Source organism: Eleutherodactylus coqui, chromosome 1 (assembly GCF_035609145.1).
Source record: "Eleutherodactylus coqui strain aEleCoq1 chromosome 1, aEleCoq1.hap1, whole genome shotgun sequence".
Lineage (NCBI taxonomy): Eukaryota > Metazoa > Chordata > Amphibia > Anura > Eleutherodactylidae > Eleutherodactylus > Eleutherodactylus coqui.
The window spans coordinates 265,697,828-266,274,543 of record NC_089837.1 but is presented as its reverse complement, the minus strand read 5'-3'; the positions used below and the strand labels follow the sequence as shown (position 1 = coordinate 266,274,543).

Genomic DNA, 576,716 nt, shown 5'->3' with positions numbered 1-576,716 from the left:
ATAGGTATGTGAATATAACAAATGTCATGGCCTATGAGGCTGAGCCTCATAGACCACCACAGCCGGCAGACCTGGAGGCTATATTCAAGCTTCCGGGTGCAATAGAAACTCATCGGTTCTTCACAATCACATTGCGGGTGTCCAATAGCTGACAGAGGGAGTGCCACTCCCTCTGCCAGCCTTTTACATGCCCTGGTCACACTGACTGTGGCGTGTAAAGGGTTAAACATCGGTGATCTGAGGTTTCTTCGGTCCCTGATGTTAGAGGATAGCTGAGCACCTGGTCCCCTTGGTACGGGAGACCCGTGCCAGGCTTCTAGTGTAGCATTGTCAAAAGACGGCGCTGCAGAATAAAGCCCCTTGACAGCCACCGTCAAAAGACATATGGGCGGTCATGAATGGGTTAAATATAGTTATGATTGTATTGTTTGGGTGGGGTAATTATATGTTCTATGTATATTATGCTTATGCATGTATTAATGTTTTGAAATTAAAGAGTAATTCTATTTAAAAATATAACTTCCATAAAAATGTTCTGCTTGAAAGAATTCCATTTTATTTGTGTATATTAAATGTGTGAAAACTGACCAGAAACCCAATGTCAGAGAAGGAGTTAATAGATATTCACAATATAGATCTATTTGTACAACTATGCAATTTTAGCTGTATGTTGGGTAAAGATCTGAAAATGAAATATCAAACATGGGTTGTGAATTTTCAGTGCTGTCAAATTCTTTCCAAAACCCTTTTTATGTACTGCGAGGCTCAGATGACTGGTAATATGTTTGCATCAACAGCAAAAGTTTCTTACTTCAAAGAAACAAATTATTCAGTGTCTGCAACTGGCAACAAGCCCACTGCACGTTAGATGAAGACATGAACTTTAAACACTTGCTTTCACAATCGCTAGAAATACAAGTATTCTAGCCATCAATACACTGAGATGCTTACAAGGAAACTTTAACCAGCAGTCACACTAAAGCATGCAATAAGCAACATTGGGGGACTGAGAATAGCAGCTGTTCTTGACAGCTTCACGCCCAGCACCATTCTATGGGACATGTGCAGTTAAAGTGACCCAGCTGAGGCAGAATTGCCAGCACTGGAAGGCACTGCCTCCTACATAAGTCAAGTAAGGTTTTTAATCACTCAATTCAAATATTAAGCAATGATAAAAAATGTCCTACATTGAAATTGAATGTGGTACAGAGATGTCTCAGCAATGTAATATATTGCCAAACAAGTCCACGATGTATGTCGCTTCTTTTGACTCTACATATTATGTCTATATGCTTTTGCACATTCCCAACACCATTTACATAAGGAGTAGAGAACAACATCAATACAACTATCACTTGTTAGTAATTATTTCTATGAATTTTACATTACCATTTTTATTGTTCATGCACATAACAAGTATATTCATCCTGCATGTGTCATACTCTTTATAAAGCCAATAACTATGAACTATTCATACCCCCTTCTTCTTCGCTGCTAAAGTCTCCCTCCATGAAAGGATCTCCATCCTCATAATCTGATACTCCTGCTATACCATCCTCTTCATCATCCTTCTCTTGATCTTGTTGCTGTTGGCTTTTCATATGTAGACCCTGGCTCATTCTCTCAGGCCTCCCTGGCTTCCTTCCGTCCTATGAAAAGTTGTCCCAGCAGAACTGTTTCTTGTTGGTATCACAGTGCAGCTCAGCTGCTCTTCCCCCTACACAGTCCTCTGAATGCAGAGACTGCGTGACCCAGTCACCTGACACCCAGCACTGAGATACAGTGCACTTCATTGCAGCACTTCACACAGGGCACGCTTAGCACAGCAGCAAAGCAGCACTACCCTTCTAATACACTCACAACTTGGACAAAAAACTTTGCAATCATGTCATTATGTATTCCTTTCTTATTAATGATGCTTGACAGAATGGTTTGCAGTAATGAATTCTGATTTTAAAGTAATCTGCACATAATCTAATAATGTTCTTAAATGAGTTTTAGCATTAAGACATTCCATGTCCATATTCCCTTCCAACGCCTTTGATTATTGGGTAGCGTAATTACAGGTTGCATTATCCCTGACATTATAACGGGTGCAGAATATAACGTTGCTTTACATCAGTTCAGTTGAACAAACAATGCTTTACTGAATGTACAATAAAGTATAGTATGGCAATAACATAACAGTATTATCTGGATAAAGTGCAAACATTTTACTAATGTTCGATTCACACTTTAACTTGATCCATACGCTACGAATAGGATGTCCTTAATACCTTCATATTGTGCATACAATGTAGAGTTATCACAGTTAATAAAGGGTTTACCCTGGCCTGAAGTAAATATCTCCACAGATGTTGGCCGAAAATAGCAGTATCCTCAGAAGTAAGTTAGTCTTGCAGGAACTTCAGGTAAACAATGAATAAATTTGCCAACTGAAATATGCAGTCACTGTCCTCTGAACAAATTGTTACAACATTACTTTTGGGGATGCTTTGTAGTGATGAAGTGAAAATAATCCATTTTACTGGCCATATGCCGCGGTGATGTTACATTTACACACCACTAAAATGTGAATATCCGCATACTTGCTGTCAGTCTATCTACCTTTGCTTGTGGTCTCCCTCCTGCTGATGGCTTTTCGCTTACAGATGGTAATTGCATTTGATGTTTCCTTGGACAATTGGCAGACCTCCCTCTGGCACTTACGTTGCAACAGCTGGGTACAGAAAAAAACCTCTCCATTAGCACTGAGACAGCTCACTCCTCAAAAGGCTCTCTGCTCTTTGCAAAAACTGCAGCTACCTACTCCGAAAGTTCTTAAAGCAACATATAGTCCAGCAAAAACACGTCGATATGGGTATTTAACCCCTTACAACACTATGCATGTTTTTTTCTATAAAGAATGATTGAAGAACTTTGGAGACAGTGGGACAAACAGGGCCAATTACTCCTATTGTGAAATGGACACTTCTTTTTACAAGCTTCCTGAGTGTTTCTGTTATACTTTGAGTACAGAATAGCATAGTCAACTAAAATTGCATGTTGTTTCAATAGGAGAATTTTAAAATTGCATCTCGCTCACATGAAACTCGCATGTACATGCAAGTGAGATGCAATTTTTGTTTATCTTGCTGACAGGAAATAATAGGTGAGTTTTCTGCAGAATTACAGAAAAATAGGACATGTTGCAGTTTGCAATGCACAAAACTTGTACGAGCAAATCCACGGTGTAAAGACAGCCTTCGGTCATATTTACATGGCTAATAGCAAGTTGTGCCCAAGATTTTCTGACATAGCTCACAGCACACGGAAGCCTATCATATTCTCATATGTGAATAGCATTAAAAAGGACCTGCTTTAATTTTTCTGTCTTGCGCACAGAACTTGCACGATTTACTAGACCGTGTTAATATGGCTAGAGGCCCCCTATACACGGGCGGAAATTCCGCGGTGGGATTTCCCGCAGAATTTCCGCCTGTGGACGCTGCCATAGGATTGCGTTAGAAAACGCAATCCTATGCAAACGACCGCGATTTGTCCGCGCGAGATCTTGCGCGGAAAACAAATCATAGCATGCTCTATTTCTGTGCGGGGCTCGCACATCACAGAGCCGGAGCAGGGGAGTGCCACGCTGGTCCCTGCAGGGGCTCGGGTCGGGTCCCACTGCGAACATTCTCGCCGCGGGATCCGATCCGACCGTCTGCAGGCAGCCTTAGGTGAAGAAATCACCTTCCATTATTTGTTTATAATTATGCTGCTGCCCTTTATTTGTCTTTGTTGGTAATTATAGTTAGATTAATGCTTTTCTTCTATAGCTTCCATTTTTCTCCAGGCTTCCCATCCTTTCTTGCCAGGTTTTGTTCTGTTTATGAATGGATCATGTCAAGCACCTGTATCATCCGACTCTTTGTTGTGCACATAATTAGAATAGTTCAATGAAAACAATCCAGGAAACAGAACATGTTCAACCATAATTCAGCTTGCAACATTAAAAGTAGTTATATATTTGGACTTTGACTGGAATTGTCTAGTTTTTACGCACAACTACAATAGTTAATTAATATCAAGCATCCTGTGAAGCAATTTTTAAAATGTCTTGGAAACTAAAATATGCTGTTAAATGCCACTGAAACTATTATATTGTAATATAATATTTGCGATCTTTAATATGAAAGCTCCCTATAGAGAGCACAACAATCACTTTTTATTCTGTGTGAGAGTTACTTTATATCCTTGTTTCCCAGAGAACATTGATGTACAGACTGTCTACTAGCTGGAACTCCACAAGCAGAATCAGTACCTTCTAAGAGCCGGTAGAGATGGCATCTTACAAAGATGATCAGAATCCTTCTTGGTTACTTGCAAGGAGAAATATGAAGGGACTGTGTGTAGGAAATTAATGGGATGGTCTGGCAAAGAGTACTGGAAGGGCACTATTTATGGTTGCACTTTTCCCTCTAACTAACACTGTGTGTGAGGATACTTCCTGGTTCGCAATACATATGGGATGTAGCAGTGTAGCTACTGAAGTGCCCACTAGGGGGCCTAAATCCAGACATATCATGTAATGTGCAATGTGTAAAAAGCATTTCTTCTTGCCTAAAGTGCCTAATGAGGTTTTAATTAGGAGCCAGGCAGGGAAACTCAATAAAAATGCACCGTGTTTTTCAAATAATGCTCCAAGTCTGGTGAAAAACAGGCAATGCAAATGTCCTGTAGGAGCCATATTGCAAGACAAGACAGAGTATGGGATGCACCCTTGGCTGGTTTATGGCATATGAAGCTTCGGGCACTAAGCCCATTAGAGAAAGATATTGTTAATATTTAGGAAGAAGCCATCAGATGAGTTTTGTGCACTGTGACTGTGAAATCTTTGCTGTGAAGAAGCAATAAGGGTGCCCTCACACATCATAATAATTGTGCAAAATTCTGCAGCTGATTTTTCTGCAGAAATTCCACAACATTTACAATACATGTCATGTGGACTAACTTTCAAAAGTCTCCATATGCAGTGGAAAATTTCTTCACAGAATTTCCAACGTATTAGAAATACGCAGCAGATTTTAAATCCGCAGCATGCCTATTTATGCTGCAGATTTCAATTCTTGAAATACAAAGGTCAAAACCCATGGCAAATTTTCAACAAAATGTGTCGCAAAATCTGCACCAGAGTCATGAAATCATAAAATTGTAGAGTTGTAAGGCACCTCCAGGATCATGTGGTCCAACCACAGCTCAATGCAGGATTCATTAATACTCCCAGATAAATGTTTGTCGAGCCTCTGTTTGAAGACTTCCGTTGAAGGAGAACTCACCACCTCCCGTGATAACCTGTTCCACTCATTGATCACCCTCGTCGTCAAAAAGTTTTTTCTAATATCTAATCTGTGTCTCCTCCCATTGTTTCTAGTCTTTCCTTGTGCAAATGAGAATAGGGCTGATCCCTCTGCACTGTGACAGCCCTTCAGATATTTGTACAAAATAGTATATGTTGTGACAGCATAAATGGTGCAGATGGCTTCAGTAAAAAAGAGCATTTATTGTTCCTTTGATAGACATACAGACAACGTTTCGACCAACATTGGTCTTTATCAAGCCACTATCACTTGAAACCGAGCAGTAGCTCCATGCTCTGGCTTCAGAGATTTGTAGACAGCTATTAAGTCTCCTCTCTGCCTTCTTTTTTGCAATTTAAACATTCCCAGATCCTTTAAGCGTTCCTCATAGGACATGATTCACAGACCGATCACCATCTTGGTAATTCTTCTCTGAACTTGCTACAGTTTGTCTATGTCTTTTTTAAAGTGGGATGCCCAGAACTGGACACAGTATTCCAGAGGAGGCCTGACTAAGGAAGAGTAGAGAAGGATAATTAACTCACGTGATCTATACTCTATGCTTCTCTTAACGCATCCCAGAATTGTGTTTGCCTTTTTGGCTGCTGTATCACATTGTTGACTCATGTTCAGTCTATGATTTATTAGTATACTCAAGTCTTTTTCACATGTGCTGGTGCTTAGCCCAATTCCTCCCATTCTGTATGTGCGTTTTTCATTTTTCTTGCCCAGATGTAGATCTTTGCATTTCTTTTTGTCAGTTGACGCCCACTGTTCAAGTTTTTCTAGATCTTTTTGAATACTTTCTCTCTCTCCCTAGTGTTTGCTATTCATACTAGCTTTGTGTCGTCTGCAAATTTGATCAGTTTCCCCTCAATTCCCTCCTCCAGATAATTTATAAAACTGTTGAGCAACACTGGGCCTAGGACAGAGCCTTGTGGTACGCCACTTTATATACATTCTTCCATTTGGATGTGCAGCCATCGACGACCACTCTTTAAGTACGATCACTCAGCCAGTTGTGAATGCACCCAACAGTTGCCTTGTCAATCTCATATTTGGTCATTTTTTAAATAAATATGGTATGAGATACCTTGTCAAATGCTTTACTAAAGTCAAGATATGCTATATCCAGCGCATTTCCTTAATCAACCCAGTCAGTGATGCGTCATAGAAGGAATCACTCGTTTATTACAAACCATGCTGGCTCTGGTTAATTACTCCATTTTTATCCAAGTATTTGCATACATGCTGTTTAATAATTTGTTCAAAAATCTTTCCCGGTATAGAAGTCAGGCTCACAGGCCCCGTAGTTTCCTGGATCCACCTTCTTCCCTTTTTTGAAGATAGGGACAACATTTACCCTTTTCCAGTTTTCTGGGACTTCTGCTTTTAAGGAATTTTCAAAGATTATGGTGAGTGGTTCAGCAATTACCTCCGCTGCTTCCTTTAGTATCCTAGGATGTATTTCAAATGGACCTTGAGAATTGAATTTATTTAAGTTACCTATGTGTTCTCTCTAAATCTCTCTGCTTATGGATAGCCTGCATTCTTTTAATCTCCCAATAGCACAGGGAAGATCAGTTGATGTTACATCTACTTTCTGAGAGAAAGCAGATACAAAATAGGAATTTAAAAGTCTGGCATTCTCAACAGCATTCTTAACCAATTCACCATTTTTATCTTCTAAGCATCCAATAGCATCTTTGACTTTTTTTTTTGCTTTTGACATACTCCCCAAATCCTTTTTTATTGCTTTTGGCCTCTGTTACAAGCCTCAATTCATTATTAGCTTGTCTGAGACTTGCCCTACAGTTTCTGCAGACTGCATTATATTCTTCTTTAGCTATTCCCCCCTCTTTTAATTTGATAAACTTTTTTTTTCTTCCTTTTTAACATTTGTGCAAGTTCTGTGTTCATCCATCCTGGTCTCTTTAAATGCTTCCCATTCTTTCTTCTTTTAGGGATTGTTAACGATTGTGCGAATCTCATTTCACAATTTTTCCCGACTTTCTTGGACATTTCTGTCCTTAAGAATATTCAGCCATTGGATTCTTCCTACCTTCTTTCTGAGTTCATTAAAATCTGTCTTTCTGAAATTCAACCTTGAGGTATGAGCTTTCTCAGGTCTTCCTCCCCTTTTTATCCAAAATTCAAGGATAACATGATCACTGCCTCCTAAGGTCCCAGCCTCCCTTACTTCCTCAACCATTCCCTCCCTGTTGGTAAGAATTAGGTCCAAGATAGCAGATCCATTTGTTTTCTCTTCTACCTTTGGGAAAGATAAAGTTGTCAGCAAGAGCAGATAATAATTTGTTGGATCCATTGCTTTTACCTGATAGAGCTTTCCAACAAATGTCTGGATAGGTAAAATCTCTGATGATCACTATGTCATGCTTTTTTGAGAGCTTGGCCATCGGATGAAGAAAGAGTTCATCAATATCTTCTGCCTATAGTAAATGCCTACAATAGTGTCCTTTCTGTTGTTCTCTCCTTGTATTCTTACCCAGTTTCTACAGAACTACCATGCTCAGACATTTGAATCTCTGTGGCTATGAATGTTTTCCTGACATATAATGTAATACCCCCTCCCTTTTTTTTAGGTTTGTTTCTTAAAGGGGTTGTCTCGAGGAAGCAGTGAATTTTTTTTTGCCCAGTCCCCCTAATTAAGCATACATTACTAAGCCCCCCTGTAAATGACTTTTCTAGCTGGTTTGTACTTACAGTTCCAGCGTTTCAGCAACTTATAAAAATTTTCCCAAGATGGCCGCCGGCTTTTTTCCTGTCGCTTGCTGTAGCCCGACGTGCGCCCTCCCGAGACGCTACCAGCTGTGTCTCCCTGACAACCAGACGCCTCGCAGCCGCCGACCGGACCCACCGCAGCCGCCGACCACGGCACACAGTCACCCACCGCCAGGCAGCAGGTAACCGGCGCTAGACCCCTGACAACAGACGAAGGCCCCCCCGGCCCAGCGGCAGACCCCCCGGCAGAGCGGCAGACCCCCCGGCAGAGCGGCAGCCCCCCCGGCACAGCGGCAGCCCCCCCCCCGGCAGAGCAGCAGACCCCCCAGCAGAGCGGCAGACCCCCGGCAGAGCGGCAGCCCCCCCCCCCAGCACAGTGGCAGAGCCCCCGGCAGAGCGGCAGACCCCCCGGCAGAGTGGCAGCCCCCCCCCCCCGGCACAGCGGCAGCCCCCCCCCCCGGCCCAGCCCCCCCCCCCCCGGCCCATCACTTACCTGGGCGGCAGGACAGCTGGGCGGCTTCTCGGAACAGCTGGGCGGCTCAAGTTTCTGCACCTTCCTCTAAGAGAGGATGGTACAGAATGGCCGCTCTAGCGCGCTCCCGAGAAGTGACAGCTCGTCTGCGCATGCGCAGAAGAGCTGTAGCGGCTAGCAGGCTGAAGCAGCCCGTGCTGAGAGCAGAAGACCTGACTGCGCAAGCGTGTCTAAAAAAGCAAGCCGCCAGCGAATTTAGACGGAACCATGGAGACGAGGACGCTAGCAACGGAGCAGGTAAGTGAATAACTTCTGTATGGCTCATATTTAATGCACGATGTATATTACAAAGTGCATTAATATGGCCATACAGAAGTGTATAACCCCACTTGATTTCGCGAGACAACCCCTTTAAGTTGTATCCTTCAAGACTTGCATTCCAATCGTGTGTATCATTACACCAAGTTTCCGTGATGCTTATGACATCATATTTCTCTTCCTGTGTTAAGAACTCCAATTCCCCTTGTTTGTGTCCCATACTCTGTGCATTTGTGTAAAAACATTTTAGTTTGTGATTGGTGTCTCTTGCTCCTTTACATTCCTTCTAAGTTTTTTGTCTTTGTTCTTTCTTTCCACTTCTAATACCAAGGTTCTCAAATGTATTAATTAGCTGTATATTTTTACCTGGCCTTTCACTTCTGAAGAGAAGCAAAGCCTGTCTCTTTCTGTCTGCTCCATTTCCTTGCCGCAGATTGCTGCTACAGCTAACTACCACAGTTGGTTACCTTGTACTGTTCCCTTTTGTAATCAGGGCACCCTGGTAGGGATTTATTAGTGGCCAAGGTACGCGTGTGGGTCCCCAATTAAGAGAGTGGTCGGCCTGCTGAATAGGCAGGGGTCCTTCTGAGGTAGAGGTTTAAAGGCAAAGAATTTTTTCCTTAGTTTTATTTTGTGTATATGTTGCACGGTTGTGCTTTTGGATGTTTTATGCAAGGTTGTGCTTATTCTTACATTTGTGTACGTCGCACGTCCAGTCAGGACGCAACAGTTATATTATCTCTTCTAAGTTGTGTTTGAAGCAATGAGGTTCTCTATGAATTTGTAGGCAGATTTGTTTTGGTTTACCTGAACGATATTTAGATTTTTTTTTTCACCCTAATTTTGATTCTCACCTTTCTCATGTTCGCCAAGTTCTCCATGTTTTGCTCGTGAATTGTTCATTTGCCAAAAGAGAAAAATGTGTGTTTGCTGTGCAAGAAGTCACATTTCTGGGGCACATTATTACCCAAGAAGGTTTCAAGATGGACTCTGAAAAGGTTCAAGAGGTTCAGGACTCGGTCCTACCAGAGAATGTGAAAGCCCTACAAAGGTTCTTAGGGTTCGACAACTATTACCATAGATTCATTTGAGATTTTTCAGTGATAGTTAAACCTCTAACGGATATGAAAAAGAAGGGTTGCCTGTGGAAGCACTGCAGTCGTTTCAGAAACTGAAGAAGTGTTTTACTACGGCTCCAGTTCTGGTGCAGCCAGATTCTACTAGGCCTTTTGTTGTTGAGGTCGATGCTTCGGAGGTGGAGGTTGGAGTGGTTCTGTTTCAGGGAACGGTGACATTGCAACATCTTCACCCATGTGTCTTCTTTTCTTGTAATTTTCTTCTTCGGAACAAAATTATAAAATCGGGACAGAGAACTGTTGGCGATTAAATGGGCGTTTGAGGAGTGGCATCATCTTCTGGAAGGGGCGCGACATAAGGTGACGGTTTTCACGGATTAGAAAAACCTTATTTATCTGGAATCAGCTAAGAGACCCAATCCCAGACAGGCACGGTGGTCACTTTTTTTCCCGTTTGAACTTTTTAGTTACTTATTGTCCAGGTTGGAAGAATATGAAGGGTGATGCTCTTTCGAGAAGTTTTCTACCAGTAGTTTCTGATGAACCTCCTGTCCCCATCCTGTTTGAAGGGGTGGTGGTATCGGTACTATCATTGGATTTAGAGGGGCAACTTCATAGAGTACAGGATTTAGTCCCGTCAAAGCGTCCTGCTGGAAAGCTTTTCGTTCCAGTTCATCTAAGGTTACAGGTGCTGTCCGAGGTTCATAGTTCCGTATTGGCAGGTCACGCAGGAATTAATAATACCTGTAAGCTACTCTCAAGAACGTTTGGGTGGCCATCATTACAATGGCATGTGTTCAGTTTTGTTTCGTCTTGTGAGGAGTGTGCCACAACTAAGTCACGTTGTAATCTGCCGGCCGGCAAGTTATTACCTTTGCCAATCCCTATAAAACCTTAGACTCATTTGTGCATGGACTTCATTATGGACTTGCCACCTTCCGAAGGTAACATGGTCGTCTAGGTGATAGTGGATCATTTTAGCAAAATGTGCCATTTTGTCGCACTTTCTGGTTTGCCGAACGCTAAAACGTTGGCCAGTTTGTTCATTTCTGACATCGTTAGACTACATGGATTATGAGAGAATATTGACTCTGATTGTAGGGTACAATTCGTTTCCATCTTTTGGCGAATAATCTGCTTTTGTTTGGGTGTTCAGCTCTCGTTTTCCTTGACATACCATCCAGAGACCAATGGGCAGACTGAGAGATGTAGCAAGAACCTGGAACAATATTTATGCTCCTACGTCTCGAAAAACAAGGAAGACTGGTTGAGGTTCTTACCACCAGCTGAATTTGCTTTAAACAATAGATAATTGGAGGCTACAAGGACATCGACGTTCTTTTGTAATTATGGATCCCACCCATGTTTTGGCCCCTTTTCCAAGCGGGGTTCGGAGGTACCAGGAGCTAATGAGTTCTGTTCTGATATCAAGGCAGTGTGGGCAGAGGTTCAGAGAAATCTACAGCAATCAGTTTGGCGGGGCAAGCGGGTAGAACATAGTCATCGTTCTGAGGGGGCGGTATTCTGTGTTGGAGACTTTGTTTGGTTGTCTACCATAAATATAAATATAGAACTCAGGCAATATTTTCCAGAAATCTCTGCTTAAAAGATTCATCAATTCTGGGAATGGTTCACCACACCCAGATCCTATTTTAGTGGATGGGGAGGTACAGTTTGTGATAAGTCACATAATGGACTCTTGTCGAGTCTGGAATTCATTGCACTACCATGTGCATTGGCGTGGTTATGGTTCAGAAGAAAGATGGGTTCTGGCCGTCGATGTGCATGTGGATTATCTGGTAAAAAAATTTCATGGATGAAAGCCGAGTCGTCCTGGTCCTAAGGGTCCTGGGGCACCTTCTAGAGGGGGAAGTATTGTTGCAGCTGTTCTGAGATCTTCGCCTTGCTTTTAGGCTTGACCAGGTTTTAGCAGTATCTCTGCCTTTCCTGGGGCTGAGAGGCATGGTGTTGGGTGAGTGATGTCAGTTCTCACCTGTCTTTAGTTGCCCTGCCCTATATAGCCTTACTTAGATCTGACTTTAGTGCTGGTTATTTCAGATTCCTCCTGGGATTGCTGATGAGGAGTACAGCCTGTCTCTGGAGCTCCAATTCCTTGCTGCAGACTGCTGCTACAGCTCAGTACCACAGTTGGTTACCTTGTACTGTTCCTTTTTGCATTCAGTTCTGCCTGGTAGGGATATATTAGTGGTCAAGGTACGGGTGTTGATCTGCAAGCCGATTAGGCAGGTGTCCCTCCTGGGGTTTGCAGAGAAAAAAATTCCCTCAGTTTCATTTCGTGTTTACGTTGCACGGTTGTGCTTTTGATTGTGTTACGCATAGTTGTGCTTATTCTTATATTTGTATATGCGACACATCCGGTCAGGACGCAACCGTTATATTATCTCTTCTAAATTGTAGTTGGTGCAAGTGATAGGTAACTGTGCCCACAGTTGAAATATTGGACTGGATCAGCTGATTGCTTTGTTCAGACCACCTCACCAAGGAGGAGTTTCTAATTACTGGCCTTCCTTTAACCCCTTAGTGATGGAGCTTTTCTGCTTTTTTCCATTTTCGGTCCCCCCCCCTTAAAAAATCGTAACTCCTTTATTTATCTGTTGACGTCGCTGTATGAGGGCTTGTTTTTCGCGGGACGAGTTGTATTTTTGAATGGCAATATTTAATGTACTGAAAAACGTTTAAAAAATTCTAAGTGGAGAGAAATTTTTTAAAAATGACATTCTTCCATCTTTCAGTGCGTCCTGTTTCTACAGCGCACAAACTGCAACAAAAGTTACACGATAGCTTTATTCTATGGGTCAATATGATTACTAAGATACAAAATTTGATTTTTTTTTTTGTACTAACTGTTTTTTTTTAATTATTATTTTGTCTGTATTTTCTGCGCACAATAACTTTTAAATTTTTTTGGCGACATAGATGTGTGAGGGCTCATTTAGTGCGGTATGTCCTGACATTTTCGTTGGTACCATTTTTGTATACAAACGACTTTTTGATCAATTTTTTTTTTTTTATTACATTTTTTCTTTTTTCAGATTACGTTCACCGTGTGCAATAAGTAATGTATTATTTTGCTAGATCGGACTTTTACGGATGCAGCAATACCAAATACATATTTTTGCTTCATTTAGTTTCTTTTATTGCAAATATGGCAAACGTTTTTTTGTTTTTTTTAACTTTTATTACTTTTTTTTAAAATAATTTGTAAACTTTTTTTTTTTTTACACTTTCTTTCAGTCCCCAGGGGGGACCACAACCAGCGTATGACATAATGCTATAGCATTACGTCATACTGCTTTTTGATTATTGGGTAGCGTAATTACAGGTTGCATTATCCCTGACATTATCCCTGACAACGGATGCAGAATATGATGTTGCTTTACTTCAGTTCAGTTGAACAAACAATGCTTTACTGAATGTACAATAAAGTATAGTATGGCAATAACATAACAGTATTATCTGGATAAAGTGCAAACATTTTACTAACGTTCGATTCACGCTTTAACTTGATCCATACGCTACGAATAGGATGTCCTTAAAGGGGTTGTCCCGCGAAAGCAAGTGGGGTTCAGCACTTCTGTATGGCCATATTAATGCACTTTGTAATGTACATCGTGCATTATTATGAGCCATACAAAAGTTATTCACTTACCTGCTCCATTGCTAGCGTCCCCGTCGCCATGGTGCCGACTAATTTCAGCGTCTAATTGCCCGATTAGACGCGCTTGCGCAGACCGGTCTTCTCCCTGGTGAATGGGGCCGCTCGTGGCGGAGAGCTGGTCCTCGTAGCTCTGCCCCGTCACGTGTGCCGATTCCAGGCAATCAGGAGGCTGGAATCGGCAATGGACCGCACAGAGCCCACGGTGCACCATGGGAGAAGAGCCGCGGTGCATCGTGGGTGAAGATCCCGGCGGCCATCTTGGTAAGGTAAGTAAGAAGTCGCCGCAGCGCGGGGATTCGGGTAAGTACTAAACATTTTTTTTTTTAACCCATCCCTTGGGTTTGTCTCGCGCCGAACGGGGGGCCTATTGAATAAAAAAAAAACCCGCTTCAGCGCGGGACAACCCCTTTAATACCTTCATATTGTGCATACAATGTAGAGTTATCACAGTTAATAAAGGGTTTACCCTGGCCTGAGGTAAATATCTCCACAGATGTTGGCCGAAAATAGCAGTATCCTCAGAAGTAAGTTAGTCTTGCAGGAACTTCAGGTAAGGAATGAATAAATTTGCCAACTGAAATATGCAGTCACTGTCCTCTGAACAAATTGTTACAACATTACTTTTGGGGATGCTTTGTAGTGATGAAGTGAAAATAATCCATTTTACTGGTCATATGCCGCGGTGATGTTACATTTACACACCACTAAAATGTGAATATCCGCATACTTGCTGTCAGTCTATCTACCTTTGCTTGTGGTCTCCCTCCTGCTGATGGCTGTTCGCTTACAGATGGTAATTGCATTTGATGTTTCCTTGGACAATTGGCAGACCTCCCTCTGGCACTTACGTTCCAACAGCTGGGTACAGAAAAAAACATCTCTCCATTAGTACTGAGACAGCTCACTCCTCAAAAGGCTCTCTGCTCTTTGCAAAAACTGCAGCTGCCTACCCCGAAAGTTCTTAAAGCAACATATAGTCCAGCAAAAACACGTCAATATGGGTATTTAACCCCTTACAACACTATGCATGTTTTTTTTCTATAAAGAATGATTGAAGAACTTTGGAGACAGTGGGACAACTTGCTTAATAAGGTTTAATGATGAACACAAACACACTAGGAAGAATCTTAGGTCTGTTTCAGCCCTATTAAAGACATTCTTTAGGCCTCAAGGTTATAGTTAGTGCAAACAAAGTTCAGTTCAATACAATGATGTTCATATCTGGAGAGGCACACTTAGGGTGCATTTACATAGGGCTACTGTATATGCATGCGCAGACCGGAGCCGGCGGCCGGGTGAGTGCGTGCCCCGCACAAAAATAGGACATGCCGCGGTTTGTTTGCCGCGCGACATTTCGCGGGGCCAAACCGCCGCCGTCTGCATAGGAGTGCGTATTGTAATGCACTCCTATGCAAACTTTCAGTGGCGGAAATCGCGCCGCGGGATTTCTGCCCGTGTGCAGGCGGCCGGACCCGACCTGGGAGCCTGCAGGGACGAGCGCGTACTCACCCGCGCCTGGCGGCCCCGGCTCTTTCATGTGCCGGCTGCCGCGCAGACCGGAGCAGGCGGCCGGGTGAGTGCGAGCCCCACACAAAAATAGGACATGCCGCGGTTTGTTTGCCGCGCGACATTTCGCGCGGCCAAACCGCGGCCGTCTGCATAGGAGTGCGTATTGTAATGCACTCCTATGGAAGCTTTCAGTGGTGGAAATCCCGCGGGAAATACCGCCGCGGGATTTCCGCCCGTGTGCAGGCGGCCTAAGGTAAAGAAATCACCTTCCATTATTTGTTTATAATTATGCTGCTGCCCTTTATTTGTCTTTGTTGGTAATTATAGTTAAATTAATGCTTTTCTTCTATAGCTTCCATTTTTCTCCAGGCTTCCCATCCTTTCTTGCCAGGTTTTGTTCTGTTTATGAATGGATCATGTCAAGCACCTGTATCATCCGACTCTTTGTTGTGCACATAATTAGAATAGCTTAATAAAAACAATCCAGGAAACAGAACATGTTCAACCATAATTCAGCTTGCAACATTAAAAGTAGTTATATATTTGGACTTTGACTGGAATTGTCTAGTTTTTACGCACAACTACAATAGCTAATTAATATCAAGCATCCTGTGAAGCAATTTTTAAAATGTCTTGGAAACTAAAATATGCTGTTAAATGCCACTGAAACTATTATATTGTAATATAATATTTGCGATCTTTAATATGAAAGCTCCCTATAGAGAGCACAACAATCACTTTTTATTCTGTGTGAGAGTTACTTTATATCCTTGTTTCCCAGAGAACATTGATGTACAGACTGTCTACTAGCTGGAACTCCACAAGCAGAATCAGTACCTTCTGAGAGCCGGTAGAGATGGCATCTTACAAAGATGATCAGAATCCTTCTTGGTTACTTGCAAGGAGAAATATGAAGGGACTGTGTGTAGGAAATTAATGGGGTGGTCTGGCAAAGAGTACAGGAAAGAGCACTATTTATGGTTGCACTTTTCCCTCTAACTAACACTGTGTGTGAGGATACTTCCTGGTTCGCAATACATATGGGATGTAGCAGTGTAGCTACTGAATTGCCCACTAGGGGGCCTAAATCCAGACATATCATGTAATGTGTAATGTGTATAAAGCATTTCTTCTTGCCTAAAGTGCCTAATGAGGTTAATTAGGAGCCAGGCAGGGAAACTCAATAAAAATGCACCGTGTTTTTCAAATAATGCTCCAAGTCTGGTGAAAAACAGGCAATGCAAATGTCCTGTAGGAGCCATATTGCAAGACAAGACAGCGTATGGGATGCACCCTTGGCTGGTTTATGGCATATGAAGCTTCAGGCACTGAGCCCATTAGAGAAAGATATTGTTAATATTTAGGAAGAAGCCATCAGATGAGTTTTGTGCACAGTGACTGTGAAATCTTTGCTGTGAAGAAGCAATAAGGGTGCCCTCACACATCATAATAATTGTGCAGAATTCTGCAGCTGATTTTTCTGCAGAAATTCCACAACATTTACAATACATGTCATGTGGACTAACTTTCAAAAGTCTCCATATGCAGTGAAAAATTTATTCGCAGAATTTCCAACGTATTAGAAATACGCAGCAGATTTTAAATCTGCAGCATGCCTATTTATGCTGCAGATTTCAATTCTTGAAATACAAAGGTCAAAACCCATGGCAAATTTTCAACAAAATGTGTCGCAAAATCTGCACCAGAGTCATGAAATCATAAAATTGTAGAGTTGTAAGGCACCTCCAGGATCATGTGGTCCAACCACAGCTCAATGCAGGATTCATTAATACTCCCAGATAAATGTTTGTCGAGCCTCTGTTTGAAGACTTCCGTTGAAGGCGAACTCACCACCTCCCGTGATAACCTGTTCCACTCATTGATCACCCTCGTCGTCAAAAAGTTTTTTCTAATATCTAATCTGTGTCTCCTCCCATTGTTTCTAGTCTTTCCTTGTGCAAATGAGAATAGGGCTGATCCCTCTGCACTGTGACAGCCCTTCAGATATTTGTACAAAATAGTATATGTTGTGGCAGCATAAATGGTGCAGATGGCTTCAGTAAAAAAGAGCATTTATTGTTCCTTTGATAGACCTACAGGCAACGTTTCGACCAACATTGGTCTTTATCAAGCCACTATCACTTGAAACCGAGCAGTAGCTCCATGCTCTGGCTTCAGATATTTGTAGACAGCTATTAAAGGGGTTGTCCCGCGCCGAAACGGGTTTGTTTTTTTTTTCAATAGCCCCCCCGTTCGGCACGAGACAAACCCGATGCAGGGGTTAAAAAAAAAAAACGGATAGTGCTTACCTGAATCCCCGCGCTCCGGTGACTTCTTACTTACCTGGTGAAGATGGCCGCCGGGATCTTCACCCTCGGTGGACCGCAGGTCTTCTGTGCGGTCCATTGCCGATTCCAGCCTCCTGATTGGCTGGAATCGGCACGTGACGGGGCGGAGCTACGAGGAGCCGCTGTCCGGCACGAGCGGCCCCATTCAGAAAAGAAGTAGACTGGACGGCGCAAGCGCGTCTAATCCGGCGATTAGACGCTGAAAATTAGACGGCACCATGGAAACGAGGACGCTAGCAATGGAACAGGTAAGTGAATAACTTCTGTATGGCTCATAATTAATGCACAATGTACATTACAAAGTGCATTAATATGGCCATACAGAAGTGTATACCCCCACTTTGTTTCGCGGGACAACCCCTTTAAGTCTCCTCTCTGCCTTCTTTTCTGCAACTTAAACATTCCCAGATCCTTTAAGCGTTCCTCATAGGACATGATTCACAGACCGATCACCATCTTGGTAATTCTTCTCTGAACTTGCTACAGTTTGTCTATGTCTTTTTTAAAGTGGGATGCCCAGAACTGGACACAGTATTCCAGAGGAGGTCTGACTAAGGAAGAGTAGAGAAGGATAATTAACTCACGTGATCTATATACTCTATGCTTCTCTTAATGCATCCCAGAATTGTGTTTGCCTTTTTGGCTGCTGTATCACATTGTTGACTCATGTTCAGTCTATGATTTATTAGTATACCCAAGTCCTTTTCACATGTGCTGGTGCTTAGCCCAATTCCTCCCATTCTGTGTGTGCGTTTTTCATTTTTCTTGCCCAGATGTAGATCTTTACATTTCTCCTTGTCAGTTGACGCCCACTGTTCAAGTTTTTGTAGATCTTTTTGAATACTTTCTCTCTCTCCCTAGTGTTTGCTATTCATACTAGCTTTGTGTCGTCTGCAAATTTGATCAGTTTCCCCTCAATTCCCTCCTCCAGATAATTTATAAAACTGTTGAGCATCACTGGGCCTAGGACAGAGCCTTGTGGTACGCCACTTAATATACATTCTTCCATTTGGATGTGCAGCCATCGACGACCACGCTTTGAGTACAATCACTCAGCCAGTTGTGAATGCACCCAACAGTTGCCTTGTCAATCTCATATTTGCTCATTTTTTTCAATAAATATGGTATGAGATACTTTGTCAAATGCTTTGCTAAAGTCAAGATATGCTATATCCAGCGCATTTCCTTGATCAACCCAGTCAGTGATGTGTCAGAAGAAATCACTCGTTTATTACAAACCATGCTGGCTCTGGTTAATTACTCCATTTTTATCCAAGCATTTGCATACATGCTGTTTAATAATTTGTTCAAAAATCTTTCCCGGTATAGAAGTCAGGCTCACAGGTCTGTAGTTTCCTGGATCCACCTTCTTCCCTTTTTTGAAGATAGGGACAACATTTGCCCTTTTCCAGTTTTCTGGGACTTCTTCTGCGTTCAAGGAATTTTCAAAGATTATGGCGAGTGGTTCAGCAATTACCTCCGCTGCTTCCTTTAGTATCCTAGGATGTATTTCAAATGGACCTTGAGAATTGAACTCATTTAAGTTACCCATGTGTTCTCTCTAAATCTCTCTGTTTATGGATAGCCTGCATTCTTTTAATCTCCCAATAGCACAGGGAAGATCAGTTGATGTTACATCTACTTTCTGAGAGAAAGCAGATACAAAATAGGAATTTAAAAGTCTGGCATTCTCAACAGCATTCTTAACCAATTCACCATTTTTATCTTGTAAGCATCCAATAGCATCTTTGACTTTTTTTTTGCTTTTGACATACTCCCAAAATCCTTTTTTATTGCTTTTGGCCTCTGTTGCAAGCCTCAATTCATTATTAGCTTGTCTGAGACTTGCCCTACAGTTTCTGCAGATTGCATTATATTCTTCTTTAGCTATTCCCCCCTCTTTTAATTTGATAAACTTTTTTTTCATCCTTTTTAACATGTGTGCGCGTTCTGTGTTCATCCATCCTGGTCTCTTTAAATGCTTCCCATTCTTTCTTCTTTTAGGGATTGTTAACGATTGTGCGAATCTCATTTCACAATTTTTCCCGACCTCCTTGGACATTTCTGTCCTTAAGAATATTCAGCCATTGGATTCTTCCTACCTTCTTTCTGAGTTCATTAAAATCTGCCTTTCTAAAATTCAACCTTGAGGTATGAGCTTTCTCAGGTCTTCCTCCCCTTTTTATCCAAAATTCAAGGATAACATGATCACTGCCTCCTAAGGGCCCAGCCTCCCTTACTTCCTCAACCATTCCCTCCCTGTTGGTAAGAATTAGGTCCAAGATAGCAGATCCATTTGTTTTCTCTTCTACCTTTGGGAAGATAAAGTTGTCAGCAAGAGCAGATAATAATTTGTTGGATCCATTGCTTTTACCTGATAGAGCTTTCCAACAAATGTCTGGATAGGTAAAATCTCCGATGATCACTATGTCATGCTTTTTTGAGAGCTTGGCCATCGGATGAAGAAAGAGTTCATCAATATCTTCTGCCTATAGTAAATGCCTACAATAGTGTCCTTTCTGTTGTTCTCTCCTTGTATTCTTACCCAGATTCTACAGAACTACCATGCTCAGACATTTGAATCTCTGTGGTTATGAATGTTTTCCTGACATATAATGTAATACCCCCTCCCTTTTTTTTAGGTTTGTTTCTTGCATTCCAATCGTGTGTATCATTACACCAAGTTTCCGTGATGCTTATGACATCATATTTCTCTTCTTTTGTTAAGAGCTCCTTCTAAGTTTTTTGTCTTTGTTCTTTCTTTCCACTTCTAATAACAAGGTTCTCAAATGTATTAATTAGCTGTATATTTTTACCTGGCCTTTCACTTCTGAAGCGAAGCAAAGCCTGTCTCTTCCTGTCTGCTCCATTTCCTTGCCGCAGATTGCTACTACAGCTAAATACCACAGTTGGTTACCTTGTACTGTTCCCTTTTGTAATCAGGGCACCCTGGTAGGGATTTATTAGTGGCCAAGGTACGCGTGTGGTCGACCTGCTGAATAGGCAGGGGTCCTTTCTGAGGTAGAGGTTTAAAGGCAAAGAATTTTTTCCTTAGTTTTATTTTGTGTTTACGTTGTGTGGTCGTGCTTTTGGATGTGTTATGCAAGGTTGTGCTTATTCTTACGTTTGTGTACGTCGCATGTCCAGTCAGGACGCGACAGTTATATTATCTCTTCTAAGTTGTGTTTGAAGCAATGAGGTTCTCTATTAATTTGTAGGCAGATTTGTTTTGGTTTACCTGAACGATATTTAGATTTTTTTTCACCCTAATTTTGAATTTCTCATGTTCGCCAAGTTCTCCATGTTTTGCTCGTGAATTGTTCATTTGCCAAAAGAGAAAAATGTGTGTTTGCTGTGCAAGAGGTCACATTTCTGGGGCACATTATTACCCAAGAAGGTTTCAAGATGGACTCTGAAAAGGTTCAAGAGGTTCAGGACTCGGTCCTACCAGAGAATGTGAAAGCCCTACAAAGGTTTTTAGGGTTCGACAACTATTACCATAGATTCAGTAGAGATTTTTTAGTGATAGTTAAACCTCTAACAGATATGAAAAAGAAGGGTTGCCTGCGGAAGCACTGCAGTCGTTTCAGAAACTGAAGAAGTGTTTTGCTACGGCTCCAGTTCTGGTGCAGCCAGATTCTACTAGGCCTTTTGTTGTTGAGGTCGATGCCTCGGAGGTGGAGGTTGGAGTGGTTCTGTCTCAGGGAACGGTGACATTGCAAGATCTTCACCCATGTGTGTTCTTGTCTTGTAATTTTCTTCTTCGGAACAAAATTATAAAATCGGGACAGAGAACTATTGGCGATTAAATGGGCGTTTGAGGAGTGGCATCATCTTCTGGAAGGGGCGCGACACAAGGTGACGGTTTTTACAGATTACAAAAATCTTATTTATCTGGAATCAGCTAAGAGACCCAATCCCAGACAGGCACGGTGGTCACTTTTTTTTCCCGTTTGAACTTTTTAGTTACTTATTGTCCAAGTTGGAAGAATATGAAGGCTGATGCTCTTTCGAGAAGTTTTCTACCAGTAGTTTCTGATGAACCTCCTGTCCCCATCCTGTTTGAAGGGGTGGTGGTATCGGTACTATCATTGGATTTAGAGGGGCAACTTCGTAGAGTACAGGATTTAGTCCCGTCAAAGCGTCCTGCTGGAAAGCTTTTCGTTCCAGTTCATCTAAGGTTACAGGTGATGTCCGAGGTTCATAGTTCCGTATTGGCAGGTCATGCAGGAATTAATAATACCTGTAAGCTACTCTCAAGAACGTTTGGGTGGCCATCATTACGACGGCATGTGTTCAGTTTTGTTTCGTCTTGTGGGGTGTGTGCCACAACTAAGTCACGTTGTAATCTGCCGGCCGGCAAGTTATTACCTTTGCCAATCCCTATAAAACCTTAGACTCATTTGTGCATGGACTTCATTATGGACTTGCCACCTTCCGAAGGTAACATGGTCATCTAGGTGATAGTGGATCGTTTTAGCAAAATGTGCCATTTTGTCGCACTTTCTGGTTTGCCGAACGCTAAAACGCTGGCCAGTTTGTTCATTTCTGACATCGTTAGACTACATGGATTATGAGAGAATATTGACTCTGATTGTAGGGTACAATTCGTTTCCATCTTAGCTGAATTTGCTTTAAACAATAGATAATTGGAGGCTACAAGGACATAGACGTTCTTTTGTAATCATGGATCCCACCCATGTTTTGGCCCCTTTTCCAAGCGGGGTTCGGAGGTACCAGGAGCTAATGAGTTCTGTTCTGATATCAAGGCAGTGTGGGCAGAGGTTCAGAGAAATCTACAGCAATCAGTTTGGCGGGGCAAGCGGGTAGAAGATAGTCATCGTTCTGAGGGGGCGGTATTCTGTGTTGGAGACTTTGTTTGGTTGTCTACCATAAATATAAATATAGAACTCAGGCAATATTTTCCAGAAATCTCTGCTTAAAAGATTCATCAATTCTGACTTTAGTGCTGGTTATTTTTTTAGATTCCTCCTGGGATTGCTGATGAGGAGTACAGCCTGTCTCTGGACCTCCAATTCCTTGCTGCAGACTGCTGCTACAGCTCAGTACCACAGTTGGTTACCTTGTACTGTTCCTTTTTGCATTCAGTTCTGCCTGGTAGGGATATATTAGTGGCCAAGGTACGGGTGTGGATCTGCAAGCCGATTAGGCAGGGGTCCCTCCTGGGGTTTGCAGAGAAAAAAATTCCCTCAGTTTCATTTCGTGTTTACGTTGCACGGTTGTGCTTTTGATTCTGTTACGCATAGTTGTGCTTATTCTTACATTTGTATATGCGGCACATCCGGTCAGGACGCAACTGTTATATTATCTCTTCTAAATTGTAGCTGGTGCAAGTGACAGGTAACTGTGCCCACAGCTGAAATATTGGACTGGATCAGCTGATTGCTTTGTTCCGACCACCTCACCAAGGAGGAGTTTCTAATTACTGGCCTTCCTTTAACCCCTTACTGATGGAGCTTTTCTGCTTTTTTCCATTTTCGGTCCCCCCCCCCCCTTAAAAAATCGTAACTCCTTTATTTATCTGTTGACGTCGCTGTATGAGGGCTTGTTTTTCGCGGGACGAGTTGTATTTTTGAATGGCACTACTTAAAGGGGTTGTCCCGCGAAACAAAGTGGGGGTATACACTTCTGTATGGCCATATTAATGCACTTTGTAATGTACATTGTGCATTAATTATGAGCCATACAGAAGTTATTCCCTTACCTGTTCCGTTGCTAGCGTCCCCGTCTCCATGGTGCCGTCTAATCTTCAGCGTCTAATCGCCCGATTAGACGCGCTTGCGCAGTCCGGTCTTCTCCCTTCTGAATGGGGCCGCTCGTGCCGGAGAGCGGCTCCTCGTAGCTCCGCCCCGTCACGTGTGCCGATTCCAGCTAATCAGGAGGCTGGAATCGGCAATGGACCGCACAGAAGACCTGCGGTCCACCGAGGGTGAAGATCCCGGCGGCCATCTTCACAAGGTAAGTCAGAAGTCGTCGGAGCGCGGGGATTCGGGTAAGTACTGGACGGTTTGTTTTTTTTATGCCTGCATCGGGTTTGTCTCGCGCCGAACGGGGGGGCTATTGAAAAAAAAAAAACCCGTTTCGGCGCGGAACAACCCCTTTAATGTACTGAAAAACTTTTAAAAAATTGTAAGTGGAGAGAAATTTTTTAAAAATGACATTCTGCCATCTTTCGGTGCGTCCTGTTTCTACAGTGCACAAACTGCAACAAAAGTTACATGATAGCTCTATTCTATGGGTCAATATGATTACTATGATACCAAAGTTGTTTGGTTTTTTTTTTGTACTACGTGTTTTTTTTCTAAAGATATTTAATTTTTTAAAATTGTTATGTCTCTATTTTCTGCGCACAATAACTTTTAATTTTTCTGGCGACATAGTTGTGTGAGGGCTCATTTAGTGCGGTATGTCCTGACATTTCTGTTGGTACCATTTTTGTATACAAACGACTTTTTGATCCCTTTTTCTTTTTTAATTACATTTTTTCTTGGAGACAGGGTGACTCATTTCTCGCGGCATTTTTTTCGGATTACGTTCACCATATGCAATAAGTAATGTATTACTTTGCTAGATCGGACTTTTACGGATGCAGCGATACAAAACATATTTTTGTTGATTTAGATTCTTTTATTGCAAATATGGCAAAAGTAAATTTTTTTTTTTTTACACTTTCTTTCAGTCCCCAGGGGGGACCACAACCAGCGATGCTTTGATCGCTCCTGCAGTATGACGTAATGCTATAGCATTACGTCATACTGCTTTTTGACAAGCAGTCTACCAAGCCACCCCACGGGAATGGCTTGATAGGCAGTCTACTAAGGCAGCCCTGGGGCCTTTCAGAAGGCCCCTGGCTGCCATGACACCTGCACGGCTTTCTTGATCTCACTGTGGGGGGGCCGTACGGGACCCCCGAAAATTGCTTGGGGGATTTAAATCTTGCTGTCAGAATTGACAGCAGCATTTAAAGGGTTAATAGCTGCAATCGGCCGCACGGCCATTGCCTGCGGGTGTCAGCTGTAATAAACAGCTGATGCCCACGCTGTATAGAGGGAGATAACAGTGCTATCTCCCTCCATACACGTCCTGCAATGGCAGGACTTAAAAACACTATTGGGCCGTCACTAAGGGGTTAAATATAGTTTGGCTGTAGTTGTCTGTGCAGCTGATAGCTGACTATGGTGTTCATTTTACATTTCTAACATCTAGTTCTGAGTCTAGTGTTATCTGCCTATCTTGTCAGTGTCATACACCTCTTGGTGTTCAGGTCTAGCCTAGTTGGTGTTCCAAGTTTGTATCATCTGAGTTAACTTCGAGTGCTTGTTTGGTTGGTTTCTGTCTGGGCTTTGTGCCATTGAGTGTTAGTAACAGAATAGCAGTTAGGGTCATCTCTGGAGGGCTAGATAAGGGCTATATAGGGACCGTGCTATTGATAATGAGGGGGAGATGAGTTACTGAAATTATGGAGTGATGGCATAGAGACAGACTTTGGTTTGTTTTTTTTCTTTTGGTTCTATCGTTTGCTCGAATCTTCACTGTGAGGGTCATATAGTTGTCCTCATTATCCTCACCTGGTACCTTTTGTCCTCTACATTTGTTGTCTAATGAGTCCCCATATCTTTTCTATGTTACAGTATTAATACATGTTTCATATATTTTCTTATGACGTTCAGCTGTACGTTATTTGGCTCCTTTGCAGTCCTAAGATATGAGCCATGTTTTGCCATGTAGCATACATTCGGCATCATTACACTATGAGCACTTCGCTAACCTTAGCCGCATTAATCTCAAGATTCTTGTAAACTTCCATCCAAATGTTCTAAAAATTACGGCAGACATCCTGAACAATTGGTTCCTGAGTGTGTCAAAATTGTAACAGGAACATTCAGATTTTGACTGTAGACTATCATAAATACTGTGTTACTTGAGACATGGTTATTATGAACAAACTCCACCTATGGTTGCTACAGCTCCGAACAGTTAGCCTGAAGGTAGACCAAACAGTGGTATGAAGTGTGCTATTTTAGAACAGTCAATCCACAATTACCAAAATGCTAGTAAAACCAGATCAGTAATGAAATCCATAGAGATGTCTGTCCATGGCTCAGTCAGAACAAGCGAAGGCTAGAGAGGAACATAAAGTGCTTGTCTGGATGTTTTAGCACCTTCTCAACATCTATATGTTGTTATATTGAGGAGAATATACCTCACATATATGCTTAGGAGAATATACCGCAGCTCTCTAGGATCTACTGTTCGACATATTCAAGGAAATTGGAATACAAAAGAAGACCTTAACTAAAACCTCTTTCAGATGCTACTAACAAGACCTCAAATTTTTGCCCATAACATTCCTGCCATTTTCTTTAATCTCTGTGAACAAACTGTACTTTATTATGTTGGCTTCATATAAGTAGCAAACAAAGTTTTTAACCACACACCATTCCATTGCACCCTACTTAATGTTTTTCGGTACATTAAATGGGGTCATTAAAAAATACACCTTCGCCCGTACAAAAAAAAACTAAAAAGCCCATATAGTCGACAGAAAAATAAAAGTTATAGCTCTCGGAAGGCAGCTATCACTGCCAAAAGATACCCCTTTAAAACTATAAACCCTTATTCAAGGATACTTTAAAACCATTATTAACCCCAATATTCACACATAAAAAGAGAATAAACAAAAAAAATTGTGCTGTCTTAGGCCCGATGCCCACGGATGAATTGTCGCTGCAGAATTCGCAGACGCCCGCAGCAATTTCCGCAGCAATATCCGTCCATATCATGCCATGTTAAATAATTCTTTCCTGTCCACAAGCAGAAATCAACTACGATTTTCCGCTCGCGGGGAAGAATCGCAGCATGCTCTATTTTGTGCGGGAAATCGCACGGATGGCTTCCATTGCAGTCAATGGAAGAAGTCCAATCCGCAGCGAATTCGAATATGTCAGTTTTGAAATCGCAGCAAGTTTGCGTCCTCACCGACACGACAGCAGCATCATATCCTGAACTGCGCATGCGTTCTGGCCGAGTCACTCGTCACGGATCTGGACAGGTGAGTATAGGGTCTTTGGCCAGCCCCAGGTCTGATTCTGCTGTGAGATTCCGTAGTTGGAATCCGACCCGGACGTGGGCATGAAGCCTTAGAGTAAAGGGTCATACAGCAGGTATTGCTGCAGCACTCAGTTTGTTGGCTAAATACCTTAGTGCTGATTTAGGAAATTACTTTATTCTAGAATGAAATATAATTCTATATACAATTGTTAGCGCGAATTAATGCTATAGGTATATCCTTGCTTTCCGAATTTAAAAAGGATTGAGTTATGAGTTGCTCAGTAAATTGAATGCCACACAGAACTTGTGTAATCAAGACAATTTCTCCTTTATTTTGGGAAGTAGTGGTAATATTTATAGGTATTAAACAAAGATGTTGCTAGGAAACACCTTGCTTAGGAATACGCATAACTTATTACAATGCATTTGTTATCATTGGTCCCTAAGCCTCAGAATGTGAAGTGACAGTTGTTTTGAAGGCAGAACTTTCCTGTGGGTCATTGTTTCGTTGGTCTATAAGCTCTCCAGAGTTCACTGTTCTCTGGCCAGATCTGTATGTTACCTATTTCTAGGATCATTGATTAGTTACATTTCTAAGCCTATATACTGGCAGTATTTGTTAATTATTAATCAGTTAAGCCTACATAAAAGATATAAACTTCATGCATATAAAGTACATTCATTTTGAGGATTTACATGGTTAAATTCATATGTGTATAAAGCATTATATGGAGAGCTATATATAGACATGGAGGAAATCTACTCTAAAATCGGAAAATCTTATGAAGTCGTGGTTACTTTAGAGATACCGAGGAAAATAATATGTTCACCATTTTGCATGGTTCTTTGCGTTACCCAGGAAACACCACGTGGAGGCAACCATGCAACGTTTCCTTTATATAAAATGACATCGGGAAGTGAGAAAATTAGATTACATACGTAAAATTTGGACACTAGTTCTTTTGCGCTAGAAAAAGATAATCGAATAATCGAGTTGGGACCCATTAAATTTCCCTATTTATGACATAAACAATGCTCGAACCAAATTTCAAATATCTGACATCTGGAAGTGAGAGAATTAGATTTCGTATGTAAAATTTGGACGCTAGTTCTTTTGCGCTAGAATTGAATAATCGACTTGGGACTCATTAGCTTTTCCTATTTTGGACATAATCTATGCTTGCGCCAAATTTCATGTTTCTACGACATCAAGTTGGAGAATTAGTGGCGCATCAGTCAGTGAGGGGTTTCATCTTTATATATATATATATATGTGTGTGTATATAATAGATATATATACACTTACACACAGGGAGAGCTTTTACATAGAAAACGCATAAGCATCTGTTTTGCAGTAAAAGCCAATTATGCACACGTATCTTTTTCTCTATTTATTTGCTGACTCCCCCCTGCCTCCTGTCCTTTGGGGCTGCGAATAGTTTGATCTAGTTTGGAGAAACAAATTGGATTCTAAGTAAACCCTTTTTCCAGTAACCTTGCATCCCACCTCTGACTGTCTTTGGTGCGCAAGCATCTGGATACGGGCTAAAGGACATTCAGCAGTAACTGAGAAGCATAGAATAGGATACAAGATGGAGACCAGAAGACAGTTTGACTTCTCTCACAATTCCCCTTTTTGTGGCTACTTCATGACTATTTGTGTAGAAGCACGGGCCTTGTTCCTACATCGCAGTGGGATTGGAAGCTACCTAGCCCTCTACCATGGAGTTACCCTCCGCAAGGGGGGAGATCCATGTCTCGATTACCTTTCCCTACCTGTCACCTAGGTGTTATAACAAATGGTTATAAGTCAGACACAGCAGCTTAATTATAACGGGTATCCTGTTCTGAGCAAGTCCATGCGACTTGCAGTCACTTCTTTAATAGGATTGCAGGACCTATATGTGAGGCAACAGTATAAACATGGGTTGCATTAACCAATTTAAAGTGTGTGCAGCCGTGGGCGACCAACCGGTGAATATGTCATACCAATAGTGACCTGTATCCGCTTGTATCTTGGTGGCTATTTTTAATAAGCCATTTTATGTTGTTATGGTTTGTTTTTCCACGTCAATCAAAGAACGGTTTGTGATTTCCAGATGCTTCTTCGTATGCTCAGTGTCTTTTATTAAATGGACAATACGTGTAAGAGACTATAATACGTGCTCCCCAGCGGCTCTCAGGCTGGTGACCACCCATACTAACCTCTCCCCTGGTGAGCGTTCGGGAGGGCCACCATCACTCACAGGGGGAGCGCCTGGAAGCGTCTACATTTTAGGGCCTCTTCAGTGTGATTTTGCAGCTTTTTGTGCCTGCAAAAAGTGCCGAGTCAAAACCATCTATTTAAACAGTTTTGTTTTAACTAGCAGGATTCTTGCGTTATATTACTATGGCCGAGAAAAGGCTTGCCCTATCTTCTTGTGTGAGATATGAAATGGCAGGATCTTAGAGCGGATACGGCAGGATCTTAGAGCGGATACGGCAGGATCTTAGAGCGGATACGGCAGGATCTTAGAGCGGATACGGCAGGATCTTAGAGCGGATACGGCAGGATCTTAGAGATGGTTTTGCAGGATCTTAGAGCGGATACGGCAGGATCTTAGAGCGGATACGGCAGGATCTTAGAGCGGATACGGCAGGATCTTAGAGCGGATACGGCAGGATCTTAGAGATGGTTTTGCAGAATTTTTGAGAGGATACGGCAGGATCTTAGAGAGGATATTGCAGGATCTATCCTGTGTTTTGTTTTGTTTTTTTAACTTGTGCCTAGTAGCCTGACGTTTGACTGGTCAAAAAAACAACCACTGGTCCATGCGGGTGCGGCCATGTGTTCAGGCCGCATACAGTTGTGGACTTGTTGCGCTGATTCCCCACCCGACGAGGCATGAAGCTGGCCTAACGCACAGATCTAAGCACCGCTCTGCTGCCACCCGTCATTCACTGAGCGTCCAGCGGGTGTCTCTGTACTCCCGGCAGCATATTTGGTATTTCAGCCGCAGTTCAGTAGAGGTGAGCAATTCCAGCGACCTGATTGGTTGTTGGGGACACCCCCCCCCCCCCCCTTGTGCACGAGTGCTACTTCACGAGACCAGCGGGGATTTAGCGTTAGGTTTAGGGTTTGGGTTTAGAGTTATCCTGGGTTCCCACAGGGTGGATTTGCCGTGGTTTTGCCGCGCGGAATTTCGCCGTGGCAAATCCGCCCGCGGGCGCTAATCTCGGGATTAGCCAGCCATGTGGACGAGATTTCTCAGAAATCTCGTCCACATGGGACGGCCAATCCGCTGCGGTAAGTCCGGCTGAAACAGCGGCCGCAAAGTTAAAGTGAGCGGCCGGGCCGCTTCAAAGCCGCCGTGGCTTTTTCCGCTGCGCTTCTCCCGGCGGAAATCTCACGGTTTTTGCTGCGGCCAAACCGCGGGATTTCCGGCGGGAATACACCCCGTGTGAACCCAGCCTTAGGCTGGATTCACACAGGGCGGATTTGCCGCGGTTTTTCCACAGCAGATTCGCCCGCGGCAAAATCGCCCGCGCCTGCTAATCTCGGGATTAGCCAGCCATGTGGATGAGATTTCTCAGAAATCTCGTCCACACGGGACGGCAAATCCGCTGCGGTAAATTCGGTTGAAACCGCGGCTGCGGACGCGGTTTCAAAAGATGCAGCATGTCTATTTACTTTTTTTTTTGTTTATTTATATCGCGGCCACGCTCTTCTCTATGGGAGCGCCGGCCGCAACGGAAAAGCATGCGGCCGAGCCGCTTCAAAGCCGCCGCCGCGGTTCGCGGTTCTCCCGGCGGAAGCCTTCTGGTTTTTGCTGCGGCCAAACCGCGAGATTTCCGACGGAAATCCGCCCTGTGTGAACCCACCCTTAGGGTTTAGGCTTGGGCTTAGTTGCCGACCCTCCTACGGCCCTGCTGCTGCTTATTTAACGGGCCGGCCACTCGTGCACATCTCCAAATTGGTGTGTGTCCCTAACAACCAATCAGGTCGCTGGAATCGCTCACCGCTACTGAACTGCGGCTGAAATCCCAAATATGCCTCCCGGCAGATAGCAGCGCTGTGTGAGCAGAGCCTCCGACTACTGTGCCTGCTAACAAGCTGCTCGTGCAGCGGGGTCCTCACAGGGAAGAGGCCGCGGACCGCTCTGACGACACACTGAGGAGGACCTTCAGAGCTGCTTGCCACAACACGGCGCGGGTCTCACTGAGGATCGACGGAAGTCGGCGGCATGCAACAGGTAGGTGCCGAGCGTCTTATGCCCTATTGTGAGGGAGCCGCGGTGTAGAGGGGCTGTACCCGCACTCCAGCCTGGCACTGAGTCATGTCGTCTTGTTATTTCCCAGCTGGCGTGGCTGCACGGGGCGTCAACAGGTGGTCGGCGCACCTCACTGCGTGGGGATACTGCAACATGTAGCCGGCAGCCAGTGATGGCCCGAAGTACTGTCACCTACTGTAGTGGACTGTGGAGCCTGATAGAAACACAACTCAGAGCAGCCTGCTGCATACTCGCTGCTGATCGCAGCCCTGGGGCGTGAGCTCTGCTGCATCACTACAGTATATACAGATGGAGGTGTGCGCATACTCCAAACTAAAGGTGGCCACAGACCCGCCGGTCATCTGCCATCTCTGTGCCCAGGCTCATTGCAGGGCTTGATGGTAACCTGGCCTATTCTGTTGGGTAGTCTCAGGATCAGTGGGGAACTGAGCAGTGACACCCCACACCGATCACCTAGTTGTCTTGTGGATAGGGGTGACTTGTAATTCTGGTACCCCCCTTTATTAATTTTACATTGCAAGCTGATTACTTTTATGTTCTATTGATTTCTAATAAATGGGTGGTCCGAGTTAGATTTTTTTTTTTTTTTTTTTTAGTAAAGTTTTTGGCTCAATATTTTCTGCATAAATGCACGATAAAGGTGTTTTTCGAGCAAGACTATGCTAAGGATAAGTCATCACTAGTTATTGCTGGAGACCTGCCACCTGATCACCCAGCCCACTGTTTCTGCAGCAGGGCCAAAGGTTGGCATAGGGGACCCGAGCTGGCTGCACTCTCATTGAAATCAATGGTTGCTGAAGCCGATATTAGTTCTGAGTCAACCATGAAAGTCTAAGGCTGGGTTCACACAGGGCGGATTCCCGTCGGAAATCTCGCGGTTTGGCCGCAGCTAAAACCACGAGATTTCCGCCGGGAGAACCGCGGCGGCTTTGAAGCGGCTCGGCCGCATGCTTTTCCGTTGCGGACGGCGCTCCCATAGAGGAGAGTGCGGCCGCGACGTAAATAAAAAAAAAAAAAGTAAACAGACATGCTGCATCTTTTGAAGCCGCAGCCGCGGTTTCAGCCAGATTTACCGCAGCGGATTAGCCGTCCCGTGTGGACAAGGTTTCTGAGAAATCTCGTCCACATGGCTGGCTAATCCCGAGATTAGCGGCTGCGGGCGGTTTTGCCACGGGCGGATCTGCTGCGGCAAAACTGCGGCAAATCCGCACTGTGTGAACCCAGCCTAATAGTCTGCTTCAGCCCCCATTGATTTCAATGAGAGTGCAGCCAGCTTGGGCACTTCTGCTCCGGTCCCTATGACGACGTCTGTATTCCGTACATAAAACGGAGGCAAAATACGGCAGTGTGGTTATGCCCTGACAGAAATAGCAGCGTAAGAGTACTGGGCTACCTCCGGCGTTGGATATGAGTGCAGCCGCCACTCCATTCAATCTCCACATGACTGGGAGTGGGTCACATTATTGGGATCGGTGGGGGTCCCTGAGACCACTCAGATCTTTATTACCTGTTCCGTGGATAGATGATAAAAGTCAATTTCATAACCCCTTTAAGTGCTCACTTCATCTGACAGCTATCATGGTGGACTTCAAGGAACAAGTATGAAGTGGCACATTCTGAATCTTCTGCCATGGGTGCCAAGGGTGCTTGTGCCACTAGTGCATGCGTTATAGCAGTGTGTCAATAAAGGATACATACAAGTTCGGCTGTAAACAGAACACCCATCATTTGCCTCTTGTGCCTCTTTTGTTGGGTGTCAGTTAATATTCAGTACGGTGACCTTTGCTCTTTTGTTAGAGCTGCCCACAATTTCTTCTTCCCTTTGGGGGTCTCCTGACGGGACCGCTGTCCCAGTTCATGCTTGGAATGTCTGGTCTGTTATACGTGGTTTACACCTCATAACCATAGATCACGGACGTCCGCAGACCCTGTAAACACATCTGGTGTAGTATCGGTGATGTATACTCAGATGCTGCAGTCCTGCTCTGGTTCTAATTCTAAATATTAGCTTTACCACTAAATTCAGTATGGGGGGCACTATTGGGGCTTGTTCACACTGCATATTTGAACAACCAAAAATCGAGGTTTTTTTGGACACTCTGGCGCGTTTTCATGTGCGCAAATACACTGTGTACGCAAAAATGGATGCAGACAGGCTCCTTAACCCCTTAAGGACCAGGCTGTTTTGTATCTTAAGGACCAGACACTTTTTAGGGATTTTACCCATGTGGCGGTTTTACTACCCTATTTTTTTTTTCCTTTAGCTATCAAAATTATTTTTGCTGCGTTTTTTTCCCTCTGACACATAGGGCTTTTTTTAAAATATCTTTTTCACTGCCTTTTTTCCCTACTTTTTAGTTTTATTGGGGCTAAAAGCTAAAAAAAATTAGTATATTTACACTAAAATAAAGTACGGGAACGGGTTCCTCATTTTGTTTCGGACGTTTTGATATATAATATGTATGGTTTGGATTACAGGGCGCTTATAGCGACGGTTTTGCTTGGCATTGGTTGTGGGTTATTTTCTTTCTTATGTATATATCGTTCTGTAATTTTGTTTTACTTGTGTATGTAATTATGTTTTTTTACTATCTATGTCCCCCATGATGTCATACAAGACCTCCTGGGGGACATTCACAGGGTAAAACAACTCCTATAGTGACATTAGTCACTGACAGAGTTGGTCAGGGTCTAGTATGAACCCCGACGGTCACATACCCCCTCCCCCCGGCTCCCGTAGTGGAAGTTACACTTACGCTTTCACTTTCTAGTACACAGTGCTCATTGAGCGCTGTGTACTCGGGGAAGCAGAAGGCAGAAAGGATTAAAAACCCCTCCTGCCTTCTCCTTAGGGTTATCAGCTGTCACTAACAGCTGATAACCCGTCCTTGCTCTGATTGATTGCAGAGGCCTAAAGCGCAGCCGTAATTTTACATACGGCTAAGCTTTAAGCCCAGGACTAGGCGTTGTAAATTTACAGTGCCTGTTCCTAAACGGGTTAAAATGGTGCGCAAATCCGCAGTGAATACAGAGGTTTCCTGCATATATTCCTCTGCCCAATCACTTCATTGGCCTATTGCAGCGCATAACACACACCAAATTGATCTTGCTACGTATTATGTGCACTATTTGAATATGCTGTGTAAATCCACTTGTGTGAACGATAACGCTGATGCGGCCCATGTAGAAAATGGACTAGATCTTCTGAGATGTTGGAAATTGATTATTTATAAAAGTGAACACAAGTGACTTTTACTAAATAAGTGACGCTGCAGCTCTAGTACTCTGCAATCTGGCCTCTTACATGGGCCTAATAAGCTGCGCGCCAACAATCCCCCTACGCTATCTTGATGTGTATGCATGCTATAATTTTTTGTGTGCGTATATCTAGTGCTGCATGTGAGAGGTAGAGTTGAAGTCTGTGGAAGACTGCTACTGCGTGTTACGAATTCAAAAACTGCGCACATAATGCGTACTCCGCATACGTCTGATGAGTGTAAATGCACGAGGACGTTTGAAGACAATAGTATTGTTAACAGCATTGAAGGGTTCTGCAGCTGCCAGGGAAAGTACATGTACCTGGAACTCATCCACACTTGGAAACAGTGTAAGGCCTCCCTCACACAGGCGGGTTTTTTTCAGCGTCTAGCGCTGTGATAAACGCTGTACAGCACCCCCATTGATTTCAGTGGGGCTCCTCACACAAGCGTTAAAATGCAGCATTTTTAACGCTGCAATTTTCATGCATTGCCTGTTCTATTTTTTGGTGTTTCAGAGTTTTTAAATGTTGTGCATGGCCCATTGAAATGAATAGGCAGCATTTTTAGCATAGCTGAAAACGCGACACACAACTTGGTACCGTGTTTTTGACAGCGTTAAACAAAGGCTGTCTCTCTTGCCTTGCAGAACCCGTAGCGGGCGTCTGCCTCCGGATTCTGCAGCAAATACAGGCCATAGCATGCTATGGCAAATTGTCATGTTCTGCTCACGGAGAAAAAAAATCGCAGCATGCTGCTGCGGTTCTGTGTGGATTCTGCACGGACTGCTTCCAATGGAAGTCAATGGAAGCTCTCCAATCTGCGGCCCTACACAGATTTCACGTCATTGCTAGGCGATGACGTGGGAAAAGCAGTGATTTGAAATAAAAATTTGTACTGCGCATGTCAGATGGCTCGCCAGGCGGACCACCTGCAGTACAGCAAAAAGACTTGCATATGGATGCCAGCTGGGCAGTGGGTCGGATTCCGCATGCGGAATCCATCCCGCCAGTGTGGCAGGCGGTCTCTCTCTCTCTCCTGCATTTTAAGCTATTCTGAAACTGCAGCTGAAGATGCAGCTAAAACGCTGTTGCAAATGCTGCTGAAACCGCTGTAAGTGCAGCTTTAAAAAACGCATTTTTTTAAACGCCTATGTGAGGGAGGCCTAAAGCATATGTGGCTGTATATATTCCTAATAATGAATAATGGCTATTAAAAGGTTTACTACAATTATGATGGCATCACTTTTTTGGAATGTAAAATATTTCACAGCTTGGGCGCTTCTTGTATTATAAGAAGTCATTACCAAGGAAACTGCGCCGTATATGACTCAGACTAATGGGAAGCGGTCCTTCTGGTTCTGCTCTGAACAGCATGTGATACAGCAAAACACATTATTAAGCAGCATTTCTACAACACTCCTCTGCCATACATGACAGCTGAAAAACAGATCCCAGAGGAAACTCTGCTGACACTTACCTGACTTAAAGGGGTTGTCCCGCGAAAGCAAGTGGGTCTATACACTTCTGTATGGCCATATTAATGCACTTTGTAATGTACATCGTGCATTAATTATGAGCCATACAGAAGTTATTCACTTACCTGTTCCGTTGCTAGCGTCCTCGTCTCCATGGTGCCGTCTAATTTTCAGTGTCTAATCGCCTGATTAGACGCGCTTGCGCAGTCCGGTCTTCTCTGTGTTGAATGGGGCGCTCGTGCTGGAGAGCTGCTCCTCGTAGCTCCGCCCCGTCACGTGTGCCGATTCCAGCCAATCAGGAGGCTGGAATCGGCAATGGAGTGCACAGAAGACCTGCGGTCCACCGAGGGTGAAGATCCCGGCGGCCATCTTCACAAGGTAAGTAAGAAGTCACCGGAGCGCGGGGATTCGGGTAAGTACTACCCGTTTTTTTTTTTTTTTTTTTTTATGCCTGCATCGGGTTTGTCTCGCGCCGAACGGGGGGGCTATTGAAAAAAAAGAAAAACCCGTTTCGGCGCGGGACAACCCCTTTAAAGCAGTAATGTTACCCAGGACCTACAACAATCCTGGCAAGTGACTGAGGGGATTCCCAAAGAATAAATAGGTATTCGTGTATCTTGACGCCACCAGGCAGAACTGGTGGACTCAAGATTGACGGGGGGACCCCCTGTACGTTATTGGCTGCAGAGCTCGATGGGCTGCAGGTCCTGGCAGTCCATTAAAGTCGTGCAGCAGCTGCAGTGATTTCTGAGAGAGATGGAGGGTTAGGATGAGGGCAAAGTGTAACAGTTAGTCTTACAGATCTATATATATAAAGACGAAAGCCTGCACTGACTGACTCGCCAAAAGTTCTCCAACTTCCCGATGTCATAGAAACATGAATTTTGGCAAAAGCATAGATTATCTCCAAGATAGGAAAAGTAATTGGGTCCCAACTCGATTATTCAATTTTAGCGCAAAAGAATTAACGCCGAAATTTAACGTACATAATCTAAATCTCTCACTTCCCAATGTCATAGAAACTTAAAATTTGGCACGGCCATTGAATGTCATAAATAGGAGAAGCTAATGGGTCCCAACTCGATTATTCAATTCTATGCGCAAAAGAATTAGCGTCCAAATTTTACGTACGGAATCTAACTATCTCACTTCCCGGTGTCATAGAAACTCAATTTTCCAGGAGCATTGATTATGTCATAAATAGGAGAAGCTAATGGGTCCCAACTCGATTATTCAATTCTATGCGCAAAAGAATTAGCGTCCAAATTTTACGTACGGAATGTATTTTTCTCACTTTCCAGTGTCATAGAAACGTGAAATTTGGCACAAGCTTTGATTGTCATAAATAGGAAAGCTAATGGGTCCCAACTCCATTATTCAATTCTATGCGCAAAAGAATTAGCGTCCAAATTTTACGTATGGAATGTAATTTTCTCACATAGAAACTTAAAATTTGGCACGAGCATTGATTATGTCATAAATAGGAAAAGCTAATGGGTCCCAACTCGATTATTCAATTCTATGCGCAAAAGAATTAGCGTCCAAATTTTATGTATGGAATGTAATTTTCTCACTTTCCGGTGTTATAGAAACGTGAAATTTGGCACGAGCCTTGATTGTCATAAATAGGAAAAGCTAATGGGTCCCACCTCAATTGTTCATTTCTAAGCGCAAAAGAATTAGCGTCCACATTTTACGTATGGAATCTAATTCTCTCACTTGCTGATGTCATTTTATATAAAGGAAACGTTGCATGGTTACCTCCCGTGGTGTTTCCTGGGTAACGCAGAGAACTATGCAAAATGGTGAACATATGTTTTTCCGGTATCTCTAAAGTAACCACGACTTCATAAGATTTCCGTGTGACCACCAGATAAACACCAGTACCAAATTAACTCGGGCGAAGCCAGGTATATCAGCTAGTATAATATAAGGCTAACTGTTACACTTACCCCTCACCCTAACCCTCCCTCCCTGGCACAAATTGTCGGACGGTGCTTTGCCTATGCATCACAGGGTATTAGTGTTTCTTGACGCCACCAGGAAGAACTGGTGGAGTCAAGATTGACAGGGGCGTAACGCCCCATGTACCTGATTGGTTTCAGAGCTGGATGGGCTGCAGGTCCTGGCAGCCCACTAAGCTCATGCTGCAGCTGAAATGCAGGGAGCCGTGCACCTGTATTCCCTGCTGTACCCCGTTGGAGGACCGCATTTGCCCTGCAGAAACACCCTCCCCGACGGCCAGCCAGAAGAAGGCACCCCTTTGCAATGCACGGAGCCTTGCATTTGCGTTCCTTAGCCGCCCATGCTGCAACTGTGCATTTGCTCAGGTCAAAGTTGCTCTCCACCGCCAGGACAGAAGAAGGCACCCCACTCTGTGTTGCATCGCAGACCTGGGTCCCCATGAGGTAGGCCACAGGAGCGTGAAGCGTCTATGCCAGCAGCCCACTGAGGGCTCATCCCTCCCCTTCCACCTTCCTTCCCTCTGGTCGGCATGTAACAGAACACAGCGGCGGCCCTCCAGCAGCATTGGACGCAATAAACCAGCAGCGGATGCAATACTTCCTGACATGTGCCGCACACGGCCAGCCACTTCGGCGAGGGAGTGAGCGTTAGAGACACGGTGCCGCAGACAGCAGAACAAGGAGGAGAGCTGGGGGGCCGGGGGGACAGCCACTTAGATGCTGCAGGCGAGCGGCGCCTAACACATAAAGGCCTCCACTGTCACTTACCACGGCAATTCTCCATGCACTTTAGCTCCTTCCAGGACTATAGGTTCTTGAACCAATCGGTAGCTAGGGGGCGTGAGAAGGGCATTCCTCCTGTCAAACCCCTAGCTTCCGGTGGCATCAAGAAATACTATTACCGCCTCAAAGCTGACAGCCCCCCTCCCCGGCACAGTATAGTCCCGCTTCCCCTGCGACCAATGCAGCCGGGAGCGCTGTGATTGGTGTCCCCGCTGCTGTGCCCTGCTCCCGCTCACGCAGCAAGGCCACAGTAGCCTTCAGCTGCCGCTCTCCCTGGTAGCTACTTTGAGGTGGCCGTGGAACACGCTGTGCCGCCGGCACTTCCTCCGTGTCACTCGGCAGTGCAGAGTGCAGGGAGGGCGGTGGGGAAGGCGCTCTGCCGCCGCCACTCCCACAATGTCCCCCACCACGTCCCCCACCACAGCCCAGTACAGGCGGGTAAAGGTGTGTGCTGCCACCGCTTTGTCACTGTCCCGCACTGCTCACAGTGCACAGCCACAGACCAGTATAGGCAGGACGCCGATGAAAACTATCTTGCACCACCGCTCCGTTACTGTCCACCATCGCTGCCGAGTGCAGGCAACCTGGCGGGGAATGCGCTGTGCCGCTGATGTTCCCTCGCCTGGTAAGCAAACTTTAGGCCTCATGTCCACGGGGAAAATCAGATCCGCTGCGGATTTGGGCTGCGGATGCAGTGCGGATGAGCTTAAAATTGTATTTTATTGCATGCGGGTGACATGCAGATGCGGTTTTTAATTTTTTTTTCACGCGTGTATGTACGCGGATGCAATTTTTACACTGGAGGTGTTTTGCCCCACCTCCTAGTACTTTCTCAACCTTCCAGCCTTGAAATCCGCAGCGGATCTCCCGCACCCATTTAATTCACTTTTAATATCTGCAGTGGATCTCCCGCACCCATAGAGATCAATGGGGGCCATCCGGAGCGTGATCCGCACTTAAATGGAGCATGGCGCGGTTTTTTTTATGCACCGGAAATTTTTAAATCACTTTTAAATACCATCTGCGGGTATTTATCTACCCGCGGGTGTTCAATGCATCCCTATGGGGCGCGGAAAAAAGTTGCATATTTTAAATAACATTATCCCGTGGACATGAGTGAGGCCTTAGGCCTCGTGTCCACAGGCAAAAATAGGATTTAAAATCCGCAGCGGATCACCCGCATGCGGATCTGCATCCCATTGGGATGCATTGACCACCCGCGGGTAGATAAATACCCGCGGATGGTCAATAAAAGGGAATTTAAAAAAAAATGGAGCATGAAAAAAAGTGACATGCTCCATTTTCGTGCGGGTCTCCCGCGGGGACGGCTCCCGCAGGCTTCTATGAAGCCTTCCGGATCCGCGGGAGACCTAAAATAAGAATAACTTACCTGCAGTGGACCGGGCAGTTCTTCTCTTCTTCACGGGCGGATCTTCTTTCTTCGGCCAGGCGCGTGCCGAGCACATCCGCCGGCCGCAGAAAGAAGATCCGGCCGTGAAGAAGAGAAGATCTGCCTGGTCCGCTGCGGGTAAGTTAATTCTTATTTTAAGCGCTCATGTCTGCGGGGCAGGAGGGACCCGCTACGCTGTCTCTCTCTGAAGGGGGAGGAGGCGGGCCGGGCCTAAGCAGTGCACCGAGCTCCCGCCCCCACTCCACCCTCTTTCTGCCCCTCACCACTATTTTCAATGGGAGGGGACGGGGTAGAACTTAGCTCTGCCCCCGTCCCACCCCTCCCATTGCAAACAGTGGCGAGGGACGGAGAGGGGGCGAGAGCTCAGTGCACTGCTCCCGGCCGGCCTGCCTCCTCACCCTGCAGTGAGGGACAGCGTATATCGGCCGGGCGTGAAAACCTGGCCGATATACGCACTTTGGAATAAGCCCTAAAAGTGATTTTTTTTTAATTTATTTTTTTTTAAAAAAGCCGTATGTACCTCAAAATGGTAACAATAAAAACTAAAGTTTATCCAACAAAAAAACAAACTGTCATAGAACTCCGACCATGGAAAAATAAAAACGTTATGGGACTTTGCATGCAACGATGTAAAAAACTAATTTCTTTCAAAAAACGGCTTTTTATTGTGCAAAAGTGGAAAAACCTAAAAAAAAAATAATTTATAATACTAGCCTGCAGAAAAAATGTATCATGTAATTTATTTTTTGTTTCAAAGGTTTTTACTAGTATTAAACAAGATCTATTACTGCAATAATGAAAAAAAAATGCAAGCAAATTATAAGGCTGGGTGCACACGGCCGTGACGGGCTCCGCCGCGGAATATTCCGCGACGAAGCCAGTCACGGCGCCCCCCAGAGACCTCATACTTACCAGTGGATCCGGCGTTCTCGCTCCCGCATGACGCTTCCCCGCCCACCGCCGCCGCGTTACATGACACGCCCACCGTGTCATGTGACGCAGTGGCGGTAGGCGGGGAAGCGTTTTCACGCCATCTTACGCTGTGCTACAAAAATTCATGAATTGAATGGGTGAGTGAGAGCTGCCTCTGATTGGTGAGGCTGTGACCAATCAGAGGCAGCTCATTCAGCAGGCGGGGATTTTAAATCCTCGGCTGCTGAATACTACTCACAGCAGTTCAGGAGAACTGCCGGCCGCCCGCGGCTGAACTCCGTCTGCCGGGACAAGGTGAGTATATATTATTTTTATTTATTTTTTTTATAAACTTTTATTTTTATTAGCATTTTCAATGGATACATACATGGCAGATGTTTTAAGAAAATCTATACAGAGTTTCGCATGATATACATTTCTTTTACAGTGATATTACATTGTTTAGGTACTGTCATATGCGTATTTCTCTCTGTAATCTTTTTTTTATTTTTTTTAAATTTTTTTAATTTTTACACAGTTTTGGATGATTTTCAGGGAAGGGCTTATATTTTTAAGCCCTTCCCGAAAATTCATCCCGCGCTCGCCGTCAGCCCATTGCTTTTAATGGAGTCGGCTGTATTGCCGACTCCATTGAATTGAATGGTCAGTGCTCGTTTAATCGAGACTAGTACCGCGTGGTGCTCGTCTCGAGTAACGAGCATCTCGAGCACCCTAATACTCGGACGAGTATGCTCGCTCATCTCTAATCAATAAGTATGAGATATTGGTTCATATTTTGGCCAAAATAAATAAGGTCACAAGCCCATGTCAAGGGTCCTTGTTATCTTGTGAGTCCCTAATCTAACAAGATAACTAAACCCAGAAAAGAGAACCCTGCCTACAAATGTGGCAATCGTCCTAATAAGGACGGCCCTACACAGCAACCTAGAAACACCTGTCTAGCCCTTGATAGGAATAGGCAGGAACACCAGACAAGGACATAACACACAACAGGCATCTGCACAACTATAGATGCAGGACGATTCAAACATACAACATAATACATACCAGGTGTCTGCAAACCTACAGGCAGAAACTGAATAAGGCATTGTTCACACCCGGTGTCTGCAAATAACTTATTTCCACCAATGTGATCCCATGCCAGGCAGCACTGCCACTTCAGTTCTGAACACTGGTCTTGTTTACTTTCATTACAGCTATGATAGTCTGTATATCCCCTTAGTGACCAAGCCTGTTTGCACCTTAATGACCAGGCAAAATTTTGGAAATCTGACATGTTACTTTAACATAGAATAACTCCAAAAAAGGTTTTGCAGATCCAAGTGATTCTTGTTCAATAATTTTTTATTGACAGTATTAATAAAAATCAAACAATAACATACATATCACATATTACCCATTGTAGAACACTTGTAATTCCCAATAGCAAGATTGTTCAAGCCTCCTTGGCTGACTATGCCGTTTTATAGTTATATCATACTTCAAGATTTGAACCCAAAGTAGTAACTGTGAAACAAGGTTATATTAGAAAAACTTGGTTTGAAATTTAGTTAGGGAGGGGGAATGGTGAGATCCAACCCTTCGTATTGTCCATATTATCCTTTTGTTCTCAACTGGTAAGAGCTGACAAGCTTACATTTCTGTTTGAATGTGATTTAACCATGGCTGCCATGTGTCTAGGAAAACCTTTACTGTATCAGTCCTAGAAGCATAGATTTTTTTTTCAAATGAACAATGGTCTGATATCATATGTTGTAACTCAGACTCATTTTGTACTTCATTTAGATGGTAAAAATAGACCGATAGAGTGTGCATATTTATTTAAAACGCCAAAATTGGTAAAAAAAATAAATTTAAATTGTTTTTCATATTTTCAATTACAATATGTCAAATATGTGCAATCCTACTGTACAACTTTTTGATGAGAGATATTTCAATCTGTTAACTTTATTCTGGAAGCACGTTGAAAAAACTTTAACTTTAAAGTTAAACTGAAACTTGAACTTAACTGAAACTTTAACTTTATTTAATTTTCTTTTAACTTTTATGGATCGCTCTTATGCATTGTGTGACCATGTCATATACCGCGGCCCCTCATGACAGCTCCAATCATTGAATGGCTGTGATCGGTTAACCCAGCACCGGCTTTCATCGGCTGACGCGGCGCTGAGTTAACCAATCAGAGCATTAGCTTGATGAAGGCGGGGCATTCAAGGCTCGCATCCAAAAAACAATGCTCTGTCGGCGTGAAGGAGGGAGCGATAGCCTGCAGCAGCGCCACAGATGATCGTGGAATGCCGGCGGTAGGTGCGTATTGTTTTTTTTTTAACTTTTAGTTAGTTTCCCCATTGAAATGCATTATTAATGGCGTTTCAATGCATTTCAATGGGGAAAAGTGCTTTGACATACGAGTTTTTTGGCTTAAGAGTTCCATCTCGGAACTGATTAAACTTGTATGTCAAGGCACCACTGTTTTTCGTTGTTTAGTTTATGCATGCATAAAACTTAATGAATGATTGACCCATAAAAACAAGCAATTGTTCATTTATGATCGACTGCCCATTTACTGTGAATGGAGGTGGGTGGGCCAGAGCGATCCCTGGCCTGCTTTGCCTCCATTTACTCAGTGATGCTCGTTCCTGTTATAAAGCACAAGAAGGATCTTCACCATTCATGCCCCTGTATTAGATTGGCTGTCCCGTGTAATAGGTCCCTTAGGCCTCATGTCCAGGGCTAATCTGTTTCCTATTCCATGCAGGATCCACACTGAAATGGAGCATGCTGTGATTTATTTATTTATTTTTCCCCCAGACGGGTGCTGTATTTAATTTGCGGACACCCATGAATCCCTATGGGTGGCTTGATTTGTGGATTCCGCAAATTGGATCCACCTGTGGACATTGGGCCTTAGTCTTAGAAAACCCCTTTAATGAAATGGACATTGAACTTTTTATGCTCTGTGTACACTATACACCATGTGGAAAAGCATAGTGTACAATGCAGCAGTATACATAAAACCTTATACCATTCTATAATCGAATCCACTTGATATGTACCTCCAAACATATGCTCTTAATGTGATGTGAACAATGCCTAAAGGCCCATTTACATGCAACGATTATTGCTCACAATTCGTTCAAATAAATTTGTGTGATAATCATTATGTGTAAATGCGAAGTCATTGTACATTATTCGTTCATTTGGCACTTATTGCTGAGTTTTAGCCTGCATAAAAATGGTCATTAGGTTGTTTGCTTTTTGCTTCATTTGAATGGCACTTGTTCAGTCTTGAAGGATTGAACAACTTAAGGGGAGGGGTGATTGTTTGGCTTGTATAAACACAATGAGTACTTGTTTACTCATGCCCATGAAAGACAAGGGGTTTTCTTTAGACTAATTAAAAAAACTGCCAGCAGGAAATTGCTCGCATAAACACATGCTCACCTGAGCAAACAATATATACAGAGTTTACTTTAGCTATTGATGGAAATTGAGAGGATTTCAGATAATTATCTACACATTTAAATGCTATGCATTACTATGCAAAAAAGCCAATTATTCGTTTAGTCGTTCCTTCGTTCAATCAATAATCGTGTGTAAATGGGGTTTAAGATATATTAAAAATTTTGGCTAAGATTAGTGGAGCGCATGGGTGACAGATTAGACCTGGTAGAGAACATGTGTGTTTAAAGACGTTTTTAAAGACCTTTTTCCCCAGTCGTCTCCACGACAGCACCAATTGAGATTGCCTCCTCCTGATAGGACAGGAACACACCGAGAGGTTAAAAGCTCCCCCCCCCTTCCCCACTTTCCTCAGTGTCTTCCTGTCCTGCCAGGAGGCAGGATCTCTGAGAGGGGCTGGTGGAGAAGCCAGCCAAAGCATACTCACGGGCGGATCGGAGGACAGTGGGTCAGCCTGTCCTCCCTTCCCAGCCAGACGACTCCCGGGACGCCACATGGGGTGGTAGCCCCCGGGCCAGGTTCCTCCCGCGGCGGCCCATGGGGGGTACAAAGCGGGAGCCTCAGCCCTCCCTCCTCCTCCTCGTATAGTCACAGCGCGGCGCTCCAGGAAGCCCTTTGACGGCGGGGGGCGGGACGTCGCGTCACGTGTCCAGCGTGGGGACGTCATCACGCTCGCATCAGGAGACGCACGGAGGGGGCGGGGCTTAGCGCAGGAGCGCAAAAAATTCAAAATAAGGAACCTGAGAGAAGCCAGAAGGTGGACCAGCACTACAGGTCGCAGGGTGTCTGCAGCATCGGTATAGTAATGAGTGCTCCAGCCCCAGAGACAGCTGAAACCTCAGCCTCAGCGGCCGTAAGTAGCCAGTGTGGCAAAAAATACAAATGCAAAAATCCAGTGTATTGTGTATCAAAAATTGCATATTTACCAGCAAAAATGCTCTTTTGTCAGGGGGATAAAAAAGATGCCCCCCCCCCCCTCCCCCCAAGAACAAAACTCAAAAAAATGCGTGGAGTGCGGGACAAGACTGCCAGCTACGTACCAGAGGCCTCTATGCAAGGCGTGCGTAGCTAGGCTAGTCAAAGAGGAATCGGGAGGACGTTAGGAAGCTGGTGAAAGAAGAGGTTCAATCAGCCCTAACGTCACAGATAGCGTCGCCAGCTAAGCGCCAGAAAAAGGCGTACGTTCCCGACGAGCCTTCCGACTCCGGGAGTTCAATCGGGTCGGAGCAAGAGGAACCGCCGGCCGAGGAGTCCTCAGATGAGGAGGACTACAAAAAGTACCTACTTCATCAGGACGACTTAACAGAACTGATTAAAGTCGGTCAGGGCTACCCTAAAAATGGAAGAGCCCAGGGAACCACGCACCCTGCAGGATGAGATATTCGGGGGACTAGGGGAGAGGTGTAAGCATACCTTCCCTGTCCACAAAAACATCACTAGAATTATTCAAAAAAATCGTGGGAGGCAGCGGCAAACATACTCAGGCCAGGTAACGCAGCCACTTGCGTGGCGCGGACTCTGGGAGTATGGCTAGAACAGCTGGAGCTACATTTTACTAATAAAACGCCAAGGGAGGAAGGGGCGTGGCTTGCGGATGGCCGAGCAGGACGCATGAAAGGAGCGCTCCCGGTCTAACCTCTCCTAAAAGCAATTTACCACCTCCAAATAGCGGCGAAAACATCACCCATGAGCCAGACAAGGAAGCGGGCGACAGCAGAGGCCAAAATCCCGGCGGACAACAAGGGGAAAAGCGGAATGGAACGGTACCTTGGGATGCCGGGTCCACATGTGAGAAAGTGCAAGATGGCGCCGGAGAGCACCGGGACTCCCCGCCCGCAGACAACCGGCGCGAAACAGCAGCGCTCACCTGCACATCCTCCACAGGCAGAAGCGGTGAGCGGAGAAACAGCAGCGGACCACAGCGCCGATACCCCACAGAAGGGGGCACAGAAAATAAAGATGGTGCCGGAGAATACCGGGACTTCCCGCCCGCAGACAGCCGGCACGAAGCAGCAGCGCTCACCTGCACACCCTCCACAGGCAGAAGCGGTGAGCGGAGAAACAGCAGCGGACCACAGCGCTGATACCCCACAGAAGGGGGCACAGAAAATAAAGATGGTGCCGGAGAATACCGGGACTTCCCGCCCGCAGACAGCCGGCGCGAAACAGCAGCGCTCACCTGCACACCCTCCACAGGCAGAAGTGATGAACGGAGCAGCAGCAGCAGACCACAGCGCCGATACCCCACAGAGGGGAGCACAGAAAGCAAAGACAGCGCCGACCCCAGAGAACACACGTGGAGCTGAGCTCCCCGCGGAGCACCAACACCAGCAGCACTCACCCCGGCAGCGCTCACCAGCCAACAACTCTTCAGAAGAAGATGAACCGAGAGGAGCACGAAATGCAAGCAATGAGCAGCAGGAGATCTCCCAAACTGCCACAAGGAACAGCAAAACAGTGAGTAAAGGGCATGATAGCCCATCTACACACATGCTGCACAAATTACCCTACAGGGAGCCACAAATAACCACAAATGCAAACAAGAGGGCAGACAACACGGGGTGGTCAATATCACCAGACCCAAGTCCCACAAGCAGCCCAGAACGTACCATAAACATAAAAAACACGGGCATGGAGGATAGAGACGCATGGAAAACGCGCATTATGTCTATACCCACCAAAGACGAACTGCATGCCCTGTTCACCAGGCTTGAGACATCGAACAAACAAGCATTTGAGCGGATTCACACAGACATACAGCAAATGGGCCATAGACTCATAGAGGTAGAGGAAACCCAGGAAGAAACAACAGCGATACTCGAATCACACAAACAAGCCATTCAGTATCAGGCAGATCAAATCCATAATCTTACAATGCACCTCGATGACCTCGAGAACAGAAACCGAAGAAATAATTTACGCATACGAGGGGTAACAGAGGAAATCGAGGGCCACCAATTAGAAGACTGGGCACAAACACTCTTCTTACAGCTCCTGGGTCGCACACCAGACAACCCTGTTATGATGGACAGAATCCACAGAGCATTGGGGCCAAAAGCTACAGATCCCAAACGACCCAGAGATATAATTTGTAGAATTCACTTTTATAAGGATAAAGATGCTATACTGCGCGCCGCTAGGGAGAAAGGAGACCTCCTACACAAAGACAGACCGATTATAATATTGCAAGATCTAGCGCGCCACACACTCCGGCTCAGAGGAGCCCTGAAACCGCTCTTAACAGCACTTAAAGATAATAATATTTCATATCGCTGGGGGTTCCCGTTTTCTCTGACGGCCACAAAGGAGGGCAAAACATCAACACTACGTTCACTGGGAGATTTGCCCAAGTTCCTAGGAACATTCCAGCTCCCGCAGATCAATCTCCCAGACTGGCCCACAATGCCGAACCTACTTACACAGAAGACCAAAGAGCAGTGGCAAACGGCCCAACCCAAGCGCCGACGAGAACGACGCAGAGGACCCGTGGCAGACACCTGAAACCGTGCCCTGGCACTTCATAAGACCTACATAGTCTCGGGACTTCATTTCAGGGCCCTCGCCCCATTAATGAAAAATCCAGTACCACCGTCGACACAATCCGCCTGTTGATTGTACTAACATAGCTCGTTTAAAGTTTATAGAGTTCATGTTTAGATTGTATTGCAGTTTAAATTCGCCAAAATTTGGAGGCATTATGTATGAATAGGACCCCTTACGGGTACCTCAGCCTACCCATATTCACTCTGGAGAGGGAGACGACCGGGGTCTGACCTCATTCTTGCAGGCCTCCCGCCGCTTCCCACCCAGGGTGAACCGTCGCATAACACAGCGACTACTAGCATTGTGCTAACACCTCACCACGAAACCACCTGCAGCTGTCTGTGGCTGCACAAGGTTTGGTAAACAAAACCTTACCCTTACCTCTCCCCCCTCTTACACCTTCTCTCCCAGTCTCTTTCTTCTCCCACTCTCTCACCCCCTCAAAATCTACCCTCCCCCAGCCCCACTCAACCGAGGCCATAAATGGACGACATCACATTTGGCACATACAATGTAAGAGGGGTGAACGAACCCGCCAAGAGGGGACAGATTTTGGATCACCTGCATAGAAACAAAATCATGGTAGCCCTTTTGCAGGAGACACATTTCCAGGCCCACAAAATCCCCAAAATCAAAAACCGCAATTACACCACCTGGCACCATAGCCCACACCCCACCAAAAAAGCAGGAGGCACATCAATTGCAATCCATAGACAGTTCCCCCACAAATTTATCTCCTCATCAGTAGATCCAGAGGGACGATATCTCTTTCTAAAAATCCAAACTGGAAGTGAAATTCTGACTTTCGCTAACGTATATTTCCCGAATCAAGCACAGGTATGCTTTGGAATCCGGATACTGGGGGCGCTGAAGGCCTTTGCGGACGGCTCCAACATTATCCTCGGAGGCAACCTCAACCTTAGCCTGGATCCGGCGCTCGATTCCTCTGGGGGTAAGTCCAAAACCGCACACACAGCACTACGCAGACTCCGCAAGGAGCTACACAGTCTTAGACTGGTTGACATGTGGAGGACATTACACCCAAAGACAAAAGACTATAGTTTTTACTCGCCCTCCCACAACTGCTATCAGCGCTTAGACTATTTATTTGTCTCACACAAACTCCTTGACCGAAACCCCCTCAGCTCGATAGGGTCCCTCATATGGTCTGACCACGCTCCGGTATGGGGATCACTGAGAGGGAAACATGGAGAGAAGAAGGAATTTAACTGGCGCCTAAATGATAATCTGCTGAATGATGCAATTTGCGTGCAGGAGATTCAGCAGACTATCGAAAATTTTACGAACAATCACACCGCCGACCCCACGCCTGCGCCGATAAAGTGGGAAGCACTTAAGTGCGTGATCCGTGGAGTCCTTATCTCACACGGGGCACGGTTAAAAAGAGAAAGGGCGAATACCTTAAAAGGCCTTCTTGACCATCTAAGTCATCTAGAGAACCTAAACAAAAAAGCAACACAGGAAATCAGATCAGCAGAAATATCCGCAACCCGAAATAAAATACTCCTCCTCATGGACCAGACCTCATTGTGCCAAAGGGATAGAGCCCGAGGAAAATTTTATGAATACGGCAATAAATGTAGTAGAGGATTAGCTAGGGCCCTGAATCCCCGTGCACCTCAATCATACGTCTTCGCAACTCAAACCCCAGGAGGCGGACTGGTCCATACCAACACCGAAATAATTGACAATTTCTATAACTATTATCACAACCTATACAACCTAACGGACAGATATAGGGAACAAAACATAGAACTAATCCAGGATAGAGACGAGTATTTAGCCAACTACGCCCAAAAAAAGATAACAGAGACAATACAGAAGACCCTAGAAGAGGACATCTCCCCCCAGGAAATAAGAGGCAATCCAATCCCTCAAAAATGGCAAAAGCCCGGGGCCTGATGGCTACACCCCACGCTTCTTCAAACTCTTAGGAGAAAAATTAACCCCACTGATGCTTAACGCATTCAATTCCATATCGGGGTCTTGCCCCTTCCCTGCCCAGGCACTACAGGCAGTAATAACTGTGATACCTAAACCAGGTAAAGACCCAGCAGCCTGCGGCAGCTACAGGCCGATATCCCTTCTAAATATAGACACAAAAATATTTGCAAAAATCCTGGCAGCACGTCTACAGACATGTATCCCAACACTGGTACATAGAGACCAGGTGGGCTTTGTCGCGGGGAGGGAGGCGGGGGACAGCACAATAAGAACACTGGCCTTGATGTCTAGGGCCCGTAAGCTCGGGGAGCCCCTATGCCTACTCTCGGTGGACGCCGAGAAGGCGTTTGATAGGGTGAGCTGGGGATTCATGGAGGCGATACTACAACGCATTGGCCTCGGACCCAGGTTCATCTACTGGGTGATGGCACTATACAGGGACCCCTCAGCCCGCGTAAGGGTCAACGGCCTGATGTCATGCCCGGTCCACATCCACAACGGCACCCGACAAGGCTGTCCCCTGTCCCCCTCCCTATATATCCTAGTCATGGAGACCCTGGCGAGTGCTCTTAGGACGAATCCCAACCTGCAAGGCATTAAAACAGGAGAAAATGAACATAAAGTAGCGTTATACGCAGATGATTTGTTGATCTATATCAGAAATCCTAGAATAGCACTCCCTAACATATTAGAAGAGTTTAAAAGATTTGGTAGACTATCCAATTTTAAAGTCAATCTAAGCAAATCATTGATCCTAAATGTAACCCTGTCAAATACAGAAGTCGAAGCCTTAAAACCAACTCTTCCATTCCAATGGAAAACAGAAGAAATAACGTACTTGGGAACGGTGCTCACTACAGATCCAGAAAAACTCTTTACAAAAAATTATGTGCCTCTCCTAACCAAATTAGAGTCAGACTTTAATAGATGGAAGGAAATCTCTTTGTCATGGTTTGGGAGGATCAGCACAGTAAAAATGAATGCCCTTCCGAGGTTTCTTTACATCCTCCAGACAATCCCTGTCGCCTTACCGGGCTATTTTCTGGCAAGGGTTAGGAAAGCAATCATGGGCTTCATATGGGGAGGCACCAAACCCAGGCGCAAGTGGAAAGCCCTAACCAGCTTAAGAGAATCAGGCGGCATGGGAGTCCCGAATATAACCCTATACTACAGAGCGACGCTGTCCAAACGAATCCTTGACCTCCTTCACGGCAGATCACAGAAACTGTGGGTCGAAGCGGAGCAGGACATGACACATTTCCAGGGCAAGGGGATTATATGGCTGCCAGGCAGGGGGAAACACAGAGGGATGGGACTATCCCCATTTATAGAAGACATGGTGACGGCCTGGGTAGGTCCTGCGACTAAGACAGGCCTGATCCGCAGACCGGGCCCACTCACACCCCTGGTGGGCAATCCTGATGCCCCCTCTTTCCTGCGGGGATCCGCATTGACTAATATGATAACAAACACGATCCCAAGAGTACGGGACGTAATCTCGGACACCGGTATTAAACCACTGCACGAGATCATAGAGGAACAGCGGCCCCATCCCGGAGCGTGGTTTCAGTACCTACAATTAGGCCATTATGTGGGCTCATTGGGGGACATACATCAGCTGAGGCGCCCTATCACTCCCTTCGAAAACCTGTGCATCACGACCCCCAAGGACCACCACAAAATATCAAACCTATATCGGATGCTCTTGGTTGAAGACACACAACACTGTAACAAGGCGCTGGAGCGGGAGTGGGGGAGAGAGCTGAACACTACACCCTCAGAGGAATCATGGGCAAAGGCCTATATTTTGACTCACAAAATAAATACATCCAGTAAACTACAGGAACTAAATTATAAAATCTTAACCAGATGGTATCGGACACCAGCAAGATTGGCGAGATTGCTCCCCCAGTATCCGGATAGCTGCTGGAGATGCATAACGGGAACTGGAACATTTATACATATCTGGTGGGATTGTCCGCTGATCTGCCCCCTCTGGCGGGAGATCAACTCCCTCTACATCGCAGTTAGTAGAAACCAAATACAACTAACTCCCGAGATAGCATTATTGTCAATGTTCCCAGGCACGCTGGCACAATCAAAAAGCTCCCTGTTAAGATTCTTCGTCCTGGCAATGCGCCAGATAATTCCTAAGAAATGGAAATCACCAACCCCCCCCTCCAGACTAATGTGGCTAGAGGAGCTGGACCGCATAAAATATATGGAGGAACTATGTGCCAGGGACGCGATGAGATTTGATAAGTACCAAGCCACTTGGATGTCGTGGAATCAGTTCCGCTTCTCCCGCGACCTTGACCTCTGGCTAGAAAGGGGGTTACCCCCCAACACGAACATAGTCAGCAACCCCTCTGACGCCGTCAGACCTTGAAACTGTAACAGCCATCTTGTGGCGTGCGATGTCGCCCCCCCCCCCCCCCCCCCCGATCCTTTCCTCCAACTCCCCCCCCCCCCCCCTTTTTTTTTTTTTCTCTAAATACTTCTATTCTCTTAACTCCTTTCTCTATCTCTATAGTTCTTTTCATAGGAAGTTACAACATTATAACTGTTCAGCTTTTTTTTTTTTTTTTTTGTTTTGTTGACTGTATTAACCAATCAGTAACTGAATTCAGAGATTTAAGACACCTACATGAGAGTTACAAACTACTGTTGTTAGCATCATGGTTAATGTTACAGTTAAGATAGTCTGTTTCAGTAGAAAAAGTTTATTTGATGAAAATGACACTACAATTTTGTAATCTTCGCATTTATATAACAGACAAAATAAATAAAAAACTTTTGAACCATAAAACGCCAAGGGAACAGATCCTAAACTTGCTCCCTATCCTACGGATGGCAACACATTTCCTAGCAGATGCAGCAGCCGAAACAGTCAAGCTCTCGGCGAAAGCTACAGCCCGGTGTAACTCAGCCAGACGGGTGTTATGGCTGAAGTCGTGGTCAGGGGACCTAGCCTCTTAAAAATAAGCTATGCGCCCTCCCGTTCTACGGCCAGTTTCTGTTCGGACCGGACTTAGACAAGATCCTGGAGAAGGCGGCCGACAGAAAGAGGGGGTTCCCGGAAGAAAAGCCACAGAGAGGGAAGACCTTCTTCCGTGCCCCAGTGCAACAGCCCGAGACCTACCGAGGCAAGGGCAAGACAGGACGTTGGAGTTACCCTAAGGGGGGCAGAGGAAGGAATATCTTCTTTAACCCCCACCAGGGGGAGCCAAAAAGCAGAGACCCTGACGCCATCCCCGTAGGGGCAAGGCTGGGGAGCTTTGCGGATCAATGGGCCGCGATTTGCGAAGGCACATGGATCCCAAAGATCTTACAGCAGGGATACCAGATAGAACTGGTGTCCCTCCTCAGAAGGAAATTCGTTACCACAGGAGGTTCAGGGCAACAGTTACACCTACTAAGGCAAAGCGTTCGGGAGCTACCACAACTAAACGCAATATCCCCCGTACCTCGAAACGAGGAAACCCAGTACCATTATTCCAGGCTCTTCCTAGTAAGAATACCCAGCGGGAAACAGCGGATGATGGTGAATCTGAAGCCTCTGAATGCCTGCGTCAGATACAGGAAATTCAAAATGGAGTCCATCTCTTCAGCAATAAAGTTGATTCCCAGAGGAGCCTACATGGCATCCATCCGTCTAAAAGACGCTTATTTCCACGTGCCGCTCCACAAGGGGTCTCAGAAATACCTAAGGTTCGCAGTTGGTATGGGCAAAGGAATAGAGCACAATCAATTCAGATGCCTGCCTTTCGGGATTTCCTCAGCACCCAGGATTTTCACCAAAATTATGGCAGAGGTAGCCGCCTACCTGAGGAAGAAGTCGATCCTAATAATACCCTACCTGGACGATATTTTGATAATAGCAGAGTCCAGGGAGCTCCTAACAAAATACCTGGAGATAGTGCTAGAACTTCTCCAGTCCCTAGGATGGGTCATAAACGGGGAAAAATCCAGCTTAAACCCCGGCAAGGAAAAGACGTTTCTGGGCATAGCGCTCAACTCAGAATCTCAATGCTCCTGCCTGCCCGAGGAAAAAATACAAAAAATCCGACGGCTGGTCAAAATCTTCCTACGGAGACAATCCTACACAATTCGGGAAGCCATGTCTCTCCTGACGTCATGCATTCCAGGAGTAGCATGGACCCAGGCTCACACCAGAGCTCTGCAAGCCTCAGTCCTATCCACGTGGGACAAAAAACAGTCCTCTCTAGGGGCAAGAATGTACATCCCAAACACAGTAAAAACATCCCTGCGTTGGTGGACATCCCCAGCGAACCTGCGGAGAGGGGTCCACTGGATACAGAACCTGACCACGCACATCACAACGGACGCAAGCGCATGTGGAGGACCAGTTCCTTCAGGGCCTATGGCCACAGAGGATAGGAGACCAATCCTCAAATTACAGGGAACTACAGGCCGTATGGCAGGTCCTACAGCAGTTAGGAAACTCGCTACAGAACCAGCACATAAAGATATTGTCGGACAATACCACCGCGGTCACCCATATTTGGCACCAGGAGGGCACAAGGTCTCCTGCCCTGCAAAACATTGCGCAAAAAATTTTCAGCTGGGCAGAGGGCCGGATCCTTTCGATAACGGCAACACAGTTGAAGGGAACACTAAATCAAAAAGCTGATTTTCTCAGCAGGAGGCAGTTAGACCCAGGAGAGTGGTCTCTCCCAGGAAGCATTCAGAATCCTGACCAACCGGTGGGGGACCCCACAATTAGACCTATTCGCAACCAGGGAGAACGGCAAAGTAAGCAACTTCTTCTCCCTCCGGCCAGGAGATCGTCCTACAGCAATAGATGCCCTAGGCCAGGACTGGGGAGAGGGGCTGGCGTAAGCCTTTCCTCCGATATAGCTGATCCTCAGGGTCTTACAACATTTCAGAATCCAGGTATGCACACTAATCCTGGTGACCCCCCCCCCCCTTCTGGCCGAAGAGAAGTTGGTTCGGTCTCCTGACAACACTGAGCATCCAGGTCCCAGTCACCTTTCCTACCTGGACAGACCTGCTATCACAGGGGCCACTGAACCACCCGGGCATAGACAGGCTCCATTTAACAGCATGGCTCTTGAGGAATCCTCACTAAGAGGGAAGGGGTTCTCCGAGAGAGTGGTCGAAACACTAATGTCCAGCAGGAAAAAGACGATCCACCTTATCTACCAGAAGGTTTGGAGAAGGTTTTTCTCATGGAGACAGGGAAGGGATTCCCGGGATTTCATCCCGGATATCCCTCTGATGTTAGAGTTCTTGCAGGAGGGTCTAGAAATGGGCCTCTCTCCAAGTACCCTGAGAGTCCAGATCGCAGCCCTTAGCGCTATATGCGACACAAAGTTCGCAGAAAACAGATGGGTCAGCAGGTTCCTGACAGCAGCAGCTAGACTGCGACCCAGGCCCATAAATGTTTGCCCAGACTGGAACCTTAATTGGGCCCTAAAAGCCATGACAACGGAACCATTCGAGCCGATCGAAGCATTAACAATAAAAATGCTTACGATCAAGACCGTTTTCCTAGTAGCCATCACCTCCGCAAGGCGAGTTAGCGCGTTGCAGGCTCTGTCCATTCGCCACCCGTTCCTGAAAATCTCGGACTCCAAATTAGTATTTAAAATGGACCCTGCCTTCATGCCAAAAGTAGTATCACATTTTCATAGGTCACAAGACATAATAATTCCCTCCTTCTTCAGTAAGCCTAAAAACGAAGAAGAAAAAACCCTAAACTGCCTGGACGTTAGGAGAGCAGTCCTAGGCTACATAGACACGACAAGCCACTGGAGACGGGACGACAACCTGTTGGTCCAGTTCAGTGGCCCAAACAAAGGGAGCAAAGCAGCAAAAAGCTCCATAGCCAGGTGGATCTGCCTGGCCATCATAGAGTCCTATAAGGCCCTCGGGAAGGAAATCACCTTAGCTCTTAAAGCCCATTCTACAAGGGCAGTAGCATCCTCATGGGCCGAACATAGCTCAGCTTCGGTCGAGCAGATATGCAAAGCCACAGTCTGGAAGAAACCCCACACGTTCGTTAAACACTATAGGGTAAAAGTGCAGCAGGACGAGGACATGGCCTTTGGCCGCAAAGTCCTCTCGGCAGCAATCCCACCCTAGGGAAACTTTAGTTGGTACGTCTCAATTAGTGCTGTCGTGGAGACGACTGGGGAAAAAATAGATTATACCTACCCGATAATCGGGTTTCCAGGAGTGTCCACGGCAGCACCCGTACCTTCCCCCCCTAAATTGATAGAAAAGAAATTATAGAATATAATTTTCCCCCAAAAAAACCCCCAGTTGGGGGGAAAAAATTTAATTTAAGCTCCTACGCCGGCAATTTGTTAGAATCCACTGAGGGAAGGGGGGGAGCTTTTAACCTCTCGGTGTGTTCCTGTCCTATCAGGAGGAGGCAATCTCAATTGGTGCTGTCGTGGAGACTCCTGGAAACCCGATTATCGGGTAGGTATAATCTATTTTTTATCATGAGCTGTAAGAGATTGTTACACATCCAAATTAATTAAGAAATATTGTGCCTAATCTGTCTTAGAAACATTATTGATAAATAATAAAAAGAATATGGCCGCCTGCAGACTGCCGGGTCGGATCCGGCAGCGAGAATTCTCATCGTGGGACCCGATCCAAGCGCCTGGAGAGAGCAGCGCGTACTCACCCGCGCCCCGCAGCTCCAGATCTTTCATGTGCGCTGCCGGGCAACCGGCGCTGGCGGCGGGTGAGTGACGTGTCTGTGCGGGGCTCTGCGAGCCCCGCACAGAAATAGAACATGTCGCGGTTTGTTTGCCGCACGAGATTTTGCGCGGCCAAACCGCAGCCGTCTGCATAGGATTGCGTTTGTTAACGCAGTCCTATGGCAGCTTCCAGCGGCGGAAATCCTGCCGCAGAATTTCCGCCCGTCTGCAGGCGGCCTATCTGTTGTTTAGATGTCCACTTGTCTTTTTCATTAGGATCCACAAGCATTTTACCACAGACAAGAATTTTACATACATTTAAAATACATGTACATCTTTGTGAGAATACGGTTAATCAAAGAGTGGCATGGCTGCTTTTAGCTTTTTTCCCCAGAGACACAAAGGTTAAAACTAAGGTATTTCTTAAGAGCAAATCCAGATTTGCTTTCTGAAAACTAATCCTCCCTTACTTCACAAAAACATAATGTTATTAAGCAATTTTCTTTTTTTTTTTCTAATTGAGAACTTGAAATCTGAGCCTAACTGCCTACGGGTACATGTGCTGTTAGAACAAAGACCCTACAGTATTAAAGTATGGACAGATGACAGCAGAGGACATGGCGCTGGACCTGGGAAATGCCACTCAGCGCAGCAGGGAGAGTTGCTTTGGTGCCTAGGAAGCTATTTCTCTAATTGAATTATTTTACCGGATGGGATCAAGTCCAAGTTACATACTGTTCTACATCCACCTTCTGATGCAAGGGAGCTAGACATTCACATGTTCTTATCACTTCTTTAGATTCTTGTACAAACGTACATGAGAGAGGGGAGTGGGTTGGTGCTATAGAACTAAGTGGGAAATTGTTTGGTCTCGCATTTGGGCATAGAGGAAGACCTAAAATGGGTTTATTGCAGTGTTGCAATTGACACTTTTTGTTTCTGGAGATAAAGAATCTGGTGTCACTTTACAAGGATGTTAAGCCCTCTCCTGTTGTAATTGCAAAAACTGATGTTTCCCATTAGTGTCCCTAAAAAAAGTATAAAGGAGGGGGTTGATGACATTACACCTATATTCTGAGACTGCTCATCTGGATGATTTAGTGAGTATTAAGGTAACAGTGGAGGCAGGGAGAGCAGGAAATAAAAGAAGGGGAAAGACTAGGACAAGACAAGAAGGCCAAACAAGAAAAAAATCCTGAAAACACAGCTTAACCCTTGTGTGCTATCATGGGGTCTGTTTGACCCCAGCCATGTTTATTTCTGTCTTGCAGTTTGAAACTGGTACCACACAAGGGTTAAAGGGGTTTACTGGTTACTGGACAACATCCCTTTATTAGGTATGTCTGCAGTAAAATAATAAACTGAGCAGTACTTACCTGTCCAGCGCTTCAGTCCATGTGTTTGTTGTGACAGCTGATGTCACAGGTAGTCAGGTGACTTCTGCAGCCAATTGGAGGCTGCAATATCATGTTCCCGAACTCCTTGCATCATGGAGCTAAGGTTGTGAACGCCGATGCCAGGATGCCAGAAAAATGAGTGGTGATGCTGTGGGCTCTGATTGGCTGCAGCGGTCACCTGACTTGCTGTAATTGCACATTTTCTGCTGAGTGCTGAGACCACACATGAGTCAGTCACTGACCGGAAGGGACGTCAGGCAGGAACCAGGGGAGCAGGCATGAAGGACGCATCGGAGCTGCCAGGTGAGCTGGCTTCTGTGGCTGCAGAGCAGCCACTCGAGGGATCCCATCCAGTGTGGAGAGGAGGAGAGAGACCTGAAGCCAGAAGTGCCGACGGCAGAGAGTGGACCCTAGTGAGTGATAGGAGTCCCGACGCTGAACCTTCGCCTAGTGGTTGATGTCATCGTCAGGCCGACCAGGGAGTAGAGGAGCTGTGACGGTTGCTGCTGAGCTGGCTCAGATATTCTGTGAGAGGCGCATGAGAGGGAGCAAATGGGCAGAGGTGTGTGAGGAATGTGATCTAGTTCTTTTTCGTCTCTTTTTAAGTTAAACAGTAGATCCCCACTAGAATGTCCTCCACGCTTGGCCGGAGGACAGTGCTGTCTGGTGTGCATCTTGTGCAATATATACAGTCCTTGAACAGCCGGTTGAGGGTGCATGCTGTTGTATGAGATGCGAGTACGTTGCGCATTTGGAAGCCCAGATCCTGGATCTTAATGAGCAACTTGCAACACTGAGATACATTGACAATATGGAAATGAGTTTGCTGCTCGTTGGTGGAGATGTGGGGGTGGATGGTAGTTTGGGGGAGCAGGCAGCTAGCTGAATGACAGAAGGGGTAGAGGAAAGAGAACCAGGCAGGCTAGTTCTGAACTGGCACACCCCAACAAGTTTGCAAAGTTGGCAAATGAGGGGGGATGCCATTACAGGGTTAGCAATTCTGCAGCACGACATGCCCTCTAACCGCCAGGGGGATGACTGCTCCAGTAAGAAATGGAAGGGGAGCGCAGGGTAGCTAGACAAGTCCTGGTGGTGGGAGACTCCATTATTAGGGGGACAGACAGGGCAATCTGCCACAAAGATTACATTATTGAAAAAACTGATTGCATCTCATATTCTTGTCCTTATCGTGGACAACAATCAGGACGTGCTAATGCATGTCAATGTGCTGCCAGTCCATAAATCGGACAGCACATGGACGAGTGTCCGTGTGCTGTCTAATGTGAGTTGTGCCTGAGCCACTTGGGTGCAAATCAAATACACAGACAGTGTGGATTTAAAAATTAATAGTAATTTTCATGGAACCACCCCTTTTACCCTTTCCAATCCAGTCGGACCTTGGCTGACGCTGAGATTTTCCTGCATGGCTCCCATGTTGGGCGAGGTCCAAAGCATGTTTCTAACACTGAGAGGTCCGTCATCTGAGTTCTCTTCTACATATGTATATTACAGTATGCAGGAGAGAGATCCGACACTGGACCTGTCTTTTGAATATGAATATTACACTCTCTCCTGCATACTGTAATATACATATATAATATTATGTATGTAATATACGTATTAACTCACATTTAATTTTCAAAAAATTGCTCAGAAAATTATGATTGATTTTTATGTGTTTGATTATTTCCAAGGAATCCACAACCTACTTTCCCACCCGAAATAAATAAGAGATGCGGAGTGTGCAGATGGCAGGTAAATTGGATCGGAAAGGGTTAAACTCTAAGTGCGAATTAAGTCTTTTGTTGAGTACATATACCAGATATATTAATTACCATTGAGTGAGCACAGTCGTTATACTCCTCTTTACATGCTTCGTTTACTATATTTTCAATATTTAGATGGCCATAGAATTCCTCATGTTCGCCAATCATACTATGATTGATTAAATGCATATTAGTAAACAGTTACTGCATTTATCACATATTTGCCTGCATATGCTTGACTAAAATGAAATTACCGGTTGTCCTGGAATTAAAGCAATTCTGCCTAGACCAGGCTGCTACTTAGGAAACCATCCTTGCACACAATAGGCCTTTAGGAAAGCTTTTCTTTGACATGTAAATGTGGAGGGTCCTTTTTGGCAGGCTGTATAGGATTAGTGCAGAGGGTGTCGCAGATGTCCTTTATTTGTCCCACTCATATTGGACTTCCTTTAGGAGAGGATATACAGCATCAACAGATCAACAGAAACCTGTATGTAGGTACAGTAACAATTTGCTTCTTCAGTCCCCTTCTTCCTAACGGTTTATAAACTTGGCCTAGTTGTCAATAAGTGGAAATGACTTTCATATTTTATCTGCATTGACCAGGGAAGCCTTTTTTCATAGGATGACATTGTGCCACATAACACTGAAACAGGAACAATCCGTAAAAGTAGGAATTTGTAAAGAACAAGTTTATTATCTATTAATTTGGATTGCATTTCATTGAATTACGGCTGTAATTTGATGGTGGATTATCCATTGGAGGTAGCTTCGGGTATTTGGCAGAATTAATAATGGTTGTGTAGTGATCAGATTTCAAGCCATGGGACTACTAAGCCTAGCACATCACACGTGCCGTAAATATTTGCAATAAGTGTTTGAAGTTCACATTCCAGAATGAACATGCTAAAAAATTGCTTTCTTTTCTGAGAATACTGGCAGTTAATGGTGCATAGTCTAAAGCCCCATTTACATGTCAATATGATCGCTCAAAATTCTTCAAAAGATAGTTTGACAGTTTGCGCGATCATTTTGCATAAGCTACTAATAGGCACCAATGTCCATTAGCAGCTTATTACCTTCATTTGCATGTAAATCAGTCTCCCTTCGCTGTATGCAGATAACAGCGGATGGTCTGTTATCTGCATACAGCCCATTTGTTCTGCCATGGAACTGCAGCTTAAAACAATGTTATCAGCGCTCCCGTGGAGAACTCAAACAATGGGTGCATTTACACTGCACGATTATGGCTCAAAAGCCATCGTTTGAACGAATTTTGAGCCATAATTGTTGTGTGTAAATCAGCCTTAAATTTGTCATACATGTATATGCAGAATGTGTGTGTGTGTTTCTTCTGTGAATCAGCTATTGTATGAGAAGATGCGTTTGTAGCAAATCACATAAGCAATTTGAAAGCGTGAGAATGGTTTTCTTCTTTTATTCCCAGCCTGGAAACATTTTGTACTGTATTCCCACTTAGCTGCGTACATATGCTTGTGTGAAGGCAGCCTATTTACCCACGTAAATACACCAGGCCAGCTGAATGAATGCATTGAATCCAATGCATTCTTTCTGATGGCCGGCGTATTTATGTGGGTAATTAGCTGTGTATATACGACTGCGTGAAGGCAGCCTCAGGCTTTATTCAAATGAGCGTTTTATCATGGCAATTTTGGATTCTAATGCATCATTTCAGATGGGTGATTTTTCCAGTGCATAAAAACGGCCTGTCAGAAAAGATAGCACATGTGGTGCGCATTCCGGCCGGCCATTTTTACGCCTGTTCAGATGGTACGGTCCTGGCACAGATACGCCGAGGCCGCAATGCTGTTGGGCGGGAGAGACAGCTGTCTCTCCCTTCCCTCGCCGACTAACCTCCTCTCGCCTCCTTTCCAGCTGTTTGCAGTGGGAGGGATGGGGTGGAGCTAAGCTTCTGCTCCCTCCCCACCCCTTGTCCGCAGCCAGTAACGGGGGGGGGGGGGCAGAGCAGGGCGGAGCTTAGCTGCACCATCATTCCGCCCCCTCCAATTGCAAATAGCCAGAGGGAAGGAGAGAGAATAGGGAAGGAGTTTAGCAGTCACGCTACTGTCATTGGCTCCCATAAGAGTCTATGCAGCAGCCGACGTATTCTGGCCAGAAAGATAGTTCCAGGACTATCTTTGCTTCCCAGCGCTGTATTGGCTGGACGGTGCTTTTACACCGCGGGAATACGTCTCTGTGATCTAATGATTTGGAATGCAATGCATCCGATGGTAGTGTATATCAGGCGACCGTGAAAAGGGCGGCCAATATACGCTTGTGTGAATAAGCCCTTAGGCCTCATGTCCACGGGGAAAATCAGATCCGCTGCAGATTCTCCATGTAGAATCTGCAGCGGGTCCCTCCTGCCCCGCGGACATGAGCGCTGAAAATAATAATAAATAAGAATAAACTCACCTCCCATCCGCTCCGTTTCTTCTCTTCGCTGCGGCGTCATCTTCTCTCGTCGCGGCCGGATCTTCTTTCTTCGGCTCGGCGGATGTGCATGATGACGTCGGTGACGTGCCGAGCGCATCCGCCATGCAGAAGAGAGAAGACCCGCCCGGCAGCCGTACAGGTGAGTAAATGTCTTTTTCTGCCTCATGGCTGCGGGCACAGGTGGAATCAGCTGTGGGATTCCACACTTGGAAACCGTGCGTGCCAGTGGACATGAGGCCTTAGGGTGACTACCCACTAGCGTTTGCGAATTTGCTGTGTTTTTTTCCCCCAGGAGTCTATGGGGCTTTTTAATAACGCATTGCGGCAAAATTTCTGAATAGACCCCTGGAGGAAAAAAATGCTGCTAAATGAGTGAAAAAGCAGTGAAAAAGAACTGTACTGGGTAGTCACCCTTAGGCTGCTTTCTCACAGGGCGGAATCACTGCAAGCATTCCACAGCGGAATATCCGTAGCAATTCTGCCGTAGCTAAATTTGCATCTAAATGGTGCGGATTTGGCTGTATTTTCACTTGTGGAGTAGCTGCGGAATTCAACCCTTGTATTTCAAACATTGAATTCCACAATGTGATTCCTCAGCATGTGAAGATTTGTAAAATCTCTCCCACATGTCTTGTATTGTAAACTCTAGTGGAAATTCCACAGCATTTCCGCCACGTGAGAAGGTGACCTTAACCCTTTAACCACTTAATAGTACAGGAGGTAAGCTGTTAACAATTCTGACAGCATTCAAATCTCCCGGCCAATGTTCTGGGGTTCCGTGCAACCTACCCCAACTATGAGATCTCAGGGTGCCGTGCAGGTGTCATGGCAGCCGGGGCATGGTTTGATAGAATGCCTGTTTTATCGTAGTATTATGTAAGGCTATAGGATTACATTATACTGCAGGAGTGATCAAAGCATTGCATGTTCATGTCCCCTCTGGCAAATAAAAAATAAGTTTTTAAGAACGTTTAACTAATTATTAAAAAAATAAAAGGTAATAAAAGTTTTTAAAAATAGCTCTTTTGCCATTTTTATAATAAAATAATCGAAACAAAAATACATATTTGGTATCGCTGCGTCCATAAAAGTCTGATCTATCAAAGTAACACATTATTTACCCTGCGTTGAGAGCGTGGTCCAAAAAATAAATAAATAACACCAGAATTCTCCTTTTTTTGGTCACCTCATCTCCAAGAAAAAACTTAATAAAAAGCGATCAAGAAGCTGTATGTACTCCAGACCGCCGAGTGCCCCATGTCATAATAGAGATGAAGGGTCCTAGCAGACCCAAATCAGCTTTGCCAATGACTACTATCACTATGGGGTGATATTTTCCCCTGCAGCTGGAGCTCCTATGGATGGATCCTTTTTAGTCAAACACGTGAGTTATTTGTTATTTATTTTTTTACCCTCCCAACAATGCTGTGAGGTAAAAAAAAATTGCTGCATGTTCTATTTTTTTTCGCATCCCTCGGAACACATCACCCACTATTTTCAATGGAACAGCCAAACACATTACATGCCATGCGATGTGCACGCGAGTGCGATGTGAAGTCTCTCATTGAAATCAATGGGAGACACTTACTGATCCTCCGACGTGTGTGAAACGTGACAAGGGATCAGAATTTCACAGAAGTGATGCAAGGTGTTTTTGCCTGAAAAATGCCTCACATCCACAGTTAAATAGCACGTAGAAGAAACATGTCTTATTCGCTTTAGAGTCACATTTTCAAAATTATATACCAATACCCAAAAGCTAATGTTATAATTAACGGCATTCCATCGAGTAGTTTTTCCCTCTCATGCGGCACTCGTTAGGGTTGCCCTTTATCTCCTGCCCTATATGCCATAGCCATAGAAGCTCTCGCAATTCAACTACGCTGCACTCTTGCTATTATGGGCATTCACTGGGAGGATGAGAAAGCATAGTGGGGCTTTATGCTGATGTGATCTTTTACCTTCAAAACCCTGAGCAGTCATTTCCCCTATCTATAAAACACAAACTCCGACCAATTCTCTAGGTTATATATCAATTGGCAAAAATCTGCTATTATGTACACAGCCGCCAAGCCGATTATTTATCCTTTTATCTCCAGTAAACCTGTTGGTAGTCTCTAAATGTAAATATCTCAAAGTAACTATAGTGTCAACTATTTACAGTACTCATTAAAACCAAATTCAAGTTAGGAGCTAAAGCCCCATTTACACGCAAAGATGATCGCTCAAAATTTGTTCAAAGGATGGCTTGAATGACAGTTTGAGCGATCATTTTGCATTGCCCATTAGTAGCTTATTAGCTTAATTTGCATGTAAATGAGCCTCCCTATGATGTATGCAGATAACAGCTGGCGGTCTGTTATCTGCATACAGCTCTATTGTTGTCCTTCGTGACAGCAGCTGAAAACAATGTTATCAGCGCTCTCATGGAGAATCACAGCGTGTGATCCCTGCTATCAGGTGGCCGGCCAAACAATGGTTTTTATGCTGAACTAAAAATCATTGTTCGGCCGAAAAGCTAACGATTTACATGCAATGATTATTGCTCAAAAGACATCATATGAACGCATTTTAAATCAGTATTTCTGAACTCCAGTCCTCAGGACCCACCCCCAACAGGTCATGTTTTCAGGATTTCCTCAGCATTGCACAGGTGATGTAATTATTGTCGGTGCCTCATACATTCCCACAGGTGTTCTTACTATAGAATATCCAGAAAATATGACTTGTTGGGGGTACCTGAGGACTGCAGTTGAGAAACACTGGTCTAAATTACCTCTTTCAGGGGCAGGACCTAGTTAAGATACGGTGGTAATACAACTAAATGTTTATACACTTTCCAACATATACCAGTAAAAGTCCCAGCATACTTCCTCCACTTCTTAAATTCCATTCTTACTACGTTTATCTGGAGCCCATCTCTCTCTAAATTGAAACTTTCCACTTTACAAAGACTCAGAAATCAAGTTCAGGAACTTATGACCGTGGGTCCTACGGGAGGAATTGCCTATTACAGATTATAATTTAATTTGTGTCAGCTCTCGTCCGACATCGGAGCTATGCGGGAATGACACTGGAATGGAAAGGGTTAAATGATATCTGTGAGAATAACATGCTTCTCTGATTTACCCATATGCGTGATGACTTACAAGCACCTAACCTTCAACTGTTTTAATATTTCCAATAAAGACTAGTAATTAATTATTAGGACATTATAGTACCAGTGTTTTTGGTAGCGCAATGCACTATACAGCTGTGCTACATTGTACACCCATTATGATCCCTACACATTACACACGCAGCACATTACACGCACAGCTCTACTACATCCATCCTGACCCCACACATTACACACACAGCTGTACTACATCCATCCTGACCCCACACATGACACACACAGCTTTGCTACATCCTGATTCACACACACAGCTGGTACATGGTACATTTATTATGATCCCTATACATTACACACACAGCACAGCTTTACTACATCCATCCTGACCCTACACATCACACTACACACACAGCTTTGCTACATCCTGATTCTCACACACACAGCTCCACTACATCCATCTCGAACCCACCTAATACACACACCGCTCTACTACATCCATCGTGATTCACACGTATGGCGCACACACACAGCTCTGCTACATGCTGATTCACACACATGACACACACACACACACAGCTCTGCTACATCAACATTCATCCTGATTTCCTCACATCACCAGACTCCTGGGTACAGTGATGAGCCTTTGGTCATGTGATCTCTGACTCCACCCACACAGGTGATCACCTGACGGTGATGTTATTACAGGTCCCGGTGGCTGCTGTCAGCTTATCCAGTATACAGTATTTTTTACCAAATTGCAGAATGGATCCTCCCACAGCAGGGATGTCACTATAGGTCCTTCAGCCCACCAAATCTCTGTGGTGGCAGTAGGTCAGTGTCTCCCGTCAGGACCGCTGAGTTGCGACTGGGATAATAACGGCTTTTGCAGTCTGTTCAGAAGGGATCATAATTAAAGCATACACTACTGGAAGATATATGGGAAATAAACGTGGTGTCTCTATGGATAACAATACATGGAGGCAAAAAACAATAAAATCCTCAACGGGGTTCTCTATTAGATTACCAAATATAGCAAAGTTACTGAAAATCTATTACTGAAGCAAATAGATGAAAATGCAAATCCCAACAAGGTAATTATTATGGAGAACGATCCAGATATAAAGTGGGAAGCTGAAATCTGATCTCATGAAGATAATAAGTTTCTATCAATAACTAAAGATAATTACCTTTCCGAACTAGTACAGGACCCGACTGGGAAATAGTGACCATAATATAATAGATTTCAACTTGTCTTTCAAGACAGAGTTTTATAGGGGTACTACAAAAATACTAAACTTGAGAACGGCAGAGTTTGACCAGCTCAGATTCCCTTAACCCTTTCCAATCTAATTTGTATCCTGGTTTTCCTAGGGGGGCTTACTCTTTTTCTGCCGTTATACAACGGCGCTATATGCTGGCTAAAGCCAGTACTGCATGGGGTGACACGTTGGATAGGCTCCGACAGCAGAGAGGCTGGAAATATACAGTAAGAGAACCCCGACAGACATCCTCCCACATCAGAGATGTACAATCTTAAATCATAATGTCTTCAGAGGTCAGACAGTGGATTGGAAAGGGTTAACACCTTAAGCCTAATGTCCACGGGGAAAATCAGGCCCGCTACGGATTCTCCAGGGAGAATCCGTAGAGGGTCCCTCCTGCCCTGCGGACATGAGGCATTAAATCAGAATAAACTCACCTGCTGCGGGCCGTGCGTGTCTTCCTTCTTTCGCGGCCGGATCTTCTTTCTTCGGCCCGGCAGATGTGCACATCCGCCGGGCCGAAGAAAAAAGATCCTGCCGCGAAGGAAGGAAGATCTGCATCGCCCGGAGTAGGTGAGTTTAATTCAGGCGCGGGTCTCCTGCGGATCCGGATGGCTTCCATAGGCTTCAATAGAAGCCTGCGGGAGCCATCCCCGCGGGAGACCCGCACCTAAATGGAGAATATCCATTTTTTTCCATGCTCCAGTTTTTTTTTAAATTCACTTTTATTGACCATCCGCGGGTATTTATCTACCCGCGGGTGGTCAGTGCATTCCAATGGGGCGCGGATCCAAAATTTTCTTTTCCCCGTGGACATGAGGCCTTAGTGACCAAGCCTGTTTGCGCCTTAATGACCAGGCCAAATTTTGGAAATTTGACGTGTCACTTTAACATAGAATAACTTCGTGAAGGTTTTACATATCCAAGAGATTCTGAAATTGTTTTTTCACCATATATTGTACCTTATTTAGGTGGTAAAAATAGACCGATAGAATTTGTGTATATTTATTGAAAGCGGCAACATTTAAAAGATTTTGAAATAAACTGTCTTTTTTTTCACATTTTCCATTGCGATATCTCAAATATGTGCAAACATACTGTACAAATTTTTGATAATATAGAAATTTCTACGTGAAAACTGCATCAAGTTCTGCACCACTTTGCCACAGATCCGCAGCAGATTTTCCCCTTTCAAGTGAAGGTGTGCAGCCTGCTACTGATCCATGGCAAATTCCATGAGAAATTCAGCACCAGTGTGGATTTTGGTGCGGAATTTAAGCACCATTTCCACAAGGCCATGTTCACACAAGGCAGATTTGTCTTGTATTCTCTGTGTGTACCCTCTACACAGAAAGTTCACGGCATTTATAGTAGCATCAAAGTGTAGATATTAAAAATCTCATCTACCCGCTGCAGAAAAAATCTGTGTGAAAATTGACATGCAATACGGATTCACATTCAGCAGCATGTCAGTTATAGCACCGGAGTTTTTATGTAGATTCTACCTCTTCTAATGAAAGGGTTGAATTTTTCACCAAAATCTACATTAAAAGGCTATTTGGTGTGGATTTCAACACAGAATTTGCGATGCAGATCTGCTGCGGACAGTCTGCTTTGTGTAACCATAGGCTACAAACATCAGGTGACCATTCACATTAAGGGGATTCTGCCATCCGGTTCATGCTGCCTGAACTATGGGCAACATGAACCTGGGACAGGGATGCCTGTTGCCCCCGTGGGTGCATGAATGGCTATATGGATTAATCATCCACCATTTGTATACATATTGCTGTCTTATTTTAGACTGTTTAGTGCTGTGATTAGTCTTACATTATTGTGGTGAATCTTGCTATGTGTTCTGATTTTTAAATGGTATTAGATAATTTTGTTTGCTTTAGTGGGGTGCCCGAATTCACGATGCAGACATCCCACATTCCTGTTCAGCCATACCCAGCTGTACTGATGAAGCGGTCTTGTACCTGAAAATGAGTTTATTTGCTGTTTTTATAATAATTGAGAAGTTGGTCAGAATTTCTTAGTTTTGCAGTTCCTAATTTGTATTTTGAAGGCTGCACCATTCCACCCGTTGTTTTTGGTTATCACACCTGCCTGCAGCAAAGAAGCACCTTGTTCACCTCTTAGTCCTAAGTATTATTACATAAGCATTTAATTACTACTGTGGGTAGTGCCTTCACCACTCTTCCTATCCTCACTTCTACATGCTTTGCACAGGGGCCGTCAGACTCTGTGTCCATCCCAATCTAGGGGTGTAACAATGCCTGATGCTTTAATTAGGCAGAGCAGAAATATTGCTGGTAGGACCCAATTTGTAAAGTTGCAGTGCGACAGTGAATGTAAAATTAGACGTTTCATTACTTAATGTTATTTTGAAAGCTAGGCTGCCTTAGCAGTGAACTTGCTTTTTGCTGTCATGGTTACTGGAAGAAGAGAGAAATGGCTGACGGTGTGGCCTGCCTCCAGGGTTTCTTAGTCATAGCATATGGCCATCAAGAGCACAATGAAAGCTGTATGTGGGAGATGTGTTAAGGACGACAAAAACTTTCTAACAGAAGTACTGATATATATATATATGAAAAGAACATAGCACGTGCTGCACCTGACACCATTATCATAGCAAAGCCAATGCATCATATCTGCACTGACAAGAAAAAGCAGTCACAGTAAGGGCTGGTGCTTTAGCAATGGACAGAATTCATTCAATGCATTAACGCATTGTTTCCAAGGGTTTAACTCGTGCAGGTAATTTTTCCCTCTCGCAGCGATGCTTAGAGACAGCAAAATTGCAGCATGTCTTATTTTTCTGCAATATTGCTGAAGATTTGTTCATGCAATCTTATTCATATTAATATCTTAACATATACTGGGAATGAAAACCACAGACGCCAGCATGGAATTGAAAGGCCGCGGCATTTATTTTAAACAGGGTTACCTTATAAATATTAACTCAAAAACCCAACATGTATAACACGTAGACTGAGTCCTGCATGCTCAAGTCTACACCAATAACCAATCTTTAATAAATCTTTATACCTACCCGCACATGCCGCGACAGGTTGGAAGCTAAACAAGAGGGATAGTCTTGTGCTGCTGTAGAATAAACTGAAGCCGCCGCCCTGCCAGCACCTCCTTATACCAGCTCATGCTTTCTCTCACCAATCACTCCCACCAATCAGCTCTTGTTGTTAGGGCCTGAGCTTCACAGAAGAATCCTTAAGGCTTCTTCCCGCCATTTTCTTCAGACTAATCACCATCTATCCTAGGGCTCCAACGTTTCCCCGGCAACCTCCAGAACCTTCCATCCCGCTGACCCTGTAGTGAACTCAAAGAACATCTATTAAATACCTACCTAATAAGCCAATACTCTAATTAATGCGCAAAAGACATTTAAAAAACCATTTCTGCTCAGATTCCATGAGGCCTCAGTGCCTAATTGGCCTTTGACTGTACATTATTTGCTATTAGCAAGTTACTAATTGCATTGCACTCGCATTAAACTCACATGTACATCAGTGTTGTGATTTTTAATTTTTGTCTATTCAAACAACGTGCGAGTTTCACACTCAGCACATGTCCTAAAACATATGGGGAATTCTAGAGCCACCAAATCTAAGACTTCTACACTATGCATGGCCTTCTTTGCCAAGTATGTGACGCCGTGCACTAGATAGTTTTTAATAGGCTTCAAAGCTTTTGGCACACAGTTTTCTACCAATTTTTCAGATGCCATCTTCACCCTTAACTGCCTTCTCCTCTTTCCATTGGTCTTCTCTTACTTACACAGGCAAGACCGGGAGGAGTGGAAAAGCCACTTCTGTGGCAGTCTCGCCCACAAGTCTATTGTGTCTGGCTTCCAGGGTTATTTCCTGTATACACATTAACAGTGCTACTTTCAGCTATGAGAAACTTTGTACTTGGTAAGCCTAAGGCCGAATGTCCACGGGCAAAATTAAATTGTGGAATCCATGCAGATAATGTGGAGTTCAATATGCCCATAGACATTCCTTGGGCATCTGGACGCTATTAAATACCTGCGGATGTAATGTTATCCTGGCGTGCGGATTGCATGCACATGATAAATATCGCGGCAAGCTCCATTTTCTGCGGTTTCCCGCACGGATGACACTCTAGCTCTGCCGCGGATCCGTGAGAAAGAAGATTTTAAAAAAAGCGCGGCATATGCGTGCGGACGCATCCGCGGTGCAGGAAAAAGATCGGGCCACGATGGAGGAGACCCGCGCCACTTCTGGACAGGTGAGAAAATGTCTTTTTTGGCCTCATGGCTGTGGGCACGGCTGCAAACCGCTGCAGGATTCTGCACTGGGAATCCCTGCGTGCCCGTGGACATGAAGCCTTAGGCCTCTCACACACAAGTGCCGTTTACTGCTAATCCCATGCTGTTTTGAATGCCACAGTAATTGAGGTATAACACTCCCATTGAGTTCAATGGGGCCAAACACGCATGCGCTCGAAAAGCAAGCGCTGTCTGCTCTATTTTCCGCTTTTAGCACATCTAGTCACCCATCACAACGATGAAGTGTGCTAAAACACGCTGCAGCCAGAAACGAAAGGAAAATCGCGACGAAATACCGCGATCGAGGTCACAGCGTTTTGCCGACGGTATGTGTGAGACTGGCCTTACAGCACAAAAATGTCCAGTTGTGTCTATTTAAGAATTACCTGAATTCTATTTGTGACCAGTGGCGTTAAATCAAGGCCAAACCCGCAGCTTTGTACAACAGCAGCTTATAACACTAGTACAACACAAATGTGTTAAGCAATAAGCCACAGGTCTATGTGTTGAGCCATGATGCTAAGAATACCTTCAACATAATACTTTACTTCGGCAATTGAATGCATGTCTTATACATTAAAAGTAAACCTATGGTTCATCATTTGTTGTCAGACATGCAATACAATCAAATATTGTTACTTGTACCTTTTTTGATATACAATATACAGATCTTCATAACCTTAGGCTGGGGTCACACGAGTCGTATTCTCACCGGAAATCTTGCGGTTTTGCCACAGCAAAAAAACCATGAGATTTCTGCCAGGAAAGCGCAGCTTCTAAACCCACAGCACTCAGCCAAGGCGTTTTGATGCGGCTTGCTCTCCCATGGAGGAGAGCGCAGCTGCAGAAAAAAAAAAAGAATGAAAATTCTGCGTTCCCAGGAATGCGCGCCGCAGAGCTGGATTTTGCTGGCTTTGCTGCGACGGATTTGCCGCCCCGTGTGGATGAGATTTTTGACAAATCTTATCCACATGGCTGGCTAATACCGAGATTAGCGACCGCAGGCGGATTTGCCGCAGCGAATTTCCATACGGAAATTGCACGGCAAATCTGCCCCGTGTGAACCCCGCCTTATGGTTTATTGCCATATGTTCAACCTAAACCATACAGCCAAGTTTGTTTCATCATACACCTTCATTTCTTACTCTGAATGAAAATATGACCCGCTTTAAATAAATCCTAACTGATTGTGTACCATCTGATAATGCTATTTGCAATGTACAAAATTGTCGTATTTCTCTTTTAAAATCCACGTTCAATGACGTTATTCAAAATAAGCGAAACCCTTGTGGAACATACCAGTGTACTGTGTATGGACGCATCAGGACTATGTAAATGCATGTACACATAATTATAACTCAAAAAGAACTTTTCCATTTGATGGGAATGCGGTGTTTTGCTGTAAGGAAGATCAGACTGTCACATCAGAGAACCCACTTATGTCTCCTACCTCCCCTCTAGTGCCACCCCTATGGGTGTGGTGCACTGTAATGATGGTTCTCTTAGGCCTCGCTCACACAGGCATTTTTTTATCGCGATGAACGCAGCATTTTGAACGCCACGTTAAACTCGGTATAATGCTTTCCTTTGAATCAATGGGGCCACTGGGCGGCAATTTCCAGCACCACAATTTTTGAGTGGTTTGTTCTATATTTGTGTGTTTAGTGCACTCAATCACCCATCACAATGATGGGGTGCGTTAAAGGAGCAGCGGCCAAAAGCGAACGTTAAATCGCCGCGTTCATGTGTGAGCGTTCCCTTGCAGTTCTCATTTTACCCCCTAAGGGTTCACACACAAATCAAATGCACCAGCAGCACATTTATACATTTTTCACGCGCATGCTTTTTCATAAAAAACTTTTTTTAAAAAGCATCATAATCAAAATACATTAAAAAATGCACATTATTTATGATCAAAACACATTCAGTGAAAAAGATTGTCAGCACTGACAAAAAACACACTTTGTCCTTTTCACTTATCTTATAGAAAGCAAAATCTTAGTTTTTTCTACAAATATGTACAAAGGTAGTAGTTATCAATTACAGTAAGCATTTCTTGATGTTCACAGACACAGTTGAGTGAAAGAATTGTCCTGTATGGGAAGGAACCGGTTTAATTAGCTTCTCTAACACACATTTATGGCTGATACTTCAAGTTTCAAATTAGTACTGTAGAATGTCTAGCATGCAGGGACTACAAAAGCCATGCTAACCTGCAATTTTTGTCTTTTGTCAGTTTTATGACTGGTTCAAATGCTCCTACTGTACTGCTGCTTTCTGTCTATTTTTTTTCCTCCTATTTTATGTTTTTTCCTCCTCCATTTCCCAATGCACACTCTGTTATGCTCCTTCTAAGCTGCCTTCCTGACAGCTATTCATTTCTCATTTACTCATAAATATCAATTTATCCCAACTTGATATCCTTAAGAGTCCTTCTATCCTGTCATGGCATTTCCTTTAGTTCAGGAATGTCCATTTTTAAAGCTTTTTGGGCTTTTTGCGCCCAAGTGCAATATCTCATACCTTAGGCTGCCTGTCCACGGGCGTTGTGGTATCCTGCCGCGGGATACCGCCGCCCGGGAGCAGGGGCCGGCAGACGGATCTCCGCTGTCAGCCTATCTGACAGATAGACTGACTACGGAGAATCGCGGCAAATCGCAGCATGCTGTGATTTGCCAGCCGCGAGCGGAGAATCGCGATGATTCTCCGCTCGTGGACAGTAGGGAAGCGCTCTCCATAGCAACACTATGGAGAGCTTCCACTGTGTTCCCCGCGGCCGGCAGGCAGCCTAAGGCCTCATGTCCACGGGGAAAATCAGGCCCGCTACGGATTCTCCATGGAGAATCTGCAGCGGATCCCTCCTGCCCCGCGGACATGAGCGCTGAAAATAGGAATTTAAAAGAATTTACCCATCCGTAGCGGGCGGGGAAAGTCTTCTCTTCCTCACGGCCGGATCTTCTTTTTCGGCCGGCGGATGAACTCGTCACGGCTGCGGCACGTCGCCGCCGTGCCGCGCGCATGCGCCGGGCACATCCGCCGAGCCGAAGCAAGAAAGATGCGGCCGTGAGGAAGAGAAGACCTTCCCGGTCCGCTCCGGATGGGTAAATTCTTTTAAATTCCTATTTTAGGTCTCCCGCGGATCCGGACGGCTTCCATAGGCTTCAATAGAAGCCCGCGGGAGCCGTCCCCGCGGGAGACCCGCATGAAAATGGAGCATGGTCCAGATTTTTTTCATGCTCCATTTTTTTTTTAAAATCCCTTTTATTGACCATCCGCGGGTATTTATCTACCCGGCGGGTGGTCAATGCATCCCTATGGGGTGCGGATCCGCGGGCAGGAGAAGAGTTAAAATCTGCTGCGGATTTTAATTCTTATTTTGCCCGTGGACATGAGCCCTTAGGGTGACTACCCACTAGAGTTTTTTTTTTCTGCTGCGAATTTGCTGCTATTTTTTCTTACAATTGTCAATGGGACTTCCTAATGTTAAAACCGCAACGCGATGCAACTTTGTGTTTTTAACATTGGAAAGTCCCATTGACAATTGGAAGTGGGTAGTCACCCTTAGGCTGTGCTGTGACTCTGCCTATGAATAAAGTCTTCTTAGCTTTATCCATGCCCTCCTGCATCGGACATTCATTCAAAATCCTTCATCCTCTGATTAATACCCCCACTGCATTGATCAGTTCTGACACCGTCTTTTATGTAAGGGCTTCTACCCACTAGCGGTTTGTTTTTTTTACGCTGCGATATCGCTGCGTTTTTTTCAATGGGACTTCCTAATGTTAAAATCGCATTGCACAAAAATCACAAAAGCACAAACAGCGATATTGCAGCGTTAAAAAAAACGCTAGTGGGTAGAAGCCCTTAGGAGGGAAACTGAGAGCAGCGTAAAACCAAATTCCTCAACACACAACCGTAAGCTCTGTCTTCTGAATCTATCTCGCGTGTTATTTATAGAGACTGACGGCAGACTGACTCAAGGCAGCACCACAATCAATAGCCATGAACAGAACCATTGATCCTCTATTAGCATTTTCCCTGTTCACATCCACTGCAACATACAAACATTCACTATCCATCAGCTGTAATTAGTATGCACACATATACAATCATGCTGTTATTTTTTCCTTGGAACATCCCAAGTTCAGTTTTTAGCTGCTCCAGTGTCCAATAGACAATTGCAAGTCTATGGTCATCATCTTTGGTTTCTGGGACTTCTCTCCTATGTCATTCTATAGCTTCTGGTTGTATGTTACACAATTTTTCCTCTAGATCTAGTACATCCTTGACTATTGCCATTAGTTCTGCTTTACGACATGTTTTATACTGGATAATCTCATCAAGCTCATCTGCCCCACCTGTCTGTATCTTATGCTGCGTTTAGACTGAACGATTATCCCATTAGTAGATGTATGGATAGCAGCACAACCAATATTTCAAAGTGAGAACAAGAAAAATAAAAACAGACAGGTGCACGGTTCTGAGTGGGTTCGGACTTAGAGACCCTCTTAACGAGGCTTCAGGGATAGACCAGCACTCAGAGGATTCTTAAAAAATAAATCTTTATTCTTCATCAAAATGTACGTTGCGAGTGCTGGTCTATTCGTTGGATTTACCTGAACTATTATCATTCAGAAAATCGTTCAAACGGGCAGAGCGCTAATTGTTCAGTATGACTGAAGCCTATGACTGAACGATGAACGAGAATCATGCGCTTCTCAATCGTCCAGTTTCAGCCAGCATAAAAATCGTGCACTCGTCGGGCAGTTTAATCACTCATCGAGCAGGAATGTGAAACACTGAACGATTAGTGCGTGAGAACTGCACAATTCTCATCGAGATACATGCAGTCTAAACGGACTGCCCAAGTGCGGATGAGCTGGTGATGACGTCACCAGTTCATTCACTCGGGAAACGAGAGTCCTGAGATCCTCAGGCCGTGTAAAAGGAGCATTAGTCTGACTTAAAACTTAGAATTGTCCAAATCTGAGTAAGTTTGGGCTGGAGCCAAAGTCTCTGCTGCCCTTACTTGCATAGACTGTTGGGGTAATACGTTGTAGTATATGTCACTAAGATATAACTATCTGAAATGAATAATTAGAGGTTATGACCTTTTAGTCACTATTATAATATGGACCCAAGTTATGTTACAGCAGTTGCAACTGCAAAGTTATTAATGTAGTACAGCTCTAATTCCCTAGTCCTAAGGCCTCCTGCACATGGGCGAGATGGACCCTGTATGCGGGATTCCCACAGCGGAGTTCGTTTCGATGCCCGACTGGTACCCCTGCGTACTTGTCCGGCAGCTCTGCACAGCGCTGCGGATGTGCCCACCAGCACTCTGTCACTCTGTCGTGACCGGTGCTCTGGAGTGATGCAGATTCCACAATACTTCCACAGTGCTCACTGCAGAAGTATCGTGGGACGGACGACTTCTATTGACTTTAATGGAATCCAGCCGTGCATATCCCGCACAAAATTGCAGCGTGCTGCGATTTACTCTTCGCGAGCAGGACATTGCAATCGATTTTTGACCATGGAGATAAAATGGCATTTTGCCATTGAATACTATGGGTTGTATTTGCTGCAGAGACCGGAGGCGAATGCCCGCCGTGGACTCCGCAATGCAAATACGTCCGTGTGCAGGAGGCCTGACGCGTGGAGGGCGCGTCACGTGACGCAGCGGCGGTGGGCGGGGAAGCGTCTTGCGGGAGTGAGGACGCCGGATCCGCTGGTAAGTATGGGGTCTCTGGGGGGGGGGGGGGCGCCGTGACGGGCTTCGCCGCTGAATATTCCGCGGCGGAGCCCGTCACGGCCGTGTGCAGCCGGCCTTAGGGTCACCTGAAAAAGGTTCCTGCTGGTTACAGTCTATATTCCTTTCACAACTGAATATGATTCATTTACTTTTACAGCAAAACCCAACCCAAAACAATGTGAGATATACTTTAACAACAGGGTATTAGTCACTCACACAGTAGCATACAAACAACATGTAACAACCCCTTGACCATTGAAATCTACTACAGAACTGCAGAGGACTCTGACTAGACACAAGGGGCGCTATTCATCACATCTCTTTCTCCTGGGGTGAGATTACACACAATTCCCTCAGACCTCATTGGGTCAAGACAGTTTTTTTTTTTTCCTAGAGTGCATATGAAAATGAGAATTTACACCCCAAAATGGTTCTCCCTGTTTGTCTTGTGTTCAGAAACATACCCATTGTGGCCCTAATCTTATGTCTGTATGCACAACGGGGCCCAAACCGAAAGGAGCAGCCGGTGGCTTTCAGAACAGAGATTTTGCTTGAAGGGGATTTAGGTCCCATTGCCCACTTGTAGAGCCCTTGAGCAGCCAGAATTATATATGACCGCATTGTTAAAACTAGACCCCTTAATGAATTCATTTTTATAGTTTTTGAATGAATCTGAGCAAAGCAGAAGGAAAAAAATTACGATTTTGGCAATTGTCATTTTAAAAAACTTTTTTTTTTTGTACAGCGCACATATGAATGAAGACTTGCATCCTAAATTGGATACCCCTGTTTGTCCCGTATTCAGAAAAATACCCTTTGTAGCTCTAAATTGATGTATGTATGCACAGTGGGCCCAAAATGAAAGCAGCTGTCGGTGGCTTTCAGAACAGACATTTTGCTTGAAGGTTTTTCAGGCCCCATTGCCCACTTGTAGAGCCATTGAGCGGCCAAAACGATGGAGATTTCCCCCCCACAACTGACCCCATTTTGAAAACTGGACCCCTTAACGTATTCATCCAGGGGTGTACTGAGTATTTTGAATCTACAGTTTTTGAATGAATCTAAGCACACATGTACAACACATATAAATGAAGACTTGCACAACAAAATGGATACCCCTGTTTGTCCTGTGTTCAGAAACATACCCATTGTGGCCCCAATCTACTTACAGGGAACTTGTAGAGCTATTGAGTGGCCAAAATGATGGTGAACCCCTGCAAATGACCCCATTTTGAAAACTAGACCCCTTAACGAATTGATCTAGGTTTTTTTTTTCTGTATTTTGACCCCACAGTTTTTGAATGAATCTAAGCAAAGCAGAAGGAAATAATTATGGTTTTCATTTTTTCGGACATTTGTGCCATTTTAAAAACAGGTTTTTTTTGTACAGCACACATATAAATGAAGACTTTCACCCCAAAATGGGAACCCCTGTTTGTCCCGTGTTTAGGAACATATGCATTGTGGCCCTTAACTACTTATAGGACATGTGGCTAGGCCTGTAATGGAAGGACACCTGTTGGATTTCACGGCACAACTGAATAAATTCCTGGCCCCATTGCACAATTGCGCAAAAAACAAAATTGACTCCCTAAAAATAATCCCCACTCCCTTTTTGGCATTCCCTTAATATTAGATAAAAGTAGTAATGTAAACTGTGTTGTGTGTCCGAAGTCAGGTCTAATTACGGAGGCTGCTTGGGAGGGGACATGGGGCAGTAAAACCGGGTATCCCTCGTCCTCCCATGCTTTTTTGGGGGGTATTTCTTGATTTCAGCAAAAGGGATGAGGTGTAAAAAGTTTCGCTATGTGAGGCTTCGTAAGCTTGCGGAGGTGCGGCGGTCTCACACAGAAGGCTCTCAACAAGCTGCTCCTGGAACTGCAGGAAGGCAAGCGTTCCCGGGGCTTCTTGTAAATTATGGATTACAGGTAGCGATCTGAATAACGCTGGGCTCACATGGCCGTATGTGGAATCCGCTTGCGGAGGCCCGCAGCGGATCCCGGCTGTGACCCTGTGTACGGCCACATAATGTACTGTGCGTAACTGCGTACTAACACAGGTGGTCATGCGCAGTACACCTTTTCTTGTTTATATTTCCCCCGCCGTTGATCAGCGATGACGTGGGTAGCCGCAGCCCGTATACAATGTAGTTGCGTATGGGCTGCGGGTATATTTGTGACAATGAAGCACAATGGGCTCTATGTCATGGATATGCGCGGTAAAATAGAGCATGCTGTGTTCTGTTTTCTGTGAGTGGATTATGTAATTCCAATCCGCTAATGTGATTTGCGTATTACCGCGGATCAAACGCATGTGGAATACGTAATTCCTATCCGGTCATCTGAGACTGACCTAATGGTAGATCACTGCCTTTTTATCAAGTGACCGGGGACAGCTCAACGTTGCCACCAGTCACTGTTCCAGGCTCTCGGTGACCGCATCGGTGAAGGTAGATGAAAGTTCCACTTTTTCCGCGGGGTCAGGTCCGCGGATCAAGTTCCCGTCGGGGGACAAATCCAAGGACCTTAGTTATGTAGTTTCATCTCCCCTCATGAATACGATCCGTGATCGGAGATGAAATTTAAATGTTTAAACTTTAGTTTTTTTTGTTTGCATCTTGTAAATTTCCGTGATCACCGTTATCCAATGGATAACGGTGATCATGTGACCGAGAACCGCATATAGCGGTTCCCGGTTACATCTCCCTGCACTCGGCTATCTGGGTGCTGGGGAATTTAAAATTTCTCGGGCTCACTGGCCTGGTGCTGGGGAATCTTAAATTTCTGGGGCTCACTGGCCTTCTGCGCACGCGCCCCACATTGGTGTATGTGTAGAAGCCCACGGCAGCTGCACATTGCCCCCGGAGATCATGGAGGACAGGGGTGAGTATTTTCACCTGCCCTCATGGATCGAATCCATGAGGGGAGGTGAAACTTTACCTTTTTTTCACTTTTAAAATTTTTTTTCCATGATCGCTGTTATCCATTAAATAATGGCGATCTCAGACTGGTCACCGCGGTCCCCGGTGACATCTCCTGGCTCCCGGCTCCTGAAGGTAGCCGGGATTTTAAACTTGCCACGGCTCCGGGCCTTCTGCGCATATGCGTGGCGTAATGCTGCCGGGAGTGCATGCGCGAAAGGCCGACGTCTGGTCCCAGAGGACCAGATCACCGTGGGACAGCGCAGAGGACCAGGGTGAGTAATCTCAGCTACCCCCATAGATCCGATCCATGAGGGCAGCTGAATCTCTAACTTTTTAAAAACTTTTTTTTTACTTTAATGCGATCGCATTGCCGGGGGTGGGGGGGAGATGACAACTCTATGTTGTCGGCTACCTTCGGGCACAGAAGGCATGGAGCTGTCATGCCCAAAGGGCTTTTATCCCTGCAGGAACGTAAATGTTTTTACGTCCTCCGGGATTAAAACCCACTTGGGCAGGACGTACAAAGACTATGGGCTGGTCAATAAGGGGTTAAAGTAAATGTGTTCCATTGAGCACTGATGTGTCGGTCATTTGTCAGATCCATCACGCTGCTATTTTCAAGGTACTGAAACATTAAATGGATATCTGAACAGAGTCCAGGCTATTATATAGGTAACATCTATAAGGCTGGGTTCACACTGGGCAGAATTGCCACATAATTTACATGCGAACTTTCTGCACGGAAATTCCGCAGACATTTTTCAACCTGAGGCTAATCAGCAAAGTGGACAAGCTGAGCCGAAACTGACATGCGACGTGGAATTCAAATCTGTGACATGTCAATTGTATCACCGTTTCCAGTGTGGGCTCTCTTCTCTCTATGGGTAGAGATTTCCAGAGTGGAATACAGAAAGAAAAGCCACTTCAACTTCCCCCCCCAAATGGCGCGGGTTTTAAAGCAGCCTTTCTACTGCAAAAATCTCTCAAAATTTCCATGCGGTCCCGCTGTGGACATTCCACGAGATTTCCGTCCTGTGGGAACCCAGCCTAAGTTTCCAAGTTTATGTAGGGTTACTCCCACCAATATTCTCCTTGTTTAAATACCACATTACCACTCCAATGAAGATAAATATGCATAAATGAGGTAGAACATTTTTTGGGAACATGGGAGCCTCTTTCCACTTCTGCAGTATATATTCAAAAGATGCTTTTAGATCTTCTGTCTCTCTTTGTACTCGGAATATAAAACAAACCTTGTACAACCACACAGTGTGAAGGTTTTTAAAATTGCTGCAATGAACTATAAAATACTCTTATGCTGGGCTCACACAAGCGGGTTGGATTCTGCTTGTGGAGGCCCACAGTGGATTCCAGCTGTGAGCCTGGCCGGTGACCCTGAGTATGGCCGCGTAATGTACCTCGTATGACCGCGTACTCATGCAGGCGGTCATGTGCAGTACAGCTTTTTTATTTTGTTTACTTGTATTTCCCATGCTGTTGCTTAGTGATGACGCAGATACCCATGGCCAATATGCAATGTAATTGCGCATTGTCTGTGGGCATATCTGCTACTATAGAGCCCAATCGACTCTGTCGCGGATATCTGCGGTAAAACTAAACATGCTGCGATCTATTATCCATGAGTGGATTACGCAATTCTGACCCGCTAATGTGAGCAGAATTGTGTAATACCATGCATTTGATTAAACAGCGTATTACCGCCGATCATACCATCATGGAATCTGCAATTGAAATTCAGCCATGTGAAACTGGCCGTAGTGAAATTTCTTTTCTGCACAAGTGTAAATTAGTAGAACAGAAATTATTAGCATTCTGTTCTACTCATTTCAATCTTGTTTGTTTGGCATTGAGCATTCTAACGTGAAATAAATGGGAATGGTAATAAAATCAATGGGGCTTAAAATGCAAAATAGAAATCAAAAATGGCGTTATGAACAAGCCCTCACTGCCATGCAGAAAATAGTATGGATTAAATAAAACTATAAACATGCTGGCCTCTATTAACGCTAAGCTGTTGCCTGCTCACTTAATAGACTGTGTAAAATGATTAGTTTATTTGTACTAATAATATTTTTACAATGTTATTCTATAAAATGTCAGCCTTCGGGCTCATTCCCAAAGAGTGAGGTCATGCAGCATTTTACCAGCCTGGCAGCTGGCGGTGACCTGTCTATCACTGCCTATGGCAGCAGTAGTGCACTGCGCATGATAGTGTATCTCACGCACAATGTCATGCGGTGTGACATTATTATTTTTTAATCCCCCGCTCTGTCTTATAGTGGCGTTGTGTTTGCAAGGTCACCCATACACAATGTATTGTGTATGGACAGCATTGTATACACTACCCATAGAGAATAATAGGGCTGCTGGTGCGTGATCTTTTTCATACGTGTATCTAAGCACAATATGTATGCACACTAATGTGAATGGATTAATGAAAATCAACATACTTTCACTGACTCAATTCCCCCGTGCACTACACGGGTGTGCATTGCATGTGTAATGCAACGGTGAAATCAAAGCTGCGTGACAGAGTCGTTAGAAAATTAAAGCTTTTAAATGAGTTTTCTAGCATTTTACTTTTATTAGCACTGTTAGGCTGGGTTCACACAGGGCGGATTCGCCGCGGCCTTGCCACGCGGCAAATCCGCCCGCGGCCGCTAATCTCGGGATTAGCCAGCCATGTGGACGAGATTTCTCAGAAACCTCGTCCACACGGGACGGCCAATCCGCTGCGGTAAATCCGGCTGAAGTTGCGGCCGCCGCAGCCGCGGTTTCAGAAGATGCAGCATGTCTATTTACCTTTCCTTTTTTGTTTATTTTCGTCGCGGCCGCGCTCTCCTCTATGGGAGCGCCGGACGCAATGGAAAAGCAAGCGGCCATGCCGCTTCAAAGCCGCCGCGGCTTAAATCGCGGCGGTTCACCCGGCGGAAATCTCGCGGTTTTTGCTGCAGCCAAACCGCGAGATTTCCGACGGGAATCCGCCGTGTGTGAACCCAGCCTTATATGAAAAGTTGTTTTTTTTTTTTCTGGGCAACATTTTTGTGTTTCTTACAGATTTGAGTGCCATTTCCAAATCTGCGGTCAGGTTTTGAATGTTAGGAATCACAGTCCGATATTACGCTCGCCAACATGCGATTTCTCCATGGATATGAGGCGTTTTTTTAAATCTCAAAACCGCCTTGCAGCACTTTGGGGAAGTAGCGATCCTCCCCTGCGTCTGACAGCAAGTTGTCAATGGGGAAACCTTGCATTGCTTGCACCTAGCACGTAGTGCGATACTACCGCCAGCCCCGAGAGCACTCTCGAAGATAGGATGTGTCGCGATTTGTTTCCTGCATTGCATCACAGTGTGATGCAATGCGGGGAAAAAAATCACTCGTGTATGACATTCAAATGAATGGGGTCTATATTTATGCGAGATTTGTGTCTCGCAACTCACAAATCTTGCACGATTTTTTTCACCTGTGTGAAGCCGGCGTTACAGTAGAATAAAGAAGTTTAGATATAATTGCAATTAAAATATGCAAGTTAATCATGAATGAGGTAACAAACAGTTATACACATGACATAAAGATCACCAGGTGGCAGATATAGAATAACAAAGAACTTCCATAAGTGGCGTGAAAATATAGGAAGTTAGATGCAATGTTTGCGTAAGTCACTTATTTCTTATGTACACCTGTTTTCTCCCTTGGAATATTCTAGCAGTAATCAGCCGGCATTGCAGGCATCAACCTTCCTTCATACCAATTTTCAGTTGCACTAATAGTATGTAATAGACCTCTTTTTCGGCTTGTGTAGAGCTTGTTGACCACTGAACGCCTCTATGACACAATCAAAGAGATTTTGCCCAGTTAATACAGTTTGAGAGGGGGCGCGTTCTTGGAATGCGATTAGCTGCATGGTTGTATTGATGGATTACCCACCACTTGGGCCATTCTGACCAGACTGTTAGGAGATGTTGGGACCAGTGGGTGCACAAGCAGCTCCAACTGTATTGATGTCTGCCATCTAGAGACAGGTGGCACCATCATTACAGGGCCCTTTGTCTGCCGGAACCACTTCCAGGGTCTTGGCTGAAGGACATTTGTTCTCACGGCACCCATTACGTGTACTGTCTTAGACTCCTACCCACTGTTGCCTGCGTTACAGTGCTATAACGAATGACGAAACTAGACTGCTACAAAGTAGAACTGGGTTGTCTTCAGCGACGAATGATGGATGCGTTTGTGCCTAGAGACCTAGGGGTGAGCACCTTAAACCTGCCTTTGCTGTGGGGCGGCACACTGCCCAAACTGCTGGGGGGCCATCACATATGAGTCGGTCACCCCTAGTAGTGGTACGAGAGACAATGACAGCTCAGCGATATTTTCAGGACATCCTGCAGTCACATGTGTTCCTCTCATGGCGGCTTCTAAGAGGCAATTACCAGCAGAATAATGATTGGCCTCACACAGCCAGGACATCACAGGAATGCCTTCGCAACATTGCCAAACTTCCCTGGGCTGCCCAGTTACCACATTTATAGCCAATAGTACATGTATGGGACTATCTGGGATGCCAACTTTAACAGCCTATGAGTTTGCACAATCTAGAGGCTCAGTTACAGCAAATGTGGATTGATATACCGCAGGACAAAATAAAGAACCTGTATGCCTCCATGACCACCTGTATCACATCTTGTATCCAAGATAGAGGCGGTACCTCAGGGTACTAGGGCCTCCATGCCCGCCTGTATCACATCTTGTATCCAAGCTAGAGGTGGTACAACAGGGTACTAGAGCCTCCATGCCCGCCTGTATCACATCTTGTATCCAAGCTAGAGGCGGTACAATAGGGTACTAGAGGCTCCCTACAAGTGTTCAGTTTTCTGCAATATATTATCCTTTTGGTATTGTAATCACTTATTTATATCAACGTTACAATCACACATAGAAAGTTTCATTAGATTGCGACCAACTACTTGTGTGCGCGTGATTTTTTTTTTTGACAATGAGTGTAATTTATACCCTAAATATTTTTATTCAGACCCATTTTAAAAGTAGGTTTGATAAAATATTTTGAGACCCCATTACCTTAATGACCCTGGATTCAGATTTTCATTAATATTTGTTATAATAAGCTCTAAGGGTGGCTTCACACGAGCGCGTTTTTGTGCGTGCATACGCGCGCAAAAAAACACGGGTCTATTACAAGCAATGCATTCCCTATGGTGTGTTCACATGCCCGTGCTTTACAGGTGTGCGCCTGCAAAGATAGGACATGCGTACACAATAAGGAATGCATTGTCTTCAGTAGAGCCGCGGGGATCTAGAATTCCTTTGCCACATCTGTGTCAGGTGCAGCAGGGAATTATTTTTCCCCGCGGGGATGAAGAAAACACCTGCTGCATGCGGTAGATGTGTTCTTCATCCCCGTGAGGGACATGGCAGCGGCGGACAGGTAAGTATATTTTTACTCTTTTTTTTTTTGCCTAAAATGTTTGTTTTTCAGGGAAAAGCTTATATTTAAAGCTTTCCCCTGTAAAATAGTTATGGGGTGTCGGCAGACCATTGTCTTGAATGGAGCCGCTGGCAGCAGCCGCGGCTCCATTGCAGACAATGCGCGGACCTGCATACACGAGTGTTTTTGCGCGTACAGGGGTGCGTACCTATGTACGCACAGGCTCCTGTGAAGCCACCCTAAGCTAGCAATTATCTCATTACCTCAATTATATAGACACAAAGTAGATGATACCTTTCATATAGACATACAAAATGCTTGGTCACTGTTGAAATAGCTTGTCAATTGAATAATTAACCCACGGATTATTAAGCTCTCAGTGTAGGCTGTGTCCTTCCTGTTTAGCATTGAGATTCTGAACAGCTTCCAGAATAGAAGAAATGCTGAGCTTTGGCGAGATACTGTTACATCTGCTGTAGCTTCTCATTAGCTTTAGAGATAAATAATCAGAACACGTTTGCTTCTAGCATTAGATAAACTGCCTCATTATTAACATTGATTAAAAGACTGGACTTGTAAAATTTGCTTTATTTTACACCCAGAATCCCCTTCCTAGAAGTTTTTCTGTACAGTCACCTGCCACAGTTTGACTTTGGTCTAACTGATAAGGCAGCACCTGGGAAACTGGTCTTTTCTGTGGGGTTCCCAAGCCGTTACTTGCATAGTCCCAGTTGTGGGACTGCTGATGCTGCACTGGGCCAAGGCACAGTGGCATACTTGCAGTATAGGAGACCATGGTTGAAGGACCAGCGAGGGGCGGGGCTGGCTCCACTGAAGCTGGGAATTGGGTCGGGTTAGGAGGTTTGGGGGCGGGTTTTTCTATGATGCGATCGGTGGGCGGAGCTTTGGGCGGTGTTTGGATGAGGTAATCGTTTGGACAGGAACCTACGTCCCATAGTGACAGAAAAATGTGTGCAGAAGCGAAAATGAATGTATTTGAAATGAATAGGGGTTGTAAGGATGAGTTATCAGCTATTGAATACTTGCGCAGCCACAAGATTCTACACAAGAAGGTAGAATGTATTCCTTGTCAACGGGAATATTCACAAATAGAAGATTCTAGTAAACTTAGTGGTTATGTGTGGGGATGTCCCGGCTGCAGAAGCAAGCAGTCCGCTTTGAAAGATAGTTTGATTGAAGGAGCCAAAATTGCGCCCGCCAGATTCATATATTTAGTGTTCTATTGGGCAACTGAAACGCCTCAGCAAACAACAATGCAGCATTTGGATAGCTCATCGCGTTTATTTCAAACACACATGTATTTTGCCTTCGCTGCACACAGCACAGCTTCAGCTCATTCATCTTGCTGGTTTCCGCCCCACCAATCACGTCATACAAAATCCCCACCCCCAAAGCTCCTAACACAACCCAATTCCCAGCTTCACTAGAGCCACCCCCCCGGGCCTTCAACCAGGGTCCCCTTTACTGCAAGTATTCCGGCACAGTACCTGATGAGGGTAAACAGGTGTTTATCTAGTAAAGTAATAAAGTTGAGGGCGCTGGCAGAGAAGTAATAACAAATAGGGAAAAATGTTCAAAAAAATTGAGTTTTTTTATTTCCTTTGTTTTTTATATATGGGGATATGAACCATAACTGTTATGATGGCTATGATAATGCATTGCAGGACCTTTTGTACTGTAATGCCTTATTGCTTACAATGGGGATCATAGGCAATGGCAAGCTGGGACACCAGTATCTGGCATCCTCGTACCATCGTAGAGGGCTGATGACGTCACATAGGGAGCACGCTCCCTCTTTGAACCCTTTTCATGCCACAATCTACATAGGTTGCGGCATGTAGAGGGTTGACAGCGGGGATCTCTGTTATCTGTCTCCGTTGTTGAAGCAGGAGGCAGGCTATCAGTCACAGCTGACTCCCGCTGCGGGATAGTGCAGGCTCAGTTTTTGATCCCGAACCATCCACAGGAAGGAAGTTTGTCCTGTTGCGGTAAGTACCCTGCAGCCAAGATGTAAACTTACGTCTTGTAGAGTTATGGGGTTTTTTCTTTTTTTTTCCGGCGCCACAAACTGAACAAAGAAACTGAAATGAACACCTGTGTGAACGACCCCCAAGTCTGGCAGTGTGTGACTAAGCTTCATCAAAAAGATTTTTTAAGTAAGTTTGTATATACATGGATAAATGGTCAGAGTACAAACAAAATAACAATAGCACATGACAATATGCGGTCTCCCGTACATCAGACAGTAAGTACATGGGCAGAATGTCCGTATGCTGTTCGATTCGACTTGGGCACAACCTTTTAATGCCCGTGTGCATGTACACAAAGTCTCCTTAGCTATATTAAATGAGAGAACCATATTTTTCTCTTGAAGGAGGGTTAAGGTTACTGTATTTTTTCCTGTCTTAGTCGTCTTCAATCCTTTGAGAATCTTTGGGTCACTGTAAATGTAGTCCAGTTTGAGAAAGAATAACTACCACAGCCCTGACTCCAGGTGGAATGAACAGACTACCAGAGCTGTGCAAATCATCCTAATAGCAATATTCTGATTCGAAGGTGAATCCACCATTTTCTTTGATTGCCAAAGATATATGCTGATGAAATCTGCTACCATAAAAGAGTACTGAAATTGGGGCTTGCATAGTCAAGAGGCTCTTTATGGCTTGATGTGTAAGGTAATTCATTGAGAGAAGCTATGGGACTTTATGGAAGCTGCCTGTAGACTACTCGCTTTCATAATATTTCATTAGCAAATTTCTTCGCAGGAGACTGCAATTTTTTTGTGTTACAAAAGCCTGGAGCTTATTTTTAAAGAAAGGTCTTCATCTGTGTCTGTTTTTGAGGAGGTACAGATCACTTTTATGATAGGTCATTTAGCTTAGGAATGAAAGTTTCCTTGCCGGTTGACCGAGGTTCCTCTGCACACAGACGATCTGAGACACCACACTTTAATGAAGTATGTTTATAACCCCAGGTAAGGTCTACTTGACTTTAAAATGTGTGCAACATCTTATTTAAATGTTACTGAAGGACCTAAGGGAGCTAACTAGCTGTATCTATCCTATGTCTGTGGGTAGCTTTCATATAGAGTGTTGAGTTGAACAGGTTATCCTGAGCACTTTTAACCCCTTGAGTGGCGGGTTTCTTCCCACCCTGTCAGACCCACCAGGGCAGGTTTTTTAAATGGGCCAATCATTTAATTTCAACTAATTTTGCAGTCGCATTCCAAGAGCCATAACTTTTTCATTTTTCCATTGACACAGCTATATGAAGGCTTGTTTTTTACAGGACAAGTTGTACTTTTTTGATAGCATCATTTTTGGCTATATATAATGTCTTGCATAACTTTTGTAAAAAAAATTGGAGGGAGATTGGGGGGAAAAAAAGAAATGTTGCCATTTGTTTTTTCGATTTCATTTTTATGGCGTTCAGTGTGCAGAATAAATAATGGGATCACATTTTATATGTGAGTCAACACGATTCCGTCGATACCAAGTTTATACAATTTTTTTATGTTTTGCTATTTTTGTACATTTAAAACATTTTTTTTCTTAAAGGTTTCCTTTTGTGTCGCCACATTCCAAGAGCCGTATTCATTTTTTTTTCCATTGCCAGAGCCCTTGAAGGCCTTGTTTTTTGCAGGATGAACTCTAGTCTTCATTTATCTAATTTCTAGGAACATGTAAAATTTTGATTGCTTTTTATTCCATTTTTTCTAGTGGCAAGATTAACAAAATCTGTAATTCTGGCTTTTTTTTAATTTTTATTTTTCACTACATTCTCTGAGCAGTATAAATCATATATTTAAGTAATTCTACAGGCCAGTACGATTATGCCAATACCAAATTGTAATAGTTTTTTTTCTTTTTCACAACTTTTTCACACTTTAAAAAAAAAAAAAAGTAATAAAAGTTTAAATTACCCTCCTTTTGCCATATCTATAATAAAAAAATCTAAATCATAAAAGAAAAATGCATATTTGGTATCACCGCGTCCGTAAATGTCCGATCTATCAAAGTAGTGCATTATGTACCTCACACTGTGAACGTAGTCCAAAAAAAAGAACGCTCAACCTGTCTCACAGAAGAAATGCAATAAAAAGCGATCAAAAAGTCGTATGTATTCCAAATTAGCACTAACGTAAACTACAGTACATCTCGCAAAAAATTATCTCTTGCTCAAGTACGTCGACTGAAAAGCTAAGTTATTGCGTGCAGAACATGCAGAAGAAAATAATTTTTAAAAATTAAATGTCTTTGAAAAAAATACAAGTAGGACAGCAAAAAAAAAACTATACAAGTTTGGTATCGTAGTAATCGTATTGACCCATAGAATAAAGTTATCATGTCCTTTTTGTTGCAGTCTATGCGCCATAGAAACAAAACGCACTAAAGATGGCGAAATGCCCTCATGCAGCGACGTCGATGGATAAATAAAGGAGTTATGATTTTTTAAGTGGAGGGAAAAAAAAAAGAAATGGGGGGGGAAAAAGAAAAAGGGGCTGTGTCATTAAGGGGTTAAATAATGTACTAACTTCCCTCTCTGGGTCCTTATGACGCAGGGAGACCACATGTGTAATATTGTTTTTAATTTTTTACAAAGTAAAGGGAGACAAGTGTTTTTTGTTTTATATTTTATTTTACAATTTTTTTAACTTTTTTTTTTTCAAACTTTTTTTTTTGGCCCTTTAGGGGACTTCCACAGAGACCCATCAAGACCCCCTGATCATATTCCGGGGGTCCGATGGTGACAGCCCTTTACATGCTGCAGTCACATATACTGCAGCATTTAAAGGGTTAACAGCAGGGATCGGAGGTTTTTCTCTGATCTCTGCTGTAAGAGCTGGTGCCTGCCTGTCCTCTGACAGCCAAGCACCAGCTCTCCCTGCCACAGAGACCATTGGCTTGCTTCTGACAAGCCGATGGTCTCTATGGCAACCTGTAAGCAAACCAGTGCAGGAGTTTGAATTCAGAAGTGGGAGATCGCCGGCAGATCGGCAATATCTTCCTGCTTCTGTTTTTCAAAGTCCTGCATTGGTTCTCTGTGGGACTGTGCAGGACTGCCACAGCTTGCGGCATTGTGCTCTGCACCTCCCATAATGATACATAGCCCGGAAATCTTCCAGGCTATATCACTATAGGCATGGGAATTCGTCACGGAAAATTTCCGGGCGTGCCACTCAAGGGGTTAATTGTGGCAGTTTTTTTAGCCAAAGCCAAGAATGGATCCAGTAGGAAGAAGTTTCTTTTTTATATTTTTTCCGGGCGTGCCACTCAAGGGGTTAAATCAAATACTTCAAAAATTTCTAAAAGTATTTGTAATGTTTAATTTTAGACTATACAAACTATACGACCGGGTCGGATTCCGCATGTGGGATCCCACAGCGGATTCCAACCTGGTGCCCGGCCTGTGACCCCTGCATACCTGTCCGGATGGTTTTCAGTCTGTGCTGCAGATGTGCTGGCCAGCGCACATGCACAGTGCAGATGTGACTGCGCCGTCGCTAGATGATGACGCGGATTCCGTGGTCTTTCCGCAATGATGATTGCGAAAGGGCTGCAGAACGGACGGCTTCCATTGACTTCAATAGAAGCCGTCTGCACGGAATCCGGTTCAAAATAGAGCATGCTGCGATTTTCGGCCTACGAATGCGGCTGTGTACATTGGGCCTAAGGCCCAGATTTCGCATGCGGGAGGCCCGCAGCAGATTTTGTCTGTGAACCTGGCTGGCGACCCTGCGTACCTGGTGTTTCTGTATCGCTTAAGGCTGCGGCGGCTTGCTATTGGTCATGCACAGTAAAGTTTTGTTGTTTTTTTTTTTTTTTAAATGTGTGCATTTCCATTGCTTAGTGATGATGCAGGTGCATACGCAATGTCATGTATGGGCTGCGGATTGGACTGCCTCCATTGACTTCAGTGGAGGCTGTTTGCGCGGAATCCGCAACAAAATAGCGCATGGTGCGATTTTATTTATTTTTTTTCCTCCCTTGCAGAATACGCAACTCGTATGCGTGAGTGTGTGCGAAAAACCAAATTCACATGCTTTTTAATACCCGCGTTTTGCTGTGGATCCTCAGCATAGACGCTGATCATAGATTCAGCAATTGGAATCCACGCATGTGAGCCCAGCCTAAGAGTTACTATTTAAAGCTTAATGTGTAAATGTGATACCTTTTAATGGCTAACAAAAAGACATGATGTTATAGCAAGCTTTTGAACCCACCTATACCAGGACAGGATAAGATACTTAATTAGTTCACTGATAAGAATTAGAAAGTTTTATGGTCTCTAAATTGGTGTTGGGAAGTCACCAGGCCTGTAGACTTCTCATGTTCTTCAGCTGAGAAAAAGAGGTAAAATAGAACACGCCACGATTTTGTTCTCGCGGAGTAAATCCGTGGCAGAATCCCGCATGTGAGGACTGTGCCATTAGGTTCAATAGAACCTAATAGCTGTTTTATTCTGCTGCGAATTTACGCTGCGGGGAACACAGCATAAATCCGGCCATGGGAATTAGCCCTTAAGTGTCTCAAAGATGGTTATACACTTTGTACTCTCAAATTCTTCATTTTTTTTTTATATAGTTCACTCAGTGGCTTCTTTCTCCTTGCATGTTCCTAGGAATTTGCTGTGCAGTACATAGAAATTTAAAGGGTCAGCACTAGACATGAGCGAGCACGAGTAGTAGTCTTATCGAGTAACTGTTTACTTGCCCGAGCAGCAGGGAGGAAGTGGGGGGAGAATGAGAGAGAGAGATCTCTCTCTCCCCCCCCTGCTGCCCCCAGGTCCCCCTCCTGCAGGCATGCTGCTCGGGCGAGTAAACAGCAGCAGCCGTGGCCCCATTGAAAGCAATGCTGCATGGACCTACATTCACGTGTGTTTGTGCACGTACGTGGATGTTCGTGCCTAATAGTTGATCGGCTGAAGTTTGCCTCTCAGGACCTCGACTGATCGGATGCCTGTTGTCAGCGCTGCAATTGGACGTGCGTATTCCCGCGGCAAATACTGCATGTCGCTTTTTTTTTTTACGCTGCGTAATTCCATTGAGAACCTAATAGAATCTAATAGTTGCGGCAGCAATACGGTCGTAGGCATCAGCCCTTAAGCAATGAAAACCCAGAATCTAATATTTTTTTTCTAAGATGGCTTTGCAATATTTCACATTTAAATTGTACCAGTTTGCCACATGATTGACATTATGTGCACTTGCATATTTCATGTATTTTTTCCCCTGTCTTGTAGGCGCTGCGGAATATGTTGGTGCTCTATAAATAAAGATTATTATTATTCATGTCATATGTCATACTTTATTAGCACATTTATTATAGGCACAAAGATGTCACATAAAATCGTGTTAACCATTTGTAGTTAGCTGTGTAAAAACCAGACTTAAAAAAAAATTCCTTGTTACATTTACAATTGGAATAATACAATGTTCTTTATATCTTGGTTTGATTTTCTTTTTGTTTTTGACACAACATGCATCCAAAAAGATTTCTTCTTTTGGAGAAATATAACTTCACTATGGGGAACATGTTTTCATTACAGGGCGCAGAAACACAGTCTGCACACATCATTTGAATTTTCTTTTGTTAGATGAGCTTTGTATTTGGCTTACTTCCCATGGATTCCTAGAATTCTGCCATCAATTGTGACCAGTAAATGCTAACCTTTCGACCTCAATTCATTCATTATTCCAAAAATGGCGACCTGGGAGGTTAACAGATGGCCAGCACAGTGGATAATTTAAGAACTTGGATCAATTGAAAATACACACTGGTTTTTTACATGTGCTTTTTTTATGGCAATTTAAATCTTAAAGGGCCACTCAGGTAATTTTTTTTTTAAATCATTCATTATGTATCATACCCAACCCCCACCCAGTATATATAAGCCAGCTAGTGTTACTTTAGTTTTGTTTTTTTATTTTCTGAAACTCCCAGCCTCTTTTTCCTCCCTGTGGAGGAATAGGTGAATATTTTTATTTTTTTTTGACAAAACATCAGGTGTGTCAGAAACTGCATCATTTGGTGTGGATTTTGTGCAGCGGATTTGCTGTGGACATTGCTCAATGAATTCTGCCTTGTGTGAACCTAGCCTTAACGTGTTTATAGATCTCACAGACATGCTTGTAAAATCGGACTTAGGCCGCCTGCACACGGGCGGAAATCCCACCGCGGGATTTCCGCCACTGAAAGCCTGCATAGGAGTGCATTACAATACGCACTCCTATGCAGACGGCCGCCGTTTGGCCGCGCGAAATGTTGCGCGGCAAACAAACCGCGGCATGTCCTATTTCTGTGCGGGGCTCGCAGAGCCTCGCACAGAAACGTCACTCACACAGCCGCGGGCTCCAGTCTGCGCCTGCGCCTGCTGCCCGGCAGCCGGCACATGAAAGGGACGGGGCCGCCGGGCGCGGGTGAGTACGCGCTCCTCCCTGCAGGCGCTCGGGTCGGGTCCCACGACGAGAATTCTCGCCGCCGGATCCGACCCGCCCGTCTGCAGGCGGCCTTATTGAAGAGATTGGCTTTTCAGTTCTGTGTCTGGAGCTGTCTAAAACCCCTCATGTACTTTCTCTTTATTTTACTAAAGATTAATGATAAATGACACATTTTCTACCGCTCAATAAAAAAAAAACCATAAGGGCTTTTACCCACTAGCGTTTATCACTGCAATATTGCTGCATTTTTAAAAAATTGAACACTAATGTTAACCCTTTCCAATCCACTGTCTGACCTCTGAAGACATTATGATTTAAGGCTGTACAGCTCTGATGTTGGAAGACGTCTGTCAGGGTTCTCTTACTGTATATTACCAACCTCTCTGCTGTTGGAGCCTATGCAACATGTCCCCTAATGCAGTACTGACTTTAGCCAGCAGATAGCACGGTTGTATAACTGCAGAAAAAGAGTAAGCCCCCTAGGAAAACCAGGATACAAATTGAATTGGAAAGGGTTAAAAATCGCAAGTTTCCTTTTGCGATTTTTGTGTGATGTGATTTTAACATTAGAGAGTCCCATTGAAAAAAACGCAGCGATATCGCAGCGTTAAAAAAAAAAACAACAAACAAAAAAAAAAAAAAAAATCACACCACTAGTGGGTGAAAGCCCTAAGTGTGCCTTCTTACATTCTTACATGGCAGAATTGCTGCACAATAGAATACCCACAGCAATTCTGCAAGACTTTCGAGGTGGCTAAATTAGGCCAAGTTTTCACTTAACTGCAGAATTCAACCCCTATTATCTCAAAGATTGAATTTTGCAGTGCGATTCTTCTGCGGATTCAGAATCCACAGCGTTTTACAAAAATGCTGCACATTCTTCTTGAAAAATATCCGCACCCTGTAAGGAGCCTTTTTTTTTTTTTTTTTTTTTAAACCTCCTCTACATGATTGGTATGGTAAACACAGCAGAATTTCTGCAGCGATTCCAAAAACAGTAATTTCACAGCAAATCCTGCATGTGTGAAGACAGTGATTTTCTATTTTTTTTTTGTCTTTCTAAGGAAATAATAATTTGTCACTGTGGTTTTTATGCGTAAACACTGCATCAATTTTGGCTACACATCAATGCTCAAATATGAAATGCACTACAGCCATTGTATTTTGGATGGGAGGGTTTTGCTTAGTGTCACAGCAGGCTGTCAGTTTGGCTTTTTTCCTGGCGTTTTTGCATCAATTTGACTGTAAGGCTGCCTGCAGACGGCCGTGTCAGATCCGGCAGCGAGAATTCTCGCCGCGGGACCTGACCCGAGCGCCTGCAGAGAGCAGCGCGTACTCACCCGCGCCCCGCAGCTCCAGATGTTTCATGTGTCGGCTGCTGGGCAGCCGGCGCATGCGGGGACCGGAGCTGGCGGCGGGTGAGTGACATGTCGCGGCTTGTTTGCCGCAGAAAAATGGCAAATAAAGTTTATGTGGATAAATGTAAGGTTATACACCTGGGCAAGAGAAACAGATGTCACCAATATACACTAAATGGGGTACAGCTAGGGAAAAGTGAGATGGAAAAAGACCTGGGGGTACTAGTGGATTGTAGATTAAACTGGAGTAACCAATGCCAGTCAGCTGCTGCAAAAGCTAATAAAGTCTTGGAGTGCATTAAAATAGGTATAGGGGTGAGGGCCAAGAACATTATTCTACCACTATATAAGGCACTTGTCAGGCCTCACATGGAATACTGTGTACAGTTCTGGACACCGGTGCTCAGGAAAGATGTTACAGTGCTTGAGGGGGTTCAAAGAAGGGCAACTAAACTAATACATGGAATGAGAGGCTATCCAAATTGGGATTATTTACGCTAGAAAAAAAGACTGCTAAGGGGTGATCAAATAACTATGTATAAATACATGAGGGGACAATACAAGGATCTCTCCCATGATCTGTTTATACCCAGAACTGGGATGGTAACGAGAGGGCATCTGCTACGTCTAGAGGAAAGCAGGTTTCATCGCCAACACAGCAAAGGGTTCTTTACTGTAAGAGCAGTGAGACTGTGGAACTCTCTGCCTGAGGATGTGGTAATGGCAAAATCCATAGAGGAGTTTAAAAGGGAACTTGATGTCTTTCTAGAGCGGAAAGATATTACAGGATATAAATCTTGGGTCAGTTGTTAATCCGGGTACAATGGGTATGTTTCTGAACACAGGACAAATGAGGGTATCCATTTTGCAGTGTAAGTCTTCATTCATATGTGTGCTATACAAAAAAAAAAACAACTTTTTAAAATGACACAATTGCAAAAAAATAAAAAAATCGTATTTTTTTTCTTCTACTCTATTTACATTCATTTAAAAACAGTGGGGACAAAATACGCAGCGCAACCCTCGATTAATTTCATTAAGTGGTCTAGTTTTCAAAATGGGGTCGTTTGTGGGGGTTTCTCTGTCGTTTTGGCAGCTTAAAGGCTCTACAAGTGGGCAATGGGGCCTGAAACAACTTCAAGCTAAATTTCTGTTCTGTAATCCACCGGCTGCTCCTTTTGGTTTGGGCCCAAGATATAAGTTTGGGGCCACAATGGGTATGATTCTAAAACAGGGGGATCCATCTTGGGGTGCAAATCCTCATTTTCATGTGTACTATAGAAAAAAAACAAACACCTTTCTTTAAAATTACATATGTGCAAAACTCCTGGAAAAAAAGTGTGGGGTCAAAAATACTCATGACACCCGTCAGTGAATACATTGAGTATTTTTTTTTTTTTAAATGTGGTCATTTGTGGGTGTATCTATCATTCTGACACCTATGAGCCTTTGTAATCTTGGCTTGGTGTAGGAAAACAAAATGATCCTCAAAAAAAATTATAATTAATGTTAAATTTGTACCTCTCCCAAATGGTTAAAAAAACTTTTAAAAGTTTTTCAAATGTGCTTCTAGCGTAAAGTAAACAGGTGGAAATATGTATATCATCCAAAATTTGTACAGTAAGTTTGCACTAATTTGACGTTGCAGTTGAAAATGTGAAATAAAAAAAACATTCAAAATTATTCAAATTTTAGCGCTTTTAATAAATATACACAAATCCTATTGGTCTATTTTTACAACCTAAATGAAGTACAACATGTGGCGAAAAAACAATGTCAGAATCACTTGGATATGCAAAATCTTTATGGAGTTATTCTATGTTAAAATGACATGTCAGATTTCCAAAATTTGGCCTGGTCATTAAGGCGCAAACAGGCTTGGTCACTATGGGGTTAACTTAACTGCCAATCACTGATAAAACTGTTATCTCTATATGCAAACATATACAAGGAAGACTATCTATTAAGACTGCCTACTGGACCCCAGAATGAGCAGAGAGATTCTTCACAGAAATGTTTATCAGTCTGTTGAGCTCCTTCGGCTCTAACATGTTGCCTGCGGAATGGACTGCATTTTCATTGGTGACAGGTACCCTTTAAGGTATTGATTGGTGCCCCTAAGCAATACAAACTCTGCGAAAACAACTTGCAATTGGAAGTAGTTTATTAGGAAGCCCTAATTTTAATATAATGAGCGTAATTCTGCAGAGTTTTTCTTTCCCAGTGCTGGAATATAAAAGATGACATTTATTAATGTCAATATATTAAGACTCTACGTGTGCTGACAGAGCCACATTTCACTGTTGGGGTTGAAACTTGTATCTTCAGGGGCCAACAGTCTTGTCAGGCAGAAACAGTGATTAATTGCCTGTAATTTCTATATGCTTAGCCTCTGGGGTATCTGTATATACATTAAAACGTTCTCATTTAGCATTGATTTTAGCATTTGTAGTATCATACTTCATAATATTACAGATTAAAGCAATAGTATTCAACATTTTACAACACCAAATCTTGCACTATAGGTCACCTGCAGACAGCTCGGTCGGATCCCCAGCTGTCTGCAGGTGGCCAATAGTGCAATTCTCACAGTGGGATGCGAACCCGTGCCCCTGCAGAGACCTGCGGCTCACCCGCTCCTGGCGTCTCCTCGCTGCCCTGTGTGCCGGCTGCCGGCCAGCCGGCCCATGCGCAGAGAGGAGCCGGCCCATCACCACTGACATTTCTGTGTAGGCCTCTGCGAGACCTGCACAGAAATAGAAGATGCCGTAATTTGTTTTCTGCGTGTGTTTTCACACGGACAAATCATGGCCGTCTGCCTAGGATTGCGTTAGCTAATGCAATCCTATGGCAGCAGGCATGGGCGGAAATTCTGCAGGAAATCCCACTGCGGAGTTTCTGCCTGTGTGCAGGGGGGCCATAATTAAGGAAACCTGTTACCTACCCACAACACCATAAGCTAAGCTATGGTGCTGTTGGGGGATATGACAGGGAGTCAAGTGAGGTATTTTTTTTATACTCACCTGCTCTCTGGACCCTGTGGTATCCCCCTCTGAAGTCCTGGCTTCTGTACCATACACATGTGCTCTCCTAGAAGTCTTTTGGAGAGTGCATGCACGGGACTCTGAAAAGAGCCAGACTTTGTGCGCCACTGGGACTTCAGAGGGGGACACTGCAGGATCCAGGGAGCAGGGGAGTATAAAAAATACCTTTCTCAACTCCCTGTCACATTCCCTAACAGCACTATAAATTAGTTTATAGTTCTATGGGGACGTGACAAGTTCTCTTTAAGATCTAATTATGAGATTAGCACAAATAGATTTTTTTTTTTATAGCATAGCACCTAACTTTTTGATATCAGAAGAACTGGAGGGACAATCACAAGGTACTTTGATGCTGCCCTAAAAGTGCCAGTTACACATACCCAATTGCATTATTAGATTCAGCTGCCAACCTTCCCTCTCATACAGTAAGAGCTGATTTACACACAACGATTATTGCTTGAAATTTGTCCAAACAGCGGCTTTTGAGCAATAGCAGTTGCGTGCAAGTATGTGCCCATCGTGCACTTACCCTGCACTCTTCGTCTATCGTTGACTTCAGGTCAGCATGAAAATTCTGTGTGAGAATCATTGCGATTCTCCGCTTGCGGCTGGCAAATCGCAGCATGCTGCGATTTGCCGCGATTCTCCGTGGTCAGTCTATCTGTCCTGCTGACAGCGGAGATCCGTCTGCCGGCTCCTGCTCGCGGGCGGCGGCTCCCGCGGCGGAGATTTGCCCCAGGATACCGCAACGCCCGTGGACAGGCAGCCTAAGTCAAACTTCTCTTTTCCGCCTCCAAGACTTCTCCAGAGTAGCACCAGTCCTCTGGAATGCGCTACCCAAAACTATCCTTGCAATCCCCGACACGCAAAACTTCAGGTTTGCTCTAAAAACACACATCTTCAGGGAGGCATACCGTATCCCCTAAACCAAACCCCTCTTTACTCCACCTGATAACATGCTCCCTTGTCCTACTGACTAATTCCTGCTAGCCGCAATCAACTGCTCCTGCAGTCATACTGATTCAGCCATCACACAGCTTAGGTCTGACCATTGTCTCTGAGTCTAGCATCCCGCACTCTCCACCTCGCCGTACCGTGCACATCTCCAGCTTCTTTACCTTTTGTATCACCCCGTTATTTGTAGTCTGTAAGCTCGTTGAAGGAGGACCCTCACCCCTATTGTTTATATCAATCAATTACTGCATGTAACAGTGGTTTTTGTATCTTTGTATCTGTTCTCCCCTGTTTTGTAAGCGCTGTGGAATATGTTGGCGCTATATAAATAAAGATTGTTTTTGGGTTTGTTTTTTTTAAACATGGGAGCCTATAGGTGCCTGTGACAGCCCCAGTATTCCCATATGCAGTAAAAGTCACCACCCCTATACAATGATAGATGCAGCCCCTATATGTTTGTAGCCACCCCCAATATGTGGCATGAGTGTCAGCTGGACCTTGTTGCTCCATCGTTCTCTGTAAAAAAAAAAAAAAAAAAAAAAAAACATGTACTTAGACTTTTACTACCATCCTTCTGATGATACTTATCGTTTTACCAAACTTGATGCTAAAAGCACTGACGTAACTATAGGGGATGCAGGGGATGCGGTTGCACCTGGGCCCAGGAGCCTTGGCGGGGCCATAAGGCCTCTCCTCTCCATGTAGGAAGCCCAGTACTATGAATAAAGCATTATAGTTGGGGGCCCTGTTACAGGTTTTGCATTGGGGCCCAGGACCTTCAAGTTACGCCTCTGGCTAAAAGTACGTGGAATATTTGGTGCCCGATTAAAGGAGTTGTCCAAGTTGTAGGTTTTTACTAAAAAGCCTTTGCTTTACAATAAAATATCTCCCATAGGCCGGCTTCACACGAGCGTGACGGGCTCCGCCGCGGAATATTCCGCAGTGAAGCCCGTCACGGCGCCCCCTAGAGACCCCATACTTACCAGCGGAAGATAGCGTGAAGACGCTTCCCCGCCCACCGCCGTAGCGTCATGTGACACGCCCACCGCGTCACGTGACGCGCCGGCCGCGTCATATGACGCGGCAGCGGTAGGCGGGAAAGCGTTTTCACGCTATCTTCCGCTGTGTTTCAGCGGGAGATGGCGTGAACAGACGGCTTCCATTGACTGCAATGGAAGCCGTCAGCGCGTACACCCGCGGCAAATAGAGCATGCCGCGGGTGAGGACGGGAGATTTCACGGTGCGAAATTCTGCGGTGGAATTCCGCATCGTGAGCATTGTGCTATTAGGTTCAATAGAACTTAATAGCAGGGGGCAATGCAGCGGATTTTTGCCGCAAATTTACGCGGCGTAAATCTGTTCGTGGGAAGGAGGCCATATAGGGCTCATTTACATGGGCGTGATTTCACCATGTATTACCCAAGACCTTATGAGACCTTTGTAGTAGTAAGGTAGTTACATTGCAAGATCGATAACATAAGATGCAACTAATCTTGTCCTACCTCCTAATTTATACAACAGGCTAGTGATGGGCATTCTGGCTCTTTTTGGTGAGCCAGATCGTTTAGATCAGGCCACCAAAAAGAGAAGGCTCTTTCAGTTCATCATTTAATACTATAGGCTACTCTGCCCCCCCCCCCCCTCCTAGTCTCTGCACTCTAATTTGGCTCTATAGACTCCATAAAGATAAGACCCCAAAACAGTGGACAGGCAGCACTTCCTCTCCCCTTTCTCACTTGTGGTGAAAGGGGAGGGGCTGTCCTCTCCTCTCTTCAGAGTCCCAGTAGAGCGCAAAGACAAAAGGAGTGCAAAATAGCCGGAGCGACCCCCATATGGTTAGATTAAAAACTCCCCCCTCACAGACCTTTACATGTTTTATCCAATACAAACCTTTGAGTGGGAAGAAGGGGGGGGGGGGGGGGGGGTTCCACTTGTTATGGGCTGTGTGAACCTGTGTTTTATACATTTCTTCAGTATAGTATCCAACAGTTAATCTCATTTGTTTATAGTTCCGAGATTATTTGCTGATTATTTTTATTACTATGTGAAGGATGGCTCTATATATATATTTTGTGAGGTGGTGAAGTGGCCATTGCTCCTCTCTGGCTAAGGTGATGGCAACACTCTTGTCATCAATAGTGGATTCGTATTTATGCGTTTACTGTATTGTCTCTATTATTATTGTATTTTCAGTGCTATAGCTCACAGTCATGGCATTTAAGGGATATTCCCATCTGAGATTATCGGATATGCCATTTAAGTCTAATACATATGAATGCCATCTATAGGACCCACACGTATCTCTAGTTCTGCCTTAATCCGTGGCCAGCGGTAGTCAGGATTTACGGAAAATGTTGTAGACTGTGCTACACGGTTTCTGTAATGCCCATAGAAGTCATTGGCTATTAGACAACAGGAATACTGCATAGCTTGCTGTGCTACGCCAACTCAGGGGCTGCAGAAACTGCATAGCTCGCTGTGCTACACTGTTTCCTTTATCCAGTTTCTCTGTTTTTGAGTAATGGAAACAGCATAGCACAGTCCACTTGATTGTTTGTGCAAGCCCTGAGCACCCCTGTGCACTACATTTAGCCGTGCCATGGACCGCGGGGAACCAAAACTTGAGAAACATACATATTCCACTTCTGGGACCTGAATTTCATGGCATTTCCTGTGTATATGCCACTAAAACCTCAGATGGGAATACCTCTTTAAACCAGATCTATAACTTACAATATGCAGTCCTAGTTAAAGAGGTATTCAGTGGAGACCAGCCGCTTAGATCACCTAATTCCTGGGGTGGCTATCGCTGTGGTCAGCACAGGAAGCAGAAATGCTGACCATAGTGCCCCATTGAGTTCAACGAGAGCTGTGCCTGCAGTACCAACAGTACCTTGCTATGGCCAGTGCTTTTTACGTCTTGTGCTGATCACAGTGACAGCAGCCCTGGAATCAGCTGATTGGCATGAATAGAAGAAATATAAAAGTTCTGAATACCCCTTTTAAGGTGACTATGTTACAGAATGACAGATCCTCAATAGCTAGAAAAATACCAGGAAAAAAAAAGGACTTGTCAAGGTAGCATTATACTATTTTATATATTGAATTTGCAGTGATTTAGCATTTTTTTGACTGGTTTACTGAAATATATATGTTTTTCTTTTTAGATTTACTGCATTCCAAGCGGAAGTATGTGATTCAATAGGCGTCCCTAGTGTCAAGTATGTAGTACTGGTACTGCTGTTAATAGATACTCAGTTATTGAGCACGTCTGTTTCCTACGCCTGTCCTGAGGACTTCCCTGTACTAATTCATGAGCCAGCAGGATGCGGTCGCTGCGCTATCGGAACGCCTCCTTGTAGCTGCATACAAAGGCCAAGTGGATAATGTTGTGCAGCTTATCAACAAGGGTGCCAAGGTAGCAGTTACCAAGGTAACTAGAAAATCACTTATATTCTATGGTTAGCAAACTGCACTTAGCTCATTGTGTAAAAGTAAACATATCTTAACATAGGTGAATTCACGGAAATCTGTGCATTAGGGCTTATTTACATGAAGGGATTTGTGCTATTACATGTGTAAAATGTGCATGCGCAATATGCAATGAATAGAACCTATTTCAATGGGCTCATTCAAATGTGTATTTTGCGCAAAAAAATACGCAGCATGTTCTATTTTCATGCGTATTGCGCACAAAAATAGTACATATTAAAGTAAGTAAATTTAATTACCCGTGGAAATTAATGGGTGCATGCTTGTGAGATTTTCTGCAGATACAAATACGCAGGGCATGCGCACGCAAGAAATGCAGTAAAATACACACACAAAACATGCGCACAAAAACGCTACGCCCAACGCGCAAATGCATGTGTACAGACACTTACACCCCTGTGTAGCTAGATTAGGCCTGCTAGGTTTCCTTTTTGTTATTGTGTGATCTGTATGTTTTACTGATTAAAACCACACTGTGAAAAAACATTTTCTAATCTGTTATTTAGTTTCTGATAGCATGCCTCGTAATGCTATACAGAAAATTGTACATTTTTTTAAATTCTATCTCTGCTGAGCTGCTGCTCTGTTAACAATAGTTCTTAGATTTACCTTACGGCAGTCCTATGCTCATACGAAACAACTGTGGCAATGTCTGTGTGGGGTGGGGGCAGCGACAACACAGCGGCACCCTCAGTCCATGTAAAAGTCTGAATGACTTTATTTTTCTTGGATATTAAGAGATAACAGAAAACCCAGTGAAAAGCAATCGTCCGCTGGCAGCACATACAGTTTGTGCAATCAACAAAACAAACACTTGCCTATCAAGGCGTTAACTAAACAGCAGTACTCTCACTTACTACCGCACTAACATGCAGTAATGGTCAGCAAACAGCAGCAGTCAGGTAGATGTGCTCACTCCAGGCTCTGACCCCGACTGCCTGAACTTGCAACCTTTCATGTTTCAGTGATTACCTCAGTGGGTCCAGCTGAGCTCACAGGGATCCAGAAGGAAGAGCAGTACTGGAGTTTTATCTCACCCAGGCTAAGAATTTGGGTGAAATGTACACGCCCTCCCTTTTTCTTGCACATGTCTACATATATCCCCCTCCCTGTAACCACCATGCAGTGCACCCTAGATAGCGCAGATAGCGTTTGTGTGCCCATTCCGATAGCACAGGCCCACACAAATATGCCAAGGCCGCAATGCTGTTGGGCAGGGGGAGACAGTTTAGCTCTGTTAAGCTGTTTTCCCCTTCCCTCCCCCTTGCTGACTCTCTGCAAGGTGAGAAGACGGAACGTGGTGGGAGCTAGTGTGCTAAGCTCCCGCCCCCTCCCATTGCTGGCTGCAACAAGGGGCGGAGCTTAGCTCAGCCCTTGTTCTATCCCCTTCCCATTGCAGAAATCCGGAGCAGGGAAGGTCATGCTGCTAAACTCCCTCCCGCCTCTCTTCTCCGGCAGCTGTCATAGGCTGCCATAGGAGTATATGCAGCCTCCTCCAGCGTAAAAGCGCCCGGCCGAAATGCCCTATCTTGGCCGGTCGGGCACTTTTACACCGCGGAAATAAGACCATGTGCACTGATACATCGTATACCAATGCATCAGAGGGGCAGCGTATATCGGCCGGGCGTGAAAACCTGACGGATATGCGCCCATGTGAATCCAGCCTTACAAAGTTAAAAAAAAAATTGCTTGTAAAAAAAACTTTAAATTCATGTCTTTTTACAAGCTTTAAATTTCCACAGCTATCTAAATGAGTGGGTTATCCTTATATCACTTATAAAAACTTCTGGATGGCGATTGAATTTGCATTATACTCTTAACTTTGGTACAGAAATTTTGATGAGCGACTGCATTCAGCTTTAGAAAGAGTGATAACGAAGCACAATTGAATCCCCTTAATGTAAACTGTGATTGCTAAATGTTCATACTTTTGATCTCTATTCAGCTGAGCACTCATTGTTAGCCTGCGGGTTGTTTTATCATAATCAAAGAATTTGTAGAATATGCAGAGTGAGCAAAACTTTTTCTCTCTTCCTGTATTTTTAATATCAATCACAGAAAATGACCGTTACTTACGGAGTGAGGAGTGCATATAGATGCATTCTCCTCTCACCATGCAGGTAGCTGACTACCAAATGGAGGAGCGAATAACACCTGTGCAGGATACCGATAAAACAACCACTCACACTGCCTCTTGATGATGAGGGGGGTGGATGCTTGGTGTATACTCCCAGACATAGTGGATACAGGGTGCCAGACCATTCTGATATATGTAGTTCACCATGCAGATCAGCAACCTATTAATGACGCCATGATAATTCGGCAGGTTGCCCTGTATTTCAAACAGTGAACCACATTGGTACTGCCACCCTGGGCTCCCCCTGGAGTCTTAAAGCCACACTGCAAATTATCATGGCGTCATTAATAGGTTGCTGGTCTGCATAGTGAACCACATATATCAGAATGGTCTGGCACCTTGTACCAATGTGGTTCACTGTTTGAAATGCAGGGCAACCCGCCGAATTATCATGGCATCATTAATAGGTTGCTGGTCTGCATGGTGAACCACATATATCAGAATGGTCTGGCACCCTGTATCCACTATGTCTGGGAGTATACACCAAGCATCCACCCCCCTCATCATCAAGAGGCAGTGTGAGTGGTTGTCTCATCGGTGTCCCCACAGGTGTTATTGGCTCCTCCATTTGGTAGTCAGCTACCTGCATGGTGAGAGGAGGATGCATCTATATGCACTCCTCACCCAGTAAGTAACGGCCATTTTCTGTGATTGTTTTTAATTTTTTGTTTTCCCTTCTGTGACGCATGTATTTTTAATATATATTATTTCTACTCCTTTATACTATATCTTTGATTACCAGTTTGTTTATAGTTAAGAGGTGCATGATAAAAGCTTATTACAGGTCATCCCAGCAATAATGGTTCCTGTGCTTTTACACGGGAACAATTTTGGTAGTGAGTGAAGGCGGAGTAGGCTGGGAATCATTCTGGCCTTCCCGCCTGTATTAAGGCCCATTTTACACCAGCCAGTGATTGCTAAAAAAATCGCTAATCTGGGATCGTTTTAGCAATAATTAGTGCGTGCCCATCGAATGCTTTTTGGGCACTGCTAGCTGATCGTTAAATTCAAGCTAACCTGAAAATCGTTGTTCACTCTTGTCAGAAGTTCTCCACGGGGAGTGCTGATAGCATTGTTTTCCCATGGAGAACAAAGGATCGGAGTGCAGATAATAGTCCTTGGGCTATTAACTGCATTCAGTGAAGGCTTCATTTGCACGCCTAATTGGTACTTAAGTAGCTGAGTAGCTACTTAATGCTTTATGCAAAGTGATCGCTCAAAGCTGTCACTCAAACTGTCGTTTGAGCGATCTTTGAGCGATCATCTGCTGGTGTAAATGGGACCTTAGCTTGAGCCAAGTAATCATTCAGTTTCTGCATGCAGAAACTGAACGACAATCGAGAAGTGAATGACTACTTTATATTTTTGGCTACCAAAATGACTATTGCACTTGTTTAGAAAATTAGTTCTATACCTTTTTTCATTTCAAAAGGATTGTTAGTTATTTTAAATTAAATTACATATGCCTTTTATGCTGGTGATTTCCCTTACAGGAGGTATAACAGAATATAGTCATGGCATATCCAATCATATAACAATAACGGTTATATAAGCCATCGACCCTTATCTACTGATGATATAAAAAGACGCACAAATCAGTATGGAAATGGGTGATAGTGGTTGGTATCTAAATTGGCTGGAGGTCCCCTCCTCCAGTTTCCCTCCTATCAAGCTATCCTCTTTCGAATTCTATGTCGCCATAAGCCGCGGGAGTCCTGGCAAGTCGAGATATCTGGACTATGGAGACCAGGTTCTGAGAAACCTTTCCATAGTATCGTTCCTCATTGCTGAAAGCTTTTCATACAGCATTATCTTAGAGATCCTGGCAATGACTGGTTTAATAAGTAGGGAAACTGACAATTATTGTGAGGCCAATTATATTCTGTCTGCCATGCAGATATACTGGGACAATTTATGTTGCTGGTTATTATATCCTATAGGTTTGTCAGCAAACAGGCATGCCATAGGAGATAGGGGAAACATTTTGCCCTGGTTACGATCCCCAGAAGGGCTGTGCTGTAAAGCATGTCTACCATATATGTAACGTTGTTCCTAAGGTGTTGTATCTTCCTAAAGCAATCAGGGGATGTATTTGGGTGGAACTTGTGAGTTCTAGCCGAGTATAGATAGGCTCTGTGTAAAATTTTGAATGAAGGTTCTGCCATGGTGACTTGATGATTGCCCTGCGATATGAAGTTGCATTGCTCCATAGAAAGTGGCCTACTGAAATCCTTCTCCCATCCCAACATAGATGGCAATTTGACACCATCTGGGGGCTGATTCATTATGGAATATAGAAGGGAAATTGTGCCTGGGAGTAATGTGTTCCATTGACATCTTCTCTTTAAATGCTGAGGGGTTGCATCTGGTCCGAGTAGTAGGTATTAGGGTACATATGAAGCAGTAAATTTGGTTTAGTTCCAACCATAAGTGATGGGTACGGACAGGTTTTCTTTGAGTTGTTGTGGTGAGGGGAGTCTATTCTGTCTTAGAAAGTGATGTGGTGGAGAAATATGGCTTATTCTCTTATACAAGTATCCCCCTGGTAAGCTTGGTGGGAAGGCTGAGTTGAGGATAATGGGCAATAGGGGAGGCAAATTTGATATTTCCTCCAAATTAGAAACAAGTGATATCTTAGGAGAGATAGTTGTTGAAAATTTGCTGTATTAACGTTTTTGTCCCAAAAAATGGCATTACGGGAATTTGGTTTTACAAGATGGCTTCTATCTCAACCCATACTGGTGCTCCGGCTCCCGCAAAAATGTGTGGAAGTTGAGATAATTGGGCAGCTATATAGTATTTCAGTAGATTGGAGATTGACAGACTGCCTACCCTTCTGTGGTAGTACATTATTTTCTGCTTTATTCTAGGTCTTTTGTTTTTCCATATGAATCCGAAAATAGTCTGCTGAAGATTTTGCATATTAGATATGGGGACATTAATGGGTAGGCATCTGAACAAATATAGTATTTTTGGTAGTAAAGTCATCATAACCAAATTAATCTGTCCAATCGATAAGTTAAATTGTTCCTACTTTTTCATATCAAACTTGAGGGTGGTGATTAATGGAGGATAATTCCATTTATATAGCGATCCCACGTTGGGGGTGATTTTGATCCCTAAATGCATTACCTCATAAATGGGAAATGTCACTGGCTTATGCTTTTTTTTTCCTTTACTTCTGATAGCTCGGGCTTTTCAGAAAATCATGGACAACGGAATAAAGATCATATTTATCACTCCACAGTGGCACAGAAGGCCGTGGTATCCTCTGATTCTGAGTACAGCAGTTCAGGCCTCGATTCCTCTACCATGCAGAGAGGATCTGCTCATGCAGGACCCAGTAAACTGCCCCAATGTTCACCAGTTACAACTGATGGCATGGCTACTGAGGGGCAGAGATTAAGAAACCAGGGGTTATCAGGGGCAGTTGTGGATACTCTTATGGCTAGTAGGAAAAAGGTGACATCTAGAATTCATGCCACAGTGCGTAAAACTTTTATTTTAAATATATTAAATATAGATTTTGAGAATCGCAATTATAACGAAATACTAGAGCTCCTACAAAAGGGACTAGGAAAAGAACTCAGTCCTAGAACCCTGAGGGCTCAGTCACACGGGCCATGTGACTTGAGCCCTGAGAGTACAAGTGGCAGCACTTAGTATATTTTTTTTTTTTTTTTTTTTTTTTTTTGAAACTTGTTTTTATTGAATCAGGGCAAACTTTAACATTTCAGATGCATTTGCTGTTTTGACTTCACAAATAAAAATGTCATCCTAATTCACTTTTACATAACATTTTTATATAACTGGGAGAGTTGGGGAGGGGTATGAGGGGTCAGGGAGTCGAAACGTAAGGAAGGGAGGGAAGGACACTCACAAAAACAAAACAAAAAACAAAAAACAAAAAAAAAACAAAAAAAAAAAAAAAAAAAAGAGGGGGGGGGGGGGAGAGGAGGGAGGGGGTCGGTCCGGCAAGAAGGGACGGAGGGGGGGGGGAGGGGAGAGAACTTTTGCATTAAACCAAACTTTTGACCCAATTGGTATTTATACACTTAGTCTTTTGGACTTCGTGCTGGAGATCTTCGAAAGGTATGGAGACCCCGCGCGGCCACGGCACGACCAGTGATTCACCCTATATTGGTGTGTCCCCCACTGCCGCCTGCCCCTGGAACCAATAGGTGTGGTGAAAGCAATTTTTTAGTTTTTCTTTTACTCTCTGTGGCATCAATTGGATGAAACTTCCCCATGTTTCGAAGAAAGTTTGTACCATTTTCTCCTTAAATAATGAAGTTTCCGCCCAGTCCATTTGAAATAAGAATGCGAGTTTTTCCAGGAACAGTCTGAATGGGGGGCCTGTTGGTTGCACCCAGGTCTGCAGGATGGCTTTTAGGCCTGCTGCTGCTATAAAATGTAGTAACTTTCTTACTCCCCTTGCACAATGATATGTCTTGGGGTCTAGATATCCAAATATTGCCCACGCTGGTTCTTGTGGGCAGAAGTTTGTCAGGTGTGTTGTAGTGTATTCGCGTATTCGGGACCAGAAGTTTTTTATCAGTGGGCATGTCCACAAGCTGTGATATAGATTAGTGTTTGGTTCCTGGCATTTGAAACAGTTTGGGGTGTCGTAGATTCCCATGTAAAATCCCTTAATTGGGGTGAGGTATGATCTATGGACTATCTGTAGTCTCATCTCCAGAAACCTAGCTGATGGCAGGTATTTGTGGGCTGATACTAAGGATTCCTTAATTAATGTAGGTGTGAGGTCTGGGTTGTCCAGAGACCATTTCCCAACCCCTGGATCAATGTCCTCTTCTTCCCTCATGTTCCTTATTGCTCTGTATATTTTCGATATCATTCCCCGTGCTCCCGTTTTCTTGGAGATCCAAGTGTCTCCTGCCTGTGTCCAGTCGTGTTCCTGGAACTGCGGTGTAAGGCCTGTGATATAGTGTCTGACCTGTAGGTATGAGAACAGTGGAATAGGGATTTCGGGGTATTTTTGTTTTGTTTCTGCATGAGTTAGGATTCTTTTTTCCTTTTTGTGCAGTAATTTATCTATTGAGTCCAACCCGTGCGCCTTCCATTCGAAAAAGATGTTGTGGGGTTTTCCGTCCTGAAAATTGGGGTTGTTTATGAATGACAGGTGTGGGGATATGTGTGGTGACGTTTGACTGTCTCTACGTAGTTTGTTCCATGCTTTCCATGCCGCTAGTATCAGGGGGTTATGTTTGATTTGTTTTGGCAATTCTGAGTATGGTTGGTGGAGTACATTTTGTAGTTGTATTGGCTTGGCCATTATTTGTTCTAGTGGCGTGTTTGTAAAGTGCGACTTGGAATAAATCCAGTCATGGATAAATCTCGCTTGTGCTGCTAGATTATAATCCCTTATATTTGGTAGGTTGGTGCCGCCATTGTCCTTGTGTTTGTGTAGGGTTTTAAGGGCAATGCGTGGTCTTCCCCCTCCCCAAATGAATTTTCTATATAGATAGTTGATCTTCTTTATGTCTTTCAATTTTAGAAATATGGGGAGTGAGTGCAGGATGTATAGTAATCGTGGGAATTCTACCATTTTTAAGAGGTTGATTCTCCCCAGAAAGGAGACCGTAAAGTTCTTCCATACATTTAGGGTCGTTTCTAGTTTTTTGACGTATGGTTCAATATTTGTGTGGTAGAGTGCAGAAGGGTTTTTTGTGAGTTGAATCCCCAAATATTGTATGGAATGTTTTTCCCATTTGAATGGGTGTTGGTTTGCCCATATGGGTTTCGCTGGTCCTCTAAGTAGTAGTGCTTCTGTTTTGTCCAGGTTCAGGGTGTAACCTGAGAGTTTGCCTATTCTTTCTATTTCCCGTAATAGGGGTGATAGTGTTTCCCTAGGGTTGTTGACTATGAGTAAGAGGTCGTCAGCAAATGCTTCTACCTTTATCCTCGTTTCTCCGTAGCACGCCCCTGTAAAGAGCGTGGTGTGTGTTAGGAATCTGAGTAGCGGGTCAATTGATATGTTGAACAGTAATGGTGAAAGGGGGCAACCCTGTCGAGCTCCTCTAAAAAGGTCGATGTGGGGGGTATTATGGCCATTGACTGTGAGGATTGTGGTGGCGTTTGTTTGTGTTGTGTTGATATAGTTTGCAAAGGTCTGTCCAAACCCTCTTTTTTTCAGCAGTACGTTTAGGAATGGCCAGGCCATTTTGTCAAAAGCTTTCTCAGCGTCTAGGCTGAGGAGCATTGTTATGGGGTTTTCGGGGTTTTGTGCTGCCACAGTTGCCGCTATGGCGGCCCTGATGTTTTTTAGGGCACTACGTCCTTGCGTGAAGCCTTTTTGCGATGTATCTAGTATGGACGGTAGGATGGTTTGAAGTCTGTCTGCTAGTATTTTGGATAAGAATTTATAGTCGCAGTTTAGTAGTGCGATCGGTCTGTATGATCGCGGGTCAGTCGGGTCTTTATTTTGTTTGGGGAGTAGAATTGTTCTGGAAGTGCCAAAGTCCTCTGTTTGGGTATCTTCCATGTATATTGCATTATATAGTTGGGTCAGCACTGGTACTATGTCTGTTGTTAGTATTTTGTAATATTCTGTTGTGAGACCATCCGGTCCCGGCGTCTTTCCCCCTGCTGCCGCTGCGATTACGTCCCGAACCTCCTCCTCTCGTATATCTGCATTCAGTACTGTTTTTTGTTCCTCTGTGAGTCTCGGCAAGCTCATAGTTTCTAAAAAATTGTGGATGTCCTGTATGTTTGCTGGTTCTGCCCGGTATAGGTTTTCAAAATATTCGTAAAGTGTTTGGGTTATCTCTTCCTGTTTTGTCATCAGGGTATTATCGTTGGTGCCCCTTAGGGTTAATATTGGTTTATGTGGCTGTCTTTGTTTGGTTAGGTTTGCTAACAGTCGCCCCGTCTTGTTGCCCCACCTATAAAATTTATTTTTTGTTAGTTGTGTTTGCCAATGTGCATGTGTGTGTACGAATTCATTTAGCAGGTGTTTTGCTGTGAGGAATATTTGATATGAGTTATCATCTTGAGCGTCTATGTGTTCTTTTTGTGTTGTCAAGAGAGAACTGTGTAAGGCCTCGAATTCTGTTTGGAATTTTTTCCTTTTGTGGGATACGTAGCTTATGATGTGACCTCTCATCACTGCCTTCGAGGCCTGCCAGAAGAGTGCTATGTTGTCTATGTGTTCGCTGTTGTCGTCTGCGTAGTTATTCCAGTGTAGTTTTATGTATTCTCTAAACTCTTCCGATTCCCGTAGGTAGGAGGGGAAACGCCACAGCCGTGACAGCCTCCGAGAGGGGACCAGTTGTAGTGTTGTTGCGATCGGTGCGTGATCGCTTAGAGATATCGGATGAATTATAGATTGCCAGTGGCAATCGAATATTTTGTTCGATATTAGAAAAAAGTCTATCCGAGAAAACGAGTGATGGGCGTTGGAGCAGCACGTATATTCTCTGCTGGTTGGGTTTGAAAGTCGCCACGGGTCGCACACGTGAAGTTGGTCTATTAGTGTGATTAGCGCTTGTGTGGTTGGGGTTGGTTGGGTGGAAGGTCCTGTTCTGTCTAGTGAGTCGTCTTGTATGCCATTAAAGTCTCCCCCCAGGATTATGTGGTCGTTTAGGTAAGGTTGTAGCTGTTCAGTTAATGTTGCATAGAATTTTGGTTGGTCTGTGTTGGGGGCGTATATGTTCACCAGGCAATATGTTTGTGAGTCTATGCTGACCCTCAGCACCAGGAATCTCCCTTGTGGATCTGCTATGGTTTGTATCATCGTGTGTGGTATGTTTTTCCTTATCAGGATGGCTACTCCTCGTGATGCTGATGTATGTGAGGCTGTGTAGCATGTTTCTATCCACGGTGCTCTCAGCTCGCCCTTTCCCTCTTTTTTCCAATGTGTTTCCTGCAGGAATACAATGTCTGGTTTGTGTCTCTTCAAGTGTGTTAGTACTTTTTTTCGCTTAATAGGTGTGTTAAGACCATCTACATTCCAAGATAGAATTTGTAGTGATTTGGGTGTGTGGTAATCTGTATTCTCTACGTCTATAGGCATGTTAATGTATGTGTTTTGGTCATATTTACCGTTGTGAGTGCCTTTCTGTCGTCGCATCCCCCGGTCCCAGCGAGCCGTGGGTGCAACTGAATAGTGGTCGTGCCGTGTCGGCGGGGCCCTTCGATCTCCCTGTTGGGTTCTCTCCTAGAATTCAAATGGGTCATAGTGAAAAACATAGAAAAACTTATATAAACATAAAACATGTATGCAATCTTTTCTTTTGCATTAGTGCTGCCACATCCGCATTATTTGGATCAGGGTCGTGTTGGGGGATCAGGGACCCAGTTCCCTTTTTCTTTCTGTCTCATCCTCTTCCGTCTTCTTCTTCCAGTTGTAGGTGTCTCCTTGCGTCTTCCGGATTGTTAAATATCAAAGTTCTATTGCCTTCTTGAACCCGAAGTTTTGCGGGATACAGCAGTTGGAAACGTGTGTTTTGTTCGTGTAGGGCTTGACAAATTGGAGTGAATAATTTGCGTTTTTGAGAGACTGCAGCTGAGAAGTCCTGAAATATGAGGATTTTCACTCCTTGAATTATCAGTTCTTTTCGTCGTCTGTAGGCCTGTAAAACCTCCTCTTTCGTTGCCCAGTGCATGTATTTGGCTATCACTGGTCGTGGTCGGGTTCGGTTGTTGCGTCCGTCTCCTGGTGGGCCGATTCTGTGGGCCCTTTCAATTATTAAGGGGTCATTTGGCATGTTGAGTTGAAGGGCTTGTGGTAGGTCAGTGGTTAGGTATGTCGAGAGTTGGGCGTTGGTTACCGATTCCGGGATTCCCACAAAACGTAGATTATTGCGTCGATGTCTGTTCTCTAGGTCGTCTATTTTTTCCCGGAGTGCTTCGGTTTCTAATCGGCTTCTTTGTAATGAGGCTTCTAAGGTGGCTATGGATTGGTCTGTGTTTTGGGACTTTGCTTCCAGCTCTGTCAGCCTTTGGGTGTTGTCTGTAATTTGCGATAGAGCTGAATTTATAGATTTGTGCAATGTCTCTAATCTGTTGTCAAATAATGGTAGTAATATTTTTGAGACCTCTTGCGCCACCATTGTGGCCTGTGTCATTTCTGCACTGTTATCCATCGGTGATGTGGCGGTTTGTGGAGGCGGAGTTTCAGGGTTTTGGTCCGATGTTGTTGTGGCTCGGGGTGAGGCGTTTCTTGGGGAGGGTATGGGTTGTTGAGTGTTCTTGCTCTCTTTTTCTTTTGTACTTTTGGTCGGTCTGTTTTTCTGCTTTCCCCCTGAGTTTGTTTTGTCTATATCTATCTGGCGTGTTGCTCGCGTTGAAGTATTTGAACTACGTTCGTTTAGATATTTGTCCATATTTCAGTTTTCGGTTCTGGTGGGTATGCAGATTTAGTGTACGGAGAGCTGCTTTTTCCCTGTATCCAAGTTCGTTATTGTTTTGTTGCTGGTTTTTTCGGTGCGGATGCGGCTTCTCGTTTAGTTATTATTCTTGCATTTTTGTTTGAGTGGTTCTATTGGGTTTTTCTGGTGGATTTTGTTCTTGTTAAGTTCCCTTCTGTCTCCTTTCTCGCCTCCACTCTATTCTGCAGGGTTGGGGGGTCTCTGTTTTGCTGCTGTCCTTCTCCTCCTGTTCGTTTTCTTCCCCTTTTCCACCTCCCCCCCCTCTTGGGGTGTTCCCCTTTTCTTTAGGCGCGTTACCCTTCTGTGTTCTTCCTTTCTTTTTCTCCCCCTCCTCTCAGGCCTTGTTTATGCCCTTGCTGTGTTGTTGGGGCACTGCCCCGGGCCACGGTCTGGTGGGGTTTGTCTACAGTTCGTATGGGGGCTTATGTGTGGTATGACTTTTGTTTTCCCCTTGTTGTTTTCCCTGTGGCCGGTTTCTAGGGTGATGTGTGGGTGGGGGTTATCCAGTCTTCTGTGGGGGGGTTCTGTGTCCTTCCCCTTACTCACCGGGCCGCTGGTATCTCCCCCGAGGCCCCGCGCCTCAGCCCCTGTGTCTCGTCGGGTCACGACCTGCCGGCAGCCCCCCCTCGGTCGGGGCCGGTGATTCGAGTGCCGCCGGGCCGCGGCGCGCCTCAGTCAGGGAGGCCGGTCTCGTAATCGCCGCTCCCGCGGCCACCGTAGTGGGCGGGGTTTGTCGCTGACGTCACTGCCAGAAATTTAGGCCGCGGCTTCTGGTTCTGCTAGGCCGCGGCGCTCCGGTCGCTCCGCGGGTGGCGGTCGTGCCCCGGAGGGGATCTCCGGGTCGTCCGGATACCCTGGGGAGGTTACCTCTCTCGCGCCGCTCCGTGTGCCGGCTATCGCGGCCGGGTGGCTGGATCGCGGCTCACGCCGCCGCTCTGCCTCCGCCTCTCCGCCTTCTCCCCGTGTGCCGATGTCTCTCAGCGGGACCTCCGGGCTCCCCCTAGGGCTCCACGGGGGCCCTCTCCGATCAGGGGACCTCGCGGCCTTCGCGACCGGAAGTCCGGGCCCCGGTCTCAGATGTCTCCCAGGCCGCGGCACCCCGGGGGATCCTCGGCGCGTCTCCTGTCGCGGTCAGCAATCCGGTGAGTCCCTCCGCTGGTTGGTTGTGTTTCGGTGTGCCCCGGGCCCCGTGTCCTCTCTCTCCTCCCGCCCGTGTCCCGATTTGGGGGCTCCGCGTGTCGCGTTGCGGGGTCTCCCGGGGGCTTCCCGGGTGTCTTTGGGGTGTGGGGGACTTCTGCCTCGCAAGCCGAGGAGATGTTCGTCCCCGGCAGCTGCTTTTGTAGGGCACCAGAGGGTCCCGGTGGCTCTGGGAGGCTGTGTTCGCAGGAGCTCTGTAGAACACGTCCTGCTCCCTCTGTGTCTTGGGCGGAAGTCTAGTATATTTTTTAACACCCGCCTTGTAAAATATAAGTGGGTTAAAAGGTTTTTAAAAGGGTCTGAAAGGGAAAAAAAACTTTTATCAGGAAAATAGTCCCTCCTTGGGACCTAAATACAGTCCTAGATAGTATTAGTTATTTCTTTAATGGTTTCTAAAGGGGTTTTACAAACAGATAGGACAGGCTTCCTAGTGGCAATAACCACTGCTGGAAGGATGGGGAAACAAAAAAGCCTTATGTAAAAAAAACTTTTACATAAGGTGAGTATGTATATATGTGTATATATATATATATATATATATATATATATATATATATATATATATATATATATATAATATATATTATTTTATTTTATTTATTTTTTTACACATTTTTGGATGAATTGCAGGGAAGGGCTTATATATTTAACCCCTTCCCGACAATTCATCCCGCGCTCGCCGGCAGGCCATTGCTTTCAATGGAGCCGGCTGTATTGCTGGCTCCATTGAATTCAATGGGCTAACATCGTTCTGCCGGGACAAGGTGAGTATATTTTTTAAAAATTTTTACACATTTCTGGATGAATTGCAGGGAAGGGCTTATATATTTAAGCCCTTCCCGACAATTCATCCCGCGATCGCCGGCAGCCCATTGCTTTCAATGGAGCCAGCTGTATTGCCGGCTCCATTATATTCAATGGGCTAACATCGTTCTTCTCTGCCACAGCTGTTACAGCTGTGGCAGAGGAGAACGATCTTTATGCTGACAGTGGGGGGGGGGGGTCTCACTCTTGCCACTATTGTGGCTTAATAGTCAGACCTGGGAACTTGAGATGCAGCCCAACATGTAGCCCCTCGCCTGCCCTATCTGTTTCTGTGTCGTTCCCATCACTTTCTTGAATTTCCCAGGTTTTCACAAATGAAAACCTTAGCGAGCATCGGCGATATACAAAAATGCTCGAGTCGCCCATTGACTTCAATGGGGTTCGTTACTCGAAACGAACTCTCGAGCATCACTGAAAGTTCGACTCGAGTAACGAGCACCCGAGCATTTTAGTGCTCGCTCATCTCTAATGTAGATCTTTCCATGAACTAGAATATTGTTAGCTTTATTATTTTGATATATCACTAGAACAGTTTGTAAAGTTCCTTTTGCACCTAACGATAACATAACGATTCTTGTTCGCCCGAGCAAACAAGCTAATTGTTAAGTGTTTCATATTCCTATGTGAAACACTGAACAATCAGCGTATGAATGCAATGATGAAGCCAACAATTTTTATGTTGGCTAAAACTGAACGAGAAGCGCACAATTCTCATTCGTCATGCAGTTGTTGGCTCGCATCAAAACGGAACGCTTATAGTTCACTTTCATTCGTTTGAACAATTTTTGGAACAATAATCTTTCCTTCTAAACGCACCTCTAGCTGAGTCTGTCGAATAATAAATGCCCTCTTACTGAGAAACCTGTCTGAGCACATATCTAGATGATAAACTGCTCATAGCTTTGAGATATTTCACAGCCTACCTCTCTGTTGCCTAGAAACAATATGAACCTAATTGTCATTGCGTTACCTGAAACCTTGGCCTGGATCCTTTCCAGGAAATACACCTTGCTGTGGTTATGTCAATTATTTGACACTCAGTAAAAGGTCATGTTTAGATCAGTGATTGTAATCTGTAACCAAAAAAATGCTATGTGCATTTGTTAGAAAGTAATTGACAAGCATATTTCCTGCAGAGGAATTATGTTCTGAGATTTATTTTTTGCATTGCTTTTAAAGTATCCATTTAAAATAAAGAAAAACAACGTCCTACATTAGAAATCTCATATTTTAATTTAAAGATGACATATCACTAGCATCATGTGACATGCTGCATCCCTGGAACATACTGGTATGCCTGTGCGTTTTTCTGTGTATATGTTCTTGGTTGCAATTGCTTACATGCCGATCACCCTAACTACAAACTATCCCTGACTCTAAGGGCTCATGTCCACGGGCAAAATGTGATTTAAAATCCGCAGCGGATCTCCCGCGCGCGGATCCGCACCCCATAGGGATGCATTGACCACCCGCGGGTAGATAAATACCCGCGGATCGTCAATAAAAGGCATTTTAAAAAAAATGGAGCATGAAAAAATCTGGACCATGCTCCATTTTCATGCGGGTCTCCCGCGGGGACGGCTCCCGCGGGCTTCTATTGAAGCCTATGGAAGCCGTCCGGATCCGCGGGAGACCTAAAATAGGAATTAAAAGCATTTACTCACCCGCAGCGGGCCGCGAAGCTCTGCTCTTCCTCACGGCCGCATCTCCCTTGCTTCGGCTCGGCGGATGTGCCCGGCGCATGCGCGCGGCACGTCGACGACGTGCCGGCGACGTGCCGCCGGCGTCAGGAATTCATCCGCCGGCCGAAAATGAAGATCCGGCCGTGAGGAACAGCTGACCTTCGCCGCCCGCTACGGATAGGTAAATGCTTTTAAATTTCTATTTTCAGCGCTCATGTCCGCGGGGCAGGAGGGACCCGCTGCAGATTCTCCATGTAGAATCTGCAGCGGATCTGATTTTCCCCGTGGACATGAGGCCTAAGGCCTCATTCGCTGGCTCCTCCAGTGTGATTTCCATTGTTTGGCTTCTTCCTCAGAACAAATCCATGAAAATACCAGAACTGTCGAATACAAACCGAGCAGGATGGTCCTTATTGACTATAATAGGATCTGGCTTTAAACATACCAGACACGCTAGCTATTTTGTCTGAAATTTCGTGCTGGATGTGCGCCAGAGGCTCCAAATGGAGCCTCCGACAGAGAGGGGAATGGGGCATAAACACATAATCAGAACATATAACATAAGACTTCTTACTGCCTAACTTTGTCTATATTGGGTCAGAGTATCTTAGACATATATTAGGTCTGATATACTATATCACTCCAAGCATTTGGGGCATACCAGTCTTCCAAACTTTTATCCATTAAGGACCTAGCACCTTAAACATATGGCACTTGGTCTTGGGCTTTAATCCCGGCAAATAGTGAAAATACAGCACAGGATTAAGGCCTCATGTCCACTAGAAAAATACAATCCGCGCAGAATCTGCTGCGGATTTTCGCAGCAGATTCCGCTTGGATTTGCTTTAACCCCTTCCCGCTCCAGGACGTACCGGTACGTCCTGGGAGCCTGGCACTTCCCGCAACAGGACGTACCGGTACGTCCTGGGGATAGCGCGGGATCACATATGATCCCGCGATATCCCGCAGCGGGAGCCGGCTGTCAGTCACAGCCGGCGTCCCGCTGCAACAGAGATGCCCCCCCCCCCCCCGCTGTTAACCCCTTCCCTGCCGCGATCTAAGTAGATCGCGGCAGGGAAAGAGTTCACAGAGGGATCGCGCTCCCTCTGTGTCTCCGGCCGGCTATCGCGATGTCATCGCGAGAGCCCGGCCTGTCACCATGGCAACAGGACACTGGCGTCCTGTATTGCCTGTGCCTATAATCGCTGTACAAGCGATAAGGCATGGCAGAGCACTAGCTCTGCCATGCCTTATGACAGCGATCATAGGCATAGTGCTGCAAGTCCCTCAGAGGGACTCGAATAGTGTAAAAAAAAAAAGAAAAGAAAAACGTAAAAAAAAAAAAGAAAAATGTAAAAAAAAATATTAAAAAACCCCTTTTTTATGCTTTTTCTAATATTAGCATAAAAAAGGGAGAAAAAATGAAAACCCCACATATTGGGTATTGACGCGTCCGTAAAGACGTGTACAAAAAGTTGAACACGCTTTTTATTTTGTACGACAAAAAGCGTAAAAAAAACGCATTTTTTGCCTCACAAAAAATGCAATAAAAGTGATCACAAAAGCCGTACATTCCACAAAATAGTACCAATAAAAACTACAGCTCATTTCACAAAAAATAAGCCCTTAAAGAGCTCCGTACATGGAAAAATAAAAAAGTTACAGGACTTTGAATGCAGCTATAGAGAAAAAAAAAAGATTTAAAAAAAAAGGGGGGTTTTATTGCAAAAAAGTGTAAAAACCTAAAAAAAATATAACAATTTTGGTATCGTTGTTACCGTACTGACCCGCAGAAAAACTTTAGTGTGTCATTTATGCTGCATGAATAACGCTGTAAAAAAAAGAAAAAGAAATCTATGCCAGAATTGATGCGTTTTCTCTCCGTTATCATAAAAAAAATTAAACAATTTTACGATATTGTCTATGTACCCAAAAGTGGCACCGATAAAAACTACAGATCGCCACGCAAAAAACAAGCCCTTATATGGCCACGTCCACGGAAAAATAAAGTTATGGCTTTTGAAAAATGGAGATGGAAAAATACCAAAAAATCGCTTGGTCCTCAACGCCAAAATAGGCCGTGTCATTAAGGGGTTAAATGTTTTTTTTCATGCGGATATCTGAACCCATTGCTAGGAATGTGGCCGATCCGCGCACAATCCGCGGTAAAATGGAGCATGCCGCGTTTTTCTTCCGCGCGTGAAAAACGCAAATCAATTAAAATGCCATCCGCGGGTGCAAAATTCAATTTCATTGACCGCGAATGGCCAGTGATTCCCTGTGGGCAAAATTGAATGCGGATTCCGCAATTCTATTTTGCTAGTGGACATAAGGCCTAAGGCTCCGTATTCTTGTATCTTGTCACCACAATGCTGCTGGCTGGAGATTACCTAAGGTGAAGAGAACGCCCAGAGCTTCTTATTGGCAGCCACATACACACCCTCACTGCTGTACCCAGAGCTCTGTGCTAGGTGCTGATTGGTTGCTTTTATACACACCTACAGCCACCTTCAGGGAGCTGCAGAGAGCAGCAGTTCGGTGGAGATGTGGAAAGGCTTCACAGAGGGAGGGAGATCCCTCTGTGTTGCTGGGTTGCCATGGCAACATGATGCCAGATACAGTTGTCCTACTCTGCCATCGACTAAATCAACAATGTACAAAAAAAAGAAAATTTAAAGAAAAAAAACCTTTTGCGCATCCTTCCCCTATTTTCATGAAGCACATTAAACATTTCAGCTAAACCCCACATATGTGATATCGCTACTGGTCCGATTTTGGGCTGGATTTCTGCAGAGGTTTCCGCGGTGGCATGATGCTGCCGCGGATTTATGGTGCAGGAAAAAAATCATGGCGTGCTGTATTTTTAAAGCGTTTTTCTGCTGCGTGTGTCTCCATTAATATAGTATTAAAGGAGACCTCCAGGACACCGCTGAACCAAAGCGTGTTTTTCCACAATCCCCAGTAGGGATTTTTTGGTTCTCTCTGCAGGATACCCGCGGCTTTAAACCGCGGGCATATCCCGCTTCGTCCGTGGGCAGGAACCCTTAGCTAAGTCCCACACGGTGCCCCACAAGACCCCACACTCACCTCTCCGGATCGCATGACACGCCGGGGGTGGGCGATGAGGCGGCCAGCTGTGAGGGGTGACGCGTAATCATGCGAAACTTCTGGAAGTATCGCGTGACAAATGGCTTCCATTGATTGCAATGGAAGCCGGGCACACGTTTTTCCACAGTACTTCCGCTGTACTCACAGCGGAAGTATCGCGTAATAGACGGCTTTAACTGACTACAATGGAAGCCGGCCGCGCTCTTTCCGTGGCAATTAGGACATGCCTCTTTCTCGCTGCGTGAACATTGAGCTTTTAGGATGGATGCCCACGGCTGGAGTGGGATTATGCCGCAGTATTACGCCGCAATCACTGCGTTATTCCGCGGTCACCGGGAGGTCTCCATTAGTACTGTAATAATGGAGACCTCACGCCATGGAATAACGCAGTAGAATAGAACATGCCACGATTTCTTTCCCATGGTGTAAACCCGCGGCAGAATCACGCTTGTGGGCACTGAGCTATTAGGTTCAATAGAACCTAAGAGCAGCGTTTTTCCGCTGCGGATTTACGTGGCATAAACCACGGCAGAAATCCGTCCATAGGCATTAGTCCTTTGGTTTAATAGAATCTAATAGCAACCAATCACAGCACAGCTTTCATGTTACCTCAGCAGTATAAGAAATAACACCCAATCGCAGCGCAGCTTTCATGTTACCTCAGTAGTATAAGAAATAACAACCAATCACAGCGCAACTTTCATGTGACCTGAGCAGTATAAGAAATAGCAAAAAATCACAGCGCAGCTTTCATGTTGCCTCAGCGGTATAAGAAAGAGCAACCAATCACAGCACAGCTTTTATGTTCCCTCAGCAGTATAATGCATAACAACCAATCACAGCGCAGCTTTCATGCTACCTCAGCAGTTTAGAAAGTAACAGCGAATCACATCGCAGCTTTCATGTTAACTTGGCAGTATAAGAAATATCAACCAATCAAAGCACAGCTTTCATGTCACCTCATTAGTATAAGAAGTAGCAACCAATCACAGCGCAGCTTTCATGTTACCTCAGCAGTATAAAAAAATAGCAACCAATCACAGCTCAGCTTTCATTATACCTCAGCCATATAAGAAATAACAACCAACCACAGCGCTGCTTTTATGTTCCCTCAGCGGTATAAGAAATAGCAACCAATCACAGCGCAGCTTTCATGTTACCTCAGCAGTATAAGGAATAGCAACCAATCACAGCGAAGCTTTCATGTTACCTCAGCACTATAGGAAATGGCAATGAATCACAGCACAGGTTTCAGCATACCTCAGCGGTATAAGAAATAGCAACCAATCACAGCGCAGCTTTCATGTTACCTCAGCAGTATAAGGAATAGCAACCAATCATAGCGCAGCTTTCATGTTACCTCAGCAGTATAAGAAATAGCAACCAATCACAGCGCAGCTTTCATGTGACCTCAGTAGTATAAGAAATAGCAACCAATCACAGCGCAGCTTTCATGTGACCTGAGCAGTATAAAAAATAGCAACCAATCACAGCGCAGCTTTCATGTTACCTCAGCAGTATAAGAAATAGCAAAAAAACATGGCGCAGCTTTCATGTTACCTCAGCAGTATAAGAAAGAGCAACCAATCACAGCTTTTATGTTCCCTCAGCAGTATAATACATAACCAATCACAGCACAGCTTTCATGCTACCTCAGCCATATAAGAAATTACAACCAATCACAGCGCAGCTTTCATGTTACCTCAGCAGTATAAGGAATAGCAACCGCAATTGTTTTGTGAAATGTTCAGCAGATGCATCATTTTGTAGTTGAACACGCAACCCGTTGTTCGTCTGTTTCTGAAGCTCGTAATGCCTTTTTCTTTCGTGCTTGAGATGGAAATCAAACGATCTACGTCTGGGGGTCATAACTGTCAACGATGCTCGCACGCGCGCCACCTATCATAGGATAGATGTACTATGCCAGTAATCTTCCCAGGAGTGTACTCAGCAACTTCCCAAAGGTTCATGGCGATCGGATGAATGGTGTAGTAATGCATCACAGACAGACAGACAGACATTCGTTTTTATATATATATAGATATATAGATAGATAGATAGATAGATTACCTATAATGGAACAAACCCAAACCAAAGAAGGCTCCTAGTCTCGGAGCCCCAAAACACCAGGAGAAAAAGAAAGAAGGGAAAAACAAGACCAAAAAAAGGAGACAAAAGGCGGCAAATAAATATTGAATATCGTGAGGAGCCGGCCATGAAAGGTGCCCTGAAGGATCAGAAACCGACCCCCAGAATCAATACGGATTTGTCGGAATATAAATTGGGCTGACTTAGCCACCAGGACACTGACTCCTCTGGCATAGTTGGAATAAATAGCGTGATACCCAGAGCCTATATTGGCCCTCTAAAGAGCTAGTATCTTTGAACCCTACAAATGCATCTCCTGGAATAGTATGATGTGGGGAGAATGAACCTTTAGAAAGTTGAAAGCCAAGGCTCTGTTAAATTTGGAATTCAAGCCCCTAACATTCCAGGAGATCAACTTGAGATGCATACTAGCCATTGCTATAGAATTGGGCATTGTTTTCACAGAACACCCGCATAACACCGAAAGAAGAGTCACGCCAAAAAAAAGTGCAATAGAGCAGAATAATAATCTTAGATGTATGAACCATAACAAAAAACCCTTTCCACCCTACCCATCCTCCGAAACTTAGGACCGGTTTGGATCCCATAATACGCAACTTTGGGAATGGCGTTAAGCCTACCCTAGAAAACCAACAGAGAAACTTCAGACAGAGAGAGCAAATCTAGTCATATGGTCCCCCTGCGAAAGAGTATGAGGCACAATCTTGTAGGTGTGGGCTCTATCACCACAGCTCGCATATACCCAGCTATTGGCTGCGAGGAGGGGTCCACCAGGGAAGGGCCACGGAGAGTAATAACACCAAATCGCCGGGAAAATCAGAGGAGAGGAATAGCCTAATTGACACCAACCCACATCAAATACTAAGAACGGTTGTATCATAAGTGGCTGGCCCAAGAGCCTAAGGGGGTGGATAGGGGGGAGGAAGTGAGAAAGGGTGGGAAGCGATAAGGAAGGGGGGGGGGGGGGGGGAAGCCTCCTTCAGTAGTTGCCATACAGAAGAAATAGTGGGCCAGCCACGGCAACAATTTCGTAGTGTCTCACAAACAGGATTCAATTTCGCTCGAGACAATTTAGGACCTCTCCTGGACTCTTGAAGAAATGGGAACGATTATCCTTGATTACTTTCAGCCAAGATGGGTACAACATGGCGTAGACAAGCTGTTTAGCGTGCAGAGCTTTCTTTGGCGCCTCTGTTGCACCTCCAAGGAAAAGTCTGGGAAGATACGGACTGTTTGCCCTCCGACCTGCAGCAGATCTTTCATGCGATTAGGCACCAAGACTTTGTCCCTGTCCCTGTAATTGAATAATTTAGCTATGAAGGTACGTGGGGGTCCTCCAGGCGGCGGGGCTTTAGATGGAATCCAGTGGGCTCTTTCCACACAAAACAGAGGCAAAAGGGAGTCTGGGCCGTATGCCTTCTTGAGCGATTTCAAGAAATCACAGGGGTTTTTGCCCTTTGCTCCCTCCGGCAGTCCCACGAATTTGAGATTACACCGACGCAGCCGGTTCTCCATGTCGTCAATTGTTTTTGTGCTGCACTGCAAAGCTGGTGCTAAGGGTCTGCAGCTGGTCCGAGAGCTGTGTAGTGGTGTCCTCCAGGTTAGAGACTCGGTCATGTGTTACCGCAGCGTTTGAACATCTGCTCTCAGCAGATTAAAGTCTGATTGCAGAGTATCGCTTTTCTCTGTGAGGGCAGAGCGGGACTCCGTGATTGCTTTCAACACATCAGCAATGGTTGGGCAGGATATAGGAGGTGAAACTGGTTTGGCCCCTCCAGGGGATGTGCCTTGTGGGCTGCAGGGCTTGTTAGATCGGGAGTCCGCTGAGCCGCTGGGTCGGGCATACTTTTGCAGCCTGTTGGCTACTTTATTTTGTTTAATCGGAGCCATCTCACCTCTCCACCGCTCAGGCGCGTTTTTTTGGTTTTTTTTAACCAGCTAGGGATGATTTTCATGGAAGGGCTTATATTTCAAGCCCTTCCCCGAAAATCATGCTGCAGGGGTTGCCACAAAAGCACTGCTTTCAATGGGGCCGGCAGCAGCGTCGACCCCATTCAAAGCAATGGGATAGCATCCTGGACTTCTGCCACAGCTTTCATAGCTGTGGCAGAGGATTCCTTCATCCCCGCGGGGATAAAGGAAACTCCTGCTACAGCTGTCACAGCTATGGCAGAAGTCCGTGATATACTCAATGTTTTCAATGGGGCTGCTGCCGCTGGCCCCATTGAAAACACTGGCGATAATGCAGCTTTTTTTGTGAGTATGTGGTGGGAGAGTGAAAGAGGTGAGTGTTTTTTTTTGTTTTTTTTTTTAGCCTCTCCCCCCACTTAGTAACTGCATTTTCAGGGGGAACCCGGCAGTAAATATGCCCTTAAGTAGATTGGTGGGGGTCTGCCACTTCTCTCTGTGAACCAGCTGTTTGAAGAGGCTGTGGCTCATACCATTTACATCACAATTCATATTGTAGCTCATGTGCACATAGGCCATGTGATAAATGAATGTGACATTAGTAGCCACTTCAAACAGCTGATTGGTGGGAGTCCTGAGTTGCAGAACCTCACCAAGTTCATATTGATGACCTTCACTATGGATAGGTAATCAATATTTTCGTTCTGGATAATTCCTTTAAGGAATTTATAAGAGAACCTGTGTTATAACCATAAAAGCACGCAGATTTAACCTCTTAGTGACCAAGCTTTTTTGTTTTTCCATTTTTGTTTTTTTCTCCCCCTTTTAAAAAATTGTAACTGCTTTATTTATCCATCGACATCGCTGTTTGAGGACCTGTTTTTTGCGGGATGAGTTGTATTTTTCAATGGTACTATTTAATGCTCCATATAGTGTCCTAGAAAACTTTTTAAAAATTGTAAGTGGCAAAAAATGGAAAGAAAAAAAAAATTATTCTGCCATCTTTCGGTGCATTTTGTTTCTACGGCGCACTAATTGCAACAAAAAACATATGACAATGTTTTTTTCTATGGGTCAGTATGATTACTACAATACTAAATTTATAAATTTTTTTTTTTTTTTTTTTTTTGCTGTACTACTTTTTTTTCCCTCAAAAATATAGATTTTTTTTTTTTTTTAATTTTCTGCCGCCATCTTCTGAGCGCAATACCTTTTATTTTTCCATCGACTTTCTTGCGTGATGTCCCGTAGTTTGCGTTGGTACCATTTTGGAATATATACAACTTTTCAATTGTTTTTTATTGCATTTTTTCTTGAAGACCGTGTGACCAAAAAAGTCAATTTCTGGTTTTCTTTATTTTTTTTTTTCAGATGACATTCACTGTGCGGTGTAAATAATATGTTACTTTCATAGATCAGACTTTTACGGATGCGGCGGTTTATTATTTAGATTATTTTATTATAAATATGGCTAAAGGGTTTTCTTTTATTACTTTTATTACTTTTTAAAAAAAAAATAATTAGTAAAACTTGATTGATCTTATTCTTACATTTTTTTCTCTTTTCGTCCCCACAGAGGACCACAACTTGCGATACTTTGATTGCTCTTGCAGTATGATGTAATGCCACAGCATTACATCATACTGTGATCGGGCAGGCAGCCTATCAAGCAACTCCACGGGTATGGCTTGAAAGGCATTCTGCCATGCCACCCGCATGGCTCCCTGAGCAGTATGAGACCCCCGAACATCGAAGATTTAAATGCTGCGGGTGTCAGCTGTAATAAACAGCCAATGCCTGTGATGTATGGAGGGAGATAGTCGTGCAATCTCCCTCCATACAGGTCCTGCAACGGCAGGACATAGAATCACTATAGGGCGGTCACTAAGGGGCTAATAGGCTGCAGAACGTAAATATAATAAGATTGCCACCATTGGAACAAAACCTTTTATACTGGTCAAAATGGAAACTTTTGATCCTTATGACGATTTTTTTTTCTGCTTAAGGCCGCCTGCACACGGGCGGAAATTCCGCGGCGCGATTTCCCACGGCATTTCCGCCCCTGGAAGCTGACATAGGATTGCGTTAACAAACACAATCCTAGGCAGACGGCCGTGCGAAATCTCGCACGGCAAACGAGCCCGCACAGAAACGCCACTTACCTGCCGCCGACCCCGCTGTGCGCATGCGCCGGCAGCCGGCACATGAAAGAGCCGGGGCCGCGGGAACAGGTGAGTGACACACTGCTCTCTGCAGACGCTCGTGTCGGGTCCCACTGCGAGAATTCTCGCAGCCGGATCCGACCCGGCCGTCTGCAGGCGGCCTAAAACCCTTAATGTTCTCGCACTTTACAATGAAATCATGGAAATTGTCCAATAAGTGTATAACCATTTTAACTGGGGATGAAACCTTTTTTCCTTCTAGGCAGTCTTCTCACATTCAGTTGTATATATTTGTTTTCTTTCTGCAGCATGGGCGCACTCCACTACATCTTGCAGCCAATAAAGGACATCTTAATGTGGTACAGATCCTTCTACAAGCTGGGTGTGACTTGAATGTTCAGGATGATGTAAGTAAAATATATATATACACGTATATCTATAGCAGTGTTTCCCAAATTTCAGTCCTCATGGCCCCATAACAGGTCACGGTTTGAAGATATCCTATAGAGAGAATACTTGTGACAATGTCTGAGGCACTAACAATATATATCCTATGCAATGCTATGCAAATCCTGAAAACCTGACCTGTTAGGGGGATTGTGAGGACTGCAGTTTGGGAAATGCTGATCTATATTAATGTTACAGTAAGTTTAAGCTTGTAAAATGTAAAGCTTGTTTTACTGGTAGCTTTCATACTTCTGAGATAATTATCCGACTATACTTCTTAAGACTAACTTCACACAGGCTCGCGCGATATGGGGCCATGAATCCAGCCTCCGTATCGCGCCTGCCATCCATGTTAATTCCCCGAGGCAGCGAGGCGTTTGGCGTTGTGAGAGCATGCACAAGATAGGACATCGCTGATGTGTATGACCGCATTCAAAAGAATGAGGTTTATATTTGTGCGTCTCGCAATGCACAAATCTCGCGTGATTTTGAGGCTCGTCTGAAGGCAGCCTAAAGGAGTGGCCTGGTTGAGAAGACAACCCCTTTTTATAATCTGTCCTCTGTTTGAACATGTTGAGGCAATAAAGGAAGATCAAAAATGTATGCTGAGTTCCTTCAAGATAATTCCCAGTTATTGTTACAAGGTTTGTATTAAAAGCCTAACTTTGGTTTGAAGGAATGCTGCCTTCCAATAGGTGGCACTGTGGAGGATTTATATTCCATCTTCCTTATTAAGAAGTGATGTAACAGTACATCACCAGCAATAGAAATGAAAAGTCACGTGACACTCATAAAACTCGCATGTATGTACGAATGCAATGTGTTCGTTTTGTTTCCTCAGACATTGGAAACAATGGGTGAGATTTCTACGGACTTGCAGAAAGTAGAACATGCTGCAATCCTCATATCTAGTAATAGAAAAATCACAAGTCAATAGACCACATTGTTTTTAATGGGTCTATATCATTGCAAGTTTTATGCATCCCGCAATGCACAAAATTAACGTTGTAGCACACCGAAGGATGTAGCTAAAGGCTCAAGGTGCAAAATTACAGCTCAGCCCCCCCCCCCCATGTGTACCCTTACCCATACCTAAACCATGCTGCACAGCTGCAAATGAATTTTGCATACATAATCTAGCCCCTTGGCATAAGCTTTCCAAACATGACTCGTTTCCTGAATATTTGTTTGTAGCTCCTTAAGCGGTGTTTCTGGTTTTTGTTTAACCCCTTAACAACCAGCCCATAGTGTTTTTACGTCCTCCCGAAGTGGGCTTCATTCTCTGAGGACGTAAAAACATGTGTCCTGCAGAGAAAAAAGCCCCTCGGGCTCTGGACGTGACAGCTCCATGCTGTCGGTGTCCGCAGGTAGCTGACAGCATGGAGCTGTCATCCCGGGCTGTACGGACCCCCCGCCCCCCTCCCGGCATTGCGATCGGCGCAATCCAATGGATAGCGCCGATCGCAAAAAAGTAAATAAAAGTTGAAAAAAAGTTACATATTCAGCTGCCCTGATGGATCAGATCCATCGGGGCAGCTGAAATTACTCACCGAGGTCTGCCGCACGGCTCCCCGCTCTCCTGATGCTCCGGTCCCGTAGCCGTCCTTCTGCGCATGCACGCCAGGCTGCATTACGTCAGCCGCATGCGCAGAAGGCCCGGCGGCGCGGGAAATTTAAAATCTCCTGGCTCCTGTAGGTAGGCGGGAGGCAGGAGATGTCAGCGGGGACCGCGATCACCGTTATACAATGGATAACGGCGATCGCGGAAAAGTAAAAAAAAAGAAAAGCTTCACCTCCCCTCATGGATCCGATCCATGAGGGAAGGTGAAAATACTCACCCCGCTTACTCCATGTCCTCCGGCCGGTCTCCGGACCCTCTGCTGGCTTCTGCGATGTGCAGATGTGGCGCGCATGCGCAGAAGGCCGGCGAGCCCGGCTAGTTCAAAATCTCCCTGCACCCGGCTGTCACAGTTAGCCGAGTGCAGGGAGATATGACTGGGGACCGCTGTATGTGGTTTCCAGTCATATGATCACCGTTATCCATCGGATAACGGTGATCATATAAAGTTAAAAAGTAAAAAAAAAAAAAAAAAGTTAAAAGTTTAAAATGTTAAAGTTTCATCTCCCCTTACGGATCATATCCGTAAGGGGGGATGAAATTACGTACCCAAGGTCCCCGGATTTGTTCCCTGATGGGATGTTCATCCGCGGACCTTACCCCAGCTTCTCCGCATGCGCCCGTCAGCATGATGGCGGACGCATGCGCAAAAGTGAAATATTGCCCAAGAAATTTAAAATCTCCCTGCTCCTGGCTACCAAAGGTAGCCAAAAGCCTGGGGATGTCACGGGGAGCCGCGGTATGCGGTTACTGGTCACGTGATCGCCGTTATCCAATGCATAATGGCGATCACGTAAAAGTTCTTTAAAAAGTGGAAGTTCCATCTCCCCTCACCGATGCGATCGGTGAGAGGAGATGAAACATCTTCTTGGAGGCTTCCGCATTTGAATCCAGATGCGATTATCCTCCATGGACCCTTCCGGCTGCTGCGCATGCGCCCACCGGCAAAATGCCGGACACATTCACAGGAGCCGGGGAGCCCAGGAAATTTTAAATCTCCTTGCTCTCCTTGCTGAGTGCTTGGAGCAGTGACCGGTGGCCTCGTTGAGCGGTCCCCGCTTACGTGATAAAGTAGCGATCTAACATTAGGCCGGTCACGCATGACCGGAGAGGAATTACGGGTTCTGCATGCGCTTGATCAGCGGTAATCCGCGGATCAATCGCATGCATTGGATTACACAATTCCCCCCAATTAGTGGGTCGGAATTACGTAATCCACTCGCAGAAACAGAACACGGCATGCTATATTTTACCGCGGATATCCGCGACCTAGAGCCCATTGTGCTCTATGACCGCGGATATACCCGCAGCCCATATGCAAACACATTGTGCACGGACTGCGGGTACCCGGGTCATCTCTAAGCGACGGCGTGGGAAATATAAACAAAAAACGGTGTACTGCGCATGACCGCCTGTGTGAGTAGGCAGTTATGCGCAGTACATTACGCGGGCGTACACAGGGTCACAGCCGGGCTCACAGATAGGATCCGCTGCGGGCCTCCACAAGCGGATTCCACCTACGGCCGTGTGAGCCCGGCGTTATTCAGACCGCTACCTGTAATCCGTAATTTACAAGAAGCCCCTGGAACGCTCGCCTTCATGCAGTTTCAGGAGCAGCTTGTTGAGCGCCTTCTGTGTGAGACCGCTGCACTGCAGCAAGATTACAAAGCCTCACAGAGCGCCACTTTTTACACCCCATACCTGCCGCTGAGGTTACGAAATACCCCCCAAAAAGCATGAGAGGAGGGTTTTCTTGCCCCATGTGCCCAACCCAACCAGCCTCCGTAATTACCCCTGTCTTCGGACATAAAACGCAGTTTATATTATTACCTTTATCTAATATTTAGGGAATGCCAAAAAATGGGGATGGCGGGGGGGTGGGGGTGGGGGGATTATTTTTAGGAAGTCAATTTTTTTTCCGTATAAGTGGGCAATGGGGCCTGGAATTTATTCAGTTCTGCCCTGAAATCCAGCGGGCATTCCCTCCATTATGGGCCTAGCCATGTGTCCTGTAAGTAGATTAGGGCCACAATGGATATGTTTCTGAACACGGGACAAACAGGGGTATCCATTTTGGGGTGAACGTCTTCATTCCTATGTACACTGGACAAAAAAAACAGTTTTTAAATTGACAAAATTGCCAAAAAATGAAAATCGTAATTTTTTCCTTTTGCTTTGCTTAGATTCATTCAAATACTGTGGGGTCAAAATACGCAGTACACCCCTAGATGAATTTGTTAAGGGGTCTAGTTCTCAAAATGGGGTCATTTGTGGGGGTTCTCTATCGTTTTGGCCGCTCAATGGCTCTACAAGTGGGCAATGGGGCCTGGAATTTATTCCGTTGTACCCTGAAATCCAACGGGTGCTCCTTCCATTATAGGCCTAGCCATGTGTCCTGTAAGTAGATTAGGGCCACAATGGGTATGTTTCTGAACACGGGACAAACGGGGGTATCCATTTTGGGGTGAACGTCTTCATTCCTATGTACACTGGACAAAAAAAACAGTTTTTAAATTGACACAATTGCCAAAAAAATGAAAATCATTTTTTCCTTCTGTTTGGCTTAGATTCATTTAAAAACTGTGAAGTCAAAAAAGTAATCGTACCCCTAGATAAATTTGTTAAGGGGTCTACTTTTCAAAAGGGGGTCACTTGTGGGGGTTCTCCATTGTTTTGGTCACTCAATGGCTCTACAAGTGGGCAATGGGGGCTAAATCTCCTTCAAGCAAAATTTCTGTTCCCAAAGCCACCGGTTGCTCCTTTCATTTTGGGCCCCATTGTGCATACAGACATACGATTAGGGCCACAATGGGTATGTTTCTGAGCACAGGACAAACCGGGGTATCCATTTTGGGGTGCAAGTCTTCATTCATATATGTGCTGTACAAAAAAAACTGCTTTTAAAATGACAGAATTACCAAAAAAATGAAAATCGTAATTTTTTTTCTTTCGACTTGGCTTAGATTCATTTAAAAACTGTAAAGTCAAAAAAGTCATCGTACCCCTAGATAAATTCGTTAAGGGGTCTACTTTTCAAAATGGGGTCACTTGTGGGGGTTCTCCATCGTTTTGGTCACTCAATGGCTCTACAAGTGGGCAATGGGGGCTAAATCTCCTTCAAGCAAAATTTCTGTTCCCAAAGCCACCGGTTGCTCCTTTCATTTTGGGCCCCATTGTGCATACAGACATACGATTAGGGCCACAATGGGTATGTTTCTGAGCACAGGACAAACCGGGGTATCCATTTTGGGGTGAACGTCTTCATTCATATATGTGCTGTACAAAAAAAACTGCTTTTAAAATGACAGAATTACCAAAAAAATGAAAATCGTAATTTTTTTCTTTCGACTTGGCTTAGATTCATTTAAAAACTGTAAAGTCAAAAAAGTCATCGTACCCCTACATAAATTCGTTAAGGGGTCTACTTTTCAAAATGGGGTCACTTGTGGGCGTTCTCCATCGTTTTGGTCACTCAATGGCTCTACAAGTGGGCAATAGGGCCTAAATCTCCTTCAAGCAAAATTTCTGTTCCGAAAGCCACCGGTTGCTCCTTTCATTTTGGGCCCCATTGTGCATACAGACGTAATACTAGGGCCACAATGGGTATGTTTCTGAGCACGGGACAAACAGGCTTATCCATTCTGGGGTGCAAATCCTCATTTTCATGTGTACTATAGAAAAAATTCCTGTCTTTAAAATGACATATTTGCAAAAATATTTTAGTTTTTCTCTTCTAAATTGCATTGACTCCTAAAAAAAAACTGTGGGGTTAAAATACTCATGACACCCCTCAGTGAATACGTTAAGGGGTGTAGTTTTTAAAATGGGGTCATTTGAGGGGGTATCTATCATTTTGACTCCTATGAGCCTTTCCAATCTTGGCTTGGTGTAGGAAAACAAAGTGTTCCTCAAAATGCTGAAAAGTAATGTTAAATTTGTACGTCTCCTAAATGGTTAAAAAAAACGAAAGTTTTTCCAATGTGCACCCAAAATAAGGTAAATGGATGGAAATATATATCTTAGCAAAAATGTCTATATTATGTTTGCACATATTTGAGATATTGCAGTTGGAAATTTGAAAAAATTACGATTTTTTTTCAACATTTTCCCAATTTTGGCGCTTTTAATAAATAAACACAAATTCTATCGGTCTTTTTTTCCACCTAAATGAAGTACAACATGTGGCGAAAAAAACATGTCAGAATCGCTTGGATATGCAAAACCTTTCTGGTGTTTTTCCATGCTAAATTGGCACGTGCCAGATTTGCAAAATTTGGCCTGGTCATTAAGGCGCAAACAGGCTTGGTCACTAAGGGGTTAACTTTTGAACCACAATTAAAATTACATTGTAAATCTGGCATGTGTCACTTTAACATAGAATAGCTCTGCAAAGGTTTTGCATATCCAAGTGATTCTGACATTGTTTTTTTGGCCACATATTTTACTTCATTTAAGTGGTAAAAATAGACCGATAGAATTTGTGCGTATTTATTAAAAGTGCCAAAATTGGGAACATTTTGTAAACAATTACATTTTTTCACATTTTCAATTGCAATATGTCAAATATGTGCAAACATACTGTGCACATTTTTTAACATCTATATTTCCTTCTGTTTACTTTTATTCTGGAATCACATTGGAAAACCTTTTTTTCCCAACCATTTAGAAGATGTACAAATTTAATATTAATTATAAACATTTTGAGGGACGCTTTATTTTCCTACACCAAGCCAAGATTACAAAGGCTCATAGGTGTCAGAATGATAGATACTCCAACAAATGACCCCATTTTAAAAACAACACCCCTTTGTGTATTCACTGAGGGGGGTCAGGAGTATTTTGACCAATCAGTTTCTTTTCAGGAGTTAATGCAATTTAGAGGAGAAAAAAAAGAAAAAGAAAATGTCATATTTTTGCAAATATGTAATTTTAAAAATAGGTTTCTTTTCCATACTGCACATGAAAATGAGAATTTGCACCCGAAAATTGATACCCTTGTTTGTCCCGTGTTCAGAATCATACCTGTTGTGGCCCTAATGTTATATCTGTATGCACAACGGGGCCCAAACCGAAAAGAACAGCCGGTGGCTTTCAGAACACAGATTTTGCTTGAAGGGGATTTAGGCCCCATAGCACACTTGTAGAGCCCTTGAGTGGCCAAAACGACGGAGAACCCCCACAAATGACCCAATTTTTAAAACTAGACCCCTTAACGCATTCATCTAGGGGTGTACTGCGCATTTTGACCCCACAGTTTTTGCCATTTTTAAAACAGTTCTTTTTTTTGTACAGCACACATATGAATGAAAACTTGCAGCTCAGAATGGATACCCGTTTGTCCTGTATTCAGAAACATTGTAGCCCCAATCTACTTACAGGACACATGGTTAGGCCTATAATGGAGGGAACGCCCTTTGGATTTCAGGGCACAACTGAATAAATTCCAGTACCTATTGCTCACTTGTGCAGAAAAAAAATGACTCCCTAAAAATAATCCCTCCCTTCCCGAGGGGTAATTACGGAGGCCTGGTTGGGATGGGCACACGGGGCAATGAAACCAGGTATCTCTCCTCCTTTGCTTTCTCCAAACCTGACACTTCTATGGGGTGTATTTCTTGACCTCAGCGTCAGGAAGGGGGTGTAAAAAGTGGCACTCTGTGAGGCTTCTTGTAAATGACGTAGTGATACAGGTAGTGATCTGAATAATGCCGGGCTCACACAGCCGTATGTGGAATCTGCTTACGGAGGCCGTGGCCCTGCATGCGGACGTGTAATATACTGTGCATAACTGCATACTCACACAGGCCAATATACCTTTTTTTGGTTAGATTTCCCATGCCATCGCTTCTTTGCGTTGTTTTCTGCGAGTGGATTACGTAATTCTAAACCGCTAATGTGAGCAGAATTCTGTAATCCAATGTATTTGATTAATCCGCGGATCAAACGCATGCAGATTCCGCAATTTCTGTCGCGTGAGACTGACATAAGGTAGATCGCTACCTTTTTATCACATGATCGGGAACCGATTAACGATGCCTCGGGTTACTGCTCCAGGCACACTGTTAACTTTTGGTAGCCGGGAGCAAGGAGATTTTAAATTTCCTGGACCCTCCCCGGCTTTTGCACATGTGTTTGGAGGACGATCGCGTCAGGGTTGAAATGTGGAGGCCTCCGGTAAGACGTTTCATCTGCCCTCATTGATCGCATCAGTGAGGGAAGATTAAACTTCAACTTTTTAAAAAACTTTTACATGATTGCTAATATCCATTGGATAACGGTGATCGCTTGACCGGGTACTGCTCAACTCAACCCTCGGTCACTGCTCCATGCTTTTGGCTGCCTTTGGTAGCCAGGAGCAAGGAAATTTTAAATTTTCTGGGCCCTCCACAGCTTATGCGCTTGCCCCCGCCATTTTGGTGATGGGCGCATGCGCCGAAGCTGGGGAAGGGTCTGTGGGTAAAGATCCTATTGTCTGAGGCCTTAGGTTAGTAATTTCACCTCCCCTCACAGATCTGATCTGGAGCAATAACTTTAGCTAACCTTCAATATATATATATATATATATATATATATATATATATATATATATATATATATATATATATATATATATATATATATATAACCCTTCCTTTTATATATTTCATCTCTTAATACCATCCATCATTTCATAGCCTTCGTCCTGTAGTCTTCTTTCACGAACCATTAATTGAACTTAGGACAGACACACCACACACCAAGAGGAGGGGTCCAAACAACACGCGCAATGCCACCTGAAACATGTACGTGCGGTTAATTCCTGCCAACTGACACATGTATACTGTTAAGTGGGAAACAGGAACAAGAACAAACATCTGCTTATCTTTGTACATGTGTATTCCGTAACGTCAAACTAGGACATTAACACACTGAGGAGTCTTACCGGCACGTGAACTGTGAACCGGACTCAAAACACACAGACATAAGCATGACGCTATTCACACGTACGAACAGGCGAAACCAGATCGAACAGCAGAACTGCAAAATGGATTTCAAACTCGCAGACAGACACAAACCAACGGCTGATAAACGCTCAAAACACGCACCAAGCATATCTGCATATATAAACTGATGGAATAGATACAATACGAGTTGTCTCGCGGTTCCCTACACTAACAGACGACTAACCCCAGGAAACCTGCCTGCAATGCGGGATGATTGTCCCAATAGGGATGACCGCGTGCTGGAACCTAGGGACATACCTTGTTCTCGATGGTAAAGGACCCACAGAAAGACACAGTTCACACTACACGTACCGAAAGCTGCACAGACACGCAGGAGCATGGTACTGCCCACACTGAACATCCTGAGCAAACACAGAAAAGGCCAGCAGCCTCTAGCAGAGAAGCTGATCTATATGAGCAGCAGACCTTGGTGATTGATTGGCTGGCTTGAGCAATCCACACCCAGCCAGCTCAAGCAACACGACCTGTGAAGCTATGCTGTTGAAACCCCATGTAGTACAACAGATCCCAGCAGAAACCCTAACAATCCACAACCACTGCTGTGAAAAATCCAGTTCTGTAGGTCGTACTCCCCAGGCCGTATATTCTGAACTATTCTTTCAGCCTCCTGGTCAAATGACCAGCACTTTCACAACACTGTGTCCTGCAGTGAATGGGTCAGCTTTATGCCAAGTGTCTTAATGAAAAAATTTTCTTCTCATAGCAACGAATCCTAGTGTCGCTTTGATTTTATATTCTGCTTCTCAGAATAGAAGTTGCTCCGTAATTGGCTGTTATGAGCGATAGAGACACTTGTTTTTTATGACAGTTGACATAAAATGGCAATATGTTCTATTTTAGTGCACATTCCGAACAGACTGCTTCCGTTAAAGGTGATAACAGGTTCCCTTTAATGTACTTTGTGCTATCCTGACTGAGGGCAGCGCAAAGTAGTATAGACATGCTGATTTCAGTGTTCTGTCACTTATAGCAGGGGTCCCCAATCACCGGTCCGCGGCACCGCCGGGAACTTTTCTTCTAAACACAAGGCCTGCGGGCCGAATCCGGCCCGCTGCCTCGTGTTATGTGGACCGCGGCGTGCCGATGCCGCTCACCACTGAAGCGATTACCAGCGGGGGCGCCGCAGCTCCCCGCTGGCAATCGCGCTGATCCCGGCGCACACTGACGTCAGTGTGCAGCCAGGATCCTCCTCCCCGAGTCCCCTGCTCATTAGTTCTGCAGGAGAGGACTCGGGGAGGAAGCGTGTCGGGCTGCACACTGACGTCAGGGCAAGCAGAGAGAGAGCGACGCTGACAGCAGGGAGGAGGTAAGTATATGGGTTGGGGGGGTGCTTATTACTAGGGGGGGGCTGTTTATTTTAGGGGGGGCTGCGTATTACTAGGTGGGGCTGCTTATTACTGGGGGCGGGCTGCTTGTTACTGGGGGGGGCTGCTTATTACTGGGAGCGGACTGCTTATTACTGGGGGGGAGCTGCCTGTTACCGGGGGGGAGCTGCCTATTACTGTGGGGCGGGCAGCCTATTACTGGGGGGGAAGGGCAGCCTATTACTGGAGGGGGGGGAGCTGCCTATTACTGGGGGTGGGGGCTACTTACATGCTGCCCTATGTTTGTGCTGGGGGGGGAAATAAATCATATGCTGTCCTATGTGCTGGAGGGGGAGATAAATTATATGCTGCCCTATGTGTGTGCTGGGAAGGGGGGGGAGATAAATTATATGCTGCCCTATGTGTGTGCTGGGAAGGGGGGGGAGATAAATTATATGCTGCCCTATGTGTGTGCTGGGAAGGGGGGGGGGAGATAAATTATATGCTGCCCTATGTGTGTGCTGGGAAGGGGGGGGGGAGATAAATTATATGCTGCCCTTTGTGTGTGTTGGGAAGGGGGGGAGATAAATTATATGCTGCCCTATGTGTGTGTGCTGAGGGGGGGGGGAGATAAATCATATGCTGCCCTATGTGTGTGCTGGGGGGGGGGGGGAGGAGATAAATCATATGCTGTCCTATGTGTGTGCTGGGGGGGAGATAAATTATATGCTGCCCTATGTGTGTGCTGGGGGGGGAGATAAATTATATGCTGCCCTATGTGTGTGCTGGGGGGGGAGGAGATAAATTATATGCTGCCCTATGTGTGTGCTGGGGGGGGGGGGAGGAGATAAATCATATGCTGTCCTATGTATGTGCTGGGGGGGGGAGATAAATCATATGCTGTCCTATGTGTGTGCTTGGGGGGGGAGATAAATTATATGCTGCCCTATGTGTGTGCTGGGGGGGGGAGATAAATTATATGCTGCCCTATGTGTGTGTGCTGAGGGAGGGGGGGGGGGAGATAAATTATATGCTGCCCTATGTGTGTGCTGGGGGGGGAGGAGATAAATCATATGCTGTCCTATGTGTGTGCTGGGGGGGAGATAAATCATATGCTGTCCTATGTGTGTGCTGGGGGGGGGGAAGATAAATTATATGCTGCCCTATGTGTGTGCTGGGGGGGGGGGAAGATAAATTATATGCTGCCCTATGTGTGTGCTGGGGGGGGGGACATAAATTATATGCTGCCCTATGTGTGTGCTGGGAAGGGGGGGGAAATAAATTATATGCTGCCTATGTGTGTGCTGGGAAGGGGGGAGATACATTATATGCTGCCCTATGTGTGTGCTGGGAAGGGGGGGGGAGATAAATTATATGCTGTCCTATGTGTGTGTGCTGAGGGGGGGGAAGATAAATTATATGCTGCCCTATGTGTGTGCTGGGGGGGGGGAGGAGATAAATCATATGCTGTCCTATGTGTGTGCTGGGGGGGGGAGATAAATTATATGCTGCCCTATGTGTGTGTGCTGAGGGGGGGGGGGGAGATAAATTATATGCTGCCCTATGTGTGTGCTGGGAAGGGGGGGGGAGATAAATTATATGCTGCCCTATGTGTGTGCTGGGAAGGGGGGGGAGATAAATTATATGCTGCCCTATGTGTGTGCTGGGGGGGAGGAGATAAATCATATGCTGTCCTATGTGTGTGCTGGGGGGGGAGATAAATTATATGCTGTCCTATGTGTGTGTGCTGGGGGGGGGAGGAGATAAATTATATGCTGTCCTATGTGTGTGTGCTGGGGGGGGGAGGAGATAAATCATATGCTGTCCTATGTGTGTGCTGGGGGGGGGAGGAGATAAATCATATGCTGTCCTATGTGTGTGCTGGGGGGGGAAGATAAATTATATGCTGCCCTATGTGTGTGCTGGGGGGGGGGGAGATAAATTATATGCTGCCCTATGTGTGTGCTGGGAAGGGGGGGGAGATAAATTATATGCTGCCCTATGTGTGTGCTGGGGGGAGGAGATAAATCATATGCTGTCCTATGTGTGTGCTGGGGGGGGGGAGATAAATTATATGCTGTCCTATGTGTGTGTGCTGGGGGGGGGAGGAGATAAATCATATGCTGTCCTATGTGTGTGCTGGGGGGGAGATAAATCATATGCTGTCCTATGTGTGTGCTGGGGGGGGGAAGATAAATTATATGCTGCCCTATGTGTGTGCTGGGGGGGGGGGAGATAAATTATATGCTGCCCTATGTGTGTGCTGGGGGGGGTAGATAAATTATATGCTGCCCTATGTGTGTGCTGGGAAGGGGGGAAATAAATTATATGCTGCCTATGTGTGTGCTGGGAAGGGGGAGATACATTATATGCTGCCCTATGTGTGTGCTGGGAAGGGGGGGGGAGATAAATTATATGCTGTCCTATGTGTGTGTGCTGAGGGGGGGGGGAGATAAATTATATGCTGCCCTATGTGCGTGCTGGGGGGGGGAGGAGATAAATCATATGCTGTCCTATGTGTGTGCTGGGGGGGGGGAGATAAATTATATGCTGCCCTATGTGTGTGTGCTGAGGGGGGGGGGGGAGATAAATTATATGCTGCCCTATGTGTGTGCTGGGAAGGGGGGGGGAGATAAATTATATGATGCCCTATGTGTGTGCTGGGAGGGGGGGGGGAGATAAATTATATGCTGCCCTATGTGTGTGCTGGGGGGGAGGAGATAAATCATATGCTGTCCTATGTGTGTGCTGGGGGGGGGGAGATAAATTATATGCTGTCCTATGTGTGTGTGCTGAGGGGGGGGGAGATAAATTATATGCTGCCCTATGTGTGTGCTGGGGGGGGAGGAGATAAATCATTTGCTGTCCTATGTGTGTGCTGGGGGGGAAGATAAATTATATGCTGCCCTATGTGTGTGCTGGGGGGGGAGATAAATTATATGCTGCCCTATGTGTGTGCTGGGAAGGGGGGGGGGATAAATTATATGCTGCCCTATGTGTGTGCTGGGAAGGGGGGGGGGATAAATTATATGCTGCCCTATGTGTGTGCTGGGAAGGGGGGGGATAAATTATATGCTGCCCTATGTGTGTGCTGGGAAGGGGGGGAGATAAATTATATGCTGCCCTATGTGTATGCTGGGAAGGGGGGGAGATAAATTATATGCTGCCCTATGTGTATGCTGGGAAGGGGGGGAGATAAATTATATGCTGCCCTATGTGTGTGCTGGGAAGGGGGGAGATAAATTATATGCTGCCCTATGTGTGTGCTGGGGGGGGAAGATAAATTATATGCTGCCCTATGTGTGTGCTGGGGGGGGGGGAGATAAATTATATGCTGCCCTATGTGTGTGCTGGGAAGGGGGGGGAGATAAATTATATGCTGCCCTATGTGTGTGCTGGGGGGAGGAGATAAATCATATGCTGTCCTATGTGTGTGCTGGGGGGGGGGAGATAAATTATATGCTGTCCTATGTGTGTGTGCTGGGGGGGGGAGGAGATAAATCATATGCTGTCCTATGTGTGTGCTGGGGGGGAGATAAATCATATGCTGTCCTATGTGTGTGCTGGGGGGGGGAAGATAAATTATATGCTGCCCTATGTGTGTGCTGGGGGGGGGGGAGATAAATTATATGCTGCCCTATGTGTGTGCTGGGGGGGGTAGATAAATTATATGCTGCCCTATGTGTGTGCTGGGAAGGGGGGAAATAAATTATATGCTGCCTATGTGTGTGCTGGGAAGGGGGAGATACATTATATGCTGCCCTATGTGTGTGCTGGGAAGGGGGGGGGAGATAAATTATATGCTGTCCTATGTGTGTGTGCTGAGGGGGGGGGGAGATAAATTATATGCTGCCCTATGTGCGTGCTGGGGGGGGGAGGAGATAAATCATATGCTGTCCTATGTGTGTGCTGGGGGGGGGGAGATAAATTATATGCTGCCCTATGTGTGTGTGCTGAGGGGGGGGGGGGAGATAAATTATATGCTGCCCTATGTGTGTGCTGGGAAGGGGGGGGGAGATAAATTATATGATGCCCTATGTGTGTGCTGGGAGGGGGGGGGGAGATAAATTATATGCTGCCCTATGTGTGTGCTGGGGGGGAGGAGATAAATCATATGCTGTCCTATGTGTGTGCTGGGGGGGGGGAGATAAATTATATGCTGTCCTATGTGTGTGTGCTGAGGGGGGGGGAGATAAATTATATGCTGCCCTATGTGTGTGCTGGGGGGGGAGGAGATAAATCATTTGCTGTCCTATGTGTGTGCTGGGGGGGAAGATAAATTATATGCTGCCCTATGTGTGTGCTGGGGGGGGAGATAAATTATATGCTGCCCTATGTGTGTGCTGGGAAGGGGGGGGGGATAAATTATATGCTGCCCTATGTGTGTGCTGGGAAGGGGGGGGGGATAAATTATATGCTGCCCTATGTGTGTGCTGGGAAGGGGGGGGATAAATTATATGCTGCCCTATGTGTGTGCTGGGAAGGGGGGGAGATAAATTATATGCTGCCCTATGTGTATGCTGGGAAGGGGGGGAGATAAATTATATGCTGCCCTATGTGTATGCTGGGAAGGGGGGGAGATAAATTATATGCTGCCCTATGTGTGTGCTGGGAAGGGGGGAGATAAATTATATGCTGCCCTATGTGTGTGCTGGGAAGGGGGGGAGATAAATTATATGCTGCCCTATGTGTGTGCTGGGAAGGGGGGGAGATAAATTATATGCTGCCCTATGTGTGTGCTGGGAAGGGGGGGAGATAAATTATATGCTGCCCTATGTGTGTGCTGGGAAGGGGGGGAGATAAATTATATGCTGCCCTATGTGTGTGCTGGGAAGGGGGGGAGATAAATTATATGCTGCCCTATGTGTGTGCTGGGGGTGGGGGGAGATAAATTATATGCTGCCCTGTGTGTGTGCTGGGGGGGGGGATAAATTATATGCTGCCCTATGTGTGTGCTGGGGGGGGGAGATAAATTATATGCTGCCCTATGTGTGTGCTGGGGGGGAGATAAATTATATGCTGCCCCATGTGTGTGCTGGGGGGAGAGATAAATTATATGCTGCCCTATGTGTGTGCTGGGGGGGGAGGAGATAAATCATTTGCTGTCCTATGTGTGTGCTGGGGGGGAAGATAAATTATATGCTGCCCTATGTGTGTGCTGGGGGGGGAGATAAATTATATGCTGCCCTATGTGTGTGCTGGGAAGGGGGGGGGATAAATTATATGCTGCCCTATGTGTGTGCTGGGAAGGGGGGGGGGGATAAATTATATGCTGCCCTATGTGTGTGCTGGGAAGGGGGGGGATAAATTATATGCTGCCCTATGTGTGTGCTGGGAAGGGGGGGAGATAAATTATATGCTGCCCTATGTGTATGCTGGGAAGGGGGGGAGATAAATTATATGCTGCCCTATGTGTATGCTGGGAAGGGGGGGAGATAAATTATATGCTGCCCTATGTGTGTGCTGGGAAGGGGGGGAGATAAATTATATGCTGCCCTATGTGTGTGCTGGGAAGGGGGGGAGATAAATTATATGCTGCCCTATGTGTGTGCTGGGAAGGGGGGGAGATAAATTATATGCTGCCCTATGTGTGTGCTGGGAAGGGGGGGAGATAAATTATATGCTGCCCTATGTGTGTGCTGGGAAGGGGGGGAGATAAATTATATGCTGCCCTATGTGTGTGCTGGGAAGGGGGGGAGATAAATTATATGCTGCCCTATGTGTGTGCTGGGGGTGGGGGGAGATAAATTATATGCTGCCCTGTGTGTGTGCTGGGGGGGGGGATAAATTATATGCTGCCCTATGTGTGTGCTGGGGGGGGGAGATAAATTATATGCTGCCCTATGTGTGTGCTGGGGGGGAGATAAATTATATGCTGCCCCATGTGTGTGCTGGGGGGAGAGATAAATTATATGCTGCCCTATATGTGTGCTGGGGGGGGGGGAGATAAATCATATGCTGCCCTATGTGTGTGCTGGGAAGGGGGGGGAGATAAATTATATGCTGCCCTATGTGTGTGCTGGGGGGGGGGGGGGAGATAAATTATATGCTGCCCTATGTGTGTGCTGAGAAGGGGGGGAGATGAATTATATGCTGCCCTATGTGTGTGCTGGGGGTGGGGGGAGATAAATTATATGCTGCCCTATGTGTGTGCTGGGGGGGGGGAGATAAATTATATGCTGCCCTATGTGTGTGCTGGGGGGGGAGATAAATTATATGCTGCCCTATATGTGTGCTGGGGGGGGGGCAGATAAATTATATGCTGCCCTATGTGTGTGCTGGGAAGGGGGGGGGGGAGATAAATTATATGCTGCCCTATGTGTGTGCTGGGAAGGGGGGGGAGATAAATTATATGCTGCCCTATGTGTGTGCTGGGAAGGGGGGGGGAGATAAATTATATGCTGCCCTATGTGTGTGCTGGGAAGGGGGGGGGGAGATAAATTATATGCTGCCCTATGTGTGTGCTGGGGGGGGGAAGATAAATTATATGCTGCCCTATGTGTGTGCTGGGGGGGGGGAGATAAATTATATGCTGCAATATGTGTGTGCTGGGGGGGGGGGGGGGATAAATTATATGCTGCCCTATGTGTGTGCTGGGAAGGGGGGGAGATAAATTATATGCTGCTCTATGTGTGTGCTGGTCGGGGAATAGATTATATACTGCCCTGTGTGTGCCGCCAGGTGGGGGGGAGGGGAATATATATTACTGCCCTATGTGTGTACTGCCAGGACATTCTAAGTGTCATAATTAAATAAGTATGCACTAAACTCCAACTCCCTTCATAACCCCGCCCCATATAAGCAATGCCCCGCCCATGTCCCACCCAACCCTGCCGGGCCTTGTAAAAATGGTCTTGCTTGAAGCCGGTCCCTGGTGCCAAAAAGGTTGGGGACCACTGACTTATAGGGTAATGTGCAGTGACTTTTAAAAATGTACAACTTCTTTCTGTATATTTCTGCAGCTCCCAGCAACAGATAAGTCCAGTTTATTCATGAGACACTAATAGCCCCCAATCCACCCTAATGGACAGTCTTATTTATTACAGGGCATACTGAGAAAACTGCCAATCAAGATGGATGGGTGGGCCAACTCGGTCCTCATGAATAAACTGGACTTATCTCTTGTGAGCTGCAGAAACATACAGAAACCAGCTGAAATCAGCATGTCTGTCACTATTTTATGTTGCCCACAGTGAGGACAGCATAAATACATGACCGGTTTTCTTTTAAAGTTTGCTACATTTCTACTTGGAATCAGGAATTATTTTTTTCCCCCTAAATTGATAAACATTGTCTTCAGGAGGTTTTTGCTCTGTATGTTCTTTGAAGGCCATTTATAAACATATAAAAAGAACAGGACCCAATACTGACCCTGCTGTACCTCGCTGGTAATTGTGACCCAATTTGATTATATTCTGTTAATAACCACTGCTTTCTATCCTTGAGGTAGTTATTAATTCAATTACACACATTGTCCCTCAGTCCCAGCATTCTCATTTTATGTAGCAACATTTTTGTTTGCCTTCTTGAAATCTACCGTGTTTTCTCGAAAATAAGACCCTTTCTTATATTAATTTTTGCCCCAAAGGAGGCACAGCATCTTATTTTCGGGGAATATCTTATACTTACCTAGTAAGCGCCGTTTGGGTCCCTTCCACTGGTCTCTGCAGTTCCAGCAGGCTTCCTTGTAGTTCTCAGCCACCAACAGCAGATTGTTTCCTGGTAACGGGGTTTGTATACCCGGCTTCCAGAAAACAATGGCTCTGGTTGCCTGAGCAGCAGCGCTCGAGAACCAATCACAGGCATCCAGTTGGTTCATCGAGCGCTGTCAAATGAGAATGTTGGGACTGGCGCCTACTAGGTGATGTATTGCTTTTTTTTTATGTAGTGTAACGCTTCCACCCCCCTGAAAATCTGGGTAGGGCCTTTTTTAGGAGTAGGTCTTATTTCAGGGAAACACGGTAGATACATAACACTTACAGCTTTACCAAAGCCCAGATTAAAACTTGCCTCTTTTGGCCGGGCTCATACAACCGTACACAGAAACGCTGCGTGAGCCACACAGTGTCTTACCTATCATTACAAATGGCAACTATGTTATACTGTGCATGATAGCATATCATAGCAGTCTTCCTGTTTTCTCTTTTGTTTAAATTTCCCGCTATCACTTTACAATGGCACATATAAACACCATTCATATGCAATATAATTGCATTTATGAACAATGGGCTCTCTCACATATAATAAGTGGCAAAAATAGAACATGCTGCATTCTTTTTCACGTGCGTATGACACATAATGAATATTTACAAATGTGAATAGATCAATGAAAATCAATGTACTTCTTTTCATTCACCGCGTATTATGCTCGTGTGAGTTCGGCCTTATAGAAGCTGATCAAATTAGTATGACATGATCATTCCATCTTAAACCCTTGCTGTTGTTGCATTTCTAACATTTTATTTTTATGAAGTCATTCCAAAATTGTGTCACTCAGATAACGGTCAAATGTTTTATGTACAATATACGTTGCAATCTAACAGGTTCTAAGTCCATAGCCCATTGCTCAATTGGATGCTCCTTAAGCATCTACCCCAATTACAGTGGATACACTTCAATAAAAATAGTAGGGGCAAGTAGGAACAGAACTAATAAAAACCCAGAAATGGAGTTACTGTAAACTCAAGCCAAATAGATGGGATTCCACCTGAACTGCTGAATTGTGCAATTGAGACGATAAGCACTGCTTTACATCAACTATTAAGTGCTGTGTTTATTTTGCTTTGTCCCTTATCAGTTTGGCCGAGTAAGGTTACTTATGTCCCAGGAACGAGTGCAGGCCAGCATCTATCGACGTGATCAGTCTGCCGTTTCAGGCAGGGCCCTCTCCCTCATTCGTTACGTATTTAGGGAAAGGCTTTCCATTTATTATTTGTTGGGTTTTTTTGACCGCTGTAGTGTAAGCAATTATTGTGCATGTCTGCAGGTGTTTATCCAGCACGTCCTTTGCAGACGTAACAGCCTTTAGAAGTAATGGCAGGAACAAACAATATTCTTTTCTAATTGCAATTACTACTCTTAAGTACTCAAAAAAAGAAAAATGTCTTTGGTTGTGGAACCAAGTAATAAGCAATACTCAGAGTAACTGTCTGTTCAGCACTAGAGCGCCGGTCGCTGCCGCTCTGAACCCATAAGACGACGGCTGTAGTCACATGCCATTGGTTGTGCACATGAAACTCGGCCAATCACAGGCCTGCTATGAAGGCATGCGACTGCTGAAGCCTGTGATTGGCTATGTGTCCCTGGCACAACGAACGGCACGTGGCCCCAGCCAGATTGGCTAAAGTGGGAAATTATCAAATAAAAAAAATAAATAGAATGTGAATGACCCCCAGAGGTCATAGGGGTTATAGATATTTTATGAACTATTCCTTTTTACGAAGTTAAAGAAAAATTATACATATATATATATACCCACCGCTGATGCCAACTACAACCATTGCCATATGCTTCCTGTAATTCAAAACTATACAAATTATATATCAAAATGTCCGAAACAAAATGAGGAAGCCATTCCTATATATATATATATATATATATATATATATATATATATATATATATATATATATATATATATATATATATATGAATGATATGGCAGTAAATCCACCACATGGGTAAAATACCTAAAAAGTGTGTGGTCCTTAAGGTACAAAACAGCCTAAATGGTGCAGTTTCTGATCAGGCATCCCTACGGTGGATTTTCAGCGGATGAAGCACACAGAAATTCAGTTGAAAATCCGTCCCGTGTGAACCTTGTAGTGAGCTGGTCTTAGAAGTTGATGTTTCAGGACGTTGGAACTTTTATTATATTATGAACAGTCAAATTAATTGAAACATTATGTTACAATTGCATTATAATGTTTTGGGTGCTCCTGCCCTGGCTGACTCTCACTACACAGGCAAACAGGATCTAATTATTAACCCTTTTGGGACCCACCCAAAAGGCTGAACTGATGAAGGGGTTATTTCTGAAACGTGTTTTTATAAGATGATCACGCACTTTATTAAATAAAAGAAACAGTTTTCCACACCTCTAGTCACTTCCTACATGCTTTAACCTGGAGTGTTGCGCCTTCTCCACTGCCATTTTTTTTAGCCCTATTCTCTTACTCTGTCACGCCCACCCAGGTGGTGCGTCATCTGGTCAGGCAGCACCTCCACCATTGAAGTTACCACTTCACTCTCTTCACCACATATGTAGTATCATTGTTTACAACAAACACAACTTAACGGGTTTTGCTCCACCCCTCTTTTTCCTCCTCGTCCACATCGGAAGTGTTCAGCACACAGATGGGAGGGCGCTTCCAGATATCCTACTACAATAGTGCTGGCAACCTCGGCGATGAGGTCCCTGGAAAAACTCAGGACTAACACTCAGGACTAAGATTCGATTTTACCAGACTTGCGTAATGCCAATATTATTGTGCGACTCAGAGACCTGGACTTTGCTGTTGCAAACCACTGAGCGTCTGGAGTCCTTTCACATGCAATGCCAACGCCTGATTCTCTGCGTCCGTTGGTTCAACTTTATCACAAATAGCGAGATACAGGCTGGCACGGGGCTTGAGTCAATCACAGAAACAATAACAAGGAGACGACTCACGCTTTTTGGTCATGTTGCACGCTTGTCAGAAGCTGTCCTGGCCCACGGTGCTCTAACCGCAGCAATTGCTAGGAAAATCGAGAAATGACCCTCTGCTGGATGACGGAGGCCTCCTGGTCATTCACGGCGCTCGTGGGTGCAACAGATAGGCAATGGTACCTCCTCCGACATCTGCACTGAATGGAACAATCTTCTCGGTCGTGGTCATTCTAGATCGGCGCTACGGACCATCAATGTCCAAGCGTGATAACTAACTAACAAGCCAAGTACAGTTGGACCATGTTAACACACACTATGTTTAGAGCTGAAATTTCTTATATTTCTAGAGGTCTGTAAATTTCAATCATATGCTGCAGAATCTACTAAATATAATAATATATATATATATATATATATATATATATATATATATATATATATATATATAAAATATGGAATGAATTTCTGATGCAGAAAATCCAAATCTGCTACGCGTAAGCAGAACTTTGAAGAGGACCTGCCACGGCTGACTGCTTGGCTTTGCAAGGCAATACATTAGTCCTGCAGAAATATGAGAAGACCATAGGGGTATCAATTCACATTAATCCAAAGTTCTATAGAGCTTACAAGGATAATTTTACTGAACATGTATATTAACTATGGAGTTGTACTGTAGTCAATTAATTATTGGATTTTCGTTGGTTCATTTTATTTTAATTTTTATTTTATATGATTTTTTTCTATTTATGTTGTAGAGCCAGCAGACAGCCTTACACAGAGCAGCTGTTGTGGGACACAGTGACATTCTTGCAGTATTGATACAAGACGGCTGTGCCTTGGACAGACAGGATAAGGTATTACCAGAAAAGTAAACATTACTGTAATAAAATGCATTTTGGCTTGCTATCATATAAGGATATTTTAAATAGTAGTTCTCAAGTGTTTAAAGCAAAGTACCTCCTAGTGACAAGAAGTTCCAAGGAAGCGATCAGCCATACGTTTTAGCAAAATAAGGTAATGCTTACACAGCCATGCAATCTTATGATTACTCAGATAATAAACTGTAGTATTTCTGATCTGCAGTGTATTATCGCTTTGTCATTACAAGCCATGGTAGAACAGAGGCCACTGTCAGGCTTCCAGTTGGCAGTGGGTGGTAATGTCAAATTTTGCGCTAACTGGCAGCACTGTCACTTTTATGCAGGCTTTGTCATAAGGGCACTGAGTAGGACTGACAAGCACGTGTGTATTTGCCCCTTCACGATCCCTGTAACAAAATTCATATATTTTTTTTTGCATTTCTGTGACATTTTCCATGTTCTCATTGGAGATTGTAGATATGCCTAGAGCAATATACAGTGAAACGTCTTCCAAAGGCCGATTTAAACACAACGATTATCGCTCAAAATTTGCTCAAATAGTGCCACTGACAGTTTTCAGCGCGATGCCTGCTGAAAGCGCCAAGAACAAAGCAGCTGTTTGCAGCTGCATTGTTTTTGGAGCTATCGCTGCGATATCCTGATCTGCCTGCATTAACGTTTAAGTAGCTAATTAGCTACTTAGAGTTATGTAAAGATGATCGCTCAAAATTGCCACTCAAACGGTCGTTTGAGTGAATTTTGAGTGATCATCGTTCCGTGTAAATGGGCCTTAAAGGCCACCTTATCCAGACCAGATTTCCTATAGTAGATTTTTGTTGTATGCATACTGTCCATCTTTTTTGAGAACCTCACCTCTGAAGACCATTTTTCAGTACAGCTTTAGATGGTCTTCTCAAATATATTTCACTTTATTTTTCATTACCTCTTGTAATGCTGAAACATATTTTGTCTGTTTCTTGGCATAGGCAAAGCTGCAGGAGGGCTAAAGACCAATATTGTGATTCTTAGCTTTCTAGATTATTGAACATGAAAGCTAAGATCTCATGGTGAGAGCAGGGAAGAACAAGCCTAATTTAATATTAAGATGCCGTACATTAATACTGGTGTATGTAAACATGGCTCAGTTTAACAAAATGCTTATAATTTATAACATACATGTAACTGTTTTGCTGCTATGTCTTCCACAGGATGGTAACACTGCCGTACATGAAGCAGCTTGGCATGGATTCAGTCAATCCGTCAAGCTGCTTGTTAAAGCTGGAGCTAATGTTCTTGCCAAAAACAAGGTGAGAATGGGGTTAAACAGTAGACCATTTTTAACTAGATCACTTACTGTTGTGTGTAGTGTCTCTTCTCCATAGCCTTTACCTTAGGGCATTTCAGTGGTATTTCATGGATTAAAATGGCACATCATGTGTTTACTGTGATCCATCTTTCTGGCAATACTTTTGATATTTAATGTGCTGATACTGTTGGTGTGCATCAGATTGATGTAATCTTATTAGTTTCATCCATATTCCAACCTTAAAGGGGTTGTCTCACGGCAGCAAGTGGGGTTATACACTTCTGTATGGCCATATTAATGCACTTTGTAATGTACATTGTGCATTAAATATGAGCCATACAGAAGTTATTCACTTACCTGCTCCGTTGCTGGCGTCCCCGTCGCCATGGATCCGGCTAATTCTGATGTCTTCTTGCTTTTTTAGACGCGCTTGCACTGTGCGGTATTCTCCCCTTCTGCTCTGTCCAGGCACGAGCGGCGTTCTGGCTCCGCCCCCTTCTACGCGTCATCGCGTAGCTCCGCCCCGTCACGTGTGCCGATTCCAGACAATCAGGAGGCTGGAATCGGCAATGGAAGGCACAGAACCCATGGTGCACCATGGGAGAAGACCCGTGGTGCACCATGGGAGAAAACCGCAGTGCATCCCTGGGAAAGGACCGGCGGCCATCTTGGGAGAAGATTTTTTAAAGTCCTTATTTCGTCGGATCGGTAAGTAGCAAGCGGCTTAAAAACCGCTTTACTTTGCTATTTTATGCCAGGGGGGTGACAGGGGGAATGGGGAAATGTTAAATTTTGAGGTTTGCCGCGAAACAACCCCTTTAACTTTTTTAAAAGGTTACTGGTTAAGACAACTCTCTTAAATGCCCTTTGGGGTTTGACTAAGAGCTAGATCATCCTCTGGTGGGAACCAAAGATCTTATAGAAAACAACCATATTTGGGGATGATTCTGGAGCCTATCATATAATACTAGGGTGTATTACTTAAGAGTGGAAAGAAAGAGTTGGGACCTCTTATGTAAAACCTATAACATGCATATGTACGTAGCAGAACTTACAATGGAAAATATAAGCAAGCATGTATTTTATTTTGTTTATTTACTTGTTCTCTCCACAACACAAGGCAGGTAACACACCTCTTCATCTGGCCTGCCAGAATGGTCATTCCCAGAGCTGTCGCTTCTTACTGCTTGCAGGATCCCGCGCTGACTTAAAAAACCATGTAAGTTGGTAGGGGATAAAAAAAAAAATTATGTGTGTGTCTTCATAGTAAACATATCCATCTATCTACCTATCTACCTGTTCTGTCTTTCTATCTCTCTATCTTTCCCAAGGAGATTGGTACAGATAGCGAAAAGTATGAGCTCAGCTTAGACAGAGTGTATCTGCTTTCTATTCTAATTCTGTATGGTAATGAGAACTGCATATTTGGAAGGCACCTCTCCTAAACAAGTTGTGATTTGCAGACAGGAGACACCTGTTTACATGTTGCAGCACGTTACAATCACCTGTCAGTCATCAGGATACTACTCAGCGCATTCTGTTCTGTCAACGAGAAGAACCAGGTTAGTACATCTTACTCTACCAATCAAATCAAATTGTAGCTTCACCAAGCTTGTTATTGAATTATCAGTTAACTGTTACACAGAAATACACCAACCAGCAGTGAGTAACAGGTGTTTTTTTTTTTTTTGTTTTCATTTTTATTAATGTTCTGTCTTCACTAAAAAGTATCTTTAACAATGCATGTTTGGCACGGTTTCCTTTTTGATTTTCAGATTTGAGGCTTATTCTTGTAATATGAGAATAGTTTATTGTTAATTTATTTAGTTTCATTTGTGACCTGTGCAGGCAGGTGATACCCCGCTCCACGTTGCTGCTGCCCTCAATCATCGGAAGGTTATTAAAGTGCTCCTAGAGGCGGGAGCTGATGCCTCCCTTCTTAATAATGTAAGCATGTCTCACTACTATCACACAAATTACAGTACATATGATAGTTTATGATAAATGTGGTTATGTGTATTATCGTATAACCATAGGTAAATTATTATATAGACAATCAAAGCTACATGTTAAGTCATTAATGTTTATAGTTGCCAAGTGCTGAAGATAGAATTTGAGTTTTCATTCCTGTATTTTACTGGTATGATTTTGTATAAGCTCACTGGGTAGCTGGCAGGAAAAATAGATATTGAAAATCCTTAGGCGCGTGGAGCTACCGCGAGCAACTCTGACTTTCCCCCATTATCTAGATCAAACAAACACTAACTCAAGCTCTCAACCCAATAGTGAAGGAACTTTTTAGACATTAAAATGGAAGTTAACTAAATGGGACATAGAGTGGAAGCACTGTAAGTAAACCAGGCTTCACTACTTCATCGTAACAAACTAATGGCACAACAAATCTCTACTCAGCTTGATTCCATAAATACAGCAATATCTCTGACTGAGCACCAAAAAAATACAAGCTGCTGTAAGAAAGTTAGACTTAAAGGCTTACCAGAATCTGTGCGACACGAAGCTCTAACTACTGCTGCTTTGCAAATATTCTCAAGTCTACTCGGAGAGGAAAGCGCTTCCAAAATTACAATTAAATGCATCCACCATTCATTAAGACCTTTCGCAAGAAGGGAAAGTCACCACGAGATGCAAGCTGTGGTCTACTCAGCTATTAGGACACTGCTGATATCTTAACCCCTTAGTGACCGCCGATATACCTTTTGATGGCCTGTATTTAAATCCCCCGAACGGATGTTCGGGGGTCCTGTATGGCATGATGAACGTTGTCAGAAAAAAAAATAAAGAATGCCAGAAAATCGCTTTTTTGGTCACCCTGTCTGCAAGAAAAAAATACCAAAAAATTGTATGTGTTCTAAAATGGTACCAATGCAAACTACAGGACATCCAGTAAAAAATGAGTCTTCACACAACTATGTCGCCGACTCTTGGGGCACAGGATAATTGTACACCGACACTTGAGAGACAGGATAATGACACACTGACACTTGCGAGGATAGGATAATGGCACGCAGCGACACTTGGGGCACAGGACAGTGGCACGCCGACACTTGGGGACAAGAAAATGGCACACTGACACTTGGGGTACATCAGAATGACACACTGACAAATGGGGGACGGCATAATGGCACGTAGAGACTTGGCCTCTGGATGGTGAACTAATCTAGATGAATAGTGTGTATATATTTGAATGTGTACATATATAAAATATATAAAATGTTTTGCAATGTTAATTGACATATCATTTCCATATATTCTTTTCAGGCAGGCCAGATTGCTCTGGAAACTGCACGTCACCACAATAACTCAGATGTGGCTCTTCTTCTCACTAAAGCCCCACAGGTACAGAATTAACATATATCAGAGGGGAAAAATTCACAGTGATATTCCACAGCATACCCGTTTTTCTGTTTTGGAGAATTTTCTCATATGTTCAGTTGTAATTTGCTGCGGATTTCAGATGCAGAATGCACACTTCAAATTCTTTGCAAATCCACCACATCTCAAATTTCCTTTACCAGAGTAGCAAGAAGTAGCGGCAGATGGATGGAAATTTAACCAGACTACACAGGGCTTGTTTGTAGTCTTACTATGGAGATACAAGTCTTCATATCAGCTATAGACATAAAACACAGAATTCTAATTAAGATTATTGTTGCTTTATTTTTTGTTTTAGATGCATTGGAACATGTTCTTTTAATGCGAGTTAGCAAAATTTGAAACATGACAAAAATAATGTTGGCATTTTCATACAGAAGCAATACAAATGGCATATTTACCTGCCATAGGTTTTACGATTTAGCCGTGGCAGAAGTTTGAGGAAGAAGAGAGAGAAACTAAAGGAGGAAAGGCGGGCTCAGTCCGTTCCAAGAGAAGATATTGCAGACAGTAAGGTATGTATTTCCTGTAATATTTTTGACACTTTAATGCAGGAGTGTCTACCTGTGGGCCACAGGCCACATGCATTCCAAAATGGCTAGGAATGTGGCCCAACACAAAATAATAAACTTACTTAACTCCTTAGTGACCAGTCCTGTTTGCATCTTAATGACCAGGCCAAATTTTGGAAATCTGACATGCGTCTTTTTCGCATAGAATATCTCTGTAAAGGCTTTGCATATCCAAATGATTCTGACATTCTTTTTCTGCCACATATTGTACTTCATTTAGGTGATAAAAATAGACCAATAGAATTTCCATATATTTATTAAAAGTGCCAACATTGGGAACATTTTGAAAAAAAAATGTTATTTTTTCACATTTTCAACTGTAATATCTCAAATATGTGCAAACCTATTGTACAAATTTTTGATAAGATATATATTTCCATTTGTTTAAAGTTTTTTCAATGTGCACAGAGAATAAAGTAGTGTTTTTTTTACCGTTTTAGGATTCGTACAAATTTAACATTACTTATCAACATTTTGAGGAATACTTTGTTTTTCTAAACCAAGCCAAGATTGCAAAGGCTCATAGGTGTCAGAATGATTGATACTCCCACAAATGAACCTATTTTAAAAACTACACCCCTTAATATATTTACTGAGGGGTGTCAGGAGTATTTTTAGCCTACTGTTTTTTTAGGAGTTAATGCAATATAGAGGAGGAAAAATAAAATTTCATATTTTTGCAAAAATGTCATTTTAAAGACATTTTTTTTTCTATAGTGCACATGAAAATGAGGATTCACACCCAAAATGGATACCCCTGTTTGTTCTGTGTTCAGAAACATACCCATTGTGGTCTTAATATTATGTTTGTATGCACAACGGGACCCAAAATGAAAGGAGCAGCAGGTGGCTTTCAGAATAGACATTTTTCTTGAAGGTGATTTAGCTCCCATTGCACACTTGTAGAGCCCTTGAGCAGCCAAAACGATGGAGAACCCCCCACAAATAACCCCATTTTGAAAACTAGACCCCTTAATGAATTTATCTAGGGGTGTACTGCATATTTTGACCCAAAGTTTTTGAATGAATCTAAGCAAAGCAGAAGGAAAATATTACGATTTTCATTTTTTTGGCAATAGTGCTGTGTTAAAAACAGTTTTTTTTTTGTACACCACATATGAATGAAGACTTGCGCCTCAAAATGGATCCCCCTGTTTGTCCTGTGTTCAGAAACATACCCATTGTGGCCCTAATTTTATATCTACGTGGCCCAAGCCGAAAGGAGCAACCGGTGGCTTTCAAAACAGACATTTTGCTTGAAGGTGTTTTAGGCCCCAGTGCACACTTGTAGAGCCCTTGAGCTTCCAAAATGATAGAGAGAACCTCCACAAATGACCCCATTTTCAAAACTAGACCCCTTAATGAATTCCTCTAGGGGTGTACTGAGTATTTTGACCCCATTGTTTTTTTCCAGGAATTAATGCACTTTAGGGGAGAAAAAATAAAGTTACATATTTTTCCAAATATGTCTTTTAAGGGCAGTTTTTTTTCCTATAGTGTGCATGAAAATGAGGATTTGCACCCCATAATGGATACACCTGTTTCTTCCGCGTGCAGAAACATACCCATTGTGGCCCCAATCTGCTTACTGGACACATGGCTATGCCTGTAATGGAGGGAACACTCATTTGATTTTAGGGCACAACTGAAAATATTCCAGGCCCAATTGCTCACTTGTGCAGAAAAAAATTTACTCCCTAAAAATAATCCCACTCCCACTCCCTTTTTGGCATTCCCTAAATTTTAGATAAAAGTAATAATGTAAACTGTGTGGTGTGTCTAAAAACTGGTAAATACGGAGGCCTGGTTGGGATGGGCACATAGAGTAATAAAACTGTATTCTTACTCCTCCTCCCATGTTTGTCTGCAAACCTAACACTTTTTTGGGGGTATTTCTTGATCTCGGTGGCAGGGATGGGGTACAAAAAGTGGCACTATGTGAGGCTTCGTAAGCTTGCTGAGGTGCAGCGGTCTCGCACAGAAGGCATTCAACAAGCTGCTCCTGGAACTGCAGAAAAGCGAGCGTTCCCGGGGCTTCTTGTAAATTACATATTACAGGTAGCGGTCTGAATAACACCGGGCTCACATGACCATATGTAGAATCCACTTGCGGAGGCCCGCAGCGGATGACAGCTGTTAACTTGGCCGTGGGTCTGCGTGGGTCCCCGTAGCCTGTACACAATGTAGTTGCGTATGGGCTGCAGGTATATCTGTGACCATAGAGCACAATGGGCTCTATGTTGCAGATATCCATGGTAAAATAGAAAATGGCTGCTTTCTGTTTTCTGTGAGCGGATTACATAATTCCAACCCGCTAATGTGAGTTAAATTGTGTAATCAAATGCATTTGATTATTACCACGGCTCAAACACATGTGTAATCCACAATTCCTTTCCAGTCGTGTGAGACTGGCCTAAGGTAGATCACTACCTTTTTATCACGTGACCAGGACCACTCAACGAGTCCACTGGTCACTGCTCCAGGCTCTCTGCTACCTTTAGTAGCGAGGAGCAAGGAGATTTTAAATTTCTCGGGCCCTCCCTTGCTCCTGCGCATGTGTCCGTCATTTTGCCGGTGGGCGAATATGCGGAAGCCGGGGAAGATCCATGGAGGAGGAATGCGTCTAGTTCAAATGCGGAGGCCTCCAGTAAAAAGTTTCATCTCCTCTCACTTATCGCATCATTGAGGGGAGATTAAATTTAAACTTTTTTTTTACTTTTATGTAATCGCCATTATCCATTAAAAGTATGGGTTTCTGTTGGACCAGTAACGTAGGTTTTGTTTGTTCGCCTCCCTGTTCACATACAAGTTTGCTTCATCCCTGAACAGTACTGTCCCTGTGAAATGTGAGTCCTGTTGCAATGGTTGTTACACCCATTCTACAAATTCAAAGGGGTGATTGGGATCAGTCCTCATTGGCAACTGGATTTTATACGGGTGCAATTTGTGTGTAGCTAGTATTCTCCCAATGGTGGTTCGACTCACCCCGCTTTCTGATAGACGTCAGGTGCTACTGAGCTCTTGCAGAAGGACCCAAGGATGCCTATTGTTATTGCTTCATCTGTGTCAGTTCTATACCTTTAGATAGTTCTGTACTTACCCCTATAAATGTCAATGTCATAATAATATCCTGCCTGTCTAGAGCTATTAGTGTGAGAAAAAAATGAGATATTTGGCAGGATTGTTTAATGTTATATTATTAAATTAGGAGTTCGTTTCTACTATAGGAGGAAATGTGATCATATTGAGTTTGTCATCTCATGAAATTCTAATAAATGAATCAACCTTTGGATATCATAACATGAAAAATACACATTTTATAGCATATTGTGTTCTTAATGTCATAATTGTCCTTTCAGGCCAGTATATCAGCAGCTGATGACACCCACAGCAGTGAACAAGCTGTGATCAAACAAGGAGATGGCAAAGATGAACAACGAGATGCTGCTGCAGGGAACAAACAAATGAAAGGAAAAAGACCAAAAGCTAAAGAAAAGGTAGCAGACTCTTTCGTCACTGAATTCCAGCATCAGTAGCTTGTTTTATAATTACAACATACTGAGTATTATGTACAATGCATTTGGAAAGTCTTCAAATCTTTTCACTTTCTTACATTTTGTTATGGTCTTGTGCAAATTAAAAAATATATATATCAGGTTTTCTCATCCGTATGGAGGGACACAGCTTTGACCATAGGAAAAGTTACTGCCACTAGGAGGTGGACACTAAGTAGAAAAAGTGTTAGCTCCTCCCACTAGCTATAGTTCTCCTGCAGCCACCAAGCTAATCAGTTTTTAGCTTAGTGCCCAATAGGATGCTGACATCTTTGCTTGCTGGTCTTTAACCCCTTCCCGCTGCAGGGCGTAAGTTTACGTCCTGGCAGCAGGGTACTTCCCGCAACAGGGCGTAAACTTACGTCCTGGGGATAGCGCGGGATCACATATGATCCCGCGCTATCCCGCAGCGGGAGCCGGCTGTCAGTCACAGCCGGCGTCCCGCTGCAACAGCGGAGGGGGGGGCATCGGAGATGCCCCCCCCCGCTGTTAACCCCCTCCCTGCCGCGATCCAAGTAGATCGCGGCAGGGAAAGGGTTCACAGAGGGAGTGGACTCCCTCTGTGTCTCCGGCTGGCTCTCGCGATCACATCGCGAGAGCCCGGCCTGTCACCATGGTAACAGGACACCAGACACTGGCGTCCTGTATTGCCAATGCCTGAGATCACTGTATAAGCGATAAGGCATGGCAGAGCAGTAGCTCTGCCATGCCTTATCACAGCGATCATCAGGGCAGTGGTTAAAGTCCCCCAGGGGGACACAAATGTTGTAAAAAAAAACAAAGATTAAAACAATGAATTAAATAAAAATGTAAAAAAAGAGTAAAAAAAAAATTTTTTATGCTTTTTCTCAGATTATCATAAAAAAAGGTAAAAAAAACCCAAAACCCTACATATTTGGTATCGTCGCGTCCGTAACGACGCGTACAATAAGTTGCACATGCTTTTGACTGTGCACGGAAAAAAACGCAAAAAAAACGCTAAAAAACTGAGGCAAAATGCTAATTTTTTGCATTTTGCCTCACCAAAAACGCAATAAAAGTGATCAAAAAAGCCGTATGTACTCCAAAATGGTACCAGTAAAAACAACTACAGCTCGTCTCGCAAAAAATAAGCCCTCACAGAGCTCCGTACATCAAAAAATAAAAAAGTTACAGGACTTTGAATGCAGCGATTTAGAAAAGAAAAGATTTCAAAAAAAAAGGGGGTTTTATTGCAGAAAAGTGGGAAAACCTAAAAAAAATGTAAGAATTTTGGTATCGTTGTAACCGTACCGGTCCGCAGAAAAAATGGAATGTCCCATTTATGCTGCATGATTAACGCTGTAAAAAAATAAATAAATCTATGGCAGAATTCATGCGTTTTCTCTCCCTGCTATCATAAAAAAAAAACAAAAAAAACTTTTACAATATAGTCAAATGTACCCAAAAGTGGCACCGCTAAAAACTACAGTTCGCCACGCAAAAAACAAGCCCTCATACGGCCGCGTCGACTGAAAAATAAAAAAGTTATGACTTTTGATAAACGGAGAAGAAAATCCGCCATAAATTGTTGCGTCCTTAAGCCCAAAATAGGCCGTGTCATGAAGGGGTTAAGTACCGTTGGATTCAGACAATACAGGGAGGCAGGACTCTCCCTGTTACCCCACCAAGTAGGGTGAACAGAACGAAGATAACCGTCCTGTTGTCTGCCTCGACTTTAGAAGAAAAGGAGGCATGTTCAAGGATTAACTTGAATGTGGTCTGCCAGCCATAGTGTTCCCCTCTTGCTCCCTTCCTCGTTAAAGGCCGGTGACCACTGGGGAAACACTGCTGGATCTGTGGAGTACACTGCTTGTAGATGCCAAGGTATGTCAAGAGGAATGAGTATTTGCGACATCCTACGTTTTAGAAGACCTGTATCTCCCTCCCCTGACCCACTATCTGTAACCCCTTCGCCCTCTTAGACAGCTGTGGGAGGACCGGGTAGTGGGGGAGGGATGAGAGGTCCCTGCTGCAGACAGTATGTCCTTACCTCTCCCATGGCCTGGAGACACCTGGAGTCTAGTTTTCAATCTTGGTCCCTGTCCCTTTACTTCCTACTCCACTTCCTGTGCACTTCTGCTCCTTCAGCCCTCAGCATTTAGCGATCAGCAGACTGATTTAGGTACCACACTGGATGAGACAGCCTGGATCTGTTTAAGCCTTCAGTTGTTTCTATTGCTCCACAGAACAGCTCTGTTTTTGGGTAAGCATTGCCTGGCAGACAACTCCCTTGCTTGCTACCCCTTCTGCGGTACCATAACTGTCCCTCGTATCTGTTAGTGCCATTTCCGACATCAAAGCAGAGGACTCCAGACAGGGATCAGCGAGACCCACATACTATACTCTCGTTGTAAAACAAATGTTGCATGCAGTCAGTTACAGACATTTTGCTTTAACTCTATTCTGTCGCAATAGGCTGCCATAGATCCTACTACTGGCACCCCTCTCATTCAGTCCTCTCAGATTGCTGAGCCGGAATTGGTATGCTGTTTGGTACGGTTTCTGATCTGACTAAAGCAATTTTCGAGAGGTTAGATCATGTGTCTATTCCACCAGGTCATAGTAACATAGTATGTTAGGCTGAATAAAGACAATGTCCATCTAGTTCAGCCTGTTTCAACCCCCTAGTTTATCCAGAGGAAAGCAAAAGCCAATTAGTTCATTCGGGGGAAAAATTCCTTCCAGACTTCATAATGGCAATCAGAATAATCCCTTGATCAACCTTTGATAGTTCCTACCTAAATGTAAGACCCGGGACAACAACCCCGCTGGTCACCTAATGTCTATATCCTGTAATATCAGAGTACTCTAGAAAGACATCTAGTCTCCTCTTAAACTCCTCAATGGATTTTGCCATCACCACATCCTCGGGCAGAGAGTTCCACAGTCTCACTGCTCTTACAGTAAAGAACCCTCTTCTGTGTTGGTAATGAAAACTGCTTTCTTCTAGACGTAGCGGATGCCCTCTTGTTACCGTCGCAGTCCTGGGTGTAAACAGATCATGGGAGAGATCCTTGTATTGTCCCCTCATGTATTTGTACATAGTTATTTGATTGCCCCTTAGCCATCTTTTTTCCAGGGTGAATAATCCTAATTTTGATAGCCTGTCTGGGTATTCGTCCCCTCATGCCATTTATTAATTTAGTTGCCCTTCTTTGAACCCCTTAAACCACTGCAACATCTTTCCTGAGCATCGGTGTCCAAAACTGTCCACAGTATTCCATGTGGGGCCTGACAAATGCCTTATATGGTGGAAGAATAATGTTCTCGTCCTTCGCCCCTATGCCTCTTTTAATGCACCCCAAGATTGTATTAGCTTTTGCAGCAGCTGACTGACATTGGTTGCTCCAGTTAAATCTGCAATCCACTAGTACCCCCAGGTCTTTTTCCATATCACTTTTCCCCAGCTGTATCCCATGTAGTGTATGTTCGTGACATCCGTTTCTCTTGCCCATATACATAACCTTACATTTAGCAACATTGAACTTCATTTGCCATTTTTCTGCCCAAACCCCTGGCTTATCTAGGTCCCTTTGTAGCCGTACACTGTCCTGCGTTGTATTATTTTGCATAATTTTGTATCATCTGCAAATATTGATATTTTACTGTGTAGTCCCTCTATCAGGTCATTGATAAATATATTGAACAGACTGGGGCCTAGCACTGAGCCCTGTGGCACCCCACTAGCAATGGTGGCCCAATCAGAATACGAACCATTCACTACCACCCTCTGCTTTCTATTTCTTGAGACAGTTCTTTACCCAGATACACACGTTTTCACCCAGTCCGAGCTGTCTCATTTTATATATATGCCTATTATGCGGCACGGTGTCAAATGCTTTAGAGAAGTCCATATATACGAGATCAATAAACTCTCCGAAGTCCAGCCTAGAGCTTATTTCATCGTAGAAGCTGATCAGATTGGTCTGACATGATCGACCCCTCATGAACCCATGCTAATAAGGGGTTATACTGTTGTTGTTCTTGAGGTATTCTAGGATGGCGTCTCTCAGAAACCGCTTGAGTATTTTTCCAGTTATTGAACTGAGACTTACCGGCCTGTAGTTACCAGGCTCTCTTTTGGACCCCTTTTTGTATATTGGAACCACATTGGCAATGGTACAACTCCGGTCTTGATAGTGTTCATAAATATAAGAAATAGTGGTCTAGCTATCACATCACTTAGTTCCCTTAGAACCCTTGGGTGTGTTCCATCTGGGCCCGGCGATTTATCGATTTTGATCCTCTTTAACCGTCTCTGTACTTCCTTCTATGTTAGGTATGCAATATTTAGCAGAGCCCTATCACAGAGGGGACTTAGAGTAAAATAATAAACTTTATTGAATAATTTATTTAAAAGAATTTCACACTAGGGCACAACAAATAACACAAATAGCGTGTGTCGCAAAACAGATGAGCGCACATCCGATTATTTTAGGACAAACATTAGTCGGTCATCTATAGATCCTGACCCCACCGCTTAGAGATGTGCGTCAGGTGATCACTGTATTGGAAAGTTGTCACGTGATTGAATTAGTTGGGGATCTCAGGATTATACCTTTTGTACCTATCCTTCCGGTACCGGTCTCAGAAGGAAAGAATAACGTGTTGAGTATGAGGATCCCTTCAGGGGGCAAAAATTGCCTATCTACCTGAAATCACTTAAATTGTATTATCTCGGTGGGTCTTGTATGATGCGTGATGAGCTGTAACTGAACACTGTGGTCTTAACGCTCTAATTCCTCATGATGTAGGATTACGAGCTGTCTCACATTTTCTGGCACAGAGAGGTTTGCATTATCAGCCACATAACGAATTCACGTTACAACTTTTGTGCTTTATTTTGTCACACAACTATTTCCTCTTCAACAGGAAATTTTTCCACCAGCTCAGGGGCACCGCGATGGGGACGTCATGCGCCCCCACCTACGCAAATTTGCTCCTGGGCTGGTGGGAAGAGAAATGCGTGTTTCCTATTGAAAATTCGGTCTGGTCAAAATACGCCTTGACCTGGATCCGTTATATCGATGACATCTTGATCCTTTGGACGGGTACGAAACACCAATTCGAAGAATTTGTAACATGGCTGAATAATAATGATTTAAATTTGCGCTTCACTGCAGCAATTGACAAATCCACTATGACCTTTCTGGATATAAGTATTGAGATTCAACCAGATGGGAGACTCCCCACAAACCTGTACCGGAAACAAACAGCCACGAACAGTTTGCTATCCTGTGATAGTTACCACCCACTTCCCTTGAGACAGGGCATCCCAAAGGGGCAATTTTTAAGAATTAGACGAAACTGTTCAGAAGAAAGCTACTTCGATACTGAATGTCGCAAGTTAAAAGAGAGATTTAAACAACGAAATTATCCAATCCAAGTCTTAGACATGGCGGAACAACATGCACGTACTTGCGATAGAAACAACCTATTGATCCCTAAACAACGGGTTAATACAACAGAGATGCGAATCGTGGGCACCTTTGATACAGGGCAAAAAGAAATCCTCGAGATACTAAGATCTTATCGGGATATTCTTCAAAATGATGAAGACATTAAATCATACATCCCGGCCTACCCGAAGGTCACTTACCGACGAGGGCGAAATATTAGAGATCACCTTGTCAAAAGCCACCTGAGACCCACAAGAGTACAAAACGATTGGCTCTCCCGATCCATACCTGTGGGAACTTTTGCATGCTCCAATTGTATGGCATGCAGATACATAAAAAAGGGTAGCTCCTCTGAATCTACTGTAACGGGAAAAAAATACGAAATACGTGATTTCATTAATTGTTTATCCATGAATGTGGTTTATCTCATTACGTGCAGCTGCGGTAAGCAGTACATAGGAAAAACCCGACAACAATTGCGAAGCAGAATTCTCGGTCACATTGGGAACATCGGGAGAAAGGAGGTGACCTCGGTAGCAACGCACGTATGGGACCAACACGGCGAAGACGCAGATTGTCTGAAATTCCAAGGGGTGGAAATAATCAAATCAGATGGCAGAAGAGGGGATGTGGACAACCTGCTCCTCCAGAAGGAAGCTGGTTGGATATTTCGATGCGAGACCACCCAACCAACGGGCCTCAATGAATTATTATCTTTCAACTGTTTCCTCTGATAAATATGAAAGTTTTTTTATACAAAATTAAGACACAGTTTTTGCCTTAGGCTAGGGCTCAACGCTAACCTTTAACTTTTGAGTTTGACCTATGGCCACGAAGTGTAACGATAAATCAAGCACCTTCGATCACACGTGATGATCTACGAACATATTAGCACTGCTATCTGCAATTTGCACAGTAATATTGCTTACTCACCTGATTTATCATACAGACATCTCTGTGATATACAACTCATGGCTGCCGATTACAGTGCGAAATCGGGTATTTTGGATCACGCGTGAAGATCCAGAAACACATCAGCACTGCTAAATGATGATAAATACAGTGACCTCATCTACTTACTTGATTTATCATATCGACATCTTTCGTTACATATAAGATGTGCCATATAATTTGAATTAATTGCTACTTTTGAGAATCTATTACAACTGTAGCTTACAATGATGATAACTACGTTTCCCATTAGCAACTTTATTGTAAGCGTGCAAGATCAATATTAATAATACCTCCGGACTCTCCTAATCTAAAATATTGCGATCGAAAGTGAGCCCTCTTTAATCCAGCCCTTCTTCAACATAAGTGTTTTAGAGAGGCGGGCTGCAAATAGCAGACGCCGCCCTCTCTCTACACTACTGGCATCAGTGCATGATTACATCATGAAGACCGTCATGACGCCGACATTCGGCCCCTGGTGTGTTCCATGGGGCGCGACGTACGTACGTCATGACACATGGCCGTCAGATCCCACTATGACGCGACGAGCCAGGCTCCACCTCATCTACCTGGATTCGCCGGCATGTCTCGCGTCACGATGACGCGCCGCACTCCACCCCACTCCGCCCCCTAATATCGGCCCACCGACAGTGCTTATACTCCACCCCCTTGTGATGTCGCGGGCCTGTACGCATAATCGCAAACCGGCCGCGACAATCAGAGGAGGCACACCATGTCTACGAAACCAGAACTACGTTTGAGGACCACCCAATCTGATAAGCGAGTGGATAAAGGGTACTCTTGCTGCACATGGCCCAGCTATTGACGGGCGTGTCGGTACTATGATTGGCGAGTTAAATCTCACCAACCCCTTTAGGGGAGGCGGCTATATAAGTAGGTCAGTTCCGGATGGGCTCTCATTCCCTAGCCTACCATCTGGGCTACAGACCATTTTTATTTATTTATCTACTTATTGCTTTAACCATCTAGCATCCAACGGGGAACCTCTGGGTATACTTTATGGGCCAAGCTGAGACTGGGCACTTTCTGAGACATTAAATTGAGTCCCCTGCAATACAGGCAGGCGACCCACAGGAGGATTGGCTCCTTTCTTGTCTAAAATCTTTTCAGTTTGGCTCTCTCTGATCTGGGCACCACCGTTACAGATCTTAGTGAACTGTCAAAACGAAAAATCAGCTCAGTACTGGCTAGGCTCTCTCTGATCTAGCTATCACCTAGACAGATCTGAGAGGGCTGAGAAACTGGAAAATTAGTTCAGGATCTACCTAGCTCTCCAGGTCTGGTTACCACACAAAAAGACCTGTGAGAACAGAAGAACTATAACATCAGTTTAGTACCCGTGTATGTTTCTGGATCTTTGACTAACCTATGTCTCTGGTTCCCTGTAATTGGAAGCATAGTCTATCCCCTCTTTAGGACATACACTATCTTGGCATACAACCGATTAAACTTCATCTACGCATATTCCTAAAAAAATCAACTGTACTGAAATACTCCTGAGGATCCACTCAATGCAGTGGTGAAACGCGTCGAGTTTGAGTTTAGAACTACTGACAGTGCAGTAACAAGCACTATAACACTAATCAGCTGTTGAGCTCAGTACTATTGACGGTGTACCAACAAGTACTATAGACTAATCAGCAGTTCATTAGCTGATAGTGATATAACTATATCAACATAGATCCACTGGTCGGAGTAAGGAAATACTGCAAAATTGCAGATCAAGTCCTCTCCTGAAAAAAATACTTAAGCGGATCTATTTGAAGGAGTACATCCATCTAAGAGTTACCACATAAAGTATCTTGTGTTCTTGTAACTGAACACTGTGGTCTTAACGCTCTATCACGCATCATACAAGACCCACCGAGATGATCCAATTTTAGTGATTTCAGGTAGATAGGCAATTTTCGCCCCCTGAAGGGATCCTCATACTCAACACATTATTTTTTCCTTCTGAGACCGGTACCGGAAGGATAGGTACAAAAGGTATAATCCTGAGATCCCCAACTAATTCAATCACGTGACACCTTTCCAATACAGTGATCACCTGATGCACATCTCTAAGCGGTGGGGTCGGGATCTATACATGACCCACTAATGTTTGTCCTACAATAATCGGATGTGCCGCTCATCTGTTTTGCGACACGCTATTTGTGTTATTTGTTGTGCCCTAGTGTGAAATTCTTTTAAATAAATTATTCAATAAAGTTTATTATTTTACTCTAAGTCCCCTCTGTGATAGGGCTCTAATATTTTTCTGAGACTTCTTGGCTGCCCCCTCTGTGTGAATATTTAGTATTTAGCAGAGGGTTCGTTTTATTCCCCTGCATCTCGTGTGACATTTCCTTTTTGTTTGTGAATACATTAGAAAAGAAACTATTTAATAGATTTGGCTTCCCCCCATCGTCTTCTATGATTTCTCCTGCATGATTTGTTAAATGGCTAGTGCTTAGCGATGAGCGAACGTACTCGTCCGAGCTTGATACTCGTTCGAGATGCTCGTTACTAGAGGCGAGCACCACGCGATGTTCGAGTTACTTTCACTTTCATCTCTGAGACGTTAGCGCGCTTTTCTGGCCAATAGAAAGACAGGGAAGGCATTACAACTTCCCCCTGCGACGTTCAAGCCCTATACCACCCCCCTGCAGTGAGTGGCTGGCGAGATCAGGTGTCACCCGAGTATATAAATCGGCCCCTCCCGCGGCTCGCCACAGATGCATTCTGACAGAGATCAGGGAAAGTGCTGCTGGTGCCGGAGCTGCTATAGGTAGAGCGTTAGGAGTGATTTTAGGCTTCAAGAACCGCAATGGTCCTTCTTAGGGCCACATCTGACCGTGTGCAGTACTGTTGAGGCTGCTTTTAGCAGTGTTGCACAATTTTTTTTTCTTGTATATCGGGCGTGCAGAGCATTGCGTCCACAGTCTGCAGTCATTGTACAGAGTATAGGGCCAGTACTGGTGAGGCAGGGAAAGAGATATTCAGGCTATATAGGCAGTGGGCTTTTTCCAAAAAATTGGGGAAAAATACTATATTTGGGCTGCCTGTGACCGTCTTCAGTTTACTGCGTGTCTGCTGGGGGTAGTAGTCCTAATTAATACGCAGCTAAGCGTTACAGCAGGCTTGCGCAAAATTGTTTCCTGGATCTGCTGTCTTTTACATCAGCGCCGTCATCCCACCAGAGGGAAACAGTATACATAATATTATACGCTGCCTACAGTATCTGTCTGCTGTATCAGCTCAGCATTAAAAAAAAAAATAGAAGCAAAATACTTAAGGCCTACTACTGGCCTTTGGCCACTTGACTGCTTCTGCGCTGTAATTCCACTAGCTCAGTCATACGCACCTACGTCTCACTACAGGCGTGCGCAAAATTGTTTCCTGGCTCTGCTGTGCGTTCCGTAAGGGAAGTCAGCCTCCAACCACAGGCCAATAAGCGGCACATTTAATTACAGCGTTCTGTTTCTGCACTACTGGTAATACAGCATGCTGAGGGGTAGGGGTAGGCCTAGAGGACGTGGACGCGGAGGCCCAAGTCAGGGTGTGGGCACAGGCCGAGCTCCTGATCCAGGTGTATCGCAGCCGACTGCTGCGGGATTAGGAGAGAGGCACGTTTTTGGCGTCCCCACATTCATCTCACAATTAATGGGTCCACGCGGTAGACCTTTATTAGAAAATGAGCAGTGTGAGCAGGTCCTGTCGTGGATGGCAGAAAGTGCATCCAGCAATCTATCGACCACCCAGAATTCTGCGCCGTCCACTGCTGCAACTCTGAATCCTCTGGCTGTTGCTCCTCCTTCCTCCCAGCCTCCTCACTCCATTACAATGACACATTCTGAGGAGCAGGCAGACTCCCAGGAACTGTTCCCGGGCCCCTGCCCAGAATGGCCAGCAATGGTTCCTCTCCCACCGGAGGAGTTTGTCGTGACCGATGCCCAACCTTTGGAAAGTTCCCGGGGTCCGGGGGAGGAGGCTGGGGACTTCCGGCAACTGTCTCAAGAGCTTTCAGTGGGTAAGGAGGACGATGACGATGAGACACAGTTGTCTATCACTCAGGTAGTAGTAATTGGAGTAAGTCCGAGGGAGGAGCGCACAGAGGATTCAGAGGAAGAGCAGCAGGACGATGAGGTGACGGACCCCACCTGCTTTGCTACGCCTACTGAGGACAGGTCTTCAGAGGGGAAGGCAAGTGCAGCAGCAGGGCAGGTTGGAAGAGGCAGTGCGGTGGCCAGGGGTAGAGGCAGGGCCAGACCGAATAATCCACCAATTGTTTCCCAAAGCGCCCCCTCGCGCCATGCCACCCTGCAGAGGCCGAGGTGCTCAAAGGTCTGGCAGTTTTTCACTGAGAGTGCAGACGACCGACGAACAATGGTGTGCAACCTTTGTCGCGCCAAGATCAGCCGGGGAGCCACCACCACCAGCCTCACCACCACCAGCATGCGCAGACATATGATGGCCAAGCACCCCACAAGGTGGGACGAAGGCCGTTCACCGCCTCCGGTTTGCACCGCTGCCTCTCCCACTGTGCCCCAATCTGCCACTGAGATCCAACCCCCCTCTCAGGACACAGGCACTACCGTCTCCTGGCCTGCACCCACACCCTCACCTCCGCTGTCCTCGGCCCCATCCACCAATGTCTCTCAGCGCACCGTACAGCCGTCGCTAGCGCAAGTGTTGGAGCGCAAGAGCAAGTACACCGCCACGCACCCGCACGCTCAAGCGTTAAACGTGCACATAGCCAAATTTATCAGCCTGGAGATGCTGCCGTATAGGGTTGTGGAAACGGAGGCTTTCAAAGGTATGATGACGGCCGCGGCCCCGAGCTACTCAGTTCCCAGTCGCCACTACTTTTCCCGATGTGCCGTCCCAGCCCTGCACGACCACGTCTCCCGCAACATTGTACGCGCCCTCACCAACGCGGTTACTGGCAAGGTCCACTTAACAACGGACACGTGGACAAGCACAGGCGGACAGGGCCACTATATCTCCCTGACGGCACATTGGGTGAATTTAGTGGAGGCTGGGACAGAGTCAGAGCCTGGGACCGCTCACGTCCTACCCACCCCCAGAATTGCGGGCCCCAGCTCGGTGGTGGTATCTGCGGCGGTGTATGCTTCCTCCATTAAACCACCCTCCTCCTCCTCCTCCTACGCAACCTATGTCTCGCAATCAAGATGTGTCAGCAGCAGCAGCACGTCGCCAGCAGTCGGTGTCGCGCGGCGTGGCAGCACAGCGGTGGGCAAGCGTCAGCAGGCCGTGCTGAAACTACTCAGCTTAGGAGATAAGAGGCACACGGCCCACGAACTGCTGCAGGGTCTGACAGAGCAGACCGACCGCTGGCTTGCGCCGCTGAGCCTCCAACCGGGCATGGTCGTGTGTGACAACGGCCGTAACCTGGTGGCGGCTCTGCAGCTCGGCAGCCTCACGCACGTGCCATGCCTGGCCCACGTCTTTAATTTGGTGGTTCAGTGCTTTCTGAAAAGCTACCCACGCTTGTCAGACCTGCTCGGAAAGGTGCGCCGGCTTTGCGCACATTTCCGCAAGTCCCACACGGACGCTGTCACCCTGCAACATCGGTTTCATCTGCCAGTGCACCGACTGCTGTGCGACGTGCCCACACGGTGGAACTCTACGCTCCACATGTTGGCCAGGCTCTATGAGCAGCGTAGAGCTATAGTGGAATACCAACTCCAACATGGGCGGCGCAGTGGGAGTCAGCCTCCTCAATTCTTTACAGAAGAGTGGGCCTGGTTGGCAGACATCTGCCAGGTCCTTGGAAACTTTGAGGAGTCTACCCAGATGGTGAGCAGCGATGCTGCAATCATTAGCGTCGCCATTCCTCTGCTATGCCTCTTGAGAAGTTCCCTGCAAAGCATAAAGGCAGACGCTTTGCGCTCGGAAACAGAGGCGGGGGAAGACAGTATGTCGCTGGATAGTCAGAGCACCCTCCTGTCTATATCTCAGCGCGTTGAGGAGGAGGAGCATGAGGAGGATGAGGAGGAGGGGGAAGAGACAGCTTGGCCCACTGCTGAGGGTACCCATGCTGCTTGCCTGTCATCCTTTCAGTGTGTATGGCCTGAGGAGGAGGAGGAGGATCCTGAAAGTGATCTTCCTAGTGAGGACAGCCATGTGTTGCGTGCAGATACCCTGGCACACATGGCTGACTTCATGTTAGGATGCCTTTCTCGTGACTCGCGTTACACGCATTCTGGCCACTACGGATTACTGGGTGTACACACTGCTCGACCCACTGTATAAGGAGAACCTTTCCACTCTCGTACCCGAAGAGGAAAGGGATTTGAGAGTGATGCTATACCACAGGACCCTGGCGGACAAGCTGATGGTAAAATTCCCATCCGACAGCGCTAGTGGCTGAAGGCGCAGTTCCGAGGGCCAGGTAGCAGGGGAGGCGCAGAGATCAGGCAGCATGTACAGCACAGGCAGGGGGACACTCTCTAAGGCCTTTGACAGCTTTCTGGCTCCCCAGCAAGATTGTGTCACCACTCCCCAGTCAAGGCTGAGTCGGCGGGAGCACTGTAAAAGGATGGTGAGGGACTACGTAGCCGATCACACGATCGTCCTCCGTGACGCCTCTGCCCCCTACAACTACTGGGTGTCGAAGCTGGACACGTGGCCTGAACTAGCGCTGTATGCCCTGGAGGTGCTTGCTTGTCCTGCGGCTAGCGTCTTGTCAGAGAGGGTGTTTAGTGCGGCTGGGGGAATCATCACAGATAAGCGTACCCGCCTGTCAACCGACAGTGCCGACAGGCTTACACTCATCAAGATGAACAAAGCCTGGATTTCCCCAGACTTCTCTTCTCCACCAGCGGACAGCAGCGGTACCTAAACAATACGTAGGCTGCACCCGCGGATGGAAGCATTGTTCTCTATCACCATCAAAAACGTGGACCTTTTAGCTTCATCAATCTGTGTATAATAATCATCCTCCTCCTCCTGCTTCTCCTCCTGAAACCTGTCGTAATCACGCCGAACGGGCAATTTTTCTTAGGCCCACAAGGCTCAGTCATATAATTTTTGTAAACAATTTTTATACGTTTCAATGCTCATTAAAGCGTTGAAACTTGCACCTGAACCAATTTTTATTTTAACTGGGCTGCCTCCAGGCCTAGTTACAAATTAAGCCACATTAACCAAAGCGATTAATGGGTTTCACCTGCCCTCTTGGTTGGGCATGGGCAATTTTTCTGAGGTACATTAGTACTGTTGGTACACCAATTTTTTGGGGCCCTCGCCTACAGTGTAATCCAATTAATTTTTTGCCCACCTGCATTAAAGCTGACGTTACATCAGCTGTGCTGGGCACTGCAATGGGATATATTTATGTACCGCCGGTGGCTTCCTGGCACCCACCCATGCTGTCGGTCCACACTGAGTTGTAACTGCATGTGTCCACTTCTAAAGAACCCCAGTCTGACTGGGGCATGCAGTGTGGGCCGAAGCCCACCTGCATTAAACATGACATTACCTCAGCTGTGATGGGCAATGCAATGGGATATATTTATGTACCGCCGGTGGCTTCCTGGCACCCACCCATGCTGTCGGTCCACAGGGACTTCACAATAGGGAGTTGTACCTGCATGTGTCTATGAATTAAAAACCCCGGTCAGGTTGGGGCATGCAGTGTGGGCCGAAGCCCACCTGGATTTAATCTGACGTTAGCTCTGCTGTCCAGGGCACTGCAATGGGATACATTTATGTACAGCCAGTGGGTTCCAGGGAGCCACCCATGCTGTGGGTGCACACGGAATTCCCATTGCGGAGTTGTACCTGCCTGTGACTATTTATAAAAAACCGCGGTCTGACTGGGGCATGCAGACACCTTGGCAGAATGAATAGTGTGTGGCACATAGGTTCCCCATTGCTATGCCCACGTGTGCAGCTCCTGATGGCGGTGGCACAGGATTATATTTCTCATTGCTTCTGTACAGCATTGTGGGCTATCGCCCCGCCCCTTTTAAAGAGGGTCGCTGCCTAGCCATGCCAACCCTCTGCAGTGTGTGCCTGCGGTTCCTCCTCATGGCAGACGCACTTATAAATAGACATGAGGGTGGTGTGGCTATGAGGCCAGCGTGTTGCATGAGTGCAGCTGAAGGCTGCGCAGGGACACTTTGGTGTGCGCTGTGGACACTGCGGCGTGCGGGGGGGGGAGGGGGGGGGGGTTGGGCAGCATGTAACCCAGGAGAAGTGGCAGCGGAGTGTCATGCAGGCAGTAATTGTGCTTTGTTGGAGGTAGTGTGGTGCTTAGCTAAGGTATGCATTGCTAATGAGGGCTTTTCAGAAGTAAAAGTTGTTGGAAGGGGGGGGGGGCTACTCTTGCCGCTATTGTGGCTTAATAGTGGGACCTGGGGACTTGAGATGCAGCCCAACATGTAGCCCCTCGCCTGCCCTATCCGTTGCTGTGTTGTTCCCATCACTTTCTTGAATTGCCCAGATTTTCACAAATGGAAACCTTAGCGAGCATCGGCGATATACAAAAATGCTCGGGTCGCCCATTGACTTCAATGGGGTTCGTTACTCGAAACGAACCCTCGAGCATCGCGAAAATTTCGTCCTGAGTAACGAGCACCCGAGCATTTTGGTGCTCGCTCATCTCTACTAGTGCTCTCAGTGCAAATCCTTTTGCTGTTTATATAATTATATAATAGTTTAGGGTTATTTTTGCTCTCTTTGTCTATCAGTCTTTCTGCCTCATCCTTAGTAATTTTGATTTTTTTCTTTACATATTTTGTTTATTTCCTTGTATGATTTCAACGCTTCTTTGCTGCCTTCTTGTTTTAGTAGTTTAAACGCTTTCTTGTTTTCCATTTATTGCCCCCATTACAGTCTTGTTGAGCCACATTGGTTTCTTTCTTCTTGTGGTTCTTTTTTTAAAAAGGGTATGAACTGCTCACATGAGGTAATTCGGATGTTTTTAAACTTTTCCTATTTGTTGTCTGTACTGATATTTTTGAGGATGTTGTTCCAATTAATGTTACCGATAGTAGTTCTGAGCTGATCAAATTTTTCTTTACTAAAGTTTAGTTTTTTTGTCACTCCCTGATAAGGTTTCTTACTAAATTTCAGCTGGAAATTAATTATATTGTGGTCACTTTTTCCCAAGTGACCCTCAACCTGCACCCCCATTATTCGGTCTGGTTTGTTAGTTAATGGAAGTCCAGAGTGTTCCTCTTTAATTGCTCTCAAGAACTTATCGCCCTTGTGAGATTATCAGGTTTTGTTTTCCCATATTATATTTAGATCAAGTCCCCCATAATAATTACTTCGTTGCGGTTTGACACCTCTTCTATTTGCCTTAATAATAAGATTTCAGTTTCTTCTGTTGCTTTTGGTGACCTATAGGAAACCCCTATCAGTATTTTATTTTTTTTCTCCCTGTATTTCTACCCACAGAGATTCCACATGTTCATCTCCTGGCACTATATCCTATATTCCCCTGTTCCCCACGGTCTCTTCTGAAGAGATTGTAACCCTCTAAATTCACCACCCAATCACACTTATCATTAAGCCATGTTTCCGTTATTCCAACTATTTCGTAATTTTCGTCAGTCATTTTCGTTTCAAGCTCGCCCACTTTGCCGATCAGACTTCTTGCATTCGTTGCCATACAATTTATACGGTTGTTTTTGTTCTTTAAATTTAAATGGTACTATTGTCTGTTCTGTCAGTTCTAAGTGTACTAACGCTACCCCCTGCTCGACCCCTATTCCCATTACTTGGCCCCAGGTCGCTATCTACACTGTCTACCCCCCTGCTTCTCTTTTTGCCCTTCCCCACCCCCTCAGTCCCCAGTTTAAACACCTCCAGCATTCTAACCATCTTCTTCCCCAGCACAGCTGCACCCTCCCCATTAAGATGCAGCCCCTCCCTATGGTAGAGCCTGTAGCTGACAGCAAAGTCAGCCTTGTACACCAGGAACCCGAACCCTTCTTCTTACACCAACTCTGGATCCACTTGTTTACCTCTCTAAGATCCTGCTGCCTTAGTAGTGTGTTTTTGGTGCAGATAGTATTTCCAAGAAAACTACCCTGGAGGTCCTCGCCCTAAGCTTGGATCTTAGGTCCCTTAAATCATTTGTGAGGGCCCTCCATTGACCTCTAATTTGTTCATTGGTGCCGATGTGCACCATGACTGCTGGATTCTCACCAGCCCCTCCCAGTTATCTGCCATTCTGATCCGCGATGTGTCGAACTCGAGCGCCAGGAAGACAACACACCATTCGACGATCCCGGTCTTTATGGCAGCTTGCTCTATCTGTCCCTCTTATAATTGAGTCCCCCACCACTAGGACCTGTCTAGTCTGCCCTGCGCTCCCCGTCCCCATCTCACTGGAGCAGTTATCCCCCTGGCGTTCAGAGGGCATGTCGTGCTGCAGCAGTGCTGGCTTTATAATGGCATCCTCCTCATCTGCCAAATTTGCAAACTTGGGCTGTGCCAGTTCAGGACTAGCCTCCCTGGTTCTCTTCCCTCTACCCCTCCTTCTATCTGTCACGACGCTAGCTCCCTGCTCCCTCTGCTCTTACATACTACCGTCCGCCTCCGCCTCTACCCCAGCGAGTGCCTGCTCAGTGAGCAGCAAACTCTTTTCCATGATGCCAATGGATCTCAGTTTTGCCAGTTGCTCATTTAGAACCAGGTCAGAACGTATTTGACGGAGACATCTCCATTTTGCAGGACTACTGATCACAAAGGAGGTTTAGACCTCCTCATTTGAGGCAATCACCTGGGTCTCCCACATCGTCTTCCCATTCACCGCCGCCCGCAGCATGCTTGGAAGTTTATTCCAGACACCGTATTCACTCAGAAGTTAAGCTGTCTGATTCTGATGTGTTCGAGAAACAGGCTTCCACTATGGTAGATAGCCTAATAGTTACTGTAACGGATACCCTGCAGCTATCAGATTAGACACCTACAACTTCTGTGGCAATGTTTTTCTTCAGACACCCAAGGCACTCTCAGAAAAGCTTTCTTCCTCATGAGGACTTTGACGATATGTTAACCATAGAATGGAATATTCCTGACAAGCGCTTCATTACGCCTAAGCGCTAAGACCTTCTGTATCCCTTACCAGAGGAACTAGTGAAGAAACGGTCGCTTCACCTGTAGTGGACCTACCAGTGTCCTGCTTGGCAAAACATACCACCCTGCCTATAGCAGACGTTTCATCATTTCAAGTTGTGCGTTACAGAAAGATTGATTTCCTAGACAAAACCTCCTTTGAGGCAGTGGGTTCGGCTCTCAAGACAGTTTTTGCCTCTACTTAATTTTTTTTTTTTTTCTGCTCAAAAAATCCAAGGTCTTCAAGGGCAAGAGCCTTAGTTCAGGTGGTACAAAATCTTTTTGCACAAGGCGTCATAATTTCCAGTTCACCCCTTCTCAACACTTCACAGATTTCTATTCTAACCTATTTATGGTACTCAAGAAGGATGGGTCTGTCAGACCCATCCAAGACTTGAAGAATTTGAATTGGTACATTAAGGTCTGACATTTCCGCATGGAGTCACGGTCATTTCATCCTTGGAATCGGAGGAGTTTTCTGGCATCCATTGACATGAAGGATGTCAACCTTCATATTCTCATCTATCAAGTGCACCAGCGATTTATCCAGTTCACCGTGCATTATCAATTCACGTTGCTTCCATTCAGTTGGCCACTTTCCCTCTTCCCGAGTATTTGCAAAGATTCTGGCATCAGTGATGGCTGTCTTGCATGCCAAAGGGATAGTAGCCATCCCCTACCTCCATGACATTCTGATAAAGACCCTGTCTGAGTAGGCAGCCTGGAAAGTCTACACATTACCCTGGACAGACATTCTGTCCAGATTTAAATGATTTATCTCCCTTCTAAGTCCTCCCTCTCACATTTAGATTTTCTGGGCTTTTCCTTCCATACTGCTCGGGCCCGGGTGCTGAGGCCATCAGAGAAGCTGCTTTGACTCAGAAGCAGGTATGCTCCCTACAAACACAAAATCTTGTCTACTCGCCACGGTGTGATTGTGCTGGGACTAATCGAGGCGGTTATTTTCAGTCAGTCTCATGCTTGAGAGAATGCTCCACAGATCAGTGAGCTCCTTGAATTGGAAGGTCAAAGTACACCAGCAAACGCAGTGTTCATTTCGTTGGTGGCTGGAGTCCCCACAGATCCAGCTAGGGTCATCCTTTCTGACCCTGCAATGGCAGGTACTCACCATGGATGCCAGACTCTTTGGTGGAGGAGGCACGCTGCGAAATCTCACAGTGCAGGGTACTTGGACCGAACAGGAATCCGTTCTGCCAATAAATGGGTTGCAACTTGGGTTCATTCTCCAGTCGGTTCCTCATTTTGCACTTCAGCTGATGGGTCGCCCAGTTTGAATCAAAACCGACAATGCGACAGTTATCACTTACATAGACCACCAAGGTGGAACCCACAGCAGGGTCATGGTGCAAGCGATAAAAATCTTAACCTGGTCCGAGGTCCAGTTGCTAGTACTCTTGGCAGTGCACATACCAGTAGTAGACAACTGGTTGGACGACCTCTTCAGCAAAGAGACAGTCGACCCAGGAGAATGGGAGCTACAACCCGATGTATTTTGGACAGTGTTTCAAAGGTGGGGCCATCGGCACATCGACATGATGACATCCAGGATCAATCAAAAGCTACTAATTTTTGTCCCTCAGGACCCTCAAGCTCGGGGAATTGATGTACTCATAATTCCGTGCACTGGTTTTTGGTTCCTGTACATCTTTTCCCCCTTCACTAATTCCACGTCTTTTCAAGAAGGTCTCCCAGTAGTTCTCATAGCCCCAGATTGGCCCCACCGAGCATAGAACATGGATCCCGTTGACCTGCTAGTCAACTCCCTGTTGCGACTCCCTCTTTGAAAAGATCTTCTACAAGGACCCCTCATCGACCAGGATTCCTTTTATGGTATTGTAGTTGAAGCAGCGGTCTTGAGAGCCCACAGCTATGAGGAGCTGGTCATTCAAACCATGTTGAAGGCTAGGAAATCATCTTCCTTGCGGGTTTGTCATTGCATTTGGAAGAACTTTTTTCTTTGGTGCGAATAATTTTCACCGTATGTGTTAAACTGGATCTAATGTGAATCTTGCGGACCTTGAACAGTCCCTTTCAGATGCTCTGATTTCCTATTCGTAACCTTGCATGGCCTTATGGTTGCCATGCTCATCATTTCTTGCTGGATACAATCAATAGTGGTAGAGGCCTATTGGGCCAAGGGCAGGGAGCTTTTATTCTGCGTTATGGCGCATTCCACTAGGGGTTTCATGGGCAAATCATAACGGGGCTTCAGCTATGCACATCTTTTCAAAGTTCTACCAGGTGCATACATTTGCATCTACAGACGCCTCCCTCATGCAGAGAGTTTTACAGAAGGCTATAGGCTGTCTGCATGCATCGTGATATATCTTTCCACTGCCAAGGACTGCTTTTGAATGCTCCACAGTCAAAGCTGTCTCCCCTCAACCCTCCCAATGATACGGATGTGAAATCTCTCTCATCTTGTTCATTGGGGGGGGGGGGGGCAGCACCCACCAATTTGGTTATTTAGTAATAATAATACATTTATTCCTCCTGTTTTGAGTGTTTGCTTTGTTGTTGCACATGGTGCTACTCTGACTTACAGTTTTTTTCATGTAATCATATTAACTTTGTGTGCAATAGGAGTAGTCAAGTAGGTTATTCGAAGAAAAACAAACTGATTAGCTTGATGCCTGCATGGGGAATATAGCTAGTGAAAAGTGCTAACTCTTTTTCTGCCCACATCGTAGTGGCAGTAGCTATACCAATGATCAAATCTGTGTTCCCCAATGAATAAGGTAAGAAAGAGATTTTACAGTGAGTACAAAACTGTTTCCCCCTATCATTCTGCAAGCAATACTCCATAATGACAAAGTGAAAACAGAATGAAAATGAAAAACAAACATTTTGAATTGAACGTTTTCACACCGTGTATTTAGTTGAAGCAGCTTTTACAGCCTTCAGTGTTCTGGAGTATGATCACACAAGGTTTGCACACCAAGATTTGGGGATTTTCTGCCATTCTTCTCTGCAGATCCTCCTAAGCTCTGTCAGATTGGATGAAGACCATCTGTGGACAGCCGTTTTCAGATCTCCTTAGAGATGTTCATATAGGTTCATGTCAGAGTTCTGGCTGGGCGACTCAAGGGAATTCACAGAGTAGTAACTAAGCTAGTAAGAATATTTCTGAACTTTGGTCAGAGTTGATGGAAAGCTGAATGGAGCTGTCTCCCGGCCCCAACTGCTGAACAACACCCCCACAGCATGATGCTGCCACCACCATGCTTCACAGTAGGGATAGTATTGGGCAGGTGACGAGCTGTTCCTGGTTTCCTTCAGATATAGCACTTAGAATTGTGGGCAGAAATTTCAATCTTGGTTTCATCAGACCAGAGAATCTTGTTTTTCACTGTCTGAGAGTCCTTTAGGTGCTTTTTGGAAAACTGCAGGTGGGCTTTCATGTCTTTTGCTAAGGAGGGGCCTCTGTCTGGTCACTCTGCTATAAAGCCTATATTGGTGGAGCTGCAGTGATGGTTGACCTTCTGGAAGTTTCTAGCAACTGCACACAGGATCTTTTGGAGCTCAGCCAGAGTGACCATTGGGTTTTTGGTCACTTCTCTTACCAAGGAGCATCTCCCCCAATTACTTACATTGGTTTGCCAGTTCTAGAAAGAGTCCTGGTAATCCCAAACATTTTCAATTGTAAGAGTTATGGAGGCCATTGTATTCTTGGGAACTTTCAGTTCAGCCAAAAAAAAAATGTGTAGCCTTCTCCAGATCTGTGACTCCACACAATCCTGTCTCTGAGCTCTACAGGCAGTTTTCCTCCTCATGGCTTGGTTTTGGCTCTGATATGCATTGTGAGCTGTGAGAACTTATATAGACGGGGGGGTGTCTTTTTAAAATTATGTCCAATTAGCTGGATTTTCCACAGATGATCAAGAGAAATGGGAGGCCCCCAGGGGTAAATGTCAAGTGTCACACCAAAGGGTCTGAATACGTATTTCAATGTGATATGTGAGTTTTTAATTTAAAAAATTACAAAGGTTTCTAACATTCTGTTTTCACTTTGTCATTACAGGGTATTGAGTGCAGAATGATGGGGGAAAACATGACATTTTTTAAAATTGCACAAGGCCACAACATAACAAAATGTAAAAAAGTGAAAGATTCTGAAGACTTTCCAAATGCAGTGTATACCCTATTTTGTTTTTCCAATAAATCGTTGTGTTCTGTTATGTATTGGTAAAAGCCATTATCTAATGTAAACTGCATGTCCAAGGAGTAACAAATAGGCTTGAATAGGACTGAACCGCATTACAAGACACAAACCATTTTGACAGTAGATGTACATTAGAGGATTGCTGAGTATGCAAACAAAATGTCTCTACGCATCTCCCTTTTTACTTGTAGGGGAGATATTGCTATGACTAAAGGCCCATTTATACCAGCCGATGATCGCTAATCGGCGATCGTTTTAGCGATAATCTGTGTGTGTAAATGTGCGCCCATCGTCTGCTTTTCGGGCACTGCTGGCTGATCGTTAAATTCAGTCCAACATAAAAATCGTCTATCAGTAGTTCTCCCGGGAAGGGGGGGGGGGGGAGTGCTGATAGCATTGTTTCCCCATGGAGAACAAAGGATCTGAGTGCAGATAATAGCCTCTGGCTATTAGTTGTGTTCAGTGAAGGCTTCATTTGCATACCTAATTGGTATTTAAGTAGCTGAGTAGCTACTTAAAATACCAATTAATTTTTATGCAAAATGATCGCTCAAAGCTGTCACTCAAACCGTAGTTTGAGCGATCTTTGAGCGTTCATCGGCTCGTATAAACCAGCCTTAAAACAAGGAGGCTGCGTTCCTAGATCAGTGTTAGTCCACTCACTCTTTGCAGCTATAAATCCCCTGCAGATAGGACAACAAAAACTGTAGAGCTGACCTGTGCATGATGTCTGCCATTATCTGATGATGAGACCTTCTGTTTTGAACTTTCAGAATTATGGATTTTTTTTTTTGTAACAATAACAAAGTTCTATCTCTTAGATGAAACATAATGTATACAATACTTAATATATTCTCAGATTTCAGCTCTATCAGACCCATCATCACCTGCAGATCAACAGCCCTTTCCCGGTGGCCACCAAACTGGCCATAGCCAAAGGAGAAAGAGCAAACATAGAGTGCCCTCACCACCATTCCCTCCTCATGAGGCCAGGGCTTATCAGCTTTACACTTTATACAGGGGGAAAGATGGCAAGGTTATGCAGGTAATGTGTTAGTGTCCTGTGTGTAGCAAATGGAAAGTAATTGAAAGCAATTATACTATTCTTTATTAGCATTGCTGAAAATGTGCACTATATTTTATTAAACGAAAAATGTACAGGTGCATGAAAAGGTAAGTGAACCCTTTTTAAATTACCTAGATTTCTGTGTTGATTACTAATAACAATATTAATCAGACCACATTTTATCTAAATCCCAATTTATACATATATCAGTTTAGTTTGATAGCAGAACACAAAAACAGTTGTACCATTTGTGTCTTTTATTTGATTGTTCTCAGCAAGAGAAACCAAGTAATCTTGTAGATACGATAACTTTTAATGGCTAACAAAAATACATGACCTAATAGCGAGCTTTTGAACCTACTCGGGGTTCTTCCTCAGGCATAATGAAATAGATCCAAAGAGGCATGCATATAGATACACACATACATATGATTAGGCACAGACATGGTGCGATTAATTTGCACTTAAAAAAATACCAGGGCAGGATGAGTAGAGTAATAAATAAATACTTAAATAGTCCACTGATAAAGGTGTGAAAGTTTTAAGGTCTCTGAATTAGTGTTAGAGGGTCACTAGGCCAGTATGTTATCTCTGCTATAGATTTCTCATACTTCCCAGTCACGCATAAATCCTCTTGAAGAATTTAGGCCTCTGTTGAAAGTGTCAAAAGCTGTTGCAAATTTGTACCAAATTCTTCTATGGTTTTCTGATTTGAAATTGCCTTCTAATATGGTGACTTTTATGTGTTCTATGTTGTGTCCATGACTAGAAAAATGCTTGGCCACAAGTTTTTCAGTCTTTCTTTCTTTAATTGTGTGGCGGTGAGACCTCATTCTCACTTTGTTTTTGTCCTGTTTCTCCAACATAAAGCCCCCAACAGAACATTTACTGCAGCAGATGAGGTACACAACATCAGACGTGGAACATGTGAATGTCCCAGGGATCTTGTAAACCTGTTGTGTGTTGGGGATTTGTATCCTGTCTGTGGTCAGTACATGTGAGCAGATCTTGCAGCTCCATACATTGCAGGGATAAGTTCTTTTTTGTGTGTCAGAGGGAAAAGCACTCCTGATTGATTATAAGGTTCCTTAAATTTGGAGGTTGCTTGTAACACAGAAGGAGAGGGTTCGGAAATATGTTTTTCAGATTGTCAACCTTGTGCAGGGTATAGTGGAGTTTCTTTGCGGTTATCCTTAGTACTTCTAGCTGCGGATTGTAGGTCATTACTAGAGGTACACGTTTGTTTCATTCCTTTTCTGTGTATTGGAGTAGTTGATTTCTGGCTTTAACATCATGTATTTTTGTTAGCCATTAAAAAGTATCATATCTACAACATTACTTGTTCTCTTCCTGAGAACAATCACATGAAGAAAAAAAAGAACACTCTACATCAAAACCTGTGTAGGAAGCATTATGGTTTGGAGTTGCGAAAAGCCTTGTGATCATTAAGGGGAAAAAATGAATTCTAAGGTATACCAAAACTTTTTTCAGAGAACCTAAAGGCAGCAATACATGACCTCAAGCTGCGTGATTCAACAAGACCATGACCAAAACTACACAAGTTAATCAAATAAAGAATGGTTGCAAAAGAAGATGATTTGTATTATTAGAATAACCAAGTCAAAGTCCTGACCCTAAATAGGTTATCCACTTTCTCCTGTTTTTTTTTTTGTTTGTTCTTCATGTAGTATAGCTGGTGCGTTTAGCGCTGAAACGCCCAAAAATAGAACATGCACCACTTGAAAGTCACGTCTGTCTGCGCCTGTGTTAGCGGTCCCATTGAAAGCAATGGGAGCATTGTACCACGATTAGCGCAGTGCTGAAAGCACCACACTTATCGCGGTAAAAAACGCCTGTGTGAGGGGGGGCATGTTTCCATAAGGCTGTTCTTGAGACGTGGTGCCTCTCATTAATGTCTCGCGTTGCAGCTTGGTACGGCCTGGCCAGGAGGTAACCTCGCAGAGTGCTCACCATTAGTAAGGTAGTTGCTCATCCAAAGTTCCTTCTGCTTGGTGATCAGTGGGCTGCCTGGTGGGTGCAGCGCTGCATGCTGTGCATTGATCGGAACAGCTCTGGAGCCCTGTTGATCTGCTGACCTTGGGCCTGCGGTACTTGTAGGAGGCTCTCTCTGGTGCGACGCGCTCTGCCGTGGCTTGGCTTGACTCTCCTCTTTCTTCTGTTATTATGAGCACACGTCAGGAATTCGTCTGCTTTGGAAAAACTACGGAAATTTGCCCGCATGGTTTCCCCTGATCCTACGCCACACTTGACACAAGCCACAAAAAATAAAGAGTACAATACAGAGTCAGATCAAAATTCTAGACTCGGGTCTCAATCTCGGCCATGCGTTCCCTCAACGTTTGAACACCCGCCTTCAGCAAACCAAAGTCCGACTGTAGGGCAACAATTTTCTCTGTGAGGGCAAAGCGTGACTCCGTGATTGCTTTAAAAACTTCGGCAATGGTTGGGTCCGATACAGGAGGTGAAATTGGTGCAATCCGCTCAGAGGGTGTACCTTGTGGGCTGCAGGGTTCATTAGATGGGGGATCCATTGAGGTGCTGGGCTGGGCAAACCGTTGCAGCTTGTTGACTAGTTTAGCTCGTTAGTGGGAGCCATCTAACCGGAAGGGTACTGTAAGAGTTATCCACAGGCTTGAACTTATAAAGTATCACAGGGAAAATTCACAGGTAGTTTAATAGTTAATGCTTAATTGCTGAGGCACAATCATAATGTAGTAATGCCAGTAAACCGACACCACATCACCACCAGATGTCAGCACAGGACAGGCCAAGAGTCAATTGATAGGTGCAGGGATGCTAATCCATAGAAAAGTTTTTTATTCCTCCATCACATATAGAAATGGCGACGTTTCAGCCATATTGGCCTTTCTCCAGCTTGAGAAAGGCCAATATGGCCGAAACATCGCCATTTCTGTATGTGATGGAGGAATAAAACTTTTGTATGGATTAGCACCCATGCATGCTGCCGAAGTTTTCTTTTGCAACGGATACTTTTCAGGAGTAGGATTCGGTCTCCTGAACACTTTGGCTGTTGCATCTGTTTGCCCGACCCGGATTGGGGTTTACATTGGTGCTGCAGTGTTTGCAGGTTGTAAAATAGGAGAGCTGCAAGTGTGGATGAAACTGTGTTTTTCTCTCTCTCCGGTCCTCTGGGGTGGTGGGTGGGGGAGAGGGAAACGAGCAGCTTCACCCTTCTACACTGGGGTGTATTACACATGCAGGGGCACTCTGTCACACTGTGTTTCTGTTCTTTCCTCACTTCTTTCCCTTCACCAGTATTTACTTCCCCCCTCCTCTCTCCCTCTGTGTCTCCCTTCTCTCACCTGCAATCCTTCACAGCTGTGGAGGCACAGCAAGAAGATTGTTCTTTCAAGTCACCCTGTTTCAAGTTGGCGGCCACCCGCCGGGAGGAAGGGGGCTTCAGAGCGTCCCGGGAACTGGAGCGATATCAAACCCCAGGCACCTAGGTAGCACCGGCCCTGCTGTACAGGAGGGCTAAGGCGGCTGAGGCAGCAGAGGCACGCGGCCGGGGTCCATCCATAAAATCGCCAGAGCTGTCACCAGCGAAAAAACAATGTCAGAATTACTTGGATATGCAAAACCTTTACTACAGTTGTTCCATGTTAAAGTAACACATGTCAGATTCCCAAAATTTGGCCTGGTCATTAAGGTGCAAACAGGCTTGGTCACTAAGGGGTTAAGATTTATATTAGCGGTTGTCTTAAGGCCCATTAACACGTAACGATTATCGCTCAAAATTTGTTCAAACGATCAAAAATGAGTCATAATCGTTACATGTAAGCACAGGCATCGAGCAGTTTACTTTTGAACGATGATTTTAAGGTGAATTTAAAATCCATTGTTCAGCTAATTAGAGATAAAGAATCTCTCAAAAGACCACATGCTGTTATCTCCACGGGAGTTGGCAGATAACATTGTAATCTGCCAGCAGCTGTGAAAAGCACAATGCAGCTGTGTGCACAGTTAGGCATGTGATTAATCACAGGCTGGGCTTTGGAAAGAGCATTTGTAGGCCCTTTTACATGCAAATGAAGATGATAGAGTTAATGACCTTTATGCAAATAGATCACAAAATCTTTCAGTAGTTTGAAAGATTATCTTTGCGTGTAAATGGGCCTTTAGATCTACTGTATCCTTCATACTGTATGCTGTATAACTGAAAAGCTATGCATTTCTCATATCACTGATACTAATAAAACAAATTGGCTGGGACTTTCCTGCTTCTATAAACATCAGCTGCATGTTAAAACTTGAATACTTTTGAAATGGGCAAACAATCCAGCCACCTACTAGTTAACTTAAAGGGGTTGTCCCGCGCCGAAACGGGTTTTTTTTTTTCCAACCAACCCCCCCCCCCCCCCCCCCCCTCCCGTTCGGCGCGAGACAACCCCGATGCAGGGACCTAAAGAAAGCTTACCGGAGCGCTTACCTTAATCCCCGCGCTCCGGTGACTTCTATACTTACCGGTGAAGATGGCCGCCGGGATCCTCTTCCTCCGTGGACCGCAGCTCTTCTGTGCGGTCCATTGCCGATTCCAGCCTCCTGATTGGCTGGAATCGGCACGTGACGGGGCGGAGCTACACGGAGCCCCATAGAGAACAGGAGAAGACCTGGACTGCGCAAGCGCGGCTAATTTGGCCATCGGAGGGCGAAAATTAGTCGGCTCCATGGGAACGAGGACGCTAGCAACGGAGCAGGTAAGTATAAAACTTTTTATAACTTCTGTATGGCTCATAATTAATGCACAATGTACATTACAAAGTGCATTATTATGGCCATACAGAAGTGTATAGACCCACTTGCTGCCGCGGGACAACCCCTTTAATTAAACAAAATAATCAATCTAATGGCCCTTTTGAACCTCCCGACAGTCGTTTAAACTACTGCACGAGCCCTAACGCCACCGGTGTACTGGTGTCATATGTCGACACTGGAAGCTCGGGGTTGACCAGGCAGGGCTGGAGGTAACGCCCCTAGCTGCTGATTTTGCTCCTGGTCTCTGCTGTGTCCCATCCCGTCCCCCCTGTTACTTGTGACAGATGACAGGCTCCTGCTTTGTGCGGCTGTTGTGCCATCTTCAACCCCGAACACTCAGCTCCTGCATGCCGCTCTCTCCGGCCGACAATGTGCACAGACTGCGCTCCATTCCTCCTGGCCGGCCAGTTACTTGCCGGCTGACAATCTGCTGCTGTTTTGTGTGGCTGTCCCTTCTTGAGCCCCGGCCCCTCCAGATGGTAGCCGCCCTGCCTTCCCCCTTCGGGGGGAGAGACAGCAGGGTCGGGAGCGGACATAGGAGGCAGCTGGCAGCAAGGGGAGGAAAGTGACAGCGGGGTCGGTACAGCGGGGTGCCAGGAGGTGAGGTGGGAGCCCGGCGGCGGGGAAAGTGACAGTTGGGGCACACAGATGTGTGAGCTGTCCACGGGGAGAACTGGTACACGTATCTCTGAGCTGTGTGAGGGCATCAGCCAATCTGCAGCTGTGGGAGTGACCTGCCCATCCCCTGTAACTCAGCCCGGCCAATCCATGTCTACACCCATACTTCCGGTGGAGACATATTACACCAGTAAGGTCAGCAGCGCTCATGCAGAGCGCTTAGACTGCAAGATTTATCACTGTATTGCTGGATTTTCGCTGGCTTCTCACTCAAAACTCAACGAATAGGGAGCAATTCTTTCAAATTTACACTGAACGATTATCACTCAAATTCGTTTGTTTGAATCTTTTTGTTTGTTTTTTTTGAGCGATACTCGTTATGTGTAAATGTGCCAGTACTCTGTCCTTAAAACAAGTTTCCTGTGGTCAATTGACAAATCGATATCAGATATATCCGCTTATTTAGAAGCCCCTCCGTTTCAATCCTCTCTACTGAACAAATAGTCTTTCTAGATGCCCCTCTAAGGTCGGTCTCACACAATCCGGTTTGAATTGTGGAAGCCGTGATCATCACCTGTACAGACGTTTGAATGTATGCAGAATGCCACAGACCAATAGAACATTCACATGTCCACTCGCATGAGTCGACAGTGATTGGGATTTCCGCTCACGGATCAAAAAAAATTGCAGCATGTCCGATTTTAGTGTGGAGTCCACACGGATGGCTTCCATTGAAGTCAACGGAATCCGTCTGACCCATGGCCCATCCGCAATTGACATTGCGGATAGGTCATGGGTACCCACGTCATCGCCTAGCGACGGCGTGGGAAAAACAAGAGTTTTGAAAACATAAAAAGACTGTGCATGTCTGACTGCAGGACGTCGCGTCCATCTGCAGTACAGAAGAAATTGCATCTAAGTGTACCTGTCTCCTTTCAAACTATGGTCATGGCCGAATTAGGCTGTGGGCTCCCGCATGCAGAATCCGACCCGTCCGTGTAAGACTGGCCTTAGTCTAGGAAAGATCTAACAGGCCATTACAGATATGGCATTAAACAAATCCCCTGGACGTGATGGCCTTTCTATAGAGGTGTACCAGAGATACTTAGAGCAACTCTCCCCAATTTTGCAAGGTACACTGTAACAGACTCATTTAGAAGATTCCCTCCCATCCTCTTTCTATGATCCTACCATCATAGTCTTATTAAAACCTGGTAAAGAATTTACAGAATGTGACTCATATCATCCAATATCACTATTTAATGTGAATTACAAGATCCTAACAAAAGTATTAGCTGCTAAACTGAATCAAGCTAATCTTTGTGTTATCCACACTAATCAAACAGGCTTTATGCCTGCTAAACCCACTACTGCTATAAAATATTCACAAAGTTCAAACAACCATTCAACTTGGCAGATCACATAATATGCCTTGGGCTATGGCATCATTGGATTGGACTCGCTAGAATGGAATTTCTTAGAAGTTTGCTCACAACATTCTGGGTTTGACGCCCAATTTTTTTAATGGATTAAAATCATTTATGAATACCCAATGGCTAATGTCAAAGGAAAATTAACCCTTACCAATCCATTGACTGATGTCTAAAGACATTCTGATTGAAGGCTGTACAGCTCCGATGTCAGAAGACGTCCAGCAGGGTATTCTTATTGTATATTACTAACCGCTCTGTTGTTGGGGGCCTCTCCAGTTTGTCCTATAGCACAGTACTGGCTCTAGCCAGCAGATGGCGCCATTGTATAATGGCAGAAAGAGAAAGCCCCCTAGGAAAACCCTGAATCCAAAATTGGATTGCAAAGGATTAATTGATGGAAGACCATTTACTATCATGTGCAACGCAACAGGGTTGCCCTTTTATTCTCTTCTCTATTTTCCACAGATGTAGAAACTCTGGCTATTCGGCTGTGTTGCACCCTTATTGTCACAGGTATCTGCTGGGAGGGACGAAGGAGCATGATGCGTCTATACACTGATGATATGATTCTCTTTCTTCAAGCCCCAGAAAGAACATTTCCCAAAGCTATAAAATTAGTAAATTCTTTTCCTCAATTCTCTGGGTTATATGTCAATTTGCAAAAAAAATTATTGACCTTTTTGTCTCCAGATGGGGCTTGTTGATGGTCTGTAAATTTAAATACCTTGGAATAAATATGGAACATGACCATGAAAATGTAATGGCTGAGACCATCTCTGCAAGAATGAATCAAAATTAAATTTAAATTATGGTCTAAATGACCTCTCTCAGTAGTGGGCTGCGTAATTTTGATTAAAATGATAATACAACCTAAATGTTTTTATATACTTTACAACATATGCCAGTAAAAGCTCCTTGCAATCTTTAAATTCCCTCATCACCACATTTTATTTGGGGCTCATCCTTCTGTAAATTGAATCTACAAAGACCTAAGGATCAGGCTGGGATGGCTCTCTCGGACTTCCAGCTTTATTATTTGGAAGGTCTACTGTGTAGTATACAACTTTGGTTTCTATGTGAGAAACTACCTAATAAAGATCAATATTTGGTATACTACCAAAGCTATTGAGCATTTTACAGACATGATATCAGACCTCCCCTTGTGGAACAACCCTACCCTACCCTCCTTATAATTCATGCAGGGCTATAGTTACTGGATTGCGCTTGAAATAAAGGCCCATTTAGATAGGACAAATGTCAGGCAAACTATGTCCGACATTCGTCTCCGTACATACTCGCTTTGGTGCTGCTGTTTATAAACGATGGACGATGAGCTGAACGATGATCGTTCAGTGTAAATAGGTAGCAAGTTCAATACTGAACGGCCGCTGTGTTAAGTCAATGGAGAGGGGCAGGGGAGCGCGAGGAGAGAAATCTTCTGCAGCCTCCGAGCCAGCGATACTAGTGTATGCGGGGACGAGTGTCAGGCATCGTTTGCCCATCTAAATGGGCCTTAACTACATTAGAGAACATTTAGAAAGATAATATACTTATACCTATGTCTTTTTTACAGAGCTACATGAAAACTTGCAGGTACCTCAACTCCAACTATATAGGTACTTTCAACTACACCATGCCTTATTTCCCCGTTTCATCTAAAATTTCTAAATATCCCACAATAGGTATATTAAAATCTCAAGGATCAGTACTATATACAAACCTAATATCAGCCAAAGTTAGCCGTAACCCGCTATCTATATATAATAGATTGACATCTCATATTCCCATGTTGTCATCAGAAGATTAGCTAGATATAATGGATTCACACTTGACTGTATCCCCAGCTATTACAGTAAGTTAATACAGCTATATATCGCACATAAATTATTTTACTTGTGTCAGACTACATAAAAGGGGCAAAATCCCTACATCGGCCTGCAATAGATGTCACCAGCTCAACGCTGGCTTCTGGCACCTGATAAGGGAATGTCATTATATTGTGGACTTCTGTTATGATGTTTTTACCTTTTTGTCCCCACTCTACCTCTTAATCTAGATCCCAAAATTACGATATTTGGCTTATTAGATGAAGAATTGTGGCCACATTACACACAAATATTACTTAAAGAAGCTCTGTTTCTGGCTCGAAAGGCAATCACTATGAGATGGATGGCTGTGCAGTCGCCTTCCGTTTCAAACTGGATATGATTAATGTAATAATTAAAAAAAAAAAATAATATACCAACATAGGGATTGTCCTGCTAAATGTTAAACAAATATGGGATCCCTGGCTTAATTCACATTCCACACTACAAATTGACTTTTTCCTTCTCACCCCCTTCCCTTTTTACCTCTTCTGTTTTTTCTTTCACCCTATTCTCTTTTCCATTTCTCTCCCCTTTCCCCTTCCATGCAATTTTATTTCTCTATAAATGTAGGGAAGCCCAACATGATTGTTTACTTGTTTATTGTAATTTGCTTAATATTATCTCTTTATGATAATTTGTTATATGCAAAAACAAACAAAATACTGTACAATTACTTTTTCAAATATATCGTCACATGACTGACATCCGTTACTCTGGACAGAGCAGTCTATGAACTATACCATTCTACTTTGCAAATAAGGACCACTGCACTGGTATAACTAGGGTAAACGATCACAGTGTTAAATACATGTATATTAGAAAATGGTATGATTTCCTATTCTAGAACTAAACCAATAAAACGGTAGAAAGTGGACGACCGCTTCAACCCTAACAAGATGATGGATTCCAAAACATATAGCACAAAGTTATTTTCATCTGGTTAGTAGGTAATATTTACCCCGATTTGGTTTGAAGGTCTTGTTGGAGGATAAAGCAGTCAAAACTACAGCGGAGCACAGACTGATAATTCCTATTAGAAAATATCAAACTGTGAAGCAATTGTTTTTCACTTACCGTGTTTCCCAGAAAATAAGGCACCCCTGAAAGTAAGACACATTAAGAAATTTGCAGAAGTCGCAAATAATAAGGCACACCCCGATAGTAAGGCATACTAAAGTGTGCAGGCAAGTCGAGAGGCCTGTCCCCTGCTGCCATCCCCGTTGTCTCCTACCTCCAGATGTATAGGTAGATCTGCAGACAGTGTGCTGTTATCCTGTCCCTGCTGTGCTGTACGAGTGTGTTGTTGTGAGCTCCCCTTGCTGGCTGGAAAAGTCCATACTGTACGTTCTGTTCCTGCTGTACATGTCTGCTGTGATGAGCTCCCCCTGGTGGCCGGAAGCTGCAATACCATCCCTGCTTACACGTGGTACAGGAACTTCTGTCTGCAGACAGGTACGTTACTTTACAGCCCTTATTTTTTTTATGGCTCTGTGTGTGAGTCAGGCAACCTGTGTGTGATTCTTAAGGCTGGGTTCTCACAGAGCGTATTTTCAGCGGAAATCTCGCGGTTTGGCCACAGCAATTAACAGCGAGATTTCCGCCGGGAAAGCGCTGCTTCAAAACCCACGGCACTCAGCCGCTTGTTTTGAAGTGACCTGGCTGCACGCTTTTCCGTTTCTGTGGCCGGTGAATCTGCACCACAACACCGGCTTCTCCCAGCTTTGCCGTGACAGATTTGCTGTCCCATGTGGACGAGATTTCTGAGAAATTTCGTCCACAAAGCTGGCCAATTGAGGGATTAGCGGCCACAGACGGATTTGCCGCGGCGAAATAAGACACCCCCTGAAAATAAGACGTAGCGCATATTTGGGAGCAAAAATTAATATGACGCGTCTTATTTTCAGGGAAACGGGGTATGTACTCACCCTAAAACAGGACAACATTTTAAAACAAATATTAGAAACGGGCATACAATGTGTACCAAAAAGAAGTAGAAACTTAGCAAACAAGTTGTCTCCAAGTCATTTCACATCAGTTAATAATTTTTGGAGCTGGTTATCCCAGGTGTTTTGTTGTTTGTTTTTTTTACATGTGATAGCGCTAGATATGGAACTTGTAGATGCGGGATTAAAACTAAAAGTTTTGAAAGTGGCGATGGAAAATCTGAGTTTATTAAAAACTTCATCAATTGTGCAAAATTTGTTGTAAATAACATGCTTACTAATTGTAATAAAATCTATACAGGCTGCACTATTCGCAAGCTAAAAACACGTATAATGGAACATATTAATGACATGGAGAAAAAGAACAAAAATGTTTCAGTAGTTGCAAAATCTGTTTTGGTACAGCATGCAGGCTCTTTGGAGTCATTCAGATTCTTCGGTATTGGAGAAAATTTGTCCTCAGCAGAGAGGCATTTTGAATATTGAAGTTGGAAACTCGTTTACCAGTGGGTTAAATTTCAAAAATTATTTGCTGTATATTTATTAAAGGGGTTGTCTCGCGAAAGCAAGTGGGGTTATACACTTCTGTATGGCCATATTAATGCACTTTGTAATGTACATCGTGCATTAAATATGAGCCATACAGAAGTTATTCACTTACCTGCTCCGTTGCTAGCGTCCCCGTCGCCATGGATCCGTCTAAATTTGCTGGCTTCTTGCTTTTTTAGACGCGCTTGCGCTGTGCGGTCTTCTGCCTGGTGAATGGGGCCGCTTGTGCCGGAGAGCTGGTCACCGCGTCGTCATCGTAGCTCCGCCTCCGTCACGTGGTGCCGATCAGCCAATGAGGTGGCTGTATCGGCAGTGGAACGCGGAAGACAGAAGAAGAAACTCCATGGTGCACCATGGGAAGACCTGCGGTGCACCGTGGGAGAAGACCAGCGGCGCCATCTTTAAAAGAAGAAAAGAAGAAGCTGCAGAATGCTGATGCAGGTAAGTGCAATGTGCTTGTTTAAAACTAACACATGCTTTCTTTTTCACATGGCATAATGCAGGGGTCCATTTAAAAAAAACAAAAAAAACGCTTTCGCCGCGAGACAACCCCTTTAAAGGAGAAGGAGAAGGAAGGAGGAAGAGAAGGAGAAGGAAGGAGAAGGAAGAGGAGAGAAAAGAGAAAGAATTTTTTTTATATATATATATATTTATTTATTTTCCTCTCTTTTGTTTCAAGCCGGTTTGTGGAAATGTGCACATATGATTTTAAATGCGTAATGATTGGTCCGTAATTGTTTTTAAGGGAAAGGATCATGTCAGTCTGCTAGCTGTGATCAAGAAAGTTGTTGCTTCCGAAACGTGTCTGTGCGTAGACCTGGTATCACACGGTACCCATCATGTAAAATTTTATGAATTTTTTGTAATTAAAGAAGAATAAAAGGTGTTTTTAAGGAGACAGCTTTTCTTCTTTTGTTGTTGCTATTAAGATGATAGCATGACATGAAGAGGACTGAGTACACAAGGCATTCCAAAAATATTGATGACCTGAAACACATTTGCAGGGATGGTCCAAAACTTCTCAATATTGTGCAATCTTATTTGCAGTTACAGGTTTTTAAATTTAGGGATTCACTTCCTTTTTCTGCCTGTAGTGTTCATGTTTACTTTATGTGCTAAATAAAAGACATGAACAATTTGACTGCTTGCATGTTATTAGCTTGGTTAGATTGTGTTTGTCTATAATCGTGAGTTAGATAACAATTAGGCAATATTAGTAATTACCGGTAATGCTGAAATTCTGGTAATTCATAGGGTTTCAATTACTTTTTCTTTTAACTTTATTCCTTTGAGTTAATATACAAACTTTTTAATTTCCAAAAAAAACCTGATTAAATCCATGGTCAATTTATCTCTAGGCTCCTATAAACGGATGTCGCTGTGAGCCACTCCTAAATAAGCTTGAAAATCAGTTAGAGGCCACTAAAGAAGAAATAAAGGCAGAGATTGTGACTGTGCAAGATCAGATGAATGCAAAACTTGGACAGATGGACAGGAAAACCCAGCACCAGGTGTGCTTAATCATTTCTCTGTGTAGAAAGCTAAATCCTGTATTAACCTGTCCTTACATTCTTGGTTACTGAACTTTTTGCAGTTGCGGGTCCTGGACAAGCTAATGATGGAGCGGATGTCGGCAGAGAGAGCAGAATGTGTTTGTCGACTTCAGCAGCATACTGATGTGCAGAAGGAAGCTGAAAAACGTCAGGTGCACACATATATTATACTGTATATATTGGCTAGATCGCAGAAAAGCAGGATCAAACACTCATTCAGCCAACAGCTATATTATATTTCCTGACTTGCCCATACACATGCATGCTTGGCTGAGTGGTCCTGTGTTCTTAATGGGAAGAGCGGAATAAACCAATGCTAGACATTTCTAGCAGTGCCTTATCTCCCTTGAGAACAAAGAATCAGGCATGTTGAAATCTAAGATGCCTGTTTTTTCTTTATCTTGACATCTGACGTTGAGGAAAGTTGGCACATCCTCCCACATTAAGAAAAAAACCTATTTCAATGAGACAGAAACTAATAATGTGCTATGATACATTGCAGTGATGCCATATTCCTTATGTCTACCCAATATTGTGGATAATATAAGCACAATTGTGCAAGGCCAGATGTATTTAGCCATGGGGCCCAACATTCTTCATACTTTATAGTACCCCTCTTCTGGTGAACAAATATTTCTAATTTTATAAGAGTATTTACACTTTCTATAAATTCTGCCACAGAAGGAAGATTAGTATTCCTCTAGTGAGAAGCAAATAGTTTGAAAGGTTGATGCAAAAGCCTAACTAGTGTGATTTTCGGTGTCTTCGATACCACTCTTTCAGATATGTATTCCAATATGCAAGTAATGGGGTTCTGAGCCAGTCATGTATTAGAAATCTTATAAGGCCAAGGACTTGTATCCGGTACTGGTGAAGCCAGGGGCAGTTCCACATGATGCGAAATAAACCTGCTTTTGACACTTTACACCACTTGTCCGAGAACACTGTGTCTATAAGATCTACTCTATACAGTAACAAGGGAGTTCTCTAAACCCGTGGAATAAATATAGACAGTCTTAGTGCCTTGCTCATCGATAGGACTGGTACACTTTCACAATATCATTCCATAGTCCGTCTTCTAGCGGTCCAAGGTTCTCTTCCCATTTAGATTTTACAACTTGAGGTGTCTTTTTAAGGAAATTCTTCAACAGACAGTAATAATGGAAAGATATAATCCCTTTCGTATCTCTTTTCCTAACTAGAGTTTAGAAACGAAATTGGATTAGAAATCACTAGGCCACTATCCTCCTTAGGCCTCTGCATTGTACTTAAAGGGGTTGTCCCGCGAAAGCAAGTGGGGTTCAGCACTTCTGTATGGTCATATTAATGCACTTTGTAATATACATCGTGCATTAATTATGAGCCATACAGAAGTTATTCACTTACCTGTTCCGTTGCTAGCGTCCTCGTCTCCATGGAGCCGTCTAATTTCAGCGTCTAATCGCCCGATTAGACGTGCTTGCTCAGTCCGGTCTTCTCCCTTCTGAATGGGGCCGCTCGTGCCGGAGAGCTGCTCCTTGTAGCTTCGCCCCGTCACGTGTGCCGATTCCAGCCAATCAGGAGGCTGGAATCGGCAATGGAACGCACAGAACCCACGGTGCACCATGGGAGAAGACCTGCGGTGCACCGTGGGGGAAGATCCCAGCGGCCATCTTCGCAAGGTAAGTAAGAAGTCACCGGAGCGCGGGGATTCGGGTAAGTACTATCCTTTTTTTTTTTTTTTTAAACCGCTGCATCGGGTTTGTCTCGCGCCGAACGGGGGGGCTATTGAAAAAAAACAAACCCTGTTTTGGCGCGGGACAACCCCTTTAAGTTTATCAGTGGAACTCTTTTTCCCTATAAGATTCCTAAATATGCCATTCTCTTTATGAAAAAACATTTTGAGAAACCATATTGAAGCATATATGGGAGAAATTAGAGACCTTGCAATGCAATTATAATTTTTTGCTATTTCTATCTCCACGCATATTCCATGACACCTGGTTTTGCTGAAATCAATGAGTAATGAATCAATGTTTAATTTAAAGCTGTCACAAACATCAGGAGATATTACTATGCACAAATAAAGGATATCACTGTCTTCAGACGGAGGATAGTAACCCAGTCACCAAAGTTCTTATTTAGAAGCATTATGACAGACTTATTGCAATTCATGGTTAGTCCTAAAAAATTGTCAAAATTAACTGACATAATGGCAGTAACCGCCAAAGATCCAGCATTGTCAGGAGACACCTGTGTATTAATATATAGCCACCGGATGTTAACAGGGTTGTATTGTTTCAAATTAAAAATGTTTACTGACTGGGCAAGGATTAAAATAAAATAAAAAATAAAGCATACCCACTTCTCTCTGTGCACTGCTGAACTTGCTCCTCTGCCCCGGTTAACCACTGCAGTCTCAGTGAGCGCTGATGCCAGGAGTACAGAAGGTGACACTGGCCTCTTATTGACTGCAACGGTCACCTGGCTTCTGGCGATGCAGGACTGGGACGGGGCAGCGGAGTCAACTGAATGTCATTTATTTTTATATGTTGACCTTTGCCCAGCCAATAAAAATTTTTAATTTGAAACCACACAACCCCTTTAACTGAAGTTGATTTGTTCAGCATGAAGCTGGACTGAGCCAGAAATATAACACTGGTGACAATTCTAGAGGGCCTATTAGCCAAAAATTTTCCCAAGAATTTGACAAGAACCAAAATAGCCAATAGTTGTGCCAAGTTTTCCTCTATCCACAGGATAGGGTATAACTTTATGATCAGTTGGGGCCAGACCGCTGGGATCCCCACCGATCCAGAAAAAATATAAAATATCCCTGCATGGATGGAGCAACGGTCGTGCATGTGCATCTCCACTCTATTCATTTCAATGCGAGTAATGGAAATTGCAGAATGCAAGAACATGGCAATCTTCAGCGCTCCCATTAAAATGAAGGGAGCTGTGAGACCCCTGTTCTGGTGATCGCTGGAGGTCCCAGCGGTCAGATCCCCACCACTCATAAAGTTCTTCGCATCCTGTGGATACAAAATAGCTATTCATCTTGGTGTAATCCCTTTTAATTCTAAGGTTTTTTTTTTACTAGAAAAGTGATGCTGTGATGCAAAACCACCACATAAATATAGTTTGATGTGATCTTATAATATCGTTATTAGAAAATGTGTGCCATGGTACATATGTAAAAAACGTTTAAGGCTGTGTTCACATTGGTTGAAAATGCTGTGGAAAATCTGCAGCATTTACAGTGGAAGCACTGTGGAATATATTTTAAGAAATCCTACCCACAAACTGCAGAGAAAATTCACAGTGTAAAATTAACCTGTGCTGTGGATTTAAAATTGGCAGCATGTGAATTTATGCTGCAGATTTTCATTGCGTCTTATATTCTTTTAAATGAAGGGGTGAAATCTGTGGCGAATCAGCACCAAAATCCAGACCATTTGATGTGGATTTGGTGCTGTGTATTCACAGCAAATTTTCTGTTCATGAAAATTTGAAGCTAATCTGCAACATGTGAATGTTCCCCAAATGTAATTTTGTAATGCAGCAGTTTCCAATGTTGCAGTTGATGGGGAAAAGCATGGCAAATCTCCAATTGGTATGCAGGAAAGACGGACCATCTATCCACTCAAAACCAAGTAGATCGCCATTAAGCCTTCAGAAGAAGGTGGTGCTATAGTCCTCATGAATACATCAGACTACATGAAAGAAGCAGAAAGAGAGCCAACAGACACCAGATACTACACCAAACTGGATCAAGACCAGACTTAAACATATGTGAGGGGATTGAAAAGGGTCATCAGACGTCTATCTGTGGATTCCACAAAACTTTTGGACTTGATACCAGAGAACCTCAGGATTGAAAATTTCTACATGCTTTCCAAACTACACAGAGCTAGCTATCCAGGGAGGCCAATTGTCTCAGGTTTGGGAACACTCACTGATAGAATCTCAGGATGGGTAGATGGTGTCCTCAAGCCACTGGTGAGAAATACAACCAGCTACTTGCAGGATACCATTGACCTACTAGACAGACTGTCAACCGTTGGTCCTCTCCACAATTGCGCCATCCTGGCCACCATGTGGAATCCTTATATTTCAACATCCCACATGAAGATGGACCGACCGCCTGTCGGGTACACCTTGAGGCCAATGGGGTTGCCTCTGAATCAGTGTTAAAACTCACGAGATTCATCCTCATACAAAACTTGTTTCTCATTTGGTAAAGAAATATACATGCAACTCAATGGAACCACCTTGGGCAGTAAAATGGCACCATAATATGCCAACCGTGCGCATGTAACAGAGCTCTGTTACATGCACACGTCACATACACAGAGCTGTTACATGCGCGCCTCACACTCACACACAGTCTCACACCCAGCCACCTGTGCTATATACATTCTTCATCCCATACAACATGGATCACAATAGGCAAAGTAGAGTCCTGCACACTGATCACCCCAGATCATGTGACCGCGGACTCCTCCTCACAGGTGACTGATCACTTGATGGTATATGAAGGTGACGTCATCACAGGCCCTGTAAGCACATGGCTGCTGGTTACTTTTAGAAATTTAAATGGCAGGTGCAGATGTGGTAACATAAAAAAATCAAACAGTGCTTACCTATCCTCAGCCCAGCACTGCAGCCAGTGGTTCTCCTGGTGTCTGTTGAGAGTGGAGGTCAGATGACTGCTGCCTGCCATTCGGAGGCCGCAGAGTCACCACCCATTCTCTTGGCATCAGCACCCATGTCCTGGGTGCCTTGATGCCGGAAGTTCTAAATGAAGATGCTGTGGCCTCTGATTAGCAGACAGTGGTCATCGGACCTCCATTGTCAATAGACACTGGGAGAACTGCGCGGCTGCAGTGCTGTGGCTTAGAATAGGTAAGCTTAATTTTTTTTTTTTAATTTTACCTTATCTGCACCTGCCACTTAAATCCCAAAAAGTAACTGGGCAACTCCTTTGTTTTTCTTCCTGGTTTATAAATAAAATATTTATTGGAATACACTTTGTTGTAGGTCACTTTTTTTTTTCTTTTTGCAATATACTACTTGTCCTTTGGACAAGGATGTACCGGTAGTAGCACATTTATAGTTTCTAATTTAGGTATATTAAGTGTCTGCCTAGTTCTGTTTCTTACTGATAAATACGGTGCAGTTTAAGACTGTCTAGTCTACGTTTGCAAGATCTCACTATTACACAGTATTAATAAATCTGCCCAACTTGGTGTGAATACCTCATATCACTGGTGTAACTTTAGGAGATGCAGGGGATGCGGTTGTACCCAGGACCCTTAGGGGGTCCATAAGGCCCATCTTCTCCATTATAGTAAGCCTAGTAATATGCATAAAGCATTATAGTTGGGGACCCTGTTATAGATTTTGCATTGGGGCCCAGGAGCTTCAAGTTACGCCTCTGCCTCATATAGAATTTGCATAGGTTTCATTTATACATAATTGCAGAACTAAACCATCTCTCTCTTTTTCAGGTATCTGTTGTGAATGAACTAAAAACTTGGTGTTTATTAAAAATCCAAAACCTTGAGCTGAAACTTTCTGGAGATTCCAAGCCATCCAAGACAAAACCATCCCCTTCAAAATGCGAGTTGACAGATCATCCCATTTCAGAGAGTCCAAATAGCAGCAAGAAATGCAACAGTGCAGACACATCTGTTCTTCCACAGTCTGGCATCCAGCAGTCATATGCCACCACTCAGAGCAGTTTGTCTGATGAGCCTGCCAGAGAGCAGTCACTTCCCTCGGATGAAAACAGCACAAGGCACCAGATTGCTTCTCCTTCAGAATTCACGGTGTGTGCATGTAAGTCAGTCAGAACATTAATTTGATGATGCAAGCAATAAAAAAGGGCATCGGACTCATTATCTATAGTACTAAAACAGAAAAGTGCTTAGGAAACATCAGTGGAGTGATAAATTAAAAGTAGACAAAAACCACAAAAGCATACTGTATTATTATAACTCTAGTTCCATGGTGGCAAACGGCGGTTGGCACAATAGCCACAAACTATCACTCTCTAGTGGTAGACATGAAGTGTCCAGCACTGTATTAGGCCGCCTGCACATGGGCACACACAGATTCTGCCCGGGGAATCCCGCACAAAATCCGCCCGTGTCCTCTCCTGGCAAGCCTGCGTACCTTTCTTCTGCAATTCGCAGGACATATTTCCCCGCACCGTCGCCAGGTGATGATGCAGATCCCACGGCTTTTCCGCAATGATGATTGTGGAAGGGCCACAGATGACGGCTTACATTGACTTCAGTGGAAGCCGTGCTCATGGAAACCGCTTTGAACTAGATCATGCAGAGATTTTTCATCCGCGAGCAGAAACACCGCACCTGGTTTCCGCTCGTGTGCATGAAAAATCACTTTTCTATTGTATGCTATGGCCAGACATTGCTGCGAAATCCGAGGGCAGACGCTCGCCGCGGATTCTGCAGCAAAAATCCGCCCAAATGCATGAGCCCTTAATTGCATTATTCCAACAGTCCTTATTAAGAGGTAAAACATAGCTGTGCATTTCTGTCTCCTAACAACTAGTCATTTCTATTCCTGGCTGGATCTGCTTGCAAGTATTTTTCCTCGGTATATAAGTTACATGTACTTTTGTTTGACTAGAATGACATGGTTAGCACTGTACACCAAAATTGATGGAGACAGCCCTCACACATTGTGTAAAGTGTGAATAATAATGGTGTAAAGGAGAGGAGGTGGTGAGGGTCCAGTACAAAGAATAGTCCAATGAGGTTTTCTACAGGTGCTTCCCTTTTTGGCGGAAAAAAAGGGTTATGTGCATAGAGCTAAAGGTGCTGCAAATACAGTGACCATGCAACCCATTGAGGTTGGCCAGTGATACAATGTGTGGGTCGGGGAAAAACACTGATGTGTTGGCACGAACCTTTAGACACGTATGCACTTGTTTGTACTTTATTTGATTAAAAAAACTGCAAATAAAGAGTTACTCCTTTAAAAAAACAAAACAAGTGCATAAGTATCTAAAAGGTCAGGCCAACCGATGTCGTTTTTCCTCGACCCACACACATTGTGTAAGGTGTAGGTGCTGCAGCTGTCTTCTGCGATGTCTGACTGTACCCCAAGCAGTACTCCAATACTCAGATTATGTGCCATTTAAGCTCTCACAAGTTTGATGATTTGCATGTATCTGCCCATCATCTTAACCCCTAAGGGACGAGCCTTTTTTTTTTTTTTGCCTTGAGGACCAAGCAATTTTAATTGTTGCATTGCAAGAGCCATAACTCATTGATATCAGGGCTTGAGTTTTTTTTTGTTTTCTTAAATGGCATCACTCTAGGATACATATAATGTGTTGTATAACTTTTTTTTAAATAAATTTTTTTTGGGTGGATATGGAAAAACACCCCAGAAATCCCGCCATTGTTTTGGGGTTTTGTTTTCACAGCGTCCACCGTTCAGTAATAACATAATTTTCTTATCTGGATAAGCAAAAAGTTTATATAGATTTTTCTTACTACTTTTGCACAATAAAAAACACGTTTTTAAAGAACAATTAAATCCGTCTCTCCACATTTCAAGACCCATAACATTTTTATTTTTCCAACAGCGGAAGTCTTTTTGTAGTTTTTTTTGTAGAAAGAGTTGCCGTTTGTATTGGTACTATTTAGAGGTACATATGACTCTTGGATTGCTTTTTGTGCAAGTTTTTTTTGTGCTTTTTGAGGCAAACAAGAGAAAAATTGGAATCCTAGTATTGCTTTTTAAAATATTTACGGTATTCACCTTGCACGATAAATAAAATAGAATATTTACACTGTTTGGGGTGTTATAAGCACTGTAATTGTGTTGCTTTTTTAAGCATTTTTGGGGTATTTTAATATATTTAAGATTGGTTTTGTGGGATAAATGTTTTTATTTTTTTCAACTTCATTTAAAAAAATTATATTTTTTAGTCCCTGAAGAAGGCTTTAAGGTGTGATTGCTAGATCACTTGGATAGTACACTGCATTACTTACATAGTGCATTCTACTAAGCCTATGATAGCAGCCTATTAAGTCTGCCAGAAGTGGTGTTTGATAGGCTGAGTAACGTGGCAGTCATGGAGGCCTTTGTCAAGCCACCAGCTGTCATAGAAACCCATTGGTACTTTGCAATTACATTGCGGGGTGCTTATGGGTGACAGAAAGAGCCTTCTCCCTGTCATCTGCTTAGATGCTGTAGTTGTTATTGATTGTGAAATGTAAAACTGCCAGGATCTGAAATTTCTTTGCTCCAGTTAGAGCAGGATGCTAGCTAGCAGTAGTCAAGCCACCGCACGGCTTTAAAAAGTTGTATATGCAGATTTAAAGCCCATTATGGAGGCCACTAAAAAAAAAAAAGCATATTAGCCATCATTAAAAGAATGCTTTCTTATTTGTTATGTGAAGTAATGCCATACACATACCTTATATATCTTTCCTTTTATCCAATCACATCTCATTTTACTGATTATGAATAGGATTTTTCTTATTTTAAAATGTTATTTTAACATTTTATTTACCTTTAGTTCCTATTTTAACGATAGATCAGAATAAACCTTGAAGGAAGGAAGAGAGGGAAATACTGTAAGTATCTCCATGTTTTCTTTAGTAGTTGTAAGTTACTTAATTTAGAATAGTGCAGAAGAGAAAACCCCAAATTTCAAATTAGAACCTTCCCAGTTATACTGGTAGAAAGTCCAGCAAGAGAAATAATGCTGCTGACAAGATGTAAGTACAAAGACGGATGCCAAGTGTATTATCTAGTAAATGTATTACATTTTTTCCAGTTCAGCATGATTTATTAAAAAAATGTATTTCTTCTTAATAGCCATAGAGCAGCCGCCTATACCTGTTGTAAGACCTAAAGAAAAAACAAGTTGTGCTTCTTCCTTCAAGTATCAGCCAGGCCAGTACACCTCCAGCCTTCCAAACCCTAAAATGAGACACGCTAAAATCCATCCAACCACCAAGGACCTAACAGATGCCAAGAAAGCGGACAAACAGGTTGTAAACCAAATAGACAGAGGGACACAGACAAGAAAATGTGCAAAAACTGCTCAGTTTAGACACAGAGCACCGATGCCTGGACATCAAAATCAAGGTTGCAGTACAACTTCCGAGCAGACTGGTCCACATATTAGAGATGCATCTCAAGCACTGGAAATCACTCAATACTTCTTTGAGGCTGTATCTACTCAGATGGAGAGATGGTATGAGAGAAAGATAGAGGAAGCCAAGTCCCAAGCAAACCAAAGGGCAGATGAAGATAAAATAGCCTTACAACAACATATAAGGAGTTTAGAAGAAGAACTTATGAAATTACGGACTAAATTGCAGAAGCAAAGCTAGCAATGCAGCATGTGTGCAAAGGACCATCACCAAAATCAGTGTTTTATGGAAATATTCCAAGCCCTTTTGCATGCTCTTACATAACCATCAATGGGAAAGTCCATTTCCACATTACAGACAAAAAAGACACAGCATGCAGCAATATTGAATGTTTAGTTATGACTTGCATGGCCTAAGCAACCATCTACTACATATTCTCACATCTGTCAATAGGCCCTGTAACATCCAGTAGAGCAGAAATGTGCCATGGGGTCACAGCTAACTCTGATGTGCATTTTATGTGTTAACGTAGTAAACAAGTGCATGTACCAGGCTGTAGTTACCATCCACCATTCCATCTTATTCTGACAAAAGTGTATGATGTGACACGTGTGCTTTGCACTTGATTACGGAGCCAAAATTGCGATTGCATTAGAAATAGTGTTACAGTCGCAGGTTGTTTTCTCCATAAGTAGAGTAAATTGCATTGCAACCATAATTTTCACAGAACTCGTGCAGCTTGTCACCTCACCATAAGGGCGCCCACCCACTGGCGATTTTTTTTCCCTGCGAAATTCGCAGCATTTTTTTCTCTGCAGGGGTCTATGGGACTTGTAATGTTAAAATCGCGATCGCGCAAAAACGCGATTTCGCGGTAAATTGCGATTTTGCGCGATCGCGATTTTAACATTACAAGTCCCATAGACCCCTGCAGAGAAAAAAATGCTGCGAATTTCGCAGGGAAAAAAATCGCCAGTGGGTGGGCGCCCTAAGGCTGTTTCCACACGGCCGAGAAAATCTTGCATGGATTTGAACTACAGTCTTTTGAATAAGGTCATATACATGAGCGAAAGAATCGCGGCATGTCGTATCTTTGGTCATTTGCTCGGAACGCATCACCCATTGTTTTCAATGGGCGCGGCAAAGCATTGCATGGCGGGCGAGGTGTATGTGAGGTTTACCATTGAAAACAGTGGTAAACACTCAGCAATCTTCCACTGCGGCTTTTAGAGTGAAGTGACGCAAGTCGGGTTTAACACCCCCCCCCCCCCCCGCCCCCGCATTTGTGGGCATATTGCATGTTGGCGAACACTACATCAGGCCGTGAAACCAATATTAGTACCTGGAATGCATCATATAGCATAATAGATTCTTTGTAGGAGCTGCTTCTATCTATAGTGATTAGAAGGCTCCATCAGACATGTTGTCCTGCAAAGCACCCGTGTAACATCAGCATTAGGAACTGCGGCAAATTACATTTCTGGAGTACACTGGATAACTTATTATTAGCATGAATTTTCTTACTCAACTGAATAGTAAAGTCAATATAACACCAAAATGAAAGTAATTTTGCCTGCAATTTATTGCTAAAAGCTAGCAGCTTCCCCTGGCCACTATTTCTGGTACGTCGTTAGATTAGCATTTTGAAAAAGTTACTGTACACTCCTGCAACATTACAGAGGCCTAAAAAAAAAAAAGCTCAGGATAAGTGGTTGACATACACACATACACCCTATGTCAATAAAGCCTTAGTATTATTGCTCCATGTGATTGTTGTATATTTAGCACCAAAAACTGGAAAGAGGAGGTTCCCTTATGTCCTAACCAGCAGCACAATATTGAGGGGTAGTTCTGCTCCTGTGTACTAGTATAGCAGGTGGAATATTGAATGAATTAAATATTAACTAGAGCCTCCTCTCTCTTTGTTTTTTTTTCCTGCCATGTGTGGACTCAGACAGTTCCTTTGATTTGCTTGTTCAGAGGCGATAGCTATCGATTTTGAGTTCCGCGGGACAGTATTGCCCTCGCTGTAGATTTATTTTTTGCTAACTTCCCAATACTGTGCTGCTGGTTAGAACATAATGGAAGCATAGACTTGTTACACTATTTCTTAGGGAAATAAACACAGATCCTGCTTACCCATGATGGGATCATTTTGTCTTTTTGACACTAAATTGAGTCATATAGTGCTGTATATTGGGTGTGTGAAAGAAGGCTTGAAAGATTTCCTACTTCTGACTAGAATTTCTCATTTCTACATAGAAACAGTGTATTGCAAATGTCATATTGTGCACCTATACTTACTCCGTGAGTGTTTCCAAACCCTACCTGCTTACACTTAAACATTTATACCTTTTTTTTTTGGCATCTACACTTGAGTCAATATACTGGTGTGAATGAGACCTATTTTTTGGGGTTCAGAATCCACAGACTTTTTTTCCCCAGTAAACAGATGGAATTTGCAAATGCGAATGAGGTCTTACAGTAACAAAAATTCAAGCAACAGTCAGGGTGCCTTTACACTGGTGAGAAAATCATGCGTTGCGAGACGCACAAATATGACACACATTCTTTTAAATGGGTTCATTCACATTAGCAATGTTTTCCTGCGATGCTATGCAGAAAACAAATGTCAGCATGTTCTATCTTTCTACAACATATTGAAAGCGATGGGAGAACTCTGCGATCCTCTGCTGCGATTGTGACAGCCGTGGCAGGGATTCCTTTCAGCCCCACAGTGATGCGAGGCTGTTTTCACATGAAAATACCTCACATCCACGGGGCTTTCACATGGTGGCAAGTGCAATATCGGGCCCGAATCACGTGATATCGCCCTCGCCTGTGTGAAGGTGCCCTGAGTTGTTAGGCCTCCCTCACACAGGGCATTTGCAAAACACTGCCTTTTCAGCTGTGTTTTCAGCCCAGCTGAAGAGCCTGCCCATTCATTTCAATGGGAGACTCAGCTAAAAACGCCCAAGAATAGAACATGCAGCACCTTCAAAATGCAGCGTTTTTCAAAGCAGCGTTTTCAGCCTTGAGTGAGCAGCCCCATTGAAATGAATGGGAGCCTTGTACAGCGTTTAGCACAGAGCTGAAAACGCTGCTGAGAGAAGCCTTAGTGTTCAGGGGAAGTTCTCAACCAGAAGATACAGTCTGGGTCTTTACTTGCAGATTGAGCAATCCTGCTATGACGGGTTTTTTTCTTCTTAATATTCAAGCTCTTGGAAGTGTATTTTCAAATTTGAAATTGCCATTTCATTATTTTTACCTGTTCATTAAGTTGTTAAATGTAGACTTGTACACAGATACCACAAAACGTATGCCACAAAAATATCCCAAAAAACGAAAACCTTGACCACAGTCAGCAGCATTTATTGAAAGAATTCAAGATCTTCATATTTTTGAATTTTTCTTTTTTTTCATAGTTGCATTTCTAGGATTTCTCTAGATGGAAAAGTGTTTTTTTTTTTAACATTTGTGTTTGCTAGACCTGGTAAGTGTTCAAAACAATTTTAGTGAATTTATTTAAGGATGAAAATACCCAAAGAACCCATTGTTCTTTGTTGAAAGGGGTGAAATCTGTACTGAAAATCACAGCTCGGGTCAATTTTCACATGGAAATATTCCACATGTGGGAGGAGATTTGTTATTCTCACTCATTTTGCTGCAGATATTGTATGCATAGAGCTGCACCTTTTCAGTACATGTGGAGGTACCTTAACAAGCCTCATTGAAAGAACTCAAAGATGACATTTAACTTGAGTAATAAGAAATGTGACAATATATGTGGTTGTTATCAATAAAGACTTAAATACTTTGTTACATTTTGATGGTAAATTGTATCTAATGAAACAAGTACTGTATTAAGTTTTAGTGATTTGGAAAAGGTTCTTGGTTAGAAATATATGCAGAGGGGTGAAATGTGAAAGGCCAAGCTTTGATTTCGCCTCAGAATGTTTTTTAGAAACTCTCTAAAATTTGCTGTGATTGGTGCATAGAGCGCTGGCTCTGGAGCCCAGTGGCTCAGCCAAATCAGAGCAATCTCTTGCGGGAGGTGGGATTTTCAAACCCAGTTACCAGCAAGAGATGTACTGTTGGTGCTAACAACTGCACAGAAGCCGTCAGGAACACCACAAAAGCAGCAGGAGAGACCTGGACAGCACCAGCTAGGTGAGTATAAGACACCCCCCCCCCCCCAAAAAAAAAACCTGTGCCTCTTTTGGGGCAAAAATTAATATTCAATAGGGTCTTATTTATGGGGAAACACTATTAAATATACAGTGTAAAGTCTAACAAGATACACACAAGGATGAAAAGCTAAACATAGTGTTACTTACACATACCAGTGTTAAGAGTGGCTCACATTCTGCAGTTGGGATTCACCCCAACATCAAAAAGTCCCATCTATACATGTAATGGTTTAAAGTGCAGTTTATTGTGGTCACATTTCCTAGGTCCCATGTCTGCAGCAGGGGCATGAGCTTTTATACATTAGTGTAATGGCGCTACATTTAGCGGTATAGATAGGAATTACATATCAGGGATTCTTTTAATAGTTAGCTGTTTTGATATAGGAGGCCAAATCCAACCTCTCTTCTCATTGCATAGTGAGGACATATTTTGAATAGAGTGGTGGTTGAGTATTATACCTGCTGCTACTTTCAAAACCTATTAGGCTGATGGAAATAGACAAGAATTTTACTGGGCTGTCCAAAACATTGAATGGAGCAGCAACACGCATACTTAATGGCTACTGCATTCAAATTATCATTGCAGTCCTGCCGTGAGTAATGGGGGAAGGGTGGGCCCGTAGTGGAAGCCACCACCAATCGGCTATTAATCATCCATCCCGTAGATAGATTTTCAAAGTTCATGGTTGTGAATCTGAGGAGGTTTCATACCAAGGTTATTTGAGGCAAAGCCAGAAGTAAAATTCAACAGATATGGGAAATAAAGAAAGGACTTCTTCCTGTCGTATCCACTCCTGGTTTTAGCTCAAAACTGTGAAAACTACTACGATAAACAATCTACAATGCAGTGGTAAGATTATTTTGCATCATTTGTCAGCTGAAAGTAGAAATGGGTCCAAAATATGGAAGAAGTGCACATCCTTCCATTATGACATCTTTCCCTTTGTTCCAGTCCTAGTTTTGCCAAAAATACTAATGCTAAATATTGACCAGAATATCTCCATGTAAAAGAGCCCTTGGGCTATGTCCACAGGAACTAGGAGTGAATTTTGCAGCAATATTTGCAAGTGATCTGAAACAAAATCCATATGTATTCAATTTGTCACACAATTCTGGGGTAAAAATCCACAGGAAATAATTAATATGCTGCGCCTTCAAAATCCACATCACATATCAATTGTCCTTTTTTCCCCCTGCACCATGTGGATAGGATTTGTTCAAATTTTTTACACATGGCCTATGCTGTAAAAATTGTAGATCTCCCTCGGTTTGTGGGATGTCTGTACACACTCATAGGCTGGGTTCCTACGGGCCGGAAATCTCTCAGAATGTCTGCAGCGGGGCCATACGGTAAATCCGCGAGCTTTCCGCAGCAGAAGGGCTGCTTCAATACCCACGCCATTTGGCACGGTTTTGAAGTGGCTTTCAGCCTGTAATCCACCGTGGAAAGCTCTCCCAATAGAGAAGAGAGCCCGCAGCGGAAACTGCGCCAAAATTCACATGTTGCGGATTTAAATTCTGTGCCACATGCCAGTTTCCGTGTGGCTTGTAAGCAGCATGTAAACGAGATTTTACAAATCTCGTCCACTTTGCTGCTTATCCTCAGGTTGCATCCGGAATTCCCGTGCGGAAAGTGTACATGAAAAGTCCGTGGCAATTGCACCCCGTGTGAATGCAGCCATAGGGTGTTTTAGAGTGTTCTTTTGTAAGTTTTAGTTGTTTTTTTTGTTTACTACTTTGCAAAAAAAAACAAAACTCTAGCCAGATATTGGCTAGGTGGCAATCTATGATTATGAAATGCACTAGAGTGTTTTTTGTTTTTTTTCATTTTGTGACGTGTTACCCCACTTTGGGTATGGTGTTTTTTGCTTTTTTTTAAGGATCATTATGGTTTCACCAACAACTCCACCCCAAGTACCAGATCCCCCATGTATGTTTTTTTTTTTTTTCAAAGGCAGATTCCCATAGACTTTTCTATATGAAAACACACGCACGCACGCACGCACGCACGCGCGCGCACACATGTAAAATCAACACATGGCTGTTTAAAGGGAAAAAAACACTGTTGAAATTCATAGTAATTAAATAACTAGCTGCACTAAATGCCCAATAAAAAAAAATAAAAACAGTTTGTGAAGGACGTTTGAGGCAGACAAATGCACCAAGAAAGAAATTCAATTAAACAGTGCCCACAGGTCCTTCCCAACCTTTAATTTGTCAGGTGTACTGTATTCATATGTCACTGTACTATATACATATTATTAAATGTTTCATTGTATAAGATGCACACCAAGTTTACACAGCAGAAAATAGACCAACAAGGAAGTTTTACTCTGTATAGAATATTTTTTTTCCTAAGGCAGTAGAGGGTTTACGGTCACTAACCTTGGTGTTCTAGCAGGGGTGTTTGGGAAAACAAAGTGGTCCTATGTTGTACATGGGCCCAAACCAGCAACAAATGGCCCAAATACAAGTAGGTTGGGGTCAGCAAATCGCCTGCTACAGCCCTAAAGCTGGTAGAAGCCTAGGTGGCATGCATAGCTTGCCAAAGCAAATTTCCTATGAAGCACAGAACATGTTGGTACTAAAGGTGTACATTAAGGTGCCAACCATTTCTAACCCTTAAGCCTCCATGATGTAAATGATAATCGACTGGCTTGTCTTCAGCTTTTATGATCGTTAGTAATTCATGTCATGGATCGTGCATGACCCCTGTATTTATTGACAGCTGTGCTCTGGCTGTAATGGCAAGGATCAGAAAGACTTGGATCCATCACTTAGCTTCCTAAGGCCTCATGTCCACTAGCTAAATGGAATTGTGGATTCCGCAGCGGATTTTGCCCATAGGGAATCATTGGCCATCCGCGGTCCATTAAATTGATTTTTGCACCCGTGGATGGCATTTTAAAAGAATTGCGTTTTTCACACACGGGGGGAAAACCGTGGCATGCTCCATTCTGCCGTGGATCGCCAACATTGCTATCACATTGATAGCAATGTGTACGGATATCTGCATGCAAAAAAAATACCATTTAAAGCAAATCCGCCGCGGAAATCTGCGGCAGATTCTGCGCGGATTGTATTTTTCAAGTGGACATAAGGCCTAAATGTCACAGTCAATAGCAACAATTGTATCAGATTAGACAGCAGGAGGGGGCTCTCCTCTGTTCTTACCGGGCACCCAGAAGTGAAATTGTGGGATGCTGATGGATAATAATGGCAGCCAGAGAGCTAAGAAAGGGCCCTACTCTTATGTCTATAAGAGCTCATTCACACGGGCAGGATAACTTGCAGTGTTGTATGCATCACAGCCCTTTTGCTCTGTTGGCAGAGACCGCATACAGGCTGCGATCGGCACTGCGCATGCCTGGGAATATAACGTCATGGACATGCACAGTGCGAATTTTTTTTTTTTTCTCTCTCCAAATTACCGACTCTATTCAGAGTGGGGATGCGTATCGAAGTGCTGCCCCTTCGCAGGGACAGCATTTCATACGTAGCCCTTTCAAGTGCTGCATTTGATACGCAAAGAAATAGAGCATGCTGCGATTTATTTCTTGTGCACATCCATACGCAGTGCCCACATGCCAGTGTGAATGGAAGAGTGAAAGCCCATAAACTTTTATTGCCTCCATTCTCCGCGTGTTATGAGTGTGTAATACGCAGTGACAGTATGCATGTGTGAATGAGCCCTTAGGCTGAACCTTCAACACTTTCTAATAGATTGCTTTGCAGTTTTATACACACATGGAATAATTCTTTGCCATACTGAGTATACCAAAGATCAAACTGTGACGTTCCTAGTGGGTGTAAATAAATAATGGAATAAATGTTAATGCAGTTTATTAAAAGCTGTGGGTTTTTTATTTTTGAAAAGTGAAGAAAAATAAATCCTACATGGGATCACTGTACTAATCATGACCTGTATAATTGCCTCTGTACTGTCACTAAACAAAACCCAACATAACAAGAGCAACATTATCACATATTACAACCACATAGTGACTAATACCAGCATACTGTTACTGAATAAAGACCACTACAAAGATCAACATTACCAACAATACTAAATGCTAAGTAATGACCACATAATACCAAAGTATTGCTGGGAAAAACAAAACACTATACGAAGACCAATATTACCCCTCCCCCCCCTTCCCAGTACAGTAACCATATAGCAGTGTATGCTAGATCTACAGAGATGCTCTGCAGACGGTATACATGATTGCAATACTGTTATATCCCTTGTGATGATTTTTCTGGTGACAACTTGCCTTTGCAGATTTGATGCGTACATTTTTGACTCCTCACTTTTCCATAGATCTAGCTTTGTTTTCAAACTTCTATATAATCCTCCATCCATGGTAGTAGTAATGTTACCCAAGATAACTCACACAGTAATGGAATCCCTCTTTTTGTGCTCCCTGTAGGCCCCACATAGTAAGTGCCACTTTTCGTGTCCCACACAGTGAAAGTGCCTTTACACAATAATGCCCCCCTTATGGCCTCACTTGGAAACAATGCCCTAGATAGGCCCCCCACTCAGTAGTCATGCTTCATATTAGGCTCACACTCCGTAATAATCCCCCGGACAGGTCCTCATTCAGTTTTAATGCTCCTTGTAGTCCCCCACTCTGTAATAATGCCCCTCACAGGCCCCAGCCCCTCCATTTAGTAGCGGTGCCCATTATACCCTAAAAAAAAAACAACTCAAGCAACTAGGAGTTGTGATTTTAATGTTGCTCTAAGTAAATGATTACACTATTGCATCAAAAGGATAATTTATTGCAGAAAACTGACCCCTTGAAGGGAGGCTCTAGTACCCTGTTGTACCACCTCTAGCTTGGATGCAAGATGCGATATGGAGGCTCTAGTACCCTGTTGTACCGCCTCTAGCTTGGATGCAAGATGTGATACAGGTGGGCATGGATGCATACAGGTTCCATATGGTATCCTGCAGCATATCTGTCCACATTTGCTGTAACTGAGCCCCTAAATCGTGTGAATGTGTAGGCAGTCGAAGTTGGCATCCCAGATGGTTCCATACATGTTCTAATGGCAATATAACATGGTGCTTTTGTTTTTTACAATGTGTATATAGTAAAAAAAATAATAAGTTTATACTCCCCTGCGTTGCTCCTCCTACTCCCAGCCTTTGCAGTCTACGCCCAAACAGCTTGCCCTATAACCTCTGGGTAGAGCAGATCATGCATGTCATATGATCACTCTACTTGTAACTCAGCAGTGCATCCAATCACCTGCTCACTTAGCCAGTGATTAGAGTCAGTGGACATATGAACTGGTGTTGAGATGTCATTGTTCTGCACCCAGAAGTGAAAGTAGTGGGAACTTGGTGCTGGTGGAAAGGGAACAGGGGAAGGCGAGTATATATTTTTATGTTCATGCTGCAGGCTGAGCTGGTTTTTGAAAAAATAGATGTCCCGGATAACCCGTCAGCTTCTGTTAAACCTAATGGGTTGTCATTTTCTTACCATTTAAACAATGGTGCACATACAGTAGATCCCTTATTGCATTACAAACACAGCAATCCAGCACACATTATGCACATGGACGACTCTGCTACAAAAACACTATACAGCACAGACTAAATACACAGCATTGCTGCACACATCTTACACATTGTTTATTAAAAGGAAATCTCACCATCTCTTCACAGCCCTCACACTGAGAGCACCATGAGGTAGTGGCAGGCATGCTGATTACAGTGATAAGTCTGCTGTGTGTATATGTGCAGTAGTTTGGGAGAAACTTCCATTTTATTAGTAGCAGCCAGCCAGGGAGAACTAGTCCTCAATATTCATGAGCTGCAGCTTGCCTCACCCACCCTGCTCTGCTGATTGACAGCTCTCTCTCTTTCTCTATGTTAAGTAATATGCAGACAGCTGTCAATCAGTGACTGGAAGACAGGACTAGTTTGCAGCTCAAGAATACGCATGTGCTGTTACTGATGAAATGGAAGTTTTTCCTAAACTGCTGCACAGATACATACAGCAGACTTATCATTAATCAGCTGGCCTGCCCATGCCTTATGCCTCTGCCAGAGAGGGCTATAAAAAGATAGTAACAGATTCTCTTTAACGGGCATTCATTTACAAGTGCAGATTTAAAAAAAAAAAAAAATTAATTTAAACTCTTTTCTCATTAAGATTATCATTGGTCTGTCGAGTAAGTCTAAAAATGCCTGGGTATGGTTTGCCAATGACTGAACAATTGCCTTTTACATGCAACGACTAGCATATGGTCAACAATGATTTTTATGCCTGCATAAAATGAATGACAAACGGTAAGCGGATTATCATTTAGCATTCAATCGCTGGCCATGTTTACATGATAATTGTTCATTTTCACACATTTTCGGCTCCTGGCACTGTTAATGTATCAAGTGGAAAATGCCCACAATCCCAATTAAGTGAGCAGCTGCAAAGCTCTTAACCAGCCCTGTTGACATGACAGTTCCTCTTTAAATATTTTGTTCCATAGTCTATGGAGGAACACAACCCACACAAAAAGCCATATTTGGTCTTGAGTCATCTGTAAAGTTGGTCATATATGAAATTGTTAATACTCCGAATAATGTTATGATAATTCTTACATCTACAGTACTAAAAACTAAATTACTCCATCGGTCCAAATACCTATTGCTCATGCTTCAAAATTTTTCTAGGACATTAGTAATAATTACTGCATTTAGTTTACCAATATTTCTGAAGAATCCACGTGGGAATACAAAATCAAAAGATTTTCCACTGCAGGAAAAAAAAAAAGGACCTGAGTGCTTCTGGAATTGGACCACATCTTTGGCCAGCTTAGAATGTATATTTTAACAGTGGGCTGTTCCATAAAGCAGAATCATACAGTTACAAATGATCTTTATTAGGCTGCATAGCTATGGGGGTAGCAAAAAAATAAAAATAAAAAGTCAGACGTGTTTGACAGACAAATAAGTTGTATGTCCTAACAATATAGTACAAAATGTGCAGGCTTCACAGTATAATGTTGTGATTTACAATACAGAGTATGGAAAACAAGTTAGACCACAACAAGAGTAGAAATGTTTGGATTTTAGGATTAAATGGTTTTTAAGGGAACTTTGGTTTATTACAAAAATAAAACCTTGGATTTTTGCATTCATTTTACTTGAAAAAAAAAAATACAAACGTCCTACATTTCTACATAGTATACCTTACAATCTTACTCTCCATGTGTCCATCTACTGTGTACCGCTAGTGTGCTTGGTTTTATGATAAATTTGTCATGTTACGCACAAGATGGCCATCAGATGACATCAAATATTTGAAGGTATGCCATTTTCTACTTGGGAGATACATTGCATAGCTTCCTGCATCATTGAAATGACTTGACCTGAGCTGCAGGACATGCTGTTCAATGCCACTGTGCACAGTTCCAAGACTCTTCCGTAATCTCTCCATTCTGCTGCAGTGAGTGCAGGCTGTTGTGCAAGTATCCAGACATGGTCTACACAAGTTCTGAAATAGTTACCAGCTCAAACCACTGTCTGAGGGCATCACTCAGGGTTTCTGGAAGAGTGTTCACATCTCGAAGGATGATGTAGAAAGGAAAGGGAAACTGTTCCATGTAAGATATCATTTTTGGCATCTCTTTGGGGTCTGTAAAAATTGGCACTTTAATATCCAAGATAGAATCCTAAAAACAATATGGAGCGTGTTAATAGCTACAATTAAAATGAGAAAATAAATGGAGGCAGCAGTCCTATGGTCAAGTGAAGTGAAGAATTTATTCACCCGTGATCACAGAAGCAACGTTTCAGCTCTTCCACTACATTTATGTATGCAGCAAAGCTGAACTAAAGGAAATTTCATGAGGTGTTAAAGTGAATTAGCAGTTTTACAATATTAAAAGGGTATTCCCATCTCAGCCTATTATGAGAATACCTCTCTCTATGCTACAGCCAGTAGAACATACAGAAACAGCATAGCTCAGCTCCCATGGTAGGCATTGAAACTCTGGTTTACAATCTATTCTATACATATTAAATAATCTGTTCATATGCTGCAACTTATCCATTCAAAATAATCAAACACAGACCTCAATTAATATGAAGAGAGTTATAAAGTAATAAAATACAAGTCATACTAAAGCTTTCCCATAAAATATATCACAATCTCCTCAGGTGCTCCTGCTCTGTAACATGATGCCTTCAGTTTGAACAGCAAGTTCAAGCTGACAACCTTCCTTTAAGTTACCTTACAATAAAGGAAACGCTTATTTGTAAAGATTTGTTCCAGTCCATTAACCCCTTGAGTGGCGGGTTTCCTACCACCCTGTCGTGCCCACCAGGGCAGGTTTTTTAAAATGGTCTAATCATTGAATTTCAACTAATTTTGCAGTTGCGTCTCAAGAGCCATAACTTTTTCATTTTTCCATTGACATGGCCATGTGAGGGCTTGTTTTTTACAGGACAAGTTGTGATTTTTTTTAAACAGGGGGGAGGAAAAAAAAAATGGGGAAAAAAGAAAAAAAGGGGCCATGTTATTAAGGGGTTAAATAATGTATTAACTTCCTTCTCTGGGTCATCACGACGCATGGATACCACATGTGTGAGTGTATTTTTGATTTTTTACAAAGTAAAGGGAGACAACTGTTTTCATAATTTTTTTCCTTTTTTTTAAATTTTTTTTTGTCCCTTTAGGGGACTTTCACAGGGACCCATCAGGACCCCCTGATCACATTCCGGGGGTCCGATGGTGACAGCCCTTTACATGCTGCAGTGACAGCCCTTTACATGTGGCAGTCACATAGACTGCCGCATGTAAAGGGTTAACACAGCAGAGATCGGAGGTTTTCTCTGATCTCTGCTGTAAGAGCAGGTACCTAGCTGTCCTCTGACAGCCAAGCACTAGCTCTCCCTGCCACAGAGACCATCGGCTTGCTTCTGACAAACCGATGGTCTCTATGGCAACCTGTAAACAAAGCAGGAGATTGCCGGCATATCGGTAATATCTTCTGCTGGTTTTTCAAAGCCCTTGCTTTGTTGTCTGTGGGACTGTGCAGGCAGAGCACAATGCTACAGCTTGTGGCATTGTGCTCTGCAGCTCCCATAGTGAAACACAGCCAAGAAATCTTCCGGGCTATGTCGCTATGAGCAGTGGAGCTCGTCCCGGAAAATTACCGGGTGTGCCACTCAAGGGGTTAAAGGGGTTTTGTCATTACAAGCAAAAAATCAACAGCTAGGCATGAGTTAAAATAAAAAGACATTCACCTGTCTTCAGCTCCCCAGGGTACCGCTAAGCAGATACCACTCCCGGCAGTCAGAGGCCATAGCATCACCTTCTGAACTCTTGTCTGAACTCCTGGTATCAGTGTTCACATCCTGGGCACCATGATGCCATGAGTTCAGGACGATGACTCTGCAGTCTCTGGTTGGCCGCTGCGGTCACCTAACTGCTACTGGCCATCTGTGCCAGAAGATGCGTAAGCGTGCGATGCTCAGTTGTGCCCCGGAAGGCCAGAGACAGTAGAGTATATATATTTTTTTATTTTAACTCAAGCCCAGCCATTAAAAATCTTTTACTCAGAATGACACAAAAAAAAACTGTCATGACAAGTTTTTCAGTACATTATGTAGTACCGTTGAAAAAGACAACTCGTCCTGCAAAAATAAGCCCTCAGACAGCTATGATGATGGATAAATAAAAGAGTTAAGTTCTTTTTAAAAAGGTGATGCAAAAAAGAAAAATGGACAAAAAAAAAAGGGGCAGCATCCTTAAGGAGTTAAAGAGGTTGCGCAAGATGCTACCCCCCTTCATACACCCTATTAGGCCAGATGATAGTCATAGAGTGGAGCCCCTGCATGGGGATCCCTCCCCACTCCCATAGGTCTCTCTCAAAAACAGCAGCTCCCATCTTGGTACACCTTCTTCTGTATTTCACAATACTACATTGCCACTGCAGGTAAAATGTCATGCTGGTCCAGGTCTCCTTTGCTGTGTTTCACTCTTATTGCTGTGGTCAATGCCAGCTTTTAGCACTCTTCATTGATGAGGAGCGCTAACCGCCCAAAATTAGAACAGACTCTGCTTGAAAATTGTGGCACTAGCCTGCGCTTCGATTAAGCAGCTGTATGTGAGGCTCCATGAAAAACAATGGGAGCCTCTAACAGCATCTAAATGCTAAAAAACAAACCATCTGTGTGAGAGAGGCCTAACAGTCTTCTTTTTTCAGTGCCTATTTCTATGTTGAGCGACTGTACATCTTATTAGCCTAGTAAATATGGAAATACTGTCAGTAAAAGGTCATATTTACCTTGGAAGTAGGGTTGTCCAAAATAATGAAAATAATAAATATGTTAGCGTTGCGGGCTGCCTTTACTGCTCTTGTGACACGGTCCTTTCCCTCTACAAATAATCCTCTTCCATCAGAGACTATTAAAAGTAGTTGGGCAATTTCTGAAAGAAAATATAAATTATCTAAAGTAACATTCTTACCGGATTTTCTGGTTTTATTATTTTTATACTACAGACAATGAGGGGAAAAAAATAAAAAAAACTTATACTAACCAGCCCCATTCTGTTTGCTGGCTCTGGTTACAAGCTACAGTCGGTCTGTAAATGGACCACCACATAACAAACCACAGGCATCAGCAGGGCACTGCAATCAGCTGTGTGTCACATTCCGTATACAGACTGAATGTAGCTTGTAAACTGCCAGCATAGAGCATAGGTCTCCAGGTGTTTTAAAAAAATTATATATCAGAAAAACCATTTAATATAGATCTTAAAACATGCTGGAGTTTGATAAGAATATAGCAAACGCTAAAAACTATACCAATTATAGACCAGTGTAGTTTATAGTGGTATTTTATTAAAATTACTTGCACAATCCTATACTATCTTCCCATTTCTCCTGTTTGCAGTGAGTTGGGCTTGTGACTGCTTTAAGGACCATGTAGCTTTTACCATTGAAGGCTATGGTGTATTCATTAAGCAAAGTTTGAGCCTATGCATTGTGTACAAAGGAGCCATGTAGCAATACTGTAAGGTAATTGTCATGCAAGAAGACAGTAGTATGCTAACAAAAATCATATTATATTTCTATACACCTGGTTTAAAGGGATCTGTCACCATCTTCATGCTGCCCGAACCATGGGAAGTCTATACCCAGGACAGGTATGCACTATGACCCCATGTACAGTAAGTGTTATTCCACACATTTTAAAGTTTGCTGGCCTCTCCCTGCCCACAACTTGTAAGTGACTGCTCTCTCCTCATACACAAGCACAAAGAGAAGAGGTCAGTCTACATGATGTGCCCCACCTCTTTGAATCGAGGGTTTCAATCTGAGTAAAACTTTAAAATGTGTTGTTCCAGGTTCAGGCAGTATGGACCTGGTGTCAAGTAACCCCTCCCCTTCCTTTTTTTAAATTACATTCCATCTTTTTTGTGGGTCTTTTAGATTGAAAGGGATTTTATTAAGAACACAGTGAGAATACACACAACAGGTTTCAGTTCTCATTCAGTGCCTTTAAGTTATAACAGGCCAGCTTATGTCATAAGGGGCGGAAATCCCGCAGAATGTCCGCAGCGGGACCCCATGGAAATTCTGCAAGATTTCTGCAGCTGAAGTCCCGAGACATTTGGCATGGGTTTTGAAAGCGGCTTATTCTGCCGCGGCCATCTCTCCTCGTAGATAGAAGAGAGCCTGCAGCGGAAACGATGATACAATTGACATGCCGCGGCTTTGAATTCCGTGCGGCATTTCAGTTTCAGCGTGGCTTGGTCGCAGTGTGTGGACGAGATTTTTGCAAATCTTGTCCACTTTGCTGCTTAGTCTCAGGCTTAAAATTGCATGTGGATTTTCCACATGGAAAGTCCACTCGGAAATTCCGCAGCAATTTCGCCCTGTGTGAACCCAGCCTAAGGTAACAAACTGAGTATATATTTTTTTTAAGTTTACAACAAAACCCCAAAAACCTCTACAGAAGACTGGCACAAGATAGGTGCATATATTAAGAGATAAGTAAAGCATTTAGACAGATTGCCCAGGCAAAGGTTTTTCAACTCATCATAAGAAAGATTACAGGGGTATGACAAATCATGTTTGACATGTTTGTTTTAACCCTTACATACTATGTGTCAATTAATACATAGAAATTAATCTTCAGACATCTTTGCTCACCTGGGGCTCTGCTTTGAGGCATTTGTTGTGCTGCAGCAAACATGGGAACACAAGATTCTAAAAACTGTACAGGAAAAAAAAAATCATTATACTTTGGAACAAAAAACATGATCATGGAGGAGGGTAGGCATATGCCCTGGTTACCTGGGCCAGCAGGGTTTTCTTCTGCTGAAACTTGCATTGACTGAGTATTCTGGATCCAGACTGCTCACTAAATTGTTCATGGAAGGGATGTAAGAGCTTGACGTTTTCTCCAAAACTAAGGTGGAAACAGATAATGTGAGCCTATAGATAATTAGTAGATGTAACTATGTAGCAGGCAGAGGGGTAATTCACAGTGACCCATAGAAAAGGATAGCAAACAGCAGAATCTTCAGGATGGATAGTAGTGTTGTACTTCTGATCATCTTCATAAGTTGCAATGTAGTGGAGTTAGACAACAAAATCAGCACTATGCTTTTCAAAGTGTAAGCATGGGATTTCAAAATTTATTAGTAATCACAGCAGAAACCACAAAGTGTCCATCAATATAATCACTGTGCCACCTTTCTACACAGGGGTAGTAGTATTCCTGCTAACATCCTATTTCCACATAATACGTAATCAACAATATGCCTTGAAGATTTAGCAAACATTTCTTACCTGTACACAGCAATCTGTCCAACTTCCAGGAGTGTCAGTGCATTTCCTATCACTGCCAGGGACTCGTAGGCAAGCTGGAAAAAAAATGCAACTTTATCTTACCGATTAACATACCATATTTTTAGATATTAAATATGCAGGCTAGAAATTGAAACCTGTTTAGAATGGTTGTCAACCATACTGGAGGAATCATCTATAGCTAAACAGATCTGGTATTCCCGTTTGCTGGGCTTAGTTCTGCGCAGCCAGATTTTGTCTTTTCTGAACTGACTGGCTATGTATGGAATCACTTTTCGCATATTTAGTCTTTTTCCAGTTCTGTAATCCCCTCTGCAATAATAAAAGAAAAATGAGATTAAAGAAATAGTTTGCAATGTATACCACTACATTTTCTGAAGGTTATTCTGTTCAGATGAATTCCTTTAATACATTAGTTCTCTGTGATGTACATGTATGGTGTGGGTTGGTAGTGTAGAAGTGGAGCCTGCTACATACCCAGTAGGTGCCGACTCTTTGAAAAAGCCGAGAAAAAAAAAAACACAAATAGCTGTGATTGGAGCAAACCTCAATTGCGACCATTTGACAGATTACATGCACTGTCAATCCCACCTTCCAACTCACCACTGGTCCTCCCAAAATGCAATTGAGGAGGGCCCATGTTTGCCATGGTAGCCCTGGGCTAACTTTATTAAGCCCTGCCTTTTCTTAGTTTTAATAGGTGAACATTGAAAATACAATACAGTGCAATACTGAAAGATATTGTAGAAGCAATCAAATGATTGCAAGTTAGTCAGAGACTAAAAAAGTTAAATAAAGTCATAATTCTTAAATAGAGATGAGCGAACGTGTCCGTAACGGACACATCCGCACCCGGACACCGGCTTTAGCGAACACTGGAGTGTTCGCGCGTAAGTGTCCGGGTGCCGCCGGGGGGCGGGGAGATGCGCGGCGGCGCGGGCGGCAGTAGCGGGGAACGGGGGGGAGCCCTCTCTCTCTCCCTCTCCCCCCCGCTCCCCGCCGCACCCCCCCGCGCTGCCACGGCGGCCCCCGAACTTTTTCGCCCGAACACCGAGGTGTTCGCAAAGTTCGGTGTTCGGGCGAAAAAGGGGCGGGGCCGAACGTGTTCGCTCATCTCTATTCTTAAATTAAAAAAACAAAAAAACAACTAAAGTTAAAACTAAATCATAAAAACCCTCTCCCATTTTTCACACAGAATAAACTAGAGAATAACAAAGAGAGACATATAATTGTTATAGGCCCCCTGCACACAGGCAGAAATTCTGCGGCAGGATTGCTCGCAGAATTTCCACCCCTGGACGCCTGCATAGGATTGCATTGCAAAACACAATCCTATGCAGATGGCCGGGGTTTGTCTGCGTGAAAATACACGCGGAAAACAAATCGCAGCATGTTCTATTTCTGTGTGGGTCTCGCAGCGGCCCGCACAGAAATGTCTTTCCCAGCGCCGCACTGGTCCCTGCAGGGGCTCAGTTCCCGCTACGAGAATTCTTGCAGCACAATCCGACCCCGGCCGTCTGCAGGTGGCCATAGCCACATCTGAAAAAGCCTGAACTAAGTATTTTATTATTTATTCCACATGGTGAATGATAGCCAGATGGGACAGGGCTGATGGACCCTTGTTCTGGTGATAGGTGTGGGTCTCAGAGGTGGGACTGCACCTATCAGACATTTATGGCATGTACTGTGGATATGCCAGAAATATATGGAATGAAAATCCCCCTTTAAACAGGTATCCTGATTGAGATTTCTATAATAGCTTGAAGTGTTTTCAGTTCATACTGATTCAAGTTAAACGGAAGCATGTAAAGTAGAGTGGCTTAAGTTAATAGCATTGGCCTACAGTTACGATGACAAGGCAACATGATCCTAAATTGAAATACATAATATAGCACTAAACTTACTTGAGCTTTGCAGCTTTTGTAGCCTCTAGTATAAGCCTTAGCTGTTCACATAACTGCTGAGACAGGGAAGCAGTGAGGAGGAGGTAATTCTGCCACATTTCAGCTGCTGACTTCTCCTAAAAGAATAAAATGACAAATGATAAGTACTATTTCATACCATTAAAATGACACCTGTGCTGAGATCTTCCAACTTAGAATAATGTTTATACTTTTCAATTTAAGGTTCAGCAGTACAGACATCAGGCACTTTAGAAAGCACAAAATAAACCCCAGCCTGTCTGTCTCTAACTTAAACGGTCCTCAATACTGACTGGTATTCTCTCTCAGCCTAACTGCATAAACAAAACAAGTTCAGTTATGAGTTCCGTACTCCTACAGAGTTTTTCCAACAGGTTAGAAGCTCCCAAAGCTTTGACCATATATCTCCATGGTAGAGTGAGGAACTGCACACCTTGCCTTTTAACATCAAAGCACTGGAGCTTCTAAAATAATCTAGCAAGTAAGCCTGCTCCTTCACAGAAAGACAGAACTCTGGGAGAAATATACCTCCCATCCACTACGACTCCTGTCACACTTAGCCTGAGCACTTACCATTCTACAGCTAAAATGGAGTACACTCTGGGGCAAATCCCAATAGAAGTTGACAAAGACGGCTTTTCGGTTAAATAAAGGTTAAGATAGTAACAGTGTGTAAAGCTGAAAAAAGACTTATGTACATCTAGTGCAGCCTATTACCCCCAATATTTATTCAGAGAAAGACAAAAAAAAAAACACAACATGAGGTAGAAGCAGACTTTCCTCATTTAGGGGGAAAAAAATCCTTCCCGACTGCAATCTGGCAATCGTAATAATAAAATCCCTGGATCAAAAACCCTTCTGAAGTAATCAGGGACTATAACATGTAATATTACTACAGTCAAGAAAGACGTCCAGGCCACTCAAACTCTTATCAAGTTCACCATCACCAAATCCTCAGTCAGATAGTTCTATAGTCTCACTGCTCTTACAGTAAAGAACCCCTTCTATGTCGGTGTAGAAACCTTCTTTCCTCTAGACGAAGATGATGCCCCCTTGTTACAGTCACAGTCCTGGGTATAAACAGATCATGGGAGAGATCTCTGTATTATCTCCCGATACACATAGTTATCAGGCTGTCCCCCATAGCTGTATTTTTTCTTAACTAAATAACTCCAATTTTGACAATATCTCACTGTAAGGACTAAAAAAGTTTTTTTTAAATTTAACTTTTATTGATTAAAATTAAAAATGGCGTGTCCACGTAGAAAATACCTTTGTGATACCTAGGTCACACACTAGAAATAAGACAATATTTAAGAAGTGACCTATATAAATCCCTGCATAGATAATGTATTGCAGGATCTAGAATATGTGTCTCTATTGTCACTTCAATCACAAATATCACTACACCTATCCTAACCCCAATTATACTACTGGGGTAAATATATAATTTAGTGCTGATCAAATAATGATCACACCATGCTTCCTTAGGTAATAATTATGTGGAAGACCCTTGGGCAATACTAGTTCATACATCCCATATGATAGTTAGTGGGATACGGCGACAAGCATGCGTGAACAATACTCTCAGAGTCAACGTAGTGGACTCAGCCCTTAAAACCAAGGATTGACACTAATTTCAATTGTTGAGTCCCCTCCGGTTTAACACATAAGATCAAATATCCAAAGCGGGTCTATGGTGCGTGAGGTTTTAAGTAAGATGATATCTGCCTCATTAATGACCAAAATCTTGTTTCAACCCGCTTCATAAATTTATTTCATCTATTTATATTTTCTCATAGCCCAGGGTCCAGAGATTGATCCACAACAATGCTCTCACTGTTATGCAATCATGTCCATTTATTTATAAGAGCAATTACATGACCGTGTACCATATATTGCTTATACATGTCTAGATTCACATACACATTGTAAATGAATCAGAGATAATAAATATACCATTGGATGGGTAGGGAGTGAATAATACTGATAACATTTCAGGTATGGTAGCCCTGTATTAGCTGATATTTATAAACTCTATCTCTCAATGGCGTAGGCTTTAATTGATAGTTTTTCCTAATTGCCAAACATCTTAGAGGGGTCAGACAGCTTGGGTTCTAACATCCCTCATTGCCCATCAACGCGTTTCCACAACTCTCAAATAGTGGAGTTGTTTCATCAGGATGGATTGTCAGAGGTAAGTATCGACCAGCCGTTACGGCTGCCAAAGATAGAATGGACAGAGATGGTAAGTCCGGCGCTTACATGGGTTTAAATATCCGTTTTCCCGCCTCCCTTTGCTGGGGGCTCGTTCTGCTTGCTCCAATGGGCATACAGTTGCTGTCCTTCCATCAGCGCCGTAGTATCGCGATGACTGGCGATCACACGCAGGAGCACTGGGAGTCAGGGGCCGAGGAACTCCCGGGACACCGAGTCATGTGACTCGGATGATGTAGGAGCACAACGCGTCCATGGCAACCAGCAGCCGCGTGATCGTGTAACACAGATGTCATGGCTAAACGGACGCTGTATAGAGGGACTCCGGCTTCAGAACTGATATTTCCCCAGAGGGTGATATTACACAAAGCAATCAATCATTGATTATAATACCAATAGAGACAATGCTCATTTAAGCAGAATTTATGCACAATCAAGTACCCATCCGGCACGGCACTAAATAGAGTTACAGATTAGGGAATACATTGAAATAGCTTAGAGGGTCATTGATGGACAAAGACATAATACAAAGTAATAACTCAAAGGTATAAAGAGAACAAGGATTCATGATCTAGAGATTCATTTCATGTAAGGTTCATCATGGTTTACTGCTATTGTCTGCTAACCACAATATTATAGATGCATAATTATGAAGGCCTCCAGATGTTATAATGTTCAGATAAGAAACATTCTTGACAATGTCTGATAGTCAATTTCAATTTTTATGTAATAAATGCATTACTTGATAGTGGGATCCTATCAACAATTATTCATGTCACCCAACCCTATGTCTGATTCGATCATATTTAAATAGAAGACACTTTACGGGAAGACCTCTAGAATAGACAATACTAGCTAGTATAAGGTTCAGATGTTCATGTATGATAATCAAGCTTGGTATATTGTATGTCATTGTATAGACTTGACCCGTGGTCCTCACAAATCCAAACCCTATCCTAGCATGAAAAAAGGGTTAAATGTGTTAACGCATGTAGAAGAGTAAGAACAGGTGCCATTCATTGTTTAACCTGCTCAATCTCGGATATGTCCTCGTATACCGATGCCAAAACTGTACACAAAACAATATTCTATGTATGGTCTGAGCAATTCTTTGTAAAGAGGAACCTTTTTTGATGCACTACGTGATCCTATATGCCTTGGCAGCAGCTGCCTGGCACTGATTGCTCCAGTTAAGCTTACAGTTAAAAGTAAAAAATTCCCAAGTCCTTTTCCATGTCCGTGTTACCCAGTGGTTTCCCATTTAGTCTGTAATGGTGACATGTATTTCCTCTGCCCATGTACATAATTGTACATTTATCAGTGTTAAACCTCATTTGCCACTTTTCTGCCCAAGTCCCCAATTTATCCAGATCTATTTGTAACCATAAACTGTCCTCCCTTGTATTATTTTACATTAGTTTTGTATCATTTGCAAATCTTGATATTTTACTGTACAATCCATGCACAATGTCGTTATTAAAAAGAATAGGGCCTAGTACTGACTCTGGTGGTACAACACTAGTGAGTGACCCAATCAGAGTGTGTACTAGTAATAACCACCCTCGGCTTTCTATCACTGAGGCAGTTAAGGTGCGCTTAGACAGAACGATTATCGTTCACAAAATCTTTTAAACTGAAGTTAAGTTATCCTTCACTTTCGTTTGTTTGAATGCGAGCCAAGAAAGGAACAGTGAAGGAGAATTGTGAGGTTTCTGGTCTAAGTAAAGTTGAATTGATCCAGGCAGATGGTTAAAGGAGTTGTCTCGTGGCAGCAAGTGGGGTTATACACTTCTGTATGGCCATATTAATGCACTTTGTAATGTACATCATGCATTAAATATGAGCCATACAGAAGTTATTCACTTACCTGCTCCGTTGCTAGCGTCCCCGTCGCCATGGATCCGTCTAATTTCGCTGTCTTCTGGCGTTTTTAGACGCGCTTGCGCTGTGCGGTCTTCTGCCTGGTTAATGGGGCCGCTCGTGCCGGAGAGCTGGTCACCGCGTCGTCATCGTAGCTCCGCCCCGTCACGTGTGCCGATTCCAGCCAATCAGGAGGCTGGAATCGGCAATGGAACACACAGAGCCCATGGTGCACCATGGGAGAAAACCCGCGGTGCACCATGGGAGAAAACCGCAGTGCATCCCTGGGAAAGGACCGGCGGCCATCTTAGGGAGAAGATTTATATAACTCCATATTTCGTCGGATCGGTGAGTAGCAAGCGGTTTAAAAACCGCTTTAAATTGCTATTTTATGCCAGGGGGGTGACAGGGGAAATGGGGTAATGTAAAATTTTGATGTTTGCCGCGAGACAACCCCTTTAAGTGTATTTCCTGCTGAGCATTCCCTGGCCTTTCACACCTACACTGGGGGATCTTTGATGTCCCTTGCTTCGTTTTGACACATGATTATTTCATTTTTGTGGATTCCTTATTTTTACAATTGTGCAGTACTGCCATGGGATGGCGTGTACACCGATGTATTAGGGCATTTTCCTCAGATGGTGGGAGGATACTGTGGTTTTTGATTAGAATTTTGAAAACTTTAATAATATTCTCATCATTTGGGATGGACAACACACACATTTCTAAAAATGTATGCAATCTCTTGACCCCACTTAAATGGGAAGCGCTAAAATGTGTCCTGAGAGGCACCCTAATCTCACAAGGGGCCAGGCTAAAAAAAGAACGCGCAAAGGAACTGGGAAACCTACTTACCACACTACAGGAAAAAGAAATAGCAAACAAAAGGTCCCCAAGCGACACACTACGGGCAGACTTATCGACACTTAGACAAAAAATATCAATCCTAGATCAAGACATTAGCGTTTAGAGACAGAATGCGGAGGGAAGTGTACGAAACCGGGGACAAATGCGGTCGCCGCCTTGCGCGAGTCCTCCACCCTAGAACACCTCAAACACATGTCCCCAAAATCCAGAGGGCCAAAGGGGGGGGCGGCGATCTCCACTAAAGACATCCTAGAGGAATTCCGCATGTACTATAAGAAACTATACGACATAGATAGGCCCGCTCAGGAAGGAGAGGGGGAGCAAAGTGAAGAGAGAGCCTTTCTAGATAGATATGGACCAGGACCCCTGGGAGCGGAGGAGTCTGAGGCCATGGAGGCGGACTTCACCTGCGAGGAGATAACCGACATAATCAAAAACCTAAAGATAGGGAAGAGCCCAGGCCCGGATGGCTTCTCAGCCAGGTTTTTTAAGCTCTTCACGGAAGTACTAGCCCCCTTCCTAACTCAAGTCTTTAACGATATTTCCAGGGGAAACCCCCTACCCCCACAGGCCCTTCAGGCACATATAGTGGTAATTCTAAAACCAGGCAAGGATCCCTCCTCATGCGCTAGCTATAGGCCTATCTCCTTACTGAATTTAGACATAAAAATGATGGCGAAACTCTTAGCAAACAGGCTCAGTAGACACATTCCTGACTTAATACACAAAGATCAGGTAGGATTTGTCCCGGGCAGGGAGGCGCGAGATAATACCATCAAAGCCATCTCCCTAATTATGCGCGCAAGATCGACGGACAAACCGCTATGCCTCTTAGCAGTAGATGCTGAGAAGGCGTTTGACAGGGTCAGGTGGAGCTTTTTGGAGGGGACCCTCTGCCGAATGGGATTGGGGCAAAGGATGAGAAAGTGGATTATGGCGCTGTATAACGGACCCTCCGCACGGATACGAGTAAACGGTGCCTTGTCGGATGTGATAATGATAAAGAATGGGACGCGGCAGGGCTGCCCTCTATCGCCCCTGCTGTACGCCCTCACTATGGAATCCTTGGCCAATGCCATCAGGGAAAATGGATCGGTTAGAGGTCAGGCGGAGGGCCCCTCCGAACACAAGCTAGCATTATTTGCGGACGACCTCCTCCTGTTCCTGTCAAACCCTAGAGTGGGGTTACCGGTGGTGATGAAGGAGCTTGAAAGATATGGCCAGGTCAGCAATTTTAAAGTGAATCTCCAGAAATCGGAAATTCTTAATGTAACCCTCCCTCGGGAGGAGGCCGAGGCACTCGCTGCTTCATTCCCCTTCAAATGGAAAGACTCCTATATAAAATACTTGGGGGTTCAATTACCGGCGGACCCGGCACAGATATTTGAACTAAATTTCCTCCCCTATGCAGATAGGCTGAGGGCAGACCTAAACAGGTGGAGCCCACTGTATGTTTCGTGGACGGGGCGGATTAACTACATAAAGATGGACGCCCTTCCGAAGTTCTTGTATCTGTGTCAGACTATGCCGATACACCTAGGTCATCAATACTTACTCAACATCCGCTCCCTAATAATTAATTTTGTATGGGCAGGGCGTAGATCGAGGCTTAGCTACAGAGTGCTCACCCGAGCCAAGGAGGAGGGAGGGCTGGGGCTTCCAGACTTTGCGCTTTACTATAAAGCAAGTATAGCCAATTGCGTCCTCACACTACTACAAGGGAGGGCGACAAAATTGTGGGTGGAAATGGAACATGAATCAGACGCTAGGGCGATACAGGGGGCCCCATGGATCCCAAGACAATACATGGGAGACCTCACCTCCCTGTCACCCCTTGTCAAGGGGATTCTCAAGATCTGGGGGACATTCGAATCAAAGCTAGGTCTAGCAACAGTACCGGGCCCCCTTACACCACTACTGGCCAACCCTCAATTCCCAGCAACTAGAAGCATTATATCGATACTATCCCTCCCTAGTCATCCAATACCGAGAGTCAGAGATGTACTGACCCAAAATGTAATGAAGTCCCTGACGGAGATTCACGGGAACTCCATCCCACACCCGGGAGCCTGGCTGAGATACCTTCAAGTTAGGGAGTTTGTGGGGTCCCTGGCGCCTGAGGGGTGTGGTAGTAAGCAGTTGATGCCGTTTGAGCACCTGTGCATGTCCTCGGCTCCTACCGAGCAGGGAATATCAACTATTTACAAGTTGCTGCTGACAAAGGAGACGGGGGACGAACCACCCAGTTACGCAGCCCAGTGGGAATCAGAACTGCGCAGAAGCCCAACGAGGGCAGATTGGCAGAGAGCGTTCCCTTTATGCCACAAAAGTTCCAGATTTGGGAGACTCCAGGAGCAAAACTATAAGGTCCTATCCAGGTGGTATTGGACACCGTCGAGACTGCATCAACTCGATAAACAAATACCCCCAACCTGTTGGAGGTGCCAGAAAGGCTCTGGGACAATGTCGCACATTTGGTGGGACTGCTCCCCAGTTAGAGAACTCCGGTATAATATAGAAACATTATACAACGAAATGACCAGGTCGACGGTGTCCCTGACAGCTGAAATGACCCTGCTCCTGATGCTCCCCGGACCTATAGCCAAAGTCAAGGCGGACTTATTGAGGATGGTGATACTGGCGACAAGGATGTCTGTCCCTGGGCTGTGGAGATCCACGACCCCTCCCACTAGAATAGTTTGGGCTGAGAAACTGATCCTCCTTATGAGGTATGAAGAGGAGGGGGCTGATTGCAAGCAGGAACGACTGTACTCCCACGATTTCTGGAGCCCTTGGATCGCAATGAGAGACTCAGACCAATTCAAAAAATGGCTGGAAACACGTCGGTTAGGTTGATAACAACCTTTAGGAGCGGGTAAGCGAGGCTGATATTTTTCCCTTACCCCCCCTTCACCTCTCCCCTCATCCCCCCCCCTTCACCCCCCAGTTATGTTCATGATTTGTTATAATCTTACATTGCGTAGTTCTCAATTTCTGATACGAGACACAAGAGATTAAGCTATACAATCTAGTTCATGCCATAAGTATTATGAAACCAAGATATGTTGATTGTTGTGCTTATACGGACACATGTTGATATCAACGATGTTGTGCAATGTCTACATAATACTTTTCTTTGAAAACCAATAAAAACCGATTGAACTAAAAAAATGTATGCAATCTCTGAATAATAATGAACTGGGAATGAAATTTGCACCCGACATCCATAATATATTTATACATTTTTTGGATCTGACGATTTCAATCAATGAAGGGTACTCCATCAGCACTAATATTTTCAGCAAACCAATGGCCACTTATAGTTTTCTATCTTGGGAGAGCCACCACCCCACCAGCTCGACGATAAGGTATCCGCATGGGGAAATACCTAAGAGTCCGAAGAAATTGTTCAAAAGACTCAGATTTTCAGAAGGAATGTACAATACTTTTTAATAGATTTAGGAAGAGGGGTTATCCCATTCAGACATTACATCTAGCATATAAACTTTTCCAAAATGACTGATCAGCAGAAATGACTAAAGCCAAAGAACATAACTACATTGGAGAGAATTCTAAGATGCAGTAGTTATGATGGCGATTCACATTAGGTCATGGGCATACTCAGAAAACATTCGCCAATACTTCAGGCCAACCCGGACTTTAAGAGAATGATCAGCAATTATCCAAGGGTGATGTATAGAAGAGGAACAAACCTGTGCGATTTACTGGTGCATAGTCACTATACCTCTGGAACATCTTTACAGATAGTTTACAACCACACTGAGACCTATGTGATCACTGTAGTTTGTGTCCTTTCACGATGACGTCCACTACTTTCAGTAACCCATGTGCACAAATAATTTCTCACATACATCAATCCATTACCTGTAGGAGCAAAGGGGTGATCGCTGCAATGTGCACATGTTCTAATGTATACGTTTAGAAGAACTAAAGAGCCGTATCTCTAAGCATTTGCGTTCAATTAGAACCAACTTTGATGCGACAATTGTCAGCCATATCAACCACCACGATGGCGACCCCAATAAAGTAAAATTTGGGGGTTTATGCCTTCTTAAAAAGGGGGTGATCTGGACATTAATTACTGCAGGAAGAGGTCCGGTGGATGTTCAGACAAATACCGTAGTAGAAATCCACTAGGGCCTAATGAGGGTTTTTCTTTTTCAGCAGGGTTGTCTATTATTATTTTGATATGTTATTGATGAATCTTTGATTAGTACTGGACACCTTTATCTACTTTTAATTTTCTAATTTTAGTTTCATACCAATTATTCATTGTTCGCTATCCGGTTTGTTATGGACAGTAATGCTTGAACTATATGGTTGTATTATATTCTTTATCTCTAGTCCAACTTTTCACTTTATAGAATATTGAGATGGCCTGCCCTTAATTATTTATTTAACATACTATATCTAGCTTGATGTATAGCACCTGTTATGCACCAACACTATGGATATAAAAAAAGAAAAGGAAGGAAGGAAAAAGAAATAAAGGGGAAAAAAAGAGTAGGAAAGGAAAAAGAAAAAAAAAAAGAGGGGAATGGAAAGAGAAACAAAGTTTCTTGTCTTTTTTTTTTTTTGCAGAGTATACATTTTGGCAGCGCTCTGTAGGTGCCTCTATGAATTAACGGTGATGCAATCTATGGGACGCTTCTACAGGCTGTCACTTTCAATTTTTTTAAAATACGCCTTTCAAAAATAGCATCTGATGTATGATGATCTTTGTGACTATCTGCTATTATAATATAGGTGCCTATAACAATCGGGGGATGTACATACTGGGCCAGATACTGAGATGTGCCTGCATTTGGACCAGTTGGCAACCCCATCGGTCAGACGGGTGTACTGAAGAGGAGGGCTCTCTGTGGTGGGGCTCCTCACACGGTAGACCACTTAAGAGACTCAGACGCTGTCTTTCCAGGCAGTCCTCGGGCTCCCCGGCTTCGTCCTCGCGATTTATGCCGGGTGCGCAGCTGTAGGTGTTCCTCAGCTGTAGTAGTTGGGCAGAAGAGCGGCTTTCCAAATCTCTTTGTGACTCTGATTTGGAAAAGGAACAGGGTTCTGGACTCTCCTCCAGGGTGGACAGCTTAATCTCGGCCATCTCAGGAGGTGCTGCAAGTGTCGGTAGTAGATTCTCCGGTGTCCCACTTGTCAAAGCCTACCATCCTCCTTATGGTGGACGTGGCTGCGCTTGCTGACCCACGAGACAGGAAAATTGAGTCTCTAGCTAGGGCCTCTTTCGAGGCCACAGGGTCGTCCTTGTACATTGATAGGCAAGACCATATCTGAATGGGCCAGGGTGCTGCACATAGGTCCCTGGTCTGGAGCCTCGGCAGAGGAGCTTAGTAATCTAGCTTTCCAGATGGGTCAGGCCAGGAAGTTCATCTGTGCGACTTCCCTGGACAGCATGAGGCTCTTGTCCCGCATTTCAGCAACGTTTGTTGTTATGAGGCGCAATCTCTGGCTGAAGTCTTGGGAGGCACATCATTCGTCCAAGAAAGCTCCAATTGGCCTGACCTTTTCTGGCGCCAGAATCTTTGGAGCCAGGTTGGATGAAATCATAGTGGATGCGATGGGGGGGGGGGGGTTAAGAGTTCTCATCTCCCCCAGAAAAGGTCTAGAACTGCAAAGAGCAGGAGGTTGAATTTTCTGCCAGCTGAGCCCTCGGAGGGCAATTCAGGGGTGCAAGATCGCAGGTAGGTTACTTTTTTTCAAACCACATCCCTCCTGGCGCCCGCGGACTAAACCCCTAATATCCTAATCACTCCAAGTCAGGTCTACTGTTTGATGAGCTGCTTCTGCCCATTTTTACAAGGGTGGGGGGGTGGGGGGGTCGTCTGTTCCTGTTCAGGGAAACCTGGTTTCCCAAGTTGCAGATCCCCGGGTCATTTCTTCCAGGTATTCAACTTTCAGGACCTTAGCACCCCAACCAGTTTTTTGTGTCAAGAGTGCCAGTTATACCCCACAAGGCAGAGGTAGTTTTTCGGGCAGTTCACACGTTGCTTTGGAGAGGCGTGATGATCCCTGTTCTGGTGCGCGTTTCGTGGGATTTACTCAAACATCTTTGTGGCTCGCCGCATCCAAGGGGGCCATATCTCGTTGGGTACGCTCTGCAGTGGTAGAGGTGTATCAGGCCATGGGTGAGATTCCGCCCTTTCGGGTGATGGGGGCCTCTGCTGCCATGGTTTGTAAAGCTGCGACATGGTCATCGCTGCACACTTTTTCAAAAATTTACCAAGTACAAAACCTTGCATCTGCTGATGCCGCCTCCAGACAGTCAATTTTGCAAACAACTAGGGACCATTCTCAGAAGTCTTAAGCAGCTTCTCCCACCCCGGGGGACTGCTCTGGGACATCCCATGGTCAAGCTGTGTCCCCCAATGACAGGAAAGAAAAAAATTCATTTTTTGTACTCCCCGTAAAATCTCTTTCTCACTTTATTCACCGACTATCTGTCTGCTGTCTCTAACACTATGTCCTCCCTTTTTCTCAAACTTAACCTCTCTAAAAACAGACCTTTTCGTCCTTCTGCCTTCCAACCGACCTCCCCTTAACATCTTCATTCCAGGGTCTGGCACCACCATATACCCCAGACAGCACACTCACTGCCTTGGGGTCACACTGGACTCTGACCTCTCCTTTACCCCCCACATCCAATCTCTGGCCCAAACATGCCACATGCACTTGAGAAATATTACTAAAATCCGTCCGATTCTCACCACGGACACGCTAAAGATACTCGTGGTCGCCCTCATCCACTCGACTCCTGCAACTGACTCGACTACTGCAACTTGCTATTCATTGGCCTTCCCCGCAACAGACTCGCTCCACTCAAATCCATACTAAATGCGGCAGCTAGGCCCATTTTTCTATCCAGCTTTTACTCAGACACGTCGGCACTATGCCAGTCACTGCATTGGCTGCCCATCCACTGCAGAACTAAATTTAAACTCCTCACCCACAAAGCTCTCCATGACGCCGCGCCACCGTAGATCGCCTACCTCCTGTCTGTACACCACCCAGTGCGCTCACTCCGATCGGCTAACACACTAAGACTAAACACTCCTCTAATACGAACCTCACATGCTCGCCTACAGGACATCACCAGAGCAGCACCCATCCTCTGGAACTCTCTACCCCAAGGCGTCCGGATAAATCCCGATGCATGAAATTTCAGATGTGCCTTAAAAACTCACCCTTCAGGGAGGCATACCAAATCCCCTGACGTAGTCCCCCTGCCCCTTCCTATGGCTCCCCACATCTTCCACCCTGCCTATCGTACACGACCTCTACCCCTGCAGCTTCTTACCACCCCCACTCCATTTGCTTTCTAATTACTGATTTCCACATGTAATTCTCGAATTGCCTGTGTTCCCCCATGCCTAGCCCCCCCATCCCTTGTATCCCCTGTGTGTTTTAAACTCATTGTATATCACATGTAATTGTTGTGTTGTCTGTGTTTCTCTTATGCTCGAAAGCGCTACTGAATAAGTTGGCACTATACAAATAAAGATTATTATTCATTCATTGGGAGGGGGGGGGGGGGGACAGCACTCACCCGATAAGGGTCCTTTTTCTTTTTGTTGTGCTTTGGTTTTTCCTCTGGTTAGGGTACCTCTGTGTTGTTACACTGGCGCCTTCCTAAGTTGATTTATGCACTTCCATATTATAACAGGCCCTACTGGGGCGCTCCTACTGCTTGTGTATAAAACTATTTAGCTAAATGCCTAGGGGTATATAGCAAGTGCAAGTAGGCACATTTATCCAATCAGCAGTTGCTATATACCCATGGTTAAGGTGTGTCCCCTAATGAACGAAACAAGAAAGAGATTTTACAGCAAGTACAAAAAAAAATATCTATGTTTCTGACCTCCAGGACTCGTAAAAACAGAGGCTTGAAACTCCCCACTTAGCCCAGCATCAGCTCCTGGCACTGGGTTTTCAGTTTCTCCTGACATAACAGATAAAGGGAAATGAATAACTACTACTACATCTAACACATTCCTGCCCCTTTATTCATGGAAGATATTTCAAATGGTTCCGGATTTACCTGGAATGCCACAATAGCCTCAAATATTCTAGTCTTACTTCCTCCAGTCAATGTGGGAAGTCTCGTTCCAGGATTACATCATACATCAGAACTGGAACCATCTTTACTTTATGATGCATAGCACCCTGGGGAGATTAAACAAACACTATAGCCGTAGGATATTGGCACGCATCCCCATGCACATAGGTGACCATATACAAGTCTGATGTTCTCTCCATATCACCAACCAGGCTGACTTTCACCAGAGTAACCAGTAATTAACACAACAATCTTTTTGTTGTTGATCAACAATATACATAAATGCCTCTCAGAAACATTGGTACAAGCTGTAGTACAGATCACCTCTAAATTCGGTAACATCTGGCCTGACTCTTATTTAGCAAAGCTGCATGTCCTTAAGGTCTTACTGAACCTCCAGCCTCAGCCTCATCATTTAAAAACTTTTGAACCTTCCCAGGACCTCTGTACCCCAGCAGTCTTTTCACAGATTCCAGAGGTTTTGGTCTTGTGTGAGCCAGATGGCAACTGCTGAGCAGGTCCCAGCAGGCCTTCAGCCTCTGAATATTGTTTCACAACATCCACTAACTCCATGGCTGACCCGCCTTTTCAGCGCCGGTGGTAGTGCTCTCAGGTATCGACCGTGGACAATTCTCTGCACGATTTCTCATTTGTGATCGTCTGACCACAAAGATCCACTGCTAAACCCGCTGGGTTCTAACCGCTATCATCACTCCTACATGAGCCACAGCCTTCATTTCAGGGTACCATAGTTCTAAGTAGAATCTGCCCACAGATCAAAACACACACATAAGGTGTATAGAAAAAATGACACAGCCCCGACAGCCTGGAAGGCCTTTGTGTATATGCCTCAGTGGGTAAGTGAGAATCATTGTTCAACGCGAACATCCAAAGAGAAAACCAGTCGCAGCCATCAAATTCAAAAGGGTGGTCCGAGGTAGCAAGTTGGGTGAAATGGAAAAACAAAAAGGGGCAAACAGCGCTCAAGGACAATCCTTCATGTAGCAAACCAATCAATAGATAGAAAACAACTTGCTATATGAAGGATTACCTTGAGTGCTGTCTGTCCCTTTTTGGTTTTCCATTTCACTCCGGATTAAAATTCATATTTTGTGCTTCTCTAGCCAAGGAGGAAGCAATCAGGCTGGCCCAGCATGCTACTGGCCATGCTTCATGTGACGCGATCTTCCCAAACGTTAGGAGAAGGGCCTCAACATCATCGACAGTCATATTCTGGATATATTGGCTCACGTGTATGGCTTGCGGTTCTCTGACTGGTTGTGCCACAACTAGTTCAGCCGCCTGCTGTACCAACTCATAGAAGCTGCTGATCCTTACTGACGGTCTTGGTTAACAACGCAAGCTGATTTTTGTCTCTTGCTGTAAACTGCACCAAAGCCTTCACCATGTCCTCTATGTTGCTGCTCACAGTGCGTGTGCCCGTATCCGAAAACACCATAAATGTGATGGAAATTAACTCAGGATTGCTGGGACTAGTTACACAGGGCACGTCTTCAATGCAAGCAGCCTAGACACTGATCTTCCAACTCAGAATGACGTTTATTCTTTTCAACTTAAGGTACACCAGTACAGACATCAGCCACTTCAGATAATAAAGGCTAGCCTATCCAACTCTAACTTTACTTAAATGGACCTAAATACCGACTGGTGGGCTATCTCCTCCCAGCCTAATTGCATAAACAAAACAAGTTCAGCTATGAGTTCCGTATTCACAGTTTTTCCAACAGGTCAAAAGCTTCCACAGCTTTGGCTGTCTGTTGTACCAAGGCAGACCGAGGAACTGCACATCACCTTGCCTTTTAACACCCACCGGAGCTTCTCATAAAATTACCTAGGAGGTCAGCCTGCTCCCTACAGAATGCCAAGACTCTGGGAGAAATGTACTTCCCATCTGCTATGACTCCTGTCATCCTGTCACACACCATTGTTAAAAATGTATTTGCTATATCAAAGCTAGAATGTAATACTGGATACATAAAATAGGATGACACCACCGGAAGGTGATGGTGCTATCCGGCAGCATGAGTAAAGAGTTGCAGCAGAGAAGTCTATTCAGATAACTTCCATGTGGAAACAACAACAAGGGGAAAAATTCACAACAGAAAATGTAATAGTGGATAGACAGTGAATAATCCCAACAGGGTTCCACTGGGATCAAATGGTTTGCACAAATGCTAAATTAAATGGCAACTGTAGAAAGATGAGGTGCCCAAGTCAATAAATAAAATGAATAGGAGGCTGACTTCTCCAAATAGATCCTGTGGTTTAAACACTCACCTCTTCAGCATCACCATGTGTATACCAGGCTTCAAGCTGCTTTTCAAGCTCTTTCCTAAGCTCTTCTAAATTTTGAGGAAACTGCTAGAAATATAGAGCACACAAGAATAACAAACTGTTCATTTGCATGCTATTAACACTCATATACATAGACACAATTAAGCTTAAGAAGGAAAAACTACTGGTAAGAACACTAAAGCTCCATTTAGACGGGACGAATGTCGGGCAAACGACGCCTGACACTTGTTCCTGTGTGTCCTCGCTCTCCTGTGCTATTGCCCAGGAGCTGGTATCGCTGGCTCGCTCACAGAGCGGCAAGCAGGGGATGGGGAGGCTGCAGGAGATTTCTCTCCTCGCGCTCCCCGGCCCCTCTCCATTGACTTAACCTAGAGGCTGTTCAGTACTGAACAGATATTTACACTTAGCGATCAACTCATCATCCATCGTTTATGCTGCATAAACGATGGACGATGAGCTGATCGCTGAGTGTAAATAGCAACTGTTCAGTATTGATCGGCCGCTATGTTCTGTCAATGGAGAGGGGCCGGGGAGCGCGAGGAGAGAAATCTCCTGCAGCCTCCCTGCTGTGAGCCAGCGATATCAGCTCCCGTGCAGCAGCAACAGAGCAAGTATGTGTGGGGATGAGGTTCAGGCATCGTTTGCCCAACATTTGTCCTGTCTAAATGGCGCGTAAGAATATTTACAAAAAGGTTAATATTCAAAATTTCCATACAATTTTAAAGATTTCAAAGTAGCTACCTTTTGATAGTGTTCGGTAATGCTAGTCAGACAATCTGACAACTTCAGCAGCCACAATTTGATATGTTGGTGAAACATGTAAGAGTAAGATACTTATGAGGAATGTAAGTGGTAATACCTGCACAGCTTGCTCTCCTAATAGATCCCATACAGTGTGTATGGTTGATTCTGCGCTTTGTTTAGCTTTCTCCAGGTCTGTAGAATCTCGACTCTGAATCTCATCTTCCACAGTTATATCTTGCATTTCTACTTCAGGTTCCAAGGGCCCTGTATTTATGTTGTAGATTTAAGCTTTTTAATGGTCATAGCAAGTAATTAACATGCTGTAAAGATTCACAAAAATATATACAATGGCTAAAGCACAGCAAAGCGGAACAATTTTATTTCTAATAGATAATGCACATTATTTCATTTTTTGTGAACATTTACCTTGTGCCATAGACTCTCTTGACTTTTGCTGCTCTGGTTTTAGCTGTTCGACACTGACTGATTGAAGGCACTCAGCCTCTTGTGGCTCCATTTCTACATCTTCCAATGCAGCACTGTGACCCTTTTCCTCCTCTTGAGGCTGTATAGATTTCTCTTGCTCTTTGCTGGCTGTATCTGCAAATTGAAAAAAAAAATTCAGAGATCATGGATGAACTTTAGTTAAACCCCTTAACGACCGCCCATACGTCTTGACGGTGATCATTAAGGGGCTTTATTCTGCAGTCCCGTCTTTTGACGGCGCTGCTATAGAAGCCTGGCGTGGGTCTCCCATGCTGGGGAAAGCGGGTGCTTGGCTTTCGAACAGCCAAGCACTTACTCTAACACCAGGGACCAAAGAAAGCTCAGATTCTCGGTGTGTAAGCCTCCACATGCTGTGGTCAGTGCATTAACGAAATGTAAAATGCCAACGATTTGATTGTGGAGTATCAATGGGTTGCTATGGCACCCGGAGTGTTGAATATAGTATAGCCTCCGGGTCTGCTAGTTATGGTGGCCTATAAGGGAACAAAAATGAAAGGTATAAAAAAAAAAAAAAAAAAAAAAAAAAAGGTAAGAAAATAAACAAAAACGTTCCCCCTTGAGTATGTATATTTTTAAAAAATTATATGCGGTATCCCTGTATTTGAAATAACCCAGAGAAAAAAGTTAGTACATTTAACCCACACATGAAAATAAAAATAAAATTTAAAAAAAAGCGAAAATAGCTAATTTTGCCTATCTCGCCTTACAAAAAAAAAGGAATAGAAAGTGATCCGAACGTTGCATAGATTAACAAAATGGTACTATTTGTGATCGGACAACTCATTTCACATACCAAAAAAAACACCTTTCACTGTTCTGTTGACAAAAAAATAAAAAAATGTTAGGAGTCTTTGAATGCAGCGATAAACAAAAAAATACAGTAAAAAAAAAAAAAAAGGGTGGGGGGAAAAAAAAAACAAAACACCCTATAAGTGTTGGTATGGACATAATGGTACTTTCATGTGGAATTAATTTAACATATAAATTTTATACTGCAGGGTGAACGCCATTAAAAATTTAAAAAAAACATGTCAATATTGCAGATTTTGTTAATCTTGCCACTAGAAAAAAATTGAATAATAATTAAAATGTCATGTTTCCAAAAATTGAATAAGTGAAGAGCTCCATCGATGGAAAAGAAAAAGTGCTATGGCTCTTGGAATGCAGCAACACAAAGGCAAATCTTTCAAAGAAAACTTAAAAAATGTATAACTATACATTGGGATTAGGGAAAAACAAGAAATTCTGCCATTCGTATTTTGGATTTCCTGTTTACAGTATTCCATATGCTAAATAAATAATGGGATAACATTCTCCGGGCAGCACGATTTGAGCGATACCAAGGAGATGATATCTATCTCTCTATCTATCTCCTTCGTATCGCCCGAATGTTATCACATTATTTATCTAAAATCCAAAACACAAATGGCAGAATTTCTTGTTTTTCCCCAATCCCCTTAAAAAAGATTGCATTACATGCACCCCAAAATGATGGCATTAAAAAAAAAATTGTCTTGCAAAAAACAAACCCTCATATGGCTACGTTGATGGAAAAATAAAGAAAAATTATGGCTCCTGGAATACGACAAAGAAAAAAGAACTGAAAAATTAGTTAATTAAGGTAATCAGGCTTCGTCAGTAAGAGATTAAGGGCAAATAAAAGTCATTCTGAAATGTGTTAACATACAGTAGTTATTTGACTCAAGAACTGCAGCATATCACAATTTCATGCCTTAGCAGATGTTACTCAGAATAATTCAGTGATCACTAAGGCCCCTCTCAGACATTCGCTTAGCAAAATGCTGCAATTTTACTTTCCAACTGCGGGTTTTAGCGCACCCCATCATTGTGATGGGTGATGAGGTGCGGTAAATGCGGCTAAATGCATTTTAATTATAATACATAGCATGACACTTTCACTACCGTGTGAAACTCACTCTCTATTACCCAAGATCTGATTATACATAGATTTAAGGCCAAATTAGGTGGCATGTCTTCTCTATAATATACATAAATCTATCATCTATGATCGGTACATGTGCACATAAATTGCTAAATATTGATTTTGCATAAATCGGTCAGTAACAGTTCGTATATATACCATATGTTTGCGCGTCATAAGACTCAGCTCCCTGTTTGATGTGCTCATAAGCGTCAGCTTCTTCTGCTTGGTGTTTACTTTGCTGTTTACCATCTTCCATTTCACTGCTGGATTCCATGATCTTAAGCCTTTTATGGATTTGTTCAGTGTAGTCCCCCAAAGTGCGATTGTCATCTGACTGGCCTGGTTTACGCTTGATACTCTAATAAACAGTGTACATCAGGTAGATGTTAGATAAAGAAAAAAACATGACACCAAAAAAAAAATAATTTTACACTCCTGAAAAAATGTCCCATTTAGTCATCTAAACAACTACACAAGCGCTGATGTCACCGCTAAGGTCGTTAGCACTCGTGCAGAGCGATTAGACAGGCAGAGCATTGCTGGATCGTGGGCTTCTCGCTCAGCGCTTCACCTTCTATGTAAAACACTGAGCATGGAGCGTTTACAGAGAACGACAAAACCGAAATCTAGCGAGGCTTTTTATGCTGACTGCAAGTCAGTGATAACAAATATTGAAAGCATAACAAACAATATTTTCACATTTACATATTTTCACATGTAAATTAGTTTGTTTGAAGGAATTCTGAGCAATAGTCCCGTGTAATGACCCATTAAAAGACAGCCACAAAGTCTGAAATCCACTGTATCTACATTTGCTGTGCATTGTTTACAGTAAGCAGCCACTTCAGACAGAGGCGAAAAAAAAGAAGCTTTGCTCTCATGGTCACTATTTCCTTATCTAGTTCTGAGAATATCTAAAAGCTATTACATATATTACTTGTGAATGGTAATGCAGGGCTCCAGATGGTGCCCAAAGTGGTTGGCAAGGTGCTCAAAATTTCACATGTGGTAACAAAACCTTTCAGTCTTTTCGCCATTTGCAACCAGCCCTGGCAGATCTATTAGCACGTCTATTAGAATATTGCTCCCCTGACAACACACTATCCTGCAGCCCTGAAGAGAGGGAACAGCATGTGCCGCCCTGTGCTGCACGCTTTCCTTCAGTGCTGCTTTCCACCTTGTAACTTACTTGAGCCATAGTGGAGAGGGAAAGGGGTGCCTGGCGGCTGTTGCTGCTAAGTACTGTGGTTTCAGTCAAAAATTCTGGATGTGGTGTGGCACACGGCACCAAGTTTTTTCAGTAAAATAATAAAATCCATGACAGAACTATTAGTCAATGGGTTGTGACAGGCACCACTAGTTTCCATCATTTTGGCAGATCTGACATGCTGTTTTATTTTCCTTCTTCTGTTCCATATTTCCATTATGTTATGAACAGAGCCTTATTTGGGGGGGATCAGATTCTGGATGTGTGCATTTATTACTGGGAGGAGAGTTTTGGATGATCTGTGTAAATTCTACTGAAGGGGGCCGCACACTAGATGTGTATAGGTCATGTATAGTACAGCATAGTAGAAGCAAATAAGTAGTTCCAGCAGCAAGGTACGATGAACATTACCCCACTTGGTCTTCTTTTATGCCTTCACAGGTCCATAAATACACAGCACAGTACAAAGACGTTTCGGCTATCAGTTAGCCTTTGTTATCGTTTTGGGGCAAGTGCTCTACATAATACAGAATAACCTGCAAACTACTCTATATCATCAAGTATTAGAGCCAACCGATGTGGATACCATGTCACTGGGATTCATGCGGACGGCTTTGCATTACTCACAAACGTAACTAAGCCAGCCCCCCTTCTCGGTCTCTGCAACTTCTATAATGTTAGTTTTCTAATAATAAAGATTTACCTGTGTAGGATAAGCACTTTGTTTATCTAAAGCCATACGTGCCATCAGTTTTGACTCATGGCCTTCAGCTTGATTGGCATCTGCAGATCCTGTGCCATGATCCTAGAAATGAAGTAGTATTAAATTGATGAATTTGAAAGTCAATAAGTCAGTAAAAAACATATACCACCATAGTAAGAGTAAAACAATAACAGAGGATTTTCATTACTTACTGTAAAATCCATTTCTCATCTCATTCATTGGGGTAAACAGCAAGCCCTTAGTTATAGCTGCTGCTAGTAGGAGGCAGAAACTAAACACAAATGAGTGTTAATTCCTCCCACCAGATATACTTTTATTGTGGGCGATTAATGATTTTTTTTTTTTTTGTTCAGACGCCAGTGCCCTTGGGCACAATTTGTTGCAGTGAGTAGTGAAGGTGCTGAATAAAACACGGAGTCAGATATTTTGTTTAACCCTTTCCAATCCAATTTGTATACAGATTTTCCTAGAGGGCTTACTCTTTTTCTGCTATTATACAACCGTGCTATGTACTGTCTAAAGCCAGTACTGCATGAGGTAACACGTTGGATAGGCTCCAACAGCAGAGAGGTTGGTAATATACAGTAAGAGAACCCTGACAGACGCCTTCCAACATCAGAGCTGTACAGCCTTAAATCATGATGTCTTCAGAGGTCAGACAGTGGATTAGAAATTGTTAACTTGTTGTAAACATAATGTTATTATTCAATAAGGCTGCCTGTCCATGGGCTTGGCGATATCCCACGGCAGACCTCTGCCGCTGGAGCCACCGCTGGGGAGCAGGGGAAAGCGATTTGAATCCCGCGAGCGGAGAATCGCTATGATTCTCCACTCATGGATGCCGCGGCTGCGCTTTCCATAGCAACGCTATGGAAAGCTTCAGACAGCGTCATTCGCCTGCGATTTATTTCCGGTGGAATCACGCCCGTGGACATGCAGCCTAAGGCAGGGAGATGAGGTAATTTTCTTCAACACATACAGTGAATAATAAATAATATACAATTTGCAACATTAACCCCTTAATGACATGGCCTATTTTGGCGTTGAGGACCAAACGATTTTTGGTATTTTTTCATCTCCATTTTTTTAACAGCCGCCATAACTTGTTTATTTTTCCGTTGACGCGGCCGTATAAAGGCTTGGTTTTTGTGTGGCAAACTGTAGTTTTTATTGATACCATTTTTGGGTACATACACTACATTGTAAAACTTTTATTATTTTTTTTTGTGATCATAGGGAGAGATAAGGCATCAATTCTGCCATAGATTTTTGTGTTTTTTTTAGAGCGTTAATTATGCAGCATAAATGATACACTACATTTTTTTCTGCGGGTCGGTACGGTTACAATAATATCCAAATTTTTATTTTTTTTTAGGTTTTTCCACTTTTCCACAATAAAAGCCCTTTTTTTAAAAAAATTATTATTTTTTTTCTAAACTCACTGCATTCAAAGTCCTGTAACTTTTTTATTTTTCCATGGACGGCGCTCTGTGAGGGCCTATTTTTTGCGAGACGAGCTGTAGTTTTTATTGGTACCATTTTGAGGTACATACGTTTTTTTAAAATCACTTTTATTGCGTTTTTTGGGAACGCCTTAGTTTTTTAGCGTTTTAACGCTTATTGCCGTGCAGGATAAAAAGCTTGTTCAATGTATTGTACGCGCCGTTACGGACTCGTCTATATCAAATACGTGGGATTTTTAAAAAAAATTTTATGCTAATATAAGTAAAAGCATAAACAAAAGGGGTTTTTTAAACATTTTTTTTACATTTTTATTTTTTGATCTTTATTTTTCTCTTTTCTTTTACAACATCTATGTCCCTCTGAGGGACTTTTACCACAGCACTGCAGATCGCTACCATAAGGCATGGCAGGACTGCTCTCCTGCCATACCTTATGGCTTATTACAGCGATCTTAGGCTATGGCAATACAGGACGCCGGTATGGCGTCCTGTTGCCATAGCAACCAGCCGGGCTATCGCGATGTTATCACGAGAGCCGGCTGTAGTCACAGAGGGAGCGCGCTCCCTCTGTGAACCCTTTCCCTGCCGCGATCTAGTTAGATCGTGGCAGGGAAGGGGTTAATGGCGGATGGGCGCAACTCCGATGCCCCCTGCTGTCGCAGCGGGACGCTGGCTATCACTGACAGCCGGCTCCTGCTGCGGGATAGCGCGAGATCTGCTATGATCTCTGCGCTATCCCTATGACGTAAGGGTACATCATTTTGCGGGAAGTACCCCGCTCCCATGACGTACCCTTACGTTATGGGGCGGGAAGGGGTTAAAGACACTTGTATCTAACGCATTCATATCCTGGGAGCTAACTCTGAATTTCTTTTCTCCTTTACTCTTCCTATTTACATCTCTTTCTTTCTTTATCTCCCTCTCTTCATATTTACATCTCTTGTATTTTTCCTCTACTCACTGTCAAAGCTAACTCTCGTTCTGTTACTCACTGTTTCTCTGATGTTTCTCTTGTTTCTCCCTGTTTCTCTCTTTCTTCTCTTGTTTCTCTCCTTCTCTTGCTCCTGCTTGTTCTGCTCTCTGTCACTTCTTTCTCACTGGCCTCTCTCCTTTCTGTTATCCACTTCACTCTGGCGCCACTTCTTCTTTATCTTACTCATCTGTCTTATCTTATCTCGCTCATCTTATGTTCTCTCATCACATCTGCGGCTCTGCCACTTCACAAATATTAGTGAGGGGACACTTGGGTCAGCTTTTAAAAGAGAGGAGTAATGTGAACATAGCCTCTGCATTTAGCACGTTTATGGAGGTCTCTTAGAGGGCTACACTGTACTTTAAAGCGTTCTGTCAGCAAAAAAAAAAAAAATCTATACTTACCTGTGCCTTACCGGGCCGTTCACCAGGAACCTGCGGCTCTTCTCCTGTCCTTCCTGCAGCCTTTCTATCGCAGTGCAGAAGCTGGCAAAGTTCCAGCTTCCACCACTGCTTTAAGCACGTGTGATGCATCGCCCACTGACTAGCCTGGCATCGTCTAACCTTTGACGTCCAGGAGAGTTGACAGCTAGTGCGCATGCAACCCCTTTTCCCGGCGCGCTTGCGTAATCGCCGTGGACTCTGCTTCATATTACAGAGCAGTACCAGCGTCAGCGCGCAGGTGCTGATGGGAGATGACCCCTTACAAAGGTAAACAAGGGAGGGGAAAGATACAACAGGATTAGGTAAATTTACTTTTGTTTTTTTAAATGTCTTCTTTCCACAGGTTAGAATATACAGGGATGCAGGGCAGGATGCAGGGCACAGGTAAAAAGGGGGTTTTGCTGACAGAACGCCTTTAATGATATACTGGGACCAATATTGAGAGGGTTAAATTAGCTTGCTGTGTACTCGATCTGAACAGCCTGATTCTTTCATTATTTGTCTCCACCATTAACCCCTTAGTGACGAAGCCTGTTTGCGCCTCAGTGACGGAGGCAAATTTTGAAAATCTGACGTGTCACTTAGCATAGCATAACTCTGTAAAGGCTTTACATATCCAAGTGATTCTGACATTGTTTTTTCGTCACATGTTGTACTTCATATAGGTGGAAAAAATAGACTGATAGTATTTATGAATATTTATTAAAAGAGACAATATTGGGAAAATTTTGAAAAAATTGTCATTTTTTCACATTTTCAACTGTAATTACGCAAATATGTGCAAACATACTGTACAAATTTTTGCTAAGGCAAATATTTCCAGCAGTTTACTTTATTCTGGATGCACATTTGAAAAACTTGTTTTTTTAACCATTTAGGAGACGTACAAATTTAACATTACTTTTCAGCATTTTGAGAAACACTTTGTTTTCCTGCACCAAGCCAAGATTGCAAAGGCTCATGGGTGTCAGAATGATAGATACCACAACACATGACCCCATTTTAAAAACTACACCCCTTAATGTATTCACTGAGGGGTGTCATGAGTATTTTGACCCCATAGTTTTTTTCAGGAGTTAATGCAATTTAGAAGAGAAAAAACACAAATTCACATTTTTGCAAATATGTCATTTTAAAGACATATTTTTTTTCTATAGTGCACATGGGAATAAAGAGTGACACCCTAAAATGGATACCCCTGTTTGTCCTGTTTTCAGAAACATACCCATTGTGGCCCTAATCTTATGTCTCGATGCACAACAGGGCCCAAAATGAAAGGAGTAGTCGGTGGCTTTCAGAACAGAAATTTTGCTTGAAGGCTTTTTAGGCCCCATAGCACACTTGTAGAGCTCTTGAGCGACCAAAACCACTGGGGCCCCCCACAAATGACCCCATTTTAAAAACTAGACCCCTTAACGGATTTATCTAGGGGTGTACTGACTATTTTGTGTTTCAACGGTTTTTATTGAATTATAAATGTAGTGTTGGCAACACTCTGCCGCATTTACCCCTCGCAGGGGGATAGGGTTTAAACATTTGGTTGTAGAACAGAGTTATTGAAATTTTTAACACTTTATTAACATAGCAATAATGTAACATGATAGAACAAAACACAACAGGGTATATACCGATTTTGCGTATTGTAGGGTTGTTTCAAATTATTATAGATTATTATAATAGTAAATCTCACGTAATTTTTGGGGGAGGGGGGGGGGGATAGGGAATAGACCAGATCTCAATGTTTTCCATGCCCGAACTCGTACCATTATTGTGGTGTGGGTTGATCTATCGTAGTCTAGCTTTAAAGTTATGGTGGTTTTGGGCACTGTGCTTCAGTCTTTCACTTATGTTCTCGTATGGTTGAACAGGTTGGGGATGTTTATATATTCAATCCAGGGGTTCCATACCTTTTCAAATTGGATTATTGTATATTGTCGTATGGCGATGAGTTTTTCATTCACGAAGATTCTATTAATGCGAGTAATACAATCAAAGGGCAGTGTGGGCTTCCGCCATTGTTGAGCTATTACAATGCGAGCTGCCATAGTGATGTACTGGAGTAGTTTGAAGGTTGGATTGCGTATCCCAGAGGGTTTATTTCCCAGTAGGAATATGAGTGGATCTAACCCAAGACCTAACCTCGTTACCAAGGTTATGAGGTGGGATATCTTTCTCCAGAAGGCTTGTGCCACCGTGCATGTCCACCATATATGGCTGTGTGAGCCAGTATCGCTACATCCTCTGAAACATTGGTTGGAGACTTCTGGATAGATGACATTCAATCTCTCCGGTACCAGGTATGCTCTATGTAACACCTTTAATGCAGTTTCGGTTAATGAGACTTGCCAGCTGTTTTTGCTTAAAGTCTCGCAGCAGTGGTGCCAGCGGCTTAATGATAGGGTGGTGTTGAAGTCAGCTTCCCACCGTAACATGTATGGTAATTTGGTGTCCGCCATTGCACCGTTCAACATAGCATAAAAGTGGGAGAGAGTGCCTGGGTGTGTTGGGCAAAATTTGCATATGGCTTCCATGCGACTTAATTCAATCTTTATCGATGGGGGTAGCATTGAGGACCAGAAGTGGAAGACTTGTAGTTTTCTCCATTCTTCTAGAGGTGGTGGGTTATGGCGGTTGATAAATGTAGGCATCGACATGAGTTTACCATGTATCAAGAAATCATAGAGTGAGGTCAATTTATTTGCTTTCCACCATGTGAATTGGGACTCTACCAGCCCAGGTGGGAAATCAGGGTTATAAAGTAAGGGTGTCAGTGGTGATGGAGTGGGGAGCGGGTTTAACTTAAATTTAGTTTGTCTCCAGAGCAGGATGGAGTGAAATGAGAATGGTGAGATGGTTTTTAAGTTAGTTGGTAAGGGAGCCCTTGTCCATAGGAGTGTCGGCCAGGTGAGTGGTGTGAGTTTGGTTTCTTCAATAGCGGTCCACAATGGAGCTCGGGGGCCTGCATATATCGGGGGTATTTGGGCTAGCCTGGCAGCTTTATAGTATTTTATAATGCAAGGTACTGAGAGTCCTCCAAATTTCTTATGTAGGCACATCAAAGATTTGGAGATTCTAGGACGTTTATTTGCCCATATAAATATAAAAAGTTTCTTTTGGAATGCTCGTAATTCCAAGACTGGGACTGGGATAGGGAGAGTTCTGAATAAATATAGTAATTTTGGAAGTAGGGTCATTTTGATGCTGTGTATGCGTCCGATCCATGAGAGGGTTGGAGTTTCCCATCTTGCTAGATCCGCGGTCAATTGTCTGAATAATGGTTCATAGTTCCATTTGTACAGTGTTTCTGGTGAGTTGGTGAGTTTAGTCCCTAGATAGGATATGTAATGCTTTTGCGTTTTAAATTGGAAGTTTATATCGATTAGTTTTTGAGTGTTTGAAGGGGTATTGCAGTGTAGTATTTCTGATTTTGACTGATTTATGCTGAGGCCTGATATGTGGCTAAATTTGTCTAGTGTTGCCATTAAGTTGGGAAGTGAGGTCAGTGGATTAGTTAGGGTTAGGAGTAGGTCATCCGCGAAAAGGCTTAATTTGTTGTCAGTGTTACCGATTTGTACTCCTGTAATATTGCTGTTTTCTCGTATAGCTAATGCTAGTGGTTCTATTGCCAGGGCGAATAGAGCTGGTGAGAGTGGGCAGCCTTGTCGCGTTCCTCTTTGGATTTGTATTGGGGTGGGATGGGTTGAGGGGATTTTGAGATATGCTGCGGGTTTGGAATAGAGTGCAAGTAGAACATTCAGGAACGGTCCCGTGAGCCCCATTTTCTGAAGGGCTATTCGAAGGTAGTTCCAGGATAGGGAGTCAAAGGCTTTCTCGATATCCAGTGCCAGTAGTGACATGGGGGTTTTATTTATGTTTGCGTGGTTTATCAGATTAAGGATTTTTCTCACATTATCTGGTGCTTGTCTGCCTGGAATAAAACCTACTTGGTCTCGGTGTATTATTGTAGGGAGTAAGTTATTTACTTTATTTGCTATGATAGATGTAAATAATTTTAGATCTACATTCAGAAGTGAGATTGGTCTATAGTTGGGTGGGAGGGTTTGATCTTTTCCTGGTTTGGGTATGGTTGTGATAAGGGCTTGTAGGAAATCTGGCTGTATGTGGCCATTTTGGAGAATGTGATTGAATAGGTTTACTAAGTGTGGCTTTAGGGTGTGGGCAAATTTTTTATAGTATAAAGCTGAGAAGCCATCTGGGCCTGGGGCTTTTCCTCGTTTGAGGCGTTTAATCGCCCAATCTACATCTTCTTCAGTAATCGTAGTGTTAAGTTTTTGAAGGCCCGATTCAGATAAGCGTGGTAGTTTAAGCTGATCTAGAAATTCTGAAATTTGTGCTTCGGGGGCGGTTTGTTTATTGTTATATAGTTTTTGGTAATACTGGTGGAATGTTTCGTAAATTTTGTCGGGATTAGATGTTAGTTGTCCACGTTTTGTTTGGATTTTGTGGATTACGTTGATTGTTTGTTTTTCCCTAAGTCTTCTTGCTAGTAGTTTGTCTGGTTTATTGGCCAGTTGATAGTAAGTAGCTTGCGTCCAAGCTAGTGCTTTTTCCGTTTTGTGGGTTAAGAGTGTGTTTAGTTCCAGTCGGGTGTCTTGGATGGCTTTTCTTAAATAGTGTGAGGGATGTTGTGTGTAAGCTATTTCAAGTTTTCGGATCTTGTGTTCTAATGAAGTCTGGGCTCTGGTTTTTTCCCTTTTTCTTTGTGATGCTATGGAAATTAGGGCTCCCCTTATTACTGGTTTGTGTGCTAACCATCTTATATCTACCTCTGTGTCCTCCGGGCCGTTATGTTGAAAGTGGTCATCTAATTTTTGCTGGATACTGGTGACCAGGGTAGGGTTGGTGAGAAGGGCTTCATTTAGCCTCCATGTATAGGGAATTCGAGTTTGGGGGGAAAATAGGAATTCGGATAGGACCGCATCGTGGTCCGACCATGCCATTACCAGGTGGCGTGAGAAGGACATCAGTGGTAGAGTCAGTGAGTTTGTGAGAATCCAGTCTAGTCTATAATGCTGTTTGTGGGCTGGTGAGAAGTAAGTGTAGCCTCTTCTGTGTTGGTTAAATTCTCTCCATGTATCAGATAGGGATAGTGTCTGGAAAGCTTCCTTGAGCTTGCGTCTTAATCTTTTTTCTCTTAGGGGAGGTGTTTGGGATGTAGAATCGATTTTAGGGTCTAACGTGAAATTGAAGTCTCCACTCCATATTAATCTAGTATATTCCAGGGGGATGAGAATATCACATATTGTTAGGAAAAAATCAATTGGGTTTTCGTTCGGTGCGTAGGTGTTAATGATACATAGTTTATCGTTATAAAGTTCGCCTATGAGGATTAGATACCTTCCTTGGTCATCTATTATGGAGTTTTTTAACTTAAATGGGAGGGAGTTGCGGATAAAAATAGAGACTCCTCTGCTTTTGGTGGTATATTTTGCGTGGTAATGGGATTGCTAACGGGGGTTGAAAAAGTTTGGGCTAGAAGAAGTTGAGAAGTGGGATTCTTGAATGCATATTATATCTGGTTTATGTCATTTGTAATCTGTGAATGCTTTTCTGCGTTTATTTGGGGAGTTGAGTCCTCGGACGTTATGACTTAGTATCCTACACATGGTTATTTGTTGGGGAAAGTAAGCTGACGTAGGCGCGTGGATTGTGAGGTCTGTTTTTTAGGGGTAAGGTGTGTTTTGGGATTTTTGTGAGATTAGAGACATTGGTTTGAGAGTCGGTAGTAGTATCCTGTGACATCATAACATTCAAAAAAACTTGGTTAGTAACAATAGAATATGATATAAACGTCATTAACATAACTAAGATGCGATAGGGGTCCTTGTAGGGGACCAGCCGGGATCGCATAATCCAGTTGGACAGCATATTGTCCGTGGTGGAGAAAGTGATATTTTTAAGAACTAGGTTGCGGCTTAACTGCCGCCTATTTTGCAACACAATATCAACATTAACTTTTTAATTATTATTAATTTAACGTTCTGACAGGTTAGTCTAATCTTTGGTTATTAATGGAGAACTGCAATGTATCTGGGGTCTTGTCAAACATAATGTAGTTATAAGAAGAATATACATTACAGTTCCAAGATGTTCTTGTCGGGTTCCAAGCGTTTATGTATCTGGTCCCTGTGTGGATCTGGCGCTGGGTCTTCGGCGTCTGTTTTCCCAGAGTCTTTCCGGGCGGTGGGGGAGTTCAGGTTGTTGTCTTGAAGTTGTGGGGTCTTCCAATGGGATATTTGCTGCTTGGAGAATTTCCTGACCTTCTTCCAGTGTGTGAATGATGTGGACTTGATCTTCAATTTTGAAGGATAACATAAATGGGAAACCCCATCTATATCGTAGTTGGACTTTTTGTAGTGCTAGGGTGACGGGGCGTAGTCTTCGCCTGCGCTCAAGTGTAGAGGGAGCCAGGTCGGCAAACAGCTGTACACCTTGTTCAGTTCCTGGGATTGGGGAAACATTCCTGGCGGCCGCCAGGATCATATCCCGTGCTTCTGGGTAGTGGAGTTTTAGAATTATATCGCGGGGTTGATTTGGGTTGCGGGGTTTGTTTAGGGCTCTGTGTATGCGATCCATTCTGAAGAGGTTTGGGTCTGCTTGAGGTATTAGGGCTTGGAATATATTTAATGCTGTTTCTTTCAGCGAGGTGAAGCGTTCTGGTTGCCCTCTTATGCGAAGGTTCGCTCTTCTTGATCTATTCTCTTGGTCTTCTAGTTTCAGTTCCAGTTGTTCTATTTTTTCTTGGTTCTCCTTAATAAGGTTTCTGTCGAGATCGAGTGCTTCTATAATTTCGTCTGTTTTGTTCTCTATCTCGTCTACTCTTTGGCCTAATTCTTGGGTTTGTTTGGAGAATTCTGCTATTGCATCCAGCAATTCTTTTTTAAATAGGTGCTATATATTTTCATATAAGTCTTTAATATCTTGGCTTGAAAAGCGGGGGTTATTTTGGGGAGGGTTAGGTGGTAACTGGTCATTATTTTGTGATGTGGTTGGATGGTCTTGATCCTGGGACTCCATCTCCAAGGTTTGTGAGGGACGGAAGATTTTCGGTATTGTCTTGGATAGCGCTCGTTGTGGTGTTGTCTTGGTGTATTTCCCATATTTTGGCATATTAGAGGTCAGTTATAGTAGAAAAGGTCTGGTGTTTTTCAGTTTGTATGTTGCAGCTTGAGATAATCACTGTCCACCTAGCGGTCGGAGGTCAGAATAGTGTCATGGAGCCTCCTGATATGCGTCTACTGGGTAAAAGGTATATTGGCTACAGTTTTTGGCGTGGGTCAGTAATGTAGTCTATTTTTTAAAAGCAGAAGAAGTGACCACTGTATATCTTGGAGGAGGGTGATCCTTCTGGAAGCTTGTTTCCTTTTATGATTATTTAACCATTTATTGTGTTGGTTCACTTTATAGAAGGGATGAATGAGTGATCAGGTCCAGCAAATATGAATTTTGACCACTAGGTGGTGCTGTTGTACATAGATCTGAAGCCAGGGGAGATCTGTGGCTGAAAATGGACGGTATTAGTAACTGTGGAGGATCAATGGAGAGAGTTTCACTCCAGTTTTCCCTTGTAATTTATGTGGAGGTGCTGGCTTCAATTCCTGCTCTTTCTCTACTTCTCACACTGTTGATGGAAAGACTGAGACCCTGCTGGCCTGCAGCAAGTTAGCTGGTTGTTTTCCTGAGGGGAGCAAGATGGCCACCGCTCTACACAAGAACAGGGTCTGAGCCCCGGTCCTCAGCTATGCCTGCCTGCTGTGTTGTGTCTGGGGACTCGGCTCGACGGGAGGCAGCGTCCCCGGTGAGTTTTTATTGATATACTGGGGGGGGGGGGGGGGGGGGGGCTGGTGCGCGTTGCCGTGCAGGGCTGCGGTCCTCCAACTCACACCGCCGGCCTGTACACTTGTTAATGCCCCTCGCAAGATGGCCGCCGCGATTTCACGGTTTTTTTTCGCCGGCGGCGCCTTCTATCTCAGCGCCGTGGGCGCTCCTCCGGGGGTCTACTCTCCTCACCTCTCGCCCTGCGTGGTGCTGTGCCGGGCTCGAAGTCTTCGCCGGCGGCCGGTGCCTCTCCCTGTATAGCTGCGGCGGTCGCGGGTCTCCGCTCCCACCGCTGATGGTGCCTGTGCTGTGGCCGTTCAGGAGCGTCGTCGGGGGTTCGGACCACTTCTCTCTCCCTCCGGTGGTGTTGCTCTGGGTCGGGGGACCCTCAGGATAACCGCAGGATGATGAAAACGCCGGTAAGCGGAGGAGCTCTCCTCACATGCGGCCGGTCAGCTCGGCTGCTTGGCCACGCCCCCCCCCCCCCCCCCCCCCGTACTGACTATTTTGAACCCCCAGTTTTTGAATGAATTTAAGCAAAGCAGAAAGAAAAAATTGGGATTTTCATTTTTTGGGCAATTCTGTCATTTTAAAAGCAGATTTTTTTTCTTCAGCAGACATATAAATGAAGACTTGCACCCCAAAATAGATACCCCTGTTTGTCCCGTGTTCAGAAACATACCCATTGTGGCCCTAATCTTATGTCTCGATGCACAACGGGGCCCTAAATGAAAGGAGTAGTCGGTGGCTTTCAGAACAGAAATTTTGCTTGAAGGCTTTTTAGGCCCCATAGCACACTTGTAGAGCTCTTGAGCGGCCAAAACCATTGAGGAACCCCACTTTAAAAACTAGACCCCTTAACAAATTTATCTAGCGGTGTACTGACCATTTTGACCCCACAGTTTTTGAATGAATTCAAGCAAAGCAGAAGGAAAAAAATTGTGTATCCTTGTAATAAAAAGTTTTTTTGTGCAGCGAACGTATGAATGAAGACTTGCACCCCAAAATGGATACCCCTGTTTGTCCCGCTTTCAGAAACATACTCATTGTAGCTCCAATCTGCTAACTGGAGACATGGTGAAGCCTGTAATGGAGAGAACACCCATTGGATTTTAGGGCACAACTGAATAAATTCCAGGCCTCATTGCTCACTTGTAGAATCATTAAACTGCCAAAACCATTGAGGACCCCCACAAATGACCCCATTTTGAAAACTAGACCCCTTAACGAATTCATCTAGGGGTGTACTGTGTATTTTGACTCCACAATTTTTGAATGAATTTGAGTAAAGGAGGAGGAAACAAATCACAATTTTCATTTTTTAGCTGATTGTGTCTTTTTAATAGAAAGGTTTTTTGTACAGCGCACATATGGACGATGACTTGCACCCCAAAATGGATACCGCCGTTTGTTCCGTGTTCAGAAACATAGCCTAAGTGGCCCTAGTTTTATGTCTGGATACACAACTGGGCCCAAAATAAAAGGAGTAGTCGGTGGTTTTCAGAACAGAAATTTTGCTTGAAGGCTTTTTAGGCCCGATAGCACACTGGTAGAGCCCTTGAGCGACCAAAATCATAAAGGGACCCCACAAATGACCCCATTTTAAAAACAAGACCCCTTAACGAATTCATCTAGGGGTGTACTGTGTATTTTGACTCCACAATTTTTGAATGAATTTGAGTAAAGCAGAAGGAACAAAATCCCAATTTTGATTTTTTAGCTAATTGTGTCATTTTTTTTCATAAATTTGTCATTTTCATGACAGTTTTCTTTGTTTTAAGCAGGGAAAACTGGGGAGACGTACCCCAAATTTTATAGCGCTAGTTGTTCTGTGTTCAGCAATACCCCCATTATAGCTCCAATTTGCATACAGGACACATTACTAGGCCTATAATGGAGGGACCACCTATTGGATTTCAGGGCGCAACTAAATAAAAATGACTCCCTAAAAAGATTACTTCCCCCCACCCCCCTCCTTTTGGCGTTTCAGGACAATAAATTATAGGGCGGCATAAGTGATAAAGAAATTAAAAAAGTAAAATTAATAATGTAAAACGGTGTGATAAATTTCGAAACAGGGGTAATTACAAAGGCCAGGGTGGGATGGGCACATGGGGCAATAAAATCACGTATCCCTCCTCCTCCCTTGCTTGGTGCAGACGCGACACCTTTTTTGAGCATATTTTTTACCCGCAGTCTCGGGTATGGGGTGCATAAAATGGCGCTCTGTGAGCCTTCGCACCTCCTCAGATTGCAATGCATTTTGAGGTGCGGTGGTCTCAAATAGAAGATGTTCGATGAGCTCCTCCTGGAACTGGAGGAAGCTCAGCGTGCCCCCAGATAACTTATAAACGACGTGCGCATTATAGGTAGCGATCTGTATTAGGTAGATCGCTACCTTTTTATACCATGCTAGCGTCTTTCGTTTTACCAGGTATGGTTGTAGAGCCTGGTCGGACAAATCGACCCCCCCCCATAAATCTGTTATAATCAGTCACACAGACCGGCTTTCTTTTCTGCGTTGCAGCCCCCCTCTCCCTTACTGCAACGCAGGCGTCTGTGTGAACAGTGGACAACATATATACATCTTTTTTGTCACACCACTTTATAGCTAGTAAGGGGTCCTTTGCCAGCGTGTAAGACGCTCCTCTATCTACACGTCTGGAAACCAGGGGTTGTGGGAATCCCACCCTATTTTTGTGCACCGTTCCGCAGGCACCTGTGTCTGCATCATGTAATGCCTTATAAAGGGGGATGCTGGTATAATAATTGTCCGTGTAAATGTGGTACCCTTTATTTAAAAATGGGCCCACAAGCTCCCACACGATTTTCCCACTCACGCCGATATTTTCAGGACAGTAGGGGGATTTAAGTGGCGGTCTCTGCCCTCATAAATAAAAAAAATCGGATGCATATCCGTTCGCGCTTTCACAAATTTTATAAAGTTTGACGCCATATCTAGCGCGTTTCGATGGAATGAATTGGCAAAAGGATAGACGGCCTTTAAAACTCATAAAAGACTCGTCCACCGCCACATTTTTCTCAGGGGTATAAATGGTTTTAATAGATTCTTTTAATAAAATTATAAGGGGCCTCAACTTGGACAAGCGGTCATACTCGTGGTCATTTCTGGGGGGAATTTGCGTATTATCGGCGAGGTAGAAAAATCGCATGGTGTTTTTGAACTTCTGGCGGGGCATTACAGACGCAAACACAGGTGTTGCGTGAACGGCGCTAGCAGACCAATAGGACCGTATAGAGGATTTTTTTACGAGTCCCATTAAAAGGACAATTCCCGGGAATTTTTTTAGTCCTGGGATGTCAATGGGGGTCCACGTCCTGGAATATACCAACGCGGGGTGCGCGGTAATGTACTGTCCGGCATAGGTGTTCGTCTGCCGGACAATAAGCTCCAGGATGGCATCACTTATAAATAAATTTAAAAAATTAAATGGGGTAAAATTAGCGACCTCCGCATTAATGCCAGGCGTGACGGTAAATGCGGGGATGCAGGGCAAAAATACATCTGCGTTACTCCACGGAGTGGCAAGCGCCGCAATGCTTGGCCCTGCTGCCCAAACAACTTCCTCAGCCTCCATAGCGCTAGAGGCTGAGTCGTCGCTTAAAAAAAAAACTCCTCCTCCGACTCACTGGTAGCATCGCTACCGAAGCTTGACGCAAAGAGCAGTGCGTACGCTAGCTCAGCGCTGTAGCGCCTACGATCCACTTTATAATTTTTTTTAAATGCATGTACAAAAAAATTAAAAAGAATAATGTAACCCACAAAAAAAGACAGACGTGAGTATACCGGGGTGATTAGGGTATGAGGGGCGGCGAAGACAATAAAAAAAAAAAAAAAAAAAAAAATGGACGTTGAGTATAGCGGCTAATAAGGGTACGAGGGGCGGAAATTATGGGACGACTGCGGGGTTTATTTTCTGTTTTTTTCACTCAATATCGGACACAATTTTTCGCTGCTATCTCTCTCCTGTCACAAATAACGGCGCAGTTTTGCCGTTATTTTCGGCAATTTTGGGGGCTTTAGGGACTTTTGGGGACTATTTTCATCTCCCCTCACGGATCCCATCCGTCAGGGGAGATGAAACTTAGACTTTTCAACTTTTTACAAACTTTTCCGTGATTGCCACTATCCATGGGATAGTGGCGATCACGGAAGCAGGGACCACTTACCGCGGTCCCCGCTGACATCTACTGGCGCCCAGCTATCTGTAGATAGCTGGGCGCCAGGAGATTTCAAATCTCCGGGGCGATCCCGGCTTCTGCGCATGCGCCGCCATTTTTCCTTGGCGTGCATGCCTAGAAGCCCGCGGCACTGGCAGATCGCCGTGGGACATCTTGGAGGACGGGGGTGAGTATTTTCACCTCCCCTCACGGATCCGATCCATGAGGGGAGGTGAAACTTTTACTTTTTTACACTTTTTAAAACTTTTTCGCAGGAAGCCGGGAAATTTTTAATTTCCCGGGCGATTACCGCTTCTGCGCATGCGCCGCCATTTTTCTCCTGGCGCGCATGTGCAGAATACGGCGAAGGGCCGGGGGCCTGGGTGAGCAGTTTCAGCGCCCCCCATGGTTGCGATCCATGAGGGGAGCTGAAACTTCATCTTTTTTAAACTTATTTATTTTTTTGCGATCGGCGCTATCCATTGGATAGCGCCGATCGCATTGCCGGGGAGGGGGGGGGGGGGGGGGGGGGAAGACTGCCTGCATTAATCAAAGTTGTGATCTCAGAGGAGTGAAGGGGGATGCTGTCCTATGAGAATTGTATGCTGATATTTCAATTAATATGTAGTGCTAAAATCTAGTGATTTCCTGGAAATTTTGCATTTTATATAACAATCTGATAAAATATGACCTTTAACATTGATAATATGATGTTCTATATGACAAAGCACTATGAAAATAAAAGGCCAGCAGCTGGGCTTCCCAAAACTTGCATAAATAGACAGTGGCCTATATTGCACTTCTCCAGCCGTAAGACAAAAATTGCTTATCTGCCAGAGGGTTTCTCCGCTAACAGTTCCCAGAAGGGAGTGTAAAATAATAAAAAAAAAATAAATCTTGTTCTTTGTACAGCGCCAACCTATTCTGCAGCACTTTCAAATAACTTATTAATTTTACGGACCTCAGAAGGATGGAAGGCTGAGTTGACCTTGAGCCGGCTACCAGAACCATGCGGGAATTGAACCTGCAACCTTCAAGTCATGAGTGAGAAGTTAGGACTTCATTTCTGCTGTCTTAGCACTCTGCACCACATAATGATGATTATGGGAAGAGGGTCATCTAGCCTGAGTTGATCAGTTACTCACCCTCAGCCTTCATCCAAAAAGGCTGTTGTATGTTGTATGACGTACGACTTAATGATTGCAGCAACCACTAGAAGGGATCTTAGGGTAATGTGCCTTTCTAATGCGCTCCATAAATGTGTAGAATATTTAGTTGATGACAGAAATATACAACTTACTTTTCCTATGAGAGGGATTGCAGAGGTTGACTGATACTGGTGCGGACTGTTTAGCATGCAGTGCAATAAGGGAGGACAATCACTCACCAAGCAAACACACCAAATGGAAGGCCTTAAGAATCTTTCACTGGTGTTACCCAGAAAAGCCTGTTGAAGCCTTGCAGAGAACGCCTTCCTCCAGAATAAATATTGCAAGAAACTGTGTTAGCTTGGGGTTTAAGTCAAGTCTTTTTCAGCATGCTGTGCAGCCTTGGCTACTGTGCTACCAAGAATTTCCAGAAAATATTGCAGATATTCTGACTATAGTGGGAATCAAAGATGGTTGATTAAGACTAGCGCTGACTGCCATCAACGTCATATACGTCACTTGACAGGAGAGGGCTATCTGCAATCGCACAACTGCTCAACCTTTGGAGGGGAGTGACAAACATATGATGGAATTGGGGCAGGATTGTGTCCAGTACAGAGAGTAACCATAACTACTCCCCTGTGGAGTTACTGATGCTATATGGTGGTATCAAAAGTATAGCCTGTTCTGTAGGAGGAGGAAATAAGCTGTCTGGTACACATCATAAGTCAGATTCAGTTGACCGATATCTGTGACCATGATATAACTATGTTGAATAGAGACTTGCTATATGAGATGGTTTGCGAAAATACACCCAAGACTGTGAACAATATACAATAATGCTTTCATGGAAGAAAGTAGTGAAACAATCTGATGCCTGTCCAATTGCAATCATGATATATAGAATCTAGCTGTAACCATCATTTCTCCAATGGAAGGTAGCACTGTAGATCATGTCAGATACAAAATATCATAGTAATACAGACAATCCTTCATGGTGGATGTAATGTGACCACCTGATGGTAGCATCTGTGTCTTATACAGAGTCTAGCAGTAATATAGATACCGAATGTATGAAGGCAGTGACTGTTGGATACATGCAAGCACTATGTAATCAGAAAAAGCTAGAAGTCATGCATTTATTCATTCTATCGAGGGAGAACATGACAGCTTTATGCTTGCAATCACTGCATAATCATGTCAGACAGCATCTTGCAGTAATATTTTCTTCCTCCTATGGAGGAAGCAATGAGGCGCTTGACGCCTACATTCACTGCCTAATCATGTCAGATACAGAGTCTAACACAAATATTAGTACTCTTCCTGTAGAACGGGTAACTAGGCAGCCTGAGACTTGTAGTCACTCTATTATGTCAAATACAGATTTTAGCAGTAAGATTTATTCCTCCTGTGGAAGGGGTAGTGAGGCTGCCTTACATTCCTATGCAGAATCATGCCAAATGTCGAGTCTTGCAGTAAGTAATCTACCTCTTTAGAAGGTATGAAGATGTGATTGCCTGTGGAACTGGGTAATAAAGCAGCAGATGCACGTCAATACAGTGTAGCCATAAAAAACGTTACCTTGTCGTAAAACAATGACTCCTACAAGGAAGCGGTAAAGTGCACCTGATGTAGCTTTACCGCCATGCCAATTATAGGGGCACGTGTCCCAAAACACTGGTTTTTCTCACTAAATGATGGATGGGTTTCCGCCTCCTGTGTACTGGGATCCACCTCATCACATTTGACACGGGCAGGGGTGGGCTGGTGCATTGTGTCTCATATGAAGGGGTTTACCAATGTCAATTACCTGGTCCCAAGATTGGCTAAGGGAGGGGGAAATTACCTTGAGATATAATTAATATAACAGTTTCACCCACAGAAAAAACATACTGTCTGTAGTAATGGGCACTCTATGCCTAGGTATTACCTCTATAGCCGATATGAAGGCAGAAAGGCTTACAGAGTCCATTCCTACTCTGGGGACATCAGGGGCTGATAAATAATGCAGACACACACGGTCTGGCACATAGTGGGTGCCTGATTGGTCCCTGTCTGAGGGCTATGTCCTTTGGTGCAAGGGACTGTGTAAGGAGGAGATGGAGGGGAGAACACCCCTAAGAACAGAGCCTACCTGGACTGAGACAAGAGATTGGGAATCCCTGGAATGGCTGCTGGAGAGCTGCTCCTGAGGACACTGCTGAAGGAAGCAGTCAGCACAGGGATACATGGGACTCAAATATCCATTTCTCTGTGAAGAGCTGCTCTGGCTGCTCCTGAGGACACTGCTGAAGAGGCAACCAGCACAGGGGGGACTCAGTCTCAGATGGCCATTTCTCTGTCAAGAGCAGTTAACCAGAGAGAAGGAAAGTCCTGGCCAACTGCTTATGTACTTCGGGGAAGAAGCCCTACCCCTCCCAGGGCGCCAACAGGAAGTCCCAACCTCCAGCTTCAAGACCCAAACTAAAAATGCAGGCCAGCAGGGCAGATGCTACTAGCTCTGAAAGGAGCCCTGGAGAGAGGAAGGTGGCAGGAGAGAAGTCCCCTTCTCAGCACAGGTGTGGGGAAGATGGGAGGCCATGGTAGGGACATGCCCTAAAGAGTTCGAGTTAAAATGATGAGGATGGGGGGAGGCTAAGGAAGTTGTCCTCACCAGATAGCTACCCAGGATATAAGTAAACACTAAAAGATCCCAAAAAGAAGAATGTGTCCCTGACAGTGGATGGGAGGTCAGGGGAAAGTGTTTTGGACCATAGATGGAAGGGAAGTGTCCAGATGAAAAATGAGAAGGAAGTTTCCACTTACCTAGCCGGGAATACTACTTGAAATAAAGAGCTTTGCCTGGATAGTAAGAGTCCAGCAGTGTCCCTCTCTGACTCACCTCACCTTGGTGAGGGAGGGAGTGCTGCAGCTGGGAGCACTATAGCTGGCGGGTCACAGAGGAATTAGGGCTCGTCTGTGCCTCCTTTTCTTCTGGAGGTAGGACAGGCAACAGAGAAGTTAGAGCCACTCTGTCCTCCCTCCTCATGTGGGAGAACAGGGTGATCTGGTGCCAATTTTGTATTACTGACCTAAGATGAAAAAAAAACAAAAAGAGAAGTTCTATGGAGCAGAAGATATGCCTGCTAAGGACACTAAGCTAAAACAAAGTTAGCTTCATATCTGCAGGAGGGGTATAGCTGGTGGGAAGAACTAACACACTTATGTACTTTGTGCCTGCCTCCTAGTAGCAGTCGGTATACTCAAGGTCTTGCGGTGTTTCCCAATGACACAGGCGAGAAAATCTTTTCTACAAAAATGATCACATTCATCACAAAGCGAGCTAATAGTTGTGCCAAGAATTTATCATTAAACCTTAAAGGGGTATTCCGGTTACACAATGTTGCTGTCAAATGAATGCTAATCAAATATTAAAGTTTGCAATGTGGTTCTCATTTGGATTTTGTTTCTGTAGCTCTAAAAAGCATCACCTTCTCCTGGCACTTCAGCAGTGTTTATTCAGAGGTTGCCCCGGATACAACCTGTAGGTATTCCAGCACTACAGGTGGGACTTGTTCAGTATGAGCAACCAGGGATGGTTTTGTTTGTATTCAGCACTCGAGACCAGATTGCTGACCAATAACTGGGCAGCGCTTAATGGGACATGTGGGGAATCGTAATAAATGTAGTTTCAAGCTGTATGTCAGCAAGAATGCGGTGGCCATCTTATAACGTAGTAATGTGAAGAAACATCAGAAAGGAAGGACAGAATAAGAAGGTAATGGCTGCATGATTTATATCCATAAACAGCTGTGCGTAAACATGGCGCAAGCACCTTCAATATCTGGAATTATTGAAATTTTATTTCACAACTGGAATACCCCTTTAAGTAAACATAGTCAAGTCAGTCACCTCTTTGGCTTCATCCTTTTCTGAAGCTGCACCAGCCAGTTCAGCAGCACTGTCGCTCTGCAAGTTATCTTCTGCCGTCTGCCCACAAGTCTCATGTTCCATTCTCTGAGCAGAGTCGGAGGCATCTTCATCTTCACCATTTTTTTCTTGCTCATCATTCTGAGGGGGAAAAAAAATAGGTGTCAGAACATCTACACGCTGCGCAACATAAATGTGCATTTCATTTTACCACATCCATATGTATGAAGCATGAGCTCTGTAGTTTATGCATACTGTGTACTGATTGGTAACATATCTTGGGTATTAGTGCATCTTGACGCCACCAGGAAGTCCTGGTGGAGTCAAGAGTGACAGGGGGTGACGCCCCCTGTACCTGATTGGCTGCAAAATAAGGCTTGCCTACAGGTCCTGGCAGGCCAGTGTAACTGTTGTGTCCCGGCTCGCAGGCTCCCCACTCGTTTCCAATGCTCGCTGCTCCTGCTGTACCGTTTGTGCCCCTCATCTGGCAGTAGCGGTGTTGTTCTCGGCGGTGCTGGTGTAGCGCCCTCGGCCCTCTGCTCCCCACTCCTGCTGCACCGTTGGCAGCCCTCTGCTAGCCGCTGCCCGCTGCAGTTCTGCTGTCTCTGGTTGACAGCTGGACTTTCCTCTTCTGCTGCTTCCCCGAATCTCTGCTCCCCGCTGTACCGTCCCCTGCGCTGTGCTCCCCGCTGCTCAGCAGCTCCGGTCTCATGGAAACTGCTGCTGCTGGGGCTAGGTCTTACGAGCACTGCTGGGAGGACATGTACTATATGCTCAGCCAGCGGTGTGAGCAGACTGTTGTCGGCCCCTTGCCCGGTGTGTGCGGCGCCTGCTACACACATGCATATGATGGTGATGCAGCGCGGCCAGGACAGTGCACTCCGGAGCACTGGGTGTTAATGCTCCCTGCTGCCCATCACCTTTGTGTCTATAGCCAGTGGTTGGGCAGGCCACATGAAAAGGGGACCGCAGATTGCTGCATCGCGTTGCAGCACAGTGTTTACTGATTTTTGCAGACCCAGGCTGGTTAGTGTTAGGGGTTATTTTCCAGTGAGCCTTACATAATAGACTATTAATGCTTGTTACATCAATTTCATTAAAACGAATACTGTAACCCTCCCTGGAAAATAAACCCCAAACCCTAAATGCCTGCAAACATCTCTAAACACTCTACTGCTAGAACCTTACTGACATCAGCCTATCAAGAGCTGGGGGGTGACAGAGGTGTTCACCCTGTCAAACCACTAGCTTCCTGGTGGCATCAAGATACACTAATACCCCTATATTGTTCCCTATTACTAACATTACTGCAGCATAATAATCCTTGAAAGGTATTCAGAACTGGTAACAATGTTTGAGTTACTTGAGTGTGTACTAACCTACTCTAACCAACACATTTTTTCTATTTTATTGCTAGATGGGGCTGCAGCCTTTTGGTTTTACTTTATTTCTGAAGTTATCACTGCAAGCAAAGAATATAATTAGTGGTAGGTCTACTTTCTTTAATCACCATCTTCACAGAATGTAACCAACCTATGAAATATCAATCTATATTTTCTTTCAGTATGTGATAATGCTGTTTTACAGAAAATTATGTACATCTACAACATAAGGAGAAAAAAGGGTAAAGTTTGGTTTATCAATATCTTTTATGAAGATACAAATATCCCCAAAAAATCTGCGGTTTTACCTGAGGCAAGAGTCCACTGTCTGATGGCAGTCCATTTTCGTCCTCTTTTTCTGGTTCCTGTTTTTCCTCCTCCTTTGCAGGCTGTGTGGTATTCTCCCCAGTCTCATCATTTGCAGACTCTTCCTCTGCTTCTGGTAGGCTTGTTTCTTCCTTCTGTTCATCCTCCTCTTGTTCCTCCAACACTAGCTCATTCATTTTGTGGGTTTCTGCATCTGATTTTTCCTCATCATTGTCTTCTTGGCCTTTATTTTCGTCCTTCACATCCATCTCCTCTATATCTAAAGGATTTTGTTCTGTACAGGTATATAATTCACAAGCTTCATCAATGGATGTGCAACTGAGATTTGTAAGAAATACGGAAAATGTACTTACAAATGTGGGTAATAACTCTTCTATTACTCAGATAAAAAACAAAACAGCAATCAAGAAATCAACCAATATCTTAACAGCATAAATAAATAACTGAAGGAATACACCTAACGTGTCATGTCTAGTATGGAGTGAAAAAAATAAATGTAATGGGGTGGGATTCTTGTGCAGCTTACATGCTCCAGTAAAGGAAAATTTCAGGTATGTATATTTTCAATTTCCTAATGTCCTAAGGCATACAAATGGGACTTTAAAGGGCCACTCTGGCAAAAACACATTTTCCATGCCTGCCCCCCTTACCTGCTTGATTGCCATACTTGGAGGTCTCATCTGTGTATTTCAGTCACTTCCATGAAGTGCAGCCCCCTGTCTGATACTTGTCAGGCATCATCTTAAGGTAGAGATTTTTTACTTTGTTTCACACCTATCCCATGATGCATCTGCACAGCATTACCTAAGGTTGGTATTATTGTATCTTGACGCCACCGGAAGCTAGGAGTTTCACAGGAGGAACACCCCTGTCACACCCCTAGCTCCCGATTGGGTCAAGCCTTTAAGGTCCTAGCAGCGTGTGCATTGCTTTTTGCCGGCCGTGCTGCCTTAGGCTGAGGACTACTTTTCCACTAAGACTACTTTTCCACTAATCTGAGCAGTTAAGAAAGTAAGGCTAAGAAGAAAAGTAACCCTGACGGCATCACGGGCGGCAAAAAGCAATGCACATGCAGCAGCATGCCCCGCGGCTGTGTCCCATTTCTGCTGTGGTGGTGCACACAGTGGCAGACGCCTGTCAGACTGCCCCCCCCCCCCCCCCGGGCCCTACGTGCTGCCGGCCAATATCTTTAACTGACATTGGGGGGAGGGGGCCTGCCTTGTGTGCTGGCGCTGCGGAAGAGCCTTGCACCTAGGGGTGCATGGCTGCAGCCCCAGAGCGATGTATGCTTCTCACATGAAGCGCTTGGATTTTCACCTTTTCTTAGTGAGCTACTTGGATTTTCACTTGTTGCTTAGTGGGCTGCCAGGACCTGCAGCCCAGGCCGCTGTGCAGCCAATCAGGTACAGGGTGGGTCACCTCCTGTCAATCTTGGCTCCGCCAGGACTTCCTGATGGTGTCAAGATACAATACTACCCCTAAGGTTATACCATTCAGCCTGCTGGAAGAACAGTTTATTTATCACTTCTGTATTCACATATATAAGCTACAAACCATAAGTATGCAGACAGAAGGATGAGCTGTGATCTCCTCTACTATATAACTGTGTGACAGGAGCTGTCTGATCAGCAACAGTAACTGATAGGAGTCTGTGTGTCCCACGGCAAGTAGTTTCAGTGGTAGATCCATGTAAAAGCATCACACAAAGTGAGGATCTGACTAGAAAATGAACTCATAATTGCCAAGTAGATCTGAACTGGTCAGAATTGAGATCACATGACCATCTTAAAAAAAAAAAAAAGCCAGAGTTTGAGATAGAAAGGAATAACTAACCAAGATAACACTTGCTCGCTTACATATACTGCATGTATAGCTACATAATAAATACATTTAAAAAAACAAAACACATCGGCGTGACCCTTTAAAAAGCAGTACAATGGAGGGATTAGGATTTGGATGCCCCCACCAGCACTTGTTTGAGGGAAAACTGAACCCTCAGGGGATGTTATACTAACATTTATCGAAGGTTAAGGGTGACAATCAAGCAGCTGCTCCAATAGTAACCGATACTTCTGTGCTCAAGAGGCTGCATCAGAGCAAATAGAATATGCCTGCAGGAACAAGGTGAATTTAAGCCCTTCTGGAGAGTAGTGGACTGTAAAAAGTTCTGTAAAGGAAACCAGCCATGACCTTTTGGACCCTACAAATAAAATTATTGGACTCAAAGGTGAGAGAACAGGGAAGAGTCTAGGGAGCAGTGCTCCATACTTGCTGGGTGCCTTGTTCCTGTGCTGTGTCCCGAGAAGCTGGTTCATGCACACAATGTGACTCTTTTGAGCTCACTCTGTGCATGCACTCTTCCATTCATATCTATGGGGGAGCGTGTGCACAAAGCGGGCCCAAGAGAATCATGCTGTGCAATTCATCTCTATGGGAGAGTGAATGCACAGAGCAGGCTAAATAGTCATGTTGTCTGCACGTGCCAACTTCGCAAGGACCCAGTGCTGGATTGGGGCCCATATCCCAAGTCTCAGGCCCATACCCAGGCCTTCTTGGAGAGAGGAAAGAATACATGGTAAGGAGAGACGCATGACTTGTAAGTTATGCCATTTGCACTAGACAAAAAAAAAAAAAGACTTCCAGACTCTGTAGTAGTTGTGTGAAGAGGAGGGTTTTCAAAGTTCGAATCATAGTATGAATAACCGACTCGGAGAAGACCCAGGCCCTCAGACTCAATAGCCATGCTGTCAAATGTAACATGTGTAAATGCAGGTGATGGACAGGGTCTTGCAGGAGAATGTCCCTTAGCGGCAAAAGCCACGGTGAGTTGGCAAGAAGGGATACAAGATCGGAGTTGCCAGCCAGTCATGATGAGGATTAGCGGAAGGTCCTCCAGTCTGGGCTTCTTGAGAAGATGTGGAATTTGCATGAAGATGTGTGGAAATTAAAATCTTCCCCATGCACCTTCAGTGTGTGTACCAATAAATCCTGCACTGAGCAGGGGGTTAGCTTGCTTGCAGGTTATGCCACTGGGGATGAAAACATATGCTGGCTGGCCAGTCCAATAAGTGCTTAGCATACACATAATACACTTACCTGTTTATTACAGATGTAGCAGAGTATCTTATCTGGGATAACTTTGTGCCAAGATTTTTTAAGCTATTATAAAGCTTTTTTTTTTTTTAAATCTTACCTGAGTGAAACCCATTGTGAAATAATTGACAACTGTGGTGCACAAATTTATCCCAATGCATCAATGTATATATACATACACACATACATACATGTATATATATGAAAGCCCTCACTGACTGACTGGCCACTAATTCTCTAACTTCCCAATGTCGCACAAACCTGAAATTGGCATGACCATTCTTTAGGTCTTAAATAGGAAAAGTAAAGATGTCAAAACTCGATTATTCCATGCTAAGTGCAAAAGTAAGTGCACCCCTAATGCAATGTAACTTCTCGCTGTCGTACAACCGTGAAATGTGGCGTGAGAATTCTTTAGCTCCTAAGTGAGGAGAGTGGGAGGAGTGGCACATTCTGTAGAGGGACATCAGTACGAGTAGCCTGAGGAGAATCTAACGCTCCTCTATGTGTATACATATTTTATTCCTCGGTTACTCTGAAGTAACGTTGAATTCATAAAATTTTCTGTGCGAACAACACGTAAACACCTGTATCAAATTAACTCGGGCGAGGCCGGGTATATCAGTAAGTTATATATAAAGCAGAGTAGCCTGGCCAGCATTACTGCATGTAAAATGGTGGCACTCATATATAAAATAAATATATGACCTGGAAAGTAAATATGGGTATTAGGCTTAATCATCCATGGGCCACCTCTTTGCCATGTTCGCCCATGACAATGTAGTTGGAACTACAACTAACTAGAAACCATATGGTTTTCAAGTAACCGTCTCTAGTAGGCAAGAGTAGGAATGTCTACCATTTATTTACCATTTAGATATTACCTTCACTGTTTTCTTCGTCTTTCTCATCTCCACTGGCTTTACCCTCATCAGGTTCTAGATTTAGATCATCAGGAAGGTCAAGGGCTTCTGGTTCTTGATTAGCATCTTGCTTACCATGATAAGGGTCAGTCTCATTCTCATCATATTCACGCTGAAATGTGAACAGAAAAAAAAATCTAACACTAAGGTTACATTTGAGAGAACAAATAACGAAGATCCAAATCTTACACGGTCGTTATGACTTTAGTGGGCATTGTGTGCAATTTCTGAAAAAAATGCTCAAATCTCTCTCCATACAAGTATGAGCAATTCTGGCAGTAAAAATGAGCAAATGGGGGCATGGTCTTGCAAGAGACCAGAGCAGATGCGTGTTCTCGGCTCCTGATAAAAGTTATATTATCCTGTATAACATCTCCACTATTACATACACCAGTGCGTCTGGACTTTGCTCAGGTCCAGCAGAAGTTCTGGGCACAATCCCAGAGTGCAGTCTACAAGATGGGCTCAGAATGGGGATCTGGCGTACGCTTTACATGACTGGAGGAAGGGGCGGGCTGTTCTGAAACAGGAGAAAACTAATGGCTGGGAGCCCGGGAACGAACGTTGAAAAGCATATATTCAAAGCAATATACCAGAAATGATCCTACCAGAGCATCAGAGGTCTCCACACTGAAAAGCTTCTGATGTCGAGGAACAGCCTCTGTTGAGTTACTCCATTCTAACTTAGGGGAAAGAGTCACACCCCTGCTTCCCCCCTACAATAATAGGGATAAAAGCAAAGTTGCCCCAGGTCCAGGTGATTAGAGCTCTGCTTCTTGGCGAAAATGAATGAAGGTGTTGGCAGCCAATCTACTGGGACTTCACAAGGGCAAGCAGAGAAAATATCACTATAAAATAGTGCGCATTCTTGCTGTATGAGACATTAAACTTTCAAAGCAGTGCCCAGGTGTCTCAGCTTTTTAGACATTACCTGGCCCCTACAGCGACAGGGTGATCCTGCAAGAGATTAGACCTCTACATGAGGATATTTAACAAGCCCTGGGTACAAAGGAGCAAACAGTTATATCATACTTTCTTTTCTAGGGACGTCTCACCCTACGGCTGCATTGCACACGGGCAGGTCGGATTCCACATGCCGAATCCTACCCGGGCAGCAGCGGTGCCTACATGTACCTGCTTTCCTTTTCTGTACTGCAGATTTCACATGGAAACAGCCTCTCATCCCTGCTGGGGGGGTCCCCTTCATCTCTGCCGCTGCTGTGACAGGAGATCATGATGTTTTACCACTGTTTTCAATGGGGCCGGCAATGGACGATCACAAAAAGAAAGGAAACGCTGCCTTTTTTTTAATGCAGCATCGTAGGCATGAAAATATTGGAAATGAAAAGGAAACCATTGAAAATCATTGGTTTCATAACCATACGTTTTCACTCATTCTCGCATCGCGTGAAAATAGTGTGATTTTATCGCCAGTGTGAAGGCTCCTTTAGTGCACAAATCTGACTCGTAGATGAATGTACTCTTTGATGCTAAAAATGTTTTGTATGTTATCATTGCCATTTATAATCCATCTGCAACATCATTAGAAGTCTTACAAGAGGTGGCAATCTTTACAACCAGATTGGTCCTCTCACTTCTATATGCCAAGAATATATGCTCATGTAGCACCAGGCTGAAGGGCAGGCAGCAGCAAGAAGCTGTGAAATGATTGATGATAGGGAACCTTACAGCAATCTTAAGGAGGTATATATCCTTTACAATCATAACTTAAAAGCATGTTTTCGATATGGAAATCCTTACTACTTTTGGTGGCGATAAGAATCAATTTAATTACAATTATAATCCTCCCTAGGTGGTTATATATGAGAACATGCTAATGTGCCAGCTCCCCAGTCCTCATTTGATTTCATAATTCATTGATCCTTCCCTTTATTTGGGAAACCGCAGACAAACATAGAAGGCCATTTCTACACTAGCGTGAAAACAAAGCTGGAGCAGCTCTGCTGGGTTGCTTTTCATATTAGAATATGAATTATTTATCCGGGCAGTTAAAATATATTTGAACTTGAATAACAGGTGATGAATTCCCAAACTCTGATCACCATCTGCTATGTGTACCTAATTCGGTGACACTATGGCCTGTATTAGTACAACCTCAGACATCATTGAGTATGCCACACAAGTATGCCAACAAGCCAAATCCTTGGCACAGGTTAAAAACATAATTACTAAGATTCCACTACAGAACATTCCTTTGGTTCAATAGCCTTTATCCTCACAGGATTCACAATTCTGGTTTAAACATGTAAGAGATCTTCTTGAAGAGAGAGGAGCCACGGTGAGTCGACGAACAAGTTGACTAGATTCGCGTACCACGTCCTCATTGCCTTGAAATGCCAATTTGGGGTGATGAGAATCACCGGAAGGCTTCCCATCTTGACCCTCTTGAGAAGTCGTTGGATTAGTGAGAATAGGGAAAAGACGTGCGGGAACTGGAATTCTGTCCATGAAACCACTGGAGCATCCACTGCTCAAGCTTGGGTTCCTGAGACCTGGCCACAAAGAATGGCAGCTTGGAATTGATTCTGGACCCCATGAAGTAGACATCCGGATGAGCCTACCTTCGAAAAAGCTCCGAAAAGACTTTGGGATGAAGTTTCCATTCTCCTGGGTCGACTGGCTCTCTGCTGAGGAAGTCGGCTATTCAATTGTCTACTTCCGGTATGTGGACTGTCAAGAGCACTGGAAGATGATCTTCGGTCCACGTTAAGATCTTTTCTGCTTGACCTCGGAGATGCGAGTCCCACCATGAGGATGTATATACAAGAAGGCCGTTATGTTGTCAGTCTGGACCCGAATCGGTAGCCCTGTCAGCTGGAGTGCGAAGTGATGAAAAAATAGGAGAATGGCCCTAAATTCCAACACATTTATCAGTAGCTTGGTCTCCTTTTTGGCCAAAGTTCCTTGCACATAGATGTTCTTCAGAATAACCCCTCCAGCCGAAATGGCTGGCATCTGAGCCAAATGCTTGCCATTGGAGGGTCAGAAAAAAAACATCCCAAATCGATCAGAGGGAACTCCAGCCACCAAAACAGAGTGCTGAATGTGCAGAGGTAGTCGGATCTTCCGAATCAAGGGAAGGTCACAAGCTTGTCCTATTTCAAGAGAATGGTCCACTGGAGAGTCCGCGCATGAAATTGGCCCACCAAAAAAATCATCTCAAAAAGGAGGAGACCATCAGCCCCAGCACCCTCATGCAGTGACGAATAGTCACGGGAATCGAAGTTTGCAAAGAATGTACATATTCTGAAGAAGTATTTTTGGCGTCGGCAATAGTATTGCCTTTGTGTTTAAGGGAAATACCCAGAATATCCAGCTGTTGTGGCATGAGAGAAAAGACTTGGAATGGTTGATGATCCACTTGAAGCTGGGCAGTGTGTTTAGAGTGATGTAGAGACTCTCCAGGTTGGTTGATAGGGTCGGGGCTTTTATAACAATGTTTTTGAGATAAGGAATGGCCAATATTCCCTAGGCAAGGAGAATAGCCATCACTGACGCAAGAACCATGATGAAAACTCAGTGGGCCGTGACTCCATACGCAAAATTTCAGACTTTTACATACTGATTCAGCACTAATCTGACAGAGCCATTCTTCCTGCGTAATACAAAAAGATTTAAATAGAAACCTGAAAAATGTTGAGAGTGAGACACAGAAATGATGCGGAGCGGACAGGTTGTCTTTGGCTTTTGGAGACCTTGAAATTCTCAAACTAAAAAAAAATGATCTGGGAGGCGGAGGCGAAAATTCTATGGTATAACCTGAAAACACAAATTCTCGAACTCAAGCATCTGGAACATGGGCAAACTAAGTTTCCGTAAATAGGGACAATTGTCCCCCCCATCCTGGACGATTTGGTAGGGGCCGCTCTTCATGCAGAGATTTAGTGGAAGAAGCCTTGGAGGCCTGAGAACAGGGACACCAGGATGGTCTCATTTTAACGGAGGACCTTTGCTTCTATTCTTGCGTGTTTTTTCTACTATCTGAGTAATGGGGGATAGAGCCGCGAAAGAAATGAAAATGGTTTCTCTGCCTTTGCAACACTCTTGTACATCTACCGTATATACCGGCGTATAAGACGACTTTTGAACCCCCCAAAATCTGCTCTGAAGTCGGGGGTCGTCTTATACGCCGGTAATACAAAAAAAAGAAAGTGTCAAAAAAAAACAACAAATTTGTTACTCACCTCCCCCGGCGTTCTGCGGCGCTGCTGCAGGCTGTCACTCCCTCCTGGTCCCCGTCAGAGCATTGCTTTCTGAATGTGGGGCTTGAAATCCCCGCCTCCAGAAAGCTAATACTGTGATTGGCTAACACACGCCGTCAGCCAATGACATCATTGAATGGCTGTGATTGGCTGAAGGGGCACGTGTGTTAGCCAATCAGAGCCATTCAATGATGTCATTGAATGGCTGTGATTGGCTGAAGGCACGTGTGTTTTAGCCAATCAGAGCCATTCAATGATGTCATTGAATGGCTGTCATTGGCTGACGGCGTGTGTTAGCCAATCACAGTATTAGCTTTCTGGAGGCGGGGATTTCAAGCCCCGCCTCCAGAAAGCAATGCTCTGCCGGGGGCCAGGAGGGAGCGACAGCCTGCAGCAGCGTCGCAGAACGCCGGTGGAGGTGAGTAACGTTTTTTTTTTTTGCTCCACTGTATTCCCGGCGTATAAGGTGACAGTTGGGGGGTCGTCTTATACGCCCCGTCGCCTTACAGGCCGGAATATACGGTAGGTGTGTTTTGTGGTAAGTGAGAACTCTTTCACCCAGAAGCCTCTGAAATTATATCAAATCTGGCTCCAAAACGTCTTGAGTCAACAAATGGAAGACCTGTTAAGGACTTCTTAGAAGCAGCATCTGTGTCCCAGGATTTAAGCCACAGAGTGTGGCATGTGGTAACTGAAGCCGCCAACACGTTAGCTATGAGTCTAGCCATATCTAGAGAAGCTTTGCATATATACTTCTCCGCTTGGGCTGTTGCACCATATCTGCTAGATCTTCCGGAGAAGATCCGAAAATAATACCTCAGTGTAGTTGCCTATGCCATTCAGTAGATGCTTTACTGACCCAAGTAGAGGCAAAAATTTGTCTGAGCCAGACCACCACAGCCTCAACAGGCGTTTTGGCTAGTGACCATCTTCCCATTATGAACGTCTTGAAAAGACTAAGCGTCAGCCATAGGGAGATTGGAGTGTTTCATCAAACGGGACACTAGTGTATCTACCGCTGGCGAAGACAACCATTAAATCATCTGTAAAAGGATACATGATATCTAGAGTCGTAGGTTTAGTAAAGCGTTTATTGGGAATTCACCATTACCTGTTCAGTGCATTCTCAAATTCTTCATGTGGAGGAAAGACCTTTGGGGGACGCTTTGGACGTATGAATGAAAAAGATATCACTGCTGTAGTAGGAGTCTGATCTGTGATTTGAAAGGTATTCCTTAGAGCAACCATTCACCATAGTGGAAATCTTTGAAGTCTGCTCTTCATCCAGATGAAAATCAGATGGGATTCTGAAAGTTGGCCCTCTGACCAACTAAAGTCTTTGGAGGGAGATTGAGATTTGAACAGGATAGCGATGCAGGAGTTCTGGACGATCACCTTGAATTGGAGGGTCTATTTCTCTACCATGGTGTACCAAGGTCAAATCGTGCGCAACTAGGTCATTTCCATCTCCACGTTTAACCAGACTGACTGTTATAATGGTCTAGTCTTTCAAGCTGGCAGATCGGCAGAGGCCCTAATATGGTCAGCAACAGCTTGTGACAGGGTGGGATTTTGGTTCAGCAATTTGTATAGGCTCCACAGAAGGAGTGTCAGTAGTTGTTTGGCCACCTGCCGCTATTGAACGCAGTTAGAACAAAACTGTTCAAACTGGCAGCATATAAATTTAGCATTACAGCGAGAGCACGTATAGTATATAGCTCTGGCTGTCCCGTCTGGAGTCTTTACATGTGGAGTTGGACATGACGTTAAAACAGCAATTGTACAATTTACAGAAAGATAGACTGATGCAAGATGTACTGCAGGAGCGCAAATTGGGCACGAAAGCTAGCTACCAGGAGAGCTTACATGGTCTAGGGCAAAGTTGGGGGATAACGATCTGAGGAACCATGGCTGTGAAAGTTGTAGCTTTTTATGATTAGAGAAGCGCTTGGTACTACAGGTCAGGTCCCAGCAACACTTTGTGAAGTAACTAAAGTTGAATGACCTGGGGATAGAATGTGAGGACGAAACTCGCATGCCCAAAAAGGGATGACCGCTGTGCAGACATTGGTGAAGAACAGAGTAAGCCCTACCTCTACTGGCACCCCCCTGCATATTAATGAGTCCTCTCCCACCTCAACTGTGTCCTGGGAGTGTCTTCCTACCTAGGCCTGAAACCAGGGCATAAATTTTATAAGCTTGGCCATGAAGTGCCAGTGACAGAAGAAGCAGCGAGCGTGAATTCAATGAATGACCCAGTGCTGCCTGTGATTGGTTGAGCTCTGTAACCAATCACAGGTAGCGCTCAGCTGACATTAAATGAACAGCTGAGCGCTGCCAGTGATTGGCTGAGCGCTCAGCCAATCAGATACAGCCCTTTCAGCAGGCGGAGATTTTAAATCCCCGCCTGCTGACACAGATTCAGAGCAGTGCAGGGAGAAGACGCGGCTGGACGCACCTTAGCCCCAGCAGCTGCGGAGAGGTGAGCATATATTTTTTTTTATTTTTAACACATTCTAAGGATGATTTTCAGGCAAGGGCTTATATTTTAACCCCTTCCCCGAAATCCCTGCAAAACTTGACGGCAGCTCATTGCTTTCAATGGGGCTGCAGAAGCCCCATTGAAAGCAATGGGAGAACATCGCGATCCTCTGCCACGGCTGTCACCTATGGTGCACGCACATCCTATGTTTTATAGGCACGCGTTTGCACGCCTGTAAAACATGGACATGTGAACACATCATAGGGAAGCAATGGTTCTATTAGACATGTGGTTTTGTGCGCACCTATGTACGCAGACGCTTGTCTGAAAGCACCCTTAAGTTGTCCTTTGCAACTTTGTGGAACCCCCATTTAGATGGGTCCCAGAGGTGGCGATACCTGCTCAGGCTAAGTTTTTAGAAATTCAAAATGGAAACTTTTATTACTGATGCACATAAGTGAGATTTTGATACAATATGAACTTTTTTTTTTTTTTTTGTTTCCCAATACATATTCTAAGGCTTCAATAAAATGTTTTGAACATAAATGACTAATTTAGTCAGACTCGTGGGATTATGGTTAAATGCCTTTTTGCTTGACTTGTCTGACTAAGCATTATTGTGTGGAACTAGGATTTATGCTACGTTGTATCTACTGCATGATTCTGTACACTTTACACAATTATCTGTTATTGGTTGTTTTAGTAAAGCGTTTAAAAAAGCAGAACAACATACTCCACTGCTGGCTACTCATATCAATAAAAAAGTTCATAAATGTTCATTTACCAAGTTATCACACTGGGGTAGTGCTTACTAAAAGCATCTAAAAAAAAGGGCTACTGGCAGGTTTGCTTTGAAAGGTTCTGGTTAAAGGGGTTGTCCCGCGAAAGCAAGTGGGGTTATACACTTCTGTATGGCCATATTAATGCACTTTGTAATATACATCGTGCATTAAATATGAGCCATACAGAAGTTATTCACTTACCCACTCTGTTGCTGGCGTCCCCGTCTCCATGGCTCCGTCTAATTGCCCGATTAGACGCGCTTGCGCAGAAGGGTCTTCTCCCTTCTGGTCGGTCCGGACACGAGCGGCGTTCTGGCTCCGCCCCCTTCTACGCGTCAGCGCGTAGCTCCGCCCCGTCACGTGTGCCGATCAGCCAATTAGGTGGCTGTAATCGGCAGTGGAACGCAAGACATCCACGGTGCACCATGGGAGAAGACCCGCGGTGCACCATGGGAGAAAACCGCGGTGCATCCCTGGGAAAGGACCGGCGGCCATCTTTGGAAGAAGTTTTATAAGTTGATGAAACGCTAGAATGGTGAGCAGAACCCTTCTTTAAACCTTCTTTACACGTGTACATTGTAATGTTTGATTTAGAAGGGGGACTGGGCAGAAAAAAAAATGTCACTTTTGCCTCGGCACAACCCCTTTAAGTAATATAATTTTGGCTTACCTCATCAATTTGCTCATGAATTTTGTCTTTGCGATTTTCCTCCTCTGCTTCCTCCTCAGTCTTATCTTTCATGTCCTGCTTCTTATCTTTTCCAGAGTCTCCAAAATTCTGGTTGTCATCCTTGGCTACTAGCTCAGGTTGAGCCTTAAAACATTAAACAAAAAGTGCAAGAATTTTGATGACAGTTAGTAATATCTACTAAAACTTTTTATTAGCTATGGCTAAAACTGCCCTTCATACTGATTTTTAAGCAGTTACATAATATCCCAATTACCTTTCTTATTTGGGAAACTGCTACAAGACCATGAAGATGAAATATGGAGAAGCGGTTTGCACCAAAATATTTCCTGATCTTTTCATGACTAACAAAGCCAACATGGGCAACTGTGAATTTCTTAGCGTACTTCCAAAATAATAGTTGAGAGTTATAGAGAAAAAAATGAATTTGTTTGACCCATTGTAATTGACCTAATGGAGGGGCTATCTACGGCAAGTACACTTTACCCTCATCTCACAGGCTACGACTGCCACAAAAACAGTTAGGGCATGCATCATGCCATCTTTTTACTGTTTTCCATTAAAAGAGTATTGTTATTTTGGTGAGAATTCATATCTCCACAGGACACTCAAAGGGAACGCCCATCTTCCGTCCGATTACCCCCTTCCATAGGTGGGGTAATTCTAGTGCGGTGAGTCTGTGTGTCTCTCGTGACTGCGCAGGAAGAACACCCATCATCCACCTCCTTATCCTCCTCTACAGTGGAGTAATGGTACTAAGTGAACAGAGTATTTATGTATTCTACAGTACCACCTTCCATAGGACAAATGACAGTATTACCACCACATCTTACATAGCATGACTATACAAGCAGAGGAACCCCAGGTATCTTGTTTTCTTCTTTTACCCTTCCCTTTGGAAATTGCTCTGTAATGTCCCATAGTCAATGCTGTGTCCCCGAATGACACGGATGAGAAAACAAAATTTTTGTTACTTACCGTAAAATATATTTCTCGTCTCGTTGATTCGGGGACACAGTAGCCACCAAGTAGTGTACTCTTTTACGGCTCGGGTTGTCTTTTCAATAGGGGAATTACTGACATAAAGCCAGAAAACCCCTTTAACATTTAAGCCAAATACCTACATAATCGCTTCAAACTGTGCTCACCGTATCCATTCCTGATCCAGTCTCTTCTGCTTTATCACTGTCACCATCATCTTCATCATCGTCATCATCTCCCCAAAGACGTTCATCAAGTTTGTCTGCATCAGCATCACCAAGATCTCCCATTTGTTTATCAAGGTCATCTCCCTCACTGCTGGATTTATCTTCATCTTCTGTAAAAAACAATTATTCTGAATGGCACATACATATTTCAAATATTGAAGTACGTTCTGTCCATCACTGCAATTCTGTGTTTCATTTGTATTAGAGTGTTATTACAAAATCGCTAGTGTCCATTATTAACACTCGTGATTTATCTTTAATTGCCTGGCTACATCTGGACTTGCAGGGCAATTAGGGGAAGGCAATGGCAAACCACCCCACAAAAACAGTCTGCCTAGAAAATGTCACAATGTGACATTAACCAAGGAGTTAGTCATAACTAAGTACTTGCACTAGGGGACTTTACCTGCAAGTGTTAGCTACTAGCACCCTTGAAGCTTTTATTTACGGACATCAATATAGAAAAAAACTAATGTAGTTACTGCAATTTTTTTTTTGCATAGAAGCAGTTCTAGTAGTAGTTCTAGCAATATTTTCCAAATTTATCTGTTGAGTTTTGTTTAAAACTATTTAACATACAACCACAATAATGCAAAACTACACTTACAAAAACTTTATAAAAGTCTACACATTACATCTCACAACAGTACTCCTACAAATAGTTTTACTATAATTGGCAGGGAGAAAGGTGGTACCCACAAGTACTTCATTGGGTGTCCAAGCACATACCAAGCTGCTTATTGTTCTGTGCATGCACACGTGGGGGACCAGTTCATACAATCATTCTTTCTAAGCTCTTTTAGGTAACGGTTGTCCAAGCAGAATTTCACTTTGCAGTAGGACTTTTTGCCCTCTTAGTGAAGTTATATTAAGTCAATTAAATAAAAGATAAGTATGTACCTTGTTTTTCTTGATCTCCATCATGCATTTTCCCATCAAAATCCTCAGACATCTCAATGGCATTATCCTCTTCTTTCACGTCAGGCTTATCAGTATTATCCTCGTCTTTTTCTTGATCCTTTTTAAATGTATCTTCAACCTTACAAATACATCAGAATACAAGGATTCATGCTTATTTATTAAATACCAGATAAAACATTAAGAAGTACGTGTAAATGAATAGTCATACCTGATCTTCATTTTCAATTTTATCACTCACGTCTTTCATCCCTTCACCTTCTCCTATACCTCCTCCTTCATAATCATGAAATTCTGTAGCACCCTCACCAGCAGAATCCTCAATCAGTTCTTTAGGAAGGCAGAATCCCTATCAAAATGGAAATTAATTTGATAATAGATAATTGGCTTAAAGATTTGGAAACATTTTCAAACAAGATAAAAGACATTAAGATCAAGACAAGGTGGGACATAAGAAAAGTATTTTCCAGCAAACGATTCTGGCAAGTCTTTGTAGTAGATTGTTATTTGCAAGTTGTCTTCTGCACGCAATCTAAAAGCAGCAGCCAGGTTACTTGCTTTCCCATTAAATTGGCTGTAGTATGTACTTTTCATTGAATTGGCTGTAGCATGCACTTATTGCTTCTTTGAGAGAAATTTTGGTGTCAGCCTTCAAACTCCCCAAAATTTGATGGTCAGCGGCAACTCAGTTGTACCATCAGCTGCTGAGGAGACAATTTATTTGGGTGCACTAGCTATTGCCATTTTTGCAAAACTTTGCTCTTTGGACATTACTAATTTACTAGTAAATCGATCATTTTATAGGTTTAGGTGAAACTTATTTTTAACTAAAACACTTTTTTGAAATTTTAAAGATTTCACAGCACTTTTTTTCCCTTATACTTTTCTCATATGTAGTTTACCAACGTATGATCTGCTCAGCTCACCTACCTATTCACTACCATCTTAGTTTTTCTCCATAGTTTTACAACTCTTTTCTTATGAAGTTCTTCAATTAGCAAGGTAAGACCTTATCGCCCAAGAAATTCCCAAATAAAGGGACACAAGGAGACTATATATTCCACAGAAGAATAAAGGCCCATTTACACACAACGATTACTGCTCAAAATTTGTTCAAACAAATTTGTGTGATGATCGATACATGTAAATGTGGGCAGTCGTGCACCATTCGTTCACTTGACGTTTATGGAGGGTTTTTGGCCAGCATAAAAATAGTCATCAGGCAGTTCAAAACTCGTTCCATTTGAATGGGAATTGTTCAGTCTTTTGAGCGGCTGGAAGACATGAGGGGAGACCGTTTACCTTTCCAAACACCATAAGTACAATGTTTGCTCATGCCAGCTGAAGAGAAAAAATTTTGTCACACTAATTAAAATCCAGCCAGATAAAGAAAAGCATAAACATATGCCCACCTGAGCAACTAATACCGAGTTTACTTTAGCTAATGAAGGAAATAGAGATGATTTCAAGTAATTATATTTTATGCAAAAAAGTTGTCAATTTGTTCAGTCGTTCGGCCGTTTTAGCAATAATCATTGCATGTAAAAAAGTGCCTATGCGCCAAAGCCTTGTTGATCCCACAAACAATGCACCCTTACCGCTACGCGTATTAAAGGGGTTATCTGAGGACATAGTTATATTCAGAAAACTCTCTGATGCCCGTTGAACTTCACTTCCTGGAGGGAGTGATAACCTGACACTGGGTAACGTGAGCAATGCTGCTATTCACATGCTTAACCCCTTAGTGACGAAGCCTGTTTGCGCCTTAGTGACGGAGCCAAATTTTGGAAATCTGACATGCGTCGTTCAACGTGGCATAACTCCGTAAAGGCTTAACATATCCCAGTGATTCTGACACTGTTTTTTCGCCACATGTTGTACTTCATTTAGATTGTAAAAAGAGACCGATATAATTTGTGTATATTTATTAAAAGTACCAATATTGGAAAAATTTTGAAAAAATTGTCATTTTTTTCACATTTTCAACCGTAATATCTCAAATATGTCCAAACATACTGTACAAATTTTTGATAAGATATGTATTTCCATGTGTTTACTTTATTCTGAATGCACACTTGAAAAACTTTTGTGTTTTTTTTAACCATTTAGAGGACGTACAAATTTAACATTACTTTTCAGCATTTTGAGGAGCACTTTGTTTTCCTGCACAAAGGCAAGTTTGCAAAGGCTCATAAGTGTCAGAATAATAGATACACCCACAAATGACCCCATTTTAAAAACTACACTCCTTAGTGTATTCACTGAGGGGGGTCATGAGTATTTTGACCCCACCAGTTTTTTTCAGGAATTAGTTCAATTTAGGGGAGAAAAAATAAAATTTCATATTTTTGCAAATATGTCATTTTAAAGACATATTTCTTTTCCTATAGAGCCCATGAAAATGAGGATTTACACACCAAAATGTATACCCCCGTTTCTCCCGTGTTCAGAGACATACCCATTGTGGCCCTAATCTCATGTCTGGATGCATAGCGGGAGCCAAAATGAAAGGAGTAGTCGGTGTCTTTCAGAACATAAATTTTGCTTGAAGGCGTTTTAGGCCCCATAGCACTTTTGTAGAGCTCTTGAGTGGCCAAAACCAAAGAGAACCCCCACAAGTGACCCCATTTTGAAAACTAGACCCCTTAACGAATTTATCTAGGGGTGTACTGACTATTTTGACCCCACAGTTTTTGAATGAATTCAAGCCAAGCAAAAGGAAAAAATCGTGATTTTCATTTTTTTGTCAATTCTGTCATTTTAAAAACAGCTTTTTTTGTACAGCACACGCATGAATGAAGCCTTTCACCCCAAAATGGATACCCCTGTTTCTCCCGTGTTCAGAGACATACCCATTGTGGCCCTAATCTTTTGTCTGGATGCACAACGGGGCCCAAAATGAAAGGAGTAGTCGGTGGCTTTCAGAACAGAAATTTAGCATGAAGGTGATTTAGGCCCCATTGCCCACTTGTAGAGCCCTTGAGCGGCCAAAACGACAGAGAACCCCCACAAATGATCCCATTTTGAAAACTAGACCCCCTAACGAATTTATCTAGGGGTGTACTGTGTATTTTTACCCTACAATTTTTGAATAAATCTAAGCAAAGCAGTAGGAAAAAAATTACAATTTTCATTTTTTTGGCAGTTGTATCAATTTAAAAACTGTTTTTTTTGTACAGCACACATAGGAATGAAGACTTTCACCCCAAAATTGATTCCCCTGTTTGTCCCGTGTTCAGAACCATACCCCTTGTGGCCCTAATCTACTTAAAGGACGCATGGCTAGGCCTATAATGTAAGGAGCACCCGTTGGATTTTAGGGTACAACGGAATAAATTCCAGGCCCCATTGCCCACTTATAGAGCCATTGAGCGTCCAAAACTATAGAGAACCCCCACAAATGACCCCATTTTAAAAACTAGACCCCTTAATGAATTCATCTAGGGGTGTACTGCGTATTTTGACCCCACAGTATTTGAATAAATTTCAGCAAAGCAGAAGGAAAAAATTACGATTTTCATTTTTTTGGCAATTTTGTCAATTTAAAAACATTTTTTTTTGTACAGCGTACATAGGAATGAAGACCTTCACCCCAAAATGGATCCCCCCGTTTGTCCCGTGTTCAAAAGCATACCCATTGTGGCCCTAATCTACTTACAGGAAACATGGCAAGGCCTGTAATGGAGGGAACACCCGTTGGATTGCAGGGCACAACTGAATACATTCCAGGCCCCATTGCTCATTTGTACGGAATAAAAATTGACTCCCTAAAAATCCCCCCCCCCCTCCACGCCCTTTTCAGCGTTCCCCAAATCTTAGATAAAAGTAATAATGTGAACTGTGTGGTATTTCCAAAGACGGGTAATTATGGAGGCTGGTTGGGATGGGCACATAGGGCAATAAAATCGGGTATCCCCCCTCTTCTCATGCTTTTTGGGGGTCATTTTTTGACCTCAGTGGCGGGGATGGGGTGTAAAAAGTGGCGTTCCGTGAGTCTCCGTAAGCTTGACGAGGTGCGGCGGTCTCACACAGAAGGCGCTCAACAAGGTGCTCCTGGAACTGCAGGAAGGCGAGCGTTCCCGGGGCTTCTTGTAAATTGCGTATTACAGGTAGCGGTCTGAATAACGCCGGACTTACACAGCCGTAGGTGGATCCCGGCTGTGAGCCCGGCTGTGACCCTGCGTACGGCCGCGTAATGTACTGCGCATAACTGCGTACTTACTGCGCATGACCGCCCGTGTACATTTCTTTTTTTGTTGTTGTTTGTATTTCCCGCACCATCGCTTAGCGATGACGCGGGTACCCGCAGCCCGTATACAACGTAGTTGCGTATGGGCTGCGGGTATATCCGCGACCATGGAGCACAATGGGCTCTATGTTGCTGATATCCGCGGTAAAATAGAACCTGCTGCGTTCTCTTTTCTGCGAGTGGATTACACAATTCCAACCCACTAATGTGAGCGGAATTGTGTAATCCAATGCGATTGATCTGCGTATTACCGCGGATCAGACGCATGCGGAATCCGTAATTCCTATCCGGTCATGTGAGACCGGCCAAAGGTAGATCGCTACCTTTTTATCACGTGACCGGGGACCGCTCAACGAGGCCACCCGTCACTGCTCCAGGCTCTCGGCGACCGTTGGGAGATATTAAGTTTCCTGGGCTCCCCGACTCCTGCGCATGTGTGCGGTGTTTTGCCGGCGGTCGCATGCGCAGAATACGGGAAAGTTCACGGAAGAAGATTGCGTCGGGGTGCAAATATGGAGGCCTCCGGTAAAAAGTTTTATCTCCTCTCACCGATCGCATCGGTGAGGGGAGATGAACCTTCCCCTTTTTTTAACTTTTACGTGATCGCCATTATTCTTTGGATAACGGCGAACACGTGATCAGGAACCGCTCACCGCGGCCCTCGGTGAAATCTCCAGGCTCTCGGCTAAGTTTTGTAGCCAGGAGCAGGGAGATTTTTAAAAACCACGGCTTTTGCGCATGTGCCTGCCATATTGGCAAAGGGCGCGTGCGCAGAAGCTGGGGTGAGGTCCGCGGATAAATCCGCAGGCCTTAGGTATGTCATTTCATCCTCCCTCACGGATATGATCCGTGGGGGGAGATGAAACGCAAGCTTTTTTTTTACTTTTTAAAACTTTTTTTTACTTTTTGCACTTTTTTTTTTTTACCTTTTACCCCTTTTTTTTTTTTTTTTTTTAACTTTTTGCACTTTTTTTTTACTTTACATGATCACTGTCATCCATTGGATGACAGTGATCATGTCCCTGGTGACATCCCTCTGCTCTTGGCTACACATGGCAGCCAGGAGCAGAGCAATTTTGAATTTCCCGGGGCTCGAGCCCCTCTGTGCACGCGCCCGATGTCAATCATCGGGCGCGCATGCGCAGACGGGGATTTCGGGTCCCGGGACATCAGAGGACCGGGGGTGAGTATCTTCACCTCCCCTCATGGATCCGATCCATGAGGGGAGGTGAAACTTTACTTTTGTTTTACTTTTTCAACTTTTTCGCGATCACCGCTATCGCAATGGATAGCGGTGATCGCAGGCCCGGGGACCGCTAACAGTGGTCCCCGGAAACACCTCCTGGTTCCCGGCTACCTTCAGGAGCCGGGAGCCAGGAGATTTTAAATTTGCCGGGGACACCCGGGCTTCTGCGCGTGCGCGTGACGTCATCGTCTGGCGCGCATGCGCAGAAGACTGCCGGCGGTTCCGGGAGGACCAGATCTCCGGGGAACACCGCCGACAAGCCGTGTGAGTATTTTCAGCTGCCGTGATGGATCCGATCCATCATAGCAGCTGAATTACTACTTTTTTACACTGTTTTATTTACTTTTTTGCGATCGGCGCTATTCATTTTATAGCGCCGATCGCAATGCCGGGGGGGACTGCCCGCATCCTGGGATGACAGCTCCATGCTGTCGGCTACCTGCGGGCACCGACAGCATGGTGCTGTCACGTCCTCAGGCCAGTGGGCATCAATCCAAAGAGGATGCATAAAACTACGTCCTCTAGGATTAAGGCCCACTTTCTGAGGACGTAGTTTCCCGATGGGGCGGTCGTTAAGGGGTTAAGAGACCCAGTGATTGGCTGCAGTGGCTACTTGGCCCTTTAGTGGGGGACGTCATTGCCGGCTCCCTACATCAGGAAGTTAGGTTCTGGCAGAAGTGCATGACTAAGAGCTCAGTTATTTTACTACCACAGGTTGAATAGGTTTTTGAACAGAACTATGTCCTCAGATCAACACTTTAATTTTACGATGACTACTAATCTAGTTCCCCCACGTCATGCGCTAAATCAGCTTGACCAGTGTGCCACTTTTCAAAATTTCAACTCTTGCAAAAATGCTTTTCAGGAAAACACAGTCTAAGCAGCCTAATAATGATTATCACATCCCAGAATAGTAACATGAAGCTTATGGTAATGATGTCGAAAAAGTAAATTTCTTGGTAATTTTTCTTCTTAGATAAAACGACTACTACTTTTTTCACATACACATACATATGCATAACTTTTTTGAAGAAATAGTTAAAAATATTCATGAAAGCAACCCTTCATTTTTGGGATGCAATTTTGTGCCAAGGCACAGAGGGGGCAATTATATTACCTGCTGCTGGCCTTCTATACTGGTGCCCTCTGATCTGTTGATTCCAGGTCCTGTTTTTAGCTGTCAAAGACAGCCAACGCAGCCTTCAGATTACCTATAGTCCACAGTGCATTGGTAGTTTTAACTACTAATGCATTATACCTGCTATGTGATTGGCCAGCATTGCTCACATGATCAGTGCAAGCCAATCAGAGAGCAGTACACAGTGTGTATTATAGGTTGGTATAAAACTGTAGTGGCCATCTCGGAAGCTGAAAACAAGATCCCAAATCTGTGGATCAGGGTGAAATCATCAAAGAACAACAGCAGCAGTTAATATACCCTCCTCCATTAAGTTCAGAGACTGAATTTTTCCCCAAACTGGAAGGGTGCTTTTAAATTTATACCTTCAGACATATATACATGTAGTTTTTTCTGTTTTAGTTTGCATGATAAATATTCACCTGCAAAGGCAAAAACAGATGCTTACCTTCTGAGCAATTTCTGTAAAAACATAAGTCAAGATTGATAGCAGTTTGCCTGTAGCCCTGTGAGTTGCCAATGATATAGTGAGGTAAAACAGAAGAAGGTCAGAGTACGATGATAGCATTGGTAAAAGTCGGACAAGCAAGCCACAGCACTGGTTGAAAAACTAAAAAAGAAAGAGAAAATAGAGGAAACTGGTTATAAAAAACTGCATGAGGTGATAAAGAATCCACCATTGTAACAGACAAGATGTGTTTGCATACAAGTGAGACAGAAGTAAGCCTACCGTGTGCTTATCCTTTATGCAGTCCTCGCCATAGACTTTAAGCCTCTCAAGCAGCTCGGACACAGTAGATATTACAGTCTGTACATCCAAAGCCTTCAAATCATTGCAGAGATCATCAGTCAGCAATTTTGTAATGAGGCCTTCCTGAAGTCTGTCCACTGTCTGGACTTCAACTAAAGAAAATAAAAATAAAATACACTAATAAAAGCCCTTTAATAAGAGTATTAATTTCCCAATTCTTTGGCCCATGTAAATGCGGTAGTGAGATGTGCTACCAATGTAAGCAATCTATATGGGAACAAATCAATCATTTTATTAACTTCTATTAACAACTCTTATTTATCCATTGATGGACACGTTATATTTTTCAGTGCTATTACTTAATGAATCATGCAATTTACTGAGAAATCTTAAAAAATGTCCAAGTATGTAAAAAACAAAAAGCAACTCTGTCATCTTGAGGAAGGGGTGGGTGGTGTCAGATTTTTACATCGTACACACTGCGACAAAAATGACATAACTATTCCATGGGTCAGTACAATTACAATACAACAATTCGATATTCGTAGTTTTCTTCTGGCGTTGCGCTTTTTCTGCCGATATTCATTGGGCAAGATTAATTTGATAGATCTTTGATAGATCGAACGTTTACCGATACAGCAATACCAAATAGGTTGCTTTTTTGTTTTGATTTTTTTTCATTATAAATGTGAAAGCAGGGGGGCGGGGGTTTAAAACTTATTACCTTAATTTTTTTTTTAATTTAAAAAAAAAAAAAAAAAAAAAAAAAAGCTATATTAATTTTATTAAACTCATTTTTTTACTTTTTTATTCACAATAGGGGACTTAAACTTGCAAGCATTTGATCGCTTACAGAATATAATGCAATACCATAGTACTGCGCTATACCACGTTCTAACAGGTAATCCATAAAGCCAGGCCACAGGCACGGCTTGGCAGGCAATCAGCAATGGCAGCCGTGAGCACTCCAGAAGGTCAGCATTCATGCTGATTGCAACTGTTGCGGGTGGATGCCAGCTGTCAAAGACAGCCTCCACTCAACGTGCATGGAGTGGAACCGGCCCTGAATCCCGTTCGGTACAGACCCCATGGCGTAAACATACATCATGGGGAGTGAAGGGGAGGTTAACAACAGTTCATCCCAATACCAGTGATTTTCTGTTGTATGTGAATGGCAGAATAAGATCTAACAGGCATACTTATACTGTAAACTAGCTGATATGGTACACTTGGCTTCGCCTGAGTTAATTTGATACAGTTGGTTATGTTTTGTTGGCACGGAAAAATTCATGAAGTCATGGTTACTTTCGAGAAACTGAGGAATAAAATATGTATACACATAGAGTAGCGTTAGATTCTCCTCAGACTGCATCTACCTATGTCCCACTGCAGAATATGCCACTCCTACCACTCTCCTCACTTAGAAACTAAAGAATGCTCGCTCCAAATGTCACACTTGCAGGACACCAGGAAGTTACATTACATAGGGGTGTACTTACTTTTGCAATTAGCATTGAATATTCGAGTTGTGATCCCTTTACTTTTCCTATTTAGGACCTAAAAATGGTCGTGCCAAATTCCATGTTTGTATGACACGGGGGAAGTTAGATAATTAGTGGTGAGTCAGTGAGGGCTTTCACCTTTGTGTGTGTGTGTATATATAGACTAGCTGATGTATATATGTATGTATGTATATATATATAGACTAGCTGATATACCGGGCTGAAAATGTAATGAAGTTGTGGTTACTTTAGAGGAATCGAGGAATAAACTTAGGACCTAAAGAATGCTCGCACCAAATTTCACGCTTGTATGACACCGGGAAGTTACATTACATAGGGGTAAACTTACTTTTACACTTAGCATTGAATAATCGTGTTGTGACCCCTCTACTTTTCCTATTTAGGACCCAAAGAATGGTTGTGCCAAATTTCATGTTTGTATTCCATCGGGAAGTTAGAGAATTAGTGTAGAGTCAGTCAGTGAGTGAGGGCTTTCACCTTTTTATTATGTATATAAAAGCTTGATAAAAACAGCACAGAAGTGGCCCATACAAAATGGCTTCTAATATCAGAACTCCACATGCATGTGCCATAGCAAACTTAACTGCAAAAGTTTACTATTTGAAGGCCATTCATAATACCACATTGTTTAATATTATTATGATGCAAGTAGTTTTGACTACAGGTTTTACCTTCTTCCTCTGATTTTACAGGTTCATGTGTTTTCTTCTCACTTTTTTCCACCAGTTTCTGAATGGCACATAAAATGCTCTTTATGGCAGCTTCTACGTGATCCGAGAAATATTTAACATATTTTTCATCGGACTCTTGGTTTCCTTTTAAGAGAGAAAATATAATTACAGAACAAGGAGTGACACCACAAACACACACAGCATCAAACCATTAGTTTTACTATGACTGTATGCTCATACGATTGGCAAGACAAAACACAGAAAATCAATCTAAAAAATGTTCTAGTTTTGACACATTCACTAGAACATTTTACCCTTTCCAATCCACTATCTGACGTCTGAAGACATTATGATTTAAGGCTGTACAGCTCCAATGTTGGAGGATGTCCGTCGGGGTTCTCTTACTGTATATTATCGCCTCTCTGCTGTTGGAGCCTATCCAACATGTCACCTCATGCAGTACCGGCTTTAGCCAGCATATAGCGCTGTTGTATAACGGCAGAAAAAGAGTAAGGCCCCTGGGAAAACCAGGATACAAATTGGATTGAAAAGGGTTAACTCTAGGTCCATAAAAAGGAAACCCAAGTCTACGAGGGGTAGAGGTGAAGACTTTTTTCACTACACATTTAACATCGCTCTCTACTGTAGGAAACAAATTCAATAACTAGTTATATAATCCATATAGTAGGTCATTTGAGATCACAAAGGATTGCAGGTTTCATAACAAGTCATAATAGGACAAATCTCTCCAGCTGACAAACTGTACTACAGCAGAAATTCATGATGACTTGAGATGCATTATGCCATTTTATTTCCGTAGACAAAATCCATGGAATTGTATTCCCATTTCAGTGCTTTAGGTATTGAGATTTTACAAATAATGGTAAAGAAGCCATTCACGTTAATCTAAATCAAATTTCAGGTAGTTCTTACTCTTTGCTCTTCCGATTGCCTGCAGACGGGATTTCCACAAGCCGAACTCTCTAACTGCTACTCGAATTTCTTCTCTCATGTAGTGGATGCTCTTTAGAAAAGTCATGTGCTGTGCAGCCTCTTTTACTTCTGTCTCAGGGAGGACAAATAGAAACTCTATCTCTCTTAAGTCGTGAGCTATCTCTTGCATGGTATCTAGTGCTGAAGAGCAAGTCTCAAAATGTGTCCTAAGGAGGAGAAAAACATAGAAGTGATCACTCTGCATACAAGCACTATATCTCTATTATAAAGATTCAAATCCTTTGGATAGTCCTTACAGAATCTAACAAGGTAAAAGGTTCAACAGAAATTCTATGATATTATGATTTTAAAAAACTGATCAGATTTATTATACACCAAGTCATGTGAGAGATCAGAACCAAATTGCAGACTACTGTTTGAGAAGAGTACAGCAAAGGTGGATGCACGGTGGAGCGTCCATTTCAACAGGCCGTTCCTGAGGATGTTATGATTACCTAGTAATAACATTACTAATGGTCTCCTAAAGAAAATCACCTATTGGATTTAGCCATTTGTGAAGTAAATCTTAAATTTGGTCTCACCAGGAATAAAATGGAGTTTTGCCCAATTGCAGTCGGACTGTGTCCACAGCTGTTTTTGTGGCCTTAATATCAGTTAACATTCTGGTTACTGTCGCATTGAGTTGCTGCCAGTCACCATCTGATCTGCGGATAGTGCACAATTTTGGCAGCCAGTCTGCAGCGGCTGGAGAAGGAACATTCAGTGCTGTTGTTGAAGGCTTGGCTGCTTCAGAAGTCTTATTTACAGGACAGCATTCCAGTAACCAGGATAACTGTTCAAGTACAATGCTGCATTGCATAGCAAGGTGCTGCAATCTAACCACCCACTGCTGCACTCCGTCCTGTGGTGGGAATGCGATCTTGTATTCATTAGACGAGTCTAGTCGAGAGCTGATCTCCTGCATACAGCTCAACACATTTCTGTAATATATCAAAACATATAGGAAATAGAAAATATTAGCCAAATACAGACAATTACACAGCTTATCCAAAACTATTCCTCTATATCCTTACCATATGGCTGAGAAAGAAATCTGATAATATGGGATTCTTGTTAAATACATAAACTCATTCACAGGAACATTAATGGCACAAATAACATATTTGTAATCTCTAATGTGACTAAGGTTATCTCTTTTAAGCATGAATGGTTTAACAGATAGAGAATATGAAGTCAAATATGATTATCTGCAATTAGCTATATATTTAGGTGAATATTGGGTTACATTTAATCTGCTTTATTTATTTACAACACAAAAGTCTGAAAATGAGAGATCTGCAAGATACCGGAGTATAATCCACTGCTCTGTAACAGCAGTAAGGGAGCTTCTTTGCTTCATTAGGATCTTTAAAAGATGACAGGAAAAACCCTTGCAGCGCTCAATATTCCCTAAGCCAAGCTCCTAAACAGAAAATAAAAGGAAAACTGTATGTAAAAACAATAAAGAACTTCGTTCTGTACCCTATCTTACGAAAAGTGTCCTGAACTGTGCTACATAAGATGCAGATCCTTAAAGGGTTAGTCATACTTTGCAATGGGAACGGCAAACTATCGGATGTACCGATTATGGCGCTACACACAAGCCATCCATGATGAAGTGCAATGCATCGGCCCATCCAACAGTTAAGTATAGCAGAGATTCCATTTTCAAATTTATGGTCTGGGGATATTTTACCTTGCATGGTCTCCATTTGTTGGTTATAGTGGCAAGAACCATGAACAGAGTATCTTGATGTTCTAGACAATAATGTGCTGCAAACAATGTGGTAATACTCTGGGAATGGCCAACAATAATTTGTGACAACGTGCCTTGTCACAAATCCAACGCTGTTTGCTTTACAATGCTTTGAGTATATGGATGTTCCCCGATTGGACTGGCCAGCACTGCGCTCTGACCTGAACCCTACTGAACATCTTTGTGATTAACTGGAACATTGGGTCAGGAAATTCGAAGACTGTCCATCTTCTTTTAGAGAACGTGCCAGACTTTGCAGGTTGAATGGAAGGAAATACCAAATGCAGCATATCACCTGCTCTAAAAGTATGCCATGGAGAGTACCTGACGTCATTAGCGCCAAAGCAAGCCCCACTAAGTATTAACATGTAAATAAATACTACTTGTGATTCTTGTTCAAACGTCAATTACTTTTGTTGGATAATCTATAATTTTTCACTCATTTGGCCTAAAAAGCATCAATTAGGTCACCTACTGATGTCCCAATAGTGCTCAAAGGGCTGAGCTCTGTGTAGGCAACTTGAGTTCCTCCCCCCAAAACTCCAATCATGTGCAAAAAGTTTTAGGTGGGTAAAGAAAAACACTGCAAAGTAAGAATGCTTTCAAAAATAGAAGTGTTAGTAGTTTATTTTTGTTAATTAAAATGCAGAGTTAAAGAGCCAAAGAGAAACCTCAATCAAATGAATATTTGATGTGACCAGCCACTGCCTGCAAAACAGCATCAGTTTTTCTAGGTAGACTTGCACAAAAAGTCTGTGATGTCATCGGACTCTCACGATACAATCGGGACAACCCGACGGGTTGCCATGGCAACATGACGCCAGCTACAGGCGTCCTGCATCTCCAATGCCTATGATCGCTAAAACAAGCGATAAGGCATTGCAGGACATTAGTCCTGCAATGCTCTATCACAGCAATCATAGGGGCTATTGTACGAATCCCCTAGAGAGCCATAAAAACTGTAAAAAAAAAAAACAGGATAAAAATAAATGTATAAAAAAAGAGAAAAATGGGAAAAAGCGCAAACTTTGTTTTATATTATACATATTAGCATTAAAAAAATTCTTAAAATTAAAATCCAACATATTTGGTATTGTCGCATCCATAACAACACATACAATAAATTGAATACGCATTTTATCCTGCATGGCAAAAAGTGTAAGAAAAAAAACCTAAAAAACCTGAGGCAAAATGCTTATTTTTTCATTTTGTCTCCCAAAAAGTGCAATAAAAGAGTGATCAAAAAAGCTATATGTACCCAAAAATGGTACCAATAAAAAACTACAGCTGGTCTCGCAAAACATAAGTCCTCATGAAGCTCCGTCCATGGAAAAATTTAAAAAGTTATAGGATTTTGAATGCAGCGATTTAGAAATAAGTAATTTATAAAAAAAAAAAAAAAGGGGGTTTTATTGCGGAAAAGTGGAAAAAGCTAAACAAATTAAGAATTTTGGTATCCTTTTTATTGTACCGATGTATTGTGTCATTTATGCTGCATGATTAACACTGTAAAAAAAAAAAATCTATGGAAGAATTGATCTGTTTTCTCTCCCTATCATAAAAAGTAATAAAAGTTTAACAATATAGTCTATGTACCCAAAAACGGCACCAATAAAAACTGCAGCTTACCACACAAAAAACAAGCCCTTGTATGGCTGCATCAATGGAAAAATTTATGGCTTTTGAAACATGGAGATGAAAATCCGCCAAAAATCCTTACGTCCTAAAGCCCAAAATAAGCCATGTCCTTAAGGGGTTAATAGTGTTCTGACAAATACATGCAGACAATTACACATCATGCAATATCATCAGGAAGGCGTCTGATTGTCTCCAAATTTGTCCTGCAGCAGGACAACAGCCCCAAACATACAGCCAATGTCATTAAGAACCATCTTCAGCATAAAGAAAAATAGGGAGTTTTGGATGTGATGATATGGCCCCCACCGAGCCCCAGATCCAACTTTATCGAGTGAGTCTGGGATTACATGAAGAGACAGAAGGTTTGAGCAAGCCTACATCCAGAGAAGAGCTGTGCTTCATTCTCCAATATGTTTGGGACAACCTCCCGACTGAGTTCCTTCAAAAACTATGTACAAGCGTACCTAGAAGAATTGATGCTGTTTTGAAGGCAAAGGGTGCTCACACTAAATATTGTTTTTAATTATTCTTTCGCATTTTGTTAATTGACAAAATAAATTGTTAATTTTATTTTTGAAAGCATTCTTACTTTGTAGCCATTGTTTAACATTTGCCTAAGGCCTCTGCGAGATCCGCACAGAAATAGAACATGCCGCGATTTGTTTTCCACGCGGACAAATTGTGGCCGTCTGCCTAGGATTGCGTTTTGTAATGCAATCCTATGCAGGCGTCCAGAGGCGGAAATTCTGCGGGAAATCCCACAGCGTAATTTCCGCCCGTGTGCAAGGGGCCTAAGGCTGCCTGTCCACAGGTGTAAAGATATCCTGCGGCAGATCGCCGCTGGGGAGCAGGAGACAGCTGACAGTTCACCGCACTGAGCCTATCTGACAGATACGCTCACCGCGGAGAATCGCTGCAAATCGCAGCATGCTTCAATTTGAATCCCGCGAGCGGAGTATTGCTATGATTCTCCGCTTGAGGATGCCGTGGCTGCGCTTTCCATAGCAACGCTATGGAAAGCTTCAGACAGCGTGATTTGCTAGCGATTTATCGCAGACGGAATCACGACCCTGGACATGCAGCCTAAAACTTTTGCACAGTACTGAATTTATACCTCATTTGGTGCATAGGGACACAAAATATTCATTTAATTATACATTGAATTGTGGTAACAAAACAAACTATTAATACTTCTATCTGTGAAAGCTTTTTTTTCCAACCTCCCTCAAACCTTTGCACAGTACTGTACTTCTACACCTTTCTTGGTGCACAGTCATTCAGGAGCTGGAAAGGGCCATTCCCGGACTGTTACCACAGAGATGGAAACATACAATTGGCTAAAATGTCTTCACATGCTGTAACATTAACAAACACTTTACTGAAAATAAGGGGTCTAGCCCAAACCCTTATAAACCGCCCCATATCATTAACAGGTCTCTATCCAAATTTACAGTAGGCACTATGCACTCTGTTAGGCAGTGTATTGCAGGGACTCGTCCATCAAAATGCCAGATTCATCACACCAAGGACCATTTCATGAAGCTCCCGGACACAATTCTTGTGCTGACATAACAATGCTTGCTGCGAACCAATGGCTGCATCGGCACTGGTGGAAGAAAGCACAGGCGGATTTCTCCATTCTACCATATTTTGAATGAAATGGCAAGGCAATTTGACATTGTTTCTTGACTGGTTCTTTATTAAAAAACCTTACGTGGACACATGCTAAATGGAAATTTCATTAATTTACTTGAAAAAAAGGTGGCATACTATAAGGGCTCATTTACGTGACTGATTTCACCATGCGATATGCGGTGAATGGAGTCAGTAAAAGTACATAGATTTTCATTGATATCACATTAGCGTGTATTCATTGCGTGTAGATATACTAGTGAAAAAGATCACAGTATGCTTTATTTCACCGTGTATCATGCACGAACTGTCCTATTGTTCTCTATGTGTAGTGTAAGGAAAGCTGTCCATATGTAATACATTGCATACAGGCGACATTTCGCTACAACACAGGTCATAGAATTTAAAAGAAAAAAGAAACAAGTCACACTGCACATGACAGAGTATGTGAGATATGCTGTCATGCTCAGTGCACTACCGCTGCCATAGCCAGCTCACCGCCAGCTCACCACCAGCTCCAGGGTGGTAAAATGCTGAGTGACTAAACGCAGTACCCCATACTATAGGGGTACTAGAGTATCCCATACTACCATTAAGGATTATCTGGGAGCACAGGTGTATAAAAGCATGCAGTCTCCAATGTGTGTAGCTGAAACACTTGAGCTCACTACAAGGGGCGGCAACATTTTTTTGGGTCACATACCGTAGTTTACAGTGAAAATTGTGTTTACTCCAAGTCACCTTGGAACAGGCAAAATTCAAACCACTAGAAAAGTAGGGTCATCTCAGATCCCCTTTATTCAAAAGCATACTTCTAAGTCTTTCGTCTCCAGGCATATACTCATTCAACATAATTTATACAACGTACACACTGAAATCTTTCAGCACATCTTACCTTGACAGGATTCAACAGTGCAGTCTCCAGTCTAGCATTACGAGCAAGAGATTTGTAGAAATACTTCTGACAACCATCCCAAGTGGAAGTGATCTCAGCAAGTATCCTGAATGAAAAAGATCACTTTTTATCACAGTGTTCTTTTTAACTTACAGGTTAAAGGTTTGAAGCCCATGTGATGGGAGTCATAAAAAAGGATAACCATAAATGTATGCATCTAACTGTATTAAATGTCAAAAGAGTTTTCCTACAACAATTCTAATACTAAGTTAAAAAACTGATTTGACTTTCTCATAACAGGATAGCACATCGATCTAGTGTGACACCACACAATTGAAATGCATGGCAGATTAGCTTAGTTTTGACTTCTTGTACTAATGCAAGAAAATGGTTAATGTAAACATTTGAACCAAGATGGAAAATATCAGCAACTATGCTAGACAGAGATGATATTCATACTCAGAATTGGTTTCCAGGATACTATTGGAGATGTCAAAAGTGCAGCGAAGGTCCAAAGGGTGGAGGCAAAGTATATCCTGATTGTCCTTTGTAAGCATCCATGCAATCCCTCGACGATAGGACAAGCCTGCAGGTTATAACATTTGTTACTAATGTAAAGAAAGAAAAATTAAGCATTTTATCTATTCTCCCTTAGCTTTAACCTCTTCACTCCCAAGCCATTTTCCTTTTTTCCTAATTTGTGTTTTTTTATTCTCTACTTTCAAAAAAAATGATAACTTCTTTATTTTTCCTTCGGCATAGCCATCTGAGGGCTTGTTTTTGCAGGAAAAGTTGTATTTCTCAATCGTTTCATTAAAAGCATTGAACATTATCAAAATGAGTTTGAAATGCAGAGGGGGTGAGCAATTTCGATATTTTTTTTTTTGGGGGGGGGGGGGGGGGGATTGGTTTAAAGAATTGTTTTCTTTCACCATACTCTGAGCCACATAACTTTATTTTTTCCATCTAAGCAGTTGTGTGAAGACTTTTTTTTACAGCACAACCTGTAGTTTCTATGGCTACTATGTTGGGCTAGTTATAACTTTTTTATTGCTTTTTATTAAATCTGTTTCTTTGATCAAGAGCACTTTCAAAAGCGCAATTCAGACATTTTTTGCTTTTTTCTTTCACTCTAGGTCTTTAAGGAATAGAGTTCAAACTGTCTCCGCATCACAAGGGAGCCCGTGCTGATAGTGACAAGCGTGTCAATTTTCTAGACCATTAGACTGAGTTAAATGATTTTAACAAGTATGCTTTTGTTTTGATGATTGTTCACCATGCAGGATAAGTAATATGCTAATTTAACAAATTGGACTTTTTTTTTTTTACACTCATAGCGGGGTTGGTAAGAGGGGGGGGGGGGTTCATTTTAAAGATGGGCAAAGGATTTCTTTAAACTTTTTCATAATTGTTAACTTTGTAATACTTGAACTTTTTTCTTTTGTACCACAGGGGACCTGCCCTAGCAATTGTCTGATCACTTATACAAAATACAGCAACACTTCAGTATTGCAGCATATTGTATTTCTGCAGTCAAAGTCCTACTACAGGCACGTCGTAATAGGCAGAAACACATGGGCAGCCCTTGGGGCCTTTAAAAGGTTGGGGTGTTATCTCGGAGACAGTGAGAGCTCTCTCACACTTCCAGTCCATTTAAATGCAGTTCTCAGAATTGACAGCCCTATAAAAAAGGGTTAACAGCAATGATTGGCGTCATCTCTGTTCGCTGTTGTGGTGACCGATCGTCATCTGTCAAGCACAGCTGACAACCACTGCATATGGAACAGACTTGGCTCCCAGGCCCACTCTTAACAACCCCCACTGCTGCAGGGTGTATGTGTATGCTCTCTTGCATGAAAAGATTAAGGGCAAGTTCACACACAGCAGAATTTAGTGCAGAAATTTCTGCAACTCTCATTTAACTGAATGGGGTTTACAGAATTCCATGTGAAAGGATTTCTTCCGTTGCTGAAAATTCTTTATCAAATTTACTGCATGTGAATGCAATCCACAAATTGTTTTAAACTCTCTGATGAATAGAAGTAGAAGGGCTTCAAACAATATGGACTGAAAAACTGTTTCACCAACATCTGTAAAATTTATACTAATACTAAATGCATTCTTACAAAGCATATCTAAGTGTTCAGGCATTTTTTAATTTACTGGTCAAAAGAACAGACCGGCCACTGTGATGAGCATAGCTTTGCTCACACTCATGGACTACACAGTTTAGTCTTGTTCACATAAACCACTATACAAGACACCGTTACTTGGTGAGAATTGCAGTGGAACAATGCCAGAGAACTTTGATTTTTATTGTTGGTGGAGATATGCTATTAAGTCTAATTGCAAGACGTGCTCATAACATCACAAAGCATACCTGCTCTTGTCAACATTTTAAAAAGCTCAGCAAGTGCCCTTTGTTTTTGCATCAAAATGTGTTTGGCCTCAGACTTTTGCTTCTCCTTATTTGCAGTATGGTCTATGTTAAGATTCTGAAGCTCTTGCACAGATTCTATAATTCCCTCTGTAATGAAACAATAGGATACGTTGTTAGAGCATGTGACAAAGCACACAAACCATGTAACTGAATTCTGTTTGAAACAAAGTGAAAAGTTTGCAGTAGTTCTTTTTCTACCTGTAAATGTATTGAGGTTTTCAAACAAGGCTGGCATTGAGCTCTTCTTTATGAATGTACTGCACAACTGTCCCATTCTTTTAGTCAGCTTTGGAAGGCGGCACTGAAGTGACACAGCTGGATAAATATTCTCACCACAGTTTAGCTGTTAAAAGAACAGAATGGATTAATACTTGGTTAAAAACGCATATTATCAAAAAGATGGCTACGTGCTGTTGAACTAGACCTACAGATGCAGCAAAATGCATATAAAGAATGCGAAGATGTATCAAAACTAGTTCATTGAAAAGGTGGAGCAGCTGCCCATAAAAACAACCAGGTTGCTGCTTTAATTTTCTGAGGGAAAGTTGAAAAATGAGAGTTGGAATCGGATAACTTGCCATGAGCAAGTATTTCACTTTTCCACATTTGTTTTGATAAATCTCTAAATGCAGGTCTTTAAAGTTAAAAAACAAAATTTCCTTTCTGATACATCTCAGAATGTTTACATTTTCTTTGCAATTTGAAAAGCGATAAAAAATGCAAGTGCGAAACACTGGCCAAAGGTTCTGCAAATCAGTTATAGCTTAATTGTTCCGTTATTGCCTTACTGGTACGCTGCTTGTTCCAGAGAAAACAGAGTTCAGTACAAAAGAGAGTTGTTCCCCAGCATTTCTTTTAACTTTTAAGTCTATTGCAGTGTCAGTGAAATCCAGTTGGTTTTCGTGAACATCTTCTACTAATGCTGAAGAAGTCGCTTCATTCAGAGCAGCTTCAAACTTCTTAATAAATTTAAACAGTGTTCTAAAAGGAATGAAAGACATTAACATGAATTCTATAATGCACACCTAAGGAAATACAAGGACAAAAACGCTCATCTCAGCTGTGCTTGGTAACCAGAAACTGCCATACAGACAAAGAAGCAATACTGGAGAATGCAGAACAATCTTGAACAAAATCCCTAATCTTTATTCTATCCAATATTAAAATGACATGGCAATGTCAGTACAGCATGGAATATGACAGATATATAAGCCATGTGTTTAGGAGGAAAGAATCTTGCACAAAATTATAAGAATGAAATTGGGGGGGAGAGGGGTGATGTGCACACGTAAAAAGAAAATTAAGTATGACATGACATTAAAAAAAACACTGGTGCAGATAGTTTAGCCATGTCATTGTATTATTGGATGGAACAAAGATTAACGATTTTAAGATCATGCTGAATTTCATTATGTTTCGTTGCTCGAACCTAAACTGTTCAATGTCAATAGGAATGCAACTACTGCAATGGTACCTTTACATGGGCAGATAATAATCTGTCTGTGCTAATGCACGCTGTGCACAATGAGCATATTGGTCAACACCCGTTGATAATTAAGCCAGCAGATTATGTACTGTATTGGGATGTTACTATGATTGTTCATCCACATACACTACTGCACATCGGGCTGTTCACATGGAAGGATGTGCAGCCAACCAGCAATTTTATGCTTGCATAAGCGAGTTCGTCCAGGTTAATTGGCTGATCATTTGTACTTTCAAATGGCCCAACAATCAAAGAAACTAATATTTAAGTGAACTTGTAAAAGGTCCTAAAAGATTCAACTATAACTATGTAGAGGCAAACCTAGAAAGTCAATACATTTATTACACACATATATTATACATATCCATCTCTATTTATTACTAATCACTATGTAGAATAAGATACTCCAATTGGAGTGAATTTTCTGCCCACAAGTACTGTCTTACCGATGTGTTTTTTCCACTGACTGTTTTACAGACCAAAAACTGACATCATTCCACTTGGATATTTTCACAAAATCCTACAAAAATAAAATGATTAGTGACTTGCAAAAACGTAAGCATGTTTTTTGTGGAGGAATACAAGCAGCCAATTTCCCATTGCTTATGTAGTGCCAACATATTTTGCAGCGCTAAACACTGTGTATATAATGCCCCTATCACAAACATGCCAATTTCACAGAAAGCCAATTAAACCATGGGTGAGTTCAGGGAGTTTACAGCTTGGTAACACTGCGTGCGTTTTGTCACAGTTTGCTGTAGTTTTTTAATGCAGTTCTTGCTCTCTAAGTCTCGACAGCTGAAACATTCTCTCAACGCGATTCACTTGTAGAAACTGTGCTGCTAAAAACCACAGTGCAATAATGCAGTAAAACATATCCAATCATGCCATGCTGCAAAAAGACTTCAACACTTGTGAAAGCACCCTGTGTGTAATAAGCAATCGCAACTTCTAAGCATTTAGTCATTGAAAAAAAAGGAAAAAAGAAAAAATATTACATAATGGATCTTTTGATAACCACTGTGCTTCCACTGCCACCTGCAACTACTTTACTTTGCATTTTACTAATTTGTTTTAAAATTTAGTTAACTAGATACTACATAGTACGCATAAACTGTACGTACCTTTAGCTCTTTCTCCACGGGCTTACGCAATTCATTAATTTTTGCTTCAACAGATGGCAAAAACTGCTTATAGTAATGGTAAAGATTCCAAAGCAGACTGCATAAAGAATCTGCAAAATCAAAACATATATATCATGAACAAAAGGACCAGCATATAATTATTACAGTAATGTACAGCACTGTTCACATCTGCATCAGAGGCTCTGAACTCTCCTACATTTTTGGGGGAAAAAACAACTAGATTTTGTACTTCTAGTAAAATCTTTTTTCTCATCATTTTCATTGTAAGACAGAGTGAAGACCTTGAGTATAGCTGCTGCCACTAGGAGGTGGACACTATGCAAAAAAAATTGTTAGCGCCTCCCACCAGCTATACCCCTCCTGCAGACACTAAGTTAAATTATTTTGTATGCAAGCAGTAGAATAAGTAGAACAAAAAACATAAACCAGTATGTAACACAAATATTAGACAACTATTAAACCATGTAAAAACTGAGGCAAGGATGATATAGAACCAGTTCCGCTTTTCCATGGACCTAAATGCATGGCTCGAGAATGGAGCCCTCCCCGCTACATGCACGACCAAAAACTTAACCAATGCTACGAGAACATAAGTTACAATCTCTTTTCTCTGAGGTTTTGGCTGGGAATCCACCACCCATCCCCCTCCCACATCCTTCCTTCTCCTATATTTTTCTGTTCTCCCCCCCACCCCTTCTTTTTTCTCTTTCTCTTTTTTTTCTTTTAATTTTTTTCTGATTAATTAATTACTATATGTTTGATGAGACATACAAGAATTATTTGAGAGTTACTTTTACTGATAAAAAAATCTTCTTTACGGAACAGGGATGTAGGTCGGAAAATGAGGAAAAATTCTTGTGTATGTCAATCTGTTTATTTGATAATATGCTATTACAATTCTGTACTCATATTTCCATGGCAGACCAAATAAAATCCCTTGAACCATAAAAACTGAGGGAAAAACTCCAGATAGGTCCCCCAATGAAAAGCTTTTGTGGTAAAGACAAAAATCCTGTTTTCTCGTCCGTGTCATTGGGGAAAACAGTAAAGACATCGGGATGTTCCAGAGCAGTTACTAGTGGACAAAAAGGATAAAAATGCATGTGGTAAGTTTCTTGCAGACTGAAAAAGTCTACGACAAAGAAAGGCATCAGTTGATGCAAAAGTGTGTTCTCTACAGAAAAGTGTAGAGAGAAATCCACATTGCAGTCTTGCACACTTTTAGAACCGATGCTCCATGTTGGACTGGCCAAGAGGTGCCTACTGCTCAAGTGGAAAGGGAGACTCCCACCTTTTTTTATGCATAATTCCTCTTCAGCCTAAAATACTGGACTCTATCAGGATTACCATCCACTGGAGGGTGAGGAAGGAGTGGCCAAGGGTCAGCTGAGGGAAGTCCAGCCATCATCAAAGGAAATGATGGATTGAGAAGGGCAGAATGATGTGCAGATCCAGAGTGTCCATTGATATGTTCCACCTGAACAGAATGATCTGTTTGGAGAGGCTGGGAATGAAACTGGCTGTAGGGATTCTCTTAAAAAGGAGGAGACCATAAATTCCAGAAACCTCATGCAATGGCAGATAGATATTGGGCAGTGCCTGGAGAGAGCAAACACGCTTCTGAAGCACCTGCCGCTTCTTTATTGGGAGCCGGATTCTGGCCCGAACCGCGTCGAAAGAGTCCTAGGAATTCCACCTGCTGGTATGGGAAGAGGAAGAACTTGGAGCAGTTGCATTATATCCAACTGAAACGAGACAGAGTCCAAAGTGATGTGAAGGCTCTCAAGAGTTGCTGTCCTGGACAGGCCCTTCCCCATACCATTGTCCAGGTAGAGAATAGCTGATACTTCTCAGAAATGAAGGAGTGCCATCACAGCCAATTCAAAAGGAAAAGCCACAAAAATATGGTAAAATGGGGGAATCGCTGGTGAGTCTGGTGAGAGCAAATGGGAACATACAGGTAAACATCCTTGATGCCGAATGAAGGAAAGGAACTACCCTTGGGTCCATCGACACAATAACCGTTCTCAAATACTCTACTCTGAAGTGCTGATGAAACTCAAATCGCAATGTCAAGGTTTAAGTCCAGTACTGGGCAAACAGTAACAACCTTCTTGAGCACAACAAAAAGATTTGAATAAAAACCCTTGTAAAGGTCCTTGGGAGGAAAGGAGACGATGACTCCTTAAAAAAGAAGGTTCTGTATCATTTGGGCGAACACTTGGGCTTTGAAGGAGGTGCTGCAAGTCTGGAACTGCACAAAATGTCTGGACGATCTGAAAATGTAAGAGCGCCAAAATGTCTTTGAACAGAGCCAGTCTTTCCCCCATCCTGTACACATGGGACAGAAGACTTGACACATGAGGACGTGGATGCTTCACGGTGCTATGAGAGTCACGGTCTGAAGAAGGGCTTCTTTGAATCTTGGAACCCATCTCACCCTCCAAGGTACTAGGGCTGGAGTGCAGGAAAGAACGAAAATTAGTCCTCTGCTTGTTCTGTTAACCTGACTTGTTCTTTGGAAGAAACGTTTCCGCCTGTAGACTCAGAAATAATCTTAACCAGCCTACTACTAAACAAAAACAGGGACCAATGAAGGGAAGACCCTAGAGGATCCTCTTAGGCCGGCTTCACGCTAGCGTTAAAATCGCGCGGAGCAAGAGTGTAAACGCAGAATTGTGAAACCCATGGTTTTCTTCACATTTGCGATGTTTTAATTCATGCGATGCTGCATAAAAAATAAAATAAAATAAATCATGGCATGTGCTATTTTTCTGTGCTTTGCTTTTTTTAATCTCCCAAGTTTCCCTATGGAGCTTCCTTTTTATCACATCGCAAAGCACAAGCTTGGTATTTTCGTGCACTGTGGTGCGTTTTTAATACTAGAAAGTCCTATTGACTATTGTGCTAAAACTTAGAAAATCGCAAGCGGCAGCGATGTTTTTGTGAGAAAAAGCAGCGCTGGCACTCAAAAATCATGGGAAAAAGACGAGATTTTGCGGTGATTTTCTAGCAGCAAAAACATGATCGCCAGGGTTAAACCACCATTAGAGGCCACATCAGCAGAGCAGCATTTCAGTTACAGGGTCCTTTACATGGCTATCAACACAGCTGAGGAGCAAGCCAGCAGTCTGGTCGCATCTAGGGAGACCTCGCAAATATACTTTCTCGAGTGGGAATTCTGCAGAGCGATATCTGCAAGCTCCTCTGGGGAAGAACAGGCTAGACTACCACAGAATACCTGCTCGGCCAATTCAGAAGTCGCTGTACTGACCCAAGAAGAGGTATAGGTGGGATAAAGCACCGAACCTGCTCCCTCAAACGATGACTTGGTTAGAGATTCCATTTTCTTATTACGCAGGTCCTGAAAGGACAGTCTCCCATAGAATGCATGGTATGCCAAGCAGAAAAGTGTGGGGTGGACGACCATTTCTTACCCAACTTGTCCGGAAAAAGATATGTATCATCATTACGTTTTGGATTAGTAAAATGCTTGTCTGGAAGGTTCCTCTCCTTGTCTAAGACTTTGTAGAATTCTGAGTGAGGAAGGGGGAGGGCAGAATGCCTCAGTGGTGGATGGTTCTTGATCCTTAAAGTTGTTATCCGGTTATGTAAATTTCTTACCGTTACTCGCAGAGTTAAGCCCCATTTACACGCAACAATTATCGCTCAAAATTTGTTCAAACTATGACTTTTGAGCGATAATCATTGCATGTAAATGCTACCATCGTTTGCTTTTCTGCTGAACAATGATTTTTAGTTCAGCATAAAAACCATTGTTAGGTCGGCCAGCTGTTAGCAGGGACTGCACGCTATGATTCTCTACGGGAGCGCTGATTACATTCTTTTCAGCTGCTGTCCCATGGGAGAACAATGGAGCTGTATGCAGATAACCGATCACCCGCTGTTATCTGCATACAGCAAAGGGAGCCTCATTTACATGTAAATGAAGCTAATTAGCTACTAATAGGCATTAGTGCCCATTAGTAGTTATGCAAAATGACCGCTTAAACGGTTATTCAAGTTATCTTTTGAACAAATTTTGAGCGATCATCTTTGTGTGTAAATGTGGCTTTAGACCTCTGACTTAGAGCTGCGTCCAGACAAGAGGTCACGTGGTATTGTGGCCTCCATTGTCCATAAAAAGGAGTCTTGTCAGCGCAAATATGCTGTCCAAACTGCAGGCAGTGTGTTATAGAGCAAAAGGAGCTGATCAGATTGAAGTATCAATTTTATAGGGAAAGATTCAGTATAACTTGTATATTATTCATTTATATCTCTGCACATTCTGAGTTGAACAGTTCAATGGGCGGTGCTATCAGTGATTGACAATAACCGCGTATGTATAGTCATAAACAGCTAGTTGTCAATCACTGTTGGACCACCCATCAGTAGATTACTAAAAGCTTGGCTTTGTATTTAGTCCCATATCCTATAAACTGGTTGTGCCACCTTTTGAAAATTCAGCTTGCACACTGTTTGGCCTCATGTCCACGGGCAAATTAACAATTTAAATCCGCAGCGTTTTTCCTGCACGCGGATCCGCGCCCCAAAGGGATGCATTAGACACCCGCAGGTAGTTAAATACCTGCGGATGTCATTTTTCCCTGCAGGCGCGGGTCCCGCGTGCAGGAAAAAATCCAGACATGCTCCATTCAGGCGCGGGTCTCCCGCGGGGACGGCTCCCGCAGGCTTCTATTGAGGCCTATGGAAGCCGTCCGGATCCGCAGGAGACCCGCGCCTGAATTAAACTCACCTGCTCCGGGCGATGCAGGTCTTCCTTCCTTCTCGGCCAGAAACTTCTTTCTTCGGCCCGGCGGATGTGCCCGACGCATGCGCGCGGCACGCAGCCGGCGTGCCGAGCACATCTGCCGGGCCGAAGAAAGAAGATCCGGCCGCGAAGGAAGGAAGACACACACGGCCCGCAGCAGGTGAGTTTATTCCTATTTTCAGCCCTTATGTCCGCGGGCATGAGGTCTTTGGCTGATCGCGGCAGGTCTGCCTTCTAAAAAAATCTAGAGTTTAGCGGTTGTTGCCAGGTGAATTTGGAGCCAGCTATACATTTTCCCCCAAAGTGGCCCTCATAAAGATGTATGACTATCCATTAAATACATGGATTAGCAGGGTCCACCAGACCAGAGGTTCCTGCTATGATCTCCACAATAGAGGGAAATCTATGGGCATAAGCAGTATGCGGCACGGGAAATAAGATCAACTGTTGTTCTATTGGGATAATCCCTTTAATGTGCTACTTACATGTGGATTAAAAAAAATTCTTATGGGAACTTTTGCCTATGAAATGACAAAGATAATCAGATGCGACTTCTTTATACAAATAAAACATTGGCATACCTTTCCTGGATGTTTGTGGCACAAGCAGTACATGACAGTGAAAAACCAGTATCATGTGGAGACGGGAGCGGAATTCTCCTAAAGTAGATCCTTCAACAAATGCTTCTAATGTCTTTGTAACAGACTGCAAGGACTGCTTTTGATCGTTCTCTGCATATAAAAAAACAGTATACAAACATACGTCAAATTTGTACCATGCAGTCTTGTACCATGCAATCGCATCAAGGACATACACTTAATACATCACCTTGCTCTTGCTCCACTTGCAGGTAATTCTCAACCAACTGATAAATAGAAAACCAGTGCCGGTGGGATTTTTCAGCATGTCGATTCACAGCATTGTCAAGACTTAACGACCAGGAGCTATAAGGGAATAAAAGTAGTGGAGAAATCAACTATGATAATAACAATTTAATGGAGTTTAAAACTTACTGTCTAGAAATTACATATTACCACAATAAAATGTTTTAATAGTTATTTAAAAAATAATGACATTCAATTGGCTAGCAGAAATCTGATAAAAAGCCAGTGGCGTATCATAAACCCCTCAGTTCTGATTATTTGCGAAGAGTTGTTAGTAGATAAAAGCGGCGCTTACTTTGAATACTATTTGTCAATGGTTTTAGCAACAACCAGTACGAATCTGAATCTAGCAGGGTCACAATACAGGTCGTAATTAAAGATCAAATAATAAACCTTACTTCAGTTCAAGCTTCCGCCACTGAATAATAAGCTGTGTAATTTCATCTAGGTTCTTTCGCAAAGACAAATTTCGGCTAGCGTTTTCTTCCCAGTCCTATTGGAAGAAAAAGGAATATTGTATTACAATATCATTTCTACTACATTAAAATAAAATATCTCCATATCAATTAACAAAAATGACCAACTGCACATTTTAAAGGGGTTTTTCAATATGAATTAATTGCATATCACTAGTGTATTCCATAGCTTCATGACCATGGGGGTCTGCCCTCTGCACTTCTGATATAGCATTGGCACTGTATCAACACAAAAAAAAATTGCACCTAGCCCCATACAGTTGAGGTCAGGCCCCCACCAATCATAAAATGATATGCCATTACTTTAGTAAAATAGTTTTTAGTAATCCAAACATTATTAGGCCAAACATTTAACAGAAGATGTCAAGTGACGTTTGGTCAATAAGGAAAACCTCATCATGCAGCAACATAAACAAGTAGGTTAAAAAGAGAATTATGGAAAATGGAAGGTATTTACAAAAGTTTTTTCTTCAATTTTCCGAGCAATAAAGCTACAGTATCTTAATTACCTGAAGACCTCCAGGAACCCTTTCATGACCAGGGGTGATTTGGGCCTTCCTGCCTATAGCAACATTTCACCTTTTGGAATGCTGCATTCTAAGAGCTCATAATTTAAAAAAATAAATAAAAAATCAAGTCACACTGCGCATGTCCATTACATCAGATTACCAGGCATGCGCAGTGCAAATCACAGCCCGTACGCAGTCTCTGTTGTCAGTGTATGGGCTGTAATGCATACAACCCTGCAGGAAACATGCAGTGCTGTATGCATACGCCCGTGCGAATGAGCCCTAAGGGTGATTCTGTTTTGTTTCTTAGTTTACCCCAAAACAAAAGTCAGAATGCATGTGGCTTTATTTAAAAATGGAATGAAACATAAGGATATGAAGCTTTAAATGTATCTGTCTCCCTTAGCCTTAGCCACAGCCATAGCTTCTGTATCCAGAGGTTAATCGACCAAGTATATTAATATTTTTAGTAAAGGCACAAAAGCAGACAGGACTGGAGTAGAACAGACTAAAATTGGTGGCTTGGGGTGAATTATCGTATGTTTTGCATAACACATATTCAGCATGACAGAAACGTATTTACACCAGAGCAACTTACACACATGCAAAATATTCCCATGTCATCCAGAATGTCAAAAATTGCTGTACATGGGTTCAAAGAGGTAGGGGGGGATGAGGAGGGGGGTGCTTTCTATTTGTTAGCTTTTATTTTTGTATTATCTTTGCTTCACTTTTAAGAGAGGAAGCACATGGTGTCTTCTCTGCATGCCTTCAAGCACAGTCTGCACTAGGTATTTCTGTGATGCCTTCAATGAACACGGAGTGACTGTGTTCCCGAAAGCGGAAACCGCACCTTTGCATTCAGGAAAACAGTGCTGAATATTAGCGCTGTGTTCAGGTTTCTTCTTGACAAGGAACTGATTATTCCAGTTGCCTTTCACACTACAGAATGGGGCTGCCATTGTGAAAGCCCAATCCTGCCGATGGTGTGTGCAGGAGTGCACAGTGCCAACAATCTAATCAAACTAGCCTGTTTACATGGACTGATCCGGAAGGAGTTAATCAGAATGTTTTGACTCCAATTTGTGACACTACACCTCTCCTCCTGTTAGTTGGTTTAGGTGCAAGATAATTACACACCACTTCATGTGTCAGCTTGTGTCTACGTAGAAATATGGAAAATGCTGGACTTTGCATAAATGTCCTTTCAAGTAATTTTCTAAGAGTATCATGTAATATACATTCTGCCACCCACAATCCACTTCGGCAGAATTTTCCTGCAGACAGATATTAAAGACAAGCACAAAGTGATGAAACATGAGCAGAAAGCAAGCATGTTTAAATGAGTAATAAAAGTAACATATTTGTGAAAATTCTTACTTGAGATTTTGCCAAAAGAATTTCCAACCCATTTAAAAATTTGGAAAGAGGACTGGAGAGCGGAAATCCTTGTATTCTATCAATTATAACCACAAGCTGTAAATAAAAAGATAAAGATGTTAAGCATAGATATGTTTTGTATAAAAAAAACTAAACCAAAAAAATAAAGGAGCTATTAGGAGCTTTAGACAAATCTGGGAAAGTGCGCAGAATAAATTGATGCTATACAATAAAGAGGATTATTATTTTCATTATCTTAAGCCAGGTTCTCACATGTCCAGCTTTCTTATCCCTCCAACATTTAGTGAAATGCCGGAGGTAAACTGGCACTGGAACGGATCCTGTAGTTTTCTATGGGACAATTCATGGCAACCAGTGCATCAGTTTTGCTGAGGGATGTCTAACCGTGCCAGACAGGAAAACATTGCATTGTGGCATGTACCGGTTAGTCTACGGACACCAAAGTGTAACGAGAATGGCTCCAAAATAGTATCAGTTGGTGTCTGGCTTCAGTAGTTTGCCTTGCTTCTCATCATGGATATCCAGTGCTGGCATACACATTAAATTCTGAAGTTGTTCACTACTGTATGCCAATAAGGAAGACGGAATTTTTTTCTCAATCCAAACTAAATAAAGACAGTCTTACATGCCACAAAGAAGTGAATCTTCACTTTTAAAAGAACTCTGCCAACTCATATTAGCCCAATCATTAAAAGTTTTGGGCTAACAGGAGCTGTAGTGCTCAGCCATGGATGGCACGCTTATCTTCCTCCCTGTTCCATCACTATCTCTACGCATGACCACCAGTTGTTGTATACCGCAGAGTACTTATGTGTGCTCTCATAATAAGTGTGACATCCCCAGATATCAATTGGTATGTTGAATATAGTGCAGTGATTTTTAAATATTTATTTATAAATGGTATGATCACTGTTTTTCTGATACAGAGCTCCAAATCCCCTGAAAATACAGATTTAATGCCTGAAGGCATTACAAGAGGGAGTATGGAAGTTTACCACAAAGCAACTCATTGAGTGCAAGCACCCTCTAGTAGCAGCTACAGTCAGCCAGCATGGTATCTATGGCCAGGGTGTTAATGCTGCAAAAAAAACAATCTGTGGAAAATTGCAGCATTTACAGTAGCAGCACAGTAGATGAGACTTTAATAAATCTGCACAAAATATGTAGGGAAATTAACTTTTATTGCAAACATGGAGTCCGCAGCATTTACACAATGAAGAGTGACAAAAACTGCACCATTGCCAATGTTCAGCAGAGTTGCTGCAGCCACCCTGTGCGGTTGCACCCTTAAATTTATGTTTACACAAGAACTTTAGAGCTCTATATCAAAATGAAGCTACTCCGGTTGCTTAAGTTTAAAAGTAAGAGTTATTCAGCACAAACTCGTGAGCCTACTTAGCTTAAGAAGAAAGAGACTATAATTCAAGGTGTGACATTCCTTTTCAGAAATAGTCAAGCTCTAATGCATCTTTTGTAACACACCAAGCTCTATTTTTCTCCTCAAAAATCCATAGATAATATGCTTTCCTCACCTGAGCCAAAGCAGGATGATCTGGCCATTCTTCCAGCAACTTGTTCACCTCTCCACTGAAGCGGCTTAGCACGGACTGGCACAGAGTAACCTGCTGGATGTTAGGATGCTGATAAAAGTCATAAGGGCCTTCATACTGCACTATTAGGTCTGAGGTGCTGTTGCCCAATATTGTGTTCTGCAGGAGAGTGCTAGCCAGCAAATGGCTGCTGAGGAGATGATCATTTAAGTCTGCTCCTAGAAGCAAAATTAAATCAGAACAAACTTCAGATTAAATGTAAGAGAATGCATTATTAATATAATGCAGTAAATATGCACAATACTAATAAGATAATTTACCACAAGTCCGTTCATATTGGATTGTTATTTAAATATATTCTGCTCTTGTTATTTGGCCCTCCTAGTCTTTTACAATTAGAAAAAAATGAATACAATTTTAACATAAAAAGGTAAAAACTAAGTAATACAAAAAACCACAACGAATACTAACAATTCTCAGGGAACATTCTGTCATTTGCCAGAAATGCACTAAATCTGCAGAGAGTATAATTTCAATCAAGTACATGTCTTCTGTGGCCCAATAAACAAGATGATCAGTAAGTAGTGGGACCACTATGTTGGGTGATACAATCATTAAAACGATGTACCATTGACATAGCAGTGATTCATTGAGTGCTTGCATACTGTCCTTGGGTAGTATTGACCATAATCTATTCACTCAATGTCCAATTGTGACCCACAGATTCTTGATTAGCGAGGGATCTGGGGACTGTGCTGTCTGAGGAATCATCTGGTCACCTTGCAAAGCATGTCTGCTGATGATAGCTGTATGGAGCTTTGGGTTACCATGCTGAAAAATGCCTTTGGGTATGCCCAGAAGATGTGATCGTACAACAGGCTGCAGCACACCATCATCATAATGGCATACCATCAATGAGCCCAATACGTACTAGAGGTGATCGGCTGTTGACGCTGATGGCATCCCAAACCATGACTTAACACTGACAAGGAAGAATATTGGAAGGATTAGCCCGATTACCACACTCCCCTCCAGACCCTAACTTGGTGATATTCATTGCAGAGACAGAATCTTGATTCGCTGATGAACATTACACTATGCCATTCGTCATGCCGGGTAGCTCTGGGGAACTGAATTCAATGGGAGCTGTGCCTACGCACTACGGATGGTACAATCTGCTTCTTGCACGGTCCTTTCTGACAACAATGCCAGGAATTATCTGATTGGCAAGGATTCCAAGTGTCAGTCCTCTGCTGATCATCTATCTTGAATATAGGTCATCAATAGATAAATACCAACGCCCCAGAGAACGCCTTTAATATTAGGCGGTTTATGCTTGCATTAGGCATTTTTCTTTATTTCGAGAACCTTTTTTACCTAAACTACCCATAGGGTCTATTTTTTGCAGTGCTGATGAATAGAGACTCCTGTGATACAGTTTTTTCTCCCCAGATTAATATGCTATAAAGACTGAAGTGTAACTAAATGTTAAAAAAAAAAACTTCGACATATCATATGTTTTAAAAAGTAACTGCACTTTTTACAAACTTTTTGATGTCAGAGCAACATGTTAAAATTTTGATCAGTGAGAGTCATGCTACTGAGAGCCTTGATCACTAGAGTGAAGGGACTGCCGTATACCCACTATAACCATATAAATAAATGTTAGAAAAAGAAATGAAAAAAAATACAACTAAATCCTCATACCTATGAGAGGGTAAAGAGATTCTACGAGGGCAGCAGTGGTCTGGTAAGAAGATAGGAACACGCTCAGGTAATTTCTGGTTAGATTCTGTGTGGGGTACTGATGATACCAAAGAGATCTGGCAACACTTAGACACAGCTGCTCATGAATGAGCATCACAGAATGCACAGAGCTCTGAGACAATAGTGCAGTTTGATCATCTTCTTGGCCATCACTGACTTGTGTCTCCATAGCAGCATCCAGACTGAATTGTTCCGTTAGGTCTGCAAAATCCTATAAAGGAAATAAGTAAACAGTAAGAAACTGTATCCATTGATTCAAAAAAAAATTTGTGAACAGTGCAAAATGCATGTTTTTCTCATGGACCACAAAAAAAATAAAAATGTGTATATATATATACATATATATATATATATATATATACACATATATATATATACATATATATATATATATATATATATAAATATATATATACATATATATATATATATATACATATATATACACATATATATATATACACATATATATATATACACATATATATATATACATACACACACAGTATATATATATTTTTTTATTTTATTTTATTTTTTTAAATGAGTCAACAATGCAATTTAATCTCGCAAGTATTTATTAAACAATTCTAAACAAATAAAAATACAAAAATACAAATAAACACAAATAAAAATAAAGTAAATTATGATAAAAGAAAAAACTATAATTCTAAACAGGTCACGATCTGGACAGGGGAATCAAGGATCTTTAAAAGATCTAATAATATCAATCCATTCAATATAGGTTCAAATAAGTTTAAAAAAATAGAAAAAACAGAAAAAATACAAGAAAAAAATACAAAAAAACTCTCCAATAATAGATAAACAAGAAAAAAAGAATAACAATAATAATAAAAACCCTAATCCTTCAACTAAAATTATAGTGAAAAGAAACAAGGCAATAGAAACAACCACACAAAAATCGCTAATACATTTTGAACAATCGCTTTTAGAATTTTCTCCATGTCTATCACCCCCAAATTTTAGTGAAGTTAATGACAAGATAAATAAGATAGAAAAATTCATGGTTGCAACTAATGAAATATCAGCAACACCTAAATCAATAATTGCAGATAAAATAAACACACCTCCGTTAGATTTCAGTCAAAAACTCAACAATCAAAAAATAAATACTAATTCCATTAAAAACAGTACAACAACTAATTTTTTAGGAGCGCGCCCCAAAATAAAACTAGGACATTCTATAAATCCAGAAACTATTCCAACAAAAAAGAAAAAAACCATTCCACCAATAGTAACACCGCCTGTAACAAGATCAAAAATCATGCAATTCTTCCAGCCCTCAACATTAATAACTCCAAAAAATACATCAGGAGACGGGGAAAAAGAGGAGGGAAAAGGATTAGTAAAAAACAAAATAACACGAACAACGAAATTGACAATGAATTAGCAGCTGCCCACGGCGTTTTTAATATATCGAGCCATAATTTAACACAGGATGAATTAAAATTACTGAGTAAAGGTTTATCGTTCTGCCCTTCATCAGTCTCAAATCTATTCGATCTTTTTATTGACCTCAATCAATATATTCGTAAATTAACATTAAATAAATATTTTATAATCAATGAAAAAAACGACTTAGTAGAAACAACAATTAATTTTAATATTGATGATCCCATTACTACCGATTTAAAACATAAAACAAACTTTTATCCAACAGAAATTAAAGGAGTATTTATAGAATCATTTTATCATAATGTTTTAAAAGATTTTACTAGTATGTGTGATACTGATATAAAAACTAGAATTAATAAACACAATTTATCTTCGAGAGAACAAAACGCGGTCCAAGATCTACATAATAATAAAGAAATTGTAATAAAATGTGCCGATAAAGGGGGCGGCATTGTGATAATGGACTACGTTCGTTATGACGAAATTAATCTAAAAACGTTAAATAATACAGACAATTATAAAAAATTATCATACGACCCTATAGAGACCATTCAAAAAAATGTACAAAAACTAGTAGAAGAGGGTCTTTTAAACAATAGTCTCACTAAAAAAGAAGCGGTTTTTATTACATCAATAGAATCTGAAACTCCATTTTTATACCATTTACCTAAAGTGCATAAATGCACAAAAAATCCACCAGGGAGACCTATCATCTCTGGGGTTAATTCTGTAACAAGCGGCCTTACCGAATATATTGATAGAATTTTACAGAAATATGTTTTAACACTTCCCACTTTTTTAAAAGACACAGGTCACCTTTTAACTTTAATAAAAAATTTTAAATGGGAACATGACTATTTATTATGCACTTTAGACGTAGAATCCCTATACACTTGTATCCCCCATCAATTAGGAATTTTAGCCGTAAAAAACTTTTTAGACAATGATCCCCTGATGCCAATAAACCAAAAAAAGATTCATTTTAGATGCTATAGATTTTTTATTAACCAATAATTATTTTTCTTATAATAAAAATTTTTATTTACAAACGCAGGGAACGGCAATGGGATGTAAAGCCGCACCTACGTTAGCTAACTTATACATGGTTTTTTTTGAACAGGATAAAAATATTAGTGCTAACATTGTTTTACACCGAAGATTTATTGATGATATTTTATTAGTATGGAAAGGCTCGGAAACGAGCCTCCTTTCATATATAGATAATTTAAATAGGAATAATAGTAATTTAAAATTCACACATAATTTTAGTCGTGATAAAGTAGTGTTTTTAGATCTAGTTTTAATGCCTTTTAAAGATAAACTAATTAGCAAGACGCACTTTAAAAAGATTGACAAAAATTCCTATCTTGACTATCGCAGCTGTCATGCGACTAGCTGGAAGAATAATATACCATACAGCCAATTGAAAAGAGTGAGACGTAATTGTTACCATGACGAAGACTTTAATAATCAAGCACAAATTATCAAAGAGCGGTTTAAAGAAAAAAGATAACCCTTAAAAATAATAGAAGACGCACATAAAAAATTAATTGCCCCACAAAATCAGGAAAGAAAAAATGCAGAGAAATTTTTTTTTTAAAAACAAGATAAGATAAATCCAATATTTATAACGAGATTTAATAATGACAATAAGAAAATTAGAAAAATAATTAGCAAACACTGGCCAATTTTACATAGCGACCCGTTTTTGTCAAACTTTTTAGATACGAAACCTACCCTAATTTTTAAACGTAATAAAACCTTACAAAATTTAATCGCTCCTTCCAACCCCGACAAGAGTAAAATTAGGAATAAAAATAAATGTGATAATTTAACAAAAACCGGAGTATTTAAATGCCATCAAAGGAATTGCAAGTGCTGCCCTTTGATAACACATAATAAAACTAAATTGTAATACTTCAGAAGTCATTTACCTTATCGAATGCCCATGTAAATTAAGATATGTAAGAAGAACAATGAATAAATTAAAAAGTAGGATTGGAAATCACTGCCAGAACGTTAAAAAAATTTTTCGGAATCACAGTTTATCCAGACACTTTTTTGACATCCATAATGGAGATGTGTCTAAAATGTCAGTGACTCCATTGGAAAGCATAGATTCCAGATCCATCTCAGCATTGAGAAAAAAGGAAATGTTCTGGATCTATAGGCTTAATACCCTTGTTCCTGCAGGGCTTAATAAAATGCTGGAAAAAATATAAAATTATTTTAGCATTTATTGATTGGTAATTCTATGATATTTATTATATTATATTATAAAGTTAGAATGAATTGTCGGGATATAATGTGTTTTTACGGAAGATTATGCCAGTGTATTAGTTTATTATATAGTGTATTAGAATATATATTATTCATATAAAGAAGCATATTAAATATTATGTATTTTTATATTTAATATATTTTATCCAAATTGTGGTAGTACAGTATATAAATTATAGGTAGATATAATAGATGTAAACTACTAAATCGGGTTTGATTCCCTTGGTAGATAGATCGAGAATAGTAACCACTGTCGGAACCTTAGACATGTGTAAATAAAGTTCATTGTGAAGAAAAAAATTTGACACGCAAGAAGCGAGTCAAAGAGTGACGTGATTACGTCAACCTGATCTCCCCAGGTAGCGGTATCCCCGCCCAAATTCATTGAGAGAACGGCATGCACACTGACTGGTAAGCCAGCCTTTTAAATTTATGTATAAATGGATTGTGTTATAATGTGTTACTTGAGCTTGAAAAAGGCGACAGAATGGTCGCAGAAACGCGTAGCTCAGTAGATCGTATGTATTATATATGTTAAATAAATTGATTAAGATATAATCAATTGATTATTTTTCCCATGAGTGCAAGCATTGTTTTTTCTTTGTTTCTGTTAATGATTATATAACGAGCCCCAACAATTTTGGGTGCTGCTCGTAATAATTGCTGTGCGGCTCTCTACGGATAAGGGATACAGCTTCATATCCATACACGCTTTCTAGGATTTCGGTGCCGGTGAGACTCATGTTTCCAGCTTGGTCTCACCTGAGCACCCGGTGAGTGATTGCCTTATACCCCACCACATTTGATTACTGTATTTTTATTTATTCTTATTCTCATTCTCTCTCTCATTCTCTCTCTCATTCTCTCTCTCATTCTCTCTCTCATTCTCTCTCTCATTCTCTCTCTCATTCTCTCTCTCATTCTCTCTCTCATTCTCTCTCTCTCTCTCATTCTCTCTCTCATTCTCTCTCTCTCTCTATATATATATTTTTTTTTTTTTTTTTTTTTTTTTTTAAATGAGTCAACAATGCAATTTAATCTTGCAAGTATTTATTAAGTAATGCAACAATCACATTGCAGCATTTTTTTGGAACGAAAGAATACATTATATCAATTTTAACTGCATGGTCAGTGCAGCAAGCCCCAGAGATTTTCCTGGCGTGCCACTAAAGGGGTTAAAAGACAACCCTATGAGCTTATTTAGTAGTCCCACTTGGTTTAAATTTTTTTTTTGACAAAAAGTAAATCTTAAAAAAGCTTTGTTTCGCATTAATTCTTTAGAGACCAGCCTATTTTGTGCCTTAAGGACCAAGCGATTCCCACTGTAACACGCAGTAGCCCAGGAGGTCCAGGAAATTTGAGCTGGGAGGCTAGAGATGTCACTGGGGACCGCGGTGACCTATCCCGGACCTGTGATCGCCACTATCCAATAGATAACGGCAATCACAGAGAAACAAAAAAAAAAAAGTTTCAGCTTCCCTCATGGATTGGATCCATGAGGGAGCTGAAAAAAACCTCACCTCTATCCTCCGTGATGTCCCGCGGCCATCTGGACCTGCCGTGGGCTTCTGGGCATGTGCCAATGTGACGGGCATGCGCAGAAGGCCGGGGGGAGCCCTACAATTTTAAAATCTCCCTGCACCCGGCTGTCAAAGCTAGCAGAGTGCAGGGAGATGTTACTGGGAGCTGCTGTATGTGGTTCCCGGTCACATAACTGCTGTTATCCATTGGAGAACGGCGATCATGTAAAGTGAAAAAGTGTAAAATTAAAAAATTTAAAAAGTTTAAAAAGACAAAGTTATATTTCCCCTTATGGATTGCATGGATGGTCCATATAACACTGTATATGGACATGGTGCATATGTATACACAACACATTCATAGACTATAGTAGCACTTCCTAGTGGGGGTTCACTAGCTAGAATATTAGTGATGCCTGGGCTTTAGCACTAGATGTTGTACCATGTCAACATTTTTAAAGGTTACCTCAATTTATCTTAAAATTGATGCTGACAGCAAGTTTAATGAACATAAGTGTTAATAGTTAACCAGGATCAGAACAAGGAAATTTTCATACCTGATCATTAAGTGGAAATCGAATACGGAATTCTCTCTCCTCCTCTTCCTCCTCTGTAACACCAGTGCCAAGACTCTTGCTCTTGTATTTATAGAGGCTGCTTTCCTGTCGTTCCCGCTCTTTAGCACTCTGTTCTTGCTCATCCCACTCATTAATAACAGCCTAAAAACAAAATTATGAAGGTAAAATACACATTATCTTCAACATTTCATTTCTAACAAAAAAAATAACAAGATTACTTGTACCAGTAATTAGTATTCCGTGAGCCCATGACGGCACCAATGAGAGAAGACCCACCATACTGACAGGAAACGGGAACCTCACAGAAATCTTTAAAAGTGGTAACAACACTTCACCTCCTCAGTTCTTTTACAAGATTCCATGGACTATTTGAGTTTTTTTTCTATTTTACTTATGTTTATAGCTAATCCCTCACCACCACCCCCACACACACATTTTGTTTTTAAACACAGCAATAGGGGGGAATTAGTGGTGCGGTCATGAACTTATGGAAAACCCAATCTCCGATAAGTAATCTTAGTATTTTCCTTACCCCCATGACAGTGCTCATGAGAAATTAAACTAGGTTACTAACTAGGGAAGGGGGGAATGATAGCCTAAATAGCTTATGGAGTTGGAGAATTCCCCAATAGTGTACCAGCAAAACTTAAAAGCTGACTTGTAGCTTTGACGTATTAGTACTCTTTCCTGATGCTGAAACCCAGCCACACAACCAAATGGACATTCCTATTCTACCAAACATTTAACAACTTATCAGCACCCCAGATCCAGCTGCCTGTGTTGTACTCGTTGGTCAATTACCGCCAGAGTATGGACTTCACGGTTTCATAGGATTTTACTTAAAAAAAAAAAAGGAAAATATGATTATGGCCGCCTTCACACAGCCGGGTGGGATCCGACCTGTGCCCCGGTATTAACCTTATACTCACCCGTCCGGTGTCACCGATCCAGGTGTAGCAACACAGGGAGTATATGACCACTGAAGAGATCTCCCATAACTACAGGAGAATGTTCCTATGAGATAGAGATAAAATCTCTTCCTTCATAACCTCCAGAAACAAGGGAGCCCAGCATCTGCTGCAGGAGACAAGAGAATAATTCAAGACTTTCCCAGTGGAGATTACACGGAACAGGAAACCTCATGCCATTCAGCTTAGGAGTGAGGCCCTGCTGTCTGCAATAAGGCTTTCCCATAGGGTTGCTATGAAAAACGCAGCATCGGCATCCTCAAGTGGAGAATCATAGCGATTCTCCGCTCGCGGGATTTAAATCGCAGCAAGCTGTGATTCTCCGCAGTGAACCTATTAGATAGGCTCATCTCGGAGACCTGTAAGTGCTCTCCCCTGGCGGAATATCGCTAGCGATACTCCACCTCGGCTGTGGACAGGGGGCCTTAGAGATCAGGAAAAGTCCTTGAAAATGCCAAGGTAGCCAAACAGCTACAGCATGGAGAGGAAACTGCTACTGAGGAGGTGATGAATGTTCCCGCCTTTAAAGAGACCTGGGAGGTTCCTGTGTCGTGTCCAGATGGTGGGCTCATGGGCACTGTCATGGGCATAAAGGAAATAAAAGCTAAGGTGATGAAACACTGACCTGACATATGTGTCTGAAAAGCTTTAACGATGTTTCATCCATTTCCCCTTTTGAAAGAATATGAGAGCGCAGGAAAAGTAACCCATTGACAAGCAGCTGCTCTTTAGTAAGGCAACAACTTAAATCCTTTCCTTGTGGTGTTCGGTCTTTGCAGGGATATTTTTGAGAAAGTTTTTTAAGGCTTTTCAAAAAGTCAAGAGAACCAACTGAACACAGACTGTCAGCATGTGCAAAGTATGTTGGAAATGCTTCAGATGTAGATGGAAAAGCAAGAAGAGAAGCAACCAGGGTTGTAATCTTGGATGGAGAAATTAAAGCACTGTTCATTGTGACATAGAGCTCAGAGGCTACCACTCTCATTCCATGTTGCATCTGCAGAATTGCAGCTTGAAGAGAAGTTGCCATATCTGGATAGAGGGAATATTCTTCTGAAAGACGCTTCCTGAATTGTTGCTGTGATTGCTGCCATGTGACCTCTTCAGACAGCAGATTGAGTATACCTTGTCGTGACTTTGTACCTTTCCCGCTTAGTGCTTTTAGAAGACGTGTAGAAAAATCCTGGATGGCAGACATCTTGCCAATGCTGTTGAGGTAGTTCTGAACATCCTGGTACAAGGTGTTATAAGTTGGACTTGTGGGACGGTAAGCCTGCTTTTTGGAAAGGTTATATATGACTGCTTTTAACTTCTGAATCCTGTGCAGCAAAGCCCTGTAGAGAAATAAGATAATAAATACACTGAAGTTATCATAACACAAGTTAAAGCAACGGATTTTAACCTGTACAAGATTGTGGAAAATGGGCAACGCAATGAATTGAGAGAACTGAAAAACAGATCACCATTTCCTACCTAGTGTTTTCTGGCAGTTATCACATCATATTCTGAATTGGCAATTTATTAAGTAAAAGCAAAACGTGTATTTCAAATGTTACTTACATCCTAAAACTGTAACTCTGATATAAATCAAGTAAACCAAAGATGGCTGGCTTTGTAACCCCTCTACAAGTGCCTCAGAGTGGAAAAGTGTAAAAAAGAAAAACAAAATGACAGTGTGAATGCTCCCCAGACGTCTCAGCATCATGGGGGACATAAATGTTAAAAATAAGTTTTAAAAAATTACAGAGTAAAATAAAAATACATATTTGAAAAAAAACCTGCCAAAAAACTTTTTGGTAGCTGAAGGTAAAAAAAATTAAATAGGGCCTTAAAACTACCACTTGTATAAAATACTTAAAACGTTCTAGTCCTTTAAGACCGAAACGCCCTGGTTCTTGAGGTGTCAACGAGAATACTAATCTTTGGTATGGAAGGGTCTTAAAAGTTATGGACACCTTAGGGGGCTTTTTTTCACTTCACTGCACTCATTTTGGACTAAAAATCATTTTTGCAAGTTTGACTTCTGCAACTTCTACATAGTGTAAACAGTAGATGCAGGCTGACTTTCCCTTTAGATTTGTCAATGAAGTTGTACCTACAGCTTGGTTTTTTCAGCCATTATCGTTCTTCTTTTGTGAATTGTCAAAATATTTATGATATGTGGGATACAGTCCGGACACCATGAAAGTGAACCTTCTACAGTGATAATTTAGTGTATATTTATTAGAGATGAGCGAGCGTACTCGGAAAAGCACTACTCGCTCGAGTAATTTGCTTTATCCGAGTATCGCTGTGCTCGTCCCTGAAGATTCGGGTGCCGCTGCGGCTGACAGGTGAGTCGCAGCGGGGAGCAGGGGAGAGCGGGCGGGAGAGAGGGAGAGAAAGATCTTACCTCCGTTCCTCCCCGATCTCCCCTGCAGCTCCCCGCTCTCCCCTCCGTTCCGTTCCTCCCCTCTCTCCCCTGCAGCTCCCCGCTCCGTGCCGGCACCCGAATCTTCAGGGACGAGCACAGTGATACTCGGATAAAGCAAATTACTCGAGCAAGTAGTGCTTTTCCGAGTACGCTCGCTCATCTCTAATATTTATATATTATACGTAACAGTACAAAAACTATTCTGATAGGTGCTAATCATGAGGTTATACACATTGAAACTATTAACAAAATTTTAAGGAATTTTACATTGACTGCATTATGAGTTTTATCCCCATAACCTATTACTGTTCATGTAGTACTTCTTGTAGTCATTGCTCTCACACTAACTAAAATCTGCAGCTATTGCACATATTTCTGTTCTCTTTTGCCTTTTTGGTGTTAACAGCACGTAGTTTCTAATAGTCAGAAATTACAGGCCCACCTTATATGAGGGTGAGCGTGTTTCTGCAATGCATCATCATTGAGCTCTTTTCCAGTAAGCAGACTGCATGACAAATTGCGCGTCTTCCATTCAAACTCCAGTTCATGCAGCTGAAAAAAAGAACGTAATAAAATATTTAATCTTGTTAAATGAAGACAATGCAGATATAAACAATTACAATACTAACAATATGATGAATTTAAATTTACATACACGTCAATCAAAGTCCATCCATGCAGAAGATTGACTGCAGTGTGGGGTGGGGTCAACATTTAGAGGGAGCAGTAGACCGGAATACAAACAAACTTGCAGCATAAAGGAAGATACATTTTTTCTGCCAGCGGGTATGATTAGGACGCTATCAAAATTATTTTTTATAGGTCTTTCCACAATAAAAAACCCTTTTTTGGATTTTTTTTCTTTCTACATCGCTGCATTGAAAGTCATATTTTTTTTATTTGTCCGTGCAGAGAGCTCTGTGAGGGCTTGTTTTTTTGCGTAATGAGCTGTAGTTTTATTGGTACCATTTTGGGGTACATATGGCTTTTTTGATTACTTCTATTGCAGTTCTTAGGAGATAAAATAAAGAAAATACGTATTTTGCCTCCTTTTTTTAGTTTTTTTGTGGTTTAATGTTTTTTTTGCTGTGAAGGATAAATGATGTGTTATTTATGGATACGATAACAAATATGTTGGATTAAAAAATTTTTTTCAATACACTTTTTATACATCTCTGTAGAGGACTTATACCATAGCAGCTATGATCACTATGATAAAGCATTGCATAACTTCTGCACTGCACTACCATATCGCTTTTAATAGCAATCATAGGCAATGGCAAGCTGGGACACCAGTCCTGTTGCTATGGCTCCTTTTGTAAACCCTTTGCTTGACGCAATCTACATAGACGCAGATATACCTACATCATCGGTAATGCAACTGTGCGGGAAATACAAACAAAAAAATGTTGTACTGCGCATGACCACCTGTGTCAGTGCGCAGTTATGCACAGTACATTACGTGGCCGTACTGTGCGAGACCTCTGGGCGTCAGCAAGCTCACAAAGCCATACAGAGCGCCACTTTTTACACCCCATCCCTGCTGCTGATGTCAAGAAATACCCCCAAAAAAACATGGGAGGAGGAGGAATACCCGGTTTAATTGCCCCATGTGCTCATCCTAACCAGGCCCCTGTAATTACCAGGCTACAGACATACTACACAGTTTGCAGTATTACTTTTATTAAAGATTTAGGGAACGCCAAAAAGGGTGTGGGGGAGGGGGATTATTTCTTTAGGGAGTCTTTTTTTTTTCCGGACAAGTGAGCAATGGGGCCTAGAATTTATTCAGTTGTGCCCTGAAATCGATATATAGGCCTCCATAACAGGCCTAGCCATGTGTCCTGTAATTAGATTACGGTCACAATGGGTAAGTTTCTGAACACGGGACAAACAGGGGGATCCATTTTGGGGTGAAAGCCTTCATTCATGCGTGTGGTGTACAAAAAAAAAAAAGTTTTTAAATTCAAACATTTGCCAAAAAAAATGAAAAACGTCATTTTTTTCCTTCTGCTTTGCTTACATTAATTCAAATACTGTGGAGCCAAAATACGCAGTACACCCCTAGATAAATTCGTTAAAGGGGTTGTCTCGCGAAAGCAAGTGGGGTTAAGTACTTCTGTATGGCCATATTAACGCACTTGGTAATATACATCGTGCATTAAATATGAGCCATACAGAAGTTATTCACTTACCTGATCCGTTGCTGGCGCCCCCGTCTCCATGGCTCCGTCTAATTTCGGTGTCTTCTTGTTTTTTTAGAATCGGCACATGTGACTGGGCGGAGCTACGCGATGACGCGTACAAGGAGGCGGAGCCAGAACGCCGCTGCTGCCGAGCCGAAGGGAAAAGACCCATCTGCGCAAGCGCGTCTAATCGGGCGATTAGACGCTGAAATTAGACGGCACCATGGCGACGGGGACGCCAGCAACGGAGCAGGTAAGTGAATAACTTCTGTATGGCTCATATTTAATGCACGATGTATAGTACAAAAGTGCATTAATATGGCCATACAGAAGTGTATAACCCCACTTGCTGCCGCGAGACAACCCCTTTAAGTACCACGCTGCCATGACGTAAACTTTGCATATCCTCATTTTTTGACCCTTGAAACAAATTGCAAAGTTCTGTTGATCCTGCATGTTTTGCAGTGTTGTTTTTTTTTTTTTTATTTCCTCTGAAACATTAAAGATACATCTTTTTGAGTGCACACACCATTTATATAAACACAGCTCATATACACTCATAGCCCTGCTGTAGGCATTTTTTGATTTTGGTCCCCTCGCGATATCTGCCATACACGTACTGCCTGTAAAATACTAAAAGTAGCACTCTATATGCATGGCAACCTTACAGCCACTCTCACACAGGCGTCTGTAAAAAATGGCATGTTTTGTTCAAAAAGTCTTAAGTTTTTGAACAGCATTTTCAAACGCATTCAAAAGAGTTTAAAAGTGTTTTTTAATTCACCCCATCATTACAATGGACGATGAGGTGCGTTAAAAAATGCTGAAATGCATGAAAACAAAAACAGACAGCGTTCAAAAATTGCGGTGTTTCTATCAAACACTCAATTGAGAAGCCCATTGAAATTAAAAAAGTGTGTGTGAGAGAGTGGCCTAAAGAATGAGAAAATAGATGGTGACAAGTTTTCACCTTGTGTAGTTTTGCAGACAACACAACATACTAGATGGCTTCAGCTACTGCCTTCTCCAGCGGAATGCCGTGCCAAGTAAAAAACTGATTTTGTTCATTACCATGGTGTCCTTTCTCAGCAGCGCCATGGTTTTTCTCCTGGCTATTCTACTATTGTCTATACATTTACATAGAGTTTGCATGGAGTGGGCTCAGGAGCAGGCTGTAAAATATAGCTAACATCTGGTTGCAGCAGCCAGGATCGAAGGTAACGCCAATATCAGAAGTTAACCCTTTAGATGCTTCAGTACTGACCATGGCATTCAGATGGCTTGACACTGGTATAGGGGCTCTCTGTGTCCCCTGAACGGCTCAGACACAACAAGATTGCTTGTGCTGTTTTGGCTGCAATTGGTTGCCATTGCAGCCTGAGGTTCCCCCATGCCTGTCATAGATTTCAGTCTATTAAGCCCTGCCTATGTTCGAGCTTAATCCTATATCAGCACTTAAAAGCCATAGACGTCTTTGTGCACTTGATCACCCGGTCATAAATTTTTTTATAATATCTAATCTGTGTCTCCTCCCTTTCAGTTTTATCCCATTGCTTCTAGTCTTTCCTTGTGCAAATCAGAATAGGGCTGATCCCTCTGCACTGTGACAGCCCTTCACATATTTGTTAACAGCTATTAAGTCTCCTCTCAGCCTTCTTTTTTGCAAGCTAAACATTTCCAGATCCTTTAACCGTTCCTCCTAGGAGATGATTTGTAGACTGCTCATCATCGTGGTAGCTCTTCTCTGAACTTGTGCCAGTTTGCCAGAACTCAACACAGTATTTATGCCAGAACTCAACACAGTATTAGAGATGAGGTCTGACTAAGGAAGGAGCAGAGGTGGATAATTACCTCACGTGATCTAGAATCTAAGCTTCTCTTAATACATCCCAAAGTGCAGCAGCAAAAATGCCTTTTTTGATGCTGCATCACACTGTTGACTCATGTTCAGTCTGTGGTGTGTTAGTATAGCCAAGTCTTTTTCATATTTGTGCTGTTGCTTAGCACAATTCCTCTCATTCTGTATGTGCTTTTTTTTATTTTTTTCCCCTGATGTAGGAACCTGCATTTCTACTTGTAAAGTACTATTCTGTTAGTTGCCGCCCACTGTTCAAGCTTTTCTAGATCTTTAAGAATCCTCTCGTCTATAGTGTTAGCTATTCCTCCTAGCTTGTTAGTCCCATATTTGGTAATTTTTTCAATAAGGTTGGTATGAGATACTTTATCAAATACTTTACTAAAGTCAAGATATACTATATCTACTGCTTTTTCCTGATCAACCAAGTCAGTAATTCTGTCATAGAAGGAAATTCGATTTGTCTGGCATGTTACAAACCAATGCTGGCTCTGGTTAATTACTCCATGCTCATCCAAGTGCTTGCATACATGCTGCTTAATAATTTGTTCCAAGATATTTCCCGGTATAGAAGTCAGGCTCACAGGTCTGTAGTTTCCTGAATCCGCCGCCTTCTGTTTTTTTTTTTTGAAGATAGGGACAACATTTGCCCTTCTCCAATCTTCTATGACTTCTCCTGTTCTCCATGAATTTTCAAAGATTACGGTAAGTGGTTTAGCAATTCTCATGCTTCATTCAGTATCCTAGGATGTAATTCATCTGAACCTGGAGACTTGAATTCATTTAAGTTAACCAAGTGTTCCCTCATCATCTTTCTAGCTGATGTTACATCTAAAACAGATACAAAAGTAGGAATTTAAAAGTTCGGCCTTCTCAACATTTTTAACCAATTCACCATTATCATCCTGTGAACAGTGACGCGTCTCTAGCAAGGAGCCCATCATGTAGGCAATTCACTCCATGGTCTAGAAATTCAAAGCTTTGCTGATGGCACCATTGGCGTAGCCAGTTATTCATCTCTAGAATCTTGTTCCATTCTCCTTACTCTATGGCCATCCACTGGGATGATGGATAAGAAGGCCACCTGTGCTCCCAGCTCCTTCACTTTTCTGCCAAGATCTTCAAAGTCTCTGCAGATAGTTGCAAGGTCCTTTTTTGCAGTGTCATTTGGCTCTACATGTATTAGTAGAAATGGGTAGTTGTCTGTAGAACGTAAAAGTCTTGATAGCTTATGAGACACATCTGATCACTGATTTGTGCACCTGGAAGACAGCACACCTCGGTTATGTCTGATCTGCAGACAGCTGCCTCTGTTCCTCTCAATAACCATAACTCCTTCCCTTTCTTCTTCACAAAACTTATTTTTCACCATCAAAGAGGATTATGAGTGCTTACAATACTTCATGTACCTCTTGGTTGTTATTCTGCGCGAGTGCCTGTTACCGGTAACTGGGAAATATAGGTGCTGATTGACCTCCTGCTGCTTTGGGTTACATGCTTCCATATTTCTGCTTCTGCCAATTTTCTTCCAACATTTTGAAGACTTACTTCTGCTCTGTCAAGGTAATCCTCATCCTCCTCAATAAGTTTTTATGTAATAATTAGAATATGGTGACTGAAAGCCCTCTTTTTTTTCTTTTTAACAAAAAAAAAGTTTTTTTATTAAAAGTAGTACAACTAATACTAGATTTAGCATGATTGCAATTGTACTGACCCATAAAATAATGTTAACATGTAAATTTTAGCACACTATGCTCGCTATACCTCCCACACACCCACCCCAAAAAAAATCCCCACATACAAAATTTGTCACAATTTTTCCAGTGCATTAAATGGTACCACAGAAGAATAACTCATCTAGCCAAAACAAGCCTCAACATAACTTTGTAAGGAAAAATGTAATTTTTTGGTAGCAAAAGTAAAAAAAAACGGCCATGTCACAAGGGGGTTAATTGCTATGAATAGTGTAAAGGCAGAGTAAAAGCCTTATCTTGCTGCTCTAATGCTGTAGAGTATAACTCCTATTTCATGATTCTGACATCAGAAAACTCCTTCACACCAGGACTTTTCTTTTGATTTTATTACACCACCTTGTCTCTTGTGAACGGCTGTATTCAGATGAACCTACAGGAGGCTGGTCAGTCTTCATTCCCAGTGTCGATCAAGGCGAGAGAATTTACACAGGACGAATGTTGGGCAAACGATGCCCGACACTCGCCCCTGCATGTACTTGCTCCCGTGCTGTTACACAGGAGTAAGTATCGCTGGCTCGCTCACAGAGCGGCCAACAGGTTTCAGGGTGGCTGGACGAGATTTCTCTCCTCGCTCTCCCCCGCCCCTCTCCATTCACTTAACACAGCTGCTGTTTATACTGAACGATCATCTTTCATCGTGCATGAAGCCTAAATGATGAAAGATGAGCTGAACAATGATCGCTCAGTATAAACAGTAGCCGTTCAGTACTGAATGGCCGCTGTATTAAGTGAATGGAGAGGGGAGGGGGAAGAGCGAAGAGGAATATCTTCTCCAGCTGCCCGCTGCAAGCCAACGATACTCGCTCCTGTGCAACAACACGGGAACGAGTAGATATGGGGACAAGTGTCAGGCATCGTTTGCCAGATATTCATCTCATGTAAATGGGGCTTTAGGGATCCAGCAAAGGACTGTCAGCCCAATCATTAGGAAAGTTGTCCAAAATGGTCTAACACTGCTGGACCTCCTGACTTTGGACTATAAGAATGCAAGCACTTTTTAGTAAGGTTTCTTTCTCGGTAAAGAGTGTGTTTAGTCTGAAAAATATGGTAATTTTGTATATGTAGGAGGGTAAGGTCTTATGTGGAAGGAACACAATCTTTCTTCTTCAAGAAATTTAGTTTCAGCATCCCATTCATTACAGAAGAAACACATTTTCGGTTCTGATCACATTCCTCCGACAGACGGCTTGAATGCAATCAGGATTTATAAATACATTTCTGATGTTTGCCATTGTACAAGAGAGAAGAAAAAAAAAACCACACAACAAAAACACACAGCTTTTCCATAGACTTAAGGTTATACCGTGTACCAGCCTAGCAGAGGCCGTTAGGACCCACGCTTTTGGCCTCTGTCGGGTAAATGAAAGCAATATGGATACATTCACATATGTATCATGAACTTTGAGTACTTACGCCGAATGCGAACTAAAACGTTGTGAAAAGTGTGCAAACACAGCCTTAACTTAAAGATTCAGTTGAGTCTTGTACTAACTTACCTCTTCTTCTGCATATTGTAATTTATGTTTTCTTTTTACTGCTGGGTCAAAGGTAGTTTGGGGCACCCAGAGATGAATCTGCAGTAAGCCCAAATTAATCCACAGAGAACCCCGATGGGCTGCTTCAGAGGCCTGAACTGCATCATCAACATCAGCATAAAACTGCTGTAAACATGTCAACCACAGTTTTACAATGTGTTCAGGTAACCTCTCCTCATTAGACCAGTCTCTGAGGATATCTTGGATATAGTGAAATGCAGAGAGGTCCTTCATTGGAAGATGGTCACAATACTGCAAAAATTCCTCTTGTAGACTTTCCGGTACAAGGTCCTTGAGAGCAACAAAATGATGATATAACAGAAGACCTTGAAGTCTGGCATCTGTGCTTCTGCAAGAATAAATAAAATCAAAATAAACACAAGCCATCACTGCAGGCAGGTGTGGTCATGCATTGAATCTAGGGTTGCCAGAACCTTTGTCTCTAAGGCTGGTTTCCCATTTGCGCTAGGGATTACGCTTTCCTGCTCCGTTTGAGGGGCAGGAAAGGGGAATCCCCGCAGATGACCGATTCAGTCATTGGAAACTAACAGCGCCAGGTGAACCCCATTGACTATAATAGTCAACAGATGACAGTCAAAATATTTTGTTCCTTCTACTTTGAACTTTATAATATTAATAAAACAGGATAATACAGACCCACAAAGTTAAACAAATTAAAAAAAAACAAAAAAACTCAATTTCTCTTCCACAGATATCAGATCCCCAAAAATTAATATTAACAAATCCAATCTCCCACAAAGAAATTGAGGATGCCATTACTGCCCTCCCTAAAAGGGAAAAACCCAGCCCCAAATGGTTTTCAGCTCTATTATAAAATGTTCAAGGACACCCTTTCCCCAGCCCTACACAAATACTTCAATCACATGAATACCACAAAAACAATTTCCCAAAAGAAGCCTTTACCACCCACATTTCTCTAATTTCCAAGGTAGGGAAAGACAATATCCTCTGTAGTAGTTAAAGACCAATTTCACTAATAATAATAATCTTTATTTATATAGCACCAACATATTCCACAGCGCTTACAAGACAGGGGAAATAAAAACAAAATAAAAACAAGACCACAGTTACATGAAGTAATTAATTGATGGGAAACAGTAGGGGTGAGGGTCCTGCTCCAACGAGCTTACATACTACAACTACATACTAATCAAGAACGACATCAAACTATATGCTAAAATCTTTGCAAATTGAATCAAGCCCCTTCTCCCAATCCTCATCAACTTGGAACAAGTGGATTAACCCTTCTTAGAGAAGCAAAATACAATACTACCAGACTCCTCAATGTGATACATCTGGCCCATTACACATAAATCCATTTAGCTCTCCTTACAACGAATACAGAAAAGGTGTTTGACAGGGTAAACAGTCTTTTTCTCAAAATGACAATGCAAAAATTCTGTTTCCCTGACAATTTCATTGATAAAAATGATGGCCCTATAAAATGTCTTCAGCAAAAATTAAAATCAATGGAAATTTATGCCAATTCTTTAATATTAAGAATAGAACAAGACACGGATTCCCTCTCTCCCCTCTTCTATTTATTCTCTTGATGAAGGTCTTTCTGGAAAGAATAAGACAAAACCAACAAATCATTGGCTTAAAATGTGCGTGGGTGGAACACAAGACAGCATCCTTTGTGGATGATGTCCTGGTTTTTATCTTGTTATGGGAAATAAATTATACCCCTCTGACTTCATTGTATTGCTTCAAATTGGTTACAATGAGAAGCGCATGCATGCCAAGTAACTGACACTGACACAATGTCCGTCAACATCAGTACACTTCTGGTTTATCATCATCATCATCATCATCAAGGTACAAATATACCCCAAATGACCGCAGCAATAGAAATACATGCCCCCAAAATCATAAGAACTCATGATTGGCTTAGCTTATAATGACTAACATATGTTATTGCCTTAAGGTGTATGTTACTATTAAAACATGTGATTTCTTATAAATGACACTTAACTGAGAATAGACATCAATATTCCTGCTTGGCCTAAGGATGCGAAAGTGGGGGGCCCCAGAGCATTCTCGTGAGAAAGATCTGTGGGAGGATGGTATGAGAGCTGACAACTGTGTGTTGAAGATAGGACACAACAGTCTAACACATGCCAGTGTATAATATTGAATAAGTAAACCATTTCGATGCTGTTATTTATTAAGAAGGAAGATATTTCAATATCTATCTATACACGTGTTTGCCAAGGCTGATAAAAGGAATATATAAAAAGATATATACGATAAAATACATATATTACTACTATAACCCTCACCAATCCTTCACACCTGTCTTGAGAGAATTTGACCTAATCTCAAATTTTAAAACTCAATATCTCAAAATCACAACTCCTTAACATAAACAAAGATAAATCAACATGGTTTTTACTATCCAAAATATTCCTATTTAAAAACATTTGCTCCGATATTACATACAAAGGGAACATAAATTTGGATTACCCGACTGTGAATCTGGCTACACCGCAGTTCACCCAGTTTGGATAATTGAGCTAACACATTCTTCTAATAAGATATGGACTGAGCTGGAGCATCACTCACTAGGGACTAAATTACATTCACTAACTTGGCAAACTCCACACGCCTTCGCTAACAGGTCAATAAAAAAGACGTTTTTTTAAAATCTGGCATAAATTAAACAAAAATAGAGATTTATATCTTATAAAAGTGAATATACACCCTTCTAATACCCAATCCCAAACAAATTAAAACGCTGTAATAAAAACGCCTATTACAAAATTCTAAACTCCCTGATATTCCATCTTTGAAATTATTCCAAAATTATTTATCTCAATGCAAGACCTTCAAAACATACCAGGCATGAAACAATTTAACAACAAGGACTACCACTCAAAGATTTGATCTCTCTTTTGCAACCAGATATTCTTTACACTATTTACGATCTGCTTTTCTACAAACTCCTTGGGAAAGGACATCGGTTCAAGGGTATAATCTCCAAAATATACCAATCACTCATAGATTTCACTGGGGCAATTATAGTCCAAATTTCCTTATGGAACCTCTTCACTGTTTGGACTGTAAACCGTAATCTAATCGTGTCTAACGTGCTGATGCATTGCCCATCGGACGCTACTCCACAGTTGACATTTATTAATAGAAATATACTTCACCCATCGTGGTGTGCGATAATTACCCTGTATTGACACCCAATATATGTTATTCTAGTAGCTATTCCAATATAAGGAAAGCCATATACGGGATGTGAATAAGAAAAGGAAACAGATCAATAATCAGAGAGGCATATTCAATATACATATCTGGGTCCCTGAGGAGCGAAACGCGTCAGTCTAAATCAGACCTAATTAATTAATAAGCGATCTATCTAACAATCGAGGCAGAAAGAATTTCTGCCCCTGGGTTTATTAAGATATCTGTGTTTTTGATACTTCACAGGAGGGGTTTATTTCCTTCTGTTGTGGGAGTTATCGCAATCAACTGACTTCTAGGATAACCTACAGTGGCATCTGAATATGAGGAACAATTTTAGAGATCAAATAACAGTACATAATTAAACCGACTGTAAATTACTCACTAAAATAACTCACCGAATAACATGAGAAGCATTCTAAATCGATACACCTCATTTTTTATTTTATGTACTGTGTGAGTTAATAAATTTTTGTCTTGATTTTAAATACTCTATTAAAAGTTACGTTTTAGAGTCCTACCAAATCACTCATACATTTAAAAAAAAAAAAAAAAAAAGGATGCTCCCTTCTATATTTCCCATTGGGAGAAGAATCTAGTGATACTTTGTTCTCACAAGAGGAGATCTAAAGTACCCTACATAAACTCAAAACCAATGTCAATATGCAACCAGAAGTCAAACTATAAAATAATTTTTACATGGTAAAAAAAACAAAAAAAAAAAACCTACAGCACTCCTTTATAAAATTGACCCAAAATGCTCCATCATCTGTTGGCGATGCCTTAAAGTGGAAAGCACATTTTTACATACCTGGTTTACTTGCCTATCTTTACTGTCTTCCTGGTGCAAAATACAAAAGATAATAAACCTTATTCCGGCGTGTGAAATTATACTTGCGCCCAAACTTTTCTGATTAACTTGGTTCCCTCGCCTGAATCTTGCAAGAGAAACTCTTTGCTCCTATTCCTCATGGATGCAGCCAAGATACTAATCAATCTCTAGACACTATATGGAAACAGACTCCTCACCTCCCCCCAGTGTCCAGGAATGGATCAACGAGATTAGCATTTTAAATAGTTTAAAAAAAAATCAGATTTCTTCAAGTAGGAAAAGCGGAAAACTATCTCAAAATATGGACCAAATGGTCCCCTTTTAGGAATAAGTAACCCATGCCCAATTTATGTCTATTAGCCATACACTATACCTCTTCAACACAATACATCCTTTTAAATACTCCTTAAACTGGTTTATAAAAGCAGAGTCTCCCCAGATTTTTCTCCTGTTCAGGTTTTCCCACCTTTCCTTTTTTTCTTCTTCTTTTACATGTTCAACTTACAGTACAATGCTGTGTGATTTTCTTTTGGATATTGTATTCCCCATGTCTCTTTCCCTCCCTTTCTTCCCTTCTGTTCCTATCCCATAATCTATAAATAAAGAATTTATTTTTAAAAAAACGTCGATAAAATACTATATTATCCACAAAGTGGTGTGAAGGATGTAAAATAGCTTGCTCAAAGTGACCCATGAAAAGGTTAGCATTTGAGGGTGCAAATCGCATTCCCATAGCACAGACCCTTGATTGTTTGAATAAGGTTCCCTCAAATGCACATCGCTTATTTTGAACAGCAATGTGTTTGAATTTAAGTAAAAACTCTTTCTGAAGTACAAAGATGAAAAAGACCCAGGAAGAGTGGTGAAATACTTCTAGAGTAAAAAGTGTTTCAAATCATGGAGATGCTGCCAACCAGAACACTTCACCAAGGTGGGGGTGAGTATAGCGAAAAGAGTGTAGAAAATACTGGTGTGAAGGCACAAGTCTCTAAGCTAGTAGAAGATTAAGGTCCAACATGCGATAATGCTTTCACTATTTAACAAAATAAAAAAACAGCAAGTGAAAATGCGTTTTGCGGACGAGCCCCTTCGTCAGTTCGGCTGCATTAAAAACAACAGGATGACCGGGCTGACGATTGCAAAGGTTTTTGGATGTGCCAGAGGTCCTGTATGTGGCAGGGAGACAAGAAGAAAGAAGTGCTTCTTCTGGCTTGGCTCCTGAATGCGCTTTTGCCATTGGTTTCCGCCCTCCTCTGCTACAAAACCCACAGAGGGAGGTGCACCGGAAGGAGGGAGGAGAGAGGGTGGAAGGAGAATACTTACCCCTGTGGAGGGGATACTTACCTTTCTGCCGAAAACAGTCCTTCTCCCGGTTTCCAGCAGTGTAACCCCCAGTGCTCGCCTGACTTTAGGGAGGAAGGGACTGCTCCAACGTAGGAATCACTATGTCTGGCAGGTCAGGGTCACAATAAGGTTGACCATGCCTGCTTGTCTTAGTGTCGGACTGTAAACAGAGGTTAAATCCGTTCTGTTATCCTTCCTTGGTGGGGTAAACAGGGAAAATCTAGTGTCACCCTTGACGTCCCATAGTCGGGAAAACCGAAGATCAATGAAAAGGTCTGCCTCCTACGGACACTAAGCTAGAACTGGCTAGCTTTGTGCCTGTAGGAGGAATATAGCCAGTAGAAAAAGTGAACCGTTTCTTTGTTTAGCATCCGCCTCCTCATGATCCTAGGCTGTCCCCCCCAATGCAATGCATGAGAAATGGTTATCTATTCTTCATTTACTCTGCCAACAAGAATAGTATATTCAGGTTTTCAGCTAGTTCATACTGGTTATGTCTGCCTATAGTACTATAGGATTCGTCAAGCATAAACAGCAAAAGCCTCTCTGCTTTTCTCTTTGCATTTGTGTAGTGAAACAGAGGCTGTGTTGTTTCCCTACACAAAACAAGCATGTGTAAAATCACACGCTGTTTGCGCTCAACAGATCATTGCCTTCAGGAAATATAGTTTTCCAGGATAAAACGGTGGTCACTATGGGCAGAGGCAGGACCATCCACTGCAATCCGTGATGGGCAGACCAATTGAGGAATCTGAGGACCACCAGATAGCAGTAAAGTACACTGTAAATTAATTTGGGCATGTAATACTAGGCACTACAAAGTTAGTTAAGTGCAGAGGCTTTCAAAACAAAATAAAAAAAAGAAAGGGGAAAAAAAGCACAAACTTGAGATTCTGGCATAAGGCAGGTGGGAAAAATTTTTCATATCACAGCATTCAGAAATCCACATAAGTTCACACGGACAGCAGCACAAAATGGACCCATTGCGACTGTGTGGCTCTGGAGCTCTAGCGCGCTAATGAGAGCACCAGGGCCACAGGATTATGACGTATTCGCACGGAATGGATGGCACTAGATGATTCTATATATCCTACACCTGATGCCTCTTCTCAGCAGCCAAATGCCAGTGGGTTTGGTGGAGTTGTGTCATTTTGCTAATGTCTGATTTGTCTGCTTTTGATATATCTGTGTACGTATTAATGTTAGCTAGCCTGATAAACATCGCATCGGCGGTCGAAGCGTCACTTGTCATGTATTCTAACCAGTGGATTTTCTACAATAGAGCTTTCTTCGTGATTTTGTGGAGAACGTCTGAAGGATGCTGCGGTGGTGGTTCTTAGGGAGTCCAGATCGGGATCCTAGAGTGAAAGCGTGCACATCATACAGCTCCCCCTACTATTGGATTCCAGGTGTGCTGCTGATCTACTGTTTTGCTTGTGATCTAGCATTCAGAAATCCATGCCTTTTTTTCATTTTTCTATTGACATATCCAAATATAGGGGCTTAATTAATGCAAGATAAGCTGTACTTCATATGGCAATATATTGGGGTTTATAACAATGTAATTTTGCAATTTTTATACCATTCACTGTGTGTAACAAACATTTAAAAAGAAGAAAGCTATTTTATGTAATTATTTTAGTCCCACTAGAGGATATGCGATCATATCACTTGATTACTTATGCGATACCCTGACAAGCTAGCCCATTATGCATCATAGGATCTTACACATGGTAGACCTTTATGAAGCCCCACAATCCTGTTTAGTGAAGCAAAGCAGCAGCTGTATGTTACAACTGCGCCTGAGCCACGGCTGCAATATCATTAACAGCGCTTGTCGTTTAGTTATTATAACATTCATTTGCTAACAAAAAATATTTGTAAAAACACACTAGGAGTCCATACCTAAAGCTCGCCAAGGAAGAGAAGGCCATATTCGTCCACAGAGTGGAACTGATTTCATGGAGTTGTTGAAGTTTCTCACCCACCTCTCCAAGGCTAACACATGAAGAGAGAAGGACTGGAAGCCCATTCATATCCCATGACAATGCCCTGCTGCTGCCTGTCAGAACTTCACAGAAGCATTTAGACAGCACAGCTCTGTTTAAAATACCAGGACCCTGAAAAAGAGTTCACATATCAAAATATATATAAAGGCATGAATCAAAGAGAAGCATTGACTTATATGTGCCTTGTCCTTCAAAGTATACTAACAGGAATGGATGCATTCTGCATGTCACTGAATAAGGTTTAACAATTGGCCACCAAATTTACTCAACGTATCAGAGTACCTATTTTTTTCATACTGTTAAATATTAAAATGGGTAACGGGCAGCAAGACACACTAACAATATATCAGTCCAATAATATATGAGCAGCACAGTAGAGCTGCAAAGTGCATCTTACAAACCTTCATAGAAAGCTCCATGAGAGGTTGGGGAATGTCAGCCTCATCTGGGCAGGTGTGTAGTTTCCAGGAAGACCAATAATCTGGGTCAGTGGTTACAGTACTCTTCCAGAAAGAGGATAACACACCGCTGATCAACTCTGACCACAATAATGCAACATCACCAGAGTTAACCTGTAATACAAATCCTTAAGTTTAGTTCACAATAAATGCAGTAAATGGATAAGAGTAGTTTTCTACTGTAGAGTACTGATAAATGATACTGAATAATTCATACATGGAAAAGATAAAGGACCCACTAAATCAATGAGTGGGTCTCTACTGAAACCGACCAAACCCAGTATTCAGTCTATGCAGGCTCTGGTCATACTTCACAATTAAGCACAGTGCAATGCAAGTGAAGGGAATTTTAAAAATTTTCTTTAAAAAAAAAAAAGATAGCATGCTGCAGAATTTTAAATTGGTACAAAAGGTAAAATTAGTAAGTCCACAATATAACACATGCAGATTTTGCCCGAGATTCAATTCAGGTCATTTTCAAGTCTACTTAAAGATGGTTTCACACACAGGTTTTCATAGTAGTTTTTTATGCAGCTTTTTTGTGTTAAAGCCAGAAGTGTATTAAAAAAAGGTGAATGTAAAAGGGAACTTCTTTCTACTGGATCCATTCTTGGCTTTGGCTAAAAAAACTGCCACAATTAACCCCTTGAGTGGCACGCCCAGAAATTTTCCGGGACGAGCTCCACTGCCCATAGCGATATAGCCCGGAAGATTTCCGGACTATGCTTCCCCATGGGAGCTGCAGAACACAATGCCATAAGCTGTTGCGTTGTATTCTGCCTGCACAGACTCACACAGAGCAGCGCAGGACTTTGAAAAACAGAAGCAGGAAGATATTGCCGATCTGCCGGCAATCTCCCGCTTCTAAATTCAAAGTCCTGCAACACTTTGTTTACAGGTTGTCATAGAGACCGTCGGCTTGTCAGAAGCCAGCCGATGGTCTCTGTGGCAGGGAGAGCTGGTACTTGGCTTTCAGAGGATAGCCAAGCACCAGCTCTTACAGCAGAGATCAGAGAAAACCTTCGATCTCTGCTATGTTAACCCTTTAAATGCCGCTGTCTATGCGACTGCAGCATGGAAAGGGCTGTCACCATCGGACACCCGGAATGTGATCAGGGGGTCCTGATGGGTCTCTGTGGAAGTCCCCTAAAGTTTAAAAAAAAAAGTTAAAAAATTATTGAAAAAATTAAAATAAAAACACTTGTCTCCCTTTACTTTGTAAAAAATTAAAAATAAAATTACACATGTGGTATCCCTGCATCGTAATGACAGAGAAGGAAGTCAGTACATTAATAAACCCCTTAATGACGCGGCCCCTTTTTTTCTTTTTTCCCACTTTTCTTTTTTTCCTCCCCCCATTAAAAAAATTATAACTCCTTTATTTATTCATCGACGTCGCTGTATGAAGGCTTGTTTTTTGCGGAACAAGTTGTACTTTTCAATGGTGCTATTTAAAGTACCATATAATGTACTGAAAAACTTTAACAAAATTCTAGGTGGAGAAAAATGGAGAAAAAAAAATTACATTCCACCATCTTTCAGTGCGTTTTGTTTCTACGGCGCACAAACTGCAACAAAAATTACATAACTTTATTCTATGGGTTAGTACAATTATTATGATACCAAACTTGTATATTTTTTTTTTGCTGTAGTACTTGTATTTTTTTTCAAAGACATTTAATTTTTAAGATTATTTTCTGCTGCATTTTCTGCGCGCAATACCTTCTTTATTTTTCTGTCGACATACTTGAGCAAGGGCTCATTTTTTGCTAGATGTACTGTAGTTTACATTAGTGCAAATTCGGAATACATATGACTTTTTGATCGCTTTTTATTGCATTTTTTCTGGGAAGACAGGGTGACTGAAAAAGTACATTTGTGGCGTTCTTTATTTTTTTTTTCGGACTACGTTCACTGTGCGGGGTAAATAATGCACTACTTTGATAGATCGGACTTTTACGGACGCGGCGATACCAAATATGTATTTTTCTTTTATGATTTAGATTTTTTTAAATTATAGATATGGCAAAAGGAGGGCGAGTTCAACTTTTATTAACTTTTTATTTATTTTATTTTTTTTTTTAAGTGTGAAAAAGTCGTGAAAAAGAAAAAAAAACATTACAATTAAGTAATGGCATAATCGTACTGGCCTGTAGAATGACATTACTATATCATTAATACAGCTCAGAGAATGCAGTGAAGAATAAAAATAAAAAACATGCCAGAATTACAGATTTTGTTAATCTTGCCACTAGAAAAAAAGGAATAAAAAGCGATCAAAATTTTACATGTTCCAAAAAAATTAGATAAATGAAGACTAGAGTTCATCCTGCAATAAATAAGTCCTTCTAGAACTTTGGCACTGGAAAAATAAAAATAATACGGCTCTTGGAATGTGGCGACACAAAAGCAGACCTTTAAGAAAAAAAGTTTTAAATGTACAAAAATAGCAAAACATAAAAAAAACTGTATATACTTGGTATCGCCGGAATCGTGTTGACTCAGAGAATAATGTTATCATATTATTTATTCTGCACACTGAATGCCGTAAAAATGAAATCCAAAAATCAAATGGCAGAATTTCTTTTTTTTCCCCAATCTCCTACAAATTTTTTTACAAAAGTTATGCAATACATTATATACCCCCAACAATGATGCCATCAAAAAGTACAACTTGTCCCGCAAAAAACAAGCCCCCATATGGCCGTGTCAATGGAAAAATGAAACAGTTATGACTCTTGGAACGCGACTGGAAAATTAGTTGAAATTAAATGATTGGGCCATTTAAAAAAACAGCCCTGGTGGGTACGACAGGGTGGTAGGAAACCTGTCACTCAAGGGGTTAACTTGTGTGTGAAACAATCCTATAGGTTCAGCAAAGAGTTGCATCTAGGGCAGAATATTTATGTAATGCAGTGGTACATGGAGTAGCTAAGGTTTCATACTATGGAGCAATAGAGAGTCTGTCTGCCACTATATAGGCTACAATGCACACATCTTTGTACATGCCTAACTGGGCTTTTTTATAGAATAAAAAGAAGCATTACCTCAGGCTGCTGGCTAAGGAAGGAGAAGGCCCGGAGCTGCTCTACAGATACTGGTGTATATTCCAGGCAAAATACAACCAACTGGCTTAGGTCTGACTGTATGTTCTTTCTTAAGAAGGAAATAATAAGAAATGGTCAATCAATCTGATTTAAAATAATTGCATGTGTTGTCTCTTAATAGGGCTTGTCGTATACTTACCTAACATAGTAAGAATGGGACAACAGGTCAGTAATCATTTTGTACTGCCACAACAGCATGAGGTACTCCATTCCAGGCCACACTTGAACGCGACTTGAAAGCTTTGCCAAATATTCTTGGTTTACTGGTTCACAGGTACTTTCTTTTTTACTCTTCTCTCCAAGACCAATAAGAATACATTGCTGCTTCATCTGGGATTGCAGTGTTTCCAGAGTCTCAATTAAATGGTCTTAAAAATACCGTAAAATATGATTACTTGCAAATTAGCAAACATTCATTTGAAAAAACTAACAGACAACTAACAAATTATAAATTATTGGTAATTTAAAGAAAATAAGTCAGAAAGTTAAATAGAAAAATAGCATCATCACTCAAATACTAAAGACAATGGCATCATTCACAGTACTGCAAAATACTCTGGAGTCTCAAAAGACTAGGTGCAAAAGACTGAGCAGAGGTAATTAGTTATGGGATGTTCGCATTTCAGTTTTGGTTGATTAAAGAGGATTTTTCTACCCCCAATATATTTATTACAGGCAGATAAATGAAACAACATAACTACCTAGAAAACATCTGTAATATACAGACATGATAGTATGTAAAAGTACGTTAGAAAAAACTGAACTTAGAAATTTTACTTGTGTTCATGTTCTATAAAAATACTAATCACATGACTTTACAAAAAAAAAAAAAAAACGACCACCCCCACCCCACCAGATTTACCAGTATTAATATCTTCATGATGTGCTTGAAGAACAGAGGTCCAAACTTGTAGCAATTTGAACTTTGTTTCCAAGGATGAGCAAGCTGCTTTTAACCTGTAGATCTCTGACTGCCAAGTGCTGTCCTGTTTAACTGGTCTCAGTTCTGTTATACTAAGAGGAGCAGCAAGTGCTTTTAACTTGTGAACACATTGTACTACGGAATCCTCCTGTATTGTACAAAATGTTGAAGGAGAAAGCAAGAGAGAATTCACTGATAAACCATACAGACATAATAGGAACAATCCAATAACAAAAAACTATAAAGAATAAAATGCTGAGAACAGATAGATTTCTCAGGCCATCTGAATGATAAAGCTTGCACAGGTAACTGAAAGATGTTAGGTGAAATTGATAAATTCAGGAAATCTAAAGAAACCATGGGAAAACTACTGTCCCTGCTCAAAGGGTATGGGAGTGAAAGGCATAAGTATAGGCATCATTTAAATCGAAGAAGCTAAACTGTGTTTTCTCATTAGACTTCGGCGACTTGCTATGTGGCTCGCCACTGGAGTCCTGAGTTATGACCATATGTGCTGACAATTGACGTTACTGCAAACATATTCAAATCCCTAAACCGTGCCTATTTGTATGGCATAACAGCAGCGTGAAATTTTTAACTGAAATATTTATCAGCAAAAATTTATAATTTCTACCGTCTCCACATTAAAGCTAGGGTTACATGTCGACTGTCTATGTAACAAATATCATGCGGCCAAAGATTGTACTGCTGTCCTCCATGATGCAATCTTTGGTCATGAAAAGTGGTCACGCCAAGTCATGTAACCCTAGCCTAAGGCTGGGGTCACAGAGGGCGAAATTGTCATAGAATTTCCGTATGGAAAGTCCATATGGCAATTCCACCCGCGGCTCCTAATCCCGGGTTTAGTCAGCAAAGTTGACGAGATTTTACAATAATATCTCGTCTACATGCTGCGGCCAAACCGCACAAAAACAGACAAGCGGCTCAGAATTCAATTCCGCAGCATGTCAATTCTTTTCTCTTTTCCGCAGCGGCCTCTCTCCTCTCTATGGGGAGAGAAAGCCGCAGCGGAATGCCGACACAAAACCACTCCAAAACCCGTGGCTTTTAAAAAGCTGCGCTTTTCCAGCATAATTTGTGTGGTTTTAAGGTGCGGCCATTCAGCTGGAATTCCGTCCCGTGTGACCCCAGCTTAAAAGTTTCAAGCCTCCATTTTGAAGCTAAATTTTGCTCCCGACCATTACTCAAGGTTGAATGTGGCTCACAAGTTACTAAGGGTTAGGGACCTCCAATCTAGACCTTCACCCCACTGTGGCTGAACATCTTACACTCTTGAACAGTCGAGAAGATTATATCTACAGTCAATAGGAATTACAAAGCATCTTAACTTATAAAAGAAGAAAACTAGAAACATCACTGATGTCCATGACTTGACCAAGAAAACAAATGGTCATACAAATGTAAGGCCCAATGCCCACTTGCACGCACAGATTCCACTGCTGAATCCCACAGTGGAATCCCTGCGTGCCCGCGGCCACGGACATTAAAAAAAAAAACTGTTTCTTACCTCTCCGGATCCAGAGAGAGTTCAGCAAGATCCAGCGAGTGTCTCCTCCGTGCCGGCCAGATCATCTTTCTTCAGCACGACAAATGTGTCTGGGAGCGCCAGCCGACGCACCTGGCACATGTGCAGTGCTTTCTTTTTTGTTTTTAAATCTCTTGCTTTCCCGTGGATCGGCAGCACATCCACAGAGACAGCTGCGGGTGTGCTGCGAATAAGATGGCTTCCATTGACTTCAATGGAAGCCATCCCTGTGGGATCCGCAGGAAAATGAAGCATGCTGCGATTTCTTCCTGTGCGTGCAATCCGCATGCAGGGAAAAAAGTCACATCTGCATGCTTTTAGAGGCTTTGCGGACGCTAATGCATCCCTATGGGCGGTTTGATTTGCGGATCTCCTGTGACTTTGTGCAGGTTTCGCAAATTAAATCCACCCCTGGACATTGGGCCTAACTGTACAGAATGCCTAATAGTGCCTCATAAGTAAAACAAACATTTTTGACAGACATATTATGATGCTTATTTTGATTGGTGTGACTATATGTAAACTCAAAGGTAAGTTCGAATAGCATAGACTGAATATAATTACCTTAAAAGGCAACGGTTTACCAAGAACTTTCTGCAACAATTTTATGTTGGCAGGTGACTGAGAAGAGGATGCAGAGAGACAATTCTGAATATTCACAGATAAGGACTGGACTTCTTCAGAAAGCCTAGAAGAGAAACAAATTCACACTGTGTTGTGCATATAGGGCCCCTAATTAGCAGTATGCACAGAGGAAAAAAAGAAAATGTTTTTCTATTCTGGTGGTATATGTACTAACAATATTCTTCAAACAGACAAAGGTATAACTAGGGCTGGACAATTAATCGAATTTGATTAATTTGCAGTTTTATTGTCTTGCAAGTCATACTATTGCATGAAACATAAAATCGACTGTTGCTCTGCCCAAAGGTAAAATCGTGCAGGTGCAAAGGTGCGGAAGGAGGGAGCCGTATTGATTACCTGCTCTAAGGACTCTCCAGTTAACGGGACAGGTTGCCTCTCAGTGCAGGTGGGCCTGGTGTTGAGAGGCTCCCGACTGCATGCCTGTTTCTAATCTACCTCCTCTTCAACCATCCTGGCCCCTCTCTGCAGTGTACACAAGAGGAGACCTTCTATGCTCTCAACGTATTGGCAGGAAACACAAGATCCGATTGCCTGCATGCAGCCAGATTATGCCGGCAGACAATGGACGTACTATCCTGCTCGCACATCGCACTGCCATTGGTTTCTTGGGGTGAGTGTGAGCTGGCTGCTTAAAGTCAGCTGAACTGTGCACCTCCTGCCTTATGTCTGTATGGTGAACTACAAGTCTCAGCATCCAATACAGCTACTTTCTGTGTGGAGTGTTGTGGCTACTGAGACTGGAGTTATGTGAAGGATGAAAAAATATATATCCAACACCAATATCGACGGTTCCCTTCCAATATATAGTGTCATTGTACCACCCCTACCCCTCTAGTATACAGCCACATTATGTGTCCCCTACCCCACCAGTATATCATTATGAGATCCCCTTCCCCATACTACTATAAGGTTATTTTACTGTCCCCTTCCCCTCCATGATATAGCATCATTATATTGTCCCCTGCCTCTCTTGTACATAGTGTCATTATACCGTCCCCTTACCCTTTATATTATAAAAATCTTAACGGTCCCTTTTAAAAGTGAGGGTGAACATAAACTGAACCCAAGCGACAATTCTGATAAGCATGCTGATACACAATTCAATCTGTAAAATTTGTCTATTTTTCGTTTTTCTTTTACTTTAACAAAAAGATAAATTGATATTAAAATCAAGAATGATACATACATTTAAAAAAATGTTTTTTTTTAATTTATTTTTAGACTAAATCAACCAGCCATAATTAGAACAAATACTTGTAGAAGCTATTAAATCAATGCTACCCAAGTAATAGGCCTTTCTTTACTGCAAGAAGCAAAAAATGAAGCAGCAGTCTTAAATGTGTATTCTTTAAAGCATTGCTCTGACACCAACCTGTGAATCTCATTTCCAAAGAAGATTTCTGAAATCTGTTTGACTGAATGCTTTGCAACCCAGTTCCAGTGAAGTGTTAACAAGGCTAGGTCATCATGCTCTAAGCCAACGTTTTCAGACACCAGCCTGAACCTATCACGCCACCTGAGGCAGGAGAAAACCTACAAAGCAGGAATTAGCAACTGTAAGGCATTAGACAAAAACATGAGGAAAATCAAGAACTTCTGTTGCGAACTTCTATGCAGAAACTGAAAGTTCATTTTTTTGTGTGAGCTCCTTTTTAACAATCCATAAAAACTTAAAGAGGAACTCTTATTTTGGGGAAATCGATTACATTGTCACTGACCTCTGCCATGAAAAATCCAGTTTTGCAGCTAGTCCCTACCATGTTGCATATTCTGCACTTTTCTTTTGGCCTCCAGGTCACATAACCAGGACTTACAACTTTCTATATCCTGCAAATGATTTAATGGGGCAGCTTTATACAAACTGTCAACAACAACAAAAAAACAGCCCAAAGTGCCCATAGCAACCAATCGAGAGCACTTTTCATTTTGCATTCTGCTCCTCAAAATGAAAACTGAGCTGTGAATCATTGTGATGTGCAAGATAGACAGTTTTTCTCTAAAGAAGTTGACATAAAGCTGTCACATTAACTGCAAGGTACAGGGTGTTGTCAGAGTGCTGGCCATGTGATCTGGAAACCAGAAGAAAGCTGCAAAAAACACAGCCCGAAGGGGACAAACTACAAAACTGGATTCTTCACAGCAGAAGCCAGTGTAATAGTGATGGATTTTTCAAAACTTAGAAGAGGAAAAATATTTTTAAAAAATAAATAAATAGTGCTTATTTAAAGGGGTTTTCCACTGAAATAATATTTATGACCTATAATCGGGATAGGTCATCAATAGTTAATCAGCTGGGGTCAGACACTCGGGCGGAAGCCCCAAGTTGACCTCTGTGCAGCAGCCAGCACTTGTAAGTGCAGGCACGGCTCTCATTGAAATCAATGTGCCTGCAGTTACAAGTGCCAGCCACTACATGGGAGGTAAGCGTGGAGACTTACTCTCTAAAAACACAGAAGTTGGAGCCCAAGTCCGCACGCCGACCTCCTATGTAGTGGCCAACGCTTGTAACTGCAGGCACATCATGCATGGATTTCAATGAGAGCTGTGCCTGCCGTTATAAGCACTGGCCACTACACAGAGGTCGGTGCAGAGGCTTCCGCACTGACCTCTGTGTTATGGCGATGCTGACAGCATGCGCCCACACAGCTGATCGGTCGGGTCCTGAGCGGTGGACCCTGGCCGATCAACTATTGATAACCTATCCTGATGATAGGTCATCAATAGTATTTCACTGGAAAACCCCGTTAATTATTTTACTGTCAGCATTTTCTATAGGAAAATGCACTTTTGTGTTGGCGCAGTCCAAGAGCTATAGCATTTTAATTTTTTCAATTATGGAGCTCTATAAGAGTTTGCTTTTTGCGGGATGAACTCTAAACTATCCAATTTGGATTGCTTTTTAATTCCTTTTTTTCTAGAGGCAAGACTAACAAAATTTGCAATTCTGGTCCTTTTTTTTTATTTCAACAGCATTCACCGGACAGTAAAAATACGTTAAATCAATTCTGCAGGCTCATACGTTTATGTCAATACCAAATTTATATATTTTTTGCAACTTCTTCACACTCTTTGAATGCAGCAATTAGTAAAAGTAAATTTTTTTTAAAGACCTCTAACAATTTTCTTTTTTTGTCAAAGATGCTGTAAAAGGGGATTTTGTTTTCTTGTTGGAGGAGTTTTTAACCCCTTAGTGACCAAGCTTTTAACAGTTTTTCCATTTTCGTTTTTCTCTCAGCCTTTTTGAAAAAAATCTGTACTCCTTTATTCATCCATCGACATAGCGAGGGCTTGTATAAAGGCTTGTTTGTTGCGGGACGAGTTGCATTTTTCAACAGTACTATTTAATGCAACGTTGAGAGAATTAGGGGGGAAAAATGAAACTCCGCCATCTTTCGGAGCGTCTTGTTTCTATGGTGCACAAGCTGCAACAAAAAGGACATGATATCGTACTGACCGAATAAAGTTTACTACGATGCCAAACTTATATGTTTGTTTTTTTTTTGTTGTACTACTTGTATTTCTTTTTAAAGATACTTAATTTTTTTGTATTATTTTCTGCCACCATCTTCTGTGCGCAATAGCTTCTTTATTTTTCCATTGACATAGTTGTGCAAGGGCTAATTTTTTGCAGAATGTCATATAGTTTGCATTGGTACCATTTTGGAATTTATACGAGTTTTTGATCGCTTTTAATTGCATTTTTTCTTGGAGACAGCGTGACCCAAAAAAAAAGCACACTTCTGGCAACGTTCATCATGTAGGGTAAATAATGCGTTACTTTGATAGATCAGACTTTTACGGAATTAAATCAAATATGTATTTTTGTTTTATTATTTAAATTCTTTTATTACAAATAGGGCAAGAGGCTGTTTTTTGTTGTTTTTTTTGGCTGCGATACTTTGATTGCTCCTGCAGTATGATGTAATGCCATAGCATTACATCATACTGCCATGACAGCCCAGGAGCCTTTCAGAAGTCCCCCCGCTGCCATGACACCTGTATGGCTCCTTGCGATCCCATCCCGGAGGCCCGTTCGGGGGATTTAAATGCCGCTGCCAGAATTGACAATGGCGTTTAAGACGTTGACGTATCCGATGAGCCGCACAGCTTAAATCGGAACTGTTGCCGCTGGGTGTAGGCTGTAAGAAACAGCAGACACCCGGGATGTATGAAGAGAGATCGCCACGCAATCTCTATTCATACATATCCAAATGGAAGGAGGAAGCTAGTTTAAAGGGGTTCTGACACAAATAATTTTTTTAGGCTTTAGCAGCCATTGTTCCCTGGTCTGCCTAATGGACACAGGGAACCCATGGTCTAATGGCTGCTAAAGCATAAAAATCTTATGCTTACCTTTTCTTCTGTTGTTGTTGTCAGCAGCGGGGTCATCCTCTTCTTCCTGCACGAGCCGCGCCGCTCCGAGATCGCGCGCATGCGCAGTGGAGAGGTGCCCTCTGACAGGATTCAGGACGGGCCGCGTCTCCACTGCGCATGCGCAGAATCTCGGAGTTCAGCAGGATGGACGGGCCGCCCACAGCAAGCACGGCTTGTGACGTGCTTGCTGTGGGCGGCCCGTCCGTTCACCTCGGAAGTGCCTGCCGGACGGAGCAGAGCAGGAAGCGGTCTTTTTGACCGCTCCTGCTCTGCTTTTACAAGGCACAGAAGAAGATGTCGGCTGGAGGGGACATGCCTGGCGATCGGGCCAGGCCAGGCAAGGCGAGGCGAGTAAAATTTTTTTTTTTTGATGTCAGAACCCCTTTAATTTGAAAAGATTTTCTTGCCTTTTTTCAACTTGTGCCGTACATATCAGAATAAAATTAGGACGCGTCTCGGTCCCAACCGGGCCCATAACTAATAATTCAGAGAAGCACTCACTTACCACAGAAGAAAAACATACATAAAACTATCAGAGCTTTCAGTAAGATGCTACTACAAAAAAAACAAACAAAAAAAACAAACAAAAAACACAAATTGTCTATACTATATATGATTGGTGAACTATCAATAAATATATAATAAATCAGTCTTCATAGTCAAACCTTTTGGAAAACGGGTGTCAAGTCCAAGTATTCAGAAAGCCTCCCGTTTTAGAGCCTGTTATTGACTGTTTTTTAATTTTCTAATATTCCTTACTCTCTCAATTCAATAGAAGGAGAAGCTATGTGCATTTCCTCTTTATTCCTCAACAAAAGGTTTGGCCTACCTGTATTGCCGTTTTTTATGTGTCGTTAATGCTCCATTATGCATATTTTTAGCCTGCGAGCTGTGCAGCCCACATATTTTAGATTGCACTTCGTACATGCAAGGATATAAATCACATTAGAAGACTCACAGTTGCTAAAAATTTTTATCATATAATTCTTTGTGTTATCTCTTTTCTCAAATTTTTGTGTTTTATATGCCTTACTACATGCTCCACAGCGGTGTCTGCCACATTTGAAAAACCCCTTGAAATCAATCCAATGCAAATTAGTTTTTTGGGGGGTTTCAAATAGACTCAGTGACAGTAAATTTCCCAGATTTTTATTCTTCTTTGCTACGCAAAGAGCACCTTTATCAAGTATGTTATTGAGGGTGTCATCCTGCTTTAACCCCTTAGTGACTGAGCTTTTTTGCTTTTTTCCCATTTTTGTTTTTTTCCTACTCCCTTTAAAAAAATCGTAGTTCCTTTAATTATCCATCGACGTCGCTGTATAAGGGCTTGTTTTCTGCGAGATGAGTTGTATTTTTCAATGGCTCTATTGTACCATTTAATTTACTGCAAAACATTTTAAAAATTCTAAGCGGAGAGAAATGGAAAAAAAACGACATTCCACCATCTTTCGGTGCGTCCCGTTTCTACGGCGCACAAACTGCAACAAAAACGACCTGATCTTTTTATTCTATGAGTCAGTACGATTACTACGATACCAAACTTATATAGTATATTTTTTTTGCTGTAGTACTTGTATTTTTTTTTTAAGATATAAAATTTTTAAAAATTATTTTCTGTGTCCATTTTCTGCACACAATAACCATTTTAATTTTTTGGCTACATAGTTGTGTGAGGGCTCATTTTGTGTGGTATTTCCTGACATTTCCGTTGGTACCATTTTCGCATAGAGTTGACTTTTTGATCGCCTTTTATTACATTTTTTTCTCGGTGATAGGGTGACCAAAAAATTTTCGGGCGTTTTTTTTTTGGACCACATTCACCGTGCGGGGTAAATAATACATTACTTTGATAGATCGGACTTTTTTTGGTTTATTATTTTTATTGCAAATATGGCGAAAAAGTTTTTTTTTTTGAACTTTTATTCCTTTTTTTTTTTTTTTTTTTTTTTAACAACAACTAAAACTTTATTGTTCTTTTTTTAGACTTTCTTTCAGTCCCCCTGGGGGACTTTAACATGCGATGCTTTGGTCACTCCTGCAGTATGACGGGGATGGCTTGCTAGGCAGTCTGCTAAGGCAGCCCTGGGGCCTTTCTAAAGGCCCCCGGCTGCCATGACACCTGCACGGCTCCCTCGATCTCACCGCGGGGGGGGGGGGGGGGGGCCGTGCGGGACCCCCAAACAGCGTTCGTGGGATTTAAATGCCGCTGTCGGAATTGACTGCGGCATGTAAAGGGTTAATAGCCGCGATCGGCCGTTCGCGGCTATTGCCCACGGGTGTCAGCTGTAATAAACAGCTGACGCCCACGCTGTATGGAGGGAGAGAGCGGCGCTATCTCCCTCCATACACGTTCTGCAACAGCAGGACGTAAGAAAGTCGATAGCGCCGTCATTAAGGGGTAAAAACAGGTGAGAATTTCATGAATTCTTAATTTTATAAAAATCCTTACTATAAGATGTGGGGAAAAATAATTTCTCTCTTTTTAGAGCATGTGTCACAATGTCTGTTGTTTAAGAGATCTGTGCGTTTCAGTTTTTCTATTGTGTTTAAAGCTTTGTCCAAAATAGGTTTTTTGTACCCCCAATCTTGTAACCTCATGCATATTAAATATTTTGATACTGTAAATTCACTCTGTGTAGAGCAAGCTCTTATAGCCCTTGTGAATTCACCTAACGGGATTTCATTAATTCTATGCCTCAGATGCCCGTTGGATGCATGTAATATGGTGTTTCCTGTTGTAAGTTTTCTGAATAAACAGGTATCTATTGTATGTGTGTCAGCATTCCCTCTTAATGATAGATCCAAGAAGGACAACTCCTCTTTGTGGTGTGAACTAATAAAACGCAAGTTAAACTTTAAAATCGTCCTTCTGTACATCATCGTTCCATATAAGGATGAGGTCATCTATGTACCGAGCATACCACATAAAATGGCCACAAAAGGGATTGTCATGCGAAAAAATAAATAACTCCTCCCACCAACTCATGACAAGGTTGGCGATAGGGGAAAATTTGGAGCCCATCGGGGCTCCTGAAACCTGTAAAAAATAATTACCCTCAAACATGAAAAAATTATGTTTAAGGAAAAATTCTACACATTCTAAAATAAATTCCTTTAAATGTGTTGTGTATTTATTGTATTTTTTAAAATCAAATTTAACAGCCTCAGTGGCCACGTGATGTGGTATGCTCGAATACAGGTCTTTTACATTGCATAAGAGACATCGGTATTCTGGTTTCCATATAGTATTCTGTGATTGTTGCATGACATTCTTGCTATTCCTTAAATAGGTGAAGGCGTTATCGGCGGTCACTAAGGGGTTAATGTGACCATTTGTTGATCCATGAAATGTTTTGATCGCTTTCTAGAGCTTTTTGTAAGGCAAGATTAATTAGCGATTTTTGCCATGTTTTTTTTGTATTCTATTCAGGGGCGTGCACTGTGCAGTTTAACCCTTTCCAATCCACTGTCTGATGTCTAAAGACATTCTGATTAAAGGCTGTACAGCTTCCGATGTCGGAAGATGTCCGGCAGGGTATTCTTACTGCATATTACTGGACGCTGTGTTGTCGGGGGGCCTCTCTAACATGTCCAATACCGCAGTACTGGCTCTAGCCATTGTATAATGGCAGAAAGAGAAAACCCCCTATGAAACGCTAAATCCAAAATTGGATTGCAAAGGGTTAAATTAATGTACTAGCTTTTTTTTCCTGGGTCACTACAAATCACGTGATTTTTTTTTTTACATACTAAAGGGTGGAGTTTTCATGTTTTTATTTTTAGTACTTTTTTTTTTTTTATACTTTAACTTTTTATTTTTGTCTTACTAGAGGACTTGAATCTCACCATATTTTATAATCGTTCTAATACACCGGTAAACTGAAGTATGGTAGTGTATTAGGGGTCTGATGGGTGTCAGCCTTTTACATGCCGCGGTCGCACTGAGCGGGGCATGTAAAGGGTTAAACAGCAGGGATTGAAGGTTTCTTTGGTCCCCACTGTTAGAGCAAGTGCCAGCCCGTCATCCGACAGCTGAGCCCTGCATTAGGCTTCTGATACAGCCATCTTTTAAAAAAACACTGCAGAATAAAGACCCTTAACGGCTGCCGTCAAAAGACCTATGTGAGGTCATTAAGGAGTTGCAGCATTAGTGCAAGGACCCTGTCGCCTTCTTTCAAGCTTCTCATCCAAATGCTAGAATCCCATTTTAACAATAAAGTGCTCAGATACAATTTAGTCACATCATCAGCTGATGATTTTCACTATACAGATAACTGGTCAAGGCTAATTGCTATAGAATATAGTTATAGCTATTATCAAAACAGCATTGTGAAGTTACCCAAATAGAGAAGCAGCCATTTGAGAACAAAACAGACAAAATAATAACACAAAAACAAAATAACGTAAATACTTTTCTTTAAATACAGACGAGTATCCAATTAGCAAAGTTTACTTTACAAATTGGCACTAAAATGTGCATATAAACCAGATCTCACCTTACTAGTTGCTTCATCTGTCAATGGAGAAAGGCTTGACTCAAGGTATTCACAAACAAGCATGTCCCAGAGGTCAAAAAATGCAGCAAGATGGGCTACTACTGGATGAGGAAGGTCCTGATGGACAGCTGGATCTAATTACACAGAGCAAAAAAATTACATAAAGTCTTTCATGACTCTGTATTTTCTCAGGGGTTGATTACTACTTGAAGTGTGCAGTGTGGGACTGGGGTTCTTTAGGCTCACCAGAGGAAATTATTTTGAGGGCCCATATCTATACAGAACATATACTATTATTATTGTGGTAGCTGGCATTTGGATATGAAAGTTATTGCAAGCAAGCTGGTGGGTATTGTATGCCTATTTTAGAGCAGGAGATGAGATAGCAATTGTAGGGTTAAAGAGTTACTGTGACTGTGCAATACTGTAGTGAAACATAAAGGCGCATTTACACGGAGCGATGATCGTTCAAAAATCGCTCGAACGACAATTTGAGTGACAGCTTTGAGCGATCATTTTGCATAAACTTTTAAGTAGCTACTCAGCTACTTAAGAGCAATTAAAGGGGTTGTCCCGCGGCAGCAAGTGGGTCTATACACTTCTGTATGGCCATATTAATGCACTTTGTAATGTACATTGTGCATTAATTATGAGCCATACAGAAGTTATAAGAAGTTTTTCACTTACCTGCTCCGTTGCTAGCGTCCTCGTTTCCATGGAGCCCGCCTAATTTTCGGCGTCTAATGGCCAAATTAGACGCGCTTGCGCAGTCCGGGTCTTCTTCTTTTCTCAATGGGGCCGCTCGTGCAGGATGCCGGCTCCGTGTAGCTCCGCCCCGTCACGTGCCGATTCCAGCCAATCAGGAGGCTGGAATCGGCAATGGACCGCACAGAAGCCCTGCGGTCCACCGAGGGAGAAGATCCCGGCGGCCATCTTCAGCCGGTAAGTAAGAAGTCACCGGAGCGCGGGGATTCAGGTAAGCGCTGTGCGGATTTTTCTTTAGGTCCCTGCATCGGGGTTGTCTCGCGCCGAACGGGGGGGGGGGGGGGGGGTTTGAAAAAAAAAAGAAAACCCGTTTCGGCGCGGGACAACCCCTTTAAGTGTGCAAATGAAGTCTTAGCTGAAAGCAGTCTGCATTCAGTTCCATTGTTCTCCAACGGGAAACAATGCTATCAGCACTCCCCGTAGAGAAATGCTGATAAGGCTGAAAGACGATTGTTAGGTTGGACTGATTTTAACGATCAGCTAGCAGTGCACAAAAAGTGCACGATGGCCGCGTGTTTAAACGCAACGATTACCGCTCAAACGATCGCTTTTTAGCGATTTTTAAGCAATTATCACTCCGTGTAAATGGGCGTTAACCAATCAGTTTGCTTTTAGATAAGGAAGGAATGTCTTTGAGTGGATTATATAAGGAAATAAATGGCCTTTGGTCCTAAGTTCGTTTTTTTAAAGGATTCTACTGAAATCATATATATCGATATTAAAAGCTATAATTCCTGGAGAATCTGCCTAGGTGTTTTTGGATCCTAAACATTATCATTGCACAGAACATACCCTATATGATTGAAAGTGTGTGAAAACTCATTGAGTTCAAATACACAAAGCAAAGCTGACCAGTGCTGAAACAAATAAATGTGTCTCCTGTCTCTAGAAGTGAAAGAGCTTTACGAAATTGGGTTTTCCATGGCTGGACACAAGACTAAGGTTGCATAATGCCAAGCTTCAGCTGGAATTGGGTCAAGCACAACCCTACTGAATTCTGGAGCAGTAAAAACTAAAGTTTGGCAGATGCCTGAGAATGCCATCTACCAAAATGCATAGTTGTCCTTTATGGAAACAGGAACAACCTGAAGATACAGTAGTGCAGTTACTGCAAATTAATCCCTCCCTAACTATAAAAGATAGATATATGTCATGTGGTCAAAGAGCATAAAGCAAGCTCGAATGCAGCCATAGCCTTACCTATCTGGCAGGATACTAGACAGTATTGCCCCAGAGCCAAATGCTAGAGGTTCGATGGCAGGGGATCTAACCGTAACATAAAGGAAGTGCAAATTGGCAGCGGCCTCTCTGTTGATTATCATTTGTTGGCTGTCTCCCAGCCCCTAACCTACGAATCTAATGTCAGTGCTGGAAGCTTGGGTTGCCCGTTAATGGTGTATCTCGTCTCCACAACAAGTATGGGTGGAGACGTAGTAAAGGCTGTATCCGCCCAGTGTACGCCCCCGCAAGATACTGATTGGCTGCCTGGAGAAAAGTCCTAGCAGCGTGGGGATTTACGTATGCCTGGGATGGAGGGTTAGTTTCAGTGTAAATCCTTCCATATGAGAGCGGGGCAGCATTAAAATAGAAGCATTTACTGCAAATAATGTAAGGCTAACACTGTAACTAACCCTAACCCTCCATCCTAGCCATAAATCCCTACGCTGCTATGACATTGCTGGCCATGTAACATCTCCCCTCCGGACTCACTCCTGGGCTTTCCACCCAACCCTCCCCCCCCACTCTCTTCGCTAGCCAAGTTACATTTCCGAGCCGTACTCCCAAAGTCTCCTCCTACCCGGCGTCCGGCTGCATCCTTTGTACCCTTCACGCCTTCCGTCACAAAACCTGTCCCGGCGCTGTAGCAGTTAACAGCTCCCGGGTCCTCTCACTCACTCCCTCCTGCCTCCTGTTACGGACCCTGCCGGCGCTGTAGCGGTTGACCGCTGCTGGCTCCTCTCACTCATCCTGGGCCGGCACTCTTCTTTGTGCCGTAGCAGCTCCGACGGGGTCACTGTAGTGTAGGGAGACAGAGGACGCGAGCGAGCAAGCCAGGTAGCCAAGGGAGACCAAAGTGGTGACCTGAGAGAGTGAGCCATGCAGCCAATCAGGGACTGGGGGCGTCACCAGGCTGTCAAGCTGCCTTACCCTTGTCAACACCCACCACTTCCGGTGTCGACAAGGTACAATAGTAGCGGGTTCCCCTTTCTGGTCTTAGGGTGCTGTTATCAAAAAAATACAGAGAGTTGTTTATGTCAGCTTGTAGCCTACCTGCGAGAACTAGACCATTGAAGTGGAAACCCTAGTATAAAAACTTTCACTTGTCTCCTAAAAGTGATCAGGATGATGAAATGGTCAATTAGTTCATTACAAATTATATCAATTGCAAACTACGAAGCAATTTCTAAGTAACACTTCCTTTCTGGTCAAATTTAGGGTTCGAAAGCTTGTGATTACACAAACAACTAATGAGAACACTGTGCAAATTGAAAACTAAATTATGCTGCATGAGGTGGGACATGTCCTGGTGCAGCATGCAAGTGGACGATTAGAGCGAGAGCTACACTATTGAATCCAATCATCTATCCTAGACATCCCCGCCACCACTTTATTGCAGTTTGGTGCAGCAATGACGGGCTTCAAAAACAAAAAATGACATGCTTGTAGAGGGCCCTGGTTCCAAGATGGTGCCACAGCTCAGCTGATTAATAAACTACTACAATCCTCTGCATGGTGTGGAAGCACCTGCAGTGCTTTGTACATACTCCACAGCAGGAAGTGGTGAGCACCAAGATCTGCCAGCAGATGTTACCAATAGTGGCTGCAGAGACAAACCAATGCTTTTCTGGGGAGGAATAGATACTGGTGCTGCAGGTTCGACACAATAACTGCCCCAGTAGCCACCAGAGATGCAAGCTGTCCCGTCTACTACAATATACTCTGCCACTCCAGGCTCATCTGAGCTCACACTCAAATGCTGTCTTTGCAGCAGTCCCTCATTGCAAAATCTCACTATCCACTCATACAATGCAATTAGGAGGTATGCGAGAGCACATTACCATCATACAATACGACTTACAAAAAGTAATGGAGTGCATTGCAGGAACTGAGGGCGGGCTTGTCAGAGGATAAGTTGCACTGTACACTCATAAATAAATACTCCTTTCAAAAATATTTCATTCTTAGCTAAAACAGATGATGTAGAGATACACAGGAATAATGTTAGGATAGTGGGAGTCCCAGAAAAGTAAGAGTGAGGATCCTACTACTTTTTTCTAAAATGGTTCTTAGGTAAGTTTGGAATAGGGACTCTAACCCACTTATTTGCCATCGAGTGAGTACATTGTGTACCAAACAGATCAATGTCACTGTGTCATCCACCGCGCATGGTTCTCATGAAGTTACTGCATTACCACAATAGAGATATCTTGTGCAGAGCTCAAAAATGTGCAGATCTTACTTATAACAGATCTAAGGTTTCTATATTTCCTGACTATTTTACTGAGTTGCCAAGACTGCAAGCTAAGTTAATAAATGTCAAGAAATTGGAACTAAATTTGCACCATATTTGGTGACTTTGCCATCCTGGGAAGAGGCAATACTCATGCTGCTCCTCCACTTACAGCCCATTGTCTAGGATAGACCTATTATTGGGAAACCAGCTACTACTTCACCAAATGACCCATGTTCAGACCATTCCCCTCAAAAAACCTCACTAATGCTCCCCACCAGAAATCTCTCACTTTCTCCTGTACGGAAGCCAAAGCCGTTCTAGCTTCAGATAATTGATGGACAAGGCAACATTACCTCTCAGTTGCAAGAGTTCTTTTATGTGAATATGGTCTCTGCCTCTCCAATCTGTATTTGGGAAACCATGAAGGCATGTCTCATGGAAGTTTTTATAAAGTCTGTCAGTAGAGTTAAGTTCAATTCTCGTCAACTCAAGTCCAAGTTTTGCGGACTCTCGCAACCCTATGCTCTATGTAACCCTAATCAGGAAACCCATAATCTGTTTCGGGCTGCACAAGAGGTTGCTAATGATACTCTATTGCACGCTGTCTCCTGCAGTTTTTAATGTAGCAGTGCTATTTTGAGGAGAGGGAAAAAGCAGGTCATCTGTGACAGCGTGAGTCCTGAGGGGGTATCCTTATGTTCTCACTTAGACACCCTTCAAGCCCAACTACTAACTCATGTTTACTCTCCTCTGACTCCTTTAAATGTGCGCTCTGGAACTGCCAGTCAGCATGCAACAAAATCCCCACCATCCACAACTTTTTTACTGATAAAATCTCTAAATCTGCTAGCTCTCACAGAAACATGGATACAACAGTCTCACACTGCCTCCCCTGCTGCACTGTCTTATAATGGCCTGTAGTTCTCCAATACCCCAAGACCGGAAAACATGCGTGAGTGAAGGAGTAAGGGCTATTCTCTTCCCAAAATGTACCTACCAGGTCATGCCCCCCGTACCCTCACCCATTTTCCCATTGTTTGAGGTACATGCGCTACGACTTTTCTGTGGGGTGTCCATGCGAGTAGCAGTCATCTACCACCCACCAGGTGCTCCTCTTCAGTTTCTGAATCACTTTGCCGCTTTGCTCCCCCACTTCCTATCCTGCGAAATTCCAATCCCCATCTTAGGCGATTTTAACATCCCCATTAACCCCATCTGCTTCTTAGCTTCTATCACTCACCCCCTCTCACAACTCACAGCCTCTCCCACTCACAAGGATGGCAATACTCTTGAACTTGTCTTCCTCCATCTCTGCTCTGCTTCTCACTTCACCAACTCCCCCCTCCCGCTCTCAAACCATAACCTCCTCTCTTTCTCTGTCAAGCTTCCTAGTATCTCCCCAGACCCGCCTACTTTCCCGTACATACAGGAACCTTCAGGCCGTTCATATCCAAAACTTTGCTGAGTCCCTACAGTCTTCTTTGTCCCCCTAGCTTTCTCCTCTCTTACCCCAACCTGGCTGCCGCACAATACAACAGCACTCTCAAACATGCCCTGGATAAAGTGGCCCTCCGTGACCCAAGCCATCTGATGCAGACCTTGGCAACCCTGGCTCACGCCTCAAAACGCACTTCATCCGATGGTGCTCTAAATGTGTAGAACGCAAACATCCGCAGACTTTCTCCACTGCAAATTCATGCTCAGAACCTACAACCCTCACACAACCCTAAACAACTCTGATACTTCTCACTCTCTTCTCAGCCCTAAACTGCAGTCCCCAGTGACGGATCTCAGTGCTGAAAAGCTGGCAGCTTACTTCAAAAGGAAAATCAAGGACATCTGACAAGAAATAACCTCCGAATCCCAGACTAGCCCTGACCCTAGTCTCGTCAGTACTGCATCTAGCTCCTGCTCACTCTCTGTACTCAAACCAACGACAGAGTAAGAAGTCTCCAGATTGCTTTCCTCTGCTTGCCCCACCACCTGCACTAGCGGCCCTCTCCCCTCACACCTCCTCCAGTCCCTTTCCCCGGGGGTTATCGTCCACCTCACCACTATATTCAACCTCTGACCTCCGGCATTTTTCCCTCCTCTTTCAAACATGTCATCATATCCACACTGCTAAAGAAACCCGACTCTTGACTCAACTGATATAGCTAACTACTGACCCATCTCAAATCTCCCCTTCATCTCCAAACTACTAGAATGTCTGGTTTACTCTTGCCTTATAAGCTATCTACCAGAAAACTCTTCTTGACCCTTACAGTCCTGGTTCCGACCCCCTACACTTGACAGAAACCCCTCTCACAAAGGTGTCAAACGACTTCCTGACAGCCAAATGAAGGGGTGACTGCTCCCTACTGATCCTCCTCGATCTCTCCGCAGTATTTGACACTGTTGACCACAAACTCCTCCTCAGTATGCTTTGCTTCATTGGCCTAAAGGACACTGCTCTCACCTGGTTCTCCTCCTACCTATCTAATCGCTCATTCAGGATCTCCTTTGCTGGCTCTACCTCCCCTCCTCTTTCCCTTGCTGTTGGGGTACCACAGGGCTTCTTCCTCGGCCTCCTACTTTTCTCCATCTATACAGCCCCTATTGGGCAAACCATCAGGAGATTTGGCCTCCAATACCATCTCTACACTGACGACACCCATTTATAATGCCTCTTCTTGTGACACCTCTGCACCTTTCCTCCAAAACATCACCGACTGCCTGCTGTCTACAACATTATGTTCTCTCTACTAACCGACCTCATCCTGACATCTTCATCTTGGTGTGTGGCACCACCATAACTCCCAGACAGCACGCCCGCTCAGATCTCTCCTTTACCCCCTATATGTAATCTCAAGCCTGAACATGCTACCTGCACCTCAAGAACATTGCAAGAATCAGAACATTGCAAGAATCTAACTGTGGACACGCTAAAAACGCTCACTGTTGCCCTCATCCACTCTTGGTTCGATTACTGCAACTCACTGCTGATCGACCTCCCCTGGGCCTGACTCTCCCCTCTGCAATCTATTCTGAATGTGGCAGCCAGGCTCATTTTCCTGTCCAGCCTTTACTCAGATGCCCCTGCCGTGTTGCAGTCACTTCACTGGTTGTCCATCAAATACAGAATTTAATTTAAACTGATTACCTTCATCCACAAAGCTCTCCACAGCACCTCATCACCATACATTGGCTCCCTCATCGCAATCCACCCCCCAGCCTGGGCCATCCGCTTTGCTAATGAAATCAGACTGAGTGCCCCTTTAATTCGAACCTCTAATTCCCGCCTGCAAGACTTCTCCAGAGCAGCACCTGTTCTCTGGAACGCATTACCCCAAACTATCCGGGCAATCCCTGACACATAAAATTTCAGGCACATTCTCAAAAAACACACCTCTTCAGGGAGGCATACCATATCTCCTAAACCAAACCCCTCTGTACTCCACCTGATAACATGCTCCTTGTCCTACTAACTAAAATCCTTGCTGGCCACCATCAACTGACTACTGCAGTCATACCAATTCAGCCACTATATGGCTTATGTTTAACCATTGTCTATGTGTATAGCATCCCTCACTCTGCACCTCGCCATAACATGCACATCTCCAGCCACTTTACCTTCTGTATCACCCCATTATTTGTAGTATGTAAGCTCGTTGGAGCAGGACCCTCATTCCTATTGTTTCCATCAATTAATTACTACATGTAACCGTGGTTTTTGTATTTTTGTACTATTGTCATTCTGTATCCCCCTGTTTTTGTAAGCGCTGCGGAATATGTTGGCGCTATATAAAGATTATTATTAGGTCTCTGCATGGCAGTTCGATAGCAAGAACTTAGTTCCGAACACCCATGGGGTTTTGCAACTTTTCAAAAGTTTATATGCCTTTAATGTAAACCCAACAGATGAGCACACTGAGGAATTTTTATCAGAATTAGGCCAAGAATTAGGAACCTCTCATACTTGCGCTTTTTAGTGCAATTACCGCAGCGTTTTGAACACCACAGTAAACTGCAGTACAGTCATACCTCTACTTTCGTCGCCTTCTTCTTTCGCCGCTTTCCAGTTTTACTGATTCTGCACAACAGGATTTCGCCTCCACTTTCGTCGCTTGCTTCCAGTTTCGCCCACATGACCTCGCTGTCCAATCACAGATATTCATGCATGGCTCCAATCACAGCCATTCATGGATGAATGGCTGTGATTGCAGCAGCAGGCTGTGACTCAGTCAATCAGAGCAATCTCTTGCTGGAGGTGGGGGATTCCAATCCCCATCACTAGCAAGACACACTGCAGGCTTCACAAGTCCCCGGCAACCCGCACGGAGGTCCCGGGACACCGACGGCACCTGCAAGGTGAGTATATTGATTTTTTTTGTTTCTCTCAGGTAGTATAGCTAGGACGTTTAGCGCTGCCAAAAACTGCTGCCCGTTCATTTCAATGGGCAACGCAGGGCCGTAAATGTTTGTGTGAACAGCCCCACTGAAATGAATGGGAGCATTGTACAACATTTAGCTCTGCGCTGAAAAAGCAGCGCTCAACGCTGTACAAAAATGTGGTTTGGTGTGTTTTTTTGGAATGTCTAGAACAAGTAATTGGATTTACATTGATTCCTATGGAAATAATTGCCTCTAGTTTCATTGGTTTCTAGTTTAGCTGATTGCTTTTGGACAGATCACCAACGAAACTAGAGGTTTGACTGTATAAAGCTCCCATTGATTTAAAGGGGACCTCGCAGACCTGTGCTCATTTGCCTTTCTAACGCTACTATTTTTGAGCGCTGTGTACTCTTAGTTTACCCAGTTTCACACACCTCATCATCCATCAAAATGATGGGGTGCGCTAAAACTTACTGTCAGAGGCAGGAACTTGCGTCTGAAAACGAACGTAAAATCGCGGCGTTTTGCTGATCGCATGTGTGAGAGTGGCCTTAACCATTCCTACACTTTCCTCCAAGGAAGAGGAACTGTTAAATGAGCCACTGAGATTGAAAGAATTAGAAGAGGCCCCAGGCACCATGGCCAATTATAGATCCCCAGGTCCAGATAGGATACCGTCTGAAGCATATAAGTAATGTAAATATGAGCATTTCCTCCAGCTTTGGAACGTACTTGAATTTTCTGGTTAGTCAAGTGCATGGCACCTCCGCTATGCAGGAAGCTATTATCACGGTAAGAACTCGGAGGCTGAAGATTCCTATTGGTCAATTTCCATATTAACAGTGGACATAAAACACTTAGCAAAAAGTACTAGTAAACAGGCTAGTCTGTGTGGTCACTTCTTTGGTACATCCAGACCAAACCTGATTTATGCCATCTAAAGCTACTTCAATAAATATTCGGTAAAAATGTCTTACCATGTAGGTTCAGCCTAGCAATATTGGCTCCACAGCCATATTCTCATTAGATGCTGCTAAGCCTTTGATAGTGTAAAATGGAGGTAGCTATGTCATGTAGTGAAGAGTATTGGTTTTGGGTGAAATTTTTGTCCTGGGTGCAATGCTCTAAAGGCAATTCAAATTATATAGAGGCACTAGGAAGGGATGTCCACATGTAACCCTTGCTCTTATTATAATTATAGAACTGCTATTGCCATCCACTCTGTCTCCAATATTGCAGGGAGGAAAAGTTGACGTTACATGCCGACAACATTTTATTTTTAGAGGATACAGGGCGCGCTCTTTGGAGGCATGTATGACCCTTATGAAACATTTTGGCTCTCTATCAGAATTTACTGTTAATCGGGATAAATCTGTACTGCTCCTATTCGATCCCTTGTCAGCTCCCCCAATAGCTGCTGGCCACGCCATAAAATGTGCCCAGCAGTTCCAATACTTAGGTATTGAAGTGTCCACCTCTGTGCAAGCTTAAGAGACCCTCAATTTGCAACCCTTATTAGCTACATTCCGACAAGAGATTACATGGTGTAAACTGATGCTTTCAGGAGTAAGCTAGGTGAATCTAAAATGATGCTACTGCCCCAATTGCTTTATGTGCTGCCAAATTCCCCAATAAGGCTACCATTGAACCAGTTTTTTCGGGTTTAAAAATTTTGTATGGAAGCAGAAACAGCCCCATATAAAAAAATAAACACTCCAGAGGTCTAAACACTACAGAGGGTTGGCCTTGCAAAAACTCTGAATATTTTTTCTAGCAGCCCAATGTCAACATTTCAAATGTTGCATTGTGGTTCCAGATAATGATTCTTGTAGTTTTACAGGCAAAGAAGTTTCAGCTTTCTCAATCTGTCTATCCAAACTTTCATTTAATACACGGGGTCTGGGCTAAAGCAAAAACTTTAACATTATGGGTGGGCTGAACCATGTTTACACACCTATGGCATAACCTTAATTTGGTGGAATTCTATAGCTGCATAGGTTTTTCAAAATGGCAGGAAATGGGTATAATGTATGTGCTCTAATTGTTGTCCTCTGGCAATTTTAAATCGCATGAGCAACTCCAGACAGAATTCTCCCTACACCAAAGGTAATTTTATCAATACTTTCAGCTGCAACACACTTGCACAGCACAATGCTGATCAATAACTATAACGATACGCAATGACATATTAGTTCACATGGGCCATACTGCAGTGGTAATCTCCGTTGTTTATAAAGAGTCATTACAGAAATATTTAGACCGGTACAGTCACTGCCCAGAATAAAGTGAGAACTAGATATAGGCCCAAATGGGAACGAACAGTCGCAGAATATATTAAAAAATTATCCCTTGCTCTTCTGTAAGTGAAGCCCTGCGATTATTCCAGCTCTACCTTGTGACCACTTTTGATATATAAAGCCAGTATCTGTATAGATTCCAGTTGTTTTAGGTGTGCTGCTAAAGCTGCTGACATACTCCACTTATTTTGGAGCTGCCCCAATCTTTACATGTTTTGGACATCAGTGGTGGATATTCTGTCAACTGTGTATGAGATATCTGGTTTGGTGTTGGGATAAACCATCGATCTACAATTTGACGATATAGGGAAGATGGCAATTGGGAGATTACTTTATCTAGCTAGGAAGCTACTAGAGTGCCATTGGTTGCCTGCTCCCCCACCCCCCCCACCCCCCACCCTCAGAAGGGAATTTTTTAATAAAGTTGGCCATAAACTTCAGCACTGAACCCCCTGGTGTTTTGAGAAAATGAGGACCCCCTGGTTAAATAGCACTGGTTTGGTCTCCCCTGAACTAGCTTATGGTCGCTTTTTTTCGAGGGGGGGTGGGGGGTGTCCTTTATTGTGCTTTTTATGCTGTATTGAAAAGTCGTTCAATAAAAATCTGATTTAAAAAAAATTATGTTGTATGAGATTGTTGTGATCCCCTCCCCCCACATACAGTAGTATTTCTTAATATTGTCTTTTACTTTTTATTTAAACTACATTGAATAACTATTAGTGTACATTGGTGAAGATATAGTTAAAACATGAAGCAGCATACTGAAGGGGAACACTAACAAAAGGTTTTACGCCAGTTTCTGATGTAAAACAAAAACACTATTTCAAAACGTGGGGGGGAAGGCTTGACAAGTGGGGGCATGACCTATCTGGACCGACAGATTTGAGTAGCTGGCACAAATAATATCACAAATGTACGCCAGGTCAAGGCACACAGAGCTGCCAGGGATGCACAGAATACATGAAGCCTGCGCCTCTTTATGTATTCAGTGAATCATGTGCCCCGGAAAATTGTACTAAGCCCAGTGCAGGAAATGCCAGGCTTAGTAAATCTCCACTGAAATGTGATCTTAGGCTTCTTCTACAAGCCTCAGTCTTACAGGAAGAGTAAATCACTCACTTTATCACTATATAGGTGGTGGTGGTGGTTGTAAGTAGAGATGAGCGAGTATACTCGCAATGGGCAATTGCTCGAGCGAGTACCTGCCCGCTCGGGAGCAAAGATTCGGCTGCCGGTGGGGAGCTGCGGGGAGGAACGGAGGGGAGATCTCTCTTTCCCTCTCCCTCTTCCCCCCCCTCCCCCCCCGCTGACTGCCGCAACTCACCTGTCCCTCGCGCTGGCAGCCGAACCTTCTCTGCCGAGCAGGGAGATACTCACTAAGGACACTGCTCGATCGAGCAATTGTCCTTAGCGAGTATGCTCGCTCATCTCTAGTTGTAAGGGATTTGCATTTGAGAAGGGCTATATTTTCATATAATTAACCTAGAAAACTACAACAGAGACTTTCGTTCACTACTCCAACTAAACAAACTGTACCTTTGTGGAATTCAGCAGCAATTTTGAAAGCACTCTGGCTTTTTGGCTTCCGGGAGGCATGTGCCTCAATGTAAGATTGCTTCTGTCGATTGATTAGTAGAATTGCCCTGCAAAAGAATGTGTTCATTTTAAACAATTTTTGCTGTATTAAGGACTTATTTTCTCATACTACAGCCCACCTCCCATCACTTCTTGGGAACCCTCATGAAGTCACAGGGGAAAATTATAAAGCCACTCTCTAATGCATATAATTGGGAGAATTCTAAAAATTTGCACTGTACCCATTTAGCTCCTTTTGTCCATATGTCCCTGAGCCTGGTGTACTGGCTCCATAGTAATGACAGCGAAGCTTACATTCTTCAGGAGCACTGTGACCTTATGGGCAACATAGAGTTTTTCTTTTACTGAATTTCACAAATCTGCACCATTATGTATTCCCACACTATTAAGCCAAACAATAAAGCTATGCTTAAAATTTTAATGAGTCATGTGAAAGAGATGGGGGCAAAACAATGGCAGGAAAACATTATGCATTTCTTCATTCTAAAAGATATACATAAAAGAAATGCTACCATACAGCTACCCTAAAATAAAAAAACAAACCCCCCCAAAAAAACAACAACTTAATTTACACTATTTCTGGAGGAGATAGCCAAAGTGCTGTACTTGGCTTTCTTCAGTGGTTTCCTGGCAACTGTAAAGAGTGGCACATGCTTAGCCATTTTATTCAAATGAAGGACACAACACCCATGATTTTGTGACCAAAGATAGGTGCTAAGATGTCAATCATACTGGGAATACCCATACCAAAAAATGACTCATCATTAAGGGGATACATCTTACCTGTTTATGACACTATCCAGCTGGCTAAATATTTCCAAATCTGGTTCCATGCCCGTGTCGATTGTGAGAGAATGCTTCATGATGTCCAACAATTGCATATTCCAGCGAGGATCAAGTGGAACACAATTGTCACCTACATTAGAAAACAAAAAACCTTGGTAGTTTGTATTAAAAAATAAATAAAAATGTTCTGAATGCACTGGTTCATTCATGTAACATAACCAGGTACATTTTGTAAAACACTGAATATTCTTTATTTTGCAGTAATATGGCAACATGGTATGGGATTCATGGCCAAATTGGGGAGGTGAGGATGCAAGACTCTGAGATAACACTTCTAACTATGCAGCTCTCCCTGCAGAGCAATGCCCATGCAAAACAGTAAAATCCTTCTCCCACTGCCTGAGAACAGTTCTGAATAATCCTAGGACTCAGTGGTTTCCTAGGGAGTTATTTAACCCATAAGTGACAAAGCCTATTTGCGCCTTAATGACTAATTGATTTTTTCGATTTCCTCGTCGCATTTTAGAGGCCATAAATTTTACATTTTTCCATCAACAGTCATCTGAAAGTTTCTAATTTTGAGGGACAAGTTGTATTCTTGAATACCATCATTTTGGGTACATATAACATATTGTATAACTTATTTTTTTCTGGTTTTTGAATTTCATTTTCACGGTGTTCAATGTGAAAAATAAGTTATATGATAACATTACTCTATGGCCGCCTGCAGACGGCCGGGTCAGATCCGGCTGCGAGAATTCTCGTAGCGTGACCCGACCCGAGCCCCTGCAGGGACCAGCACGGCACTCACCTGCTCCCACGGCTCCGGCTCTTTGAGGTGCTGGGTGCCAGGGAGCTGGGGAGTGATACTTCTGTGTGGGGCTCTGCGAGCTCTGCACAGAAATAGAGCATACCGCAATTCGTTTTCTGCGCGTGATTTCGCGCAGACAAATCGTGGCCGTCTGCCTAAGTTTGCATTTTCTAAAGTAATCCTATGGCAGCTTCCACGGGCGGAAATTCTGCAGGAAATCCCGCCGCAGAATTTCCACCCGTGTGCAGGGGGGCTATAGGTCAGCATGATTCTGAAAAGACAGTTTATATAGTTTATGTTACTTTTGTACACAAAAAAACCCTTTATTTTAAATATTTTTTTTGAGGGATGAGTACTTTTTAATTGTAACATTTTTTGATCAATTCGATGCTTGGATCACTTTCTATTCCGTTTTTTGTAAGGTGAGATGACAAAATTGAGGAAAAATTAGCTATTTTTGCCATTTTTTTAAATATTTTTTTTCCATGACGTACACTGTGCATAATGTACTACCTTATGTGTCTGAGTCATTACGACCGCAGTGATATCATGTTTGTGTGTGTTTGTTTTTGTTTTTTTTTACATTTAATCTTTTTTTACATAGCAAAGAGGAAAAGGTCGTACGCGCCCAGCCTAAAGTAATCAGCTGAAATCCATGTGATAAGGTCAGCAACATTTTTGATCAGGACAAACTAGTCAAATGCACTTAGTAACGTATTGTTACTGGCTGCAATCAGCCTGTGACATCCCATAAACCTGCCGCTGCAGCCAATGACAGCGCTCTGTGATGTAAAAAGAAATAGTGAAAGGAAACATGATAAAACAAAATTCCTAGTATGGCATCTGGAACCCCCTCTTCTCCAATCACAAGAACAAACAGGAAATACATTTTTTGTCAATAGTTGGGGTTTCAAAGTGCCCACCTATCAGGGCTTTACAAGACCTTGAACAGAATATTGGGAATGTGCTAAATGCAGCTGTTAAACAGCAAACAATATGCCTCTATACTTTTTAACACCACATGAAAAACTTCTTACCCAATCTTGAAGTGTAGAGGAGTTTCATAACACTATTCATTTCTTCAGAGAGTGGACTAGAGTAAAACCTGCTTAAAGCTTGGGCCCCAGCATCAATCTCTGTACGTACATGATCTGATTATAAAAAGAAAAAGATAACTTTCTTTTTAAGTTTTTCCATACTCTGGTGGATAGCAATTAAATGTCAAAATAAAACTGCATGCAATGTTGTGGTAGAGGATAACTTGGCCTCACCAGTGAGCTTAATGTGGATATATCACTGAGATTCAAAGATATAATTGGAAACACAATGATAATGATGCAAAGATAAGAATACTTGCTGGCGCTGACTTTTTCAGAATAAAACCCCATCAACTAGAAATGATATACTTTTATAACTTTATTCACAATGTAAGCAGAACTCTTGAGCTTAAAGGGGTTGTCTCGCGAAAGCAAGTGGGGTTAAGCACTTCTGTATGGCCATATTAATGCACTTTGTAATATACATCGTGCATTAAATATGAGCCATACAGAAGTTATACACTTACCTTCCCTGCGCTGGCGTCCCTGTCTCCATGGCTCCGTCTAACTTCAGTGTCTAATCGCCCGATTAGACGCGCTTGCGCAGAAGGGTCTTCTGCCTTCGGGTCTGTCCGGCAGCAGCGGCGTTCTAGCTCCGCCCCCTTCTGCGCGTCATCGCGTAGCTCCGCCCTGTCACGTGTGCCGATTCCAGCCTCCTGATTGGCTGGAATAGGCACATGTGACGGGCGCGGAGCTAAGCGATGACGGGTAAAAGGGGGCGGAGCCAGAATGCCGCTCGTGCCGGACCGAACAGATGGGAGAAGACCCTTCTGCGCAAGCGCGTCTAATCGGGAGATTAGACGCTGAAATTAGACGGAGCCATGGAGACGGGGACACCAGAGCAGGGAAGGTAAGTGAATAACTTCTGTATGGCTCATATTTAATGCACGATGTATATTACAAAGTGCATTAATATGGCCATACAGAAGTGCTGAACCCCACTTGCTTTCGCGAGACAACCCCTTTAATTTATGTTTCAAAAGAGGGGAATTAGAACGATCCGCGCCACCATATAACAAACGATGAAATAACTCACCTAGTGCGTAACGGGGTTCCTGTAAAACCGATAGGGACACCCCGCCTGCACCTGTGGTCCAAGTGTGCCTGTAGTATATATGAGAAGAAACTCCAGATATCCTTCAATGGAGAAGGAGAGCCGCCAGAATGAAAAAATCCCAGAGAAAAAAAGTTTTCCTTCAATGGGTTAAATAAACGAAGTTTCAAAGAAAAAAAGTTTCTTTCCGCGCTCCTGCTGTAGATCATCTTGTTCAGAGCAAACCAACTGTCATAGCTGACAGTCTTTTTTGTATAACAAATTTATTCCAAAACAAAGGATACAACGGGATTGCATGCAAGAAAAGTTCTTGAAGCAGTAATCATACAATGCGTTTCGGCATTCTTAGACGCCTTTTTCAAGCATAAAAATAAGTTGAAAATACATCTTTTAAATAGCATGTCTTACCTTGTGGAGGTGGGAGTTCTAAATGCTCAGCGCGCGCCTCCGTATCGTGTCGCTCTGGCGTGATATCTGGGCGTCATAGCTCCGTATCGGCGGAGGTGTTTCATCGCATGTGTGCGCTGAGCCTGAACGTAAATTCCGTAGAGGGGAGGAACGCTAACTGCGTAACTCCCGGTATAGCGCTTACTAGAGCTGACTCAGACCTCCAGAGGAATAGATGCAGTGTCGCTTCTTCAAATTATTTGTATAGTAATATCAATGTTAACTGATTAATTACTTCTATTAAAATAAATGATATATATCCTAAAATATATAACTTTACTGGTTTAAGGAAATGAATAACTATATACTTCATAATGGGATTCTATTACTCAAATCTATAGATAAATACATGTATGTTAAATATATTATAAATGGTGTATCGGTAAATGTAATGTGAATATATATGATATAATGTGAACATATAAAATAGACCCAATATAAACAAAAATTATTCTATAAATGATTACGTTATCTATAATAAATATATCTCTAAAATGCATACTGTAAACTACATACTCAATAAATAATTCATAATAATCTAAAAATAGTGCTATATCAAAATTTCTCTAAAACCTCATTAAGACCAAACGGGGATAAAGTGTTCATTCTAAAAATCCAAAACATCTCTCGTGTTCTTAATTTTGCAAAAGAGAAAGTATGGATTTGTTCCAATGGAGTCATTTTCATATCTTTCGGACTTTTATTGTGTTTCTCCAAAAAATGGCGCGAAACACTGTTTAGAGTAGCCTGTTATGTTAAACCTATGTTTGTTTACTTTTATGTTTAAAGTGTTCGTAGTGCGTCCTATATATATTGCAGTCCGCAAGGGCATTCTATCAGGTATATGATAAATTTAGAACAGTTTAAAAATTGATTTATTTTAATATTTCTTTGTTCCTTTTGGCAATATACCAATTTTCTCCCCTGTGTGAGGTTACTGCAACACTTGCATTTTTTCTACCACAACAGTATACTCCTGTCACTAAGGGTTTATTAATAACTTCCTTGTTTAGTTTTTTATGAGGATTAGATGGGGCTAGTGTGTTTTGTATGGTTTTGTTCCTACGGTAAATTACCTTTGGTTTATCTTGTATCTCTTTGTTTAAAATTGGGTCTTTTAATAAAATGTTCCAATTAGCTTTCATTATTTTTTCAATCATACTAGATTGAGAATTATATTTTGTTATAAATAAAACATTTTTCTCTAAATCTATTTTTTGTTATCTGTCTCTGTTTTACCTCTGTTTTACTGGAATTGTGTTCAAATTTTAAGTTAAAAGAATTGTTGTTTATCTCTAAAACGAATTTATTAAGATCTTCCATTTCACCTTCCCAAATCAATAAAATATAGTCTATAAAACGTCTAAAAAATACAATTCTTTTATCGTTAAAAATAATCCGTTCGAAATATCCCATAAAAAAGATTGGCGTAACTTGGGGCGAATTTTGTCCCCATCGCCGTACTGTTTGTTTGCATGTAAAAAGTCCCATTATATGTAAAATAATTATGTTTTAATATAAAATTTATAGCTTCAAATAAAATTTGTTTTTGTTTTGGTGGCATTAATGGATCCGTCTCTAAATAGTGCGAAATAGCTTCCACTCCTAATTAATTAAGATATTCGTATACAAAGAGCAGACATGTAGGGTACACCATATATAGGTGTTTTTCCAAGCAAATTCTCTTAGGAGGGTTAGAATGTGCCCTGTATCTTTTACAAAGGATGGTAGGTGAATCACATACCTCTGGAGGTGCTTATCTATGTACTCTGATAAGGGGCTGGTAATTGAATCAATTCCCGAAATGATCGGTCGCCTTGGTGGTGCTTTACTGTTTTTATGAACCTTCGGCAAGAAGTAGAAATATGGAATTTCCAGATTCCTATTACAGATAAATTTATATTCTTCTTGTGAGAGGCAGTTATTTTTTAGGGCTTCCGCTGCTAGAACCAATAGAGCTCCTGATATTTTCTTAGTAGGGTCTGAGCTTAATTTTTTGTAATAATTATCATCGCTCAGAATTCTCAGGGATTCTTTGTTATAATATTCAGTATCCATAATTACCATACCCCCTCCCTTGTCTGTTTTTTTATATATGTTTGCTCTGAACAAGAAGATCTACAGCAGGAGCGCGGAAAGAAACTTTTTTTATTTCAAGAGGGGAAAAGATATGACATCCCAAGCTTCTTATCACGGTCATTGTTTCCAAGTTTCTGGCTGCAGAGAAGATTCTGGGTGAAGAGACACTTAACCCGTTTAGGACCAGCCACAGTAGATTTACAGCGCCCGGTCCTGGGCTTAGGCCGCCTGCAGACAAGCGGGTCGGATCTGGCGGCGAGAATTCTCCCCGCGGGACCTGACCCGAGCGCCTGCAGAGACGAGCGCGTACTCACCCGCGCCCGGCGGCCCCGGCTCTTTCATGTGACGGCTGCCGAGCAGCCGGCGCATGCGCAGACCGGAGCCGGCGGCCGGGTGAGTGACGTTTCTGTGCGAGGCTCTGCGAGCCCCGCACAAAAATAGGACATGCCGCGGTTTGTTTGCCGCGCAACATTTCGCGCGGCCAAACCGCGGCCGTCTGCATATGATTGCGTTTGTTAACGCAATCCTATGCAGGCTTTGAGCGGCGGAAATCCCACCACGGGATTTCCGCTCGTCTGCAGGCGGCCTAAGAGCACCGCCGATAGTAAAATTACGGTGGTGCTTTTAAGTCTCCTGCTCTGCAATCAGGAACGGGTTATCAGCTGTTGGTGACAGCTGATAACCCGGAGCAGAAGGCAGGAGGGGTTTTTAACCCTTTCTGCCTTCTGCTTCCCCGTTATACAGTGCTCAATGAGCACTGTGTGGGGAAAGTGAAAGTAACATGCACTTTCACTACGGGAGCCCGGGGGGGGGGGGGGGGGGGGGGGGTCATGTGACCTCCCGGGATTCCCTGCTACTGCAGAGCTGAAGGGTCAGAATAGACCCTGGCAGCTCTGCAAGTGACTAATGTCACTAGAGGGGTTGCTTTCCCCTGTAACTACAGCTAGAGTGGGAAAGTGTCAAATAAAGTAAAAAAATAAATAAAAAAAAACGTGAATGCCCCCCAGAGGTCTTACATGACGTCATGGGGGACATAGATAGTAAAAAATACAATAACATAAATCAGTAAAATAAAATTACAGAATAAAACAACACATGCATAAGAAAGAAAATAACACTAAGCAGACGCCAACAAAAACAGTCGCCGTATGCGCCCTGTAAACCAAAACCATACATACTATATATCAAAACGTTCGAAACAAATAGAGGAACCCGGACCCATACTTTTAGTGTAAATATAAAAATAATTTTTTAAAAACTATAAATGTAAAAAAAATAAATCAATTTTTAAGCATTTTACTCCCAATAAAACTAAAAAAAAGGGGGGGGGGGGAGTCAGTGAAAGAGATATAAAAAAAATAGTCCTTTATGTCACGGAAAAAAAAAAAACAGTCAAAATAATTTTGGTAGCTAAAAGAAAAAAAAATAGAGCAGTAAAACCGCCACATGGGTAAAATCCCTAAAAAGTGTCTGGTCCTTAAGGTACAAAACAACCTGGTCCTTAAGGGGTTAAGCTGCAGCCTCCACCTGTATATTCCATAAGGGGTTCAAGAGGGTTATGCCCCTAATACAAATACTCTAGAAAAGTATCAGCTGCTCACCTACACCCTCTCTGTAATGTAATACAGTGTTGCCCTATGTGCGAGCAGTTTACGTTCTTCAGCGTCAGTAAAAGCATGTAGGTGGTGTCCTCAAACTACTGGTGAGAAATACATCCGGCAAATTGTGGGACAACATTGACCTACTGAACAAAGTGTCAACCATAGGTCCCCCTCCCTGATGGCATCATCCTGGCCACCAAAGATGTGGAATCCTTATATTTCAACATCCCACAGGAAGATGCACTGACCGCCTGTCAAGTACACCTTGAAGCCAATGGGGCTGCATTTGAAATGGTGTTAAAACTCACAATATTCATCCTTATACACTACTTATTTCTCCTTTGGCAAAGAGATATACCAGCAACTCACTGTAACTGCCATAGGCAGTAAAATGGCACTGCACGTATGCCAAACTTTTCATGGCAAAACTCAAAAGTGACTTTCTGGCCTCCAACTCCATCAAATCATTTTTCCTACTTCCTCTACCCTATTGACATCATAATCATCTGGACCAACTCCAAACAATAACTAATATAAGTCCATGAGAGATTCAAAGTAATCACCCCACTACAAAATCTGACATTGAGCTACTCGAATACAGAAATCAACTTTTTGGACACCACCATAAAAATTTTAAACAACTCAATACAGACATCTCTATACCGAAAACCTATTGATCGACCCACATACCTCAGATGGGACTGTTTCCATCCCAAACACATCAAAAAGTCCATAGTCTACAGCCAGGCCATCAGATACAACCAGATCTACTCTAATCCAACAAACAGGGATGAACATTTATACTAACTTAAAAGCACATTTTTAAATCAGGGCTACCATCCCACCTCAATTGATGATCAGATCACCAGAGCCACTAAGAAAAACCGCTAAGAAACTTCCTCATACACTACACAAGGATGGCAGTCTGAAAATTTTATTTCCAGACCTTCCCTCTCTGTGTTACAAGCAACCTCCAAATTTGAGAAACTTTATAATCAGTAGTGCATTGCCCTCTGATACACAAAGAGGAACTTTTTCCTGCAATGTAAGGAGCTGCAAGACCTGCTCACATGTACTGATCATGGACAGGATACAAATCCCTAACACACAGCAGGACTATCAGATCCATAGGATATTCACATGTTCAACGCCTTATGTTATGTATCTGATTGTGTGCAGTATATGTCCTGTTGTGGGACTCTATTTTGGAGAAAGGACAAAAACTGAAAGCGTGGATGAGGTCTCATCGTCACACAACTAAAGAAACAAAGACCAAATTACCTGTGGCTGAGCATTTTTCAAGCCACGGACACAGCAAAGAACTTATAAAAGTTACTACATTAAAAGGCAACTTCAAATCTCAATGTCATAGGAGAAATTGGAGTACATGTTTATAACCATCTTTGACACTCTGAACACAGGAATCAACATTGCAAGTAGCTTCATTGAAAGATAAAATTACATACATTCAAATACAGATTATATTGACCTAGCAGAAAGTAACAACATGAACGAAACATTGATAAATAAAAACCCTCAAACAAGCCACTTTATTTAACGCACCCAATTCCAATGGCAATTTTTTTGATAAATGGCACAGCCAGCGCATCCGCAGTATCCAATCTAATGAACTTGATTTCTCAATAATCAGTTGGACAGAATGTGTAATAACTGAAGGGTCATCGATCCAAACATCTTCCATTTCCAAAGCATTAAAAGTGAGATGGTCTATATTGAGTGACTTTGCGATCAACTGAAGATCTTGTATGGCAAGTGGTATTTTTCTGTAATGTATGGAATAAGAAAAAAAAAAAATAGTATATGAAAACAGAATGCACAGTAATCTGAATCAATTGCCATTCCAACAAATGTAAGGATGCTTTCAGAACAAATTAAGCAAACGCAGAGAAAAGAACCAATTTCTTAGGCTGCCTGTTCATGGGCGAGTTTTCGTTGCGTTCCCCACGGCGATAATCCGGCAGCGGGGAATGCAGTGAATGCTCTCCATAGCGTTGCTATTGAGTGCGCAGCCCCCCCTGTCCACGAGCGGAGAATCATCACGAATCTCCGCTCGTGGCCAGCAAATTTTTCTCCGTGGTCAGCCTGTCAGATAGGCTGACAGCGGAGATCCGTCTGCCCGCTCCTGCTCCCGGGCGGCGGCTCCCGCGGCGAAGATTCGCCGCAGGATACCGCAATACCCGTGGACAGGCAGCCTTACTAGACTATAAATCTAACAAAAAGTCTAGTATTTTTGACAGAAGGATACTGTGCTATATACCCTTACCAAGATTCCAGTGCCCTTCTAGCTAATCAACAGCATTTAAAAGCCTTCTTAACTTTGCATATGTTAAGCCAAAACATATCTTTTTTAGAGCAGTGGATCATATGCTGTATTATGGCATGAACAAGCATCAGCTAACTACTATTTGTTATACCATTTAATGTAGGTTTTACATAGATAGTAGTTTTACATTTAGCATTACCTGTTTTTCTGTAGGCAATGTCTGTTCAGGACATAGAGAAGGACTTGTCCATCTCTAAGAATAGTAGATAAGACCGAGTCCTCAGCAGAAAGGATGGCATCAGGTACTTTGTTGGGCCATAATCCAATAGATAACAAACAACCTCCATGTGTGGGTCTGAGAACACACACTTGTCTCTGAATAATATCCTGCACTTGCTGAAATAGAAAAAACATAGATTTTATATTAAGCCTGCAGACTACTCTCAATTATGCTGCAGTGGATGAAATTAGGAAAACTAAAACTATCCTCATGAAAGCGATGATCAACAAATAAAGTCATCTTCCTGGAAAGAAGGCAAAGCCATCCCAAAGGGCATAAAGAATTAATTTCAAGTCCCATGTGGCCACAAGCTGCCTGTATGGAAGATTGGAAAGGGGAGTTTCCTAGGATTCGGCACAAGCAGATTTCAGGCCAGCCAGGAGACCCCCTCCTCCTCTGTGCACTCACAGGTACTGTCAGCACTAACACAAAGCGACCATCTTATGCAGAGCTGCAGCCAAGAGGTACTGCAGCAGCTGCAATCTGGAGTGCACTAGCAATGCTGCTGCAGAACATCTTGTGAGACTGGGATGTCCATCGTGTGGTTGGATTTAACAGTTAAAGATATTTGCATATTAGTGCAAATAACTCAGCTGCTGCAGAACATCTTGTCAGGCTTAGCTGTGCATCACATGGTGGGATTTGACAGGCAGTCTGCAAAAGATGTCCTGCAGCAGCTGTAGGGAGTTGCTGCAGAACATCTTTTCTGGCTTAGGTTCTGCAGCAGCTATGTTTTGCTGCAGAACATCTTGTCTGAAGCAGCAGGGGTGACATTTTGCAATGCCGAGTTGTCCATCAGGTTGGTCGGGTTTGACTGACTGTCTGTAAAAGAGATTCTGTAGCAGCCGTGGTCTATCAGATATTAGAGAACTTCTGCAGAACATCTTGTCTGACTGAGTTTCTACAGCAGCTGTGGTTTGCATAGCAATGCAAAGAAGGGTCCTATCAGATATAGGAAGCTGCTGCAGAACAACTTGTCTGGGTAACATGCCAACCAGGTTTGTGAGATTTGACTAAACTTTTGCACCTGGGCCCCTAAGCCTTTAGTTATGCCCCTGTTGCCATTAATACCTCCCAATACCCACCAGGGATGATTACATTATCTCCTCCATTACCATAGCTGATATTGAGCACTTGACTATCCAAGTCTGAAATGATATTTTTCCTTTTTTTTAAAATCTAAACTTGGTTGTGTCTCTTAGGCCTTATGCCCACGGCCATGTCGTAGTCCGCCAGCAGTCCGGCACGCCACCCTCCCTTCCCCCAGAGACCCCATACTCACCTCTCCAGATGCGCCGCACGATCTGAGCAGGTGCGCATGCGCAGTGCAGCGTATGACGCATTGGCGGTGGGCGATGACGCGGCCAGCGGTGACTAGTAATCACGCGATACTTCCGCTATGCTCACAGCAGAACTATCACATAGAGAAAGTCCCGCAGCACTCCTTAGTGATACACAGCACGTGCAGAGGTTCCAGTAAGGAAAAATGCAGAGCCACCTGTGGGGCTGTGGACCTTCAGCCCCAGGTATGTTCCGTTAGCAGCAATACAGTGGCAGCATCAGTGGTGTAATAAGCAAAAAAAGAGGTTTATTGCTCCATAAAAATTGCGACGTTTCGACTACATAGTAACGTAGTATGTAAGGCCGAATGAAGACAATGTCCATCTAGTCCAGCCTGTCTATCCTACTGTGTTGATCCAGAGGAAGGCAAAAAACCCCAAGGCCAGAAGCCAATTAGCCCTTTTGGGGGAAAAATTCCTTCCCGAATCCCTAATGGCAATCAGACTGTTCCCTGGATCAACCCCTAATAGTTCCTACCTGCCTGTATACCCGGATTGACACTTAACCTAATATTTATATCCTGTAATATCCTTCTCCAGAAAGACATCAAGTCCCCTTTTAAACTCCTCTATGGATTTTGCCATCACCACTTCCTCCGGTAGAGAGTTCCACAGTCTAACTGCTCTTACAGTAAAGAATCCCCCCCTATGTTGGCGATGAAACCTACTTTCCTCTAATCGTAGCGGATGTCCTCTTGTTACCGTCGTGGTCCTGGGTGTAAACAGATCGCGGGAGAGATCCATGTGTTGTCCCCTCATGTACTTATACATGGTTATTTGGTCGCCTCTTAACCTTCTTTTTTCTAGAGTAAATAGTCCCAATTTAGATAGCCTCTCTGGGTATTCCAGTCCCGTCATTCCATGTATTAGTTTAGTTGCCCTTCTTTGAACCCCCTCAAGCACTGTGACATCTTTCCTGAACACCGGTGTCCAGAATTGTACGCAGTATTCCATGTGAGGCCTGACAAGTGCCTTATATAATGGAAGGATAATGTTCTCGTCCTTCGCCCCTATACCTCTTTTAATGCACCCCAAGACTTTATTTGCCTTTGCAGCAGCTGACTGGCATTGGTTACTCCAGTTTAGTATCACTTTTCCCTAGTGGTACCCCATTAAGTGAATATTTGTCACATCCGTTTCTCCTGCCCATGTGCATAGTCTTACATTTTTCAACATTGAACTTCATTTGCCATTTTTCTGCCCAAGCCCCCAGCTTATCCAGGTCCGTTTGTAGCCGCACATTGTCCTCCGTTACATTAATTATATTGTATAATTTTGTGTCATCTGCAAATATTGATATTTTGCTGTGCAGCCCCTCTATCAGGTCATTGATAAATATGTTGAACAGAGTGGGGCCTAATACTGAACCCTGTGGCACCCCGCTAGCGACTGTGGTCCAGAGTACGCACCATTTATTACCACCCTCTGCTTTCTATCATTGAGCCAATTTTTTACCCACTTACACACGTTTTCGCCCAGTCCGAGCTGCCTCATTTTGTATATTAGCCTATTATGTGGCACGGTGTCAAAGGCTTTAGAGAAGTTCAGATATACGAGATCAATAGATTCTCCCTGGTCCAGCCTAGAGCTTACTTCATCGTAGAAACTGATCAGATTTGTCTGACATGAGCGACCCTTCATGAATCCATGCTGGTGAGGAGTTATTCCCTTGTTCTCCTTGAGGTGCTCATCGATGGCGTCTCTCAGAATCCCCTCGAAAATTTTTCCCGTTACTGAAGTGAGACTTACTGGCCTGTAGTTACCAGGCTCACTTTTGCTCCCTTTTTTGTAAATTGGAACCACGTTGGCAATGCGCCAATCCAATGGTACTACACCGATCTTGATAGTGTCTAGAAATATTAGGTATAGCGGCCTAGCTATCTCGTCACTTAGTTCCCTTAGTATCCTTGGGTGTAATCCATCTGGGCCCGGCGATTTATCAATTTTAGTTTTCTTTAGACGCTTCCGCACCTCCTCCTGCGTTAGGTATGAGATATTTTGTGAGGGGTTCGTTTTATTCCCCTGCATCTCGTGTGGCATTTCCTTTTCTTTGGTGAATACACTTGAGAAGAAACTGTTTAGTAGATTTGCTTTCCCTTCGTCATCATCAATGATTTCTCCTGCATTCTTTTTTAAAGGGCCAGCGCTCTCCCTGCATATCCTTTTGCTGTTAATGTAGTTGAAAAATAGCTTCGGGTTGTTTTTGCTCTCTTTGGCGATCCGTCTTTCTGCTTCCTCCTTGGCAGTTTTGATCGTATCTTTGCATATTTTGGTTTTTCCCTGTATGATTTTAGCGCTTCTTCGCTGCCTTGTTGCTTTAGTAGTTTGAATGCTTTCTTTTTTTCGTTTATTGCCTCTCTTACCGTCTTGTCGAGCCACATTGGTTTCCTTTTAGCTGAGTTTCTTTTATTTTTAAAGGGAATGAACTGCTCACATGAGGCGATTAGGATCCTTTTGAACTTTTCCCATTTGTCCTCCGTACTGATATTTTTGAGGATGTTGTCCCAATTAATGTTACCGATAGTAGTTCTAAGCTCATCAAATTTTGCTTTACTAAAGTTTAGTTTCTTTGTCACTCCCTGATAAGGCTTCCTATTGATTGACAACTGGAAGTTGATTATATTGTGGTCACTGTTCCCCAAGTGCCCCTCAACCTGCACCCCCGTTATTTGGTCCGGTTTGTTGGTTAGTACTAGGTCCAGAATGTCCCTCCCTCTTGTTGGTCCCTGCACAAGTTGGTTCAGGTAATTGTCTTTAATTACTCTCGAGAATTTGTCACCCCTGTGAGATTTGCAGGCTTCCTTCTCCCATGTTATATCTGATAATTACTTCGTTTCGCTTTGACACCTCTTCTATCTGCCTTAGTAGTAGGTTTTCAGTTTCTTCTGTTGCTTTTGGTGGTCGATAGAAGACCCCTATCAGGATTTTGTTATTTTTTCCTCCCTGTATTTCTACCCACAGAGATTCCACCTGTTCGTCTCCTACCCCTATATCCTCCCGTAGCCTCGGCTTCAAGTTCGATTTGACGTACAGACATAGCCCTCCCCCTTTCTGGTTCCTTCGGTCTCTTCTGAAGAGATTGTACCCCTGCAAATTCACCGCCCAATCGCACTTATCATCAAGCCATGTTTCCGTAATTCCGACTATATCATAGTTTTCATCAGTCATTCTCGCTTCAAGCTCACCCACTTTACCAATCAGACTTCTTGCATTCGTGGTCATACAATTTATATAATTTTTTTTTGTTTTTTAAATTTGTTTTGTTGCTATTCGTACTTATGGCTGATCTATCAGTTCTAACTGTACTAACCCCACCCCCTGCTCGACCCCCATTCCCTTTGCTTGGACCCGGATTGCTAGTTACACTGGCTACCCCACTATTTCTCATTTTACCCTCCCCCCAGTCCCTAGTTTAAACACTCCTCCAGCCAAGACAGACTCTTGATAAAGACTCACCTAGTCGAAATGTCGCCATATTTATGGAGCAATGAACCTCTTTTTTGCTTATTACATCACTGATGCTGCCACTTTATTGCTGCTAGCAGAAGTATCGCGTGACGGACGGCTTCTATTAAAGGAGATGTCTCGAGGAAGCAGTTAATTTTTTTTTTTGCCCAGTCCCCCTTATTCAGCATACAAAACTAAGCACCCGTTTAAATGACTTTTAAAGCCGGTTTCTACTCACTGTTCCAGCGTTTCAGCAACTTTTAAAAACTTTTCCAAAGATGGCCGCCGGTTCTTCTCCCAAAGTGTACAGCCCTTGCTTCAGCCCGACGTGCGCGCTCCCGAGACGCCGCCAGCTGTGTCTCCATGGCAACCGGACGCATCGCAGCCGCCGACCAGACGCCCACCGCCAGGCAGCAGGTAAGCGGCGCTAGCCCCCGGCTCCCCAGCGCTAGTTCCCCCGGCGCAGCGGCAGCCCCCCCGGCCTAGCGACAGCCCCCCCGGCCTAGCGACAGCCCCCCCGGCCTAGCGACAGCCCCCCCCCCATCGCAGCGGCAGCCCCCCCGGCCTAGCGACAGCCCCCCCGGCCTAGCGACAGCCCCCCCCATCGCAGCGACAGCCCCCCCGGCCTAGCGACAGCCCCCCCCATCGCAGCGACAGCCCCCCCGGCCTAGCGCTAGCTCCCCCGGCGCAGCGGCAGCCCCCCCGGCCTAGCGACAGCCCCCCCCGGCCTAGCGCTAGCTCCCCCGGCCTAGCGACAGCCCCCCCGGCCTAGCGACAGCCCCCCCCATCGCAGCGACAGCCCCCCCCATCGCAGCGACAGCCCCCCCGGCCTAGCGCTAGCTCCCCCGGCGCAGCGGCAGCCCCCCCGGCCTAGCGACAGCCCCCCCCGGCCTAGCGCTAGCTCCCCCGGCCTAGCGACAGCCCCCCCGGCCTAGCGCTAGCTCCCCCGGCGCAGCGGCAGCCCCCCCGGCCTAGCGACAGCCCCCCCCCCCCGGCGCAGCGGCAGCCCCCCCCGGCGCAGCCCGGCGCAGCGGCAGCCCCCCCCCGACCCATCACTTACCTGGGAGGCTTCTCGGGGCGGCTGGGCTGGGCTGGTCTTCTCCGCTGGGCAGCTCCAGTTTCTGCACCTTCCTCTAACAGAGGATGGTGCAGAATGGCCGCTTCAGCGCGCTCCCGAGCAGTGACAGCTCGTCTGCGCATGCGCAGAAGAGCTGTAGCGGGGAGCACACTGAAGCGGCTCGTGCTGAATGGAGAAGACCGGACTGCGCAAGCGCGTCTAAAAAAGCAAGCTGCCAGCGAATTTAGACGGAACCATGGAGACGAGGACGCTAGCAACGGAACAGGTAAGTGGAATAACTTCTGTATGGCTCATATTTAATGCACAATGTACATTACAAAGTGCATTAATATGGCCATACGGAAGTGTATAGACCCACTTGGTTTCGCGAGACCACCCCTTTAACTACAAAGAAAGGCGGCCGCGTGTTTTTCCGTGGCAATTAGAACATGTCGCGATTTCTTTCACACTGCGGAATTTCACTGTAGAATTCTGCAGCGTGAACATTGGCAGACAGAAAGCTATTGGGTTCAATAGAACCTAATAGCTGCGGGATAACGCTGCGGATTTCCATCGCGTGAAAAGCCTGGCAGAAATCAGTCCGTGGGAATCAGCCCTAAGTCCAAAAAAATATATATATTTTTTTGATAGTTTTACATTAGAAGTTGAGAAAAAGTGTAAGTGTGAATCTTGTCTTTTATAAAAAGGCAGAATACACATAACTTGATCAGTAGGACTCTGTTGTACTTCATACACAAGAAGAATCGATTTAACTTGGCACCAATCTTTTGTGTGTCAGGCCAGCCCAATGTACAAAATTCACCAAAATTAGCAGTAAGTGAACTTACCTTCTGGGCCACAACTGTGGGCTGTGAGTAAACAAAAACTTCACTACAGGCCTTTTGAAAAGCTTGTTCTAGGTCAATTCCTCTTTGTAGTTGCTGGGATATCAGAACACCAGCATGAAGTAAATAAGAAATAGAACTGCATGGAGAACCTAAAAGTGATATGCACAATATAAAAAAGTGAACAATTTGCACGTATATCAAAATATAAATACAGCCTGAATAACAAGCTTATGAATTTGCTCACACAGCAGACAAGTATAATTTTCTATGACTTACCAATTACAGACTCCTTGATCTCTTCATGCACTTGTATCAAAGCATGGCATAAATTATCTCCAATCACACCCAGATTGTTAAATAAAGTCTTAATGTCGTATGAATCCAAAAGAATATCACGGTCTTCAGGTATATACACCTCAACACCACGATTTCTCATAGCTCTGGAGATTTCCCCATGAGAAGGATCCATCGTCATGAAGAGTCTATAGAAAAAAAAAACAACATCTCAAACAATCGAGACACAGGAAAATGTTCTATATTTTTGAAACAAAAACAATTTACATAGTTTTAGACTGAAACAGAATGATTCTGAGTCACTTTACACTCGAAACTTTGGGAATTGAGCTCCACATGATTGTAAAGATAAATGCTCCCTTTCATTTTCTTCTATGACAAAAACAGAATGGTTCTCAGAGGAGCAAGAGTAAACGACTTTCCATATTAAAAGGTTTGAACTTCGGTGATAAACAGAAAAATTAAATTATGCTAGTGAGAACTCAGCCATAGGGTGCGTTCAGACGTGCGCGTTTTGGTGCGTGCATACGCACGCACAAAAACACGTTTGTATTTACAACACTGCATTCCCTATGGTGTGTGCACATGTCCGTACTTTGCAGGTGCGTGCCTGCAAAGATAGGACACGCGTGCACCATAGGGAATGCACGCATTGTTTTCAATGCATCCGCGGCTGCTGCCGGCGGCTCCATTGAAAACAATGACCTGCTGGCTCCCTGCATTCCTTTTCAGGGAAGGACTATACATATAAGCCCTTCCCTGAAAAAGAAAGGTTTTAGTGTAAAAAAATAAATAAAAATGCAGGCACTCTCTTCAATGGAGCCGCTTCTGCTGCGAATTGAAGAATTCCTTTTGCAGCATCTGCCACAGATGTGGCAGATGTAGCAGCAGGGAATTCTGTTAACTAGCGGGAGTGAAGGATACATCGGCCGCATGCGGCAGATGTGTTCTTCATGCCCGCGGGGGGTCACAGCAGCGGCGGACAGGTACGGTTTTTTTTATTCTTTTTTGTTTTGCACTAAAATGTTTCTTTTTCAGGGAAGGGCTTATATGTAAAACCCTTCCCTGGAAAAGAATGCAGGGGACCGGCAGAGCATTGTTTTCAATGGAGCCGCCGGCAGCAGCCGCGGCTCCATTGACAACAAGCACGCAGCTGTGTTCACGCATGCTTTTGCTCGTACCTAGGTGCGGACGTATGTACGCACCTAAGTACGCACCAAAACACGCTCGTCTGAACGCACCCTTATAGGACATGTGAGACCTGATAAGCTAGAGAACAGGAATTTTTGTAAATTTTCTCTCTCTTCTTCATTACAAAAAAACTACTCATTCACCTGAAGTTTGGGTGAGGTGATATAGTGGGAGTGGTTCCATCAATGACTCCTCGTTCGCTGACAGTAAGCACTCCCCCTGGTTCAAGCAATGCATTGAGACGATCCAACACAGAGGAGCTGTAGCAAAAAAAATAAAGTCAAACAAAAATGAAGCAAATTACAATAACTACACCATTTGCACACGTGAGAATTTTACATCTGCTCTCATGGCATAATACACTACTATTATTTGACGCTGAGAACCATAGACAAAAGACATTCTGAAAATAGGATATTTGTTACTTACCATAAAATCAATTTCTCGTTACGTTCATTGGGGGACAAAGCAAGATCTCTGACATATATATGGTAGCACTAGGAGGCGTATACCAAGCACAAAGGTTAGTCCCTCCCACCAGCTATACCCTCCCTCCTTGCATGAACTGAGCCAAAAAAAAAATCAGTCTGTGCGTAAGCAGAACACAAATGAACTTATGAAATAAATCAATACAGACCCTAAAAAGAAACAAATAGATCCAGAAAATACCAGGTCAGATTGAGGATTACTTTCAGAGAAAACCAGCAGGCCAGGAACAAACAATTGAGAGATTACCCTGTGTTGGTAGATCCTTCAAATGTATCCTAGACCCGATTAAGGTCACAAGAAAGGAAGCCTAGCAGACGGAAGGTACAGTCTAAGGCACCCTGCACACGATTACGGATTCCGCAATAGTCTCCCGCGCGAATGATCCGCTACATTCCGCACCAATTCAAACCAATGGCGCATCCGCACCTCCGCTCACAAGAGCGGACAGCGACTGCGAGTTTCCGCTCTTAGAGGAAAAATGACAGCACGCTCCATTTTGTGCAGGTTCCGCATGGACGGTTTCTATTGAAGTCAATGGAAGCCGTACGACAGCCAGCCCTTCCGCAATTGACATTGCGGAAAGACCACTGGACCCGCATCATTGCCTAGTAAAAGCGCGGGAAAGAGAACATTTGAAGGGAAAAAAAATCTGTACCAACATCTCCTCGTCCGGACTATCCGCAGTACAGAAGACAAGAAATGACAGGTACGCTCGGACGCACACCGGCTGGATCCCGCATCCAGAATCCGACCCGTTTATGTGCAGGTGGCCTAAGCAAAGCTTGTGGAGGATGTCAGTTCTGTAAAAGCTTAATAATAGGCAAGAATATGAAAGGGGCGTGTTGTATACGGTGTGCTGTACGTTTTGGTACTAGTAAACCGTAAACCAAGGTTACGGTTCAACCAATGATAAAGACTTTCCACCCTGATTTTCTCAAAGACAGTGTGGCCCATTGCTGATTGCTCTTGAATGTAGAAAGTTAGGGGGAATATAAAGTGGGGCAAACTGCCACAGCATTTTTTTTCTTCCTTTCAGTTTGAAGTATGCCATTGTTACAGTATTCTTCAAGTGACCCAGACTAGAACTGGCACCTGAGGGACAGAAGGGTATCCTGAAGACCCAGGATGACGACAGAGAAGTATTCTTGTGGGACTTGTATCTGACAGATAAAAGAACAAAAGGAAACCTTTTAGCAGGGAAACCATTCCAATGAAGAACGAACAGGACCGGAGAATCACAAGGCCTATGATGTTCCAACTTCAGTTCCATTGAGACGTAACGGTTCTCAGAAGGAAAGAGTGAGGGATTCAGAGAAGGATCATCCATATGGAGGAGACCAAGTTGTCTAAGCCCTGCATGTCCCAAGGCACGCATGCCATATGAGAACTTTGTTTTTTATTTTATCTTTTTTTTTTTTTTTAAAGGCTGGATATATCAAAGAAAAAGAGAATCTAATGAACATACCCTGTCTGGAAAAACTAGCATCTACAAGGGGAATTAAAGAGAAGATTTCCTATCAAGCACTGAAAACAAAACAACCAGGACAGGCAAAAAAAAAAAGCATGCCTGATACCTTGAGGCATTAGATACGACAGAATGCACCTATAATCAAAATGGTGTTCTGCAGAACCTTTTTCAACCACTCTAGGAAATGAAAAATGTGTCTCACAGTTATATAGGTACTCCTCCATGAAGGGTGAAATGAGACAGTCTGATACTAGCAGGCACATCATAATCACTTCCAGGGCCAAAGGTAGTAGTAAAATAGTTACTCTGTGTATGACTGAGTAAATGTGGCTGATTGAGACTTGCAATCAGTATGCAATCAGATACAAGGTCTGGCAAGTCATAGATTTATTCCACCCAAGGAGAGGTAAATGTGCAGCCTACACTGCAATCACAGCCTAAACACATCAGATACCGAGTTGAGCAGTAATACCATGCTTTCTCCTGTGGGGTAGGCAATATGTCTGCTGGGCATAACTTTTTGCCCAGTGGTTCTCAACTTGGGCGTTTTCACTTCTCAAGGGGAGCCGTGGAACGAAACGGGGTGGCAGGGGGGCGTTCTGTGTTTGCTTTGTTTATTTTTTTTCCGTCTACTAACTACATTTTCCAAAAAAATTGTAGTGATACCTCGGTTTTCGTCAATAATCCGTCTGAATACAAATGGTGAAATTCAAAACTGACGAAAACCGAGGCAATTATTTCCATATGAATCACTTACATGTAGTGGGAGTTGTTTGCAGCCTGCGTTCCTCTATCATATAACATATGACTTTTATAACTCCATGACTCCACTACAGATCAATAACATTTCATAACACTGGATAACCTACAGAACAACCTAACCCGCTGTATTTCATAATGCAGCCGATTGGCTGAAACCACTGCAAACTTTCAGTTGTGTGGGTCTCTCGGAGTTGTAGTCTTAGTGGACACCAAGTGTCTTTTCAGAACACAGATATGAACTACAACTTCCAGACACCCATACAATTGAAAGATCCATACAATCCACGGCATTATGGAATACAGAGGGTTAAGTTGTTCTTTAGGTTATCCTGTGTGAGTAATCTGTAGCAGACACATGGAGTTATAAAAGTCATACATCATTATATTATAGAGCGATATAAGCAGTGCATTCTTGAAGAATACTTTATAAAAATGGCTGAGAAGAAGAAATGCCATCAATACTAAAATGAATACTTGAAATACGGCTTCATCCCTTATTCTACAAACGCACAGCTTCCCTTGTGCCTCGTTTGTGAAAAGGGATTTTCAAATTAACCTGTGAAGCCATCGAGACTGAGTGATCATCTTGCAAAAATGCATTCAGACAAAGTGGGTAAGCTTATTTCATTTTTCCTATGTTTAAAGTCAAAGTTTGAAAACCGCAGCACTGTAGGCAAGCTATTTGGAAAATCTGCTCTCAATGTTGACGAAGGCCTCAGTACGTCTCTTTATTAATAGCGCAATATGGGGTGGGCGGAGCCTGGCCGGAGATGTAGATAGTCGCATCTCAGAGTAGCTCCTGCAAGATCCGACATTCCCATCCTGTTAACGGGACCCAGAGACGCCGAAAGGCAATCAAAAAGCAGCGGAGGCACAGCAGCAAGCTCCGGAGACAGAACAGACAGCAGCAGAGTTAATGATGCGAGGCAAGGAGCGGGGGAAGGCAGATGAAGCCGGCGGCAGGCAGAAACAGCATGGCGCCGGAGGGAGGGAGCAGAGAACGCTCATACCGCGGCCCAGCACAAACAGTGCAGACACAGCACGTAAACTGGCAAGGTATGCCAGGGAGGAGGGGGGCAGAAAACAGGACTCCAAAACCCCTAAACAACAGAGGGGAGAGCGGGAGAGCCCACAGAGAAGCACTCAAACGGAGGGAGCAGGAGGGGAGGAAGAAACTGCAGACACAGTACATGCAGAAAGTGACAAGGACAAGGAAAAACAAAATAGTCTACATGCTGTACAAGATCATGCTGGAAATAAGCAGGAAGTCACAAGTCAGGCAGACAACCCCAACTACAAAAATAAAGGTGCAAACAGTGTCAATCCAGACGAACACTACACAGAAGACAGCATGAATAATGCAAGCAGCCCAGGCATATGCACGCACAGCGCAAATCACGCAGACACCTCAGAAAGCACTATACGAGACACCTCCCAAAGTGCAGAAGATGCCGCCAAAAAAGATCAAAGGCAGGAGGACGAAAGGTGCGCCAGGGAGCCTACGTTGAAAGAAATATTCAGCGAAATCACTAAAGGCAACGCATCACTGAACAACCTTAATATGCAGATGGGGGCGATGCAAAGTAATGTAAACCTGCTACGGCAAGATATGAGGAAAATATCAGAGCGTCTGACAGAAACTGAACAACGTATAAGCGACGTAGAAGACGCAATACAGCCGATGCAGCGAGACGTGGAAAAAAATCTGCATGACATACAATATCTACAGAACAAGGTAGACGACCTAGAAAATAGGTCAAGAAGGAACAACGTGCGGATTGTGGGCCTCCCAGAAAAGACGGAAGGAAGAAACCCTGCAGAATTTTTTGAAACATGGCTGCCCGAACTGTTCGGAAGAAACACTCTAACTGCAATGTTTGCAGTCGAAAGAGCCCACCGTGTACCGACACGACCCCTCCCCCCGGGGGCTCCAGCCAGACCGATACTCATCAAAGTACTGCATTACAGAGACCGTGATACCATACTCCAAAAGGCCCGCGAAAAGGGTGAAATCCAATATAATGGCGTGAAAGTCTCCTTCTATCCAGATTTCTCCACGGAAATACAAAAGAAGCAAGCAACATTTGTAGAAATAAAAAGACGACTGCGAAACCTACAAGTGCCCTACGGGATGCTGTAGCCGGCTAAACTGAGAGTGGCGGCGCTGGGCACGACACAATTCTTTGAAAACCCAAAAGATGCAGGTGCCTGGATAGATCAAAATGAAGAACAGATCCGGAGGGGAAGATCGCCGCGCAAGACACCATGAAGAGGCTGCACCTAAAGAAACGTTCATGCAAAGGGAACCGAAAATTTCTGAAAGGAGCTCCTGGGACGACAGGATGCATCGCGTAGGAGAATGGAGGACTGGTACCCCGATCCGATGAGACAACGGATCAGTGAGTTACATGTTGGGGGTGTCTGTTGTTTGGTCTCTCTCTCGCATATTAGGGGAATATTAGATAAGATACAGTTAAAAGGGATAAGGTTAAACGATAGAAAAATGATTCAGGGTGGGATAAGGGGAAGAAATGTCAACGTAAATGTACAAATGATAAATGTGTTGCAAATAACGAAAATATGTATAGTAAATGTGGATAAATGTCTGTACTGGGGGATGTGGGGGACCAAACCAAAATGTTACTGGAGAAGCCCTATGCGGAGAACAAACAGTAATACACATACACATATACGGGGCGACACGGGCGAGACACAAATACAGAGATGGGGACCCTCCCAGTGCGACTCACTCATAAAAACAAAAAGGGGTGGAGGCGCCCAGAAAATAATAACCCTGTGGAAAACAAAAAACAAGGAAAATGGGTAGTAGGATAAGGGTCGTATCGTGGAACGTGAGAGGTATGAGTGACCAGACAAAACGATCAGCAGTACTGCAAGTCATCAAGGAACAAGGCCCGGCTATTATATGCTTGCAGGAAACACATTTATCAAAAGAAAATACGGACACGTTCAGAATAGGGGGGATGGGTCAGAGCTTCCACTCCACACACACGAGGTATTCCAGGGGGGTCAGCATAGTGATACACAGAAATATACCGTTTAAATGTCTCTCACGAAAAATTGACCCAGAAGGCCGCTTTATATGCCTACACTGCAGAATCTACAACTACACATGCATTATAGCTTCAGTATATATCCCGCCACCATATAATAACATGATAATGAGGCAAGTTATAGGATTCATAACAGATAAACCGGACATTCCAGTCCTTATCATAGGCGACTTTAATTCGGTCATTAACCCTGCACAGGACAGACTAAGGGCAGGAAACGCAAACGAAGAAAGGAACCTGACACCACTAGGTAAACTAATAAACGAGATATCATTGATAGACATATGGAGAACACGGCACCCCACAAACAAACAATACTCCTGCTACTCATCCACACACCAATGCTTATCTAGAATAGACCTAGCGGTAGGGAATATTCAGATATATAGAGATATAACCTCGATAGAATATCTACCAAGAGTTGTTTCTGACCACTCCATCCTACGTCTGGACATACAGCACAGTAACACTGAGTCATTCCCAAAAAAGATGGAATCTGAACTCGCACTGGCTAAACATATTAAACAAGGAAATAGTGAAAAAAACACTAGAGGAATACTTCATATTAAATAAGGATACCACAAGTATGACGATTTGCTGGGAGGCCATGAAGGCATATATGAGGGGGGTATACATACAGCAAATCACACAGGCAAAAAAAGGACATAGAGAAAGAGGGCAAAAAATACGAGACAAACTAAAAGAATCAGAAGAAAATTACATAAAAGAGAAAACTATAACAACACTCAACCTATGGAAACAGGCCCAAGAAGCCCTTAATAAATACGTCCTAGAAACGGCAGCCACTAAAAATGGGTTCAGGAAACAGACATATTATGAGGAGGGAGAAAAAACAGGACATATGCTGGCAGTTATAGCCCGAGCACAAACCAGCCCCACGTATATCATCGAACTAAAAGACGCACAAGGCGAGATAGTCAGGGACGCAACATCCATAAGAGAGATTGCACGGGAATTTTACTCCTCTCTGTATTCCTCGAAACTGGAAAAAACGGTAGAACAAATCGAGGAATACTTGGCGGATATAAGAACACATAAATTGACGGAGGAACAGAGAGAGTTTCTAGATGCACCAATAGACTTGGAGGAGATGCAAGAGGCAGTAAAAGATATGCAAAATAACAAGGCCCCAGGGGAGGATGGTTTCCCAATAGAATTTTACAAACAACATGCAGACACTTTATTACCACAACTCCTGGAGACATGGGCGGGGGCGGAAAAGGAAGGGGAACTACCACAAACAATGCGAAAAGCAAAAATAATAATTCTGTTAAAACCAGAAAAGGACCCCCTGTTGATGGACTCGTATAGGCCGATATCGCTGTTAAACGCGGATGTCAAAATTATAGCAAAAGTTTTAGCCAAGCGGCTATCACAAGTGGCATCCACCTTGGTGCATCCAGACCAGAGTGGATTTATACCAGCAAGATCAATGGCAACGAACATCCGTAGAGTATTTCTAAACCTACAAATACCCGTAGATAATACCGGAGACAGAATCATATGCTCACTGGACGCGGCCAAGGCGTTTGATAGCGTTGAGTGGCAATACCTGTGGAAGGTACTAGAAAAAATGGGCTGTGGCCCAATATTTGTGAGACGAGTAAAACTCCTATATGCTAGAGCGGAGGCGGATGTGTCCATCAACGGGGGGTCATCAGAAACATTCCCACTACATAGAGGGACAAGGCAGGGATGCCCACTATCGCCACTCCTGTTTGCACTTGCAATAGAGCCCCTAGCATGCAAAATTCGGTCACACCAGGAAATAGTGGGATTCATAAGAGGAAACATGGAGGAGAAAATCGCTTTGTATGCAGACGACATGTTATTATTTTTAGGGGACAGGGAAAAATCTTTAGAAACCACGATGCAAACAATAAAAGAATTTGGAGCCTTCTCAGGACTCGCTATCAATTGGACCAAATCCGAAATACTATCAATAGACACCCCAGACATGCAAGTTGCCAACAGAGAATTAACCCTGAAATGCACCCCAACAATTAAATATCTGGGAGTTAAAATTACGAAAGAGGTCAGTGAGTACGGGAAAATAAACCTGGAACCACTTATGGAAAAATGGAAACAAAAACTTCACATATGGAAAAAACTACCCATGACAATCATAGGAAGAGTGAATCTTATAAAAATGATATGGATGCCCCAATTACTGTATCTAATACACAACTCCCCACACTGGATAACACAAAAATTTTTCCACAAGGCCAAGGGACTGTTTAGAGAACTCATATGGGGAGGGAAGACACCTAGGATAAAATTAGAACTGCTATACAATTCAAAAGAAAAGGGAGGATTAGCCTTGCCCAATCCGTTCTCGTACTTCATGGCCTCCCAGCTGCAGCATCTCAGGGGATGGGAGACAGAAGAAACACACGACGCTAGTTTCAGAATCCTTAAAAATCTCTTTAACGGATCACATTTGTTTGAAACCCTGGAACGTGGAGCGTTTAAAAAAAACGGTCAAAGTGCCCCCACGCTATTATTGATACATAAAATATGGTGGAAGACCAGAAACATGCTTGATATAAAAAACTGCACACAACATACCCCCATATGGAATAACCCGCACCTGCCAGAAATCAACAAGCTAAAAGGATTCCAAGGGTGGAAAGACAGGGGAGTTAGGAGAATGGATCAGATACTGGAGGGGGGGGAACTAAAAACCTTCGAGCAGTTAAGGCAAAACCACGACATCCCCAATAGTGACTTTTACAAATATCTGCAACTTAGACACGCTATACAAGCGGAAAAAAACACGGCGGAAATAACAATGGCAATAAATATAGTAGCGGACATAATAGGAAAAGCCACCACCACAGCGGGGAAAATATCTGTACTATATTCCCATATACAGGACACGGTCAATGCACACAACCCGTTATCAACAAGAGCAAAATGGGAGGCAGACATAGGGCCCATTGAGGAGTCGCACTGGGAGGAAATCCTACAAATGACACCCAAGCTATCTCTGAGCGAATCACACAGAGTCTCACAAATATTTCTAATACACAGAGTGTACCGCACCCCGGCCTTCTTACACAATATAGGAATGAGAACCTCCCCGATATGTGTAAGGTGCAAAACCCACACGGCGGACCTAATCCACATGCTATGGCGATGTCCGAAATTGCACAGATATTGGATGGGAATAAGAAATGCAATTAACGCGGCATTTGGCATACGTATGGACTTTACTCCATACGTGTGCATCCTGGGATACATACAGGACCTAACATTAGATGATCATGAAAAACTAGCGGTAGCCAGACTATTGTATATAGCCAGAAAAACAATAGCCCAGCGCTGGTTGGACGAAGAACCACCCACGCTGGGAGAATTCAAAAATAAGGTCAACCAAATTTTACCGTGGGAAAGGAGTATTTACACTAAGCGTAAGACCAGTCAAAAATATCAGGACATATGGCTGAGATGGATACACGCCCAGAGCAGTAATGTTGGACCAAATACATAGGGAGTGGTGAGCCGTGTGGGGAGGCACCAGTAAACCGGGGATTTACTAAGACATAACAACGTATGTAATGGATATATATAAAGTTTATTGGGAAATGTAGAACAAATTACAGACTCGATATACAATAAAATAAAGTGGTAAGGAGTAATAGGGAAAAGTTAAGAAAGGAGGGATTGGAGAGGGAGAGACCGGGCAACGGGCAAAAGAAATATGACCCCCCCTCGAATGCAACAAAAAATCTAACCCTGAATCAATAAAAGAAAACAGCAAGAAGATAAGCAACACGAAGACCAAAGAAGAAAACAAATATACGTTACAAGAACTGTTATTATTGTTTACGACACAACACTGTGTTCATTCAGAGACAGTTTACCCAAAGAACAGAACGTTGAGAGAGAGAGATCTTAGGGGGGATGGGGGAGGGAGGGGGGTGAGGGGAAGGGGGTGGGTGAGAGGGGGAGGGGGAGGGAGGGAAACCAAAGATTTGTTAAAAAAAATGTTTTAAAATATGCAAAAGGTGAAAAAGTTTAATAAAAAATACTTTAATTTAAAAAAAATAGCGCAATATGGAAAATAACATACTACTGAGACAATAAAGCATTGCTGCTAGCTTACGTTCGTTTCATTAATTGGAATAAAGAGGTAGTGGAGGAACGGTTCTCTACCAGAAATTTAACCACCAACACAAAAGGCTCCTCTATATACAAAAGAGTGGAAGAATTTTTCCAAGAAAAAAAACTATTCCTTTAACACATGTACTTGCTTGTGCAACCGATGGAGCTGCATCCATTATTGGTCTATATTGCGAATTTATAGCCCATTTAAAGTCTACTGATCCTGGCATAATGGCAGTCCACTGTGTAATCCATCGGCAGCACATTGTTCCTAAACATTTATATAAGGGATTGCATGATTCTCTGTACTACGTAATTAATGCTGTTAAGATAAAAGCACACACTTTGTACGAACATCTTTTCCGCGAGCTCTGTCAAAACCATGCCGAAGAATTTGAAAGTCTACTCCTACACACCGAAGTGAAGTGACTTCGTAGAAGTGTCAGAAGCACTTTCCTCTTGACACTTTTGAAATAGTAGTTGAGCTTCTTTGGACGATTGACGCAAGCCTTTGTGATAAAATCGAACTCAACGTCATGACGTTGCCTATCTAGCAGCCATATTTAACAAACTCAACAAAGTTAACACAAAGCTACAAGGAGACAAAACAAATTTCATTAGGGCTAAAGGTATAATTTCTTCCTTCATTGCCAAACTGGACCTTCATACCAATAACCTGAGTCAACGCAAGCTCTGCCAGTTTCCGAGTCTTCAAGAAATTGCATGCGAAGACAGAGACAAACTTCAAGGTGCAGACCTAGACTTGTTTTGCTTGCACCTCAAATAAGCCAAAGAGGACATGCAAACTACGTTTCATGATCAATGTACCCTTGACATACCAACGTGGGTACTCAATCAGTTTTCAGCAGACGCAGGAGAATTTCATCCACGATTACAAGAGCAATTGATTGACTTGAAACACAACAGCGAAGCCCAAGCACTTTTCCAACAATGTGGCTATGAATGTTCTTGGGTAAACATGAAGAATTCCTATTCTATCCTGCGGCAGGAAGTTAAAGGGATTGTCCCGCGATAGCAAGTGGGGTTATACACTTCTGTATGGCCATATTAATGCACTTTGTAATATACATCGTGCATTAATTATGAGCCATACAGAAGTTATTCACTTACCTGCTCCGTTGCTAGCGACCCCGTCGCCATGGTGCCATCTAATTTCAGCGTCTAATCGCCCGATTAGACGCGCTTGCGCAGTCCGGTCTTCTCCCTGGTGAATGGGGCCGCTCGTGCCGGAGAGCGGGTCCTCGTAGCTCCGCCCCGTCACGTGTACCGATTCCAGCCAATCAGGAGGCTGGAATCGGCAATGGACCGCACAGAGCCCACGGTGCACCATGGGAGAAGACCCGCAGTGCATCGTGGGTGAAGATCCCGGCGGCCATCTTGGTAAGGTAAGTAAGAAGTCGCCGCAGTGCGGGGATTCGGGTAAGTACTAAACCTTTTTATTTTTTTTTTAACCCATCCCTTGGGTTTGTCTCGCGCCAAACGGGGGGCCTATTGAATTTAAAAAAAAAACGTTTCGGCGCGGGACAACCCCTTTAAGTTGCTCATGTTAGCTTTTCCAGCTACGTACCTAGTAGAAAGGGGCTTCAGCAGCTCCTGACAGAAAGCGAGAAATAAACTTCAGATATGTGTAAGGGGCGTCTTGAGACTGCAGTTGGCGAAGATAGAACCAGATATCGCGAACTTGACGTACATTTATCAGGCACAAGGCAGCCATTAATGACACAGGTTGAGTCTGGCAAACATTATTATTAGTTGAATTTCATTGTTCTTGCATTTTAATTAGCCTTCTGACCATTAAGGATTAAGGTGTATCTTGCATTTTCTTTATACATTGTACGTTTCTATCAAATGATAGATGATATTACTTGCCTCCCCCAAAAAATTATCTTCTACAATAAAACCTATTATTGTATCCACAATTAACCTGTTTTTAAATATTTAGCACCTACATTTTAGCAGCTAAAAATCAGATGACTAAAATACTTCTTTGGTAATTTTTAGAGACATGTTTTCACAATTAATGCTAATCTGGTAAACACTAGCAAACTTTCCAAAAAAAAGTATTCACTATTTTAATTTGTACTATTAACTTTGCAAACAAGTGCTGGGCTGCAAAATGTTGAGAACCACTGTCCTACAGACACTAAGCTAAAACACTGCCTGTAGGAGGGGTGGGAAGGACTAACTTTGGTGCTTCGTAGATGGCAGTAGCTATACCCAAGGTCTTCTGTGTCCCGGAATAACACGGTTTAAAAATGTACTTGCTTGCATCATTGACAGATAACAAAACTAATTTGGCATTTTGATTCCTATATAAAATTGGCAACAATAAATGTTTACATTACCGTAATAAAAAGTCTGCAGTTTTTGGTAAATGTATCTTTCTCATCCTCTGTGATGTGGGAACACAGTAAAACCTTGGTATAGTTGCTGCCACTAGCAGGCAGACACTAATGCTACATTCAGACAGAACAATAATTGTTCAATCTAAACGCGAGCAAATGATTAATGAGAATGAAAATGAGGTAGGTAAACTGGATTAGCCAAGTATGGCGTGATCATCCCTCACCTCTCACACCCTCATTGCTTCCCCTCCTTTGAACACTCCATTTGACAGTGTTTTTTTGCCCTGGTCAGGTAGTCCCTAGTGATGTCCCCAAATATCCCTTCATAGGTTGCTGTTATCTGTCCTCGCTCTCCTCTCCTCCCCTGCCCTCGGCCCCCTACTACCTCCAGCAGTCTCAGGCCTGCCCACCGTTTCAGCTGTGTCACCAGTCACAGAATGAAGAATATAATGCGATTTGTAGGGAAGTGTAAGAAAAGGTAAAGCTAATAATGAATTGAGGCTTGCAACCGAGGCCAAAAACAATAAAAAGGGATTTTGGGGGTATGTCAAAAGCAAAAGAAAAGTCAAAGATGCTATTGGATGCTTAGAAGATGAAAATGGTGAATTGGTTAAGAATGATGTTGAGAAGGCCAAACGATTCAGCTATTATTTTGCATCTGTTTTCTCTCAGAAAGTAGATGAAACATGGATCATCAACCGATCTTCCCTGTGCTATTGGGGGAATAAAAGAATGCAGGCTATCTAGAAACAGAGAGATGGTGAGGGAAAACTTAGCTAACTTAAATGAATTCAAGTCTCAAGGTCCATTTGAAATACATCCTAGGATAGTAAAGGAAGCAGCCGAAGTAAATGCTGAACCACTCGCCATAATCTTTGAAAATTCCTGGAGAACAGGAGAAGTCCCAGAAGATAGGGACAACATTTGTCCTTTTCCAATCTTCAAAAGGGAAGAAGGTGGATGCAGGAAACTACAGGCCTGTGAGCCTGACTTCTATACTGGAAAAGATCTTTGAAAAAATTAAATAAACAGCATGTATGCAAGCAAGTACTTGAATAAAAATGGAGTAATTAACCAGAGCCAGAATTGGTTTGTAACAAACAAGTCATGCCAGTTGAATCTAATTACCCTTTTATGACAGAATCACTGACTGCGTTGATCAGGAAAATGCGGTGGATATAGTATATCTTGACTTTAGCAAAGCATTTGACAAAGTATCTCATACTATACTAATTGAAAAAAATGACCAAATATGGGATTAACAAGGCAACTGTTAGGTGGATTCACAACTGGCTGAATGATCGTATTCAAAGACATCATTATATTATAGAGCGATAGAGATTATATATGTATAGAGATAGATAGATAGATAGATAGATAGATAGATAGATAGATAGATAGAGTGTTCATAAATGGCTGCACATCCAAGTGGAAGAATGTATCAAGTGGGGTACCACAAGGCTCTGTCCTAGGCCCAGTGTTGTTCAACATTTTTACAAATCACCTGGAGGAGGGAAGTGATGGGAAACTGATCAAATTTGCAGATGACACAAAACTAGGAGGGATAGCTAACACTAGGGAAGAGAGTATTCAAAAAAATCTAGAAAAGCTAGAACAGTGGGCGGCAACTAACAGAATGGTATTTAAGAAGGAGAAATGCAAAGTCCTACATCTGGGCAAGGAAAATGAAAAGCACATACAGAATGGGAGGAATTAGGCTAAGCAGCAGCAGCAAAGAAAAAAAGACTTGGGTATACTAATAGATCACAATGTGATGCAACAGCCAAAAAGGCAAACACAATTCTGGGATGTATTAAGAGAAGCATAGAGTCTAGATCACGTGAGGTAATTATCCCCATCTACTCTTCCTTAGTCACACCTCATCTGGAATACTGTGTCCAGTTGTGGGCACCCCACTTTAAAAAAAAAAAAGACATAGATAAACTGGAGCAAGTTCAGAAAAGAGTTACCAAGATAGTAAGCGGTCTGCAAATCATTGCCACAGCGATGTTGGCAATATCCAGCATGCAGTGGTCAATAAAGTCCCACGTTACAGCTGTCCCGACCCTTTACTTCCAAATCGGACAGCTGAAGGCCAGTAGGCAAAAACAGAGCAGTCCAGACCATGAATTCTGTTAGTCCAGGTGGATTCTTATTTTCAACATTGTTTAAACGATAATCTTGGTTGCCCTGTTTTGCCAGTAGCAAAACGGAGAAAACATCATACTTTCCTCAGCTGTTGTTCAGCCCATTTGATGGTCAAGTTCTGTCTCTTCCTTCAGCTTTTACAGAAATCAGATATCTTCAACAAGCATGGCTGAAGACTGTACCCATTACCTGCTAGTCTACATTTCTTGGGACCTTAAGCCTCATTCACACAGGCATAAATACATTCCCAGCTGTGTTGTTAGCAACAGCTGCACGCCAGTCCAAAGCCCGGATAAATGGGGAAGGCTGGAGAAAGCAATGGCAAACTACTCCACTACCACTGTCGAAATACTTTCTCGATCAAAACCAAATGCGTTCAAATATGGTGCTGGAAAAATTACCAAACATGAAAGATCCGGATATTGATCCAGTGTCAGTCAAGATCCTAACCAAGCTATGTCAAAGTATCTGGAGCTCCAAATCGTGGTCCAAAGTCTGGACAAGATCTGTCTTTGTCACAATTCCAAGAAAAGGTGATGCTCAAGAATGTTCCAATCACAGTACCTCACGCGCGCAAAATTCTTCTAAAGTTCACACAAAAAAGCATCACGATAATTGGTGAACGGGAACTGCCAGACGTTCAAGTGCGCTTCTGCAAAGAATGCGGCACCAGAGACCAAATCGTGAACTTGTGCTTGATCATTGAGAAGATCTGGGAGTATCAAAAGGAAGTGTACGTGTGTTTCATCGACTACAGCAAAGCAATAGATTGTGTCGAGAATGACAAGCTTTGGAAGTGTCTGAAGCAAATGGGCGTCACAGAACATACTGAATAGCTCATAAGATTGCTTTACAACAACCAAAAAAGCAACAGTCAGGACAGCCTATGGAAACCCAGATTCGTTCGGAATCGAGAAAGAATACAGCTTAGCAATATGCTTATCAGCAGTCCTTTTCAATCAGTACGCAGAAACGATCATGAGGTGCTGCAATTTGGCTGAATTAGAAATCGAAGTCAAAAATCGATGGCAGAATCATCAACAACCTTTGATACGCAAATAACAAAATCCTGCTTGTAGAAAGTGAAAGGGACCTGCAATACCTTATCCGACAAGTACAAAAGGAAAGCAAACGCATAGGACTGTGCCTCAACAGCAAGATAACAAGAGTCATGACCACAGTCATGAACATTTCAGCAACTAGCCAAGAGCAGGCACCATTAATGATATGAATATGCTACTCTGAGTAGCATTATCAAATATAACTGATTTACGACCAAGCACAGTAAATTTCCAGCACTTGGTCATGGGCTTTAAACCCAGTTGATAGTAAAAATATGGCACAGGTTCAAAAGCCTCTGCTACTACAATAAATCAGAGGCATGTCGGGTTGTCAGCTGTTAGTGACAGCTGAGAATCCGTGGGAGAAGGCAAGATTGGTTTTTAATCCTTTCTGCCTTCTTTCTCATTTCTCTACTACACAGCGTTCAATGAGCGCCATGTACTAAAGAGTGAGAGTGAAAATTGTTCTTCCACTACATGAGCCAGTTGCCGGGAACTCCTGTCACAGCAGAGCTACAGGGTCCCACAGACCCTGGTCAGCTCTGCCAGTTACTATTGTCACTACAGGGGATGTTTTCCCTGTAACTATGGATACCTCAGCTACAGTGGAAAAGTGTCAAATAAAAAAAAAACAAAAAAAAAACATGTGATTGTTCCACAGAGGTCTTATATGATGTCATGGGGGACACAGATAGTAAAAAAAAAAAACATAAATAAGTAAAACAAAATTACAGGATAAAATAAAAATATACACATAAAAAAAAAATAACCCAAGCAGACGCCAACCAAAACTGTTGCCGTATGCGCCCTATACATTTATATATAAAAACATCCAAAACAAAATGAGGAACCCATTCCTATACTTCATTTTAGTGTAACTATACTAATTTAAAAAAAAAAAAAAGCTATAAATCTTAAAAATAAAGATTTTTTATTTTTTTTTAGCTTTTTACCCCCAATAAAACTAAAAAACAGGGGGGGGGGAAAGTCAGTGAAAAAGACATTTAAAAATTAGCCCTATAGGTCACGGGGGTAAAAACGCAGCAAAAATAATTTGTAGCTGAAGAAAAAAACAAGGCAGTAAAACCACTACATGGGTAAAACATGGGTGTGGTCTTTAAGGTACAAAACAGCCTCGTACTTAGTGGATATAAGCTTCTTTAACCCCTTGAGTTAGCTGCAGTAGTGGGCCTGTCCAATGTTAAACTCCCTAGAAGTTGGCAGAGTGTGGGTGACATTGCTATAGGAACAAGCTACTCTGAGCAGAACTTCTAAATTAAACAAGGTCATTGCAGCAATGTGCTTTTTCATTTACAGTCAATGGTTCATAAATAGCCACCATAGAATTTCAATCTGAGCCTATGAGCAGTATCCAAAGGCTGGATTCAGACGACCGTATATCGGCTGGGTTTTCACGCCCAGCCAATATACGTTGTCTCTCTCTACAGGGGGAGGAGGCTGGAAGAGCCAGGAGCAGTGCTCTGAGCTCCCGCCCCCTCTCTGCCCCTCTGCACTATTTGCAATGGGGAGAGGCGGGACGGGGTGGGGTGAATTCTCGGCATTTAGCCCCACCCCCATCCCGCCTCCTTTCATTGCAAATAGTGCAGAGGGGCGGAGAGGAGGCAGAGAAGGGGCAGGAGCTCAGTTCCTGCTCCTGGCTCTTCCATTACCCCCCCCCCCCCTCTCCCCCTGCAGATGAGGACACCGTATATTGGCTCGGCGTGAAAACAGAGACGATATAGGGTTGTCTGAATCAAGCCTAATGCTGATATTGAATACCTATTCAGTGCTTTGACGGTTTTCTAGCCTTATCAACAAGGACACTAATGTCCATTTCAATGGCTAACCAAGAGTAGGCACCTTTGACAATAGAAATGAGTTACTCTGAATGTGTCATAAAACTAAAAGCAGCTGATATCCAGGGAGGTTGCTGCAGTAGGAGGCTTGCTCACTTAGGGTTAATGGTAAACCAGATGCCATCAAAGCACTCCTATTTTTCACAGCAACTAGCACCTCAATTATAACGGTTTTCATCAATGGCTAATAAGCCATATTCATCTCTCGGTGTGTATATTAGAGAGAGAGGTTTCTGTGTATCACTGGAGCCGTATGTCTCATCTGACCAAATGACTCATAATTGTGTTCCATTGGTTTTGTGCGTAACAGAAAAAAAAATCAATGTTGTTTTCACTCATACAGTATGAATTTTTTTTTCTCTTTACATCTTCCAACACACTATAACGTCCATGATCTGTGGGTGAAACGTGATTGCACTAACACTGTGTATCTATGGGTTTGGTAGATTGTAGTTTAATGCAGCTATGTGTTTTTTTAATTCAATACTAATAAAGGTTACATTTTAGGTTCTCCTTTCTGTGATAGTAGTCTCTGCTAGAACCTATATAGCACTTTGTGATTTCTCTTTTGTACAAACTGATTTAGCTTTGTGCCTGCAGGAAGAGTGTAGCGAGTTGGATGGATAAAGTTCTTTTTTGCTTCGTGTTTGTCTCCTAGTAGCATCTGCTATACCCAAGGTTTTGCTGTGACCCCCAATAAACCTGACAAGAAATTGATGTCATGTTAATAAAAGTCCCGTTTTCAATTACACTTATTCTCACATAGGCAGTATATTCGTACATGACTGCTGTCAAGTATGCAAGCTTAAAGGGGTTGTCTCGCGAAAGCAAGTGGGGTTCAGCACTTCTGTATGGCCATATTAATGCACTTTGTAATATACATCGTGCATTAAATATGAGCCATACATATTGGCTCCTGATTGGCTGGAATCGGCACACGTGATGGGGCGGAGCTACGCGGTGACGCGTAGAAGGGGCGGAGCCAGAACGCCGCTGCTGCCGAACCGAAGGCAGAAGACCCTTCTGCGCAAGCGCGTCTAATCAGGCGATTAGACGCTGAAGTTAGACGGAGCCATGGAGACGGGGACGCCAGCGCAGGGAAGGTAAGTGAATAACTTCTGTATGGCTCATATTTAATGCACGATGTATATTACAAAGTGCATTAATATGGCCATACAGAAGTGCTGAACCCCACTTGCTTTCGCGAGACAACCCCTTTAAAGGGAATAAATCATTCTGCTACGTTTCTGTTTTTTTAACAGGACAAATACCGTAGCTTTACACTGTTATTTGTTCTTTAAGTGTAAATAACAGTCTGTAGAGCTATGTGTTCTGTTCAAAAAATAGAAACCTAACAGAATGGAAGCAAACTGAAAGCTTTCCTCCTTTTTTTAAAAAAACATTCAAATCAATGGGGAGAAAACCGTAAACGTTTAATTCCTTTTTAACTCTGTTTTTCTGTTCCAAAAGCGGAGCACGGAGACAGAAAGCCCTAATGCAGATGTGAATGGGCCTTTAATCTGTTTTATTTTCCGATTATATATTCTTTTACTCTGTTTATATGGATATAAGAAACATCAGGTCAGAAAACAACCTACTGATTCCCGTAGAAGAGTGTTTGAGCCATGCTCTGAACAACACAAGAAAACTTTATCATAAAACAGACTTTAGCATCTGTTTAAACTAATTAGGCTTATACTCATGTTTGTTCCAGAAGCTCCATTCAGATTCTGCAATGCATTATGGACATAAATCCCTACGACAGAGCTGAACAACCAAAAAACTTTGTGCCAATATGAAAACAGTCTATTGACAATTTAGTGGTTTTGTTAAAAGTACTCGTGTAGAGGTTGTGGACGGAGCAGTCACCACACACAGGTTACCACAAATTACTGGGCTTTACCCATACTTGCCATTGTTTTGCAGAATGTACAGGTGAAGTACAATAATTAGTTGTAATCCGCATATCGGTAACACAGCTTGGCTGCAATGTATATAGGCACCCTTACTAGTCAGGTCGCAGAGCCTGAAGGATCTTTGAGTGCTTATAATTTTAATCTGATTTCCTTATCACAAAATTTTTTATGTGTATGACCAACTTTAGCAAGTTACTCATTTACTCATAATAGCTTTAATAATTTATTTCATCATAGCTCTTACTTAATTCTACAGTAGTGCAACATACTTACAGTAAGTTTTTCTATAGTCAGAATTGCTTTTGATTGTGTAGAACCTATTCCTTTCCTTTAACACCTTAATGACCGACCATATGTATTTTATGGTGGATACTAATGGGCTTTAAATCTGCATACACATCTTTTTAAGGTGGGGGGCTTGACTGATTACTAACAGCCAAGCTCCTACTCCAAACGCCAGGAGAGGAGAAACCTCAGATCCTGGGACTTTAACCCCTTGCATGCCACAGTCAATAGCAACTGCAGCATGTGAGCATATGACAGAGGGAGGGAGCTCCTTTTTTTTTTTTTTTACCCATCGGCACCCTGCAATGTAATCACAAGGTACCAAAGGGTTTACACGGTAGCTGAACGCCTGACAAAGGCCTCCCTCCATATCTGCCATGTAACTCAGTCTATTAGATCCTGCCTCAGGAAGACTAATTGACTGGAGGTCACATGCATTGCAGAATGCTCTACATAAGTAATGTAGTGTACTATTTTAGCAATCAAACGATCACATCTTCAAGCCCTCTTCAGGGGATAAAAAATGTTCTATAAAGATTAAATTAAAAAAATAAATCCATTTAAAAAATTGAATTTTCCTCACAAAAAAAAACCTTTTAAAAAAAATAAAATACCAAAAAAAAAGCAACACATAATAGGTATTACCACATTTGGAACAATCTAAACAATGAAAATATTTTATTTCTCTTGCATGGTTTACCAAACTGGTACCAATGAAAAATACAAATCTTCCCACAAAAAACAAGACCTCAAATAGCTCAACCGCTGGAAAAATAAAAAATGTTATGCATCTTAGAATGTGGCGATGCAAATTAAAAATTTTTCTTTATTACATTTTTTTTTTTTTACCAAACTCCAAAAAAAAAAAAAAAAAATCTATATAAACTTGGTATTGCAGTATTAATGCTTATCCAGATAAAAAAAGCTATGTTATTTTAATAAATTGTGAACGCTGTGAAAACATAGGACAAAAAGCAATGGGGGAATTTTTGGTGACATATTTCAATCACGCCCCCAAAAGGTACAAAACAGGCTGGTCACCAAATGTTACGAATTCTCACTGCAATCAATAAATCATCTGCTTTTAGTATGCACCTTTGTCAGCTGAAGCATTCGATGTCTATTGAGCACGTACATGTGTCAATACTTTTTATATTACTATGTTACCATTTAAAAACATACCTACAAAAGTTGACATTGTCCATCAGAAGCCAATCTCCTGCTCGTAAAGATTGCACGAGCATTCCATCAACCCATTCAAATGTTCCACTAGTCTGTCCCTCTATAGAATGAAGAAGCTGGTCCTTAAAATTACGCAAACTTTCCAAAATGGCAACAAATTCTGACAAAAGCAAATTCAAGAAATAAAGCATGGGAATATTTAATACATTATTTTTTTAAGTATCATCAAAACACACACTCAAAACACATCAGCACCTAGTTTAGGCAATTCACACACCTGCTTTTGAGAAGGAGTTTAGCTTTCCATTCAGTCTCTGGATTTGCAAAAGTATGTTCTCTAGTTTGTTCAGCACTTCTGTAGAAATGCCATGTCCTTCATCTACCATTGATCTGGGCTTGTAACTAAGATTTAAGTTGCTCCAAGAACGCAACAAAATTTCTGTGTCATCCGGAGATACATCAGTAGCCAGAAGACTGTCCCTTACCAAAGTTACCACTGCATTCCATACCTCCTCAAGGATCTGTTGCCATGGTCTGTTGATATCAGCCTAAAAGGTTACATCACTTAGTTAACTAAGAACATAAAAAGACTTCCAATTTTATATTCTGATAGGTCCTGTAACATTACCCTAAACACAGCAAATGTACAGAACTTAACAGTGTGGAAATAATTTTTGCTCACACATTCTATGTAAGATATGATATCACGATAGCTTTAAGATATCATTTTTTACACACTTGCACTTTTTTCCCCAAAATAACCCATTTCGAAAACATTTAATTACTACTGTGTGAAACACTCACTCAAAAACTATTGATTACATATGAAAAAAAGAAAACCATTTCTAATATAATTCACAAGGTCTCTGGAAATAAAATGGTCTTTGCACCTGTTCAAATCCACCAAGCAGCTCTGTCGTGTCCATAGCACTGTTTATTGCCATGACATTCAGTTTGTTTCCAGTCAAAAGGGCCAATAGCTGAATAAGACTGGTCTTTCCAACAGCTGCAGGGCCTACAAGGATAACCATCCAGCCCATCTCTACACATTTCATTACTGGTTCAAGGGACTGAAGAGAGTGGTGAAGGATAGAAAAGTGTTGGCGTGTAGTAGAAGAACTACTACCACGGGGAAGAACTGAAAATCCAGCCTAATCCATTGGAAGAAAAAAAAAGAAGTTAAAAAATTGGCAGAATACATTCAAAAGCAGTTACCAAAAGCTATCAATACATTTTTTCTTGACTTAAGCGGCAAAATTCAAGCAAAGCAAAGCTGAGTGGAATAGAAAGCAAATGGGTTTCACATCAAATGCTTGTTCCGAAAATATTTGCTTCAGACAAATTTATTAGCAATATGAAACAATAAAAATAAGACAACTACAGATCAGTAGAAACAAGATTTTTGTTACTTACTGTAAAATCTCTTCATCATCTGTTCATTGAGGGACACAGCAAAGACTGTGGGTATAACTCCTGCCATTAGGAGGTGGACACTAAGTGAAGGAGGGTTGGCTTCTCCTAACAGCTATACCCCTCCTGTGGTCACCAAACTATATCAATTTGTACACAAGCAGTAGGAGAAGCAGAGCCAAAGAATAACCAGTAACACATAATTACTAACTAGAAACATACAACTACAGAAGTAAATGAAGAGCAGGGGTATGGCTGTCGACTATTGAGCAAAACTTAAAGGGGTTGTCTCGCGAAAGCAAGTGGAGTTCAGCACTTCTGTATGGCCATATTAATGCACTTTGTAATATACATCGTGCATTAAATATGAGCCATACAGAAGTTATTCACTTACCTTCCCTGCGCTGGCGTCCCCGTCTCCATGGCTCCGTCTAACTTCGGCGTCTAATCGCCCGATTAGACGTGCTTGCGCAGAAGGGTCTTCTGCCTTCGGCTCGGCAGCAGCGCCGGTCTGGCCCCGCCCCCTTTACACGTCATAGCGTAGCTCCGCCCCGTCACGTGTGCCGATTCCAGCCAATCAGGAGGCTGGAATCGGCACACGTGATGGGGCGGAGCTACGCGATGACGCGTAGAAGGGGGCGGGGCCAGACCGCCGCTGCTGCCGAACCGAGCCGAAGGCAGAAGACCCTTCTGCGCAAGCGCGTCTAATCGGGCGATTAGACGCTGAAATTAGACGGAGCCATGGAGACGGGGACGCCAGCGCAGGGAAGTGAATAACTTCTGTATGGCTCATATTTAATGCACGATGTATATTACAAAGTGCATTAATATGGCCATACAGAAGTGCTGAACCCCACTTGCTTTCGTGAGACAACCCCTTTAAAAGAAATTAGAGTTGAAATTTCACCTTCAGACTGAGAATGGCCCATAGAAGGAGACTCAAAACTCAGAACACACACCTTTATATGGTGGTGAGGAAGATGGCAGTGGTGAGAGCCTATGAGACCCATTGGACCTGTGGTGTTTGCAGAATCTACTTCGTGCTTACTCCACCAGGTAGGAGTCCTCGGCAGCAGACCCTTCTGGTGGTCTCTGACTCTTTGGCCTGTGTAACATCTCTATGATGGATCTGGATGCTTTGGTTAAATCTGAGACCACCAGAGTAAACGTGCCTATAAAGGTTCAAGCTCATGTGAGTAGTAAGCAGTGGATGGCCCATGAACAGGATCATAAGCTGATCGCTGTAACAGGCACCACTGGAGTAGTCTCATGCTGCTGGAGCTAGGAGAAGATGGCATCTAACAGTAGCAGAAGCAGGCAGAAAAAGTTATTAAAGAGCAGAGCCAGAAGATAGCCAATCCAAGGCCCTAAAGCTGCAGAATGAGAGCTGTGGTTTTCTGAAGTCCCAGCTACAGAAGGGGGGAGCTATGACCAGGAACACAGCCACATAACAATCAGAGTTCCGCTCCTGACCGGCCTTGGCCTAGAAAGAATTATGGCCGCCTCTTCCATATAGACCAGACGAAGCTAGGACCGAAAGGCAGTGGAGAGAGATTTGAGCCACATCAGCTGAAAAATGCCTGCGACGCGCAGCTAAAAAGGCTGAAGTGAGACCGCGTTTCTAACGCAGAGGATTCCCTACGCCCACTTACCACGGCGGTTAAAAAAGCAACAAGGGCAATAGACCTATGCCAGTCCAAAGCAGACGATTTGGAAAACCGCTCCCGCCGTAATAACCTACGCATGGTGGGCTTACCTGAAAAATCAGAGGGCCCCCACCCCGAAATATTCGCCGAGACCTGGCTGAAATCGCTACTAGGAGACGACACCTTCTCTACTCACTTTGCAGTAGAAAGAGCCCATTGAGTCCCTGCAAAACCACCACAACCGGGAGCCCCCCCCACGCCCATTCCTAGTAAGGATCCTAAATTGCAGAGACCGAGACACTGCACTACGTCAAGCCAGACTAAAAGGCCCATTAAAGCACAACAACACAACGATCTCTATATTTCCCGATTTCTCTGCCGAACTCCAAAAACAAAGAGCCACTTATACAGAAGTGAAACGGAAGTTTAGAGAAAGACAGATCCCCTACTCAATGGCATACCCAGCCCGCTTACGCATAGTAGCCCAAGGAAAAGTAGTCTTCCTCCAGTCTCCCACGGAAGCCCTGGAGTGGCTGGACATGCATCCCGAAACGCCAAAGGGTGACTGACTTCACCAGATTTGCAGCGGAACCTTAAGCGTGGTTATGACTTAAGCTCCTAGCACCCCCTTGATCTATAGATGATATGAGATATGGCCGAGCCACCTTCAAGTCATTACCGGGACCCGGAGGTCTACCTTCAACCGCTAAAAGCCACCAAGAAACTCCCCCCAACAACGCAACATCTGCTACTTCTAGCTTGATTGTAGCTAAATTGTTCTTGGTTTTTCTTCTTTTTTCCTTCCCTTTTTCTCTCTCTCTTTTCTCTTGTTCTAACTTTTTCTATTTTGCTGCTCTTTGGCACCGCGCCACCATTTAGGCGAGATGTCAGAGACTAACAGTTCAAATTGTTATACTCTGTTCTCCATCAATATTTTTTGCAAGTATGCGCTGATACAACCTTTTCCCTTACACCCGCCGACCCTCTCCCCTTTCCCCCACCCCGTGGATACGGACTTAACAGCTAAACCCCATACCCACATAGGTAACAATGTCTCTGCAGTGTCTTAGCTGGAATGTTCGGGGACTTGGCACAGCTCTTAAACGAAAGACAGTATTCACATACATTAAGCAAATAAATCCACACATTATTAGTTTGCAAGAGACCCACCTTATCAAGGACAAGGCAGACGCCCTTTTAAAACCATGGGTCCAATGGACTGCTCACTCCTTCCACACCTCCTTCTCCAGGGGCGTCTTCGTGCTTATCCACAAATCGCTGCGATGGAACCCTATCAACACCCGTAGAGACCCCGAAGGTAGATTCGTATTCGTATATGGAGAAATAGACTCCAAACCCTATGTTATCCTCTCCATCTATAACCCACCTCATAGCAATCTTCATCTTCTGCAGACTGCCATAGCGTTTGCGCACCAATACCCACTAGCAGGAGTAATCTGCCTAGGCGACTTCAATATGGTAATGGACCCCTCTAAAGACAAATTCCGCGTACCCCCTAACACCACCCCCACCTTAAACTCCCCTTTGAGACAGCTGATCGAAAGCGTGGGATGGGTCGACCTTTGGCGACTCCGTCACCCCGAAACGCGGGAATACACATGCCACTCACCAGGTTACAATGCATTGACAAGAATCGACTATGTATTTAGTTCCATAGAACTGGCAGTGTATCTCTCGGACATAATACACTGCCCGAGAGGCATATCTGACCACAGCCCCATACTACTAACCCTAAAATTTCCTCAACACAATATAAGACCCACTTGGAAATTACACCCATTCTGGCTCAAGCTCATGGGATCAGATGACCAGACGCCCTTCCACATTTCCCTATTCTTAGATGCCCACAATGACAACACCCATCCCGCCTTGAAGTGGGACACTCTTAAGGCCTATATCAGAGGGTTCCTCAAATCTGCCATTTCACACATTAAAAAATCGTCATCCCAGGCCGATAAAGAAATAGAGAACCAGACCCTAGAAGCTGAGAAACAATACATATCGGCCCCCACAGACTCCAACAAAAAAGCTTGGCTCAGTCTATCTCGTCTTTATAGACACCAAATACATGCTAAAGCCAAACGCAAACTATTCTTTGCCAAACAACACTATTTTGAGTTGGGAAACCAGTTTAGCCACTTACTCGCCAACCTCATTAAACGTGAAAACCAAACTAATACGATCCTGAAGATTAAGAATCAATGGGGAATAGAGTTCACTGATGCCCCGTCCATCACAAACTGCTTTAAAGAATTCTATGCCAACTTATATAGTTCTTCCTCGCAAAACACGGTGGCGGACATTCTAGACTACTTAAGAGATTTAAATTTCCCAACCCTCACTGAAGAACAGATTAATCTCCTAGAGGGTCCCATCACTCTGGAAGAGATCCAACTAGTAATCCAGGATATGGCTCTTAACAAGTCACCAGGTCCCGATGGTCTTCCAATCGAGACATACCGTAAATATTATGAACAACTAGGCCCACAACTCCTCGAGGCACTAAGCCAAGCCCAAATAGACAAAAAACTTCCACCCTCATTCTATAAAGCCTCCATAGTAGTGATTTTGAAACCTGGGAAGGACCCCACGGATTGCGGCTCTTATCGGCCTATATCACTGGTAAACACAGATTACAAGATCTTAACCAAAATCCTGGCCACTAGGCTAAATCAGGTGATCCTTTCTATTATACATCCCGACCAGACGGGCTTCATGCCAGGGAAATCCACGACCATAAATATTCGTAGAGTCCAGACAGCTATCCAGCTAGGTAAACAGTACAACATGCCCTGGGCTCTGGTTTCACTTGACATGGCAAAAGCCTTTGACTCCCTGGAGTGGGCTTTTTTGGAGGCCTGTCTGATCCGCTTCGGATTTGGACCTAATTTTCTACAGTGGGTCAAAACGATATACAAATCCCCGAGTGCAAACGTAATCGTAAACGGCATCCCATCAGCGGAATTTCAACTGGCAAGGGGCACCCGACAAGGTTGCCCTCTATCGCCGGCCTTATTTGCCATAGCCATCGAGGCACTGGCGATTCGGCTGAGAAGCGCCCCCAACGTAACCGGTATTAAATGGGCAGACCTTGAAAGTAAATTAGGATTATATGCAGATGATACAATCCTATTTTTATCAAACCCATCAAACTCCTTTGCCCAAGCCATGACACACATAGATAGATTCTCTAACTTTTCCGGGTTATATGTTAACTGGTCCAAATCAACAATCCTTTACACAGAAAACAACCCCCAAAACGATCCATGCGTCATAAGATATGGACTAAAACCAGTTACAACATTTAAATATCTAGGGATGTACATGACATATGACCACAATAATACTATAGCAGATAACATAAACCCACTACTAGAGAACATAAAACAAACTGAAGCGATGGGCCAAGCTGCCGCTTTCTGTGGCTGGACGTATAAACCTCATCAAAATGGTCATTCAACCCAAATGCTTGTATATATTGCAACATATGCCAGTGGGTGTCCCCAGGCATTTCTTTAAATCCTTAAACTCACTAATCATAACATTTGTTTGGAACTCATCCCGTTCCAAATTGAGCTTGTCAACCCTACAAAGACCCAAGAAACAAGCCGGAATGGCACTCCCAGACCTCCGGCTCTATTACCTAGCAGGACAGCTGAGAAATATCAGAGCCTGGGTCTTAGATAAAGAACTCCCTATAGCAGATAAACAACTTGCAAAACAAGTGGCGGGGAATAACCTTTTAAGCTTTTTGGAATTCCCGGAATGTACCAGATCGACCAAACTAGTCCCGCTTCACAGATTGGCTCTTGGCGTTTGGAGGGAAGTAAAGACACTGCAGAAATACAAGGATGTGGTGGGAGAACTCCCCCTTTGGAACAACCCTGGTCTTACTGCACTACAGACAGTTCCAGATCCACAGTACTGGATTGCTAAAGGGATACGCACATTAAAAGATTTATACATAGATGAAACATTTCCTACATTTACAGAACTGCGTGACAAGCTGCAGGCCCCGCACCTTCAACTATTTAGATTTTTCCAACTGAGACACGCACTAAATTCGCAATTCCCACCTTCTTCGCCCCGTATATCCAAGTTTCCTACAATTGGCATCCTCAAATCCCAAGGGCCCAAAGGCCTGATATCGGCCCTGTACACACACCTCCTTTCAGCTAAAATAGATCTCCATCCCCTCCCAACATACGACAAATGGAAACTTGCTATCCCATCTCTCACACCTGAGGAGTGGCAGGACATCTCCGAGTCCCACTTGGCAGTGTCACCGGCCGTAAATAACAAATTAATTCAACTATACATTATATATCAAGCCTATCTCACTCCTAACCGGTTACATAAAATGCGTAGTACCACCTCAGACTCCTGCCAGAGATGTCGCCAATCGAGGGCAGACTTCTGGCACTTAATTTGGGAATGCCCTTTTGTTAATGAGTTTTGGTCAAAAGTGACGGACCTCATAAATTCACTTCTATGTCCCCCACTACTCATCGACTTGGATCCTAAAGTGGCGCTGTTTGGTCTACTGGAAGAGGAGGTGTGGCCATACTATACTCGCGTCTTTCTTGAAAGAACGCTGTTTCTGGCCCGCAAAGAGATAGCCATGAAATGGATGGCGACAGAACCCCCCTCAGTCCCGCACTGGATCCAATCGGTAAACACCACAGCCTCATATGAAAATATCATATTTCAAAATAGAGGCTGCCCGACCAAATTCCAAAAAGTATGGGGAACCTGGATGGATTCCCACTCTACTCTGCCTACCGACTAAACCCTAGGCCTTATCTACATCAACCCCCCTTTCCCCCTTTCCCTCCTCACCCCCTCGCGCTCCCCTCCCTTCTCCTACTGACACGCGCATGAAAACTTGCAACTTTCTTTCATCAGAAACTAGAATAAAGAAGAACAGTATCCGATTGTTTTTGTTTTGTTAAAAAGTCTAAAAGTTTATTGTTATCAATGTATAACCAAATAGTTCAAGAAATACAGCAATAACTTCTGTGTTAATTTGCTATAATTTGATTAATCACTATATATTGAACAATTTATCTAATCTGTATTTCACAAATTATTTACCAATAAATAAAACGAATTAAAAAAAAAAAGGCTGAAGTGTGGTGACAGAGCAATGGGGCGGGAAGATCGCAGCAAGGAGGAGAAACAGACGGAAATGCAGAGGTGCTGATGGAAGGGAGGCTACCACCCACAAGCCCCGAGGTATGCGGGAAATCTGAAAAAGATACGGATTACTTACAGGTAGTCCCATTTCCAGGAGTCATCACGACGGCCCCATTACGTATGGAGGTTGCCCTCTGACCCAGGTAGGGACAGGAAGAGTTTAAAAGCACCTCCCTTTCCACCATGCTTCAGTGACTTACAAATTATTACGGTGGACAATGTTTACTAAACCAAAATTTACCTTTATTCGGTCATATTTACATTGAAAGAACATAAATTATTCTAAAATGGAGGAAACTATGGGCCGTCGTGATGACTCGTGGAAATGGGACTACCGGTAAGTAATCCGTATCTTTCCAGAGCGTCATCCCGACGGCCCCATTACATATGGAGTATACCAAATTATACATGGCTTTAGGGCGGGACTACTGCCTGAAGGACTTTTCGTCCAGAGCCTAGGTCTTTGTCCGACTGGACGTTAACCCTGTAGTGTCGGATAAATGTGTGTATGCTAGACCAGGTGGCTGCTTTGCAAATTTGCTTTTTCTGCCCAAGAGGAGGAGAGAGAGCGTGTGGAGTGGACTCTAATTTTTCCCGGGGGATCGAGGCCCCTGGCTTTATATGCCTCTTGGATGGCAGTCTTTCCTTTTCCCGGGCCCTGAAATTGGATAAAGAGGTTTTTTTACGGAAAGAGCGGGTAGCCTCTATATACGCTAGAATGGCTCTCCTAACATCTAGGCTATGAAATTCTTGTTCTTTTTCATGGCGGGGATTTTGACAGAAGGAGGGCAGAGTGATTGTCTGCTCCCTATGAAAATTTGACACTACCTTCGGTAGGAAGGCTGGGTCCAATTTAAAGGTAATTCTGTCATCTTGTATTACCATGTATGGTTCAATACAGTATAAGGCATGTAATTCCCCTATTCTCCGAGCCGAAGTTATAGCGACTAAAAGGGTAACTTTTAGTGTGAGTAATCTCAGGGGAATTTGGGAGAGGGGTTCAAAGGGGGGTTGGCAAAAACTATTTAGGACTAAGTTTAAGTCCCAGGTAGGGAAGGTTTCTCTAATAAAGGGTCGAAGTCTTTCTGCCCCTTTGAGAAACCTACGCACCCAGCGGTGTTCTGCCAAGTCTAGGTAGGATCCTAGTGCTGCTGTATGAACCTTAAGGGTTCTAGGGCTAAGGCCTTTCTCTAGGCCTGCCTGTAAAAATTCCAGGATTGCGGGTATGTCAACCCCTGGGATTTTCCCTGGATCTATTTTGCAGAAGTCTGTGAACTTCCTCCATATCCTATCATAGATGGCTGTCGTGATAGCTTTACGGCTCTTTGTCAGGGTGGTAATTACTTTATGGGAGAGTCCCTTCCCATGCAGTATCATGCCTTCAGCATCCATGCTGCTAGATTCAATTTTTCGACCCCCGGGTATGTTAGCGGGCCCTGGGAGCAGGAGATCTTCCACGGCTGGTAGTAGGATTTTTTAATATGCCTTCCTCTTACAAGGGGTTCTGCTGCCTGAAGGGCCTCCCGGATTGCCCTTAATTCTCTGTAACTTGATGAGCACTTAGCTACTTGGGAGTCCCAGATTCCCTGTAGATTTAGGTCAGCTACTTGCGCTCCCCATCCTGTTTTGCTGGCATCTGTTGTGATGGGTACAGTAGGTTCTTGCAACCAGGAGGTACCTTTGCTTAGGTTCCTCTGCGAGGTCCACCAGCGTAGGGACTCTGACTCGGGCGGACAGGCTCAGCTTTTTATCCAGGGATGTCTGCCGTTTGTCCCACTTGGCAAGGATGAACCCTTGTAGTTGTCGAGTATGGGCTTGTGCCCATGGTACTATCTGAATGCAGGCTGTTAGGATGCCCAGCACCTTCATTGTTTCTCTGATCGAAACCGTCGTAGCCTGACAGAGGAAGGTTACTTTTTGGATGAGGTCTTCCTTCCTAGATGATGGAAGCCGAGATTCCTGGATGTGGGAGTCTAGTAATACACCCAGGTATATCTTCTGTGTACCTGGGTTCAGGTCGGACTTTTGTTTGTAGACTATCCACCCTAAACTGTTTAGGGTAGGCAAGACCATGGATAGGTCTATACGTATAGTCTTTTCTGTCCTTGACACCAACAAGAAGTCATCCAGATATGGGAATATACGGATTTAGTTCCGTCTGAAATAGGCTACCATCTCTATTATCATCTTTGTGAACACCCGAGGGGCGGTGGAGATTCCGAATGGAAGGGCCGTAAATTGATAATGTTGGATCCTGTCACCCTCCCGCAGAGCGAATCTCAAGTACTTGTGATGGGCTGCAGCTATTGGGACGTGGTAGTATGCATCTTTGAGATCTATAGTGCACATTACACTATCCCGGTCTATTAGTGAGACGATAGATCTCACTGTTTCCATCTTATATTTTTTGTATGAAATACATTTATTTAGGGCTTTAAGGTTAAAGATAGTCCTAATGGAAACGTTTGCTTTTTTGATTAGAAATAGGGGGAAATAGAATCCCACACCCCTTTCATGATCAGGGACTTGTGCAATGACCCCTAAGTCCTTGAGTTCCTGTACACCTTTTATGAGGTTCCCTTGTTCTTGTAGGGACCCAGAGGAGGTTATGAGGAATCTCCTAGGGGGTAGAGAGTGGAACTCAATTCGGTACCCTGCTTTAATTATTTGGAGTACCCAGGGGTTAGAGGTTATCCCCTGCCACTGACTTAGATAGCTCGCTAATCTACCCCCTGTTTGTTCAGGAGAGGGTTGAGATTCCTTACCCCGACCTCCCTTGGGGTACGACCATCTTCCAGTCTTTCCCTTTAACTTCGGGAGGTGGCTGGCGTGTCCTCCTGGGAAAAGATGGTTTCCTGTAAGGTTGTCTGTCGGGAAGGGTCTTGCTCTTGTCGCCGACTTTCTCTAGGATTTTGTCCAGGACGGGCCCAAACATGTATTCCCCTTGGAAGGGGATGGCGCAGAGCTTGTTTTTTGATGTTATATCTGCGGCCCATGTCTTCAGCCATAATGCCCTTCTTGCTGAATTGCTAAGGAGTCCGGTTTTTGCACCGTATCTCACTGTCTCCGCTGATGCGTCAGCCAGGAAAGCGGTAGCCATTTTTAGGAGGGGAAGACAACTGGCTAACTCCTCTCTGGGGGCCCGATCTTTGATGGAGGCTTCCAGTCTGTTTAGCCATAGGACCATGGATCTGGCCATAGAAGTTGAGGCTATGTTGGCCTCAATGGTAAAGGATGTTGCCTCCCAGGCTTTCTTCATTAATTCGTCGATCTTTTTATCCATCGGATCAGACAACTGAGAAGGGTCCTCAAAGGGCAAGAGGGTTTTCTTGGCCACTTTTGCGATTTGTATATCCACCTTAGGGGTCTCCCTGTATAGACGAACGTCCTCAGTAGCGAACGCGAGCCGGTTTTGGATTTCTCTTGAAACCGCTATTCTTTTCTCCGGCTCCTGCCATTCATCTGCAATCACTTGTTGCAGGGTCTGATTGACCGGGAATATGGTCTTTCTCCTTGACCGGGGGCCGCCGAACATTTCTTGGGTCCGTTTTCTTTGGACCTTCCTTATCCATCTACCCATGCAAAATGGGGGAGAGTGGAGAGAAGAAAAACGGGGAACATATATGCATCCGACTTGGTACACGTAGCAATTTTGCGCATTCCTTTTGGCATATAGCCTACTTACAGTTTGTAGGGTATCAGTCTCTCCCTCTCGTGCTGAGCTGTCGCGGGTAGAATACTCACTTGCACTGTCTGGCAGTCAGCAGGATCCTCCATGGAGCTTAGCCTGCTTATATGGGGAGGATTTTTGAATTTGGCGCCCATTTCCGGGTTCTCACCAGTAGCCACGCCCCCTACGTTGAGCGCGTGACGTCCCCACGCTGGATGACGTCCCCGCTATGCGCGCCAAGGACCAGGGAGGCCGCACGAGGGAGACCAGCGCTGCTGAGGAGACTTACGGCTCAGTCGGCGGCGCAGGTCGGGGATGCAGGGACTCGGCGGTATGCGGCCCCGACCTCTACCCCTCCAGGGGGATCGCACAGTGTGCGGTGAGTTCTCTCTTTCCTCCACAGACTTGCTTGGAGTTCTCTGCTCATCTGTCCCACCGTAGGGACGGGAAGACACTGAAGCATGGTGGAAAGGGAGGTGCTTTTAAACTCTTCCTGTCCCTACCTGGGTCAGAGGGCAACCTCCATATGTAATGGGGCCGTCGGGATGACGCTCTGGAAAGAAGAAATATGTGGGCAGGGAGCAATGGATACTCACCTGTCTTACTTCCCCTATCTCCCTTTGGCAAGGGAGGGAGCCATGAGTCTGGCATAGAAATATGGGCACTACACTGGCAGGCACAGAACAGTTATGGCTTCTCTGTGCCACTTTTTCTTCAGAAGTTAGGAAGAACAGCAGGGAGGTTAGATCAACCCTGGTGCACCTCCTCAGTTACATTACAGGGGGATTGAGTTACACTATATGCTCAAGCAAGTAGCCGGAGCAAAAGTCCAGGAAACGGTCAGGAACGGATGATCTGTCTCCTAGAGACACAAAGTTAAAACTGATTTAGCTTGGTGGGCACAGGAGGGGTATAACTGGTAGGAGCCAAAACGTATTCACTGAGAATCTGATCCCTAATGGCAAGAGGTAAACCCAAGGTCTTTGATGTCCCCAATGACACAGACGAGAAACCAAGTGACTTTCAGTACAGATGAGTCCCAGTCTGAACAAGCACAAACAACTCTTTTTCCAAACTTTATTGTTGCATGAACATTGTTTCAACCACCATACAATATGGTAATACACATTTACCTGTATATATTGAGGATTAATAAAAAAATGTCGTGTTCCCGCGTAAGGAGCGTTTTCTTCCCCAAACACCTTGTGATAAACAGAAATAAGCTACAACAAAAGGATTAACAGAAAAGAAAAGTTAGTTAAGTCTTCTACAATTTTTATTTCTTTGCAAAACCCCCCCCCCCCCCAAAACACACCAACACACTACATGCTTAAATGGACTAAAAATTAAAGGCACCATGATGCCTTAAACGTGCAATGATTGGTTATGCCCAATATGGGTCGCCAAGAGTGGCGTGCAATGGGCTTTGCAGTCAAGCTCCTTTCAGAGCTGGTGCTTATTATTTGCTTCTTACAGCTGACACTGCAGGTGACTATTGTAGACAGACATAGCTCTCATCTCTGCTATTTAACTATATTGGTCCATGCTGACTGTTGCATCCAAGTAGCTAAGTGGGCATGCCCCCTCAAGTGTCCCATCGCACCACCATCCCCATGACATGATAATGTTGTGCCAACAAATTGCCATGGCAGCATGGTGCATTGTGAAAAGACCATTTAGCACGCGGCTCAACCCAGTGGAGCAGCCGCTTTGAGCGCTGATACCGGGGGAATAGCAGGGAAGGCAATTATAAAACTTACATAAACTTAGCTTATAGGGTTCAAATATATAGAAACAAAAAAAACTGCCAACAGAAAAAAAAACAACCACATGCTTTTTCTTGTTTGCCCTTACAGATAGATTTATGCTTAAACCAGGCATGCTGAAATTCATTTATTGTTGACTTTCCAACCATGTCTACTGCTGGATGTTTGTTTCCCACATTTATTACTCTTTCAATGAAAAAACATTTTCTGACATAGATTCGCCATAATCATACTGACCCATAGAATAACATCAGCATATTTTTACTGCACCGTGTATCCCGCACAAACAAGACCCTCAAAAATTTGTTGGTTTTTTTCACTGCACTCAGCAATTTTTAAAAGTTTATCAGTAAATTATATCACATTAAATGCTACCAGTAAAAAAATAAAAAATAAAAATAAAAAATCAGCAAACAAGCAGCCATTAGCTCTGTTGACATAAAAATATAAAGTTATAGCTGTTGGAAACATGGATTTTAAAAAAACGAAAAAACAAAGTGGCTGGCTATTAAGGGGTTAAATTGCCTGAGCCAAATTTCCTATGAATACATGACATTGCATATGTTCAGTTCAACACAGTATACATATACAAATATGTTCACTTTACAAAAGTAGGGACATTAGATTTGTGGAAGATTGTGCAAAGCACCTGGTGACTGCAGATACTAACCTTTTGTCGATCCTCTTTAGACCTCATCCGCTCTCCATATACTAGAAAAACATGCTGAGATGGATCATAATGTCCAGGTGATTGATCATGCAACATTAGATGACACCACCGAAACAAATCCCTCAAATTGAACTCCCATGGTCCTCCTTTCTGACCCCATTTTTTCTCAGTCATAACTTCCAAGTCAATCTAAAAAGACAGGCAAGGCCCAATTTGCATAACTTTGGTGGCAAAACCGTGCATGGCATGTTGTGCAGTAAGATCACAAAAATAATTATTTCATTTACCAACAAATCAGGACATAGATTTAGCATTTGCTACAAAATAAAAATAACCTTAGACATACCTGGTTACTGAACGCAACCATTTTGCCAATGATCTCTTCACCCAAGGAAGGAAAGAGAGAATTTGCTATGAACTGCATATCAGATGTTGATAGCTGATCCACAAAGACCTTATAACAACATACAAAATTTCAAATAAAGCAAGCTAACACTTTACATGGAATACCACACTATATCATCCATTTACAATATGAACCAAGGAACGCTTGCAATAAATTATAAAGAGACAATGGGCATATTTACTAAATTTTGTCTAATACACAGTGCAAACAGACTTTATTGCATGTTATATAGCAATTTTCAATCAGTGTAAATATTACAAGAGAATTAAAAGAGACTCTTGAAGATCCTAAAGGGGTGCACACATAACTGCATTTGATGGCTGATTTTCTCTGTGAATTCCACCTCCAAAAACCACAAGAAAATCTGCATCTTTTTGCTGGGAATCTCCACTTGGATTTAGCCTCGTTAATGGGTAAAATTCACTGGTGAAAATTTCGATGTCTTTCCGTGTCGAAATTTTGAACGAGTGTGTAGCCGTAGCAAAAAAAACCCCTTGATTTTGGCATGGGTTTTAGAGGCGGAATTGACACAGAAAATATACCAGAAGAGTTCCATGCGCTAAAGTTATGGGTTCGAAGCATCTGGCGTGCAGAGCTCACAATGTCAGTCTCATACTTGTCTTCCTCCGTGATCCCTGCTCGCAAAGCCACTGTACTTTGTATATAGAGGACTACTTATGCATATGCCAATACCAGAATAAAGGCCCAATTAGACGCAACGATCATCGCTCAAAATTCGCTCAAAAGCCATGTTTTGAGCGATAATCGTTGCGTCTAAACGCGTGGCCATCGTCCACTTTTCATGCACTGCTCATTGATCACTGAATTCAAGCCGGCCTAAAAATCATCTTGTGGTCTTATCAGGACGGCACGCTGAGTTCTCCGCGGATAATGCTGATAGTATTGTTTCAGCTATTTAACCCGTCGGAGAACAATAGAGCTGAATGCAGATAAAAGCAGTCTGGTTATTACCTGCATTCAGCTAAAGGCTTCATTTGCACACTAATAAACTACTAAGTAGCTGAGTAGCTACTTAATGGTTTGTGCAAAATGATCGCTCAAAACTGTCACTCAAACTGTCGTTTGAGCAATTTTTGAGCGATCATCGCTTCGTGTAAACGGGCCTTTATTCCTCTTCAGTATGATTACGTGCATAAGCAGTTCACTGTCTAAATAAACAGCAGCTTTGCAGGCAGACAGCAAAAAACACGGAAAAAGTTAAGTATAAAAGAGTGACTTCCTGAGAATACGAGAAGCGCCCTCGGACTCAGCGCTTTATTTCCTACGAGTCCCTAATTATTTTATGGGGTTTACAGGAACAGAAAGAGTTCCTTTAAGTCTCTATTATTAGCTTTCATGGTAAAACCAGCATTACACAGAAGATACTTTTACTGAAATAGGACTACAAAATCGTGAACACAGACAAACCTGAGTGAATCTATTCAAAAAGGATCGTGGGAGTCCTTTTCGACCACCTCCTTGACAAAAGGGGTTCTGGCAACCAAAGATCTTTGTTTTTTCATGTTGCACCTTAAAAGTCATGCAGAGTTCTGGAATATACACCTCAGCACGATGGTCAAAGCAAGCATTAAGCCCTTCTAGCACAGACTGAGATGCCAGATTAAGCTGGGGAAAAAAATAACAACGCTTTAATACAGTAATTCTTGTTAAACTTCAATCTTTATGGTAAATATAAACCATAAAATAAAAGGCTGTTATAGTATAAGAAACTTACTTCATCCAGTAGAATCCAATGTCCTGCCTTTAAAGCGGAGAGAAGAGGACCATCACGCCAAGCAAATTCCCCACCTTTGCCTCCTTCAATTGGAAGGTCAGTGCCAAATAAATCTGTTACATCCTTAAAAAAAAACAACACAATTTACAGTAGCTAGACTTATACCAATTTTTTTAATATGTATGAAATAAAAGAATATACAAAATATTTAGGGTTCTCAAAGGAGCAATTTTTTTTTGCAGCGTATGCGCCAAGGTAGTGCATACAGTGTTTTTTGCACGTACATTTTAGGCACTGCGTGTGAGAGGCACAATTGAAAGACCATGTAAAGATTGGTATCGCGTATTACGTGCACAAAATGTGTGTGCGCATTACACAGTAGCATACACTTATGTGAGAGCCTTTAGAATAGGTCTAGATGTAGTATATCAGTAACTAAATCCACATCTTACACATGCATGATGTCACAGATTTGGCTGCGGATTTACTGTGGATTTACAGGGTGACTATCAGGCACTTTATCCTGTCGAAACAACACTCACCTAGCAGCCGGCGTTCGGGTCTCACGCGATGGGCTGCAACGCTGCTGCAGGCTGCCGTGTCCTCCTTCACATCGACAGAGCCGTTCTTACTGGTAGCGGGGCTTAAATGCCTTGCTTCCAGCAAGCTGATGCTCTGATTGGTTAATAAAGCGCCACATCAGCAAATAAAAGCCGGCGCTGGATTAACCAATCACATCTATTCAATGATGTCATTCAATGAATGGCTGTGATCAGTTAATAGAGTGCTGGTTCTCATTGGAGAATCGACCTCCGCATCAGGCAATCAGAGCAACAGCTTGCTGGAGGTGGGGTGTTCAAGCCCCGCTTCCAGGAAGAAGTGCTCTGTTCGCGTGAAGGAGAACACGGCAGCCTGCAGTAACGCCGCAGCCCATCGCGAGTAACCTGAACGCCGGGTGCTAGGTGAGTATTATTAGACACCCCCAAAAAATAAGACACTGTGCCTCTTTTGAGGCAAAAATGAATATAAGACTGTGTCTTTTTTTTCGGGGCAAACACGGCAGTAGTACATTAGAAAGCCTATGAGGCCCAGCCTCATATGCAATCGTAGCTGGCAGACCTGGAAGCTATATGTCATAGCAACCCATCGTGAGGGTTAGATGGCTGACAGAGGGAGCCCCCTCCCCTGTCAGCCTTTTAAATGCTGCGGTGGCACTTAAAAGGGTTAAACACCGGCAAACCATGTTTCTTTCGGACCACGGTGTTTGAGTAAGTGCCTGGCTGTCATCCGACAGCTGAGCACTCACTCTTCCCGTCATAGGAGACCTGTGCTGGGCTTCTAATGCAGCGCAGTCAAAAGACATATGGGCGGTTGTTAAGAGGTTAACTCTATTCTGCAAGCTAGCACGAATACGGCATTACCAAATTTATATACTGTACTTTTTTATATCTTACACACATTGTCAAAAAATAATCAAGCGCCTAGAAGGGGTTGTCATTTTGCGGCAAAACTTCATATGCAGTTACATCTCAGGTAGATTTACAAATGATTAGAGTTGTGGTGTAATTAGATGAACGGTACTGTTACCTGAAGCCCTCAAAGTGGCTCCACCCTTGGCCTATAAAAAGACTCCGAGTCTACTTGTGTGTAGTGGAACGCTTTTTCCACTTGTGCAGAGTTGATACTTAAAGGGGTGGTCTCGCGAAACCAAGTGGGGTTATACACTTCCGTATGGCCATATTAATGCACTTTGTAATGTACATTGTGCATTAAATATGAGCCATACAGAAGTTATTCCACTTACCTGTTCCGTTGCTAGCGTCCTCGTCTCCATGGTTCCGTCTAAATTCGCTGGCAGCTTGCTTTTTTAGACGCGCTTGCGCAGTCCGGTCTTCTCCATTCAGCACGAGCCGCTTCAGTGTGCTCCCCGCTACAGCTCTTCTGCGCATGCGCAGACGAGCTGTCACTGCTCGGGAGCGCGCTGAAGCGGCCATTCTGCACCATCCTCTGTTAGAGGAAGGTGCAGAAACTGGAGCTGCCCAGCGGAGAAGCCCAGCCCAGCCCAGCAGCCCCGAGAAGCCTCCCAGGTAAGTGATGGGTCGGGGGGGGGGGCTGCCGCTGCGCCGGGCTGCGCTGCGCCGGGGGGGCTGTCGCTAGGCCGGGGGGGGCTGCCGCTGCGCCGGGCTGCGCCGGGGGGGCTGTCGCTAGGCCGGGGGGGGCTGCCGCTGTGATGGGGGGGCTGTCGCTAGGCCGGGGGGGGCTGCCGCTGCGCCGGGCTGCGCCGGGGGGGCTGTCGCTAGGCCGGGGGAACTAGCGCTGGGCTCCGGAACCTAGCGCTGGGCTCCGGGGCCTTCACCTGGGCTGAGGGTCTAGCGCTGGGGAGCCGGGGGCTAGCGCCGGTTACCTGCTGTCTGGTCGGCGGCTGCGGGGCGTCTGGTCGACGGCTGCGATGCGTCCGGTTGCCATGGAGACACAGCTGGCGGCGTCTCGGGAGCGCGCACGTCGGGCTGCAGCGAGCGACGGGGAAAGAGCCGGCGGCCATCTTGAGGAAACTTTTATAAGTTGCTGAAACGCTGGAACGGTAAGTACGAACCAGCTAGAAATGTCATTTACAGGGGGGCTTTGTAATGTATGTTTAATGGGGGGGACTGGGCAAAAAAAAAAATTAACTGCTTCCTCGAGACATCTCCTTTAAGGGCATGCATACAAAGACTGGGCTCAGGACGCCCTTGACAGACCACCAGTAATTTGTCTCATTGTCTAACAAGCATAAGCAGCATTGATTGGTTCATTGACCGCTATCCAGAGACAGGTGGCATAATCGTGTCTGGAAATGGTTCTAACAGTCCCCCGTGTCTGTTAAAACCATTTCCAGGCGCTTACTTGAAGGGTCTGGTCTCACGGTGCTCATTATGTGTACTGCCTTTGACACCCACCACTGTCAGCTCTGTTTGCAGTTGTGTCCTAAATGATGAATCTGGATTGCTACAGAGAGAAACCTGGTTTGTCTTCAGCGACTAATCCAGACTTAGGTTGGGCACTAATGACAGCTGTGTTTGTGTCTAGAGACCTAGGGGCAAGCACCTCAATCCTGTATTTGCTTTGGAGTGGCACACTGCTGCCCCAGTGTTGGTGTACTTGCCTGGAGGGCCATCACATACTACAGTCGTCAGGAATGCTATCTTTTCTCCTTAGGGAGAGCACCTAGAAGGCGAGTGAGTGAAGAGTCATTGTTATAGGTTTGTATAAAGAGTCTAACATTGACTGGCAGGAAAGCTGCCTTTTAATAGGTGGCGCTGCAGAGGTATTGTTCCACCTCAGTAATTGGAATACTACAGTCGGTCACATCTAGTATTTGTACAAGGGGAAATGACAGCTCAGCGATATGTTCTGGACATCCTGCCTCCCCTTGTGTTGCTTCCAAGATGTATTTTCCAGCAGTGCTTGGCCGCACACAGCAAGGGTGTTACAAGAATATCTCCTCAACATTGCGAACCTACCAAGGTCTGCCCGGTCACCAGATTTAGTGGAACAAAACAAGTATGGAACCATTTGGGACGGCAACTTCGACAGCCTAGGAGTATGCACAATCTATAGGCTCAATTACAGCAAATGTGGACTGATATGCCCCAAGATACCATATGGAACTTGTATGCCTCCATGCCCGCCCGTATCTTACATTCAAGCTAGAGGCGGCCTGAGGGAATACTAGAGCCTCCCCTTTAAGTGTTCAGTTTTTTTGTAATAAATTATCCTTTTGCTCCGATACGGCAATTACTTAGTTTTAGCAATGTTACAATCACACATATAAAGTTTCATTCGACAACTCCTTCTTCTAGGTGCTTACTTTTATTTTTCTGAAAATAAGTGTATACTTAAAAAAAAGTAAACAATAACTTTTTGTCACCATATTTTGAGACCCCATATCCTCACAATTTTTGTGGGGCAACATGTAATTTTAATTAGCACAATTTTAGGGGGGGGGGGCGTTTTTGATCACTTTTTATTTTATTTTTTTTAAAGACATAGTTCAGACTTTCAGAAAGACAACAATTAGGTTTATTTTTTAATATGAGCAATTGAAAAAGGGGAGGTTTTAAAATGTCTTTTTTAACATTTTATTCAACCGTTACATTTTTCTTTAGCTCCCATGATGGACTTGAACCTTAGTAGGATGCAATACATGGCAGCCCTGGAACCCTGAACTAAGCGCTCCAGACTGCCACAAACTCATCAGCAACCCCCCACCCACCCCTCCTCACCAATTAGGTCACAGGAAGATCAACGGGGTTGCTGATCCCCCTCTGATTATCTGCATAGTTGCCGCTATCAAGGCTGCCTGTTCTTGAAAACAGCAGACACTCGCAGAGTATAGAGTGGAGTTGAACACTATCTGTGACTGCCGGCCATACATTCACAACAGGTGGTCGTTAACAGGTTCACCACAACATAGGGGCAAATGTAGGATAGTTTTTGCTCATTGCAACCAATTAGAGCACAGCTTTCATTTCTTCTACTGCTGTGGTAAAATTTCTTATGCTGCTGTGATTGCTATGGACCACAAAGACAAGTTTTTCGTTTCATAAATCTGCCCTATAGTTTTTCAGACTAAACTGAAAATATTCACAGGACTATACCGTTTGCTCAGAGAGGTTAATCCGAACAAGATGATTTCCAGAAGCTTTGGCCAATGCAGTGACAAGGCTGGTCTTCCCAACACCTGGGGATCCCTCTAATAAAATGGGTTTATTAAGCTGCATTGCTCGCAGTAGCCTCTGTGCATTCATTGAAGTCGTCTCTGAATTAAGTGCATAATCAGTCATTGATTCTTCATGAAATACAGGACCTTAAAGCAAAGAAAACAATGAAAGCACAAACAGGTTTTATTAAAAATATATCTAGATTTAGTAATTAATGAATAGTCATAAGGTTTTATCTCCATACAGTATGAACACAAGGAGCATGATCAGTGCAAAATCAATAAAGTGAAAATATTATAATTTAAAATTTTCAGCACATTAAACTATATTTTTACATCCCAGAGAACCCTGTTACTTTATCTGCTGCAAAACCATTATAAAGTGTACTTTACCTCTGGGTATATAGAAGGGATGGATTCCGAACAAGCTTTCCAATGAATTTATCTTTCGCTGTATGGTTTTCTCATATATCTGTAGATCCAATTGCATATCTTCAGTAATTTGGACAGCAGCAGAGAGCTTTTCATGTAAAAAACGCATACACTTTTGTCTGGCAGATATGGTAGAAGCAGCTGAACAAAACGTAGTGCCTACAAAGAAGATAAAGATGCACTTAAAATTTAAACTAGAAGGCCTAAAAGGCTATGGAAACTTCTGTGAATGAAAAATCAATAGACACGTGTCTTACAAAGTCGTTGCAGAAAGAAATTATGCACTTGACTGATTTTTTTTATTGATTTTTCCTTCTCATTCATTTATAAAGATTCACGTTTCTGACTGGGGGAACTCTTAGCACTGATCAGCTGGTCTTGCATATGAATGAGCACACGCTTAGCTCCCCCTCTCCTTTTATAGAGAATGTAGCACAATTTACGCCCACTCAATACTACACAGCTATCTCTCATCCTCTGAGTAGCTGCTGGTTCATTCCCGCTCACTACTGGTAAGAGCCGAAAATTCACTTAAAGTGAATTCCAGTCCTCTGTTAGGGGCCAACCACAGTTTCTGCACCATCCATTTCCTGTATGTAGTGCAGAAGTGTCCCACCCTGACTGCGGGTCTCCGACCACACATATCTGCACTCTGTACGTGAAACAGATGGTGCAGAAGACAGTGTGGTCAGGCTGTATTTACAAGGGCGATGAGTGTTGAACCTGAGATTCTTGTGCTCAACTCGCAAGGCACAGCACATGGACACTCCATGGATTTCATTCCTTTTTTCTCAGTGAATGGTTTGCAATGTAAAGTTAGTACAGAAACTCTAAAAACATGAAGACCCTTGACGTGGATTATGAACCTGCGTATTTTGGCCAAAATATCAAGCAATACCTCATTCCTTGCAGAGACAATTTGGGTCAGTGATACTGGGGAAGACCAAGAAGTCAGTGCTTTGTGTAATATACTTTGGCAGTGTTCGACAGCCCGCCTTTTAATACAATCTGTGTATAATACTTACAGGCTGAAAGACTGCTTGAGGCACAACTCGTACCTGTGATATTATACAAGCCTTTTGTGTGTGGATGTATAATACTAAGTAGCCATCCCTCCAATACATTATAGTTGCGTGACTGGTTGTTCATCAGTATTTTGCACTTGTCCTACTTCCACCATATAACATTTTGCTTCCTGTATGCTGCTAGGAAGTGGTGTCCCTTCCAGAAGTTCATTTTGTGGTTTGGAGGGTATACTGACAATCTGCTTCTAGTGCGCGATTAAGGCCAAAATATGGAACGGTCTAGTTTTTAGTTAGCTAAATGACAATTCTTTAAATTTGAAATTTACCAGAATCTTTTCTTCAAAATGAGTTGGGGAAAGTGAAAACCTAGCTTTACAGAAAGCTACAGGCAGATAATACAATATTACACATGGATAGCTGCCATCATACGCACATCTTACGATCAATCCCTACAGGAGAATATGTTAGGGCAAAGAAAACATGCTTTGGTGCATCACTTTTAGATGAACAGTGCAATCATATTGATAATAAACTCTCCAAAAGAGGGTATGAAAGCAGATGATCAAAAAAGCATCAAAGTATGCGAAGAACAATACTCGGGAAGCATTACTGGTTAAATGAAAAGGTCAACAGGTAGTTTTTTCAACTGCACACAGTATAGATTTTAGGAGTATTCATAAAGTACTGATATTAAGTCAGTACCCGGACCCATATTTAAATGAAGAAATTCAAAATGGCTGCCTACATGAGGCAAAATGGTAAAAATAAAAGTGTGACTGATTTAAATTCCGGACTCTGCGATCGCCCTCCACATGGCAGATTTACGGTAAAACATCTATTTTCGAATTTTCATTGTCACAATTGTGGAATTGCGTATTCCCCATGATAAAAAAAACAAATCGCAGCATGCTTTATTTTAGCACAGATTCCACGCGGACTACCTTCATTGAAGTCAATGGATGCGCATGTTCCGTCGCCCATATCATTGCATATGGGTGGCTGAATTGCTCCGAACTAGGTTAGCCTGGTGCCTGCAAGAGGGGTATAGCTTATTGTCCAGTGGCAGTAGCTATATCCACAGTCTTCAGCTGTCCCCCCCCCCCCCCCTCCCCCCAATGATACGGACGAAAAACAGAGTTCATTATTTGTTACATGAAAAGACATTCTGTAGAAACTAAAGAAACTTTCTAATCCAGATCCATTGTTAAACTGCTTCATTTTATGGACGCTATCAAGTCACTTCCCAATAGGAAATCGCCTGGGTTGGATGGACTCCCTGGAGAATGGTATAAAAAGAATGCGCATTTCCTAACTCCCCGGCTTCTAATGCTATATAATTCTATTCTGCGAAATGGTGCCCTGCCGGACACCATGCGCAAGGCCATAATTGTCATGATTCCTAAAGCTGGAAAAGATCCTGCAGATTGTGGTTCCTATAGGAACATCTCACTTCTTAAAAACGACGTTAAAATTCTGGCAAAAATACTGGCGACGCGCATAAATTCCGTTCTTAAAGAGATTATACACCCTGACCAATCTGGCTTCATGCCTGGCAAAAGTACAGACATGAATCTAGGGCGGCTTTTTGACCATCTGACATATGAACACTAACTGCGGGAAACGCACCCTGGTATTTATAGACCAGGCAAAGGCCTTCGACTCAGTAGAGTGGAGGTACTTGTGGGCAGTTGATGCAACGGTTTGGATTTGGGCCAGTATTTATTAAATGGGTAAAGATCCTATATGATTCCCTGGTAGCCAGTCTTAAAACCAATGTCCATATTTCGGCCCAGTTCCCCCTCGGTAGAGGCACACGACAGGGTTGCCCCCTATCCCCTGCCCTGTTTGCCCCTGCTATAGAGCCACTTGCAATCCGGGTATCGCCGGTAATAAAAGGATTTAAACTTCACAACTATGAAGAGCGCATAGCACTATACGCTGATGACACCCTCCTCTTCCTCCAGGATCCGGAGTCCTCGCTGGACTCTGCACTCACCATTTTTAACACATTTGGCCTGCATTCTGGTATTCGGGTCAATTGGGACAAAACCCACTTAAGTGCGATAGACTGCAGCGGCTGAGCTCCCTTTGCCCGCTCCACTGAGCTGGACAACTCAGACAACATACTTGGGTATAAGAGTGTCGGTGAGGGCTTCTACCTTCTTTGACCTTAATTTAGCTCCCCTCCTGAAATGGGCTGAGGAAATGGCGACACGATGGGCCTCTCTCCCGCTCACTCTGGTGGGCAGGGTCAATTTGATAAAGATGAAGCTGCTACCAAAATTTTTGTATGTACTACATAACTCCCCTGTCCTGGTCCCAATCAGATTCTTCGCTACGCTTCGTGGGATTGTACTGCGTATCCTGTGGAGAGGCTCCACCACCAGGATTAAATTGGAGACCCTGTGCCTCCTGGTGAGCTGGGGAGGATTAGCCTTACCCCATTTTTACTATTACTACCTGGCCAGCCAGCTGGTGTATGCTGGGTGGTGGCTGACCTCATCGGATTACAATCCGGTGGTTGGACTGGAACGCAGGGTGGCGGACCCCACCCTGGGATTGAGGGGTCTGCTGATGCGCGGCCACTCCTCTTCTAGTGCCCCCTTACATGCCCCCATGCTGGTAACACTTAAAATATGGCACAAGGCATTGCGGCTGACACCTGTAGTGGAAGTCACATGGTCCCCACATACTCCTTTGTGGTATAATCCACACTTGCCGCACTTGCAGCGCTTTACAGAGTCTGCATTCTGGAGAGCTCATGGTATTAATCTACTATCTGACATAGTCACTGAGGGCACCTTCTGCACCTTCCTTCAACTGCAGATAGGAGTGTTCAGGCAGGTTGTAGACTATTTCAGATATTACCAGCTACGACATGTGATCAGGGCTCAGTTTCAAGGCCTGTCCATACCGCTGTCCCTGACTCGGTTGGAGGGTTTGGCACAGATGTGCAAATAGTAAGACCACTGTCCAGTTTCTATGCCCACTTAGTGCAGTGTCTTGCCCCGTTGAGAGAGAGGGCCACCAGAAATGGATCATTGATATTCCTGATCTGTTGGAGGGAGAGGGTGAAGACATATTGACGAGCTCTGGTCCTCCCTTGATTAGTGCTAGAGATAAGCTCATCCAGGTAAAGTTCCTACACCGGATATACTACACCCCATCTAGGCTACATGTAATGGGTCTACTCCCCTCGGCGACCTGCCCCCGATGTTTAATTGCCGATGGGACCCTCATACACATGTTTTGGGACTGCGGTGTCATGCGAGACTACTGGGGGGACGTCCTCATATTTATGGAATCTCACCTGGGGGCCCCGAGGATCATGCAACCCTGGGGTGTGCGCCTCTTTGGGCTTATTGGAGACCTACCAGTGGCAGCAGGAACCCGCACCTTATATAAACTACTATTTTTCTATGCTAAAAAGGTGATTTTGTTGAATTGGAAACACCCTGGTAGGCCAACCAGAAATGCATGGATCCAGGTGGTGAACTCTGTGCTTCCAATGTACAAACTGACTTATATGGCGAGAGGATTTCCTGAGAAGTTTGACAAAATTTGGGGGGGCTGGGTAAACTGTCCTGCAACGGCAGCAGAGATGCCTGTCTAGATACTAGGAAGGGATAAAATAAGGTACACCCGCTTGAACCGATCTACTGTTCAGGCTAATCCTTTTATTTTTCTTTAAGAGTCGCACAGGTTTGTTGTTTAAGGGATTAAGGGGGGAGGGTTAAAATTCTTTCTGGGGGGGGGGGGGGGTGTTCTCTCTAATCTTTCTTATGTCCCTTTGTTTATTTTGACCTGGGGGGGGGGGGGGGGGGGGGTCGGGGGTCCTCCCGTTCTCTTTTTCTTATCTTTCTTTCTCTCCTGGTATTTTGGGACTCCGAGGCTTGGAGCCCTAACCTGGTTTGGGTTTGTTTTATTATGAGGAGTTGATAAATTAATGTGAAAATGAACAGCCAAATACTATGTCTTATGAGAAATGCACACGAATATGCGAGACACTCAGTGTTTTTACTTTTGTCCTCTTTTTCTCTCAATTCTCATATACTGTGATGCATCAACAAGATGTGCATTCTTTTTGGTGTCCGCTGTTTTTGTATATAAATCTATTTTGGCTAAATAAACGTTCCTTTAAAAAAAAACAAAAAACACTGCTTCATTTTAGCTTTAGATGGACTGGAGGAAAAAAAACAAATAATTGTCTGAGAAAGTGAATATAACCTTACAATGAAAATAAACAAGAGTTATGTCCATGCAAGGAGTCCTACACTAAACATTTTGTAAATAAAGCTGCTTATATACTAGAAATACATTTTACGAACAAAATTACTTTCATGTGACAGATTTTATTTGATGACGCAAATGTACCCAAGAATCAACAAACCCACCTGATCCCAAGCCATCTATATACACAAGACAGGCCGCATGTATTAAGGCTGTGATGGTAGTAAGGTTGGTTCCTTCCGGTCTCTCTGAGGAGTCATTTTTTACAGTGACGTTCATGAAATTCACCCAAGAAAGGATGTCTCGAATACTGAGAATGCACCGCCGTCCAAATTCTTGGTTTGTCAACCATTCAATAAAATCAATGATCATATTTGCTAAAATACAACCTGAAGGGAGAATAGAGAAAATTTAGCATTATCATCAATCATTCAGCTTCCATATATAAAGTGTTCTGGAATTATTCCCCTCTTGCGGTTTTATTTTGTAGCATTAAAAGACAAAAAAACATTTTTTTAAATTTAGATTTCATGCAAGGACCCCGACAAAATAGTGCAAATTCTTCAATTGAAATGAAAAAATATATCCTGTTTACAAAATAAGTCAAAAATGAAGAGTTGAGTGTGCATATATATTCACCTCCTTTGCAAAAAAAACTACAAATTGAGGTCTGTTTTAACCATTTAAATAATAAAATAAATCTTGTTATTTGTACAGCGCCAACTTATTCCACAGTGCTTTCAGGTAATTTATTTATTACTCCCCACCAAGCTGGGTACTCATTTTACCGACCTCAGAAGGATGGAAGGCTGAGTTGACCTTGAGCCGGCTACTTGAACCATGTGGGGATTGAACCCATTTAAACGGAATCTATGGCATAACAAATTACTGCGATTCTAAAGACCAAAGAAGGTTGAAAGCACTACTAGACCGGTGTCTCTAAGAGGTCATTTGGTGTATATTCCATCCAGGTTTATATTACATACATACAGTTAAAACAAATGCATGTACACAGCCTAGTAACAGGCTTTTGTATCATGGTGACTGCAGGACATTAATTCATTCACAAGTGGCGTGTACTACCAGCATCTTAGCCAAGCACATAATTGATTTTCCTAAGTTGATCTGTGCACACTACCCATATTCAGCGTTTTGTTTTTTGCTCTTTTTTTTTTTAACTCGTTTTATTGAAAAGTTGTAATATATTACAACTTCTTTTGTAGCATTGTAGCACAACAAAATGCATGACAAATTAATGTACAGCTGAGAACATTTGACAAAGAGGGTAATTCACCCCAATAGTGGAACTCATTACATGGAAATAAAGAGAAGCCATATTAGGCATAAGAGATTTAGGCACATTGTCAGTAGGCCTCGGGTTCCAGCACAAGCATGTGCTTGTTAATGAGGGATTCTGAATCATTGAAATCAAGGATGAGAGTAAGCGTGGAGGGTAGGACAAAAGTGGCGAACTGCACCATAGACCCCATACCTTGTCAAGGTTTTGTGGGCATCTGCGTCCTTTATAAACTATATAGTTATATGGAATAATGGAACTGACCAATTTCTGCCACATTGACACTGAGGGATTGCTTTGATCCATCCAACATAGTGCTACTACTTTTCTAGAAGTAGTAAGAAAAAGAAAAATACCCCTTTCAAAATATTCTAAGAAAGTACTGCCAAATCTTCTTATCGAGTATCCTGAAGAGATATATTCCAGGGCTTGTAAGGACAGAGATTTCCAAAACCTCGGAGAGGAAATCTGTGACTTCTGCCCAGATGCCTCTAATAATGGGACACTCAAATTATGTGTCAAAAATTAGTAGAGTTGTATGGGCATCTAATACACTTAGGCTGCCTGCAGACGGCCGGGTCGGATCCCTGCAGGGACCAGTGCGGGTCTCCCCTTCTCCCACGGCTCCGGCTCTTTGATGTGCCGGCTGCCGGCCAGCCGACGCATGCGCAGAGCGAAGCCGGTGGCCCGGGAGTGACATTTCTGTGCGGGCCTCTGCGAGACCCGCAACTAAATAGAGCATGCCGCAATTTGTTTTTCCGCATGGGATTTCACGTGGACAAACCGCGGCCGTCTGCATAGGATTGCGTATTGTAATGCAATCCTTTGCAGGCATGCACGAGCGGAAATTCTGCGGGAAATCCTGCCGCAGAATTTCCGCTCATGTGCAGGGGGTCTTAGATGATGAAATTTTACCCATTCTCTAGAGCCTCACTGGAGTAAAGTAGCACTGATGTACAATATACAACTGTACCAACCTGTTATGAGCCACAGGAGAAACAAATAGAGGGGAAGCTAGTAGATCGTGAAAGTAGTTGTCTGTCAGAGTTTGTATCAGTGTTTTCCATTTCAGCAGGGTCAGGGAATATGGTGAGAGGTCTTTAATGTGATAAGATAAGAGTACAACATGGATATGAGGACCTGCAGGCCTTGGGAGTGTAGTTTACCCAACAGGGGGTAATGTGATACAGAAGGTTCAGGAGATGTAAATTGTGTCTGCAGTGCATGTAGTGATTTGTAGGAATCTGAAAAAATGGAAACAAGGTAGTTCGTATTTAGCTTGTAATTGTTCGAAGGAGGAGAAAGTGTTAGATGGGTACAGACCATCCAGAGTTCATATTCCATAGTTTTCCCACCCTGGGGCGTCCTCTCTCAGACCAAGGTTATGCCACAAGGGGGTGTCAGCCACAATATCTGAAAATGTATTAATTGATTTTGATAGTCTCCATACATTAGGGGCCAGTTTATGTATTGGGAGCATTTTACAAGTTAGTGAAGAGGGAGACTCCAACACCAGCCGCAGATTGCGGATTTTTAGGAAGTGAGACAAATGTGACTCCAAATTAGGGAGCAGGTCATCTCTAAACCAGGACTAATTGGATAGCAATGTGATATAGGAGTAAATCTGGGAGTGCAGCCCCAGCCTCCTGCCTCGGTCTCTAAAGAGCGGAAATCTTTAGTGTCGGACGGGAACTTCCCTATATGAAAGATGTCCTAAGCGAGTAAATTAACCTGAAAAATCTGGAAGATATTACTATTGAGATGTGTTGTAGCATATAGACATATTTCGGCGAGACTATCATCTTTACCAAGTTGATGTGCCCAGCCAACGAAATCGGCAAGCATCTTCCAGGTTTTGAATTACATTTTGAATAAGTTTATCAGAGGGGGGACAGTCAAATATAAGGACCATCCAAAGTTATTAGAGATCTGAACTCCCAGATATTTAAAGGCATCTGCAATCTAGAGACTACACAGCACAACATGTTCATTCTAGGTACAGGCACCAAGGCTGATTTTGCCCAGTTAATATGGAGGCCTGAGGAGCCTCCATATAGATTTATAAGTTATTTGGCATGTGTAAGAGAGGTTTCTGGGTTCAACATAAATAGCATGAGGTCGTTGGCATATAACGCCACTCGATCCTCACGCTCCCCTATGACCGCACCCGCAAACAATGGGCTCCTCCGAAGCATAATGGCCAGAGGTTCAATAGCCAGAGCAAAAAAAGATGGGGGATAAGGGACAGCCAAGTCTCGTACCCTTACGTAGGGTAATATAAAATATGGGGAGCAGGAACCATTTACCGAGATAGATGTCCGGGGCGATTTATAGAGCATTGAAACCCACCTAACAAAAACCTCGCCAAAATCAAACCATCTTAGTACTTGGAATAGGAATGGACATTCAATGGAGTCGAAAGCTTTTGTGGCGTCTAGGTAAGCTAGTGTCTAGTTTGCATTTGTTGCCTCTCCTATCTGCGCCACTACCTGTACCCTCTGTAGGTTTTCCCGAACAGATTTCCCAGGCATGAAACAGGTTTGATCCAGGTGTATTACATCTAGGATAATGGAATTGAAACAATTAGCTAGCATTTTAATCAACAATTTGTAGTCTATATTCAGGAGAGAAATAGGCTTATACAAGTCACAATCAAGGAGATCTTTGCCCAGTTTTTGCAGGAGTATAATTGCAGCTTCAAAGAATAATAACTGCAAAGATCCTTTGTTATAGGCCCCATTATATGTAGGTAATAGAATGGGTAGCAATGCATCTTTTATTTAACGTACATTGCTACTGGGAGGCATCTGTGTGGTGGGATTTTCCTTTAGTCATGTCGGAAAGTGCTTTCAAAAGTTCTGTTACTTTATGGGCTGTCCATAAATGTTTTTTGATCTGGAGTAAGAGTTGGAAATGGAGTGTTGGGCAGAAAATCATTTAGTTCAACACAGGGAATGTTGGAGCATGGTATTATAAAAGGTCACTGTACAACTGCCGGAATCTTGCTCCAATGGAATCTCTATCGAGAACAACCTCACTTACATCCAACCTGATACGTAATATCTGAGAAGACGCAAAGTTCTGATGGACAAGATGAGCAAGCAGAGTACTAGACTCATATTCAGAGATGTTTAATGTACAGAAAATAATTACATTTTCACTTAATGCTAATTATATTGAGGCTTGTTCTCATTACTTAAGAATTAAAAAAAAACCTACCATTGTCATCTGAGAAGGTGTGACATATTCCTGGCTTCAGATTGTGTTTGATGATTTCTACAAGATCAAGTCGATTATGACTTTGTGGACACCAAATCTCTGTCAATCTGTTGCGAAGAGCTGGTGAAAGCTATAAAGCAAAATCCATTCAAATTATTATTAGTTGAATTATAAGTTAAATTTTGTGCTAAATAGACAATTTATAAATCCTACATGTTTTCTTGTGTAGACTGAAGTGGCATAACTAGCATTAGGACTGAAAATTGTCATATATAAAAGGTTTTCCATTGCTAGTTGAAGGACACATCCCCCATTTTCGCCAGAGGCTCTTTTAGAAGCCTCTCAAAGATATAGCATAGAATCTTCCATGAACTAGCACGGGTGCACCATTTCTTCCAGGAAAATGCTGGAGGGCTTAACAGAAGCTGAACATACCCCATTAGAATCAATGGGGTCAATTTGAAAAAAATTTCATTCCGCCAGAGGACAGATCTGCTCATAAACGGAACAGGAAAACTGAATCTTCAAAGAAAGACCTAACGCCGGTAAGGATGTCGACCTCAAAAAAGGGTAAAGACAAGCTACATTTCATAACTATACATATCAATGTATATTTACAGTCTGAATAAATATGATAAATAAATTTTAGCTATGATACCTCTTTTTTTCCAAAGTCTCCACCAGGGTTCATGGTAGCCAATATTCGGAACTTTGGTCCAGCTGTTAACACTTCCACCTCATCATCATCCTGTCTGCTTCCCTTTTCTGCCAACACCAGTGTCTTTTCCACTTCAAGAACACTATTAAATACATGGAAAAGAAATTTGCAGGAGATATATATTACACACATACATAACGATCAATGATTTTTGTATACAAAAGTGACGGATGCACTGATAATCGAATGTTTCCCAGACTATTTGATTGTAACCTTAGTGAGAAATTCTACAAAATTATTCAACTTTTGTGGATTACCACCCAAAATAAGTATTATTCATACAGTAAATTGATTCAGCTAAATGAATGATGTACCAATAGATACTTTCAACTCAGGCAAATCACTTTAAGCAGAACGTTAAAATAACATAAAAGTCAAAAAGATGCAAATGGACTGTCAAATGGTAATCAACCCTAGATGAATGCCCAACCTGTTTAATCTTTCTAAAACGGAATCATCTGCTAGTGAGATTTCATCCAACAAGAAAAATTCATCTTCTCTCATAGCTAACACCAATGGACCATCATGCCACTCAAACAGCTTTGAATTCTCATCATCCTCCTCCTTTGAGAAAAATAAACAAAGAAATCAATAAATAAACATTAACAACATAGCAGTGACAAAAGTAATCTATGCTTTTTAAAATTAAAAACATACTTTGTCCTTGGACCTGTGTCTGACAGGTCTTAGCCCTCCCAGAAAATCAGAAGTTTCCATATGTTGATGACAGTTAACACAGAATAACTTCTGGTTTCGTAGAGCTGCAAACAGTTGACAAATGGTGGTTTTGCCACACCTATATAATACAAAGAAAATACTAAAATCTGTAAAGCCGGTCACAGTACAACAAAATTATTTCAACAAAAATGTAAACTTACCCTGTATCTCCTACAAGCAAGACAGGCTCCCCAAACTCCAGTGCTCGACCCACAAGCACAGCAAGTCTTCTCATTTTTTGAGTCCACACAATGTGTGAAAAATTCTGATCCATTACACCACTAATAGATAATCTTTCTATTAAAAAAGAAAAAAAACATTATAATATATAAATATATATACACATATATACATATACAAGAAAGCAGGATTGAAATCTCTAATTGTGGCTCCACAAAGCTGGGGGTTTTGGCTTGAAAGGAACCATTAAAAGGGTAATTTTATCAAGGACAGCCATGTTCTATTCATTGCCCCAACCAAGTTACACATTTGCCACCAATTTGGCTAGCAATGTGATGAGGTATTTCAGCTTCCATACGTTACGGTGTCTGTACCATATCACAGGAGTACTGCCCATAGAAGCATACGGAGGAAAAAAAAATTTTTTTTGGTGTGCATTTCCAAAGTATTGGTACACCTTATTGTTCTTAGTGCATCCTGTGGTCTTAAAAATACAGTAATTATGGTTAATCTGTATTGTCTGCACAGTAAAGTACTGCAAAACATGTTGGCACTACATTAATACTCGTGCATTAACAGAGACTGAGCGATGTCTACTGCTTTTTAGATATCCGCTTAAGGGTGTATTCACGGGGGGGAGATTTTAGGGTAGCTATGCACCAACATTTGCAGGATATTTTGCTTTGTAGATTTAGGCATTGATCAGTCCCAAAAACAGCACCACTCACTGTGGATTTTGACTCAGATCCACAGCACATTTCTCTTTTTCAATTAAAGGGGTAAAGTGATGCAGATCCACTTCAAAATCAGCAAAACCTCCCCAAATACTCTATGTGTAAAAGCACCGTGAAAGTATTCTTCAGAATAGTTTTATGGAGTTTATACTTGCAAACTTACCCAATTGCTTTTGCATACTTTCTCTGGAAAAGAGGACCTCTGGCACTACTTCTTTCTTGAAGCACTTTTTTAGGACTCTTAAGATAACATCTACCTCCTCCTGTTTTCGGACCCTGCCAGCTAGCAGCAAGAAACCTAAACAAATTAACAAAAAAAAAAAGGCATGTTACACTTGACTTTTTACCAACACTTACTGCTCTGCTTAGGAAATGTTTATACCATCATTTGCCAGGTGCTGAAGCCAATCATAATCTGTTTCTGTTTGTTCTGATAATCGGTACCTCTCAGCCCATCTGAAGAGATCTCGAAGGGTGATAAACCCATGCTTTCCAGCAAACACAGAGGATCCCCTTCTATGTGACTAGGAAATGGAAAAGACAATAGGTTTTTACAAAACTATATTTCAAAGCTTTAACACTGCTCAATATATCATTCTTCATTACCTGCAGTTCTAACATCACTGCAACCAACTTGGTACAATATGATGGAGGTAGGCAGCAGCGTTTGTGCAATATGGTCTCCAGTTCAGTACTTGGTAATTCGTCATAATGCAGCTCCACAAACCTGTTCCGAAAAGCTCGTGATAATACCTGGCAAAACAAATAAGGACTTGTAGAAGAAATATTTATACTCCAAGTCTGATTTCACATTAATGCATATTAATGTGATAGACAGATGGCTATTTCTTATAATCTAAGGGCTCTATAGTGACAGGGTTTGTTGTACTGAATTAGCACATAGCCAATGTGGTACCAATATTCAAAAAGGGGTTGAAAAATGAACCTGCGAACAATAGGCAGGTAATTCTTACTTCTACTGTGGGTAAAATGTTTGAAAAATGCTATCCTGGAAAACAGCTGTAATACTTCAGTAACATCATAGGTTTGTGAGAGATTGCTCCTATTAAACCATTCTGACCAGCTTCTCTTAAGAGGCAAGTTCTACACTGGAGCGGGGAGAGTCATTGGATCTGGATTTTTCCAAAGGGTTTGATACTGTGCCGCATAAAAGATAAGATATATAAAATGAAAATACTTGGTCTGGGTGAGAATGTGTTTAACTATCTACGCCGACCAGGAATGCATGGATCCAGGTGGTAAATTCTGCAATTCCAATGGACAAGCTGATGTGTATGGCCAGGGAATGCATAGAGAATTTGATAAGATTTGGGGTGACTGGGTGAAATACCCTGCAAAGGCAACGGAAAGGCCTGTCTAAGCATTTAGGGGCGATAAGTCAGGGGACACCCGCTTGACCTGTCTTTTAAGCAAAGTCCCTTCCTTTATGGGTCTTTTCATTAGCAATATTTAACAAAGTTAAAAAAAAAAAACTGTATAGCCAAATATTATGGGCTGAGAGGAAAGTATGCAAAATATGGGTACTGATTGTTTTTCTGTATTCTTGTATTTATGCATTATGATGTACCACCAAGATGGACACCTGCGGTGCCAGCTGTCTCTCATTGTTTGTTGTTTATTCTAGCTAAATAAAAAGTTCCTTCAGTCCAGAGTCCAGTATACGGTTGCCAATGGATCTGGATAAGTTGGGAGTTTGGTCAGAAAAGTGGTAAATGAGGTTTAACACAGATAAATTTAAGGTTATGCACATGGGCAGAGGAAATATATCTCAACATTACAAACTAAATTGGAAACCACTAGGCATAGCAGACTTGGAAAAGGACTTGGGGATTTTAACTAACTATAAGCTTAACTGGAGCAACCAGGGTTAGGCAGCTGCTGTAAAGAGAAATCGGATCATGGGGTGCATCAAAAGAGGTCTAGGGTGCATGATGAGAACATTGTTCTTCCGCTTTACAAGCCACTGGTCAGACCATACATGGAATATACAGTTTTGGGCACCGGTACTTAAGTAGGACATATTAGAGCTTGAGTGGGTACAAAGGCGGGCAACTAAAGTAATAAATGGAATAAATAAACTACAATACACAGAGAAGGTATCAAAATTGGGAGTATTACGTTTAGAAAAAGAGACAGGTTTTTAGGTGGCCCCTTAGCCATGTATAAAGATACCAGAGGAAAATACAGAGATCTCTTACATGATCAATTTGTACCCAGGACTGTAACAAGGGGGCATCCTCTACGTCTAGAGGAAAGAAGGTTTCTACACCAACATAGAATGGGGTTCTTTACTGTAAGAGCAGTGAGATTATGGAACTCTCTGCCTGATGATGTGGTGATGGCAAACTCGATAAGAGCTTAAGAAGGGCCTGGATGCCGTTCTTGAGTTATACAATATTATAGGTTCTAGTTACCAATTATTTCAGCATAGATTACAGTGCGAATTTTTTTTTTTTTTTTAAGATCAGAAACAAACCTTTCTTCCACCATAAATGCCTGGTGGATTCTGAGTCGCAAAAAGCATGAACCTTGGATGTGCTTTAACTACTTCCTGAGTTTCGGTAATGAAAAGCTCTCTGTTATCATCCAGCAATCGGTTGAGAGCTTCAAGTACATCTGTAGGAGCTAGGTTCAACTCATCCAGTATAATCCAGTAACCATTCCTCATGGCATGAATTAAAACACCTGATGTGAAAGAAATAAACAATTTCATTGACAGAAGACTAAATTATCAAATAAAAGACCAGTCCCATCTAGACCAGAATTTCTCATCCGTGTCATTGGGGAACACACCTACAACTTGGGTATAGCTCTTGCCACTAGGAGGCGGACACCAAGTAGAGTTAGTCCCTCCTGCCAGCTATACCCCTCTCCTGCAGGCAAGTGAGCTAAGGTTTTCTGTCTACAGGTCTTCTGTCCTTTTGTTATTTTTCTTTACTTTCCGTTTAACTGGGATCAGGATTGATCTAACTTCCCTGATTGTCTCCAAGTTGAGAGGGCGAACAGTGCTGCATCAGACACACTATTACTCCCTCTTCCAGAAAGATAAAGTGGTACAGAACAGTTCTAACCGACTTCCTGCCAGCCATGGTGCTCACCTGAGATTCCTGCCTGCTGCCCTATATTCAGCGATCTCTTACCACTAAGTGACTGTTGCTGATGCAGTGACCCTGCTGGTACACCAGAAGAGCCGAAGTTGAGAGGATAAAGGCAATGTATGTGTATTTAGGTAAATACAGCACCATTTTCTTTCCCAGGTCCCCCACCGTTCCTCGACTCTCCCTCCCTTAAACTTAGGGAATCTCCCAGTTCTAGATGGCATGTCCCTTACCCTTCTAACCTCTCTGCGGTACCCAGGGTCTACTTGTGTTACCCCTCTTCCAGACAAAGTTCCTTAGTGCCTGCTGTGATCCCAAAGCTTTTTAAGCCCCAGGTCTCCTCAGCAGCCTGTTGCTCTTCAGCCATGGCTCGACTTTAATGTTGCAGCATGCCGGTGTGCTCCTGCTTCTGGCCTACTCGAGGTTAGAGCTTGTGTGGCTTTATGTGGGTGGCCCAAATCATTGGTGGAATGTGCTGCCTGGGCCAAATTTCCAGGGGAGCGTGCTGCTTAGGACTCTGAGCATGAAAATGGCGTTTGCAGGTCGCCCTCCCTCGTTCCGCATACAAGCCGCCTTCAACAGATACCCCCTCTACAGTGCTGGACCAGGTATGTTCCGTCTTTAGGGAACCCCACCCCAACCGGTTCACTACATCAAGGACAGGATAGGTCCCACATAGCTCTATTCATGCTAAGCTGAGTCAGGGAGCTTTGCTCCTAGGCTGGGTTCACATAATAAATAGATCCTGACAAAAAACTCATTCTATCACCCTGCATACTTAAGATGGTTGAGAAGCTACAACCAATGAACTTTCTCAATCTCCGGAGGAGCAATTGTTGGACATCTAGACAGCACCTGAAATGGTCGAGCACATACCGCCTCCTCATTACCCCCTTCCATAGGAGGAGCAATTGTATATCGAGCCTGCACTTGACATAACTACAGATATCGGCGAGCATCTACCGCCTCATTACCCCCTTCCATAGGAGAAATAATTGCTGCGAGTCTCCGTATTAGACATGACTCTACAGTTCTGATAAGCAGTTTCAGTCTCGTACTGCCTCTTTCAGACAAGGAATATATATTATACGTTGAATCTGCATGTCAAGCACGATTACAAGAACCAAAGTCCACCTCATTACTCCCCACTAATCCTCCTTGACCTCTCCGTTGCATTTGACACTGTTGAGCATGACCTTCTTACTATGTTTTGCTCTATCCTGGTTCTCATCCTACCTCTCTGACCGCTCCTTCAGCGTCTTCTTCGCTAGCTCTATCACCTCTCCACTTTCAATCGCTGTCCGGGCCTCCCTGGGCTCGATCCTTGGTCCCTTTCTCTTCTCTATCTCCACAGCCCCAATTGGACAAACCATTCGCAAATACGGTCTCGCATACCATCTGGGTCATTCCATGTCAGTTCAACTAACGCTCCCAGGATGAGGGCGACCACGCGTATATTTAGCTTGTCCGTGGTGAGGAACAGCCGGATTTTAGCAATATTTCTGAGGTGCAGGTGGCATGTTCGGGCCAGAGATTGGATGTGGGGGGTAAAGGAGAGGTCAGAGTCCAGTGTGACCCCAAGGCAGCACGCGTGCTGTTTGGGGGGTTATGGTGTTGCCAGATACTGATATGGAGATGTTGGGGGGAGCTCGGCTGGTTGAGGGGGGAAAGACGAGGAGGCCAGTTTTTGAAGTTTGAGAAAGAGAGAGGACATGGTGTTAGAGACAGCAGACAGTCGGTGAGATTTTGGAGGATTGGTACTGAGCTATCAGGGAAAGAGGTGCGTATAGCTGGGTGTCATCAGTGTAAAGATGGGTCATTCCATGTCAGTTCAACCAACGCTCCCAGTCGACCATCTCAGATTTCAATGAAACTTTGCACAAAGATAGACCCTGACCCTAAACTAAGATAGCCAGAATATTAGGCTTCAAACTGCTTTGGTTCACGAGCTACAGGTCTTAATCTAGGGGGTTGTCATGTGATTACAGCACGCAACCTGAAAAAAGAGGCGATTTCAATCCATTGCCAAGCCAGTTCTAATGACTCTAGAGCAATGTAACGTCACACACTAGGAGAACTTTTGGTGCTGAATTCAGCTAAGCTACTCAGACTGCCACTCTTATTATTCTGCCACCATTGTATGTCAAAGTAGCTAAAAAATTCTATCGCACAAAATAAAATTCATATTTTAAGCAGTAATAACTTATAATCAATGCAATCCAACTCAGCTATGAATTTATCAATGTGTACTCCATAGAAATGTTTCTCATTATTTACATTATGGACCCAAAAGGATGCATAGCTCTTAAGATACAATGAGTCAAAAATGGCAAAAAACATTTTTATGCAAATTTTTACCTTTTTTCAGAGGCAAAAATCGAAATGTACTCCATTTTTATTTATTTATTTTTTGCTCTATTTGAAAGAGAAGTTTTTGCTCTACAAGATTCAATGTTTTTCATTTTGTTCCCAGACCTTCTAGATGGGAAAATATCAATGTCTGTGAAAGTCCTATGTACTCGTGGAAATCAAATAATAAAATAAGTGTAAGTTTTGCATGGATGTATAATTAGTTTAGAAATCATGAGAAGGTAAATTATTTTTGGAATGAGAGAACTTTTTGTGCTCAAGAAACTTATGTGATCAAAAATTGCATGGCGAGTTCAGGTGAGCCACAAGCTTTGGCCTAAGATGATCAGAATATCATTGAGTGTTGCATAATGATTGTGGTAGATTCCAGTGATCACTGGGCTTATTTAGCACTCTATCCACATTGGATACTAAGATTATCTAAGGCTAGCATTTGTGTAATAAATAACTATAGTTTACAAGTGACTGATTGTGCACCAGCAAAGATGAAGTGAAAAATGAGCAGAAAGGAAGCGCAACTGCTGGATGCCATGTCAAGCTGTAGCATGCCGGCTGATCAACAGATCCTATGAAGCAGCTTAAAGGGGTTGTCTCGCGAAATCAAGTGGGGTTATACACTTCTGTATGGCCATATTAATGCACTTTGTAATATACATCGTGCATTAAATATGAGCCATACAGAAGTTATTCACTTATCTGCTCCGTTGCTAGCGTCCCCGTCGCCATGGTTCCGTCTAATTTCGGTGTCTTCTTCCTTTTTTAGACGCGCTTGCGCTGTGCGGTCTTCTCCCTTCGGCTCGGTAGCATCGGCGTTTTGGCTCCGCCCCCTTGTATGTGTCATCGCGTAGCTCCGCCCCGTCACGTGCCGATTCCAGCCAATCAGGAGGCTGGAACCGGCACACGTCAGGTTTTCTCTGATCTCTGCTGTAAGAGCAGGTACCTAGGTGTCCCGGAAATCTTCCGGGCTATGTCACTATGAGCAGTGGAGCTCGTCCCGGAAAATTTCCGGGCGTGCCACTCAAGGGGTTAATGCACGATGTATATTACAAAGTGCATTAATATGGCCATACAGAAGTGTATAACCCCACTTGATTTCGCGAGACAACCCCTTTAATGACAAAAGGCAAAACAAAAATTTCCCACCTAGAAGGTCTGGGAACAAAATGAAAAACATCGAATCTTGTAGAGCAAAAATTTCTCTTTCAAATAGAGCAAAATATATATAAATAAAAATGGAGTACATTCCGATTTTTGCCTCTGAAAAAAGGTAAAAATTTGCATAAAAATGTTTTTTGCCATTTTTGACTCATTGTATCTTAAGAGCTACGCATCCTTTTGGGTCCATAATGTGAATAACGAGAAACATTTCTATGGAGTACACATTGATAAATTCATAGCCGAGTTGGATTGCATTGATTAGGAGTTATTACTGCTTAAAATATGAATTTTATTTTGTGCGATAGAATTTTTTAGCTACTTTGACATGCAATGGTGGCAGAATGATGATAAGAGTGGCAGTTTGAGTAGCTTAGCTGAATTCAGCACCAAAAGTTCTCCTAGTGTGTGAAGTTTCATTGCTCTAGTCATTAGAACTAGCTTGGCAATGGATTGAAAATCGCCACTTTTTTCAGGTTGCGCGCTGTAATCACATGACAACCCCCTAGATTAAGACCTGTAGCTCGTGAACCAAAGCAGTTTGAAGCCTAATATTCTGGCTATCTTAGTTTAGGGTCAGGGTCTATCTTTGTGCAAAGTTTCATTGAAATCTGAGATGGTCGACTGGGAGCGTTGGTTGAACTGACATGGAATGACCCATCTTTACACTGATGACACCCAGCTATACGCACCTCTTTCCCTGATAGCTCAGTACCAATCCTCCAAAATCTCACCGACTGTCTGCTGTCTCTAACACCATGTCCTCTCTCTTTCTCAAACTTCAAAAACTGGCCTCCTCGTCTTTCCCCCCTCAACCAGCCGAGCTCCCCCCAACATCTCCATATCAGTATCTGGCAACACCATAACCCCCCAAACAGCACGCGTGCTGCCTTGGGGTCACACTGGACTCTGACCTCTCCTTTACCCCCCACATCCAATCTCTGGCCCGAACATGCCACCTGCACCTCAGAAATATTGCTAAAATCCGGCTGTTCCTCACCACGGACAAGCTAAATATACGCGTGGTCGCCCTCATCCACTCCCGACTCAAATACTGCAACTCGCTGATCACTGGCCTTTCCCGAACCAGACTCTCCGCCCTCCTATCATATTAAACATAGCAGCTAGGCTCATTTTTCTATTGAGCTGTTTTCTAAGATGCCTCAGCACTATGCCAGTCATTGCATTGGCTGCCCATCCACTGCAGAACTAAATTTAAACTCATCACCCTCACCCACAAAGCTCTCCATGGCACCACACATAGATTCCCTCCTGTCCGTACATAACCCAGACCGCACACTCTGATCCGCTAATACACTCAGACTAAACAGCTCTCTATTATGAGACTTACATGCTCGCCTCCAGGACTTCTCCAGAGCAGCACTAATCCTCTGGAACGCTCTACCCCAAGGCATTTGGACAATCTCCATTGCATAAAAAATTTCAGACGCACCTTAAAAACGCACCTCTTCAGGGAGGCATACCAAATCTCCTGACCTATTCCCCTTGCCCTGCTTATGGCTCCCCACACCTTCCACTCTGCCTATCGCATACGACCTCTACCCCTGCACCTCCTTAAGGCCCCCCCCCGTTTGCTTCCGTACTGCCTGTGTTCCCCAATTGCCTCATCCCCCCCCCCTGTACTTCCTGTATCACCCCCACCCAGTTTTGTTTCAAACCGATGGTATATCACATGTAATTGTTGTATTGTCTGTTCTCCCACGCTTGAAAAAGCTGCAGACTAAGTTGGCGCTATACAAATAAAGATATTATTACGCTCTTCTATAAAAATAATAGTAGTACTGCGAGTCTCTAGAAAGGAAAAAAAAAAACACGACTCTATTCATAGTAAGCAGACACTCATTCATAAGTGATGGATTGTCTGTTTATACTGAACTATACATCATTCTGTTTTCTGTATTCAGTCACAGCATTTACACTAAACGATAATCGTTCCATATAAATGCACCTTTAGTGTCTGTATTGGACATGACTGCGAAGTCATGGCAAGCAATGTCCAGTTTCATAACTTTTTTTTTTTTTAATAGGAGGAATAACTAGTAAGGTGAGGCTGTATCCCTTTTGACTATGCGATTTACGTTAAGCTGCAATGTTATGCTGATAAAGTAAATAAAAAACATAAAACTGCCTTTACTCTCCTTGAGCAAAATTAACGAACGACTGCTGGAATTTTCATTGTTTCCCTGAAAATAGGACAGGGTCTTATATTAATTTTTGCCACAAAAGAGGCACTAGGGTTTATTTTTGGGAAATGCCTTATGTTACTTACCCAGCATGCTAGGTCTGGGTCCTTTCTGCTGCTCTCCAGAGCCCCGACGCAGTTCCCACAGTCCTCGGCCGCCCACACAAGACCACTTCCTGGTTAAAGATTTATAAATCTAATTCTGCCTCCACGGTGGCTTGGATAAAAAATCTTTTCCCGAGCACTCTAAAGGTTCAGGTAGCTGCACTTAGTGCTTTTTATGACCCTAAGCTCACGGAAATTCCCTAGGTAGCAAGGTTTCTTAGGGCAGCAGATAGACTAAAGCCCAGAATCCGTAACATAGTGCCACAATGGAATTTGAATTGGATGCTTAGGGGCCTATCCAGGGCTCAGTTTGAACCTATAGTTTCGGTATCCGTTAGGAATCTGACTTTAAAAACCATGTTCAGTTCAATACTGGAGTATTCATGGTATGTAATACTGCAGGTATGCGAAATACTGGGCCTGTACACCGCTGGATCCCCAGAAAAATTGAGTCCACCTTCTTACTTCTCTCGGATTCCTTTATTTTTTTAAATTTGCCGCTAGTTCCGCTTGGTCCCGCCCAATACTGTGTCATTGCACCGTTCACGTGCCCCTGTAGGCTCCTCCCCCTTCGGCACCTACAAGGGCAGCGACAGAACGCTGCGCCTGCCTCTATGCAGGCCCACAGGACCAGACTAGCAGCGTCGGGAGAATGGAGAGGAGGACCGCGGCCCCCACATAGAGCCTGCCTGGACCACGGTGGGGTGGAATCCAGCCTGGCTGAACTGCGCCTGCAATGTTCCAGGTGAAGAATCCTCAGGAAGGGAGAACAGCGCCTGCTGACTTCGATCCAGCTGTGAATATGCTTCACTTTTCATGCCAGGAACTCCTGCTCCCAGCACCTCTCTGGATACCTGTGCCCTGGCAGAACAGGAAAAACACTGAGGAAGGTGGGAAAGGGGAGAGCTTTTAAACCTCTCTGTGTGCTCCTGTCCTATCAGGAGGAGGCGATCTCAGGTGGTGCTGTTGTGGAGACGATGGAGAAAACCAAACTTTTTTTTAACCAAAGAGGAATCTATGACAGTCTATAGAAACCCTGGGGAAGTATACACTTGGTCATGAGAACAAAAGGCTACTGAGAAAAAGCCTTGTCTGCTACAAATAGCAGGACATGGCACTGGAGACTACAGTAAACCAATAGTATGACAGGAAATGGTAATACTTTTCCTCCCTAGGAGTCTGCATGCTTCTCTCTATATAACGCCAGCAGGTGAAAAGGAGGAAAAGCCTAACAATCAATACTCCAGCTTTTTGGGTACTTCCCAAGGGAAGCTGTCCCTACCAAAGTGACCATAGGCTGCAGTCTTCTAAAATTTGCTTCTTCAGATCCAGATCCCTGACAATGACATCAGGGCGAAGGTCAAAGCTCTTCTTTACTAAAGCCATCAGCTCCCGCTCACTCTTTTGTGAGGTCCCATAGTGGAAGATTGAAATAAAGGAAGGGAAACACGAATTACATAAGAAACCTGAACAAGGACATGATGGCAGAGGCCAGCCTTAACCAGAGATTTTGAAACCCAACGAGCAGTATAAGTAGCAGATCTGTCCACATTTGTGTAGTCCTTGCCAGAGCAGGCCCACCGCCATGAGCACCGCATCCACCGTATGTATCCACAATAATCTTGCATCCAGTTAAACCAGCGTCATTCTGTGGACCACCAATGACGAAGCAGCCACTGGGCTGCAGATAGTAGATTGTATTATCATTGAAGTACTTGGCAGGAACAACAGTCTTGACAACTTTCACCTTCAGTGCATCACGCATCTCGTCCAGGCAGATTACCTCATCGTGCTGAACAGAGACTACAATGGTGTGCACTTAAATGGGATTACTGCTGCATGGTCCTGCATGTACTAGATTGCCACGTGTGTCTTAGTCAGAATGAAGCCAGGGTAGGGTGCCATTGTGACGCAGCACTTCCATCTTTGCATTCAACTTGTTTGCCAGGACAATTGTCAGGGGCATGCACTCCTCTGTCTTATCTGTAACATAGCCAAACATTAGACCGTGATGTCCTGCTCCAACATCCTCTTCATTCCTATCCAAGTGGACACCCTGGGCGATGTCAGGAGACGACTGCTGCTCAAGGGCAACCAACACATTGCAGGTCTTATAGTCAAAACCTTTGGAGGAAACATCATAGCTAATATGCTTGATTGTATCCCGCACAATCCTCTGGTAGTCTACAGACGCCCTTGAGGTAATCTCACCAGCAAGAAGGATCACCTCGGTCTTTGAAACAGTTTCACAAGCAACTTTAGCATCTGGGTCATGCTTGAGATGGGAAAATACGACTGCATTACTAACTTGCCCACAGATTTTTGTCGGCGTATCCTTCCCCAACAGACTATGACATAAAAAGAAAGCTGCCCTCATCGATAAGAAAATCGTGGAAACCGGTTCAGCATTTGTCCGTTCATTTCAGCGTTAGAAAAACTTTGGAGCATTCAGTAACTGGGATGCTTCTTTTTGGTCCTTGCCGGTTGGAATCCATAAACTATTTTTTTATGTCTTAAAAGCACCTCTGGCATGCAAGAATTTGTCATCCTTTTAGCATTTAGAAAAGAATATTTCTTCTCACAAAATTTGCAATTTGTAGCTTTGCTCTCAGCAGAAATTGCACTGTGGAAATGCTTCCAAACTCTAGATGTTGGTCTCACCATTTTACTGAAAGGAGTTAAAGAAAAACCTATTTACTAACCAGACTTTAGGTAAACATTATGTTGTGATGGTGGAGAACATTAATTGGAATCATTTAAGGGTTGCAAAAGAGAAAACTAATTTGTTAGATAAATTTACCCTCTTACTTGTCAGTTAAGGCCTGAGAGGAGGATAGAAACTATCATTGTTTACCAACAATTACTCATCTGTAGGAGGTTCGAACAGGTACACATGTAAACTAAACCGGTGTTTTTTTACTGCAGTGCCCCATAGTGAGACACATGCATATTTCTCCTGCTTGAGAACTGCATTGAGAAGTATAGTGTTACTTGAATTCTATTCCAGGATTTGATTGTCTTCAGCTGACAGAACTTTGAATAATTTTAGACTTTACAAAAAAAAAAAAAAGTCTCAGAAATCTTTCATTAAAAGGGTTTTCATTTCAATGAGAGCTGTGCCTGCAGTTACAAGCACTGGCCACTACGCAGAAGTTGACGCGGAGGCTTTCACTCTGACCTCTGTGTTACTGCAGCACTAACAGCATGCGCCCACACAGCTGATCGGTTAGGCGCCGAGTGGTGGACCCCGGCTGATCAACTATTGATGATCTGTTCTCATCAATAGTATTTCTGTGGTAATATCATACTGTGATTGGGCAGGCAGTCTATAAAGCCACCCCACAGGCATGGCTTGATAGGCATTCGGCCATGACAGTCCTAGGGCCTTTCAGAAGTTTCCCTGGCTGCCATGACACCAGCAGAATAGACAGCAGCATTTAACCCCTTAGTGACGGAGCTTTTTTGCTTTTTCCTACTCCCTTTTAAAAAATCGTAGCTCCTTAATTTATCCATCGACGTCGCTGTATGTGGGCTTGTTTTTTGCGGGATGAGTTGTATTTTTCAATGGCACTATTTATTGTACCATATAATTTACTGAAAAACTTTTTAAAAATTCTTAGCGGAGAGAAATGGGAAAAAAACGACATTCCACCATCTTTCGGTGCGTCCTGTTTCTACAGCACACAAATTGCAACAAAAACGACCTGATATTTTTATTCTATGGGTCAGTATGATTACTACGATACCAAACTTGTATAGTATTTTTTTTGCTGTAGTACTTTTATATATTTTTTTAAGATATTTAATTTTGTTTCAATTATTTTCTGCGGTCATTTTGTGCGTGCAATACCTTTTTTTATTTTTTCGTCGACGTAGTTGACCAAGGGCTCATTTTTTGCGGGATGTCCTGAAGTTTCCGATAGTATCAATTTCGAATACATACTACTTTTTGATCGCTTTTTATTGCGTTTTTTCTGGGAGACAGGGTAACTAAAAAAGTGTATTTCTGGCGTTCTTTATTTTGTTTTTTCAGACGACGTTCACCGTGCGGGAAAAATAATGCACTACTTTGATAGATTGGACTTTTACGGACGCGGCGATATCAAATACATATTTTTATTTTATGATTTTGATTTTTTAATAATAGATATGGCAAAAGGGGGGTGATTTAAACTTTTATAACTTTTTTTTTTTTAACAATTAAAAAAACTTTATTGATTATTTTTTGTACTTTACTTTGAAGTCCCCCTGGGGGACTTTAACATGCGATGCTTTAAAGGGTTAATAGCAGCGATCGGCCGAATGGCCAAGCGCGGCTATTGCCCGCGGGTGTCAGCTGTAATAAACAGCTGACGCCTGCGCTGTATGGAGGGAGATAGCGGCGCTACCTCCCTCCATACACGTCCTGCAGCTGCAGGACGTAAAAACACTATGGCCCGGTCGTTAAGGGGTTAATGTGAAGGGCCTAAAGTTTAATGTTAAAAAGTATTTAGCCCTTCAAGAAATCTGTAGATTAAGGCCTCATGTCCACGGGGAAAATCAGGCTAGCTACGGATTCTCCATGGAGAATCCGTAGCGGGTACCTCCTGCCCCGCGGACATGAGGGCTGAAAATAAGAATAAATAAGAATAAACTTACCCGCAGCGGACCAGGCAGGTCTTCTCTTCTTCGCGGCCAGATCTTCTTTCTTCAGTCGGCGGATGTGCTCGGCACGCCTGCGGCGTGCCGCGCGCATGCGCCGGGCACATCCGCCGGGCCGAAGTAAGAAGATCCAGCAGCGAAGAAGAGAAGATCTGCCCAGTCCACTGCGGGTAAGTTTATTCTTAATTTAGGTCTCCAGCGGATCCGGACGGCTTCCATAGGCTTCAATAGAAGCCTGCGGGAGCCGTCCCTGTGGAAGACCCGCACAAAAATGGGGCATGTCAATTTTTTTTCATGCTCCATATTTTTTTAAATTCCCTTTTATTGACCATCCGCGGGTATTTATCTACCCGCGGGTGGTCAATGCATCCCTATGGGGTGCGGATCTGCGGGCAGGAGAAGAGTTAAAATCGGCTGCAGATTTTAATTCTTCTTTTCCCTGTGGACATGAAGCCTAAAAGCCAATACAGTCTTCTTGCAGAAGACTCATCTGGAGGAAAACTAAAAGCCTGTGTCTTAAGCATTGGTACCCCACAGCACTTATGGCCTTCAGAGACAATAAAACGGCAGGTGTGTCAGTTCTAATAATCAAATCCTGTCCTATTCAGGTTGTCTCCAATGACTCTGACTCACGGGGTCATTATCTGTATGTTCATGGCGCCCTCTATGTTGTATCTACAACCCCATGTAAATTGTATGCCCCCTAACACTGGCCAGCTTTCTTTCCTGAGCACTGTTCTTGCTGAAGTGTCTACATATCACAACTCCTATCTCATCATTGGCAGTGACTTTAATACATTTTTTCTCAGTCATTAGAGATCAGCTTACTCACAGGACCGCTCCCTGCCCTCCTTTCATCACATCTGTAGGCGAGTTTTCAGAAATGAATTTGAAATATTTCTTCTATGAATTATGGCATGTTGATAACCCAAAGGCAACACTTTTTTTTCCCACCCTCACCTGACTCACACCCGAATAGATCTCTTTTTCAGTAACGGTCCCTGGCATCTGGTACTATGGGCCTCATATCCTGATCCAACCACATCCTACTATCTCTGTCAGTATTCATTGCTGCCAAATTTTTTTTTGTCACTGGCATCTAAATTAATCGCTTAAAGGAGATGTCCCGAGGCAGCAAGTGGGTCTATACACTTCTGTATGGCCATAATAATGCACTTTGTAATATACATTGTGCATTAATTATGAGCCATACAGAAGTTATAAAAAGTTTTATACTTACCTGCTCCGTTGCTGGCGTCCTCGTCTCCATGGTGCCGACTAATTTTCGCCCTCCGATGGCCAAATTAGCCGCGCTTGCGCAGTCCGGGTCTTCTCCTCTTCTCTATGGGGCTCCGTGTAGCTCCGTGTAGCTCCGCCCCGTCACGTGCCGATTCCAGCCAATCAGGAGGCTGGAATCGGCAATGGACCGCACAGAAGCCCTGCGGTCCATGAAGACGGAGGATCCCGGCGGCCATCTTCAGCAGGTGAGTATGAAGACGCCGGACCGCCGGGATTCAGGTAAGCGCTGTGCGGGTGGTTTTTTTAACCCCTGCATCGGGGTTGTCTCGCGCCGAACGGGGGGGGGGGGGGGGGGGGGGGGGTTTAAAAAAAAAAAAAACCCGTTTCGGCGCGGGACATCTCCTTTAACTTCCAATTACTTCACCTGTGAGGAACTACGTACCAACAACATTTCTTGGACAATACCCCAACAACTTAGTGGGATGCAAATAAGGGTGTCTTTCAAGGCCAGTGCATAGCAAAAGCTTCCCATCTGAAGAAATCGGAGGTGGCCCAGCTTGTACTCTATGAAAGGGACCTGTGTTGCCTAGACGTTCGACCTCCGTACATACCCTTCTAAAATATCTCAAGTTATTGATGTTTGTTCCCAGATAAAAGCCCTGTCCTTGACCAAAGTACAAATAATTACTCTATTATACTAGACAGCGCTTCTATGGCCGAGGCAATAAAGCACACACATTATTAGCTAAACAATTATGCAATAAGACGACCAATCTTTTTAAAGGTTACGCCCTTAAAGACTCATATGATACAATTTTTTATGATCCCTCAAAACTGCATCAATTTTTCATGAGTATTAGGCCGCCTGCAGACGAGCGGAAATTCCGTGGCGGGATTTCCCGCGGAATTTCCGCCCCTGGTAGCCGCCATAGGACTGCGTTAACAAACGCAATCCTAGGCAGACGGACGTGATTTGGCAGCGCGAAATGTTGCGCGGCAAACAAATCGCGGCATGCTCTGTCTCTGTGCGGGGCTCCCCGGCCGCCGGCTCCGCTCTGCGCATGCGCCGGCTGCCCAGCAGCCAGCACATAAAAGAGCCGGGGCCGCGGGAGCAGGTGAGTGACGCGCTGCTCTCTGCAGATGCTCGGGTCGGGTCCCGCTGCGAGAATTCTTGCAGCCGGATCCGACCCGGCCGTCTGCAGGCGGCCTTACTCCTCTCTTCATACTCTTTCCAACACTCTTCCCTCGGATCAGTCAATCAGATACCATTTAGTAGACAATCATCTTTCCCTCTGCTCATTACCTACACTAACAAGGGAAGCCTTTGTCCATTTAAAATCAAGAGGTCTCAGCGGATGAACTGGTGAAAGTCTGGAAAGAAATGCCAGCAGATATGTCCCCAGGCAGGCTCTAATGGCCTTACCTACTTGTACTACACAAATTTCATACCCTCATATGCTAGTTTTATTCAATTCTTTTCCTCAAGTCAACCTGATCCCCCTCTTATATATTGCAATCCCATATAACAAATTATTCCCAAAATGAAGGAGGACCAATTAAATGCTCCAGCCACCGCTCTCAAGTTATTTTAAATACAGATTTGCAAATATTCTCTAAAATAGTATCCAGACTTAATGTACGGCTCCATCACCTCATCTGTAAGGACCAAGTGGGCCTTGTCCCTTTTCAGCAGACAGCGACCATCACCAAGTGGGTCAATGACCTTATTGAAGTAGTTAATCGTGATGGTGTGGAAAGGATCCTTCTTAAGCCTTGATGCTGAAAAGGCATTTGATTGTCTTAGCTGGCCATATGTGTTTTGGGTTCTACAGCATTAGTTTGCAAGGTCCATTCGTACAGGTGCTAAAGGGTTATTACTCCACTCTGATCACCTCAGTAAACTTGCCTCATTCCATATCATCTTTCCTCATTTACAACAGAACCCATCAAGGATGCTCTTTGACTCCATCATGCGCCCTGAGTAAAACCCCTTTCAGATACTATTTGCACCCATCCTGACATTTATGGCATCTCTATCCGGTATCAAAAGTCATTTTAAGCTCTCACTCTATGCAACTGATGTCTTTCATACTCTCAAATGTCCCTTAGTTTTCCTTCCAAACCTCCACAACACTTCAGCTCTCTATGGCTGCTTAACTGAACCCTTCCAAATCTGAAGTGCTCCCTATTAATAATCTGCAAACCCTACTAACTACTCTCCAGGCCTCCCTACCTTAATCTTGAAGGACGACTTCTTTAAAAAATACTTAGAAATTCATATTTCTTCAACCTATTCTGCCCTTTATGCCTCTAATTTTCCTGATCTACATTTTAGACAGAAGGCGGTCTCTCATAGAAGAAATGTCCCTCCTTCTTTCTCGACTAGGGCGACTGACACTTAAAATGTCTATCCTACCAAAATATTTATCTCTCCAAGACCTTGCCTATTAGTTTCCCTGATTCAATTCTTAAGCCCATCCAGACTTCCTTCTTGTAAACACCACTGCATACCTCAAATGGTCTTGACACCCAATGTTTCTTAAGGCTGCCTAAAATATCCTGATATCACTCTTTACTACTACACTGGCTATCGCACACACATTTCTTCCTGGAGCACTTTACTATCTAATAAACGGACAGGATTTGAACAGCTCTGGTTGGCTCCTACCCAGTTAGCTGACCCAAGCTGCAACCACAAATTTCCCAGCAGGTACCAGTTTCATCAAAAAGGTGTGGCAGTGTTGTTGAGTCAGTTATCAACTTGCTAATCTACATACCGACACCTTTACTTCCTCCATTTATCGACCTTGGCGTGCCATTACCCTGTACTGCTTTATTGATCTCCTCCTCTACTACATAAATTCAGTCCTTCAATTCCTAACCACAGCTGGTGCTCTTTACTCCATAAAAGGCACCTTAGAGCAACAGTTTTAGGAATGCCCTAAAATGTTATCTTTACGGTCCTCTGTATGATCCCTTATTCAGTACATTTTCAAGACAATGTGCTGTTTGACCCCAGTGAACGCACCAACCAAAGATTTTGGTAAATCAAATGCCAGGCTGCCCCTTCATATCTGACAGTAGCCAATGTCTAATTGCTCTTTTTTGGAAACGCAAGGCTCCATCCTTTATTGTTGACCTATATGCCCACATTGAGGATATATATCGAATGGATTAGCTCACTCACACAGTTCATAATACTGTGGACAAATGTGATTCTGTCTGGGTAACGTGCCTATTATTCAATAACTGCTAATCTCTAGATTTTCCCTGGTACTACCTTGCCTTTCCCCACCCTCATCTTCATCTCATTCTTTTATTGTATGCAGCATTGCTACATCTGTATATACTTTGTCTCCCCCTGTTTTTTATATCTATCTGTCTGTTGAGAATCTGATGCATCCTTTCATGTCAGGGTGTGGAGTTCTCCTATGGTACTTGGTTATTACAATTTTTTTCTCCCTCTTTTTCTCTGTACCCATACATTTAAAATATCTCAAAAATTAATTTAAAAAAAACAAAAAAAACTGAAGTTGTCTCAAAATACAGTGACCATCTAAGCAACTTATGTATTTATTTTCTATAAATAACAAATAGATTTACCTTCCTGAAATACGAGTTTTCCTGAAGAATCTGAAGTATAGCAGCCAATGTACTCTTGGATGTCAGTGTGCTCATGATTATTAATCCTTACACAATGATTACCAGTAGAACATGCCAACCATCGAATTAGACTTGTTTTTCCAACAGAGGTTTCTCCCTGAATAAGCACTGGATGATTCCTGAAAAATAAATATGTAGAAAAGTAATAGGGACAGCGCCGTGGGATTCTGACAGAGTGGTGATAAGGTGAATGCCAAGAGAGAATGTCCAATCCACATGCGATCCACTTAGTGGAGAGCTGCAATAGTAGACAAAAATAAACCCCCCCATCAACTGGTGAGGGTCATACAATCAAATTCTGAGTAATCCTACTGCGCTGCAAACAAGAATGAATAGGAGTATACTCACTCGGGAGAGGGGAGAAAATAACCCCAATAGCAACAGGGTAGATCTCTTACCCCTCTATGTCCAGAAGAGCCTTGTATAAATATGGTGCGAATCCAGAGTCCTACGCCAGAAGCATATAGCTGATGCCCACGCTGCATGAAGAGAGGTCGCACCGCGATCTCTTTTCATACAGAGCCACGGATACAGGCTGTCAAAAGGTGTATCGGCGGTTGTTAAGGGAATAAACCCTCGCTGTACAGCTGAATATTGACATATGCTGCATTGAGGGAACAACTGTATTAATACGTTTCTCCTTGCGTCTTAGGCAGGTTGTCAATGGGCGGTGCGGTATACCACTGGGGGAGCTGCCGCAGGAGAGCATTTTCTTACTGCGATTTTCCGTGATGATCGGTTCATTGCAAACACATCGCGGCATGCCGTGATTTTTATACGCTAGCGGAAAAAGTACATTACAAAAACACATGAAAAAAACACAGTACATTGTGTGCTGCGCTTTCTATAGTTATCCTATGGAAAGCGTTCATTGCGTTACCCGCATGAGGATTATCGCTGCGGGTAACGCAGTGAAATATGGCCTGTAGATAGGAGGCCTTAACCCCTTAGTAACTGACAATACGTATTTTTACTGACTTTACTAATGGACTTTTAATATGCACATACATAATTTTAAGGCAATGACTTGGCTGACCATTGACAGCCAGACTCCTGCTCTATAGCCTGGTTTAGACAACGATTATCGCTCAAAAACGCTTTTCAGCGATAATCGTTGTTTGCTTTTTTGTTTTGTTTTAAACAACGCATGGTGGAAGCTCAAACGAGTGGGGGATGCAGAAGACAAGTGGGGCAGCTTGTCTTCTGCATCCAGCCATTCCAGCATGCTGAAAGATCAGCGATCAGCAACGGTTCAATGAAAACTGCCTAATGTCAGTGCAGTTAGACACAAGGATTATCGCTTAAAAGATGGCTTTGAGCGATTTTTGAGCTAAAATCCTTGTGTCTAATTGGTCTTAACAGCCAGTAGCAGAAAAACATCAGATCCTGGCAGTTTAGCCCCTTACATGCCACAATCAATAACTGCACCGTGAAAGCAGATGACAGGAGGAGGGGCCCTTTCTGTCAGATATTAGCAACCAGAGAGCCATCACAAGGTACCAACAAGTTCCGATGGCAGCCATAAATCTGACAAAGGCCTCCATGTCTGCAATATAACTCAACCTATAAGATGCCGCCTCTGGCAGAGTCCAATAGGCTGCTGTCACATGAATATATTACTTATGTAGAATGTACTACATAAGTAATATAATGTACTATTGTAGCAATCGAGCTATTACATTTTCATGTCCCCTTGAGTGATTAAAAAAGCTCAAGAAATTTAATTTAAACTAGAAAAAAATTCATTTTAAAAAATGCATTTTTCCTACAAAAATTTTAAAAGGCAACCCAATAGCTATTATGTCGCTTGTAATGACCTAAACAATGGAAATATTGTTATTTATCGCACATTGTGCATGCCGTAAAATTAGTTTTAAAAAGAAAATTGCTATTTTTCTTTTATTCGCCTTCCAAAGAACGCAATAAAAAGCAATCCAAAATTCACATGTGCCTCAAACAGATATCCATAAAAACTACAACTCTTCTCACATAAAACAAGATTTCATATAGCTCAGTTGCCAAAAAAATAAAAATGTTATTGATCATAGAATACAGAGATGCAGATTCTATTGTTCTTAAAAATGTGTTTTTGTAGTGTAAAAGAGGTTAAAAAAAAAAAAAAAAAGCTATATATACACTTGATATCACAATAATCATGCAGACTATAAGTACGTTGAATGCCGCAAAAACAAAAAACAAATGTTTTTCCCCATCTCCTCCCCAAAAAATGTAATAAAAGTAATACAACACATACTATGTACCCCAGTTTGGTGCCATTAAGAACAACATTTCCCCACCAAACAAGCCCTCATACAACTAGGTCAAGGAGCTATGGCTCTTGCAATACCACAAAAACAATCACTTGGTCCTTAAACCAAAAACTAGCCTGGTCACTAAGTGGTTAACTTCTGTGATGACACCTTTTGGCCTCATGTCCACGGGGAAAATCAGGCCCACGCAGATTTCTGCTGTGAATGCACTATAATTGTCTTTTTTGGGGGGTGTGGCCTGCGACCAACATGGAGAGACGCAAGTGAGAGGAGCTCCCCAGGGGGGACATCAAAATCCGCTCAAGGTCCTGGCCTGACCAGAACCTGAACGTCCTAAATAATGCCAATGGGTTCCTAAACCTCTACGGACAAACTGGACCGCAATTGAGGACTACTGAAGCCCCCTGACTCCCATAATAGAGCTGCGAGTGAGAGACGGCGCCAACGCCCTGCCATCTTTCCCCTGCTTTGCACACAGCCTACCTTGCCACCTTATCCTGCCGCCCGGCTGCACCAAGACCCTCGCGGACCACCTTCTCCTACTTGCCACACAGCGGGAGACTCCTCTGACACCCGGAGCTGATCACACCGCTCCTCTCACACCGGAGCCCCTTTGCGCTGCCTCTGGACCGCGGAGACCTGCGCCTGTCGTGAGCCGGGTGGGGGCAACCCCCCCATTGAAACTGCCAGCTTCACTCCTATAGAGAGGAGCGCTCCGCTTCCCCTGCGTCCGGACCACCGCCGCGAGACCCGAGCGAAAGCCACAGACCATCTGCCGGCTCCGGTTGCCCCGACGCCGCCCACCTGCGACCGACCCCGCGAACCGAGGCTCGCCGCCCACTCCCTGTCGGTGGGTCTCTGTCTCCGGCTGGACCCGCGGCGGGGCTGTGCGCTCCCCCTACCTTGCCTGGAGGCCGCAGCGCCGCCGAACACCTGTCTCCTCTGGAGGGCGACGCGGAACCTCTTCGTGCCTGCGCTGTTGCCGCGGGGCCCGTCGGAAGTCGCACCCCGCTGGACCCACCGCACGGCAGCCCCCACTGCTGCACAGCAGTGATACCTAGCACCATACGGCGTGCCGGCCGCGAGGCTGCACGCCGATCTGATCCCGGCCCTGCAGGCTGAAGACCTCTCTCCTTACCTCCGGCGCGGGTTGCGGCTGGCCCGGCGGCTCATCTTCGGCGGCTCATCTCATCTCCTGACCACCCTGCCACCACCGGACTACGCCGCTCGGGACCCTACCCTTTAGCGAGATGTCAATGATTAATGGTTTAAATTGTTGTATTCTGCTCTCCACTAATGTTTTCCACAAGCAGGCGCTAACACAACCCCTCCCCTCACACCCACCAATGCCCTCCCTCCTCCCCCACCCCAAAGACACAGACATGATAGCTAAACCCTATATCCACGTAAGCAATGATGTCCCTAAAATGTCTTAGCTGGACTGTTCGAGGGCTCGGTACAGCACTCAAGCGAAGGACAGTATTCTCATATATTAAACAATTAAACCCACACATCATCAGCTTACAAGAGATCCATCTCATCAGGGACAAGGTAGACACCCTTTCAAAACCATGGATCCAGTGGACCGCTCACTCCTTTCACAGCTCCTCCTCCAGGGGCGTCTCGGTACTAATTCACAAGTCGGTGCGCTGGAACCCAATTGCCACCCGCAGAGACCCCGAAGGAAGATTCATATTTATATACGGAGAAATAGACTCCAAACCATATGTCATTTTATCCATCTACAACCCACCTCATAACTCCCATCTTCTGCAGACTGCTATAGCGCTTGCACACCACTACCCATTGGCGGAAGTGATTTGCCTAGGCGATTTCAACATGGTAATGGACCCTACTAAAGACAAATTCCATACACCCTCTAACTCTACCCCCACCTTAAATTCCTCTTTGAGACAACTAATCGAAAGCGTCGGATGGGTTGATCTCTGGCGACTCCACCACCCCGAAACGCGGGAATATACCTGCCATTCACCAGGTTACAACGCGCTAACAAGAATTGACTACATATTCAGTTCCATAGAACTGGCAGTATATCTCTCAAACATAACACACTGCCCGAGAGGCATCTCTGACCACAGCCCCATACTGTTAACCCTAAAATTCCCTCAAATTAATATAAGGCCCACTTGGAAACTACACCCATTCTGGCTTAAACTCATTGGATCGGATGACCAGATGCCCTTCCACATCTCCCTATTCCTAGATGCCCACAAGCACAATACCCACCCTGCCTTGAAATGGGACACTCTTAAGGCCTATATCAGAGGATTCCTCAAATCTGCCATCTCACACAAAAAAAAAAAAAAAAAAAAAAAAATCGACATCCCAAGCCGATAAACAGATAGAAAATCAGACCCTAGAGGCCGAAAAGACATACATATCAGCCCCCACAGACGCCAATAAAATAGCCTGGCTCAGTCTATCCCGACTTTATAGACACCAATTACACGCCAAAGCCAAACGTCAATTATTTTTCTCCAAGCAACACTACTTCGAGCTAGGGAACCAATCTAGCCACTTACTCGCCAACCTTATTAAACGGGAAAACCAAACAAATACGATCCTTAAGATCAAGAATCAACACGGAATAGAGTTCACTGATGCCCCGTCTATTACAAACTGCTTTAAAGAATTCTACGCCAACTTATATAGTTCTTCCTCTCATAACACCATGACAGATATTCTAGATTATCTAAACGACTTAAATTTCCCAACCCTCTCTGAAGAGCAAGTCGACCTCCTAGAAGCTCCCATTACCCTGGAAGAGATCCAACTAATAATCCAAGATATGGCTCTCAATAAATCACCAGGACCCGACGGTCTCCCAATAGAGACATACCGCAAATACTATGAACAACTAGGCCCACAACTTCTTGAGGTACTAAACCAAGCACAACTAGACAAAGCACTCCCACCTTCATTCTATAAAGCCTCTATAGTAGTGATCCTGAAACCTGGGAAGGACCCTACCAGACTGCGGCTCTTATCGGCCTATATCACTAGTAAACACAGATTATAAGATCCTGACCAAAATTCTGGCCACTAGACTGAACCAGGTGATCCTTTCCATCATACACCCCGATCAGATGGGCTTTATGCCGGGAAAATCCACGACCATAAACATCCGCAGAGTCCAAACAGCTATCCAATTAGGTAAGCAATATAACATGCCCTGGGCTCTGGTCTCACTTGACATGGCAAAAGCTTTTGACTCTGTGGAGTGGGCCTTTCTGGAAGCCTGTTTGATCCGTTTTGGATTCGGACCTAACTTCCAACAATGGGTCAAAACCGTATATAAGTCCCCGAGCGCAAATGTAGTCGTCAATGGCATCCCATCTGCGGAATTCCAATTGACAAGAGGCACCCGACAGGGATGCCCTCTATCTCTGGCCTTATTTGCCATAGCCATTGAGGCATTGGCGATCCGACTGAGAAGCGCCCCCAGCGTAACCGTCATTAAATGGTCAGACCTTGAAAGCAAACTGGGACTATATGCAGATGACACAATCCTATTTCTATCGAACCCATCAAACTCATTTGCCCAAGCCATGACGCACATAGATAGATTCTCCCACTTTTCCGGACTATATGTCAATTGGTCCAAATCAACAATCCTTTACACAGAGACTAGCCCAAAAAATGACCCCTGCATCGCAAGATATGGACTAAAACCAGTCTCAACATTCAAATACCTGGGGATGCTCATGTCATATGACCATAACAATGCAATAGCAGACAACATAAACCCACTTTTAGAGAACATAAAACATAAACTGAAACGATGGGCTAAGCTGCCACTCTCTGTAGCTGGACGTATAAACCTCATCAAAATGGTCATCCAACCCAAATGCTTATACATTTTACAGCACATGCCAGTGAGTGTCCCCAAGCGATTCTTCAAGTCTTTAAATTCCCTAATAATAACATTCATCTGGAATTCCTCTCGTTCCAAGTTGAGCCTATCAACCTTACAAAGACCCAAAGAGCAAGACGGAATGGCCCTTCCGGACCTCCGGCTCTACTACCTAGCAGGACAACTGCGAAACATCAGAGCTTGGGTCCTAGAAAAAGAACTGCCTATGGCAGACAAACAACTTGCAAAACAAGTAACTGGACATAACCTCCTGAATTTTTTAGAATTTCCGGAATGCACCAAAAACACTGAACTAACCCCGCTTCATAAATTGGCTCTCAGCGTATGGAAAGAAGTAAAGACACTGCAGAGCTACCAGGGGGTGGTACCAGAAATCCCCCTCTGAAATAACCCCGGCCTTACCGCACTACAGTCCGTTCCAGACCCACAGTACTGGATCGCCCACGGGGTACAAGCACTAAAAGATTATATATATATATATATATATATATATATATATATATATATATATATATATATATATATATATATATATATATATATAACGGAATACTCCCCACATTCATGCAACTGCGCGATAAGCTGCAGGCCCCACACCTCCAACTATTCAGATTTTTCCAACTAAGACATGCACTAAACTCCCAATTCCCTCCCCCCTCGGCCCGTATATCTAAGTTCCCCACAATAGGCATCCTCAAATCCCAAGGACCCAAAGGCCTAATATCAGCCCTATATACACACCTCCTCTCAGCTAAAATAGATCCCAACCCACTCCCAGTATACGACAAATGGAAACTCACCATCACCTCCCTCACACCTGAGGAGTGGCAGGATATCTCTGAATCCCACCTGTCAGTGTCACCAGCCGTAAACAATAAACTAATCCAATTATACACCAAGCCTACCTTATTCCCAACCGTTTACATAAAATGGGCAGTACCACCTCAGATTCATGCCAGAGATGCCGCCAACCGAAGGCGGACTTTTGGCACCTGATCTGGGAGTGTCATTTCGTCAAGGACTTCTGGTCAAAAGTGACAAACCTTGTGAATTCACTTTTAAGGCCCCCACTATCCATCGAATTGGATTTTAAGGTGGCGCTGTTCGGCTTGCTGGAGGAGGAGGTGTGGCCATACCATACTCACGTTTTTCTTGAAAGGACACTATTCCTGGCCCGTAAAGAGATAGCCACATAATGGATGGCAACGGAGCCCCCCTCGGTCCCACACTGGATCCAAACCGTAAATACTGTAACCTCATATGAAAAAAATCATATACCAAAATAGAGGCTGCCCGACTAAATTCCAAAAAGTATGGGGAGCCTGGTTAGACTCTCACTCTACTCTGATCATTGATTGAAATCTAAACTTATCCTAAGCTAACCCCCTTCCTCCCCCTCCCCACCTCCTAACACCCCCCCCCCCCCCCCCCACACACACACACACACACTGACAGGCGCCTGAAAAACCAGCAACTTTCAATCCCCAGGATCCAGAATAAGGAAGAGCAGAATCCGATTTCATTGTTTTTATAAGTTCAAAAGTTTATTGTTACAAATATACAATCGAACAGCCTGAGAGATACAGTAACAAAATCCGTGTTAATTTAAAGGGGTTGTCCCGCGGCAGCAAGTGGGTCTATACACTTCTGTATGGCCATATTAATGCACTTTGTAATGTACATTGTGCATTAATTATGAGCCATACAGAAGTTATAAAAAGTTTTTCACTTACCTGTTCCGTTGCTAGCGTCCCCGTCGCCATGGTTCCGTCTAATTTCGGTGTCTTCTTCCTTTTTTAGACGCGCTTGCGCTGTGCGGTCCTCGTCTCCATGGTTGCCGTCTAATTTTCGCCGTCTAATGGCCAAATTAGACGCGCTTGCGCAGTCCGGGTCTTCTTATCTTCTCAATGGGGCTCCGTGTAGCTCCGCCCCGTCACGTGCCGATTCCAGCCAATCAGGAGGCTGGAATCGTCAATGGACCGCACAGAAGAGCTGCGGTCCACGGAGGGAGAAGACCCCGGCGGCCATCTTCACCGGGTAAGTAAGAAGTCACCGGAGCGCGGGGATTCAGGTAAGCGCTGTGCTGTTTTTTTTTTTTAAAGTCCCTGCATCGGGGTTGTCTCACGCCGAACGAGGGGGGGGGGGGGGGGGGGGGGGGGTTTGAAAAAAAAAAAAAACCCCGTTTCGGCGCGGGACAACCCCTTTAAAGCTTGATTCTGTTCTTACTCATATCACTATGTATCGTACAAAGTTCTTCTTACTCTGTATTTCACAAACTGCTTATTATTAATAAATAAAACGAATTAAAAAAATTATTGTCTTTTTTTTTAATGCGGGAGACCAACTGAGATATGAGCTCTATAAGCTCCCGCAATCGGTCACCACAAAGTAATTACAGAGGGCCAATGGGTTGCCATGGCAACAGCACGCCGGATACTGGCATCCCAGCTTGCCATTGCCCATGATCGCTATTGTGAGCAATAAGGAGGCATTGTAGTATGGAAGTCCTGCAAATCATTACCATAGTGATCATAGCTGTTATGGTTCAAGATCCCCACAGCGACATAAAAAAAATAATAATGCTAAAAAAACTGAAAAAACCTTTATGGCGCAGCTTCCCTTATTTATATTAAAAAAATGGTTTTTAAAAATACCACATATCCAGCCTGCACAAGACATCGAACACACTATTTATCCTGCACGGCAAAAAAAACATAGTAAAAAAAAAAAAAGGCTTATTTTGTTTTGTCTTCCAAAATGGTAGAAATTGAAACTACAGTGACGCAAAAATCAAGCCCTCACAGAGATCGGTCAATGGGAAAAAAAAGTTATGGGACTTATTATAGTTATAGTTTTCACAGTAATCGTACGGATCTGCAGAAAAAATATATCATGTCAGTCATGCTACATGATTTAGGCCCAATGTCCATGGGCAGATTTGAAATGCGGAATCCGCTTGGGACACTCATGTGGATGATCCTCAGTTCAAGCCACCCAAAGGGAAACATGGGTGCCTGCAACTGAATTAAAGCATATGGGTTTGATTTGCAGACCGTTGGGTGTGAAAATCAAATCGCAGCATGCTCCATCTCATGCGGTTCCCCTGCATGAACAGCTTCCAAGTCAATAGCAGCCATTCGACCAGTGGCCGTCCGCAATTAAAATTGCAGAAGGGCCATGGATTCCGCAGGAAAGCATAAGTTTGAAGAAGAAAAAAAAGCTGTACTGCGGTTGTGAGCTGACCGATGCTTCCGCACACATCTGCAGTAGAGAAAAAAGAAGACCCGGACCGGTAAGCAGGGTCGGATTCAGCTGCGGGCTTCCTGCATGCAGAATCCGACCCGCCCATGGACATGAGCTCTAACTCTGTAAAAAAAAATAATAAAATAAAAACAAAAATGGCAGAATTGATGTGTATATCCCTGCTCTCAAAAAAAAAAAATATATATAAATTTTACAATACATTATATGCACCCAAACATGGAACCAATAAAAATGGTCACGCAAAAAAAACAAGCTCTTACATGGCCATGTCAACAGAAAAATAAAAAAGTTATGGCTTCTGAAAAGTGGAGATGGAAATCCCCCCAAAATCACCGCGTCTTTAAAGCCAAAATAGGCCATGTCTTTGAGGGGTTATAGGCCAGTAATTCCTCAAATTTTACTTTTTTGGCATCCCTGCTTTTCAAGGGTTATAATACAGTTTCTTTACTTCCCTAACATACCTGTATGGGAACTTTTTTTGTGGGATGAGATGTATTTTTTTAGGAGCAGTAGTTACATGTATTGAAAAGCTTTTAAAATTCTTAAGTGGAGTTAAACTGAAAAAAACTCACAATTGTGTCATTGTTTTACAAGCTAATATTTTGTAAGGCAGTACAAATGTAACAATATCAAATGTAAAGACTTTTTTCCTATAGGGGACTTGAACGTGTGATCACTTCTACAATATATTGCAATGCTTCTATATAGTAGTATATTGTGAATTTTAATGTAAGTTTTCTACACCCTGTCGCAGACAAAGTTTCAAAAACTGTAATACATAGCAGGTCAGATAGGCTCAGGGTTGCCATGTAAACACACTCAACTTGCTGATTAGATGCGTGGTAGACCATCACAGCCATTGTAGGTGGGTGTCAGCTGTCAGAAACAGCAAGCACCTGCACGTGAAGGGAGAAAGCTCAGCCCTGAGCCCAATCCATACACCCCCCAACTGTATAGTTACTGGGGGCAGACATCATGGGGTTAAAATGGAAAGAATGGCCAACAAAACACTGTAATTTAACTTAAAAAAAAAAAAAAAATCAGATTACATAGATTAACACTTTACATACCCAGCAGCTACAACTCTCACAAGATCTTGAAGATTTAATTTTACTGAGGCTGTAAGGATGTAACTTTCATCTATGGTCTGATCCTCATCTCCCATTGGAATCCAGTATCCTTCTATTTGGACAAACTTGCCTCCATGAGGCTGAGGAATTGGCTAAAAAAAAGCAAAGCAGAATGAGCTCAGTTTGCTGCTAAATTGTAGAAATAAACATGAATATGCAAAATAGTAGGTAAAATGGACTGTGCACCAAATGTTACATTGCACATACCTGCTTAAGTATTGATTTAATGTTCCCAGGCACAATGCAGTGACAAATTAATGACTGCACACTAGAATGAGAGGCTCTGTCAAGTTGTGTTAGGAAGGAGAGGCAGAACCCCTGGAAGAATAAGAAATGCTGAAATTATGGTCTCAATTCCTTAATATTAAAAAAGTTTATAAGTGAATATTAAAAGCAGATCTATGTTATAACAGTGCAAAAGCAAAGATTAAAAAGTGTCAAATCAAAGTCAACCTGTATCACAATATTAAAATAAATAGCATCTGAGTACAAGTGCTGTAGAAAAAAAGGCTGTGAGGCCTGCCTCACACAGGCGAATTCACGCAGAAAACACAGTGAATAGAACTTATTGATTTTTAATAGGTTCATTCACATTTCCGTATTTTGTGTGCGCATTTCAGTTGCTCAAAAAAAAGTAACATCCTCTATGTTTCTGCGTATTTGTGCACCAAAGGTCCCCAGAGAAGTCAAAAGAAGGGGGTGGGGGAAACAAATACGTGCAACGCAGAAGGAGATGCGTTAAACACTGCATAACTGCGCAGAAAGAGAACACAGCTGGAACTAAATTAGCTATCTCAATTGGTGCAACTTTGTTTGCCACGCACAAATGAACATGTTTTGTGCGAGGCAAGAAGTACAGAAAAATACATTGATGCGCGCACAAAAAAGGATTGTTCATTCTGCAAATACACAGCACATGTGAAAATTTCAGTGCTGATTCAAGTAGTTCAAACCGTTTCGGTCGGCCACAAAAGGGATTTGTCCCATTGACTGTGGCTAAAGTCACATAAGACCCACAAGAAAATCCGTGACAGAAATCCTAGGTTCAGTCTCAGAGTTCTACTGCAGGTTGGACTGTCAGATCCACTTTGGAAAACTCTGAAGCAGATGTGACAGTAAAAACGCCTGTGAACATGCCCTAAGGCCTCATGTCCACGGGGAAAATCAGGCCCGCTACGGATTCTCCATGGAGAATCTGCAGCGGGTCCCTCCTGCCCCGCGGACATGAGCGCTGAAAATAGGAATTTAAAAGAATTTACCCATCCGGAGCGGTTCGGGAAAGTCTTCTCTTCCTCACGGCCGGATCCTCTTTTTCGGCCGGCAGATGAATTCGTCACGGCTGCGGCACGTCGCCGACGTGCCGCGTGCATGCGCCGGGCACATCCGCCGAGCCGAAGCAAGAAAGATGCGGCCGTGAGGAAGACCTTCCCGGTCCGCTCCGGATGGGTAAATTCTTTTAAATTCCTATTTTAGGTCTCCCGCGGATCCGGACGGCTTCCATAGGCTTCAATAGAAGCCCGCGGGAGCCGTCCCCGCGGGAGACCCGCATGAAAATGGAGCATGGTCCAGATTTTTTCATGCTCCATTTTTTTTAAAATCACTTTTATTGACCATCCGCGGGTATTTATCTACCCGCGGGTGGTCAATGCATCCCTATGGGGTGCGGATCCGCGCGCGGGAGAAGAGTTAAAATCCGCTGCGGATTTTAATTCTTCTTTTGCCCGTGGACATGAGCCCTAAGGGTGCGAGCAGTGGACCAAACCGGACCACTATTCTGTTGGACATGGGTTGTATTTGCATTAATCCAGTAAGTAATAAACCAACAACAGGAAAATCACACTGTGGCTGTGCTGCAGTTGTGGGTTTCAACCATGCTGTTTCCCACCAAAATCATACAGCTTCAGTTCTCGACCGCTTCAATAGTGCCACGTGGCCTTTCCCAATATTATATCATGCCATGTACTTTATTTGGTCAAAAGTATGCAGGCACCCATTTAATTATTACACGCACACATTGTGGATATAAGGTTTTAGATATCACTGAGGCCACTCTCACATGTTGCATGTAAAAACGCTGAGGTTTTTACACAGCGTTTTACTGCGTCCAGAGCTGCGCTTTTTTTGGCGCTTGTTTGCCTGCCTTTTTATGCTATGTATTTTTCACACAAAAAACTCAAGCAAGCTAATGTCACAGCTTTTTCCCCCCTCCCAGTAGCAGAACAACCTGTATAAACACACAGTATTACAAGTGCAATTGTGAATTTACTGCATTTTTATGTATCACATTCATTTCAATGGGTGAGTTAGGCGTGAAATGCACACAACATAGAAAATAGGACACGTTGCATGCGATTTTGGGTGAGTAAAATATGCGGCCCAAATTGTTAGTGTGAGAGGCCCCATTAAAATATATGGAGGTTTAGTGCTGCGTATTTGAAGCACACGTAACACAGCAAAAAACAATTACGTGAGAGTGGCTTAACTTTTTCCTTCTTCTCTTCACACTAGCTGCCTTTATCACACTAGCCCTCTTTCAGCTGGCTGACAGAAGAGGCAAGGACACTAATGAGTTTCTTTTGAAAGAAACTTTAAAGTGATAACTCTTTGCTTTCATGGTGATCATATTCCCAAAAACAGACATTGCATCAGTGCAAGAGGCGGCTGTTTAGGTGCTCTGAAACGAATCCGTCATCTGCGACAGAGCCACAACGGCCTCTTCATGGCATTATTGCGATTTTATTTATTTTATTAGTAAATCATGATGCCAGCGCTACATTAGCACAAGAATGTTAAATGTGATGCAATTAAGAAATCACAAGAACAGGGATTAAAACTTAATAACTTTTTTTCCATTTCTTTGCTGATGTCAGTAGCGATCATATATCTGTGTACACATAGAAGCCTTTCATTAAAAGTGGTTATTTTCTTTACATGTTAGGAGTATCATTAACCCCTAAACCCCACGGGGTGTAACTGTACATGCTAGCAGAGGGGCATTTAACGCAACAGAACGTACAATTACGCCCTGTAGATAGCACAAGATCAGAAGAGATCATGCACTATCTGGAGGAGTCGGCTGTCACAGATAGCTGGCCACCCACTGCAACAGTGGGAGTGCATCGGATCAGCGACCACGGCTGTTAACCCCTTACACGCCGCGATCTATGTAGATCGTGGCATGTAAAAGGATTCACAGAGAGAGCACGCTCCCACTGTGACGTCATCGGACTTTCGCAATGTAATCACGGAGTGCTGTCGGGTTACCATGGCTACCAAGGCAAGGCACTTTTGTAGGACCCATTTGAGCCACTACATCGGTAATCGGTGGTCACATACTGAGGAAGAGGTAAACATCAGATCTTACTATTAAAGCTTGTGCAGAGGAGCACTCAGCTGCTTTAGGCCGGGCTCACGTCGGCACACTGGATTCGCCATGCACAAGCCCACAGTGGATTCCACCTGTGAGACTAGCTAGCGACCCTGGGTACCTAATTTTCTCATATTGCTGTAGACTGTGGCAGCTCGCCATCGGTCAAGCGCAATACAGTTTCTTTTTTAAGATTTGCATTTCCTGCGCCGTCGCTTAGCGGGTCAGAGTCCATTGACTTCAATGGAAGTCTTCTGTTCGAAATCCGTGGCAAAATAGAACATGCTGCGATTTTTCCTCCACTTGCAGGATACGCAATTCGTATCCTCAAGTGTCAACATAAAAACGATTTAACGTGCTTTTCAATGCCAGCGTTTTACTGTGGACCCTCCGCATGGATTCTGCAATTGGAATCCGCCCGTGTGAGGCCAGCCTTACAGTAGAACCTTAGATTTGTGTGCTTGAATCATGGGGCATGTGCTCCTGTAGTGTAAATCTAAGTATAGTAGATTTTTATGGGTTAAAGGGGTTGTCTGGTACTTTTTGTTTTATTTTTTTTGCTGACTTGTCCCTAAAGACAAATCATCAAAAAATGATCATTAGGAGTCTGCTGCTCAGGATCCCCACAGGTAAGTCAACTGCCAGAAATGCTCTCACCATAGGCAGTGCACGAAGACGACTGCACTGACCATAGCGAAGCAGCTTGGGTTACCATTGCAGGCACAGCTCCCACTGAATTCAACGAGAGCTATGTCTGCAATACCAATCCAAGCCTCTGCACTATAGTCAGCACAATCCGCTTCCTAGGCCGTCCGTAAGGACAATGGAGCAGAGAATCCACTGGTCAGTCAGGATCCCAAGTGGCAGATCCTTACCAATCATCAATTGATGAACTGTCCTGAGGAAAGGTCATCAATTAAAAAATTTTTTTTTTTTAAATCCAAAAAAGTCCCTGACAACCCCCCTTAAATAACCTTTTGAAAAAATTATGTAAAACAGCTAATAATGTGGATAGTTTACCTCATAAAGGGATCGTTGGATGCTGTTACATGGATTTGCAGCTGCATACCGCAAGGCTCTGCATAGAGTACGTAGGCTGAAATGTGGTTTGTGACCGGTGCCATCCACAAGCTCTACAGCAGATTTCTTTCTTATTGTCAAGTAGAAACTAAAGACAAAATAATAGAGACCTATAAATTAGCCATTTAGACAGAACCATTGGGAGAATTTATTTAGATTGGTGTAAGTTGCTGTTATAATAAAGCTTATTAACTATCATAAGTTCCAGGCAGAGCCTCCATCACAGATTCCATTAACTACAGTTAAAATAAAAATAAATCGAGGTATACAGAACGCTTTTTGAGTAAAATGCTGGAAGGTGTCAAATCTATGATTGATCTGTACCAAAATCCACATCATTTGGTGTGGATTTTGGAATGGATATGCTTTGGATTTTTCCACTGTGAAAACCTGCCCCATGTCGAAATCTAGAATTTTTGTATAAGTTAAAGGGGTTGTCCCGCCGCAGCAAGTGGGTCTATACACTTCTGTATGGCCATATTAATGCACTTTGTAATATACATTGTGCATTAATTATGAGCCATACAGAAGTTATAAAAAGTTTTATACTTACCTGCTCCGTTGCTAGCGTCCTCGTCTCCATGGTGCCGACTAATTTTCGCCCTCCGATGGCCAAATTAGCCGCGCTTGCGCAGTCCAGGTCTTCTCCTGTTCTCTATGGGGCTCCGTGTAGCTCCGTGTAGCTCCGCCCCGTCACGTGCCGATTCCAGCCAATCAGGAGGCTGGAATCGGCAGTGGACCGCACAGAAGAGCTGCGGTCCACGGATGCAGAGGATCCCGGCGGCCATCTTCACAGGTAAGTATAGAAGTCACCGGAGCGCGGGGATTAAGGTAAGCGCTCCGGTGAGCTTTCTGTACGTCCCTGCATCGGGTTGTCTCGCGCCGAACGGGGGGGGGGGGGGGGGTTGAAAAAAAAAAAACGTTTCGGCGCGGGACAACCCCTTTAAGGCTTATTTAGCATCAAAGGTATACCACCAAATGCAGCATGTTGAGGGAAGTGTTTGTTAAAGAAATTTCTGCCTTACAAAGCTGACCTATATATGTACACTTCAGAAAATCCCATGCATATGACTACAGAAACAGACCCATTCACTCCAATGTATGGAATGGATCTCTGATACAAATCTGCCATTTGTGGGGAAAAATAGCCTAAGGGATAAAAGAGAAAAAATGGCTGGAACTGCATTAATAAATATGCCTCAAGGTCAGTAGTACTCGTACAAGGTACCTGCAAAGTTACTCAACGTTTAGGTGAAAATGTAGCATTTTGTCATTAAAAAGTTGCAAATCATGGTGTGCTTCACATTCACAACTTTTTTTCTTCCTTACGCTTCTTCTTGCAGCATTTTAAAAGGGTTGAGAAAATAAGGTGGAGTTTGGTGGAAGGGTGCTCCCACAGACGGACATTTACACCAGAAACTGGCATTTCAATATGTGCTACACGAACAAAGATGCACTAAATGAATTAGTAGGAATTCACCTCTTAATACATTTGGTGCATCTTACTGCAGTGTTTTTTTTTTTATTTAGACTTGCATGTGAAATGCCAATCTAAGTAAATATCTCTAACAATTCTTGTTTAATGGAAATTAAGAAAGAGAAAAAAAAGGAAGACGAGGAGACAGAACATGGAGCAGAGAAATGAAACAGTTTAAAAGAATAACTTTTACTTGCTAAGACCAACCAACCACAGCACAACTTTCTTTCTGTATTGTGGTCATGAAGAACGAAAGCTGCTCTGTGTCTGGCTGGTATAGGCAACAAAGTTTTTATTTTTGCTAATTTCAAAAATGTGCCCAATAGAGTTAAAAAGCAAGTAACCATTTTCACCTGATAATTCCTTGGACTACAGATTTATTAACATTGAGACCCTTCAAATAATCCATGATAAGTATCTGTAAATCATTTTCATTTTCTAGCTCTTCCACATAAAGTTCAGTAAACCTATAAAACAAAGATACATTGTAAAAATTAGCTCATGACAAAACAACAGTCTGTATGATTACGAACGTCATCTCAATTTTGTGTGCGTGAACATTACAGTGGTGCACTGAATGAGGCCAAGTAATCTCCTCTACATTCAAAGCTCACAATAAGAGTACATTCTGGGTGGAGTATGGCCGAGGATGTAGGTGGCTGTGTTCTATGAGAACACCTGCAAAGACTCCTTTAAAACATACTGACCCCAGGCATTCTACGCATACAGCCTGCATTTGGACTCAAAGAGCTTTTACTGAACTGTCGGTTGCTCCTGGAAAAGCTTTTAACATGACCTGCTGTAAGAGCCAGCATAAAAGTGGAATTGAGAAACCCGACAAATCCAAAATGACAATGTGGCCTGCTCTCTCAGAGCTGACTGGGGCAGAGACATTGCAGCAAAACTAGCAAAATATTCCAGATCAGACTACCAGCATCTGCACCAGCAGCTGTGGAACAGGGGACTTCTGTCACTGGAAGTGGTGCCGCATTTAAGGATAGTCAGGCAGAGGACATGGTACTTCCAGCCCTAGTGTCCTGGCAGAAGTTAGGCCTAAATGCAAATTCTGCTCTACCTACACCACCAGCTTCCTCACAGTTTCAGGCAGCACAACAGGCAGGACAGACCTTGAAGGATATACTTGTGGCAGTTAAGAGATAACTCAGCATTATCTACCCTTCACCTTCAATTTAGCTCCCTGAAAGAGGATATGGGTCTCACTCACCATGACTTGCAAACAATCTTGGAACGAACCATTGCAATGGGAGACCTTGTGAGCGAGCTGGAGGACCTAATGCCTATGCTGAAATGTGACATGGGTATACACAATCAGATAACAAAGCCGCTGAGCAAAGTTAAGGACTTGGAAAATCGCTGGCACCGCAATAAGATAAGCATAGTTTGTCTCCCTGAAAAAGTGGGGGGCTCCAACCCATCAGAATATTTTGAGTCATGACTCTCAAATCTTATTCGCAGAGACTCTCTAACATATCTATATGCAGTGGAACATGCTTGAGTGCCTATGCGCCCACCCCTGCCTGGGATTCCAACACAATGTCTTAATCACGATCCTTCATTGTAAATATCAGAACAAAGTCCAGCCTAAGGCACAAGAAATGAAAAAAAAGGATGGCGCCCACATTTCTTTTTTTTAGATTTTTCCACAGAGGTACAAAAGAAGAGGATGTATTTCAAGAGGTGAAGCAGAGTATGGGACCTAAAACTTCCTTATGCAATGCTGTATCTGGCCAAACTACAAGTGGTGGTGAACAGAGCAACACACTTTTGAAAATCCATGGCGGAACTGAAATAGACAACATCTCACAGGCAGAGGGAACTTGAGCAACCGACCTTGTGGGTCTGTGTTCATACTGGCACTTGTGTTTATATCATTGCCTAGGACTACAATTCTGTGATGGCTCATCGGGATAGGATGAAATCTTGTAACTGCAGTGCAGCTCATCACACCACGGACACACTCACATATTGTTGTTTGATTATTCCATTATAATTTTTTTTTATCTTTGTCACCAGGGGTTATCTGGTCTAACCCACTGCTTAATGCAGGATTCATTAAATCATTCCAGACACATGTCTGTCCAAACTCCTTTTTACATTGGCGTATTCTAGGGGAGTTAGTATAACAATTTATGCAGCTATTCCAATTTTATAGCTACACCAGTAAAACTGACTCAGATGGGCTATTTACAAGCTTACATTGTTGTTTGTATAAAGGCCCTTTTAGAGACAACGAGAATCGCTCAAAAAAATCGCTCAAAGCCGTCTTTTTAGTGATTCTCGTTCTGTCTAAATGCAGGGACGCCGTGTACGAGTAATTGATTGCTGAATTCTAGCTTGCTAGAACTGAGTGATCAGCTGTTATCAGTGGAGCAGGCTTTTATCAGCCAGCTGCACTGATAACATTCTCTGTGTCTGTGTCCTGCTGTGAATTCACAGCGGGACACGGGCTGTAAGAGCAGAGAACACTACAGCTGTTTGCATATGCAAAGCACCTGTACTGTTCTATTAGTGGCTGCATTGGTGTCCTGTCCGCTTGCATATTCAATAGTAGCTAATTAGCTGCTAAAAAGTATGCAAAGATGATCGCTTAAAACGGTCACCCAAACTAGCGTTTGAGCGACTTTTGAGCGATCATCTATCAGTGTAAATGGGGCTTAACTGTCGCCTCCTAACTTCGGTATACAGTCCATTTCAATAGTGTGATAATAAAGCAGATTTTATAATTTAAAGTAATGACCACAGATACCCCTATTCTAATACAGGGGGATTTTATTTCAGTCTTTGATCTATTTTGGGATAGATTTTGGGCAGGAGATACTGTGCCAGATGGTTCCTGATCATCCCTCGGACGGGTCCTTAAAGAAATGCTCCTCAAAGATCTGTTGCAAACTCTAAATTTAGGGGTTCAACAATACTCCCATCACTTGAGCACACACCATTCGCTGTCAAGTATAGTGTGATGGCAGTTACATTGCTGCCCTGATCAGTTTCAGAACATTCAACTCTTATGGTACAAGCCTGGGCAACTAAATACTTTTTGTGTTATTGATATTGAACATATATCTGGGACTTTAGAAGAATATCTTTTTCTTAATCATAGTTTCACTAATATAGGTGTAGAATGTCATGCCATGAAAGCTACCTCAGAGGCATCATTATCCAAAGTATTACCCACAATAAGAATATGAGGCAACAACTGGGAGAGAAGCTGCAGTGGCATTTAACGGTAAAAGGAAATATTAAAAAAATTATCATGGTACAATAAGACATTTTCAAATATTTACCGATTTCTTATTCCCGGTGGTAAATTCCTCTTGCCCACATCTGTAGCAGGATTCATGCAAGCAAATAGTCGAAAGTCAGGATGCCGAATGAGAGGCTCTGTGCAAAAGGAGTAAAACAATGTAGAAAAGGCAAATGTTTATACTTTTCAAATCATTGAATCTGAATCATGGAGTCTATCTAAAATAGAAAAGAAGGAATCTAAAAGACCACCACTATGCTTTATCGAGAATGTAAAGGGAGGCTCCTTAAAGCCGAAGCCTAGAAAGTGCTAGGTGTAGTGTTCTTCTGTGCACGCATTGCCTTGAGTCATTTACACATAAAATATATATCCTTTTCAGCATTACTGGTTATATATATCATATGGACAATGAAACAGAGCTATGTAATAGGTGTGCTTAATGTTTTTTTTTCTTTTAAAGCAGATCTGTGATCACAATATGCATTCCACTGCTCAGATTTCAATGAACAGGACTGTTCATTGAACAATTTGTTTATTTTCATGGGTCAAAACTACATCCGGGGAACCACTAGCCTAGAATACATTAGTTGCCTTTGGGCTAGGTTCTCACGGGACGGAATTGCCGTGCGAAATGTCCGCACAGCTCCTAATCCCGGGATTGGCGAGCAAAATGGACGAGATTTTGCAAAAAAAACTCGCCCACACGCTGCGGCCAAGCCGCACTGAAATTGACATGCCGCGTGGAAAACAAAGACGCAGCATGCCAATTCTTTTTTTAATTTCCGCAGCGGCCTCTCTCCTCTTTATGGGGAGAGATGGCCGCAGCAGAATGCAGCTAAAGGCCGCGGGTTTTGAAGCTGCGCTTATCCCGCGGAACTCCTGTGGTTTTTCGGTGCAATCATTTCACGAGACTTCCGCAGGATTTTCGTCCCGTGAGAACCCAGCCTAATAGATAATTTAAGTGCAATTCTAATATATAACAATATATAACAGAAGTTTAATACCTGTGTCGCCTCTATCAAGCAAAACAAGTGAACCTGATGATCCCTCCAGTAAACCACACATGCACTCCAGTGTTTCAGCAGCTGCCAGGTTAATCTCATCCAACAAAATCCACTCTCCTTGCTTTACAGCCTGAGCTAATGTACCCTAAGAAGAAGTAGGATATCATAAGATGAGATGCAAAAAACATACAACAATATTAAAACACATTATTACAGAGGGTTTACCCCTATTCAATAAAGAGCCTTGTGTGATGAAATTTTGTAGACTTATTTTTTCTTTGACGCAAGTATGTGTTTTTTTTTTTCAATTAAACCATTTTAGGGTACATCCAATTTAAAGAAGATAAAGAAGCTGATTTTTTCATAAAATCAATCACCATGTGGTTTAAATACTGTGTTAATTATTAAAAGAGTTGATACAACTGTGGCAATAAAAGTTAAGTGGATAATTTTTACATTTTTGCAAAATAAAAAAAAAACAAAAAAAAAACTAGGCAACTTCACAATATGATTGCTTGATAGCTTATATAATGCATTGGTATGCCCTACATCCATTAGGGCATGCCTTTCATAAGGTCTAATAGGCGTTTCCATGTAGCCAAGTTAAAAGGAAGCAGAGATTTATTTTTTATCATTGCATTTTCAGCGTCATAACTTTTCCATTTCTTACTTGCGCATCCACATGAGCGCTTGATTATTAAAGGGGTTGTCTCGCGAAAGCAAGTGGGGGTATACACTTCTGTATGGCCATATTAATGCCCTTTGTAATATACATCGTGCATTAAATATGAGCCATACAGAAGTTATTCACTTACCTGCTCCGTTGCTGGCGTCCTCGTCGCCATGGCTCCGTCTAATTCTGCTGTCTTCTTGCTTTTTTAGACGCGCTTGCGCTGTGCGGTCTTCTTCCTGGTGAATGGGGCCGCTCGTGCCGGAGAGCTAGTCCTCGTAGCTCCGCCCCGTCACGTGTGCCGATTCCAGCCAATCAGGAGGCTGGAATCGGCAATGGACCGCACAGAGCCCACGGTGCACCATGGAAGAAGACCCGCGGTGCATCGTGGGTGAAGATCCCGGCGGCCATCTGGGTGAAGGAAGAAGTCGCAGAGCGGGGATTCGGGTAAGTAATAAAATTATTTTTTTTTAACACATCCTTTAGGGTTGTCCTGCGCCGAACGGGGGGCCTATGGGGAAAAAAAAACCCCGTTTCGGCGCGAGACAACCCCTTTAAGTCCTGAATTATTGTTTGTTTTTTTTCAATCAGATCATTTTTATTGAAATCATTTTAGTAAAAATTATCCCCCGACTCTTATCCATTTCCACATGCATAAATATAGATCTACATAGAAAGCCAAATATACATTTCCCCTCACCAACAATAATTTAAACATAAATAGACAAACCTTTCTTTTACCATCCCCCAAAACACCTATAAGGCTGGCTGCACATGGCCAGATTTAGATTGCATAATGTGCAATAGTCACCAGCGTGGATGATTCACAGCATTCCGCATCCATTAAGAAGCATAGAACATTTGCATGTCCGCTCACACGAACAGATAGCGAATGTGATTTCAGCTTGCAGGAAAAAATAAATAAATCGCGCCATGTTCTATTTTTGCATGTATTACGCGCAGAAATTTTCCATTGAAGTCAATGACACACGTCCCTTGATTTCTCCATAAGGAAGTTCAACTATATTGGGTGATTGTCTCAAACTAGTCAGAAGCTTGATTGCCATGCACCCCTGCCTTGCTCCTCTTCCTCTTACTTGTGCCTCACCCATGATAGTAACTTCTCACCACAGTGCATTCTAGCAAGTACAAATAATTAGATTTGTTGCTATTAAAAGCACTATTAGCATAGAGTAAAAGAACAGTCCTACTCCCACAAACACTGTGTCTGGAGACAACTGAAAGACAATGATCAGTCTCATGAATAATTCACAGCGGGATACAGCTGTTACTATTGTTTCAGCTGTATCCCTCTCTCGGAACACAGGCGGTGTATGAAGAACACAGCAGTCCAGCTGTGTTCTACTCCACACGGAGTGCACAGCTGTATACCAGCTGAGCACTCCGTGAACAGCTGGGATATGAAGAACACAGTGGTCCAGCTGCGTTCTGCATTCCCTGCCTAGAGCACTCGGTTGTATAACAACCGGGTACTCCGAGCAGGGAAAAGCAGCCCCGCTTGTCTTCTGGATGCCCCGCTCTGAGCACAAAATGATCGATCAACTTTTGAGCGATCAACTTCCGCTGTAACGCATGCAACGATTATCGCTCAAAAGACATATTTTGAGCGGTAATCATTGTGTCTAACGGCCCATTTAGACACAACGATTATCGCTCAAAAGATATCGCTCAAGCGACTTTTGAGCGATAATCCTTGTGTTATTTACAGCGCAAGATGATCGCGATCACCTTGCGCTGCCAGCAGAGGATGCAGAAGACAAGCGGGGTGTCCCCATTTGTCTTCTGCATCCAGATGTTTTCTACACAGAGCGCCCGGCTGTTATGAAGCCGAGCGCTCTGTGTCGGGCACGCGGAACAGAGCTGGACCAATAGTATCAGCTGTATCCCGCTGTGAATCCCTGATAAGGCATATCGATGAGCGACGGAATAACGAAAACTGCACGATGCAAGTGTAGTTACACACAAACGATTATCGCTCAAAAGACTGCTCAGATCAAAACGTTGCATGGAGGAATAAAACCACGTTGGATTAACTACTGCATCTTTATTGCTGCTACGACCTCATCTTCTCTGCAGTAGTCCTCTATTGAAAGTGTCAAAACTTGTTATAAATTTATATTCCCAAATTCTTCTATTGCTTTGTGACTTGTAATTGCCTTTCAGCATCATAACTTCCATATCTTCTTGGTTGTGTCCGTGACTAGAAAAGTGCGTGGTTCTTCTCTGTTTGTGTGAAGATGAGACTTCATCCTCGCTTTTAGTTTTTGTCCTGTTTCTCCAACATAAAAGGCCCAAACAGAACATTTACTAGACAGGATCAGGTACACAACATCAGACGTGGAACATGTGAAAGTCTCCGAGATCTAAAGTCCCGTTGTGTGTTGGGGATTTGTATCATGTCTGTGGTCAGTACATGTGAGCAGGTCTTGTAGCTCCTTACATTGCAGTGATAAGTTCCTTTATGTGTGTCGGAGCGCAATGCATTCCTGATTTTAAAGTTCCTCAAATTTGGAGGTTGCCTGTAACACAGAAGCGGTGGGTCCGAGAATATGGTTTCAGACAGTCATCCTTGTGTAGGGTATGGTGGAGTTTCTTTGCGGTTATCCTTAGTACACCTATCTGCGGATTGTAGGTCACTACTAGAGGTACACAATTGTTCCCTTCCTCCTCTGTGTATTGAAGTAGTTAATTTCTGGGTATCCTGTTGGCTCTGGTGATTTGGTCATCAATTGAGGTGGGATGGTAGCCCGATTTCAAAATGTCTTTTTAAGATGGTATAGATGGTTCCTCTCTGTCTGTTGGTTCGGAGCAGATCCAGTTGTATCTGATGGCCTGGCTGTAAACTATCAACTTTTGATGCGTTTATGGTGGAAGTTTTCCCATCTGAGGCATGTGGGCTGATCAATCTGTTTTTGGTATGGGGATGTCTGTATTTAGTTGTTTGAAATTTTTATGGTGGTGTCCAAAAGATTGATTTCACTATATGAGTAGCTCAAGGTCAGGTTTATTGTGAGGTTGAATGCATTGAATCTCTCATTGGATTTTATTACCATGTTTCCCCGAAAGTAGGTCCTACCACCTCTTGGGTCTTTGGGGGAGGCTTGAAATATAAGGCCTCCCCCAAAAATAGAACCTACCTTTCAACGACGGTGCTGCGGCAAACTTCAGAGTCTTCCCAGTCTGCCAATCATAGCTGGTGCTCGATGAGCCAATCACTGCCACTTAGTGATGTCATTCACTGAGTGGCTTCATTGGCTCATCGAGCGCCAGCAGCCAATCACAGCGCTGGCTTGGCTGGGGGTGGGGTATTCAAAGCCCTTTCACCAGCAAAGCTGAAATGGTAGACGGGGAGGACTTTAAAGTTTGCCGCAGCGCCACCAGGGAACATCGGGACACCGTGGACCAGGCCGGTATAAGGCCCCACACCCTGGGAAAGTAAGACACTGTGCCTCTTTTGGGGGCAAAAAATATTATAAGACAGTGTATTATTTTGGGGGAAACACGGTAGTTCTTGTTCGGTGTTGGTCCAGACAATTACAATGTCATCGATGTAGTGGAAGTAGGCCAATGGTTTGCTGGAGCAGGAGGCCAGAAAGTCACTCTTTAGTTTTGCAATGAAAAGGTTGGCATATTTTGCGGTGCCATTTTACTGCCCATGGCGGTTCCAGTGAGTTGCAGGAATATCTTTTTACCAAAGGAGAAATAATTGTGTGTGGGGATAAATCTTGTGAGTTGTAGCACGGATTCAGAGGCAACCCCATTGGCCTCAAGGTGTTTATAGCACCAACTTATTCCGCAGTGCTTTGATGTTGGAATATAAGGATTCCATATCCATGGTGGCCAGGATGACGCCATTGGGGAGGGGACCTATGGTTAATATCTTGTTCAATTGGTCCGTGGTGTCTTGCAATAAGCTGGTTGCGTTTCTTACCAGTGGTTTGAGAACACCTTTTACCCATCCTGAGATTCCTTCAGTGAGAGTTCCCACACCTGAGATCCATTTTGGTGTCTGTCAGCCATCTGTCTGCTTCTTTCTTGTAGTCTGATGTGTTCATGAGGACTATAGCACCACCTTTATCTGCAGACTTATTAGTGATCGCCTTGTTGCTTTTAAGTGCATAGATAGCCCTTCTTTGCTGCATATTAATATTAAAGCTTTCCCTTTTCTGCTTGTCCAGTATAGAAGATTGCAATACGTGCAATTTGTCCAAATGCATTGCACTCTATATATTTGTCCAAAGTGGGGTTGCGGCCAGGAGGGAGTGTCCAATCAGACAACTTCTTGGCCCTGTGAAGGCTGTAGGCCTAAAAGAAGGCCTAAAAGACTCCATGATGTCTCCCTCTTGCTTGTCTGTTATAATACTTAGTTATACACATATATACTTTGCGCGCTCTTCAACTTTTGCCTAGAAACATGCTAGATTTCACCTTGAATAAGCCAGCTGGAGATACTAATTGGACCACCACAAAGTTACCTGTCTAGTGTTCTTATCTTGGGATATTTCTTGCCAAAACTTACTAACAAACTTTTACAGGAAATGTCTCAAAAACGAACATCTATATAGGGGAGTACAGCTGATAAGAAACGGATATGTATTAAGAAACTGCTATATATGCATATTAATTGTATTTTTAATTGTATTTGGCATAAAGCCACTCTCTAAGTAAAATCCTATAAAGAATGAGCGTATAGCGTAATAAACCAGAATGCGTTACACATAGCATCATGGTCTGTGTGTGTCTGCATCCCCCTGACCGGTCAGTTACCTCTATGATTTGGAGCCCGACAGCATATCAGGAAACCGGTGAATTTCCCTAACAGCCCCAAGTCTTTAAATATAGTGCACAAACACAGTGTGCATTTAGCCTCAACAACTGGGGTACAATTAATTATTATACTGTCTAACTAGACAGTCTTTAATGTGTCACGATTACCATAGTGACGCTGTTGAAAGATAAATCTGACATGTCTTTAGACTGTCTAGTCTAACTTTATACCACCCATTAGTTGGGTGGTATAACTAAAGTCACTAAAACTTATCAGACAAGTCGTAAATAAAAAAAAAAAAAAGACGAAAAATACATGATTAATGTGCCACAAACCAGGTAACACTTTTCCAGCACAGTTTGCTCCAAAAAACTGTTCAATTTTCAATAATAAATCTGCCCCATTGTGTTCCAAAATGTTATAGCCCCTTGAAGCAAATTCTGAATTTAGAATTTACCATGGTAACAACTTGTTGCGAATTGTTCCTGAGAATGACTTTTTCCTCATTACTGTCCCTTAATAGTACTTTTATCAAGGCCACAGTGTGTCGTCACCCATGCAATGTTTGCTATGCAAAACCCTACATGTTTTCTATGAAATTATGCTGTGTGTTATATTGTTATGTTTGGTTACTGGCTTTTTTTATTTCAAGGCATGAGTTTATGGTTTCATTAAAAAAATAATAAAAATTTGCTAGGATATAAAATTACATTTCTGGATAAAAAACATACCTCTACAAATGCAAAAAGCACTGCGTTTTCAGTCATCCTCATTTGCTGCTGGGCTTGATTAAGACGTAGAGAAAATGCTTCCCACTTTTCTTTTAACAAGACTTCTAATTGAAAGATAAAATAGTAGGTAAATATAATACATGAATTAAAACGGTCTAATTTTAAGTGGGAAAATGTCATCAACATTGTATATTGAAATACTAACACAAAAAACACTGTCCAAAACATTAAGTGCTAACTCACCGGTATCTGCAGCCTGAACCTTAGCCATTGCGTTCTTCAAAACATGTTGCATTAACTTGAGGAGATCCTGCCACCTCTTCTTTTTGTAACATGTGTTAATGTGGCCTAAAAATGCTGAGTTTTGTTTCCTTGAGAATGTGTGTGTAAAAAGTTCTTCAAAGCCATCACGCAAAGGTAACCATATTAGCTTGTGGTCTACAGGCTTGTATCTTTAAGGGGAAAAAAAAAGGTTTGTATGGCTACTTTCCAATATGTATTAGTCAATTTGAAACAGTAAAAATGGTAATATCCCATTCTTCCCATTAGGCAGATACAATCAATATTAGTGCCAATTTATTTCTTGATACTGATAACATTATTAATATTGATAACTTTTTTTAGATTCTGCATGGACGGCCCCCATTGAAGTCAATGGATGCGAATTTCCATCGCCCATACGCAATTAACATTGCGTATGAGTGGCAGAAATGCTCAGAACTTCAAATGTAAATAAATAAAATAGCCGGAACGCCGTACCTGATGGGGAAGAAAGATTGTCTTCCGCAAGGACGATGTGCTGTGCAAAGCGTACATCCACGTGGGAAAATGTTCTCATCCGCGATCTTCTGCAATCATTCTTAATTACTTTTCCGTGAAGGACCACATACAGAGCCTAACCAATTCATGTTAGCCTGGTTTAAGGATTCTTTTAGACAAGTAGAGTTCTCAGTTCAACCCAACAGGTTATGAATGATACACGTCGATCAAAAGTTCATTTAATTTTCTTTTACATGGGCCGAAAATTGGTTATAAAACCAATCATTCGTTCACATCACAGAGCTGTCAATCAGCAAGCATTTTTATGGTCATTGAAACTGAATAAATCACATTAACGGCCATTAACACTATCCTCTTCATTTCCATGTAAAAGGGCCTCCAGAAGCTGTTTGCACACATGCCTAGCTGTGCAAACAGCTGCATTGCTCTCCTAGTGGCTGCCTGTAGATTACATTTTTCTGTCCTGGCTAGTGTAAACATGCCTTGGAGAGAACAGCATGTGGTCTATTGAAAGATAAATGTGTTTGCTTTTCTCACTCAGTGGCTGAACAAATGAAAAGTGCACGATGCCCTCGTTTACATGTAACGATTATCGCTTATTTTTTGCCATTTGAACGAAATTTGAGTAATAATTATAATAGTTTCTTGTAAAAGGGCCTTAAGCCCTCAGTCCAGCCTCACTGACAGATCTATTGAGACTTATGGCCCACTGACCGAAAATGAGCATATTAGTCAGCTTTTTTTTTTACCTCTGTATACACGGGCAGATTATCAGTTTTGTGGTATTTACCAATAGTTATCATGATTGTCTGTCGCTGCGCAGCAGTCACCAATTGGGTGCACCTTTCTCCATTTAAACATGGAGTTGAACAGCCAAGCAGAAAGCATTTTCATGCTGACAAATTAACCGATAAATTGACAAATATTTGTTCGTTCATCAGCTGTTCGTTGGATTAGACAGCCTGATTATCAGGCACATTTTAGAGTTCTAAAAATATGCCTTATAATACTAATTTTATGAAACAATTTACAAAGAGAGACTAATCAGGACAATCAACATTCCTCTTTAAAAGGGGTTATCTGGTTTTACATAGTATTATTTTAATAAGCCAGATTGGGGGTTGTGGAGGGAGTCATGTAAGAGAAATGTATAGCTCTGTTTACTAAATTTAAAACTATGTTAGCTTGTGGAGGAGGTGGTGGTGGTGGTGGTGAATATATTTTTTTACATTTACCACAAAATGCCTCATCATGATTATTTGAGGATACAGCTTAAGACCATGGATCTACCTACTGCCACTAGCAGGCGGACACTCAGTAAAAGAGTGTTAGCCCCTCCTACCAGCTAAGCTATGCCCCTCCTGCAGACACCAAGCTAATCAGTTTTTATGCAAGCAGTAGGAGAAGTCATTCAGGATTAAAATATTAAAATATTAAAGTATGTATTTAAAATATTAAAGGGGTTTTACGTGGAAAATACTATTGATGACCTAGCTTAGGAAAGGTCATCAATAGTTGATCGGCTGGGGTCCGTCAATCGGACAAATTTTTTTTGGCATAGCATGAGGAAATTAACTCCTGGACCCAGGCGTCTAAGACATGGGTTAATCAAGTGTTCCTTAATTGGGAAACTCATCCCTCTATCCTGGATGTCTGTGGTGGGGGGCCGCCCTTCATGCAGAAATTTTGTAGCGGAAGGGACGCCAGGATTTTCCAAACTTCAAGGAAGGTTTCTACCTGTGATTCTACGCGGTTCTATTGACTTTGAAGGTTTGCATCCATGTCACAGGATTTGAGCTACAAGATCTGGCGTGTGATGCTATGGAATCTGCCAAAGCCCGAGCTAAAAGCCTGGGAGCATCCAGGGACCCCTCATAAAATGTATTTTACCCCCTGGCCAATTTGCTGCACGATATGTGGCGGTTCTTTCAGGGAAGAACCCAAGAGATTGCCCTGGCGCAATTGCTTGGCACATTCAGAAATAGCTCTACTCATTCAGGTAGCAGCCAAAAGTAGGTCAGAGGGTGGAATCCACCACCTCAAAAGATGTTTTGGCCAGGGATTCCAGCTTGCCGTGCACTTGCACGAAAGAGGTGTCCACCATAGAAAAATGATGTCTTTCTCCAAGCGGAACGCTGCGCTGCAGCATCTGCCACTGGAGATGCCACCCATTTCTTTACGGACTCTTCCGGAAAAAGGTACATAATATTCAAACTTCTGTTTAGTGAAAAGCTTGTCAGGGAGATTATACTCCCCAGCTAAGATGACCTCAAATTCTTTGTGATAAGCAAACACTTCTGGAGAATGAGACTTCCCCTGTGGACATTTCTGGATCTTTCACCTAAAAAGGTATCCTTGATGGAGATTATTAAGCTATCGACTAGAGAAGATAGCTTGGACCAATGTTCCTCATCCAAGTCGAAATCTGAGGAAGACAAAGACACCTCGCTTTCAGAGGGTAGGTCACATTTTGAGGTAAGCGCAGAGTACACCCCAGGGGAGAGTACGACAAGACTGGCAACTCAGAGAATTGCCATGAGTTAGGTGGTCTGATTGCTTTCTGGTTTTTCCAAGGGAAAGGTCTGTGATTGAAGAGTCATCTCTGCTAGACATGTGCAGAAGTAGATGACAGAATGTCTTGTGTAGCATACCAATGATTGTCATTGATGTTTAATAACGTTCAATACAGCCCATGTCAGGGAATGTGCCATTCTGATTTGACAACCAACTGTGTTGGGGCAGAGGCTAGACCAGTAAACAGATCACTGGATACCTATCTTGATGGAAGGTGGTTAGCGTAAAACTGTTCAGACTGCCCGCATGGAAATCTCGTGTTACAGCTATGGTCTGTCTGGAGCCTTCTGCCCTTGGGATAGATCTGGCGAGAAAGATTGGCCTGCTACTAAGGTGCTGCAGAGGGGACAGAGATGGGAGGAGCTATCTGTCAGGCAGAGCTTACCATGCCGGGAATAGGTGGCTTTGTCAGACTGAGTGAGGGGACAACAAGTGGCAAAACAGGTCACAGTAGTGAACAGAGATGTAGATTGAGGCCGGTAAAGAAGAAAAAAGTACCTGGAGATGGGCACTGCACACAGTGAGCGTGAGAACAAAAAGGACTGCACAGGAATGCCACCCAAGGCCCTGACTGGGGGAGAGTAATATAGGGCCTTGCGAGGTGTTCACCACCCGCTGCATTTCCCCTATGCCATCCGGACCACGGCCTGTTAACAGCCACTGTTCACCTTTACTCAGATGGGCATATAGTAGTTTCGAGCATGAGCTGGAGCTCAGCCCGCTCCATTGTTGCGTAATGCATTGATGCCAACTGAAGACCAAGAAGAAGTCTGCCTCATATGGATATTGAGCTAAAACTGGTTAGCTTGATAACTGCAAGAGGGATATAGCTGGTAGGAGACACTCTTTCGCCTGGCGTCTGCCTCCTAATGCAGTAGCTATACCCACGGTGCTTAGCTGTGTTTCCCTAATTGCACAGACAAGAAAGTAAGTACCATCGAAGAAGCCTTTTAGAGACCGCAATGAAAAACAAAGTCCACTTATGGTATCAATGTTTTCTGGGGTTCTTGAAATATAAGCCCTTCCCTGAAAATAAGCCCTAGCAAATTGAAGGAGAAAAAAAATCAATACTCACCTAGCACTGATACAGAACTCTCCCTTCTGTTGATGGGGCTTTGAATACCCTGCCTCCAGCAAGCAAGGGCTGTGACTGGATGGAGAACCAGCCAAATCAGAGCCAGCGCTCAATCATTCACAGCCATTCAGTGAATGACATAACTGAAAGGCCGTGATTGGCTCATCGACCGCCGGCTCTGATTGATTAAGCCACGGCGCTCGTGAGCCCTGCCGCAGGCTTCTGCACATGCACAAATGTGGAGCACATGCACAGAAGGACAGAGAGCCTGGCAAATTTCAAATCTCCCTGCATCCGGCTGTCAAAGCTAGCCATATCCATAAGGGGAGATGAAATTACCTTACCCTGGCTTCTGCGCATGCGCCCGTCAACAAAATGACGGACACATGCGCAAAAATAGGATTTTTGGTCCCCCAATAAACAGGAAGAGAAAGATTTTATGGTAAGTTTTCTCGTCTATATCATTGGGGAATACAGCAAAGACCTTGGGACGTTCTAGAGCAGTACCCAGGAGGGTGGGAAACTATAAGAAGCCGCAGGTGTCAAGGAGCAAACTCGCTCTACAACTGCAACTAGCATTAATAGAGGTCTAGACATCCAGCATGCTCAGAAGGAGTATAATGGGGCCTGAGTAATCTTCACATCTACCCAACGGGAGGGAGCTCCCGACAAGAAGGTTCCAACGAGGCGCCCGCTGTCCGAGTAATATGTGCCGTAACAGCCTGAAAATGTAGCGTCACTGGCACTGGAATTCAAGGAATTCACCTTGAAAAACCACGGATACAACATAGAGTTGCTGAGAGTACTAGAAGAGTGTCAGCGCAACCGAAGAATGCCACTTGAGAGAGGGGTACTCTTGCCTAGTCAGACCGAGCCCACTGGCAACCGATGTGTTACTCGGGACAAGCCACCCCCGAGAAAAGTGGCCACCGAAGTCTTCACTGAAGTGGATCCCGATATCCCGGCAGCGAGAGAGTATGCAACAAGTTGATAACTATTGTTTCCTGATGACAACCTTTGGTACAAATAAGCACCCAGGATACAGCTGTGGTGCCATCAGCGCTGAAACTTCAGAGAGCTGGAAGCCCTTCTGCCTGTCGACCTAGTTGTACGTCAGTTTCCACAGGGGAAAAAAAAAAAACAACGAAGAAGAAACGCATTGCATTCCACAACCGCTTCTGGCCAGAGTCACGTGTTGATCAATGCTGGAAAGCCTGCTGCGAAAAGTTCAACCATCTTGAGGAAGTTGTATACACCGCTGACTACTGCCAGAATGTGAATGTAGAACACCGGCACTGCTCTCCGGCTCCAGGCCGTATAGTTAAATGCAGCACGGCCCAGATGCTGCGCATCCCGATAACCTTCCCATGGACCTTCCCAGGCTAAACAGCGGACGCAATTTAAAATCTCCTTACTCCTGGCTACTAAAGGTAGCCAAGAGCCTGGAGCAGTGACCGTGGGCCTCGTTGAGCGGTTCCCAGTCACATGATAAAAAGGTAGTGATCTACCTTAGGCTGGTCTCATACGACCGGACAGGAATTATGGATTCCACATGCGTTTGAGCCGCGGTAATACGCAGATAAATCAAATGCATTGCATTACACAATTCCGCTCAAATTGAAGCGTTGGAATTACGTAATTCACTTGCAAAAAACAGAACGCATGTTCTATTTTACCACATATATCCGCAATATACAGCCTATTGCGCACCATCATCGCAGATATACCCGCAGCCATATGTAACTACATTATGTTTGGACTGCGGGTACCCACATGATCGCTAAGCGGCGGCGCAGGAAATACAAACAAAAAAAAAAGGTGTACGGAGCATGACCACCTGTGCAGTTATTCGCAGTACATTGCGCGGCTGTATGCAGGGCCATGGCCAGGCTCACAGCTGGGATCCACCGCGGGCCTCCGCAAGCGGATTCCACATACGGACGTGTGAACCCGGCGTTCATCAGACGGCTTCTCGTAAATATGTAATTTACAAGATGCCCCGGGAACGATTGCCTTCCTACAGTTCCAGGAGCAGCTTGTTAAGCACCTTCTGTTTGAGACCACCACACCTCAGCAAGCTTACGAAGCCTCACAGAGCGCCACTTTTTACACCCCATCCCTGCCACTGAAGTAAAAAAAAACAAACCAAAAAAAAGCATGGGAGCAGGAGGAATACCAGTTTTATTGCCCCATGTGCCCATCGCAACCAGGCCCCCGTAATTACTCCCATCTTTGGACATACCACACAGTTTACATTATTACTTTAATCTAAGATTTAGGGAACGTCAAAAAGGGCGCGGGATGGAGGGTATTTTTAGGGAGTCAATTTTTTTTCCGCACAAGTGAGCAATGCGGCCTGGAATTTATTCAGTTGTGTCCTGAAAGCCAGTGGGTGTTCCCTCTATTACAGACCTAGCCATGTGTCCAGTAAGTAGACTACAGCCACCATGGGTATGTTTCTGAACACGGGACAAACAGGGCTATCCATTTTGGGGTAAAAGTCTTCATTTGTATGTATGCTGTACAAAAAAAATGTTTTTAAAATGACATAATTGCCAAAAAAATTGCTTACATTCAAAAACTGTGGGATCAAAATACACAGTACACCCCTAGATGAATTCTTTAAGTCTATTTTTCAAAATGGGATCATTTTTGGAGGTTCTCCATCACTGATGGCTCAAGGGCTCTACAAGTGGGCAATGGGGGCCTAAAATGCCTCCTATCAAAATTTCTGCTTGAAAAGCCACACGCTGCCTCTTTTGGTTTGGGCCCCGATGCGCATACAGACATGAGATTAGCGCCACAATGGGTATGTTTCTGTACATAGGACAAACAGGGGTATCTATTTTGGGGTGTAAATCATAATTTTCATGTGCACTATAGAAAAAAAACCCTGCCTTTAAAATGACATATTTGCAAAAATATAAAATTTTATTTTTTTCTCCTCTAAATTGCATTAACTCCTGAAAAAAAAACTGTGGAGTCAAAATACTAATGACACCCCTCAGTAAATACACTAAGGGGTGTAGTTTTTAAAATGTGGTGATTTGTGGAGGTATCCATCATTCTGACACCTATGAGCCCTTGTAATCTTGGTTGGTGTAGGAAAACAAAGTGTTTTCAAAATGTTGATAAATGTTAAAAGAAAAGTGAACCTTTTTCAAATGTGCGTCTAGAATAAAGTAAACAGGCGGAACTATATAGCTTTAAAAAAAATAAAATTAAAAAAATATATATATATATATATATAAATATATATATATATATATAAAAATATATATATATATAAATGTGTACAGTGTGTTTGCACGTATTTGAGATTTTACAATTGGAAATATGAAAAAAAAAAGAAAAAAAAGACAATTTTGGCGCTTTTAATAAATATACACAAATTGTATCGGTGTATTTTTACCACCTAAGGCTGCCTGGCCACGGGCGGGTTTGAATTGCGTTCCCCGCGGCGATAATCCGGCCACGGGAAACTCAGTGACCGCTCTCTATAGCGTTGCTATGGAGAGCGCAGCTGCCCTGTGCACGAGCGGAGAATCATTCCGATTCTCCGCTTGCGGCCGGTAAATCGAAGCATGCTGCGATTTGCCGTGATTCTCCGCGGTCAGCCTATCTGTCAGATAGGCTGACAGCAGAGATCTGTCTGGCTGGTCCTGGGCAGCGGAGATCCGCCGCGAGATAACGCAACACCCGTGGACAGGCACCCTTAATTAAGTACAATATGTGGCAAGAAAACAATGTCAGAATCACTTGAATATGCAAAACCTTTAGAGTTATTCTATGTAAGTGACACGTCAGATTTCCAAAATTTGGCTTCGTCACTAAGGGGTTAAGATACACCCCAAGTATAAGCTGACTTTTTTTATGACCTATATTTTGAAAATATTTTCTTTTACTGAGATCTAACAATTTGTACAGTAATTCACAATGGGACAATTTAAAAGGATTATCACCATAGATGATTTTAACAGGGAAAGTTACCATTAACTGCTTATTTACCCTGTAGCAGCCAGTATAGAGAAAATTAAGTATTTCATTCCAACGAATAAACTTCACATGTAATACATGGACTAAATGACCTGCCAAAACGAGAACTGCTCTATGACCTTCATATGCCTTAACATGGCAAAAATAAAGAGTTATTATAAAAACGAGCCAACTGCTTTACTATATAGACAAGGAACACAAATCGTGAGTGTCTAATGTTTGATGCCATCGTCCGGATTATTATCCAGCATAATTTAACGATTACATATTTGGGTCATACTGTGCAATCCACTTACCCGCCTAAGAGATCAGCTGTATCACTCTGCTGGTTCATATTGACAATGCGGAGGTGCTGACCTGCCCATAAATTGAAAGAGATTAAAACAAAATAAAAACATACTAAGGCAATCAAGAACTACTAAATAATACACATATCTCTCTAGTTGTGTGAGGGCTCATTATTTACGAGATGTCCTTTAGTTTACGTTGGTACTATTTCGGAATACACACGACTTCTTGATCTTTTTATTGCATTTTTTCTGGGAGACAGGGTAACTGAAAAAGTGCATTTCTGGTGTTCTTTCTTTTTTTTTTTTCCCCCAGACGTTTACCAAGCAGGGTAAATAATACTTTGATAGATCGGACTTTTACAGACGCGGTGATACCAAATATGTATTTTTGTTTTAGGATTCAGATTTTTTTTTTTTATTATGGATATGGTAAAAGGGTGGGCATTAAAAACGATTATTTTTTTTTACAATTAATAAAATTTTATTGATCTTATTTTAACTTTTTTTTTTTAGCCCCCCTGGGGGACCACAAATAGCGATGCTTGGATCGCTCCTGCAGTATGATGTAATGCTACAGAATTACATCATACTGCAATCTGACAGGCAGTTCGGGGAGGTTTATAAAAATAGAAAAAGTAACTATTTATGGCACACTGCTCAACAGCCACTATCAGCCAAGTAATAGTTTATTCTGGCTTTTATCACTCTCTAAATTTTAACCTTCAAGAAAATCACATATATATATATGATTACAACAACGTACCTGCAACATGAGCAAGATACTGAACAGTAGATGTTTTGCCTGTACCAGTTTCACCAACAAGCAAGACGGGTTCTGCTTTATTAACGCACACAGCAATCTGTTCAATTAATATTGAAGAGGGTCGTGTAGCAGCAAACGTTATCTTGCTCCTGGACAGAGAAGAGAGATTAGTTAAACCAATGAAAATAAACTATGCCACTGCATATTATGAATGGGACATAAATAGATAAATAGATCAAAAACAAAGCTGAGAACATTAGGAATGAGCCAGCATACTCGCTAAGCGCAAATACTCGAGCGAGTATTGTCCTTAGCGAGTACTTGCCCGCTCGTGAGAACAGATTCAGGTGACGGCGGGGGTGAGCGGTGTGTTGCGGGAGTGAGCAGGAGAAAGCGGGGGGTGAAAGATCTCCCACCCGCTCTCCCCCACCGGCACCCGAATCTTTTCTCACGAGCGGGCAGGTACTCGCTAAGGACAATACTCGCTTGAGTATTTGCCCTTTGCGAGTATGCTCGCTCATCTCTAGAGGACATACATAACAGTTTTGACTTTCAAAGGACCCTTGAAAATTCACAGCATGGTCCAAGTATGTAGACATCGGACTATCACACCTATATGAACTTATTGGATATCCCACATTAAAACCATTAATGCTAAGGGTATCTTCACACTTGTAATCGCGTTATTGCTGCGTTTTTTTTAACGCAAATGTCAATAGGACTATCTAATGTTAAAAACACAGTGCACTGCAAGTTTTCTGCGAAGCAGTTTTTAACATTAGAAAATCCTATTTATATTCATGTTAAAAAAAACAAAAACGTAGCGATATCACGATTGCAAGTGTGAATGCACCCTAACACATAGCTCTGTGGGGGTTCGTATTTTGCAGGGTGACTTGTTTTTATTTATACCATTTTAGGGTAACAGGACTTTGATCACCCTGTCTCCAAGAAATTGAATAAAAAGCTGTCAAAGAAAAAAAAAAAAGCGCAATTCTAGCATTGCATTTGTTTTTGCCTGACAGTGTTCACAGTGCAGGATTAATGATGTAATATTTTCATAAATTGGACTTAAGGATGCAGGAATTTTTTTTAATTTTTTTGATGTAATGACTTTTTTTTAAATTAGAAAATGAAAATGACCCTTTTACTTTACCAAAGGTCCCCAGGGCTGTCCTGAGAACTAAAGAAAGAAGTAAACTGCAAAGAAACGAAGACAGCACGCCACTGCGGAAGTGCTGTTTGGGATGTCGGAATCTCAATAGGACATTTAAATTCCACTGTCAAAATTGACTGCAGAATTTGAAGGTTCAGCAGCTGTAATCTGAGTTTATTCTGATCGCAGCGGTTTGTGCTAGTCTCAGCAGTCAAAGATGGCTACCACCCACCGTGTATTTAGCGGACTTAGTAAAGCATGTTCTATTTCTGGTATTTATCCCCTACAAAGTGCCAAAGCAAAACTTGGGAAAATCCTTTTAACCCCTTCAGTTGCACCCCCGGAAATTTTCCAGGACGAGCTCCACTGCCCATAGTGATATAGCTCGGAAGATTTCCGGCCTGTGTTTCACTATAGGAACTGCAGAGCACAATGACATAAGCTGTGGAAGTCCAACAGAGAACAGTGCAGGACTTTAAAAAAAGAAGCAGGTAGATATTACCGATCTGTTGGCAACTTCCAGCTTCTTTTTTTAAACTCCTGCACTGCTTTGTTTACAGGTTGCCTTGGCAGGGAGAGCTGGTAATCTGCTGTCAGAGGATAGCCGGGCACCAGCTCTTACAGCAGAGAACGGAGAAAACCTCCCATCTCTGCTGTTTAACCCTTTACATCCCGCGGTCTTTGGACTAACAGTCTAATGACACGAGCGAGAAGAGGATTTTTTACTCACTGTAAAATCTCTCTCGTCATCGGGGAACACAGTACCCACCCTTTCTTCCTTTCTATATGACACTGTTTTTTTTTCTGGGCAGGACCCTGGTTCTGTAAGTTGCACGTGGTGCTGTGTTTTCATTACAGTTAGAACCTTTGTGTCATATTGCTATTTATTATTGTTTTTCCGTTCCCGCGTGGCTGCTCCTACTGCTGGCAGAAAAACTGATTACCCAGGTGTCGACAGGGATGGATATAGCCTGCAGAGCTCACACTTTTTGTGCTTCGTGTCACCTCCTAGTGGCAGCAGCTATATCCTAAGGTCTTCGCTGTGTCCCCCAATAACTAGATGAGAAAGATATTTTACGATGAGTAAAAAATTCTTTTTTTTTATTATAGATATGGCAAAAGGAGGGCAATTTAAACTTTTTTTTTTTTTTTAACAATTAATAAAAAACTTTATTGATCTTATTTTGCTTTTTGTAAGCCCCCCTGGGGGACCACAGCTAGCGATACTATGATCGCTCCTGCAGTATGACATAATGCTGTACACCATTGCAGTTATTGTCTGCGTGAGGTCGGCTGTAATAGACAGCTGGTCCCCACACTGTATGAAGAGAGGTTGCACCGCCATCTCTATTCATACAGACCCTGATGCTGCAGGACATAAATGTACATCCTGGAGCGGGATGTACATTTATGTCCTGCATAAATGGAGAGGTTGCACCGCCATCTCTATTCATACAGACCCTGATGCTGCAGGACATAAATGTACATCCTGGAGCGAGAAGAGGTTAATCTGCAGGGTGCACAGCATGGGGGGAAAAAAATAAAACGTGGCAAAAATTGCTAATTTAGCCAATCTCACCATACAAAAAACGGAATAGAAAATGATCAAAATTCTGCACAGATCAATAAATGGTACTAATAAAAAATACAACTCATCCCGCAAAATAAAAACCTTTACACAGCGCTGTTGATAAAAAAAATTAAAATGCTAGGGGTCTTTGAATGCAGTGATTTAAAAAAAATATATATATTTTTTTTTTTAAAAACTGTGAAAAAGTTTCGAAAAAGAAAAAAAAACTATTACAATTTGGTATTGGCATAATCGTACTGGCCTGTAGAATGACTTTAATATATTATTTATACTGCTCAGAGAATGCAGTGAAAAATAAAAATAAAAAAACATGCCAGAATTACAGATTTTGGTAATCTTGCCCCTAGAAAGAAAAATGGAATAAAAAGCGATCAAAATTTTACATGTTCCTAAGTATTACATAAATGAAGACTAGAGTTCATCCCGCAAAAAATAAGGCCTTTTAGGGCTCTGGCAATGGAAAAATAAAATGAATACAGCTCTTGGAATGTGGAGACACAAAAGCAAACCTTTAAGAAAAAAAAATGTTATAAATGTACAAAAATAGCAAAACATAAAAAAACTGTATAAACTTGGTATCGCCGGAATCGTGCGATACCAAGTTTATATCACATTTATTCACGTTTATATCACATTTATTCTGCACGCTGAATGCCGTAAAAATGAAATGCAAAAAAAACAAATGGCAGAATTCCCCCCCCCCCCCCCCATTTCCGTACAAATTTTTTTACAAAAGTTATGCGATCCATTATATAAACCCAAAAATGATGCAATCAAAAAAATACAACTTGTCCCGCAAAAAACAAGCCCTCATATGGCCGTGTCAATGGAAAAATGAAAAAGTTATGGCTCTTGGAACTCGACTGGAAGATTAGTTGAAATTAAATGATTGACCTATTTTAAAAACCTGCCCTGGTAGGTCTAACACGGTGGTAAGAAACCTGCCACTCAAAGGGTTAATGAACATATAGTTTGAGATTAATGCCATATTGTTTCTAACTGAAGGTACAGTTATGGTATGTTCACGCAGCAAAATTCCCTGTGAAATTATGCACAACGAATTCTGCTTCAAAAACCATGTTAAAATCCACGGCTTTTTGCTGCAGCAGATCAACACATACAATTTGCAGTGTCAATGGGCAAAATCCATATTTGGAATTTAGACGCGGAAAATAAGGCTTCCACATCAAGAAGTGACACTTTTTAATGTTGGAATTCTGCACGTGGATTTTGCTCCTTGACGGCGCAAATTCAATGTGCGGATCCACAACAAAAAGCCACAGATTTTGACGGAATGCATGTCCGAAAATTACATGGCAAATTCAGCCATGTGAACATACCCTAATAATTCCGTAGCTTTTACACATTAGCCTAGCTCTTCAGTTTGTTAATATATACAATAATTAAGAAAAATCATAATCAACCATACCTGCGAACATGAATACTCTCGGTTTGCTTCCTAAGCATCTCCACTCTGCCAACCGAAACATCCAGTTCTCGCACTACAATCTCTGGTTTATAAAGCTGACAATAAAATTCTGCCTGTAGCATAAACAGTTTAAATAAGGTTAGGAAGATTATTTTGCCCAACTGTTTTGATAGCCATATCCCATTCAGAGGTGGAATTTAAATATTAGCAAGACAAAAGATCAATCGGTCTATTCTAGAAAAAGAGAAAGTGAATGAGTTCACCCCCTCAGATTGCACACGGGACAATTCCGTCACAGAATTGTTACTGTTGCTAGTAGATAAGCATGTACATAAACTAATATTACTAATAAGGATGAGCGAGTATACTCGCTAACGCACTACTCGTCCGAGTAATGTGCCTTAGCCGAGTATCTCCCCGCCCGTCCTTAAAGATTTGGGAGCCGCCGCGGAGCGGGGAGCTGCGGGGGAGAGCAGGGAGGAACGGAGGGGAGATCTCTCTCTCCCTCTCCCCCCCCCCCACCGCTCTCCCCTGCGACTCACCTGTCAGCCGCAGCGGTCCCCGAATCTTTATGGATGAGCAGGGAGATATTCGTCTAAGGCACATTACTCGAACGAGTAGTGCCTTAGCGAGTATACTCGCTCATCCTTAATTACTAACTAAATAGATTACACAGAACAGAGATTAAAGAAAGAAGACAAACTACACTACAGACAAACAATATAATGAAGGGGGAAAAAGCCAAAGTTCAACAATGGTTCTCTCTACTATTTGTTCAGAAATGGTTGTTTTTTTTTATAAATGACGCCTAAAGTTATCAGAAAACAGTAAGGCCACTCACGCACATGGAGTTAAAAAATGCTTCAACTTTTATCATGGAAAAAAAGTTCTTTGCACCATATTTATTTACTCTTCTCTTGTCACCATTGTACCTATTCTTGTTTCGAAATAAATAAATCTTTATATACTTTACCAGTGAGATCAATCATCTTACTTGAGTACTGTTCCATAGGGGGTCTCCAGGTGTGAGACCTCCTATATGAGTAAGTGCCTTTCTATTAGACACCCAGTTACACTTTACCCTGCGAGCACTCAATCACTTTTTCCTATTGCTATTTTTATCTTGGCGTTTAACCCCGATTTTTATCAGCGTTTTCGAATGCAGGTTACTGCATTCGACAGCACTTTGTAATGCACCCCATCATTGTGATGGGTGATTAGGTGCATTAAAAAGCGCAAAAACGCGGCAAACTAGAGTGGACAACGCTCGAAAAATGCAGCATTAGAAAACACCGTGTTGGAGCACAAGTCTGCGAGGCCCCATTTAAATCAATGGGATCATTGTATTGCAATAACCGCGATGTTCAAAACGCCGTGGTAAAAAGCTTAGGAGGGAAAGTGGCGTAAAGGCTTATACTACATCTAGTATAGTTTATGGTTTTTCCCGCGAAAGCAAGGGAAAAGCAAGGGGTTGTCCCGTGAAAGCAAGTGGGGTAAAGCACTTCTGTATGGCCATATTAAAGCACTTTGTAATATACATCGTGCATTAAATATTGGCCATACAGAAGTTATACACTTACCCCCTCCGGTGCTGGCGTCCCCGTCTCCATGGCGCCGACCGAAGCCTTCTTCTCCCTCGATTAGACGCGCTTGCGCGGTCTGCTCTTCTGTTTTGATGAATGGGGCCGCTCCAGCGTGCTCGTGCCGCACAGGTCTTCTGCGCCAACTACAGTTTGGCGACAGCTTGGTAGATTGGACCACATACTGATGCATGGCAATATTATAATTGCTGCACCATTACCTGTATCATGTCTTCCAGTGCTTCGTTTGCAACACATCCTGGCAGCACCATGTTTCTGCAGCATCTGGGCACTTCTGAGCATGTCGGTAAGTTGATGTCAGCTCTTGCTAGGCCCATGTAACACGAGATGGGCCAAGCGCAAGCTTCTAGTTGACAATACTGTTTTCTTATATAGCTAGTATGTCTGTTTTAGCCTAAAGATGATCAGGCGGAGCTGTGTTAACCAACCAGACAATTTTTGCTACATTTGTGGTGAATACACCACATGCGTTCAGCGCAAAAAACTGACAAAGAGTGAAAATTGCTTCCAGGTATTATTTTACATGTAAAATTGGAGATCGAGACAAAAGACGGGAACCTAATATCCACTTTACTGTGTGCTACTCTGGCCTCACACAGTGGAATAATGGCAAGAGGAAGGCAACGCCGTTTGCTGTGACTATGATTTGGCATGAACCGAAAGATAATGACTCAGACTTCTGCATAACCAATGATGCTGACTTTTCAGATAAGAACAAGTCAAAAATTGTTTATCCTGATTGTGAGTCTGCTCTGAAGCCAGTGCCACATGACGCAGAGAATACAGTGCCAATTTCACCTTGTGCTTCTGAAAGTGATAGTTTCTGATGGGAAACATGAGGATGATGTTGCTGCTGACACGTTATGAACCAGAATCTGAACAGATTGAGGGCTCATGTCCACGGGCAAAATAAGAATTAAAATCCGCAGCGGATTTTAACTCTTCTCCCGCGCGCGGATCCGCACCCCATAGGGATGCATTGACCACCCGCGGGTAGATAAATACCCGCGGATGGTCAATAAAAGTGATTTTAAAAAAAATGGAGCATGGAAAAATCTGGACCATGCTCCATTTTCATGCGGGTCTCCCGCGGGGACGGCTCCCGCGGGCTTCTATTGAAGCCTATGGAAGCCGTCCGGATCCGCGGGACACAAAAATCATATTTTACTTACACGCTCCGGTTCTTTTCTTCTCCGCGGCGGCATCTTCTCTCAGTCGCGGCCGGATCATTTTGCTTCGGCCCGGCGCATGCGCGGGGCACGTCACCGACGTCATCATGCACATCCGCCGAGCCGAAGAATGAAGATCCGGCCGCGACGAGAGAAGATGACGCCGCCGCGAAGAGAAGAAACGGAGCGGATGGGAGGTGAGTTAATTCTTATTTATTCTCCTTTTCAGCGCTCATGTCCGCGGGGCAGGAGGGACCCGCTACAGATTCTCCATGGAGAATCTGCAGCGGATCTGATTTTCCCCGTGGACATGAGGCCTAAGCCCCACCTGCTGATCTGATTTAGGTGATCTAGTGAGAGACCTGTCTTTATCAAAAGAGAAGTCTGAATTTCTAGCCTCCAGATTACAGAAATGTAATTTACTACAGAAATGTACAACTTCACATTTTCGTGATAATCATGCAAATTTTGCATCATATTACAAGCTGCAAAATGACATTTGTTTCTGTACTGAGGTGAAACGCCTTATGCTGGAGCTAGATTGCAACTATGTACCTGAGCAGTGGAGAGCATGTATAGACTCTGGCAAGCTAGCCTAAAAGCTATTGCTGCACAATGGCAACAAACAGCCTTCTGTTTCCATTGCTCATGCAGTGACATAAGAGGCAATGAAACTCCTTTTAAACCGGGTTAACTATTCAAATCATAACTGGGACCTTGAAGGTTATGGCACTCCTGCTGGGTCTATAGTTTGGGAACACAAACATACATGCTTTTTGTGCCTATGGAATAGTCGTGATGGCAGCAATCATTGCAAAGTGACGCAGCGGCCATGCAGAGTTGAGCACACTGTTGGCAGATACAATGCACTACATGCCCCACTTTGTAATCCAATGATAGTGTACCTTCCACCACTTCACACTACCTAGACCTAATGGAAAACTTTGTTGCGGCTACTGATCATAATGGGAATGGTTTGCAAAAGCAAAACAGAAGCCAAACAAAAAGCAGGAATTTTTGTTGACCACGAAATCCACGAATTAATGTGCGATTAACATTCAGATCTAAATTGAGAGTGCTTGAACTTGACGATTAGGATGCATTTTCTGAACATGTAAGCAACATGTTAGCAGCGTATCAGCAACTTGGCTGCCAAATGTCGCTCAAAATAAATTTCTTACATTCTAATCTGTAAATTTTTGGTGGTGACGTAAGTGATTAACATGGGGAAAGATTCCACCAGGATATTGCCACCATGGGAAAAAAAAAAAAAAAAAAAAAATGATATCAGGGCCACTTCAACCGCAACATGATGGGCGACTACTGCAGCGGTCAACAACAGACACAAGGGCAAAAGCAAGTGCCTAAAGAACTTTTGAACAGTGTATGTGCATAGCATAAAGCATGTTAGCAGCGTATCAGCAACTTGGCTGCCAAATGTCGCTCAAAATTAATTTCTTACATTCTAATCTGGATTTTTTGGTGGTGACGTAAGTGATTAACATGGGGAAAGATTCCACCAGGATATTGCCACCATGGGAAAAAAAAAAAAAAAAAGATATCAGGGCCACTTCAACCGCAACATGATGGGCGACTACTGCAGCGGTCAACAACAGACACAAGGGCAAAAGCAAGTGCCTAAAGAACTTTTGAACAGTGTATGTGCATAGCATAAAAACTCAAATGGACTTTTTATTTAGACATTTGTTAATGTGCACAAGTCTTTGTAATCTCAGAATTTTGAAACACACAATTTAGTTATGTACAGTGGCTGTATAACGAACATAAAATCAGTTTCTCGTGTCGGTCTGAATAGCCAGTGACACAGTGTATAACCTCAGAACCTGACATCCTAGGCAAAATTTAACTACAGATTTGGACTCTGCGCACACTGTTTAGTATGGGACACAATTGATCGGTCTAAACGCAAGCCTACAACTGAACGATGAATGAGAATGGTTTGCTTCTCATTTGTCGTTCAGTTTCAGCCAGCACAAAAATCCTTGTTCGCTAGTTCTCTTGCCATTGCATTTAACCCCTTAACGACGGCCCCATCGAGAAACTACGTCCTCAGAAAGTGGGCCTTAATCCTAGAGGACGTAGTTTTATGCATCCTCTTTGGATTGATGCCCACTGGCCTGAGGACGTGACAGCTCCATGCTGTCGGTGCCCGCAGGTAGCCGACAGCATGGAGCTGTCATCCCAGGATGCGGGCAGTCCCCCCCGGCTTTGCGATCGGCGCTATAAAATGAATAGCGCCGATCGCAAAAAAGTAAATAAAACAGTGTAAAAAAGTAGTAATTCAGCTGCTATGATGGATTGGATCCATCACGGCAGCTGAAAATACTCACACGGCTTGTCGGCGGTGTCCCCCGGAGATCTGGTCCTCCCGGACCCGCCGGCGGCCTTCTGCGCATGCGCGCCTGACGATGACGTCACGCGCACGCGCACAAGCCCGGGTGTCCCCGGCAAATTTAAAATCTCCTGGCTCCCGGCTCCTGAAGGTAGCCGGGAACCAGGAGGTGTTACCGGGGACCACTGTGAGCGGCCCCCGGGCCCGCGATCACCGCTATCCATTGCGATAGCGGTGATCGCGAAAAAGTAGAAAAAGTAAAACAAAAGTAAAGTTTCACCTCCCCTCATGGATCGGATCCATGAGGGGAGGTGAAGATACTCACCCCCGGTCCTCTGCGATGTCCCGATGTCCCGGGACCCGAAATCCCCGTCTGCGCATGCGCGCCCGATGATTGACATCGGGCGCGTGCACAGAGGGGCTCGAGCCCCGGGAAATTCAAAATTGCTCTGCTCCTGGCTGCCATGTGTAGCCAAGAGCAGAGGGATGTCACCAGGGACATGATCACTGTCATCCAATGGATGACAGTGATCATGTAAAGTAAAAAAAAAAGTGCAAAAAGTAAAAAAAAAAAAAAAAAAAAAAAAAAGGGGTAAAAGGTAAAAAAAAAAAGTGCAAAAAGTAAAGAAAAAAGCTTGCGTTTCATCTCCCCCCACGGATCATATCCGTGAGGGAGGATGAAATGACGTACCTAAGGCCTGCGGATTTATCCGCGGACCTCAACCCAGCTTCTGCGCACGCGCCCGTCGCCAATGTGGCAGGCGCATGCGCAAAAGCCGTGGTTTTTTAAAATCTCCCTGCTCCTGGCTACAAAACTTAGCCGAGAGCCTGGAGATTTCACGGAGGGACGCGGTGAGCGGTTCCTGATCACGTGTTTGCCGTTATCCAAAGAATAATGGCGATCACGTAAAAGTTAAAAAAAGGTGAAGCTTCATCTCCCCTCACTGATGCGATCAGTGAGAGGAGATAAAACTTTTTACCGGAGGCCTCCATATTTGCACCCCGACGCAATCTTCTTCCGTGAACTTTCCCGTATTCTGCGCATGCGACCGCTGGCAAAACACCGCACACATGCGCAGGAGTCGGGGAGCCCAGGAAACTTAATATCTCCTTGCTCTCGGCGACCAACGGTCACCGAGAGCCTGGAGCAGTGACGGGTGGCCTTGTTGAGCGTTCCCGGTCACGTGAAAAAATGGTAGCGATCTACCTTAGGCCGGTCTCACATGACCGGATAGGAATTACGGATTCCGCATGCGTCTGATCCGCGGTAATACGCAGATCAATCGCATTGGATTACACAATTCCGCTCACATTAGCGGGTTGGAATTGAGTAATCCACTCGCAGAAAAGAGAACGCAGCAGGTTCTATTTTACCGCGGATATCCGCAACATAGAGCATATTGTGCTCCATGGTCATGGATATACCCGCAGCCCATACGCAACTACGTTGTATACGGGCTGCGGGTACCCGCGTCATCGCTAAGCGACGGTGCGGGAAATACAAACAAACAAAAAAAAAAGTGTACTGCGCATGACCGCCCGTGTAAGTACGCAGTTATGCGCAGTACATTACGCGGCCGTACGCAGGGTCACAGCCGGGCTCACAGCCGGGATCCACCTACGGCTGCGTAAGCCCGGCGTTATTCAGACTGCTACCTGTAATACGCTATTTACAAGAAGCCCCGGGAACGCTCGCCTTCATGCAGTTCCAGGAGCAGCTTGTTGTGCGTCTTCTGTGTGAGACCGCCGCACCTCATCAAGCTTACGGAGACTCACAGAGCGTCACTTTTTACACCCCATCCCCGCCACTGAGGTCAAAAAATGACTCCCAAAAAGCATGAGAGGAGGGGGGATACCCGGTTTTATTGCCCCATGTGCCCATCCCAACCAGCCTCCATAATTACCCGTCTTTGGAAATACTACACAGTTCACATTATTACTTTTATCTAAGATTTGGGGAACGCCGAAAAGGGCGTGGAGGAGGGGGGGGGGGGGGGTTTTAGGGAGTCAATTTTTATTCCGTACAAATGAGCAATGGGGCCTGGAATTTATTCAGTTATGCCCTGCAATCCAACTGGTGTTCCCTCCATTACAGGCCTTGCCATGTTTCCTGTAAGTAGATTAGGGCCACAATGGGTATGTTTTTGAACACGGGACAAACGGGGGTATCCATTTGGGGTGAACGTCTTCATTCCTATGTAAACTGTACAAAAAAAAAAGTTTTGAAATTGACAAAATTGCCAAAAAAATGAAAATTGTAATTTTTTTCTTCTGCTTTGCTGAAATTTATTCAAATACTGTGTGGTCAAAATACGCAGTACACTCCTAGATGAATTCGTTAAGGGGTCTAGTTTTTAAAATGGGGATATTTGTGGGGGTCTTTATAGTTTTGGACGCTCAATGACTCTATAAGTGGGCAATGGGGCCTGGAATTTATTCCGTTGTACCCTAAAATCCAACGGGTGCTCCTTCCATTATAGGCCTAGCCATGCGTCCTTTAAGTAGATTAGGGCCACAAGGGGTATGGTTCTGAACACGGGACAAACAGGGGAATCCATTTTGGGGTGAAAGTCTTCATTCATATGTGTGCTGTACAAAAAAAACAGTTTTTAAATTGATACAACTGCCAAAAAAATGAAAATTGTAATTTTTTTCCTACTGCTTTGCTTAGATTTATTCAAAAATTGTAGGGTAAAAATACACAGTACACCCCTAGATAAATTCGTTAGGGGGTCTAGTTTTCAAAATGGGATCATTTGTGGGGGTTCTCTGTCGTTTTGGCCGCTCAAGGGCTCAACAAGTGTGCAATGGGGTCTAAATCACCTTCATGCTAAATTTCTGTTCTGAAAGCCACCGACTACTCCTTTCATTTTGGGCCCCGTTGTGCATCCAGACAAAAGATTAGGGCCACAATGGGTATGTCTCTGAACACGGGACAAACAGGGGTATCCACTTTGGGGTGCAAGTCTTCATTCATGTGTGTGCTGTACCAAAAAAGCAGTTTTTAAAACGACAGAATTGCCAAAAAAACGAAAATCACAATTTTTTCCTTTTGCTTTGCTTCAATTCATTCAAAAACTGTGGGCTCAAAATGGGCAGTACACCCCTAGATAAATTCATTAAGGGGTCTAGTTTTCAAAATGGGGTCACTTGTGGGGGTTCTCTTTGATTTTGGCCGCTCAAGAGCTCTACAAAAGTGCTATGGGCCTAAAACTCCTTCAAGGAAAATCTATGTTCTTAAAGCCACCGACTACTCCTTTCGTTTTGGGCCCCATTGTGCATCCAGACATAAGATTAGGGCCACAATGGGTATGTCTCTGAACACGGGAGAAACAGGGGTATCCATTTTGGGATGAAAGGCTTCATTCATGCGTGTGCTGTACAAAAAAAGCTGTTTTTAAAATGACAGAATTGACAAAAAAATGAAAATCACAATTTTTTCCTTTTGCTTGGCTTGAATTCATTCAAAAACTGTGGGGTCAAAATGGTCAGTACACCCCTAGATAAATTCGTTAAGGGGTCTAGTTTTCAAAATGGGGTCACTTGTGGGGGTTCTCTTTGGTTTTGGCCACTCAAGAGCTCTACAAAAGTGCTATGGGGCCTAAAACGCCTTCAAGCAAAATTTATGTTTTGAAAGACACCGACTACTCCTTTCATTTTGGCTCCCGTTATGCATCCAGACATAAGATTAGGGCCACAATGGGTATGTTTCTGAACACGGGAGAAACGGGGGTATCCATTTTGGTGTGTAAATCCTCATTTTCATGGGCTCTATAGGAAAAAAATATGTCTTTAAAATGACATATTTGCAAAAATATGAAATTTTATTTTTTGTCCCCTAAATTGAACTAATTCCTGAAAAGAACTGGTGGGGTCAAAATACTCATGACACCCCTCAGTGAATACACTAAGGGGTGTAGTTTTTAAAATTGGGTCATTTGTGGGTGTATCTATTATTCTGACACTTATGAGCCTCTGCAAACTTGGCTTGGTGCAGGAAAACAAAGTGCTCCTCAAAATGCTGAAAAGTAATGTTAAATTTGTACGTCCTCTAAATGGTTAAAAAAAAACACAAAAGTTTTTCAAGTGTGCATTCAGAATAAAGTAAACAGATGGAAATACATATCTTATCAAAAATTTGTACAGTATGTTTGGACATATTTGAGATATTACGGTTGAAAATGTGAAAAAAATGACAATTTTTTCAACATTTTTCCAATATTGGTACTTTTAATAAATATACACAAATTATATCGGTCTCTTTTTACAATCTAAATGAAGTACAACATGTGGCGAAAAAACAATGTCAGAATCACTGGGATATGTAAAGCCTTTACGGAGTTATGCCACGTTGAACGACGCATGTCAGATTTCCAAAATTTGGCTCCGTCACTAAGGCGCAAACAGGCTTCGTCACTAAGGGGTTAAACACTGAACGAGAAGTGAACAATTCTCAAAGATGAATCCTGCCTGTCTATACAGGCTGCATGGGCGGGAATAATCACAATCATTCTGTCTACAAGGAGCATAATGAGCTATGCCAACTCTACTACATCTATACTGCCATCTATGGAAGAAATAGGGGGAAAGGGGTGTTTTGTTTTTTTTGTTACTAATGGTGTCTAAAAGTTAGCTCAATTTAGAGTTCGAAATGCGTTCTCTGTATCCTGATTTTATGGCACTTGTTTAATAAAGCAGGACACTTTTCTTTTCTAGTCAAACAATCCTCCTACTTCGGTGTTTTGTATTTGCTGAAACTGCCAGGACTGGGCGGGTGAAGTTTGACTAAGGAAGTGTATCTGTGGGAGCGCTGCAGTGTAAGTTTTCTGGACAGGTGAGCTTCTCTATTTTATTTTTTGTCTAAAAAGTCAAACTTCGAGTAGACACTCTTAAAAATGCTCCAGAATCATCACCGAGTGATAAATCTGTTGAATTGTTTAGAATGTCTACTCTAATGTCCCATTTACACAGGATGACAGTAGTCTAAACAACTGCCCAAGTGCTGATGTCACCGCTAAGGTAGTTAGCGCTCATGCAGAGCATTTAGAAATGCAGAGAATTTCGCTAGCTCAAGGCCTTCTCTCTGAGCGGAGAGCATTTACACTCAGCAATAATCCCACGATCTAACGAGAAGATCATTTCGTGCATTTGAACAAATTTGGAGCAATAATCATCCTATATAAATGGCCCTTAAAGGGGTTGTCCCGCGGCCAAAACGAAACATTTTTCACACCCCAGTCCCCCATGTTAAGCAAGCATTACAAACTACCCATGTAAATCGGTTTTTTTAGAGCGTTTCTACTAACCATGAAGCTGTTTCATGAAGTTATAAAAATCTTCCAAGATGGCCACCGTCATTTCCCAAGGTGCACCGCTGGTCTTCTCCCATGGTGCACTGCGGGTCTTCTCCCATGGTGCACCGTGGATGTTCTTCTCCAGTCTGAGCTCCACTGCCGATTACAGCCACCTCATTGGCTGATCGGCACCACGTGACGGGGCGGAGCTACGCGATGACACTGAGAAGGGGGAGGAGCCAGGACGCAGCTCGTGAGCCCGGACCATCCAGAAGAGGAGTCTTCTCTGCGCAAGCCCGACTGTTGCGGCGACCAGAGAAGAAGGCTTCAGTCGTCGCCATGGAGACGGGGACGCCAGCACCGGAGGGGGTAAGTGTATAACTTCTGTATGGCCCATATTTAATGCACGATGTATATTACAAAGTGCATTAATATGGCCATACAGAAGTGCATAACTGCACTTGCTTCTGCGGGTCAACCCCTTTAAGTACAAACCACTTATTAGTTGGCTTAGTTTATGCCAAAATTGCGCCAAAAATTCAGGCCACACACCTTTTTCAAAAAAAATCTGAACAGTCCAAAGGCATCTAGAAACATGGTACATGTGGTGAAAAGCATGTAAAACAATTTTCTAGCATAATTTGCACCAGAAAATAGTTATATTCTGAATACAAATAAGCCCCATTGTATGCACGTTTTTGTCACATGCAAAAATAATCATGCAGGGCAGGGATGATATGTGCATCACCTCAATGTTAAAGGGGTTGTCCATCTTTTTTTTTTTAAACTCGTTTTATTGAAAATTAAATAGCATAGAGAAACTTACAATCGCAGGAAGGTGCAGCACGTAGATAATACACATAACTGTATAATTAGGTTGGTATAAAGGTTCAGTCAATGCAGTACAACATAGATAACACATTAATTCTGTAAAACCTGATCAGGTACACAGAAGCCAAATCTCCGAGGCCACAGGTCCCGCTCCAGAACATGTATCCACTATGGGGCACGTCTGAGCTCCAGAATGGATGAAGCCATTAATTGTGGTGAATATAACGTGAGGGGGGAATCGCACCACAGACCCCACACTTTATCAAATTTCTCAGGACACTTGCGTCCCTTGTAGACTATATAATTATATGGCACCACCGAATTGACCAGCTTCCTCCACATTGAGAGTGAGGGGTTCTTACGATCCATCCACCGCAATGCAATCGTTTTTCTAGCAAGGAACAAAGATTCCCTCAGAAAAATCTTTTTATGGTGTTGCCAGCTTTCTTCATCTAGTATTCCAAATAAGCAGATCTCTGGGCTCGGTGGAACAGGGACTTCCACAAGTTCAGAGAGGAAACCTGTGACCTCCCCCCAGAAACTTTCAATAACAGGACACTCCCACATCATGTGCCAAAAATCTGAATATTCGCAGGAACACCTAATGCAGTTTGTAGACTGTATTCTGCCCATTTTGTACAATCTCGCTGGAGTGAGATAGCACTGATACACTATATACAGCTGGATCATTTTATTATTGGCTGCTGGGGATACATATAGAGGAGATTCCAGGAGCTCTTGGAACGTATCGTCTGTTAGTGTCGGTATCAGTGTCCTCCATTTTGTTAGGGCAGAGGGTATATCCTGAGAGGCTCGTATTGAGATGAGGTGGGAGTATAGTGCCGATATGAGGCCCCGGGGGCCTTGGGAGCGAAGGATGCCTATTAAGGGGTAATGAGAAATAGCAGGTCTGGGTGGCGGGAACTGCGCCTCCAAAGCGTGTCTGACCTGGAGAAATCTATAAAAATGGGAACGGGGCAGATCATATTTATTTTGTAGCTGCTCAAATGAGGACAGGGCGTTCTGTGGATAGAGGTCTGCCAGGGTCCGGATGCCATATTGTTCCCAAATGTGAGCGTCCTCCAGTCGGAGTAATTCTGGGAGCCCATGATTACGCCAAAGGGGAGTGTCAGCTATTATGTCCATAAAATTGCCAATTGACTTGGCCTGCCGCCAGACCTGAGAGGCCAACCTATGAATTGGTAGCATTTTGCCTGTTAGGGTAGAAGGAGATTCCAGCAGGGGCCACAATCTAGGGATTTTAAGATAATGTGCCAGATGCGCCTCAGAGTTGGGGAGAGGGTCATCACTCAGCCAGCTTCTCAAGTGAATTAGCTGGCCTGCCACATAGTAAATGAACAAATCTGGCAGGGCAGCGCCCGCGTCTTGCTTCGGCCTCTGAAGCGTAGAGATTCGTAGTTTGGGGCGGGAATTTCCCCAAATAAAGGAAGACATCAGGGACTGCATGGATTTAAAGAAGCGGGACGGGATATGCAGCGACGCATGCTGCATTATGTATAAGCATTTTGGTAATACTATTAGTTTGATAAGATTGATTCGCCCCGCTACCGAGAGCGGTAGGGAGCCCCATATTTTAAACTTAGACCTGAATAAATCTATGAGGGGGTATACATTTAGCTCTAGAGACTTTCCCACATCATTGGTTATCTGTAACCCCAAGTATTTAAACTGGTTTGAGATCCGGAGGCCGCAAAGTGAGTCAATATCGCCCAGACGACTCTCACGAGAAACAGGCATCAGGGCTGATTTAGTCCAGTTGATTTGAAGGCCCGAGAATTCACCAAAAGTATTAATAAGATTTATCACATGGGGGAGGGTTGCCTCAGGGTCCGCCAAGAAAAGCAAGAGATCATCGGCATATAAAGCCACTCGATCTTCCCTATCCCCCACTGTGACACCCCTATATAACTGGGTTTCTCGTAGAATCATTGCCAACGGCTCAATGGCCAGGGCAAATAGTATGGGGGAGAGGGGACACCCCTGTCTAGTTCCTCTATGTAGTCGGAAGTAGGGAGAACAGGATCCATTAATGGAAATAGCTGCTAGGGGGGATTTGTACAGAAGAGTGATCCAGCGTATAAAAGTCTCGCCGAAACCAAATCTCCGTAAAACTTGGAAGAGAAAGGGCCATTCAATGGAATCGAATGCCTTTGCTGCATCTAAGGAGGCCAAGGCCCAATCCTCTTCTCTGGCCGCCCCTATCTGCGTCACCACTTGGGCCCTCCTCAAATTCTCTCTAGTGGATTTTCCGGGCATAAATCCAGTTTGATCCGGGTGGATTAAATCCAGTATTATGGTATTGAGACGATTAGCCAGCAATTTAGTTAGGAGTTTGTAATCAGTATTAAGTAGGGAAAGTGGCCTGTAGGAACCACAGTCTAGGGGATCTTTATCCGGTTTTAGAATTAATACTATTGTTGCTTCGTAGAAGGATGGAGGGAGATCTCCGTTCTCATAGGCCGCATTGTATGTTGCAAGTAATGTAGGGAGCAATATGTCTTGGTATTTGGCATATACCTCAATTGGAATGCCATCAGGGCCTGGCGATCTACCGTTGGACATTCCCGAAAGCGCTTCCGTTAATTCAGTCAGGGTAAAGGGTGCATCCATAAATGCTTGTTGGTCCTGTGTGAGTGTCGGGAATGTAGGCTTATTTAGGAAATTGTTCAGGGTGTCCTGAGAATGCTGGAATTTGGTGTTGTACAACTCAGTGTAGAACTGTTGAAATCGCATCCCAATCTGATCCCCGTCAATAAGGACTTCTCCGGAATCAGATTTGATACGTAGTATAGAGGGAGACGCTGAATTCTGATGGACTAACAGAGCCAGCAAGCTGCTGGATTGATTACCTTGTTCATAATATTTTTGCTTAGCAAAGAAAGTAGACCTACGGGCCTTCTCCTGCAGATATATGAGATATTGTCTTCCCTGACTCAACCACCTTGTTCTATTGTCATCTGAGGGGTCTGCGACATAAGTCGCTTCCAATTTGGAATATTCGGATGCCATCTCCTGCTCACATCGGGAAGTATTGCGTTTAATAAATGATATAGAGGAGCGAAGGCAGCCTCTGAGAAAGGCCTTAAGGGTCTCCCAGAGTAGTGCCGGGTCAGTATCAGGGCTATTTATTTCAAGAAAGGTGGCAAGCTGGTCGGGAATACGATCGTGTGGGTCAAATAGACTTAGCCAGAAGGGATGTATTCTCCAACCATGTCTATTAGTCTTACTATTTGCTATAGCAAATTCAGCCCAAAGGGGAGAATGGTCCGACACACCCCTAGGAAGGTATTGTACTTTCGCTACTGTTGAACAAGCACGGGCGTTACCGAAAATGTAATCAATGCGTGACAGAGAGTTGCTGCCGGCTGAGTGGCACGAAAACTCCCGATCCGCTAGATGTTTAGCTCTCCAAACCTCCTGCCAGCCTACCTCCTGAGAAAATGTAGTTAGTGTTGTAGGGTGTGGGTTAATAGAAATTGGCAGAGTAGTGCTAAATTTATCTAATGTTATGTCAAGCAACATGTTGAAATCACCCATACAGACAACAGCAGCGTTTGGGAACTGAGCCGCAAACTGGGCTGCCTGATGAAGGACAGTCAGGTTTGCCGGTGGCGGCAGGTAGACCCCAAGGATAACATATGGATTTGACTCAACCCAGGCCTGTATAAAGACATATCTCCCCTCAGGGTCTCTCAGGGTCCGACCAGGCTCCCATCTAAGTCGCTTGTGTATCAGGATGGATACTCCCCTGGAGTATGAAGTGTGGGTAGCGTGGATGGACCACTGGACCCAGGGCTTACGCAACCATGATATAGACTCTGGAGTCAGATGGGTCTCCTGGAGACATGTAATATGCGGGTTACAGCGCCTCACCTGTGAGAAAACCATAGAGCGTTTTCTGGGAGAGCCCAGCCCCCGGACATTCCAGGACAGCATAGTGAAATTAGACATTAATATTATACTTTACATGTAGTAGTAGGATAATCCCTAAGTTAAAGAAGGTGGACCCCCAGTAGTGGCCCAGGAGCATCCCAACCTCTACAAATCCCCTCCAATCACATATCCATACATTGTGCTGCACCAATCCTTGCAAAACTTGAAAAAAAACATAACTAAACGTTATAAACCAAACTTGAAGTTGCATGTGTGCCCGATTACTTAGAATGAGGAGAACATTGGTATTTAGTTCATGCAACATAGTAAATATAGGGGGAGAGAGTGCACCTTTCAGATGGCAATATATAGGGCACAATCTCACATTTCGCACCAAGCATAAAGTCCGTGGATCCCGGAAAAACATATATAACCGTTATAATGATAATTCCCTGAGGCGTGGGAGAAGTCCCAAAAGGTCTCTGTCATGTAGTACTGCCCAATCCACACAGGGTAGGGGAACAGAGGGAGTTGAAGGTGTTAAATACGAGGTAGAGAGGGCAGACCTCCGACAGGGTTACAACGCTTAGGTTACCAGTTCTTGAACTCCTGGAGCTCCAGGTCAACGTCTGGGCGATCCCGGGAGTCGCTCCAACCAGGTCTCAGCCTCCGCAGGTGTAGAGAAGAAGATAGTGCGGTCGCCATGAATGACTCGCAGACGGGCAGGATACATCATGGAATACTGGATAGCAGCTTCTCTCAGCCGACGCTTGACGTTGACAAAGGATGCCCTCGTTTTTTGAAGAGTGGCCGAGAAGTCGGGAAAAATGGAGACGGTGGTGTTGTTGAATTTAAGTGCCCCTTTACGTCTAGCAGCTTGTAGGGCGGCGTCTCTGTCCCTGCTACTGAGTAATCGTGCCAGCATCGGTCGCGGTGGGGCACCCGGAGGTGGGGGCCGAGATGGAACTCTATGTGCCCGTTCAATGGCGAAGGCCGAAGAAAAGGCCGCCTCTGGAAGAAGGTCTTTCAGCCACCCCTCCATAAACGCACACGGGTTTTGTCCCTCAACACGCTCCGGCAGGCCTAAGATTCGAAGATTGTTTCTTCTTAGTCTGTTTTCGAGGTCATCAGCTCGTTGAGACCATAGACCGGCCATCTTCTCCACTTCGGTCAATTTAGCTGGTATTGGAGTTAGAGTATCTTCCACCTGTGAGATGCGGGCCTCAGTCTCTCCGACTCGCTCCCTAAGATTCTGCATATCCTGTCGTAGGAGGCCCACGTCAATTTTAACTTCCTCAATTTTGCTCGTTAATGAGGTAGTAGAACCTTTAATGGCATCTAGCAGTTGGGCCGTAACTTGCCGTAGTGTAGGTTCTGAGTCAGAGGGTAGAAGCGTGCTAGAGCCTGGCGAGGGGGGTGGCCGTTTCAGTGGATCAGAGGGTGCGTGGCTAGCATCATCAGGTTGTTCGTGAGCAAATTCACGTAGCCGCTCTGCTATTGGTATATTAGATTTGCGGCTCATTTTTGAGGTTCTACGGCTCCCTCGCCGGCAGGACACCGGTGTCGATATGATTGCGGTCAGCAGGACCCACCACTAAGTCTGATGTCACCCACTCTACTGGGGTACACTAAAGGCATACACAGGTCTTTTTAGGTAGAAAGTGTCACTGGCTCCAGCTGGGTTGTGATCACCAGGAGTGGTAGTACTAGAAAAACTATCTCCAGCTGTGGTATGACCGTTTGGAGTGGTAGTAGTGGTGAAGTGACACTATTTCCAGCTGCGATGCGTCCGCTAGGAGGAGTAGTAGAGTGACTATTTCCAGCTGGGTTGTGTCCTCTAGGAGTGGTGAAGTGTCCCCTCTCCCCAGCCGTGATGTGTCCGTTGGGGGGAGTAGTAGTAGCAGAACAGCTCTCTCTTCCACTGTGTGCGTCCGCTAGGATTAGTAGTAGAATGGCCCTGTTTCTAGTTGTAATGTGTCCGCTAGGAGTAGTAGTAGCAGCAGCAGAGTCACTATCTGTAGCTGTAATGCGTCCACTAGGAGTAGTAGTAGCAGAATATCTGTCTCCAGCAGTGACGTGTCCGCTAGGAGCAGTAGTAGTGGTGGCAGAGTGGCTCTATCTGCAGCAGTGACGTGTCCGCTAGGAGCAGTAGTAGTGGTGGCAGAGTGGCTCTATCTGCAGCAGTGACGTGTCCGCTAGGAGCAGTAGTAGTGGTGGCAGAGTGGCTCTATCTGCAGCAGTGACGTGTCCGCTAGGAGCAGTAGTAGTGGTGGCAGAGTGGCTCTATCTGCAGCAGTGCGTGTCCGCTAGGAGCAGTAGTAGTGGTGGCAGAGTGGCTCTATCTCCAGCAGTGACGTGTCCGCTAGGAGCAGTAGTAGTGGTGGCAGAGTGGCTCTATCTCCAGCAGTGACGTGTCCGCTGGGAGTAGCAATAGCGGCAAAATGACTCTCTAGCTACAAGTGTCCACTGGGAGTAGTAGTAATACAGTGCCTACCTCCAGCTGATGTCTGTCCACTGGGAGTAGTAGTGCAGTAACTTGATTGCTAGCCGTGCTGTGACCTCAGGATGCTGTAAAGCCCCCCACAGAGCTGGTCTGTTTGAAGCTGGAGAGAGCCCGCCCGGGATTCTCAGTCTCCCGCTGTGTGCTGTAGCAGTTTTCCTCCCCCACGCTTCAGCTAAGCAGCAGCCGCCTGTCAGGATGGAGGAGGGGCCGTCTCCTCAGCCTCGGCACCCACTCTCAGCCTCCGCAGCAGTAAGGGACTCCCGAGGAGAATCCCAGCCCCGTCACCGTTCACCTCCCAGCCTCCACGTCAGTGTTCTGCCTGCAGGGCTGGTGAGTGCCCGTCAGCGTCCCCGCGCTCCCCCGCAGCCTCTCAGGCAAAGGTGGGGGAGGTGCCGCACTGCACCCGACACTCAGCTCCCCGTCCGTATCGTGGATCTCACCCACCAGTTGCTTCAGGGATGCTCAGCAGGGAGGGAGCCGCAGCGTTATCTCTCCTGCCGCCGTGTTCCACGTGGGCCGGTCTCCTAGCGCGCGGCACGTGTAGCATGCAGGCCCAGGTCCGGACCTCCCGCCTCTCACTCAAAACAGCCCAGAAGTTGCACCAGGGACCCCGCCAGCACGACCACCGGCACCAGTGCAGTCTCCGGGCGCCAGTACTTAAGTTTAGTGCCTCAGGGAAGGAAGGATGTGACAGGATTAATGGGGTCTCCACGGAGCTGCCTTTAGGTGCGACTGTTCTTCATGGCCGCTTAGCCACGCCCCCCGGGTTGTCCATCTTTCACTGGTTTTTATTTATGCAATAAGAATTCATACAATTTTGTAATGTACATGGTATACCTTTCTTATACCAGTGCAGTGGTCCCTAGTTGCACAGTAGAATGGTATAGTCCATGGAGTGCTCTGTTCAGAATAATGGATGTCAGTCACGTATGTGACTCCTGCTGTTCAACTGACACTGGATCAGGCACCTAATAGGTGAACAGTAGTTTATTGAGGAGCAGGACTCATACCGTTTTACTAGAACAATGCTTCTTCATGTCTGCAGAGAAGCAGCTCTTACATTATTCTCACTACCTGATCATTGTGTTTTTCAACAGTATTTCAAGTAACAGGACCAGAGGGTAAGGTGGGGAGGTGAGGACGATTGGTATATTACTTGCAGATGCCCCGGATCCCATCTCTACCTGCTCTCTCATTAGCCAGAGCAGCTCACATGATCATCACTGGCCAATCAGAGAGCAGTGTACAGTGTGCCTTAGGTAGTTCGAAAACTGCTGCCACCATTTGAAACCGCCAACAACAGGGCAAAACCAGCAGATCTGAGTAGTGGCAAGAGAATAACTGCAGGTAATATATTCCAATCACCCTCCTGTCACAGGGCAGAATTTGGTCCTGAAATTCAAGGGTCACTTTACAAAGGGTCACATGATGTTTTGTAGCTCACATGGCTGATATCCATTACAATAGACAGACCAATCCATTCTATTACGAAAATAGCAACCACTGCACTGGTATAAGAAAGGTATGGGAGCAGAATTTTAAATACACGTACATTACAAAAAATTGTATGATTACCTATTCTATACCTTAAAAAAATAAAATCACAATATTAAAGGGGCTGAGCGCTTTCCCTTGACTAATCCTGCCCATGAAGATAATGAGATGACCAGGCACCAATGTATGCAGAACAAGCTGAAAATAATCTCTACAGAACAGTCAAGCTGTCCTTGTTGCCTAAAGCATTCAATCATAGTACAGATTTCATTTCTCAAGCTGCTGAGGTAAAATGAAAGATGAAAATGTCACTGGTTGCTATGTGCAAAAAGGACAGTCTTCTTGTTTAACCATTTTGCTAAAGGTGACCCAAAATTTGTACTTAGCCGCAGTCGGCATTATGGGAGCTTAAGACAAAATGGCTGTCAACAAAAGATAGTAGTGTATCGTGTGACTTTGATTTACACGTCTACCAGTCTGTTATTAATGCGCAACATCATCTTTGAACAAAGTTTGGTGTAGATCCAACCAGTGGGCACATAATCCGTAAAGTGGTACTCCGATTTTAAGGGAAAAGGTTGCATCGGCAAGTGAAAAATCAACCGGATGTCAATCAGCTCGTATGGAAACAGTGGAGCGTGTCCGTGCAACTTTCACACAAAGTCCTCAGAAATCCCTCGTCACAGTAACCAGAGAATTGGACATCCTGCAGCCGACTGTGTGGAAGATTCTGCACAACTGTTTGTAATGTTATCCTGACCAATTGCAATGGTTACCAGCCCTGAAACCAGATGACAAAAGCATGGCAATGTCCTTTCTGCGCGAGTATGCAAACACTGATGGAAACTAATGGTTTCATGAAATCTTCAGTGTTTAGTGATGAAGACACCTTCCACCTTTTGGGCACAGTTAAGAAACGTAATGTCAGAATCTAGGAGTCATGTCTACGTGAAGCACATGCATGACCTCCTCAAGGTGAATGTGCTTTGTGCTATAACCTGTAGAAAAGTGTATGTCCCCTTACCAATCCTGGGGATTTCATACCTGGTCATGCTGTAACAGGGAATCTTAATTTTCATCTTTAAACAAGAAGGGTAAGAAGTAAGTTCAATATGGGACTACCAAAAAGATTGTTTGGCCATGCAGGTCGAGACTATAGGGAACGTCTCCCTTGGCCTTCACATTCCCCGGACCTTGTGCCTTGTGATTTTTTTTTCCTCTGGTAGGATGTTAAAGGTAGAGCCTACATGCCAACCTTACCATCCACCATGCATAATCTGCGAGTGCGTATCACAAAAGTCATTGCATCAGTCAATTGTGATACGCTTTGTGTACGGCAGAAACGTGACTACAGGCTCCATATGCGTTGAGTGACAAAGGGGACTCGCACTGAACACCTCTAATGTGGAAAACATTTATAAATGGTGTGTAAGAAAATGTTTTCAACAGTTTCCATTTTTAACAAATTTATGTATGCGACCATCATTAAACCTGAGTTCTGAGTGTTTGAAATAGGGAAGGTCATTTGTAATAACCCTATATTATATATGCACAAACAGCAGCTTACCTTTTGTTTGGAAATATTCAGTTTGCTGCCAATCACTTCTGCCATTTTGAGTCTGACCGCAGAAGACGACAGCATGGCTGTGAAGCAGTCAAGTGCCTAGTATGTAAACATGACAAAAAATATTCACGTCTATTTTACTTTCACTATTAAAAATTATATAAAGATTGTAAAAGTTTTCAGAAAGGTTTTACCTCATGGAATACATTTAAAGTAGTGCTTGCAGAGGAACCATCAAAAGTATAAGCAATTCTATTGCTCCACTTCAGTAGATCTCTATGTAAGAAAAAAAAGAAAGTACATGGTTTGCAAATTTTATAGTTGCTTAAATGTCAATACATGCCACAGTGCTGAAGAGAAGTGATCACTATTAACATCAATCTCTCACAATTTCTAAAACAGACACACAAAGTAAAGCCAATTTAATAGAAAAACAATTAACCCCTGGTCGAACCACAGCACTGCAAAGCATCAATGCTAACCATTAAGCCACTATGCGGTTTAAAGTGGTTCTTAGACTAATTAATACCCCTACTTTTGTAACTAACTTCTTACACAAGAAAATAAGGTATGAAATCACAGTTCTACACACTCCCACTTGTCCATGGGCATCCGTATCAGCCGCCCCTACCGCTGCACCAATATCAGCCGCCCCTACCGCTGCACCAATATCAGCCGCCCCTACCGCTGCACCAATATCAGCCGCCCCTACCGCTGCACCAATATCAGCCGCCCCTACCGCTGCACCAATATCAGCCGCCCCTACCGCTGCACCAATATCAGCCGCCCCTACCGCTGCACCAATATCAGCCGCCCCTACCGCTGCACCAATATCAGCCGCCCCTACCGCTGCACCAATATCAGCCGCCCCTACCGCTGCACCAATATCAGCCGCCCCTACCGCTGCACCAATATCAGCCGCCCCTACCGCTGCACCAATATCAGCCGCCCCTACCGCTGCACCAATATCAGCCGCCCCTACCGCTGCACCAATATCAGCCGCCCCTACCGCTGCACCAATATCAGCCGCCCCTACCGCTGCACCAATATCAGCCGCCCCTACCGCTGCACCAATATCAGCCGCCCCTACCGCTGCACCAATATCAGCCGCCCCTACCGCTGCACCAATATCAGCCGCCCCTACCGCTGCACCAATATCAGCCGCCCCTACCGCTGCACCAATATCAGCCGCCCCTACCGCTGCACCAATATCAGCCGCCCCTACCACTGCACCAATATCAGCCGCCCCTACCACTGCACCAATATCAGCCGCCCCTACCACTGCACCAATATCAGCAGCCCCTACCACTGCACCAATATCAGCAGCCCCTACCACTGCACCAATATCAGCAGCCCCTACCACTGCACCAATATCAAAACTTGTTAGGCAGTTAATGGTTTCTGAACATGTCTGTCTGAGATCTATAACAAAGCCTTATTTAAAGCATTCATTTTTGAGTGCTGATTAACCCATTTGTACAAAATGGTATTTTTGTACCGTAAAATCTCTCATTAATTTCATTGGAGGACACGGCTGAAGCACAAAGTATTAGCTCCTCCTACCAGCTATACCCTTCCTGCAGGCACCAAGCTAACATCTTTTGTATGCAAGCAGTAGGAGCAGCCAGTAGGATAGAAACAAGTTAAAACAGGTTTTGGAAGCTGAAAGGCCACATCTTAAATCACTAAGGGAGAAAGATGGTCTGAAATAGGAAGTTTGGGAGAAGTACAGTATATCGGCAAAGCTCAAATTTGTGAAGAGCAGATTCAATCAGAAACGTAGCATATTACAGAACAAAGGTAAGACTATGTCATCATTGATGCAGAAGCCAAAACCACCTAAAGTAAAAGGAGGACATGGGAAACAGGACAATCTTGTCCTGATAGAAAAGAGTAAACATAGGGATACAACTTCCATTCTCCTGTGTTGACTGTATCTTTGATCAGGAAACCTGCTAGCAAATTGTCCACACCTAGCCCAATATTCCAGGACATTTATCGTAAGGTAGACTCCTTGCACAATGAGTTTCTGCAGGCTGACGAGGTAGGCAGAGCTCTTGATCGAGGGAATCTGTAGATGCATCCCAATGGGAAAGAATGGCCTACTGCAGAGGCCGGGTGCAAAACTGTCCGAAGGTGATGGCCTCAAAGGATGAGAGCATCAGTCCCAGTACTCTCATGCAGTAAGGAATGGTCACCGGAGTCTGGGTTTGCAGAGAGAGCACCTGCACTTAACCCCTTCGGTGGCAGGTTTATTATTACCATGTGTCATGCCTCACAGGGCAGGTTTTTTAAATTAGTCAACAATGCAATTTAACCTTGCAAGTATTTGAAATTACTGTACTACTTTGACAGTTCATATTATGGCAGGGAAATCTCCGGGGCTTGCTGCGCCGAGTATGCAGTAAAAACCCCAGAAGATTTCAGATGACTGCTCACTGCTCTGCACATTCCAGCACTAGAGCTGTCCATAGAAATCTTCTGGGGTTTAACTGCATAGTCAGTGCAGCAAGCCCTGGAGATTTTTCAGGCGTGCCACTAAAGGGGTTGATGGAGATATAAATTCTGCATCGGGAGCAGAACCCGGGCATGTGCCTTGTCAAATTAGAGATCCAGAGTGTCCAAACATTGTGATGGCGAGAGGCAGGACTTGGGATGGTTGATGATCCACTTGAACTGGGACAGAGTGGTGTGAAAACTGTTCAGACTGTCAAACTGAGTCGGACCTTTAACTAAAATGTCAATGAGATAGGAGATGGCCACTATGTCTAAATAAAAGAGCCGAGAATTTGCAGCGATCCAAACAGATGGCGGAATCATTGATGCACTCAACAGTTTAGCATATGAAGATAGGCATCCTTGATGTCAAAGGATGACAGAAATTCCTCCAGTTCTAAGGACACAACGACAGATTTCAACGACTCCACACTGAAGTGTTGAACTTCAGATGTAGAATGAGTCTGACAGTGCAGTCCTTCTTGGGTACTTCAGGAAGAAGTGTCATAGACCACTTAGAGGCAGTATTTGTGGCCTAGCATTTGAGACAGACTTCGGCAAGAGGATCCCGAAGCTGATGAGGTGCGAGCCAATATTCTGTCCGTATCTAGGGAGGCCTCACAGGTAAATTTTCCCATCTGGTCCATCTGCTGTGCAAGGTCCTCTAATTTTCCAGAGTAGAGTCGAAAAGTATACCACAACGTAGTTGTTTGATCCATTCAGTAGTGTCTAAGCTGACCCAAGTAGAGGCAAAAAACAGGCAGAAGTGCCAAACCCACTGTGCTAAGAGAAATTTTGTCTAAAGATTTCAATTTTTTGTCTTGTATGTTCTTAAAGAAAGAGGCATTACCCACTGCAGGTAAAGATTACTTCAACTAAATCCTCCAGAAAGGGATACATGGAGTTCAAACACTTTTGGGAAAGCATTTGTCAGTAAAGTTCCATTCCCTGGCTAAAATGCCTTTGAACTCTGTATGGGAAGGGAAGATTTTTAGGGAATGCTGCTTCGGCTGCCTGAAGGAAAAGGCTTCCACATATAAAGCAGGTGTCTGATCCTTCATCTGAAGGGTCACCTTCACCGCCTCCATCAGGCTATCTCAATGGAAGACAGTTGAGGCACAACAGCACAGATTGCCCGCATTGATATCTGTTAGTGTAGCGAGCGCACTCAAAATGCATGGCTTTGACTGGGCTCTATCTGCAGCCTTCAGCTTTAGAGTTTGACATAGTGCCAAAGAACTGCTCATTAGTCATTACACCAATTTGTACGGGCCTACTGCTGTGGGCGCTGTGGGAGGAGCAATAGAGAAGGGAAGCTAGCCGCCAGTCAGAGTTTACCAGGTACAGAGTTGTTCTGGAAGAAATGCTAAAAATATGAGGGAGGAGCACATCAGAGGCACCACTGGTGCCAGTACGTAGCAAAAAGAAAAAGAAAAAAAAAATGTGCTAGTGCATACAGGAAGATACACAGGACCTGAGAGCGCGTTCGATATCTGAAGAGAGCAGGAACCAACCGGAGCAGAGAGTGTTGGCGCAAAGAAGAACATTGAAAGAAGGAAATGAAGGCCCTATTGGATAAATAGGGTGTTTGAGTCTGCCATGCCGGAAGTACCCCGGCCAAAAACGGGGTCTAAATAAGGGCCTGGAGACCAGAAATAGTTAAGGCCATGCACAGCTGCCAAGCCCTTCAACGCTGGTCTGTGGTAATACCCGTGAGAAAAAACTCAGCAACGGTTCGTGCAGATGCCGAACCATGAAGTAAGGGGACAGAGCTGCTACAGTATCAGACCCCCCCCCCCCCACCCCCTGAACAGCAGTAAACACTGTTAAAAGCAGAGGAAGAAGTGTGAAGTCCACAAAGAGTAGCATCAATTGGGGATCTTAAAGCAGAGAAGAAGCCCTACCCCAGAATGGATACTGAAGACAGCTGCAGCAATGCCCCCCTTTCCACTGAGCAGGAAAACGACAAGTGGGCAAAGAGGAGTCCTCCTGTACACCTTCAGAGATGTGTCTATAAGCCTCTAAATTAGAACTGGAAAATTAAACTGGAGAAACGGGGTTGTGGGCAAAAACGGTGGTAGTGGTAGCAGTGGTGGTAGTGCGATGGCTTGCTCATAAGTGTAAGGAAAGAAGAAAGGGAGGGGAGGCTGAATACTTACCTCTCCACCACATAAAATATAGCTTCAGGTCTCTAGCAGTGTGCAGCTCAGTGCCCGCCTGGCTTTAGGAAGGAGGGGAGTGCTCCATTGGGGGGAGGTGGGGGTCAATATGGCTAGCAGGTCAGAGTCAAACTAACATAGACGGTACCTCCTTGTATTCCAAGTGTCTGGCTGACAACAGAGTGGTTAACGCCAGTCTGTTCACCCTACTCGGTGGGGTAAACAAAGAGAGTCTAATGCCAGCCCTGTATTCCCAAAGTCAGGAAGGTAACTTAAAACCAATGAAAGGAGTGGACTGCCTCCTACGGACACCAAGCTAAAACTGGTTAGCTTGCTGCCTGCATGAGGGATATAGCTGGTAGGAGGAGCTAACACTTTTTTGCTTGGTGACCGCTACCTAGTGGCAGTAGCTATACCCACAGTCTTCCGCTGTGTACCCTATACAATGAACCAGAAACTGCCTTTTTTTCTATGATCTATATATCTATATAAAGGTGAAAGCCCTCACTCACTGACTGACTAGCCACTAATTCTCTAACTTCCCGGTGTCCTACAAGCATGAAATTTGGCAGAAGCATTCTTTAGGTCCTAAATAGGAAAAGCAAGGTGGTCACAACTCGAAAATTAAATGCTAAGTGCAAAAGTATTGGCACCCCTGTGTAATGTACCAAATCTAATTCTAATTCTCGCTCATTGTATAGGGTACACAGTTAAACACTGTGGGTATAGCTACTGCCACTAGGTGGTGAACACCAAGCAAAAAAAGGCAGTATGTCACATACTAAAGAAATACTATATATTTCTATAGTATGCAACATATTGAATCTCTTACTAAAACAGTTTTCTTGGGGAGGTTGGCCATTAACAGTGATCCTTTGGTTTCAGCACAAAAATCTTTCCTGGGACCAGAGGGGGAGGGGGGGGGGTTATATTACCCTGCTGTTCTTCTCTGCTACATTTGCCAGTTCTGGACCCCGTTTTCAGTCATCCAAGATGTCTGTAGCAATTTTCTAACTACCCAATTCACACTGTATATTACTCTCTTGGTTGGCCAGTATTGATCACATGAGCAGCTTTGGCCAATCAGAGAGCACTGTGGGAGTTAGGTAGCCTTAAGCTTGTGTCGGCAATCTTGGATAGCCTAAAACAAGGTCCAAAACCAACAGACCAGAGGGACAGCAGATTGATTGCAGGTAATATACCTCCTCCAGTACGGAGACAGAATTTTGTCTTGAAACCAAAAGGTTGTTTAAAGAATTAAATTAAGAAAAACCCCTCACATAGTGCAGAGTATATTTACACAACATACATTTTAGTGACAGATAAACCTGACAACATAGAAAATAAATATGCAAAAAATATACATTTTAATATATATATATATATATATATATATATATAGCACTGAAACATGCATGTGTACCAATACAACATAGTAAATACCTTAGTGACAAGCCTCTGCCTTCAAGACTGGGTATTCTGTCTGATACTTTCAGGCCTTCAGTACCAGACATGTTTAGGTCCTTATCAGTGCTGTCGAGGACAGAATGGTGCTTATCTCCTGTAAGCTGGATGTAGATGTCAAGCAATCGGTCCACCGCGAGGTCCAGATTGGGATACATTTGTTGAAGAACCTGTAAACAACGTTATTTAAAGCTATGAGAGTAGAAAATAGTTGTAATAGAGGACATAAAAAGGCAAAAAAGGGGGGGAAAAAACTGTTATTTTCTATCAGCTTAGGGTCAACGCAAAACATAGAACTCACAGTTGAAATCATAGAGCTCAGCTAAATGGACTATGGCTTTATTAAATTAAGGACTCCTTGGCACCCACTTTTCCAAGTTTAAAGCATGCCTGAGTTTTTAACAGGTTTTCTAATATATACTAGGTTCTCTTTACCCATTTATTTGCTGCTATTTCCGCCCTATTTCATGTCTGCAAGTTCTGACTTTCAGGTGGTCTCCTTATTCCTTCTGCTGCTGTTTGCAATCCACTTTCATGCAGTGGCATGTAGCAAGCCTAGCATTAGGTCAGTAGTTCACTGATCTACCCTTCCTTACCCTTACTTCCCACACTTGTCTCAGGTCAAATAAGCACAAAGGTAGTATCTAAATGCTCATCCCTATAATGTGTACACAAACATACAGATAGTAGAAGAGGCAGAGACTGTGGAGATTGTTAGCACAATGTCTGCAGATCTGTCAGCCTGCACTCTAAGTGCAGGGGAGCTGTCTGTGAAGACTGCTTGCCCCCCTGTTGCTAGGGAAATGTCTTGTTACTAAGAAAGCTCTGTATCAAATAAAAGAGTGGATTACAGAGAAGCTAGAAGGGAAACCACTAGTGGCAGCCAGTTCAAACATGATTTACAGTGGTAAAGCAACATTTTTAATGCAGCTAATCACAGAAATGATTAGACTGACACAAGCTAGGAGATGAGCATATGTTATCTGCTAAGTTAGTGCCCCTTTAAAATGCATGTAAATACATCATAAGTGGTATTTTTTTAATAGTACCATTTAATATACCATATAATCTATTGTAAAAACACTTAAACATTTCAAGTGTGGCAAAACAAAAAAGTAAAATAAAAAAAAATATAACTACACCATTAATATTAATTCTGACATTGTTTTTCACTACATATTGTGCTTAGTCTATTTTTACCACCTAAACGAATAGAATTTGTGTATAATTTATTACAAGCGCCAAAATTGGTAAAATTCTGAAACAAATTGGCATATTTTCATTTTCAACTACAAATATGTGCAAACATACTGTACAAATTTATGATGAGAAATATTTCCATCTGTTGATTTAATTCTGGTAGCACATTTGAAAAACTTTAGGTTTTTTTTCACAATTTAGGAAACATACACATTTAAAGGGGTTGTCTCGCGAAAGCAAGTGGGGTTCAGCACTTCTGTATGGCCATATTAATGCACTTTGTAATATACATCGTGCATTAAATATGAGCCATACAGAAGTTATTCACTTACCTGCTCCGTTGCTGGCGTCCCCGTCTCCATGGCTCCGTCTAATTTCGGGGTCTTCTTGCTTTTTTAGACGCGCTTGCGCAGAAGGGTCTTCTCCTTCTGGTCGGTCCGGGCACGAGCAGCGTTCTGGCTCCGCCCCCTTCTACGCATCATCGCGTAGCTCCGCCCCGTCACGTGTGCCGATTCCAGCCAATCAGGAGGCTGGAATCGGCAATGGACCGCACAGAGCCCACGGTGCACCATGGGAGAAGACCCGCGGTGCATCGTGGGTGAAGATCCCGGCGGCCATCTTGGAGAAGGAAGAAGTCGCAGAGCGGGGATTCGGGTAAGTAATATTTTTATTTTTATTTTAACACATCCCTTGGGTTTGTCCTGCGCCGAACGGGGGGCCTATGCAAAAAAAAAAAAACCCCCCGTTTCGGCGCGAGACAACCGTTTTAACATAAATTATTAACATTTTGAGGAACATTTTGTTTTCCTACACCAAGGCAAGATTGCAAAGGCTCATAGGTGTGAGAATGATAGATATCCCCACAAATGACCCCATTTTAAAAAATCCTTAAACCTTCCTTAATTACATGGCCTGTAATGGAGAGAACACACCATTTGGCTTTCAGGGCACAACTTAAAAAATCCCAGGCCCTACTGCACAATTGTGCCATCAAGCTGCCAAAATGATGTAACGCCCCCCACAAATAACCCCATTTTGAAATCTAGACCCCCTAGCACATTTATCTAAGCATGTACTGAGCATTCTGACCGTAGTTTTTTGAAAAATTATTTAGCAGTTAAAAAATATGAAACATTTCATTTTTTTTCTCAAATATGTCACCTTCATGACCGTTTTCTTTGTTTCAAGCAGGGAAAGCTGGGGAGATGCACCCCAAATTTTATAGCACTAGTTCTTCTGTATTTAGCAATACCCCCACTGTAGCCTCAATCTGCTTACAAGACATATGGCTAGGCCGATAATGGAGGGAACACCCACGGGCTTTCACGCCACAAGTGAATAAATTCCAGGCCCCATAGCCCACTTCTGCAGATAATTTTCTTTGAAAAGGACTCCCTAAGAAGAATCACCTCCCCCCCTTGTGGCATTCCCTAAATCATAAATAAAATTAATCTAAAACTGTATGGCATGTCTCAAAACAGGGGTAATAAGAGGCCTGGTTGGGATGGGCACATGGGGCAATAAAGCCGGGTATCCCTACTTCTCCCATGCTTGCTGCAAGTGCAACATTTTTTTTTGGGGGGGGGGGGGGTTGTTCTTGATCTGAGTCACAGGGATGGGGTGTAAAACACCTCCTCATACTTGTAAGCCTGCTACGGTGCGGTGGTCTCAAAACAGAAGGCACTCAATAAGCTGCTCCTGGAAGTGCAGCAAATGAGCATTCCCTGGGACTGTTTGTGTAAATTACATAGGCATAATAGCTAGAGATCTGAATATGGTCGATCAACGCAGATCAGCGGAGTGGCCTGGGACTATTGATTTTTTTTGGGGGGGGGGGGGGGGGGGACATCGCCGAAGGCCTCAGGTACTAAGTTTAATCTCTCCCAATCTAAGCAGTGAACGGAGATGAAATTTTAAAATTAAAAAAAAAAGTATTTAACTTTTACGTGAGCACTGTTACCCAATATTGTTTACATCATTGGGAAATGTAGTCAAGCCATTGCACTTTATTTCTGCGCCCGAGGACCTGCTCAAGCTCTTGTAAAACTGAATACTTTAAATGATACTTGTTCACAGCTGGACTCATGATTCTTCCGGTTGCTATTGTAATTAACTGAGCTTCTATAACTCAGATTTCTGCTTTATCATTCAGTGTAAATGCGTGCCCCGACTGAATGGCGAACAAGAATTTGTTCGCTTCTCGTTTGGCATTCTGTTTCTGCATGACTTTATATTTATCAGTGTTAAACATCAATAGACACTTTGCTGCCAAACCCACCTATTTATCCAGGTCCATTTACAACCCTATATGGTCCTCTCATGTTTATTACTTTACATAGTTTAGTATTATCTGAAAACTACTTTTTAAAATTGCCTATCTGCAGTAAACTGATCGCTTGCATCACCAGGATATCAGCTGCACACCTGTGCGGTAACCTGGCAGCTAGTGTTCAGTTCCTTTGCCACACTGCCATAGGGAAAAGTAAACATCACCCCTGCCTTGGGGTCATATTCGACTCTGATCTATCATTTACCCTCTACATCCAATCTCTCGCCCGAACATGTCAGCTGCACCTCAAGAACATTGCAAGAATCCGCTCTTTTCTCACTGTGGACACGCTAAAAACGCCTACTGTTGCCCTCATCCACTCCCAGCTGGATTATTGCAACACTCTGCTAATAGGCCTTCCCTGCACCAGACTCTACCCCCTCCAATCCATCCTGAATGCAGCAGCCAGGCTCATCTTCCTGTCCACCCGCTACTCGGACGCCTCTGCCCTGTGCCGGTCACTGCACTGGCTGCCTGTTAATACAGAATTCAATTTATATTCGCTACCTTCATCCACAAAGCCCTCCCCAGTGCAGCACCATCCTATATTTCCTCCCTCATCTCAATCCATCACCCAGCCCGGGCTCTCCGCTCTGCTAACGAAACTAGACTGCGCACCCCTCTAATTCGAACTTCTCATTCCAGTCTCCAAGATTTCTCCAGAGCAGCACCAATCCTCTGGCTACCCAGGCAATCCAGGACTCCCGAGAACTTCAGGCGTGCTCTAAAACGCACCTCTTCAGGGAGGCATACTGCATACCGTAAACAAACTCCTTTGTACGCCACCTGATAACATGCTTCCTGACCTACTGACTGCAATCCTTGCCAGACACCATCAACTACCCCTGCAGTCATACCGATTCTACCGTCACACGGCCAAATGTCTGACCATTGTCTATGTGTATAGCATCCCTCCCTCTCCACCACGCCATACCGTGCACATCTCCAGCCCTTTACCTTCTGTATCACCCCATTACTTGTATTATGTAAGCTCGTTTGAGCCCCTCACCCCTATTGTTTTCATCAACTGACTACTATGTAACCGTGGTTCTGTAATTTTTGTCTTTCTGTATTCCCCGTCTATGTAAGCGCTGCGGAATATGTGGGCGCTATACAAATAAAGATTATTATTACATCATCAAGCACCAATTTAACCCCTTAAAGACCAGGCTGTTTTGTACCTTAAGGACCAGACACTTTATAGGGAATTTACCCATGTGGTGGTTTCCTGCAAATTTTTTTTCTCATTCAGCAACCAAAATTATTTTTGCTGGTTTTTTTTTCCCCGTGACATATAGAGCTATTTTTTCAGTTGGCATTGGCTTATTTTCCTTTTTATGTATATATTTTTATTTTATTCTGTAATTTTGTTTTTACTTATTTATGCAATTATTACTTTTTTTTTTTTTTACTATCTGTGTCCCCCATGGTGTCATATAAGACCTCTGGGGGACATTCACATGTTTTGTTTTTTTTATTCAACACTTTTCCACTGTAGCTGATGTATCCATAGGAGCCCCAGTTACAGGGGAAAACATCCCCTGTAGTGACAATAGTCACTAGCAGAGCTGATCAGGGTCTTCTGGGACCCTGCAGCTCTGCTGTGTCAGGGGATCCCAGCGGTCACAAGCCGCCGGCTCACGTAGTGCTTGGTCCTTTATTGGGTTAAATCTATGATTTTCTTGTGTAATACATAACAGATATTCCAGAGAGGCACACTTTGTAACCATTTTGAACTCTTTCTTTCAGAAATTTGGTGTAGACCGTTGGACTCTCCTTACTTTCTATGGCAGATGTGCAATTTTCATTTTTTTTTAAGTCATGCCGCCTTAATCTTCCAGCATTAACCCTTTCCAATCAAATTTGTATCCTAGTTTTCCTAGAGGGCTTACTCTTTTTATGGAGTTATACAACAGCCGCTATATACTGGCTAAAGTCAGTACTGCATGAGGTGACACGTTGGATAGGCTCCAACAGCAGAGAGACTGGCAATATACAGTAAGAGAACCCCGATGGACATCTTTCAACATCGGAGCTGTACAGCCTTAAATCATAATGTCTTTAGATGTCAGACAGTGGATTGGAAAGGGTTAAACTTAAGGGCTTCTCCAAGACTATATAATGGATTGATGGCACATCAAGGCTAGGCTAAGGTGCGAATCAATTGATGGGGATTTGACCTCAGGGAAACCCTGACAATAAGGGCTCCTACCCACTTGCGTTTTTTTAACGCTACGTTTTATTTTTAACGCAAATGTCAATGGGAATTTCTAATGTTAAAAACACATTGCAAGTTTGTGCAATGCGTTTTTAACATTACAAAGTACGACTGACATTCGCGTTTAAAAAAACGCAAGTGGGTAGGAGCCCTAAGCAGGATGAAGCCATGCACTCATTTACCTATGACACTTCAGCTAGTCTTCAAGAGCAGCTGTGACCCGGTACTGCAGGTCATCATATAGATCTTTTTCTTTGTGCCGATAGGCATGGGTCGCAGTGGTTAAACTCACAAATCAAACATGTACGTTCTGATGCTTAAACATGCAAATACATTTTAAAGCATTATCAAAAGGAACACATGAATGTACTCTTGGTCAATTAACCCCTTCTCGCTCCAGGATGTACACTTACGTCCTAGAGCTTCGGCGTATGTATAAAAAGAGGTCGTGGGGCGACCTCTCTTCATACAGCGCGGGCATCAGCTGTTTATTACCTCCCCCCTTTGCCAGATCTATAATATTAAAATCCAAATCATAAAAGAAAAATACATATTTGGTATCACCGCGTCCATAAAAGTCCGATCTATCAAAGTAGCGCATTATTTACCCCGCACAGTGAACGTCGTTCGAAAGAGAGAAAAAACAATGCCAGAAATGCACTTTCAGTTACCCTGTCTCCCAGAAAAAAACGCAATAAAAAGCGATCAAAAAGTTGTATGTATCCTGAATTGGTACTAAAGTAAACTACAGAACATCTCGCCAAAAAATGAGCCCTCGCACAACTACGTCGCACAACTACGCCCTCGAAAAATAAAAAAGTTATTGCGCGCAGAAGATGGCGCCAGAAAGTAATTTTAAAAAATTAAATGTCTTTGGGGGGTAAAAAATAGTACAGTTAAAAAAAAACAAAAAACTATACAAGTTTGGTATTGTAACAATCGTACTGACTCACAGAATAAAGTTATATCGTTTTTGTTGCAGTTTGTGCACCGTAGAAACAAGACGCACTGAAATTGTGGAATGCCTTTTTTTTTTTTTTTTTCATTTTACTTCACTTAGAATTTTGTAAAAGTTTTTCAGTACATTATATGGTACATTAAATAGTACCATTGAAAAATACAACTCGTTCTACAAAAAACAAGCCCTCATACAGTGACGTCCATGGATAAATAAAGGATTTACAATTTTTTTTTTAAGGAGGGGGTGGAATGGGAAAAAAAGGGGGCTGCGTCATTAATGGGTTAATGTTCCTTAAGAGTTACATCCGATTAGCAGCATCCTTACATTTTCACTTTAACTCATTTCTACTATACCTCTTTCAGTTCACTTCGGTTCATGTTGTCAAGATGTATTTTTGTCCAATATTTGTCAAGCAATGAAGTATGACTATTCTGTGGTCTATACCACGAACCAGAACTGGAAGATAATAATCTGGGGAAAAAATAAAAATTTTCTAGAGATAACAAATTAGATGCCAAAGTAGCTAACATGCTAAAGCAAAAGACACATGAATAAAAAAAAATGACAAGTAGCAAAGAGCACAGGACTGCGGACAGGTTTAGATTGTGTTTGGGTGCATGTCTAACTTCAAATATTTGAGGAGCTAAAGCAAAAATGAGATTTTTGTACTTACCGTAAAATCTCTTTTTTGTCTCGTTCATTAGGGGACACAGCTGAAGACAGTGGATTAGTGGATATAGCTACTGCCACTAGGAGGCAGACACTAAGCAGAAAAAGTTTAAGGTCAGCAAGGCTCGCACAAGTTCTAGTTTGTGAAGAGCATGTTCTATCGGATGAACTGAAGCAAAACAAAGAAAGAATGAGGTCTTCGTTTAGCTGGAATGCTGATACCACGTTAGGCAGAAAGGAAGGAACTGGGCAAAGAACCACCTTGTCTTGATGAAAGACTGTGAATGGTGCTTGATCGACAATGTTCTGAGCTCAGAAACCCAATTGATGGAGGTGGCCTCTACCAAGGCGGCCAATTTGCAGGTCAAATGGGGAACTGAAACCTCACTAAATGGCTCAAATGGATGAGACTAACGCATTCAGTACAAAATTAAGGTCCAGTGGTGGAACTGGAGAATGGCATGGAGAGGCAGCGTGAGCGACCCTTTGTAGTAATGTATGTATGGGCAACTTTAAGGTCAGTGGATGTTGGAAAAGTATGGATAGAGTGGATACTTTTACTTTGAATCTCTTAATGACCGCCCATATGTCTTTTGACAGTGGCCCTTAAGGGGGCTTTATTCTGCAGTGCCGTCTTTTGACAGCGCTGCATTAGAAGCCTGGAAGGGGTCTCCCATGCCGGAGGTAGTTGGTACTCGGGTGTCAGATGGCACTCGGTTGTCAGATGGCAACCAGGTATTTGCTCCAACACCGGCGACTGAAGAAACCTCTGATCCCTGGTGTTTGAGTCAGTGCTTCCGCAGCATGTAAAAGGCTGAGATGGTCCCCTCTATCACTCATCAGACCCCCGAGACGGGATAGCAGGGACCCGATAGGTTGCTATGGCACCTGGAGGCCGTCAGCTACAGTGGCCTATGAAGCTCAGCGGTTGTGGATACAAATGTATTGACCTGATAAAACTTGGGAAATGTGTACAAGGAGGACCAAGTGGCAGCTTTACACACTTGGGTGGCAGAAGCCCCATTCTGAACAGCCCGTGATGCCCCCTCCGTCCGAGCCGAATGTGCCGTGACCTGGAAGTAAGTGGTTTTCCTCACGCACGGTAGCCTTTGGAGACGTCCGAACGAAACCAGTAGGAGAAGGCTATCTTGGAGACAGGAAGTCTGCAGTTTCAGACGCTCAGGGATGTCAAAAACAGAATCGGAATGCCTAAAAGTCAGTCTACAAGAGATAGATCTTAAAAGCCCGAACCAGGTCCAGCCTGTGGACGGCCTGTGACCTAGGCATTCCAATTCTGTATGTCATCCTTGAGGGTCTGAAACGCGGACTTCCTGCCTCCAAGATGGCCATCTCCAAAACCTCCCCAGTGGGAGGAAAACAGCGCCCTTCCAGGTCACAGCGTATTCGGCTCGGGCGTAGGGGGCCTGTAACCTTGGATGATCAGCGCAGGGCAAAAGAAGTAGGGTACGATTTCCTCATTAATGTGGAAGACTGATACCACCTTAAGATGAAACAACGAAACAGGTCATAATACCACACTATCATGATGTAGGACGGTAAACAGTGGTTTAGCCAAGACAGCTGTCAACTCAGACACCCCGCGAATGGAAGTAATGGCCACCAAGAAGGCAATCTTCCATGTCAAGAGAAGTATAAGAACCTCCTTCAATGGTTCAAAGGGGTGAGATTCCAATGCTGTCAGCACCAACTTTAGGTCCCATGGCAGTACCGGGGAACCATAGGTAGGAACGGCGTGTGCAACACCCTGCAAGAAGGTGCGGACCACCGATCTTGAGGCCAGATGATGCTGGGGGGGGGGGGGGGGGGGGGAGAAGAGAGAGAGGGCAGACACCTGTCCTTTTAAAGGAACTGAAGCCAAGTCTCGACTCCAGACCGCTCTACAAAAAGAAAAAGGACGCAAAGCAGAGTGAGCCTTCCACTGCTCACACCAGAGGAAGAAACCCCACCGAACAAGATAGACAGACCTTGGAAGAAGAAGGCTTCCTAGCCTTTATCACAATATGGATGACCGACTCTCCAAAGCTGTGAGATCTTAAGACTGCGTCCTCAAAAGCCATGCTGTTAAACGTGGTGTGGAAAAATTGAGGTGGCAGAGGACTCCTTGAGAGAGAAGGTCGGGTCGAACTGGAAGGCACCATGGAGTGTCGACTCCCCATGCCATGCTCTGCATGGCAAATCTTGGAGCCACGAGGGGAACGGAGGGAATGCGTATGGGAACCGAAATCCCTCCCATGGAATCATGAGGACATCTACTGTACAAATTAGGAAATCCCAGGATTAGGTCACAAAGGTAGGTAACCTGTGGTTGAACCTTGAAACCATCAAATCCATGTCCAGCTGGTCCCGCCTGCGGCATATCAACAGAAATACCTTGGGATGCAGTTCCCACTTCCCTGGGAAAGCCGTGCTCATGCTGAGGTAGTCTGCCACCCAGATGTCCACCCTGGGAATGTGAATTGCCAAGAGGCCAACAGATGTCCTTGGCCCAGAAAAGAATTTTTGCCACTTCCGCCATGGCCCTCACACTGCAGTTTCTGCCATGGTGGTTTATATATGCGACTGACATCACGTTGTCGGTCTGGGTCCGTAGTGGAAAACCTCTCAACTGATGCAAAGTGCTGAAGAAGGAAGAGGAGCATGGCGCAGAGTTCCAGTATGTTTATGGTCAACCCAACCTGGACTCCTGGGGAAATCCAGACGCCCTGCATTCTGAAACTCCGAAGGGTCCCGTCCCGTCCTCAGCTGGTTAGGCTGGCACCCGTAGTAAGCACTTGCTAATGGAAAGTCCTCAGAGGGCGATCTTGGGAGACTTGAGGAGTGTCCAGCCGCCACTGAAGGGAGTGTTGTGTCCGAGGAGGTGCTAAGATCCTCTGTTCTAGAGACCCCATAAAACTGTCCCACCATGGGGATGGCCCATTGAAGGGATCGGACATGGACTGCCCATACTGGATCACCTAGAGGGCTGAAATCATGAGACCCAGCACTCGCATGCAGTGGCAAATGGATATGCGATCTGGCGTCCGTAGAGAGTGTATCTGCTCCCAGAGGCGACACAATTTCTCTGGCTGAAAAAAAGACTCTGGCAGTCGTCATTTCGAATAGCAGAGCCAGAAAAGTTATCCGCTGGGTTGGGATGAGGGACGATTTGAGAAAAATCGATGACCTATCCGAACCTGACCAGAGTATCAAATGTGCCCTGAAGACTCTGCAGGTTGGACCCCCAGTTAGAAGCTTTTATCAAGATGTCCTCAAAATTAGGAATGGCCACAATTCCTTTTAGATGGAGGTGTTGTTGATGTCCATGGACAAGAGGAATTTGCTTGACATTAAAAGCGCTGCATTAATTGCAGTAAAAAGAGACTGTGTGAGAGAGGCCTCAGGCTTAAAGCGCGTATCTGGTTTACTCCATTAGCTTTAGAACACATTCTCAAAATCCTCATGCGGAGGAAAAAAATTAGGGGTACGTTTGGGGTGCCGGAAGGACACTGTCGTCGCAGGAGTAGCTGAGGCTGGTCAATGACCCGTAAGGTACCAGTGACCGCTGGTATAAATCTTTCAACCATTGAGAAGAGTTTAAAAGCTTGCTCGTCATCCATTACGGACTCAGAAGCCAAATCAAAAGGCTCACCCTGCGATTGACTAAGGCGTAGAGAGCAATAACAAAACTAAGCCTGGACACCAGATGGCGGCAACTTGTCCCATGATACAGGCGAAACAAAGGAATGCCTGGTCAGCTTCCGAGGCCTACTGTGAGTAACATTTTGCGACACACAATCCTCTCTCTTGGACCCACTCTGCTAGGAGGCTTCAACATCCAATACAGCTTCTTCAAAATAGCAGAGGAAGCTACAGCCAAATTAGAGTGATGACAGAAACTAAGCCCATCTCGGCTCGGTGGTTCGGTAGAGCGGCGCGGAAGGGGTGCTCGTAGTTTGATCTACAGCAACCTGCCGCAGTGGAGTATAATTACTGCAATAGAGCTCCAGCTGCCCACACGTGAACTTAATCGTGCATCGGGTATACATCGGCCCTGAGGTTCAGTGCTGCTAACAAATCAGCCCTAACATTCCAATAGCGCGCCCTGCGCTGTGATTGGTGTAGGGGAAAAAACGCAGCCAATGTAGCAGGTGTTTGATCTTATACGATAGCTGAAAAGTATCCGACATGGCGGCCATCAGGCTTTCCATCATAGCGGAACATTAGGAAGCCTGTTCCTCATCCAGGTTGGAATCAAAGAGGGCAAACAACAGAACGGTTAACTCTATTCTGTTTGCCCTCCTCGGTGGGATATCAAGGAGTCCTGCCTCCCTGTATTCCCTAAAGCCAAGAGGTAGTTGAAGAGGGGTAATTAAGAGGTCTACTTCCTATGGACATCAAGTTAAAACTGATTATCTTAGTGCCTGCAGGAGGGGTATAGCTAGTAGGAGCAGCAAACACTTTCTGCTTAGTGTCCATCTCCTAGTAGCAGTAGCTATACCCACGGTCTTCAGCTGTGTCCCTTAATGATAGGAACGAGAAAAGTACATAAAAGTATACTCAGATTGGTTTCTACATTACATATGGTAAGAGTGTTTAGGCAGAAATGTTGTTATTTGTTGGCTTAGTTGCTTTGTTTTGTTTTTTTTAATTTGGAGACTTTTAAAAGATAATTTCCATACCATGCACATATTGATAGATCTGTTAAACACAGGAGTGGTTGCACATGCCAGAAAGACACATACATTTGCACTCATTTAATTGCAGTATATTTATGGTAGAACATGAACAAAGCCCATTACCGTTGAAAAAAAAAGGTGAGGAAAAAAATCAAGCATTTCTAACCTTCTAGTAGCAAATAGTTGAAAGTCTGGAGACACCTTGATGCAGTCACCTCTTCCAGGAATAAGCAGCTGACCATTTTCAAGAACAGAGATTAACACAGATATCTGCAAAGAGAACAAATTGAAAAATACACACACAATAAATTGAACAGAGAAACAAAGGTTTTACAATAATCCAACTAAAAAGGGAATCAAATCAACACTCACGCACTGTATTACTTACTGCGCCAACATCTAGCACTACTGTGCGCAAGACTAATCATTAGTTTTATCCCCAATACCTATTATTATGCAACATATTCAAGACAAGTAATATTATGGTAGGCAAGTAAAAATTATTTTATTTTAGTCAGCTCTATTTTAATTATGAAAAAATAAATTTCCTTACCACATCAAGTGGTGCATAATCAATATCCTCTAACAAAATCCAATGGCCACTGACAACAGCTTGTGTTAAAGTTCCTGGCTGCCACACAAACTCTCCTGGTATATCTGTGCAGCGATACATCCCAAGCAACATCTGAGGAAAGAAAAACATTAGCAGAAAATTATATGTGTTCTGGGGATATAATGCCATCTTGGAACACCATAACGTTTCTGATTTGTTTGCAGACAAGTACTTGAAAACAAAGTAGAAAATTCTCACAAAACTAAAGCCATGTTCAGGCAGCAGATTTTACACTGAATCCATGCAGATTCAGCAAATAACCCATGCCCTGCAAGTGAGCTATTGATTTTAATGGAAATCTTCACCATAGTCTATGTGGAGTGAATTTGAAATTTGCACGTTGAAAAAAAAAAAAGAAATGGTATGTTACTTATTGACACAGATTCCGCATTGGGAAACCCGCACATCGAATTACCCACTCAACTGGGCTTTAAAAAAAATTTAAAAATCACATATGGATCTGCATGTGCACATCCAGGGCAGAAATCCACAGCTTAGATTCCAAGTTTTGCTGTGAGAATCAGCTTGGTAATTTTTAGATGTAGAGTGTGCCTGTGCACACATACATGAAGGTTATGAGTGCAGACATTAGGGTATTCTATTATGGTACAGATCTTTGTACAACTATTTAGGCGGCACCAATAGCATTCAAAAGTCATGCATGCTTTCTTTTTGTTACTATCTTTTTATTAGATGTTTGGAAGCGAATGCTCATTCAATACCACATAATGCAGCAGAATAAGGAGTCTTTGGTACATGCACAGATAAAAGCTGAAATAAATCAGCACCCAAAAAAATTTAATTATTTCTGTTATCCATAGGGTGGGTCATAAATGTGGTATAGGAGTGTTCTACAACACACATTTGCAAATTCAAAACCACTGTCTGCAGTACTCAGCTCTATGTATAATACTCTTATATACTCTAATGGAGAAAGCCATGCAACCAGGTTTTATTCTTTCTGTTTCAGCACTAGAGATGCCTTAACAACCCACTCTCTCCATTACCATTATTTCTTTACCTTACTATCAGTTTGATCCCCAAGCTGAACCTTCAATAAATCAGGTGGTTTTAAGCGTCCAGTAACCCTGGCCAAGTGCTCTACCAGAGCAGTTTTCCCACAACCTATGGGTCCTTCCAAAAGTACAGCATTCCGATAGGAGACTGCATGGGCAAGACTGTGGAGACTTCTACAAGTGGTTTCCACTAACACCAGGGGATTAGTGTGAATTTCCTACAAAAGAATAAATCAGACATTTAGCTACACATAAATTACTTCCTATAGCTCTGAAAATATTCTAAACTTTGAAGCTCTCCCTCTATACCACAATCACAAAACCGCCTGGGAATTCCAATAATTCTTTTAGCTCATTTTCTAACACACTTAGCGAATTGTGAGAAAATATAGAGGGATAGGCATTTGCAGTACAGGACCCTCATTTATTAATCATAGTGGAGAGCCTAAAAAGTCTCCCACTCTAGGGGATCTGGCACATCTATGGATACTACTGATCTCAATAAGTAGTCTGAGCTCAAATACAACCAAGGGCAACACTCACCTTGGTATGGGATTTCTCCATGTAAATCTTGCTTCCTCCCACATTTCAAACAACAGGATTTTTGGTATAACTTACCGTAAAAAATCTCTTTCTCGTCCTGTTCATTGGGGGACACGGTCAAGACCTTGGGTATAGCTTCTGCCACTAGGAGGTGACACTAAGCATAAAAAGTGTTAACTCCTCCCACTAGCTACCCCTCCTGCAGGCATCCAGCTAACTCAGTTTGTATGCAAGCAGTAGGAGCAGCCAGTAAGATACGACATTAGTTAATAAGTCACAATACATAAAAAACGTAACTTATTCTAACACCAAGTGCTACTGCACTGGAGACACTCCCACGAAGGAGTATATAACACCAGACTGGATGGGTGCTGTGTCCCCCAATGAACAGGACGAGAAAGAGATTTTACAGTGTTATACCAAAAACCCTGTTTTCTCGTAACATTGGGGGACACAGCAAAGACTTTGGGACATTTTAGAGCAGTAACCAAGGGGGCCGGAAAATATAAGAAGGTGCATGTGTAACAAATCGTAATCAGCGCTTTCACCGCGACCAGCGTTAACAGATGCCGAATAACCTGTGTCATAACATGGCCTGAAGGTATGATGTTCCCGACATGGTAACTCTTGTACTGCCGCGGAGCCAGTGCGAGAAGCCCACCTCAGAAAACCAAGGGCACTACTTGGGCTGGCAGGAGAACTCACTTAGAGCCAAGGCGATTGAGAGAGGTCATCCTGTGAAGTCAGACCGCCACCTGACCTGCGCGTTCCGTGGGACTGGTCGCTATTGTAAAACAAGGTCTTCATTGATGCGGCTCCCGATACCATGTGCCGTTGAGGAAAAAAAACATGCAACAAGTCGATAACGACCTTCCCTTTGATGACTACGAAAATTCTGCCAGATAGCGTGTCCTGCTGGGAAGAGAGACGAGTCGTTACACAAGCTGGAGGGTTGGGAGCTTTCAGCTGTCGACCTAGAGAGAGGACAGTGTCCATTGACATCCCAATTGCAGCCCCCGGCTACGAAGGCTGGCGTTAACGACAGCACCGCTGTTAAAGGGTTAGTATGATGAGTCACAGGCGATGCATGGCAGATACCGCTACCAGAGGGAATGTGAGATGCAGACACCTGGGTCAAGAATACATTATTATCAGCCCCCTGAGACAACGGGCACTGTCTCCACCTTCTGCATAAAGATATGGTCTTTGAAGAAGTCTAGTCTTGGAAATGGATTTCTCTGGTTATCCACTAGAGTTGGCTCCTTACTAAGATGTCACAGCAACTGCGTTACTTCAAGATTGCACAAACACGTGAATCTCGCTGGTCACTTTATGGAAACATCCGGAGTCAGGAGGGACGAGCACTCAGATTTTCTATCAGTGTACACTGTTACACGGTCTCCTGTAAGCAATCCTACCAGAGGAAATGGCACAGGAAACTCGCAGTGCACTAAGTCCGTTTGGTGTATCACATTGTGTCTCACGGATGGCGCTCCATAAGGTGTAGTCCGAAACTGAACCATACATGTGCAAAGGCAATTTACCACCAGCGGCTCTCAGCCAAACTGGATTCAGATTGCCTGTGCAAACAAGAGGACCCTGAAAATGGCATTTGCATAATTGCCAAGGAACCCTAGCAAATGCTCTGCTGACGTGAATATAGGGAGGCAGTTCAGCTATCGGGCGAATTGACTTTCGCCAAAAAACGAGGCACTAGAGGAATACTTTGCATCCTAACTGTTCCGATTAGCAATGCATTTGTTGGACATGCTCCACTCCTTGTACCTGCACAGCAAGGCTCCATGGAGACTATTCTGATTACAGAGTACGCCTTACAGCAACCGTGCGGCCATCCACAATAGTGGAGACTTGTGGCCCATTTCGCCCAATTAGGGTCAGCAGCTGACTCCACGTCAAACGAATCATTCATGTATTGCAGACGATCTCAGTGACCCACGTCTGTACAGACACAGCTGCAGTCTAGCCTTCCTAGAAAACACTAGATACTTTGAGTGACTGGACGTCTTTCTCGTACTGTGGTGGGAGCACACATAGTACGTGACTCTGGCCCGGCCCCCAGCCTGCGTCTCATCCTGTAATCGGAGATCGCGCTCCAAGGAGACTGCAGGTGAGCCACCATAGGGAGGCTAGCCCTTAGGCAAGGTTCGCCCATTCTGGAGTGGCGACGAGGAGCAGTGTGTCGGTAGAATTTGTGTGACGAGTACTCTTTCCGTATAGGAAGTACCACAGGTCTCAGCTAGCCCGGAGGAATGCTGACAATTAGAACTGGACATCTGTAAGACAAGAGATTCTCTATGGGATGTAAATCTCTTACTATAACGAGAGCGAACTTGGTATGTGGCTCTGGCCGCCCCCGTCCGTGTGTCATCCTGGACTTGGATATTGTGCGAAGGATGGCTGCAGGGAACTGCAGGAGGGGCAACAGGAGAGCTACCAATAGGCAAGACTCAACCCGGTCCAGGGACAGTCTCCAGATGGATTGGGCCCATAGAGGTTCAATATACAGCTGACCGGAAGAAAGCTAGTAGATGGACCTACAAGCCCCAGGGCCCATGTTGGAGGGCAGAGCCCCGGCCTATCACTATACTTAGAACAAGACAGTGTTTAAGACAGGATAAGTCCAGAGACTCCCTGTGCAAGTACCGTTTTCATATGGAAGGTACCACAGGTCTCAGCAAGGCCAGAGTAATGCTGACCACCAGAACTAACACGGTTGTCTGTAAAACAAGATATCCTCTGCTGGATGTAATGTCGTATGTAGCGAGAGCGCAAATAGTACGTGGCTCTGGCTGCGTGTCATCCTGGACTCTAACACTGCGGTACGTCTGGCTGCAGGAACTACAGGAAGGGCGACCAGGGAGACGGATGATAGGGCTGGCTCAACCCGGTGCAGAGCATACATGGCGGGCGATGAGTCCAGATAATCCCTGTCCAAGTACTGTTTCCGGTATGGAAGGTACCACAGGTCTCAGTAAGGGCAGAGCCATGCTGGCAATTAGTTTGAACACTGTCGTTCATAAGACAAGATAGCCTCAAGCTGGGTGTAATCTTGTACTGTAGCGACAGCGCACTTAGTATGTGGCTCTGGCCACCCCTGATCGCCTGTCATTCTGACTCAGACACTGCGGTACGGCTGCTTGCAGGGAACTGCAGAAGGGGCAAATGGGGAGCTACCGACAGGCGACGCTCAACCCAGTGCGGAGCAGACATGAGGGGCGATGAGTCCAGAGAATCCCTGTGCGAGTACCCCTTCCGGTATGGGAGGTACTATAGGAGTCATCGGTTGGATTGGAGGAGGTCAGACTATGGTGCCTAGGAGCAGGGGCCATAGCGTTTGGGGGTGGGAGGACGAGCTCTGCAGACGTCCGTAGGTTAGACCCAGGCTGGGACTTAATCAGCGCTACCTCCCAGGGAGCATTGCCCGTCACTGGCCATTTGACAAAAGGCATTGGGCGCCCCAAGTGAAAATGGTGCGGAGTGGCAGAATAACACAGGCGGTGCCACACAGCGGCAAAAATTACAGGCCACTTGGCGGTTACATATACACACCCCTAAATGAATATGGCGCACCGCAGCCGCATCATATATGCCATGCGTCCGCAGCATATGCTGGATCGCGGCAATACAACCTGCTGTGCGCCACCAATATAGCCGTGTTGTCTGCCGGCGGCGGTACCTGGAGATAACTTAGGGCATGCAGCCATCGCAGCTACTGCCCAGTAGACCCATAATCGGGACGCAATTTACATTTTTTTTTTTAATTGGACCCCCTTACTCCAGGGGATGGAGGGGGTGCTGCCAAGCGTCACGAGCCCCACGGAGGCCACAGGCCAGCCGCGGTGGCTTAGCAGCAACAGGTGGAGTAAGCCTGTAAGTCACGGACTAAAGTTACAGACATGCCATTCGAGTCTCGGCAGGTGAGGCGCTTTGGAGTCCGCTGAGCCTGCGGAGGTTCCCGACCACCAAGGGCCAACAAAAGGATGGGGGAAACCCAACAAACACGGGGGCACACAGTAACGTCCGCGGGCGGTCCAGCGGAACGGTGGCGAGCCTGCATAATGCCCTGCATCCGCCATGCCACAGGCGCCAAAACACACACGTGGGAGCCGCATGGTGGCCAAAAAACACACACGTGGGAGCCGCATGGCGGCCAAAACACACACGTGGGAGCCGCATGGCGGCCAAAACACACACGTGGGAGCCGCATGGCGGCCAAAACACACACGTGGGAGCCGCATGGCGGCCAAAAACACACACGTGGGAGCCGCATGGCGGCCAAAAACACACACGTGGGAGCCGCATGGCGGCCAAAAACACACGTGGGAGCCGCATGGCGGCAAAAAACACACACGTGGGAGCCGCATGGCGGCAAAAAACACACACGTGGGAGCCGCATGGCGGCAAAAAACACACACGTGGGAGCCGCATGGCGGCAAAAAACACACACGTGGGAGCCGCATGGCGGCAAAAAACACACACGTGGGAGCCGCATGGCGGCAAAAAACACACACGTGGGAGCCACATGGCAGCAAAAAATACACATAGGAGCCGCATGGCGGCGAAAAATACACTTGGGAGCCACATGGCAGCAAAAAATACACATGGGAGCCACATGGCAGCAAAAAATACACATGGGAGCCACATGGCAGCAAAAAATACACATGGGAGCCACATGGCAGCAAAAAATACACATGGGAGCCACATGGCAGCAAAAAATACACATGGGAGCCAAATGGCAGCAAAAAACACATATGGGAGCTGCATGGCGGCAAAAAGCAATTATGGCCGCCGCATGGCGGCAAAAGGAGTCACAGCCGCTGCGCGGAAAAAAACACGCGGTGGTGAATCCACAAAATGCACACGCTACTGAGCGACAAATTGCACTACACACAGGCTGCAACGCGACAAAATGCCCGCGCTGCAAAGAGACAAAATGCACATACAGCAAAAGAGACAAACAATGGCAGGCCAGTGACACAGGAGAGGGTTCCTGTTACAGGGCAGCAAGGGGAGAGATACTCACCTAGTTACTTACCTATTCTGCCATTCATGATGCTGGGAATGCTCCCTCATCTCCAGCAGTAAGCCTCATCATCTCGCAGTCCTTTAGAGAGGATGAGAGTGCTCCAGGATGGGGACACCATGGCTGGTGGGTCACTAACAACTTTGCAGAGTTGATGTGCCTCCTTTTTTTCTTGGAGGAAGACAGACACTTGCCGTTTGCCCTCCTCGTGGGGAACAGAGAGTCCTGTTGCCCACATCCATGTAAAATCGGGACAGGGAGAGTCCTGACTGCCCTGTCCCAAATCCATATAATCCTGAAGGACATCTGCCTTCTTCAGACACTAAGCAAAAACTAAGTTAGCTGCATGCCTGCAGGAGGGGTATAGTGGGAGGACTTAACACTTTTTATGCTTAGTGTTGCCTCCTAGTGGCAGAAGCTATACCCAAGGTTTTTGCTGTGTCCCCAAATGATACAGAAGAGAAAACCATATTAAGAGGTTAAAGGGGTTGTCCCGCGAAAGCAAGTGGGTCTATACACTTCTGTATGGCCATATTAATGCACTTTGTAATGTACATTGTGCATTAATTATGAGCCATACAGAAGTTATCAGAAGTTATTCACTTACCTGTTCCGTTGCTAGCGTCCTCGTCTCCATGGTGCCGTCTAATTTTCAGCGTCTAATCGCCAGATTAGACGCGCTTGCGCAGTCCGGGTCTTCTTCTTTTCTCAATGGGGCCGCTCGTGCCTGAGAGCGGCTCCTGGTAGCTCCGCCCCGTCACGTGCCGATTCCAGCCAATCAGGAGGCTGGAATCTGCAATGGACCGCACAGAAGCCCTGCGGTCCACCGAGGGAGAAGATCCCGGCGGCCATCTTCAACCGGTAAGTAAGAAGTCACCGGAGCGCGGGGATTCAGGTAAGCGCTGTGCGGTTTTTTTTTTTAGGTCCTTGCATCGGGTTTGTCTCGCGCCGAACGGGGGGGCTGTTGAAAAAAAAAAAAACCCCCGTTTCGGCGCGGGACAACCCCTTTAATTTGGTATTTAGATTGTATCACCAATGGGAATAAAGAGCAATGCAAGTGATGACAATCCCTGTGCTGAGCAGTATAGTAGGCTAGCACAATACAAATAACAGAAAACCATCACCCTGGTGTAACGCCTTAAAGGAGTTTTAAATTGTACAATCATTAGCAGAATACATCTAAAAGAAAAAAATTAAATATAAATATATATAGTTTGGACTGTCGTATTAAAGGTGTCTGTCCAATGAAAAATATTGCCGTGCCGACTTGACCAAGCCCCACCCTATTAGCCATGTAACAGACAAAAATCAATAAACAAATTTGCCCATTTTCTTTATATAAAACAACTCAGGACTGCTTAAATGGACTGTCCCACAAAACAATGGAGCACATTTATAAAAGGTTTTATACCACTTTCTGGCATAAAAAAGTACAAATTATTTGTTTAAACAGATGTTTGACAAACATTTGCAACTCTTCACATTTTTTGCGCCGAACCCGTCACGTTTTAGAAAAGAGGGCAGGGCTTATCAAGGACACTGCGGCCCTGGACAGACAGATGTATAATTTCCACCAGAAACTGGCCTAAGTTATACCAGAAATACTTGCCAGGTCGAACCTGACATACAATTCTTAGAAAGCGTATGAATAAGCTGGGAGGCACTCAATAAATGAAAAGGCGTGCGCCTCTTAATTTATTAAGGGCATTGTGCGTTGGAGATGCCGGGCTTAGTGAATTTCCCCACAATGCCTTAAGTCCACTTTGAACCCCTTAGTGACATATCTAATTTTAGCCTTAATACTATCACTGCTACCCTTCGCATGTGGAAAAGAATGACTATAGTAACTAATTTCCTTCCCTGCCGAATCTTTAAAATGCCTCTGGAAGTGATCCAATCACTAATACCAGATATAAACCTTGACATGTGGCTCAATCTGGGCATCGGAAATATAGAGGATTTATTTGAAGGACCTGTTATGAAATCTTTTGCTCAGCTACATGCAACATACCTATTACCACATAAAGAATTCTATAAATACCTTCAAATACGACACTATCTCTCATCACTAAAACCCCCGCCTACAACTTTACTTACAAAGTTTGAGTCATTCCTATATAAAAGAGTGGGGAGCAAGCTGGAGGCATATCTAAGCCTATGTGTCCCTATCATCTGGCTTACATCTAAAGAATTTTCTTTTTCAAATCAACTGGGAGAGAGATTTTCAGAAATCCTTCAACTCTGATCAATGGTCACTAGCATTCCAACTCAGTTTGAAGACATCTCACTATGCAAATCACCTAGAAACTAATAGGAAGCTTTTATACAGATGGTACCTGACTCCTTATCGTCTAGCAAAGATTTCACCACAGCATTCACACCTATGTTGGAGATGCCACAAACAAACAGGCACGCTGATGCATGTCTGGTGGTTGTGTGATTTGCTCAAGCCTCTATGGGAGCAAATACATCTGTCACTTTGCTCCATTCTACAGATTGACTTTCATTGGAGTGCAAGTGTGGCTCTTTTATCACTAGGCATAGAACAGTGCAATCCCCCTGACCTTGTGATCTTATCCCATGTACTGACGGCAACTAGATCAGCTATTGCTAGAAGATGGAAATGCTCTGATATCCCCTCCTTATCCGAAATTTTCTTAATGGTCCAACACAACTGCGTAATGGAACATTTAATTGCCACTAAACTAGACCAGGTGGGAAAATTCAAAAACAACTGGGCAAAGTGGCTTCAATTCTCAGGTTATTCCTGTTAAGTCTTTTTCCCCGCACTATGATCATTGGGTTTAGGAAGGAAGAAGATGGGTGGTGTGTTGTGGCATTTGGCATGTATCTTACATAATCGACCACACTCAGCAGTATGGCCTGTCTTGGTGGCGCTTAACCCAGACCAACAGTTCTTAACTTTAAAATGTTGTTCTTAATAGTTATTGCTGTAACTATTTTCCACAGGAGTTATACTCTTGCATGGTGATTTCTTATCAGCTTTATGTCCACAACTGATAGGAAATAGCCATTATGGCTACCCTATAAGCGGTTATGCATATATGAGATCTGAATAAATATGAGAACCCTAACAAGACATTTTTCATGTCTTGTCACAACTGGGTATATGTTAGACCCACCTTTAGGCCGCCTGCACACGAGCGGAAATCCCGCCGCGGGATTTCCCGCGGGATTTCCGCCGCTGAAAGCCTGCATAGGAGTGCATTAAAATACGCACTCCTAAGCAGACGGCCGCGGTTTGGCCGCGCAAAATCTCGCGCGGCAAACAAACCGCGGCATGTTCTAAGTTTCTGCGGCGCACGCACTCACCCGGCCGCCGGCTCCGGTCTGCGCATGCGCCGGCTGCGCGGCAGCCGGCACATGAAAGAGCCGGGGCCGCCAAGCGCGGGTGAGTACACGCTCGTCCCTGCAGGCGCTCGGGTCGGATCGTGCGGCGAGAATTCTCGCTGCCGGATCTGACCCGCTCGTCTGCAGGCGGCCTAAAGAACATAGTTATAATGGAAATATTCATCCAATGTTTATCAATACTGTGGACAGATATGCACATCTGTATGTATCGGAATCTCTATGCTTGTTTATAATGTACTTTATTTCCACAGTGAAAATTAATAAAATATTTCTTTTAATTTTAGCCTTAATATAATGCTTTCAATAACAATTTTTTGTTGCATTTTTTAACGTCCCATTACTGTATTTTTTCATGCATGGAGCTCTACGAGGGCTTGCTTTTTGTGTGACGAGTTGTTTTTTTTATTATTGGTACCATTTTGGGGTACATATAGCTTTTTTGATCACTTATTGAGGTTTTTTTTTTTTTGCCTCCCTCTGTGAATCCCTTACATGCTGTAATGCACATTGATTGCGGCATGTAAGGGCTTAAGAGCGCGGATCAGTGTTCTCATCAATTCCCGCTGTTGCAGCGGAGGCCAGCTATCACATTAGCAAGTCCCCGCCATCCACAGGACATTCAGGTTTTCATTCTGGGAGGGTGGTAGTTAACGCAACAAAACTAAACGTATGTCTTGTGGTGTTAAGGGGTTAATTCACAACTTTGAAGCGACCCTCCGGATCTGGAGAAACAAAGATGTCTGCACCAACTTCTCAAACTACCTGACACACACAGTGCATTTGTATGCATGATTAGTCTAAGGCTGGGTTCAGACGGGACCGAAATCCCACGGAAATCTAGTAAAATGACCGCACAGAAATACCGCAAGATTTCCACAGGAGAAATGCAGCTTCAAAACACATGGCCTTTCGACGCAGATTTTAAAGCAGCTTAGCTACCTGTGTTACACTGCAGCCATCTCGCCCCATAGAGAGGAGAGTGGCCACCGCAAAAACGGGAAAGAATTAACATGCCGCGGCTTTGAATGCCGGTCCGCTGGCTGTCCTCTCCCACCTGCGGTCCCCCCAGTAAATGTTCTTACTGGGGGGAGAGGTTAATGTTAGTGGGAGGGAGGTTAATATTCCTACCGAGGGGGCAGCCCTAGAGGGGGGGGTCGCTGTCCCTACCGAGGGGGCAGCCCTAGGGGGTCGCTGTCCCTACCGGGGGGGGCAGCCCATGCGGACACCGACATGTGGTGCGGGATATAATTTCGCAGCATGTTAATTTTAAATATAATGTATATCAATAGCCCATCCAGCACACTTCCCTGTGTTTTATTTTATTTTTTAAACAGCCCTGTATTTTTTATAATGATGGAGGTAAAAATCATGTCATAATAAGCCACATCCTAGCCCCGACCACACCCCTAACCACCCCCCCTTTTGGTAAGGGTGCCGTGGCGTAAAAATTTTTTCCCAGAGGTGCCCAAAGGCTGAAAAGGTTGGGAAACACTGCTTTAATATATGGTTAAGTAAAATAAAATATATTGAATTTTTTTAATAGCCAAACCAATTCCTGTTCACTGTTTATGTTCTACTGTATCCAAAATTGGCTCAGTCACTAATGAATGGCTTTACGGCTCTGTTCACATTTTTGCTTACGTTTAGAATGGAAGCCACAACGTTGTGCCAGAACAGTCACACAAAGAACACTAGCCAAGGCATATCTGTTAGGCATCCTATTACTTATACAATTTCTATATTGAAAATTAAAACCCAAGCATGAATTTGATGTCATAGGGTAAAACAGCCCAAAAGGGTGCGATTTTATGTTCAGCCACTTTCTCAGGGAAAAGATCTAGATTGACAGTGTATTAAGGCAGCTGACATTACAATTGCTTACATTTTAATTGCAGAGTTATTTAAAAAGTTACATAACACACTGATCTGCAATATACTCAAGTGATTTAACGTGATACATGTACAATAATTACCTGTTCCTTATTTTTCGGCATTTTTTTAGGAAGTGTTATTCCACAAACAGGTACAACATGTGAACTCAGATCACCAGATACAATTTGGCCCTCTGTGTATTGTTGGATTCTGTCTTTATTCCACAAAGTTGTCTGTGGATTTGTTAATAAAAGCCCCTGCTCTACATTCTGGCTTTGCAGCTCATCTAGCAGTCTGAAACAGAAAATACTGTCATTACATGTGATATCTTGAGAAATATTAATATACTTGAGGCAGTCAAACAGGTACTTACTGAAGTTTGAAATTGATCAATTCATCTGTTCCAAACAATTTCTTCAGAAAGCTCTGTTTGTTCTCATCTGACATACAAGTAACCAGAGCCAAGCAATGGGAAGTGTACCTAAGGGTAAGAAAATCAGTCGTTTTTAAAAAATCAGTTTTTAAAAAATATTTATATTCAACTTTTTTATCCTTTTCTATGTGCCAATAAAAAAAGGCAATTTATAGGTAATCTATATTATAACCATACAACAACAAAAAAATCATAATGAAAATAAGAATTGCCTATCCATATCACTGCCAGCAATTTACAAATATTTGTTAACTACCAATTATGTATAGTGGCCTTCTAGGCAAACTTCAAATCCTTAACAATCATCTCGACCAAGATGAAAACAAATCCAATATTAACAACTGCAAGGCTGACTCCTTGGACCAATTTAAAACTTTCAACCAGAAATGGGTGATAAAAGGGCATGGCCATTATTCAACCTCTTGTCAACAGCAAAGGGGGTAGGCTTAGTTATTGAAATAATTAAGACAGTCAGCCCCTGCAAGGACATCACAGATACTCAGAAGCTGGAAGGCGGCTTACAACCACATGACCCAGGGTTGGGACCAAGCCTAAAGTGACAGTTCACACACCGCTGTATCAGATAGGTTTTTTGGATAACGCCTTGGATAAAAACAATGTATATGGAAGCAAACACAACGTGTGAACAAAGGCTCAGCATGCCACGTTTCTGTCATGTTAGAGCAGCCAAGGAACATGAATGTGTAAGCTATGCAGCACATTTTAGTCAGTGTTGGGTGAAGTCAATAGAAATGTACGAACTCCAACTTAAAATTGGGGAAATGGGGGGCAGCTGCAGACCGTATATAGCTACTGCCACTAGGACGCGGACACCAAGCAAAAAAAAGATTAGCTCTTCCTACCAGCTATACCTCCTGCAGACACCAAGCTAACAAGTTTCAGCTTTGTGTCCAAAAGAGGCAGGATTCTCTTTTCATTGTTCTTCAGTTGTTACCTTCCCAACTCTGGGATTACAGGGCTGACATTAGACTTTCCCTGTGTACCCCACAGAGTAGGGCGTACAGACCAGAGTCAACCACTCTGTTGCCAGCCCGACCCTCAGAAGGCAAGAAGGCACGGTCAACATTAGTTTGACCTTGACCCGTTAGCTATAGTGACCGCCACATTGGAACATTCCCTTTCTTCCGCAGACGTCCAACACGCTTGCCGATCTTCAGTGATGTATTCCTATTATATCCAAGCCACTTATGAGAGAGTTAGAAATTTGGCTTATCAGCTCCACAGCCCTACATTTCTCTAGTCTAGAATCACAGTAAAAACTCATGCAGACTATGCAGTAACGCAAACTGAAGTGTTACAGGTTTCATTTTGTATTTTAGTCCTGTTGAAAAATAATGGCCAAACGTAGTATAAACAAGACAAGATGGTGCGCTAGTACAGAATGCTGTAGTAGCCATGTTGGCGTGCTTACAAAATCACCAGCTTCCTTAAGCTTCCTCCTTCGTGCTTGGGAATCACACATCAATCTACTCACGTTCTCCATTTCCCAAAGATACAATGCTTGAAACAAAAAGAATCTCAAATTTGGGCTACCTCTAGTTTATTACCTGTGCTACCAGCAAAACACTTTTTTGTTCTATTTTAGCACTGGCTTCTTTGCAGCAAAGCTACCATTAAAAGGGTTATAAACAACAAGATAGTTTTTTGAAAACTGCTCAATCTGCTGTACAAACATAAAAACGCATATTCACCTGACTTAATCCCCCACCACTCTTTACTTCCTACTGCAGTAGCAGTTAAAGTAGCGCTCTGGTCCTGAACAAATTGGCATAGTTGCACCGCTTCTCTGACTACTTAATGCATACAGTACTGGTAATGCACCGGTAGTCTAAAACACTACAGGCTGCTCTGATTGGCTGTGGTGGCTCACATGAGAACGGCTTGCCAATAAGAGCAGCATGTACTGTCTAAGACTACTGATGCATGACTAATGCACACAGTGTGTATCAAGTAGTCAAAGAAATGCTGCAGCCATCTTGGTTTGTCTGGGACTAGGAGGTTTCTTTAATCACTGACTAAAGTGAGCTGGATATTGGCTGCAGTGGTCACACCACCTTGCTGATGACATCATCAATGCAGCTGGAAGAAAACAGCAGCGGATGGACAGAGGTTTATATGGCTTCTTTTACGTTTGTATAGCAGGCTCTCACACTATTTGTTGCTGTACAGTGATGTAAAGGTCATTTTAAGTGTTCTTATCATAGAGAATGAACAAGCAAAATTTATAACAAACAAAAAAAAAAAGAAGCAGCTCAACGCACCATCGAACTGCTAGATCGTGACTTTTCAGTAAAGGTACACAGACGCTCCAGTCCCACATTTCTCTGAAAGAAAGCTCATCTTGTTGCAGAAATCGGAATGCGGCTTCCATCAGGTCTCGCAGTTTCATGCGTCTACGTCCATAACGAACCGTGCTGGAGTCGCAGCTCTCCAAGAACAGTCTATTAAACACCGGTGGAGCACTCTGAAAGTATCTAAGTGCAAACCTGTCAAAATACAAACACATAACAAATGAGAACAGTTAGAAAAACTGTTTGGGCAAGAATACAAGGAGAGAACAACAGAAAGGACACCATTGTAGGCATTTACTATAGGCCGCCCTGGACAAGCAGAAAATATGGATGAACTCTTTCTACACCAGATGGCAAAGCTCTCAAAAAAGCATGGCATAGTGATTATGGGAGATTTTAACTATCCAGAAATATCTCTCAGGTAAAATTAATGGAGCCAACAAATTCTTATCCACTCTTGCTGACAACTTCATCTTCCAAAAGGTAGAAGAGAAAACAAGGGGATCTGCTATCTTGGACCTAATTCTTTCCAACAGGGAGGAAATGGTTGAGGAAGTAAGGGTGGCTGGGACCTTAAGAGGCAATGACCATGCTATCCTTGAATTTTGGATAAAAAGACGAGGGAAAACCTGAGGAGACTCAGACCTCAAGGTTGGATTTCAGAAAGGCAGATTTTAATGAACTCAGAAAGAGGGTAGGAAGAATCCAATGGCTGGATATACTTAAGGACAGAAATGTCCAAGATGGTTGGGAAATATTGCAAAATGAGAGTCACAAAGCACAATCGTTAACAATCCCTAAAAGAAGAAAGAATAGGAAGCATTTAAAGATACCAGGATGGATGAACACAGAACTTGCACATGTTAAAAACGAAGAGAAATATTTTTACCAAATGGAAAGAGGGGGGGGATATCTAAAGAAGAATATAATATGGTCTACAGAAACTGTAGGGCGAATGTCAGAAAAGCTAAAGCCAAAAGCAATAAAAAAGGATTTGGGGGTTATGTCAAAAGCAAAAGAAAAGTCAAAGATACTATTGGATGATTACAGGATAAAAATGGTGAATTGTTTAACAATGATGTTGAGCAGGCCGAACTTTTTTAAGTCCTATTTTGTATCTGTTTTCTCTCAGAAAGTAGATGGTACATTAACTGATATTCCCTGTGCTATTGGGGGAATAAAAGAATGCAGATTATCTATAAGCAGAGAGATGGTGAGCGAACACATAGCTAACAAATGAATTCAAGTCTCAAGGTCCAGATGAATTACATCCTAGAATACTAAAGGAAGCAGTGGAGGTAATTGCTGAACCACTCGCCATAATCTTTGAAAATTCCTAGAGAACAGGAACAGTCCCAGAAGATTGGAAAGGGGCAAATGTTGTCCTCATCTTCAAAAAAGGAAAGAAGATGGATCCAGGAAACTACAGGCCTGTGAGCCTGACTTCTATACCAGGAAAGATATTTGAACAAGTTATTAATGTATGCAAGTACTTGGATAAAAATGGAGTAATTAAGCAGAGCCAGCAGTGGTTTGTAACAAACAAGTCATGCCAGACTAATCTAATTTCCTTCTATGACAGAATCACTGACTGGGTTGATCAGGGAGATACGGTAGACATAGTATATCTTGACTTTAGTAAAGCATTTTACAAAAGTATCTCATACCATCCTTATTGAAAAAATGACCAAATATGAGATTGACAAGGCAACTGTTAGGTGGATTCACAACTGGCTCAGTGATCGTTCTCAAAGAGTGGTCATAAATGGCTGCACATCCAAGTGGAAGAATGTATCAAGTGGAGTACCACAGGGTTCTGTCCTAGGCCCAGTGTTGTTCAACATTTTTATAAATGATCTGGAAATTGATGGGAAACTGACCAAATTTGCAGACGACACAAAGCTAGGAGGGATAGCTAACACTAGGGAAGAGAGAGAGAGTATTTAAAAAGATCTAGAAAAGCTTGAACAGAATGGTATTTAACAAGCAGAAATGCAAAGTCCTACATCGGGCAAGAAAAATGAAAAAAATAAAAATAAAAAAACATACAGAATGGGAGGAATTGGGCTAAGCAGCAGCACATGTGAAAAAGACTTGGGTATACTAATAGATCATAGACTGAACATGAGTCAACAATGTGATGCAGCGGCCAAAAAGACAAACACAATTCTGGGATGTATTAAGAGAAGCATAGAGTCTAGATCATGTGAGGCAATTATTATCCTTTGTTCCTCCCACGCCGGCGGCGGCAGCTGCATAGATTCCTATGGGAGCCTATGTTAGTTGCCGGAGAAGGGAGGGAGTTTAGCAGCGAACAGCCAGAAGGATGGGAGTGGGGGGGTGAGGAAGGAGGAATGTCACCCCAGGCCCCATGGCATTGTGGCCTCGGCGTATGTGTGCCGGGCCTTTGCCGTTCAGGCATTTTTACGGCTCCGGCGTGTGCACATAAAATGCCTACAGCCATGTAAATAGGCCCTGAAACCAAGTTTTGCAAGGGACACTTTAAAAAAATGTGTAATATTTAAGTGAACTATTGTTCTGCTTGTAGTTAACCTAAACATTACAGAATCCATATCACCACAACAGAATTAAGTTAAACGTGTTTGCCAAAAGGTTTTTTTGTTAACAGACTTTACTCTCAGATAGAAAACAACTTGGAATATTTTGACAAACCAGCTTCTTTGATTCTGTCAATCACCCAACCATCCTCTCATCTTTAGCGTATGAACTGCAGTCAATTAATTAAATACAAAAAAGTAATCTCAGTGATACGGGTGTAAAAAAGTACAAATTCGACTCTTAGCAAGACTCAGAAAAAAATTCCATGAAAAAAAACAAAAATCCAAAAGTAGAGGGAGTGTAGAGAGCAGCACACAGGAATCTTTGGTTAAAATACTGCGCATCAAAGATGCCTACTTTATCGTATCTCCATTGTCAGGCTTGACAAAGGCCACGGACGTGGCCGAAACGTTGCATTCTTTTAATGGAGATACAATAAAGTAGGTATCTTTGATGCGCAGTATGTTAACCAAAGATTCCTGTGTGCTGCTCTTTACACTCCTGCTTTGACTTGAGGAATCATGAAGTCTGTATCCATACAGGAGCGTGCAACTCTAACGGCTCTACAAGGTGACTTGGTTTTGTGTTGTGCTGCTGGATACTTTAAAAAGCAAAATCCATCACAAATTAGAAAATTCCATGACATTTCCAGGTATTCCATGACTTTTATCAAATTCCAGGTTTTCCATGACACGTATGAACCCTGAGAAATGTTCACCAGATCGGACCTGACATACATTTCTGTATACATGCAGAAGAGCAGAGATGCGTCTAATATATGAAGAGGCATGCATTTTTTCCATATACCAGACGCATCGTGCAATTAAATCTGAAGTGCTGGATCTTAATAAAATTCCCCATATATCTATAAATAAATTGCAATAAAATGATGCTCAAAATGTGATCTTCCTGCATGGTTTAACAGTACATTAACCCGGGGGGGGCGGAGCCAGACGATGGTGAGGCAAGGCGCTCACTGAGCAAGCTCCCGCGGCATTGGCCATTACAAAGAAGTTACCGGCACAAATTCGCGGCGAAACGGACCAGCATGGGGCGGAAAAGAGCCCAGAGCACCCCGGGACACCCGCTGGGGAAAGAGAGATGCGGCTTAGCGCAGTATCTGCGGCCGCAGAAGGACGAGAACGAGCGGCGCGGCTCATCCAAGATGGCCCGGCGGGACGGGAGGAGGAACAGAGCAGCGCGAGGGGGGGGTGAGCGAGCCCTGCAGGCAGCGGCCGGAGAGGAGAACGCCGCTTCAGAGAGGCTGTCAGGAGATGGCAGGAGCAAATGAGGAGCAGGGCTCCCAGCAACAGCAGCCACACAGCAGACAAAGAGGGGAGAGCAGTCCCCAGCCCCGGAGAAGGCTTTCATCAGACCTGCGCTCACCCCTGCATACAGCATCCCAGAGAGCCGTGGAGCAAGAGTGCAGCCCAGCCAGCCAGGAAGGGGAAAGGGGTGAGTCCACAAGCCCCCCTGACACTCCAGACTCCCTCCATAGACACTCTCATGTACCCAGATATAGGGGTAACCCAAAACCCAGCCCCACAAATACAGAAGAGGGGGAAGGGGAATGGGACTGGAAGGCTCACCTGCGCTCCCTCCCTACCAAGGGAGACCTAGATTGTGCGGTCCACAAGCTGGAGGCGTCCCACAAAAAGGACATATCAGTATTGCAAAAAGACATAGCCCACATGGGCCAGCGCCTGACAGAGGTAGAAGATATACAGGACAAGATTTTAGAGTTCGTCGAATCCCATAGAAAGGTTATTCAAATTCAGTCTGCACAGATAGCGGACCTATCTGCCCACTTGGACGATCTTGAGAACCGTCATAGACGGAATAACATACGTATCAGAGGCTTACCTGAAAAAATGGAGAATGCGCAGCTAGAAGCATGGGCCACAAAATTTTTCAACGAGATCCTTCAGAGACCGGCAGACAAAACCATTGAGATCGACAGGATTCACCGCACCCTGGGTCCGAGATCACCCGACCCGGCAAGACTGCGCGATGTCCTCTGCAGAATCCATTTTTTCCAAAAAAAAAGAACTGATAATGCGCAAGGCGAGGGAGGCGGGGGAGCTAACCTCTCAGGGCTCCACTATCCTCCTTCTCCAAGACCTCTCACGACGCACACTGCAGCTAAGAAGAGCTTTGAAACCGCTATTAGTGGTACTAAGAGAGAACGACATCCAGTACCAGTGGGGGTGCCCCTTTCAACTAACGGCGCGAAAAGGAAACAGAAGGGTGTCCTTTAAAACACTGGGGGACTTGCAGGGCTTTCTGGGCTCCCTTGGTCTCCCAATGACTGCACTTCCAGATTGGCCCCGCCAGGAGGGGGCGCTGGCACCGGCCCTGCGCACTGAGTGGCAGAAAGCAGGAGAAAAAACGAAACGCTGACTCTAAGTGCTAAAGTGCCATTTTGTCATATTCTGCAATGTTCTCTTGCATATATGCCTCGGTTCCTGTTTGCTTTATTTTTCAGGTTCCATCACGACAAGAACTCGCCGACTAAAGTTTAAGGTCTAAAGTTACTTGCCGGTAACACTTTACTTCGTTATATCTGCGTCATTGGGCCGAGGTCGCCAAGGAGTGCGGCTTCTCTATTGGTTTACCCCGACCCCCCCTTAGGGGCAATAGCTACGTGCTATATAGAAATGTGTTTTCACACGCCATACTCAGTTAAGTTAAGAGGCACTAAGCCTCACGTTTATTTGATTTTTTCTCCCCCTTTTTCTCTCCCTATCCCCCTCCCTTCCTACCCTAATGGGGTGCGGATCTTGAGAGGTAACAGGCCTTCGTTCAAATACCGCAAAAATGACTAGAGTCTCCATGTGCACTTACAACGCAAAAGGGCTCAATACTCCAGAGAAGAGAAGTCAGATCCTGTATCATTTACACCGCAAGGGGATCATGGTCGCCATGTTGCAGGAGACCCACTTTAAGGCGGGCGGCGTCCCTCGAATCTCCTCTAGATACTACACCAAATGGTTCCACAGCCCCCACCCTGCGAAGAAGGCAGGTGGGGTATCAGTGGCGTTACATAAATCTCTACAACACGTCGTCCTAGACCAGGAGATAGATCAAATGGGCCGATTTGTTTTCTTAAAACTGGAGGTCGCGGGAACAGTATTAACTTTTGCTAACATTTACTTTCCCAACCAGGGCCAAGTCGCTTTTGGGACGTCCACTCTGAGAAAATTGGACACCTTTGCCGCCGGTTCCAGAGTGATCCTGGGAGGTGATCTAAATATGGTGATGAACCCGGAGATAGACACGACAACGGGTAAGTCCCCCATCTCACACACGGCACGGAGGGCACTGAAAAGGGAATTGGAAAGGATGCATTTGATAGATTTATGGAGGATTTTGCACCCGGGTGTCAGAGACTACAGCTTCTACTCAGCAGCCCACAACAGCTATAGTCGCATAGACCACATCTTAATATCGCATAGCCTCCTCGACTGTGGACCGGCGTGCTCGGTGGGACTCCTCCTGTGGTCAGACCACACCCCAATCTACGGGGAACTCAAAGGGATGGGCAGACGGACCCACATAAACCAGTGGAGACTAAACGAGAACCTCCTTAACGACACACTGTGCATCGACGACATTAAAAAAAACAATTGCGGACTTCGAGGAGACACACAGAGACGACACTACAGATCCCCCTATTAAATGGGAGGCCCTCAAATGTGTTTTGAGGGGGGGGTTTATCTCCCATGGCTCTAGACTCAAGAAAGACAGATCTGCTAAACTCCAGAAACTTATGGGAGAGTTGGTCATAAAAGAAACCCTAAACAAGGGCCACCCACTAGACGCAACCAAGGCGGAGATCTCCGCGATTAGACACCAAATTTTGCAAATATTAGACCAGGGGTCGCTGGGGGCAAGGGATAGACTGCGCAGAAGTGTCTCTTAGTATGGGGACAAGTGCGGGAAGTGGCTATCTAGAACACTACACCCAAGAGCCCCCATAAACCACGTTCCGAAAATTCAGACTCCAGGAGGAGTGGTCCACTCGACCCCCGAGATCCTGGAGACGTTCCGCTTATACTATAACAAACTATATAACCTAAAGCAGGAACCTGAGCCAACCAACAGTGCAGGGGATGACGGAACACAAGAATACCTCAATAGCTTCGCCCCAAAGCGGGTGGATCCGTCCGAGTTCGGAGACCTGGAAGGGGACTTCTCACTTTTAGAGTTGTCTACCCTAATAAAAGAACTCAAAACGGGTAAGAGCCCAGGCCCGGACGGGTTCACCTCTAAATTCTACAAAATTTTCAGAGAGGAAATCTCCCCGCTGATGCTGAGGGCCTTCAATGAAGTGAACGAGGGTCGGCCCTTCCCATCCCAGGCGCTGCAGGCTCATATAGTGGTTATACCTAAAACGTGGAGAAACCCTACGGTATGCAGCAACTACAGGCCCATATCACTCATAAACATCGACGTTAAGCTTTTCGCCAAATTGATCGCGACCCGTCTCCAGCCCTTCATCTCGAGACTAGTCCACAAGGACCAGGTGGGGTTTGTCCCGGGAAGGGAGGGCAGAGATAATGTGATTAAATCCACATCTCTAATATCAAGGGCGAGGAGCATGGGGTCCCCGCTCTGCCTAATGGCCGTCGATGCGGAAAAGGCCTTTGACAGGGTGAGGTGGAGTTTTATGGAGGCCACCCTGCGAAGCGTGGGACTGGGTCCGCGTATGAGAGATTGGATATCAACCTTATACAAGGACCCAACGGCCAGAGTAAGGGTCAATGGGATGCTATCAGATACCATCCATATACACAATGGAACAAGGCAGGGGTGTCCGCTGTCACCCTTCCTCTATATTTTAACGATGGAACCACTAGCCAACGCTATTAGGGAAAATGGGTCCATCAGAGGGGTCAAGATGGGACACACGGATCATAAACTATCCTTGTTCGCAGACGACCTCCTGGTCTACTTATCATGCCCAAATGTCGGAATCCCGGTTCTCCTGCAGGAGTTCAGCAGGTTCAGTAGAATAAGCAATTTCAAAATAAATCTGCAGAAGACTGAGATATTAAATGTTACCATACCTCGAGCTGAGGAGCTGAAGATGAGAGGGCATTTCCCATTTAAATGGCAGAACAGGGCCATAAAATACCCGGGCATCCAGCTCCCGGCCGACCCCTCCCACACATTTGACTTAAATTATAAGCCATTTCTATCAAATTTAGAAAAAGACCTGGACAAGTGGAACCCCCTATTCCTATCATGGAGCGGCCGCATCAATACGGTTAAGATGGTATCGCTCCCAAGGTTTCTCTACCTCTGCCAGGCCTTTCCCATCAGACTAAACACACACTATCTGATGCGTATAAGATCCCTAATTACCAAATTTGTCTGGCGAGGGCGTAGATCCAGATTAAAATATAGCACGCTAGTCAGAGCCAAAGACCGAGGAGGGCTCAGCCTCCCGAACTTCTCCCTATACTACAAGGCTAATATAGCCAAATGCGTTCTCAACCTCCTGAAACACAGTGGGTCCAAACTGTGGGTCGAGATGGAAAATGACTTGGAGCCGGAGGTAGTACAGGGGATTTTCTGGATCCTGGGGGGCCTGCTCAAAGATTGCTCCCGAGTGTCTCCCCTATTGAGGCAGCTGGCATAGGCCTGGTCGAGTTTCGCTGGACGATACGAGTTGGTCTCAATCCCGGGGCCCCTCACCCCAATCCTGGCCAACCCCCAATTTAAGGCCCTGGAGCAAAACAAAACCCTGATATTAACGCCTACAATAAGAACACCACGGGTGAGAGATGTACTAAATCAGTCAGAAATCAAACCCCTGGCGGAGTTTTTTACGGGGACACGGGTTCCGCCGGGAGCGTGGATGATATACCTACAGCTGAGGGGCTCGCTGATCTCCCTGACACCCGGGTCGAGCTGGACTAAAGCCCTCACCCCCTTTGAGGAAGTGTGCATGTCACCAAAATCCCCGGGACATCTAATTTCCCTACTATACAGGATAATGCTGGACCGTGAGATGGGGGACGAACCCCCGGAGTTCACACGAACCTGGGAGAGTGAGCTAGGTAAGGGTTTCTCGGGGGACCTGTGGCAAAAGTCTTTCATCCTGACTCACAAGGGTACAGTACACTCCAGGCTACAAGAGCTGAGCTATAAGGTCCTGGCACACTGGTATACAACCCCGGAAAAGATACACAAAATGTTCCCTCAATCTTCCACCCTGTGTTGGAGATGTTCCGGTGGAAGGGGCAACATGCTCCACATTTGGTGGGAATGCCCTCCGCTGGCGACACTATGGAGGGACGTGGAGGCGCTGTACAACACTCTGTGTGGGACAGGAGTAGTCCTTACACCCGAGATGGCACTGCTGTCTATGTTCCAGGGACCTGTTGCCCAGGTGAGAAAAGGTCTTTTACGATTCTTTATATTAGCAGTGAGATACACTATCCCGAAGTTCTGGCGAGCCTCCTCGGGGCCCACTAGGATCCATTGGGTGGAGGCTATCAACATGCTTGCAAGATTTGAGGAGATGAGGGCAGAGGAGGAGGCTACAGTGGTGGGGTTCTATGCAACGTGGCGGCCATGGTTAGATTTTAGATCATCCCCCAGAATGGGGGAGTGGATCTCACAGACCACAAGAGCGCTGTAGGCTGGCAATCCCCCGGAACTGCTCAGTGAAATAACTGAGGAGCGATACACCCTCCCCCCCCCCCCCCTCTCCGAAGCAGGAAGGAGCTCCCCCCTTTATGGAAAACGGTAGTCAGAGAGAAACCTTTAGCAGGCTCCACAAAGGAAGAAGGGTTGGAGCCAAAACAATGGATGCACTGTGAGACGGTCATATGTTTTGTATGTTCTATAGATCGAAAAGCATTCAAGAATGTACTCTGTCATCACTCTCTGTCACAATAAAATCCGTTTGAACTAACAGTACATTAACCCCTTAACACCACATGATGTAACATTACATCATGTGGATCTCGCAGGATTCTGAAGAGATCCCGTGGCATCCAGCAGCGGCAGCCGGCGTCCCACTGTAACAGCAGGTGTGTATCAGGACAGCGACCCCCGCTTTTAACCCCATTTCTAAAAAGTGCAGATTCAGGGTGACTACCCACTACAGTTTTTTTTCACAGCGAAATTCGCAGCGTTTCTTTTTTCTGCAGGGATCTATGGGACTTGTAATGTTAAAATTGCGATCGCGCAAAATCGCAATTAACCGTGAAATCGTGATTTTGTGCGATCGCGATTCTAACATTACAAGTCCCATAGACCCCTGCAGAAAAAAAAAACACTGCAAATTTCGCGGTGAAAAAAAAAACTGTAGTGGGTAGACTCCCTTAGGGTCGGAAATATTGAGTTTATATCCTAATTTGTATAGCGTTACAGAAAAAAAAGGCAATCAATTACATTGCTTTACGAAGTGAAGATCACATTAGCATGTTGAAATTGCCTAATATGTACACACGATAAGCAGTGAAAACACGCTGTGGACATGAGCCCCAAGCATGAGTTATGAGGGTTTTAATTCGGCAACATCATTTGTAATATTATATATACCCAGTCATAACTAAAAATTCTAGCAACCCTAAAAAGTAAAGATAAATACAAAAAGCTCTGTAAATTATTACTGTTTTATACAATTCCATCATTTAGAAAGAAAGTGAAGTTAGCATTCATAGTCAACGATACTCACGGAAGTACATCAGGGTGGCTGGCAACCAATCTGCTCATGGCAACACATAATCTCTCATGAAGATCATGGTTCACCTGACTTCCAGCTTTAATACATTCCGCATTTCTCTCCAGAAGATCTAAAAGCAAAGGTCGAAGCTGTCGTCCAATCAGCAGGGTGCATTCCTTGTCTAGGAGTAACTGTGCCAACATGTTCAAAATGGATTCTCTGTCCTGAGGAGTCCATATCTGTAAGACAGGAAGAAAATCAGACAGAGAAGTGAACTTCAAATTGGTGGTTTGCAGAATATTTATAAGATACATATAATACATTTTAGACAATTGTTATAAAAGGATTTAGGCAGCATATGCAAGCGCTGTCCATACGCAATACATTGTATATAGACGGCAATTCATATGCATCCCCACTATGAAACACAGCGGGGAGTAACAGTGAACCTGACCGTGTGCTTGAGATACGCAGGCATGCGTAGTACACTCACTGCCCATACGCGGTCTCTGCCAGCAGAACTGGTATTTACAAACACTGGTAAAATACTGCAGGGAGACCCGCGGTGTTTTACCAATTCTCAGTGGACAGGAGGTCTTACTCTCTTTAGGTCATTTATCTCCGTTTACAGTGAATTCAGGAGGGCGGCTGGAAGCAATCTCTGGTGCACTCCGCCTCCATTCACTGAACGGTTATCACCCGTTTGAAGGCAAATACACCCTCGGATTTCCGTGACCTGCATAAACTCACTCAGCACATGTACCCTTCAGAGGGTTAATAAGCACAAGTCCAGTGAGCCAAGTTGTCAGGAGTGTTAATGGTAGTAATGTCAGGGAGAAGGTGGAGAACAGCAAGCCAGGAGTTGGAGAGAGAGCAGACAGCAAGCTCTGAACATGCTCAGAATGCAATGATGAATACGCTGAAACTGACTAGCAGAATCAGGCTGCTAGTCATGTGACCTTCAGTCAGAAGATAACTGCCAAATAACTAGATTTTTCTAAGAACTTACCTAAAATCTCTTTCTCGTCTTGTTCATTTGGAGACACAGCAAAGACCTTGGGGTATAGCTTCTGCCACTAGGAGGCGACACCAAGCATAAAAGTGTTAATTCCTCCCACTAGCTATACCCCCCCTGCAAGCATCATGCCAGCTCAGTTTGTATGCAAGCAGTAGGAGCAGCCAGTAGGATGATAATAATAATAATAATAATAATCTTTATTTGTATAGCGCCAAGTTATTCCGCAGCGCAGATAATAAATAACAATTCTCCGGACTGTAACTCATTCCAACAACGTGTGCTACTACACTGAGAACACTCCAAACAAGAGGAGTATACGTAGCAGTCCTAATACCAGACTGGGTGGGTGCTGTGTCCCCCAATGAACAAGATGAGAAAGTTTTTACGGTAAGTTCTTACAAAAATCTAGTTTTCTCGTCTGTATCATTGGGTGACACGGCAAAGACTGTGGGACGTTCTAGAGCAGTACCCAAGGGGGCGGGAAAAAGCAAATCCGTCATTAACTGCGACTGGAGTTAATAGAGGTCTACACATCCAGCATGCTCAGAGACAGAGCATAAAGGGGCCCGAGTAACGGTCCCATCTACCCTCTGGGCGAAATAACTCTTGATAAGGAGCTTCCGACGAGGCACCCGCTGTCCGAGTAATACGAGCCGTAACACAGCCATAGAATAACACTTTGCTGGGCCGGTTACCCTGTACTGTCACAAAGCAGAACCAGTGAAAAGAGTCCATCTTGGAAGAACAGGAATCCACTCAGAGTTGCCATGATTGCCAGCAGCGAGCGAGTGCAACTGAAGAATGCTACCTGAGAGAGGTACTCTTGAGTAGTCAGACCGAGCTCACTTGCCACCAGAGCGTTCCTCGGGACGAGACACTACCGAGAAAGGTGCCCACCAAATACCTCACTGAAGTAGATCCCGATACCATGGGCAGCAGGAGAATATACAACAGATCGATAACGACAGTCTCCTGATGACAACCTTCGGTACAAAATCGGCATCCAAAACAAAGCTGTGGAGCCATCAGAGAGTTGCAGGCCTTCCAACAGTCGACCTAGTTGTATGTCAGCTTCCATATACCTCCAGGCTGTGAATAGAATCTTCACTGTCCTGAAGAGAGAATGCGGGTCGATTCCAACAACTCGTTGCTGAAGCGCAGCATGACCTTGATCTCTTGATTAGCTGTAGAGTGCCAAAGGCTTGCATCAAGAGGGAAGGGACTTGTTATTTATATATCACAACGCTTTCCATGCAGGGATTGAACCCACAACCTTCAGGTCGTGTGCGGGAGTTTAGGACTGCATCCTGCTGCCTTGACACTCTGCGCCACACGGACACGGCTGATAGAATAACAGTCAGCATTCCGAGAAAGCACAAGATACCTTGTAGTTCCGAGACCCCCCCCCCAATGAAAGGGAAGGCCTCACAGTGGATCGGCATGACAAAGAGCTGACTGGAGGGGGACCCCATAGACGTATCTATAGCCCCCCCCCCCCCCCCCCAGCTCTTGTCGGAGCTGTGACCCAGAATCACCACAATATGAAAACAGGACCGGGGCGTGCAGAAGAGGTGATGCTCTCTGGCTGCATGTCACTCTCGTCCGTGGCAGGAGCACACATAGTATGCGGCTCTCCTGTAATCAGAGATCGCCCTAAAGTTGCCTACAGGGAGCTGCAGGTGAACATCCCAGGGGATTTAGCCATTAAGTAAAGGTCCGGAGCGTGAGCTGACCCGCTGCCGAGCAGAGATGAGGTGTGATGTGTTCACAGAATTCCTATGATAGAACTCTTTCCATCTGGAAGGTACCGCAGGTCTCAGCGAGGCCGGAGAAAAGCCAACAGGCAGTTCGACAATATTGTGCATAGGATGACTTATTCTGGGTGGATGTAAATCTTGTGTCGTAGCAAGATCACACACCGTACGTGGTTCTAGCCAGCCCGTTTACGTGTCGTCCTGGCTTCAGACATTGCGGAAGCCTGCATGAAGGGAACTGCAGGAGGTGCAACAGGGGAGCTACCGAGGGGAAATCTCAACCCAGTCCGGACCAGTGTATGTGCTCCTTCAGTCATGGAAGGTACCACATGTCTCAGCAAGTCCATAAAACGAGATATTCTCCGACTGTATATAAATCTCATACTGTAGCGAGAGCGTACATAGTTTGTGGCTCTGGCCAACCTGTCTGCGTGTCACTGCGGTACTTCTGGCTGCAGGGGGGCAGCAGAGGAGCTACCAACAAGCCGCAGGTGCACAAAGCCGCGGGTGGCACTACCACCCGCGGCCATTATCTATCAGCCGAGAGCGACACAAAACTAAGCCGCATGGCGGCACGACCAGAAGCCACATGGCAATGAAAAGAATCTGCCAGCAGCACAACTTCCTCACCACAATATGGCAGGGCGGGTTACCAATGCAAAGTCACCGAAGGACCTGATCCCTAGGTCCACTTCGTCCACAAGGAAATAGAGCAATGGTGACAGCATAGATGGTGCAATAAAATGTTGTCTCCATTCCTCCATAGTTAACATGCAACATTTCCACTCAAGGAGTCTTTTTCAAGCATAAAAGCAGGACATACACGTGTTCATTTATATACATAACAAACATCCACAAATCAAAATGCAGATCTCCAAATGTCATCACCTCGGTCAGCCGAGTGTGAGGACCGACACATCCCCGAAATGATGTGAGGCTGTTTTGACATGAAAAAAAAGCCTTGCATCTGCGGGGAATTCACGTGTTGGCGAGCGAAATATGGGGCAGGATTCACGGCCCCATATCACGCTCGCCTGTGTGAAGTGAGCCTTATAAGCAAATCAAATAAATCAAATGCACCATTTTTATATATATATATATATATTGGAAAAAGACTCCTAGGTTTATTGACTGCTTGAATTTACGGCCGGCATCTATTAGAGGTGTCTAACAGAACTTGCCTTGCTACACAGCAAAGCTGTCAGTTTACCAGAGCAGGTTAAAGGCTCGTTCCCCAAGCCGTATGTGTAACACCGCACTGTGAGCCGGCAGTCACCGCGTACAGCAGCAGTAGTGCACTGCTACCTCACGTATTATGTCATGCACAGTCTGACTGCTTTCCTATTTTTATTTACTTTTTAATCCCCCACTCTGTATTCAACACCACACATAGGCAGTATATTGCAAACGCTGAATACACACCCCATAGGAGAACAATAGGGCTGTAGGCCCATAATATGCAGTAAAATAGAGCATGCTGTGTTCTTTTTTTGTGCACATATTACAATGAAAATCAGCATACTTTCATTGACTCCATTCACAACATAATACACAGTGAAAATTCGTTTGTGGTAATGAGCCTGAGCCCCCCCCCCCCCCCCCATAGGCGTTTGCAGGAATTATCAATGCTGCGTTTACTGCGGATTCAGCAGTGCCGTCATGCACTTTGACAATGTTTTGGCTGCGTTTTCAGGAAGCTGAAAAAATTTTAATACTCATCTAGCTGTCGCTGTCCAGGTCCCTGCCGCTGCTCCCTGGAACGCCCGACACTTGTCATCACCGACAAGAGATTGCTCTGATTGGCTGAGCCTGCTGAGTGTCAGCAGGCTCCGCCAATCATAGCCAGCGCTGGATGCACCAATCACAGCCATTTAATGAATGGCTGTGATTGGTGCATCAAGCGCTGCTCCTGAACCAATCAGAGCAATCTCTTGCTGGGATTTCAGTCCCCATCACTAGCAATAGATACTTGGTCGCTTTGACAACTGCCCAGCAGCCTGCACAGAGCTCCGGGGAACAGCTAGGTTTGTGTATATATATATTTTTTTGTTTTGTTTGTTTTTTATAGGTAGTGCAGCTAGCGTTTAGCGCTGCCAAAAACGAGGTACCAAGTTGTGCCACGTTTTCAGCAGCAGTGATACCACTGGCCATTCATTTCAATGGGCAACGCAGGGCTGAAAATGGCCAAAGATAGAACATACATCGCTGTTTTGACGCTTGTGTGAACAGCCTCATTGAAATGAATGGGAGTGTTCTACAGCGTTTAGCGCAGCGCTGAAAAGGCAGTACAAACGTCGGTGTGAGGGAGGCCTAAGGAGATTCTCAGCCCAAGCTAATAAGTGCCAACCAAAGACTCCCTTAGACTTCTTTTACATGAATATTAGGGAGCATGGCCGCTACTACATTTGCACATCCCCATAGAGCTGTCATTGGTTGGATGTACCTACTCCACGTCCACAAGGGAAGATGCTCGCCTAAAAGCCATAACCAGCCGACGAACGAGAACACGCTCGCTCCTCAGGTGTCCCCTTTAGGTGAACGCTCATGCCTGATATGGCAGGGTTTGTTCACATCAGAGTTGGGGGTTCTGGTGGGAACCTCCATTGCTGAATGCTGGTTAAATTAAAAAAATGTTGCAAAATAGTGCAAATACCGGATGCCCAGCCGCATGTTTTTTAGTCGATGGGGTCTGTTCACTGGGAGCCGGTTTCCTGCTCTGTAACGGAGGAGAAAAATAGGACCCCAAAGTGATATTTCAGAGCCCCTAAATGGCTAAACTCTGCTTGGTTGCTATGGGCAACAAGGCCGGTTCTGCTGCGGCAGGTCCTCCTGCAAGAGGCCATGTGACCCGCTCCAGAAGAGCACGGCATTCCCACCCAGCAGCTAGTGTTACTGGGACCCAGAGGGACGAGCAGGCCGGGTGTGCGGCGGAGACAATAGTAGCAGCCAGCTGCGGCCTGCACCCCTCCTTACACTCCGCGCGTCACCACTAGACCCCAGGGGCTGCATGCGCCCACCGCATCCCGGCTGCATACACTGCTCTCCGCTCATAGGACACAGCGCGGCTCTGTGGACCGGTCCGACGTTCTGTCCGTCTCACCTGCTTGGCGAGGTACAGGCCGAGCTCCCCGCCGCTCTTCTGAGCTAAGGCGCCGAGCCCCGAGAGGCCAAGCTGGAGGTGCTCCATGTTTGGGGCGCGGTCAACTGCAACAGGCCGAAGAGCGGCCGTAACGGCACAACAAACAGCGGCAGCAGCGCTCCACACGTGGGGAAGACTCCAGCACACAATGGAGAACTTCCGGGGCGCCGGCGCGTCATCACCGGGCGACACCTCCTGGCGGAAAGGGAAGACAGCCGTTGTTACCCGACTCTAGTGGAGGCAGAGCCTGTGTGCTACTCGGGGAGCTGCATGGTGGGCTCTGTGCCCCAACATGTGCTCGGAGGTCTCCATGATACGTTGGGCGGCCTGTCCCTGCAGCCTTGTCCTCTGCCTCTCTAAGCTATACCCTTAGGGCGCACCTAGTGTAAACCCTGCAGATCTGCCTGCGGGCAGTGCCAGCACTGGACAGGACTAGTAGTTATTAGTAAGCTCACAGTGGATCTCAGCATGGATTGCAGTTTTAGGTATTGCCTCATTTCTTTTCTATCATTTTTCCTGCAGGATCACACATTTTTGTGTATCCTGGACAATTACTGTTACCCAATCAGGCAGCTCGTTAGCTGTGCACCAGCATCTGGATTGCAGTCACGTGAAGGCCCTTTACAGCGGCTATGAACATCTGTATAAATGTTTGCCTGATCATCAGTCCGTGTGAATATGCCCACAGCCAATGAAGTAGCATATGCTTGTTTGTTGGTTGCGGGCGTAAAAATACAATGTACATAGGAATGAACGATGGTAGTGTCAGGCTATACAATTTTATCTATTTTCTTATGTGTTTTATACAATTACTGTAAACAAAGATCTGGTACGGTGTTAGCCAGTAGAGCAATGTGTGATTGTTCTCAGTGAGAGAATCCAAGTAATCTTGTAGATATGATACCTTTTAATGGCTAACAAAAATGCATGATGTTGCAGCAAGCTTTTGGGGATATCTGGCCCCCGTCGTCAGGCTATTGAATGAAACTACTTTGGATGGCACATAATTATAACATACAGATGCAGAGGGGAGGAGAACACATTGCTCTTGATCTAAATAAATGTTCACACACAGCAATTTGGGACTGTTTTGCATTCAAAACTTAAGTTTATAATTAGATTTGCGGATTATGTGAGTGTGGCTAACGATTACGCAGTTCTGCTCACATTAGCGGGTAGGAATTGCGTAATCTAATGTTCTGTTTCACTGCAGATATCCGTGATATAGAGGCCAACGTTCTCCATGGTCATGGGTATATGCAGTTACATTGCATATGGGCTGCGAAACACATTGCCAATCAACGGCACAGGAAATATAAGGCCCCCCAAGTAAACTGCACATGACCGCCTGCATGAGCACACAGTCATGTGCAGTACATTACACAGGGTCACTGCCGGGCTCATAGCCAGGAAAAATATACCTATTTCCCTAAAGTTATGCAAGGTGTTTTTGACAGAAACGCCTTGCATCCACAAATAAATTACGCAAGCGCATTATTGGACTGAGTTTCACAGCCCGATTTCATGCTCGCCAGTGTGAAATTAGCTTAACTGCAGTGTTGCCTATGTTACAACATAACTAACATGATGGCTCATGGCATGCACATCCTTTAGATGTACAAGCCCCTGTGGCAGGCTGTACTCACTGCAGCCAGGGGCCGTGGCTTGTAAATACTAGTAATTATTAGGAAATAATTGGTACTAGTGTTTCTACACACAGCTGTGCTACATGGTACATCCACTATGATCTCCACACCACACACACACAGCTTTACTACATGCATTCTGATTCTCACACACACAGCTGGGGTACACCCATGCTGATTTCCAGACATCAGCAGCTCAGAAGACCTCTAGATACAGTGATCAGCCCCTGGTCATGTGATCCCTGACTCCACCCACACAGGTGATCACACGACTGTGACATAATCAGAGGTCCTGGTGGCTGTCGTCACCTTATTCAGTATACAGTACTTCCTACCAAACTGCAGAAGGGCTCCTCCCACAGCAGTGATCTAACTGCAGGTCCTTTAGCCCACCGGATGTTTTTAAAGGCCGATTTACACACAACGATTATTGCTCAAAATTTGTTCAAACGATGTCTTTTCAGCGATAAGCATTGTGTCTAAATGATACCATTGTTTACTTTTCTGCCGAACGATGATTTTTAGTTCAACATAAAAACCATCTTTCAGCTGGCCAGCTGATACCAGGGACCGCATGCTGTGATTTTCCGTGGGGAGAGCAGATAACATTGTTTCAGCTGCTGTCCCGCTGAAGAAGAATAGAGTTGCATGCAGATAACAGACCACCTGCTGTTATCTGCATACAACAAAGAGAGACTCATTTGCACGCAAATTAAGCTACTAATGGGCATTAGTGCCCATTAGTAGTTTATGCAAAATGATCGCTCAAAACTGTCATTCAAGCTATCTTTTTAACGATTTTTGAGCGATCATCTATACGTGTAAATGGGGCTTTACTAAACTGCACAATGGCTCCACCCACAGCAGTGACGTCACCGCAGGTCCTTCAGCCCACCGGATCTCTGAACAATTTGTGCAGTATGCTAGGACACATTTTCTTGCTAAAAGAGGGCACTGTCATTATGAAATACTACTGACTTGAAATATGCCCTTGGTCTGCAACAATGTTTAAGTAGCTAGTACATGACATGTAACATCCATATTAATGCCAGGACCCAAGGTTTCCCAGCAGGACAATGGCAAAAGCATCACCCTGCCTCTGCCAGCTTGCATTGCTAATATTTAGTGTTGAGCAATTATTAAAATAATCAGGTGGGGAGTGATCGACCCTATTTTAGAAAATAATTATGAATCAGAATTCTTGATTCTGACTTCCATTAAACTTGATAGGAGAAAAAAAATCAGGTTCTCTAATTTGGTGGCAGCCCAGTGGTTAGCACTGCTTCCTAGCAGTGGTGGGGTCCCAGACAGCAGTGCTAAGCCAACACACCTTTCTGCTCAAATTTTGGTGAAATTTGCTAAAATATGTGATATTACAGGTAGGGCCCCTGTAATAGACCTATACTTTCTACAGTCCAAATTAGGTACAACAAGAAAAGTTTAGTACCGTGTTAGCCAGTGGAGCAAAGTGTGACTGTATGTGTGTGTATATGTATGTATGTATATAGATAGATAGATAATATGCATCTTCGGATCTATTCCATTAGCCTGAGGAAGAACCTGAAGTAGGTTCGAAATTTTGCTATAACATCATGTCTTTTTGCCATGAAAGAGTATCACATCTACAAGATCACTTTGTTTCTCTTGCTGAGAACAGTCACATTTTTCTCCAGTCCTGGAATGAGAATCTCACTTTCCATGTGAGTTTTTTATATCAGGAGTTAACTGTCGCTCATGAATCTATTTTCCTCGATTCCAGATCCAGAAAGAGGTGGCGCATAGTTGTGTTTTAAAGTAACTGGATTGTCCTCAAAAGGACATGGGTAAACATTTGAAACCGAAATTTGATGGAAGATACAAGATCCAGTTGATGAGTGCCACTTCAGTCAAACTGAAAGGAAAAGATAATTGGGTCAATGCCAACCACTGTATGCAAATCTCCATCCAAATGAAAGAATCAAATACCCACAAGACTAAGCATATCTTTTTACGTTATGGTTCTACTATGGTTAAATAATATGTTAGAAAATAATTAAGACAATAAGTGTATTAAAAATTATAAGGTACTTGTAGAAAATCGAAGAATTGTTTTAGGTACACCCATGCTCCTATAATATCCTCCACTACGTTTTTGTGTGTATACCCCTCATTACCTCATTATGAAGGAGGTCAGGTCATGTTAAGAATAAAAAATGTGTGTATGTGTGTATATCTATATACAGTATACGTGCCAACATGTCAGTGGGCGGGGCTTATCATGACATATGATTTAAAATAGACAGCGTGCAGACTTCGACTTTGATGTGGAAATGCTGCAGAATGTCCTCAGCGGAAATTTCTGTGAAAAACTCTGCAACATTTCCGTATCCAAAAAGCAGTCAAAATCTGCACGCTGTCTATTTTGAAACAGCCCTGCCCACTTCTGCCACATGTAAACATACCCCAGTGTAACAGTGACCCTCCCACGGCGGCCCCCAGTGTAACAGTGACCCCTTCACAGCGGCCCAGAGTGTAACCGGGGCCCCCACCCCTTCCCCCCACAGTGGCCGCCAGTGTAACAGTGACACCCCCACAGCATACCCCAGTGTAATAGTGAAACCTCACAGTAGTCCCACATACTTACCCCCCCCCCCCCCCTCCTCGTGGAAGGTCCGCTGCTTGGCGTTGCTGCTCGGCGCTGATAACGGGTGCACACTGTGATGTCAGTGTGCTGCTGGACGCCTCCTCCCCCTGCTCTCGCGGATCCTAAGAGGAGACTTTGGGGGGAGGGGCAGGAGGATCCTGGCTGCACATTGACGTCACAGTGTGCGCCGGGATCAGCTCAGCTAAAGTGAATGGGAGCCGCATTCCCTGCCGGTATTCACTAAAGTGGTGAGCAGCTGATGGCGGCATGTGCCAGCAGGGAGGGCTTTGCATGCCACCTCTGGCACACGTGCCATAGGTTCGCCACCACTGCTATAGGCTGTCATCCCTCCTGGACAAAATGTGAGTGTGCGGAACTCACTAATAATGTAGCGCCTCTGTTTCCAAATCACACACCCTATAGGGATTACAATGGGCTACCTAATAAGATAGACAAGATGTGAGATAAGACTGAAGAAAATCTGTCCAGAGGTACGCTCTGCCTTTTTAGATGACAAGTTGTCTAGAGTTCTAGACCACACAGTAGTAGTTATGCTAATCTTGTGTTACTGCTTAATGGTCTGTCATAAATAGTGAGCTTTGAATGCGCACTTTTCCAGTAGAGCTGCAGATAATTGGCTGAGGACAAATAGTGACCCTTATGTAATGTTTATGGACATGGCCTACTTTGTTGTTTCTAACTAATACACAATAGTATGTTTTGTGTTTTGTCACCTTTAGGTATTCACATGCATCGAACACTTGACTACAATTTAGAACTTAAGGGAATCCTGTGTACTGGCTGAAGAATGTGATAGACATTCCACTCTGCTGAGAATGGCCCCCTATCCACGGCCATGACGGAATATCGCCAGCGATATTCTGCTGAGGGGGAAGCGCTGACAGGTTCTTAGCGGTGAGCCTTTCTAACAGACTCACTGCGGAGAATCACGGTATGCCGCGATTTAGATCCTGCGAGCAGAGAATCGCTATGATTCTGCGCTCGTGGACGCCGGCGCTGCCCTTTCCATAGCAACGCTATTGAAAGCTTCACACAGCGTGATCCACTGGAGATTTATTGCTGGCTGATCATCACCTGTGAATATGCAGCCTAATAGTGAAGCAATAGCTATTGGAGCCTCACTAGTGGGGGTCTGGGCGATAGCAATAACTAGTGGCAGGGTAATAAATGGTATAGCATGTGTTATCTCATGGGTTTTTGACATTACTGGTGGATGTACAAGGTACATAGGATGCTATTCTACAGAACAGAGCTACGATTGATGTTATTCAATCATAGATGTAAGAAGTCTTGCGGTATTTGTTATTTCATCCTAACTGATAGTTTGATTGACTTCCTGGTTCAGTTTATATTTAGGTTTTTGCTTATTTTTGTGCATTCTTTGTAGTGTAGTGGTAAATTGTATACTCCTTAGCTTGCATTCAGTGCATACCTGTTCTGTTCTAGTATTTATACAATAATTGGTTCACGGTTCTGTTAATACAAGTGGAAATTTTCCAAGTGGAAAATTAGCTAACAATGCTCCATCATAATTCAGAATCTTATAAATCCAATGTGTCTAAAGGTGAAAAGCGAGCCCTTACTGATTTAGCCAATAACCCTTACATCATATATATATATATATATAGATTCTATAATCTCTATTGATTATATATTATATAATCAATATAGATTATAGAAGCTACATATATGTGTATATATATAATTTAAAATCTATCTTTCATCTATATCCATAAAATCTATAATCTAAATATAATTAATATATATAATCTACATAATAGATAGATATCAATAAAATATATAATCCATGTTTGGCAGAGAGTCCTAAGGCAGCTGAATCGCAGTGCTAAACTCTTGCTGATGACCTGAACAGTGCGAGTTCAATCCATGCTGTGTTCAGTTAGCTGGCTGAAGGTTGACACAGCATCCTTCCAAGGTCGGTAAAATGAGAACCCAGCCTTTTGGGGTGGGGATAATAAATAACTTGAAAGAGCTGCAGAATATGTTGGCGCTATACAAATAGCAAGATCTATTTATATATATAATCTATAGTTATGTATGTATGTATGGTGGAAAAAAAAGGCCTGCTGTACATTTAACTTCTTAAGATGATCATGATGATCTATCATTATTCTTACTAGTGCTATGAATGCCAGCCCAGGGGAAGGCAATAAACCCCTATAGGGTCGAAGCCAACTTTCCACATTTTAGGGGAAAAGTTCCGTCCCCACTCAAAATGTGGCCAGCCAAAAAGATTTGTCAAACCGCCACACCTTCAGAGGCAAACTAGTAATTCTAATGTAATCACCTGCTTAACCATCCTGCATGTGTGCAAGAGGAATGAGGATAAGGAGCAGTTGACAAGGCAGTGCTATGCAAAGGTCTTGAATCAGCTGCTGTGCATTGTGGGTGCCGTCAGAGGGCTGCCTGAGCTTGTGGCTCATGATTGCTCGTGACGTCACCTCAAGCCGTAGGAGGCTGGGCTGCCGGTGGAGCCTTTTTTGGGTTACCGCTTCTCAGCCTTTTGGCTAAGATCAAGTGTAAGTTTGGTCTTGGGCGGGAGCCGCGAGTGTCCTGGGTGTACCCAGCGACTTTTTGCATTGTGCAAAAAATTCTTTTTTCTGTGGTTTTTGGACCAACAATTCGCACTTAAAGATGTTTGGGCTCGGGGTGGGCGTGGCTAGCCAGCAGCGGGAACACACGCAGCTTCCAGAGCTCCTGGCCACGCGCAGGAAAAAGCGGACTTTGACCCGTTGTGAGGACTCTCACGGGGCCGAAAATAGCACCACGGGCTTCACAGGACCCAGAGCTTCAAAACGAGACCCTCCGCGGGTCTCTAGCCGACACAGCGATTTCGTGGCCTATAAGACCAGGCGCATCCCCGGGCTAAATTTCTAGACGCGGCCGACCAGAAGGGAAGGCCAGCCGCGAATAACAACAGCAGACCCCTTCTAAAGCACACCGGAGGCGGAGAGACAGCTCCTGGTAAGAGAGGGCAAACGGGGGAGCAACTCAGAGGAGGAGAAGAGCACAGACATAAGTGCTACATCTTACAGCCCCCACTGAAGCCCACAGCAGTCTAGCACAGGGGCCCTGGGGTGACCTGCAGTCTAGCAGAACAGGGAGAATACCACCCTGCTAGCAATGAACTGTACCGTATGAGGTTACTCACACCCAGCAGAGTTCCCTAAGAGCTGCTCTGACTGCAGACCAGCAGAGCTTACAGCAGGCCCTCAGTTACAATAAGAGAAGCCCCAAAGCACAATACAGCAAAGCATATAATAAGACCCCTTAACAACTTCTGCAACCGCCTCACAGTGGGTCCTACAACGAAAAACAGACCCCGGGACTTTTACCTGGAAATCCAGAGTTAATCTCGCGCGAAACAATACCCGCAGCAACCAGCTACAATCAAGGTCACATCTACGCCCACAAGCAAGTGCGCCCGTGAAAGTGCGCCGAAGCACCCGCTATCGGATACCCCTCCCTCCCACGTATGGTCGGGTTCATACGCAGCCAGTGGAATGGCTAAGGCCTGCCCATGAGCTGCGCTCTGGCCCCGTCCCAGTAAACAGGACAGAAGCACCACTTAGCACCGAACTTGACAACAAACAACAACGAACAAGATGTGTCCAGGAGAACCAGCAGGCAGAACAAGGGACAACCAACAGCACCTCAGTGTACATTACCAGAACTGTTCTCAAGCAACCAATTCACTGGCCCAAATGGAGCAACCATCCCCTGCCCCGAGCCCTGAGAACCCACTTATTGCAAGCCAGAACAACGACTCAACTAGCGCATCACAAATCCCGGATCTACCACTTTCAGAAGCAGCGCTCCTCACCCCCATCAAAAAACTGTTCCGAGAAGAACTACAGACCGCAGTACATGATATCACCAAACAAATCAATGATCTAGGACAACGCACCAATGACCTCGAACAGAAAATGGATGACATCATTGACGCGCTAGACCATGAAAGAGCGAGATGGGATGACTATGCGGAAAGAGTAGAAGTCCTTGAATTAAAATGCGAAGATCTTGAAAACCGAAGCAGAAGAGCTAACATTCGCATCCGAGGACTTCCGGAATCTATCACCAATCTAAAAGAAGCAGCAACGAATTTATTCTCTGCTCTACTCCCTCAAGTCGCACACGAATCCTTTCGCATGGACAGAATACACCATGCTCTCTCCAAACCAATTAACTCGGATCTCCCAAGAGACACAGTACTCAAGCTACACTACCCCGAGATGCGAGATCAAATCCTCTCAGCTGCACGTAACCTAGACTCGCTTCCTGGAGTTTCCACATCTGTCCAAATATTTGTGGACATTGCTCCATCCACGTTAGCCAAACGACGAGCCTTGAAACCAATCACCATGGCCTTACAACAGGAAAACATCAGATACCGCTGGAACTTTCCTTTTGCTCTACTGGTCCGCATCAATCAAAGGTCTTATTCCATCAGATCTCTGGAAGAAGGAAAGTGTATGCTGGAAGAAGAACGCATCGCCTTTCAAAATGACATGACCAGACCACAAAGACCAACTTGCTCTTGGACCACGACGGGGAACCCACGTCGAAGGACGGCACCAACCGAAAGCAGAGACCTGACTGCCTGAAACAGATACGTATCACCTGTTTTTTGTTATAAGTTACTCTGAGTGGGCCGAAGACCTCCCAGACCTCTCGTTGAGAGGACGGGGACAGCTTACAGCACACCTGCACCCTGATTAAGGCCATGGACATTAAACATCGCAAGCAGACGCCCCCTAGAGCGGGCGGACGGACTTTTACATATATGCACACAAACATTTTGCTGCACATCGCACGCGGACCATTGCCTTAAAAGTTATGACTCGTTTCGGGGGAATGTCTGTATGTTGGTGTGTGTCCGGACGGGACTCAGTGGCAACCTAACCTTATTTACAAGACCTCCATAGCATTAAATGGAGCACTCTAAACACAAAAATACCTCAGGGGCTGCTTGGGTGCCGATCGGACGGACGCCGAACCAGATAGAAATTAAGAACCCCCGAGCTGTTCAGTTTACACTGGTTCCATGGACTAAAGTTTCAGGTCTAATTGCTTCTGTTAACAACACATGATAACTTTGTACTGGAACGGGGCGGAGACACTTGATGCCCTCTCCCTTCCAAACTGTGGGTGCTCCTCTCCAAATGTCAGGAGGGACACTCAGTTTGGGATGTCTTGGGTTTTGGAACCCAACACAGTCTAATATTTTGATTTTTGTTACACTCTGTTACATGTTATATTTTCTGTTGAAATACGATTCCACAATTGGTTTACCTACCACTCAGCAACATACAAGCTCACAACCGACACAACAAACTCCTAAGACCACTCAGCCTCCATCCCCCCCACCACAATGGCTACTATAATCTCCCACAATGTGAAAGGATTTAACTCCCCACTCAAAAGGAAAAAAGCGTTCATGCAATATATTAAAATTAGGCCAGATATAATTTGCCTCCAAGAAACTCATTTTTCATCCTCCTCTACCCCCAGATACCTTCACCCTCAATATACACGCTTCTATTCCTTGGTGGCAGCAAAGAAACACCAAGGTGTCTCAGTCCTCCTACATAACTCCATCCCCTTGGTGATGGAAAAAGTGGAGTCGGACCCCTCGGGCAGATTTATTATTATTCAAGGTACACTACAAAACCAAAAAGTAGTCATAGTGAACTCCTACGCCCCGGTCAACAACCCCTACAAATTATTTATGCAAATCGCCAGAAAAATTAAAGCACTGCCTCAAGCCTCCGTCTATTGGATGGGAGACTTCAACATGGTCCTTTCACCTACCTTAGACTGCTCATCTCAAGGAACAGATAAAATCAGCCCCTCTCAAAGGGCCACGATAACATCTACACTAAAAGACTTAGCACTAGCGGACAGCTGGAGAGAGGTCCATGGCACGAACAAAGGCTACACTTTCTTCTCAGCCCCACACAAATCATATTCACGTATCGACTGGACCTTGGTCTCAACACATCTCCTTCCCACCCTTGCTCAGTCAAGACATATCCCATGTGCATGGTCAGACCATGATATCGTCTTCACACATTTTATAAACTCACCCCTCAGGCACCCCACTAGGAGATGGAGGCTCAACGAATCTCTATTAAAAGACCCCATAACCATGGCGCAAATTGTGGAGAAACTGAATGAATTCTTGACTTTTAATAACACTGAAGCCTCTCAACCGGTTTGGATATGGCTGGCACACAAAGCCTTCATGAAAGGCCAGATCTCTATAACCGCCTCTATCAAAAAAAGAGAAAAATCGCAAGCACTGCAGTCTCTAGAGAGACGCCTAGCATTACTAGAAACGGCTAACCAACAACGTCCCAGCCTAGCCCTATCTAAAAATATACGAGACACTAAACTGCAAATTGACAACCTATATACATCCCAGGCGGAAAAAGCCTTGCAATGGACACAATCAATTTACTTTAAATCAGCCAACAAACCTGACAAACTACTAGCGGCCTGCCTAAGAAAGAAAGAAATTTCCTGAAACATTCTAAAATGTCACTTGTCGAGTGGACTTGAATCTTATCTGTTGAGTTCATTGTGAAAACGTATGACTGATTTTCCCATGAGTTTAATGTCCTTGCCAACTAGGAGCTACATTTATTACCATATTCATAAAATCCCCCCTTTACTCTATCCTCAAGCACAAATGGGCCCAATCCATAATACCTAAAATTTGCTGACGCAGGGTTGAGATCTCCACATTTAAAGATGGAGAGGCATTAGATTTATTAACCTAAGCTGCCTTGTCCAGCCGAGAGATTAAGTCTGTCAACTTGCCAGTCCTGTCCCTTCTAAGTCTTGCCCCATGGGAGATAAAAATACCCCTCAGGACACATTTCAAAGCCTTTCATTGGATTGTTGTGGGCGTCCTGTCAATCTTATAAATTTCAATAAAGGTTTCTATTGACTGTCTGATCTCCAGAAGGCAACTAGCACTGCCCAAGAGATTGTCATTTAGTCTCCATGAATTTAGTCCCCCTGGTATCTCCTGTCCCAATAGGGCCCCATAGACAGGTGCGTGGTCTGACCATATAAAATTACCAAAAGAGCTTCTAGGGGCCAAATCCAGAAGACCGTAGGACACAAAAATATAGTCCAATCGCCCATAACTATAATGTGCAACAGAATGATGGCTGTAGTCCTTGACCCCTAGATGAAGTATCCTCCATAGATCAATGAGTCGCAGCTCAGACAGCTGTCTATGCAGGGCCGCCAGGGAGGGACTGGACTTACTCGAGGACATGTCCAGATCAGGATCCAAACCAAGGTTGAAGTCCCCCCCGAGGACAATATGGGAACCGGAGACGAACTGTGCCAACTCCCCTAGCATGCAACATCCAAATGAAACCTGACCTGTATTGGGAGAATAGATGATAGCCACTGTTAAAATACGACATCCCAATTCCAATTTAAGGAAGATATATCTGCCTTCACTGTCCACTCTAGAATCAAGAATTGTGGATGTTCTTTTCTATTGCAGTCTCCAAAAGCAGAAACTACAAGCAACAGTTACAGCGCAGCAGCTAACCAAGCACTTTATTTGCACTTTGCCTGCTATGGATTATTCTAGGGGTTTCTCCAGGTCGCAACATAGTATCCACAGAGCAACTGCGTCTGGCAGGGTGCAAGCGGTGCTGTTGGAAGCAGAACCGCAGACCAGTTAATATGCCATCTACACTCCATAGTTTGTACAACTGTGTTATTAGCCAAGTTGGAAACATTGGTCAGGCGCAGTGTCATTGCACT

The 576,716-nt window shown here is 43.5% G+C and overlaps 3 protein-coding genes and 1 pseudogene across 15 annotated transcripts in view; 1 reads left to right on the top strand and 3 right to left on the bottom strand.

The window, feature by feature from the left end:
* Positions 1–16,063, bottom strand: part of RRAGD (Ras related GTP binding D) — a 165,243-nt gene extending 149,180 nt beyond the window's left edge. For 2 of the 3 annotated variants that reach the window (XM_066608578.1, XM_066608584.1), the window contains exon 1: positions 1,478–1,712. In XM_066608578.1, coding sequence (XP_066464675.1) covers positions 1,478–1,619 — 142 coding nt within the window. In that variant the 5' untranslated portion in view covers positions 1,620–1,712. Of the gene's footprint in view, positions 1–1,477; positions 1,713–2,607; positions 2,720–14,372; positions 14,485–15,972 lie in introns of those variants that run through there. The other variant, XM_066608570.1, reaches the window with a different exon arrangement.
* A 14,542-nt stretch (positions 16,064–30,605) lies between these two features.
* On the top strand, positions 30,606–202,730 carry ANKRD6 (ankyrin repeat domain 6). 10 transcript variants are annotated; one of them, XM_066608483.1, is made up of 18 exons: positions 30,606–30,787; positions 59,411–59,471; positions 101,757–102,022; positions 126,910–127,008; positions 148,378–148,476; positions 149,691–149,789; positions 150,909–151,007; positions 151,252–151,350; positions 151,637–151,735; positions 153,068–153,145; positions 153,592–153,696; positions 157,113–157,250; positions 179,815–180,000; positions 192,588–192,740; positions 192,824–192,934; positions 198,275–198,595; positions 201,343–201,382; positions 201,627–202,730. In XM_066608483.1, exons 3-18 carry the CDS (start codon positions 101,903–101,905, stop codon positions 202,145–202,147), a joined length of 2,367 nt encoding a protein of 788 aa, XP_066464580.1. In that variant the 5' UTR covers positions 30,606–30,787; positions 59,411–59,471; positions 101,757–101,902; the 3' UTR covers positions 202,148–202,730. The 10 variants fall into 10 exon arrangements, with proteins under 10 accessions (XP_066464580.1, XP_066464648.1, XP_066464641.1 ...); XM_066608551.1 differs by having other exon boundaries at positions 198,275–198,605; positions 201,627–201,716; XM_066608544.1 differs by having other exon boundaries at positions 198,275–198,605; positions 201,325–201,382; positions 201,627–201,716.
* Positions 202,731–212,970: 10,240 nt separating this feature from the next.
* Positions 212,971–564,753, bottom strand: MDN1 (midasin AAA ATPase 1). 2 transcript variants are annotated; one of them, XM_066608461.1, is made up of 102 exons: positions 564,576–564,753; positions 558,716–558,942; positions 548,434–548,658; positions 546,092–546,199; positions 545,820–546,012; positions 534,893–535,105; positions 533,812–533,943; positions 533,425–533,528; positions 528,267–528,384; positions 521,185–521,375; positions 515,281–515,362; positions 515,090–515,185; positions 494,384–494,496; positions 490,208–490,356; positions 489,451–489,511; positions 480,973–481,181; positions 480,730–480,833; positions 474,540–474,684; positions 473,576–473,672; positions 470,624–470,737; positions 468,734–468,881; positions 464,554–464,664; positions 464,287–464,438; positions 453,728–453,906; positions 437,790–437,998; positions 435,899–436,045; positions 435,675–435,816; positions 435,456–435,590; positions 434,540–434,675; positions 434,319–434,457; positions 434,092–434,225; positions 433,602–433,743; positions 432,944–433,073; positions 428,592–428,816; positions 423,134–423,331; positions 422,679–422,887; positions 418,042–418,164; positions 417,735–417,932; positions 416,247–416,354; positions 415,901–416,089; positions 414,598–414,687; positions 402,412–402,672; positions 401,799–402,069; positions 401,522–401,681; positions 380,930–381,046; positions 379,578–379,783; positions 379,302–379,450; positions 372,529–372,725; positions 371,609–371,829; positions 364,805–364,918; positions 362,954–363,086; positions 362,111–362,217; positions 349,685–349,818; positions 342,187–342,347; positions 340,734–340,857; positions 338,564–338,771; positions 337,841–338,069; positions 337,642–337,750; positions 334,538–334,708; positions 334,033–334,247; positions 326,700–327,087; positions 319,851–319,960; positions 317,621–318,329; positions 316,007–316,168; positions 310,174–310,444; positions 308,449–308,684; positions 306,896–306,991; positions 304,929–305,023; positions 304,475–304,590; positions 304,228–304,377; positions 298,855–298,964; positions 298,177–298,250; positions 297,033–297,225; positions 296,443–296,587; positions 296,185–296,331; positions 294,264–294,390; positions 293,805–293,910; positions 289,191–289,306; positions 288,426–288,824; positions 287,824–288,050; positions 286,891–287,034; positions 284,676–284,848; positions 284,394–284,555; positions 277,524–277,661; positions 277,295–277,433; positions 276,335–276,504; positions 275,169–275,312; positions 266,973–267,123; positions 262,977–263,269; positions 261,269–261,427; positions 241,309–241,410; positions 239,555–239,756; positions 237,373–237,546; positions 237,062–237,210; positions 236,185–236,268; positions 220,839–220,954; positions 219,072–219,246; positions 218,917–218,990; positions 218,419–218,533; positions 218,275–218,338; positions 216,403–216,545; positions 212,971–213,783 (listed from the first exon to the last, which is right to left on the bottom strand). In XM_066608461.1, the coding sequence occupies exons 1-102, from the start codon at positions 564,660–564,662 to the stop codon at positions 213,595–213,597; spliced, it is 16,536 nt and encodes a 5,511-aa protein (XP_066464558.1). In that variant the 5' UTR covers positions 564,663–564,753; the 3' UTR covers positions 212,971–213,594. The 2 variants fall into 2 exon arrangements, with proteins under 2 accessions (XP_066464558.1, XP_066464567.1); XM_066608470.1 differs by having other exon boundaries at positions 236,185–236,265.
* Positions 445,480–446,665, bottom strand: LOC136611698 (S-adenosylmethionine synthase pseudogene; annotated as a pseudogene).
* Positions 564,754–576,716: the final 11,963 nt, after the last annotated feature.

Bases quoted from the DNA above. Each gene is read 5' to 3' on its own strand.
- MDN1 (XM_066608461.1), bottom strand. From the start codon at position 564,662: ATGGAGCACCTCCAGCTTGGCCTCTCGGGGCTCGGCGCCTTAGCTCAG. The intron at 437,999-453,727 runs GTAAATCTATTT...CTTTCACATCAG, and splicing joins AAAACTCGTATTTCAGGAAG to GTGTTTTAATTCATGCCATG. The intron at 289,307-293,804 runs GTAAGATGTGCT...TTTTCTGTTTAG, and splicing joins CACTGTTGAATCCTGTCAAG to GAGCTTGGCTTAGGGAATAT.
- ANKRD6 (XM_066608492.1), top strand. From the start codon at position 101,903: ATGAGCCAGCAGGATGCGGTCGCTGCGCTATCGGAACGCCTCCTTGTA. The intron at 153,697-157,112 runs GTATGTATTTCC...TTGTCCTTTCAG, and splicing joins AAGATATTGCAGACAGTAAG to GCCAGTATATCAGCAGCTGA. The intron at 157,251-179,814 runs GTAGCAGACTCT...ATATATTCTCAG, and splicing joins GACCAAAAGCTAAAGAAAAG to ATTTCAGCTCTATCAGACCC.